This window comes from Globicephala melas, chromosome 1 (assembly GCF_963455315.2).
Source record: "Globicephala melas chromosome 1, mGloMel1.2, whole genome shotgun sequence".
NCBI classification, from domain to species: domain Eukaryota; kingdom Metazoa; phylum Chordata; class Mammalia; order Artiodactyla; family Delphinidae; genus Globicephala; species Globicephala melas.
In genome coordinates this window covers 81,919,877-82,495,538 of record NC_083314.1, presented here as the reverse complement: position 1 = coordinate 82,495,538, position 575,662 = coordinate 81,919,877, and the positions used below count along the sequence as shown (strand labels likewise).

Here is a 575,662-nt window from a genome sequence, read left to right as displayed (position 1 = left end):
CCAGAATGGAAAGGAGGGAATGGATCTGAGGCAATCTTGAAGAAAAAAAAAGGGGGGTGGGAGGTGGGAGGTGGGAGGTGGGAGGGGAGGCAAACCTATGTGACTAGTTAGATGTGGGAGTTTATGATCCTATTGGGAAGGGGAATCCTACCCACAGAGCCTCTCCCTGGCTCCTGCAGGATAAAATCCAAACTTCTACAAATGGTAAACATAAGGCCTTTACTTCACTGGGCTCCAGATCTTGTCCTCTCTGCCCGCACTGTGAACTTTACACAATAACAGTATTGAATGACTTGAGACTCCCCTGAACATATCGTCTTGCTTCAGTCTCTGCACCTTCTGTCCCCTGATTTGGAATGACTCTTGTAGTCCCCTTCCCTCTTCCTCTTGGTGAACTTCTAATCACTCACCCTTCAGTCCTGAGAAGGCTCTACGGAGACTGTAACGAATTTCCATCCCTCACGGACAGTCCCTCCACTGTACTGCTTCTTTATCTTACACTGTTATCTATTTTTTCACACAGGACCGTTTGTATTTCTATCTTCTCAACCAGATTAAGAGGGCCGTATGGGCAAGGACCATGGCCTTATTCATTCCCAGTATCTATCACATAAGAACTAGAATGTAAAACAACACCAAACAAGTGCAAGTCAGTATGATCATAGGCCTATGATTTTCCAAACTGGATTTTAATAAGCACTTTATAATAGAGAAGCAAGTACTATTATTGAAAGTAGTCAGCTTGGGATGCTAAAAACTCTTTTCAAAAATAACATAATTAGTCAAAATAGTTTTGGAATTTCCCTTGTACAAATATGTTCAGTAAAAAGATGATTAAATTACTTTTTAGGTGTTGACCCGTGGGGTTACCAGCTTGATCATTCACCTTACTCACTAAATAGAGTTCATAATGACCTGGCTGTATACAGATTTTTGAAATCACCTGCAAAGATTTGATTTGTCGTTATTAATAGATCCAGAAGAATGTAAAAGTAATCACCCCCAAAGAGCAGCTCCAGAAATGACTGTAGCTACGACAACATTATTAAAATATGTATGTGATTTCTCAAGGTGACTGTCTCAAGGAAAGCAATTACTTTGTTCACATGTAAGTTTTGTTGGATTTGTTATTAAGTTAAATTTATGGCGTACATCCCCATAAGGACAAAAGTAATAAAGAATAAATGTCATGAATGGAAGTCAGGGAAGGCTATGACGGAAGAGCTATTTGAAGGGACGTGTTTTGAAGGAAGTTATGCATATAAATTGGTAAAAATGAAACAAAAAGGGAGCTGAAAATCAAGAGAAGAAATTGGAATCAGCAAAGACTGAGAGATGAGAGCAAGTAAGTCCAACCCATCAACTGGCATTCTGGTGAATATTTACCATGGTCCAGATCCTGTGTGAGGAGTTGAGGGATAAAGAAAGAGAGAGAGAAGTAACAGACAATTAATATCCAGTGCGACAAGTAGAATGTTCACAGCTGAACATTCACAGCTGAGGGACTGTGTGTCATGTCCCAGCCCAGGGGTGGTCAGGGAAGGCTTCCTGGAAGACCTCAACAGCTGGACTAAGAATTGGAGGACCAGAAGATTAATGAGGTAAAGAAGAGGTGATTTCACATGGTTAGAGTTCTAAGGTGTCTCAAGCACAGGGAATGAGTGTAGAGGCAGGTGAACAATAGAGATGAGAGATTGTTCCCTACAGTGGGAAGATAAGAAGTTAGGCAGGGGCTGTGGGCGTGCAGAAAAGATAGGCATTGGCTCCTAAGACTCGTAATTGCTTAGGTGAGAGAGGAAAGGTAGACCAAGGAGTCAGCAATGACCTCAGTATCTTGAGGTATTATGAGCTATTCCTGTATACAGGAAATACAGAAGGAAAAGGAGGTTTGGTGGAATAGATAAGCAGGCAAAGGAGCAGTGTAGCTGAAGTGGAAAAACTGTGTTTAGCAGTAGCAACTTGGGCTGTTGACTGCTTTAAGGAGAGCTGGGCGGAGCCTGACTGATTAGCAGGATGGAATTGCACTGAAATATGCCTTCTACTATGGGTCTCTCCCATAGTAGAAAGTAGAAATTTAGCTAAACCCAAATTCCACTGCGTGCATTTAGATGACTGTTTCCCTGATTCCTATCAGAAGCCGGGGGTCTAGTGGTGGTGTCTCAAAACATGAGTAGCATCTGAGGACATAAGATGCCAGGATGTACCTGGCGATGTCAACCCAAAATGTACTCAGCAGGTTAATTACTCAACTAGATTGGGGGATGACCTTCCCCAAGAACAGTACTTCTAGTCAAAGCAAATTCTAGTGTATAGGAGAAATTGGCAGGAAAACATTCAGGTGATCCTATAACTAAGCAGAGCTATTGCTATTCCTTAAAGTTCTATAGCTTGACTGATACAAAGGAAAGTGAGATCCCACAAACTTTCATCCGGGGGAAAAAATCAGTCTCCAAGACCAAATTAAAATCTATAGACCATTAGTAGTAGAAAAACATGAATAAAAGCCACCGCTAGGACTTCCCTGGTGGCGCAGTGGTTGAGAATCTGCCTGCTAATGCAGGGGACACGGGTTCCAGCCCTGGTCTGGGAGGATCCCACATACCGCGGAGCAACTAGGCCCGTGAGCCACAACTACTGAGCCTGCGCGTCTGGAGCCTGTGCTCCGCAACACGAGAGTCCGCGATAGTGAGAGGCCCGCGCACCGCGATGAAGAGTGGCCCCCGCTTGCCACAACTAGAGAAAGCCCTCGCACAGAAACGAAGACCCAACACAGCAAAAATAAATTAATTAATTAATAAACTCCTACCCCAAACATCTAAAAAAAAAAAAAAAGCCACCACTAGTTTTGGTTTTGTCAAAACTAAAAATATACGTATATGTCTTTACTAATTATAACTCACACATAAAGTTGCCTCCCAAGACAAATCAGAATTAGGCACCTACTTGTTCTCATGTCTATTCTCTCAAACCCAATAAGCTGAAAAAACCCTCAGTAGCAGAGATCCTGTGTTGTCTATTTTGCCCCAGTTGTAGCACAGTAGTTAGTGCACATACATACTCAACAATACATGTTTTAAATAAATGTGGAATGAGGAGCATATATATCTATATGAATTGGCGAGAGGTGCAATATTAACAGAAAGTTTCGGTGTTTTGGAAAATCCAGTGCTAAATCAGCTAAACACTATATATGTTGAAGAAGAGATTCTGGAGTTCTTATCAAGCATAGGTTGATGTATCAAGGCACTTCATAGCTTGACATATAAAGCTACTCCATACATCTCACCATATAACCCAGGGATGCGTAATGAAATGTTTGTGGAACAGGAATTAAAAGGAAGATTTCTTGGCGCAGTGGTTGAGAGTCCACCTGCCGATGCAAGGGGACACAGGTTCGTGCCCCGGTCCGGGAGGATCCCACATGCCGCGGAGCGGCTGGGCCCGTAAGCCATGGCCGCTGAGCCTGTGCGTCCGGAGCCTGTGCTCTGCAAGGCCACAACAGTGCGAGGCCCACGTACAGCAAAAAAAAAAAAAAAAAGATTTCTTTGCAAAATAATGCCTTGCATTTGTGCAGTACTTTAGGCTTTCCAAAACACTTTAAAGTGTATTATCTCATTTGATCCTCAAAGCAGTTGTGGGGAATAGCCAAGCCAGTCATTATTATCCCCATTTCACAGATGAAGAAACTGAGATAGAGCATGTGTCTTGCCTAAGGTTAAATAAGTAATTGGTGACAGAGCTGAGACAAAACCCCAATATTTCCGATTTCTTATTCAGTCACATTCCACTGTCCCTTCCTGCACAACTGTGAAGCATATCCAAGATGATATTTAGTGCAGGGACCTCTGGGCAGAGGTCTGGGCACAGATTCTCATCACTTCCATTTCGGTACAGGACAAGCTGACCCACTTGTAACTAGGAAACCTAAGCAAGCGAATGGATTCTTTTATTTAAAAGCATTTTTTGAGAGCCTACCTTTTGCAAAGCATGTCCTTGACTCTGTGGCAGTACAGACAGGAATCAGACCCAGCCCCTGTTCTCCAGAGATCACAGTGCAGTGTGGGAGGCCAACATACAAACAGCATAACTACAACAGTGATAAAGCACAGGACTATGGGAAAGTAGAGAGCACTGTGATTAATTTTAAGGCCACTTTCATTTCGCCCTGTCTCCAGCCAGCAATATGTAAATGACCTGAGGTGGCCTATACAACTGGAGTGTAAGCAGTATAAACACAAGAACTATTTCTTATTCATATTTATAATCCCACAGTAGTTAGTTCTATGTCTTGCATGGAATAAGTGTCCAATAAAGACACATTCTGAGAGGTCTGCAAGTTCAGCCAAACAGAGGACAAGTTCCAGAAGGCAGGAGTTGATCTCAAGATTCAAACTAGCTCTGAGAATTAGGAGCCAGTCAGACCCTTCAACCAAACATAGACCCAGATGAGTAATATAAGAAATCTTCATGTGAGCTTCTTGGCATATGTTTGCCCCTTTAGGAATGAGATTATCTCAATTTAATTGATGTCAAGGAGAGGGAAATTTAAGATTGTCCTTTTATAATTAAATCTTCGTCATATGCATGCGCTCTGTGTACTATATGGCAATGTCACCTATGAAACTTAACTAGGAATCCAAAATTCTCTGCTATCCATGAGATAAGCAGGAAGGTTAGTATAGGAATGCTCACTTTAGTACTACCTGACTTAAAATTTTCTTTTAAGTATTTTATGCTTCAATTCCTAAGTGGGTGTATACTTTTTATACATAATGATGTAAAAGAGAATTGACCTGTATGTACCAGGATGTCACCCCAACTCAAGAGCAGCATAAATCCACAACTGTGTAATTATCGAACCACGATATTATTGGATGAGTTGCAGCATTTCAGTCACTAAAATGGTTATGTAACTCCAGATATTTGTCAAGTGTTAAGGTTTTTGTTCTCAGAAAGTATTCAGTTGTTTCCACCCAACATTCTTATTTTCTTCCCTCACAATTAGCCAAGAAATTCTTGAGCAGTGAAGTCCAGGCATACAGAAAGTTTCCACCTTAAAGTTTGGCAAAATGTTTAAACTGAGTGCAGATCACATCTAAGTCCACTTATGTGGAATTCAAAATAGTTAGCTAAGTGTGAGGACGGGGGCATCGAGAGTAAGCAAAAGAAATCCCACTTTTAAAAGTAAGAATAAAAATAAAACTTCTAAAGTAATTCATCAGGAGATAATTAATGGGTGGCAACAGGTATTTACAATGGAAGTGTACATGGCCTTAACAATGGGGTTTGCTCTGAAGACATTCTAATTAAAAAGGGAAAGAGTAATTTTGTAGGAAAGTACAAATCAGTGGTGTGTATGCATGCTGATGTGTACAGAGACAGAGGTGGTAATTGCTGGGCTCAGAGCAGGTATCTGTTGCTGAAGATAATGACCTTGTAAATATACCAATAGAGTTTCCAACAAAGCTGAGAGTATATCATTATTATTTGCCAATGTGGACAGGAATGTGAACTTGGAGTTTAGCAGGTGAATCTGCTGGATACCAACTTGTTTTTGTTTTTAATTATTCTGATTTCTGTTGAGAACAGTATAAGATGAATACTTGTTCTCTTGCTCAGACCAAAGACCTGGTCGTTTTTCTTTCAAACCGTTGACTCCCTCCCTCGTATCACACTTCCTGAAAGTCTAAGCGAGAAAAGAAGAACAGATGCTAGCAAGACAGAGAATGTTCCCCCCGTTACGATCTACATCTGAGTCCAGAAAAGTACACCTCATCGCTGAGAAGAGCCCTGTGGACAGTTCACATCTCCATTGGTTTCTTTTGCAAGATAACAGTTACCTCAAAAGAGCCTTCCTTAATTGAACTCTTATGGTCTGGAATACCTGCCTGTCTACTGATGACTGTCATTTAAGAGTATTTACTCAAGACAATGGTTAGGGGTATAGATATATTTGTAGGTAAGTGAAGGAGTGGATAGGGTGAACACAGACTGTTTTCTGTAAACTCCAAGTGCTGAGATCAGTAGACAAACTTCAAGTTTTGAAAAGGCCAACTTGGAACATGCAAAATATAGTATAGTTCCTTGCTCATCCACCACTTGGGGTTTTGAGAAGAAAAGGGAAGTAAGAAGAGTTGAAGACAAGAAAAACAGAAGAGTGGGAGAGGAAGGTGAAAGGGTGCTCTGGAGTAATATGCACCTGTTTAGAAGTGGGGAAGTAGCATGAACACTAGCAAAAGAAGAACCAATGTGGAGTTCCTCCTTGCACAGCTCCTTCTTCCCTCCTGAAGGCTTGGGGTGAACCCACAGCACTATTGTAGAGGTAAAAGAGAACCTCACTCAGGACACCTCCCTGAATTCCCTCCAAATAACTCAGAGTGCCCCTACTCTAAATCAGTTCCCTCCATCATAAATATTTATGGGTAATAATAACCACAATCATTAATAATGATAATGGCAGAACTTTTATGGACAGCTTACTGTGTGTCAGGCACTGTATTAATCACTTTACCCACTTCATTGTTTATAATGCTCCAGCCAGTTTATGAGTAGCTATTAGTATTCCCACCGTTGCAGAGAAAGTGAAGCCTGAGAAGTTGCCCAGGATCACACACCTGCTAAGCAGTGGCACAGCCCAGGTAGCTGACCACCTCCAGTGGCACACAGTTGACCTCTGCGTGGTATATATGCCTGCCCACGGGCCTCTGCCTGAGAGATCCAATCCCATCCATTGTTCAGACCATCCACTTGAGCACCGTATAAGCTGTTCTCTTGTCATTTGTTTTAAGCCTGGTCTCCCAAACTTTTTGTGAGACAGGGCTTGATCACATACTTCCTTCGTGCTCCCCTACAGCATGACGCCCAAAATCAGGCTTGTCAGCCTCCAACCCTGGGACATCTCGAGGACTTCATTTCCCTGCTTCTGCCCCCGAGATAAGAGAAGGTCAGACAATTCTGCCGGTTGGTTCTACACTACAATGTTTTCTTCTGAAATACTGCCTTCTATGTGTACCTAATGAAAGAAAACGCCAGTAGAGAAAGAACCAATTCTATTTATTGCCATATCATTGTTTAAATTATAAACAATATATATGTATATATATTATATTTTTTTAATATATATTTATTTAAAAATTAAAGGAAAATCACCTATAATACCACCACTGATAGCATTTTGGTATATTTTATTCAGTTGTTCCTTCATATGCACATTTCAAATAGTTATAATCAATCCTGCTTTCTCAGCTAATTCACATAGCATAAAGCTTGTCCTGTGTTGCTACATAAGCTACATAGTTATCACATGTAAAGTAACATGGTTATTGTCTGCAGTATATGACAGCATTGATGACATAGAGAGCTAGAATGCTTTCTACGCAGGTGTCGGGATCTGTAGCCAGAGTTGTCCATCCTATTGCAGAAACAGCCTCTGCAGACAACCCACCTATACTGCTTCCATTGCCAAAGCCAGTGGGGTGAATGGGTGGGCCCTTCAGCAGCTGAAATGAATCAGCCCCAAAGAATCCCCTGCTGCTGCTCTCTAACCTCAGTCCTTCCCCCCTAGCCCCTTACCACACCTCCATAGCTTTTACAAACCTTTCCCACTGTCCTCTAGCCTCTTTCTGTTCCCTGTTTCCTTCCCAGCAAAAGGCCTTACTTCCCACTTCACTTAAAGACATCTCCTAGCTCAAACATCACCTCCCCTGTAACCTTCCCTAGTCCTCCCCACTTCTATACTGGCAGGCCATCTAAAAACTCCCCAACCTCTCTCCCTTCAACATCACAGCTTATCTCTTGTGCACCCACCTTTACTTCCTTTTCTTGTATCTCAGAGAAAGGCCTTTCCTCCATTCCAATGCTAATATCTTTCTGCACTAGCCATTGATTTCATCCCCTTCTGCTTTTTCCAAAACCATGTTGCCATTCGTTATCCATCTGCCTCCACTGTCATTCTCATTCATCTCTCCCTCTCTGCTGGCTTAATCCTCTCAACCAACAATTTTCTTCAGCCTTAGCTCACACTTGCACAAGTACTTTCTGTGGTAGGCCCAGGCACATGTCTCTTTCCTTGCACTTTCCAACCTCTTCAAAGAGTAGTTTGTCCCTTTTGTTCTTACTTCTTCAACCCACGACAACTTCCTCTCCCTACATTTGTTGAGCATCTACTATGTGAAAACAATGGGGAAATAGAGATGAACAAGGCAGTCCCTACTCCTGAGGGGCTTCCAGCTAGTGGGGAAGACAGATAGTAAAGCAAACAACACAATACAATAAAACAAGTCGCATAATAGTAATATGTGCAAAAAAGTATCTGTAGAAAGGCTGCCTGGGGAATATTGGAAAGACTTCTGAGGGAGGCGACACTTGAGTTAAGCCTTGCAGAATGAATTCCATATCACCAGGTAGACACTATATATGTACATATATTGCATTGGGGAGAGCACACAACTGACAGAAGAAACAACTTATGCAGAGGGCGGAGAAACCATAAGATTAACAATTCTTTAGGGAATAGCAGACAGCTCAGTTATTGGAAGGATAGGGTTCCTAGTAAGGAATGCTTAGAGAAGAGACGGAGAAAGATTTGTTTAGGCCACTGGTTCTCAAGCTTTCGCATGTTCAGAATCACCCAGAGGGCCTTTGAAAACAAATTTCTGGACTCCAGCTCCAGAGTTTTAGGGTGGGGGCTGGGTGGGGCTGGGCAATTTGCATGTCCAGCAAGTTCCAAGGTGATGTTGAGTGTTGGTCTGGAGACCACACTTTGAAAACCCCTGGCTTAGTAACCTGGCTTCTGCTTGAATTGTTCCAGTGCAATTACTTTTAGAGGTCACCAGAGACCTTCAACTGCCAAATCCAGTGAACTCCTCAGTCTCATTCTCCTTGACCATTCTGCAGCACTTGACACAATTGATTTCTTAATTGGTCTCCCAGCTTCCAGTCTCACCTTCTTTCCGTCCATTCACTACACTGATGCCCACAGGACTATCCAAACTACAAGTAAAATCTTATCACTCTGGGGCTTCCCTGGTGGCGCAGTGGTTGAGAGTCCGCCTGCCGATGCAGGGGACACAGGTTCGTGCCCAGGTCCGGGAAGATCCCACATGCCGTGGAGCACCTGGGCCCGTGAGCCATGGCCGCTGAGCCTGCGCGTCCGGAGCCTGTGCTCCGCAGCGGGAGAGGCCACAACAGTGAGAGGCCCGCGTACCGAAAAAAAAATCTTATCACTCTGTACTTAAAACCCACCAGTGGCTCCCCATTCATTGTGGTTAGAGCCCAAACTCCACAGGCTGGAACAGAAAACCCTGGCGGTCTGGCTATACTTACCTCCTCTCCTGCTGTTACCCCATATGGTACAGCCCATATTCCAGGTACATCAACCTACCAGCCAGTTCCCAGACATGCTGTGGGCCCATGTACTCCTCACATCTGCTCCTGCACTTTCGTTTGCCTGACATGCCCTTCCTCCCTCCCCTCGTCCACCCCATCTTCCCCTTGACTGTGGAATCCTAGCTCAAGGACTAGCTCAAATGTCATCTCCTCTGTGAAGCGTTCTTCAGCTTTGGTGCACCTTTCCCCAAGCCCCTCTGCAGTTGCTTTGCGTATATTATACATACCACTTACCAGTTAGTTGACTATATGACTACTACATCGGGACCTACTTGAGTGCACAGTCTGAGGCTATCTTACTATTTTGTCATTCCCATAGAAGGTGTTCGATGTAGATGTGTTGTGTTGTGTGAGTGAATGCTGGTTACGTAGTACTCACTGAATAAATAGTGACTGGGGTAGACACCCACTGCCTGCCCGGTGGAACCCAGCAGTAGGCAGGCAGACAAATAGGAGGAGTACGAGGACATACAGAGAAACTCTGTGAATGAGCAAGAGTCAGATGTGCCACTTCACAGCCACCTGACTCCCCGACCGGGAGGTTGAACCACAGGCTTTTTTTTCCCATGACTCTCTCTTTCTTTGATGACACACTGGTTTGTCAGCTCCATGGGCCAGGCGGTTATGCAGCTGCCTTTCTTGCTTTCAGCCAAACGCTCTCCAGGGGACTTATCCAGACTAAGGAACAACATCTGTGGAGACTGGGCAGGAAACACTTTGGTTGTTTGGCTTGGTGAGCACAGCACCAGCAGGCAGCCATTTCTTTTCTTTCCTGTCCCACTGCTGACGGAATGCTAGAGATTCTTTACCTTTGCAAAGCACAGATTCCCCGTTTTCTCTCTCTGTCTCTCTCTCTCTTCCTCACCCCCTCCCTTACTCCTGCGCATTCTGATTGTGGGGTGACCAGATCCTGCAGAAATAAAACAGGCCTGTATTTCCAAGGGGCCAGGCTGCATTCTCCTCATTCTCTAATGATACCATAAGGTTAGGAAACCATTGAGCAGCTAATGAGCTCAGAACACCCATGCTTTTTGTCACCTAGCCTCTTCTCATCTCTGCACAGATATTCCTACGAGAGCAGCCATGTATTTAGTGACTCCTATATACTAGGTGTTTTACATACATGATCTCATCAGATCCTCACAACATTCCTGCAAGGCAGATATCTTTATCTGCATTTAACAGATAAAGACACTGAGGCTCAAAGAGTTTGAATAACTTGTCCAAACCCAACAAGCTAATAAGTGGTAAGGGTAAGATTTGAACACATGTTGTAATAATTCCAACACCTGTGTGTTTTCCTTTAGTCATATATCTTGGAGAACCAAAAAGGCTGAAAGTTACAGTCAGCCAACGTCACAGCAGGGATTAAATTCAAGGTGTCCTGATTTCTAGGTCAGCCTACAAATACCACTCTATTGAAAGAACTGTTTGAATGGGTAAATATGATGTTCCAAGAATTTACAAAACTTAAAAAATGTATTGAGGCTGCAATGTGAAAATGACCCAGAATGGGAAAAGCTGTCTAATTACTTACCAGCGTCCCTTGTCTCTATTCTCCTGCGGTCAATGGCCCCTCTCAGTTGGGTGCACCCGTGCAGAGATGCTTCCCTATCCCCTAAAGTGATACCCTTTTCTGTGGCTCAACGCCCCCCCCCCCAAAGCAGTGTTTTAAAAATCTCCCTTCTCCTGTTTTCCATCCTCTGAAGTACGAAGTCTGACCAGGAAGAAGGAATAAAACTGTGACTGCACGCACAAGTAGCTTGACAAAATATAAACGATTGTTTATTTCTACAACAATGCCAAATTCAATAAAACAATGATGTTTCTTCTTTTCTGGTCAACTTGACACTTAACGAGTAGGTTTTCCTGAAGATTTCCCTGTTCAACTGGTGCTCTTGGCATTGTGAATAAACAGAACTGATGATAACATCCATCAGAGTTAAGCACACAGAGTGGGTGATAAAGTCAACAAGAAGCCGAAGGCAAGATTTACCCCCGATAAGCTGCCAGGAGTTGGCCGTGGGTTCTCAGCGGACACTGTGACTCATTCATCTCCCCCTTCAGCCTTCCACCACCACCATCATCCCTGCTTCAGCACTCAGGACAAGCAGGAGAGAAGGAAAGCTCAGGAGTCAAGTACATGAGATGAATACATAGCAGAGATGACCTGACTAGGATAAAAGGCGAAGACTCAGTGGTAGATTCTTAACGCACGCCGTAAGAGAACAAAGAAGGGCACGTTAAAAGTCAAAGCAAACAAATAAAGGTCACGCTCGAGAAGAGCAAAGCAGACACCAGCGATTACTAGGCTTCCTTTAAGCACCCTTCCGTTTTCTTGTCCTAGCCTCCTCTAGCCCAGCCAAGGAGGTTCCAGAGTCTGTGTCCATTGTTCCAAGACTTGAAATTGTTTGCCTTGGATTATTTCCACTCCTGTATTTTCTTTGCCTCTCTTTTCAAAAGTAGGTTAAGGATGTTCAGGTTTCCCTCAAGCATCTTAATCAGTTAGTCTTGATTACAATTGCATCTTTTAAATTGCCCAACCCATTGAAAGGCTGCCATGAAAGGAGCTTCTACAAACACAAGCTGGGCTGTGTTTTTCATTTTATTATGTTGCAAAATGTGAACGAGGAGTTACCTCCAAGTGTGTAATTAGCATAAAAGCTACCCAAGCAGAGAAGAGAGAGGTGGGCTACTGTCGCAGTGGAAAACACTGCTATTGTTCCCACAAGGGACATGTCCATTGAGACTAAAATAAAGAGAAGCTTTTTGCTAACAAATGTGAAAGTGTTTCACACAGCTCATGGCTCATAATACTAAATGCTCAAAATGTGTTTGCTAGATTGGAATCTTCTCCATGATCTACTTCTCAGTCAAGTAACCAACCAGGGTCACCTCCATTTCCTCACCATCCACTCTTCTTGTACTCCTCTTGGCGCTTGAATTTGTTCCTCAACATTTCTCCATGATTGCCCTCCTAAGGAGCCATTTTAGACATTTTTAATTGCTCCCCCCACAATTTTTTTTTTTTTTTTTTGCGGTACGCGGGCCTCACTGTTGTGGTCTCTCCCATTGCGGAGCACAGGCTCCGGACGCGCAGGCTCAGCGGCCATGGCTCACGGGCCCAGCCGCTCTGCGGCATGTGGGATCCTCTCAGACCGGGGCACGAACCCGTGTCCCCTGCATCAGCAGGCAGACTCTCAACCACTGCGCCACCAAGGAAGCCCTCCCCACAATATTTTAATACCACAGATATATTGTTATATCAGTTTAAGTTCTGTATTTATATCTGTACTATACAGTAAAAAATTATTTTTCATCCCCCAAGAACTATTCTCACACTCCTGTTGAGAATGCATGACCTACCAAGCCAGAGCAGACTGATCTAGGACATAACAGAAACAGATCACAGAACTAAACGTTGGATGAAATCGATTTGGGGGAAAATCCAGGCAGGTGGCAGGCATAAGAGTTTGTCTAAATCAGGCTTGAAATGGGTCAAGACAGACAGCTGACCATAATGGTTAGCCAAGCAGGATGTAGGTTGGAGAACGCAGCTTTGGTGGAAGACAGGAGAGCAAGGTTTAAGGCAGGCAGAGGCGTGGAGAATACGGGTCCGTTGGGTCAGACAATGCCTCATATAGAGAAATCCCAATATCCAGAAAAACTCCATGGAATAGAAATTGCTCCCAGCTCTGAAGCCAGATTAGACATTTGCCTTTGATCCTAAAGAGCCCCTTGACTACCAGGCTGACTATGCCCCATGGATGGAAATCTCTGGTTATTATAGGGGAACACGTCAAGTTGGTCCCCGCATTCCCCGAGAACCAACATCTCCCAGTACTTTGAACCTTCTGTATCAGATGAAAGAACCAAGCCTTCTAACCTGACTTGGAGCTTTGCTGTGGCGTTCATGTCCTCAGGCATTCAAACAGGTTGGTCAGATAAGAAGTCTGGCTTTCCTCTTCCTCAAGTCATCTACCTTCTGGAGAACCTTCCTCTCCTGACCTAAAAACAGGAGTGGACCCAGGGCCCTGACTGAGCACACCCAAAGCTGTGCTTCCTAAAGCCATTAGAATCTCTTAAAGGTCAACTCCATCAGCCATTCTCGCTGATTTCCCAGGTCAGTGTCTCAGTGACATTTGGTACTGCAGCTCACACTCTCCTCCTTAGTTAATGGTCAGGCACTCTACCTAGGGTCTTCATCACACTCTACTTCCTTGGTCCCCTGAACACTCACCTTCTCAGTCTCCTTATTCCTCCTTACCTTCCTCAAGGGCATCCTTTACCTTTGGTTCCTTCCCGTTGCCCTCCATGCTCATCTCCACCATGCTGATCTGTTCATATGTTCAATTTAATTTAATAAACATGGTTGAGCACTTGCTATATGCCTAGCATGGGTGTAAACAAGACATGGTCCTTGCACACTCTTATGGGGGTAACAGATATGTACATAACCAAGCAAAACACAATGTGAGGTATGTAATACAGATATGTACAAAATATCTTAGCACCCCAATGAGGAAGTGATGAATTATGTATTGAAGAGACTGTAACAGGCATGAATTTTCCCAGAGGGAAAATTTTTGACTTGTGCCTTGAAGAACGAATAGAGATTCATAAAATAGAAAAGGTGGATGAAGGGCATTACAGATAGAGAGATGAGGATGGGAAAGGCACTGGCATGATCAAGAAGGGTTAGAAAGCCCTTGTGACTTGAGGGGAGGTAGGTGTGAAAGTGGGCAGGGTTGGGGGAGGAGTGATAGGAGATGAGGCTGGAGGGTCCGGGACACACTTCAATCACCATTTAAATTTACGTTTCTAGGTAACATGAAATGGATCATCACATTGCCCAGCATAGTTAAAAAAATAAATAAATTTAGCTCATGTTTACTATATGCTGTGTACTGTGCTAGGTGCTGGTGGTACAAAGATAAATAAGCTGCCCCCTTGGGAGCTCCTAGTAGAGAGATAGACACGTCTAAAAAATTAATATATGCAATACAAGCTAATCCATGCAGTGATGGTAGCTTGTACATGACACAAAATACAGAGGGGCTGACTTTGAGTGGAAGGATTAGCAGAGGATGCTTCAGAGAAAAAGTGATATGTGAGCTGAGCTTTAAGGGATCAACTGGAATTGGATGGTGTGGTAGGCAGAATAATGGCTCCCCGAAGACGTCCATGTCCTAAACCCGTGAATATGTTAAGTATCATAGCAATGGGGACTTTGAAGATGTGACTAAATCCAGGGATGATAGAAAGATTATAGATTATCCAGATGGGCCCATTGTGATCATGAGGGCCCTTATATAAAAGGGGACGGGAGTGTCAAAGCCAGAGGAGGAGATGTGGCCATGGAAGCAGTGGTTGGAATGATGTGGCCATCAGCCAAAAAAGCATGGGCAGTCTCTAGAGGATGGAAAAGACAAAGAATAGATTCTCTCCTAGAACCTCCAGAAGGTATGCCACTCTGCTGACACTTTGATTTTAGCCCCACAAGACTCACTTCAGACTTATGATTTGCAAAGAAGCAAGGTAATAAATTTGTGTCATTTTTAAGCCACTAAGTTTGTGGTAATTGTTACAGTAGCGAAAGAACACTGATACATATGGAGCAGTAGGCAGGCTGTGGGATGGAGAGACTTCCAGACAAAAGGAGTGGCATCAGCAAAGGCACAGAGGCACAAACCACATGGCACACCCTGGGGCGGGGCTTACAAGTAGTTTAGTGTTGCTGAGGCTCAAGGATCACCAGGTAAGGAGCAGAAGAAAAGGCTGGAGTGTGAGGCAAGTGCCAGATGACAGAAGGCCTTGTAAGCTCCTACCAAGGAGCTTAGGTATAGTTTAAGCTTAGAAAGTCAATCAAGGGGGTTTAACGGTTTTCAACAAAAAAGTCTAAGTACCATATTTTCAATTTGCAAGGAAGGCTGAATGGGAAAGCGCCTGGGGCAGGGAGACTACTGGACCTTAGGGGATGGCCATGCTGCCAGGTGAGAAGGGAAAAGCTGGAAGTTACTCCCAATAATTCTTAGATTCATATTTTTTTATTCCTGTGTCCACTAGGCTGATTAGTCCCATCAACCTATATTTAAACCGTCTTTAAATTCTCCTGCTAGCCTTTCCTCTCCTCAATCTATTCTCTATGCTGTAATTAGAACAATTAACTCCATATTTAACAGATTCTTACTTAGTGCCTACCATGTGCCCGATACTGTTATAGACCCTGGGCATATTGTAATGAACAAAATAACTTAAAAAATAAGCTAGTTTACATTTAATCTAGAAGGTCTTCTTAGAAGGTAATTTTGGACATTTCCATCACCAGTTCACATCTTCTACACTGAATTCCAATTTCCTCTCACTTTATAGCTACATTTTTGGGATGTGCTGAAGCTCTCTGTCAACTAACTTGTCTCAAACTATTAGAAATCTTAACTTACAAATGGGTTGTGATCTGACTCTGTGCTTCTCAAACTATCTGGGAGCGGGGTGGTGGGGTAGTTGTATGGGTGGTTTGTTGTTGTTTTTTTTAGTTTTTCAAAAATTTCCAAACTACTGTTGTCTGCTACCTGGTCCTCCTACACAAGACTAGTGCACAGGTCATGCCCCATGTGACTCACTGTGTGAATTCCACAACACCAAAACTCATCCATACCCTGCTCTGTGACACAAGTCCACTGATGACCTGTTTGTATGTCACAGAATTCTTGATTTGCTCTGGAAGTTTCTAAGTGCTTCCTCTCAAGTTCAACACTGTCCACAGAACACGTGTTGAATCCCCACATTTACCAAGTCCCTTAGTAAAACAGTTTTGAGGAATTTGAAACAAATTATATGGTGATTTCATTTTTTCTGGCCCACTGAAGCCTATATCGGCCATGCTAGCTTATAGTTTTTCTATAAATAGACCCTACACTATGTGGAGTTTTTCTATAAATAGACCCTACACTATGTGGAGGCAGAAAAATAAAGGCAGACTCTCAACCACTGCGCCACCAGGGAAGCCCTCAGATCACCTTTTTAAAGTGTAAACCCTTCTATTTCCCCCTCTATTTCATGTTTTTTAAACTTCTTTAGTCAGCTACCTCCTTAACCCAATCCCAATACACACAAATGAAGAAGAAAATTAATGTGAGAGTCCCTCAATTCTTTATCAAGTTCTTGCCAGCGATAATCCAACAACCTCAGTTTCACTAGCCCTAAATAGATGAAGCTATTTAGCATAGACCATAGTTTAAGTCAACCTCAGGCTTATGGACTGGATGGGTCTAGGAAATAAAAGGAGCCTTCTGTCTCTGATTCATTGGCTCAACGCTGGGGCTGGCTTATCCAGGACTTCCTCCAGCCCCCAATGAGTATGTTTGCAGCCTTATATTACAGTTCTTCTAGAACTTTTTTTCAATCCTCATCATCCTTGTCCCTTCTTTGCTTTTGACACCATTAACTCTTTCTTTTCGGTGAATAAACTCTCTTATTCGATGGCTTCCATGACTCCACATTGGATTTGTTCCTACTTTTTTGTTTCATCCAATTTAGTCTCTGTGATCTCATCTTCCTTTCTCTCCTCCTTTGCCAAGGGCCTTATCCTAGACCTTCTTCCCTCACTCTCACATGATGCTCTCACTCTCCAGATGCTCTCAGCCTCTCCTGTGGACTCAGTTATCATCCAGATAGTCTCATGGCCTAAACTCTTTCCTGAGCATGATACACATAATTCCAACCATTCTCAACATCTTCATCTAAGTATCTCACAAGCATCACGAGCTCAACTTAATGTTACTTCTCAAAAATCTCTCCTTCCTGCATTTCATATCAGGACACTGCTATCCACTTAAACATTCAAGATCAATGTTGGAATCATTCACGACTCCTCCCTTCTCCTCATTCCTCATCTTCAGTCAGTCACCACTCATCATGCCACCACTGCTGTGTTTCTTCAATCATTCTCTTTTTCTCCACCTCCACTGCCTGACGTCATGCTCTCATCACTTCTCACTAAGACCATTCTCAGTTCTCTGAACTCTCAGTTCTCCACAACCCTCAGTGCTGGAGGGTGGGTCTTCCCAGGACTCAGAGCTCCCAGTCCCGTCCATCTCTAGAGCAGCCTCTGCTCAGTTGCTGCATTGCCCTTTCTTTTGACAGGAAAATCCAATCATTCATACTCTTGAATACTGACTTTCACAACTCTTCTTTCTTTAACTTCTTATAATACAATCAAATTTTTTTTCTTTTAATGGATTACCAGGACTTTCACACATAGGCCTTGACTGACTTTTATAGACTCTTCTAGTTTAACGACAACAAAAACCCAGCATTTATCAAACTTGCCACCATTTCTCAGACCTCTGCATTCTATTCTTGCCACCAAGTATGAGCCAATGCCTGCCGTCTACCTAGATGGGTTACTAATCGTCTAAAACTTAGTGCATATGCTTTATCTTCTGGGGCACTCCTCCAAGCACTGACCACTGCTCCTTCCATTGTGTTACCATAGCACTTTGTAAGGGCCTCTGTGGGCAGTTCATTCAATGGAGTTTTATGAGCAAGTTGCTGAGTTATACTCTAAAGGTACAAAGAAGATGGTACTGCCATCAAGGAGCGTACCTTCAATTAACAGAGAAAGACATGAGTGTAAATAGCAAATATGTTTATTTATTTTTAAGAAATCAACATTACAAAGTACTACAGGTGCTGTAGGAGAAGTATAGGCAGGACACGGTGGACAATAAACAAAGGAGGGGGTGTTCACTTCTACCTGTGAGACTGGAGATTGGAGGAGAGAAACCTAATGAAATATGTTATAAAAAAAGATAACCCTCCTAGCAGATGATGAAAAGAGGGCATTCCGGGCAGAGGAGAGCATATGCAAAGGCCTGGCAGGATGAAGCGGCAGGTCATGTTTCAGGAAAAGCAACTGGTTCTCTATGGCTCAACTGAAGCATCAGCATAGATGCAGTAAGACAGGAGGTCAGAGAACAAAGAGAAAGATTTACCTTATGGGCAATGAGGAGCCACTGCAGGATTTTAAGCAGAAACAGATAGGATGTTCCAATTTGTATTTTTAGAAAAATCATTCTAGCAAGAGTGTGCAGAATATAACATGAAGCTTTTTTGGCAGGGGGAGGGAAATCTGTCAAAATATCTATTTTCCCTATTAGATCTTGAGCTCCTTGATGTCAAGTACTATATCGCTTAGATTTTTATCTTCCTGGTGCCGAACACACTCATTCATCAAGCAGTAAGAGAGAGGCTTCATGATGTTTGTGCTGGAGTGTGGGTCTAAGAGTCAGGGGAACTGAGCTTTGGACCAGGCTTTGCCCCAGCCCCCGTGAGCCATCAACAAGTCACTCTCTGCTTCAGTTTCTTCATCTATAAAATGGTGGTTTATTCAAGATCATCTTTCAGTTCTCTTTTGCTCTAACATTCTGTAATTCTATAGGGGAGTTTCCTTTTTTCAAAGTTTGCAGTCAATATTTGGTAATACAAAAAACAAATCTGTCTCCAGCTTATAGAGGTGAGTGTCAAGAACTTAGTGCACCATGAAGCACAAGTTGACCCAAAGGTTATATAAACCATTCTCTGAATAGGGAGCTCTGATTCTGGTTAAACTATTCACACGGTAAAAGGATGGGTTCTTCCTGCTGAAGGGGTATAGAATTTTCTCTTCAAATGTTTATTCCTTTTTTAAGGAAGATACACAGAACTTAGGTTACCGTTACTATAAGCCTTTAAGTGATAAGACAAATACATTTTGAAAATGTTAGAAGCTTGAGAGACCCATCAGTTTTATCCATCTTGAATTAGTTAGTTCTCTACTTATCAGCTCAGCAGAATACACAGAGTTCTATCAGGTTCTCCATGGTCCTTTCATAATTCTAATACATCTTTAACTTTGTAGAATATCCTCTGAGATTGCTGCTTCATCAGTGTAATACTGACCTGATTACCAGAATTTAAATTTCAGAATCTCTAGCAACAAAGCTAATATGTACTGACTGCACCAGCAAAGGCTTTTCTTAGCCTTCATACTATTTGATCTTTATCTTCACAAGCCTGTAACCTTCAACTCTCTTCAACTTTCTTTTTTGGCTGGTGATACGATTTTACTATCTTTTACCTAGAGGTTTTTCTTAGTTTGAAACAAGTTTCCTCAGTGTACTTCTCTACTGTGGTCTTCCTCCATTGATACTGGAATGTAATTATTTAAATTTAATTTATTGGAGATATTGTTTTTAAATTTTAAAATGTAATGTCTCATGAGCCTTTTCCTAAGAAATAATTTACTCTCTAGTACTGAGCTCAAATATATAAATTATCTAATTTCTTAATATACTATCCATTCATTAAACAAAATTCTCACTTTGACCACATTCTCATAATAAACAATGTGCCTGGATTTCTTTTTACTGTAAAGCAGCTGATAAATTTGTTCCAGGGCATAATTTTACAGTGTGGCTTGTAAACCAGCCACAGTAATTTGAAGATGCTTCAACTGAGTTGTGCCTCCTTTATAGCAAACATTTAGACCAGGAAAGGAGGTTTGTTTATTAGACTGGTGGACACAAAGAGAAAGATAGTGGTGACACCACCCTTCCCTATTCTCTCACAGATATTCTCATGTCAGGTGGGCGAGTGTGGCCTGTGATGCTAGTAATCCCTTAGGCTTTGACTTAGCTGAGTGTGGACCATGTTTTCAGTTGCTTGGCTCGTTCTTAGAGAATAAGCCAATGGAGCGGATTTGGGACTCAGAATATCACCCAAACAAACAAGATGTGTGGTGCAGCAGTTCCACCTCCAGAGAGGGGCTCGCCCTCTTACAGTACTCCTTTCTTGACCCCCTCAGCCCTCCTGTACATGGGAAGAAGCAGGACTGTGCCTGACTGGTCCATCTCCCTGAGGCTGTCGTTTCAGAAAGGGCTTATTTTCATTGGCTCATTTACCCCTAAACCCATGAAGAGCATCTAATTTTCACTTGTTGAACTACATATGAAATATACTTGGGGGTATAGGATTAATAATCTCGAGGAACCACAAACGTCTCCTGGCCAGGTCACCAAGCCACGATGAAAGTTCTAAAATTCACGGCATATTTTGAACCAAAACACACTGCCTGAAACTTAAAGAGTTTAGAGTATAACTTTAGCTTCTCTTTTATCTCATGAAGAAGTTCAAAATAATGTTCTCTAGGAAAATCCCCAGTATACAGGCTGTACTTGCTTTTCCTTTCCTTATCACCAGAATGAGATTTTTAAATAGTTTTTAAAATATCCTATGCAAGGACTAATAATGGGAAGGAGAAGTGTTGTCGCTCCAGATGAGTTTCTCCTCCCCATCACAGTCCTAGCAGAAGCTGGAGAAAATAGCATGATAAGAGTTACTAAAATGCTAAAAATCATAAATTAACAAATAATAAGTCTGAACTCTTCCCCGTCCACTTCTTTTTCCTGGTTTTTCCTTAAAGGTATCAGATGTGAAAAGGCTAGTCTTATATCAAACCTGGGAGAAATGAGAGGGAATTCTGTACTGACAAGAAAAATAGCAGATAAGAAAAATGAAAGGTACTTTTTGTTATAAAGAAAGATTTTAATGCATATAAATAAGCAAATTTATCATCTTTTTCATTAATATGTAGATTGCCTTCACATACTGGCAACTGAAACCTGTACAAAGCAAGGTTCTGGTTATGGAGAACAAACTAGTGGTTACCAGTGGGGAGAGGGAAGCAGGGACAGGGCATGATAGGGGTAAGGGATTACGAGCTACAAACTACTATGTATAAAATACAATACAATACAATACAATAAGCTACAAGGGTATATTTTATAGCACAGGGAATATAGCCAATATTTTATAATAACTTTTAATCTATAAAAATATGAATCACTGTGTTGTACACCTGAAACTAATATAATATTGTAAATCAACTATACTTCAATAAAAACAAAAACAAAGTTCTGGGATGCTGGCCCAACTCATGAAAGAATGGCCTTCTACCATTTGTCCTCACAAAAGTAACTCTACACTCATTTTGTTTCTTAAAAGTTTACTATCCAGGGCTTCCCTGGTGGCGCAGTGATTGAGAGTCTGCCTGCCGATGCAGGGGACACTGGTTCGTCCCCCGGTCTGGGAAGATCCCACATGCTGCGGAACGGCTGGGCCTGTGAGCCATGGCCGCTGAGCCTGCGTGCCTGGAGCCTGTGCTCCGTAACGGGAGAGGCCACAGCAGTGAGAGGCCCGCGTACCGCAAAAAAAAAAAGTTTACTATCCAAACAACTACCTCTTGTGGAAAAGAAAGCAGCAAAAGATGGTTTAAAAAGCTAAGCGTGTTGGAACGAAGTGAGAGTAGCATTGATGTGTATACACTACCGAATGTAAAATAGTTGGCTGGTGGGAAGCAGCCGCATAGCACAGGGAGATCAGCTGGGTGCTTTGTGACCACCTAGAGGGGTGGGATAGGGAGGGTGGGAGGGAGGCTCAAGAGGGAGGGGATAAGGGGACATGTGTATGCATATGGCTGATTTTCTTTGTTGTACAACAGAAACTAACACAGTATTGTGAAGCAGTTATACGCCAATAAAGCTCTATTAAAAAAAAAAACTAAGCATGTTGCTTTTAGAAACAAAGTTAACAAATTTCAAAGGGTAATAGGTAATCATCCAACAAATGGGTGCCAAACATTGAAACATCTAAGAGCTGTTTTAATAAACCATTTACTTGGAGACGTGTACTGGGAAAACTAAACCTGCAGAGCTAAGGTAGTATGGTGGCTGCCAGTGTGGCCTCAGGAATCAGACTGGGCGGGAATCCTGACTGTCACTCATTAGCTGTGAGATCTTGGACAAGTTACTTACTCTCTGTGCCTCAATTTCCTCCTAGGTAAAAACTGAGTTTAATGAGATGCGAATGAGTTAATACATGGAAAATGATTAGAAAAGTGCCCGGCATAGATTAGGCCCTTAATAAATGTTAAGATTGAATTACACTGATTGATTCTGCTTTAAAATTCTTTGCAGGAATGAATGGCCTAAATTTTTAAGGGGGTATAGGTCTAAGACTAAAATAACACAGACCACAGATCTAGAAACTTTTAGAAGAAGCTCCTAAAATCTGTCTCCTGGAATCCTCATTGTTTACAAAAGCAGAGGTTAAAATCTTTTCAGTTAGAACCCATACCTATAATCATACCTATAATCATATATCCATAATTAAATATGGTTTTAAAGGGAACTTTCATTTTGGCTCCTCTTGTTTCTTCTACTATTCTTTTCCCCTTTTTCTACTGGTATAAAATTTTTTTTCAATTAATATAATCTGAGTTCCAGTTATAGAAAAGACAGTGGGCTACAGGCTGTATAGGAGTCTGCAGTCTGTATAGGAGAGACAGAGAGAGAGTTTTAAATGGACTATTACAGAAATCTTACAAGTATGTACAACACTGTTACTAGGGGAAACACATTCCACAAAGACAAAAAATTGTTTGAGTATTCATCTCCATTCTATTTAATAAGTCAAGAAACTAGGGTTGTTGGTTACACCAGCTCTGTTTCTTCAATTCCCTTCTGGTAACTAAGAGGAGTACTCTTACCATGGAAGATAGGAGTAATCTCGTTGGCCCACTTGCAGGCTGAGTGAAAGGGGGCAAACACCCTAACTTGGGAAGTTCATAGCCAGGTTGCCCTTATGAGTTAAGTGGTTACCAAATGTAGTACGTAAAGGGTTTGGGGGGGATCATCACTCCAGATTATCTGCGCACTGACCTCTACCCTTGCGGTGATTTAAAATCCCTACACTCTACTGTGGCTTTCCCCTGTGATTTATGGTTTGGCCATATAATAAAGGGGTGATGAATCATGCCCTTTCCCCTGTTTGCTGCTGCTTCTATTGAGTGATCTGAATTATACTTGTTTTAAGTGATTATTAAGCCCAGTAATTTAGGCGCACTGCTGCATGTAGGACTGAAAATCAAAAGTCCCTCCCCTGCCCCCCACAAAAAATGTCATAACTGTATATCTAGAAATTACTTAAAGAAAGCATAAAGTAGTTAACTTGCTTATCAAATAAATTAAATAAATAATATCAAATAATATCAAATTCCCAGGACAATATAAGGATTATATCAGCCAGACCGTGCGGTCCCCAACCTGATCTCTCTGCCCAAGCCACTGTCTACCTCTTGCAGATGCAGCCCTGCCCAGTCCTTGTGCCAGTGAGAGCCAGATGTCATTCCAATCCTTTCTCCAGAAGAGAGGGGAGAAATCAGGAAATAGTTTATTAGGAGCTTCATTCCCAGCACCTAGCCCAGGGCCTGGCACAGCGCCTGGCATATAAAATGCACTCAGTAAATATTGACTGATTGAACAAATACACTGCCAACCCCCAGAGCCACTATCCAGTGTGACTTGGGATGGATTTTGCCTTTTGATGCTTCTTGTACATATTATTCCTCAGTTTCCCTACCTGCCTCTCACCATGTGTGACTGACCATCCTTGCTGGCCCTTCTGATCCAGTCATCTGCCCCTGGTTCCCCTTCCAAAACGCCTGGAAGGATCACAACGTATTCTGCAACACCAGCTGATGGACCAGGGGTGAGGGGGAAGGTGAAGTGGCCTGACCTTGTTACCTGGGTCCTACAGTTCCTTTTCCCTAAACTAAGGCCTGTTTCAAGGGCCTCTTATGTTGCCCAGGAACCTCATGATTAACAACCCCTTGTCATACTGTTAAGACTCCCCTCTCCCCAAGGCTTTGCACTGCTTCCTGACTCATTCCTTGGACACTCTTGTCAGAATCTTCTCCATGTTAGGACACAACTTTGACTCTTTTTGCCATAAGGTCTTTTACTCTCATCTGTTTTGCAGTTAAAATCCAATTATGAAATCCACACTAACTTTACTATAAATATGCTCAAAGCTGCAAGGACTTACATTTACTTGATCTGTTTCTTTCTTTTTTTCTTCCTGAAATAAATTGAAGTTACCTCCCTCTTAGAGGAAATCCCCCTTTCCTCATTTGATTTTGATGGGCTACTTCTAGCAGTTCATTGAATTCTGTCTCCCATGTTTCTAATCAACCTTCACAGTTTCTTTCCTTTCCATCTCTTTTTTTTCCGTTCCCATTTCTACCATATCAGTTAAGACTTTTGGTAGCTCTTGCCTCAGCTTCAGCAATACCTCCTACGTGATCTTCATACTTACTATACTAGTTTATTCTGACCTTGGCCCTTATTATCTGTGGGGCCTGGGGCAAGTTGCTTTTGCTCTAATCCCCAATTTCCTCATCTGTAAAATAGGCATATTATAGCATGTACCTTATAGGGTTATGATAAATGAAAACACATATTCTAGGTTCCTCTAGGCTGTAAATCCAGATGCTAATTAAAATCTTAATGGTTCTCATCCTTACCCAAATTTGGGGGAAACTTACAAAATGGATGAACTCAGTGACTATTTATTGAATACTCTGTGCCGGTCACTGAGCGAGACTCTGGGGACGCAGCAATAAACACATAGACCTGGATGCTACTTTCATGGGTTTACATTCTAGAGTCGGAAAGAGACAATTTTTAAAAAAGAAGAAGAAATAAGAAAAACTATGGTACGTGAAATGGTGATAAATGCTGCGGAGAAAAAGTTGGGGTGGGTGGTACTAGGGAGGTGGGGCGGCGAGGGTGTTTGGTTTTATACAGGGTGTGAAGGTGTTGTTTGTGCAGCACAAAAGGTGGGAAAGACACTGTTGAATCGTTAGTGAGCAGCTCTTACCTGTGTTCTTGAATCAGGTATGCCATCGTTTGTTGTCACAATTAGCTTCACCTAACGCCATGACGTTGGCTCGGACAGCACCACGGTGAGCTAGAGGCCCACACCCATGCCTCATTTGCAATCTTGCATTGTTCCCCTAGTCAACGATGCTTCTGAAAAACAGGAAGTAAGAGAGTCCATTTTTTTCAGCATTAATGCTCAAGGTAAAATATTACCGAACTAACTGAAGTCTGCTACCCCACAGCTGGCCCCGTGGTGCTAGTTTTGTGGGAAATTTAGGGCTGGATAGCCCCTGTGATGCCTCTCTCAAAGTGAGAAAGGAAAGGCTCTTTTCCCAGATGCTACACTCAGTTACCCACCGGGTGATAGGCCCTAGGGCATTTCAGAGTTTCACAAAATGGCTCTTTCTGTTACACAGAGGCCATTCTTTGTTTTCTTCTGGAAAGACACACATGAGGAAGCTGAGTTAGGCCCTGCCACATAACAGCCAGACTGGCCATGGCCTTGCAGGACTAAAGCCCAGCGTTACCATTGCAGACTCCTTCCTCAACAGGCTGTGATTTCCCTGGGGGCCCCACTATACCTGCCAGCCATGTCTACCTCTGGAACTACCCCCAGACATGGCTATGCACGAGCAAAACCCTCCTAAAGCCAGAATTTGAGTTTTCCCCCAACAAATTCTTAGCCCCCTTGTAAATCAGTGGGTGCTAATTATTGCTCGAGGGGAGGGGATATTGTCTTACTCAATGTCACAGACGTATCTGTCTTAATTCTGGCCCAGCTGGGACTTTATATCACACAGTAAATAGAAACACTATTTATAAAGTGACTAGAACAATTCTTCTGTTTAGTAGGTGCTCAAAAATGAGTAACTGTCATAATTATGTAGGTAGTTGAATTATGGGGAATTATACATTTATTGCTTATAATTTTTATTTTTTCAAAATGTTGGACAAAATTATGTATTATACAATCAGAGCAAACTCTTAAAGTTAAAAAAACCCACAAATCTTGACATGTAGATGTTTCCTTCCCCTCCTTTTCATCTAAACTTCTCAGAAGAGTAGTCTATACTCACTATTTCCACTTCCTCAACCTGCTTCTATCTGGTTTCTACCCCAATCATTCCTCTAAAATTGCTCTCACTGAAGCCACCAACTATTTCTTAATGTCATGCCCTCAGGAATATGTTGGTGGGCTGGGAAGGGAAGGCACCCTCAGGCAAATGATAACTTGAAGCAGGGTGAATCTGAGTAGAAAGGAGGGGGCAAGGGCGCAAGATGTGAGGCCATTTCATCCAAGTTGAAAGCATGATCCAGAACCAAAGCTGAATCCAAACACTTACCTTGTCCAAGAGTCAAGCAGTCTAGTTAGAAGCCAACTCACCTAAGTAGAAGAGAGTCCAGGAAGAGCCAACTGCAAACAGGTAAGAAGCTGACAAACCAAGGTAGTTCCAGAAGAAAGAGTGCAGAGATGGTAGGCCAAGAGGAATTCCAAACTCAGCAAGTCACCAGCTGCATTTACCTGGTCATTCCTGGGAATGCCTGGTGAAAAGTTCTAACCTACAAAGTCATTTTTCAGAGATGAGAGATGGGCTCCCAGGAGCACTCCTATACTGGATATGTCAACAAAGTGCCTGCCACACCCAACTTCCTCTTCAAGATGAAACTGCCCCACCCACACAGCCCCCTGCTCTGAGAAGCAGAGTTAGATTGTTCTTTACCCAGGGATGGCTCCTGATTGGACCAGGAATTGGGCCCTGACATTAGAGCTGCCCCTCCAAAAACCAGGGCTTGAATGGAAAAGGTGAGTTTGGTCAATCAGATTCTCTCCTTCTGGGATTTGAACTGGGAAACATGGAGATAATGGGGCAGTTAGCCATGGAAACTGGAGTTGAAAGGATGCCATACAATGGAGTGGTGGCCATGGAGGGTCATACTAAAGCCACTACTTTACTACTCTACTAAAAGCCACTTTCCTGCCACCCAGATTTACTAGGGTTCCTGTGTTCTTCATTGGGCCAACCCCAAATTCCTGTATTCTGTGCTAATATTTGTTAGTCTCCTACTACTAGCTAGGCATGGATCTAGGTGTTTGGAATCCATTCGTGAATGAAACAGGGAAGTAGTAGTTATAAGAAACCCTTCATTACTTTGAGTAGGGTCTCTGTTTCAAAGGGCCAAATTAAAACAATTCCTCATGCCCTCACTCTTTCCCGTGGTCCAGTTGGTGAGGTCAGTCACAGTGTCATAATGAGTCTACTTCCTCTTGGGAATACAGTTCATGTTTATTCCCCCTCCTCGTTGGGGCTGTGGCTGGAGATTTAGGAGTAGAGAGAAGCATAGAAGGAGCTGGGAGGTTGGACATGGAGGAAGTTAGCTGATATATGACAATTACAGCAAGGTGGCTGAATGCCCAGGCTTTAAATTAACTGGGGTTTGAAATTTGGCTCTACCACTTACTCATTATGTGATCTTTGGCAAGTCAGTTTTCTCAGCTGTAAATTAGAGGTGAAATAGTCTCCTCTTTATGGCATTGTTGTGAGGATTCAGTGAGAAAATATATGCCAAGCATGTAGCACACTACCTGACCCATAGTGAGTGCTCAAGAAATGATAAATCTCTTTGCTGGTGGTGTTATTATTATCATCAATCCTTAGCTTTCATATTAGATAGGTAGAATGAATGTGCTAGGGGAGAATGAGATGGCATCCCATACTCAATCTTCCTCTCTGAAGGCTGCTGCCAGCAAAAACTCGGTATACTCAACAACGTTCCTTCAAGTTGGTGCATACCTTCCCAGGTACTCTCTAGCTGCAGGAGTATCAATAGTGCAAGGAAGAGGGGGTGCAAGAAAATGATAAGGATGCAAAATATTGTGGCACAGAAAAGCAGTTCTGAAAAGAGGGAAACAATAAATTCTGAAAACAAATTCTGTGGGAGTGCCACTAGACAGATCAGTCAATTGTGTGTGTGCAGTAGAAGAATGCAGGTATTCCTTAAGCACTACTCTTGTCACCCATTTAGGGGTAGGAGGCAGGTGGATGTGGACCTGATAGGCCCAAGGGCTCTGGTTGGAAAGCAGTGCTTTGACAGACCATGGAAGTAGAAACTCTCTTTTACCCATCAGGGCATAAGGGGCTGGAGTGGATAAAGGAGCAATGCAGGGAGGGAAGCATGCCTTCTTTATAAAGCTGTCACTGCCAGGACAGAGTAATGATTAGGCAAGAGAGGCAGACCAGAGATGGGAGTCCCATAGGTGGAGTCCTGGAGGTGTGTGAAGATCCGAAGGAGTCACAGCTACTCTTTAGGAAACCCAGGTAATATCTGCTTGAGGTCCAGGTGTCGTGGTAGTGCACCAGAGCGCATCATGTTGAAGAGGGCCACAGATTGTATTTTGGTAGAGGAGCAGATGGGTGGCTGAGCTGAGGCTACATTCAGGTCTTCCTGGCAGGATGTGCACCACCCTACTCTTATAGACGTCTTCCTAGTATTTCCTACCTCTCTGAGCTGCACCCAAAAGGCTATGGATCTGGATTAGGAACACATGTAGATGACTGAAAGATAATTTGGGCTGAAGGACTGTGAAATATTCAAGTCAGACTCTTCCAAGGTTGATGGCCTCTGCTGCCCATTGTATTCAGGCTTACAACCTAGACCATCTGCCCTGTGGTTCTGTTGCTGGCTGTGGAGCTGATGGAGCACCCAAGGCTCATGAAATAAGGCGAGCCACCTTGCATAGCATGAGCTAAGCTTCCAGGTTTGTAGTGGATGCTTCAGGCTACTGCAGACTGAGCTCACTATCGTGCAGTAGACCCTCTAGGCCTTGAAGACATCTTCACAGCAAGCCATTCTCCTTCCCAAATGGGGATAATGGAGGACAGAACAGGGCCCTCCTTGGTCAGGAGCACCAGTGTCAGCAGCACCAGTCCAAACAGTGTTAGGTTGAACCAAGCTGGGTCCAGGCTACCTAAAGATGACACAAAGGTTAAGAGGACAGACTCTGGAGCTAGACTGCCCACAGTTGAATCCCAGTTTTTATTTCTTAGCAACTTTTTAATCTGTGTGACCTTAGAGGAATTACTTAATCTCTCTGTCTAAGTTTCCTCATCTGTAAAACAACAGTGGTAACAGCATATACCTCATAGGGTTATTATAAGCATTGAATTTATTAATACAGGTAAAGTCCTGTATTAATAAATTCAACGTAGAAGAGTTTCTGGCACATAGTAAGTGCCAGCTAGTGCTATAATGGGGCAAAGGTGAAGGGAGTCTTGATTTGCATGAAAAACATTGTCCAGCTCAGCACATCAGGCCAACTTCCCTCTCTTTTCAGGAGGTCATTATTAGGGCAGTTGCACAGAAAAGAACAAAATGCTATCAAGCCGAATTTGGAACGTCTGTGTCGACTGACCAGGGGCCTCTCACTCTAGAATCATAGACACCTAGCTACACCAAACTGGAGTTGTCTGGAGATGGTTTTGGAGGTGCTGATGCTTCAGGTAATCCAGGATTGCCGGACTGGAGAATTATATGAGGCATAGTTGGACAGGGTATGTGTGGAGGTGTTCAAGGGTATGTTAAGACATTGTCCAGGAAATGCAAAAACCATCCCCTGGACAGTCATGCAGGATACTGATCATTTGGTGCTGCCACAGATCAAGGATATCATGATCTCTACAAACTGTCTAGACACTTCTAAAAAGCCATCTTTCCCTCTTTGTCTTCCAAACGCAGCTGATGGAAGGCAAACAAGGTTCTAGGCACTCAGGAGGTGTAATTTCATGGATCCCCTGGAACTGCCCTAGGAGCCTAGGGGACCAGACAGGATCAAGACCCCAGTGATCATAGCAGAGGCCCAGTTCTCCGCTTTCATTCTTCACAAAGTACCCCAGTGCCTTCCTGGGAGAAGTGGAGACCAATGGATCCCAAGGCCTATGAATCCCTACTGAGTCTCAGGTCATGGGGGTTGTGGTGCCCATAGGATTGTCCAGTAAAATACAGGACACCTACTTGAATTTGAATTTCAGATAAATAATGAATAATTTCTTAATACAAGTATATCCCAAATGTTGTATAGCACATACTAAAAAAGTATTTGTTGTTTATCTGAAGTTCAAGGTTAACTGGGTGTCCTGTATTTTTATTCAGTAAATCTGGTAACCCTTGCTGGGGGGTTGTGGTCATAGAAAGGTAATGGATGTGTGCAGCATCCAACTGAACACAAAAAGCAGAGATGCTGGAGGATCCTAGAGCCCTTACCTCAGAGGGAACCCATAATACTGTTTCATTCAGTTCAAGCTGCTGTGAGTAGAGGAGATCTGGATACTCATCCACTCTAACTGTGAAATTGGGCACTCCATGGACAAAGGGCTCTTACCAGTCAGTCAGGGCTATGAAAAAGTCCCAGTGGTGCCCACAGTGTAGCCTTCCCAGCTGTAGTTGAACAGCTCTTCAGCATCCTGCTTTCCCAGCAGACATGAAAAGTCCCATTTACATTAGTGTCCTCTTGTCCCAAATATAACTCTCATAGCTCCATAAACTGCTGGAGCTGGATTAAAAAGCATGGCAGCTGGGAGGGCTCACCTGAAGACTGAGAGGCTGCTCTGACAAAAGGCATTGTAAGGCTTGGCAAGGTCTGACCAGCAACCTGTGATCTCAAAGCCAGCAGCCCTACTGTCAGTAATTTGCCACATCATACAGCAGCCACCATCTGAAACCACACTCCTCATTTCAATTCTGGAAGCTGAGTTGCAGAGAATTAGCAGGAGACAGAGCCCTGTGGATTGAGGGACAGTGTCCGACCTTACTCCCTCAAGGTGGGCGTAGGTAGTAACCAAGAGTAGGCATGTGGTGTAAGGCTGGGTTTCCTAAGCAGAGAAAAAAGGCCGGAACCTCAGACATGTACACACAGGTACAGAGTCCAAGAGCCGGGTCACCAAGACCCAGAAACATAGACCTACTCAAACAGGTCAAAAAGTCAAGGCAGTCTCTGGAGGCAGAGTTCAAAGAGAATGAGCCAGCAACAGGTTGGTGTTTACAATGCCAGCATGTGACCAGCCACCTACAGTTGATATTTTACTCCTGGGGTTCTGGGTGGGGAATATAGCTGGTTATGGATGCTTCTGTAAAGATATAGGTATTTTCAGGGACTAGACCTAGCTGCCAACACCCATGGACCTTTCCCAGCCCTGCTCTTCAAGTACTCTGCAGTCGCTGCCTCTGTTAGACACTCTGTTTTCATTGTCACTCTCTACACACTTGGCTTCTGAGACTTTGCACTCTTCTGGTTTCCTCCTACTTGTTCCTTCTCTGTCGTCTTTAAGGGATCTTCTTCCTGATCCTTGAATATTCATATTCCTCAGTGTCCTACCCTTGACCCACTGTTCTTATCTTCTCTCTCTTTCTGTAGTGCCTGGATGTTCTTATTTGCTGTCATGGTTCCAACTAAGAGCATACTTCATTGAAATGTGGGTTGTGGAGGCAAAGCACTTGAGTCCTTTTTTGCAAATTCCTACCTGTGAGACAGGGGAAGTTTTGTTTTGCTTTTTAAAGCTTCTTTAGATTTCATACCCTTATCTACACAGTAAGGATAAACAACACGGACCAGGGATATGATGAGAATTAAGTAAGAAAATGTATGTAAATTGCTTCTCACAGTGCCTGACATAGTAAGTGCTCAATAAATATAATCATAATAGCTATCACTTATGACTACTTATATGTGATTGAATCTCAGATCTTTTCCTCTAGCTCAGTACTCTCTTGGGAGTCACACTCATATAGTCATCTGTCTACTGAATATTTCTACATGGATGTTCCAAAGACACCTCATGTTCATTGGGTCAAAAATAAAACTTGACCCCCCAAAAAAGGAGGAGAGGGTGAAAGAAAAAATAAAGTGGGTTTTCAGGGGAAAACTGTAAGGAGCAATAAAGTTGTCTTCTCAATCTAAAACAAAAACAAACTTGCCCTTTCCCCTTCTAAACCTCCTCTCCTTCTCTATTCTCTATCTCAGTTGTTGGCATTATCACTCATCAGTCCTGGAGTCCTAGAAGTCATCTTTGACTCTTGTCTTTTCCTTGACGTTTGCCATCCACCTCTGCTCCTCAACAAATCAATCACTAGAATCTGACAATTTTGCCTCTTCAACTCTTTCACTTTATGTTCTTCCCCCATTTCTTGCTAAAAACTTCTTGAAAATGTAGTGATTCAAGGCCAAGGCCCTGGCTCTGAGGAAGTTCATGACTTTGATGACAAAGACAGAGTCCTGTGGTAGATTATATTACTGTTCAGAATATTCACTACCCCTGCCTGTGGGGCCTGTAGGAAGAAAATACGTCTCTGCCCCATTGACACCTGGCTTGGCTATTGACTTGCGTTGGCCAATGGAACGTCAATGCAAGAAACAAATTGGCATATGGAACATGTGCCACTTCTGAGCAATTCTGAGCAGAAGCTATAAGAGTTATCATGCTGTTCCACCATCATTCTTTCCTCCTGCTATGATACCATCACGTCCCAAATAGGGCCTGCTCGTTTGGTCTAAACAATGAATGAACAGATGAAACAGGGCTGCAACCAATACATGATGAACACACAATATGAACAAGAAATAAATCTTTTTTTGTGGTTAGGATATTGGGATCATTTGTTATTGCATCATAACCTAGCCTAAACTGACTGATACAACTCCTTCAGGATTATTTACTGAGTATTTTAAGCTACTGCACAATGATATGGAAATCAGTGAGTCACAGTGACGTGAGGCATAGTGTTCTCCAACAAAGTAAGAAAACTGGATGTCTGCCAAACATCACAGATACTTCACATATGAAGATTCTTCTTCTGGTCAAAGTTCTGTTTGGCAAAGTAAATTTTTACCATTTTGAAGATGTTAGTAGCTATAGGACTTTCCAAAAGAGGCCAACAAAATCAGACTTAAAGAAAAAACTCTGGGCTTCCCTGGTGACGCAGTGGTTGAGAGTCTGCCTGCCGATGCAGGGGGACACGGTTCATGCCCTGGTCCGGGAAGATCCCACATGCCGTGGAGCGACTGGGCCCGTGAGCCATGGCCGCTGAGCCTGCGCGTCTGGAGCCTGTGCTCCGCAACGGGAGAGGCCACAACAGTGAGAGGCCCGCATACCGCAAAAAAACAAAACAAAACAAAAAACAAAAAACAAAAACAACTCAGTTTGGTGTATGCATAATGGGAAGGGAGACAAAAGAAGAGCTGACTGAACTGAGAGATATCAGGGATTCACAGAAGTGCATGTTAAAAGGAAATGGCATTGCTGTGAGTTTATTTATGACCTATTTCAACATATTGGAAGAAATGTCAGCAATTTGGAGGATGGTAACATAATTTGACAGAAAAAGAGCTTCAGTTTTCTAACTCTACCACAAACCCCAAATCGGCCTGATCATTTCTAGGGCACACATCTTTGCTTGGCAACAACAACAGTAACAACAGCAATAGTAGTAACAAATATTGCATAGATTGAACTGTGTCAGCATATCAAGAGATGTTAAAGAGAACATGACTTTGTTGTTATATGTGACAAATTTGCGTATTAACAGGGCCCTTCAAGACTAAAGTAGTCTTACTAAATACTCAATATTTAGTATTTAGTCAACAATAAATACTCAATATTAAAGCAGTTTCTAAACCTCAGCATATTGACACTGGGGCCAGATAATTCTTTGATGCAGGGACAGTTGTGTGTGCATTATAATATGTTTAGCAGCATCCCTGGCCTTACCCATTAGATGCCAGTAGCACTCCCACATCTGTAACAACCAAAAATGTCTCTAGACATTGCCAAATGTTCCCGAAGTGTCTTCTTGTTCTGAAGAAACGACGTTGGTGGTGGCAAATGAGAAACCATGGCATACTAAACTGAAGATACTTCCTAGTGGACAGGCCTTTGGTTCATCTAATCGGTTCAGGCAGTTAGCTCTTCACTTTGCTTATAAATCAAGCTACACCTGCCCCCATACCTAGTAACAGCTATTGATTGAGTACCTTATTGTAGGCAGTAATCAGAATTTGCATAGTCAGTATAACATGGAGATTAAGCACTTGGCTTTGGTGTCAGACAGCCTGAGTGAGAATCCTGGCTCTGCTATTTGTTTGCTGTATGACCTGAGGTAAGTCTCTTTACCTCTGCCATTGTTTCCTCATCTATAAAGTGAAATAACATAGCACATATGAACTAACCTAGGGCTGTTAATGAGAATTCAGTGAGTCAGTGCACATGAGGTGCTTAGAACTGAGCTGAGGGTACGGAAAATAGTCAGTAGATGTTTAGTGTTACTCTTTACAGAAACCTCCACAACTTAAGCAACATCATCTCCATTTTATACACGTGGAAGCGAATATTCAAGAAAATCAAATCCACAATCACACAGCTCCTAAATTACTTGGCTGGCAAGAAGGGGAATCGGGATTCGAACTCCAAGACTGAAGTGTTTCTCACTACACCCCAGGCTGGGTGGAAGACAGGTTAAACCCAGGAGGAGGATTTTTCTTTCAGAGATAAAAATTGGAGCTTGTCCACTTGGCTTGTTTTGTGCACGCATAGTAATGGAAAGACCCTCCAAACAGGCCGTGACAAAACGGCTTTTACCACTGACTAGCTGTGAGAACTTGGGCAAGTCTCTCAAACATCCTGAAGCTGTTTACTCATCTGCAAAATGGACACAAAAACACCTGCTCTGTGTTCTTCACGGGTGGTGGTCAGAGTGATGTGAGAAAAAGTATGCAGCAGAGTACTGTAAAACTGTCAAGTGCTCGACGGCTGTCGGGTTGGATTTGTGCCATGGGGTAGGCACACCTAAGACCTGCCTTTCCTTGGTCCCGTCCAGCAGCTCCACCAAAGCGAGTTTTTCGGGCCACCCCCACCCCCCACCCCGCGGTCTTTGGGCCTCAGCTGCAGCAGACGGTCCTGGAGGCCCTGTGATCCCCCACCCCCCCAGTGAGCAGAGGTTGGCCCTTCTCTGCCTGGTTCCAGGGTGGGCAATCTGCATCCAATGTGGATGCAGCAGCTGCTGCTTATCTGTAGTTAGTCAGCAACCCAGACAGATGAGGTGTCCGTGGCGACCTTCCTGCCTCAGTGAGTGTGGGAACTCGGGGCTTCCCAGGGCCGAGGGGTGGGAATGTAAACGAAATGGTCCCTGCTGAAGGCTGGCCTCGCGTCCTCCCCCTGCTGCCCTAAAGAGGCATGAGAGATGTGGAGGTTCCTGCACCAGAGTGCAGAGGGAAAAAAGCCAGGGCTTTAGGGTGCCAGGGTTGCTCTGCCTCCTGGCCCGATCCTGACTCCCCCAGAGATGGACACTTCCTGTCAAAAGTCCCACTACCGCCACTGTTTGCTGTCAACAAGGCAGAGTCAGAAATACCTCACCCTGGTGGAAACTCTCCTTCCCTCCCTCTTCCCCTCTGTATTCTGTAGTCAGTCATCTGTAGAGAGCAGGAGTCCTGATCTCTTTCTAGCAAAAGGCAGCCAACAAGAGGCTGAGAAGTGTCTTGTTCTCAGCCCCCTTTCATTCATCTGCCGAAGATTGGGGCTAGGATGGGCCCTTCCCCGTGTTTGTTACTCTTTACTTTGATTTGCTGCTCCATGCCTTTCTTGTATGTTGGAGTCTTTCCTTCAGTTCCTTCCAGTTGCCCAGTCTACATTTCCTCACTCCTCCAACAGAGGAGTGTATCTGTGGCTCAGAGTGTATCTGTGGCAAAATGGTAAAACATTTGAAGTTCTGGTTGGTGTCTTCTCACTTTTTTCTTAATCTTCTTCCCCTCCATCTTTGTATTGGCCAGTACCTGCTCTGCATTTAACCAATGTGCCAGACACCATAAAGGGGCTGGAGGTACATCAGCCAGCAAGCAGGATAAAGTTGATGATTTCTCACTGCTTACATTCCAGCTGGGGAGAGAGATTGGACAAGTATTCTCACAAGAAGGCATTCAGGGAGCTGTGGGTCCCTGTATCAGGAGGTGAAAACCTAGACCAGGCTCGGGAAAGCCTCCATGAAGAGCTGTTTGTGTTGAGCCTGGAAGCCTGGAGCGTTATTCAGGTGAAAGATGGGGGAGAGGAGGGAAGGCAGGCGGGAAAGAGGACAATATATGTGAAGGTGCTGAGGGAAGACAGCATTTGCAGAACCAAAAATGAATAGCACAGCTGCTTGTGGTGCCTGGCCTGGGCCTTGTCTCTCCCCCACCACCCCTTGAGCAGTGCTTTATCTCTAAACACTTCTGGCTACTCACCCACCATAAAACTGTCAGGAATGCTCTTCCTCTGAGGCTCTGCTTTTTTCCTTCCATGATTGCAGTGTCAACTGATAATTTCCTAAAATGGGCTTGGAGTCTGGACACTTAGATTCTTAACTGAATTCCACCACTTAACTGTACAACCTGAACAAGTAACTTAGCCTCTCTGAGCTGTGGGTCCTCATCAGTAATATAGGCCAGTCATGTACTAATAGTAACATCTAATACTGTTTGCTCTGTGCCAGCCCCCAGTGCTAAGTAGTCTATTGCATTTAATCCTCACAAATTTAATCCTCATGAAGTAGGTAATATTTTTATCCCTTTCTACCATCTCAAAGGGAAGTCTGAGTGTGACACTAATCATGGACATGCTTTGTAAACATTAAGGGTGAATGCAAAAATGACATACTATTACCATGGTGTTCACAAGTGCATGTGCAATGAATAAATTCATTTGTGAAATGCCATAACAGTTCTGGGCTATACATAATTAAATGAGGATCAAAATCTTTTGTGTCTGCCTCCTAAGCAAACCAAACAAAAAGCAGTAGCAAGAATGAAGTGTTGTTATCACCAAAGAGCTAATTGCATGTAGTGCCAAACCACTGAAGAGAGAATTCCACAGATGTGATCCCGAACCTCTGAAGTTTACAGTCTGATGGCGACCACTGCCCGGAACACATATGTAGACAACAGAGTGAAAGCTCAGAATCAGCTCATGAAGAGACACTGAGTTGTCAAACCTGTTGCCCACCAAGGGTAAGGGCCTTTCAAGGACGCTGAATGAGCTGGGAGAGATTCATAAGCGTATAGCAGAATTCAAGGTTGGCGCTGAAGCCAGAAGGGTCTAAGTTTCTTGGTATTCTCCTTAGTACGTATCCCTCCACTTTCTATCACTTTATCATAGCATTTTTCACTCCAAAGCCCGATTCTGGGAAATTATTTGTACATGATATATGCACTGTCATAATAATGACAAACTCTTAAATTGTCAGGATCTGAAACCATGGATGTGCGTACAAAGTGATATGAATGTATGTGTGTGCGCGTGCGTGTGTTGATGATCGTGGGCATTTGTGTGCTTGCTTGTGAGTGTGTGAGTGTGGCTTCCTACACTTACACTCCACTTGGCAAGGAGTGGCGCTGGCTGGCCCTGAAAGCAGCCAGTGTGGGAGGAGAACTGACACCAAAAACAAATGAGGTGAAAGAGGATAACGGTGGTTTGATACTCTCAGATCCACATGAAAAGCAATGAATAAGAAAGTCAATGAGCTGAAAATGACTTGAGTACAGGCACCTCCTTGGGATTATAACCCCTCTGAATGATTGTAATAAACATTTGCTTGAACTCCTTTAAAGTGCTTTGAAACGTTACTATCCATTTCTCCCATCAAAATATAGGTAGTCTATCTTGGAGGTTAAGAGTACATTCTGTGCTCAAGTCCAATGTCTGTTAGATTCTGCCACTTACTAGCTGAATGATATTGGGCAAGTCACAATTCTCTAAGCCTCTATTTCTTCACCTCTAATATGGGAAGAGTCCTATCTACCTTGGGGAGTTCTTGTGAGGATAAAGGAAAATAAAATGTGGTAACTGTTTTTGATGACATTTTATAGGTTACAAAACAGATGCGCAGAGAGGTTAACTTCCTCTTCTGGGGCCCCCCAGCTAGTTAGTGGCAGGGCTGGGGAAGCAGTCAGGCATCCCGTCTCTGGCCCAGGGCTCTTTCTACTCAACCACGTGGAGCACCAACCCCACACTGAAATAATTTTCAGGTCACAAGTGATTTTTTATGCATAACCTTTTCAGTTTGCACTTCTCTGCCAAATCCACACACTAGCAAGCTTGGAGCCCTGGAGAGAAGGGTTATGTAGGACCTTCTGGAAAATTAGTCTAGGTCTGAGGTGGCCGGAGGAGACCTAAAGAACTATATGTGAGAGAAGGAAAAAGACACCCTCTCACACTCCCTTCCATCGTGGACATGTAGATTATTTACTCCGTGAATTGATGTAATGCAATCTTTAATCCCATGTTGGCTACGCTCTACCACTTCCTTCCACCATCAGGGGGTGTGTGCTCAAGCAATGTAAACTCAGGAAAGTAATGCAAAACCGGGGAAGTAAATCTGCTTTTTACACCTTTCACCCCACTTCAGCCTCCTCCTCTCTTTTTATTTCATCCCTCTCAAGCTTTAGAAAACCAAGGGTAAATGCGTTTTCGATTATCTTTGCTCAACTTCCATTATGGAAATGATAGAAAGACAGCTGGACTCGGAGTCAGGAAGCCAGGGGCTTTAGTCCAGGGATGACATTGGTTAATCAGGCAAGTTAGATCAATTTTTCAGGCTTTAGTTCCTCATCTGTAAAATAAAAGGAAGAAACGAGCATTTACAGGGTGCCCACTCTTTGCCAAGTGCCTTCAATTATGTCACTTTATTTAGTCCTTTAAAAAAACACTGCTTGATAAAAATTTTGGTCTGCATTATGCAGATGAGAAAATAAAGGGGCAGAGAAGCTAAGTAAATTGCCCCAGGCCCAGATGGCAAAGGGAATCTGAGCTGAAAATTGAACCTAGGACCATCTGATTCCAAATTTTATGCATGTTCCAGTAATCCAATACAATCTATGATGTTCCTTCCTATTCTAATATCACGCTGCTCTGTGAGCACAGTTAATCAATAGTTGTCTGAGTTTGTCACAGTGAGTCATTCCTGCATGTCTTGAGGTCTTATTCTGAGTGGGCAGAGGACCTGAGGAGATTTACTACCGCCCTTATTTGATCAGCTGTATACCTTAATATTATAAGAAGTAGTTTTATCACCATCAATGGAAGTTTGATACTTACCTTCATCTTAAATGCTTCTCCCAATAAGGAAAACATTTCCTTAGAAGTCCTTCCCTTCCTTGGAAGCTTAATATTTATATAATTGACATTACCCTCAATTATTGAAGGGTGTTCATTAAGAAACCAAAGATATTTCACATTTATCTATTTAAAAGCTTCTAACCCATATAGAATCAGGGGGTAGTATGAAGGGTACTGGATTCCTGAGACTGGGGAAGATGAGAATGTTGGTGAGGAGCACAGGATGTGGAGGTCCCAGCTACTCACCATTGTATGGAGATCTGTCCTGCTCCCTCCTCTTCTCAGGTGCCTCTGAAGTTGGACTCAAAGAAGCACGTAACAGGTCTAAACTGTAACTTCACTGCATGATGGCTGGGAGAGTGAAGTACTATAGTGGAGTGTACCTCACTCTACAGGAGGAGAGACAGGTATACTAAGTGTTACCTATTCCTTTTGTAGTCAGCCAGGTATACCATCAAGCCTAGTACTTTCACACTGTAGTTATGCTTTCTAAAGGTAAGGATGATGTTTATTTGTTGTTGCACCCTAAGGCTAGCCCGGTGCCTACCACACAGTCAATAAATACGTGTTAAAAAATGAACTGGACGAGGCAGGCCCATAGGGAAGATAATTAGGGTAACCTAGGTCATCACTGGATTAAATGTTAGTTAGCAATTTAAATCTACCTAAATCATGTGTTAGTAGCTCCTTGAGAGCAGTGACCATATATTACTCATCTTTGTGTTCCCCAGAATTTAGCCTTGTATAATAGGGGTTCAAATGTTTCTATGGAATTAAATCATCTTTAGGGAGCCCTATGACAGTGTAGTAAAAGCACCCTAGAAGACGAGATGGTGGAGGGATGAAAAAAGCTTAAGTGATTTGAAGGTGGTAATGATAAGGACAATAACAATGATCACATAATCAAACTTGGTGCTGGTGGAAGACCAAGTGCTCCTGGAAAGGAATGATACTAGTGCTGGTGAAACTGCAGCAAACGTCCAGGGAAGGGTTGTGGTGTCTGAGTCCTTTCTCTGCTGCTCCAGGGGTGCCAAAGTAGGGTCCATCCACATTGGTACTTTAGGGAAAGGGATTCCTCAACATTCCACTCCATTTTCCCCCCATAATATTGTAACTCTCACTGATCAGGTTGTTTTTTCTTTTTTCCTGGTCTCATATACAGCCACTTCCTGGATACATGACCCAGGATGAATTCCATTGTCTGCCATCCTGTACCCACTACCACATCCCTCTTTCTCTCTAATGACAACTTTTCACCAAAGGGTGGGGTGGGGGATTTCATTATACACATGACTCCTCTCCTTGCCCCATCCCTCTAAAGATAGCCATGCTTAGTGATTCCAAGGTGATTCCCTATTTTACACTGTGACTGACAACTTCTACTAAAGAGGAGAAAAACCATATTTTTTAATCTTTACTGGGACAGCTCTGGTTAAGAGCGCATCTTGTTATGTAAGAAACCCAAGATGGGAGAATAGAGGATGTAATGATGCTTCATAGACTTTTGGTTGTGGGGTCAACATAGGAATTGACTCAAATCCCATTTACCATTGCAACAAAAAGAATAAAATACCTAGGAATAAACCTACCTAAGGAGGCAAGAGACGTGTACTCAGAAAACTATAAGATACTCATAAAAGAAATCAAAGACAACAAAAACAGATGGAGAGATATACCATGTTCTTGGATTGGAAGAATCAACATTGTGAAAATGACTCTACTACCCAAAACAATCTACGGATTCAATGCAATCCCTATCAAACTACCAATGGCATTTTTCACAGAACTAGAACAAAAAAATTCACAATTTGTATGGAAACACAAGAGACCCCGAATAGCCAAAGCAATCTTGAGAAAGAAAAACAGCTAGAGGAATAAGGCTCCCTGACTTCAGACTATACTACAAAGCTACAGTAATCAGGACAGTACGGTACTGGCACAAAAACAGAAATATAGATCAATGGAACAGGATAGAACGCCCAGAGATAAACCCACACATCTATGGTCACCTAATCTATGACAAAGGAGGCAAGTATATACAATGGAGAAAAGACAGTCTCTTCAATAAGTGGTGCTGAGAAAACTGGACAACTACATGTAAAAGAATGAAATTAGAACACTCCCTAACACCATACACAAAAATAAATTCAAAATGGATTAAAGACATGAATGTAAGACCAGACACTATAAAACTCTTAGAGGAAAATATAGGAAGAACACTCTTTGACATAAATCACAGCAAGGTCTTTTTTGACCCACCACCTAGAGTAATGAAAATAAAAACAAAAATAAACAAATGGGACCTAACGAAACTTAGGTTTTTGCATAGCAGAGGAAACCATAAACAAGATGAAAAGATAACCCTCAGAATGGGAGGAAATATTTGCAAACAAAGCAACTGACAAGGGATGAATCTCCAAAATATACAAACAGCTCATACAGCTCAGTATGAAAAAAACAAACAACCCAATCAAAAAATGGGCAGAAGACCTAAATAGACATTTCTCCAAAGAAGACATATACAGATGGCCAAGAGGCACATGAAAAGATGCTCAACACTGCTAATTGTTAGAGAAATGCAAATCAAAACTGCAATGAGGTATCACCTCACACCAGTCAGAATGGCCATCATCAAAAACCCCACAAACGATAAATGCTGGAGAGGGTGTGGAGAAAATGGAACCTTCCTGCACTGTTGGTGGGAATATAAATTGATACAGCTGCTATGGAGAATGGTATGGAGGTTCCTTAAAAAACTAAAAGTAGAACTACCATATGACCCAGCAATCACACTGCTGGGCACATACCCTGAGAAAACCATAATTCAAAAAGACACATGCACCCCAATATTCATTGCAGCACTATTTACAATAGCCAGCACATGGAAGCAACTTAAATGTCCATCTACAGATGAATGGATGAATAAGATGTGATACATATATACAATGGAATATTACTCAGTCATAAAAAGGAATGAAATTGGGTCATTTGTAGAGACGTAGATGGACCTAGAGATTGTCATACAGAGTGAAGTAAGTCAGAAAGAGAAAAACAAATATTGTATATTAACACATATATATGGAATGTAGAAAAATCGTACTGGTGAACCTATTTGCAAAGCAGAAACAGAGGCACAGACATAGAGAACAAATGTATGGACACCAAGTGGGGGAAAGGGAGGGTGGGATGAACTGACATGTATACACTCTTATGTATAAAATAGATAACTAATGAGAGCCTGCGGTATAGCACAAGGAACTCTGTGGTGACCTAAATGGGAAGGAAACCCCCAAAGGAGGGGATATATGTAGACGTATAGCTGATTCACTTTGCTGTACAGCAGAAACTAACACAATATTGTAAAGCAACTATACCCCAATAATAAAAAAAAAAAGAATATGTTGTGAACTTTTTCTCCATTCAATAAGTAGGAAAATTTTTTGTTAAAAAAAGAGCTGGCAGGGCTTCCCTGGTGGCGCAGTGGTTGAGAGTCCGCCTGCCGATGCAGGGGACACGGGTTCGTGGCCCGGTCCGGGAAGATCCCACATGCCGCGGAGGGCTGGGCCCGTGAGCCATGGCTGCTGAGCCTGTGCGTCCGGAGCCTGTGCTCTGCAACGGGAGAGGCCACAGCAGTGAGAGGCCCGCATACCGCCAAAAAAAAAAAAAAAAAAAAAAAAAGCTGGCATAAATAGGAATAAATTAATGCCTATGGTGGAGGGTGAGTAAGACTGCTTTAAAGTCTGGAGGGAGCAGTGCCCTACATAGCTTAATAAGACAGGAAATATTATTAAATGGAGCAAGAATGTTGGAAACATTTGGATGAGAAAACTGAGATGAACAAAGAAATGCAGAGAGTTTTAAAGTCCACATTGAAGGTTTTGGAAGATAATAATAACTAACATCCACCTAGCACTCCTCTAAGCTCTTTAGATATACTACTTTATTTAATCTTCACAACAAGTCCAGGAGGTAGATATTAGTTTTATCCCCATTTTACAGAAGGGTAGACCAAGGTACCAAGCTATGGAGTAACTTACCCAAGGCTACATACAACTAAGTGATAAAGAAAGCTGGAATTTGAAGCTTAAGCTGTATCTGGATCTAACATTTATTCAGCACTATGTACTAGGTAGTATGCTTTAGTCTACATCTGGGGCGACCCCAGGAGACCTAAAAAGCTATGAGTGAGAGGGGGAAAAAAATTCCTGTCACACTTCCTACAATTGTCAACATGTAGATTATTTACTTTGTGAACTGATATGACACAGTCTTTAATCCCACGTTTTTTATACACATCCTTCCCGTACACGCTGTAAGTGTGTATACGTTGTGGTATTTATATATTCAAATACAATTTACCACCAGTCTTCAAGATCACAAGATCATGCCTCATTATTACCTCTAGTTTTTAGTATGGTTTCCATTAGCTGTTCCTGGGGGGAAATGAGCCAGTCCTTCCATTTTACAGATGGTGAAAGTGGTTTGGAGGAGGTCAATGGCTGGAGCAGGTCACCAATCAAGTTAGCAGCATTTGGCTTAAATCAGGATCAATAACCTCTGTCTCTCCAGCCTGATCCTCAGAGGGTCTGCCTGTCCTGGGGCCTGGGCCACATTCCAAATTGGGTAATCTGGTGCACGTTGCCTGTCTGAAATTCCCCTTGTGGTTTTGCTCACATCTGGTGTTTTTCACTTCTCTTTCTAAACACGTGCTTTGATCCTATTGCTGCTACAGCAGAAAGATGTCCATAGTTCCAAGGAGCATAGTTAATTTAGTGAGAGGTGAAAGATGCTCCTCTCAACAGGAGTTCTAAAAATAAACAGTATCAGGGCCTCACCATGTCATGCTTGAAGCACTTCCCGGAAACCTCCACACTTGGTAACTTCTTCACAGTGTCTCTATAGCCCCCAAACCTCTAATGTGCCTGGACTCCTAGCTCTCCAGCTCTTCTCAAATGCCAGGCAGGTCTGAAGTCTTGTGTTGTTCTTCCTTTTGTTCATTCTCAAAGTAGACAGGCTGACGTGTGGTTAACTGTCTTCCATAAGAATTCTGTGGTCATATTTCTCCATTGGTTCACATACACTGAGCTGAGAGCTATGTATATTTACTTCCAGAAAACCTTATCTATAATTAGCTTTCCTGTTTTATTTATTTTATCAGACTTCCTTATTCAATCTGCCCTTTACCTAATCTTAATAAGTCTGTTTCTTAATTATAAAAGCATTTTTCTGTTACATTAAAAATTTTAGATCAATAAAGAATAAGAAAAAAGTCCACAATCCTAGTACTCTAACATAACCATTATTAATTATTTAGTTTGTTTTCTTCTAGGCCTATTGTCCTTGTATGTGTGTGTGTATTTTTTATTTGTTTATTTGTTTTTACATTGCCAGAATCATAATTTACATGCAATTTTTGTGTTGTCTTCTTTTCACTATTAAATAGTATAACTGTTTCCCACGTTGCTACAGAATCTTGCAGGTATAAAATGAACGGGGACATGAAGGTTTTGGCAAGAGGAGTGGGCAAAAGCCATCAGTGACCTCCCATAAGGGCATGAATTGTGAATATCATTTGTGGGGACCCAATTTTTCCCTAAGTTGCTGGGATTTCGAGTGGGGATAGAAAAGACACAGCTGAGTATGAAGAAGCAAAAAAGCCCCCAGTTTTTGGAGACCAAGGATTAGTTTGAAGTCATACATGGCTAAATTCAAGATTCAGGACAATTCACCCTTCCTGCTCAGATAAGTCAGAGGCAAAGCTAAATGTTTTAGTAGCATCTACCTAAACAGTCTCCAGAAAAGAACATCTTATCACAGGTCTGGATAGAAAGGGGATGTTTGGGGGACAACCCTCCTCAGGAAAGAACATCTTCCCATGGGCTGTGGAAAGTTATAAGTAAATTGTGTTGCCCACACCATTCCCGGAGTGTTTTCAGAGAAGAAATGAGGAGGCAGGGCATTCTTCCTGTTGGAGGGAATTGCTCAACTTCCTGACTATGTTTTCTACTTTATCTTGGTCCCTCTTTCCTTTTCAGTCGCCCCATCTGACCCCCACCCCAAACCGAGAAACATTACCCCAAATGGACTGTTATCCCCATTTAATCAATCTTCCTCCAATCAACCTTCCAACCTCTCTTTTCTTTGCCGACCCTCCCAAGCCCAAGGCATCCAGCCAGCTCCTTTGTGCCATCCCACTCCCCATATCCACCTTTACCACACGAGGAGACCAATGCTCAGCAGCCTTGGCAAAGCCTCCTTTTGTGAACTGAGCAGTCCCCTAAGGATGAACAGAAGAGCCACAGGCTGTTATGCCCGGCTTTACTTCTTCGGAGCTGCCCTCCCTAGTCTAGAGACACCAACTGACATACTGTGTGTCAGACACTTTAATCCTCACAACAATCCTGGAAGATTGGTATGGCTGTTCTCAAATTACAGATGAAGCTAGAGGATTCTTCTACGTGATCATAAGTAATATTGCAGAGATGTAAGAGAATTGAGAAAATACCTAAAGGTGCAGGGAAAAATACAAAGCAAAATTACTCATCATCCACCTCCCCAAAAGAACCACTGTACACTTTTGTATATATTTTCTTTGATTTGTGTGTATGTGTGTGTGTGTGAGAGAGAGAGAGAGAGAGAGAGAGATAAGAGAGGAGAAGGAGAATCCCTAACATACACAAGTTTGTTTTGTTTAACAAAATTGGGATTATACTATTTCTATGAGTTTGCTAAGGCTGCCACAACAATGTACCACAAACTGAGCAGCTTAAACAAGAGAAATGTATTGTCTCACAGTTCTGGAGGCTAGAAATCTAAGATCAAGGTGTTGGCAGAGTTGGTTCCTTTTGGGATCATGAGGGAGAATCTGTTCCAGGCCTTTCCCCTAGCTTCGGGTGGCTTTCTGGAATCTTTGTCGTTCCTTGGCTTCTGCTGCCAATCTCTGCCTTTATCTCTATATGGTGTTCTCCCCGGGTGCGTGTCTGTCTCTCCACATTGTGTTCTTTTTATAAGAACAACAGTCATATTGGAGTAGGGACCCACCCTACTCCAATATGACCTCATTTTAACTTGAATAATTACAGTAACGATGACCCTATTTTCAAATGAGTTACTGGGGCTTAGGACTTCAACATATGAATTGAGGGGAGATAAAACTCAACTCATAGCAACTATTCATACAATATTTGATCTTACTTTGTTATTTTCACTTACCATTCTATTGAGAACATTTTCCAGGATGGGTACATTTTTGTCAGCAAAAGGGACTAAAATATGCAGAGGGCGTGTGTGGGCAGGGAGAGAAGACCTGAGTGGGGCACCGCAATGGGGAGGAACCCAAAGCCATGGGGAGAAGGCAGGAAGTGAGAAGAGAATATAGAAAGTGCAGGAGAGCGGTCAGAACACTGATCAGCATCACGGTTTGCCTGCCTCACAGGTTTTCTGAGGGCTTCTCAGAAACATGTGTTAGAAAAGGAAAGCTGCCAGGACAACCCGGTCTCCTCCAGGACCAGTTCCCCACCAGGCACCAGTATCCAGCTTGGAACAGATTCGGGGAGGAGAACACAAGAGGAAGCTTGAAAACCATCAAGAAGGCATAAGCGTGAGGGCATTTTTGGAAGGTGGATGTAGAAGGTTTGTCAACTAGGAAGCCCTATAACATGATCATTAAGAAGTCCTACATAGAGTCAGAGAAACGTATTTTCAAATTCTAGCTCTGACACTCATTCTCCTGTAAGATCTTGGGTACCATTACTCAGTCTTTCTAAGCTTCAGTTTCCTTGCCTGATAATAGGGGTTGAATATGGGTTGATGTGAGAATAAAAATGAGGTGACTTATGTAAAGAATTAACTGTAGTGCCTGGCATGAAGAAATCACTTCATTCATTCACTCATTCATTCATTCAACAAAAATTAGTATTTACTGTTCAAGGGATGGTACTGAATGCTAAGTATAAGGTGGTAAACAAAACTGACACGGTTCCTGTCCTCATGGAATTGACACTCTGGAGAGAAAGGTAGATATTTAAGCAAATTAACGTATAATGAAACGAAAGCCTGTGATTACAAACTGTAAAAATATTTTGAAGAAAAAAAATGATTTCTAAGACCAAGAAGTGGGAAAGCAGATTTAGTTTTGTGGGGATGGGGTGGGGAGGCCATTCAGGAGGAGCAGCCTGAGGAAGTGATAGGAAGCCGAGACCTAAAAGTCAAGCTGGATATAGCTAGATGGAGGGGTGGGGAAGAGCGGTCCAGGTAGAGGGAAGAGGCCCTAAGGAAATAAGAGCTGGTGCATTAGAGGAGCTGAAGGAAAAGTCAGTGTGACCAGAGTGTAGTGAGCAAGGGAGACAGGGTACACATGAGGTGGGAGACAGAGGCTAGATCCGGCGGGGAGTCAGTGGATCTCTGGGGATGCCTATTCTTCAGAGGTGGGTGGAGGAGAGGGCGGCCGAAGAGAGACTAAGAGAGGTGGGAAAACCAGGAAGTGTGAGAGGTGCAGAATATCGGAGAAGGAAGGGAATCGAGAGAGACAGAGACAGAGAGCTAGCAGGAAGAGGTTTTAAAAATCAAAGGCTTAGGGCTTCCCTGGTGGCGCAGTGGTTGAGAGTCCACCTGCCGATGCAGGGGACACGGGTTCATGCCCTGGTCCGGGAAGATCCCACATGCCGCAGAGCGGCTGGGCCCGTGAGCCATGGCCGCTGAGCCTGCGCGTCCAGAGCCTGTGCTCCGCAACGGGAGAGGCCACAACAGTGAGAGGCCTCAGTATCGAAAAAAAACAAAAACAAAAACAAAAATCAAAGGCTTAGAGAGGTTGAAGAAGATGAGGACTAGATAGGACCAAGGGTTTAGCAGGTAGGAAGTCCTGAGACCTCTGAGGTAGCAGGTTCAGTGCGATGGTCGGAGTGAAAGCCAGATTGCGCAAGGTGAAGAGGCAGCATGTGGTGAGGAAGTAAAGGAAGAAAAGGAAGTTAGCGTGTGTTCTTTTTAGAAGTACTATGATGAAGGAAAAGAGAAAGTCGGGGTGATAGCTAAAGTGAGAATTTCTTCTTTGATCATTTTTTATTTTAGCTGGGTAATGTTTGAGCATTTTTCTAGGCTGAGGAGAAGGATCCAATGGTGAGAGACTGAAGCCAGGATGAGAAAAGAGGACTGAGTCAGCTTTCAAGAGGCCTCATCCCCATGGATATTTAGCCTGCAGTAGAAGGTGGCAGACTCTGGTGTCTTCATGGGGCCATGGACCTAAACAATGTGATTTCAGTCATAGAGATGGCTAAGCAAAACTCTGTAGAAAGCATTTCTATGTTTTCTTTAAATGAAAATTATAAATCAAAATAGTCATATTTTTAAAGTTTGGATTTTAAGGTAATAGGCATTTAAAGTAAAATTTCAAGAAGCGTCTATCCAAACACAATTAAGAATTCACTCCACTGACACTTTAGTGCTATTACTATCCCCCTTAATGTAATATTGTTTTTATTTTTTGATTTGGTAGAATTATTTCTTTGCAATTACCTGGATCATTTCCTTGGGTCAAAATCCTCCTAGGTCAGCCCCAGATTTCAGGTCAGTTTGGCATCAACAGCTGTTTTAAAATTTTTGAAGTCTTAATTTCCCAGTTGCTCATAATCTTTTTTCCCTGCCTCAACAGGAGATGAAAAGACAATGGCCTTGCTGGGTTGATAGACTCAAGAAACAAGTTTCACTTTACCTTCCCAGCTTCCTTCTCAGCTGGGAATGATGCGCATTCTCCATCTCACTTCCTCCCTTTTTCATATAGCAGAATAAAAAAGATAAATGACCAATTTTTATTGTTTATATCAAAATTAAATATGCACATAGTTTAAAGACTTGAATAGTTCTACATTACTAAATAGCAGCCCCCCACTCCCCAGCCCCCCTTCTCACTCCTCAGAGGAAATCACTTCTAATGCTTTAACTAATCCTTTTTTTGACTCACCATATCTCCCAATAGCTCCTTCATCATTTAATCTATTGACTTTCTAATGTGGGAAATGGGGATTTAGCTTTCACCCCTTCCATACCCCCCCCCACACACATATATTTCCTGGACTTATATAGCTATATCATTATTAGGTTGATACACAGTATTTACATTATTTTGACCAAATAAATACTATTCACACCTGTGTTGTATAATAAATTATAATCATTTTCCTGAAAACATTTTGCTTTCTCTGGAGTTAATAATTGCCTAGATTTCCTATGCATGCCACTAATTGAATCCCTACTGTCCTCCAGTTGTTTAAGTCCCTTCTCAATTCCACCTCTTCCTCTTTCTTGATTCACTCCACTGTTTGGGCAGAGCACATCCTCCAGTAGTTTCCTAAGAAACAGTGCAGGAAAGATAGAACAGCTGCCCTCAGTGCCTGCCCATGTTCTCTTGGTACCTACTAAATCCAGGCATTCTCAATTACCAGCACGATGTCCCTTTGCATGAGGGCTTTTTCTGGCCAGTGAAGGTTTGCTTAGGAAGTATTGGTGAATTAACCCCCTCCTCCCTAGGGGCAGCCCTTAATGAGAATTGGTAGATAAATATCCCAGCTTCCTCAGCCCTGAGTGGGGGTAACATTGAGGCATGATTTCTACACTGGCCTCCCAGAGTTCCCCAAAGGAATCAAGTTACAGCTATTCACAGTAACTTGCTGGTTATATTGGTTTCCTTGTTTCACTTCCCTACTGCCCTTCAGGTGTTTGCTGGGATCATCTCCAAAATAAACTACTTTTGCTCTTTATCTTCCATTTCCCATATCTCATCTCTCTGCTTTATTTTCTACCTTCCAAAGCTTCTACTGAGCTTTTTTATTTCTGCAATCATATTTAAATTTCTAAGATCTCGCTTTTGTTCTCTAAATGTTTCTTTAAAAAATAGCCTTCCATTCTTATTTCGTGTGTGCACTATCCCCTCTTATCTCTCTGAGGATATTAATAATTTTTTGTTTTCTTATCCTCTCAGAGATGCTGCTGTTTCCAAATGATCTTTAGGGCATCTCTCTCCAGTGTGTCAGGCTCCTAGAGAATGCTTTCCTATCTCCTGGCTGGATGCCAGGATTGTACAACCTATGTAAGGGAAGAAGGCAGGGGGTCTCTAGGTAATGTTTTTGGTATTTTGTCCTTTCGCACAACTGTGCCTGGTCCTCTCTCTGTCTTGCTCTCCCATCAGAAGAAAAAAAAACCCTCTGTTCTTTGGCCACTGCAGGGAAGGGGCCGTCCACCTAACAGCAGCAAGGGAAAAAGGGGTCTAGGGACCTCGCTGCTTCTTGAACTGAATTTCAACTCAGCCTACTGTTTTAACCACAACTTTACTCACAAAAGTACCTGGAGTCTCCAATTGCTGGGTACATGGAGGATTGAAATGTAAAGCAAGTTGCCGTAGCTTTCTCTTCTGCTGGCTTAGAACTCAACTTTCTCTTGATTCAGATATCACTCATTTATCTACGTTCCAGCTATTAAAGTCATCCTGCTGTTGTCCCTTTCACATTCTCTTTGTCTTTGTAGGTTTATCCTTTTACCTAAGTTTTTATTGCCTTACATACGCATAAAGAAACTCTGGAAACACACATGAGAAACTAGTAACAGCACTTACGTATGAACAGGAAGGAGGTGGGTCCTGGGCCAATGGGAGACATGGATGAGGGAAACATTTTGGTCTGTGCCTTTTTACATTTTTTGGCTTTAGAACCACATGAATGTGTTACTTCATCAAACATTAACTTTTGGTTGAGTTCTAGGAGGGATCAGAACACAGTGCATGAGTTTAATCTGCTGTCTTCAACCAGAAATCTCAAGTGTTGTTTTTCTAAATAAGCAGCTTTGATGTTGAGACCGTAAGAAGCTTCCCACCCAAAAGGCCTTCTAAGCAAAAATATGGGCAAATTTGACTCCATAAAAATTAGAGATTTCTGCGAGGCAAAAAAAAAAAAAAAAGAAATTGGGTAAAGTGAGCAAGGTCAGAAAACCAAAAAAAAATTGGGAAAAAATATTTGTAACAAATATGAAAAAGGGCTAGTTCCCTTAAAATATGGAGTTCTTACAAAATAATTTAAAACAAATCAAAATCCAATTTAAAAAAACAGGCAGGGCTTCCCTGGTGGCACAGTGGTTGAGAATCCGCCTGCCAATGCAGGGGACACGGGTTCGAGCCCTGGTCTAGGAGGATCCCACATGTCGCGGAGCAACTAGGCCCGTGAGCCACAACTACTGAGCCTGCGCATCTGGAGCCTGTGCTCCACAACAAGAGAGCCTGCAATAGTGAGAGGCCCGCACACCGCGATGAAGAGTGGCCCCCGCTCGCCGCAACTAGAGAAAGCCCTCGCACAAAAACAAAGACCCAACACAGCCAATAATAAACAAATAAAGAAATAAATTTAAAAAAAAAAACAGGCAAAGGGCATGAATAGAATACATAGGTAAATAAATAGTACATATAAGAAAATGCTTTTTCTTTTTATATATAAGAAAAATACTCAAACTCACTTATGGTTTAAAGAATAAACATTAAGACAATAAGAAATCATTTTTTACCTATCAGAATGGCAACACTGTAAAAATCTAATAACACACATTCATTGGGTGAGAATATGGGGAGACATGGAGTTTAAAGCATTTTAGCAGGATTAAAAATTGATGCAATCTCCTTGTAGTATAGTTTGGTGCTATCTGTCAAAATTAAAAAGTTATACCCTGTGACCCAGCAACTTCACTGTCAGAAATTTATCCTATGAATGTGCTTGCACTGAGCATTAAGACATATTTAAGACATATTTTCAGCTTCTATAAAAGGGGGTTGTCTCTGTAACACATCAGGGCCCATAAAGTGGGGTGTGTCCCAAATACAGAAAGTTTAGATAACGGGTTGTAGCAAAGAAAAGAGGGGTAGGGGAGGAAGAGAGTTTTCCATCAATTTTCACTTCGGTTTGGAGGAAAGTAAGAACTTCTCTCCTGGCTCCCATCTGTCGTGCTCACTTTCCTAGCTGGGTCTTTGCATGCACCGTATTCAGAACCATAGGTCTTCAGAGTAGAAAGGTCCCTATAGGTTATTTGGTTTAACAGCCTTGTTTTATCGTCGAGAAATCCAAACTCAACTTAAGTTTGGGCAAATTCAAGTTGCCCAAGATGACTAAATGAGAGTTTTGATGATGTGATTAGGGCCTCCCAGTCTGGGCCTCTACCCTCTGTAGAATCTGTGCATACTCAGTACTTTAGCAAGGGCTCTAATGAAGTATAAAGATGCAGATTTGTTTCTAGCAGAGCCTCTTCTTGAATAGCACGTGTCACTTGTTACAACTATTGTTGAAACATTTGTATAGAACTTCTAAGCTTTATTTTAAAAACAATTTTATCTTTAATTATTAAAATAGTTTATTAAAAACAAGCTAACAATATAGAAGGATTTAAAGTAAATGATAAAATTTCTACCCTCTTCTCCACTCTCCTACACCCTAGAAATAATCAATGTTAAAAGTATGGTGGGTATCTCTCAGTTTTTTTTGCTGGGTATAAACACATATACTTATATTTATTTATAGATATATACAACATACAAAGTCTTTTATAACTTGCTGTCTCACTCTACGTATATAATGGACATTGCTGAGACTGAATGAAAGCGGCTGCATGTCAGTAGTTACTGGTGGTTTGGTAAAGCCCCTCATAGAAACACAGTGTCTGAGGGGGGAATGTCATGCACCATGGAAGGCTGGGGGTAAGGTGATGTTTTTGGTCCAGTGGGCCTCACGCTGCCCCTCAAAGTGTAGTTGTCTCATGTAGAAAACCACCAGCTTCATCTATATTCACGGCTGCTTCAGAGCGTGAAGGGACCTCCATAATCCTGTAGTCCAGCCTCATTTGTAGGTAAAGAGCTACTTTCCCGAGAGGAGAGGAGGGAGAAGCGGTTAGGGGCCTCACCCAAGAGCACCCAGCCAGGGAGAGTGACAGAATTGAAACTTCTCCAAGATCCTTGCTCATTGTATTGTGCTGTGTTGTTTTCTGAAGCTTTAGGAGGAAGAGGGAAGGCAGTGCTCAGTTTGAAAACATTCGGATGCTCAGACCACACTTGATTTCTCAGACAGCAGAGCTGGTGCTCCACATCTGACTTTGTGCCCATGGTTCTTCCATGATGTTTTACTCTTGCCTGTTGTGTGCATCAAACTACCATTAAGTATCTTCTTTGGGACTTTCAGCCTTGCACTTTTAATTAATTAATTAATTTATAATTGAAGCATAGTCGATTTACAATGTTGTGTTGGTTTCTGTTGTACAGCCAAGTGATTCAGTTCTATATATACGTTTATAACTGAATAGGTATATATTTTCATTTTCATATCCTTTCCATTATAATTTGTTACAAGGTACTGAATATAGTTCCCTGTGCTATACAATAGAACCTTGTTGTTTATCTATTTTATATATAGTAGCTTAGATCTGCTAATCCCAAACTCCTAATTTATTCCCCTCCCCCTTTCCCCTTTTGTAACCATAAGTTTGTTTTCTATGTCCATGAGTCTCTTTCTGTTTTGTAAATAAGTTCATTTGTATCATTTTTTAGATTCCACGTGTGATATCATATGATATTTGTCTTTCTGCATCTGACTTACTTCACTTAGTATGATAATCTCTAGGTCCATCTATGTTGCTGCAAATGGCATTATTTCATTCTTTTTTATGGCTGAGTAATATTCCATTGTATATATGTACCACATATTCTTTATCCATTCATCTGTAGATGGAAATTTGGGTTGCTTCCATGTCTTGACTATTGTAAATAGTGCTTCAGTGAACATTGGGGTGCATGTATCTTTTTGAATTAGAGTTTTCATCTTTTCTGGGTATAGGCCCAGGAGTGGGATTGAAGGATCATATGGTAAGTCTATTTTTAGGGTTTTTTTTTTTTTTTTTTTGGCCATGCTGTGTTTTATATGGGATCTTAGTTCCCCGACCAGGGATAGAACCTGTGCCCCCTGCAATGGAAGCATGGAGCCTTAACCACTGGACCGCCGGGGAAGTCCCTATTTTTAGTTTTTATACTGTTTTCCATAGTGGCTGCACCAATTTACATTCCCACCAACAGCAGTATAGGAGGGTTCCCTTTTCTCCACACCCTCTCCAGCATTTATTATTTGTAGACTTTTTAATAATGGCCATTCTGACCTGTGTGAGGAGGTACCTCATTGTAGTTTTGATTTGCATTTCTCTAATCGTTAGCGATGTTAAGCATCTTTTCATGTATATTGTATGTCTGTATGCCATCTGTATGTCTCCTTTATAGAAATGTCTATTTAGGTCTTCTGCCCAATTTTTGATTGGGGTTGTTTGTTCTTTTTGTTATTGAGTTGTATGAGCTGTTTGTATACTTTGGAATTTAATCACTTGTCAGTCACATTGTTTGAAAATATTTTCTCCCATTCTGTAGGCTTTTTGTTTTGTTTATGCTTTCTTTTGCAAAAGCTTATGTTTGATTAGGTTCCACTTGTTTATTTTTGCTTTTATTTCTATTTCAGTTTTGTACTTTTCAACCTTCTCATAGCACTTGCACTCTTTACTTCTCAAACACAGCTTTATTATTTGCTCAGGTCTTGGCAGAATATTGAACAAGACATGGGATTATAGCAGATGGATGACAAAAGGAGGGGAAAAAGCAAAGAAAGACAGCCAAGTTCATACAGATGCCAAATTCATTTGTTTGGGGAATGGTTAAGTGCTAGATACTGAGGATGAAGTTGGGATACAAATCAGAAATAAGCACATCTCTTGCCCTTGAGGGGCTTACATTCTAGAACAGTTACGTCCAAATTCTTTTCATCATTCCACTCCATCAAAAATATTGAGCATGCACTCCCAATAATTGCATATTTGTTAAAAATTATATATGTTATACGGTACTAATCTTTAAATATTGGTAAAGCTTAATTTTCTTAGTATTTTAAAGAATAAATCAAAGCAAGTGTTCACATATTTCCTTCCCACATCTCACTGTATCATCTTAGGCAACCCACTTTGGAGCTCACTGTTCCAAGGGGAAATCAGATGGACACTCAATAATACTGTAACATGAGAGAGTGTGAAGAAGGCTCTAATAGCAGGGTAAACAAAGTATTCTCAGAGCATCAAGGAAGCACTGCCAAAGGAAAGGAAAGTTGAGAATATTCGAGGACTTCTGACCTAACCCCTGAGCCCAACTTCCCTGGGCTTGGGCTCGGGGTTAGTGCCAGGCTTCATTTCCTAGCTGGTGTCTGTGTAAAGACTGCTTGATGAAAAAGCTGCACATGGAAGCCTACCTCACCCCCGAAGCATCCATTTCCCAGTACCAGAGCACGTGAAGGCTTAATAAATAACATGTCATTCTGTGATGCTAGAGACAGACCATTCTGACCCGTGGCCCAGAGCCACCTTCAACCATCGACACTCAGCAGCGGAGTGGCAAGTGCTCTAGAGGTGGTGTAAGGAGGCTGAGCTGAATCCTGACTCTCTTACTAACCAGTTGTGAGACTACAGCCCTTTAGCCTCTCTGAGCCTTAATTTCTTCATCCGTAAAAAGGGTACAATAAATGCCTCCTAGGGGATTAACAATTTCTACATTTGTTGGGTTTTTCATTGTGCATAACACGTACCATCCCATGAAATCTTCATGAAAATATGATGAAGTAGATGCTATGGTTGTTCCCGTTTCACACGTGTGGAAACTAAGTTGTGGAGAGAGTAGATACTTTGTCCAAGTTCACACAGCTACGATGGGCAGAGCCTGAGTTCGGAGGCTTGTTGGACTCTAAAACCTATGCCCTGCCCGCTCTGCTCAGCCACTGACCTCACAACGCTGCCTGGAGGGGCAGATGAGTAACATGGACTCTGAAGTACACACAAGGTACACATAGGGTAAGATTTAGTTCTCGTCCTTAAGTCTAAATTCAAAATACGTTTTTCTGCATAGCCCTGAAGGTCAACCAAATAGAATTTGGTTAGAAAGAAGAGGTGGAGAAAGAGAACTTTAAAGTTAACTTCCCTACTTTTAGCTCCTTACAACAGTGTATGATAATCTGGAAAGAGCACTAGGATAGGAACGAAGAGACCAGTTCTGCCCCAGGCTTAGTCTCCACCTTTGGGTACATCATTTAAGCTGAGTTTACTCGTCGATTAGGGGGTCCTAGTAAATGAGCTCTACAGAGTCTTCTTATTTGACAAGACCCATACTCCAATCTAAAAACACTCTGCAATGTGGACTCTCCCTGCTCTCCGGGGAGAGCACTGGAGAGAGGCCTGAGGACGGGAGGCGCTGGCCAGGTCAGCCAGGGCTTACCCAAACAAGGCCATGGGGGCAACAGAGAGGGTGAGTGGGCACTCTAGCCAGAGCTCTGGTGGGCCGGGCCAGTAATTTTAAGGAAACATTGCAGAGAAAGTTTCTGTTGTGGTTGTTCCCTCTGTTTACTTTGGGCAGTTCTGTCATTTTTTAACTGACCCTTCCCAGATGAGATCGTCAGTTTTCAGCTGAGTAAAGTCAGAGCCTTGAAACTGATGGAGTATTTGAATTCTCTGTGGCTCCGTTGTTAGAGGGAGGCCAGGGCAGCTGACCCCCCTCTCTCACCCCCGTTCAGGGAAGTGAAGCCAGGGCTTCAAACTTGCTGACAGTGGCCGGCAGCCTGCAAACCCAAACATCCTCCTCTCCTCTGCCTTGGTGTAGCAATGCGAAGAAAACAAAGCCACAAGCTTTCCAGAGCAGGGGAAGGCTCCAGCCATTCCCTTCCAGCCTTTCCCTCCTGGCTTCAGCTCACAGCCATGTGGGTACAAGGTTATAGTTACAGTTGAAAACTGCTGACATCTACTTTTCAGTCACTACTTTTAAAAAAAACAAAACAAAACAAAACCACATACATACACTTTCCTTCATGGCTTAAAACTTCACATAGTTGATTCAAACCCAAAGGTGAATATTTATTTTGTTTTGCTTTCATATTTTCTTAAGTTTGAACAATATGAATGTGACGGTTTAAGAGTCAAAGAGAAGGAAAACTCATCTGCTTAGTACTTTTCCTAAACTTTCCAGTTTCTTTTGGCTTCTGAAAAACAAAGAATAGACTCTTTTATGCGCCTAAGATTAGAAACATCTGGCCATCACATTTGAGTAAGGCTGGGCCGAAGTGGGGCAAAGCCAGGTGGAATGGCTTGCCTCTTTGAATTATGAAATTCTAAGCACTGATGGCACTAAAAGTCACTAAATTCAACCTCTTCATTTTACAGTTAAGGAAACAGGCCCAGAGAGGTTAGGATTTGCTTAATGTCACACATCTGGTAAGTGTCAGAGGTGAAACCAGACTCAGGAGGTAACTGGGAGAACCTTACCCCCAGCCTACCACTCTGTTCACATATGCATGCATAGGGAGGACTTGATTATTAAAAAAATAAAATGAGGGCTTCCCTGGTGGCGCAGTGGTTGAGAGTTTGCCTGCTGATGCAGGGGACATGGGTTCGTGCCCTGGTCTGGGAAGATCCCACATGCCGCGGAGCGGCTGGGCCCGTGAGCCATGGCCACTGAGCCTGCGCGTCCGGAGCCTGTGCTCCACAACGGGAGAGGCCACAACAGTGAGAGGCCCGCGTACCGCAAAAAGAAATAAAATAAAATAAAATGAAATATTCTTAATCCCTCTATTTGACATACCCAACTATTTCTACTTTTGTATCCACCCAGTTCTTATCCACTGGATATACAGTCTTCCTCAGGAGAAGATAGGAATTTAATGTTCATAGAGCACCTACTATGTGCCAGGTGTTCACTTATAGTTTCTCATTGAATTTTTACAACAGTACTACGAGGGAGGCATTATCATACCTGGTTCACAGAGGGTGAAACCGAGAGGTTACATCCACTTGCCCAAGGTCACACAACTAGATAGTGGCAGAGTCAGGATCTGAGTCCAGACCTCTCCAATTCTGCAGCTCCCAGACTGCACTACTCCCAGGCCACACTGCCACTGCCACCATGCACCATGGTGCATGCACCACGTCACTGTTTATATCTTTATATTTTACCACTTGCAAAATTACAAACTAGTTTTGATAATTACTGCTTTTATGGAAGTATTCACTCCTTCAACAAATATTTTTTAGACAGCTACTCTGTTCAAGGCAAGTCAAGACACTGACAATATGGTAGCGAGCAACATACATAAATCCCTGCTCCCATACAGCACAGATTCTATGGGAAGAATAGGACAGTAACCCAAATACATAAGTCAGATAAGTGCAATGGGGAAGAATAAAGCAAGGAAGGGAAATAGGAAATGCTGGGAGCTGGGCGTTGGGGGCAGAGAGCAATTTTAAATAGGATGGTCCAGGGAAAGAAAGTCTCACCTATGACATTTGAGCAGAGAGCTGAAGGTGGTGAGGGAACAAGCCAAATGGATATCTGGGAGAAGAGGGAAGAGTGGGTTCAAAGTCACCAAGGCAGGAGAAGGCCTGGTGTGTTCAGGAAACAGTAAGGAGGGCTGTATGTTCAGAGTGGGGCACGAAAGAGGAAAAGTAGCATCAGATGAGGTCAGAGAGTAATGGGGGCCAGAGCAGGTAGGGCCTGGGACCAGCAAAAGGCATCAGCTTTAAATGAGAGGGGAGCCAAAGTTTTTACATAGAGGATTGACATGTTTAAGTTTTTAAAGGGCTCCAATGACTATTGTGTTGAGAGTAGACAAGGGAGTGGGGTGAAAGCAGAAAAATGAGTTGGGAGGTCACTGAAATAATTCAGGTGAGAGATTATGTGGCTTGAACCCAGGGAAGTAGAGAATGCAGTGCAAAGTGATGCCATTCAGGGTATATTTTGACCATGGAACTGGCATGATAATCTACCATATTTACATGCCATGATGTCATAAAACATTTATTTTAGAGATCTAGGTTGTCTCAGCTGGCGCTATTATAGACAACATCCTCATTAACATTGCCACTCACAGCTTTTTCATGTTTTATTTCCTTAGGATAAACTATCAGGAGTTGGATTCCTGAGGCAAAGAATGTGATCATCCTGACACCTCTTGTTACATATTGTCATATTCCATAGTGGGCTCCTCCCACGGTACCTTAAAGATCTTTTATTTTAAGTGTTCCAGAATTCCTCTCCCACTCCAGCATCTCCAACCCTCTCTTCCAGTATGGTTTTCTTCTTTTTCTCCCTCCCCTCCCTCCTCTTTTGGGGAACTTATAAAGGGGAAGGGGAACAAAGATGGACAAAGGTTAGGGCTGGCCACAGAAAGAGGTAAGAAAAGACGGGAGGAATTTCTTCATTTTTTCTTGTCTTACAGCCCTAAGAAAGGGCCAGCTGCTTCCCTTAGTTAGATGAGAATCTTCTTCTGTAAGAATCAACAAACTAACAATACTGCTTACTTGGAGATCTTTTTTTCTTCTGGGGAGATCAATGGACTTAACAATTTCAATTATCTTTCACAATGTCCCCTGGTGCTAGATCAAACTGCCTCTTCTGAACAAACATTCCTCTCACTAGGGTGGGAAGTTCACCAAACTTTTTGGCTCCCTTATTCCCCTCCTCCATCAGTTTGGTCCCCCTTTCAAAGGACCACCCTGCTTTACACAACTCCAAAATGTACTTTACTCAATCCTTCTTATCCAATTTCATCTTGAGTACGGAAGAAAATGTTTTAAATAATTTAGTAAAAGTGGGGACTGATTTTAGGATCAGTTTGTCAATTTCAGCTGATCCTAAAATTCATATGGAAATGCAAGGAACTCAAAATAGTCAGATGATCTTGAAAAAGAAAAAAGTTGGTGGACTCACACTTCCTGATCTCAAAGCTTACTGAAAAAACTACAATAATCAAGACAGTGTGGTACTAGAATAAGGACAGACATATAAATCAATGAAACAGAATTAAGAATCTACAAATAGACCCTAACAGTTCAACTGATTTTTTTTTTTTTTTTTTTTTTTGGTACGCGGGCCTCTCACTGCTGCGGCCTCTCCCGTTGCAGAGCACAGGCTCCGGACGCGCAGGCTCAGTGGCCATGGCTCACGGGCCCAGCCGCTCCGCGGCATGTGGGATCTTCCCGGACCGGGGCACGAACCCGCGTCCCCTGCATCGGCAGGCAGACTCTCAACCATTGCGCCACCAGGAAAGCCCTCAACTGATTTTTGACAAAGAGGCCAAGACAATTCAATAGGGAAAAAATAGTCCTTTCAACAAATAGTGCTGGGACAAGTGAATATCTACGTGCAAAAGAATTAATTTGGACCTCTACCGAATAACATACACAAAAATTAACTCAAAACGGATCACGGACCTAAATGTAGGAGCTAAAACTATTAGATTTGTAGTAGAAAACATGGGAGGAAGTCTTTGTGACCTTGAGTTAGGCAACAATTTCTTAGATATGACACCAAATGCACAAGCGATAAAAGAGAAGATTGATAAATTGAACTTGATCAAAATTAAAAACTTTTGTGTTTTAAAAGAGGACTGTATGAAGAAAGTGAAAAAACAGCCCATAGAATGGGAGAAAATATTTGCAAATCATAAATCTGAGAAGGGACTTGTATCTAGAACTCTTACAATTCAATAATAAAAAGACAAATAATCCAGTTTAAAAATGGGTAATTACCATAGACATTTTCCCAAAGAAAATGCTTATACAAATAGTTAATAAGCACATAGAAAGTCATTCAGGAAATGCAAATGAAAATCACAATGAGATACCACTTCTCACTCACTAGACTCGCTATAATAAAAAAAAGGCAGACATTAACAAATTTTGGTGAGGATGTGGAGAAATTGGAACCCTCACACACTGCTTATGAGAAAGTAAATAGTATGATGCAGCCACTTTGGAAAACAATGTGGCAGTCCCTCTAAATGCTAAAAATAGAGTTACCTTATGACCTAGCAATTCCAATCCTAGGTTTCTATCCAAGAAAAATGAAAACTTATGTCCACACAAAAGCTTGTACATAAATGTTCATAGTAATTTTATTCGTATAATAGCCAAAAAATGAAAACAACCTAAAAGTTCATCAACCAATGAATGGATAAACAGAAAGTGATATAACCATACAATAGAATATCATTTGGCAATAAAAAGGAATGAAGTACAGATGCCACATGCTACAATATAGTTGAACCTCAAAAACATTATGTAGGTGAAAGAAGCCAGTCACAAAAGACCACTAATGTGTGGATCTCATTTATGTAAAATGTTTAGAAGAGGCAGATCTATAAAAAGAGAAAGTCGATCAGTGGTTGCCTAGAATTAGCGGGAGCCAAAGGGTGAGGAGGGGAGTGAAAATAGTGAGTGACTGTTAACTGGTATAAGGTTTCTTTGGGGGATAATGAAAATGTTCTAAAATTAATTAAGGTGATAGATGTACAACTCTCTCTCCTTATATATCAATACTATAAACCACCGAATTGTACACCCCAAACATTTGAACTTTACAGTATATAAATTATATCTGAATATGGCTATTTTTCATTCATTATTGGAAAAAGACACCAGGTTGTTCCGTTCAATGCCCTCAAAAAATTTCATGTAATGCATGAAGGAGCTTGCTATGGATTGGCCTGAGGGGTTGCTAGTAATAAAAGCTGGAGGTGGAGAGGGGCCAGGGGAAGAGGAGGATGGACTAAGGAATGGAGGAGGGACGATAAGGAATCAGTGAAGAGATGCGCCCAGAAATGAAGGCATAAATCATCTCAAGGTTGGAAAGCCACACGGGAAAGGGAGAGGAAATGTGGGAGTGGAATTGGTAGGATATCTTTACTGCAAACTGTGTAGGCACGGGGGTGGGATGGCTCAAGCAAAGTTGCAAAGCAAATAATTATGAGGATGAAGACTGATTCGCTGAGTATATAAAGCTGTGTAGAGCTGATGGGAATTGTTCGATAAAAGGAATCATGATTGCTGTGGCCAAATTTGTTTCAAAGCAAAATTACAATGTGATCCTGTAAATAGCCAGAAAAGATAAGAGGTTAACCCTTCCTACAAAAGCTGTGGATTAACATTAGGTAACTTCTAGGAAACTGCTCCTTTGTCTAAGCAGAAATTCATGTCTATAATATTATTTGTACATTCCCTTGCATTTCAAGAAGGGTATTTTTAGTTTCTAAAAATGTTTTCCCTAAATTACAGCTGTTTGGAGAGATGTTGGATCTGAATGTGTCCATTTTTTAATAAGAATTTAAAATAATAGATAATAAAATAAGAAACAAAAATAATATTATTTAATATTATTATTTCTAATAGTATTATTTGGTAGCAAAGTATCTAGTAAGACACACACATGCACACACACACAGACACCATCCCCCAAGGTTCAAAGCATGACAAGATACAAATCATACCACTATTTATTAGCCTCTTCCTGTATGTCTTGGCCCTGCCTACTCAAGAGCCCATCTTGTCCTCACAGCTGTCATATAGGGTAGAAGACACAGAGACAGAACAGCTGTGACTAGGGCTTACTCATCTGTATAGTCACTAGATGATGATAGTTATAATAATCAACATGTTTAAAAGGGCTTTGCAGTGTTCAAGCTACTACTGTGGATTTGATTTTAATTTAATTGTAACCTTCATAGAAACTTCTTTTTTTCCCCAGAGGAGAGAATCAAAGTTTAGAATGCAGTAACTTGCTTAAGATCTCTCACCACTTTCTCCTCAAGTATGTGTACTTCCCTAAACCTCTCAATTAAAAAAAAAAAAATGAAATCCATTATTTACTCCGTATGTCCTCTAGCCAACCTCTCTTCTTTCATAAGTAAGCTTTTGCAAAAAGTAGCTCACATTCCCTGTCTCCCCCTTTGCACTCATAGTGTGAATTTTCCTTGTCTATGGAATGGAACGTATTAAGGCAGGTCACCGGCTGAAAGATGGTACCTGGGGAGCAGAGTCACCCAGCTCCTGCAGCTTGGATCACACATAATTATTAAACACAACTTGAGAGTTTAACAAGAGGAATGTCCTTGACCACTGAAGAAAGTAGGCAACCTCTGGGCAGGCACTCAGTCTTGGGAAGCTTGCAGAATTCTCCTGAGCTTCAAGGAGCTTCCCATTCTATGGCTACCTTTCCCTCTCCTCCTTTCTGAGAGGAAGGGAGGAAAGAAGGAGGCAGGAAAGGAGGGAAGGAGGATAGTTTCAAAACAAAGTCATCTGACTACAATTCCATTCCCTTTTTCCTTGACTAGGATCCCTTCCAACTCACTGCTGTTGGTGTTGCTAAAACAGGCCACATTTTTATCACCTGTAGCTCTGGCCTTGTGAGAGAAGATGGTCCATCTACTCAAGAATTGTTTCCCTCACCTCCTATCAAAGTGCCCATACTCCTCCATTTAAATTTCATTGATGATCTAGATCTTGGAAGATTTTCTGGGTTGAAGAGAAGAAAGAAGCTGAACACGACCGGAGAGGTGAGACTGCTGCAAGGGAAGGGGGTACATCTCAGGGCACGTTTCACCTGCTTCCCAGTGCTGCCCACACTCGGTCCCTGTCACTTACAGGATAGGAAAGTGTGATGCAGAAAGGTCAATGGGTAACTTAATGGTCTTGGGTACACAGTAAGTTCTCTCTCACCTCTCAGCTGCACTAACCATACTTCCTGTTCTGTTATCTGAAATGTGAGTCTGGCACTCTGTGAAGACACAAGTGCCCACTTCCAGCCAAGCAAAGCAGACTTTCTTCCAGACCAAGATGGTCACCCCTGGTCTCTGTGCTCTCCCTCTCCAGCTGCAAAAGTGGGGCCCAGCTCTCGCCTCCCGAGATTCTGAGGTAATGGGTAATGAGCTGCTGTGAGACTCTGCAATTCCAAGGAGTTCCCAGCCTTACCAGTGATTAAAATCTAGACCCAGTTACTACGCATTTTTCCATACTTTTCAACCCCTTCCCTATAATTCTGGCTGCTGAAGAATTAGTAGCTCCTTTGATAGCAAAGATGACAAGCATAAATAGTCAGGGTAGGCATGGGCTAAATCGTAAAGTGGAAATACATCTTTGATGCTCTCCCCTCCTTCCCTTCTCGTTCTCCCTCTACTGAAGTCAGGAAAGAATCTAAAAATAGTCATTTATACCTTAATGTGAACTTAAAGCTCTCTAATTATATCTCACGGGGGCTTTATCTTCAGTTATAAAATAAAAAATGTTGGCCACTACTAACGCAGCCTTTCAGCCAGGTAGCAAAGGTATTTTCAGGGAACATGGGAGCCTACCTTTGGGAATCACCCCAGGTAGAGAGCTCCTTTGAAACACTCATATACCCTGGATCTTCCTGCTCACAGAGCTGGACCATGTGGGGAGTTTGAGATAAATGGACCACAGTCATTCATTTTAGGGACTTTCCCCCAGCCTCTACCTCTCTGGTGGCTTTTCTGTCCTCACCCGCCTTCTTAGGCCAGTACCTGGTGACACTCATGGTGACCCAGGAAGGCTGGATCACGGGAAGTGGAGAACGGGCCGTGCTGATGATTTACTAAGCTCTGTGGCTTCTTACTCCTCCACAAGGCTCCTCATCAGAGGGTGCGGCTTGGGTCATGCTGGGCACTCAGCAGCTTTGTGGTGGGTATCGGTTTGTGCTTCCTCCCCCTTGCTTTCGATTCAATGCTTTCCTGTTGCAGTCTGAGCAGTTCTATTTAACCACAGCCCCACAGCAGCTACCGCTGCATGCAAACTGGATCCACTGAGGGGCAAGTGTAGGGTAACCAGAGGGGAAGGGTTGAGAGGTAAGAAAGGAGAGTAGTAGAAACCAACTGGAAATGAACAAAAAATTCCAAAGATAGAATGTCATGATGAATAATCATCAAGGAAACATTCCAGTAATTTAAAAAATATGTTCCAGTTCACATTGAGCTATGGAAAAACTCAATCCTGATCTAAGTTAATTAGTTCAAATACATTTTCATTAGAACACACCCTTGGATGTATTTTTCAGAGAAATAAGAAAAACATCAGATGAGATAAGGTTAGTTTGGGTTTTAATTCAAGAACTGATTTAAAATTAAGTATCCAAATTCAGTTCTGATTGAGGAATAAGATAAATGACAATTTGGGGGTAGAATTTAGAGTGGATATGTTTGAGGTCCTATAATAAGAGTGTTCCAGGCAAAGGAAAGAGCATTTGTGAAGGCCAAGAAGCAAGAGGAAGTACTGTGTATTTGAAACGTTGGAATCCAGTGGGAGTGGAGCACAGACTGATGGCAGGTAGGCAGGCTGCCGATCATGAAGGGCTTATAAGCCATGCTAAGAAGTTTGGACTCTAGCCTAAGGACAGTGGGAAGCAACTAAATGATTTTAAACAAAGGAGGTGAATTTATCAGAATTACATTTATAAAAAAACTTTCTGGTGACTGGTGGAAAACAATCTAAGGGGAGAAAAACTGGAGGCAGGAAACTAGCAAAGACTTGCGAAAATCCAGAGGTGATCACTTAGGTCAGATGGGGATGAGGGTAAGTGGGTAGATCCAAACAAACAGATTTTACTGGACTTGGTTATGGATTGAATGTGGAGGGTGAGCAAAAGAGTAATCGAGGATGAATCCTACGTTTCTAGCTAGAGTATCTGGATGGGTGTTGTGGCATATATCTGGATAAGGAACATTAGAAGAGGAGTAGTTTGAAGGAGTGAGTTCATATGGTTTTAGGAGTTTCCAACTGGACAGATTCTAGAAGGCAGTTGATACATAAGTCTGGAGTTCGGTGGAAGGAGAGATTTGGAAGTCATTGGCATATAGATCTCAACTAAAGCCATGGAAGGGGATGTGACTTCTCAGAGAATGTGTAGAAGAAAGAGAGGTTGACATAAGATGGGGTCCTGAGGAACACCAACACTTAAAGGTTCCTAAAGAAAGACGAGCTTGCAAAGGATACTGAAGACCCATGACGAAGGTAGGAAAATAACAGTGTGTGGAAACCAAAGGAAGATGGTGGGTCCATCAAGGAGGTCAAGGAGCATCAAATGCTGTGCAGTCAAGTAAGATAGAGACTGATGTATCCACTGACTGGATTTAGTAATATGGGGGGGGGGCGTTACCATCCTTAGTGAAAGCCCCTCAACCCTTCAGCACAGTGGGAGCCAATGCTGGATTAGACTGGGTTGAAAAGTGAGGGTGAAATGAAGAATTAGAAACAACAGGGTAGACAGCTCATTCAGAGAGGCACACAGACTACTCCCTCTGCCTCAAAAGCCCTCCCACACTGTTCCTACTTGGTAAAATCTTGCTCATTCCAAGGATATGGAGGAAGTGAAGGGGATTTATAAACAAAAATCTGAGATATATTTTTTTTCCAGAGGCAAATTCAGCCAGGGCTGGGAGTCAGGAAGTGAGTGACTTATTCTGTGATCACCAGACAAGAACTTTCAACCAATAAAGAAGAGGCCTGTGCACTCCCTGGTGCCAGTGTGGGGGTGCTGGTCTACCGTAAGCCCAGAATGTGATGCAATTCTTAGGAACAGGAAGAGGTTTAGCTGGAATGGAAAGAGGACTCTGACTTGGGGAAGGCAACAGAGGGGGCAGAGTGAGAAACAGGAATTTTTTCAAAGTGTAGAGCCAGAAATGAACCGACAAAAGCAGAATGAATTGAAAAGCTGTCACTGAAAGCCTTTCTACCCCATCTCTGATTGTGGTAAAGCAGACAGAAAAAGCATCAGTTTCTGAACTGGCTCTTCTATCTCATTAGGAAAGAGAAAACACCCACCCCTTGGGACTCTCTTGACATATGAGGCATCTCCCTGAACTTTCCTCTTTAAGCAGAGAGCAGCTAGTCTGCTTACAGATGAGAAAATTTATCTGTAAAATGGGGAGCATGGCTCTCAACCTCACATGAAAACAAGTATGAGACTACCTTATATGCTATTAAGAACAGTTCGAAAAAAAAAAAAAGATCAGTTCAAATGTTAGCTGCTGATGTTCTTAGAAGGTATAAAAGCAGAAGGATATTTTAAAACAAATTTAAATAATAAAAAATTAGAAACAGGTGATACAGATAACATTTGCTCCAAATGACACAGACACACTATATAACAGACATTTAGACACCAGTGGAAATCATTCTTTGGACTTTTAGCTGGGCACCTTAAATGGAAAGAATCAGGCCTAAGAATCAGGCCTAAACATCTTACTTTCATCTTATTAAAAACATTTTTATTTAAAAACCGGTGCAATGTGAGATCTAAAAATCTGGGGTTAAATGGAAAAACTGGCTGGAGGCAGGGGTGGGGGGTGGGTTCTGGCTACACAGGTCAAATCGTTAAAATGAGATTAAAGAAACAGCCCCGAGTATTTTCTTCAGAGGTTACAGAAAAGGAAAATATTATTTGAAATGAGTGAATGTTTGTTGTGGCATTTATAGTATCGGGATTTGCCTCATCTATCACCTAAAACCATCATTTTTTAAGGGCTGTTGTTCTCTTTACAGTACAGTTGTTTTCCTCTCAAGGAAACACTGCTTTACTTTGAGGAAGTGGCAGACTCCTCATATTGGAGTTTTGCTGCCCTCTTCTGGAAACACTAAGTCATGGCCTGAGAAATGGACTGTGCTAAAGGATCCTAAATACTGCAGTACAACCAGACTGCAGTAACAAGAATAAAATAATTATGGAACTGGGTTGTTAGTTTTCAGAGGAACAGGCAGGGCTGCACTCATAACGAATGCTTCCCTTGATCAGTTAGAATAATAATAATAGTAATACAGTACAGTATTTACAGGTCACTTCACAGTTCATGAAACCCTCAGAACTATTATTGCATTTTTACCTCCTTTTATACTCAAATAGTTCATGTGAAGTAGGCACAGCAGATACCATTCCCATTTTTTCAACCATGGGAAATTGAGGTACATAGTGCCTAAATAACTTACCCAAAGTCTTACAGCTGCAGAGAGTGAGATGATCTAGAAGCCAAGTCTCCTGACTCCCAACTCAGTATTTTCTACCCTTTCATATCCACAGACCACTGCTGCATGTGATGTCAGTAATTTGTCTTTGTTGCAGTTCATATAAATCTCTATACTTCTTCAGGAATGTCCATTTTACACTATAGTGTTCACCTAACTGATGAAAATAAATATGTATATGATTCTAGCAAGGCTATGGTTATTGTAGCAAAAACAATAACAACAAAAAACCCCCCAAATATAGCTACATAAATACCACAAGCAAGTGGATGGGCTAAAGCAGAAATTCTTAAACTTTTGCTTGGAAGTTCTTTACAGTCTTTTTATTTTTAAAGAATCTTTAGCAAGCAGCGTTTTGTACTGTTAACTCCCAACTCTACTACTGGGGAAAATCGAGTTTGAGAAAGATGGAAGAAAAATCAGAGTGTCAAAATGAAAAAAAAAAAATCAAGAAAAACCAATTTGAAAGTCAAATTATTTTATTCTAAAGTTCCAGGTGTGCAAATTAACACACTCTGAACATTTATGCAAATAGCCAAATAAAAGACATACAAATGATAAGCTCTTCAGTCCTCACTACCTCCCCCTGTGTGCCCAGTTCAACATACCTCATTGCCTACCTACACTATTTGCAAGGGAATCCTTGAGAGAAGCCTGGCAGGTGCAAACTGCCATCGGTTGGTCAAAACTAAGTCTTAAACCAGTTTCTTATCTTTAGCATGGTAAAATATGCCTTACTCTGTATGGCATATGGGTCAAGGTATTTATAGCTGAACTGGAGTCACTTTTTCAGATGACAAATTGGTAAGGAGTTAAGTGACATGAAAAGCTCATTTAATATTATCCACACAACATACAAGCAACCATAGGCTCTGTGGTCAACTGGACACATTTCCAGACTGAGATCTGCCAGTCTGACTTTTGTGCTTTCTCTTCAGGTCTAATTTGACTCCATGCCTTACTCTTCACCCTTTTACCTTTCAACTGTTTCTGTCCTAAAGAACCAATTTCATTTGCTATATTATCTTTCTTCCTCTTCCCCAATGTGTTTACTATATATAGATAGAATCTTCCTGTTAGTCCTCTTTTTTGTTCTGACTTCTTTTTAATGTGCCTCTCTCCTTTCCAATTCCCGTATTAGGCCTATACCATTTTACCCCACTTTGTTTTCCCCTTCCATTCAAATTATGTGTATATCCATGACTTAAAGCACAGCCCAGTTCCAGAAAACTTGTGCATAAATTTTTGTAATCCAATGTACTCATTCTGCAAGTATTTGCTGAGTACCTCCAACGTGTCACTGTACTGAGTGCCAAGCACTCAAAAGACATGAATATCAATTTGTCTCTACCTTAGGGACTTCACATGGTATACAGCCAAGGAGACAAACGAGTACACGTCAACCACTATTTTAAATTGGTAGGTTCTATGCTGGAAATATGAACACGTTACTATGGGAGGATGAAACCACAACTTCTCCCAGGTTGATAAGAAAGAGGATGTGAGAACGTTAGAAAGGCTTTACAAGGAGGTGTTAGAGCTGGGTCTTTGAGAGATGAGCAGAACTTTAGTAGGTTGAAAGTGAAAGGGAAAGGGGTAAAGTACACACACACAAAAATTCTGGAGAGAAGGTCCCAATGAGCCAGGGCACAAGGTAAAGTGGTAATCTGACTGATTAGAGAAAGCCAGAGAATTTGGTGTGGATGAAACAAAACAGGTGGTGGGGAGTGGCAGATGAGTCTGAAAGGATACGAGGTCACACTGTGGAAGGCAGACTGGAGTATGTGACCTTTTATTCTATAGGAAATGGGGATGCGATTGGCTCTTTATGAAAGTACTACTACTAACATTGTAGTAGTACTGGGCTGAAAGAGGGATGTGTATAAGGAAAGTAGTAAGAAGGCTACTGCAAGAGTCCAACTTAAAGTTAATGAGAGCTTGAATCTAAGACCAAAAAGAAAGGAAGTGATGAATGAGAAATATCTTGGCCGTTAAGAAAAACAAGTTTTGGTTAACAGTTGAGAGGTGGAAGGAGAAAACAGAGGAGTCAAATGTAATTCATGACTTGTAGCTCAGGTAAAGGAGTTGCAGGTGATGTCTGAAAATCAGAAATACATTAGAAAGCACAGGTGAGGTTTTAACTTTGAAGATAATGGAATGAAGGTAATAAGATGTTTTAGGTGCACTTAAGTTTTATGGGATACTCAAACACAGATATCCAATAAGCAGCAAAAAATTGGATCTAGATCTCAAGTTTAAGGATAGACAGGTATATTTGGAGCTATCAGTAATACAAGTGATAGTTGAAGCCCTAAATATAGAAGACAAACTAGAGGAGCTTCTTGAATTCTTGCAGTGTTTGAAATATTTTAAATATTCCTTAAAGCAGGGGCATATCTGCATTGACTAATAAGAGAACACAGTATATTATGAAATCAATTAAAGGTAAGCTAAATTAAGATCTAAAAATTACGAGTAGGTATAACAGTTAATTTTAAAGCTCTTGCTTACAGAAGTAAAGTTGTAGTAAAATATTAACTGCTAAGCAAAAGCAGCATCTAGGGAAATGAAGTAAAATGGAGAGGAATAGGAGTGAGGAAAAAGTAGGGGGAAAAGAGAAGAGAATGGGCAAAAGGACATAAGAAACAAAGGGGAGATTTATTTTAAAAAATCACTTTGCTAAACCTTAAGTGAATCAGATGTAGAAAAATGTTGAATTAACACTGAGATCAAATGTAAAAGTAAAGGAACAAATAAAATAAGATGTATTACAGGAGATTAGCTCAAGATGGAGGAGTAGAAGGACGTGAGCTCACCCCCTTCTTAAAAAACACCAAACCCAAAACTAACTGCTGAACAACCATTGATAAAAAACGCTGGAACCTACAAAAAAGGATACCCTACATCCAAAGACAAAAAGGAGGCCACAGCAAGATGGTAGGAGGGATGCAATCATGATAAACTCAAATCCCACACCTGCCGGGTGGGTGACCTACAAACTGGAAAACAATTATACCACAGAAGTTATCCCACAGGAGTGAAAGTTCTGAGCCCCATGTCAGGCTGCCCAGACTGGGAGTCCAGCAATGGGAGGAAGAGTCCCCAGAGAATCTAGCTTTGAAGGCAAGTGGGATTTGATCACAGGACTTTCACAAGACTGGGGGAAACAGAGACTCCACTCTCAGAGGGTGTGCACCAGGACCCAGGGGAAAAAAACAGTGACCCCATAAAAGACTAAGCCAGACTTACCTGCTAGTAGTGAAGGGTCTCCTGAGGAGGTGTGCACCAGGACCCAGGGGAAAAAAACAGTGACCCCATAAAAGACTGAGCCAGACTTACCTGCTAGTAGTGAAGGGTCTCCTGAGGAGGTGGGGGCAGCTGGGGCTCATTGTGGGGACAAGGACACCGCCAGCAGCAATTCTGGGAAGTACTCATTGGCATGAGCCCTCCTTGAGGCCATCATTAGCCCCACCAAACAGCCTGTAGGCTCCAGTGCTGGGTTGCCTCAGGCCAGACAACCAACAGGGTGGGAGCACAGCCCCATCCATGAGCGGATTAATGTTTTACTGAGCACAGCCCTGCCCACCAGAGGGACAAGATCCACCTCCACCCACCACCAGGCCCTCCCATCACAAAGCTTGCACAAGACTCTTAGGCAGCCTCATCCACCAGCCTCACCCACTTCTGCAGACAGCAGAAATGAGAACTACAATCTTGCAGCCTGTGGAATGGAATCCACAATCACAGAAAATTAAACAAAATGAAATGGCAAAGGTATATGTCCCAGATGAAGAAACAAGATAAAACCCCAGAAAGACTAAGTGAAGTGGAGATAGGCAAACTTCCAGAAAAATAATTCAGAATAATGATAGTGAAGATGATCCAGGATCTCGAAAAAGAATGGAGGCAAGGATCGAAAAGATGCAAGAAATGTTTAACAAAGACCTAGAAGAACTAAAGAACAAACAAACAGAGATGAACAGTATAAAAACTGCAATGAAAAATACACTAGAAGGAATCAGTAGCAGAATAACTGAGGCAGAAGAACAAATAAGTGACCTGGAAGACAGAATGGTGGAAATCACTGCCACAGAACAGAATAAAGAAAAAAGAATAAAAAGAAATTAAGACAATCTAAGAGACATCTGGTACAACATCAACCATACCAACATTCACATTATAGGGGTCCCAGAAGGAGAAGAGAGAGAGAAAGGACCTGAGAAAATATCTGAAAAGATAATTGCTGAAAACTTCCCTAACATGGGAAACAAAATAGTCACCCAAGTCCAGGAAGTGCAGAGAGTCCCAAGCAGGATAAACCCAAGGAGGAATATGCTGAGACACATAGTAATCAAACTGACAAAAATTAAAGACAAAGAAAAACTATTAAAAGCAACAAGGGATAGGGAGGGTGGGAGGGAGATGCAAGAGGGAGGGGACATGGGGATATATGTATACATATACCTGATTCACTCTTTTATACAGCTAACACAACACTGTAAAGCAATTATACTCCAATAAAGATGTTAAAAAACAAACAAAATAAAAAACAAACAAACAAAAAAAGCAACGAGGGAAAAATGACAACATACAAGGGAACTCCCATAAGAATATCTGCTGATTTTTCAGCAGAAGCTCTGCAGGCCAAAAGGGAGTGGCACGATATATTTAAAGTGATGAAAGGGAAAAACCTACAACCAAGAATACTCTACCCAGCAAGGATCTCATTCAGACTTAACAGAGAAATCAAAAGCTTCACAGAAAAGCAAAAGCTAAGAGAGTTCAGTACCACTAGACAAGCTTTGCAACAATTGCTAAGAGAAACTTCTCTAGACGGGAAAGACACCAGCAACTGAAAACAACCTTGTACATATATAGACTGCTATATCAAAACCTATGGGATCAGCAAACCCCAAAACACAATAGACACACACACACACACACACACACACACACACACACACACATGAACAAAAAGGAAAAAGAAAAGAAAAGGCAACTCAAACACAACACTAAACATGGTCATCAAATCCCAGGAGAAGAGAACAAGACAGGAAGGGAAGAAAAAAGACCTATAAAAACAAACCCAAAACAATTAAGAAAATGGCAATAGGAACTTGCATATCGATAACTACCTTAAATGTAAATGAATTAAATGCTCCAAGCAAAAGACACAGACTGGTTAAATGGATACAAAAACAAGACCTGTATATATGCTGTCTACTAGAGACCCACTTCAGACCTCGGGACACATACAGACTGAAAGTGAGGGGATGGAAAAAGATATTCCATGCAAATGTAGATCCAAAGAAAGCTGGAGTAGCAATACTCATATCAGACAAAATAGACTTCAAGACAAAGACTGTTATAAGAGACAAAGAAGGACACTACATAATGATCAAGGGATCAATCCAAGAAGAAGATATAACAATTATAAATACATATGCACCCAACATAGGAGCACCTCAATATATAAGGCAAATGCTAACAGCCATAGCAGGGGAAATCAAAAGTAACACAATAATAGTGGGGGAGTTTAACACTCCACTTACACCAATGGATAGACCATACAGACAGAAAATTAATAACGAAATACAAGTCTTAAATGACACATTAGACCAGAAGGACATAACTGATATTTACAGAGCATTCCATCCAAAAGCAGCAAAATACACATTCTTCTCATGTGTACATGGAACATCCTACAGGACTGACCACATGCTGGGCCACAAAGTGAGACTCAGTAAATTTAAGAAAATTGAAATCATATCAGGTATCTTTTCCTACCACAACGCTATGAGATTAGAAATAAACTACAAGAAAAAAAAACTGTAAAAAACACAAACACGTGGAGGCTAAACAATATGCTACTAAACAACCAATGGATCACTGAAGAAATCAAAGAGGAAATCAAAAAATACCTAGAGACAAATGAAAATGAAAGCACAATGATCCAAAACCTATGGGATGCAGCAAAAGCAATTCTAAGAGGGAAGTTTATAGCAATACAATATTACCTTAGGAAACAAGAAAAATCTCAAATAAACAACCTAACCTTACACCAAAAGCAACTAGAGAAAGAAGAACAAGCAAAACCTAAAGTTAGTAGGAGGAAAGAAAATCATAAAGACCAGAGCAGAAATAAATGAAATAGAGATGAAGAAAACAATAGCAAAGATCAATGAAACTAAAAGCTGGTTCTCTGAGAAGATAAACAAAATTTATAACCCTTTAGCCAGACTCATCAAGAAAAAAAAGGGAGAGGACTCAAATCAATAAAATTAGAAATGAAAAAGGAGAAGTTACTACTGACACCACAGAAATACAAAGGATCATAAGAGACTACTACAAGCAACCGTATGCCAATAAAATGGACAACCTGGAAGAAATGGACAAATTCTTAGAAAGGTACAATCTCCCAAGACTGAACCAGGAAGAAAGAGAAAATATGAACAGACCAATCACAAGTAAGGAAATTGAAACTGTGATTTAAAAACTCCAAGAAACAAAAGTCCAGGACCAGGTAGCTTCACAGGTGAATTGTATCAAACATTTAGAGAAGAGTTATCCTTCTGAAACACCTATCCTTCTGAAACAGTTCCAAAAATTGCAGAGGAAGGAAACCTCCCAAACTCATTCTATGAGGCCACCATCACCCTGATACCAAAACCAGACAGACACCACAAAAAATAAAATTACAGGCCAATATCACTGATGAACATAGATGCAAAAATCCTCAACAAAATACTAGCAATCTGAATCCAACAATACAGTAAAAGGATCATACACCATGATCAAGTGGGATGTATCCCAGGGATGCAAGGATTTTTCAATATCTGCAAATCAATCACTGTGATACACCACATCAACAAATTGAAGAATAAAAACAATATGGTCATCTCAATAGATGCAGAAAAAGCTTTTGACAAAATTCAACACCCATTTATGATAAAAACTCTCCAAAAAGTGGGTATAGAGGGAACATACCTCAACATAATAAAGGCCATATACAACAAACCTACAGCTAACATCATACTCAATGGTGAAAAGCTACAAGCATTTCCTCTAAGATCAGGAACAAGACAAGGATGTCCACTCTCACCACTTTTATTCAACGTAGTTTTAGAAGTCCTAGCTACAGCAATCAGAGAAGAAAAAGAAATAAAAGGAATCCCAACTGGAAAAGAAGTTAAACTCACTGTTTTCAGATGACATGATACTATACATAGAAAATCCTAAAGATGCAACCAGAAAACTACTAGAGCTCATCAATGAATTTGGTAAAGTTGCAGGTTACAGAATTAACAAACAGAAATTTGTTGCATTCTTATACATTAACAACAAAAGATCAGAAAGAGAAATTCAAGAAATAATCCCATTTATCGTCACATCAAAAAGAATAAAATATCTAGGAATAAACCTACCTAAGGAGGTAAAAGACCTGTACTCCAAAAACTATAAAATGCTGCTGATGAAAGAAATCGAAGATGACACAAACAGATGGAAAGATATACCATGTTCTTGGATTGGAAGAATCAATATTGTCAAAATGACCATACTACCCAAGGCAATCTACAGATTCAATGCAATCCCTATCAAATTACCAATGGCATTTTTCACAGAACTAGAACAAAAAAATCTTAAAATTTGTATGGAGACACAAGAGAGCCCGAATAGCCAAAGCAATCTTGAGAAAGAAAAGCGAACCTGGAGGAATCAGGTGCCCTGACTTCAGACTACACTACAAAGCTACAGTCATCAAAACAGTATGATACTGGCTCTAAAACAGAAATATAGATCAATGGAACAGGATATAAAGCCCAGAAATAAACCCACACACCTATGGTCAATTAATCTACGACAAAGGAGGCAAGGATATGCAATGAAGGAAAGACAGTCTCTTCAATAAATGGTGCTGGGAAAACTGGACAGCTACATGTAAAAAAATGAAATCAGAACATTCTCTAACACCATACACAAATATAAATTCAAAATGGATTGAAAACCTAAAAGTGAGACTGGACACTATAAAACTCCTAGAGGAAAACATAGGCAGAAGAACACTCTCTGACATAAATTGCAGCAATATCTTTTTCAATCTGTCTCCCAGAGTAATGGAAATAAAAACAAAAATAAACAAATGGGACCTAATCAAACTCAAAATCTTTTGCACAGCAAAGGAAACCATAAACAAAACGAAAAGACAACCCACAGAATGGGAGAAAGTATTTGCAAATGATGTGACTGACAAGGGATTAGTCTCCAAAATTTACAAACAGCTCATGAGGCTTAATATCATCAAAACAAACAACCCAATCAAAAATGGGCAGAAGGGCTTCCCTGGTGGCACAGTGGTTAAGAATCCGCCTGCCAATGCAGGGGACATGGGTTCGAGCCCTGGTTCGGGAAGACCCCACATACCATGGAGCAACTAAACCCATGCACCACAACTACTGAGCCTGTGCTCTAGAGCCTGCAAGCCACAACTACTGAAGCCTGTGCGCCTAGAGCCTGGGCTCTGCAACAAGAGAAGCCACCGCAATGAGAAGCCCGCACACTGCCATGAAGAGTAGCCCCTGTTCTCTGCAACTAGAGAAAGCCTGCACGCAACAACAAAGACCCAATGCAGCCAAAAATAATTAATTAAAAATAAATGGGCAGAAGACCTAAATAGACATTTCTCCAAAGAAGACATACAGATGGCCAAGAGGCACATGAAAAGATGTTCAACATCACTAATTATTAGAGAACTGCAAATCAAAACTACAATAAGATATCACCTCACACCAGTCAGAATGGCTATTATCAAAAAATCCACAAACAATAAATGCTGGAGGGGGTGTGGAGAGAAGGGAACCCTCCTGCACTGTTGGTGGGAATGTAAATTGGTGCAGCCACTATGGAGAACAGTATGGAGGTTCCTTAAGAAACTAAAAATAGAGCTACCATATGATCCTGCATTCCCACTCTTGGGCATATACCCAGAGAAAAACATGGTCTGAAAGGATACATGCACCCCAATGTTCATTGCAGCACTGTTCACAATAGCCAAAACATGGAAGCAACCTAAATGTCCATCAACAGAAGAACGGATAAAGAAGATGTGGTACATATATACAACGGAATATTACTCAGCTGTTAAAAAGAATGAAATAATGCTATTTGCAGCAACATGGATGGACCTAGAGATTGTCATACTGAGTGAAGTAAGTCATACAGAGAAAGAGAAATATCGTATGATATCACTTATATGCAGAATCTAAAAAAAAATGATAAAAGGAACTTATTTACAAAACAGAAACAGATTCACAGACTTAGAGAATATGGTTACCAGGGGAGAAGGGTGTGTGTGTGGGGAGGGATAGTTAGGGAGTTTGGGATTGCCATGCACACACTGTTCTGTTTAAAATGGATGACCAATGGGGACCTACTGTATAGCACATGGAACTCTGCTCAATATTCTGTAACTACCTAATTGGTAAAATAATTTGAAAAAGAATAGATACATGTATATGTATAATCAAATCACTTTGTTGTACACCTGAAACTAACACAACATTGTTAATCAAATGTACTCCAATAGGAAATAAAGTTTTTAAAAAATGTGTTACAAACCAAGAAGGAGAAAAGGCAAACAAGAACCCGAGAGCAAAAAATATTAAAAAATAAAGGGAGAAATGACAGATAAGTAAATGAAAAAGAGAAGGAAATAATACAATGAAATTATATTTTTAAAAAGCCAACCTTTTCCAAAAAAAGACAAAAACAAATAACTTGACAGGACAAAGTGAAATAGTGCTTAGGACAAACACTTCTACATCATAATTTAGGAATAAACAGTATATGTAGTGGTTGGGTGTCTAGCAGTCCTGGATTTGAACCCAAGTACTTCCACTTGCTATGTGATCTTGGGCAAGCTGGGAAAATGGTTATGAGGACTGTAATAATACATGTAAAATGACTGACACATATGCTCAGTTAATGAAGGTTATAGAAGGTTAGTCCAGTTTTGATTAGTATACGGAAGTCAAATTTCCAACAATTTTTCTAATCTAAGACATGGATTCAATTACAGCACTTGAAATAAACTTTATTAGAATGGAGTGATTAAATTGCTCAAGATAGTTGTATACTGTTGGGTCAACACTGTCTGTAATGAGTAGTAGGATGTGAGACTCAATTTGCCCCTTCTACCTCAAACTATGTCACACACGCTACAAATTTTTCTTTGGGACTTTTAAAAAGTACAAGCTATTTATTTGGTCCAATTAGTTAATGTGCATTTACAGTAGTAACATCTTTACAACCACTGCTCTTTGCCTTTTTGCTGAGCTAAAAAGACAACCAGACGGGGCTCAGTCAGTTCTGCTAAATACACTAACTAAAAGCCTTAATTGTGTGTCCACCAACATTCAAGCCCTTAGGTCATGAAAACTCCCAATAAGATGGGAATTTAAATTGAGATGTTTTCTCATACATGTATTATTAAATACTATGTATGAAGAAATGATTATCCATTTGCCTTCTTAACTTGCTTTTGCAAGACTTCCTACTGATAAAAGTAGAAATAAAAAATTTAAGATCCTTGATTTTGAGGAACTGGACCAAATATTTTTTTTCTGTAGAACAAGATCCAAAAATATTTGATAGAACTTTTTTACACAATTTTTTAAGAATGAATCTCATCCACAAAGTTAGTTCAAACTGTAGAATTTTTCTAGTTCACCTCAGCTGTACAGTTTTCAAGGTTTCTGGATTCTTTCCTTTGAGTTCCACATCCTCTATATTTGGATTTCTTAGCTAGGGGGATCATGGACCACCAGGTCATGAACAGGCTTTATAGAGTTCTTGAAAACCCTGACATAGTATGTGATACTTGGTATACATGTACACATGAACATTGTTCTGGGGTAAAGGCACATACCTTTCACCAGATTTTCAAAGGTTTTCCAAAAAGCTTAAGAACCAGTTAGACATTTAAATGAAGAGATGTACATACAATGTGCCAAATATTGCTATGTTAACACTTGTGAGATTTCTTAATTAAAACATGTTATGAAGTTCAGTGCCATAACCAAAAAAGCTACTTCTAAAGAGTAGTTCAACGTCTTTACCTCCTAGTGGTTCACACAATCCTCAACCCACTGCAATCTGACTTGTGTCTCTACTGCCCTGGAATTACTTTGCTTGTATGATTACGTTCCTAATTGTTAAATTCAAAATACATTTTGTGGTACTTGTTTGATTTGACCTCTTGGTGGTATAGTATGGTGGAGAAAAGCACAGACTCTGGAGTCAAACTGTCTAGGTTCAAATCTTAGCTGTCACTTGCTAGCTCTGCATCTTTGGATAAATTACTCAACTCTTCTGTGCCTCAGTGCAGTAAAGTTTCTTCATTCACATGGTGTGAACAGTATTTACTTCAAAATGTCAACATGAGAATTAAAATAAGCTCCTAACAAAGAAAGCATTGTGTAAATATTTCAGTATGTGGGATTATTCCTTTCTTGAAAATAACTTGAAACCTGTCTATGTCTCATTCTACTCTGATGGCTCCTTAGTTTCATCTCCCTACTTTCAGGCTTATTCCTCTCTAATATATCTTTTATAGCATGGCCAGAATGATCATTTGAAGTTATAAATCTGATGCCATCTCTTGCCACTGATGTTAGTATAGTCTGAATGACTTGCATGACATTGTACCGTCTACTTCTTCTTCCTCAAGTCTCAGTTGCCTACACTTAACCTATGAGTTAAGTTGAACCAAGCTATATGATCCCCCAAATGGGCCTCACTCTTTTAACTCATGACTCTTCACAAGCCGTTGACTCCGTCTGGGAAATCCCACTCTCCTTCTCTTACCACACCCCTCCCCACAGTAAATTAGGTGTCCTTTTTTAATGTGCCCCCGATAACCCTGAACAGTATTTATCACATTCTATTTTAGATACCTGTTTGATTGCTGGTTCATTTCATCTAGTCAGATCTTCCCACTTCCTCCAATAAGGAATAGAAGCAGGAGTCATATTATGACAGTCCTGTTCTTTCATTTTCTACCATCATAATCTTAAACTACTTTCTTATCCCTTTGTTTATCATCCCCCACCCCAACTCATTTTTTAATTAACTCACTGAGTTTAGGTAGAAGTGTATCTATAGAAGAAGATGTGCATGTAAATTAACTAGATAACAAAACTTCACACTAAAGGGAACATTCTAGAAGTATTTATTTCATTGCTGACTACTTGGTTGCAGCATGCAACTCTCAACGAGCTGCCACTCTCCACTCCTACAAAAGTACCAAATGCTATGGTACCAATACTTAGGTTTTCAGCCTTTCAAAGGCTTTTATTACCAATATCATTTCTTAGGATAAGCCTTTTAGGGACTTCAAAGCACTTATTCGCTATAAAAAGTAACTTCTCATTTCATGCACAAAACTCCAATTGGCAGACATAGGTCCAAAATGGAAAGAAAAAAGTTTTATTCTAGTTCTGTAAATTATCAGGAATAAAATAAGCATTTCTCCTTGCCTTGTTTTAAAGAAATAGAATTTTTTTTCTCTATCAGGAATCAGAACAGTAGGTTTGATGATCCTGAGTTATAAAATTGCTTACTGGTTAAAGTTCTTTCCAAAGATTTTAAGAAGTAGGCTCATTTTCCTGTACAATTTAAAGAAATGTTTGCAGTATGTGTAGTAATTATAGGTTATATTGTAGACCCTTGTGACAATATTTAAAAGGCCTATTCTCCCCATTTAAAAAAATTCTACCTCAGAAGGTAAAAGGAAATTCCCATTATCCCTGAGCAAAAAAGGGAAAAATCATAGGTACTTTTATTTGTTAATAGAAGCTACTGTAAATGAGTTACCTATTTCTGGAACATTCTCAGAGAATTACATAACTGAAGCAGATACAAGGTGCTCTCAGATTTTCTCAGATAAATGTGTTTAGTAGTTTGAGTAGTTGCTCTGAAAAATTTCAATTTAATTAACTACACAACTGAATATTTTCCATTTTGAAATTTGAGGATATCCTGAGAGGGACATGAAACTATTGGACATAGAGGAATTTAAAAAATGTTAGCAAATTGTGGCAGGAGGAAGAGTGGGGAAAATCGTAGTGGAGAAAAAGTGAGAAAAGGGCAGGACAAAGCTGTAGTCATGAGCCGGCCTCTCTTTGTCACTAAGTCAGGGGCCTCTGGCTATCAGTACGCTACATTCACTCTTAGATTAATATAAACCAGATGCGGAAAAATAAAATTAAGAATGTCCCAAACAAAACATTTAAGTCTTTTAAGGAGTAAATGACAGAAAACATTTTAGCTTCTTAATCACGGAGTGCTATAATTTCAAGGCATCAATATAATTCATTTAACCCTAAAGCAATTGTGCAATAAGCAAAACATCATAAATGGAAAACAACAAAGGTTAACTTCCTACAGGGGCCAATAGACAGGATCTCTTGCAGCACAGCAATTAACCTTCACATACTGGAGTCTTGTTTAAAAGGCCTTCAACAACTCAGATTCCTGAAAAATCACAAGTGTCACCAACAAACGGAATGTTGATTAAACAGAGTCCAAAAACTTTCCAAAGGGCTGCCTTCTCTGAAGGGATTTCAGACTGTTGCTAGCACAGGTTGGTTAAGCCAAACCTCACTGACGGCTCCATTAGAGATGAGAATGCCCAGTCAGTGCTGTTTTAAAAATGTAAAACACTGGGAGGGAAAAAAACAAATAAAACAATCTACTGTTCCCTAACATATATGGCTTAGCACCCAGAGAAAGCCTCTGCCCCCAAAAGACACTTTCTACATAGGGCTAAGCTTCATTAAATGAGGCGTAATCTTTCATTTTCAGGACATGTCTTTCCTTGCAAGGTCTTTAGAGGCAGAAGTTCCACTTGGATTCTAATACGCATCTCTGTGAGCTCAGCTTCCTGAAAACATACACCTGCTGGGTTCTAGGTTCTTCCTTGCCAGTGACTGGATTCACTACTTCACAGCCACCAGAATCTCACATACACTATTAACATGATGAAAAATACAGCTACTGCTGCAAGTTTGGCGTAAGTGGAACGCATGTTCAAGTACTTCGCATCCTGGCGGTATTTCTTGGACAGACTGGACAAATTGTTAGCCTTCGAATCCAATGCTGTCAAAAAGGAAAAAAGGATAACATCAATTAGTCCCTTAAAGTATTTTATCAAATGTATTAAGACATAAAAATAACCAAAATGAGTGGCACTATTTCAAACCATGAAGCTTAAATTATCATTTTTATTTTAAGGGTACGGTTGCATACACTGATTAACTCGTGATCCTGAAGCACTGTAAAATCTACAATGCATTTTAAAATTATCAGATCAATTTATGTTCAAATTCTTGAGGCTGTATGCAGGCTCTGGCCTCAGACCCTGGTTCAAATCTCAGCTGTACCAGTCACGTGGTATTGGTCAACTCAGCCTCTCTAAGACCCAGCTTCTTTTGTCTATAAAAATAGGGATTATATAGTAACAATAAACATATCATAGGATGCCTGTAAAGTGAGCACAATGCCTACATACAGTAAACACTTGACAAATGTTAGTTGACCATAACTATCTTCATAATCTCTTAATGGTCTAAATCATATTTGCTCATATTTTGACAAATGATAATCCAGGTAAGATAAAAGATGCAGGTAACCAGAAGATTCAAAGAACCAGACACTGAGTATTAAGCTATATCTCAGTGGTGACTGCTACCAAATTTCTAAGACTTTCCACATAGTAAAGACTATTATTATGAAGATAAAGCTATCAGAAATTATATTTTAACAGATATAGGAAAGCTGTATTATAATGAAAATACAATCACAGGTGCTAGAAAACCACCAATATCTACTAAATTAAGCTTTTTAGAATCTTAGGCAAAGTTTTTCTTTTTTCCTATAAGGACATTTGTAATGTCAGTATCTTCTTTTAATTGTTAACTGAGCACTTAGAGAAATAGTCAGATATACACAAGCTAGACTGGGCTTAAAATATATGGCATGTTTTTAATAATAAAAACAAACTCTCAGTTTGGCATAAATAAATTCTAATAAAACTTTTTACTTCTTTAAAATTCTGAAAAACTATATTGCAATCTGAATTTGTTTGTTCTTCCTTGGAGAATGCTTTTGGAATATTTGGAGTTGCTTAATAGAGACTGGTTTTGATTGAGAAATGTGGCATTACTTAATAACACAGGCATGCCAGCCATTTCCAAATTAGAACTTGTCCTGTAAGAAAAGCACCTAGTGCAAAAAGCAGTTAAGGGATGAGAAATAGCCATGACAATGCTGCAAGGAATCTTTCCAGCCTGTCTACTAGAATGTACAATCCACTGGACAGAGGTTTTTAACTACTACTGTGTTTATTACTATATTCCCAGTGCCTAGAATGTGATCTGGCATACAGTCAGTGAAAAATACAGTGAAAAATCAATAAATAAATATTTGCTACATGAATCTAAATCTGCTGAGAATAACTGGGCAAAGAAATAAATATTAGGTCATATGAAATAATTAATAGTTAAGAGAATTCCTTTACACTGGAACATTTGGAAACATATAGTATCATAAAGACAAAGTTATTGCTTGGAGAAGTCATTTAGCAAATATTCATGTTATGGGCACCATGAGAAGTGCTAGAGGATACAATTATGATTAAAACATACATGATCTCTATATTTGTGGAATTTACAGTCTAATAGGGTGACATCTTTGGATAAAAAATAAAACCTATGGCTTAAAAGAAACAGGTATATTTAGGCAGTAAAAAAGGCATAATTTGATCTTGTTAAAAGAACCCACAGGAACTATTCTTGGGTCATAAATGCAAAGTTGATTAGCTCTAAAACTTTAAAACTTAGAAGGAGAAAAAGGTATAAAAGATGGACTCTTATTATACAGAAGCTTAAAGAGGAAGAGAACATTTTTTGAGGTGGCCTAATCTTTCCACTGTCTTCATATATGCTCTGTTCAGCATATGCTTTTTCTTCCTCTTAAAATACCACTCTTCACTCCTTCCTGATCTATCAAAACTCAAGAAATCTTTCCTGTTCATTTATCTACTTCCTTCTACATTTTTATAGCTCTTATTGCCTAGAGATCTATATATAATGATTTAAAACTGTCATTCACTGAAGATGGACAAGGACTCCAAAAGCCAACAAATTCTGCCAGGTACTAGCAGTGTAACTTTTATAGTAAGCTACTTTTCTGATTCTTTGCTTCTTTATCTGTGAAACCAGTTTGATACCACCCACTTCACATGGGATTACTCTAAAGAATAACTAAGATATATGTAAAGTCCCCCTACCATATTGCCTAGCACAATGTAAGTGTTCAACTGATATTTGTTCCCTTATACTATCTATAAATTACTCTGTGACAATCTTTCTTATCTTCCCAATCACATGAAGTTATTTAAGGGTCGAACTGTACTTCTTTTTTAATCAGCGTATCAGCTTTGTAGCAATCAGCAAAGCACTAGAAGAAAATCCGTTACACTTTTGATAAATTGACCAGTATATAAAATTTGGATTTAAGAAAAATTCCTGTGCTGGTTTACTTTATCCCAAGTAGAACCTGTGAGTCTGTAATGATGAAAATTTACACAGACTCACAAATCCAAAATCTGATGTTTAAAGAGTTTGAAGCTATATGCTGGGACAACTGCTGACTACAGACATAAAGGTTAAAATCTGCAATTCATAATAAAGGAAAACCCATTATTCATGAATATGTAACAAAGCTGAATTCAAAAAATACACATTAAGGAAACTACTTGTGATGATTACTGTGAAAGAAATAAAAGAAGTATATGAAATAGATATGAAACACATAAATACTACTTTTAAAAAGTATATGCTCTATATGACAAACCCACAGCCAACATCGTCCTCAATGGTGAAAAACTGAAAGCATTTCCACTAAGATCAGGAACAAGACAAGGTTGCCCACTCTCACCACTCTTATTCAACATAGTTTTGGAAGTTTTAGCCACAGCAATCAGAGAAGAAAAGGAAATAAAAGGAATCCAAATCAGAAAAGAAGAAGTAAAGCTGTCACTGTTTGCAGATGACATGATACTATACATAGAGAATCCTAAAGATGCTACCAGAAAACTACTAGAGCTAATCAATGAATTTGGTAAAGTAGCAGGATACAAAATTAATGCACAGAAATCTCTGGCATTCCTATGCACTAATGATGAAAAATCTGAAAGTGAAGTCAAGAAAACACTCCCATTTACCACTGCAACAAAAAGAATTAAATATCTAGGAATAAACCTACCTAAGGAGACAAAAGACCTGTATGCAGAAAATTATAAGACACTGATGAAAGAAATTAAAGATGATACAAATAGACGGAGAGATATACAATGTTCTTGGATTGGAAGAATCAACATTGTGAAAATGACTCTACTCCCCAAAGCAATCTACAGATTCAATACAATCCCTATCAAACTACCACTGGCAATTTTCACAGAACTAGAACAAAAAATTTCACAATTTGTATGGAAACACAAAAGACCCCGAATAGCCAAAGCAATCTTGAGAATGAAAAACAGAGCTGGAGGAATCAGGCTCCCTGACCTCAGACTATACTACAAAGCTACAGTAATCAAGACAGTATGGTACTGGCACAAAAACAGAAAGATAGATCAATGGAACAGGATAGAAAGCCCAGAGATAAACCCATGCACATATGGTCACCTGATCTTTGATAAAGGAGGCAAGAATGTACAGTGGAGAAAGGACAGCCTCTTCAATAAGTGGTGCTGGGAAAACTGGACAGGTACATGCAAAAGTGTGAGATTAGAACACTCCCTAACACCATACACAAAAATAAGCAGAAAATGGATTAAAGACCTAGATGTAAGGCCAGGAACTATCAAACTCTTAGAGGAAAACATAGGCAGAACACTCTATGACATAAATCACAGCAAGATCCTTTTTGATCCACCTCCTAGAGACATGGAAATAAAAACAAAAATAAACAAATGGGACCTAATGAAACTACAAAGCTTTTGCACAGCAAAGGAAACCATAAACAAGACCAAAAGACAACCCTCAGAATGGGAGAAAATATTTGCAAATGAAGCAACTGACAAAGGATTAATCTCCAAAATTTACAACCAGCTCATGCAGCTCAATAACAAAAAAACAAACAATCCAATCCAAAAATGGGCAAAGACCTATATAGACATTTCTCCAAAGAAGATATACAGACTGCCAACAAACACGAGGGAATGCTCAACATCACTAATCATTAGAGAGAATGCTCAACATCATTAATCATTAGAGAAATGCAAATCAAAACTACAATGAGATATCATCTCACACCAGTCAGAATGGCCATCATCAAAAAATCTAGAAACAATAAATGCTGGAGCAGGTGCGGAGAAAAGGGAACACTCTTGCACTGCTGGTGGGAATGTAAATTGGTACAGCCGCTATGGAGAACAGTGTGGAGGTTCCTTAAAAACTACAAATAGAACTGCCATATGACCCAGCAATCCCACTACTGGGCATATACCCTGAGAAACCATAATTCCAAAAGAGTCATGTACCAAAATGTTCATTGCAGCTCTATTTACAATAGCCAGGAAATGGAAAAAACCTAAGTGTCCATCATCGGATGAATGGATAAAGAAGATGTGGCACATATATACAATGGAATATTACTCAGCCATAAAAAGAAATGAAATTGAGTTATTTGTAGTGAGGTGGATGGACCTAGAGTCTCTTATACAGAGTGAAGTAAGTCAGAAAGAGAAAGACAAATACCGTAGGCTAACACATATATATGGAATCTAAGAAAAAAAAAAATGTCATGAAGAACCTAGGGGTAAGATGGGAATAAAGACACAGACTTACTAGAGAACAGACCCGAGGATATGGGGAGGGGGAAGGGTAAGCTTGACGAAGTGAGAGAGTGGCATGGACATATATACACTACCAAATGTAAGGTAGACAGCTAGTGGGAAGCAGCCTCATAGCACAGGGAGATCAGCTTGGTGCTTTGTGACCACCTAGAGGAGTGGGATAGGGAGGGTGGGAGGGTGGGAGACACAAGAGGGAAGAGATATGGGAACGTATGTATATGTATAACTGATTCACTTTGTTATAAAGCAGAAACTAACACACCACTGTAAAGCAATTATACTCCAATAAAGATGTAAAAAAAAAAGTATATGCTCACATTAAACATTTAGGTAACAGTTAAGCATTAAGTAAACATACATATTTTTAGGTAAATTAGTACACACACATACATATAACACATTATGTGCTAAAAAACATTACATATGTAAGTGCTTTAAGAATTGGAAGGACAAAAGAGATTAATGCATTGTGGGATATAAGGATCAGGTAAGGCTTTTTGAAGAAGCAGTTCTTATCTAGATCCTAAAGAAGGTCCAGGATGGTAAGGACACTGCCCTGGCTGAGGCAGAATGTTTGTGAACTAGGGAGAATGAGAGATGTTTGCAATCTCCTTATCTTCCATTATAGAGAACATAGTGCCTTGCACATTACAAGTACTCAGTTAATAATGACTGAATGAATGAAAAGTAAGTTGAGATGAGACTAGACCTTATCTTGCAGTCACAGGTTTTAAAAGTTTTTCAGCAGAGGAATGCCTTGATGAAAATGGCATTTTATAACATTTGATCTGTCAGCAGTAAAGTCTCCCAAAGTGGCTACTCAGCAAACTATTGCAATAAATCTTTGACAATTTCCTCTCATTCTTCTTTTCATTTCCCTTAAGTGTTTCTGTAAATATTGATTTAATTTTGTAAATATCTTGGAAACAGTAATTGCTTCTGATATGGAATGAGACTACATTGTTCCAACTCAATAGAAACTAACCACACTAGGAAGAAACATATATATTGGAAGCTTGCAATGTAATCCATTTTTGAAAGATGAATTCTTAACAGTACTAGATAGAATCTGATAGCATAAAATGTACTCCCAAATAAGCTATCCTTGCCTATGGAATAAGAGCCACTTATTCATAAGACTCATACTGCTTTTAGAGACCTGAGAGTGCTTCTCCCCGTTGTAGCACTTCTTCAATATTGGCCACCATGATCCTCTGCACATCTTGCAATTCAGTGTTGATGGAGCCTAGGTTTCTCCGAGCACGACTGTCAATGTAAAGCTTCTTGGTTTTCTGAATGTAGGTATCTAGAATGATGAAGAAAAGTGACTGTTAACAACTTCTTTCGTGTCCATCAAAGAAGTAGGAAAGAGTAAATTCTGAGTTTAGTCCTGGATCTGCAACTGTTCGTGATTAACCAAGCTTTTGAATGAGTATCAATGGGACAGGCGTTTCCCAAAATACTACTACAAAACTGCATGCTCATTCATTTTTGCCAATGTCTATATAATGCAAAACTATGAAAAGAATGATTATTAAAGATTATATTTTCAACTTTTAGAAAAACTGTTAAGATGTGTGTGCTTGATACCCTTCATTTGCCTCTAGATCTCCTCTCCACCCTTCTGGGCCTGCTTTCTGCCTGCAGGAAGCTGACCTGCATGGATTACATCAATGGGTTCTTTGCCCTCTAGCTTCCAGTTAGGTTCAGCCAATGGGGGAGTCCCAAAAGTACGGAAGAAGGGGAGTGGATAGTGATATCAAAGTATTTATTCCCCTAGCTCCTCCCTGAGAAGTCATCTTGGGCTGGCAGTATACCTCTACCAAAAGTTACTGCTCCTCTCAAATGGGCCTTTTCCATAAATTTTCTCCTTCCTAGTTCCAGAAACTGCTTTCTCTTATCCATTCAGGCTTAGGGTTGATAACAATTCCCATGCTACTGGTCTCAGGTTACTGTACCTTACAGTTCATCTATAACCCATTCATATCTCTGTATATAAATTCTTTAAGCTAATTTGAGTATACCAACTATTTCCTGTGTGACCTTGATACAGCAGTCTTATTTTTTTATTGGGTTTACTGAACCACTATTGTCTACAAAAATAAAATTTGCAAAACCAGACATTATAAAAATTAGCGCTTGGAGAGTTTATAGTTTTGAAACACTGGAATGCTTTGCTAGATTTCTTTATTTCTAAAAAGCAAGAGGACCCATTTATCTAGCAAACTCAAAACACTTCAGAAATTCAGAGATAGTAAAACCAATTTTTTTTTTAACTAAAAATGTCAGTGATGTAGTCTAATCATACTTGTTCTCACTTCCTCTACTTAAAGGCCATTTCCTTTAATCTATTGCCATCAGATACTTTACCAGATCTGACCAGTAATGAGTCTTTCTATAATTCTTGTACAAATATGGACACCCATGCTCACTACTTCTGCATGTAGTAAATGTTATGCCCCAATACCATATATCCTCTAGTACTTAAATTAGAGGATCTCGTTCACCATTCCTTCTGATTTCCATAAAATGAGTCCCACTGTGAGTATGTGAGTGTGTGTGTGGCAGGGGAGGTGAGGAGGTTGGGTTGGGGGGAAAAAGAACTGTTATTACATGTCAATCTAGATCTTTAGACACAGTTTTTTACCCAAATGAAGAATCAAACTAAGTAACAAAAAAGAGCAAAGGGCAACAAGTCCTATGAGGAAAAAATCAAAAGACCAGAGAAAATTACTTATGAGAAAGAAGCCTCATTCATTCAAAAGGACAAAAGACATGGACTAGGAAGGAGAATACAAAACTTCAGTAGGTAAGCATAAAAAAAAAAAATGTGTCAAAATTATATCAATAGCTTCTGCATATTGACTACTCCCTTGATAGAGAGGTGATGCGCAAAAACTTACCGAACTCAATAAAGGAATAGGGTCTAGACACAGTTGGCACCTTCTTCCCATGCTGTTCATCAAACTCTGAATGTAAATCTTCTAGGTAGGCAAAAGCCAACTTTTTAGGGAAGGCAGCCTCACACAGAACCAAATAACACACCCCCTGTTCAATAATGTAGCTGCAGAGACAAAAAAAAGCAAGAAAAAGTTGTTTGTGGATTAACAACACCTCCAACAATCTGAAATAGACCCTCAGTGCCATACAAACCTTTGTTTTGTTTTTTTTTGGCCATGCCACACAGCTTGTGGGATCTTAGTTCCCCATCCAGGGATTGAACCTGGGCCCTTGGCAGTGAAAGTGTGGAGTCTTAACCACTGGACCACCAGGGAATTCCCTATAAAAACTTTTGAAAATATTCTAGCCCAAGCCCTTTGAGGCTAACTAAATCAGAAAGTCAATTTCAACCCAAAAATCACTGGAATCAGAAAGCAAACATCTTCCCATTATTAGAAGTATATTCCAAAAGGAGTATTTAGACATATTTATTCATTACATAATTCTTCAACTAAAATATCTTAATACATAAGACTTTTTCTTGAAAACTCGGAGTTGTGACTCCATCTACCCTTTGATTATGTGTGGCAAACAAGTATATACACATTTAAATTTCTTCCGGCTGTAAGAAAAATAGTGGAATTGGACATTTTTGTGGATACTTAAAAGTTGGAAGTTAATGTCACAATATTTACTGGGTACAGAAAATAATATCAGGACTAATAATATTCCCGAATTTCCAGGATAGGAGAACTCTGTATTGACTGCAAATTGTTCAATAACAGAACTGACTCCTCTTGTGAGAGTGAGCTCCCTGGCAGTCTGGAAGAGGCTATATAACTACATGTCTGAGATAGTTTTGGAAAGAGGTTAGGTTACTCAGTGGTATTCAAACTTTTTAGCCATAGTACTCTTTATTTCAGCAAAAATTATATCCAGAAGACTAATATGTACAGCAAATAAGATGAGAAGTTCTTTAGCTTAAGTAGGAGTTTAAGGGCCCAAAGCATTACACATACCCCCACCCCTGTCCTTTCTATGTCTTTCCTCAGGCATCCTATGACTCCACAGAGCATAGTTTATAGTCTATTATATTATATGATCTCTCATGCCCTTTAAAATAATAATAATAACAACAATAATAACAATAATAATAATACTGCTGTCCTATTTCTTGCTTGGGCACCTAAATTAACCAGTCTCCTTGCCTTCAGTCTAGACCATCTTCTAAACCACTAGCTTTATTCCTAAAAAGTAAATATGATATTGCTTAAAAACTCTAGAGGTTCCCTACTACCTATAAAATAAAATCATACACCTTGGTATAGTATTCGGAGCCCTCCAAAACAAGTGTAGGCTGCTTTCCATCATATATCCTGCTTTCCATCATATATCCTAACACACCGAACAACATGTTGTTCTCCAATAAGCTAGGTTCTTTCACATGCTCGTGGACTTCTGCTTATATTGTTTTTTTCTAACTATAATATTCTTTTATGTACCTGGAGAAACCTTGTTCATTTTCATATGCTCAATTCTACTATAATTTTTTCTGTGAAATTTCTCTCTATTCTCCCTCCCTCTTTCCCCTTTCCTGAAACTTACTCTCTATAAATGGGAATTTATTGCTTCCCTCTCTCTGCTCCACAGCACTTCTTGTCCTAAGGTATTACAGTATAGTTGTTTGTGTATATGTCTCTCTCTGCTAATAAGAGGATAAGGTAAAACATTACAGGCAAGACTTAATACACTGTCTGACAAAGAATAAATCTTTAATAAACAGTTCTTGGATGGAAATAAAGGAAGAGATGAGATTATAAAGAACCAAGCAGAAGAAAATCTCTCTTCAATTCCATGAGATCTTTCCTACATCTTTTTTGTTCCTAACCCATGGTAGAGATAAAAATACTATATAATGAAGTGCCTCTAATATTTTTTGATATTGAAATACCTTACAAAACTTAATATTCACTACTTTATTAACCAATAGGCCAGGGTTTTGTTTTGGTTTTGATTCTTTATACTTGTTTGCTTGTTCTTGATGAGTAAAGGGTTTGTTTGTTTGAGTTAAACAGAGCAGGTTCTTCCCAGGTCTATATTATCTTGGTATCTGCGTTCCTAACATAGTAAGGATTATTTAGCTTATTCCTTTTTATTTTCACCTGATCTTCCTGCCCTCTCTTTTCTTGTTTAATCCTTCCTGTTTTATCAACTTCCAACTTGACATGTATTAAACATTTAATACCAATTATTTGTAGATAATCTGAAATCCAATAAAGTTGCTTTGATCCCTCTCTCAGCTGTATGCATTGTCTATAACCACTGATTAGATGCCCTTAAATTATCTTTTATAATTTTCTTTTTTCTAAATAAAAACTAACACTTATTGACTATTCTCTATGTGCCAGACAAGATGTTAAGTGATATACATGGATTCTCTCATAATCCTCACAAAACTATGATTCCCTATTTTATAGAGGAAACTGAGGCCCAGAGAAGTACATGTGAGTTGCTCAAGGTTACATTGTCAGTAAATGTTTTAGCAAGGGTACTAACCTACATGTGTCTGGCTCCAAGAAGCTCCCAAAGCAAAAGTTACCTATTACTGTATGATATGTATAGCATTTACTAGACACAGGATAACAGGTTGAATTATTGTATGGAAATTGAATAAAGAAACCAAGATATCAGTTTTGCAGAATTAGAGCCAGGAAAGTTGCTTCCATGGAGCGACTATAGTTTTAAAGTTACCTTTACTTTTAAAAAAGTTCCCATTCTTATCAGGTGTTACTTGTATTTACTGTATTTCATATTTAAATAATCACAAAGAAATCAGGACTATACTCACTGAAAAGTCATGGCACCAGCTTCCAAGGTGCATCTGGTAGGGGACTGTTCATTCAACTTTCGAAAGAGTTGCTTAGCCTGACTCTGGTACTGTTGAAGGTCCCGGCCAGACTGAAAGAAGACACCTTCATTTAAGAATTTTCCACCAAAAAAGCAGTACCAATTTGTGAGAAGCATCATATTTTGAGGACACTATGTGAATACGGTCCTTCATTTACAGGTTAGTAAGATTTATTTTAACAAAATAAAAGTGGCCTATTTTAGAGAAAAAAGGAGGACCAAATCCCGAGTTTTTCAACAAAGTCACAATAGTTATTTGCTAAAAAGCAAAAGTGTACTCCTTAAGACACTCTTTCAATCCAGTGTTCTTTCCACTATTAGGTCAGCGCCCTCCTCCTAACCCATTTCACTTGCACAGTTACTGGCAGAGAACTGTACAACATGTTCCATACTCAGGGGAAAGTCCTGGGAACAACAGACTGAATGAATCATCTCATTTTTGTGCTGAAATATCAAGCAAAATCTTCCATAAAGTGTTACAGTATTGAGCATTTAAGCAAAACTGTGTGCACCCATGACTGCAAATTATTATGAACACTATAACTGCAATTAGGTAAAAATGAATAAGAGCAAGGACAAAGATTGGAAAGTCCAATATCCTTTACTGAATAAATCTATTTGGTTCCTGAGTTTGGATAGCAAAAGTCTGGGTAGCAAGGGGTATGTTCATACAAAAATGAAAATAATAATATTTGGATGATAGAGTTACAGGCAATATTTTCCTAAACAATTTCTAAATGATTTTACAATATTTTTTAAAGAGAGGAAGAAGTCTACTGGGGGAAACAGCAATGTCATTTCAAAAGGAGAAAATCATACCTCAATAACCTACTAGATCCAAAATGGAAAAGAAGTGCATGAAGAATGGGAAGCAAATATACATTATTTATTCATCCACATACTGGGGGAAACAAACAAATAACTTTTGCCATGTGATGGGAAGGAATTATTTTATTTTGGATTATTTAATTTGAATTGAAAGATCTAACACTGTCTTTCCTTGGTAGATGTTTAATAACTAAATGTTTAAATAGAAAAGTGTTTATACAGGGTTCTCCTAGGGATTGGACCTACGGTATAACTATGAGAAAGTACAAAGTGAAACTTAAAATTCCAGATGGTGAACCACTGAGCTGAGAGTAAAATCAGTCAAGGAAGCAATGATAAAATCGTGTAACTGGCAGATAAACAAATGTACAAGTATAGGATTCTAAGCTATATTTAAAATAGTGAACTGGAAGTGCAAATCAAAACCACAATGAGATATCACCTCACTCCTGTTAGAATGGCTATTATCAAAAAGACAAGAAATAACAAATGTTGGTGAGGATGTGGAGAAAAGGGAACCCTTGTGAACTGTTGGTGGGAATGTAAATGGGTGCAGCCACAATGAAAAACAGTATGGAGGTTCCTCAAAAAGTTAAAAATAGAACTATGACATGATCCAGCAATTCCACTTCTGGGTATTTATCTGAAGAAAACGAAACACTAATTTAAAAAGATATATGCATCCTATGCTCACTGCAGCATTATTTACAATAGCCAAGATATGGAAATAACCTAAGTGTTCATCAACAGACAAATGGATAAAGAAGATGTGGTATATATACACAATGAAATACTATTCAGCCATTAAAAAAGACTGGAATCCTGCTCAAAAAACAAGCTCATAGATAGAGAATGGACTGGTGACTGCCAGAGGGGAGGTGGGTCGGGGAGTGGGTGAAATGGGTGAAGGGAATCAAAAAGCACAAACTTCCAGTTATAAAATAAGTCATGAGGATATAACGTACAGCATGGTGACTATAGTTAATAATACTGTATTACATTATTTGAAAGTTGTTAAGACAGTAAAACTTAAATGTCCTCATCACAAGAAGAAAAAAGAATAAAAATTTTCATAACTATTTTTTCATGATGGAGGGTAACTAGACTTATTGTGGTGATCATTTCACAGTGTCTACAAATATTGAATCACTATGTTGTACATCTGAAACTAATATAATGTTATATGTCAATTATAACTCAAAATAAGATAAAATAAAAAAAAATTAAATGGTGAACTGGAAATTTCAATATAAATAAGGAAGTAAATAAGCATGAGGTGAACCAGGGGAGTTAGGCAGAGACCACTAGAAGTATCGATTTGTAGTTTAACACTGTTTTTATGGCAACGATTTGTTATAAGGCTGTTCACTTGAGAAATACTCCTACATTAACATGTATATGTATATTGTTATATATTAACAATACTTTGTAATAATTAACATTATAATGTATATTAACATTATCATATTAAACAGTATTACTAATCTATATATTGTTTTTCTCATGACTGGTCAGCCAGTTGGGGCGAGTGAATACCACCACATGCTTTGAACTAGTGCACAATATCCTATGTTCCTAAATTTGAGTGGTACTTGTCAATCTGTTGGCTTCACCAATGTTGTTATGTGGCATTCCGAAGATATCTGACCCCACAACAGTAGATTAAAGGGATGCAAACAAAGTTGGAGACGCTACTAAAGTGCCAAGAAATAATACCAACATAGACCAATGATTTTCAACCTTGGCTTCACACAAGAATCACCTAGAATTCTTCTTTTTTTTTTTTTTGCGGTACGCGGGCCTCTCACTGTTGTGGCCTCTCCGGTTGCGGAGCACAGGCTCCGGACGTGCAGGCTCAGCGGCCATGGCTCACAGGCCCAGCCGCTCCGCGGCATGCGGGATCTTCCCGGACCGGGGTGCGAACCCGTGTCCCCTGCATCGGCAGGCGGACTCTCAATCACTGCGCCACCAGGGGAGCGCACCTAGAATTCTTAAAATAACTACTCCTGCTCAGTCTCCACCCCCAAATCAATTAAATCAGTGTCTCAGAGGTATTCATAAAATAACCACAACCATAAATGTTAATTATAAGTTTTTTGACAGCTAAAGGCAGGTGAGCACCTTAAAGGAACTAGTTAAATAAATACACGGCAAATAAAAAGAATGAAATTCTACCATTTGCAACAACGTGGATGAATCTAGAGGGTATTATGCTTAGTGAAATAAGTCAGAAAAAGACAAATACTGTATGTTATCACTTATAGGTGGAATCTAAAAAATAAAACAAATGAATGAATATAACAAATCAGAAACAGACTCGCAGATATAGAGAACAAAATAGTGGCTACCAGTAAGAAGAGGGGAGGGAAGAGGGGCAAGACAGCAGTAGGGGGGGATTAAGAGGTACAAACTACTATGTATAAAATAAAAAAGCTACATGGATATATTGTGCGGCACAGGGAATATAGCCAATATTTTATAACAACTTTAAAATGAAGTATAATCTATAAAAATATTGAATCACTATATTCTAAGTGTGAAACTAACATAATATAGTAAACCAACTACACTTCAATTAAAAAAAAAGAAATGGCAAAAAACTGTCAGTGAAATGAAGATTAGCACAAATCCTTTGACTTTATAAGAGGCACTGTAAATACTACTGCAATCTGAGAGAAAGAGACTAACAACTGTACGAACTACAAGAAACTATGGCCAAAAGCATGCTACAATTTCAGGAATTTACAATGAACAAAGCAGTGACTGCCAATGTATAACACTGGGGACATATCTACATAGGAATTACAGCACGCCAACCAACATTTTACAATGCTGGTTCAGTTGGCATTACCATTCCTGGCAACACGATGCTGGCACAGTCTTCCTGGTAGTTATTTTGACAATATGTATTAGAAATTAAAAAATTTTGCATAATGTTTTATCCAACAATTCCACATCTTCTAACACAACACTGTAAAGCAATTACACTCCAATTAAGATGTTAAAAAAATAACATATGGTATATATTTATATAATGGAATACTACAGAGCCATTAAAATGATGCTGTGTAATATTTAATGATATGAGAAGATATTCATTATACACTAAGTGAAAAAAATTAGGTGGAACAGTATTACAGTATTACCGATTATTTGATTTTAAACACACACACAAAGATTAAGGTTAGACATCAAGTGGATATAACTTAAGTAGGGATTACTTAATTTTACCACTACTTTTAATGGTAAAAAAAAAATCACCATTAACTTTTTGGTCCTTTTGTTTGTACATATTTACTGAATTTTCTACAATAATCAGAAATTAATTTTATAATGGGAAAATTATTCATTCATCCATTCCTATTTACTGCGTATTTGTACCCACAATATTAGGACTTGGGGCCAATAAGGGGAGGGGCTAGGATTTGAACAATGTTAGAACTTGGGGCCAATAAGGGGAAGGGCTAGGATATGAACCCAGGCAGTCTAGCTCTGAAGCCCCTGCTCCTAAGCATGCTATATCACCTGTATAATTAAAATTGCTTCAGTAATGGTAGATCCACCTTCTAGGTGATATCTCACTATTTAATATTAAATCTAATTCATAGGAAATGCTCAAGAAACCATATGGCAGCTCTGATCTAGATTTCACATAACAACATAATCATGGCTTTACAGATAAACCCTAGGTTCACTTTTAAGATTACAGTCACAAAGGGCTCACAGTCAGCTAGTCTATCTAAAAATAGTTAGATTAGATGTCCTAATTCTGTTTTCTACTTCATCTAGAACAGACTTGATGAAACTTATATACAGTATAATGAAGACAGCTGTTAGCAATCCAATAATGAAGTAGATGTGAATGTCTACACAAATTCTGAAACTAATTTGAGATCATCAAATATTTAAATATATTTAGGATGTGGTTCTGTATACAAAATGCAGGAGGTACAGGGTAGTAAATTGCCACACAACCACAATCCTTTTTATTGCTGTCACCTATGACTGCTGAACAAGTAGTTATATCAAATGCCATCTTTTGCCTTTATAAGAATGTTTAGCTAAGCTCTTATCATTTGTAAATTCCTGTTGAACTCTATTGATCAAAGGCCAGGGGCACCAAGAACCAACCATATTCTTCTAACAGCAATAACAGTAAAGTGATTAATCAACCCTCAATGATTGGGCGAGTGCGCCAGTTTAACTGTACAAAAGACTATCTGCTTCTTGGGAGTTCCCTGCCCTGTACTCAGTTATATCTAACACCTGAAGAGAATATGGTTCATTTTGAGGTAGAACAGAAAGGTAGATAAAGAAATTGCAAACATCTAAAAAGGAGAAATACATCAGAAAGGAAGAAATAGATAGAATATCGGAGAGTCTAGGTTGGAAAAGAAAAGTTCATCTGTCTACCTGTCTTAGGCCTACATTTCTAGTTATAGCACAGAGGAAACAGTGCATAAGATACTCTGTATCTTTTTTTTTTAACGCTCTATTGTATTATTTGAATAATTGTTCATCTCCAGTGAGAAGACAGTTTGTACAAGGACTAGCATCTAGTAACCACCTAAGATATGGTATCTGTTATCAATGTAAATAATTGAAAGAATACATTGAATTATTTGGTCCGGACAATTAGGGTACTTAACTATAAAATTATTTGATCAAGATATCCATTTCTTACAAACTTATTTCCAGACTCCTAAGAAGTACATACATTACTAAAATGTCTTAGAACAAGTGAAGCAGTTAGGTACTAAGCCTGTAGTGTAGAATCAAACAGATATTGATTAAAAAGAACAAACCAGTGGTTACCAGTGGGGAGAGGGAAGGGAAGAGGGGCATGCTAGGGGTAGGGGATTAAGAGGTACAAACTACTATGTATAAAATAAATAAGCTACAAGGATATACTGTACAGCACAGGGAATATAGCCAATATTTTATAGTAATTATAAACGTGTATAACTATAAAGAAGTATAACCTTTAACAATTGTGAATCACTATGTTGTACATCTCAAACTTATATAATATTGTGAATCAACTGTATCTTAATTTAAAAAAAATTTTTTTTAAACCAAAACAGTGGTTCTCAACCAGGGGTGATTTTGCCCCTCCTCCCCGCAGGTGACATGCAGCAATGTCAGGAAATATTTTTGGTTGTCACAACTAGACGGAGGGTGGTGGCAGTGCTACTGGCATATAAGGTGTAGAGGCCAAGGATGCTGCTAGACATCCTACAATGCACAGGACAGTTTTCCCACAACAAAGAATTATCCATTCCAAAATGTCAACAGTGCCGAAGTTAAAAAACCCTGATGAAAGAACTATCAAATCACTATGTTATGTACCTGGAACTAACATAGTGGTTGTAGGTTAACAGGGAAGGAAGGAAGGGAAAAAAAGGAGGCATGGAGGAACCCTGGTGAAAAATTCTGTTGTGCTACTTATTAGCTGTGCGACCTTAAGCAAGAGACCTATGCTCTCTTAGCCTCAGAGATTCCTTATCTATAAATGGGGATAATAATAGTACCTATCCTAATAGTTGGTATGAAGATTGAATGAAATCATGCATTTAACAGGCTTAACACAATGGGTGGTATGTAGTAGGCACTCTATAAATGTTCTGTATACTATTATAATAGTAAAAATAAGTCAAAGATTCATATTTTTGCAGATATTAAAAGTTTTGGAAAGACGTTATCATTCAAAGTCAAAATTCCTAAAGGAAATCACTATGGAATTACAATCACAAAAATATTTCTGTGTAAAATATCTTTCCTTGTCAATTAAACAAAGCAACCCATCTTGGTAAACTGATACCTAATTTGGAATTAAGAAACACACAGTAATAAATCAACTAATTTTTTCAATGAAGTATGAAGGCAGAGAATAAGAGCCTACTGATATATGGACTTTCAAATCCAATTTATATTCTTTGCCCACATTGGAATTCAAAGCAATAGCTGGAAAACTGACCAGATTTCTGTCCCTTTGGGAAAACTACTTCTTAATCAAACTACATATCCTTCAAGGAAAATTTCCCCCACACCATCTCCCTTTTTTCAAATCATGTTCCTGCATTCATTGTAGCAATTTCACTCCTTCTGCACAGTCCTGGAAAATGTTAACATTGGACAAGAGAAAAATATTTCACAATTGAAAATTCAGGGTATGCTATATTTTTCAAATTTTATCTCAACTTAGACTTTGTCTTGTGGAATAAATAGAAAATATTTCACTTAGCATGACCTGCTAAGCAACTTAGCAACTTCACAATCTGTATCATTACTCTCCTAGAAGTGAAAGTAAACATATTTCCAAATCAAACCTAAAACGGCATATAACCAAATAGAAGCTTTCCTAATTAGGAAACACTACTGTTGGCTTAGATGTCATTTCTTCTGGGAACACTTTCCTGAGGTCCAAAAATCAATTTAGATACCTTTTCCATGTTCAACCACAGAAACTTCTTCCTATTCCATAGCAGTTATACTACATTATAATTGTTAGTTATCTGGTTTCTCCACTAAACTGTAAGCTCCATGAAAGTAGGGACTATGTTCCCCAAACCCCTGCATTAACACCATGCTTGGCACATCTGATGTGTTTAATGAGGTTTTTTTTTTTCATGAATATATGAATGAAAAGTTCAAAAAAATGTGCAAAATATTCATCTTTTTTTAGGCCTTGAGGTTTTGTTTTTTTTAAAATTACATTACTTGGGTTGTATGATAAAGTAAGATAAAGTTGAACACTTTAAATAAATTATATAAATTTCATTCTCAGCCTCCTTTCTTCAGGAACTTCCTGACCTTGCTCCAGGAGCTTGTCTCACACCAGAAATTTGCCTTGTGATTTTAAGGCACAAAGCCTCTTCCTCTCAAGCTATCTAGAGGTTTTGTTTTGTTTTTTTAATCAACGCAATACATTTTTGAGCACCTACTAGCACAAGGCTGCTATTGTAAAAGCTATGGGAAACACATAGATGACTAAGAGTTCTCGTTTGCCTGCTAGGAAACTTTGAAAGACAAAGGCAAAATTGTAAAATAAAGGTACAAAGTATTACAGGAATATAACACAAGGGTTATAATTCCAACAACAGAAATTTAGTAAGGCTTATTGGAGGTGGGAATTAGGCATAACTTTGAAAGAAGGTACAGTACTGAACTTCAAACAGGTGCATACATGTGGCAATAATACCTCATCTGCTTTCACTAGATGTCAGTAAACTAGGTCAAGGATCAGGTGCTACGAAAAGAGGACTTAGGAGCTGATTTTTCCCAGAACCTGTCAGTCAGCCTTATTAACAGCAAAAAAAAAAAAGAAATCTTGAATTTTAACAAAGTCCCTAAAGAATTACAGAACACTGGATAATCACAATCAGCCAAACCTATCCCTTCTCCAGAGAGTTTTTCTAAAAAGAAACAGGTAACACAAAAATCTACCTCCGCCTTCAGGCAAGATTTATTCTAACAGAGATTTATTCTAACAAGACTTATTTTTCTCCACTGCCAAAAGAGGAAAAGCACTTCAGAGGGGTCAGAAACGCCTGGGAGGCCATAAGGGTCTCCCGCGTCCTAAGGAGGACTCCCGTGCTGAGAGCACAGCGCTCTGACAGGAACTTGGGGTCCCGGGGATCTAGCAGCTCACCTGTTCGTCCTCCTGCATCGAGGCGGCCAACGGGAGCCCGTCCGCCACTCGGGCGATCATCGTGAGCAACACCATCTTCACAGGCTACGGAAACTCAACACTGGCCCGGACGGCCGTAGGTGCGTCTTGACTTGCTCCGCCGCGACAACAGTTATACCTCTATCAGTTCCCAAAGACCCAGCTGCTCGCGTCTCCGATTCCCGCTGAGGTGGCCGGAAACAAGCTCCAGAGCTCTCCACTACCGGTCCTCAGAATTGGCTTCCCACCGAGAACCACAGCTACAGCACACAAGTTCCGCCGTATCTCCTTCCACCTTCAGAAACTTCCAAGGCCCCGCCCACTTTTCTGGATTTCCAGCTTCGAATAAGCCTTGACGCGTGAGAGGGCATGGCACACAAACTGAAATAGAATTTTCTAGTTTCTGATACTTTAAGCTTGGGGAGAGGGCTGGGAATGAGGGTGGGAATTAATGGGTACTTAGATGAAGGGTATATGAAAAAACTGACAAGCTATATACCGGTATTTTCATATTTTATTTTTTATATTGTATATCCTGTACAAAATATTCTCTGTATTTGTATATTTCTAGGAAGAGATTTTTGTCTGTGTGTGTGAGTGTGCATGTTGTTTTGGGGTTTTTTGCTTGTTTATGCTGTATCCCCAGGTCCTTGAACAGTTTCTGGTAAAAAAGTATTAATTGCATGTGTGAATAAATGACCAAGTTACAGGACCTCAGAAATCACCTAGCTCAGTCACCCTTCCAAAAGCTGGGATCTATGGTGATAGGTAGCAGGACAGCCTTGCAAAACTTCCAGTAACTGCATTCACTCCCTATCAGGGCAACCTCTAGACAATTCCACTTGAGGAAGTGTTATCGTCTCTTTTTTCTTTGGTGTCCCTATCTCTAAAATGAGAATATTATCTGCCTCTCAGGATATTTGTGATTATTTAGCAAGAAAGTGTAGGTGCACACATTTTGTAAACTAAAAAAGAAGTTATATAAATGTTGTATTTTATTATTTATACTAGTAACTACACCTTATTAAGCACTAATTGGTGTTTGCATTAATAGAAACACTGCTAAGTGCTTTATGGATACTAGTTATTTAACCAAACAACTCAGCAATGTTATTTAATATTAGGTCCCCACTTTGAGTTGGAGAAAAAGCCTCAGAGAGTAATTTTTTTAAGGTGACACAGCTAGTAGTAATGGGAACAGGATGTGAGCTGAGGCTGAACTCCAAAACCTATGCTCTTAATCCTGATATGACTCTGTCTTAACATTTAACCATAGGTTAAAGAGTTCATGCTTTTGTTACCTTTTCTACAACTCTACAGGTACTAGGAGAAAACCAGTATTATTTCTGGAGAGGATTTTTGGAGGAAGACCTAATGATTGACTCCACACAAAAGATGAAGGACTGGGATCCAGACAAGACAAAAAAACTGCTGGTGCTATTAACAGAGACAGTGAGAAAGTGAAACAGAAAGCAATCCTTGTGTATACGGGAGCCTAAGCCGGTAAAATCATATCTTACGTTTAGAATAGCTCACAGATGTAACCTGATCTAACTTCCCTTCCAACCAGCCAACAAGGACATGTCTTCTACCACTGTCTCAAATTATGGTCACTCAGCCTCTGCTGCAACAATTCCAGTAATGAGAAATTAATAATACAAGTATTTTAACTAAGGGTATGGCAATGTGGATGAGAGAAGCAGAGAGAGAATGCACGGAGAAGCAAATTTGGAGCAAGAATCCCAGCCTCTTTCCAGTTCCTGAATCTAGGCTCTTCCCAAGGCCCATTGTTTGCCTGAAACCTGACAACAGCACTGTGAAATGGGTCAAATTCAAGAATCTTGGAGCTTGTAAACGTTGTACTGGGGGGGAAAAAAAGGTAAACAGAAATTTGAATATCAGAGCTAACAGCAAATTCTTACAACTTATCAAAGAAACCGAGTAAAGCACATATATCTATATCAAATTAAGCAGATAAAACAGAATGAGACTTTGCATTAAAGCAGAGTCAGAAGATTAGAGATTTTACAAGTGAGATCAAAGGAAGCAATAGTTAGAGGTTTGTGTCCATTTATTTTTAAACAATTCTTGAGTGCCTAATTAAATGCTAGACACTGAGCTAGGTGACGAAGATGAATAAATAACAGTCCCAGCAACCTGTGGCCCGTAACAATCCCCAGACCAAACACTGTCGCTTCAGAGAAGAGGTCTACAAGTAAACAGCAGCTTCTGTTTGAATTACATAATTGCAAAAATGAAAAAAGCATTTTTTAGGAGGGGACGCTCTTGGCAGACAAAAAAATAGATAGCCACTATATCTGGGCTGCTATCCAGACATATGCGCTAGTACGGCTGACCGGTTATTTAAAAATTGAAACACTTTCTTTCAGATTAGTAAAAAGCACCTCCTCTAAGCTGCCTCTCTTCAGACCGCACCTCCTTCCAAACAGCGCCAAAACTCTTCGGGTTCCGCCTCAGCAATTCATTCAACTTAGCTTCTGATTGGTCGGTTTCCATGCCAGTCAGTTTCAAAACTCCGCCTTCCAGGTGGCCATTGGCTACCTCCAGGAACACCAGAACGGCCCCGCCTTCCACCGTAGCGTCCGCCCTTCCGCCTCGCGTAGAACGCGCTTCTCCACGTAGGTCCTGACGAGGTTTGGAAGCAGACACCGAAGTGCACGTAGTGATGCTGTCAGTGCTGGTGATTATTTTGAATTATCATACCTGACTGAACCTTCTTACATTGAGAGCTCCGTGAAAGCAGAAATGTATCTTGTTCAGTCTTCAGTTCGTTCACAGACTTGGTCCAGACATTAAAGTGAAAGTAAAGATTTGGGGGAGGAAGGAGGAAAAACGAACAAAGTGCACATTGTAAGTAATGTGAAAGCCCCTATTTAAAGTAATTACTACCTTAGAGACCCACTTCAAATATCGAGGCTTAGCAAAACTTCTCCCTGCCTTCTAGAAGCTACCTCATGAAACTGTCTTTCATCGTGTTTGTCCAGTTTCCCTACTTTGTCAGGAAAGCCAGGCAGAGACCAGGCCCATCCCTTGGAGTTTGAGAAGGTGGTGGTGTGAGGATAGTTGGAGTAGTTTTGATAGCATCTACAATATTTTATTGAATTTAAAAGAAATTTTTAACATGTTTCTTTCTCTGTTAGCCTCTAAATCTTTTCAGAGCAGAAACAGTAGTCATTTGTTATTCCCCAGAGTCTAGTATCCTGTTCCTGGAACCTAGCAAATGCTCAATTAATGTTTATTGAAAAAATGACTGAATGAATGGCATGCGCATGGATTGAGACAATACTTCATTAGTTGTATAGCATATGTGTACGGCATAATTCACAGTTGATACTGTACTAAATTTTACTAGGATAAAAAAGGTAAAACAACACTTATCAAAGAAACTGAGTAAAACACATATCTAAATCAACTTAAGCTGCTGAAACAGAATGATACTTTCCATTAAAGCAGAGTCACAAGGTTGCAGAGATTTTAGAAGTGGGATCAAAGGAAGCAATAGTTAGAGGCTTGTGTCCATTTTTTTTTTTTTTTTTGTGGTATGCGGGCCTCTCACTGTTGTGGCCTCTCCGTTGTGGAGCACAGGCTCCGGACGCGCAGGCTCAGCGGCCATGGCTCACGGGCCCAGCCGCTCCGCGGCACGTGGGATCCTCCCAGACCGGGTCACGAACCCGTGTCCCCTGCATCGGCAGGCGGACCCTCAACCACTGCACCACCAGGGACTCCCCTCCATTGATTTTTAAACAATTCTTGAGTGCCTAATTATATGCCAGACACTGAGATAGGTGACGAAGATGAATAAATAACAGTCCCAGCAACCTGTGGCCCGTGTCCACCTCCAGACTGAACACTGTCGCTTAAGAGAAGAGGTCTGCAAGAAAAGAGGTCTATACTAAGTGAAGACATATCCATCACCATTCTCTACATTCATCCAGTTAGTTATTCAACAAATATTTATTGTTCAATTGGCTAGGAATAGCAGGCACTGGGTTATACAAAGGTGAACAAAAGGAACCTGTTGTTTGCTGGTAGAGGTTACATTTTTCTAACAGAGACCTGGTTCTGTCTCCCATTATCCCCCAACCCACCTCCATCTCCATTGCTTTCCCACCACTCAGTCTGGAATAATAAAAGCCTTGGGTAGTTCTTTTTTTTTTTTTTTCCCCTGAGTGTCTACCCAGCTTGTCCCCTCAGACCTGCAGCCCTGTTCCCTTTCTGTGGAGTCCAAGTGGCTTGAGTTGTTCCTAGCAGCCATGACAATTTCCTGATTGTAGCTGCCGTTGTCTCAACAACTTCAAGTGTTGTTTAGCTTCCTCCTCTTATAGTCCTTCAGCTCCTGCTTCTTTACTCTCTTCTACCCATGCTGGTGTTTCAGAAACGAGTGAACAACTTTCTTTCTGAGTGATTTTCTTTACAATCTTAAGGGTCAGATCTTTCAGTTATTACTAATCTTTGTTATCCTTCCTTATTAAAAAAAACTTATTAGCCTGACTTACTTGGCTCTACGTGCCATAAAACCTAATCCAATATGACATTAAATGTGACTAAATGGGGAACAACCTAACTTACTGCCATTTCTTCTTTGTGGTAAATTCTGTCCTTTCCAAAGACGCAATTTTTGTTAATCTGTCTCTTGTGGTCATCCTCCCCCAGCTCCCTAGCCCATCCTTTCACTCCATCACTATCTGATATGGGACCTTTTTCTCCCTACTTTGTTAGGGAGTATGATCCTCTGGTTCTGGGAATCTGACAGTCCGACCCAAAGGTCTATGTGCCATTTCTCGAAGGAGGCTTACCTCCTTTGGAGCCCTTAGGCAGATGATAACCAAAATCCCAGAAGCAATTCCTTTTTAAAAAATCTGCGATTTATGCAACCTGTTGCTTTTTGAGGACATGACAATGGCAGCTTTGGGTTGGGGTTTTAGGGTATCAAGACAACAATCCTTTCTTCCTCTTATAAGTTGATATCAAATTGGGAAATAGACATAGGAACCAAATAGAGAAATAATAATACTACTTTTACTACTGATCAAACTAAGTGGGGAGCATGGATTTAGATCTGTGATGACTCAAAGGCCTTACTAACATTTTACCCCAGAATTAGGCAGACTTACCCATCTAGCTTAGAAACAGCAGGTCTTTGCTAAAGAGGCAGTCAGACTCTTTACCACACAGAGAGAGCAAACTAGAATGTACCTGCACTGAGGCCAGCATCTTCTCAAAAATACTCACCTATTACTGGATACAGCCCTACACAGAGAAGGACCTAGGCCCTACCAGGGGACAGAAGTGATCTTAGCACCTTTGGTTCCCTCTAGTTTAATGGCTGGAGGTCATAGACTTCCAGCTGTTCTCTCTCTGCTAGCCTTTAGCTGGGAAGAGGTTGTATTACAATATACATTTTGTGGAGGATTTGAATTTTTTAAATTTTGTATAATACATGCCTTTTTTACTAGTCTCCTTATTCTGACTGTGTGTTTTATGTACCCCAGTTTATGGAAAAGTTCTTGCTCCAAAAATAAAATTATTAGATTTTTATATTACTCTGGGGATAGGAAGTGTATTTTTGTTGGCATCCATCATTTTTGTTACCACAAATGGCAAAACTTCAGCTTAAATTACTACAATTGAGTTTGGGTTTTTAACAAGTTTTATGTTGCTATTTGATTTTTTTTAATATGCTCTATGAAAAAAGATGATAAATACTGCTTAGAAAACCTAAAAATACCCATAGGACAGAAGCCTCAGTTGAACCTCAAAAGTGCTTCAACACTCTGGGAAGCAGGTATTATGTATATTGGATGATATTTGAGTGCTGCCAGAGCTCTTATAAAATTTGTATAAATTTTAAGCCACTCTTTTTGAAGAGTGAACAAAAAGAACTCAAGAAGGTAGTTTACATCCATGTTAGACTGGATACAAATACCATTTACCACATTTATGTAAATACACCAGAGGCATTTTGTGTTGTTTTTTTTTTAAGTTGGTCTTTGTAACTGTTGAAATTTGTCTCAGATGGAATTTTCTGGAGGTTTTGTTTTAGGGGAGGAGATGCTGGTGGGGACACAATTTTTTCCTGAAAATACATGGATCAAATTACAAATGAAAGAGGGCATATTACTACTGCCCATAGAAATAAAAAGGATTATAAGGGAATACTGTGAACAATTGTATGCCAACAATTTAGATAAACTAGATGAAAAGGACACATTCCAAGAAAGACACAAGCCACCTAAACTGATTCAAGAAGAAATAGGAAACCTGAATAGGCCTATAACCAGAGATTAAATGAGTAGTAGTAGTCATAGTAGCAGTAATAGTAGTAGTAGTAAAACTTCCCACAAGGAAGAATTCAGGTCCAGAAGCCTTAACTTGTGAATTATAGCAAATGTTTAAAGAACACTAATCCTTTGCAAATTCTTCCCCCTACCAAAAAAAAAAAGAAAAAAAGAAAAACAAAAATAGAAGAGAGAACACCTCCCAAGGCATTTTATGAGGCCACTATTACTCTGATACCAAAACCAAAGACTTCACCAGAAATGAAAATGTCAGACCAATATGACTTACACAAAGATAAGTAGCAAAGTAGTAGTAAACTATTCCCAGCAGCATATAAAAAGGATTATACATAATGACCAAGTGAGATTTATCCCAGGAACACAAGGTTGGTTCAACATATGAAAATCAATAAATGTAATGTACCATACTAATATAATAAAGGACAAAACCCACATCATCTCAAAAGCAGAAAAGCATTTGAGAAAATCTAACACTTTTTCCTCTTAAAAACAATCAACAAACTAGGAATAGAAGAGGTTTTCCTCAATCTGATAAATTACATCTATGAGAAACCCACAGCTAACATTATACTTAAAATGAGGGACTGGGAACTTCCCTGGTGGCACAGTGGTTAAGAATCCGCCTGCCAGTGCAGGGGACACAGGTTTGAGCCGTGGTCTGGGAAGATCCCACATGCTGCGGAGCAACTAAGCCCGTGCACCACAACTAGTGAGCCTGTGCTCTAGAGCCCACGAGCCACAACTACTGAGCCCGTGTGCTGCAACTACTGAAGCCTGCGTGCCTAGAGCCCATGCTTTGCAATAAGAGAAGCCACCACAATGAGAAGCCTGCGCATGGCAATGAAGAGTAGTCCCCGCTCACTACAACTAGAGAAAGCCTGCATCAGCAACAAAGACCCAACACAGCCAAAATTAAATAAATAAATTTATATTAAAAAAATTTAAAAAGTGGGAGATGGAAAGCCTTTTTCTCTAAGATTGGGAACAAGACAAAAATGTCCACTGTCCCCAATTCTCCTCAACATTATATTTGAAGTTCTAGCTAGGGCAGTTGGGCAAGAAAAAGAAATAAAGCCAACAAAATTGGAAAGGAAAACTCTAAATCTGTTTGCAAATGGCTTGATCTTGTATATAGAAAATTCTAAGGAACCCCCACAAAAATTTATAATTAATTAGTGAATTTATCAAAGTTGTAGGATACAAAATCAATATGCAAAATCAATTGTATTTCTGTGCACTAGAAATGAAGAATCCAAAAATAAGAATTCAATTCCATTTATAACAGCATCAAAATAAATGAAATATTTAGGTAAGTCTAACAAAAGAAAGATTTATGCACTGAAAACTACAAAACATTGTTGAAAGAAATGAAAGAAAAGATCCCATGTGCCTGGATCAGAAGATTTAATAGGATTAAGATGACAGTAATCCACAAACTGAACTACATATTCATTGCAATCCCTATCAAATCCCAGCTGGCTTTTTTTTTTTTTTTTTTTTGGTAGAAATTGCAAGCTTATCCTAGAATTTATATAGAAATGCAAAGGACCCAGAATAATAAAAACAATCTTGAAAAAGAATAGCAAAGTTAAAGGATTCACACTTCCCAATTTTAAAAATTACTGCAAGCAACAGTAATCAAGACAGTATGATACTAGAATAAGTATGATACTAGACATATAAAGCAATGGAACATAACTGAGAGTCCAGAGTAAATTTATATAACTATGGTCAACTGATTTTTTAAAAAAATTTTTAACATCTTTAAATCAGCTATACATGTACATATATCACCATATCTCTTCCCTCTTGCGTCTCCCTCTCTCCCACCCTCCCTATCCCACCCCTCTAGGTGGTCACAAAGCACCGAGCTGATCTCCCTGTGCTATGCGGCTGCTTCCCACTAGCTATCGATTTTATATTTGATAGTGTATATATGTCCATGCCACTCTCTCACTTTGTCACAGCTTACCCTTCCCCCTCCCCATGTCCTCAAGTCCATTCTCTAGTAGGTCTGCATCTTTATTCCTATCCTGCCCCTAGGTTCTTCATAACCATTTTTTTTTTATATTCCATACATGTGAGTTAGCATATGGTATTGGTTTTTCTCTTTCTGACTTAGTTCACTCTGTATGACAGACTCTAGGTCCATCCACCTCACTACAAATAACTCAATTTCGTTTCCTTTCATGGCTGAGTAATATTCCATTGTATATATGTGCCACATCTTCTTTATCCATTCATCTGTCTATGGACACTTAGGTTGCTTCCATGTCCTGGCTATTGTAAATAGAGCTGCAGTGAACATTGTGGTACATGACTCGTTTTGAATTATGGTTTTCTCAGGGTATATGCTCAGTAGTGGGATTGCTGGGTTGTATAGCAGTTCTATTTGTAGTTTTTTAAGGAACCTCCATACTGTTCTCCATAGTGGCTGTATCAATTAACATTCCCACCAACAGTGCAAGAGGGTTCCCTTTTCTCCACACCCTCTCCAGCATTTATTGTTTGTAGATTTTTTGATGATGGCCATTCTGACTGGTGTGAAGTGATACCTCATTGTAGTTTTGATTTGCATTTCTCTAATGATTAGTGATGTTGAGCATCCTTTCATGTATTTGTTGGCAATCTGTATGTCTTCTTTGGAGAAATATCTATTTAGGTCTTCTGCCCATTTTTGGATTTGGTTGTTTGCTTTTTTGATATTGAGCTGCATGAGCTGCTTGTAAATTTTGGAGATTAATCCTTTGTCTGTTGCTTCATTTGCAAATATTTTCTCCCATTCTGAGGGTTGTCTTTTGCTTGTTTATGGTTTTCTTTGCTGTGCAAAAGCTTTGAAGTTTCATTAGGTCCCATTTGTTTATTTTTGTTTTTATTTCCATTTCTCTAGGAGGTGGATCAAAAAGGATCTTGCTGTGATTTATGTCATAGAGTGTTCTGCCTATGTTTTCCTCTAAGAGTTTTATAGTGTCTGGGCTTACATTTAGGTCTTTAATCCATTTTGAGTTTATTTTTATGTATGGTGTTAGGGAGTGTTCTAATTTCATTCTTTTACATGTAGCTGTCCAGTTTTCCCAGCACCACTTATTGAAGAGGCTGTCTTTTCTCCATTGTATATTCTTGCCTCCTTTATCAAAGATAAGGTGACCATATGTGCGTGGGTTTATCTCTGGGCTTTCTATCCTGTTCCATTGATCTATCTTTCTGTTTTTGTGCCAGTACCATACTGTCTTGATTACTGTAGCTTTGTAGTATAGTCTGAAGTCAGGGAGCCTGATTCCTCCAGCTCTGTTTTTCGTTCTCAAGATTGCTTTGGCTATTTGGGGTCTTTTGTGTTTCCATACAAATTGTGAAATTTTTTGTTCTAGTTCTGTGAAAAATTCCAGTGGTAGTTTTATAGGGATTGCATTGAATCTGTACATTGCTTTGGGTAGTAGAGTCATTTTCACAATGTTGATTCTTCCAATCCAAGAACATGGTATATCTCTCCATCTATTTGTATCATCCTTAATTTCTTTCATCAGTGTCTTATAGTTTTCTGCATACAGGTCTTTTGTCTCCTTAGGTAGGTTTATTCCTAGATAGTTTATTCTTTTTGTTGCGTTGGTAAATGGGAGTTTTTCCTTAATATCTCTTTCAGATTTTTCATCATTAGTGTATAGGAATGCAAGAGATTTCTGTGCATTAATTTTGTATCCTGCTACTTTATCAAATTCATTGATTAGCTCTAGTAGTTTTATGGTAGCATCTTTAGAATTCTCTATGTATAGTATCATGTCATCTGTAATCAACTGATTTTTAACAAGGGTGCCAAGATAATTCAATGAGGAGAAGAATAATCTCCTCAACAAATAATGTTGATATAACTAAATATTCACATGCAAAAGAAAGAAGATGGACCACCTACCTCACACCATATATAAAAATTATCTCAAAATTGATATCAACCTAAACTATGTATCTCTTTGGATAAAATATAAGAATGAATCTATGACCTTAGATTTAGCAATAATTTCTTAAGTATGACCTCAAAAGCACAGCTGGGGGAAAAAAATAAGATAAATTGGACTTCATCAAAAGTAGAAACTGTTTTGCTTCAAAGGACATAATCAAGAAATTGAAAAGACAAACCCCAACATGTGAGAAAATATTTGCTAATCATATATCAGGTAAGGGAATTGTGTGTGTGTGTGTAATGTAAAATCATGCAGCCACTTTTGAAAACAGTTTGGCAGTTCCTCGAAAAGTTAAACATAGAGTTACCATATGACCAGCAATTCCACTCCCAGGTATCCACCAAAAAGAGCTGAAAACATATGTCCACCCAAAAGTGTGTACATGGGGGCTTCCCTGGTGGCACAGTGGTTGAGAGTCTGCCTGCCGATGCAGGGGACGCAGGTTCATGCCCCAGTCCGGGAAGATCCCACGTGCCGTGGAGCGGCTAGGCCTGTGAGCCATGGCCACTGAGCCTGCACGTCTGGAGCCTGTGCTCCGCAACGGGAGAGGCCACAACAGTGAGAGGCCTGCGTACTGCAAAAAAAAAAAAAAAAAAAAAAGTGTGTACATGAACCTTCATGGCAGCATTTTTCATAATAGTCAAAAAATGCAAACAATCTGAAAATGTATCAACTGGATAAACAAAATGTGGCATTTCCATACAATATGATATATTTTCAGCAATAAAAATGAATGGAATCCTATGACATGGCACCTTGAAAATTTTATGCTAAGTGAAAAAAGCCAGACATGAAAGACTATATATTGTATGATTCTATTTATATGAAATGTCCAGAATAAGCACATCTATAAAGACAGAAAGTAGATTAGTGGTTGCCAGGGGCTGGGAGGAGGGAGAGCAGATGATAGGAATGGAAATGGTGAGTGATAATGGCTATGGAGTTTCTTTGGGGGGGATGATAAAAATGTTCTGAAATTAGATAGCATTGATGGTTGCACAATTCTGGGGATATACTAAAAAAAAACTGTGAAATAAAAAAGAACTAAATAAATGGAGAGATATCTCATGTTCATGGATAGGAAGACTCAATATTTTCAAGATGCCATTTCTTCCCAACTTGATCTATAAACTCAATACAATCCCAATCAAAATATTGGCAAGTTATTTTGTAGATATCCACAAACTGATTTTAAAGTTTATATGCAGAGGCAAAAGACCCAGAATAGCCAACACAACATTGGAGGGGAAGAACAAAGTCACAGGATGACATTACCTTAGTAATCAAGACAGTGTAACATTGGTGAAAGAATAGACGAATACATCAATGGAACAGGATAGAGAGCCCAGAAATAGACTAACAAAATATAGTCAACTGACTTTTTACAAAGGAGCAAAGACAAATCATGGAGGAAGGATAGTGTTTTCAACAAAAGGTGCTAGAATAACTGGACATCCACAGGCAAAATAATGAATCTAGATATAGGCCTTATACCTTTCACAAAAATTAACTCAAAATGGATCACAGGCCTAAATGCAAATGCAAAATTATAAAACTAGAAGATCACATAAGAGAAAATCTAGACGACCTTAGCTTTGGCAATGATTTTTTTTTTTTTTTTTTTGCGGTACGCGGGCCTCTCACTGCTGTGGCCTCTCCCATTGCGGAGCACAGGCTCCGGATGCGCAGGCTCAGCGGCCATGGCTCACAGGCCCAGCCGCTCCTCAGCATGTGGGATCTTCCCGGACCGGGGCACGAACCCATGTCCCCTGCATCGGCAGGCGGACTCTCATCCACTGCACCACCAGGGAAACCGTGCATTTAATTTTAATTAAAAAACTTCTGCTGGGTGAAAAGCACTGTCAAGAGAATGAGAAGGCAAACTACAAACTGGGAGAAAGTATTTGCAAAGTACATATCTGATAAAAGATTGTTATCCAAAATATTCAAAGAACACTTAGAATTCAACAATCTTAAAAAACTATTAAAAATAAGAATAAGATCTGGCCAGGCACAAAAGAAGATATACAGATGGCAAATAAGCATATAAAAAAGATACTCAGGGCTTCCCTGGTGGCGCAGTGGTTGAGAGTCCCCCTGCCGATGCAGGGGACATGGGTTCGTGCCCCGGTCCAGGAAGATCCCACATGCCGCGGAGCGGCTGGGCCCGTGAGCCATGGCCGCTGAGCCTGCGCGTCCGGAGCCTGTGCTCCGCAACGGGAGAGGCCACAACAGTGAGAGGCCCGCGTACCGCAAAAAAAAAAAAAAAAAAAAAAAGATACTCAGCATCATATGTCATTAGACAATTGCAAAATATAACAAAAATGAGATACAACTACACACCTACTAGAATGGCCATCTGCAAGCTGGAGATCCAGGAAAGCCAGTGGTATAGTCCAGTCTGAGAAGGTCTGAGAACTGGAGTACTAATGGTGTATATTTCAGCTCAAGCAGTTAGGCAGAGAGAGAGGATTCAGCCTTCTGTCTTTTTGTTCTATTCAAGCTTCCCATTGAGGCCACAGGGTGCCTAGATATGTTTAAACATTTTATCTGGGTGTGTCCGTGAGGGTCTTTCCGAAAGAGATTAGCATTTGAATTGGCAAACTGAGTAAAGTAGATTGGTCTCCTCAATGTGGGTGGGCATCATATTGATTTACCACACTTTGTTTATCCATTCGTCCATTGATGGACACTTGGGTTGCTTCCACTTTTTGGCTATTGTGAATAATGCTGCTATGAACATGGGTGCAAAATATCTCTTTGAGACCCTGCTTTCAGTTCTTTTGGGTACTATATACCTGAGGTGGGATTGCTGGATATGGTAATTTTATTTTTAATTTTTTGAGGAACCACCTTACTGTTTTCCATCATGGCTGCACCATTTTACATTCCTACTAACAGTACACAAGTGTTCTGATTTCTCCACATCTTTGCCAACATGATATTTTCTGGGTTGTTTTTGATAGTAGCCATCCTAATGGGTGTGATTTTATGGGCTTTTTTTTTTAATCTCTGTCATTTTAGGGTTTTTAAAAATATACTTGATATCAAATATTGAAGTCTTGTTTTAAAACAAATTTATTACTAAAGCAAGCAAACAAAAAACTAAAACAAGTTCATTATTATTAAAACTTAAAGAAAAAATCATGATTCAGATAAATCACTCCTTCCTGGAGGAATGATAAGTGAAAGGGATGAGAAAGACTAAGGAGCATTCCCCTAAAAAGAGTCTAAATGGAAGTTTCTCTATTATGGAAAGATGGGCACTGTGGCAAAAGAACTTCCTCCTAATATTATTTAGCTTTTTGTTCTCTTAGCCGTTTGGGCTTTGCCATTAAGCCAAACCAGAGGTTGGCTTTCTTCCTTGGGGAGGGGATAGCAGTCTATTAGGACAAGTTCTCCCCCACCTTCATGTGGCCCCACTCTGAAAACCACAGGAGGATAGTTAAATTTTATGCTAAGAAAACTCTGAAATGGGTCAAGTTAGTCCATATTAACTTAATTCCAAAGCCTTACTGTAAGCAAGGCCAAAAAACATAATTCCTACTATTTCCTATTCCATTTGCTAGCTTAAACTACTAACCTGTTATGTTGTCTAATCTAGTACACTAAAAATTATGTAATGAAATAAAATGTCCGGAGAAAGACACTAAGATTGTACATTATCAGAAGATACTTCAAACTTGGATATTAACCTTTTTCATTATAAAATTTCCAGGAAAGAAATAAAGTTGGCAGATTAAATCTCCATCCCTTGTAAATTAAACCCCATAGAAAATCCAGACTCCTTTACTAAGTTCACAGAAATTAAAATGCAAAAAATCATTATTCTCCAATTACTTATGCTACTCAGTCTTTGCTAGCAGTGTTCTTAGACAGGTGCCTGGGTAGAATCAGAGTTGTTTCATCAGGTATAGCTTGAGCTGTTTTCACTGGAAATTTTATTTAGTATCCTAAATTTGAATTGATTCAGTCAAAATTTCTCATGTCTCTTACTTTCAAACAATCTAAAATATAATAGGATACTTAATACTAAACTACTGAATTATTAAAAATATTAAATTAATATTAATTTAATCAAGCCAAAACATTAAAATAAAAACATCAACTCCAAGGCCATAGAGCTACTCAAACAAATGGTGTTATCAGAACACAGCATAGTACTTGGTGAGATATGTCAGAACCACATAGCTGTTTCTAAACATCATAGCAGAAACTCAGTGTCAAGAGTAGAGAAAGAAGAGAAAAATCTTTACAGAGTTAGCTTCTCTGGCTTACTAATTGTTCTATGACAGTTATCTGCTTTATGCCAGTTATCTATGATTTGTAAACATAGTCTCATTGAGAGAAATGTTTCCCATGAAGCGGTTAATTATGGTATTGTGTTTAAAATGTGGCAGGTAGAGGCGGAACTCACCTACATAAATTCTTTCCTCTTTCAGGGAAGGACACTTGAGATCTTCCTGCCTTGTTACAAAATTTAGAAATTTACAGGTTGGCAGTCTCATTTTCAGGTTACTAACTATGGTATTGTTGATGAAAAAAATTGATCAGCAGTCGATCTAAGAAAGAAATGGAGAATCTTACTTGAGCCAACCTGAGGATTATAAGCTGGGAAACAGTCTTTCAGAAAGCTCTGAGGTCAAAGCACAGTTACACAAGTTTTTGAGACAATGGGGTACACGTCAAATGATGTATTATTGACAGTTTACACAATCAGATCTACAGGTGCAAAGTGAGTTGTGGGTCATGGGTCATCGCAGCTCCTTACAAGATTAAGAAGGAAGGTTATCTCCTAAGGAATTGTGACCCTTTATAGTTTAAGAAGGAATGGAACTTCCTAAGGAGGTCTGGTTAATGCAGATGCACAACACACACTAAGGGGGAGGGTGGAGGCCCAAACGGGCAGAGAAAAATTTTATGTTTAAATTTTTCTTGTCTTGCCATAAAATATGAATTTTATTTCATCAGTCTAATGAGCTTATTGGTTTTGATTTTACACGAGCATAATCAAAATTGATTAATTTTCATTTCCCCTTTTAGCCCCCTTTTCTTGTGGCACCCAAAGGCTGATTTGAATATAGGCTCTGTTTAGTGACATAATTTCCTATACTCTCTTGTGCGTGTTCATTTTCAGCCCTTGCACAATGACTCCTGCCACTGTATAAATGCTATGGAATTGACTAGGTCTGTGAAAACTGCCTCTTGGTCAAGATTTCCCCTTTGTTTTTTTTGTTTTTTGCGGTACGCGGGCCTCTCACTGTTGTGGCCTCTCCGGTTGCGGAGCACAGGCTCCGGACGCGCAGGCTCAGCGGCCATGGCTCACGGGCCCAGCCACTCCGCGGCATGTGGGATCTTCCCAGACCAGGGCACGAACCCGTGTCCCCTGCATTGGCAGGCAGACTCTCAACCACTGCGCCACCAGGGAAGCCCTCCCCTTTGTTTTAATTGGAGAATTCTCTTTAGCAAATTTCAGAATTTTAGAAACTGCTTCTAATATCCTGAGGGATATTGGTCATTTATTCTACGTGGGGTTTGTGGAACTTCTGGAATCTGAGAAGTCAATGTCTTCTACCAGTTTTAGAAAATTCTTGGTCTTTATCTACTGGAACATTTCTTCTAGCCCTTACTCTTTCTCTTCTTTTTCAAGGACTGTAATTTCACATATATTATACTTTTTTACTGTATTCCACGTGTCTTTGATGCTGTGCTCTTTTTTTTTTTCTTTTTTTCTGTCGCTCATTTTGGAATCACCTATTGACCTATCTTCCGCTTCACTGATTCTGACTTCTGCTGCATTCAGACTGCTGTTACACACACCCAATGGGTTCTTATTTCCATTTATTGTATTTTTCATATTTAGAATGTCCATCTGATTTTTTATAGATGCCAACTCTATATTGAAGTAACTTATCCATCTTATCATCTTTGCCCATCTTTTCCTCTATTTACTTAAACCTACTAGTCATAGTTAATTTAAAGTCCTGTTAGCTCTAATATCTGGGTATGTTTCTGTTAACTTTTAGTGTTTAGTCATTTGAATTTCATTTTTACCATGCCTTATAATTTTATATTGGATCCTATACATTGTAGATGAAAAAATTGTAGAGGCTCTGGATAATGTTATCTAACTTCCGAAGAGTTAAGTTTTGTTCTGGTAGGCAGAAGGAATACTAGTGGATCACTTTGATCCTATAAAGACTGGGTCTTAAGCTTTGTTAGATCTATTCTGTTTCATTACTGTACTACCCTTACTCTAAGGGTATGGCCTTTTAAGGGGTCTTAACTGAAAGCTCTGGCTGTCTTTCTACCTTGGAGAGGCTTGAAGTCCAAATTGTGTTGGATGCTGAAATCTCTACTTAGCTCATTACCCTCCAAACTGCTGTTTCCTGGTATGCTTTTTGGCATCTTGTTTTGCGTATGCTGTGTTTAGAAACTGGCCACTATCTTGAGGGAAATTTGTACCGAGATTATTGAGCTACTACTTCTCTGCCATTCTTCCCCTCCCTGGGAGTCCTCCTTCAAGTCTCAGCCACTTTGGCAGCTCTGAACTTTATTTGAGTCTTCAGCCCAGTAACACTGCATCTTTTATTTGGACTTTATTCTATAGTGACTGATTTGGAAAATTCCCTCAGGAGAAAAATCCCAGGGTGAATATGGAGTTCATTTCATGTGCTTCTCTTCTCAAGGATCATAGATTCAAGTCCTGTCTGCTTAGGTTACTCGTCAGTGCCTTCAAAGAGTTGTTTTTATATTTTTCTATATTTATATATGTAATACTTACATATTTATAAATATTTATATATTCTATTCTATCCCACCCATCCCCACACCCAAGGTGGGGAAGAGTCAGTCTGATACATGCCCCTCCATCTTAACTGGAACTGGAAGTTTCAGCACTTCTTAGCTTTTGAGTTTGCAGTAACTTCACTGAACTGTTTATCTGCCTCAACTAATGAAGACGGCATATTCATTTTAAATTTGGGAACCCCATTTGTTTCAATTTGTGTATTAGATAAAATCTACCGCTAGCCTATGGACAAAGCCAAAGTCTGAGTCTGCTAGGAGAGCAACTTCAACTAATAGGATTAGAAGCCTGATTTCAGAGAATTAGGTGGCAAAGAATGTATGTAAAGTCAGGAAGTATAGACATCAAATGCATACAGTGCATATAAGCAAACTGGTTATGAACGGAAGTGAGAGATATGATGGTGGTTAGAGGGGGAAGGCTTTGTTTTAGTGATGAGGAAACTTGAGCATGTTTATAGCCTGGGCATGGAGCTAATGGAGAAAGGGAGGCCAAAGATACTAAGACAACAAAAGATAATTAAGAATTCCCTAGTAGAGATGAGAGTGATAGAGTAAGTTGCTTCAGTAAGATAGATTGGGGGAAAAAGAGAGGTAAAGATATAGATTAAGTTAGGAGGTTTGAAAGAAAGAATGAGATACCTGATAGTGTCATTTTCTGGAAGCAGTTGGAATCATGATGGGAGAGACTACTTAAAGATAAAGAAATAGTAAAGAAGCAGAATGAAAGACTGGATGAGTTTCACGAGTGAGGTACGTCTCTGATGACTCCCAGTTTTGAGGCTTAGGCAACTCAGTGGATGGTAGTGTTGGGGTTAATAAAACAGAACTGAAGAGCAGATTTGGGAGGAAAAAATGAGTTAAGAAGAGTTCAGCTTTATTCACACTGAGTTAATCAATAATAGTGACTGGGCTTCTCTGGTGGCCCAGTGGTTGAGAGTCCGCCTGCCGATGCAGGGGACGTGGGTTCGTGCCCCGGTACAGGAAGATCCCACATGCCGCAGAGCGACTGGGCCCGTGAGCCATGGCCGCTGAGCCTGCGAGTCCGGAGCCTGTGCTCCGCAACGGGAGAGGCCACAGCAGTGAGAGGCCCGCGTACCGCAAAAAAAAAAATAATAAAAATAATAGTGACTATTGCCTATGAACCTTGGGATCCATAGTACCCACTACAAAGATAAACCTTCTCCCTTGCAGGTCTTGCAGGTCACAATGGGGTTACCTCCCTATAAACCCATTGTAAGTTGAAAATACCTTAAGTCAAAATGCATTTCTTATACCTAACGTACCAAACATCACAGCTTAGCCTAGCCTACCTTAAATGTGCTCAAAACACTTACATTAGCCTACAGTTAGGCAAAATCATCTCACACAAAGCCTATTTTATAATAAAAAAGTGTTGAATATTTCATGTAATTTATTGAATACTATACAGAAAGTGAAAAACAGACTGGTTGTATGGGTACAGAATGGTTATTAATGTATCTGACTGGGAGCCCAGCATCACCAGGGAGTATTACCCCATATCTCTAGCCCAGGAAAAGATCAAAATTCAAAGCTCTAAATCTGGTTTCTACTGAATGCATATCGCTTTCACACCATGGTAAAGTCGAAAAATTAAGTGGAACCAGTAAGCGGGGGCCTTCTATAGAATAGTGCAGCAGGAGCGTTCTGCTTTGCTGGAGACTCAGCTTCCATTCTTAGAGGACACTTGAATATAAGAAAAGGATTTTCAGAACAAACATTTAGTGGACGATTTATTTGACCTAGGAACTTTTTTTTAACCATGAAAACTCCCTCTGACTTGATGGTGGATACCAAGCTATATATACTTTACTATGAGTTCTTCATGAAAAATGACAATCAGAAAGTCTCAACAGAAAGGAAAACTGAGGTTGTTTAGGAGAAAGGTTTTTACAATAACTAAAAGAAAAATTGAAAGGAAAAGATTTTAAATGAGGGGATAAGGAGGGAAGAGAGGGAAAGGAGGCTAGACAACAACCTGGAGAAGTAATGATTCTGAGGAGAATAATATAAAATATAAGAGGATGACTGATTTGGAGGGTGGAGGACAAAAACCGGGAAAATATGGAGAGAGGGAATGAGAAAAGGAGAAACTTTTTGAGGTTGGAAATTGAGGACGGTGACAATGAATCAGACAGGAAGAAAAAAGAAAGCAGGTCTGGAAATGAAAAGCTCTCCAGGTTGAGGTGGTGGGTGGAGAGAAAACAGGGAGATGACAGAGGGTTAAGAGGCAGCGGCGGGCGTTTGTGCAAGAGGGACCGAAGCAATCTGGGCGGAGCAGGTGGCCGAGGCAGCCGCGGAGGAGGCCTGGTCTTTCCAGGTCTCCACCACGACAGTGGCAACTGGAGTGGATGGTAATCCACGCCCAGAGGATGCGCCCTGGCAGTGCGGGAAGACCTTAGGAAAACCAAGCAAGGACGGTAACTAGGATTGGGCTGTCCAGGCCCGTGAAATTCATGAAGAGGACTGACAGCGGATCCTGCTGCCGCCGCCGCTGCGACTGCGGCCGCTGCTGCCGCGCGTCCAGCCGGGCGCGCCACGCGCCCTACTGGTCCAGGGACACGGCGCGAACCCCACAGTCCTCACGGCAGTCTCCCGGCCGGGAACGACGGCATCCCGAGCCGTCCGGGAGCTGGGCAGCCGCGGCCGAGGAGGAAGAGGCAGCCGCGGCAGCCGCACCCTGGATGAGGTGAGAGCGGCGCGGGAGCCCCGGAGGCTGCAGACCGCACCGGGAGTGGCGGCGCCCTTTGCGCTGGTTAGGAGAACCGCTTTCGGTGCTGGGACCCACGGGCTGCAGCCCCGAGCGCTTGGGAGGGGTTGGCACAGGGTGACATTAGCTTGGAGCAAGTTGGAGGGCACGGCTGGGGACAGGGGGGTGATGGGGCTGGTGGCGGGGACAGGTCGGGGAGAGACAGTAGGGAGTTGCCTAGAAATACAGGTGTGGAGCTGGATTGTACCGGACTAAAGCTTAGGAAACCCAGTCTCTCCCCAAGGTCCTTGCTTAACGTGTAGTCAACGGCTTTGTTGGTAGAGGTGAGATGGAAGGCCATGCCGGTTGGGTCGAGTCAAAGGAGAGATGAACACATGATTCAGAAGGCCGTGCCAGGTTGGAAGCGCTAAGAATGGTAAAGAAGATAAAGGACCAGGAAATGTGTGTGGGTGTACAGTTGAAAGAGTACCCACTGCCTTATCTTATCCTTTTTTCCCCTCCCAATCTTAGATACAGACAGCAGGGTTGGGGTTGGTTCTTTCCTAGGCTACCTCTCTTCTCCTGCAGAGCTGGAGCCTTGCCTGTTGGCTGGATGACGCCCAGCAGGATGAGCCCCACCTAAACCCAGTCACTTCCGTTGCTCTGGCTTGGAAGACCAGACAAATTAGGCCCAAATTTTCTTCATGTAGCAGCAGCAGGATGAACGTCTGCCATACATACTATTTCTTTGGAGAAGAGACAGATTGTGCTGCTGACTTTTGGAAATAAACGTTTCCTTGTCAGAGCATCTTTAGCTTATTCTTTTCTGCGTAACTAGCACTCATAAATCAAACTACAAGGCAATAGTGGTTTCAGTATCTAAGCTGCCATTAACTAAACTGGGATCTGAAAAAAGTTTCTTCATTTCTCTAGGCCTGTCTCCTATGCATAAAATCAGGAGTTGTGTCTTCTGAGTATTAATTACAGAACCAAATGTTAATGGGATCTGTATTTTGTGCTCAAGACTATGTTTTATTTGTGAATGAGGAAACTTAATTTATTCACAGGCAATTGTATTTATTCATCACACTGTCCACTGTTTAGCTGAGAAAACTGAGTCAGACTATTCAGTTAACAGTACTTAAAGGAATCACATTTCTGTTAAGAAACTCATGATAAATTATTGCTTTTAAGAAGGAATGAAGCAAGAAGTATTCATTATTTGATTTTTTTATAAAGTGGAATTTTAGCCCAAACATAATTGCTTTTTTAAACATGTGTATCTATGGTGTGTTGAATATTTTTCACAGATTACTTTGAAATTTTTTTAAAGGCTGAAACAAAAAAAATTAATCTGAATATATATTTATAAGTTAAAGTTTCTTAACTACTTTATATATACTGGGGTGAACTCTTTTCATCAAAAGAAGCATTACCATTGCAAAATTTTAAATGTATCATGACTCCTTATCCTAAAGATGTGATTTTTCTTATTGTCTTTGGTAACAAAAAGTTTGTGGTGTTAGAATTAGTTCTCTAAATTGTGGTTTAATTGTTAAAATAGAAGGTATATGCTTTCATTATTTCCTTAATAATTATTCATCTGACATGTCTCTACATTCATCTTAGTTGATGTGATGAGGCTTGAAATGTTTTTAAACATTTCAGGAATACTTAAATGAAACAGTGTCAGAAACTTCACTGAGGTTGGTGCTACTCTGACCCTCATTTAAAAATCAGTTCTCTAGGAATGTGCAACATACTTTTAAAAACATACCTGTCTTGGACTTCACTGGTGGCGCAGTGGTTAAGAATCTCCCTGCCGGGCTTCCCTGGTGGCGCAGTGGTTGAGAGTCCGCCTGCCGATGCAGGGGACGTGGGTTCGTGCCCCGGTCCGGGAAGATCCCACATGCCGCGGAGCGGCTGGGCCCGTAAGCCATGGCCACTGAGCCTGCGCGTCTGGAGCCTGTGCTCCGCAACGGGAGAGGCCACAACAGTGAGAGGCCCATGTACCGCAAAAAAAAAACCCAAAAAATCAAAAAAGAATCTCCCTGCCAATGCACGCGACTTGGGTTCAAGCCCTGGTCCGGGAAGATCCCACATGCCGCGGAGCAACTGAGCCCATGCGCCACAAATACTGAGCCTGCGCTCTAGGGCCCGCGTGCTGCAACTACTGAAGCCCACCCACCTAGAGCCCTTGCTCCGCAACAAACAGAAGCCATCGCAATGAGAAGCCCGTGCGCCGCAACTAGAGAAAGCCCACACGCAGCAACGAAGACCCAAAAAACAAAATTAAAAAAAAACCCCAAAACCAAGCAAACAAACAAAAACTACTCCATATTAAAAACAACAACAAAAAACAACAACCTGTCTTAGCTATAGTACTAGTACTAGAGGTTTATGAGTATTAGAGGCTTGCACTTGGGAAGGAGTGTCTTTGGTATCCAATTTTCTAACTCCTAATAAACTAAAAATGGAAATAAGCAGCTCATTTTAATTCAGTATTTTTTTTGTTTTGTTTTTTTTAATCAAGCAATGATGGTGGAGGCCAGTGCAAAACTGGATGCAAAACTACCCTCAGGTAGTTGAGAATCTATAGTTCTAAACTCTGCTCACCTAACTACAGTATGGAAAAAGGGCTATAACTGTAAGATGGATTGTGGAAATAAAAAATAAATAAATACAAGACTACTATATAAACCTAGAATGGCAAATTACTAATTTATAATGAGGAGTCATCTTAGGGAACTAGACTCTCATTTTTAATTTAAGTGAGGTCTCTTGGCATACTTGCCACATTTGGAAGCCAAATTATAATCAAAAGGTTGTTTGTGAAACTTGAATTTAGAATAAGGAGAATTAATCAGGGAATTCTAAATTTAAAAAAAAAGTAATAGCTTCAAACAGAGTATCAAAGGATACAGATGGGTTCTTTCTTCCCTGGATGGTGAGTGGCATTAATGATCAACCTCTCTTCTCATGCGCACCTTCTTTTATTTGCTGACATGTTATTTCTTCAGGTAGTGGTCTGTTTGGCTTGGGAATCTTTATGTCTGTTTCAAGTGTCTGCATATTTCTTCTCTGAACCAGTTTGTCTTCATTGTAAAGTTTAAATTCCAAATGGCAAGCTTACTTTCCTTAGGCAAAATTCATGATGGGGGTATAGGGAAGTGGGGCTGGGGGACCTTGTTTTAGCCCCTACATGCTGGTAATATGAACCACGTGGTTAATGGTAACTGGATACGGCACTAAGAGGCAGAGGATCAGAGAGGGCTTCACACACACAGGAGATGAACTTTTTCTGGCCTAACAAGATAATGAAGCCAGGGTTGGATGGGAAGTAAATTTTATTTTATTTATTTATTTATTTTAACATCTTTATTGGAGTATAATTGCTTTACAATGGCGACTTAGCTTCTGCTGTATAACAAAGTGAATCAGCTATATATATACATACATCCCTATATCTCCTCCCTCTTGTGTCTCCGTCCCACCCTCCCTATCCCACCCACTAGGGGGTCACAAAGCACCGAGCTGATCTCCCTGTGCTATGTGGCTGCTTCCCACTAGCTATCCATTTTACATTTGGTAGTGTATCTATGTCCATGCCACTCTCTTAGGAAGTAAATTTTAGCAGAGGGATATGAGCAAAATGTATGGCCCTGGGAAAATGCCTTATTGAAATGAGACGCATGCTGTGATAGAACTTTTCTATGAGGATTTCATTCAAAGGTTTTCCTCTTTCAAGTATACAACTATTTAAAAAGAGGAATTAAGTGAGTTGCCAGATTATGGCAATGTGCCTCAATGGGCACTTGTGAAGCCTAGCAGATTGCACATTCTAGGTGGATAGCCTGGAACCAGCAGGCAACTATTGGAGGTTGGGGGTGGTGGGAAATCACGTCAAAGAAGGATCAGTATAGTTCTAACATCAAACTTCAACCATTGTGTCTCTTTAGCCATCTCTCTTTTTGTTATTTACTTCTTTCTTACTGCTTTATTGAGATGTAATTGACATACAGTAAACTGGGCAAATTTAAAATGTACAATTTGAAAAGTCTCAATATGTGTATCAATACATACCTGTGAAATCATCACACGTCCATCATCCTATAAAGTTTCCTTCTGCCCTTTTAAAATCCCTCCCTTCAGTCTCATCTTGCCCCAGTAACACAGGCAACCACTGGTCCTTTTGTCACTACATGATAGTTTGCTTTTTCTAGAATTTTATATAAATGGGATTATACAGCATGAACTCTTTGTTTTTGCCTCGCTTCTTTCACTCAGCTTAGTTATTTTAAGATTTATCCATACTGTTGTGGCTATCAATAGTTCATTTTCTTTCATTGCTGAGTAGTATTACATTGTATGGTTATACTACATTTAGTTTATTCATTCACCAGCTGTTGGGTTGCTTCCAGTTTTATGGCTATTACAGATAAAGCTGCTGTGAATATTCGTGTACAGGTCTTTGTGTGTACATATGCTTTCATTTCTCTTGGGTGAATTTCTAGGAGCAGAACAGTAGGCATATGTTTAACTTCTTAGAAAATTGCCAAAATCTTGGTCAAAGGGATTTTACCTTTTACATTCCCAGCAGAGATGTATGAAGGTCCCTATTTCTCCACATCCTTGCTGACATTTGTTACTGTCTTTTTTTATGATAGCCATTCTAGTGAGTGTGAAATGGTATCTTATTATGATTTTGATTTGCAATTCCCATTGACTACATATATTGAACACCTTTTCATGTGCTTTATTAACATCTGTATATTTTTGGTGAAGTGTTTGTTGAAATTTTTGGCCCATTTTTTGTGGAGTTGTTTGCTTTTTTATTGTTAAATCTAAGAGTTCTTTATTCTAAATACAAGTTTTTATTATATATGTACTTTGTAACTATTTTCTCCCAATCTACAGTTTGTCTTTTCATTTTAGTAACAGTATCTTTTGAAGGCCAGAAGTTTTTAAAATTCTGTAAAATAAGTCCAAACTATCAAATGTTTTTTAAAGGATTTTGCTTCTAATGTTACATTTAAGACACTGTTACTTAACCCAAGGTCACAAAAATATTTTCCTATGTTTTCTTTTTCTTTTTTTTTACATCTTTATTCGAGTATAATTGCTTTACAATGCTGTGTTAGTTTCTGCTTTATAAGAAACTGAATGAGTTATACATATACATATGTTCTCATATCTCTTCCCTCTTGTGTCTACCTCCCTCCCACCCTCCATATCCCACCCCTCTAGGTGGTCACAAAGCACCGAGCTGATCTCCCTATGCTATGCGGTTGCTTCCCACTAGGTATCTATTTTACGTTTGGTACTGTATATATGTCCATGCCACTCTCCCACTTTGTCACTGCTTACCCTTCCCCCTCCCAATATCCTCAAGTCCATTCTCTAGTAGGTCTGTGTCTTTATTCCTGTCTTACCCCTACATTCTTCATGACATTATTGTTTTCTTAAATTCCATATATATGTGTTAGCATATGGTATTTGTCTTTCTCTTTCTGACTTACTTCACTCTGTATGACAGACTCTAGGTCCATCCACCTCATTACAAATAGCTCAATTTCGTTTCTTTTTATGGCTGAGTAATATTCCATTGTATATGTGTGCCACATCTTCTTTATCCATTCATCCGATGATGGACACTTAGGTTGTTTCCATCTCCTGGCTATTGTAAATAGAGCTGCAGTGAATATTTTGGTACATGACTCTTTTTGAATTATGGTTTTCTCAGGGTATATGCCCAGTAGTGGGATTGCTAGGTCGTATGGTGGTTCTATTTGTAGTTTTTTAAGTAACCTCCATACTGTTCTCCATAGTGGCTGTATCAATTAACATTCCCACCAACAGTGCAAGAGGGTTCCCTTTTCTCCACACCCTCTCCAGCATTTGTTGTTTCTAGATTTTTTGATGATGGCCATTCTGAATGGTGTGAGATGATATCTGATGGTAGTTTTGATTTGCATTTCTCTAATTATTAGTGATGTTGAGCATTCTTTCATGTGTTTGTTGGCAGTCTGTATATCTTCTTTGGAGAAATGTCTATTTAGGTCTTCTGCCCATTTTTGGATTTGGTTGTTTGATTTTTTGTTATTGAGCTGCATGAGCTGGTTGTAACTTTTGGAGCTTAATCCTTTGTCAGTTGCTTCATTTGCAATTATTTTCTCCCATTCTGAGGGTTGTCTTTTGGTCTTGTTTATAGTTTCCTTTGCTGTGCAAAAGCTTTGCAGTTTCATTAGGTCCCATTTGTTTATTTTTGTTTTTATTTCCATTACTCTAGGAGGTGGGTCAAAAAGGATCTTGCTGTGATTTATGTCATACAGTGTTCTGCCTAGGTTTTCCTCTAAGAGTTTGATAGTTTCTGGCCTTACATTTAAGTTTTCAATCCATTTTGAGCTTATTTTTGTATATGGTGTTAGGGAGTGATCTAATCTCATACTGTTACATTTAGCTGTCCATTTTTCCCAGCACCACTTATTGAAGAGGCTGTCCCTTCTCCACTGTACATTCCTGCCTCCTTTATCAAAGATAAGGTGACCATATGTGCATGGGTTTATCTCTGGGCTTTCTATCCTGTTGCATTGATCTATATTTCTGTTTTTGTGCCAGTACCATACTGTCTTGATTACTGTAGCTTTGTAGTATAGTTTGAAGTCAGGGGGCCTGATTCCTCCAGCTCTGTTTTTCGTTCTCAAGATTGCTTTGGCTATTCGGGGTCTTTTGTGTTTCCATACAAATTGTGAAATTTTTTGTTCTAGTTCTGTGAAAAATGCCAGTGGTAGTTTGATACGGATTGCATTGAATCTATAGATTGCTTTGGGTAGTAGAGTCATTTTCACAATGTTGATTCTTCCAATCCAAGAACATGGTATATCTCTCCATCTATTTGTATCATCCTTAATTTCTTTCATCAGTGTCTTACAATTTTCTGCATACAGGTCTTTTGTCTCCTTAGGTAGGTTTATTCCTAGATATTTTATTCTTTTTGTTGCAATGGTAAATGGGAGTGTTTTCTTGATTTCACTTTCAGATTTTTCATCCTTAGTGTATAGGAATGCCAGAGATTTCTGTGCATTAATTTTGTATCCTGCTACTTTACCAAATTCATTGATTAGCTCTAGTAGTTTTCTAGTAGCATCTTTAGGATTCTCTATGTATAGTATCATGTCATCTGCAAACAGTGACAGCTTTACTTCTTCTTTTCTGATTTGGATTCCTTTTATTTCCTTTTCTTCTCTGATTTCTGTGGCTAAAACTTCCAAAACTATGTTGAATAAGAGTGATGAGAGTGGGCAAACTTGTGTTGTTCCTGATCTTAGTGGAAATGCTTTCAGTTTTTCACCATTGAGGACGATGTTGGCTGTGGGTTTGTCATATATGGCCTTTATTATGTTGAGGAGAGTTCCCTCTATGCCTACTTTCTGCAGGGTTTTTATCATAAATGGGTGTTGAATTTTGTCAAAAGCTTTCTCTGCATCTATTGAGATGATCATATGGTTTTCTCCTTCAGTTTGTTAATATGGTGTGTCACACTGATCGATTTCTGTATATTGAAGAATCCTTGCATTCCTGGAATAACCCCCATTTGATCATGGTGTATGATCCTTTTAATGTGCTGTTGGATTTTGTTTGCTAGTATTTTGTTGAGGATTTTTGCATCTATGTTCATCAGTGATATTGGCCTGTAGTTTTCTTTCTTTGAGACATCCTTGTCTGGTTTTGGTAACAGGGTGATAGTGGCCTTGTAGAATGAGTTTGGGAGTTTTCCTCCCTCTGCTATATTTTGGAAGAGTTTGAGAAGGATAGGTGTTAGCTCTTCTCTACATGTTTGATAGAATTCGCCTGTGAAGCCATCTGGTCCTGGACTTTTGTTTGTTGGAAGACTTTAATCACAGTTTAAATTTCAGTGCTTGTGATTGGTCTGTTCATATTTTCTGTTTCTTCCTGATTCAGTCTTGGCAGTTGTGCATTTCTAAGAATATGTCCATTTCTTCCAGGTTGTCCATTTTATTGGCATAGAGTTGCTTGTAGTAATCTCTCGTGATCTTTTGTATTTCTGCAGTGTCAGTTGTTCCTTCTCCTTTTTCATTTCTAATTCTATTGATTTGAGTCTTCTCCCTTTTTTTCTTGATGAGTCTGGCTAATGGTTTATCAATTTTGTTTATCTTCTCAAAGAACCAGCTTTTAGTTTTATTGATCTTTGCTATCGTTTCCTTCATTTCTTTTTCATTTATTTCTGATCTGATCTTTATGATTTCTTTCCTTCTGCTAACTTTGGGGTATTTTTGTTCTTCTTTCTCTAATTGCTTTAGGTGCAAGGTTAGGTTGTTTCTTCAAGATGTTTCCTGTTTCTTTAGGTAGGATTGTATTGCTATAAACTTCCCTCTTAGAACTGCTTTAGCTGCATCCCATAGGTTTTTGGTCGTCGTGTCTCCATTGTCATTTGTTTCTAGGTATTTTTTGATTTCCTCTTTGATTTCTTCAGAGATCACTTCGTTATTAAGTAGTGTATTGTTTAGCCTCCATGTGTTTGTATTTTTTACAGATCTTTTCCTGTAATTGATATCTAGTCTCATAGCGTTGTGGTCGGAAAAGATACTTGATACAATTTCAATTTTCTTAAATTTACCAAGGCTTGATTTGTGACCCAAGATAGGATCTATCCTGGAGAATGTTCCAGGAGCACTTGAGAAAAATGTGTATTTTGTTGTTTTTGGATAGAATTTCTTATAAATATCAATTAAGTCCATCTTGTTTAATGTATCATTTAAAGCTTGTGTTTCCTTATTTATTTTCATTTTGGATGATCTGTCCATTGGTGAAAGTGGGGTGTTAAAGTCCCCTACTATGAACATGTTACTGTTGATTTCCCCTTTTATGGCTGTTAGTATTTGCCTTATGTATTGAGGTGCTCCTATGTTGGGTGCCTAAATATTTACAATTGTTATATCTTCTTCTTGGATCAATCCCTTGATCATTATGTAGTGTCCTTCTTTGCTCTTCTTTATTTTAAAGTCTCTTATGTCTGATATGAGAATTGCTACTCCAGCTTTCTTTTGTTTTCCATTTGAATGGAATAACTTTTTCCATCCCCTCACTTTCAGTCTGCATGTGTGTCTATGTTCGAAGTGGGTCTCTTGTAGACAGCATATATATGGGTCTTGTTTTTGTATCCATTCAGCAATCTGTGTCTTTTGGTGGGAGCATTTAATCCATTTACATTTAAGGTAATAATCGATATGTATGTTCCCATTCCCGTTTTCTTAATTGTTTTGCGTTTGTTATTATAGGTCTTTTCCTTCTCTTGTGTTTCTTGCCTAGAGAAGATCCTTTAGCATTTGTTGTAAAGCTGGTTTGGTAGTGCTGAACTCTCTCAACTTTTGCTTGTCTGTAAAGGTTTTAATTTCTCCATCAAATCTGAATGAGATCCTTGCTGGTTAGAGTAATCTTGGTTGTAGGTTTTTCTCCTTCATCACTTTAAATATGTCCTGCCAGTCCCTTCTGGCTTGCAGAGTTTCTGGTGAAAGATCAGCTGTTAACCTTATGGGGATTCCCTTGTGTGTTATTTTTCCCTTGTTGCTTTTAATATGTTTTCTTTGTATTTAATTTTTGACAGTTTGATTAATATGTGTCTTGGCGTGTTTCTCCTTAGATTTATCCTGTATGGGACTCTCTGTGCCTCCTGGACTTGATTAACTATTTCCTTTCCCATATTAGGGAAGTTTTCAAGTATAATGTCTTCAAATATTTTCTCAGTCCCTTTCTTTTTCTCTTCTTCTTCTGGGACCCCTATAATTCGAATGTTGGTGCATTTAATGTTGTCCCAGAGGTCTCTGAGACTGTCCTCAGTTCTTTTCATTCTTTTTTCTTTATTTTTATCTGCAGTATTTATTTCCACTATTTTATATTCCAGCTCACTTATCCGTTCTTCTGCCTCAGTTATTCTGCTATTGATCCCTTTTAGAGTATTTTAATTTCATTTATTGTGTTGTTCATCATTGCTTGTTTCATCTTTAGTTCTTCTAGGTCTTTGTTAAATGTTTCTTGTATTTTCTCTATTCTTTTCCCACGATTTTGGATCATCTTTACTATCATTATTCTGAATTCTTTTTCAGGTAGACTGCCTATTTCCTCTTCATTTGTTAGGTCTGGTGGGTTTTTATCTTGCTCCTTCATCTGCTGTGTGTTTTTCTGTCTTCTCATTTTGCTTATCTTTCTGTGTTTGGGGTCTCCTTTTTGCAGGCTGCAGGTTCGCAGTTCCTGTTGTTTTTGGTGTCTGTCTCCAGTGGCTAAAGTTGCTTCAGTGTGTTGTGTAGGCTTCCTGGTGGAGGGGACTAGTGCCTGTGTTCTGGTGTATGAGGCTGGATCTTGTTTTTCTGGTGGGCAGGTCCTCGTCTGGTGGTGTGTTTTTGGGGTGTCTGTGGACTTATTATGATTTTAGGCAGCCTCTCTGCTAATGGGTTGGGTTGTGTTCCTGTCTTGCTAGTTGTTTGGCATAGGGTGTCCAGCACTGTAGCTTGCTGGTCATTGAGTGAAGCTGGGTGTTGGTGTTGAGATGGAGATCTCTGGGAGATTTTCGCCATTTGATATTATGTGGAGCTGGGAGGTCTCTTGTGGACCAGTGTCCTGAAGTTGGCTCTCCCACCTCAGAGGCACAACACTGACTCCTGGCTGCAGCACCAAGAGCCTTTCATCCACACGGCTCAGAATAAAAGGGAGAAAAAGTAGAAAGAAAGAAAAGGATAAAAGAAAATAAAATAAAGGTAAAATAAAATAAATTTATTAAAATAAAAAAATAGTTATTATGAAAAAAAAATTTTTTAAGTAAAAAAGAAAACAAAAATGGACGGATAGAGCCCTAGGACTAATGGTGAAAGCAAAGCTATGCAGACAAAATCTCACACAGAAGCATACACATACACACTCACAAAAAGAGGAAATGGGGAAAAAATAATAAATCTTGCTGTCAAAGTCCACCTCCTCAATTTAGGATGATTCATTGTCTATTCAGGTATTCCACAGATGCAGAGTACATCAAGTTGATTGTGGAGATTTAATCCGCTGCTTCTGTGGCTGCTGGGAGAGATTTCCCTTTCTCTTCTTTGTTCGCACAGCTCCTGGGGTTCAGCTTTGGATTTGGCCCTGCCTCTGCGTGTAGGTCGCAGGAGGGCGTCTGTTCTTCACTCAGACAGGACGGGGTTAAAGGAGCCGCTGATTTGGGGGCTCTGGCTCAGTCAGGCCGGGGGTAGGGATGGGTGTGGAGTGTGGGGCGAGCCTGCAGTGGCAGAGGCCAGCATGACGTTGCACCAGCCTGAGGCGCACCGTGCGTTCTCCCAGGGAAGTTGTCCCTGGATCCCGGGACCCTGGCAGTGGTGGGCTGCACAGACGCCCAGGAGGGAAGGTGTGGATGGTGACCTGTGCTCACACACAGGCTTCTTGGTGGCGGCAGCAGCAGCCTTAACGTCTCACGCCCGTCTCTGGGGTCCGCACTGTTAGCCGCGGCTTGCGCCCGTCTCTGGAGCTCCTTTAAGCAGCGCTCTTAATCCCCTCTCCTCGCGCACCAGGAAACAAAGAGGGAAGAAAAAGTCTCTTGCCTCTTTGCCAGGTCCAGACTTTTCCCCGGACTCCCTCCCGGCTAGCCGTGGCGCACTAATCCCTTCAGGCTGTGTTTACGTCGCCAGTCCTCTCCCTGCGCTCCGACTGAAGCCCGAGCCTCAGCTCCCAGCCCCGCCCGCCCCAGCGGGTGAGCAGACAAGCCTCTCGGGCTGGTTAGTGCTGGTCGGCACCGATCCTCTGTGCGGGGAATCTCTCCGCTTTGCCCTCCACACCCTTGTGGCTGCTCTCTCCTCCGCGGCTCCGAAGCTTCCCGCCTCCGCCACCCGCAGTCTCCGCCCACGAAGGGGCTTCCTAGTGTGTGGAAACCTTTCCTCCTTCACGGCTCCCTCCCACTGGTGCAGGTCCCATCCCTATTCTTTTGTCTCTGTTTATTCTTTTTTCTTTTGCCCTACCCGGGTACGTGGGGAGTTTCTTGCCTTTTGGGCGGTCTGAGGTCTTCTGCCAGTGTTCAGTAGGTGTTCTGTAGGAGTTGTTCCACGTGTAGATGTATTTCTGATTTATCTGTGGGGAGGAAGGTGATCTCCGTGTCTTACTCTTCCGCCATCTTCCCCCTCTCTCCCTCTTATGTTTTCTTCTAGAAGTTTTATAGTTGCATGTTTTACATTTAGGTCTATTATCCATTTTGAGTTAACTTTTGTATCTAGTATATGGTATTGATCAAGGTTCTTTTTTTCGCATGTAGTGTTGTTCCAACACTGTTTGTTGAGAAATCTATCCTTTCTCCATTTAATTGCCTTAGCACTTTTATTGAAATCAATTGACCATATATATGTGAGTCTATGTCTGAATTTTCTATTCTGTTCCATTGATCTATTTGTCTATCTTTAGACCAATATCATACTATCTTGATTACTATAGCGTTGTAAATCTTGAAATAATGTAGTGCAAATCCTCCAATTTCATTCTTCTTATTCAAAATTGTTTGGGCTATACTAGGTTCTTTGCATTTCCATATAGATTTTAGAATCCACTGGTCAACACAGACAAAAGGCCTGCTGGGAATTTGAATGGGATTGTATTTAAGTCTATATATTTAATTTGGAGAGAATTTGATATTTTAACAATATTGAGTCTTCTGATCCATAAACATGGTATATCTCTTCATTTATTTAGGTCAGTGGCTCTCAACTGGGGACAATTATGCCTCACAAAGGATGTTTGACAGTATCTGGACACATTTTTGATTATCCTAACTCACAGCAAGGGTGATACTGGCATTTAGTAAATAGAAGTCAGGAATACTGTCTAATAATCTACAATACATAGAACAGTTCTAACAATGAAGAACCATCCAGCCCAAAACATCAATAGTGAGTGAGGTTGAGAAACTGTCATTTAGTTCTCCTTTACTTTTTCTCAACACTGTTTTATGGTTTTAGCATATAGAATTTACATATCTTATGAGACACATGCTTAAACTCTTAATAACTTTAATTCTATTATAAATGATAATGTCTTTAAAATGTCAATTTCTGATTATTCATTGCTAGTTTATACTGTTTTTTGTATACTCATCTTATATCCTGTAGCTTTGCTAAATTCACTATTTAGTTCTAGTAGATTTTTTGTAGATTCCATAGAATTTTCTACATAATAATTATGTCATCCACACAAAGAGAGGAAGAGGGAGGGAAGGAAGAAGAGACAGAGAGACAGTTTTACTTCTTTCTTTCCAATCTCTATGTCTTTATTTATTTATTTTGCCTTATTGCACTAGCTAGCACCTCTAGTACAAAGTTGAATTGAAATAGTAAAAGCAAACATACTTTGCCTTGTTACTGATCTTAAGAGGAAGGCATTCATTCTTTTACCATTAAGTTTATACCTGTAGGTTTTTCATAGGTACTTTTCATCAGATTGAGGAAGTTCTCTTCCAGTCATAATTTTCTGTGAGTTTTCATTAGGAATGGATGTTTGATTTTACCTCTGATGAGATGCCTATATCATTTTTCTTTTTTATTCTATTAATATGGTAAATTACATTGATTGACTTAAGAATATTAAAATTAGCATTGAGTTCCTGGAGTAAATCCCACTTAGTCCTGATATACTATCCTTTCTATACTGTTGGATTAGAGCTGCTGAAATTTTGTTAAGAATTTTTGCATCTATGTTCAGGAGGGATATTGATTTGTATTCTTCACTTGTAATGTCTTTGTCTGGATTTGGTATAAGGGTAATGTTTTCCTCATAAAATGAGTTGGGAAATATTCCTTCTTCTTCAATTTTTGGGGGAGAGTTTGTGGAGAATTGGCACTATTTCTTCCTTAAATGTTTGATAGAATTCAAAGGAAAATTATTAGCATAATGTCTTCAAGGTTCATCCATGTTGTAACATGTGTCAGCATTCTGTTCTTTTCTAAAGGCTGAATAATATACCATTGTATGTATGTATCACATTCTATTTATCCATTCATTCATTGATGGACGTTTGGGTTGTTGCTGCCTTTTGGCTATTGTGAATCTTCTATGAACACTGGTGTACAAATACCTGCTTTCAATTCTTTTGAGTATTTACCCAGAAGGGGAATTGCTGATTTATGTGGCAATTCTATGTGGAACTCCCATACTATTTCCTATAGTGACTGCACCATTTTACATTACCAATAGTGCACAAAGGTTCTGATTTCTTCACATCCTCACGAACACTTGTTATTTTCATGGTTTTTGGGGCTTTTTTGTTTTAGTAATAGCCATCTTAATGAATGTGAAGTGGAATCTCATTGTGGTTTTGATTTTCATTTTCCGAATGATATTTTCTAAGGTCTCACATTTACTCACATATTTCCCATTTCCAGTTTTCTTTATTAGTTTGCTTAGATCTAGATTTCAATCTTGTATCATTTCCCTTCTGCTTGAAAGAATTTCTTTAACATTTTTTTTTTTTTGCGGTACGCGGGCCTCTCACTGTTGTGGCCTCTCCCATTGTGGAGCACAGGCTCCAGACGCGCAGCCTCAGCGGCCATGGCTCACGGGCCCAGCCACTCCACGGCATGTGGGATCTTCCCGGACTGGGACACGAACCCGTGTCCCCTGCATCGGCAGGTGGATTCTCAACCACTGCGCCACCAGGGAAGCCCTCTTTAACATTTCTTATTCTTATTGTGCAGATAAACTGTTGGGGAATCCTTTCAGATTTTGTGTGTCTGACAAAGTGTTTTTTCCACCTTCATGTTTAAAAGATATTTTTGCTAGTTATCAGGACTGACTACATAATTTGTGGGGCCCAAAGCAAAATGAAAATGTAGAGCCCTCTGTTCAGAATTATTAAGGATTTCAAGCCATCAACATCAGAATATTAGGGGAATTTCCTGGTGGTCCAGTGGTTAGGACTCAGCGCTTTTACTGCCAGGGCCTGGGTTCAATCCCTTGTTGGAGATCTAAGATCCAGAAAAAAACCAAAAACCAAAAAACAGCAGAATATTAAACCAAACACAGTCTTTTTGAGCATAGTACTGTGTGACTATACAAGTTGCACATGCAAGAAGACTACTCTGCTAGTTATAGAATTCTAGGTAACATTTTTTTTCAGTCCTTTAAAGATGTTGTTATGCTATCTTTTAACCTGAAATTTTTCTGATGAGAATTCTGCTCTCATTCTTATCTTTTTTTCCTCTGTACATAATGGAGGTTTTTTTCCTCCTGAATGTTTTAAAATTTTTCTCCTTTATCACTGATCTTAAGCAATTTGATTACAATGTACCTTGGTGTAGTTATTTTCATGTTTCTTGTGCTTTGGCTTTGTGGAGCTTATAGTTTTCATTAAAATTGGACAATTTTTAGCCATTCTTTCTTTGAAAATTTTTTGTCACTCCTTCTAACATTTTTCCTTTGGGAACTCTGGTTACACATGTATTAGACCACTTGAATTTTTCCCACAGATCACTGATGCTTTGTTCTTTTTTAAAAGTCTTTTTTCTCTTTGTTTTATTTTGGATTATTTTTATTCGTATGTCTTCAAGTTCACTAATCTTTTCTTCTGCAGTGTCTAAATTGCTCTTAATCCCATGCAGTGTATTTTTCATCTCAGATACTATCTTTTCATCTCTAGAAGTTTGATTTGTGTCTTTTAAAAAAATAACTTCCATATATTTTACTTAACTTGGTCAATCTTTATTTTACCTTCTTGAATATATGGAATGTTATAAAAATGGTTTTAATTCTAACATCCATGTCAGCTCCTAGTATGTTTCTAATGATTGACATGATTGATTTTTCTCTTCATTTTGAATAGTGTTTTCCTGCTTCTTTGTATACCTGGTAATATTTGATCAGATGCCACATATTGAGCATTTTATTGTTGGATTCTAGATAATTTTTATTTCTGTAATTATTCTTGAGCTTTATTCTGGGACATAGTTAAGTTGCTTCAAAATAGTTTGACCCTTTTGGGTCTTGTTTTTAAGGTTTGTTAGGTGGAACCAAAGAAACATTTCATAACTTTCCCCTTTACTGGGCTGATACTTCTTTGAGTACACTACCCAATATTCCATGAATTATGGAAATTTTTTCTACGTCTGTTGCTGGAAAAACAAACTCTTCTCATCCTGTATGAGCCAAGAAGATTGTCCCTCTGATTCTCTTATGTGGTTCTTACCCCAGCCTTAGTTTCCTCATACAAATATGCTGATCAGTACACAGCTGAATACTCAAGGGGGTTGCTTTGCAGATCTCTGGAATTTTCTCTCTTTTTTGGTACTCTGCTCTATGAACTCTTGCTACCTTGGCCTTCCCAAGTTCCTAGCTTTATCTCAACCTAGGGAGATAACTAGGCTCTGCCTTGGCTCCCTCTCTTACCACTACCAGCTATAAACTCTCTCCAAGAAGTAAACTAGGGCAGTTGTGTGCCTCACTTTGTTTCTCTTTTCTCTGGGATCACTATCTGTTTTGCCTAATATCCAGTGTCTGAAAATCTTTCTTTCATATATTTTGTCCAGGTTTTTAGTTATTCCTATCAGCGGTGAGTGGTAATAAATATTGACCCTGTTACTTCATGCTGTTTGGAAGTAAATGTGGCTTTCTAGTTATCTTTTAAATTGCATTTTTAAACCCTGGCTATACATTTGAATTACTTAGGGAAAGTTTTAAAAACTTATGTACAGGCTCCACTGCAGACCAATTAAATCATATGCTTTCAGATTGAGGCCCTAGCCTCATGTACAAAAGCACTCATGTACAGCAAGTTTAGAGAACCACTGAATTAAAGAACTGTTGCATTCATAAATAGTTCTGAGAGACTTTTGTGTTCTGTCACTCCAACTAAGACACAAAGGTGGTTAGGTTTTTGTTTTTGATAAGCAGTGTGGAGCTATAGAAGGTTTTAAAGCAGGGTAGTGATGTACTTAGATCTTTGTTTTAGAACCATAAGTGTGACAACTGTGTGGGAGATGGAATGAAGTGGGTTGAGTGAAAAGAAGGGATAACTAAGAAGCTGTTACAAGTGATTTGGGGTCTGAGGTTACGAGGGCCTGAACTTAGGCAGTGGTAACAGGAATGCTGAAGAAGGGATAGATTTGGGAATTTCTTTTTTTTTTTAATTTTAATTAATTAATTTTTCATTTTTGGCTGCATTGGGTCTTCGTTGCTGTGCACAGGCTTTCTCTAGTTGCAGTGAGTGGGGGCTAGTCTTCATTGTGGTGCTCAGGCTTCTTATTGTGGTGGTTTCTATTGTTGCAGAGCACAGGCTCTAGACACATGGGCTTCAGTAGTTGTGGCATGCGGGCTCAGTAGTTGCGGCACAATCAGTAATTTCGGCACGCAGGATCTAGGGCATGTGGGCTTCAGTAGTTGTGGCTTGCAGGCTATAGAGTGGAGGCTCAGTAGTTGTGGCGCACGGGCTTAGTTGCTCCATGGCATGTGGGATCTTCCCGGACCAGGGCTCGAACCCATGTCCGCTGCATTGGCAGGCAGATTCTTAACCACTGTGTCACCAGGGAAGCCCCTAGATTTGAGAATTTCTGAGGTAGAATTGGTGGCACTTGTTGATCAGTGAAGTATGGGAAATGAAGAAGAGGGAGGAAACAAGAATTACTCTTAAATTTCTAGGTCAACTATGGAATGATTACTAATGTCATCTACTGAGAGAAAATATGGTAGGAGAAGTAGATATCAGGGAAATGAATTACTTTCATGTGGGACATCCAAAAGGAGGTGTCTTGCAGAACTGTATCCTGACCGCTAAATCTTTCTGGGGCATAAAAGAGAGAAAACATTTAAGTGCATATCTTTTGAGTGTGTTGTATGGTTTTGAACAGATGTTCAAAAGATGTATCGTTCTGCTTTTATTTGATTTAGGTTAATATTAAAATCTGTTTGCATTTCTTAGGCATACATCAGTCTACATTAAAGTAAAGTAGATGGCTTCTGGATGACAAGATATTACGTCAGGGATTAGTGCAGACATTTGTTTCTCTGTCTTTTTTTTTTGGCTTTTTTTTTGGAGGGGGGAGCATTTACTCATTCCTCCTTTCTCTGGACAATAACTCTACATCTCCTTTGGAGAATTACCCTTTTTTTTTTTTTTTTGCCATTGCTTTATAAAAGTCTTATGCGATGGTCTATTAAGGTACCCTGCCCTCTTCTAGATAGATGAGGGTAATGAGACCCACACTAGTATAACCTGACTCTCTGCATGGACATCGCATCTTCATGGAGCAACACAAGAGTAGAAAAAATGGTTGGGACCAATTGGTTTCTTCTTGCTACCTGAGTTCTTATTTCTTCCCCTGCTTCTGTCCCTTCTGAACCCTTTTTTTTTTTTTTTTTTTTTGAGTTTTCAACTCTTCTGTTGATTCTGTGGGTCTCCCCTTCCAGTATCCTCTTTTTAGAAACTAAATTTAGCCAAATTGAGTTCTGGTGAGGAGATAGACAGTAAACAAGTAAATAAATATACAAATAAAATGATTTCTAATGGTAATAAGGCTTACAAGGAAAATAAAGTAGAGTTATTGGTTAGAAAGGAATGGAGGCAGATGATGGGAGAGCCTCAATTGTAAAACCCTTAAGGTAGGAATAAGCTTGGTATGTTTGAGCAACACAAAGAAGACCAAGGCAGCTGGAACATGCTAAACAAAAGGAGAATGGCAAGAGATAAGGGGAATGAGGTTGGCTGAGCTAGGTCACCTGAGACCTTGTAGGCCATAGTAAAAAGTTGATTTTATTCTAAGGACATTGGGAAACCAAGGAAGGGTTTGAAGCAGGAGCATGATATGATCTGGAAAATGTTTTAAAATATCACCCTGCTATTGTAAAACAAACTTTAGGAGTGAAAGAGTGCTTCTAATAGCAGAAGCAGGGAGGCTGCTTTGAAGACTATTCCAGTAAGTAGTACAGATATAAGAAAATGGTGATTTAAATCTTGGTGCCAGCAGTGGGGCTGGTAAGAAGTGAACAGATTCAGAATGAGTTGGAGGTAGAGCCAACAGGATTCATTGGTGTATTGGATGAGGGGAATGAAGTTTAAAAAGGAGGTATCACAGGCCTTTTAAAAAAGAGTAATTTAACTCTAAAATTGCTCTAAAAATTAAGTCTATAAACAGAAAATAATTTTAATGTCAGTTTAAAAAGAAAGAGAGTAATTTTTCCTCACAGTCTCAGGAATTAGTTCAGGGATGGGTACTGACTCAAGTTAGTGCAGACAGGATTCTTCAGGAACCTTCTGAAAGTGGCAACCTTTCTTCTAATGGATGTGAACCTGAAGAAGAATGTAAGCCTGGGCCTGCTGGCAGATAACTTGCTACCTTGCAGACACTGAAAATAAAACCAGCACAGAAAATAATTGACAGAGGAGAGAGAAAACTCCATTTTTGGAGTCTCTGTATTAAGCCGTATTTGAAACCTCTGGTTGAGGTTTTTGCTTAACCTTAGTTGAAGTTTTATCCCCACTCAGTATGGGAGTGGTGGTGTTTAGGTGAAGGGACAAAAGAATGACAGTCACACCCATAGAGAAGACCCTGGATAATGTAAAAAATACCTTCACAGAGGGTTGTGTATGTTGACAAGATGGTGGTAGTGTTTATGGTGGGAAGGTGTAGCAAGCAGGGAGATGTTTGCCTCAGGACACTGCAACCTCTTCTTCAAGTTACTTGTTCTCTCAGTCTTGTTTGCCAGAACATACTCATAAGTATAGGGGATTTGTACTAGATCTCACAGGAGTTCCAAACAGAGTTCGTGATTTAGATTTTTGATCGCTGACATCCATGGCAGCAACATTAATATTGTTATTACATGTATAATTTACATTATTAGTAATATTTATTGAGTACTGGCTACATGCCAGCATTATACATATCTTAAGCAATGTATAAGCATAAGCTCATTTAATCCTCACTACAATTCTGTGAGAAAGATGCTATTATTATCCCTGCTTTTTTAGAAAGCTTAAATGATTTGACAAGATCACACAGTTATGAAGTGGTAGAGGTGGTACTCAACTGTCAGGTACTAAATTTTTGTTTCATGTGCATTGGAGTCATTATTTTTCTTCATCTTGTATGCTTTAAATTCTTTTTCCTTTTAATGGCCCTAGATCTGCTTTTCCTTAAAAAACAAATCAAAACAAACAAAAGCAACAAAAAGCCTTTGATAGAACTTAGACGAAAAATGGTTTGGTCTCCAAATTAGCATAACAAGCGTGAAATGTCATGTGTTTTAAAATAATAAATGGCATTACTAAAATCTGACCTTGTGAGGATTTGCTTTCAATTCATATGGCAAAATGCCTGAAGGTCAACACAGAGAAATGAATGACCTGTTTAAAACAAAAGGAAGTGTACCTAGACATGAGTGAGAGTCTATCAAAAAAGCATCAGATAGCTCCATATTCAGGTTAATAAAATTGGGTGAATTGCACATTTCAAAAGAGAATCTGGGACACTGTGCAAATAACAAAGGCTTAAAGCAAACTGGGCTCACTGCCCAGAACAGTGGGCACATGTGGGGGGCTTTTCTCCACTGTGTGTGTGCTCGTGTACACCCACATTTAACCATACAACACTCGCCAGAGAAAATGGAACCAATAATAGAATTGTCAACATGAACAAGTATACAAACAGAAACAATACCATATTTTGGCATCCTTTTAGTCTCCATAATATTCCAATCTATAACATCTTTTTGCCTCATTGCTATATAAATCTTGACTTTGGAATCTCCAACTAAATATTGAAACTAAAATGTACAGCTTTATTGTTGTTTCAATAAGAAGGCATTTCATGGATTTCACATATCTTCTAAAAGAAAAAAAAATGTTCTTGGTAGTAATTAAAAGCACATCTGGAAAGAGAATGCTTAGGCAGTATATTCTACAGAATGGTCCTACAAAAGTACTACTTATCATTCCCTTCATTTTCACCATAAATCTACTTTCCAGTTGTGCAGCCTTAAATAAATGCTCTGAATTCCTTGTCCTTCTTTACTGTAAAGAGAATAGCTTCTTTGTGAGTGGGAGGGCTGGATCTCTAACTCTACAGCATGACCTTGGATTGAGGGAAGGTTCAGGAATCTGTGTATCAGTTATCTATTGCTGCATAGAAAATTACCCCAAAACTTAGGGACTATGATGGTTAATTTTATGTGTCAACTTGACTGGATCACAAGGTACCCAGATGTCTGGCTAAACATTATTTCTAAGTGAATCTGTGAGGGTGTTTCCAGATGTAATTAGCATTTGAAATTAGTAGACTGAGTAAAGCAGATTGCCCTCCCCAATGTGGGTAGGCACCATCCAATCCACTGAGGACCTAAATAGAACAAAAAGATGGAGGAAGGGAGAATTTGTTCTCTCTCTCTGCCTAACTACTGAGCTGGGATATTCGTCTTTTGACCTCGGACTGGGACTTATACAGTGGACCCTCTTAGAACAACACCATTGAATTTCTGGGGTTTCCAGCTTCCAAAAGCAGATCATAGGATTTCTTAACCTCCATAACAACATGAGCCAATCACTTATAATAAATCTCTTTCCAATACGAAGAGTGTGATTACCAAGGATTATTGGGGGCCCTCTTAGAGACTGGCTACCACCGTCTGCATCCGTTACCTGAACTCCTGGAAATTAGAGGAACAACAGTATTTATTCCTTCCCTTCCTTCCTTCTAGAATGAGACTATTACAAATCAAGCACAAAAATCAAGGAGGAGTATAACCAGAGCTGAGGCTAAAGATTATGCCAAGCTATGTATGTCCTATTAAAGATTTTTGACCGTATCTTCAGAACAATAAAAACCTCAGACTCTGCTAGCTCAGTCAGCTCTCCAAGCATCCCTGGAAGGTATTGCTGGCAGTGACCGGCTCTGGCTGTCTTCTTGGATGCCTTAGGGTTGAGGGAATTGATTTCTGAGTAGACAGTGTAACTTGTTTGCAACATAAGAGGGGGACTGGTTGGGGAGCTCTGCCTTAGATAACCTATTGGGAGACCACGCGGTACATGTAGTTTAGTTTCTAATATAAATTAGCAAAGCTGCTTTCAGAGTGGTCAGGGCTTGGGAGAGCCAGAAACTGGGGGAATATATGCAGTTTAAATAATTATTAATAGTGATATTAATGTTATTAATAAAAGTAATAACTATTGATTTTTAAATTATTAACTTTCACAATCACTTTTCATTGTTGCATCATTTCACTCTTGAAGTAATAACTAAAATTTTATGTTTGAAGGATTACCAGAATTTCAACATGTAAATCATATAAGGAGATTTTCACTCCAAATAATACCTTATATACTTACTTGTATCTGAGAGTGATTGTTCAGATATTAACAAAAATCTAGATGGCATACTTTATTTGTACTACCGGCATGTTATGCTGATTAGCTATTATGGGAACCCACATGAGCACAAGTTCAGAGATGTAAGAAACAATATGAAGTTAGCATTCAGTTGTTGGGTTTGCCAAAGCCAAAGCCAAATAGCAGATTTTGGCTCAATGGCAATGCCAAATTTTGATACATCTCTAAATTTCATACCCTCTTTTTACTCTTCTAGTTTGACACAGGGGCTAGTTTTTCTCAGCCTTCAACTTCAGCTCTGCAGTGGCTGCAGCTGTTTTCTCTTTTCCTTGCTTCAGTGAAACCTTAAAAGACTCTCACCTCCCTCCTTTTCAGCTGGCCCTCAAGACTTCCCTTCCCTTTACCCCATCCTCTCAGGACAGTTCCCTACTTGCTCTGTGGATGTCAAGGAGCACCAGAAGCAAGGCCCAATCCCTAAAAATAAAGCTATTGGAAACTGAGCTAAAACGTCAGGCCCTGCCTTCCACGAAAGAAAACTGGAAGCAGAGTCTGGCCCTCGGTGAAGGAGCTGTCAAGAACCTGGCAAATGGTTCAGCTCTCCAGGTTAATGTTCAGAGCTATGACTCTAACATCCTGTCCAAAGAGTAGGTTTTTTTAAAAAAAAATTTGTACGAGGGACCCAAGACTAGCAAGACAGGCTGTCCTTGTGAGGCCGATGTAGGTAGAGAGGAAGAAGGAAGGCCTGAGTGCCTCACCACTAGGAGCCAGGCAAGCCACATGAAGGAACATGCAAATGCCTGGTGCCTACAGAAGGCCTGGCAGGTAACAGATGTTGAAGCAAGTCAGGTGTAGGATCATATGTAGGGGGAGTGTTGGTGACTGTGGTTACCTGGACCTTTCATGTCCCAGCTAATGGCCAAACAAGATACATTGTAAGGCTGAGTCCGTAAATAGGTTCTGCCAGCAGGGGCACCTGTAGGTGGTTTGCACTGTCACACCATCAGCTCTGGTACTCACGCGTGAGCAGCTCTTGCCAAAGGAGAGGCTCCAGTTTGATGAAGTTTCCTAAGCAGCTGGAATTCATTACAGCCTTTATGGAGGAGGTAGCATGGCTACTTTGATTTCCAAAGCCAACTGCAGTTCATGTGACAGAAAGACTAAAGGTGAGGCAGATTTGGTTTTTGAGTTGAGTGAGCAGGTACCTCAAACTGAGAGTAAGGGCTCAGGGTTTTCTTAAAAAGGATAGGTGCTTGAAAATGCCATTCTAGTTATATTAGCAGCAACTCATGAGGTAAACTGTTCTTTTTTCCCTCTTCCACCATCTCCCCTTCTCATCTGTTCTATCATCTCCCTGATGCCCTATAAAACCCAGAAACGTTCCCTTGAGCCTTAAAACTATTCGGGAAGGAGGTTGGAAGAGCTGGCCTTGGCTCATATAGTCACTTTTGCCCTGTGGTGTCTTAAAGGTACCACCTGATACCTGGCAGTTCATTACACACAGAGAGCTGTTGCCAACAAGGTCAGCAGAACACAGCATTAGAGAGTACCAGTTTGGCTCTTGTCACACCACCTGGGATGAACAACAGGGTGCCGACCAGAGTGGAGCAAGTAAGGCGCTCACTGCCAGGATTATGCACATGCAGATCCTGTCTTTATTTAAGATTTTGACATTTTGTTCATTATGGATTTTTGGCAATAATTTTATTTTTTAAAATATTGCATTTGAATATTGCATTTGTCTTGATTACCGAGCTTCTGACATCTTTTAAAATTTGTACCACAGGTGACTACCTCCCTCCCCTCACCTCAGGTCCAGCCCTGAACTCCTTCACGGTTGAATCAAAAGCTTGAACCAGTTGTCAGCCCATCAGTACCAGAAAACTTCTGGCCTTGATTTTTCCCTCCCTCTATCTCCTGAGAATTTACCAAAGCCAACAAATAGAAGATGCAATAATTCATTTCTTTATATCACAACCTTTGATTTAGAGTCAGCTAGTATTTCTATACCTATTGGTATATCACAGACCTAGCCTAAAAATGGGAAACACTTTTTGTCTAATTTAAAGATTATTTTAGTTGAAAAGAATCATAGTGGTTAAAGTTGGGTGTGTTTGTCCTTTTACTGAACTGATATGATCTAGAACGGGATTAACTCTTATGGCCACTCTACTCACGTGAACTTTGCAAGGATAAAGGACTGTTGGGGTATGCTCAGTTTTTGTCTAGGATTGCCAGATGTTTGATATTGAACTCCACAGCTCAGTATTTTGGCTTCTTATATGCTAAGATGAAAATGAAAACAAAAGTGCATATACAAATGAGGGATTTTTCTCATTAAAATGTTTTCTTGATTGTATGAGTCTTTCTGAGGCTGTATCTCAATATTTCTGAACCCTTGCCAGCTGGAAGAAAGGACAAACAGCTGTTCTAAACTGCCAAGAAATTTACTTCCAGTAGTGCCAAGTGTAGAAGAGGGAATTTGTCTCTGTTGTACATTTCGCCTTTGTCCTTGGAGTGATTATTTTGATGAGCCCTCTTGGTTGTGCAGATTTAAGCCAAATAGCTACCAGGGAGAGCTCCTGATATTAATTAAGTAACAATGCAAATACATCAATCAGATTCTGTTTAATAGTGACAAAAGCTGACCTAGGAGAGCGAGTATATTCTTTTACATAATCACAGTAATTTAATAATTTTAGTTATTCTTAGGAGATACACACTGAAATATTTAGGGGTGGAGTGCCTGCATCTTTCATATGGTTCATCAGTAATTGTGTGTGAGGGAGAGAGAGAAAACAAATGTGGCAAAATGTTAACAATTGGTGAATCAAGTGAAGGATTTGTAGCACTTCATTGTACTATTTTTGCAACTCTTCCATATGTTTAAAATTTTTTAAATTTTTCTCAAAATGGAAAGTTTTAAAAACGGATTCACATTGTAGATAAATACAACGTGAAAATGGAAACAAAAGTGCACATACAAATGAGGGATTTTTCTCGTTAACATTTTTTTCTTGATTGTGTAAGGCTTTCTGAGGCTGTATCTCAATATTTCTGAACCCTTGCCAGCTGGGTCTATAGACATGAAAATGTATATATAGATACATCTATATGAAACATAATATATATATATAAATGTGTATATATATATATATAAAGCCTAATCTATCAAGGACACAGAACACCAGGGATTCTTAGTGTCTGCCAGAATTTTAAAACCAGAAAAATCCACCTTGATCAACTGGGGGACAAGCTAGTAGATCATATGACATGAGAAACAAAGACAGGGACCATAGCTGTATGGCTGCCTTGTCCTTAGCAATATGTTTCCTAATTCAGAATCCAATCTGAGCTCGAAACCAGGATCATCACTGCCTTTAGTTATAATCTCCATGGGTTTTTTAAGCGGCCTAGGTTGCCTGATAACATGCTTCTTAGCCTTGAACTGGAGCTGCTTGTCCTGTCCTGGAAAATGACTCGGGTTTTAGTGATGGTGAAATTGTCATGAATGCCTTGAAAGCTATTTGTTAATTTATTCTAGTATTGTTTCTGGTTCCAGAAATTTATTTATTAACCCTCACATCAGTCCCTTCAATTTTTAAGGCACAATATCTATGTTCAAAGCAAGGAGAATTATCCAGGTAATTCACACAAGTCTTTCTTCAGTGTTCTAACCCCTTTTTCCTAGAAATTTACATACCACATTTCTTGCATGATTCCCCCTCCTCCAACATCAGATACACATAAATAGTGGGTGTTGAAAGGAAGGGGATTGTATGAGTAAATTACCACCAGCTGTCTGAAAGCTTGGTCATAATTTCTTTCCTTGACGCTTTTGTTACAGCTGACAGACAAGGCTCGCTAGTGAAGTGTGAATAAACACACACACACACACACACAAATACACACAGTCCTCAAGACAGGGGGAGAAGTTTTGAGATAAAGGGAGGAATACAAGATGGAGGAAGTATCCACTTTTTTGTCCCTGGAACTCCATCCAGGAAGTAGGAGAACCAGCTTATTCAGCTTCCTTGCCAGTGCCTTGGTCTCATATGATAAATCAGAGAGCTGAGAAATGGAAAATCTGGGTCACTGGCCTAGCCCGAGAGAGCAGTTTGGAGCAGAACTGAAATTAAAATTCACAACTTCTATACAGGGTTGGAATCCTGCCTGGTTTGCGAACATTAACAAAAGAATAGCTATGATTTATTGAATGCTTAAAATGTGCTGGGCAATGAATTAAACACTTTTCTTGTATTATTTCATTTTGTTCTCACAACTACCCTATTAGGTAGTCATTATCATTACACTTATTCTACAAGTGAGGAAACTAAACCAGAGAGTTTAAGTAACTTGTCAAAATCATAAAGCTGCAAATTGACAGGGCTGATCTGAACCCAAGTCTCCCTTAGCCAGTGACATCAGCTTTGCTGCACAGTTCTTCCAAATGAATGGGACCCTAGGCAGTCACTCAGAGGAGACTGGGAACATTTCTCCTTCTACCAATGAAAATTTAAATTTTTAAATAAAACTACTGTCTTTTGAAATCCTAATATATGATAAAGTTTTTTATCCCTGGCATCCTTGAGGACCCTACTCAGACACTACCTTCTTTATGAAACCTTCTCTAATCAGATTTAATTAATCACTCCCTCCTTTATGTTCCTCTTTGTACCTTTATGGTAGCACTTACACAATTTCACTTGTATTTTGGTTTGATGAATTCCTGCCTCACTTCCCACATTAGATTTTAAACATGTAGTACAATGCCTAGCACATGCTCTGTAAGCATTTGTTGAACTAATGTTGAATTGAGTGAACTAAGGTAACCAAACTGTCCCTGAGTTTTATCAGCTTGTGGGAATAAATGAAGTCTCATGAGCATTAGCTACCTTTGAACTCCCACCTTTTCATTTAGGAAATAAAGTATTTTACAAAGCCCCCTTCTCCATCACAAGGATTTCTGCTTATCCCAAGGGGTATTTCCCAATCTCTCATAAACTGTTCCTGGTTTTGATTTCTGTTGCTCTGAGGCACAGCTGCCACTTACTTTGTATAGTCCCCAGAGTCACACATCTCCCCAGCCCCTGCCCCACTCCAGCTACTGAAGGGCAGATCTTTCAATTCATATAGTACTTATAAGCTTTTCTCTCCAGGTTACTTGCATGGCCTGGGTAACCAGGTACATCCATCCAAGCCTCAATTCTGCCAATTAGATTCCTCTGTTGCACTAATAATGCAGATAACAGATTTGAATTTATGAACTCTGTTGGACAGTTTTTCACCACACGAAGCTCCAGTTTTACTATACCTGGGAACCTGTTTCTCTTACTGACCTATCATTTAGTCTCTCTAAGGCCCCATTTCCTCATTTATAAAAGAGGGTTGCCTTGCTGGGATGCTCTCTTAACACTGCTGGGTTTCTCTTCATTGCACTTATCACCATCTGGCATATTGTAGTTATTTCTTTGTTTGTTGTCTGTCTATCCCAGTAGACTGTAAACCCCATGAAAACAGGGTCTTTGCTGGTTATTTTTTTAACTGCTGTGTCCCTAGTATATAGAATAGTGCCTGACACATAACTGTCCTCAGTAAGTATTTTTGAATGAATGAATGAAATAATGTATCAGAATTATCGTGTACATTTTAAGGCATTGCTCCAGTTGTCTATTTCTGCATAATGACGTACTTCAAAAACACCATTTTATTATATCATGTGATTTTTGTGGGTCAGGAATTTGGACAGGTCTCAGCTGAGCAATTTGTCTGCTTCATGTGGCATTCACTGGGTCACTCAGTAGTATTCAGCTGAAGCCTGCTCTGGAGGTCCCAAAACAACTTCACTCACATCAGGCATAGAATCCAAGTGATGCCTGGTGCCTTCATGTGGACTGCTGGGTAATATTGACTATTTCACAAGTGGTCTTGGGGCCTCTCCTCAGTGTCTCTACAGCAAGGTAATCAGTCTTCTTTCATGGCAGCTCAGTATATCAAGAGACCTAGGTGGAAGCTGACCCAACCTCAGAATTTATGACCTCACGCCACATTCTATGGGTCAAGAAAGTCACTAAAACCAGCCCAGATTCAAAGGGAGGAGAATTAGACCCCATCTCTCAATGGGAGAAGTAGCGAAGAATTTTCAACCATCTTTAATCTATGATATTCTTGCACCTTTTGGCCATAAACATTACTATATGCATTGCTTACTTCCTCCCAAATCCCCCAGAAGTTTCATAACTTTTACTGGGTCGGTTCAAAAGTCCAGAATCTCATCATCTAAATCAAGTTCAGGTGAAGAGGAGGCTTCTGGGGTCTGTCCTCTGGGATTTTTTCTTTGAGTCATTCTTTTTTCATAGGAAATGATCCTTTTCTGCAGTTGGGTAACTTTCTCAGCCTGCTTTCCCTCAGTAGCTGGTTGAAGGTCCAAAGGTATCTTTTCATGCCGTGTTCTCTCAACCCCTTTCAGTCCTTGCTGGTACAATTTGCTTAAAAACTTTGAGGGCATCTTTTGTACTAATTTATAATCAAGTCTCCTAGACAAAAGACATACCACTTTTTATTCTGAAACAAGGTCTTCTGTACCTTGGGCTGCCTGAGAGGCTGCTGTAAAATAATGGGCCCTTAAAATTTTAGAAGCTCTTTTGTCTAGTGGAAAGGCACACCCTTAAGATTCGTACTGGCCTCTTTGTTTAACTGAAATGGTATATGAGGTGCCACCTTAAACCTTCTTGAGGTCTTAACCATGTGTCTAATAGTTACATCTTGGATTTGATTGTTTTTCCCTGAGACTACTTATTTTGAAAGCGTTTGCTATTTGGAGAAACTGAAGATGAGAGAAGCAGTTTGATTTTTGAATCTAGCAACGCCTGGTTATATTTATTCTAAATTCTGCTTAAAAACTGAATGGTTCTTTTTTTTTTTTTTTTTTAGCCCATCGTTTTCTATCCCTATCTTATCATATGTGGTTAAAAGCAACTAGTTAGTACGCTTGAAATTCTGCCTAAAAATTTTCCTTGCCAGATCTACCGATTCATTAGGTGCATTTTCTATTTTCCACATTCCCATGGGGAATGGTTTTGCTAAATTTCTGCCAGTATATAACACAGGTCATTTTTTTTTCAGCCCCCAATAATATTTTCTTCACTGTCCTTCACAGTCTCTCTAGCAGTCTCCTCAGTGTCCTTCCAGCATTCACTAACCCTCTCCTAGAGGTCTTTCCAGCTTCTGCTGCATCCAGGTCCCAAAGACACTGCCACCTGTGTTAGGTTTTTGTTATAGCAACAACCCACTTACAGGTACCCAATATGGCTCCGCTATCTATTGCTACTTAGTAAACTACTCCAAAACTTATGGCTCAATGCAAAAAACATTTTATTAAATCTCATGGTTTTAGGGATCAGTAATTCTAGCGTAACCCAGCAGGGCAAATTTACTCCATATAACCACAGCTGGAGCTGCTCGATTATATCCAGCTGATGGCTGAACTGATCTAGAAGGTCCCAGACTGCTTCACTCATATGCCAGACACCTTGGTGGGAACTGCTAGCTGGAGGGTTCAACTAGGCCCCTTCCTGTCTCCATGCAGTGTCAGGGCTTCTCCACATGGCTTCTCTAGCATGGGAGTTTGTTATATGGCAGCTCAGGGCTTCAAAAGCAAGTACCTTCAAGAGTCTTGCATGAAGGCGCAAGGCTTTTTTTTTTTTTTTTGAATTAGCCCTGGCAGGCCCAGACATCCCTTCTGTTGTATTCTATAGTCAGTTAAGTCTAAGGCCAACCAAGATTAAAGGGGAGGAGAATTAGATTCCACCTCTCAATGGGAGAAGAAGGAAAGAATTTGTGGCCATCTTTACCACAGACACTCTATCCTTGGCTGCAGAATGATTCCTCTCTGCAAAGGACATTTTTTAAACCCAGGGTTAGAGAGGTGGACATGAAGCTGTGAGGGACAAAGGAGACATCTGCTGACTAACCAAGTCAGCTGAGCCAACTGCAGTGGGCAGTGAAATGACAGACGCTGCAGACGTCGTCCTCCTATCTAAGTCTCAGTGAATGTTAGGGGTCAAAATCAGGGAAGCAGTGCACATAGTGAGTGGTTAAGCATGATGTTATGGAGCTAGACTGGTTTCAGATATCAGCTCTGTATACTTAAGCAACATACTTTACCTCCCTGTGTCCCCAAGTAGTCACTTACAAAACAGAGTTAACTAGAGCCTATCTCATCATGTTATTGTGAGGATGAAAGGAATCGGTACATATAACACTTTTAGAAGAGAATATGGCAAAAATATGTTAGACATGGCTATGTTTATTATTACCTTATAGTTCATGGAGTAATCTATATCAAGAGCAATAGTCCTGAGCTTCCCTGGTGGTGCAGTGGTTAAGGATCTGCCTGCCAATGCAGGGGACACGGGTTTGAGCCCTGGTCCAGGAAGATCCCACATGCTGCAGAGCAACTAAGCCCATGTGCCACAACTACTGAGCCCTCCTGCCACAACTACTGAAGCCCGCATGCCTAGAGCCCGTGCTGCACAACAAGAGAAGCCACCTCAGTGAGAAGCCCACGAACTGCAATGAAGAGTAGCCCCCACTCAACACAACTAGAGAAAGCCCGCATGCAGCAATGAAGACCCAATGCAGCCAAAAAATTAATAAGTACATAAATTTATTTTAAAAAAAGAATCTACCTGCCAATGCAAGGGACACAGTTTTGAGCCCTGGTCCAGGAAGACCCCACATGCCACAGAGCAACTAAGCCCATATGTCACAACTACTGAGCCTGCGCTCTAGAGCCTGCAAGCCACACCTACTGAGCCCACGCACCACAACTACTGAAGCCCACGTGCCTAGAGCCCGTGCTCTGCAACAAGAGAAGCCACTGCAATGAGAAGCCCATGCACCGCAACAAAGAGTAGCCCCCACTCGCTGCAACTAGAGAAAGCCTGCACACAGCAACGAAGACACAATGCAGCCAAAAATAAATTAATTAAATTTTTTTAAAAAAAGAGCAATAGTCCTTTTTACCCAGAGTCCAGCTGGGGAGAAGGAAGGGAAAGGAAATTTAAAAAACTAAATAAGTGGAAGGTAAAAGTACCACTGGAGTATTTGGAGCTAAGTATGAAGACAGAGATACTTTCCTATTTTTTGTCCCTTATCAATTTAGACATTTCCTGAAGCACAATCAATTGACCATTGCAAAAGCAGTGTACTCAGGAAAGAATAACGTTAACTGGTTTAATTTATCAACATTATCTATCCAGATTCTTTGAGTTCTAATCCAGAAAACTGGGAAAGATATGCAAAAAGGAAGATGTGTGACTTTCTACCATAATGATCCATGGGATCTATAGCCTTCTCTCTGCCTTGGTCTCAAAATGAGTTAAAAAAATAAAATGAAATGAAAAAAAATTTTAAAAAGTGTGTCAGGATAGACCACATTATGCTGCAGTAATAAATAGTCTCCAAATCTCAGTAACTTAATACAACAAATTGTATACATTTTGAAATACAACAAAAATGTATTTCTTGCTCATTCCACATGTTCAATTTGGGCCAGCAGGAACACTGATCACCAGAGTCACTCAGAGACCCCAGCTGATGAAAACTTCATCTTGACAAATATTGTCTTCAAGTATCAGTACAACAGTGGAAATTGACAGTAACTGGTAGATTTTATTGTTGTTCCAAAATACTCACCCCTTCTGCACTCTGTGGGCAGAGTGTACTTTTCTGCACCAAGGACTCTGGACTTGGCCATGTGACTTACTTTGGGGAATGGAATATGGCAGAAGGGACAATGTATGCATTCTGAGCAGAAATTTTAAGAGACATCACAGTCTCTGCCAACTCTCTTACACTCCTGTACTCTACCATGAGAAGAATATTCCCCAGGTATCCACTGCTTCTTCAGTGGGGGTCCTGGAATGAGAGCTACATGAAGCAGACTTGAACCCATGCCCAACCAAGCCATACCTGAACCATAGATCCTTGAGTCGAACTGGATGTTTGTTGTACAATGCTGATATTTGGGAGCTCTTTGTTAAGCAGCATTGTTTCAGCAAAAAGATGACTAATACAATGACTCAACACAGCAGAATTTCATGACTACCTACTACAGATAATGGTTTTCAAGTAAGCATATAAAAGAGGAATACTACTTACTAGTTAGTATTCTGAGAAATATAAAGTAAAATGAGATGAAATTAAATTATTTATATACTATATAGATAGATATAGACAGATATCTAAAATACCTTATTACTATATTTGTTATCTGTTAAATAAGGAAAAACTAAAATGATAAATCCTAGTGCTCTTGAAGCTGTGCAATATGTTAAAATTAGAAGGTCCTTTTATCCTAAAATTCCTATACCTTAAGAAGTTATACTAGGGAAATAATTCAAAAGACTAAAATAATGAAGGTAGGAAAACTTCATTAAGGCATTGTTTATAAGAGTCTAATATTAGAAACAGCATAACTATGCAGTAATAGAATATTATTAAGTAAACTATGGTTACATTGATTTATATAATATACAATCATTAGAATAATAAATATGAACATTCTCTAACAATATGGACAAATATCTAATAAATGAAAAAGAGGATATAAACATGTCTAAGCTGTATGTAATTGTAACTATACAAATAGGTATATATGGATAATAATTGTAGGGAATATGGAGAAATTTAAACTTGTGCTAGAGGAATAGATATGTGGGTGAATATTTTCTTTTAAAACATAAGACAAAAAGTTAGTTCTTTTGACAATACATTTAATTTTAAAAACAAAAAAAATTTCTTTTTTCAATAATATACTCTTATATGTGTAAGAGAGAGTCAGCATTTGGGTTAAATGATATATTTTCAAAAGACTGGAAAGAAATTAAACTTTTAACATTGATTATCTCTGGGTATTATGGGTAATTTACTTTCTATATACTTTTCTGTAATTTTCAAGTCTTTTACAATGAATGTGTTATGAACTTAGTAAACAAGTTATTTTAAAAATGAATAAGCATATTTTCTAGCCTCGCTTCTGGGACTCCACAGTTTATCTAGTTAGTGCTATAATTTCTTGAACGCAGCACATGTCTGGCTGTAGACAGAGTTCCTCTCCAAACTCAGTAGCCCATAATTTGATTTGAGACAAAACTAAATATAGTACCAACTTTGGTATGGAAGATGGAACTCTGACTCTCCCTACTCCCCCTTTTTTTTCTTTCTTTCTTTTTTGGCTTCAGAGGCAGCAGGAGATTTTTTTCTAGAGAAGTGACCTGTGAGCCTTGTCAATCTGGACAGGCTTGACCTTGTCAATCAGGTCAATCTGGACCTTAAAACATTTCCTGGAAACATTCTAAGCTCAGGAGCAGTGTGGTCTTAGGTACTAGTTGTGTTGAGGTTGGGGGGGTTCTAGACTAGGGGCCTTTCAGACATTTCTTCTGAACTCTCAAATGTTTTAGCGTTACCCTGTCCTCCCAACCCTTATTCTGTACTGATAATTAGGGGAACTAACCCAAGAGATGGGAGACAGAATGATAGTGTGCCTCAAGAATACAGGCTCCCCACAGTCTCAGCAATACTTAGGCATGCTAGGGTCCTTCCTGAGTTAACCTCTTAGGATACCTGAGAGAATCAATTCATTCTAGAGAAGGCTTGTTGGTCTTTTCTTCAGAGGACATGTCTCCGGGGCCACAGCGTGTAGAAGACGGCCTGTATCAGAGCCTTAACAGAGACCTTCAGCGTTTTTGTTCTCAAATTTATCATCTGTGAAACGAATACAACTATGTCAACATTGCCACATGTGGGCACTATAAAGCTTTCTGCAAATTAAAAAAAAAAGGTCAGTGGTAATGCTAATAATAAGTGATTATGTCACTTAATAAAAAGTTTTTATTTTAGAGCTAAAAAGGAGCTTGAAGGCTGTAAGCGCTTTAATTATAGAATGTCTGACATGTCTAAACTTTGTTACATAAATAGATGATACAGGGTCTCAGGCAGCACCATCCCCAAAGAGCCCTTTTCCATGATCTTAGAACAGTTATAGGGAAGATCCTAGGTCCTGATGGCTACTGTCTTGAAGCTTTTCTAGCATTCTGGGAAGTTCAGGAACCCTCTGCCCTCTTGAAGCTAGTGGAAGAGCCCAGTAGCCTCTGTGCTTGGGAAATTGAAACCCAGGGAGAGAGAATGCCATACAAGCAGGATGTCTGAGATGGAGGCAGCTAATAAGGCTGCAAGGTTTTGTAAGGATGCTTCCCTTACCGAGGAAGGTTCTTGGTCTCCCCATCAGTGGTGACACTAACATATCAGATCTCTAAGAAAATAACATCATGTCCTGTGATCATTTAGTGTCTGCATCTGCATTCACCCACGATTGCACCTAAAACCTTCCTAGACTCCAGCTCTGGCTCTGGGGTTACCTGTGGGTGGGGTGATGCAGGCACACAAAAGGACTTCCTCTCCAAATTTTCCCGACAGTTGGCTGGTTTTTTCCAAAGCCTCTCAGTGGGACAGGCGAGGGACAGAGGGCTGGGTAAGGAGGCCTCTAAGCTCTCTGCTCCTCTGCCAGCATCATCCAGGCAGGGAAGAAGGAAGGGTGTGTTCAGGCGGCGGCGTGCAACCTGGGCCGGCTCGGCCCCAGCACACTGGCTGTGGGGAGCCCCGCCTCCCCTCGCGGTTGACAGCTCAGCTGGTGCAGAGCAACTCGTGCCAGCCAGTCGTGTCTCAGCCTGGGAGTGTGTGCGCACACCGCGGGCTGCCTCTGGCCCCAGCTCCCAAAACAGCTCCGCGCACCGCTCCGCTCTACGTCCAGCTTCCTACTGAGAACAGTCCTTCCCTTGTGTCCGTAGCACCGTTAGCTGGATGTTTGGCCACGTCAAATCGGTTTTCTAAAGAAGCGGGGAGCAGAGCTCTCTCTTCTCCGACACAGAAAGAGGGAGCTGGGGAGGAAAGGTTCCTTGCGCTGGAGAATCGTGGGCCAGGCTTCTCATTTTCCCAGGCTCCTTCCACTCCCGGGTGAGGAGCGCCCCGCGAGTAAGGACAGCGCCTGGAAAATGGAGCGGACGTGGACAAGGTAGGTGAGCTGCTTCTTCCCCCCGACCCCCGCCGCGTTCCGGATTTAGTGTCCCTCCACTCCACCCCTGCCCTTGCGCCCTTTTGGAGAGGTCGCCCCTGGCCACTAGGGGCCTTTGAAAGCTTCTCTTTCGATTGCCTCCCCTCCCTAATTCCCGGCCTGCTTCTCTTGGTCCTGCTGTACATGTTCTGTTCTCTGGTGTTTTCCTGCTTAATGAATCTCCCTTCCACCTAGTCTTGATGTTAAGGATATCCAGTGAGGCTGCCTGGAAGTTTTTGTAGAAATGTTTCTCTGTCTTATAACTGTTCCACAGATGAGAGGGGATTCCCCCAGGTCTTTCTTTAGAGATACCTTTGATGTCAGCTATCTTGAAAAATATCAGATTCCTTCTCACCCTGACACGTTTTCCTACTCAACCTCTACTAGTCACACAAAGGCAATGGACTGAGTGAGCAGAGCCTGCAATGCTCATCTCCAGAGTCTCCAGTTGGAACTGATGCTGGGAGAGGAAAGGAGAAAGAAACAAACCAGGGTGCCCGTCATTGCTCAGGCTTTGTCGAGGTCGGGGTGACAGTTGCTTTTAGGTCAGATTTTGGAGATGCACAGTGGAATTGTGTTTCCTCCATGCCCCGTTGCTTCCCCCCACCCCCAATATACTTTAAAATGGGGCTTATTCAAGGATAAGAGATGATGTCTTGAGACAAAGACTTCATTTTTGTTTTTAAGGGGGAAGGGTGATGGAAAGGCTATTCAGAGGTGTTTCTGTAACAGGTAGGCCTCCATCTCCAAGATTTAGCTTTGGAGAACTGGAGCGGGGCCAGATACGTGTTCTGAGTCCTAACAGAGGGCAGACTGTACTAACACAGAAGGTAAATGTGGGGCTTAACAGTACTTTGGAAAAGACCTGGCGGATCTTAGCTGATTGTTCAACAGGAGAGAACCGTATAATGTGAACTTGGAAGAAAGGACATATTGAAGATTAGAGGGTATTGATAAGAAGTTCACTATCTAGATTTACTTTTTGCTCTTTTCTGCTCTTCACAGGCCTCTCCTAGAGGCTAGTGCTCTGTTCCGAGCATCACTAGATAAAAGGAGTGCAATCAAGAGACACGAGGGGACTGAGAACCGCACTTGAAGGGTGGCCAAAGGACCTGGGGCTTTTTAGTCTGGAGAAGTAAAGACTTGGGGTGGGGACATGGACATGGTAGCTCCCTTCAAATATTTGAAGAGCAGCTGGTGGTAGAGGGATTAGATCAATTAGATCGATTTGGAATCTCTTAGGAGGACAGTGCAACAAACTGGAGCAAGTTGTGAAGATGCAAGTTATGGCTTACTGTAAAGGAAAAGCTTTCTAACAAGTGACCTGCCTGGACAGCAAATAGGTTCCTGACCTTGCCTATAATTATTCAAGCAAACACTAGGTGACCACTTGATGGTAATGAGGGTGAGTGTATCAGGGATTCTTGCTCTCTATCCATGTTTTTCACACTTAAAACAAAGTATTATTTATTAACTTGTTTGAACTTTAGATATAGCCATTTCAGACATATTCAGAAATAAGTTAGAAAAATCACAAATCATATGTGTATAGTTCAATTAATTTCACAAACTGAGCATACCCATGTAATGAGCACTAAGATCAAGAACCAGCACCCCTGAAGCCCTCATGATGCCAAGGATAACCATTATCCTAACTTTTAACACAATAGATTAGTTTTGTCTGGTTTTGAACTTTATGTAAGTGAAATTATCCACTGTGTACTTTTTCTTATCTGGCTTCTTTCATTCAATCTTATGTTGTGCAAATCTTCCACATTGTGTGTAGTTGTAGTTCATTCATTCTTGCTTCTATATAGGATTCTATCGTGTGTAGATATATCAAATGTATTTATCCATTCTGTTGTTAATGAGCATCTGGGGCTATTATGAATAGTATTGCTATGAACATTCCTGTACATGTCTTTTGGTGACCATATGCACACATTTCTTTTGGGTAAATACACAGAATTTCTAGGTAATAGGAAATGCATGTTCATCTTTTGTAGATACTTTCAAATAATTTTCTAAAGTGGTTATGAAGAGGATATTCAAAGGGCTGAGATAAAGCGTAAAGGTGCTCCACATCACTGGTCATTAGGGAAATGTAGATTAGAACCACAATGCTATTCCACTATGTACTTATCAGAATGGCTGAAATGGGGACCTCCCTGGTGGTGCAGTAGTTAAGAATCCACCTGCCAATGCAGGGGACAGGGTTCGAGCCCTGGTCCAGGAGGATCCCACATGCCGTGGAGCAACTAAGCCCGTGTGCCACAACTACTGAGACCATGTGCTACAAGTACTGAAGCCCACGCGCCTAGAGCCCATGCTCCACGACAAGAGAAGCCACCGCAATGAGAAGCCCGCGCACCTCAACGAAGAGTAGCCCCTGCTCACCGCAACTAGAGAAATCCTGCACGCAGCAACGAAGACCCAACATGGCTAAAAATAAATTTAAAAAAAAAAGAATGGCTGAAGTGAAAAAGACAGAAAATAACAAATGTTGCTGAAGTAGAAGAGTCATTATGTTCACAATTTTTTTCTATCCCTACCCTCAATAAGAAATGTATTTACATTACAACCAAGTACACTCCCATATGTAACTGAAACAAATGTGTCATGTAACAATAGTTAACCTTACTATGTGTTTTGTACTCTGATCTTTCCCCACCCTATTCTTTTCCTTTAAAAAAAAAATGCTTGTGTGACTCAATTATTTCACCACCCAGTGGGTCACAGATGGAAAAATCCTGTAATCATATATCGTAACTGATGTCTCAGATACTTCCTAACTGGAAGCTAAGATCAGTTCATAAACATTTATTTTAAATGTGAGCCCAATACAGGTGAGGCACTGTGCTGAATGCTAAGAGTAAAACAATGAATGAGAGAGACGGTTTCTGCCTTTGAGGGTTTGACTTTGTTGTCTATAATTCTAATAGAGGCTAAGGCAGACATATGCATTGGCAGTTCTGGGAGCACAGTGGAGAAGCACAACGTGGAGGATTCAAAGAATAAAAATTAACTCTAAAGCTACCACTTATATTAAGCTTGCATTTGTTAGCTTTTGTGTTAATCCCTTTGTGTACTTTATTTCACCTAATGCTCACAACCCTATGAGGTCTGAAGTAAATGTTATTATAGTCATTTTTAAGACAAGAAAATTGAAGTTTAGATTTAAAATTTGACCAGGTAACACACACAGCTGAGGGAGAAATATAGCCTGGAACTATCTAATTCCAAAACCTATTCTCTTAGCTGCTTCACTTGAATTGAGTCTTGTAGGTGACTTGGTTTCTGAGTTGCTTCTGAACCCAGCTACTTATCCTGACTGTGATTAAGCTTATGAATAAGTTTAAGACTATGATTCTATCCCCAAATTTCATTCTTGGCAGTTCTGGAAATTCCCCTCTCTGAGGGGTTCTTCACATGAGCCTCCATATCCTTTATCTTGCTCAGTCTACCCACAAAGGACAGGGTGCTGAGTATTTGAGTTCTCAAACTTAAAATATCTCCTACTCCCAGCTGGATATCATCTGCCCTCTACAAGTCAATGGGAGTATTTTTTCCCAGGGATGTTGCCTGACTGTTGTCAGTCTCTTTGGTTAAATCATTTGGAGAGAGTGTGGTTTTTTCTGGAATAGCAAATTAATGAGCTAGTTTGGTCCTTAACTGAACTGATATCCATGAATCAGGAAAGAGTTGTCCAAGGAATATACTCATGGAGGTGATGGGGAACCTGATGATGAAGGTGATTTGCTCGCTTCGTTAGTCTAGTATCAACAGGCAAACAGCTTCTGCTGCTCTAAATGTTTAGCATTCATGTATCTGGACTAGCAACTCCCTAGAGCAGTGTGAGTGTTTCAGAATCCCCGTTTGTATTAGTTTCCTTTTGCTGCTATGACAAATTACCACAATTTTAGTGGCTTAAAACAACACAAACTTATTATCTTGCAATGCTGGAGGTCAGAAGTCTGAAAATTGGTCTTCTAGGCAAAAATCAAGGTGTCAGCAGGACTGTGTTTCTCCTGGAGGCTCTAGGGAAGAATCCATTCCTTGTCTTTTTCTAGCTTAAAGAGGCTGTCCACATCCCTTGGTTCATGGTCCCTTTCCAGCAATGGCATCACTCCAGCCTCTGTTCCTTCATCCCACCTCCTCCTCTCTCATTCTGACTCTCCTGTGTATCTCTCACAAGGACCCTTGTGGTGACATTGGGCCCAATGGGGTACTCCAGGATAATCTCACTGTCTCAAAATCCTTAATCACATCTGAAAGTCCCTTTTGCCATGAAAGTGGCAAAGTCACAGGTTCCAGAGATTAGGACTGTGGACTTCTTTGGAGAGCCCTTATTCAGCCTGTCACATTGTTAAATGCTGGAAAAGGCATTACTAATTCTCCTCCCCTTTTACATGGACATTTTCTTGTTTCTAGCATATGGGAAAGCTGAATAAAAGTCAGATAAATCATATATGAAACTTATACAACTTCCCTGAACAAACAACTCAAGACAAAGAGAACTTGAACTATTTAGGGGCTACCTTTAAGATTGAAGGTTAGGAAAGGAAAGCAAATTAATTAGTCTGTTTTGTTTTGTTTTCTCTTACCCTGTAATTTGATTTAACAAAATGCAAGCATTGATTGTATTTGCCTGCCATGGCTGTGAACATTTGGAGAAGGGAAGTAGCATCCAAGAAAAATAGTGATTTGGTCTCAAAATTTTAAAATTCTTTATTTTGTTTCTCCTCTCCCACATGGTTAAAGTGTAGCCTTCAAGTAGGACAAAACGCCCATTTACCCCAGTTATATTGCATTTAAAAGATACCCCTTTAAAGCTTATTTGCAATTATTCTGCTCAGTATTAACTCTCAGCCTAAAGGAAGCAAGGACATTTATTTCTCTTTGAACTTGTGGTGAGTTAGCAGAGAGTCCTGTTTACTAACGCATAGTTACAACCAGAGATGGCATTTCTCCCCATTTTATAGATGTGGCAGCTGAAGCTAGAGAGGTTAAGCAGGCGTTGGAACATGAAGGTCTGGTTGATTCTGGTATCTTTGCTTACAGCGCTTTTTATTAGGAAAATGCTACTTTTCATAATTCTATAATTGAAACATGTTTGGACATTGGATTTCCTATTTAACATTCAGCACTTCTAGCAATTAATTTTCTGCATTTGAGGTAGGAAAATCTCTGCCTTTGCAACTCTGATCTGCTTTTAAATAGGCCTATACTTCAATTTAGGCTTGAGAAATTTATCTCCATCAGTGCTTTCACTCCCACTTTCTTATTTCCTATACACTAGATCAGACTGGACCCCCTTCTTCTTGCAGCTTACATGCTAAGGCTGGATGTAAAATACCAGAAGTCTGGGAAGTGGTTATTTCTGTCTCTGAAAGGATAAGTTGGCTGACCTTCATCACAGGGGCCCTCTGCATTCTGGGTGGCTCAAGGGTAATTTATACAAGGCTGTGTGGAGTATCCATCCATTCAGTAGATGCACTGGGACACTGCTCCTATTGAAATGGGCAGAGAAATTGAAATTTTATTCTATAAATAAAATTCCAAACTGGGCTCAGAACATTCCACAAGTTGTCCCTGGCAAAAATTCAAATAGCATTTAAAGTTAGAAGAAAGTCCAGAATAAAAGAGATGTCATGGTGACCCAAGGTAGCTCTATCCAATTCTATTTTGAAACATTCAGAAGCACTGAGGAGTTGTTTTCCTCTGTCTCAGGACATCTTCTGAGCTCTATGATCATCAAGACAAGCATGATCTGAATTTTCTTTTTTTTTCATGGCTGAAACACTTCACTAGTCATAGACTATTATAACAACAACAACTTGTATTTTTCATAACATTTTAGTAGTTTCTAATACATTTTCCCTTAATCTGTCTCATTATCTCCATTATCTCATTATCTCCTTTTCTTTCTGTGTGTTCCATTCTGCAGAAACGTCTTTCTCCCTTTGCTTTTCCAAGGCCAACTAGGGAAGAGGTAACCTGCACCTGGTGTCTACTTATCCTGGCCAAGGTAGAAGAGTGTAAAGAAGCAATAACTGCTGATATGTAGAAAGCATTGACTGACAAAGAAAACTGAGTCATTTCTAGCACTTCATACAATTAGAGAATATATTTTCCACTTCATAATGTGGAGCATTATTATTCATAATGTGGAATAACGTCATGTCATATTATAATACTTTACTTAATCATTACCCTATAGTGAGTCCTTTAGGTTTCCAGTTTTTAACTATTATAAGTAATTCTTGATAAACTCTAGGTGCATAAAGCATCTTCTTCCATGGGATTATTTTTGAATGATAGATGTTCAGAAGTAGAATAACTGTGTCAAACACTTCTAGTTCTTGAAAATACATTGCAACTTGCTCAGGGTTTAGACTCATGTAACTCATATTAAAATGAAGGATATTTCGTTCCATTTAAATATCTTTTTCAAGACCTGAGTCCCTATATTGCAGAAGGGGAAGTGGAGGCACACTGACATAAAATGGCATATCCTAGGATAATCCCAGGTGAGTCAGTAGCAACATACTCAACTTTTAGCCTCTCCAGGGTAAAATGCTTCACTATTGCTATTAATCTCTGTTACCATCCTAAAGTGTTTCCTGAAATGATAAACAGAAAATTTCAATATAAGAAAGTAAAAGTGGATATAAATTACTTCAAAATTCTGCAAACACATTAGGATGTCTGTTGCAAGGAGAGAAAAAAATAGATGCTGTATTTGGTTATGGGATTATGGATAACACCCCTTATATGCTGCTTTAAAGCTAAGTCAGTATATGTTTTTATAGCAGAAAGAAACTTACATGTATTCTACCAAGTGACAACATGTAAAGTTTGGAACTGAGTTGGTCTTAGAAAAGATTCTTCTGTGCATTATTTATAGATTTCCAGATTATTGGTGCCTTGGGGGGCAGAGTTATTGCCAGAAGACCTAGGGAGCTGGTGTCTCTTTACTCATCCTGAGCTAAAATTATTATGAGTGGGCCTTAATATACCAGTTGTTCCCGCCTACACACCTGGCGTTGCCTTTGCTAGGATAACTTTGTTTATTCTTTAGAGGTTAGTTTCAGCATTATCTCCTTTTGGAATTATTTTTGGAATCTACTTCTGGATGTTCTCTATAGCCAGAGCACACTCTGCCTTCTCTGTTACTGCATGTGGCTAGTTAGTTTACTTGGTATTTTACATACTCTATAAGTTTATTGGAAGAAGGCACTGTCTTTTGTCTCTAAATCTTCAGTATCTTACAATATTTCTAGCACATAGCAGATCCTCAGTTAAGAACTTTCTAGAGAACATTCCCTGCAAGGCTCATGTGAATATCTGTTTGGTAGGTGTCTCTTTACTCTGGAATGGATACAGCAGGTTATCAAATCTTGATGCCATTATACATTCAAATGACATTTATTCGTTGTTTAAGAAATATACATCAAATTCCTGTTACGATCTAGACTTCTTAAATGCTGGGTAGCTGACAGTGAATGATATAAAAACCCTGCCTTCAGGGTGCTGACATTCTAGACAGGTCACAATGCACAAGTGTATATTACTGCTGTAACTTGACCTCACAGTTCCTTAACTCTAAATCACTTCAGCACACCATGAACACAGCCATCCTTTGTAGCTCATCCTCACTCCAAGTTCTCTATCCTTAAGATCCTTAACACTGAAATTATATTCCCTGACCACAAGGTCAATTCCTCCATCTCGTCATGCTTTCTGAATATTCAGTTTACCTTATCACTTACTCCTTCATATCTTCCAGGCCATCTGCTCCTCATTCATCTCCCTACTGACCCGAGACCTCAGGGTCAGCTGTTCGAATCATTTTCAGCACTGCTTTAGAATCTCTTACTGCTTTAACAGTCCCCCACCCTTGGTAACCCTCAGTTAATTTTATTATCCTCTGGGATTCTATAAGTTTTGTTCCAGTACATTGTAAAACCACACTGAGAAGGAAGACTCTAGATTCATTCTTCCTAATATTGGGCAGGTTAATGGGCAGCTTTTCTCCTCCTCCCCTGACTCTTCCTCTTCCCCTAAAAGTACAATCCTCAAAACCTCTCATTTCAATAATAGGAATAAAATCAAGATGCTAAATTGCATGTTCGGTGTTATTTCTATTTTGTGGAATTCACACAGGCATATAAACTGAAGAACAGCTAAAAAGAAATACATGAAAATCTTTCTCAATGTTGCCTTTAAGTGGTAGCATTTTGTATTTTTTATTTTTCCTGTACACATTTCTCCTTTCCAAAATTTCTGGAAAGAACACATAATTCTTTAAAAATCATTAAAATCAGGCACTATAAAGGAAGGAAAAAGTAAAAGATTATGCAAATAAAAGATCAGGTGAAAACAGAAAAAAAATCATCTATCTCTTGATGTTTGGTCAGGGGCTCTGAGATAGACTGAGCCACAGCCTCGGCATTCCCCAGTGCCTTGTGAATAGTGGTTGTTAATGGAAACTGCATTGCCAGGACCAAGAGTAAAAAGCACAAGCTAAGTTTCAGAAGTAGGTGGAGAGACCATATACCATCCCTGAGTGATGTGGCTGAATTCAGAGAAGATTATTTTCACATCTCTTTTGAAAGCGTGATGTCAGTGTCCTGGCTGATGCAGGGGACAGGGAAGAGAATTTATTAGATATTTGCATGTCTAATAAGCTCATAAGGCAAAGTGAGGAAAATAATTATTTGAACCGCCTTTTATCTGTTTAAGAGGTTTCTCTGAACCTTGAGGAATAGCAGCATGAAAAATGTTAGTTCCTTTTAGGATAAAGACAGTGCAGGAGGAAAATAAGTCATAAAACTCAAGTTGTTGCAGATGCACAGTGATGCACAGTGATGCTTGTAGCTCCTGGTAGCTATTGAGGACTTAGCACTACAGAAAACTGCCTCCCAGAGTTCCATCTGGCCACGGCCACACTCAGTGAATAGATCCTGTTGAGTGAAGGGTGTAATTGCAGCCTGTACTGGAGAAAAGTGGATGGTACTGTACCCATGCCAAGTCAGCTCACACTTAGTCAGCATGCAGAGGGAGACTCACAAGTGATGCTTTCTCTGTTCTGAGGGGCTTTGCCAGTTAAGCATTCTAGCTTGCAGAGGTTATAATGATAGGTCTTGAGATGAGAAAAAAAAATTATAATCTCGCTGTATTTATTATACAACAGTCTTGTGCTCTGCATCTGTGACTTCTACCCTATTTGCATTTGAATGTATGTTTGTGCAATTCTGTTGCCAAATGGGGGATATTGGCAATATTTGGAGCAGAGAAGATATACTCAGTGTCTCTCTTGGCAAGAGAAAAAAAGATCTGAGAAGTCTCAGAGCTTGTTCACTAAGGGCCTTCCCAATTTTGATTGTGTCTATTTCCATCGCCTCTCCTGGCTGTCAGCTTATTCCCTTTGTCTTTTAGGGACAATGCCAAGTGTTATTACAGAAAGGATTCAGGGGAGGCATGAATATTTGGAGGAATGTGGGTAGAGATAGGGAAGTATAAAATAGTAGATGACTCACTTTTCAGGATAGAACCTATGTAAAAAGTCATACTTGCCACTTCCTTTTTAGGATTTTAATTCATTTGTCACATGGCATCTGTTATACCAGTACTCAAATACTCCACTGTGAGCTCTGTATGTATTGGGGATGAGTTGGTGTCCCAAGAAACAAATTTGTGTCAGGATTTGAGTCTAAATTGCATCTCCTCCCCACAGCAGCACTGCCCACACTTCCCTTCACCTCACTTTCTCAGGGGTCATTTCCCTGGAGTCCAGGCGGATACAAAGGAGGCTCCTGGCAAAAGTGTGGGTAGAAATAGGGCATGTTGGACCAGTAAAAGTTTGGAGTCAGACAGATACAGCTTTCAAGTTCAGGCTTACCACCAACTAGCTGGATAATCTTGGGCAAATTACTTCATCATTCTAGGCCTCTTGTTTCCTCATCTGTAAAATAGGGGTAACAGTACCTACTGAATTTTGTGAGAATTGAATGAGATAATGCCCGGAAAGTATCAGTCAGTCAATAAATGGTGGTGGGTGGCAATGGTTGTCCACAATATAATGATAACGGTCGTTTAATTCAAGATTAGTGCTGAGGAAAATTCCAGTGTAAGAAAACACGTTGAACTGTAAAGTTACGCACAGGCAGTCTGAAGACTATTACCTGTAGATGTCTTTGTTTCTAAGTTGGCACTACTTGTGAAACCCTACCATTCAAAAATCCTCAGAGCTGAAGCATCACGTATTAAAGAAAGTAGGCCACAGTTCTCCTCGTCCTTCTGGCCCGTTTATATCTGCAAGGGTTGATTGTGGATATAAATTTAAAACATGAAAAAGAGATGCTTGAACATTAGAAAGATTTCTTTTATTTGAATCAGAATCTAGAAATTCATGTCAAACGAGCTTTAAAAATATGGAATTAGAACAGGGTGTGTGTTTGGGCCCCAGTAAACAGCAAACTTGGGCAATCTTCCTGTCGTACTACGTATCCCCCACTATCTGAGACGGCCACACTGAGACTAATCCCTTACATATTTTATCTTTTATCAAGGGCCTTGAAAGAAGACCAGTGTAAATAGATCAGAACATGTTCCTTAACTTTTTAAAGAAGAAGTTTTAAAGAAGTCCTTTGAGTATAAAAACAGTAAGAAATTTTTAAAAAGGAAGATATTCACTTGTATTTTCTACCATCGTAACCCCCCAGCCTTTTTACTCCTCTGGATTCGCTGCTACTCTGTATAGCCAGTATCTGTACACATTTTTACTCTAGTATAAATCTTAGTCCTAATCCTTTCTTGCTGATGTTATTTTAAATCACCTTTAGGGATTCCAAGTAGTTAGATGAAGCTGTCGTGTTTGAGGAGGGAAGTGTAGATGAAAAACTGGTTTTCCCTTTGACTCCCCCTAATACTCCTGCCTCAGGGTTAGAGTTTGGGGGAGGAAGGCTTGAGGAGGGGAAAGGTAAAACGGAAGTTGGAAGGGGTCCTGAGGAGCAGTTAATACTTACTCAGGTTGGGGGGAGCAAAATAAAGCCCTGAACACACCCTTTATTTTCCTATTTGGGGGCCTTTGTCATGCTTCTTTATGTATTCATACCTATCCTCCAAGGCCTGAATTCAGTGTTCTCTGTTTTCTGTAGATTTCCTAGACCCCCCACTTCTCATCGGGACAAAATAATTGCTGTCTCATTTACGTTCTGAGATTTCTGTTTTCAATCTCATCCTTCTACTCATTATCTCTTTGAATCCTGTCCACCTCCCCCCGTAGACAACTCTGGGCACCTTGATTTCAGGGCTTTTCTTTTTCACCTTTATGTTTTTGGAGCTTGTCATACAAGCAACTTCTCAATAAATGTTTATGAAATGGAACGAAAAACTCTAAAAATAGCAACCAAGGCCCAGTTTTTTGCTCTAAGTGCTGGTATGGCAGATTGCTTTTCCTCCTCCTGAACTTTTGTTCGTAATGAGAAAGGCATATAAGAAGGAGTTTGAGAGACAGAAAGTGCCTCTGGGAGATGGCCTTTGTTCCTCAGCCTCACCGTGAAGGAAGGGTGGTGGCGCTCGATAAAGTGGGGGGTGGGGGGCAGACGGTGTGGTACCCCAACGGCCTGAGTGTGTGTGATTGCCTTGGGGAGGCAGCCTGAAAAAGCAACCACCACTTTGGGGGTTTGGACACTCTTACGGGAAGAAGTAGCCCTAGGTTAGTCATCTTAATAGGCTGACCAAGGAAAGGAAATTAATGGGGCCTCGACAGACAACAGCTCCTTAGATATAGTTTGGGGTGGTTTTGGTCTGCGATACTAGTATCTCGTAGTGTTCAAAGAATTGTTGCACACCTGCTTTGTAATGTTGAAGTTGTATGATTGCCATCTTGCCCTTGTTCATGAATAATATGGTCCATTAACACGATTCATTACTTTTCTCAGTCCACAAATAAAACAGACCAAAATACAAGGCAATAACACCAAATACGCAGTTTGCAAAGGATGGTCAATGGCTGCCTTATAGAAAATATCCCTCTGCAGACTCCATCTTGGTGTTACCCTTTGGTAAGGAAGGACCCAAGTTTCGACCCCTCCTCCCAATATTATGAGAGACCAGACTAGTGGGACCAGTGAGCTGCTCACATCTTGGAAAGGAGCCATATGAATGGCCATTTTCAAGAAAAGCAAAATTGAGTCCTTGGCTAGTCCTAATGTAACTGAAATGACCATACTTAGAAAACTACTGGAAGAAATCACCAGAGCACAGTTTGACAGCATCAGAGTATCAGAATGTAGCAGACAGCTCTGAGAGGAGCAGTTATTTTCTGATCATCCTCAACCTAATCACCCTGGAAAACTGAAGGAAAAGCTAGTACTGTGGGGTATTGAATGTTGATGTATTGTTTGGGTCCAGTATCTTCAGAGCTCCTTATCAGCAAGTCAGGAAAATGCGGGTGATACACCAGGCAGAAATTAAGTGGGTGAACAGCTGGTAGGTGGGTTGTACTTGGAAACTGTTTGGTTCTTCAAATTAAGCAGGAGAGTGTCTCAGCAAAAATTAGTAAGTATGGGGAATTCCCTGGCGGTTCAGTGGTTAAGACCCCGAGCTTCTACTACAGGGGGTGCAGGTTCAATCCCTGATTGGGGAACTAAGATCCCGCGTGCTGTGCAGTGCAGCCAAAAAAAAAAAAAAAATTAGTAAGTATGACTTTAGTGGAATTGGTATCAGTATTGACACATTGGTGAGGTAGCGAGCAAGAAGATAAGGCTCACTGAGGGAGAGTTTAGTTCATTTATACAAGAAAAGCATGTAAGGTAAAACATGCAGGTAACACATATTGATAAGATAGAAGTATCTTTGGGGAAAGATTATATATGTACATCTATGCAGGAGAGCTGTAAGTGCCCTGGTGAACCACATGCTAGCTGAGCATCAGTCATTCATTGACTGATGTTTTTTTTAAAAAAAAAAAAACTAGAAACACTTGAATTTGAGAAACTAGGACAAGGGTATACCATTTTTTCTGGGCTTGGGTAATAGAGAAAAATTTACCAACATATGTTACTGCTGTGTGTGTGTGTGTGTGTGTCTGTGTGGCCAGGCTTGGAGTCTGTCTCTAGCATACCTCAATTCTCTTTGCATTTTGGTTTATCAGATATTGTCACAAATTGCAATCCCCTAGACGTAGACCCTGTGTTTCTTCACCATGTGCCCCTTCTCTGGGGAAGCATCAAATTCCTTACCAACCTTTCGGAAGCAGCTGAGTGAGCCCCACTCTCTGGCAATATGAGAGGGAACTTGAGCTGTTAACAGAGTTAAAGTGATTTTTAAAAAATCTCCTGAGACTACAAAAAGCCCATTAACTCAGTATTCATCCAAAGTGACCTGTCTACCCTTCTGGTATTGCTTCATAGGCAGGCAGCCAGCTCAGGGTGAGTGTGGGGTTGGGGAGAAGGTGAAGTATCTTGTGGCATATGCATCGCCTTGTTGTAACTTGCTCCTGGTCTAGAATATGGACTCTTTGGAGCAAGGAGAATTGAATGAGATCATGTCTGGAAAGTTCCCCCATGCTTAGAAAGTATTAAAATGGGTTTTAATACTGTTAGCATCTAGGAGAATAGCATTGTGTAATTACTGCAAGGAACCTTAGAAATTCATGCATGTCTTTTACACATATTTAAGGAAGCGGAAGCCCAGTGGTAAAAGTGACTTAGTAGCTTAGCATCGCAAATTAATGAATTGTGTACTGAAGCCAATAGGTAATCCAAGACAGTGTCTTAAAGCAGAAATGAAAATTTTGTCTGCATTTGATCTATACCAGGGTGACAGCCTCAGAGACCTATAAGGAGCCAGGCTAGTATCATAAACGAGCGCACGAGCTGGGATTACAAAAAGAGGGAGTGACGGGAACTGTGGCAAACTGGAGAACATGTCTCTTCTGTTTAAAGACAGCAGGTTATCCCCCTGTGTGGGAAGGCAGGCCCAGTATTGCCAGACCCATTCATTTTGCAAGAGAAGTTAGAAATGGATCAACCTTGTATTGACCAAATCAAGCTTGTTGGATGGGCTGAATTTGGCCTGAGGAATGGCTTTGCTCCTTACAGCAGATACACAGTTACCCAGGTCTGTGGGTTGAGCACAAAGGAATCCATCCAATGCATGAATAGCAGCAGCTAATTATAAGTTTTTTCCCCAAATTTTTCAAGACATTGTTCTGGCTGATAGTTTCAAAATCCTTGCCCTACTTTTTCTCAACAGAGGGAAATCCATAAGTAGTACATTCATCTCTTTCCTTCTTCACTCTCAGGGAAAGTTTTTAATGAGAAGTGGAGAAGGGGAAGAGACAGAGGGCCTGGAAGAACCCCAAGCTGGTGATCTGCTTTTGAATAATAAAGAATCACCAGGTGGTGGGTATAGTCCAGCGTGCCCTGTCTGGTACTTTCATGTCCATCTGGAACTTAACAAAGTGAAGATTTATGCCAAGATCCAGCCCTGAGGCAGAGAAGAAAGAACACCAACAGTTTCTGAATAAATGCCAGGCTCTCTTCTGCCTCTCTGTGAATGTCTTCTGGCTTTTAAAAAGAGAAGCCTTCTAAATCTCTGGCAATATAATTATTTTTAGAACAGCTAACTGGGAGTACCCAAGGGTATAAGGAATAAGCCAAATGTTGAAAGCATCTCTCTGTAGGATTATTGCAATCACCTCCCTGTTTCTGCCTTCCCCACCCAGAGAGTCTGTTGTCAAAACATTAGCCAGACCTTTCAAAACATTTGTCACTCCGTTCACCTCTTTTTTTTGACTCACAAGACTCCAGTGACTAAATTTCTGTCAATGTCCCAAAGGCTTTATACAATCTGCCCTCTGCCCAACTTTCCTATTATTTCCTTCAGCTCACCTCCTGCTACTCAGTCTGCCCAGCCACACTGGCCTCCTTGTTGTTCCAGAAATGCTCTGGCATGCTCCCTCCTAAGAGCCTTTGCATTTGATGTCCCCTGCTTAGAAGACTCTGCCCAAATACTCATATTATTGCTTCTCAGAGAAACTTTGCCTCCTGAAAATTGCAATCCCCTTCTCCTCCCCATAGCTCCAGGATTCCCTACCTCTATTTCCTACATTAATTTTTTTTTTTTTTAAGGATTAAGGATACGGTCTTTATTCTCAAAGCCTTTGCAGTTATTTTTTTTGTTGTTTTTTTTTTTGCGGTACGCGGGCCTCTCACTGTTGTGGCCCCTCCCGCTGCAGAGCACAGGCTCTGGACGCGCAGGCCCAGCGGCCATGGCTCACGGGCCCAGCCGCTCCGCAGCATGTGGGATCTTCCCGGACCGGGGCACGAACCCGCGTCCCCTGCATCGGCAGGCGGACCCCCAACCACTGCGCCACCAGGGAAGCCCCCTACATTAATTTTTTATAGTATCTGTCCCCAATTGCTACTGTACATTTTGCTTTTTTGTTTCCTTTTACTATAATATTAGTTCCATGAGTGCAGGCGTTCTGGTCTGTTTTGTTCACTGCTACATTTGTGGAGCTTAAAACTGTTGCCTAAAAACATAGTAGGTGCTTAACAAGTATTTGTTAATACATTTTGAGACTTTTTTCCCCTTCTGTGCTAGGAATGGTGGCCTTCACTGTGCTGGACAGATACACCTCTGGCTACTGCATCATGGTGTTTTTAACATTTCCATTAATGGACTTTGTCTGTTTTCCAAGTTTTCTAGGTCAATTCTACTTCCTAAACACATGTAGATTTTTTTTTTTTTTTTTTTTTTGCTTCTCTCCATTTCTCCTATCCTATCCCTTAGTTAAAACTATCACAACTTCTTGCTTTCCCCAACTACTTTTGTTCCCTCTACACAGTGTCACTCAACAGCCAGAATGATCTAAAGTCTAAATCTGGTCACTTACCATTCATTCCCTCATTTAAAATCCTTCAGTGGTTTCCCATTGACCTGCACAAAAAACTCATATCTTTCCTCCATCCCTCAGGGCCCTGCATGGTCTGGTTGCAAGATTGGCTTTCTCTGTTCCTCTAACAGGCCAAGTTCGTCCCTGACTCAGGGTCCTTGCTGTTCCCTCATGATGGAACACTCTTCTGTTCCCATTTTTCATCTGGCTGACATTCTCTTCCTCTCAGTTTAAATGCTCTTTTCTCTGAGTTCCTCTGAGTCTCTCTACTAGTTAAATTACTCTGCATATTCCTTCATAGCTCTTGCTACAATAGTAATTCAGTGCTTGTGGAACTGTTTGTCCAATGGCTGTCTCTACAAATACCTACTGAGGATAGAAACCCTTCCTGTGGTGTTTGTCTTTGTCTTTCCAGCACTTAACACTGTCCCTGATACATAGTACTAGCTTAATGATTGTGGAGAAATAAAGAAAAATAGATGTCTTGCCACCCAGGGACTGGACACTGTGTGGGGTGGTGTCTCATTAATTAACGATGTGTTTCTCTCCACAGAGATTATTTTGCAGAAGATGATGGGGAGATGGTACCTAGAACAACTCATGCAGCAGGTAAGGAGGTTGTGGGACTTGCTTTGCTAAATTCTTGGTCTCCTGCTGATCATAATTCCCTTAAATTATAGACCCTTTAATTTCACTGTGGCATGTAGTATATAATTCCCCACCTTCCCAGAACAGTGCAGTAAATCATAACTGAAATACTTATGTGAACTCTTCATACTTTTTTAAAATTAATTTATTTATTTTTCGCTGCTTTGGGTCTTCATTGCTATGCGCAGGTTTTCTCTAGTTGCGTCAGGCGAGGGCTACTCTTTGTTGTGGTGCACGGGCTTCTCATTGCTGTGACTTCTCTTGTGGAGCATGGGCTCTAGGCGGATGAGCTTCAGTAGTTGTGGCTTGCGGGCTTAGTTGCTCCGTGGCATGTGGGATCTTCCCAAACCCGTGTCCCCTGCATTGGCAGGCAGATTCTTAACCACTGCACCACCAGGGAAGTCCCAACTCTTCATACTTTTAACAGTTCTGTAATTGCAAGTTAAAGTCACTTGTAAAATGATTAAGATAGATTCTTCCACTGAAATGAAATCTCTAATATACCATTAAAATGAGTATAATAACAGTGTCAACCTCATAAATAAGATTAGAAAAGCTCTTAGTCCAGAGCTTGTCAAGGAATAAACACCCAGTAAATATTATTATTAATGTATTCATAATAATATATCATTTCTGCACTAACATTAGCTAGGGGTCTACCTAAATTACAAAACCAAAGTGAAAATAACTCTTTCGGGAGCTATTTTTCACAAAAACTTTTAGTCACTTGGTGTTTTACTTACTTTGCTAAGTGAGTTGCCTTTTCACACCAGCCTTGAAGCACAGATTGTTCATATGCACAATGTAGAAAAAAAGCTTTTAATTTGAATGTGTTAAGGACTTTGGAGTCACTTAAAATTAGCCTTTGTAATTGTGTATGTGAAATCTATAAATTCTACGGGCCTACCATACTCATTTTGAGCATTAAGAGTCTCCATTTTGAGGTAAAAATTGAAGGACTAGGGCAAAATAGAAGGGGAATGAAGAAAATGCCTATTATAAAAAAGATATTAGGTTGGGCATTTTCACTGATTATTTCATTTAATCCATATGAAAGCTCTGTGAGGTAAGCATTGTTATACCCATTTTTACAGAGGCAGTGATGCTCAGCAAAATTAAGAGATTTGCCTAAATTCCCACAATTAGCAAGTGGTCAGGATTCATATCCAATTTTTTTTTTCTTTAACATTTTTGTTGTGTCCGTATCGAATCTTCAAAGACTCTTACCTTTCTACCATATCCTATGAATCTAACTGTAATGTATGGTTGTTTTATCAAATTTTCTTCCATTTAATTGCCCATTTAATTTCACCTAAATGTGGAAAAAATCATTTTTTTCTAACTTATTTTAATTAAAACATTTGCATTTACTTAGAAATATCAAGTTAGCAACAAAACCATTCCTATTACTACTATTATTATTATTAATTTGCAATCACAGTGTGGTATACAATTAACAGAACAACAATTATTTTGAACAAGCTGAATCAAAGACAATTGAAAATGGGAAAAATCCCAACTCTATCTGTAAGTAATTTGTGCTGTGTACCAATAAAACCTGCTTTAAATTTCTGTGCTAATTTAAACCCCTGTACTCTATCAGGCAAGGTTAGTGGCTATTGAAAATACCATTAAGGGTAGGGCTATCTAAAGACACACTTGTTAGTATGTTATTTTTACAAACATGAAAAGACACTGTACAGTGTCCAGTTTAAAGACAAATCATGTAAATCATATGGGCTTACATTCCCCCCACCGCCTTTTTTTTCCTTTAATATTGGTTATGTAATGAGTAGTTAAATACTTCTAGACAAGAAAAAACCTGCCCCTGGAACCACACTGTTTATCATCATTATTTTTTTTAATCTTCATATTTCTCTTTGTCATCATCTTCTTGACCCTTTTGTCTTTCTTCTTTTTCTTTCTTTCTTTTTTTTTTTTTTTTTGGCTGTGCCCTGTGGCTTGTGGGATCTTACTTCCTTGACCAGGGATTGAACCCCCGCAATAAGCATTTAAAAAAAAATTCTGAGAAGTTGATTGAAGCATCTGGGGACTTTTTCTTGCATTCCTTCTGGAAAGTTTGTAGAAAGAAAGAGAAAGAGGGAAGGAGGAAGGGAGGCATATATTCTCCCATCCCATAGGTTGCCCTTTCATTCTATTGATGGTTTCCTTTGCTGAACAGAAGCTTATTAGTTTGATGTAGTCCCACTTGTTTATTTTTGCTTTTGTTGCCTTTGCTTTCGGTGCCCATGCATATACGGTCCATTAATTTTCGACAAAGGAGATAACAATATACAAGGGAGGAAGGAAGGAAAGAGAAAAGAAAAAGGGGGGAAAAAGAAAAGAAAAGGACAGAAAAAGAGCATATTATGGTATTTTTCTTCTTGGCCCTTTCAGATCACCTTTGCCCATGTGTCTATGTCTAGTTAACTTTTCCTCAGTGGGGTACAGAGTCACCTAGAGCCCATTTCACTCTCACTTGCACTGACACTGTCTATGGATCTCAGTGTGTTGCTATGCCTGTCATTCTTTCTGATTTAAAAAAAAAAAAATTGTTCAGTAATAAAGGTGCATTGCTTCTTACTGTCTGCCAAGAAAGATGTATTTTTCTGTGTCTTCTGCCTGAGTCTACAACCCCAAGCCCACCTCAATCGGTGGTCATTTGCATACCATGCTTGAAGGAAGCCCTGATTTCTTATTCTTTTACAGTGTAACTTCTCCAAGGCAGGCCTAGTGTGAGTAGCAGCTTAGCCTTCACTAGCTTCTCCCAGGGCAGTGCTTCCTTTGGTTAATGGAAAGACTGTCTCTTCCCCTTTGCCTGTTTTTCCCTGACTCTCAGGCCTGTTACAATCCCCTTCCCTACTAAAATAACACAGTATTAGCATACTGCTAGGAAGGTTGAACGGAAGGAATGTGGGATTGGTTCTGCCACTTTTTGCAATGTAATCTTGGGCAAGCAAACTTGCTGAACCTTTATTTACTCATTAGTTAAATGAGTGTACTAATCACATCAGTCTATTTCACTGGTTGCAGTAACTATAAATGAAATTATTCCTATACAATAATCTAAAAGATCCTCTGTAGAGAGATTATGTAGAAATACTTCTTGATTTTTTATTTCAAATAAAGCTATTTCAGTTATCTTTGGTCATGTTGACACACCACTCTAAAACTTAGTGGCTTAAATATGCATAGCTGATTCAGTTTGTTATACAGCACCAACTGACACAACAATGTTAAGCAATTATACCCCAATAAAGATGTTAAAAATAAATAAATAAATAAAACAGTGGCTTAAAACAGGGGTCAGCAAACTGCAGCCCATAGGCCCAGTTGCCAGCATTTGTAAACAAAGTTTTATAAAAGCACAGCCATGCTCATTCACTAACATATTTTCTGCATCTTCTTGAGCTATCAGGTCAGACTTGAGTAGCTGTGACAGAGTTGATGCCCATGAGCCTAAAATATTTACTCTCTGGCCCTCTAAGAAAAAGTTTGCCCACTCAAGGCTTAAAACAACAATGGTTTATTATTTCTCACAATCCTGGATGTTAGCAAACTGGGCATTTCTTCTGTTGGTCTCACTTGGGATCACTCAAATAATCTGACAGCTTTTTTTTTTAATGTCTTTATTGGAGTATAATTGCTTTACAATGGCGTGTTAACTTCTGCTGTATAACAAAGTGAATCAGCTATACGTACACATATATCCCCATATCTCCTCCCTCTTGCGTCTCCCTCCCACCCTCCCTATCCCACCCCTCTAGGTCGTCACAAAGCATCGACCTGATCTCCCTGTGCTATGCAGCAGCTTCCCAGTAGCGATCCATTTTACATTTGGTAGTGTATATATGTCCATGCCACTCTCTCACTTCGTCCCAGCTTCCCCTTCCCACCCACCGTGTCCTCAAGTCCATTCTCTACATCTGCGTCTTTATTCCTGCCCTGCCCCTAACTTCATCAGTACCATTTTTTTTAGGGTATTTGTTTTTCTCTTTCTGACTTACTTCAATCTGTATGACAGATTCTAGGTCCATCCACCTCATTACAAATAACTCAGTTTTGTTCCTTTTTATGGCTGAGTAATATTCCATTGTATATATGTGCCACATCTTCTTTATCCATTCATCTGTCAATGGACATTTAGGTTGCTTCCATGTCCTGGCTATTGTAAATAGTGCTGCAATGAATATTGTGGTACATGTATCTTTTTGAATTATGGTTTTCTCAGGGTGTATGCCCAGTAGTGGGTTTGCTGGGTCATATGGTAGTTCTATTTTTAGTTTTTTAAGGAACCTCCATACTGTTCTCCACAGTGGCTCTATCAATTTACATTCCCACCAACAGTGCAAGAGGGTTCCCTTTTCTCCACACCCTCTCCGACGTTTATTGTTTCTACAATCTGACAGCTTGACTGGGAATGAGGGTCTGAGACAGCCTTTCTCAAGTGTCTGGCAGTGGTGACTAGCATTCCCCCTGTACTTGGCCTTTCCTCCCCATGAAAGGTAGTCTGGGCTTCTTCACAACAAGGTGGTCTTGGGGTTTTAGGAAGGCAAGAACAGAAATGCAAGGCCTCTCAAGGCCTAGTCTCCTGAATGCATCCAACAGCAGCATTTTCATCACATTCTCTAGGTCAAAGCAAGTCACTAAGCCAGCCCAGATTCAAGGGGTAGAGAAATAGACCCCACTTTTTGATGGCAGGAGAAGGAACATCACATGACAAAGGCGTGTGGACATAACCTAGTGTGCTGTGCTGGGGACCACTACTAATATGATCTACCACAGGCTATTGTATGTGAACTGCTTCTCTGTGGCCTAGAATTGGTTCATATTTTGCAGAAACCAAATTCTGCTGGAACGTGCAGGTTGGGATGATCATAATGCCACTATTTTATAAAATTTTCTGTTGTTCTGTTTCACTGGCAGCTTTTCTTAGTGACACCAAAGATCGAGGCCCTCCAGCGCAGTCACAGACCTGGAGAAGTGGTGAGAAGGTCCCCTTTGGGCATTCCTTGAGAGCATTTGAAAGACCCCTTCAGGTGCAGACCCAGGCTCTTCGAGACTTTGAGAGGGTAAGTCACATGGGTAGATAATTGTTATCCCAGTTAGAAGGAGTGTCAGGGGATAGTGGTGTCTTATAAAAGTATGACCCGTAATTTAGCTTGGATTATGGGTATTCTTATCAAAATGTTGTCTCTTTCAATAGCATTTATCCCGATAAGCTTATGCACTGTTAGCTATATGCTGAGCACTGTGGTTAATGGGCAATTGCCTGTACCGCTATTTCTGTCTTAACATTTTTACGCCTGGTTTACTTCTCAGATAAATTTAGGAAGTTTAATTGGCACCCCGAGAATCTGTAGGTGGGCCATAGTGAGCCCAGGAGACCTAGTCAGTCGGCTGGCATTATATGCTCTGCTGTTGGCTTGGATCACTCTGGATACCTGGATACCGTCTGCAGCTTGAGGTGGCTCAGCCACAGCCATTTGCTTCTCAACAAGAATCTGGCATTGTTGCTTGAAACTCCTGATTTAACTCTTGAAGTGCTCTGCATCTCGATAGGTTTATCCTTAGATTTGACCAAAAGCCAAATTACTGACAATGTAATACAGGCCCCCAGCTCCCTGTGCCCTGGTTTGATCCAAGGAGGTCTGCACAATAGAACCTATCTACTGGAACCTATCTATGGGCTGGAAAGAACACCCAGGATTTCTTACATCCCTGTGTGCTAAAAAAGGAAACAGCTCTTTGGTGCCCCCTGGGGGTTGCCCAGGAATCAGGACACACATATATACTGTGTAAAAATGCCCTGAGATGTGTGGGTTTCTTTCATTCTTGAATTGATAGCTTTTGTTATATATAATAAAAATTCCATTTTCAAAAAAAGGTTAATAAAGTAGTGTTGACATGCATTTACCCTGTCTTCTTTCAATTTGTAAATAGAAATGTTTCACTAGGACCTAATGTACATCCTACCAGACATTCCTGTGGACAAAGAATGTGTTCCATATAATGTGTGCCCGAGAATCTAAACAGCCTACTCTTGGTTTTTGTGCTCAGAGTTGTCATGGCCACCGTTTTTTTTTTTTAAAAAAAGACAGAGTTTGCAGGAATATTAAGTGGTTTTGAAGACTAACCCTCTGAACAGCTGTGGTGCTGGTGGTAGGAGTGGGGGCAGTACCACCCACCCCCTTCCTCTTTTCCGCCTTTTGCATCTACTGCAGTGCAGAAAGGGTGAGCAGAGCTGTGGCACTCCCCAAAGCTATGAGGGTGCTCTCTGAAAGGCAGTCTGCCTGCGTGTTCCTTTTGGTGGAGAGGTGATTTGGATCATAGAAATGAAGGGTGTCACCTCTAGTGATCAGATGAATGCCCAGGTGCTGTGGGAGAGGGAAAATAATGGGCTGAGCTGGGTGATGAGCAGAGGTCAGCTGACTTTCAACTGTGGAGTCCTACGTCTTTTTCTCTGAGCAATAAGGTCTAATATCGCTGGTTAGTCCTTACTCCTCAATGCTGGGAACCACTGACAGAAACCAAGGTAAGATGCAGAGAAAAGGCCAATAAGAGATATTTTACATGTCTCTCCCCTATGTGTCAAGCAATATATAAATAACAATGAGGCTACAGCACATGCATTTTTCAGAATGGTCATTGTCAGTAAACCAAGCTGTGACCTGCTCACAGGTCTGTTCATTCTTACATCCATTCATCCATCCATTCATTCTGTAGGCTTTGAATGATAACACCTGCTGTATGAAGAATCTCCATGAAAGGATTTGAAAATTAGAGGAAACATTAGTCAGAAAAAAAAATGTAGGAGGGAGAGTGACACATTCCAATGTCCCACCCTAAAAACTGGTAAAACACTAAATAACATGATATTTTCTCTAAAGTTTAAATCATGCATTCAGTAGCCTTGGGATAAAGGATGAGATCTGTACTCGGAAAGGGGAAAGGGACATATTAAAGGTTTGTGCCAGAGAAAGGTTAGCTCCTCCAGGGCATGAAGCAGATGTCAAAGAGATACAGGCCTGGCCTGGGCAGCCAGGAGTCCATCTGTCTTAGTCCATTCAGGCTACTATAACTCAGACTGGGTAGCTTATAAACAACAGAAATTTATTTCTGACAGTCCTGGAGGCTGGAAGTCCAAGATCAGGGCACCAGCATGGTTACCTTCTGGTGAAGGCCCTCTTACTGGTTCATAGCTGATGCCTTTTCACTATGTTCTTAGAGGGCAGAAGGGGCTAGGGATCTTTCTGAAGCTTCTTTTATAAGACATGAAACCCAAAGGCCCATCTCCTAATACAGGACCATCATCTTTGAGGTTTAGGATTTCAGCATATGAATGCAGGCAAGGGGGGCACATTCAGACCATGGCGCCATCCTTACTTCACTTATCCCTGCAACAAATACTTGATCACTTCAAATAAGATGCTATTCCTATCCTTAGTAATAGTCTATTGGGAAGTACGGACACTGCATTACTTACAATATAAGGTGTCCTTATGGTAAAGATAAGGACAGTGTACGCTGAGATCTTGAGAGAGAATATTTAATTTTATTAAAGGACAGAGAAGGGCCTCCTACAAGAGGACACCTCTCCTGGGGCTGCACATTTAGTGACGTCTTCAAAGATCAGTTAGATTTTACCAGTTAGAGAAGGAGATTATAATATTCTGGACAAAGGGGAAATTTGGGTGAAAGGAAGAGAAGTATGTTCATGTATAGATCTGATAAGAGACTGGGATAGAGGGATGCTATGGTCTGAATGTTTGTGTTCGCTCACAATTCATGTGTTGAGATACTAACCCCTAAAGGTGATGGCATTGGGAGGTGGGGCCTTTGGAAGGTGCTTAAGTCATGAGGGTGGAACCCCCATGGATGAGATTAGTGCCTTATGAAAGAGGCTCCAGAGAGATTCCTAGCCCCTTCCACCATGGAGGATACAAGAATTCTGTGACCCAGAAGAGAACGCTCACATGACCAGGCTGGCACCATGATCTTTGACTTCCACCCTCCAGAACTGTGAGAAATAAACTTCAGTTGCTTATAAGCTACCCTGTCTGTGATATTTTCTTAAAGCAGCCTGAACAGACTTAGTCAAGGGAGGTATGGAGGGAGACTTAGAACAAGGAAAGAGGAAGTTTACAGCAATACAATCCTACCTAAAGAAACAGGAAACATCTTGAATAAACAACCTAACCTTGCACCTAAAGCAATTAGAGAAAGAAGAACAAAAAAACCCCAAAGTTAGCAGAAGGAAAGAAATCATAAAGATCAGATCAGAAATAAATGAAAAAGAAATGAAGGAAATGATAGCAAAGATCAATAAAACTAAAAGCTGGTTCTTTGAGAAGATAAACAAAATTGATAAACCATTAGCCAGACTCATCAAGAAAAAAAGGGAGAAGACTCAAATCAATAGAATTAGAAATGAAAAAGGAGAAGGAACAACTGACACTGCAGAAATACAAAAGATCATGCAAGATTACTACAAGCAACTCTATGCCAATAAAATGGACAACCTGGAAGAAATGGACAAAGTCTTAGAAATGCACAACCTGCCAAGACTGAATCAGGAAGAAATAGAAAATATGAACAGACCAATCACAAGCACTGATATTGAAACTGTGATTAAAAATCTTCCAACAAACAAAAGTCCAGGACCAGATGGCTTCACAGGTGAATTCTATCAAACATTTAGAGAAGAGCTAACACCTATCCTTCTCAAACTCTTCCAAAATATAGCAGAGGGAGGAGCACTCCCAAACTCATTCTACGAGGCCAAAAACAGACAAGGATGTCACAAAGAAAGAAAGCTACAGGCCAATATCACTGATGAACATAGATGCAAAAATCCTCAACAAAATACTAGCAAACAGAATCCAACAGCACATTAAAAGGATCATACACCATGATCAAGTGGGGTTTATTCCAGGAATGCAAGGATTCTTCAATATACGCAAATCAGTTAACGTGATACCCCATATTAACATATTGAAGGAGAAAAACCATACGATCATCTCAATACATGCAGAGAAAGCTTTTGACAAAATTCAACACCCATTTATGATAAAAACCCTGCAGAAAGTAGGCATAGAGGGAACTTTCCTCAACATAATAAAGGCCATATATGACAAACCCACAGCCAACATCGTCCTCAATGGTGAAAAACTGAAAGCATTTCCACTAAGATCAGGAACAAGACAAGGTTGCCCACTCTCACCACTCTTATTCAACATAGTTTTGGAAGTTTTAACCACAGCAATCAGAGAAGAAAAGAAATAAAAGGAATCCAAATCAGAAAAGAAGAAGTAAAGCTGTCACTGTTTGCAGATGACACGATACTATACATAGAGAATCCTAAAGATGCTACCAGAAAACTACTAGAGCTAATCAATGAATTTGGTAAAGTAGCAGGATACAAAATTAATGCACAGAAATCTCTGGCATTCCTATACACTAATGATGAAAAATCTGAAAGTGAAATCAAGAAAACACTCCCATTTACCATTGCAACATAAAGGATAAACTATCTAGGAATAAACCTACCTAAGGAGACAAAAGACCTGTATGCAGAAAATTGTAAGACACAGATGAAAGAAATTAAGGATGATACAAATAGATGGAGAGATATACCATGTTCTTGGATTGGAAGAATCAACATTGTGAAAATGACTCTACTACCCAAAGCAATCTACAGATTCAATGCAATCCCTATCAAACTACCACTGGCATTTTTCACAGAACTAGAACAAAAAATTTCACAACTTGTATGGAAACACAAAAGACCTCGAATAGACAAAGCGATCTTGAGAATGAAAAACGGATCAGGAGGAATCAGGCTCCCTGACTTCAGACTACATTACAAAGCTACAGTAATCAAGACAGTATGGTACTGGCACAAAAACAGAAATACAGATCAATGGAACAGGATAGAAAGCCCAGAGATAAACCCATGCACATATGGTCACCTTATCTTTGATAAAGGAGGCACGAATATACAGTGGAGAAAGGACAGCCTCTTCAATAAGTGGTGCTGGGAAAACTGGACAGGTACATGTAAAAGTATGAGATTAGCACACTCCCTAACACCATACACAAAAATAAGCAGAAAATGGATTAAAGACCTAAATGTAAGGCCAGAAACTATCAAACTCTTAGAGGAAAACATAGGCAGAACACTCTGTGACATAAATCACAGCAAGATCCTTTTTGACCCACCTCCTAGAGAAATGGAAATAAAAACAAAAATAAACAAATGGGACCTAATGAAACTTCAAAGCTTATGCACAGCAAAGGAAACCATAAATAAGACCAAAGGACAACCCTCAGAATGGGAGAAAATATTTGCAAATGAAGCAACTGACAAAGGATTAAGCTCCAAAATTTACAAGCAGCTCATGCAGCTCAATATCAAAAAAACAAACAACCCAATCCAAAAATGGGCAGAAGACCTAAATAGACATTTCTCCAAAGAAGATATACAGACTGCCAACAAACACATGAAAGAATGCTCAACATCATTAATCATTAGAGAAATGCAAATCAAAACTACAATGAGATATCATCTCACGCCCATCAGAATGGCCATCATCAAAAAATCTAGAAACAATAAATGCTGGAGAGGGTGTGGAGAAAAGGGAACACTCTTGCACTGCTGGTGGGAATGTGGTACAGCCACTATGGAGAACAGTATGGAGGTTCCTTAAAAAACTACAAATAGAACTACCATATGACCCAGCAATCCCACTACTGGGCATATACCCTGAGAAAACCGTAATTCAAAAAGAGTCATGTACCAAAACATTCATTGCAGCTCTAATTACAATAGCCAGGAGATGGAAACAACCTAAGTGTCCATCATCAGATGAATAGATAAAGAAGATGTGGCACATATATACAATGGAATATTACTCAGCCATAAAAAGAAACGAAATTGAGTTATTTGTAGTGAGGTGGATGGACCTAGAGTCTGTCATACAGAGTGAAGTAAGTCAGAAAGAGAAAGACAAATACCATATGCTAACACATATATATGGAATCTGAGAAAAAATAAATGTCATGAAGAACCTAGGGGTAAGACGGGAATAATGACACAGACCTACTAGAGAATGGACTTGAGGATATGGGGAGGGGGAAGGTTAAGCTGTGACAAGTGAGAGAGTGGCATGGACATATATACAGTACCAAACGTAAAATAGATAGCTAGTGGGAAGCAGCCGCATAGCACAGGGAGATCAGTTCGGTGCTTTGTGACCACCTGGATGGGTGGGATAGGGAGGGTGGGAGGGAGGGAGACGCAAGAGCGAGGACATATGGTAACATATGTATATGTAAAACTGGTTCACTTTGTTATATAGCAGAAACTAACACACCATTGTAAAGCAATTATACTCCAATAAAGATGTAAAAAAAAACCCAAAGACTTCCAAAAAAAAAGAACAAGGAAAGAAGTAATATTAAATATACTTAATCAGTAAAAATTAATTGATCAGTTAATATGATTATTTCTGAAATATTTGTTGATGGAGGAAATTCTAGGGAAAAGATCCTTTGATTTATGAGTAAGTGATAATAGACTAAAAATGTAAATACTGGCACATTATGGATAATACATCATTGGTCAATTATCAAGTGAAAGTGACAGCATCTTTCTTCACTATATTGGTGCAGGAGGAAGGGGCAAAGGGAACAGAGCTTTGAAGATATAGTTTTCTTTCTTTTCTTTTCTTGCATTCTGTATCCCCGACCAACAGTGTGAGTGGGGTTAGAGAAGGATAGGCAGGGGGAAGGGGTCAGAAATAGTGGCACAGATAAGCCTACTCAACTTTACACTGGTAGAAGTAAATTAATAGGTATTGTTTCCCATGATAAAAGAGTTTTGCTTAGTATGTATGCTTCATTTGTACTTTTTGAATGAGTGAATGATTTAATTAATTTTTAAACCTTGTCAGCTTTGTTTTAAAGGCACTTCCCCCGCTCCCCAAAGATACATTGATGGAATGATCTCTATCCTTTCCAGAACTATAGACTTGAGAAGTGGGTTAAGTGCTTCTCATAAATTGCCTTATTTTGTCTTTATAAACCTGCATGAAACAAGCGTCACTGTTCCTATTTTCAAGTGAGGGAACCGGAACTTATAGAGATTGTGACTTTTTCAAGATGATGGAGTTTAGGTACCATGATTACAAATCCTGACAGGTTGTTGGGTCATTTTACATAGTCATATGTCAAATGGCCATAGTCATATGTTGAGAAAAATTCTTTCCTATATGTTTTCTCACTGATCACAGCACCCACCCCACCTCCAGCATCTCTGGGGTGAGCGAGACTAGAGCAGCACATAGATAGCACTAGCTAGCGTGTGTTGATCACTTTGTGTGTCAAGTAGTGTGCTAAGTATGTGCAGTATCATCTCATTTAATGCTAATGGAAACCCTGTGAAGAAAGCATGATTATTACACCAGTTTACAAATCAGGAAATAAAGGCACAAAGAGTAACAAAGGAACTTACCAAGCATCTCATAATGTGCTGAGAATACTCGTCATTTTTGTGACCTAAAATAGTACTTTCTATGTTGGTGGTAATAAGAGTGCTGACTCATATAGGCCTGGAATCATGAGCTCCTCCTATTTAGATGGGCACAGAGTGCAGTTCTATCTTCCCTAGGTAAACTGTAAATCCACTTTTATCTCCCAGTATTCTCCATCACATGCTTTCTATTCCATTAATTCTGAACTGCTTGCAAGTCAAAGTTGTTTCATATTTGCAAGCCTTTTTTCTGGCTGTTCCTGCTGCCTAGAATAATTTTTCTCTCCTCTTCTTTACCTGGTTAAAGCCTACTCATCTTTCAAGTTTCAGTTCAGGTCCAGTTTTTTGTTTATTTGTTTTTCTTTTTAGGATGCCCCCCCTCATTCTCCAGTCTCAAAATGTATACCCAGACTCTAGGCAATTCAGAGACAGAAAGCCTCTTGTTCACCTTTTTCTAGTCTCTAGAACCTAGCATAATGCTGGTACATAGTAAGTGCTCAGTAGATGTTCATCAGTTAAGCTAAATTTGTTGAAAAGCGTTGAAGATTAGGTGTTATATTGGATTTGTATTCCCCCGGCCTCTACTTCAGTATTCACTGAGTATATTCACAGTAAGTAAAATGATTCTAAAGAGGGTATTGGTATATTAATTAATTGGTTAGGATAGGAAACTGAGAAGTCAGGAAAAATACATTTATTTTTAGAAGTCCAATGTGCTATCCATTGTACTACAGAGACAGGTGGGAAAAGTACATTTATTTTTTTTTATTTTTATTTTTTGTGGTACGCAGGCCTCTCACCGCTGCGGCCTCTCCTGTTGCAGAGCACAGGCCCCGGATGCACAGGCTCAGCGGCCATGGCTCACGGGCCTAGCCGCTCCACGGCATGTGGGATCTTCCCGCACCGGGGCACCAACCCGTGTCCCCTGCATCGGCAGGGAGACTCCCAACCACTGCGCCACCAGGGAAGCCCAGAACATTTATTTTTAATGGTGAGGTTAAAGGGAGATAACTGTCTACCTAAACTGGGATCATAAAATTATAAATGTAAAGTAAGAGAAAGAAGCAGAGACCTTTTGAAATATTGGACAGGAGTTATTAAGAAGATCATAATAATAGCTAATAATAATATGTATTGTTTATTAAACACTAGGCACTTTTTCGACATTTAACACATTTTATTTCAGCTCTTTTTCAGTTCATTTTCCTAACTTATGAGATAGATATTAGATATTATATTACATCCATTATATGAGTGAAGAGACCAAGACTCAAAGAACTTGATGAAAGCTATTACAGGTATAAAGTGGCAGAGCCAAGATAATTCCAAGAGTCAAGTTTCTTGGGGAAATGAGAGGACCATTCAGAGGAGAGGTTACATTAGTGCAATGTGTGCAATTTGGTTCTATGCAGAGAATCAAAATGGCAGATGCTATATATAGAAAAGCCATGGAAAGGGTAGGGGTCTGTGGCTTTACGGTCTAGAGGAGGCCTCCACTGCCCTCCCCTGTTTACACATTTTCTAATAATGCTGTCTTTAACATGAAAATGCCAACAAGACCAGCTGCAGTGTTTGCTTAATTACAGTCTGAAGCTAGCTTTTCTGGGCAGTCTGAATCCAACCACAGTGAGTCAGCCTGTTGAGGCCCCACCCATCCTGGCAAATTTTTCCACTTGGGTCTTGAAGCCTGGGTGGGGGGTGGGTGCGGGAAGTGAGTCCTAAAAGGGACTTTTCTACCCTTATGGAGATCTGAGTTATCACGGCCTGGGTTTCCTGTTCTAGTTTAGGTGAGTCTGGGTCATGTGACTTCTGCCTTTAGGTCCAGCCATTTCAAGTGCTTCTTGAGTTTCTCTTTAATTACAGCCTTGGCAAATGAAAGCTACTGGTGAAGTACATTTTCTTTCTTTCTTTTTTTTTGAAAATGGCATTTATGTTCCTCAAACCACAGTGCCCCAAGCATACTGGTTTTGGTTTCACTAGTGTCTTGAGACTTTCAAAAAGTTATTAGATGAGAAGGGAAGCGGGGATAAATCTGAAACTTTCTGCAATCATAAGCACAGGATTTTTTCTTTCTTGTTAAACATGACTTTTCAGAGGGATTCCACACAGTCATTCCACAGAACTTCGGCAACGTTTTCATTCCTAAGCAACACTGCCAAAAATAGGCATCAGATCAATCACCTTTTTCTTAAGAACTATGAATAAAAGCAATGATTCTGAGTGCTGTAGAGGATGCAGAGATGTATATGAATTACCATTCTCGGAGAGCACACACTCTGATTAGGACATAAGAAATTTAAATTACACGAAATTTAATTTAAATAACATCTAAGGCACCAGTGGAAGAGATCACAAGATTAGAGTAATTGCCAATCAAATGTATATCTTTAAAAACCAGTCGTTAGGGGCTTCCCTGGTGGCGCAGTGGTTGAGAGTCCACCTGCCGATGCGGGGGACACGGGTTCGTGCCCCAGTCCGGGAAGATCCCACAGTCCACATGCCACAGAGCGTCTGTGCCCGTGAGCCATGGCCGCTGAGCCTGCGTGTCCGGAGCGGGAGAGGCTACAACAGTGAGAGGCCCACATACCTCGAAAAAAAAAAAAAACCTAGATGTTAGGACAAAACATTTTTTCTAATTTGTATTCATACATATCGGTAAACTTTACAAAGTTATAAATATTGGTTCACATTTGGTTACACAATTAACAAAGTGACTTTATCAAAAAGAATGAAATTACAAAAATTGAACAACCCTGAAAGTTCTGGAAGGTATGGTTACCAACACGGAAAAGAGCAATCACTTCCACAGAGAAAATGGCATTGAATGAGAATAATCCTTCTTATATTTTGTTATCTCCTCTCTGTGTCCTCATTAGAACTTGTTGCCTTCTCCTCTTCACTGTATGAAGAGAAGCTCTGTCTTTCTTCCTATGGACTTGAGGAATTTCCATTCCAATGATAAAATTTTAAAATAACAAAAATAATGTTATCAATTAATATTTATTGAGTACTACAGTGTGCAGACCTCTGTGAATGCACCTGACTTGCATTATCTTATTCAGTTCTGAAAACAGTCTTTTGAGGTTGGTACAACCATTATTTTCATTTGTACAGGGAGGGACACTGAAGCTAGGAAAAGACTAGTGATTGCTAGAAAGTGCTAGAGCTGGGATTTTAACAGAAATGTACCGATTCCAGAACCTGAACGCTTAGCCACAATTTCATTATGCCTCTCTATGTACAGCTGCTCCCTTATTCATTTGTTTGTTCATCTACACAGTATATGGGTACAATCTATGTGCCAGGCCTGTTCTAGCTTTTACATGCACAGTGATCAAGTATGAAAAGGTGTGTGTTGAAGGATGAATGTTTCAGTGTTTTTATACTAATAAAATATTAGAAACAATCTATTATTCATCAAGGCAAGGATTGATTATTTCAGCCATGGTACACATACAACAGAGCATCACAGAGCAATGTACTGACTTGGAAGGATGTGTGTAATAATAATAACAAATTTAAGATTAAACAACAGAACAACAACAACAATTTGAATATTACATAAAATAAGATCTCTTTAAAAAAATTTTATTTTTACATGATTTTTAAAGGTTACTTTCCATTTCCATTATTAAAAATATTGGCTATTTGTTATACAGCACATCCTTGAGCCTATCTTACACCCAACAGTTTGTACCTTCACTCCCCCACCCCTATACTGCCCCTCCCTCCCCACTGGTAACCACTAGTTTGTTCTCTGTGTCTGTGAGTCTGCTTCTTTTATGTTATATTCACTAGTTTGTTGTATTTTTTAGATTCCACATATAAGTGATGTCACAGTATTTATAAGATCTCATTTTTGAGGGAGAAAAACTAGAAATGTCTGGAAGGATATACACCAAAATATTTAAAGCGATTAGGTCTGGGTGATAGGATTAGCCATGATTTTTACCTTCTTTATAACTTTTTGTATTATCTGAATTTTTAATAATGTGCATTCCTTTTATTTATCTAATCATTCAACAAATATTTCTAAAGTGCTTACTGTATACAACATAATGTCTTAAGCACTGCACATACAATAATGGATAGGCAAACATGGTTCCTGCCCTCAGGGAGTTTACAGATTAGCCAATTACAACAGAATGTAATCATTACAATGCTGTGGAGGCACTTAGGAGGGACGCTTACCCAGACTTTAGGGTCAGATGGGCTTCCTTTAGTAGGTAATATCTAATTCAAATCCGTACAGGCTAGTTGGAGATAGTGAAGTCAGAGCTGAATGGAAATTGAAGAGGAATGACTTTCCAGGCTGACACTGCTACCCGTGAAAAGTCCTGGAGGCAGCAGAGCAAGTTCAGCAACAGGAAGCTTTTTGTCATGGCTGGAGCACTAGAGTATAGAATGGGGTTCAAGCTGGTTTTATCTCCCCCTACCACCTGCTACTCTCGGTCAAAGCCTTATTGTTACTGCCATGGTTATTCATGGTATCACTGCGAACTCAGCTCTTATGCCTGGACAAAGTCCTCATTGTGCCTTTGAAATCACCTTCTTTCCTAGAGAAGGGTGGAGAAAGAATTAATGAAAATCTAGAAAAATAGGTGAGGCCATAAATTGACACGTTCCATCTGAATACTAAAAGCTCAGCAAATAATCTTCCTGAGTCGCACCAGTTGTGAACAAACAACACCAAGTCCTGCTCTTGTTGGTCGGGCCAAACCGTAGGAGAATCTAGTTTGGAGCCTAGGAATCCTCGGGAGCTCCCAGCATCAGTGCAGCTCAACTGTCGTTTTGCCATGGAACTCATTTAACTGTCTCTGACAGTGCTATTTCTGGCTGGGCCATTTATTTTTGGTGACCAGGGAAGTTGTTATTTGTTTTGTTTTGTTTTGATATAGTTCATAGCGCTCCAATATGATGATGACAACACCCTGCTATTCCAGGATCATTGTGGGTAGCGTGGGTGTGTATCTATGGTGGGGGAAGACAGCAGGAACATCACTGGAACCCCTGCCATTTATCTACACAATGATGCTGCCTAAGACAGGGTTTATTTATTGACCTGATATAATAGCTCTGTTGTTAGCTGTCTTGCCATCAGGCCACGTATTTCAAGAAAAGGCTGTGTAGAGGATGGATATCAGTATGCTTCTGAGTTTAAGGGGAAAAAGTTGAATGGTATTGTTAATATTTTAGCATTTAAAAGACTGAAACTTCAGGGATTATGTTGAAATTTCAGAAACAGAGCTTCAGAAGAAAGATTTGTTTATTGTGCAACCCCAAAGAGAAAAAGCCAGATGTTTGTAGAGTTCTCAGTCTGCTTTCTGAGGCAGGCATCAACAGCTGGCTTCTGGAACACTGGACAGAAACCCTGTGTGGAAGTGAAAGGGTTGGTGAGTGGAAGACCAAGTTGATTGACTTCGATTGACATTTTCCTTATTAGAATGTTCGCAGAAGTTATGCATATTCTTCAGGGCAGCCAAATGAGTATGTTTTTCCTGTCAAAATATAGGGTGGATCATGTTTTCTTTCTGTTTTATTTAAGGATTGTAACAAAACTTTAACTTTTGATAGAACATAGTAATCCATGAGTATTTAATATTGAGGGCCACTTAAAGTGTACTTTATCTAGCCTTTATGTTAGGGCCCCATAATCTAAGTAGGATTAATATACATTTAGAAATGGTCAGTTCTAAACCATTTGCTTTTAACTGAATTGAACTGAATTGAACTTGAATCTTTATCATAGAAAAATCCTTTGTAAAAGGCAAAGGACTGGATATGTTACTTCTCACAGCTTTAGTTTCTTTCTTCTTTTTTAAATAACAGCTTTTTTGAAATGTAATTTACATACCATAAAATTCACCCTTTTAAAGTGTACAATTCCATGTTTTTTGTATATTTAATGAGTTGTGCAACAATTACCACTATCTAGTTCCAGGACATTTTCATCACCCCCCAAAAACCCATCATACCCATTAGTAGTCATTTCCTGTTCCCTCTTCCCCCAGGCCCTGGAAACCACTCATCTAATTTCCCTATGAATTTGTCTAGTCTGAAAATTTCATATAAATAGAATCATGTAATATGTGACTTTTTGTGCCTGGCTTATTTCACATTATATAATGTTTTCAAGGTTCATTTGTGTTATAGCATGTGTCAGTACTTCATTCCTTTTTATGACAGAGTAGTATTCCATTATATGGATATGCTAAACTTTGTGTATTCAATCTTCTGTTTTTGGATGTTTGGGATGTTTCTGCTTTTTGACTATGCGAATGATGCTTCTGTTTTGTGTGGACATATGTATCTCTCCTCTTGGGTGTATACCTAGGAGTGGAATTGCTAGGTCATATAGTAACCCTATGTTTAATCTTTTGAAGACTAGCTTTGGTTTAGTCACCTTGAAAATGGAGAAAACTATGTTTTATATAGGTTCAGGTGGTCAGATCCTCTGAGGTCACAAGCAATTTTATTTATAATGAAGGATACTTTTTGAAAATATGCAGGGACCTAAGGTAGAATTGGAAGTACCTTATTAGTCACAGGGGAACCCTAGGTTCACAGGGGTCATCTAGTGTCATGAATAAGGCCCTGATGAGTATGAAATATGGGTCAGACTGCTGGAAGCTGTAGTCTGTGCTCCTCCACTTTCTAGCTAAGCAAATCGGCTAACTTCCTGATGTCTTACTTTCCTGGAGTATAAAATGGGGATAATAATATCCAATCCACTTACTTCACAGTGTTGTAATGAAGATAAAATGAAATAATACATATATGGAAGTGCTTTGTATATTGTCAAATCCTATACAAGTGATTGTTATTGTGAAGATAGTGTAATTATATCTAATTAATTTTGTAATACAAGTCAAAGTCATTCAAAACAGCCAGTAATTAAACTTTTGTATTTCTCCAACTTAGATTTTATCGTAAAAACATAAGGACTCCCAGACACATACATGTATTACAAATAAAATATTTATATGTGAAACAAACCATCCTCCTCCTTCTCCTTACCCCATCCCTTTGTGTCTATCCCTGCCGTCTAATCCAAAACAAGTAGGGTTCCTGGGTGCTAAAGAGCAGGAAGCGCTCTCCAGCCATTGGTGTGACTTTCCCACAGGTCTGTTTTGAAAATGTAACAGTTAGCAAAGTCTGTTGAGAGTCATCCTTAGGTCCCTAGTCGTTGTTGCTGCTTTTGTCTTGGAATAACATGTCCTTTATGCTCACTTATCTCCTCTTCCTCTTCCTGTGCAAGGCAACCAGAGCACTCAGTCTGAACAGGTAGACTCTCACTACCTTTTAGGGCTCTACCATAAGAGAGCTGGTGGGGTGCTCTGAGATCTTTCAAAAAGTGACAGCTCTCTCATTGGTGCTGCCTTCGGTACTATTGTTTCTATGAGAAAATATGTTTCAAACACAGAATCTCAGGATGGCTAAAGACCTTAAAAGTTCTCCCGAACTAACCTAGTGGATGTGTGAAGATTCTTAACAATATCCCTGACAAGTGGTCCTTTAATTTCAGTTGATTCCTTTTTGTGGCAGGAAATTTACTATCTCTCATAATGTAAGTGCTAAGTAAATATTTGATGTATGAATGTATGGATGGAGTGTGGCAATAAGTTCATTACATCCAGCTCTACTAGAGAATTTATTCTTATATTTAATTGAAAGCTGCCTTCCTGTAATTCCTAGTTTCATTCCATTTTAAATAGTTTTTTTAAAATAATAAACTATTTCACAGACAAGAACATACAAAGAACAATAAAACACTTGTCCATGTATCCAATATCTAAATTTTTTTTAAAGATTTTTTGATTTGAACCATTTTTTTAAAGTCCTTATTGAATTTATTACAATATTGCTTCTGTTTTATGTTTTTTTGGGGTTTTTGGCCACAAGGCATGTGGGATCTTAGCTCTCTGACCAGGAATTGAACCCACACCCCCTGCATTGGAAGGTGAAGTCTTAACCACTGGACGGCCAGGGAAGTCCCCCCAATATCTAAATTTTAACACATATTATTTTTGCTCTATTTGCCTCATATTGAAAAATAAAAGTTCACATTACAGATGCAATTGCAACACTCTTAATAGCCTACCCCAATCCGACCTCCTGACTCCTTTCCTACAGTTAGTTACTATTAAGTATTTTTCCGAAAGTCACACAATTAGAAAATAGCAGAGCTGAGATTTGAACCCAGATCTCCTTGGTTCAAAAGCTATTGCCCTTTCCACAATTCTGTGCTATCCCACCTAGATAAATATGTATAATAGTGATAATATTTATTGCCAATTTGTAAGTGGGTAGTAAAATGTCAAGGGTTGCTTAAAACACTATTCTCCTGTTCCTCTGCTTACCATATTAAGTTATTTACGAATATTTTTATTTTCATGAAATGTAAAATTATGAATTATCACAGATATCAAATTGGTGAAGTTGAGTTGCAAAAGTTTGATTATATTTGAAAAGAATGTGTCAATTAAGATGATTAATCATTTTTAGTGGAGTGGAACTGTATTTTTAGGAGAGGGATTGGTAAGAGATTAATATGTTTTCAAGCATTTCCATTGTAAGAACTATCTGGGGGGTCTGAATATGATTAAGCAAATTGAGGCTGAGTTGTTTTTAAAGGCTGACTTGACAGTCGGTTATGTTAATGGAGCATGACATAAAACAGCTGGGTTGTAATCTCGTACTATTGTTGGCATTGATTGAGTTCTTATTAAAGTCTTGTTTCCAGTCTGGACTAATACATTAAGAAGCGGTGGGAAGAAGAAATTAAGCAAGGAGCAGGGGAGAACTGTTAATGTTTGGAAAAAATATTTTCAGAGAAGAGTAAAGATTTTCTATATACTACATTAAAAAGGAAGAACAAAGATAGAAGCACTGCCCCTTGCTCAAGAACCTGCAGTGTTTGTTTCCTAAGCAGTGCAGAGCGTATCCAAAGCTCTGAGAGGCCCTGATTTAGGAGGTCTAGTGAGCAGCCCAGGTTGTGTGGTTTTGTTTGATAAAGCTACAAAACACAAACGAATAAAACAAAACATAAGCAAATAAAGTAAGTAGTTCCTCACCCTTTGTTCAAACTGAGAACCAGGATCTGCTAAAGGAACAAACTCAGGCTCCTCATCCCGACTTTCAAGATCTTTCTAAAATGGTTCTTCACTTCCTGTCCTCTCTGTTCACCCACTACAGGACAGCATGTGCCCTTTGTTTCAGTCCACTTGGTCCTCTGCACCTTTGCTTATGTTCTACCTGCCTAGATTGCCTTGTATTCTCCCTCCAGCCTATGCAAACTTGATTCATCCTATAAGGAGAGCAAAAATGTCACTTCTCTCTGGAACCTTCTCTGGTAGCCTCTCTTTCCTAATTTCTATAGTTTTTATTATTTGTACAGTTCATACTGCCCTTTGATTGTTATTTATCATATATTATTCCCCATTTACTCAGAACTCTTGTACATAGTTCAGATTCTGCATTGTGCATTAAAATTAGTCTATTAGAAGAATTAATTTTACTTATAAAATTACCTTTGGATATGCTCTTCCTCCTACAAGATCTGCATAATCTTGTATACAGATTGAATTCTATTAGGATTAAATCCAATGAAGTCAAAGTCAGCAGGTTAGTTATTCATCCATTCTTTTATTAAATATTTCTTGAGCACCTACTATGTGCCAGGCACCATTCTGGGTACAGGTGATATAGCAGTGAACAAAACAGGCCCATATCCTGGCTTTCTCATGGAGTTCACATGCTAGTAGGGAGAGACAGACAAGAAACAAAATAAATAAGTAAATATAATATTTTAGAAGGTGATAGTGCTATGGGATTAAAAAAAACAATGAAGGGAGACATGGAGGGCTGGGGTGAGGCATAGGGTGAGTAACAGTTTTAAATAGGGTGGTCACCTCATAGAGGAAGTGACATTTGATCAAAGACTTGAAGAGGGTGAGGAAGAGAATGCAGATAACTAAAGAAAGAGCATAGTATTCAGAAGGATCAATAAGCTGAAAGGCCTTGAGGAGGGAGGGTGCTTGGTGTTTTTGAGAAACAGCAAAGAGAAACAGTGTGGCCGGGGCAGAGTACATAGGGGAAGAGTAGTAGGAAAAAAGTAGAAGAGAGGGTAGGGGAGAGGCTCCAGATTATGCAGGGCCTTGGGACTTATGGGCTAACAAAACGACTGACTTAGCCTTTCACTCTCAATTAGATGGGAAGCCATTGGGGGTTTCCAGCAAAGGAGCAATCTGACATTTTGTAACCCTCATAGTGATATGGCTGCCATGCTAAGAATCGACTATAGGGGAGCAAGGGTGGGAGTGGGGAGACCAGTTAAGGGGCTATTCAAATAACTCAGAGGAGAGATCACAGTATCTTGGGCCAGAGTGGCAAAGGTACGAGTGGCAGTGGTGGTAGATAGCTTCTCTATATGTGTTGAAAATAGAAATCTTGAGAGACAGATTTACAGACAGATGAGATGATGTGCATGAGAAAGAAGGGTCAAGAATAATTAAAAAGTTTTGGCCCAAACAACTGCAAATATTGGTGGTTACAAACTGAAATGGGGTCCACAGAGGAAGGAACATATGTCCTGGGAAAAATTAGGAATTCAGTTTTATATATCACGAGTATGAGCTGTCTATATTCAAGTAGAGATTTCTACTAGGAAGTTAGGTGTAGATTGGAGTTCAGGAGCAAAGTCAAGATGGGCATATAAACTTAGAAATTTAAGTGAACAAAACATTATTTTTCTAGTCACCATTCTAGCAGATGTAGTTTCTTTGGAACCATTAAAACAAACTTTTCTATATCATTGGAAAGTTATGAGAATAATATTGGGTTGGCCAAAAAGTTTGTTTGGGTTTTTTCGTAAGATCCTAGCCGAACGAACTTTTTGGCCAACCTAACATAAGCAACCTAGCCCATATTTAACAGATCAAATCAGCAAAAAATGAAATATATATGCAATCATTATCTATTCATTAATTTAACACATATTTAGGGAGTGCGTCCTAAATATTCTGCAACGAGAATACAAAGACACGAAATATGCCTTGCCAGCCCTCAAAGCACTCTAGTCTGACTGAGGTGATTGTATACTGCACAGTGGGAAGAATTAACTGGGAAGGTCTTCTTGGCAATTGTGGGAACTGAAGGAATATAGAGAGACATATAAGTCATTGACCCTTGGGCAGCTTACAGACTAGTCGGAGAGGTAGACACATGAAAAAGTGAAAAGCTCTAAAATGTGTAAATAACCCTGCAGGACAACAGAAAAGCATTACCATGAGGCAGCATACGAGCACTTGCCAAACGTTAGTAGTTGCCTTAGGAGCTCAAGAGGAAAACGTTTTTCCAGTCTGGCGTAGCAGGGAAAGCTTTGTTTGGGTGGAATTCAAACTTGAGAAAGTGGCTTGAAAAAAGAGCCAGGGTGTCTTGAAAGGGTGTGATTTTTTTTTTTTCTTTTATACTAAGAGTGATGAGATGCCTGTGAAGGATTTTTAAGTAAGGGAGATGACAGGATAAGATTTGAGTTTTGAAAATAATGCTTTTAAAATAATGGGTTTTCTTAGCTTTAATAAGGAGAAGAACTAGCTGGATGAATTCTGGCAGACATGATAGACACTGTCGCAAAAGTTTTTGCCATGAGGTTTGTCGTGAGAATGGCACATGCAAGTTGAACTATTTAGCCAACAGCTGGATATGTAGGGCTAGATCTTGGGTGAGACAACTCAGTTGGAGGTTTGGGGACTGTTTGGGAGGCAAAAGTCAAAGCCCTAAAAGTGGATAAAATCTCTAAGGGAGAAAGTGTGAAGAGAAAAAAATCAGAAGGCTAATGGCTAATTATCATTTAAGTAGTAGCTTTAAAGAGTCAGGAAAAAAAGAAAAAAAAAACACACAGAGAAGAGGCTAGAGAGATAGGAAAAGAACAAGGGATCACAGGGCATAAGAGAAAATAGGCTTAATGTGAAGAAAGAAATATATAGGTTGGATAAGAGCACCTGCATTCATATGCAATTTTACTTTCCATAAAGCTTCTATTAAATTATCTTACATGATGAAAGAATCCAAGTAGACATCAAAAGCATGATTAAACACTAATCTAGAATCTGGCACCTGGTTCCCCCTGTGCAAAATGGAGGTAATAATAATCAGGTTATTCCTCTAGGAGCTTAGACCAGGAAAGGGCCTTAAAATCACCGTTTCCAACCACTTCATTTTATAAATGAGGACAGTTAGGCCCCTGGAGACGTGTACTCCCAAGGTCATACGTCTATTTAGTAACAAAGCTGGGACCAGAAAAGATCGTCTTGAGTCTTACCTCAGACTTTTCTCTTCCTCACTGTCTCTAATTAAGCCTAGGTGAAATTCATTTATTCTAAGAGCACAGATTTAATGAAATTAGCTAAATGCATTTTAAATGTGTGCTTTTTTTAAAAAAATGAAGACTATATTGTCTTAAGTTACCCGTGGTCTAGGTAAGAAATGTGCTGCCTACTTATAATCCAGCTCTATTTGAGAGAATGCTCAGTTCTCATTATGCCCTCCTGAGGCCACTTTATTCACTCAAATTTTTTCTGTCTTTCAAAGCAAAGTGCAAGTGCAACTCCTGGTCAAAGCTTTCTTTCTCTCACCATCCTAATGAGAATGAATCACTCTTTTTTCTGGGCTCCCACAGATTCAGTATTTTTCAAACTTTAGGACAAAACGTATTAGTGGGTCATGGAATCAATTCAGTGGGTCACTCCCCAACAGAGAAACGGAATAGGAAATATCAGAGTGCATCCTACATAGTGATGGTTAACATTACTTTGGGGAACTTTTACTTCAGTTGTGTGTGTGTGTGCATGCACTGGATTGCAGTGTGAAATGTAAAATGTTTGAATAACACAGGCCTGGAGGATTATAGTGTAAAACGTACGCACCTACATCTCTACGGCCACCTATCTCTTGGAGGGCTGGGACTGTCTTCATCTTTGTATTCCTCATGCCCAACATACTACCTGCAGTGTACAAAAAAGGGAGGTTGATTGGAATTATTATGAAGAGTGAAGAAAGAATTAGAAGAATGAAGAGCAGGTAGGTTGGGGAGGAAGCTTCTACGTGAATTAAGTATAAAGTTTTTGTTTCCTTTACTTTGGATGTTAATGTTAATTTGTTTTCAAGCTAGTATTACTGCAACCAAGAACCTGTGTGTGGTATCTGTGCTGTGGCGTTGTCTCCCAGTCACCTTCAATGTCCCGTGTGGTGTGGTATAAATAATACTTCCTGCCAGCGTTGCAGCTGTCATTCAAGGATCTTAGATTGCTTTAGGAGCAGGATCTGGTAATGAGTGCCTAGCTCCACTTGGCAGGTGCCGGAGTTAAGAACTAGTGACTGGGTAAAGTCTCTGGGCTCCAGCCTGACACCTCCCTCCATCGCCTCCCACCCTCTTTTCGCCCTCATCCCTTAGAGGGAGGAACATTTGACCCTGCCTCTTGGAGCTTGTGTAACTGGTAAACAGATTTTTGCAAAGATTCCACTGAACTAGAAGATTGGCCCTTTCTTGGGAGGTGGCTCAGGTGTGTATGGGGGGAGGGGCACGGTAATAAAGGCTATTTCTTTAACTGCCTCAGGGCTGGAAAGGTCCAGGGAATAAAACTGGGAAGGAACTGTTGAGAGGTGAGCTTCTGGATCATTCAAGGAAATTAGAAACCCCTCTGATGAGTCGTTCTTTAAGATTTGCACCTGACAGAAGGGGGATATTTGATACGTGGTCACCATTTTGTGGGCCATTCTGTGTCCTTGCAACCCAACCATCACCTTGAATTACTCCCATTCCCCATTTCCTGGAAGCTTCTGAGGGTCAGCCCCCTCTCTTTTCTGAGAAACTGTTAACTGCCTACAGTTGGGCCTGAGAGGCTGAGGGAGGGTGAGAGCCGAGTCCTAGCTTGGAGTCGGGTTACACCACTTGTGTCTGAGTTCACGCAGCATGTTCCTCTGTCAGGGATTCCGCAAATATCTCCCGAGGTAAAAAAGGAAAGCGCGCTGCGCTCCGGCACCCAGAGCAGCGAGCCCAGGCCCAAGTGCGGGAGAGAGCGCCAGCCATCAGGGGCATGTCGCCGTAGCCTCGCAGCGTCGCCGCCGGCTCGCTTCATGCCGCGGTGCAGCTGCACCACGTTCCTGGGCTGAGGGGGCGATTGGGCATGTGCTTCTCCCCATGGGTTGCCCACCATGTCTAATGGATATCGCACTCTGTCCCAGCACCTCAATGACCTGAAGAAGGAGAACTTCAGCCTCAAGCTGCGCATCTACTTCCTGGAGGAGCGCATGCAGCAGAAGTATGAGGCCAGCAGGGAGGACATCTACAAGAGGGTGAGTGCGGGGGCCTGCGGCTCGTGGGGGGCAGGGGCTGGTGGTGGACACATCCAGATTCCGAGCTCTTCCTAGCTGGTGCTGTGCGAATCAGTGGGGTAGGCGGTCTCCCGGCCTGGCCTGGCCTGGTCACCTTAACGCCAGTGTGACCTTGGACAAGCCCATTTCACCTCATCGGTGCCTGTTTCCTACTTTCCTACTCTGTAAAGAGAGCGAGCTGGATTAAATCAGAGGCTCTCGACCTGTGGTTTGGAACTGTGTAGAACGATCACCTTGGGGGCTGGTTTAAAGTGTCGATTACTGCCTTACCCCCAGGGATTCTGATTTAGGAAGGGAGGGGGAGCTTAGAAATCTGCATTTTTAAACAAGCCCCGGAGGTGACTGAAGCTGGTAGTCTTCAAGTCACACGCTCTGCTTAGAGAAGGGACCCTTCTAGCTCTGGCACATGGGGGCAGGGAATGATGCCATGGGGAACGGGGCAGGGGCTGAGGACGTTTCTGTTCCTTGAGAAATTCGTGTTTGTTTTTGAAGATGATTATGCAGATGAGCTTTTAGGACGGGGTCTTAGGCATTTTCATCTTTAGGAATAGTTCACCTTAGAATGAAGAAAGGGTATTGATGGAATGAACAGCCGTTGGCCTTGGGTGGGGTGGGAGAGGGAATGGCGGCTTCCCTGAAAGGGAGGGCTGTCTTGATTGATGGGGGAGTGGGGCTGGGAAGGAAGACAGAGGGGATTGGCTGAGTTGAGGGTGAGATGAGACAGCACCTTGGTAAGAGGACATTAGGCTACGGTTTACAAGGATTAAGCTTCGTAACTGGTTGCCACAATGTTGATTTCCTTAGCTTTCTTAGTGTCTGGGCTAGCAGGACCTTAAGCGGCCTGAGCGACCTGGAGCTGGTGGCCTCTGACTTTATCAGTTTCTAAATCTCCAGCTGTTTGCACCAGAGGACTCTACCAATATTATCATTATCTATGTGTGCCCTGTCCTGTCGAGAAGGAGTTTGGGAAGCATTACAGGCTGCTAGATAATACTTTAGATCAGAGGAATAACTGGTGTTTCAGACCCAAACCACTGTTTGGTAAATTCAACTAAGATGAACAGCTAAATCTGAGGGAGTTAGCCCTATTTTCTGACTTTTCTGGATTTCCATGTTTTAATCTGAATTTTCCTGAAATTGATCCAGACTCATCTTTTGTCTTTTATGTGACTATATAGTGAATGTGCCTCAATGGAGCTGCCAGGGGTCAAGGGGGATATTGCCAAGTGAGGGTTGGTAACTCAGAGAGAGGGAGAAGGGGAGCGTGAGTGCAGTATTTGCCTCGGAGTAGGAATAGTGAATGAATTTGTTCACTGTGCAGAGGGAGGGACATTTTCCCATTAACTGTCTCCAAAGCAAGACAGAAGAAAGGGGCAATTTCGTAGATAATTTGAGGGAAAGGATTTTTTTAGCTTGAATCAAATGACCGCTTGAGTCAGTTGGTCTCACCCTCTGCTCTGCACTGGCTAAGGGGACACTCTGGGTGGGTGTGAGAGGGCACCGTCGCTGTCCTGGAGAAGTGTGACTGAGAGGATTATAGGAGCTGCACCGAGGTATGGTGGGGGTAAGTGGGCCACAGGACATTGTCACATGCAGAGGTGACAACCCTTTGTTAGACTCCTGTATTGACACTAGTCCCACTCAGAAAGTAGAAACGGCCCTGTCTCTTCCTGGTCTAAGAGCAGAGTAGTCAGGCAGCTACAGGCATCCTATAATATGGGGAATCTCAAACTATTGTGTCCCCTCCTTTCCCTTCTCACCATACCTTTGTTCCATTCGCCTGTCACATTACTCATCCTGTTTGGCTGCGATTATTTGGGAAGCACCAACAGCCTAGGTTAAAATGCCCTTATTTGGGAAGCAGAATACATAAAGCCGTTATCAATCATGAACATCGTAGTTGAAGTTAGTTTATCACACTGTGTAGTGATGAGGAATTGATAGAAATCGGGGCAGTTGCATTTTGATGGAAGGACAAGGGATTAGAAAACCACAGATCAGGAGCCTTGGACAATCAGAGACCTGGGCGAGTTACTTAGCATCTCTGAGCCTGTTCCAGTCCCTGTAGAACTGGCATTAAGAATAACGCACAGGGGCTTCCCTGGTGGCACAGTAGTTGAGCGTCCGCCTGCCGATGCAGGGGACACGGGTTCGTGCCCCGGTCCGGGAAGATCCCACATGCCGCGGAGCAGCTGGGCCTATGAGCCATGGCCGCTGAGGCTGCGCGTCCGGAGCCTGTGCTCCGCAACGGGAGAGGCCACAAGAGTGAGAGGCCCGCGTACCGCAAAAAAAAAAAAAAAAAGAATTATGCACAGCACCATAGGCCCTGAAAATTATTTGTTGAGAGTATGAATAAATAGCAGCCATAAAGATTAAATAAGAAGACATAATCAAAGCACTTTGTAAACTTCATAGCATCCTACAGGTATGAGAGGGTAGTAGTTGTATGCCTACTAGTAGTAATAGTTATTATGATATTTAAAAATGATAAAGCAATTTGGTTCCTTTAATCTCACCCTCAGACGTTCCCATGAATGGGTTTTACGTTCATCCATGTTAGTCCCTTTGTGACTCCACAAGGTTAGGACAATTAATTAGCAGCCATGTTGGCAGAGACAGGGAGAGTGATGTGCAGTGCATCACATGGTAAGTCAGGTAGTTCAGATAAGAATTTAGAGCCCTGTTCTGTGACTAAACTTAGCTTGATTTTTTTTGTGTGTTGGAAGGACTCTTTAAATATAGTAAAAGCATTAAATCATGCCCAACTAAGTGAGAATCTGCAATAATTTGGGTGCTGTATGCATGGATTCTCTTAAAGAAAACCAGTATTTGTGAAACATATGTAATAAAATTCTATTATGAATAGTAACTATTTTATCATTTCACATATTTTTACTACTGCAGACTTTTGTTGAGATATTTGTACTGAAGAGTAAAAAGTTACTGTCTTAGTGAGAGGCAGTCAAGCATTTCACCATAGTGACTACAGGGAAGGGAAATATGAGAAACTGCAGGAGAAAAGGACTGGAGAGTGGGTTCTGTCTTTTTCTTTCCAAGTGGCAAGTCCTCCTTTATGTAGTTGATTGAGAGAGAGACTAAAGTAGATATACATAATTCTTCATTGTAAAGGAAGCTACAAGGCTGTTTAATTGTAAGAGAAGTTGTAAGAGTTAGAGAGTTACATAAAAGCCTAAAAGTATCAACTTCAGAGCAAGTAAATAAAAAAGGAGTTAAGGGTTTCTCTCTTTCAAGATACTCAGAGAATTCAGAAATAAAATAATATTAAATTATACATAAGAGTTGGTTCTGCGAGACTGGCTATTTTTGGTTGAATGTTTAAGTTAAACTACCCTTTAAGCTTCAGCTTCTGTAAATATTTAAACACACAGGAGGAGGCTGCTTACCCTCAGCACAGAACAACTAGGGTATATACCTACATGATTAGGTACCACTGCCCCCTCTTGATAGCAAATATTAATTGTAGGTTCAGTTTTGGGGGAAGACAATATATAAAGCAAGGAAGGGAGAAACCGTTGCAGTACACAGAGCTCCTGATTCTGGAGCAAAGTAAAGTGAGAAAACACTGTGAGTGGTTTACAGCTGAGCATGGCCCACTCCCAGGAAGACTGGCTTGTTAGCATTTCTGAACAGCAGCTGCTCTGGTAAATAATTTCTGGGCGGCAACTTGGCTGACTTCCTCGTTGTTGTTGATTATCTAATCCTGCATCTTCTCATGATAGCTGAACGTGCCCCCGCTAGAAATATGCCCAACCCTGGAATTTGTGAAATCCACTGCTGTGTGATAAACACCCAATCCCCAAACAGCATACAAAACCACCATCCACTGTGTTTTGCCACACGATGACTACTTACTTGCTAAGCTTGTGTGAATTTATTATTATATAAGGTTGCTTTGAAAAAGATTTAAGGTTCCATTCTAAGAATGGAATTTAAAATCTGACAGGGTCAGATCCAATAACAAAAGCGACAGGAGAAGCTGAATGTTGTCCTCCTGGACCAGATAGAGTCAATGTTTAAATATGACACAATTGGTGTTGGACGGTTAAGGTCGATTTGGCCTTTAGACAGGAGTTGAAAGAGTTGTGTTCCATTGTTTTGTGGTCTTTAAACTGCCTGACTTCTCTGAGCTGTGGTTTCTCATCTTTGAGTCTAGATATTTTTCCTGAGCAAACTTTGAAGTTTATACGTAGCTTATTTCTGCAGCTAGGTTTGTTTGGTTTTTGGTTTTTTTCACAGCTAGGTTTTTAAAATCATGATAAACAGCCCACTGACTTTACTTGCCTACCAAATTTTTATCATTTCTACTGTTCTGCTATCACTGGGCATAGTAGTTAAGAGTTAGGAATAAGACAGGCTTGAGATGGAATCTTGGTTCTACTACTTGCTACCTGGGTTAACTTGGGCAAATACTATAATTTCCCTGAGCTGAAGTAGGTCTTGTAATAATTTCTATCTTACAGCATCTGGAGCAAGATCAAGTGAGCCAATCCATTGAAACCAGCACAATGCCTCTCACATGGTAGTAAGCCCTCAAACAATATTTGCCCCTGTTGTGACAAACTGGGAGATGGCAGAATTATCCAGATAAGTCCAGTTACTGGACACATCCAATTTGGGCCACTTTTGAATTCCAAATCAGTTTCTTCTTCTTCAGTAGTAGATTTGGGACAATTTGTCCTATTTGTCTCAAGTCTCCATTTTAGTTTGCCCATGTATAAATAACATAATATAATCGAAGTGTCCCTATTACAGCACAGTTACTATCACCCTCACATACAAATGTTTCTTCAAAAAAAAATAAACAAGAAAGGCTAGATTTGTTAAATTTTTTAATAAAATATTTTATTTAGTAATAATACAAAGTCCTTTGCTTTCACAAAAATTATTATGACTATGCTTGTTTATGACTCAAAATTTTTTATCACCTTGGTTTAATACTTTGTAGCTTGGCCTGGTTCTAAATTATTTAATTTTTAAGACCTAGCTTTCTTTTTAATGGAGATATAATTAACGTATTATGTTAATTTCAGGTGAACAACATAATGACTCTATATGTATATGTCACGAGATGATCACCCCAGTTAAGTCTAGTTCACATCATCACCACACATGGTTACAATTTTTTTTCCTTGTATGAGAACTTTCAAGATCTGCTCTCTTCATTGAATTTCTTTTTGTCTCAATGACTGATTTTCTTTAGTCCTAACCTGATTTCTTTAGGCTTTGGGAAATACGATGAGTAAGAGTATACGTGCAGACTTACAGTGCTAAGTATCCAAAAGTTCAGTGAAGCCCCAAGGAACTCCATCAGGCCATATAATTTAGGAACCTTGACTTGAACCAATGGAGGCAATTACAGAAAAACAAGTATCTTTGAGGGATATCAAAATGTAGGGACACAAGTTTTGAACTCAGTCAGAAAACTTGAATTCTGTGTTCCTTTTTTTTTTTTATTTTGGCTGCGCCGCATGGCTTGCGGGATCTTAGTTCTCCGACCAGGGATTGATCCTGGGCCACCGCGGTGAAAGCGTCAAGTCTTAACCACTGGACTGCCAGGGAATTCCCAGAAAACTTGAATTCTGAATTTACCTTTCCCTACTACATATCCTTGGCCTGGTCCTTAACTTCTTTGAACCTTAGTTTCCCGAAATGGAGGCATGAATTCCCGCCCTGCCCTCCTCCCTATATGTAAACATGTTTAATGTGTTAGATGTTAAATAAATGTAAAGGATTATGACCATCCTGCATACCTGGAGACACATACTAGAGAGCGTGCACCTTCTCAGATTACTGTCTAAAGTAACTTGCAGCTGCTGCTGCAGAATAAGTGGTTTTCTTATATTTAACAGAGTTGACTGTTTTCTTTTTATAGTTGGATACCTTGTTTAGTCAGCTGCTAAGTTTTTTTCCCCTATGTTTTACTTATGTGAACTTTAAGAAATGTGTACAGTAAGGAAGGGGGAAATGTAAATAAAGAGAAAGAAATAAGGGTGAATTTGGCCAAACTATTTTTAAACATTTCTGTGGAAGTCACAGAGTCTCGTGTGTCCATGTCTGTACATACTGTGTGTGCTGACACCTCATTCTCTGCTTTCTGAGTTCTTGAAGGCTTGCTTGTGCATTTCCTCTTCTTTGAGGGAGTAGAAGTAGGAAGAAAGTAGGGAGACTTCATTCATTAAATAGTTGTAACCAATAGTTGTGTTTTTGGTTAAAAAAATTTTTTTAAACTTCACACCCATTTGGATGGCTATGATAAAACCAAAACAGAAAATAACATACGTTGGCCAGGATGTGGAGAAAGTGGGAACCCTGTGTATAGCTGGTTGAGAATGTAAAATGGTGTTGCCACTGTGGAAAACAGTATGACAATTCTTCAAAAAATTGAACATAGAATTATTATATGATCCAGCAATTCAAATTCTAGGTATATACCCAAAATAAGTGAAAGCAGGAACTCGAACAGATATTTGTACACCCACATTCATAGCAGTATTATTCACTTAGCCAAAAGGTAGAAGCAAAATAAGTGTCCACTGACAGATAAATGGATAAACAAAATGTGGTATATACATACAATGGAATATTATTAAGCCTTAAAAAGGAAGGAAATTCTGACACATGTTACACATTGGATGAACTTTAAGGATGTTATACTAAGTGAAATAAACCAGTCACAAAAGGACAAATATTATATGATTCCACTTACAGGAAGTACCTAGAGCAATCAAATTCATAAAGACAGAGAGTAGAATGGTGGTTGCCAGGGGCTGTGGGGAGGTAGGGAATGGGGAGTTATTGTTTAATGGATATAGACTCAATTGGGGAAAAAGTTCTGCAGGTGGATGGTTACACAATGTTAATGTACTTAATGCCACTGACCTGTATAGTTAAAAATGGTTAAAATGGTAAACTTTATATTATGTATATTTTACCACTAAAATTTTTTAAAGCAACTTTCCCATAACTGTCATAGTTACTTTAAAATTTTGTGAAATCCTTAACAAATACAACTTTTGGCTTTGTTTTGTTTTTACCTAACACAACTCTTCTCATTTTTAAGAGCTCTTAATTAGATGTCATAATACTTACCTGTTTGGAAGAGGACATTTTTTTCCTTTGAATACTTAAGACCTAGGAAACAAATCTAAAACTAAATCCTGATTTAATTTTAAACCACTTTCAACTATCTCCTTAACTATGTCTACATAATTTGTACTTCTGCAGGGACTTATCAGAAAGCCACTTCTTCCTATTATGTACATCCAGGTTTACACACTGATAAAAGGAGCCTAATATAGTTGAAAGACTAGGCATCGTAGGTCCCTGTCTCAAGTGTTTACCTTATTTACATTATCACCTTGGCCATTCATTTACTCATGTCTCTACACATGCATTCGTTAATTCAAGCATCTATTGACTGCTGTATGCCAGCTACTGTGCTAGATGCTGGTGGAGAAAGTTATCAACAAATAAATAAAAATGGTATAATAAGGGCTACTATAGAGGTATGTACAGATTGCTCTATAGTACTAAGGAGAACAGTAAAATGCACCAGAAAAGGCCTTGTCAAGCACATGAAGTTTGAAGTGAATCTTAAAAAATAATAATAGAACAAGGATCGGGGTAAAGCATTTCAGGCAGAAGGAATAGTATTTACAAGCGCATAGAAACAGGAAAAAGCATTGCGTGCTTGACACACTTCAAATCTTTCAGTATGACTGGAACACATGATATTGAGGACTTGTGGTGGTGGTTGGAAAGGTAAGCAGGGGACAAATCATGGAGAACTTTGGATTTCGCCATTCATGCATTAATAAACATTAATTGGGCTCCTACTATATTCCAAGTACTATGCTGGGAAGTTGAGGCTTCAAAGATGCATGAGACACAAGTGATATAGAGTATGGTAGGAGTCAGTAGTAGAGATCGTATGAAGTATAAGGGAACTCAAATGAGGCATCTCTAACCCAACTGAATAGAGGAGATGGAAGGAAAATCTACTAAGGAGTCTTTGAAGAGATGACCCCTGAGCTTTGTCTTCAAAGGAGAGTAAGCATTGGTTAGTCAATGGTGCGGGGGCGGGGGGAGGGGAGGGTTAAAAGAAAGAAGCAAAAGCTAAGAGACAAGAAACCACATTGTATGTGTGGAGAATTGTAAGTGGTTTTGTGTTGCTAAATTTAAGTTCTAGGCATAGAATGAGGCTGAAGGGTCTGCAGGGCGTAATCCTTTGTGCCATTTTAAAGAGTGTAGACTTTATCCTAAGGAGGATAGGAAGCCACTGGTGGGCTTTAAGCAGCAGGGAACATGCCAGATCCTTCTGATGGGTGGGGAAGATGGATTCAAGGAAGATAAGACAGGAAGTCAGGAGAACAGATAGGCCAACCAAGAGATGATGAGGGCCTAAATGAGGCCCATGGCAATAGGAGTGGAGGAGAGGGAGCTGATGTGCGAAATATTTGGGAAGTCAACTATCTATAGGACTTGGTGATTGATGGGATGGGAGGGTTGACGGAAAGGAATCAAGAAGACTGCCAGGATCCTGGCTAAGACAAGTCGCTTCTTCTGGGTCTCTGGTTCTTTAGGTATAAAACGTGTGGGCTGAACTGGAATTGACACTAACATCTCTCCCAGCTCTGAAGTTCCGTGATTCTGAGCAGCCCCTTTGGATACTCTCACCTTAACTAAGGTAGTCGCTTCCCTTCTCCCAGTCTCACAGCTCCTCTGATGCCTTCTCAGGAAGGCACGTGCCAGCAGAGCTGAGATGGCTTTAAAACTGCCAGTCAATGTTAGGAAACTCTAGTGCTGTTACCAGGTAGCTGGAGTTATAATTAGCCCAGTTGCTAGGGAAAAACTGAGATTCTGTAAGCATGGGCTGCCAGAAACAGCTTTTCCCAACTGGATGAATTTATTTGTTTACGAGAACAAAGAGGATATGGAGGGAATGTTTTTAATGTGTTTTTGGAGAATGCAGCTTTTGCCCAGGGTATAGGGTATGTTCAAAGCAAAAAATAGGTTTGTTGCTTGGGCTACTCAACATCTCGTCTGCGGTAGGAAGAGTGGATCTGAAAATTCTGCTTTGATATATATTTGGATAGCTGGAAAATGACTTACTTTCACTTGAAAGGAGATAAATAACACAGAATCAGTTTAGAGTTACAAAAGATCCTGGAGATAGTCTGTATGCCCCCTTCACTTTTTAAAAAAATAAATTTATTTATTTATTTATTTTATTTTTGGCTGTGTTGGGTCTTCATTGCTGCGCGCAGGCTTTTTCTAGTTGCGGTGAGCAGGGGCTACTCTTCGTTGTAGTGCATGGGCTTCTCATTGCGGTGGCTTCTCTTGTTGAGGAGCACGGGCTCTAGGCGCGTGGGCTTCAGTAGTTGTGGCATGTGGGCTCAGTAGTTGTGGCTCGCGGGCTCAGTAGTTGCAGCACACGGGATTAGTTGCTCCGGGGCATGTAGGATCTTCCCAGACCAGGGCTTGAACCCGTGTCCCCTGCATTGGCAGGCAGATTCTTAACCACTGTGCCACCAGGGAAGTTCCCCTCACTTCACTTCTTAAGAAAGCTTTTTATTTTAAAGGAACTTTAGATATACAGAATAGTTGCAAAAATAGAGAGTTCCTATATACCATTCACTCAGCTTTCCCTAATGAGTAAAACATTTATTTTAAAGACAGAGAGACAGAGACCCAGAGTGGTAAAGTAACTCGCCTAAGGTCACATTGCAAATTAATGGTCATGTTGAAACTAGAATCCAGGAGGCCTTGCTTCCTGTCCAGGCACTTGTAGTGACTTCCTGGGTCTTCAAAAAAAGTTCAAGGAATTTATATGCTTTTCAGAAGTTTAGACTTTCTTCTTTGTATTGATAATCCTGGGCTAAAATAGAGTCTACACAGCAGAAGCTAGAGTACTTCACAGATAAATGATTCTGTACCCTGTGCCTGCTGTCAAATATTTAGTTCCTCAGCCTACGTACCCCTTCCCTAGGAGTTTCATCATTATATGTTTCCAAAAGCCATGGGGATCTTTTTTTTGGTGGGGGGAGGCTGGGGGGTTTCTTCCTTCTCTGGCCTTTGCCATCTCATCTAAGCAAATTCAACTTCCCAGAGAAATGAGGCTGTGTTATACATGGAGAAGGTACAGAGCAGGGGGCTGGTGCAAACTGGAAAGGGGCCCACCCTATCATGTTAAGTAGCAGCTAATCCACCCACACACCAAAAGACAGTGATCTGACTTGGTACATGCCGTTCTGTGGAGAGCTAAGTAATAGGTGGCTTTTTGCCAAGCAACTTTAGAACAGACTTTGGGCCGCACTGGGCAGTTATCATCCCTGTTATTTGGAAACTTGGCTCAAAGAGGTTGGGAGTGAATGAAAGGCACCGACTGCCTTGTCATGCCAGCTTTTTACCTCCCAACCTCACATACGGCCCCACTGGCGTGTCGGGCAGGAAGCCACCTCTTTATACACACAGAGCCGTAGCCCACATGGAGGCTTGAGGAGGAAGCCCTCCTCTGAGGCCCCTGGGTGGACAGAGGCTGCCAGCATGAAGGCCATGACTTAGAGCTGCAAAAGGAGAGTCTGGGCCCTGGCTGAGGGCCAGAAGTAAGCAAGTCCTTCCAGGTCACTTTTCCTTAGTAGGTTTCAGAGCTTCTTTCTGAAGCCACAGAGGTGGCTGCCCCTCCTAGAAATACTCCATCAGACCCCCCCCCCCATCCAGATTCTCTCTAGTCAAGCGGAGCGTATGCTCAGTACAAACATAAACCTTGTCCTGCCCACCTAACACAACTCAGTTGATGACATGGTGTGTTGTCATCACTCTGCTGCAAAGTCAGGAGCTCCTGAGTCTAGAGCTGGATCCTAGGGTCTTCCTGGCACAGAAATCAGATGAAGGTAGTGGACCTCTGGGTCTCAGAGGAGAAGGTCCTTTAGAGGTGGGGAGCAGTCTCCACTTGAAGTCTTTTTTTTTCTCTCCGATCCCTTCCAGGTTTGTGGGATTATGGAGAAGCCCAGGTTGCTGCCAAACCATTTGAAGCCTCAGAGAACTCAGTCAGGATGGTCGTAACTGGTCCCTGCCAGTCTCTACAAAGCTGGGGGTGAGAGCAGAGAGGTCCCTTCAGCTGTGGAAAGCTTTGTTGTGTCGGGCCACATCAGGGGGCTTGCCTGAATTGCTGCAGGTGGAGGGTGGTGATGTCAGTTAGAACCAGAACTCTGCCTCAGGCTTTCTCTACCCTCCTTTGGCCCTCAATGCTAACTTCCTAATTTCTCTCTCCCCTCTTTCCTCTCCTGTTCTCCCTACTTCTTCGAGGTGTCAAAATATGTCACCAGGGCCTAAGGGTCTTGATATAAGATGGAGGGCAATTAATGGTCACGAGGAAAATAGCCTGAGGACTCCTTCTCTATCTATTTCTAGGCTACTTATCTCCAGGAGAGGTTTCTAGGCCCAGGTCTTGTCCCACCTTTTGGTATCAGTATCCTGTCCTTCTTTGTCTTGTATCCTCTCTCCTCTATTCCCAAATTTGTGCATACACATGGAAAATATATGCTAAATACTTCACATTTAGACCCTATGGAGGAGAGGATCCATTTGGTGTTTACTACGTGCCAGGCACTATGCTATGCAGTTTACATATATTTAATTCCAACCACATAATAACCCTATGAAGTTGGTTGTCCCCATTTTTCACAGGACCAGATTTGCCATTAATAGCCTCAGGGTGTATACCTGGTATCCTAGCAGCTACATGGCCTAATTCTTCAGTTAATAAGCAAGGTCTTGGCACATTCTTTAGAAACTAAAGTCAGTCACTGTTCAAATGCAAATGATGTTTTTTAGTGAATAACTCTACATTGCGTTAAGGTCAGACTAAAAAGAAAAGAAGGAGCTCTAGTAAAATGATATCCATTTTCATGGTGGTTTTTACCAAGATTGTGGCAGGAAGAGGTGGCATTGTCTCATTGATGTATCTGCCCTAAAAGGTGGCATTGACCTTATTTTTACTTGTGAAACAGGTGCAATTGCCATGTGGAATGTAATAGAAACCAGGCTGTCCTTATCCCCGTACATTGCCCTGTCAGACTAGTGCTGTCTGGTGTAGAACTCCAGAAATTCAGAGGAAATTGAGAAATATTCAGACTCAAAAATTAGAACTTAAAAATTAGAAAATGAGGCAAATGAGAAAAGGGCAATGGAATTGGGATTTTTAATTTGGGGAAGAACGAACTCAGAGGTGACCTAATAGAAAATTTTAGAAGTCTCAGTATGTGACAGACAGTGATTAGCTATGCTCTGTCCCTGCAAGAATAAAATTAGGTTGATCCTAGTTGAAACCTAAGCATTAGGCCTCGTTCATTTAAAAATATTTATTGAATATTCAATAACACCTACTATGTTATATTCGTAGTACCTACTATATTCATTCACCTATATTGATAGTACCTACTATGTTCCAGGTGCTATTGGAGGTGGTTATAATAATAATATAAATGAGCAAAACAGTTGAGCATTCCTACCCTCATGAAATTTATATTCTATTATGAGGGGGCAGACAATAAATAAATATTAAATAACATATTTAGAATGTTGGCAAGTGGTAAGTCCTAATGGGGAAAAAAATAGTAGAGTAGGGTAAGGGGGTCAAAAAGTATAAGAATGGAGGGCAGTTTGCAGCATTCAAGAGTGGTCAGGAGAGGCTACATTTAGAAAGTGGTTTTTAAAACACATTATCTCCCAGTTTACATGAGTCAGCAGTCCAGGCACAGCTTAGCTGAGTTCTCTGCTTAGGGTTTTACTAGGCTACAACCAAAGTAATGGCCAGGCTGAATTCTTATCTGGAGGCTTGACTGGGGATGAATCTGCTTCTGAGCTCACTTGAGTTGTTGGCAGAATTTATTTCCTTGTAGGACTCAGGGCCCAGACTTCTTGCTGAATGTTGGCTAGAGACTGCCCATAGTTCTTTGAAGCCACCTACTGTTCCTTGCCATGTGGACTTTCCCCACACATTCACATCATCAAGGCAGCAAGGAGAAGCTCTAGAGCAAGTCAGCTAGTAAGATATTCTTAATACTTAACGTAGTCACAGGAGTGACAGTACGTCGCCTTTGCCATAGACTGTTGGTTGGAAGCAAGTTACACATCCTGCTGTACTCAAGGTGGGGATTACACGAAGACATGAACACTGGAAGGCAGGGATCATGGGGAGCCCTGTTAGAGACTGTCCACCACATGATTTTCCTGTATCTTTTTGTAACTTTATTATACAGATATGAGATGGGAAGGGAATTCAATAAACATGAGAATGACCAGTGGATGGAGGAAGATTTATTCATGGGTTTACCGTCACAGCATTTATAACCCCCATAAGGCTGACCTGAGGCAATGAAACCAGCCCAGATTGGTGGTCTCTATGCTGAGCTCCTTACTCACCCTTTGTACTTGGCTGTTTGGGTTGCCGTTTCTGTTTTCCTCTCTCTCTCTTTTTTTTTTTTTGTTTAAATTAACTGTATTAAGTGTACAGTTTGATGAATTTTAACAAATATATATATATCTACTTATGAAATAGCCACCCCACAACTGAGATATAAAACACTTCCATCGCCCCAAAAAATTGCTGTGTGTCCCACTGGTGCCAGTCCTTTTACATCTCTGACTGCTGGAAACCATTGATCTGCTTTCAGTCTATAGTTTAGTTCTGTCTATTCTAGAATTTCATATAAATGGAATCAGGGAGTATAGATTCTGGTGTTAGGCTTCTTTCACTTAGCACAATGATTTTGAGGTCATCTATGTTGTTTGTATCAGTAGTTTACTCTTTTTTATTGCTGAGTAGTATTCCATTGTATGAATATAATGCAATTTGTTTATCCATTCACCTGTTGATGAACATATGGATTGTGTCCTGTGATTGGCTATTACGACTAAAGGTGCTGTGCATATCCATGTACAAGTCTTTGTTGTATTTCTCTTGGATAAATACCCAGTAGTAGAATTGTTAGATCATATAATAATCATGTATTTCAATTTATAAGATACTACCAAACTGTTTTCCAGAGTGGCTATGCAATAGAAAATAGTTTTTAAGCAATGACCTAAAGGAGATGAAGAAGTTAGCCAAACAGATAACTGGGAGGAGACCATTCCAGGTAGAGAAAGAGCAGGAGAGCCATGGAGGCTGAAACAGCATAAGAATGGGCAAGGATGTTGGGAGATGAGGTCCCAGAGGTAATGGAGATTGTACACATCAGATAGGCCCTAGTAGATAATTTTAAAGACTTCAGCTTTTACTCTGAGTGACAAGATGACACTCAGCCAGTGACAGTCCTATCTGACATTTGAAAGATCGTTGTATTACAGTACTGAGAATAGCCCATAGGAAGGCAAGGGTAGAAGCCAGAAGGGCTATTAGGAAGTCATTGTAGTTGTCCACATAAGAGATGGTGATCAGGCTAAGGTAATAGCAGTTAATGTGGAGAGAAGTGGTGAAGGTAACACCAACAAGATTGCTGATGGATTGGATATGGAATGTGAGAGAAAGAAAGGAATCAATGATGACATCAGGGGTTTTGGCCTAAGCAACTGGAAGGATGGAGTTGCCATAATTGAGATAGGGAAGATAGAGCAGGTTTGAGGGTAGAGAGTAGGAGTTCCGTTTTGGACATTTATGTTTGAGATATTTGTTGGACATTTCCAGTGGCAATATCATGTAAGTGGTTGAGTGTATAAATCTGAAATTTTGGAGAAAAGGTTGGGCTGGAGATATAAATTTGGGAGTCATCAGCATATAGATGGTATTTAAAGTCATGAGACTGGACTTCCCTGGTGGCGCAGTAGTTAAGAATCCGCCTGCCAAATAGAGACACAGATGTAGAGAACAAACGTATGGACACCAAGGGGGGAAGCGGCAGGGCAGGTGGTGGTGGCATGAATTGGGAGATTGGGATTGACATGTATACACTGATATGTATAAAATGGATGACTAATAAGAACCTGCTGTATAAAAAAATAGATAAAATTCAAAAAGTAAATTAAAACAACAAGAAAAAGAAGAATCCGCCTGCCAATGCAGGGGACATGGGTTCGAGCCCTGGTCTGGGAAGATCCCACATGCTGTGAAGCAACTAAGCCCGTGCACCACAAATACTGAGCCTGCGCTCTAGAGCCTGCAAGCCACAACTACTGAGTCCGTGCTCCACAACTACTGAAGCCCAGGCACGTAGAGCCCATGCTCTGCTACAAGAGAAGCCACCACAATGAGAAGCCCGCACACCACAATGAAGATTAGTCTCTGCTCACTGCAACTAGAGAAACCCCATGCACAGCAACGAAGACCCAATGCAGCCAAAAAAAAAAAAAAAAGCCATGAGACTGTACAGATCGCCAAGGGAGTTAGTCCTACCAAGGTGGCAGATAAAAGGACCAAAGACTAAGCCCTGGGTCACTCTAACGTTAATAGTTTGGGGAAAGGAGGAAGAACCAGCAGAGGAGATGGAGAAAATGTAACAGTGAAGTGGGAAGAAAACCAAGAGAATCTGGATTCTGGAAGCCAAGTAAAGAAAACATACAATGGAAGAGAGAGATCAACCTTTTGAAATGCTGCTGATTGCTCAAGTATATGATGACTAAGAATTGACCTTTGGATTTGACAACATGAATGTCATTAGTGATCTTGATTAGAGTAGTTTTGGTAGTGGTAGAGGCAAAAGTCTGATTGCAGTAGGTTTAACAAAAAATGGGAGGAGAGGAATTGTACTGATTACGTTGAGTTTTGTTGCAAAGGAGAGCAAAGAAATGGAACAGTAACTGGTAAAGGTAAGGAGTCCATAGAAGATTTTTTAAAAGGTAGATGAATAATAGTATGCTTGTGTACCAGTAGAATTTTCCAGTAGAAAGTGAAATATTGATTAAGGAGACTTTCTTGTTGCTACTTTTGAGAAGTAGAGAGAATGGGACCTAATGCCTAAGTGGAAGGTTTGGCTTTAGATGGGAGCATGGGTAGTTATCTGTGGTCACACACGGAAAGACAGTTTGTGAGCACAGATGCTAGTAGATGATGGATAGATATGGTGATAGGAGACTGTAGGGGTTTTCTTCTAGTTACTTCAGTATTCCCAATGAAGTAGGAAGCAAGCTTTATTCTCTCACTGTGTATTTTCAAATATATTCCTAGAGTGAGTCAGTCTCCCTCATGTGTGCTAATTCCTGCTGACACATCCTTGTTCACGCCTGGAATACCTGTATCCTTTATCTCTGCTTATTCCAAACCCTACTTAGGTGTCAAAGTCCAACTTAGATTCTACCTGCTCAGGTGGGCCTTTCATCATAATCAATCCCTGAAACCATCTTTTACCCTCTGGGCTCTTCCAGCAGTTATTGTTCAGATATATGATTTGGCACGTGTTTAATCCCTGGCTGGCAATTATCTTTCCAATGTGTACCTTGCTTATTTCTTCTTCTAGATTATAAGTACTTTGTGGGTTGGATTGATCTCAAACTTACTCTATTGCCTTCAACATTCTCTTCAACACTGTTGAGCCCATAATAGAAACTCAGAAAGTTGGTGTTGATTGATTGCAAACACCCTGGAAGTTGCAGGTGAGGCTCATCTGTACATGTGAAACAGGAGGCCACCTTTCCATCCTTTGATGTCTCCTCCACCTGAGAGCCCACAAGCTGGCTTTGGAGCACTCCAGGTGAACCTCCAACTCTTCCTGGAACTAAGAAGTCTCTCCAAGAGAAGGGTTAGCAGAAGTAGGAAGCAAACAACTTGAGAAAAGAAACAGCATAGGAAGAGGAAATTCTTGACAGTGAGAATGGTTTAAGAGAGGGCTGTGTTTTTATTTTTAACAACACCCATTCATTGGATAAATAATCATCTTCCATGTGTGGGCACTTCTGTGTATGGGCACTGTGCTAGCAATAGGGATGCAAGGGTAAGGAGATAGAGGGGGTCCCTGCCCTCCTGACACTTGCAGTTTAGTGTCTGAACATAGTTTGAGTAGTACTGTGACCTGACTTCTTCAGTGTGGTGCCTGTCACCCCCTAGATAATTTTGCTTCACTTATAATTAGCTAGAGTCACTTCTGTATTTTGTTGGTTGATGAATACCATAACCCCATAAAACTCTTACAGGTGCTCTTAGACCATGGGATTAATTGTGATGCAGGTCAGGACATGTCTTCATGTAGTGTACTTAAAACTAGTACATCTTTTTTCTAACATTTTGTAGAACAGCACTGTCCAGCAGAAATTTAATGTAAGCCACAGATGTAATCTATCTATCTATCTACCTACACCGGGTCTTAGTTGAGGCACGTGGGATCTTAGCTGTGGCATGCGGGGTCTGGTTCCCTGGAGCAAGGAGTCTTAATCGCTGGACCACCAGGGAAGTCCCCACAGATGTAATTTAAAATTTTCTAGTGGCCACATTAAAAGAAAAGTAAATTAATGTTAATAACGTATTTAAAATATCATTTCAACATGAAATCAGCATTAAAAAAATCATTAGGATTTTATGTTCTTTTGTTGTGGCTAGTCTTTTCAATCCAGTGTGTATTAAGTCTTTGAAATCCTTACAGCACATCTCATTTTGGACTAGTCATAGCTTAAGGGTTCAATAGCTTCGTGTGGCTCGTGGCTGCCATCCTGAATGATACAACTTAGAGTCTACAGTCTAAGTGCTGCCCCTGGTCTCAAGCACAGGTATTATTTCAGAGGAGTTGCCTGATCATAGGACCTGGCTTCAGGTCACAGATAGGCTTCCAAGGGAGGAGTGACTGCCAGGTGTTAGAACTTAGATTCCATTTTGTAGTGAAAGTTTCAATGCAAGAAAAACTGTCCTGGACTTTGCAGAATACCAATGAGTGGCTTTATTCTTTTTGGAGAGTAGATCAAAGCAAGTGCCGATCCAGAATGGAGAGCTGAATTTGGGGATAAATGTCAGATCATGTTAGATGCCACAGATAATTTAAAAATGTTTAGGGCTTCCCTGGTGGTGCAGTGGTTGAGAATCTGCCTGCTAATGCAGGGGACACGGGTTAGAGCCCTGGTCTGGGAGGATCCCACATGCCGCGGAGCAACTAGGCCCGTGAGCCACAACTACTTAGCCTGCGCGTCTGGAGCCTGTGCTCCGCAACGAGAGGCCACGATAGTGAGAGGCCCGCACACCGCGATGAAGAGTGGCCCCCGCTTGCCACAACTAGAGAAAGCCCTCGCACAGAAACAAAGACCCAACACAGCAAAAGTAAATAAATAAAATAATAATTACATCTGCAAACATCCTTTAAAAAAAATGTTTAGACGGCCTCAGTTTTCCTATGTACCAATTTATCTGTAGAAAAATTAATATATATATATATATATTTTTTTTTATTTATTTATTTTTTTTTTTTTTTTGCGGTACATGGGCCTCTCACTGTTGTGGCCTCTCCCGTTGCAGAGCACAGGCTCCGGACACGCAGGCCCAGTGGCCATGGCTCACGGGCCCAGCCGCTCTGCAGCATGTGGGATCCTCCCGGACCGGGGCACGAACCTGCATCCCCTGCATCGGCAGGTGGACTCTCAACCACTGCACCACCAGGGAAGCCCCTAAAATTAATATAATTTTTATACTTTATAACTCCCAATTCTATCCCTGCTACCCAAAAGGAAGTTAAGGAAAGCACAGGATGGTTCCCCTGAACTCCAGTTTCTAAATAGCTGAGGAAAATAAATCATTCTGAGCGTCCCTTTTATAGCCCCTTCAGTGGGGCCGGGTTCCTGTCTCCACACAAGGTGTCCTGGGATTGTAGGGGCTCCAGCCTCACCCCTGACTTTCATAAGAGGCCTGCACTTTTCTAAATTAAGCCCAGCCAGTCCTATTTATGAACAGAGAGGCTCCAGCCAAGTGAGAGAGATTCGTCCTGCTAAGGAATGTGCTGGGGACAGGGAGAGAATCACTGAGATCACTGGTATTTATATGGATGTTTTCTCACTTGCCAGCTCAGTTGGGCCAGATCAACAGAGGCTTTTGGGACTCGACCAAGATTTTAACAGAGTGACTAAGAAGGGTTTAAGTTGATCATTGTGAACACCAAGGCAGTGCATATATTGGGACCTCTGAGCTCAGAGGTAAATAAAAAATGCCCAAGACAACTCATATTTTTCCCCATGTTTTTAAATGGACTTTATTTTTTAGGGCAGTTTTAGGTTTGCAGCAAAATTGAACAGAAGGTACAGAAAATTCTCGTATGTCCCCTTCCCCTGTCCCAAATCACAGCCTCCCACACCGTCAAAACCCAAAGCTTTTAGTTAATCATTTTATCATTTAACCTCCTTTTAATCTATCTTTCTTGGGTTCCTAAACTCAAGGTTGACCAGAAATACCAATCTCTGCTTGTGATTCCTACATCTTACTACCTTTGGGGAAACTAATGTTTATTGAACGCCTACTATATGTCAGGTATTTTCATTTACATCCTTTCATTTAATTTTCACAGTATCCTTGAAAGGTAGTGATTATAAGCACCTGAAGGAACTACAACTTAGGTTAAGTGACTGACTTCTAGAATATAGAGGATGAATTATGTGGAACTGTGAAAAATGGTTGCATATCTGCACTTTCGTATGATTCAGCCTAACAGAATGTGATAGTAAGTATTTGAACCCAGGCCAGTTTTGTTCTAAAGTCTATACTCTTCACCATATTGCTGCCCTAAGTACAAGATTCTTTGTTTTCCCTTGGCAGCTCTGTAATTTCAGATTTATATTCCTCCTCCCTTAAAAGATTAGAACCAGGGAGCTGAGAGGAAGGGCAACCCAAGGTGTAACACGTGTTGAGTTGGGTCTAGGAATGTTTCTTTGGAGGCTAAAGCCAGGAGTTATAGGGTGGACTTGCATTGATTTATGTATCTGCTACTATTTATATCTACCACCTGTGTGTATTTTCGTGCAGCTATTTGATTCTGGGTCTCTTTTGTTTATCACATTCTACTATAATTATCTGTTTAATTGCCCCCATAGGCTGTAAATTCCCTGAGGACTGTGATTGTGTCTGCCTTGCTCTTTTTAATACTTATTCGAGTGCCTTACATATCCAAAGGAGATGCTTAATAAATATTTGATTTTAAAAAAGTGAATAAATAAATGCTGTCATTTCACAAGTTAGCTACCTGTCTTCTGCCCAGTGAGTACCCTTTCTGTCTGTCTGTCTCTCTCTCTCTCTCTCACACACACACACACACACACACACACACACACACACACACGTGAGCCCTGGCTGTGTCTGTCCAAATACCTGGCCACCTTAGAACTCATCCACAGCCTCAGTGCTTACTCAGAGGGGGGTGTCTGTGTTTGTCTAATCAAGGTAAACTGAGCTGGGAAGGAATTGGTATTGTTTTCAGGCCTCTACTAAGGACTAACGTGGTTTGAAAGAGTGGCCTGAACAGAGGAGTTCTGCCATCCGGATGTAGATCCTTGTACTTGGTATTGTATAAACGGAAACTTTCCACTTGGTTTTTTTCCATTTCTTTGGGGAACTGGACACTAAAGCAGTCTCTGGCAGGAGAGTGCCTGGCCTTGTAGTCTTCTGCTTACGGAGGCTGGGGACACTGCCCTGCTATCCTTTCCCTGGCAATGAACTATTCTTGTCACATGTTGGGGCAACCTATGTGTCTAATTTGGGGCTTGATTGTACTAGTGGAGGACAGTGAACCTGGAATCTGTGGAAAGGCAGGGCCTGCACCTCTGAATAAGGTCTTTCCTCGACCTGAGGGTCTGAGGACTTTTATGATTTGCATTTGAACCCCTTCTTGGCTAGGTGTCTTACCTCAACAGAGAAGATGAACAATGCAGGTGGTATTATAATTCTTATGGGCAAGAGAGAGAGGCTCTGATTCAAATTAATTGACTGTATAAAAACATAAAGCTCTGGGAGTGACTAGTCTAAGGTCACACAGTTAATGACAGAGCCTAATAGTTAGACCCTCTAGGGTCTTAGTTTTGCTTTAAAACTAGGTGAATGAAAAGAAATCTCATCTACAAAACAACTCACTTGGAAGCTACTAAAATGTGTTTCCAGGGATTGTATAGTGACCAAACCCTTGCCTCTTGTTCAGGACAGATAGAAGAACCCCTTATGAAAATATTCAGTACTTCGCCCTGTTTTATAGAGCTAATGCTTTGCCCCAGTGGTTTCAGAGAAGTCTGGAAAAGAAATTCACTGTGAACAAAAATATTTCTGAACTACACTTTTCCTAGAAAGGATATGGTTCTAAAAAGAAAAGAAAACATTTTAAAATAAAATCCATCCACTAGAGTGACTTTTCATTTTGGGTTAATAATCAGGAATTATAAGAGGATCTCCTCACAAGAGTTTGAGACTCTTCCTCCTGTTAAACTATTTCTTTTTGAATTCCTTTGGTCTACAGAACTGATTCAGAGTAAGATCTGGCCATATTTATTTTTGTCCCAAGTAAAAACTCTTCCATGATAACCAACAGGGACCTACTCTATAGCACAGAGAACTCTGCTCAATGTTATATGGCAGCCTGGATGGGAGGGGAGTTTGGGGGAGAGTGGAGACATACATGTGTATGGCTGGGTCTCTTTGATATGCACCTGATACTATTACAACCTTGTTAATCAGCTATACTCCAATATAAAAGGAAAAGTTAAAAAAAAAAAAAACTCTTCCATGGAAGGCCTGCTTTTCTCTGGCTTGTTTCGTACTGTCTGACAAAGGTGCAGTACCCACTTCCTTCACTCACTGACCCTAATTCACGTCTTATCACACCGACAAGCGCTTTGGTTCTGGCAAGCTTTAATCTCCAGTGCATAGTTACTTGCTGATGTTATCAATGAATGTATGCTGGTATGCTGTCAAGGTTTTTTTATTTTGAGTACTCTTCCCCCAGCAGCAAACTATGAGATATAAAGTAAGACATAATCCTTGTCGTCAAAAGTGCTTGAAGATCAGTTGAAACACACACACGCACGCGCACGCACACACACACACACACACACACACGAAGTTAAATACCAAAACAAAAAAGTAAGTTAGCAATTCAAGACAAATGGTAAAGTGTTTATTCCATAAACATATATGGAGAGCTAATGAGGGCAAAGTACTTTTCCAGATATTAAAACCTAGAAGGGAAGCCAGACATTTTAAATAACTAATCGAAGCAGAGTGAGTCGAGTGCTATACTAGAGATAGGTGTCCGATGACCGAATCTTGGTTTACTCAGGACAGTCCTGGTATAATTGTGATAGTGCCTCTTTTCACTTTCAGAAGAGTCCCAGTATGGATGCTAAATTATAGTCATCTTAGTGGTAAACAGTAGAAGTGAAGAGAAATGAATTATTAAGTTCTGACTAGGGGATTAGGGAAGGTTTCCTGGAAGGGGGAGTAGGGGGGTGTTTGAACTGAACCCTAATGAAGAACAGTTTTAGAAAGAAAAGAGGGACTTCCCTGGTAGCGTAGTGGTTAAGAATCCGCCTGCCATCGCAGAGGACACGGGTTCGATCCCTTGTTCGGGAGGATCCCACATACTGCAGAGCAACTAAGCCCGTGCGCCACAACTACTGAGCCTATGCTCTAGAGCCCGCGAGCCACAACTACTGAGCCCTCGTGCCACAACTACTGAAGCCAACTAGAGAAAACCTGCACACAGCAACAAAGACCCAACGCAGCCAAAAAATAATAATGATAATAATAATAAAAAGAAAGAAGAGAGAAGACATCACAGGCTAAGAGCAACTCAGGCAAAGCCTTGGTGGCATCCAAGGGTACTTACATGATTGATTTCTCAATCAGCAGTAGCCCTTAGTTTAGAGGTGAAGAGGGTGGCCCCACCAAAGGCCAGCGGTGTCTTGGAAACTATCTTGCCATAAACTACTATCACTCAGAACTCTGGTTTTCAGAAAAGATAGCCATTGGATAATGACTGATGTCATCGCGGTGCAGTGTCAGACCAGAAGGGTGCAGTTCCAGCTGGGTAAAGTGAGGGGGGAGGGGAGGGAGAAGAAGAGGGAGTGTGAGGCAATGTGAGAGTTGAAGGAGACTGCAAAAGGGTAGGAGGTGAAGTGAGAGACATGATTTTATTAGCTCCGACTGCCCAGTTAAAGAAATCGCAGATTCCTCTCTAAAAGAATCTTGTTTGTCGTTTATTTCTGCAGATCTTCCTTCCTCCCTATGACCCAGTTGTATTCTGAGTCCCCCAGGTTTAAGAGGCAGGTTTATTTTCTTTATCCCTCAGTATTGGGAAATGGACTCACTGTTTTATGTAAGTCTGGTGGCTGAAAGGAGCTGCTGTAGGGAGCCAAACATTCTTTGCTATCTGTGACCATAGTTTAGGGAATTCCAGAGATGAAAAGGAAAAAATTAAAAAAGAATGTGGATATCTACCTTTTTGTGATGAAAATGCCCTTTCTAACTTTTCATTAGGAAATTTTTCAAAAGTAGACAAAGATAAAGAGAACAGTGCCTCCCATGTACCTGTCCCGAGTACTGGGGACCCGTGTACCTGTCACCTAGCTTCAACAGTTACCAACATTCTGCTGCCTCTGTCCTCCCTTCTCCTCACAGCAACTCTCAGACACCACAGACCTGCATCTGGACAGACATCAGAATGCACCTCTAACCAATAAGGTCTTTGTTTTTAACCATAACCATAATACCATTATTGTACCCAAAAACTTAAAGATAATTTCTTTTTTTAAATGTAATAATAGTCTTTTTTTATTTAAAAAAATTATATTTCATATTGGAGTATAGTTAATTTACAATGTTGTGTTAGTTTCAGGTGTACAGCAAAGTTATTTAGTCATACATATACATTTACTTTTCCCATATAGGTTATTACAGAGTATTGAGTAGAGTTTCCTGTGCTATACAGTAGGTCCTTGTTGATTATCTATTTTATATATAGTAGTGTGTATATGTTAATCCCGTTTCTATCATTTTTTATATTCCACATATAAGTGATATTATATCATATTTGTCTTTGTCTGACTACTTCACTTAGTATGATAATCTCTAGGTCCATCCATGTTGCTGCAAATGGCATTATTTCATTCTTTTTAATGGCTAAATAACATTCCATTGTATATATGTACCACATCTTTATCCAATCCTTTGTTGATGGACATTTAGGTTGCTTCCATGTCTTGGTTATTGTAAATAGTGCTGCTGTGAATAATGGGGTGCGTGTTTCTTTTTGAAGTCTGGTTTTCTCAGGGTATATGCCCAGGAGTGGGATTGCTGGGTCATATGGTAGCTCTGTTTTTTGTTTTTTAAGGAACCTCCACACTGTTCTCCATAGTGGCTGTACCAATTTAAGATAATTTCTTAATACCATCTAATGCTTGGTCCGTGCTCACCTTTCTCTCTAAAATGTCCATTTTAAGGTCTGGAGATCTTAATTAGTAACTCTGAGTCTCAGAGTAGACTAGGCCCAAGAGTAGAATGGCCCTTTTATGGGGGAGGATGAAAGGTAGAAGAGGAGGCTGGAATTCTAAGCAGTATTTGGAATTCTACTAGTGACTTGAGTTGTCCTGCGGCAAGTTATTTTTCCTTTTCCTGCCTCAGATTTAGCAACCTTTTATCTTCAATGGGTTAATAATATACCTCTTAGGGAATATTCACGATTTAAAACAGAGAAGGTCTTTTAAAGGCTTCAGATAAAAAGTTTTTCTGTATAATCACACAGCATTAGCCAATCCCTTTTTTCTTCAACAAACATATTGTCATTCCACTTCTGCCTAGGTGTATCTGTTCCTGTCGGTTGGTTGGTTCACTCATTTAGTGCATTTGCTACACACGAAGTTGCAAAACACTGAGGGCCTCAAGTTAGTCACAGCTGCTAGATATTTGAGGCAGGCATTATGCTGGGTACTCAGGTGATTTCATTTACCCCTCACTATACCGCTCAAGGTAATTTTTGTAACCCCTTTTTATTGATGAGGAAGTTATGTTCTAAGAGGTTAAATAACTTACACAAAAAAGGTCACCCAGTTAGTAAGTGGCAGAAGTGGATTTCTGCCTTTCTAGGTCTGCTGTCCTGAAACCCATGTCGCAACATCGCAAAGCCAAAAGGCACAAGCTGGCAACCAGCACACCTGGCTAGTTCCACCACACCGTCATTTTTCTCTGTCCCAAGGGAGTCTGTAATTCAAAAGTGTAAAAGGGCAGGTAGAAAGACATAGCATTATTTGTGTGTCAATATTGAAGTACAAAAAGAATGATAGTTATGAAAAATCAGAGGCATAAGAAATGACTTTTAGTGGGGGAGATTGGTGGAGTGTGATGGCAGATAAGGCCGGATAGGTAAGTTGAGGTCAAATTTTGAGTAGACTCCATTTTCAAGCTGAGTAGTGTAAAATTTAATTGCTGTGCAATTAAAAACCATGAAAAGCTTTCTGAGTAAACTAATCAGAAATATGCTTTAGGAAAAATGTAAATGGTGGAGAGACTGAGGTTGGGGAGATCAGTTTGGAGACTATTCACTCTGATCTCAGTGATAAGGAAGGAGTACCTCATAGGGTGGTAACCATGGGGGCTGGAGAGGAGGGGCAAGATTGGAAAGAGATTTTGAAATACCCAGTGCTAACTTCTGTTAGAGATGCTTGAAGGTAATGTATAGTTTTGCTCTTCATTATTCCTCACAAGACCTGATAAGTCCCTTTCCACATTAACAGTGCTGTTAACAGTGGAGGAGAGGGGTCTGCAAGAGTCAGAGCAGACCCTTTAACATTCCCTGGCTGTGACCACACTTCTTTAATTTAAACTTCTCCCTCTCCCATTCCTAGAAGTGTCTTGTGGAATACTGGTGGGACACAGTATGCAAACTATTGATCTAGTCAATATAATGGGTAATAATGCTTCTAATCTAATGATGAAAGGGCTGATACATTTTGCATTAAGATCTTTTTTTTTTCTTAAGGTGGTCAGGCAAAACCGTTTCTCTTTTGATTTTTTAAAAAAGCAGTTTTGTTTTGTTTCTTTTTTTTATGATTCCCATTGTCACAGCTTCTGCTGGGACAAAATTTTGAAAATCTCTATTTTTAAAAGGGATAGGCACATTGTGGATTATATGAGCAGTAGATCAATTTACAGAGTTAAAATCGAAGCCTTGGAAAAAAATTTTTTTCTATTTCCTTCATGTTGTATTTATATGGGATGATGGATGTTCACTAAACTTATTATGGTAATCATTTCATGGTGTACATAAGTCAAATCATTATGCTGAACACTTTAAACTTATACAGTGCTGTGTGTCAGTTATATCCCAATAAAACTGGAAGGGAGGAAAGAAGTTATGGCATGTTAAATAAAAGGATAGAGTCTTAAAAAAAAAAACCTGAATCCTTGGAAAGGAATCAGGTAATTGGTTACTGGTTTCTTTTAACCCAATTCTATATTGAACTTTGCAGTACACACCAGGGTGGAAATCAATTTAGGAGAATCCTGTGTTTAACATGGATTGGCATAAAGACTCTGTTCAAGTGATGTGTCCTGAAACAAAACAAGCTACCAACACAGAGAAAATCTGATTAAACACAGTTAATCTATAACTCATTGTTAGCCCAGTCCTCTAGTTCTAGGTACTAATATCATAATGAAAATTTATTGTATTGCTTATCATTTAAGTTCAGCTTCATCATTGGAACTTTTCCTTGGGTTAGGTGGGTGGATATTCTTCTGGAGAGTAAAAGGAGAGAAAGGTGCTCTCGACCCGCCAACCACCCTCTCTTGAGTACATGCATTTCCTTGGATATCTTGACAAAGAGCTGATAAGATAAGCAACTGCAGTTAATTTTGGATCCACTTCAGCTATTCTTGGAGTTTAACAATTTATATATTTACTAACGGAGAATGGAGAAACGTGATTAACTATGCGGTGATTTTTCTGCAGAAAGAGAGTAGAGAGGGTTAGAATTTAATGATGTAAATTGGAATGTACTTGCATTTCCATGTGGTAGATTTTGTAATGCCCATGAAATTACCTTGATCCACCAGAATCATTGATCATAAGATTTAGGATCTAACCTTGTGGGATGAAACTGTTTTAGCAGTTCTGTGTGAGACTTGTAAACTTTATTGTCTATTTGCTTGAATAGACGTAGTGCTAAAGCTTAGAGAAGTAACTATATTTTTTCTCTTTTTTTTTCTTTCCGTCCTTTTCATTTCTCTTTTCTACTTATGTAGAAGAATAAAGCTAGCGTGAAGAATGTTCAGATCAGATTGCCTAGGATATCCCACCTTTGGTGTAATAATTTTCTTTCCTTTCTATGACATAGGATTAATGTAATATGTGATTATGACTGAGAACTTCAGCTATCCTAGTCAGGGAGGAAAAACTGTTGTTTTTATAAGTAATAACAGTGAACACTTAAAAAAATTGAACTGTTGATTTACAATATTGCATAAGTTTCAGGTATAAAGTGATTCAGGTGTGTATATATATATATAATATATATATTCTTTTTCAGATTCCTTTCCATTACAGGTTATTACAAGATATTGAATATAGTTCCCTGTGCTATGCAGTAAATCCTTGTTGTTTATTTTATATACAGTGGTGTGTATTTGTTAATCCCATACTCATTTTTTCTCTCCCCGCCCCACCCCCCGCCTTTCCCCTTTGGTAACCATAAGTTTTCTACGTCTGTGAGTCTGCTTCTGTTTTGTAAATGATTTCATTTGTATCATATTTTAGAGTCTACATAAAAGTGATATAATATTTGTCTTTCTCTGATAGAGGGTCTGTGGCAGTTAATGACGATTAATGCCTGTGTACTTTTCAGAACATCGAGTTGAAGGTTGAAGTAGAGAGCCTGAAACGAGAACTCCAGGACAAGAAACAGCATCTGGATAAAACATGGTGAGTTGCAGTTTGAACTAGTTGAGCTCTTGGTCCTTTCCAGTCTGGCTCATTAACTGAGAGCAATAGATTTGGAACCAAATTCCTTAACTCTGGCGTTTGAATGCTGCATCCAGTTAAGAAACTGAAACAATGTGCTCTTCTTTCCTTGGGCTCCAATAAGTCTGAGAGATGTTGACATAGATTGGTAAATTCATCAGACCTAAGCTTATAAACTTCCCAGTCAGTAATCTAGTAATAACATCCAGGGCTGACATAGAGTTCGGCAGAAATGGGCACTCTCATATAGTGCTGGTGAAAGTGTGAATTGTGATAACATTTTTGGAATGTGGTACTACCTATCAAAATAAAAAATTAGCACTTCCCTTGATCAAATAATTCCTAAAAGGAATCTATTCCTTATAAATAAAAGCAAGAGTATGAAAGGATAAATGTATAAGGATATTAACTGCATCATTATTTGCAATGGCAAAAAGAAAAAACTAGGAACAACTATACATCAATAGGGCAATGGTTGTAAACATTTTGATATAAACATACTGTGGAATATTATGTAGTCATTAAAAGGAATGAGTTAGCTCTATATTATTATTCTGGTGGGAAGTCCCTGATAGACTAAGTAAGGGGGAAAAGTGCTGCATGATATTTAGCATATAAGCCCCTCTGGGTAAAGACAATCTATGTGTACATGTGTTTGCTTGAATATGAATAGAAAAAAACTGCAGGGTTACATACCAAACTCTTTAACATTGCCTGTATCAGGGGAGTGAGAGTGGAGTTTGTGATGGGGAGAAGACTTCAATTTTTTTTCTTTCTTTACCTTCTGTATTGTTAAGATGGTTACTTTTATAATTTACAGTTTTTATAATTAAAAAACTTAGTTTTAAATGACAAGTACTATTGAAATTGTTACTAAAAATAATTTTCACATTATATCCTAGAATCAGTATACATCCAATCTGATCTGGCGTTCCTTCTATCTCCACAGTATTTCTTGATGCTTAGAATGATAGTCCAGCAACATCAGAATACTCAAACCAGACTCAACCATACGCAGTATGCTGGAATTACTCAATACTTACTAAGGCATTAAGTGAACTAATAGATTTTAGGAAAATTTATAATAACAATTGAGTTACAAGTTTTGAGATTTGTGTAGTGATTTTTAAAAAAAATTATGTCGTTTCAGTTTTTAATTAGGAGGCATTATCCTATTTTTAGCAATGAGAAAACTAAGGTACAGGGTGTTAAAGTCTTCTCAAATGAGTGGCAGAGCCCACATCTTCTGGCATCATGTCCAAGGCTCTTCTGCCTTCACAACAGCTGTAGCCTATTAAATCAAGCATTCCTGGCTGACTTACTCAGAAAATGTATAACTTCCAATCTCAAGACATTGTAGTTAGCTGTTGTCTATTGCATTTATCAAAGAATATGGAGTCAAAGTTGATGATTCCTGAGGTCTATTTAAGGGTCTTAGGTTATTCTCTTGACTTGTGTCCCTTGTACAACAAAGACCCTTCTACCACCAAAAGGCTGCATAATGACATGGGAACTCAAGATAAATATAGTCTCTGGGACAGTGCTGAGTAGTGTCCAGTATCGAGCAAGGAATTCTATAATCTTTAGGGAAGTTCCATTTGGTCACCATGGGCACAACCTTCTGGGCCAAATATTAAAATACTACTGGGCTTGGATAGAGCAGTAGTATTTGATTTATCATGAGCCTATGAAGGCTCAATATCGTTCTCTGCCCTGAGAACAAGAAGATTGTCCATGGTTCTTAACAAACAGCTTAAAACAAGAATAAAAACAAACCGGAATTAAGATCATTCAGCACCTGATACTGCCCCCAAATTTCTAATCCTCAGACATCCAAAGGCAGCTGTTGTTAGCTATAAATAAGCTGGTGACACCTTACCCGCTTCATGCTAGCGCCTGGGCATTCATTCCTAAGGACATCAGAGAAACAAAGCTGGGCCAGAACCCTGAGCTTCCATAGATTAAACGTCTGCTTTCTGCATGGGACTGTGGGAAAACTGGATAGAACTCTGGGTAGGTAGCCCAGATTCAGGGCAGTCTATGGGTTACTGGCTGTAAAGGAGAAAAGCATTTCTGTGGCTATCCAAATAGATATTCTATTCCAGCAACCTAAATGGAAGGGACACTCTAAATTCAAATAGCAAGACAAGCAGGGAACTAGCAAAGCACTCTGGGAGAGCAGACTTAATGGGAAAGTCCGGAGACAGATGATGGTGAACATGGATGCTGAGTTCTAAACCATTTGATGACTACCTGCCTTTCATATGCAAGATTCTTCTCTTGAAGCTATAGCAGTAATGAAACCTCTAGGGAGTCAGGTATATTCTGATTGACAAGCAACACAAATCAGAGTTCCTAAAAGATTACCTGAAAATTTGGAAAGAGCAGTTCCACAAATAATTGCAGAGAAAAAAAATACTTCATTTTTATTCTCATCAATGGGACTCTGAATTACTGAAACAGCCTTAATGGGTCCACTTGCTAAATTATATGACTGGCTCTGACTGGCCAATGCTCTGGTTTTAGCACTGATGTGGAGAATCTCAACAGTCATAATGAAGCTGAGCTCCGGCGCCAGTTTGAGGAGAGACAGCAGGAGACGGAGCATGTTTACGAGCTCCTGGAGAATAAGATCCAGCTTCTGCAGGAGGTGAGTATCCACGGCTAGGGGTCCCCTTTTACCTCTTTTCCTACTGCTCTGCCTCCTGGCATTCACCTTTTCCCTCCCTAAAGTACCCATGTTTGCAGCCTTTCAGGTTTTGTTCTTTTCTCGTTTTTTGCAGGAATCCAGGCTAGCAAAAAATGAAGCCGCACGGATGGCGGCTCTGGTGGAAGCAGAGAAAGAGTGTAACCTGGAGCTCTCAGAGAAACTGAAGGGAGTCACCAAGGACAGGGAAGATGTACCAGGAAACCGGGTCAAGCCCAACCAATACACTGAGGCCCTGGCCCAAAGGGACAAGTAGGTGCTTTTGGTGCTCTATTTGCCATTTGTCTTTTGCCTGTTCTTGAGCCTGTGTGAGTATATAGCAGCTGCACTGTTCCCTTTGAATGATTTACGGTGGACCTTCACCATTACCAAGACTTTATGGTTCCCGCAAGTAAAGAAATCTCTTTTTAGGGCTGTGTCTTTAGTGGTATCCATTAACAGAACTGACTAGTTGGCAATCAGGAGACTTAAGTAGGTATAAGTAGAACAATGGTCAAATGGTAGCAAACAAGAGACATGGATTCACTTATTCACATTTACTGAGCACCAGCTATATGCCAGACACTGGGCTAAGCACTCAGGTTACAGAGATGAAAGACCCACTTCCTGTCATCAAGACACATGTTACACAATTTTAATAAGTTCTCTGATAGAAGTAACATGGGATGCTCTGGGGTGTATAGAATTGTCATCTATTCCAGACTAAAAGAGCAAGGTGCCATTGAAAGTGTCCTGAAGGAGGTGAAATCAGAGGTGAGTTTTGATGAGTGAATAGGAGTTAGAAGAAAGAGTGTAGGAGGTGAGTGCATGGGGGAATGTCCTGTACAGGAGGAGACACCATTGAGGGGAGATACAGGGAAGGGCATATTTCAAGACGTGTAGAAAGTGCTATGTAACCAGAGCAGAGGGTCTGGGGAAGACTAATGAGAGATAAGCTGTATTGGGAATAGGGGGTCTGATTGTGCTGGCTTTGTATATAGTAAGGAACTTGAATTTTCTCATAAAGTAAGCGGGCATTTGTTGAGGCCACCACTGTGTCTTGGTTACTGCAGCAACTTCCTAACTGTTCCCTTTACTTCCGGTTCTACCCTCTGCATTCCATCCCAATCTAACAATTCAGAGCAGCTTTGAAGTGGGAAATTCAACAATATGAAACTGACAAATAATTTAGCCTCTTCAATGCATGATACTATGGTGGCATAAAAAGCCTTAAGTGGTTTTTAACTGAATAGGTGAAAAACACACAAGGTACGCACAGTGACCAATGTGATCTTTTTGAGACACAAATCTGATCATATTATTGCAGAGCAATTTAGAAAATTCTCCAACATCTTTAGGAGATAAAATCTGTTCTTAGTGTGGCCATCAAAGCCTGTTATTATTATTTTTTTTTTTTTTGCGGTACACGGGCCTCTCACTGTTGTGGCCCCTCCTGTTGAGGAGCACAGGCTCCGGACGCGCAGGCTCAGCGGCCATGGCTCATGGGCTCAGCCGCTCCGCGGCATGTGGGATCTTTCCAGACCGGGGCACGAACCCGTGTCCCCTGCATCGGCAGGCGGACGCTCAACCACTGCGCCACCAGGGAAGCCCATAAAGCCTGTTATGATTTGACCCCTGATTTCCCCCAGACTCATCCCCTACCATGACCCCTTCATATATCACTGATGCCAGACTAGTAATAATAATGACAACTAAGGTTTGTTGGGCTCTTGCTGTACAGCTGAGCTGAGTACTTTACATTCTTGTTTAATTCTCCCATAAAGTTTAATTCTCTCATAAAGTTAACAATCCCATGAGATAGGGATTATTATACTTTATAAATGAAGAAATTGGCATTTAGAGAGTTATGTAACATGGCTTCAGGCATTGCTGGAATCAAAACCCTAAAGGCACAACGCCTCCAGAAGCATACTGTGCTATGTCAGGTCCCCAGAATTTTGCTCATGCTCTTCCTTCTGTGGGAAACGTGTGTTTTCCCTTCCTGGTGAGCTCCTAATTCATTCTTCAGAACTCACTAAGGCAACAATGGTTACTTCTGTGAAGGCTTTTGTGACAGCAGAATTAAGTCTTTATATTGTTTTTTCTTTTTTTTTAAGGAATTTTGCCTTTTTTTTTTATTTTTTATTTTTTATGGCTGTGTTGGCTCTTCATTTCTGTGCAAGGGCTTTCTCAGTTGTGGCAAGCGGGGGCCACTCCTCATCGCGATGCGCGGGCCTCTCACTATCGCAGCGTCTCTTGTTGCGGAGCACAGGCTCCAGAGGCGCAGGCTTAGAAATTGTGGCTCACGGGGCTAGTTGCTCCGCGGCATGTGGGATCTTCCCAGACCAGGGCTCGAACCCGTGTCCCCTGCATTGGCAGGCAGATTCTCAACCACTGCGCCACCAGGGAAGCCCTATTGTTTTGTTTTATATGCACATCCATTAGTGTACAGTTCTCTGTGTGGTGTTGTATTTTCTTCAGATCTTCCCTGCTAGGTTCCCTGAGACTGTCTCAGTCCAATAAATGCTTGTCAAACCAAAAACAGAAAAAAGAAACAAATGCATACCTGACAAGTAAATTGAGGGAGTTCATATCAGATGGCCTTGAATAGCTTTGTAAAGTAGGAGACTAGATTATCTGTAGAGACTGAGGGTCAAAGGGATGAATGAGATACGAACTTGAGAAAGGTAGAGACATTCTAGCATAGATACTGTGGGGAAGTTGATATGGAGTCCACATTCATCATCATAATTATCATTATAGCTTGCATTTGTATAAAGTTTTTAAAGTTCTTTCTGATCCCCACATCTTAGCTAATCCTCATACCTTAATTTAAGAGATTCCTACTTGACTTTCTGATACCCTTCACCTTCTGCCAAACTATTTTCCTGCCAAGGTGCTATCACTATCTTACATACACAGGAATCATAAGCACAATCGGAAACATTTCATCTAGTACCAGCACATTTCCTAGGACAGGTATCTCTAGTACTCAAAGACTTATACACAGAGAAACAGCAAGATAATGCCCTGCACGTAGTAGGTGATGAATAACTGTCGAGTTGAACCTGTGGTTTATAGACATCAGCACAGCATGCATAGTCTTTGACAACTGAATTCTAGTCTGAATTTCCAGCCTCTTCTCCAGCCATTGTCTCTTCCCACCAGCCTTTCCCCCTTTTCCCTTCCAGTGACGCTTCCCCATATGTCTCATATCTTCATGCCTTCATTCCTTCATTTAAGCTCCTCCTTCTGAGCCTGGAAAGTAACCCAGTCTTCACAATCTCTTCTCCTGAGCTTCCCCACAGTCTCCTCCAAGTCAAATGAATTACTTCTTTATCTTTCCTCCTGTAGCTCCGTGGCAACACTCAGTGTACTATTTGGTATATACCCCTGGTGTGGTAGCACTTATTATATTCTATCTGTTGATGTAGCTGTGCCTCCCCATTTCCCAAACTCTTGGCACACACACCAAAAGAACTTAAGTTTCTATACAGCAGAGGTTGTGTGTTTTCCAACTTTATATTCCCAGTACTTGGTAGTGTGCATTGAGTTATATACGTAACAGATACCTAATAATTGGGTTTTGAATGGAACAACAATAACAGTTTAAAAAACTCTACAACTTATGGCCCCTAGTCCAAGAATTTTATATCTATGGTCTATAGAACCATGGATTGGCTTCAAGAGGTCTCTGAACCTGTGACAATGTAAGCAAAAAATCGTTTGTGTATATATTTGGGGAGTGGGGCAGAGAATACATGGCTTACTGAAGAAAAGTTTCAAAGAGTTCAATGACCAAAAGGTAAAAACTTACTGTACTGGACCATGCTATCTTTGGAGCGGGCTGAAAAATAAAGGTAGCAATAGTACCATGGCTATAATTGTTCTTACTTTTTCTTTGCTCCAGAAGAATTGAAGAACTGAGTCAGAGCCTGGCTGCACAGGAGAAACTTGCAGAACAGCTATCTCAAGAGAAGCAACAACTGCTACATCTGTTGGAAGAGCCAGCTGACATGGAAGTACAGGTGAGATTTGGGCTGTACTTCCTGAGGCACAAAGCTTCATGCTTTCAGGAGCCCTACTTTACATTTATATGTATTAGTTTTCTATTGCTGTGTAAGAAATTACTACAAACTCAGTGGTTCAAAACAGCATGCATTTATTATTCCAGTTTCTGTGGGTCAAGAGTCCAGGCATGGTTTAGTTGGGTTTTCTGCTCAGGGTCTCACAAGTCTGAAATCAAGTTGTCAGCTGGACTGCTTTCTCAGCTAGAGGCTCGCTTAGGGAAGGTTCCACTTCTAAGCTCCCTCAGGTTGTTGGAAGAATATTTCTGTGTGACTGTAGAAGTTATGGCAGCTTGCTTCTTCACAGCCAGCCATGGAGAGAGACAGTCTCTTGCTTATCTCCCTTCTAGACACTCTTTTAAGAGGTTCACCTGATCAAGTCAAGCCCCTCAGTGTACTATCCCTTTTTGTTAACTTAAAGTCAACTGAGTAGGGGCCTTAGTTACATCTGCAGCAACACCCCTTCACTTTTGCCATATAACAGTGCATAACTATGTAGCAATATCCCTCACCTTTGCTGTATTCTATTGGTTAGAAGCAAGTTACAGGTTTCTCCACACTCAAGGATTGTACACAGGTGTGGATACCAGGAGGTGGAGGTCACAGGGGCCATCTTAGGATTCTGCCTGCCACTCTAGTGATGTATAACTATAGAGAATGTATAATGTGGTTTTAATATTGAAGAGAGAACCCTCACTGCTGTGAAAATTATTGCATTAATCTGTACTGTTGTTCTTGGAGGTTACCTCAGAGGGAACTCCTCTCCTTCATTCAACTTTTAATTTACTAAAAAGATACTTTCTGAAGGAACCCTAGAATGTATCTGTGCCCAAGCAACATACACAATTACTAGGTATTCTTACAAATCTTAGATCAATGATAAAGCAAAACATGTGCAGCTTAATTTATTGGTCACATATACAAAGGTTGGAATCAGGATAAAGAGAGCAGTGCTAAAAATTAGTATAAAGCAGTGTTTCCTCACCTTTCCTGTGTCGTGACAAAAATAGCAAATGATAATAAGAAATGTAGAAAAAGGCGTGATTTACAACATAATCAAATTGCTTAAAACCAGTGACTTTTTCTCATTTTCCTCATTATCCACTGCTCTTTTTTATTACTCAAGTAATAAATAGCAATTACCTAAAAGTCTGCAAATCCAAATAAGCAAAAAAGAAAAAAAAAAGAATTACAGTTTTCAATAGCTATGATAAGTATAGAAGAAAGGCAATGATTTTGTACATTTTTAAAATTGAGCCCCTGCCATAAATTCACTCATTAATTATAATTTAAAAAAATAATGAGTGATAATATTTATAAGGTGTAGCAGTAAATGGATGGAGCTTCTCACTTGAAAGTGACCATCCTGGGTGCTTAGGCCACAATGAGGGCAGAAGAAATCACTATCTTGGCTACACTGTAAACCCCTTGGACTCTGGATCCATTTTGGTTGGAAAGGTCTGGTTAACAAACTCAGGAAATGATGTGTATGCATATAATGTGATAGATATGAGTAAAAATTAAAGTTTCTAGGCTTTTTTGCAAGATACATATTGAAATGTATGGAAGATCCCATAACATTTTTTAATTAGGAATAACTTGGCTGGGAATTAGGAGAAGTAGGTTTCTATCCTGATTCTTTCTTTATTAACTGTATGACCATGGATACATCACTCTCAGCCTCCATATGTGTAAAATGGGAAAATTAGCCCAGACGATCTCCAAAGTGTCCCACAATTTTGACATTCTGTTCTAATGAGTCCAGCGTCATTGGGGAAAGTGTATAGTCCCCAAGGTAAGCACTTGGAAAGAAAAATACTCACGTAAATCCTGAAATAAAATCACTCTCATTGTTCTAGTTTTATATTTCCAGACATATAGAAACATATTTAGGTACACATACGTATTTTCATTAGTATCTTTGGTAAGCACTGAAATGGGTATATGTAGTTCAATATTTGCAATGTTAAGAAGGGGAAGTGGGTTGGTATCAGCTTTTTTTTTTTTTAACATCTTTATTGGAGTATAATTGCTTTACAATGGTGTGTTAGTTTCTGCTTTATAACAAAGTGAATCAGTTATACATATACATATGTTCCCATATTTCTTCCCTCTTGCGTCTCCCTCCCTCCCACCCTCCCTATCCTAGCCCTCTAGGTGGTCACAAAGCACCAAGCTGATCTCCCTGTGCTATGCGGCTGCTTCCCACTAGCTATCTATTTTACATTTGGTAGTGTATATATGTCCATGCCACTCTCTCACTTGGTATCAGTTTTTAAAACAGACTTGAAGAACAGAAAAATTATAATTTCAAAGAGACTAAATTATTTACAATCTATCCTAAAGGAAAGCTTAGAACAAGGTTAAGTACAGCGTCTAGAGGATAATAACATTGGGTGAGCAGAAGAAATAAATACATCGTCACATAAATTGTGCTAAATTGATATGCTTCTTTAATGTTGCCGGTACCTATAAAAATTTATTATTATTGTTATTGCCCAACTCTTTGTACATTTATAAACCTGATTACATCATGCTGTGAATTCTGTCAATCAGTGTTTCCCAACATTTTTCAGAGAAAGTTCCGTTTCATAGGAGCTGATTATGTGTCTGTGTTACTCTGAAGTAAAGTGGCTGAGGCTGGTTGGAGGTGATTACCTGTGTCCACCTTCAGAGCCTCCACCACCTGAGAGCTGAGGGGCTGGCATCTCAGCACAGTGGTGGGCCATTTTGAGGCACACTGGCCAGAATACCCAAGCTGGAGAGCTCTGCCACAGGGGGCCTCTGACAGTAGGTCCTCTCAAATGTGGAGGACAGAAAGCCTCCCGCAGCTCATTTTCTAGTTTCTCCCTTTGGGTCTGTGCCTTATGAAGAAAAAAACCAAAAAACTAGGCACCAAGTACTGCTCAGTGTGCATAGAATTATTTTATATTATCATTTCTAAAACAGCCCAAGGAAGCCTGGCCAGAGAGTCAGCCTTCTAGTGAGTGTTCAGATAATCCTCTGAAAACTTCCTTCTCTCAATGTGTGTCCAGATTCCAAAAGAAAGGAAATGGTTTTGGTCACTGTGCGTCTATCTTATATTCTATGGCCTAGACAGAAAGAAAGATTGAAATGATTTCTGTAATACCTTGGGAATATTGAGCCATGCTCAAGTGGTTCAGATTGACTTAACGGAAGGAAACATTCAAGTCCCAGTTTAGCGAGAGGATCTTGGTCCTTCAATAACGGATTCTAGTCTGAAGTCTCCTGGATTTTATCTGGGGAAGCAGAGTGGTATGAAAGAATGAGCTCAGGTTTTGGAATTTGATCTCAGTCAGCATCAACACTTTTTACATGTATGGCCTTGGACAAGTTATATAACCCTTCCAAGTACAATTTCCTCCTCTGTAATGTTCATCTATTTGTAAGGGTTAGAAATAATATATGTGAAGTGCCTAGCACAGTGCTCGAAACACGGTAACTACTGTTGTCCTTATAACTACTGTTGTCCATGGTAAATACTGTTGTTAACAACCTGAGAGTAAGGCTGTTCTTAAAATGAGTAGTGGCTAAAAAAGACATAGTCAATGAGTCAGATATTGTAAACTTCATTCACATTGTAACTATCTTTGTCTTACAAAAGACAATGACAAAATTATTAAGTATAGCAGTATTAGTGAGATTAATGGTCACAGTTCTCCCTCCGGACCTCCCTCTAGCCTTGCACATAGAAAAGCTGTTTTATAGGCAAAGACCAAACTCAAAGTTGTCTATTTGTGTTATTGCTCCCCAGGAAGACCACAACAGAGTGTGAATCATTCAGGGCAAATTGATCACAATGAGAATTATATCTCACTTTAGTCCCCTAGACAAAAAGAAATATTGAAGCACATTCTATAACATCTTGGGATCATGTAGTCACACTCAAATGGTTCAGATTATTATAATATAAAACCTAGAAGTAAAGTCACAAGATTTCTTAAATACATATTCCAAATATAATTTAAAATATTTATCAATGAATATTCAACAACTTTTCTGTAATAATAACGTCAGCACAATATGGTAGCATTTTCTATGTACCAGGTGCTGCTCTAAATACCTTATATAATTAATTCAAATTAGTTTAAGCCTCAAAGCAATCCAGTGAAGTAGATACTGAACTACATGAAACATAAAAAGAGATTCATTTATAATAAACTAATGTTTATTTTAATATGTAAATTCTTGGGCACAACTATATTAAAGGATATAAAGAAATAGGCAGGTGCTTGTATGGGAAGTCACAGCTCCAAATGCAGTCTGGTGCAGGCATGTTATATTGGCAATTCCAAAATGGCAAGGGGGCTTCCCTGGTGGCGCAGTGGTTGAGAGTCCGCCTGCCGATGCAGGCGACACGGGTTCGTGCCCCGGTCCGGGAAGATCCCACGTGCCGCGGAGCGGCTGGGCCCGTGAGCCATGGCCGCTGAGCCTGCGCTCTGCAGCCTGTGCTCCGCAGCGGGAGAGGCCACAACAGTGAGATGCCCGCGTACAGCAAAAAAAAAAAAAAAAAAATGGCAAGGGACAGTGCCGTTAGTTATGATCCAGTGGCAGTGCCAAAGTGAAAAACTCTTGGTAAATTTCCAAATAAACAAATAAATTAAATAATATTCCTTTAATTTACGTAGCAGTTTAACTCATAGAAAAGTCAGAGTATATTAACGTTGTGTTCATATATACAACAGAATTAAGTCCTAGGTCCAGATGATTACATAAACAGTTTGATTACCTGCATCACTGCCCAGTGGAACATTTGAAAGTCATTCACATTTTGGAATAATGCTTTGTCCTGCCCACTGCAAGTTATGTAGCCCCCCAAGCCCCACTCATCACTGAAACAAGAAATGCCCCCGCAAACTTCCAAAATGCACTCTAGGATATGACTGCTCGATAAGTACCACTGGTCTAGGGGGACCTGGCCTTCAAAGCGTTTAAAGCCCAATAAGAGATTGGCATGTAAACAAAGAACTAAAATGCAGTGTGATAAATGAAGAGAGAGAAGTATACTCATAGTGCTAAGAGGACCCAGAGATGAGAGGGATTAACCCTATCTTTGGAAGTCAGAGAAAGCCTCACTTGGAAGTCAGCCTTGACCTGGGGCCTTAAAGGCTGAGTACACCAGGCAGAAAGTAGGAGAAGGGCATTCTAGGTTAGGGGAACAATATATACAGTGGTGTGGAACACACTTAAGGAATTGGAAGTAATTGGTGTTTTCAAATATATGACAAGTGTTGGAGAATGCTGGAATACATAGCTGGAAAGTCCCATAAATTTCAAGCTAAGGACTTCATGTTGTAGGCAATGAAGAACTAAAAATTTAAAAATTAAGCAAAGGTAATAAAAGCTTATGAGTTGCACTATACAAAGGCAATCCTGATGGTTGTCTAGACAGAAGACTGAGCAGATAATTGATGTCACCTTTTGAGATAGCAAATCATGGTTTGATGCAGCTAGTAATTGTTTCAACTAGCCCATTCTGTGAGTTAGATAAAGATAAAGAATATTGTAAAGCCAATTATAAAGCACTTTGTCTAAACAGTGATGTGTGACAACTTACTATTTGTGACACCTGAAGTCCTTGCTGTGGGTGTTATCTTTGCTAACAGTAGCAGCATCTTAGTTCTACTGTATTATACTCAAACCTTAGTCTGCCATGCCACTTCTCACCACAGGCGCCATACCTCTACAATGCACAAGGCACAGGTTCAATTTCTAAGCCCTGGGCCTGCTCCATAGAGGCTGAAGAATTCTCTCATCGCCAGCAAAGCCATCCCTGGAACCCCTTACAGATGTTAGGGAACAGAGGAGCTTGAGTTCTGAGGCCTGAACTCCACCCCCCCAACCCCTCACAATTGGGGACACCACAGTTGGGCTTTAGAAGAAAGAGAGCCCACAAGTCATACGCTTCTAGGTGTGAGTTGTCCAGATGAAAAACACTCATCTTACTCCACCTCCCAGAGATAAATACTTCTCACGTGACGCCAGTATGAAAGTCTGGACTGGGAAATAGTCTCTGAGTACAGGAAGTTTTACTTCAGAGCCTTTCTTCCTCCAATGAGAGAGACAGTTTTGATAAAGATTATCTGGTTTAATTGATTTTATTATCCCTCTAGTTGTTTGCCTTTTCCATTCTACCAAAACGTTGTTCAGCATCCATTTTAGCTGGAATGTACCTGTAGAATACTCATGAACTTCTTTTATATAATTAATTTCATAGAACAACAAAAAATGCCGCAAGCTTGACATGCCATGGATTGACAACACTGCATGTATGCTCTCAGTCCTCCATGGCCGTTCGGCTCGACGGCATGTGGTGACCAGAGTGCTCAGCTTTGTGATGGCGCTGTCACGCTGCGGCAACTCAGGGAGTCAGAAAATCTAATAAAGTGCAGTTTACAAAGCGTTTTTCTCTTCCTTACTGAAGGTATCCACAGAGTTGCAGGGAAAAGCTGGGAATCATTCCAGTTATTGATATTATTCCCTTCTACAGAATGGTGGAAGCTTTATCTCAAAGAACTTTTTAAATGAAACCAGACCTGGAGGGTAGGAAGGCGGGGGGCGGGGCGGGGGGATGGCGTGGGGGGCGGTGGCGTGGCGCGGAGGTAATGTACTTGCAAAGGAAATGTCTGGAGGAATTCTTGTTTTGTTTCCTCTTTTTTCTCTCCATCTTTCCCCCCAGTATTATATAAGCACTATTTATTAATGTGTAATTACACTGTGGTTGGCCTAAAAAATGAAACAGGGCAACAGAATTAGGGAGAAGCATCCATTAAGCCATCAGGACCTTCCTACTCACACAAAGAAGCAGACCGTCAAGCCATTGCATTTATGCCTTGTCTGGAACCTAATGTAAATAGCACTGCATGCAGTGAGGCAGATTTCCTAAAATAGCAAACATTCCAGTGTTACCGTGGAGAGATCTGACGTAGAGGTTAAGGCAAGAATGCGCTCTAAATGCTCAAGGCAGAGACTGAAAACCTGGCAGGGATTAGCAGCTCAGGCAGCTTCAGCCAACGTCATGTAAGGAGAATGTTTTTTTAGAGCAGCTTTTCAATATCCCTTTCTTAAGCTGATGAATATTGAAGCTGGAGACTCCTTTACAAATCCTCATTCAACGTCACTGTCTCCCAGGCAAACCTTCATTGGTAACATGTCTCAGAAACAGACTTTATCAGATGGAGAAAAGAGGGGCTTCTTCATAGCTTTATTTATTGAGCATTTACAGTTGCACAGGTACTGTAAGGTGAAGGAAGAGGAAGACAAAGACATAAGGCTTAGTCTCTGACTTCTAGGGATTACAATCTAATTGGAAGGTAAGAAAGTCTCTGATGGAAACAAAATACAAGGCAGGAGAGAAAGGGAAAAATCAGGGGCTGGGGTGGGCCGTGAAGACTCTGGTCTGTAAGGAATGAGTAGGATTTTAATAAGACATAAAAATATTAGGCATCAATTTATTTACTCATTCAATGATTATTTACGTAGATCTAGGAACATACTGATAAAAGTACCTCAGAAGATAACAAGATGAGTAAAGTGTGGTTCCTCTTCTTAAGGAGCTTACCAGCCCTTTAGGGAAGAAGGCAATATGGAAAAATGACACACATATTACTATAGGAATAAAAAGTGCTTTGGAAGGTCAAAGAAGAGAAAGATGTCTTTTGAGGGGATTAAGAGAGGCAGTTTAAAGAAAATACTTGAAGGTTGGTTAGAATTTTGACAAGAGGAGATGGTAGTAATGGGAAAGAACATTACAAGAAGATAAGAGAGCGGTAGGGAAGTTCCAGGTAAGGAAGCAGTAGTTGGAATAGTGAGGATATGCAGGGGGACAATGAGTTTAGGCTAGAAAGATAGGGTGATACTAGAGTCAGAGGGCCTTGGATGGCAGGTCAAGAAGTTTATGATTGTGGGTAAGTCATTAGGTCTCCAGGTTACTATGCCAGAAAGTGATACATCTGAGATCTGTTTTAGGAAGATTAGTCTGGAAGGAGGAGTGAGTAGAGGAGAAAGAAGGTGAGAGGACTAACTATTATGGAACTCTATTAAGATATGAGGTCACTAGAGGGTAACCAAGAATGGAAGTTTTGTGCTAAGGCAAAAGAACGAAATAAAATTTTAAGATATAATAAGTCATTCATTCATTCATCCGTTCATGTAATCCAGTCCATGACTGTTTATTGAGTGCCTACCATGGCCAGACAGTGGTGAAATTAAGTGCTGGAGAAACAGTAAGAATAAGCATGGCAGAGTCTTTCCCCTCAGGGAGCTTACATTCTAATAAGGGAGCTAGTTAAATAACCACGTGATCAAACAAATAATTGCAAACTGTGATAAATACATTGGAAAAAAAAAGAGCAAGGATCAGCAAACTTTTTCTATAAAAGGCCAGAGAGTAAATAATTTAGACTTTGCAGGCCATAAGATTTCTGCTGTTGCAGCACAAAAACAACCATAGACAATACATGAAGGACTCGGCATGGCTGTGTTCCAGTAAGGTTTATTTACAAAAATAGATGGGAGGCGGGTTGAGCCCACAATCCATAGTTCCCTGATCCTTAATAGAGAATTAGGAGGAAGGAGGGGGAGGCACTATAGTTAAGGGGAAGACATCAATCAATCTTTCCTGGGGTAATTTTGAGATGTCCCTAACACATACAGGTGCAGATACAAATAGGTAGTTGGCCATTTGAGAGTTGAACTCAGAGGAGAATTCTGGAATAAAGATATTCTTTTACTGGTTCTGAACACCAATTCCAACACGTGTATTGAGAGCAGGGACACTTCCCACACAGCACCGAGCAATTCTTAGACACAGAGTGTCCAAGAATTCAACTCAATTCTGACACTGTCTACCTGGAGATAGCATCAGAGGCCACAGGTTAAGGATTCAGTCTTATAAGACTGCCTCCACACCCCTCCCACTGCTCCCTCCCTCCCCCTCCTCCCCACCCCTGGGCTTCAGACAACAGTTGCAATCCCAGTTTATCACCTGTGCTTCTGACCAGCAATAGGTTAGAGGTTCCAACAACCCCTCCTTGGACTTCAGACACCAGTCACAAGTCCAGATGTTACATGTACTACCGACTGTCTATAAATTTAGAGGTTCACATGACCCCTTCCTCGGGTTAGATTAGTTTGCTAGAGCAGGTCACAGAACTAAAAGAAACATTTTACTTACTGGATCACTGGTTTATTGTATCAGGATATAACCCAGGAACAGAGATGGGAGATATGCATACGGCAAGGTAATATGAGAAGGAGTGAGGAGCTCCCAAGCCCTCACCAGGCACCTCCCTGAATTTCCCCATGTTCACCAACCCAGAAGCTCTCTGAACCCAGTCCTCTTGGGATTTTATGGAGGCTTCATTACAAAAGCATGATTGACTCATTGGCCATTGTCGACTGACTCAGCCTCCAGCCCCTTTCCCTTCCCTGGAGATTGGGGTGTGGGACTGAAAGTTCCAACCCTCTAATCACATGGTTGGTTCCTCTGGCCACTACCGCCAAGCCCCGCCCCCCCACTCCCCCAGTGTCCTAGTGACATTCCAAAAGTCACCTCATTAACAAAAGACCTTTATCACTCTCATCATTTAAGAAATTCCAAGGACTAGAGAATGGACTTGAGGATATGGGGAGGGGAAGGGTAAGCTGTGACAAAGCGAGAGAGGCATGAACATGTATACACTACCAGATGTAAGGTAGATAGCTAGTGGGAAGCAGCCGCATAGCACAGGGAGATCAGCTCGGTGCTTTGTGACCGCCTGGAGGGTGGGAGGGAGGGAGACGCAAGAGGGAAGAGATATGGGAACATATGTATATGTATAACTGATTCACTTTGTTATACAGCAGAAACTAACACACCATTGTAAAGCAATTATACTCTAATAAAGATGTAAAAAAAAAAAAAAAGGAAGAAATTCCAAGGGTTTTAGGATTCTATGCCAGAAAGGGGGACAAACCAAATATATATTATAAATCACAATATCACAAATACATATTGGAAGTTACTCATATAAAGGTGGAAAAGGATGAGATGATATTGAAAGAGAATAGAGGTGAAAAAGGCCGAGGACTGACCCTCATTGAACACCTACAAAAAGTTCATAGTGGGTATGACTTACTCTGAATTCACAAATTTAGTTTTGCAGGAAATATCACAGTTACTTTCTTTAAATCAATTTAATGTTACCCTGAGTCCCTATCCTAATCAGGCTGGTGGGAAATTAAATTCCGTTCATTCGGTTATTCCTCCTCCCCACTCTCTCAGTTATGTGAAGGTGAAGGTCCCTGGGCTTTATCAGGTGTCAAAGCATCAAGGAGACTACTCTGATCATTGGTCCACCACTGAAGCACCCCGCCCCAGCACATACAGTTCTACTAATCCTAACTGCTTGCTACATTGGACTCTTTATGGAGCCCCTTGACCTCGAGTCTAGCCTCTCCAAGTCACCCAGTGCCTTCTCCCCCACAGGTCCTGCTTCTTCTGCAGGGCACTGATAATGGAGGTGGGTCCTTGTTACTCTTTCACCCCCTCCCCAGTCTCTTCCCATCTGGGGTGAAATCTCACCCTTTCCTCTCTTGTTGACCTCAAAGACACTACTCTCTTCTCTTCCCCACTGGGATACCTGGCTTAATCTTCAAAGTGCGTTTAGAATTTTATCCAAGTCAGGAAATGCATTTGACTTCAGGCAATCTCTGCTCTTTGCTCTGCAAAAACTCCCAAGTCAAGGGAATGCTGAGGGCCTTACCATCAGACTAGGAAAGAGGTAGGTAGGGGTATACAAGTAACATATCTATATCCAAAAATTTACCCTGTCACCATTTGGTTAGAGAAGAAATGTGAGATGAGCTGATAGAGAAGTAGATTAGGATCTTTTTGTACAGATATTGAAATGCCAAACTAAGAGTTTTGGACCTCGTGCTATAGGTAGTGGACAATTATGGGTCTTTACTATGAATGTTCTAGAAATAGTATACAGGATGATTAGAGGGGTAAGCTTCTAAAGCTGTGTGACATGATTCAGGTTTCAGGTTTTAAGAACCTGAAAAGGACAGTGTAGGGAAAATGCAAAACAACATTTCTGAACACACTAGAGATGTTTGGAAATAGAGTCAAAAAGAATTTAGCATTTGGCTCGACAGGGAAGGATTCTGAGGAGTTAAAGGTAACAACTCCTTAGTTTACAAGTTTACCCTATTGTAGAAAATGGCATGCCTGACCTCCTCTCTCCTGATCTTTCTCTAGATGTTGACAATGTTAACTACCCCTCTCATTCCTGAAACTCTGTCCCCCTCTCACCTGTGTTTTGATTGTGGAAGAGTTCAACTTAGTTTTTTTCACTTAGTTTTTTCCTCAGTCCCCTAAATACAGCATGTCCCAAGTCAAATTTTGTATTATCTTTTTGCAAATGGACTCAACTCCCACATTTCTGTTTGTTTAGGCAATTTTTTTCTACCAGTCTTCCAGGCCAAAAACTTTATCTCTATTTTTAACCTTTTTTTCCCTTCATCCTCTCTGCATATATGTCATCAAGTCCTGCTGCTCGTTCCTTCAAAATGACTCTCATATTTACCAGTTCCTTTCCGTTTTTATACCAGACCTTTATTATCTCACATGTGAATAATGGCAATGGATTTTTTTTAAACTATTTTTGGCTGCGATGGGTCTTTGTTGCTGCGCGTGGGCTTTCTCTAGTTGCAGTGAGCAGGGGTTATTCTTCGTTGAGGTGTGCAGGCTTCTCATTGTGGTGGCTTGTTGGGAAGCATGGTCTCTAGGCAATGGATTTTTTTTTTTTTTTTTTTTTTCGCGGTACGCGGGCCTCTCACTGTTGTGGCCTCTCCCGTTGCGGAGCACAGGCTCCGGATGCGCGGCCATGGCTCACGGGCCCAGCTGCTCCGCGGCACGTGGGATCTTCCCGGACCGGGGCACGAACCCGTGTCCCCTGCATCGGTAGGCGGACTCTCAACCACTGTGCCACCAGGGAAGCCCTAGGCAATGGATTTTTAACAGGTCTTCCTGTAACCATCCCAAAACCTGTCCCTGAAACTCCAAGCCATCCTGTTGTCTGACTAATTTTCCTAAAACAAACTTTTCATCATGCCATTCTTAGCTTAACTTCATAACAGAAAGTCCAAATTCTTTTGCCTGCAAATTCTAGTTGCCAGTTCCCTCCATAGCATAGTGTCTGGCTTTCAGTTGGCCCTTCATATATTTTCTTTGAATGAGTAATTATTGAGATGTACAGAGTGTATGTATAGATGTATAGAGTAGGATGCACCTGGCCACTCAGATATCCCACAAAATCTTTCCCTTTACTGACAGGCTAGCATCATATTTAACCCAACTTCCAAGACTTTTGAGGATGCTGTTTTCTTTTTCTGGAGTCCTTTCCTTGGCTTCCTCCATTCTAAGATCCATCTCAAGTCCCACTCTTGCCCCCTTCACCTGTATCAGCTCATACTTAACTTTTTCTGCACTTACATTGAAGTTGTCGGTACCATTTAGTTTACCAATCAGTTATTCTGATTGTAGCATGCACATTCTCTCCCCTTCAACTAAACTGAAAGCTCTCTGAAGACAGAGAAAAAAAACAAAACAAAAACTGAGTTTGCATAAATTCTTGCTCAGCAGTTGATTAACAAATATTTTGAAGTTCACTTAAACAGCTGTGGATATTTAATAACTTGAAAGACTGCAGTGTTTACTATTTTAAAATCAATTCTGCTGATAACCATATTATAGCAATCTGTAGTTGAACTGGAAATCTCCCAGTTTTAAAACAAGTGTTTTGAAATGCTGTGCTATTAATTAATGCAAAGCATGATTGTTTCTGGCTTCTTAAAGATTTCCAACCAACAGAGGGAAATCATGAACATGCTTGTGGTGTTACCATAAAGCCTAACTGGCTTTACTTTGATATTCTTGCATTTCCTCATCTGCTTTTGCTTCTCTGCCAGAATCACTCCCCCCACCCCCTGTGGCATAGTTTTTAGTAATTAGAACAGCTATTTCCAACATCATAACTAGGATAATGAAAGCTAATACAACTGGTTTGGGACATAGGGATTTTTCACCTCTTGGAAACTCCCTCCCAGCCCAGAATTAGGTCTTAGAAACACTACGACACAGGGAGTACAAAAGTACGGTTCGAAGAGAATCTTGCTGGGCCCTCAAATCTAGAGATCAAAATAGAGATAGTGCAAAAGATCCCTACCATAATAATACTTAGGAATCTTTTTCCAAATGGGCATATAGTTCTCTAAGTTCAACAATTTTGTACGTAGTTCTTCATTAATGGGTTTTTCCATTTATCTGCAGACCTTCTGATCGTTTGGCTGACATTTGTCTGAATACACTTTAAGAGAGTTCTAATTCAGTAGTTTTCAAAGTGTGGTTCTCAGCAGCATCTGCATGCTCTGGGAATTTCTTAGGAATGCAAATTCTTGGGCCCCTTCTCAGACCAACTGAATTAGAAACTTGTTAAATCTACCATTTAACAAGCCATCCAGGTGATTCTGATGCATGCCAAAGGTTGAAAACCACTGTTTAATTCAACATGTTTATTTTGTAGCTTAGGAAATTAAGGGCCAGATATAAGTGATTTGACTTAGGATAGACAGCAAATATGTGCTTGTGAATGCATTTATCAATCCATTTTGAGGGCAAACTGCTGATATATAAAATGAATCATTTGTTTAACTCATTATCGCTTATCATAATATGAAACCTGTTCTCAGTAAGATTTTCCTTTATTATGTAACTTTTGATAAGTTTTAGAAGTAATCATCCTATTCTAAATCATCACAAAAGCCCTAGGTCCCACCTTAACAACATGCTTTGCTTCAATCGTAAATGTATGGTGCGTAAATGTATATAAAATAATATTTTCCAACACTCATATGGATAGGAACTATGATGTTTTGAAGTCGCAGTTGGGCCTTTTATAGAATTTCTTCTGAGCTATATTTTCCCAATTTTCAAAGCTGTTCCTATGATAAAGTTATAGGGGTTACTTTCCACGAAAGAAATCCCTCAGATTAAAACTTTATGGGTAATACATAGTTTTATACTAATTTACTCCTTATCTTTTTTAATTGAACTATACTAACATATAAAATCTACAGATAAGCAGTCAGTTCAATGAGCTTTAAAACTGTACACATCCATATAATCATCACCCCAAACAAGATATAGAACATTTTCATCACCCCAGAAAATTCCTTTGTGCTCCCTTGCAATTAATCCTCACCCCCCATAAACACTTTCTGAATTTCTATCATTATAGAAATGGTTAGACTTTAAGTTGTTAGACAAAATAAATGAAATCACACAGGATATAGTTAAATGTCTTGTTTCACTTAACATGCTTTGGAGATTCATTCATATTGTGGGTATCAGAGTTCATTTTTTTTTTTTTTTTTTTTTTTTTTTTTTTGCGGTATGCGGGCCTCTCGCTGCTGTGGCTTCTCCCCTTGCGGAGCACAGGCTCCGGACGCGCAGGCTCAGCGGCCATGGCTCACGGGCCCAGCCGCTCCGCGGCATGTGGGATCTTCCCGCACCGGGGCACGAACCCGTGTCCTCTGCATCAGCAGGCGGACTCTCAACCACTGCGCCACCAGGGAAGCCCCCCATTCTTTTTTATTGATGGTTAATATTATATTATATGAACATATCAAAATGTGTTTATCCTATCTTCTTCTTAGTAACGCATTTTTTTCTTATCACAAAATCAATACATGCTTATAGAAAATTTTAGAATACAAATGAGGAAAGAAGAAAATAAGTATCCATAGTTCTACTCTCCAGACATAATCACTAATAACTTGTATATCCCCTTGAACCTCTGTTTATATAAGTTGTCCACATATATATATTTATCACATATTATAAAAGTTTTCATTTTTTAGGGTTCAGGTTTTACCACTCAGACTCTGATATAAGTGCCTTAAATTGGCACAATTCTTAGTTTTAACTACAGAATATTTCCTAATTTTAAAACATTTTAAAAATAATATATGAATATACATTCATTGCCCCAAATTCAAATGATACATGGTATATAGAATAAAAGTAAATGTTGCAGGCTTCCCTGGTGGCGCAGTGGTTGGGAGTCTGTCTGCCGATGCAGGGGATGCGGGTTCGTGCCCTGGTCTGGGAGGATCCCACGTGCCGCGGAGTGGCTGGGCCCGTGAGCCATGGCTACTGAGCCTGCGCGTCCGGAGACTGTGCTCCGCAACGGGAGAGGCCACAGCAGTGAGAGGCACACATACCGCAAAAAAAAAAAAAAAAAGTAAATGTTGCTGTTTAGCTCCCCATTTTCTTGCCTTCCCATAGATAGCCAGTGTTGACTAAATACAAAATCTTGACCAAGATGATATTGATAAACCATGAAGTGCTGAATTTATTATCACATAATTTTCCTTGTTTCACTTTTTAATTTTTATTTTCAATTGATCTGTACAAAAGTGATCTTTTAGTTTTATAATACCAAATGATCATGTTTAGGAGTGGTTCTAGTACTCTAGTTTACTATCTGTTTTGAGATACTGTCTTTAAATATGTTCTCTGGGAGTGAAGAGTGCTGTCTTCAAATTTTCTTTGATTGTTGAGTGATCTATTTCTATCTGTTGGAAGCCTAGATATGTATGTATAGCTCTTTCAGTATGTTGATCTTTACTTACATATTCTTTACAAACGTATTCTTCAATAGTAAGTTGCCTTTTCTCCATTTGTACTGACTTGCTCTTGTATACCAACTACCCATATGTTGTCATTAAAGTTTAGAGACTACAGTTCAGGTGCAAAATCTTACTAAGGAATACAGAATAATACAAAGTATTATTTAGAGTTTGCTCCCCAGGAGCACTTTGTTTCATTAATTACTTTGTTTCATTAGCATTTTCCCCAATAGGAAAACGTGGCTCCCATCCACATTCAAAGATGAGGCCTTGATTAATGTCTTAATTTGCACTTTTTGCACTTTTGAGTCCTTGCTGTTCTTTAGGGTAGTGTCCTGGCAGGCCAGAAACTCCTTGCCTCTCTATAGATCACTATGGATTCCAAAGATTGTTACGATTATTACTTAATTTCTTCTGACTCTGAAGCTCATATACCTAGAGATAATACCTAGAGATAGGCAAAAATGCACCTGTAGTGAGTTGTTTTTTTTTTTTTTTTTGCGGTACGAGGGCCTCTCACTGCTGTGGCCTCTCCCCTTGCGGAGCACAGGCTCCGGACGCGCAGGCTCAGCGGCCATGGCTCACGGGCCCAGCCGCTCCGCGGCTTGTGGGATCTTCCCGGACCAGGGCACGAACCCATGTCCCCTGCATCGGCAGGCGGACTCCCAACCACTGCGCCACCAGGGAAGCCCTTGGAACTCTATTTTACATTCTTGGTTTTGGGACCAGAACATGCCTCTTTAGGTGAAATCACAGATGCAAAGTTCTGTAGCCTACTAAAGCCAAAGCTCTAAGGGCTGTTCTAATCTCTCACGATGGAGCTACTAAGATTTTGTTTTGATGATTAAATAAGAGAGTGATACAATTTTATGTGTGCAGAGCCCCGTAAAGCTTTAAAATTACTTTAAAATATTGCATTATATTAAAATAATAATATTAGCTATTATTATTGACATGATATGAGCCAAAATCTGTTAAAGCACTTCCCCCAAATCATCTCATTTAATGCTCAATAAGAAGTTGGGGGTTAATTATGGGCTTTCATCGAAGGCATCTGAATGTCTCCAGGTTCAGGAGTATGGGCTGTGCCCTGGAGATGAGGGTCAGAAATACTTTGACTGTTGCTGGCCTTATTATCTCACAAAGTCAAGTTAGTGAAATCTGGCATTATTGTAATTGGGAAACGTCCTGCTCTGGGAAAACTCCAGATGATTGTGTGGGACTGTTTTTCCTCCCATCTGGAGTTTGCATATCTCTCAAGCCAGGGAGAGAACTGTTTATTATAAACGGACGTTGACACCTCGATTCCACCTAGAGAGAGCTCCAGCTTCCCTCCACTCTTTGTGTGCAATCTAAGTTCTGTACCCAAGGCTGGGTGACTTACTACTAGATGATGCTGAATAAGACAAGATACTCACTGAAGTCAGTGAAATTCCCAGCTCCACTTCTGCAGACAGCAGCACTCTCTGATACTCTGGACTCTTGCTCAGATAAATAAGGCCTTTTGTTCTCGTGTTTGTCTTCCCTCCCCACCCCCAAAATAAGGCCTACAGTCTACCTGAACCTGAAAGAGGATTCGGTGATGGCAATCTACTCTCAGGTGTCTATATTCTTGAAAAAGCTCATTTTCTCTGTTATCATCAAAATCTTGGTTAACCAGCTGCATTCATGTGGCTTTTGTTGGACTCCTTCTCAGGTGACTGCTTTGTGCCCTCTCTCGATTTCTTTTCTAAAAAAGGGCAAATCATCCAGGACTGCTAAACTCAACCGCAACATCACGAGGAGAGAAACACTTGTCCTCTTTTCTAGGTGCTCCCAACAGTCGAGGGGGAGGTTGAACTGAGCCTCCTAAAATCCGCCCTACCTGCCACCTCCGGTTTATCAACCCATTCTCCCCGGCCGCTTGTGAAGACCCGGGGCCTTTTAATCCAGGCACCGGACTGGGTAGGGAGAGGAAGGGGGGTGCTGCAGGAGGGAGGGAGGCGGCGCGCAGCGGTACCTAGTGGCGCTGCCAGGCTGCTCCATCCAGAGTACGTGGCACTACCCGTGGAGAGAGGGGGAGGGGATTCGGCTTTCTCCTCCCCAAGCAGAGCCTTGGGACATCCCGCAAGGGCGGAAGGGAGGATCCGTGAGGGAACTAGTGCGCTTTGGGGGTGAAATTTTAGCAGATAAAAGTGGCCTAGCAGAGGTCGGCATCCGTCCTGCTCTCCACTCCGGTACTCACTGCTAGCCAGGTCTGTGCTCTACCGCTAGCAGCACTAAGTCGTTTGGGGGCGAGGGGACGCGCTCGCCACCCCGCATGCGCAGAACGAGGAGCCGGCCTCCTGGACTACGGCTCCCAGAGGAGTTTGCCGGAGGCCGCAGGCGCCGAGCCTCTGGCGCCATCTTGAAATCTGATCCTCAATCTCTGAGTTTTTGCGTCAGCCGCGGGCGGCCGCTTGTGGACCGCGAACCCAGCCAGCTGAAAGGGAGGACATTGAGGACACCACGGCTGGTGGGAGAGACAGCTGGAGGAGACATGGCAGGTTCTCAGCGCGGCCTGCGCTGATGTCACTCAGCATCCCGCCCCCGAAGTGTTTCCTCGCCCGCCCCCTCCCCGAGGGGCGGGGCTGACCACTCTGGTACCCAGAGCCCGCGCGCGGGTGGCAGCGAAGCGCCTCTGCAGAGTGGGGACCCCATCGGGCTGTGCCATGCCGATCGGAGGCCACCGGGGCGGGAGACGGAACGCAACCAAGCGCTAGTGAGTGATCAACGAGCAGCAGCCGCATCAGGGAAGCTCGGCAACCGCAGGAGGGAAGATGAAGGAGATTTGCAGGATCTGTGCCCGGGAGCTGTGCGGAAACCAGCGGCGCTGGATCTTCCACACGGCATCCAAGCTCAACCTCCAGGTTCTGCTGTCGCACGTCCTGGGCAAGGATGTCTCCCGGGATGGCAAAGCTGAGTTTGCTTGCAGCAAGTGTGCTTTCATGCTTGATCGGATCTATAGATTCGACACCGTCATTGCCCGGATCGAAGCCCTTTCTATCGAGCGCTTGCAGAAGCTGCTGCTGGAGAAGGACCGCCTCAAGTTCTGCATTGCTAGCATGTATCGGAAGAATAACGATGACACTGGCGCGGAGACCAAGGCAGGGAATGGAACGGTTGACATTTCCGGCTTACCCGATGTAAGATACTCTGCACTGCTCCAAGAGGACTTTGCCTATTCAGGGTTTGAGTGCTGGGTAGAAAATGAGGATCAGACTCAGGAGCTACACAGCTGTCATGCTTCGGAAGGCCCCGGAAACCGACCCAGGAGATGCCGTGGTTGTGCAGCTTTGCGGGTTGCTGATTCAGACTATGAAGCCATTTGTAAGGTGCCTCGAAAAGTGGCAAAAAGTATCTCGTATGGCCCTTCTACCAGGTGGTCCACCAGCATTTGCACTGAAGAACCAGCATTGTCTGAGGTTGGGCCACCGGATTTACCAAGTGTGAAGGTACCCCCAGATGGAGAAAGCATGGAAGAAGGGACACCGGGATCCTCTGTGGAATCTTTGGATGCAAGTGTCCAGGCTAGTCCTCCACAGCAAAAGGAAGAGGAACCTGAGAGAAGTGCAAAAGAACTTGTAAAATGTGACTGTTGTTCAGATGAACAGGCCCCACAGCATATGTGTAACCACAAGCTGGAGCTAGCTCTTAGCATGATTAAAGGTCTTGATTATAAGCCCATCCAGAGCCCCCGAGGGAGCAAGCTTCCTATTCCAGTGAAATCCAGCCCACCTGGAACCAGGCCTGGCCATATCATGACAGATGGAGTTAGTTCTGGTTTCCTTAACAGGTCTTTGAAACCCCTTTACAAGACATCCGTGAGTTATCCCTTGGAGATTTCAGACCTCCAGGAGCTGTGGGATGATCTCTGTGAAGATTATTTGCCACTTCGGGTCCAGGTATACAAAATGGCTGCATAGTGCCTTTCTGATTGAAGTTAGCTGGCCTCAGGCTTCACATGATTTCTGTCTAGGTGAAGGTTAATAATATTCTAGACTTGAGGAAATTAATCATTGAGCCCATTTGTGTCCCCTTTAGTAAATGTGATTCATTCAAATAATTTGTTTTTCACAATCCTCTTTATAAGATTATCTGTTGGCTGTCCCATTAATTATCAAAATTGCACACCTTTTAAGACAAAAAGAGAAAGATTTCTAATTCACCTTTACCCTATAAAAAGCATTTAATCTTATTTCTGGCACTAGAACTCTTTCCTCTTACTTCCTTGTTCTATCCCCTACCCCCTTCTTTTTTTATTTTCATTTTTAGATTTATGAATGTTTTTCCTATTCTGTAAGGGAGTTAGTTCTGCTACTTAGCCCTCCCTAGAGCATTAAGCCTTTCATCGCACGTGTGCCTCAAACTGATTAGAGCTTAGGGTAAAGGTTTGGGGAAAAACCTATTAATCCACCAAAGTATTGTAACATCTGGGCAATATTTAAAATAAATTAAGAGGTCATTTGAGGACTAACGATGACTCACTCATAAAACAGACTTGGGCAGTCAAGTATCGTCATTTAAAATGTTAAGGCAAAAACTCTTTACAGCCAGTTTGTATACTGAGCTCTGTTTGAAGAAGTTTGATATTAAGTAGGGATTCATCCATTATCGGATGATAGGAGAGTTTTATCCATTGTACTCATGAATTTCTTAATGACTGGAAGATGACAGTTGATCTTAATCTGAGCTGTTCATGTCTGCCCAGTTGATTTCATACCAACCTTTTAAATTCAGCTACTAGTACAGGGACCTGACAGATGCTATTTTGTTTCTACAGCAACAGTAAATGCTAGGTTCAATTAATTTTGTGAAACATCTGGCATGTTCTACTTGGTACAGATTCTCTAGTGATACCATTACAAAGGTGGACAATCTAGAAGGCATTTTTGGAAAGCTTGCTACCAGTCAGCATCATCCGGGAAACTTAGAGTTTCTAAATGAAATTGTTGATTGTCACTTGAAATTTTTAAAAAATAGTTCTATTATGTATAATAGTTGCATCTCAATTAGAAAGAGGAAATGGGAGAAATATTTTTGAATTTGCACAAAATTGTCAGAAGTAGCATATATTAAAGTGTTACATAAAAATATGACTATCCAAAAGTTTAAAACGTGTTTTCGTTTGTATAAAATGTTTAGTATGCCTAACGCTTGTGTACTTTTCTTTTGCTTCCTTTTCTTTCATTGAGCTTCACAGCTAAATTTGGGCTTTACAATACAGTATTTCTGTGAGCAGACATAGATGTCACAAATTAAACATAGTGTTTTCATATTAGGGTCTAAAAATAGTTTGGACAGGCTGGATGGGAAATAACCTTTTTTCCCCCCTTTCAAATATGGCCAATATTGTAGAAAGGTGAAGACTTAGAAAATTACAGGTAAAACAAGAGGAGTTTTTTCTCCATATTAAATTAAAAATACTCTCTTGGTGCCTGGGCTCAAAAAATTTTGGAGCTGTGAAGACTTAGAAAATTACAGGTAAAACAAGAGGAGTTTTTTCTCCATATTAAATTAAAAATACTCTCTTGGTGCCTGGGCTCAAAAAATTTTGGAGCTGGGAAGGAGCTTAAAGATCATCTCACGCAGTCTCTCAATTTAGAGGTATGGAAAGCTCATGGTTTAAATAACTTAGCCCAGGCAGAGCCAAAGATTGCTAACCATTCTCAGCCAAGACCTTTTTATTCTGTATATTAAACCACATTGTCTTATGTACATTGAATTAAATAAATACTTGTTTTAAGTGCAGGACCTTCTTTCTATACCCTAAGGATTGCAGGAGGATTCTTTAGGAATTCTGTGAAGAAATCTGGCATCCTAATGAGCATATTTAAAATATGGTAACTGTACCTTTAGGTCAAGTCCCTTTTCTTCACTAAATTTAGAATCAGAAAAATACAGACCTTTAACACAGCAGTGTTTGACCTTTCTGCTGTAACCTGGCTTACCGCCTTTACTGTTTGTAGAATAATAAAACATTGAGAGGAGGAAGAAAACATTCAGCTTGAAGAATCATGGCATTTGATTGTTGTGCTGTTTTCTCCAATAATTAAGAATGTGGAAGGAAATAGATTAATTGGGCTCAAAGTGTTTGTAGATAAAATGTATGTTTTGGATTCTGGATCTACTGTTTAAGTCTTGACTTTTAAGCACCTTAAGGCCTGTTGTGCTTTATGGCAAAAGCAGATCTAAGTGGGACAAAGGCAGACTGATTTTTGTCTGTTTCTGAACAAATGTGGATAGAATAGAAATAAGTGTAAATTGTTTTTGATAGTTCTCTTTTTAGTTTGTAGAAAGAAAAAATTGAAAGAAAAAACAATTTCCTTTAGCTAAATTCTGCTACAAATGTGAAGAAAAGCTCTTATCCTAAGAGCGAGATTGTTCTGTAAGGTCATTTTGATTCCTTTGTTTAATCTGGTTACTGTTAAATATCACCATCAGAATGCCTCCTGGTTGCTTTTCTTCTTTTTCTTTCTCTCTTTCCTTCTTTCTTTCTTATATTAAAGAAAAACTGCAACAGTGTAGTTCTCCTGCTTACTAATTTTCTGACTTTATGCAAACTGATTTATTTGCCTCCTACAGAATTTATGTCTGAAGACCCAAGGTTGTCAAATATCTAAAGAAAGGTTTGAAGCTTTATTCTAGCTGATAATTTCCTTCTTTATTGTCTGGCCCTGAACTACAATAGAAAAGCTGTCATAGAAGGGGTGTGGTCCCTTGGTAAACATTAATTCAGCTCTGGTTCACGTGCAGTTTTCTTTTCTATCTAAATTCAGAGAGTAAGAGACCTTTGCTTCAAGCCTTGCAATGCCAGAGTCTGCTCTTGTATGGCTATGATAAATTTATCCCTCTCTATAGCTTAGCTATGTAACCCAGATCAGGCCCTTTGGAAGGGGTAAGCATTAGATGCTGGTGAAAGATTAGGCCTTTAATTTTATGCTAGTTGATAGTTCTTGTGTATCCCCTATTGCTAACAATAGGATAGAAAATTATAGTAGTTTGAGCCCTGTGACTTTCTATTATGACTATGAAAGTGTCAAGAAAACTGCTGTTAATCCAGAAGATCTAAATAACTGCCTTTTAGCCTAAAGGTCTTATTTTATGCAACCTTAGGCCTGGAAGCAATTCTCTTTTCTGATGCTGAAAAGCATTTGTCCTGAGTCAAAAGCAACTGAATTTAAAATTATATTATGATTACAACATGATTTTAGTAACTGATAGCATGGAGATTAACACTGATTCAACCAAATCAAGTATTACTGATTTCAGGCTCTACAAAATCTTCATAGGAGTGGTTGGTTTATGTACTTGATATTTCACAAGATTCATTATGAGCTGTTTACTCAGTGGGACTTTGCTAGGTACTCTTTTGGCAGACTTATCTGAAAGGAAATTTTTTTTCCTGAGATTTAAAATAATAAAATATTATGAATAAAGAAGAAACAAACATCTTCTAGCCTTTAGGTCAATACATTACATTTACCAAATTAGGGGTTTCCTGTGATGATTCGTGCCAGGATGGGTTCAGATGAGATCCAGACTCATTATGTACTTTTCTGTGGCATCCTTTGGATTTAAAGTTGATGTTGAAATGTGTAAATTAAACATCTACCTTTTTATCTATTTATCTGGTCTTTTTCTAAGAGAACCACTGAGAGATTAGAGCAATGGTCTGGGAATTAGGAGACAGGCCTATTTTTGTTAATTTGCTTTTGTTTTTATTGTTCTGTTTACTTTATTAAACAAAAACTTTTGGTCCGTACAATATTCCGGGCATTATGGTAGGCAATGGGTTTATAAAGATGAAGAGGAAGTTACCAACTTAACTGCATTTGGTTTAATTGGATCCTTTTCCTGATTTCCAGTGTAACTTTGGACAAATTACTTATCTAAGTCTCCATTTCCTCAAATGTAAGATAGGATTGGACCAGATGGCTAATTTATAAAGTGTCCTTCACAGCTCTAAGATTCTTTGGTTTAAAGTGATTAAATATGACCGTTTAAAACTTGAAGCTATTTAATTCTGCTTGTTATAGTTTAAATTTGAAAAATATCTTGTAATAGATGTTGTTGGAAATTTGTTTTACACCGAGGAAGTAAGAAGGCAAGTTTGGTAGAGAATGTTTTATCGTTAAATAAATGATAAAATTATCTATCAGTCAGAATTCTTGTAAATATCTATTAAAATAGTTACCTCTCCCATGGTGTGACATAATTCACATCGCTTCAGTGCAAGGCTCCCTGTTATACCCACAACAACAAATATCTCAATTTTTTCTGGGAGTCATCATCCTTGCTACTTTTCTCTTTCTCCCTGTCTCACCATCCAGTCCTGTTGACTCTACCTTCAAAACATATCCAAATCTATCCATTTCTCTCTCCCTCCATTACTACCACTATAATCCAAGCCACTATTATCTCTCCCCTGCAGCAGCCTCCTAGCTGGTCTTCCCATTCCTATTGGTGCTCCCAACAATCTATTCATCACAGAGCAGCTATTTAAAATTTAAATATGATTGATTACTTTTCCGTTAAAAACCCTGCAGTCCATTCTCATTTCAATGAGAATGAAATCCAGCTTCATTACCTCCGATGTAGGTTCTGTACACCAGATCTGGCCCCTCCCTGCCTTTCCACCTCATCGTGTATTACCATCCACTTTGCCCAGTATGCTCTAGCCCTGTGCTTTCCAGAAAGGCCGCCACTAGCCCTGTGTGACTACTGAGCACTTGAAATGTGGCTAGTCCGAAATGAGATATGCTGTGAGTGTGAAGTATAACCTTAATTTTAAAGACTTATTATGGAAAGAATGTAAAGTATCTTGATAATTTCTATATTGAATACATGCTTATGATAATATTTTAGGTATAATATATTGGGTCAAAGAAAATGTTTTATTAAAATTAAGTTTACCTATTTATTTTTACTTTAGTCAGTGAAGATACTAGAAAATTTTAAATTACATGTGTGGCTCATATTATATTTCTCTTGGAAAGTGCTCCTCTAACCACGTAGGCTTTTCTCTTTCCCAGGGGCATATCTACCCGAGGTCTTTTCCGTTAGTTGATCCTCTGCCTGGATTATTCTTCTGAATAAGATTATTCTTGTTTTGCAGAGCTGGTTCTTTATCATGTAGATCTTAATTTAAATGCTGCCTGATAGAGACCTTCCACTCATCAACCACTTTAAAGTAACTTAACAACTTTGTCATGCTTTCCTATTTTATAGCATAGGGCTTGTCACTAGCTTATATTTAGTGTCTTTCCTTGTTCTTTTATCATTTAGCTCCCCACTCCAAATCCCACAGTGCTTTGCATATTAGGGGGTACTTCATAGATGTTTTAAAAAGTGATGAACAGCCCTGGAAGAATAGAAAAGATTTTTCTTCTGAAATCTTTATACTTCCAGTCAGTTGCTGTCAGGAAGGGGTTTAAGGTAAGCTGAAACCCCACTGCCTAGAAGGTGGTAATCAGAGCTTAAACATGTGAGGTAAAGAAAAAATGAATATAGCTGCCTTTTTTCTCTTCCTAATGGATTTGTATTTTCCCTAATGGGAGTGCAGGAGAAAGGGAGGGGGGATAGGCAGGGAGAGAAGAGATGGAATTTAATGCCACAGTGAATTGCTAAAGTTTTATTTTTGTATCTTAGCTCATAATGAATATTAGGTACAGTTCAGTAAGTTTAATCTTAGTCTGATCATCCCAAATATAAATAGATTTTTTTTTCACCTGAATCTTTTGGGTGAATCGATATTCCTATAAAACATACCTCCTTCCCAGACCCTATGGATTTTAAAATTTATTTTAATTTTTGTTACTTTTTATTTTGAAATAATTTCAAAGTTAGAGAAGTCATAAGAGAAGTACAAAGAACTCACAGATTCACCAGTTGCTATATGTTGCTACATTTGCTTTATCACTCTCACTGTTTATAGACACATTTTTTTTTATTCCTGAGTTATTTGAGAATTAGTTGCAGATATTATGCATCTTTACGCTCAATAAGCATGTATTTCCTAAAGACAAGGACATCTCTTACATAACTACAGTACAATTACCAAAGTTAGGAAATTTAGTATTGATTAAATACTATTATCTAATATATGGTCCATATTTGAAATCTACCCATTTTTCCAATAATGTGAATAGGCATGTTGTAAGAAAGATAGTTGAACTATAACTTTTTCTCCCTTAGGGATGGTGTGAGTTTGACCTTTTGAATTCCCTGATTGAAAATAGGATAAAGCAAATATTTGGTCATCATAAGCATTTAAAAAAATCCTCTCTTTAATCTCTGGATTACTTACTTTAACTGAATAGAGAAAGAGAAAGGTGGGGAGGGGAGCTAGAGAGGAAGTGAATCAGTACTCAGAATGCGGAACAGGACTGGCTTCAGGAATTACTGATAAGCCATTCGGCAACGCTGGTTTTCTAAGTCTCTGGCAAAAGATGCCAAAGACATTTGAAGATAAACTTTATCGTTGGCTACGCTTAACTTAATCGTCTCACTGCTTCTTCCTAGCCCACGACCGAAGAGTTACTCAGACAACCAAAGCTGAATTCGGGTGAGACCGGTACAACTCAGCAGGCTGTATCTGATTCCCATTTGACAGAACTCCAGGAAAAAATCCAGCAAACAGAGGCCACCAACAAGGTATCGGAGATCACAGGGTTTTTTGAGAATGTGACTGGCTCTAGCTGGGTCTGCGTTAACCTCTCCGAGTAGGACCTGGGAGATGGGTACTGTGTATGCCTGGTGCTCTGTGGAATATATTCTTAAAAGTGTAGTTCTTTCCTGTATCTCTCATCAAGATTTTAGCCTGCTCTGCACAGATCAGAATTTCTGGTGCCTTTTAGGTCTGATAATAAAACATGAGTGCAGTTTTCAACTGTATAAGGCACTGAGACAAGAGGTTCATGCTTTTGATTTTGGTTTAACTTCTTACCCCTTTAGAGCCCATGGGTTTTAACATCTGCTTAGAAGAAAATTCCCACAATTTGGGATGCTGTGCTCCTGGCTTTGTGTACCCTTGTTGTGTCCTGTCCTGTAGTAGATAGCAGAAGCTCCTTGGTCTTCGTGTAAAAGGTCCACAGTGACTCATGAGGACAAGTACCCCCAGTATGGCTGCCGTCATAGAGAAAGCACAGTGCATGAGAATTGAAGCAATTGAGTATTAAAAGAAGTATTTCACAGTTCCTGCTACTTTCTCTTGCTGATTGACTTAGGACTTTAATGGTTATGCTATGTGGGGAAAAATTAATAAGGTAATATTCCCTAAGAAATCCTTTAAACCTAGATTTGAGGAAGAACTTCATGGTTGCATTTGAGGTTAAAGGAAATCATTGACCTACCAAACTGTTTTTCTTTGCTGAATTCAGATTCTTCAAGAAAAACTGAATGAAATGAGCTGTGAACTAAAGTCCGCCCAGGAGTCGTCTCAGAAGCAAGATGGTACAATTCAAAACCTCAAGGAAACTCTGAAAAGCAGGGAAAATGAGGTAAAATGTTTGACAGTCAAGGACCCATGAGGAAACAATTTTTCCCATCAAAGTAGACAAGTATTCTATAATTTGTTGAATTGGATATTGTCAGACTAACAGATCTTAGCCTAGAGAAACTGTAGTCTCATCTAAATTGGAATTTTGGAATAGTCCTGCTTCTAAAATCTGTACAGGCGAGATAACGGAATTTATATTTAGCTTGCTAACATTTTTGGTACTCCCTGTCTTTGTTTTCAGACCGAGGAGTTGTACCAGGTGATCGAAGGTCAAAATGACACAATGGTAAAGCTTCGAGAAATGCTGCACCAGAGTCAGCTTGGACAACTTCATGTATGTGAGGGTCACCTGGGACAGGAGGCATCACTTGAGGATGTGCCACTCGCAGCCACAGTGTTGATCTTGTTGTTCTTGTCGGCTGCTCAGTGCTTGCCCTCCTTGTGATGATGATTCTCACTCTCTTTTCAGAACTCAGAGGGTACTTCCCCAGCTCAGCAACAGGTGGCTCTGCTTGACCTTCAGAGCGCTTTATTCTGCAGCCAGCTTGAAATACAGAAGCTCCAGAGGGTGGTACGACAAAAAGAACGGCAGCTGGCTGATGCCAGACGATGTGTGCAATTTGTAGAGGCTGCAGCACAGGAGAGAGAACAGCAGAAAGAAGCTTCTTGGAAACATAACCAAGTAAATCATTAATCATTTTGTGGCACTGTGTAAATGCAGACTTTGCCCTGATGGTAACTTTTTATAAGGATAGCTTGTGTTGAACCCTTGAGTCACTTACTTAATCTAAGTAATTCAGCTCAACATTTGTTGCCCTTATACCATGTGCCAGGTATTGGGGCTGTGTTCTGGAAATACAAGGGTGAATATCACAGGCTCTATTCCTCTTAAGTTACTTGTAATATCGTATGAAAGACAGTCACGTAAACAGTATTTCAATGTGGTAAATACTGTAGAAGAGGCATATAGGGGTCCTGTAGGAATATATACAAGGGACCGGGGAAGGGAATCAGGAAAGCTTCACAAAGGAGGAGATATGTGAGATTATTCTTGAAGGGTGGGTAAGAGTCAGCGAGACAGAAAAGTGGGAAGAACAACCAAGTCAGAGGAATGGCATGCACAATTAGTCATGTATGTTTTTTAAAATTAAAACACATAATTCTTAAATGGTTTCTTGTTCGCTTAGAGCAAATGCCATCTTTTTTTTTTTTTTTTTAAGATTTAAAAGGATAGGTAGGAATGTTGTATCCTTGAGCTTACTGTAAAGTAAAGGATCCAGGTTTATGGTAGAACAGAGTCTCACTTAGTACTTATATAGATGTATCATTTTTAAGCCAAAAATAAGTATTGAACTGTAATATCAAATTTACATCCTACGCCCATCCACGGGTCCCATGATTTCCCACATCATATCTGACTCATGTGTAGTAGTATCTCTAGAGTAATTTTAAGAATGGCACTTTTTGCTACTTTATTTTTTGTTCTCTGTGCTTTGAAAGTTTTAAGGCCTCCATATCTAATGACCATGTGAAAATTTTAGATTGTTTGAAAAGGGAATCTGTTTAATTCAGGAATTGCGAAAAGCCTTGCAGCAGCTACAAGGAGAATTGCAGAGTAAGGGCCAACAGCTTCATACCCTGGAGGCTGAGAAATACAATGAGATTCGCACCCAAGAGCAACACATCCAGCAGCTCAACCACAGTCTGAGTCACAAAGAGCAGCTGCTTCAGGTGAGTCCACAGAATGATTTCAAGTACAACTGGGTTCCTAGAGCTCGGGAATTGATGTTCATATTATCTCAAAACATTAGTCCACCTGTATTGAGTACCTGCTACATGTAGAACATTAAGAGGTGGGAATCAAGAGGATTCAGAAGAAATAGAAAGTACAGTCCGTCAACCAAGATGCTAACCAGCAAGTGTAGGAAACAAGAAATATAGACCTGACACAGTTAAGCAATAAATATTCAGCAAATAGTTATTAAGCACCTCTGTGAGTTAGATACTAGGCTAGGTATGAGGAAAATGAAGAGAAGATATGTCCACTGCTCCCACTGAAGACCTCTGTATAGAAATTTCCAGAGTTATATAGATGATAAAATGAAAGTTATAGGAAAAAATGGAGCACCAAAGAAGAGACTGATCAGTTCTACCACCTACTCTAAGCTTTAGTCACACCAGATCCCTTATATTTCGCTGAGCATATGATTTTTTCATGGTATACATACGTTGTGCCAGTTTTTTTCTCTGGTAGAGATACCCCACAGCCTCTTGGGAAACTCCTAGTCCTTTAAGACTCAGAGCAAATGTAACCTCTTTTGTGAGAACTTTAGTGACACCTTCAGGCAGAGTTAGGCAATGCAGCCCACGTTCCCCTAGTAGCTTGCTACATGCGTATATGTATACACCTGCGTATATGTGATGCAGAATAGTTGACATTCTGTATGTCTGTCATCTCTGCTAAACTGTGTTCCCCTTGAGAGTGATCACATTTTGTTTTTTATCCCGAATCACTCACAAATTCCTTGACAAAGTGGGGAAATTCAGTTAATACTGAATAAATGAATAAAGGAAAATATTTTTTGGTTTCATTAGGAATTTCGGGAGCTCCTACAGTATCGAAATAACTCGGACAAAACCCTTGAAGCAAATGAAATGTTGCTTGAGAAGCTTCGGCAAAGAATACAAGATAGAGATGTTGCTCTAGAGGTATGTACCATAATTTTGCTTATGATGCTGTGGATTATTTCATCCACAGGGGGACTTCAGAAATGTATTTACTTAATTTGCTGCTTTTGGGAGTTGGTTTTCCATTCCTTTATATTTGGAATCTTATTGAATAAGAGTGATCAGAATAGTGACTCTTGTGGAGCTTTGGGATGCTGACTTTGCTTGCAGCGGGCTATAGACGAGAAGTTCTCCAGTCTAGAAGAAAAAGAAAAAGAACTGCGTCAACTTTGTCTTGCCTTGAGAGAGCGAGATCATGACTTAGAGAGATTGCGCGGTATCCTCTCCTCCAATGAAGCTACCATGCAGGTAAGAGCAAAATCTGTCACGACTTGGTATCCCTCTCCCACTTGGATTCTAAACCTGAAACATCACCCCTTCCATCATTTTCTGAAAACCAGGATATTTGCTTTATTAAAAAATATATATACAAAAGCAAACAAAAATAGCAGTCATTAGTTCTGTCGTTATACATAAGGGAGTGAGAAGTTTTAGCACTTCTACTGTGAACTTTGTGGGAGAGGGCAGTGAATATGGATTTTTATACATAGTTCTAATTTAGTTCTAATCCTTGCTAATATTTATATACTTTTATATAAATGTTGCTCAGATGCAGCTATTATATTGTATTTTTCTCATTAATATTATGTACATGTCTGTGTACAGCCACAATCAGAACACTTGTTTCTCTTATTAATATTTACTCTGGGCTATTTTTATATATTTATTTTAGAGCTTAAATATCTAACCATCTGACACTTCTTGAAGTTCTTCACTTCCTCCAAAGTACTTCATTTAACACATACATCATACTTATCTCTCTACAAACTAGATGAGAGTTTCTAAAAGCAACAAATAGACTAGTATGGCATTGTTAGATTAGATACTACATTTTTTCCTTTTGCAAAAGAAATTGATAGATAACTTAGGAGATAATGTAAAGGTGGATCAGGTTTCCTGTTTATGCTGAGGAGTGTGGGGTGGCCCTTTGACTTAACGACTGCTTTCTTTGTGACTGTAGTGTATGGAGAGTCTCCTGAGGGCCAAAGGCCTGGAAGTGGAACAGTTGTCTGCCAGCTGTCAAAACCTCCAATGGCTGAAAGAAGAAATGGAAACGAAATTTAGCCATTGGCAGAAGGAGCAAGAAAGTATCATTCAGCAGCTACAGACATCTCTGCATGACAGGAACAAAGAAGTGGAGGCAAGAATTTAGTTAACTTAAGGGCAGCTGGTTTAGTGATGCCATAATCTCAGTCTTGCATTAGGACTCTTGAGGTCTGAGAGGCCGGCGACCCAAGTCTTTAATTCCATCCTGTCTCTGGGCAGGTCACTGGCTTTCACTGGGACTTCTTTTTCCTATACCTATAAACTCAAGGGGACAATTATCTTTCTCAAAGAAGTTATGTGAGAATTAATGAGATCTAGAAAATGTACCTACAGTACAATAGCTAACCTTTGTTATGGTGCTCATGCTGCGTCATGCACTTTCTTAAGAGCTTAATGGATGTCAATTCATTGAATCCTCGCAAATCTATGAGGTACATACTATTATTCCTCTTTGACAGACAAGGAAACAGACTTCTGAAGTGAAGCAACTTGTCCAAAGTGACATAGCTAATAAGTGGCAGAGCCAGTGTGCACCCCAGGCGATCTGGCTCCACAGTTTTAACCCCCATGTATTACCTCCAGTGTAGAACTAGCAGCTTCATCACCATGCTAATAAATACAGTGCTTGTTATTTTTTTCAGCTGATCATTTCGTGTTCCCCCTATAAAGTCAAACGGGAGTAGATAAATGAGATAAATGAACCGAGTGCCCATTTATCCGCACCTAACGTTATTATGTGCCCAGAGCATTATAGGGCAAGGACTTATTTTAGAAAACAATATGTAAGTTGCCATTCTAAGTATTTTTTTCTGTATTGTTAGTGTTCATTCACTGAGCATGTATTGACAGTCTTTTATGTGCCAGGCCTATGCTGGATCTGCGGGAACGAAAATGAATAAAACATCATACTTGCTCTCTCTTCTATGATAGATTCTTTTAAGCCCTTTGATATACAGTAGATGGAATTCTTTCCTCCAAAACTTACACTGTCTCTCCTGTATTAGGATCTTAGTGCAACATTGCTCTGCAAACTTGGACCAGGACAGAGTGAGATAGCTGAGGAGCTGTGCCAGCGTCTACAGCGAAAGGAAAGGATGCTGCAGGACCTTCTAAGTGATCGAAACAAACAAGTGGTGGAATATGAAATGGAGATTCAGGGCCTGCTTCAGTCCATGAGCAGCAGGGAGCAGGAGAGCCAAGTAAGGACTAATGCCCAGTCCAGAAGAGTACCACTTAGTGCGTTTATAGTCTGCACTATAGGAAGCATTAGAACTTTATAAAGTGTAAAATTTACGTCATTTTACAGTCCATTCTGTTAGTTCTTCTCCTTCAGCCTATTAACTAGACTACAGTTTTACATCAGTCATCAGAGTATGAAATATTTCTAGAACACTTTGCATTTGGAGGGTACCTAAATAATACATGTCCCCACTCATTAAATTCATTATGTACATTTTCTTTTCCTTAATGTTCTGATAATTTTGACAGAAAGGAATATAGGGTTCTGGAGTGTTTTGATTTTGATTCTAACTGATCAAGACTTGAGTGATATTTTGTTTCTAGCCAGGGTATGGGAAAACTTATACTTTCCATATTTTCTCTTAATTCATGTAAAATCTGAGTTATTTTAAGAGAGAAAAAAAAGTTTGTGTTTTTTCAAAGGCCATGATGAGAATAAACAATCTCATAGTAATACGGCATATAGTAATTTCAAAATAATGGTACACAAATATTTCAAAAGTAAATTCTTAACTTACCCTCCTTTTCACGTATCTTTCTCCTAAAGGCTAGAGAAAGTCTGGTATAGTTGACTTGTGCTGCATTTCAGGGACCAGTCACTCCGAATTCTCCCTAGTCAGTTCTCAGAGGGAACTAGATTCTTATCATTTGCCTATGTTATTTGACAATAATATTCTCTAATGCTTCCTTATATTATGGGATGGTTATATTCCACTCATCCAATTCTTAGGCCCACTGCAGTAAATACACATTTTGTTAGATACATGCTGCCATGTGCTGCAGAAATTGCTTCTGGAATAGACCTAACAAGATCATGGTGAATTATTTAAGTCTTTGGCAAGAGGCTAACAAGTCTTTGAGTTTTCTTTTTCACCCCTTTGTAATTTGAAAGAATTAGCCTTATAACACTTAATATACTGCTGGTAGTAAAATAATGGAATCTAGGAGATGCCTGAGATCACAAAAGATTTTCAGCGCAAGAAAAAGTGTAATGATTGTATTCTTCTAAATCTGCTTCTCGAATTTTATATGCAGAAAAATCCCTTGAATAGCTTTTTAAAAGCGTAGCCTCAAGAATTTGCATTTCTTATAAGCTTCCAGGTGATGGTGATGCCGCTGGTCCATGAGCCACACTTGGAGGAGCAGTGCTAAAAGCAGCACTGCTAGAAAAAGAGTACCAAGCCAGACAGATCATATATAGGGCACAAGATGTCTTGTGTATTATTCACTCTGTTTCTTCTCATAATTTCACAGAGATTTTTATTAGGGCAAATTAATAATGTACTGTTACCTCTAAGATGGTTATGTCCAAATCCCTGAAGAGTCTGAATTTTACATACTAAAACTGGAAGGTTATTCTTTTATTTCCCTTAGAAGTTATGACAAGAGCTCAGCTTCTTATTTAAAATAGTAGTAATTCTCCCAGAGACAGTCGATGCTATAATATAGCTAATATATTCATCATCTTATACCCTCTTTTAGTCTTAGTTTATTATTTCTAGATTTTCTGATTAAATGCAGACCTTGGTAGCATTTGTTTGTTCTAAATTTTTTCCTTATTGTACCATCATGTGTCTTAGAAAACTGTGGGATTTGAAATGAAATAAACTGGGTTTGGTGATTCTGAGGTTCAGATTCTCCTGATCATGTGGTCTGATAAAAATGTTTCTGTGTAATTGATTCATTCAATAAATAGGTCTCGAGTACCTGTGAATTGAGTGCCTACTATGTGCCAGACATTGTTCTGGGTGCTTGGGATTCAGCACTGAACAAAACATAGTACTTGCCCTCAGAAAACTTACATCCAGTTGGGGCAGGGCGGGGGGCTGGGGAGAGAGAGAGAGACAATAAATAGATATATTGATTACCGGTAAGTGCATTGTAAAAAGAATTTAGCATGACGGGAGAATTAGGAGTAGAGATGAGATTGCTGTTTTAGATAGGAAACGCAGACTAGGCCAATCTGATAAAGTTGACATTTGGCAAAGACCTTAAGGGAGTGTACCAAACAAATGTTTGGGCAAAGACCATTCAGGCCAAAGGCACATGAGTAAAGAAAGACATATGTTACCCAATTCAAACCAGAATCTTAATACCTTAGCCTGATAGTTCTAGCAGAACAAGTTTAGATTATTTTATCTGTGACAGATGTGTTATATTCCGTTTTTCCAATATTGTGCCTATGAGAGACTTTCTTTCCGCTCATTGACTATGGTTTTTCCTATAAAATAAAAGCAAGGAAACTATTTCTTAGGGCCCCACTGGCTTTTCTTAAATGGTTGGCTTTTAACAATGACATCAGAACACAAATTTTTTTTTATTAGAATATCTCTCTAATGTTATGTGTGTTTTCCTTACTAGGCTGCTGCAGAAAAGATGGTACAGGCCCTAATGGAAAGAAATTCAGAATTACAGGCCCTGCGCCAGTATTTAGGAGGGAAAGATTTCATGACGTCCCAGGCACTCATCTCTAACCAACCAGCTGAAGTTACCTCTGTCAGTCCCCATCTTCCAGAGCAGACTGATCAAGTAAGAACCATAGACTTGTATAGATGTTTATGCCAACTGCATTTTCTTTTTATATCTGAGGCATAAGTGTGATAATTTTAATATCAAGTTGTGCAAGAATGTTCCAAGTCCTTATCATTGTGATCATGGTTCCTGTATCTTCCTAAATCCCCCGACTCTTCCAATTTTTAGGGTTCAGTGCCTATACCCTCCAGAGATGATAGCACCTCACTGACTGACAAAGGGGATACTAGCATACCCAGGTCTGCGTTAGGTAAGTATCAAATTTCATTTCACTCAGGAACCTCTGTCTTTCCTTCCTGTAACTCTCTGTTAATAGGTTTGGCCAAGACTCTCTTTCTCTTCCTACCATAATGGAAAAAATAAGTTTGGATTCCACCGAAAGGCTGAAGACATGTGTCTTCTAGGGAGAACTGCCCTTGCCTTATTTTGAATTAAAAGTATTGCTCTGGCCACACGATTTGACTCAGAGAAACTGCATCCTAATTCTCTTTTTCAGTTAGCTTTGCAGGGATTCAGGAAGGCAGGAGGCAGGGTTTCCAAACCTGCACAGCAGGACCACAGGGCTGACGCTGTCTCCTGGGTACCTTAAGCAGGCTGAGGCTGCTCACTGTAAATTGACATAACCCACATTACAGTGTTGGGAGGGGTAGGCAGTGCCAAGCTCCCCTCCATCCAAGGGATGGTTATAGGCTTTGAACTCCCTAAAAACAGCTGAGCAAAACTCAAATGGGTGCCTTAAAGTCTCTGACTTTCACAGACCAAAAGTTTGGGATCTAGGGAAGCATCAAAGAAACTATTATCCAGTGAGTTCCAAACATAGGGGCTCACCATGGTTAGTGACTTGGTGATTCTAGTGCTATGATAAGAAATGTGGACTTGGAGAATTAACTTACGATTTTTTTAATGATTTTAAGAATGCATAAACTTTGTGTTATAGTGTAGGGTATTATGGAATTCATAGATAAGTTGTGCAAGTAGTCATTTTTTAGTGAGAAACTTTATGCTAGTTAAAGAGTAAAGGATGCTGGATTTGTTTAATTTACTCCGTAGTTACCTTTTTTTAAAAGCATCTTTCCCCAATTTTTTATTTTGCAAATTTCAAGCCTATAGAAAAGTGGCAAAAATAGTACAATGAATACCCATATACAGTTTTATTGAGATTCACCAATTGTTAACATTTTGCTACTTTTGCATTATTTCTTGCATGCACGCACACACAGATATAATGTTTTTTTCTGAACCATTTAAAAATTACAGAAATCATTGACACTTTATCCCTAAATACTTCATTATGTACTTCCTAAGAACAAGGGCATTGTCTTCCATAACTACAATATAATTATCATGCTCAGGAAATTTAGCTTTAATACAGTCCTAGTATCTAATGTACAGTCTATATTCAGAGTTCCCATTGTCCCAATAATATTCTTGATAGCTGGTTGTTCTCTTCCCTCAGGGATCATGCATTGCACCTACTTGTCATGGTTCTTTAGTCTCTTTTAATCTAGAACAGTTTTCTAGGCTTTTTTGTCTTTTTTGACATGGGCTTTCTTTGTCAATTGAAGTATAGTTGATTTACAATGTTGTGTTAATTTCTGATGTACAGCAAATTGATTCAGTTTTTTATATATATGTATATATTCTTTACCATATTCTTTTACATTATGGGTTATTACAGGATATTGAATATAGTTCCCTGTGCTGTACAGTGGGACCTTGTTGTTTATCCCTTCTATATATAATAGTTTGCATCTGCTAACCCCAGCCTCCCAATCCAACCCTTCCCCCCACCCCCCCACCCCCCGACAACCACAAGTCTGTTCTCTGACATTGGCATTTTTTAAAACTCTGGGCCAGCTAATGGCCCTCAATTTGGCTCTGATTGTTTCCTCATGGTTAGATCCAAGTTAAACATCTTTGGCAAGAATACTACATGGATGATGTCTTTCTCAGTGCATCACATCAGGAGCACATGGTATCAGTTTGTGTTATGCTCGGTGATATTAAGTTTAGTTGTTTGGTTAAGGTTGTATCTGCCAGATGTCTCCACTCTGAAGGCTCATTTTCCCCTTTGTAATTAATAAGTGATCTGCCAGCAAATGCCTTGAGATGTTGGTAGTTCTGCTTTCCCACAGTCATTCACCCAGTGGTTTTAGCATCCTTTGAGCTTGTTGGAACTCACTATTTGGTAGTTTAAAAAAGAGATTTTCTATTTCTAAAATTCCTTCTTTGTTTAGTAGTGTGTATTCTTTTATAAAGAAGAGATGCCCTTTCCCTATTCTTCCTACTCCGTTTGTTTATATCAGTATGGAGTACTGGGTTCTTTTTTTTAAAAAAATCATTGTATTATCCATTTCTGTCATTATTCCATTTGATAACCAAATTATCCCGGATTTGGCCAGTTGGAGCCCCTTCAAGCTGTTCCTCTGTCCTTTCAGTATTTCCCCATCTGTTTTTGAGCACTTCCATACTTTCTGGCACAATAAGGTGTTCTGTGATTTTCTTTTACTTTGCCTACCTCCGCCCTGAAATTATCCATTACTTCAAGGAGCTCTCTGGTTCCTTTTAGTGGGTAATGGCATTTATATACTAGTATCTGGATATAAGATAGGTTCATAGCTACAGGTATGTCATTTGCTTCTAGGCCCTTTTAAGTGAACAGAGCTAAGGATGTTTATATGTATATGTGTGAGCGTGTGTGTGTGTGTGTGTGCGCGTGTGTGTGTGTATATACACATACACATATATATGTATGTGTATATACACACACACACGCGCGCACACACACACACACACACACACATATATATATCTCCATTTGATACTGATTCCTCTAATTCCAGTTAAACAATACAAGTTCTTTCTTTCCGTTATTTTGTATTTGTATCTGCCTTCTCCCAACATTGAGAAACCTGGTTACCTGTAACATCACTATATTTATACATTTGCACAGTACACAAAAATAGTTTCAGAATGGCTACATGAATACCACTATCAACACTAAATCTATTAAATAATGTTCAAAATTTCTTTATAATTCTTTTTATCCTTAGAATATTTCCCACCAAGGGTGTACAGTTAGAATACTGAGTTCAAAAATTATTTGGATTAATTTTTTTTATTATCTTCTGGGTGGTTATCTTATCAATTTGCTATTTAGTTTCATTTATTTATGTTAGTATTCAGTGTTTGGCTTTTGCTTCCTCATTGTGGAACTAACTTTACACGTTAATAATAAAACATTAACGTGCTTCAAAGCTCAAAAATATAGAAAAGTGTACTCCGAAGTCCCATCTACTTCCCTGTCCTTTCTCTCCTATTTTTACTCATCCCCTGAAGACAATCAGTTTCATTTCTGAGGTACCCTTCCTGTGTTTCTTTTTGCAATAATAAGCAGATTAATTCTATGTGTATATGTGATGTGTATGTGTATGTTCTTATTTTCCCTTTTCCTAATATAAAACATACTTCACTAGATGTATTCTTCTGTGCCCAGCTTGTTGTACTTAATATCTTGGATATCACTCCATGTAAGTTCATTAAAGATATTCCTCATTCTTTTTTACAGCTATATATAGTATTTCACTGTGTGGATATACTATGCTTTATTCATTCTTTTATAGGCTTGTAGGTTGATTGCAGTATTTTGCTATTACAAATAATGCTGCAAAGAACAACCTGTGCATATGTGTTTTGTTGTTGTTGGGTTGTATCTTAAATTCCTTAGAAACAAGGCAGCAAAGATCACATTATGTTGATACTGATTATAACTAGCATTATGTATTCATTTTTAGGAGACTTGGATACAGTTGCAGGGCTGGAAAAAGAACTGAGTAATGCCAAAGAGGAACTTGAGCTCATGGCTAAAAAAGAAAGAGAAAGTCGGGTGAGTTTTCTTGTTAAGCCTAATTTCTTAATTCCTATTTTTTTCAAAATACTTCATATTTAAAAGAGTAAAATTCTCCAAGTATAATATCTGGGTCCAAATGCAGGTTGAGTCTTTTTGCTTTCTGGAGAAAAATAGAAATCCCTTTATATACACATTTCTCACCAAGATGCTCTTGTTATTTATAATGAGGATCATTAAAACTTTTTAAGTGCTGAAAAGACACAGCTTTCTCTGCCCATTGCTAACTGGAATAAAATAATTACAAAGGACTTGTGAAAAAATGAAGTGCTACATAATTGCTCCTTAGAATTATGACATTAGAGCCATGAAATTAGTTTTAGAAACATGAAACAGGAGAAATTTGAGAAGGACCCACTTTTATTGAGTACTTGCTATATGCAGTGCACTGTACTGGATACTTAAATTAGCACTAATACTTACAGCTCTGCTAAGTAAGTCATATTGGCCCTATTTTATAGATGAAGAAGCTGAAACACTGTTTTAAAACCTGGAGGTGGGGAAGAGTTATATGGCTATAAAATGCTAAAGCTAAGATTTAAACTCAAGTCTTCTGTGACTCAGAACACTTCCTAAGAAGTCATTTCCTGGAGCAGATAATTTTTCCCATTCATATGTTCTATTTCTAGCAATAGAGGTTTCATCAATTTTCTTAGAAGAGGCCTCTCAGCCTTACAGGATCCCTTCCACTTCTTCTTCCCCATACAGCTAGTTGTTTGTACTATGATGTAGAAGAAGCATTAGGTCCACAGTATAGAGTTATAGACTAAAACTGAAAGCCTTTATGTTACTATGACCTCTGTTTTAGATCGGTCAGTGTCATGGGTTCCTAAATTAAGTTTACCTGGCTAGTCTGTATAGCTCCTCAGTTTTGTTCTACCTCTTTGTCATAGTTACATCTATAATATAAAACCTGCATTCATATTTGTGATGAAATTATCTTATTGTACCTCTAATTTCTCTTTTCATTACCATATTTCTCCTTACGGAGTTATATGAATCAAGTTTTGAGGAAGTGAAATTGTGTGGCATTTAAAAAATACTAGTTTAAAAAATCCCCTAGTTCCCCTCCTTTTTCTTGGTTCTGCCCTAGCCACTATCATGTCAGATAATTTAGTTTCCACATTCTGTTCTATTTATCTCACATATACTCAATTAAGAGTAATGTTACTTTTGGTTTTGTCCTGTTTTCAGGATCATAAAATTATAATTACTATAAATGAATATTTTGAAGAAAAATATTTAAAAGAAAAAAATCGGTATTTTGAGTGAGTTATATTTAGCTCTATTGCTTACGTCTGTATGTTCTTAATCAACTACAACTTCTCAATTCAATGCTATGTATTTTCATTATCATATTTCCTCTAATATTAGGTATTTACCAAAGCCATATAGATTTTCCCAGATTTTTCAACATTCTCCCTACCCCCGTGAGATAATAGTAGTGGTGGTAATAATAGTTATCATTCACTGATTGCCTGCTATATGCCATGCACTTTAATACATTTTCTCTATTCTCACATAACCCTGAAAAGTAGATATTATTCCCATTTTACAGTTGAAGAATCTGAAGCTCAGTTTAAATTGCCTTGTTCGGGAGATTATGCCAAGATGTAAGACCCGTGTCTATCTGACTGCAGACCTTTAGCTTGCTGCAATAATGTTTTTTCTTCATGTTTTTGTGTTTCTTCAATGGTGCAACTACCTCGATATAAAATGGCAGAGGTCTCTGAAGAGAGCAATTAAGAGCACCCCTTTTTCCATACCCAAGATCTGAACAAAATGAGAAATGAAATAAAATAGTGGCAGGTAGTTTGGTACTTTATCAACTGTATTACTGATAAAGGTTTACCTAGAGAATTTAATGCAAGAACCAAGTGGGCCTGCTGGCCAATCCCCAGAATTAGGTAGACTTATCTGCCCAGACAGGCAACGCTGGGCCTCAGCAGACCATTCTGCATGGTGGGGAAGAGCTTGCCTTTGGAGAAGCAGTGGCTTCCTACAGGCAGCTGTCTCCCAAGAAGAGGAAAGGTGGAACTAGGTCAAGCTTGCTTGGTTTATTCTTCCCCAGTCTACTGTTAAGTCCCTTTGCCTGCCCAGGGTTGAGTGAGTAAAGGGGTGGAGAGAGGTCAGGAGTTACAGTAACTGAGCTCCTTCAACAAGGAAGGAAATATGAGGAGAAGCATTTCCTCCTGATCTGCTGCAGTAGCCCAGAATCATCAAATACCCTTGTATAGTTATAAACCATCATAAGCCCACACAGTGATTCTATAAGCATTGATGGAGTTAGAAGATACACAAGTAGGACTTCCCTGGTGGCGCAGTGGTTAAGAATCCGTCTGCCAACGCAGGGGACACGGGTTCAAGCCCTGGTCCAGGAAGATCCCACATGCCGCAGAGCAACTAAGTCCGTGCGCCACAACTACTGAGCCTGTGCTCTAGAGCGCACGAGCCCAACTACTGAGCCCTCATGCCACAACTACTGAAGCCCGCGCACCTAGAGCCCATGCCCTGCAGCATGAGAAACCACCACAATGAGAAGCCTGCGCACCTCATTGAAGAGTAGCTCCTGCTCACCACAACTAGAGAAAGTGCGCACGCAGCAATGAAGACCCAACGCAGCCAAAAATAAAATAAATAAGTAAATTTATTAAAGAAAAAAAAAAGATACACAAGTAAAATTTTTGTTGCTTATAACTTACGTTTTATATTACTTAAGGAAAAAGGTGCTGCTTCCTTTAGGAAGCTTGATTACACCTTAAACTAGCTGTGTGTCATCCATCTTCACTTGTCACAATTACTTTAAAAAAATTATCTCAAAATATTTCCTTGAAATGTTTACTTATAAATAACTTGCCATTACCATGAAGCATATAAGACATAGTCTGGTGGCTGTGACTCTACTTCCTTGAGTTTACTTTCTGGATCTACCACTTACTGGCTCTGATTTTGAACAAGTTCCTTAATTTCTCTCAGCCTCAGTCACCTCATCTGTAAATTGAGGAGTAGAAGAGTAGTTGTTCCGTAGGGTTGTTGGGAGGATTCACTCATTCTTTCATTCATCAGCTATATCGGTACCTTCTCTAAGCCAGGGCAAGTGGTGGGGATGAATAGGGAACAAAATCAACAAAGTCTCTGACCCTATGTAATTAATTCCTACTGGGGAGATTCAGACAACAAATAATACAATTACAGACTGTCATAAGCGATATGAGGGAAATAATAGAAAGTAACATGTATGGGACCGTTTGAGATAGAATGCTAGAGGAATGCTTCTCTGAGCAGATGCCGTGTAAGCTGGGACTCGAGGATGAGAAGGAGGCAACTCAGGAAGATATTTCAAGCAGAGGGAATAGTAGGTGCAAAGGCTCTGAGTCAAGAGAAAGTCTGGCATTCCTAGAACAGAAAAAGTCCAGTGTGCCTAGAAAACCATGAATGAGGTAGAAAATGGTTCATACTGAGGTTGAAAAAGTGGGCAGAAGCCAAGTCATTAGGTTTGTTAAAAGGATTAAATATATACAAAGTATTTTTTATAAGGCCTGGAACACAGTAATAAGCACCTAGTAAATGTTAGCAGCTGTGGAAATTATCATGATTTTTAGTGAAATTTGTCATAATCGAATATTTGGCTGTCATTTTCTGGTGAGGAGAGATGAAAGATACAACATTAAACGTTTAGGGCCTACAGTGTTAACTTTTGGTAGGACTTCTTCATAGGTGGTGGTGTGTTCTTCCATCAGGAGGTGTGTAATGTTTGGTGATCTCTTGTGATATTGATGATCGATGCCTCTATTAATTCATTAAGGCTTGCAAAAATGGAGATATTCTGTCTTTTTTTAATCTTTTAGCTGAAATACTTATGTAAAGAAAAACATCTATTCTTGCATCTGCTAATGGTAACCCATTTTTTAAAGTAGTATAATAAACTCATTAATTAAACAAATTTGGTATGTTTTGTAGTGCTAATAACAAAGATGGAGGATATCATTAAAACCACATTACAACTTCCCATGAAACACCTTTTAGTACTGCACAGTGCAGTTTATTGATCTGATCCAGTAGCGCACTATTCACGTTCTAGTTTCTATTTGCACTACTGGCTGATAAGATATGGAAAAGCATTTGCTTCAACGTTAAAATGAAATTGTGACACGTATTGTTTCCTCTACCCACTGACTTCAGGATTTCTTTCTCCACAGATGGAACTCTCCGCCCTGCAGTCCATGATGGCTGTGCAGGAGGAAGAGCTGCAGGTGCAGGCCGCTGATATGGAGTCCCTGACCAGGACAATACAGATTAAAGAAGACCTCATAAAGGTCTCTCAAAGCTTTTTAAAGACTATTGGAAATGATTACAGCTCAGAATACCTGTAGGGCATCTTCAGACAACACTTGGATACATTGAGTCTTCTTATGCACTGTTAGTTTGAGCCTCTTGATATTGACATATTCTCTCTGGTTTATGTCAGAGTTGCTAAGATTTCATAAAGAAGCTATTGTTACCGTCATACGGCTTATTAATATCCCACTTAAAGTATAGCAGACTATTTCAAGAGATTTGTTACTTTGTTTCTGTGCTGAATAGTGTTTTTATGACTTATGGGGTTGGCCAAAAAGTTCGTTTGGGTTTTTCCATAAGATCTTATGGAAAAACCCAAACTTTTTGGGCAACCCAATATTTTTATTACTATACTTGTTTTTGACTTTTAGGACCTGCAAATGCAGCTGGTTGATCCTGAAGACATACCAGCTATGGAACGCCTGACCCAAGAAGTCTTACTTCTTCGGGAAAAAGTTGCTTCAGTAGAATCACAGGGTCAGGAAACTTCCGGAAACCGAAGACAACAAGTAAGTTATTGAATTACAAACCTTATTTTTTACTGTGAGATAAACAATGAACAAGCCGTCAATCTCAATTACTTATGAAGGTGTCTGTTGATGGAATTTCATAGAAAATCTGTGCTCTAAAGTTCCCTGCCTTGGTCAGTAGCAGCCACAGATGCTGTTTTCTCATACGTGTAGTTCCTTTGTAACTGCTGCCCCATATGTGACCTCTCTTTAATGCCAAGCTTCTTAAAATGACCTGTTTGCCTGTACTCCTCCCTGTCTCCACTATCATCTCTCTCACTAACTACTCATCTCATTCCAAGCTAGCTTTTAAACTCTACCAGTTCACTTAAATAGATCTCTGCGGTTATGCACTATCGTAGCTCATCTTTGCACTTACTGTAGCTCACAATGACATGTGTCTGTGACTCATGAATGTCTTTTCCCCCCGCTAGATAGTAAGCTTCTCCTTAGAACAGAGTCTGGCACATAGAAGGCGCCCAATAAATGTTTAATGAATGAATGAAGAGTACTAGTAAGTCCTGTTGTATGTTTCCCTCTTGCCCTTCCTTGCTTTCTCTCCCACTCCTTCTTCTTGGCCTCTTGCCTGTCCTTCTGGCTTCGCTCTCCTCTTTCTTCTTCTTACTCCCATATTTGAATTCTGCCTGATAGAGGTTTTTTTTTTTTAATTAATTAATTTTATTTTATTTATTTTTGGCTGCGTTGGGTCTTCATTGCTGCGCACGGGCTTTCCCTAGTTGTGGCGAGCGAGGGCTACTCTTTGTTGTGGTGTGCAGGCTTCTCATTGTGGTGGTTTCTCTTGTTGCGGAGCACGGGCTCTGGGCGTGCGGGCTTCAGTAGTTGTGGCACGTGGGCTCAGTAGTTGTGGCCCGCGGGTTCTAGAGCGCAGGCTCAGTAGTTGTGGCTCACGGGCTTAGTTGCTCCGCGGCAAGTGGGATCTTCCTGGACCAGGGCTTGAACCCGTGTCCCCTCCATTGGCAGGCGGATTCTTAACCACTGCACCCACCAGGGAAGCCCCGATAGAGTTTTAAAGGTAAAAAAGGATAATATGGCATTGACTTGAAAACTGTAACATACTATATATAGAAAGGTTAAGTCAGTAATGAGATAGTGAGCTTTTTGAGTCATAGTTCACGCTAATACATTCTTTTGGTCTCTTTCTCAGGATTAACTGTGGCTTCCTGTCTCTATTTGCATGTTGCTTCTATTCTTTTTCCCTCAGTTGCTGCTGATGCTAGAAGGACTGGTAGATGAACGGAGTCGGCTCAATGAGGCCTTACAAGCAGAGAGACAGCTCTACAGCAGTCTTGTGAGGTTCCATGCCCATCCAGAGAGGTAAGAGAGTGACTGCACTGTTTTTCCTTTTATTCCTCATTAAGTGCAGATGCTTACAGTATACAAGGAGGGAGAAAAAGAAAATCATAACTGGGACTACCCGACTTGTCACTAGTTGTAGGGATTGCTCTGAGCCTCAGTGTCTACATCTTAAGTCAGGAGTAGCATCCATTTCATGTTGCTATTGCAAAGATCAAATGAGGAGACGTGTCAGGTGTCTAAAATAGTGCTTGCTTATAGTAAGCACTCATTGTGTGTTTCTTTCCTCTCTCTAATCCATGTCCTATTAAAGGCTGCTTCATTATAAGACTATAAAGGGCACTGATAGTCACTGAATATAACTGAAGAAGATATAATTGTTGTTATGGCTAATATTACCCCAGGATTACTCATAGCCATCATGATGAATCTATTTTCCTGTACCTCTTGATTTTTGGTCATGTATATTATATCCTTCTGGTTCATTTTATAGTCCCTTAATTATTTTTTCTTATTCTGCCTTCCCTCCTAGCCCCTTTCTCTCTTTCCTAATTTTTATTCTTTTACTATTCAGTTTTTTCTAATTTATTTTTGAGTTAAAAAATTTTTTTTCTTTCTCCTTCAAGAAAATGAAGGCAGAGGAAAGGTAAAATAGGACCATGTGTGTTACTTTATAAAGAATCTCTGCATCTTTGTGAACTGGATTCTTTTTCAGAGCACTGTCAGTTTTCGGTAACAAATGAGAAAACGAATATCTTCAGTAGCGACCCTACTTGGCTCAAGATCGATTCAGTTTGCATTTAGTTTTTACTGGGTTTTGGCTTTTCAGAAACTCACGCTTTTAGTTAAAAAATGAAATTTCTCTTAGTGGGCTATAAGGGTGTGAGATAAATATTAGGAACTCTAATTTTATGTCAAATTGGCCCAGAATCTAGGATAAAGGGACAAACTTTACAGAAAACAGGCCTTGCTAATCTACCAGCATTGAACACAAGGGCCACAACAAAGACCACATTCATTTACTGTGTCCTAGAGAACAATTACTCCAAAAGTCTCATGGCTCAGAGTGGCACTGATGGCTCTTTGGAAGCATCTATGGACTCATTACATTGATGGCTAATCCATTTTCCTTCCATGTATGGCATGTTTAATCAGCTCTGAGAGAGACCGAACTCTGCAGGTGGAACTAGAAGGGGCCCAGGTGATACGCAGTCGGCTAGAAGAAGTTCTTGGAAGAAGCCTGGAGCGCTTAAGCAGGCTGGAGACCCTGGCCGCCATTGGAGGTGGGGAACTGGAAAGTGTGCGAGTTCGTCACGAGCATGCCTTCTGAGCACTGGCGGGTCAGACTGCAGCCCGGGATGGAGACCCTTGTTTGCACTAACCAGAGAGCCTTGTCTGACTTTGGCAGAATTAAACAGTGACTTACTAATGATAGAACTGGTACAAGTAGCATCAACTACAAAGTGAAACTCACTTTAGTCTACCTGTATTTCACTGTACATAGCTGTCTCCAAGTTGAATCGTGGAGGTTACAAAGTATATTTGCGCACTATTAATCATTCCATTTTAGTTTTCCCACCTGTTTTCATTCTTTTCCCCAGCCCTTCCTTCTTTACCCTCATCCCTTCTACAGGCCAATAAAGTTTATTCCTCCCCCACTTTCACAGTCCATTTCATATGTTCCATATCATGTCATAAATGCATGCGTGTGTATTATTTTTGCCATTCAATCAACTCCTGCTCTTTGAGTGAGAGCAATTTTTTAATCAAAGTTTCAAGATAAGAGAGAGAGAAGAGATTGAGACCCTATAAGAATGACTTTGCAAAAGTGGTATAATCCTTGTCAGAAGGTAACCAAACCCAAGTCTTGCAATAGAAGACTGAAAGTATTCGGAAGGCCAAGTTGAAGTGCAGAGGCAAAGACGGTTAAAGTGTTTATAGTAAACCTTTACCTCTAATATTGTTTCAGAGTTGATTATTGAATAACAGCGAAATTAGATTAGATGCAGATTAGATTCCATTAAAATTTTTTTCTTTAAACTAAGGGTATAGGATTTAGTCAGAACACAACTTTAAGAAAGCTCCCAGGTCTTCGAGAGTCAGAATTCTCTATATAAAAAGATAATTTCAAACATAATGTCCCCTTTTAAATTCAGTATTTCACCAAATAACTCATTATGACTAGAAGAAAATATTTCTTATATTTTTTTCATTTGGTAATGGCACTAGATGGAGTCCTGTATTTTTTACTTTTTAGTGCTTTTGCATTTCTCCATATTACAATAAGTAATAGGCTTCTGGCTTTGATGTGTTTGAATAGTTTAGAAAGAAATGTCGCAGATCTTTCTAGGTTTTGGTCATTGTCTCAATGCTTTCTTATTTCAACATGACAGATGTAAGGAAGGGGGCCCTTGAGATTATACTTCTGGTATCTTAAATGTCAAGAGTATGAAAAGTAACCAAGGTTACTTTGTAACCTTGCTAACCCATGAGGTTTGTTATTTCTGCTGGAATTAATTTCCTAGATTAGAAGCTCAGGTTTCAGTTTTTAAACATGGAATTTGGTGAATAGGGATTGAGGCTCTTCAGCCCCATAAATGAGACCGAGTACCCTTTCTAAACGAGGTGGAGCACAATGGTTTTTCTTTTTTCCCTCCATTTTTCATATGACACTTTTATTTCTTTTACATTCATGTGTTGACATGGCTTGCTTACCTTATAAATTCTGTCCAAGTTTCTGTAACCGTAGCCATGCCTGTAACAGAGCATCTGTCACTCTAAAATGGACAGGGAAGAAAATATTCTACTGGAGAAACACCATGGAATCCTCTGATTAAGAATTGATAGTTTGTAAGAGATTGGTAGCCATAAGCTTTCCTCTTAATGGAAAGCTTTTCAGTTTTAATAGGCTTTGGGTGGTACAGGGGTCATTTAAGAAAGGAGATTGGAAGTATAAGCAGAATCATCCGTTTTTTCTTAGTCTTCCAATGTTTAGTGACCCTTTCCTGCACAAAGCTCTGTAACATTGTAGAAGTAGAGAGGAGGGTAATCGAGCTGTAGAAATATCACCCCACCAAAGGCTAGCCTGTCATATGATTGCAAGGCATTTAAGAAGTGCCTTTCCTTATTTTTACTAATAGACCAATGACACTTTCTAAGTTTCCTATTAAGATTCAACCATGGGTGATATTTGGGTTCTAATGGCTCATAGTGATTACAGTAATTTATGGAAACTACTACTTCTGTCATTCTCCAACGAGAATAGGAATTTCCCTTGTTATCTTGAACAGTTGCTAAGTGTTAGAAATATTAAGGTAGTGGGGTGAATAATGAGAAACTCAACTTCCTACTGGACAATGAACAAAATACATAGATTGGGGGAGAAAGTGAGTGAATTGTAGTCCTGATTTGGATCTTGAAAAGATAGAGCAACTTGTGCTATAGCTACTTACCTTTGATATTGGTCCTTGGGAAACATTTTAGAAAATTAGGTGATTTAGTGGCACGAGAGAAATTAAAAGTTTGGTCTTGATAACGTAGATGTGACTAAAATCTGGTACTGACTTTCTGGTCTGTATAGCTGGAATGGGGCTTGCAAACAGTGCTAACTGGAGAGAGCTTGCTGGTCTAACAATTTTGTGTGGTAACTTGGCATCTTATTAGAGAACATGATTCTAATGAATTTTGTTCTGTATCCCACAGATAGATGATGCTTTGGCCACATCATTCATATAATCATATTTAGCATGCTATAATATGATTCCATGCTCTCTTCAGGGGCACAGACATTTTCTCTCACTGAATTATTCTACTTTTGCCAAGCATTTTTCAACCTTACAATAATTTTAGATAAAGCATTGTGTGCTTATAGAACCTTGTGCTTGAATAAAAAGCATGAAAGAAAATGAAATGAAATTCTCACTCAGGCTATGCTTAATTGGAAGCATAGAACTTAAATTGAAAAAAATGCATATTGATGGATTTGGTCTTTCTCACATTTCCTTTTTGGTTGTAATGGTTGTAAGAGGTCAGGGTAGTTGAAGTCTATAGTTTTTAGAGCTAGAGAGTTGAAAAGGACCTCCAAAAAGATTTATTTAACGAGTGAAATGGAGTCCTTTTGACAGATATTTCCCCTAAACTCTTTTCTATTACAGGTTTAAACTATATCATTGAAGTCTGGTGATGGTTAGTGCCTAGTATAAATCGACATTTTTCTGGTGTTCTCTTTTTAGCTATTTAGCCAAGTTATAACTTTTTCTGAAAAGGCCTGATGGGACTATTTTAACATTGTCAACCTCTTACTTTGATGGGGTGTACTTCTATCCTTATCCCCCCTGACCCAACCCTCTCCCACACCCACCTCTCTTCATTCAGTTGTGGATGGTAGCAACATTTTTGGTTCCTCCTTCATATTTTTAAAAGATTGGTCTTGGTCATTATGTATAGTGAGAGATCTGTTAAAGATCAAGAAAATCTTGCCCTGGATAGGATATTAGATCCAAGCCACGAGTTTCCTTAGGAGGTTCTTTCGTTTATTCTACTTGCACAGATTATACATAAATGGCAGATATATATATATAAAAGACCTATCAGTTTTATGCTTACTTAGGCTTCTAATTCAGTGTCTGGTTGAGAGGTTTGGTTCATAGCTTCAAAACAGTTCAAGAAAGTTGATTTCAGTTCTCTCTGCTTCAGTCTTCTCGTTGGATCTAGAGTCTTCTGATTAGGGAAAGAAGGAATAGATCAGATTACACCCCAAATTGCTCCTTTCATTGAGGAATAAAGGTTGACTGACCTACCTAAAGTCACTTCCCTTTGGACTGTAAGCCCTAGAGGAAACTATAATACCTTTGCTTTCCTTGAGCTAGTATTGGAAGACTCTAGTTCCTGTTGTTAGGATAAAGTTACTGTTTTCTGGTTTCTTGGTCTTTTTATTTGAAGAAGTCACAGAGTCTTCATGTCCCTGAAAAACTCAAGTTGCCTCTTCAACTAGGGTCTCAGTAGTAATTCTAGAGGCCTGCAGGCAGTGTGCAGGGATATATGACAAACTTCCTAGGGAGTCGGGAAGGAATACAGTGACCCACACACTTTTAAAGTCCATTTTCCATCCTGCCTTACAGAAATGGCGCTAGAGGTGGGATAAATGAAGTTAGCTTTTTTTTTCAGATACTAACATCCTCTGAGATACAATCATATAGAGTATTTTCTCATTTCTCTTTGGGGTAGAGCTCAGAGAGCTTTTCTTCTCCCTTTGGTAGTATAGAACCATTTGTACTGTAGAAAGAATAGCTGGGAATATGGAGCCGCATATAAGGCAACCCAATTAAAAAACAGAAGGAATGAGTCAGTGGGACAGTACATCAGAGTGATTTCTGTGGGGTAATAGTTTCTGCATCTTAATGCTTTTTGGACTATGGATTTAAGCCACCCTCCCACTAGACTTTTGGAGCAATAACTTTTTTAAGCCTTTTTTATTATGATTGAAAGACTACCATGTTGCTTTTAAGTAGTTTGAGTATTGACAGAAGGTAAGTTCTCAACTTCTTTCTATGTAATCACTGAGCCAGGATGAATTTCCCAAAGAAATTTCCCAAATAAAGCAAATTTATAATTTGCTTCCAGCAAAGGATGGGAAGTGGAAGGGACACAAAACTGTAGAGCTGACAATACTAATTTTATCAGATTTCAAATAAGAATAATTAAACTTATAAAGTGACATACTAATTCTTTTTGCATTACTTTCCCTTTTTGTTGTTTAAAGTCAAATTCCAGAAATAAAAATCTTTATCATACTGTTTTCTTCTTGCTAAAGCTGGAAGGATAAAATAGAAAGTTCATCAACATCAGAAAATGTTTGATCTAAAGTAATATGAAGAGTAGGGTTGTTAATTAAGTACATGAACCAAATGGACTTCCTTGTTCCCTTTGAGAACTCATGATTGTCTAGGAAATGCATGTAGGTTTGTTTTTGGTATTTTACATGAGTATACAGTGCTTCCTTTTGCAATTATCAAAATCACTGCTCTGAAATACCAACCTGTCTCTCAATCTGTGAACTTTAGAGGCATGTATATATACAGGTATGTTTTATAAACCATGAATTTCTGTCTGTTTCCATGAAGTACTATCAGTTTGATAATAAAAGCAGGTTTACTTTTACCACTTAAAGTTTTGGCCTTAGGGCTGTTGAGAAAAATTAGAGTGATTCATAACAATTTAAATGAAGAAGGAAGTGATGTGTTAAATAATCCAGTAACGTGGTGGTGCTAGATTATTTCTAGGACTATTTCCCCACCAAAACAAGCTGTAAATAATTCATTTCTTCATGGCACTGTGTTGTGTTAAATTGTGTTAACATTTGTGCTGAAATGGAGCATGTACTTTTTTATATATAAGTGTTAGAATTTCAGCTATAGTTGAGACACAGAAAATTGTCACTGATCCAATAAAATTATCAAAGGCCAAACAGTAACTATTTGGTTTCATTCTTAAAAGATTTATGAGAAAAGCAGAGAAAGCTCATATCTTTTTTTTTTTTCCTTATAGGAGAATCAGTCTATTGATTATTGTACTAAAATTCCAAGTCAAATAAGGCTCAGGAAATTTAACTAAAGGATGAGGAAGAAACCTGAATTTTTCAACTCTCAAGGAAGTGAGACTAAAGAAACAGTGTTGTGCTTCCCCCAGAAATGTAAAATGGACTACTTTACCTTCAAAAAACATTTCTTGCTCTCCTTGCTGAAGGAGAGTAGTAGAAAGTGGGATGAAAATTTGAGGAGTCCATTGTTTTGGTGGGTGGTGCTGTCCCTGTGTATATTCCTGGAAAGGCCTGTTTCTTGTGTTCTTTGAGGAAAAAAGAGATCATAAGCAGGAAGAATTCCTTGACATTACAGACTTTTAAGTCACTGAAAACAGTTGCCTTCTGAATTGTAAGCTTGTAAGCTGGAAGGGTACCTAAGAGATACTGCAATTTAAAGACAATGATATACCATGAAGGGGCTTGACTGCAGACAACAGATTTCTAGCTACTTCAGTTCCAATATCAGAATCTGTCTAGTTAAAGAATTTTATTTCTTGGCAGAAGCTTATGGAAGATTATATGAAATCTTAAAGTTTTCTTATGGTCCAGAAGGGAATGGATGCAGGTAATACTGCAGTTTGATAGGAGACCTTTTTTCTTGGATCCTCTCATGTAGCATCATAATATTTAAGTCATCAATAGTTGGTTCATGACGTGAACAGGTGAGAGTTCTTGTAATGAGCACATGGCAGAGTGCCTAGGAGTGAAAGTGAGGTGAGCCCAGAGGACATAAGAGCCTGGCACTGAGGGAAAAACAGCCGGGCGCTCGTCACTGCAAACTTGTTCGTGCTGTAAAGTTTAGCTCTTTGAATCCTCTTTCAAAATTAGTCAAATAGGACTCCTACGTTCTGAGTAACTTTATGGGAAAATATTACTCCTTTTCTGTTGGTTGCGTATATATGGCTTAAAAAGGAAACAATAATGATGGTAGAGTAGAATTTGGAGAATATGGTCTTGTTGCAGCCCAGTTGGGACTCATTACTGAGAATTAAAATAACACTTCATGACTTTCCCTCAAGGCTTATTTGTGCATGATGGAGTTTTAAGGCAGTTATTATTTAATGATGATGAATCCTATTTGTAAAACCTATTCAAAAGAGTTCATCTTAATCTACTGATAGATCTGTGTTTTTTCAACTGTCCTGCAAAGTAGGGAGAACATAAGAGTGTTACTTCAAACCTCCTGTTGGGGAAACATATTCAGCAGTGAAGAAGTACAGATAGACTCAGTTAAGATCATCCAGTAAAAACATTAGGTATAGAATTTTCTTCTGCTGAGTACTTTTAGGTTCTACGGTCTTTTTCTACCCTCAACTTTTCAGCCCATAGACCAGTTTACCAACAATAATTTAAAACAATAATAATAATGCAATATACTGAGTACACAGTATATGCCAACCACTATTCTAAGCCCTTCAAAAGCACCAAACCCTTGAAAGTTGACAGGTGTATGGAGTGGATATTACTATTAACCCTAATGAATAAGTGATGGAACTGAGTTACAGAAAGGTGGTGATTTGTCTAAAGTCATGTATCTAATGATGGGAGCAAAAATCTAACCTAGACAATCTGGCTCCAGAGTCCATGTTCTCAATAATTATGCCATCCTCAATTTAGAAAGCACAGAAGTATGAATTTTTGCCTCAATGATGAAAAAAAAAGACCTTGTTTTTACATACCACTTAAATTTTTGCCCAAGGATTTTATAGTGTTATAGAAGTTTATTTCTATACACTTTATAGAGTCAGGTAGTTGGTAGAAAATAATTTTCTAAATCTAAGAAAGGGAAGTTTTGGTACCATCTCCATTATGTGTAGTTCAGAGCCTAGAAACTTGGAAGAACCACAACTTGAGAAACTACTATCAAAGCCTCAAATAAAAGGTTTTAATAAAATTTCCAGTCTAACATGTAAAACTTAATCCTGGAGATAAAACCTGGAGAAGCAAGTTAAATTTGAATAAACAGATTCTTAGCTTTCAGAAATTCTAAAGGTGGCAGACCATTTTATTTATTTATCAAACATAAGCACTCCATCAATATATAGTATCTTTAAATTAGAAATTTAAAGTACTATTCCAACTTAGTTCTGGAGACAGTGTTTTGTTGCTTTGTGAAAGCATAGAAAAGAGTATCATCCACAAAAGAGAAGTCCTTTATTGCCATTTTAAAAAAAAAAAACAGAAATGGTAAAAACAGAAAGAGGAACGGCTAATATAAACTTATGGATAGGACCTTGTGTGGGATAACTTATTCCAATGTTTTCTATAATTTTTTTTTAACTTTACCCCTCAAACAAACACACACAAAAAAGGCTTTAGCATTTTAATTCAGATTGGTAAAGGGCTGAGCAACCCTTAAAGCTGCCCTGAAGGAAGTATGGCAGACTAAGCTAGATGAAAAAATGAATGAGGAAAACAAAACCCCTAGTAGTAGAATGTCAGGATGAAATAGGCATTTTTGCTTTGTCTCCACTTAACTCCTGATGAAGTCAAAATCATGGTATCCTGCCCCAGAGTGAATTAAAGAGAGAACATTATGTAGAGATGGGGATGTGGCATCAGAAAGGTTGACAAAGGTAAGTGGAGGGTAGAAAGGGTTAGACAAAAGCCTTCAAGGCCAGGGACAATCACTCTTTCTAATCCCCACTTACCCTACTTCTGGAACCTAGTACAGGAATCATCATGGGATGTGGGCCCAGAGTGGTATGGGGGTGAGGATCCTGACCTCATAGAGCTGAACCTTCTTCAACCACAGGATCATTCTCTAGTCCAACACTCAGAAGGGAGACAATGTGAAAAGTGTGTTTTCTTAATCTATCACTGAGTGGGACAATTCATTTTCTTTGCAGGGAGAGAAAAACGTTCTGATCTCTATTGCTGTATAGGGAAAGATTTTCCAAAATGAGCGTAATATGATAGGGATGTCCTCAAGTGAATTAGCATCCTGGGTTCAGTGAGTTTCCAAAACAGCCACAGCTTAGGAAGTGTGTTCATTCACCTCTACACAACCAGTGTTCTGAATAAGATGGTTCTAGGGCTGGTTTGAAAAAGTAAGTATTGGAAATCGCTACTATACACAGCCTGCCAAGGATCTCTAAAGATGCTGAATGGTAAAGGTGCCTCCTTGTGAGTAGGGCTTTATCGAATAGGGTACTGCCTTAGTCCAAAGTTAACACAACATTCACAGTAAAGACCAGGGAATAAGTCAAAAGATTAAGCTGTTAGGACTTTAATGAGATTGGCCTGGGCCATTGCAAATCCCTGGTATAAACTTGCAGATGCCAAGAGATGGAACGTAAGTGTGAACTGGCCCTGTTCACCTTACCTGTTGAGGGTAGTGAATGCTCATTATTCATGCAGAGCCTTTCATTCACAGACGTCTGAGCTCAAGAGCAGGTTCTTTGCTCTTGGAGGAAGAGACAAAGATCTGATTTGTCACCAGAGGGAACAGCGAGTTGCCTCTGCCTGAAAGCCCAGAGACATGCCATCTCCGCACAGCTCTTACCCAGAAGTAGCTACGTAACCTAGGTCAAGCCACCTAATCTCTTTGAGGCCCAGGTTTCCCAACGGTCATAAGAGGAGTTTTAACAGGTTGGTTGCCGAGGCCAGGGTCAGAACTAGATCTCAAAATTCTCTAACTTGGGCAGATTCTGTAAGACCCGGGGAGTGTCACGGTAGATTTTCTTTGGTTTCCAAATGAATTAACCACTATAAATTCCTACACTTTCAGAAGAAATCAGTAATGTGGGCCACAGGTGTCCATCTAAAATTTGATGAATGGCCTTATTTTAACAGATGTGGAGAAGAAGAAATGCCCTAGATTTGTGCTGTCTGATATGGTAGCCACCAGCCATGTGTGGCTATTTGAATTAAATTAATTTAAATTAAATTAAAAAATCAGTTCCTCAGTCATGCTAGCCACATTTCAAGTCCTCAGTAGTCACATGTGACTACTGCCTACTGAATTCAACAGCAGAGACATAAAATCACAGAAAGTTCTATTGGTCAGCACTGCCCTAGACCTTTACCTGGACCATAAACTGCAACTACTTGTTCCTTAGTGCAGGGCATAGATGTTTGCACCCCAGGGTGACTGTGTTCATCTTTGGGGAATGGAAGAACGGATTAAATTCCATTTGGACAAAGCAGTGCAGGAAACCCTTCAGGCACAGGATGTTGGCATTGGACAAGAGTTTGAGGGAGGTGGGAGGAGGGGAGGTTAGAGGAAGGGGTTAGGAAACAGCTGAACTGTTCTCTGCCACGGGGCTGGACTAGACCTGAGCTTCTGTAGGACACAGGACCCTTAGAGGAGGGTTCCTCAGCGAGATTATCACCCCACTCATGACTGATCCCAGCAGTGGAAAAGTGTGAGAGGAGCCGGGCTGCCCTAATCCCAAGGAAATCAGGAACCCTCTCAGCACTCGATGGTGGGAAAAATTGTCACGTTGGGCCCATGTCACAACAGGGAAAGTTATTACATAGACAGTCAGTGGCTGGAGGAGAATAACTCTGGCTTTCTGGAAATAAGTGAGGGGGGTAACCACTCTATCTAACAGTCTGCTTCTTAAGTACAGGTCTGTGCAGTCAAGCCAGCTTATGTTTTGAGGTTTAAGCTTGAGTGTTAGCAAGAAGGTATCAGTGATATGGTGAAGAAGCTTTTCTACAGAGTTGGTACGTTGGTGCTGCTTTGTGTGTCAGCCCTGCTGGCTAGGGGGCCCTCCATGTGGGGAAGGGAAGAAATCAGAGGCGGATGGCAAAAAGAGTGTAATTTTAGCTGCTGTCTGGAAGGCACGTGTGAAGGGAGTCACCTTTGTCTTCTGGACCTACTTCTAGGTGCAGCTGCAGGGGACGACACAGAGGATGCGAGCACGGAGTTCACTGACAGTATTGAGGAGGAGGCTGCACACAATAGCCACCAGCAAGTAAGTCCAAGTCAGGTACTGGGGCCCCAGGGTGCAGAGCTCGTAGTCCTTTGCGGACTGTGGTCTCCTGCAGCCCTTGTGGGCCTGGAGTGAGAAGCTATCTTTTTAGATAAACCACTTCCCAGTCTTCTTCCTGCCCTCCCAGCCACCTTGCCAACCCCTATCCTCACTCCATTTTTCTTTCCAATCCACCCTTTTTACTCCTTGTATCTTGTGTTCCTGCTCCCTGCCCCCTCCTACCCTCCTTTGCTCCTATGTACCGTCTATAGCTATAGCTTCAGAAGAATTTTTACTTACAACAAGACCTGAACACTTACACTCTTGGGCTTTTGTAACTGAAACACATCACAGAAGACAGGGAGTCATCGAAGGGCTGCTTGGGGAGGTGGCAGGCCTAGGACCTGCTTCAGGAGAGTGTTTTCTGAGGAACTCCAAGAGGAACGGAATGCTTCCAAAGCAGGGATCATTCTCAGTGAAGTCTCACTATATAAAAGAGAACCTTGTTGGGCAACCTGACAGTCTACCCAGGTTGTGACACGTCAATGACCAGCAGATGACACTTCAAGAGCAAGCCCCTGTCAAACCTCAGAACTTGGTACCCAAGGCTAAAACATTGTTCCCACCAACCAGCATTGGAAGGTGTAACCAGCATTTTCTCAAGCTCAAGAGCAGAATGTCCTAGACCTCAGAGATTAAGTCACCAATAGTGATCCCATAGCACCCACTGGAACGCCTATGTGTCTTCACCTTGCCCAGTGACATTTAGCAATCACATGTCCTGGATGAACCAGGCCTGCGACTCTCTGAGGTTTTTTTTGTTTGTTTCGTTTTGTTTTGCCATACACGGGCCTCTCACTGCTGTGGCCTCTCCCGTTGCGGAGCACAGGCTCCGGACGCGCAGGCTCAGCGGCCATGGCTCACGGGCCCAGCCGCTCCGCGGCATGTGGGATCTTCCCGGACCGGGGCATGAACCCGTGTCCCCTGCATCGGCAGGCGGACTCTCAACCACTGCACCACCAAGGAAGCCCGACTCTCCGAGTTTTTAAGGGGAAAGTGGATCGTTGGTATCTGTCCTTCTGCAGAAGCAGCTGGCTGGGCTTTTCCAGTGATAGGCTCCTTGGAGCTATTAGGGAAACTATAGGGGACATGAGGCTTTCTGGGTCTGCCTCTTCATCTCCTGCATAAGAAAAAGAGGCGACGTCTAATAAACCAACAGAAAGACCCAAGTGAGCAGTCCCCAAATCTCACAGGATTTGGCACAGTCTTTGACTCTTGAGGACACAAGCAATTGTCTGGAATACCTCACATCCTCAGCACAGTTTCTTTACCTTCTACCAAGATTCCCTTTTTGCTGCTCTAGACACACCTGACCCTAACTTCTCCCTTGAGTTCCTGCATGAACTCCACTTCTCCTTTTGCTTGGACAGCTTATTCTGAGTCCTCCTAACCGGTGCTTGTAACTTTAATTATGTACACCACTGCCCCTCTGGACAGATCCCTTACCTCTCACTCCCTGATTTCACTGAGGATCTTGGGTGAGAGAGAAGGATCTGCAGGATGAGAAAATATCCACTCTAACACAGAGCTAGATTGAGATGTCAGCAGGTCACTGATGGTTATTGCTACTCTGGGTCAGGGTTAACTTCAGAATAAGTGAACAGGAGACACGGATATGGAGACAGCCAGATTCCGACTGATGTGGTCCAAACTATGGCTGATAGCACGAGTTCTTCACTCTGCTTCTCAGTTATAGGGAAACTGGTTTGTAAAGTCACTTCTTCCTCAACCTTCTTTTCTATAGCCGAGCGTGGAGAAAATGATCAGACAACATTTTGAGGTCAGTCCAAGCCTGGAATAAACCTTTACATTGGGGCATTTGTACTTCCCTTGCAATGTCTTCCCTATCACCTGGCATAGGAGATACTTAATAAGTTAGACAAGTATTTACCTGTTGGATGAAAAATATCTTGGGTAAGCACTGTTTTTCTCTGTATCCCCTTTCCTTGAAAAACCAATCTTCAGTTTTGGGGAAAGAGGTGTGTGAAATCATTGTAAACTTACTTCAACTTTTCTGAGGTTTGTTGGTGTGACTCTCCTGCTACCAATTAAATAAAGCTTGTTTTGTCATAACTGTTTTGTGTCCAGATTCTCAAAAATGTGTTTGCTTGTTTCCCGGGAACTGGTCCCTTAAGATTGAGCTCTGAGCTTCTCCTAGTTGTGTCCTTGGGAGGTAGACCTTATCCTCAACACCAAGCTCCCTTCCCACTTCAAGCATACGCACACTTCCCCTAACAAACACATCCAACTTTGCCTCTTAAGACAAGAACCACCTTTTGGCCAAAGCAGATTGCTTCATCTTTAATTTTGGACTCACCCTCCTCAGGAAGTGCCAGGCCTGGCCGTGATGGTAATTGTTCTCAGATAACCTCTCACACAATTCCATTCCCAATCAAATGTAAGATCTGTAACAAATACCTAGGAAGTTAGTTCCTGTGAAAGAAACTAGAGTAATCAATCATTGCCTTTCTTCGTTCGAATTTTTGCAATGGAGAAAAGTTAATCAACAAGCAAAACCGCAAAGGAGCGTCAGTGATGAACTTGAAAAAAGATCATTTTTAATACCCTAATGCTGTCTGAGAAATGAGTTACACCGTGGGAGGTATGAAGGAATAGGGCTAAAACAAAACCACTCTATTCAAATAAGAGATCAGATCTGCACATTGATCTCCATGGGGCAAATGAAAAACCAGCACACATGAAAGTTGAATTATACCATGGAAGCAATAGAATAGATGAATTAGGAAATGTGAAGAATAACAACAGCAACAACTACCTATAAGAGACGTAATTAACAATAGAACTAAAGGATTCATACTACCACCACATACACTGGAAGCCCTGGGGTTTTACTTCAGGAAAAACAATAGAAATACTAGCTTTCCATAGATGTTAAAGAAAAAAATAAAAAGGTTAGATCCTGAGTCACTTTTCATGCATTTACATTTAAATTTTACAGACAAGGCAGCTAAAGTAAACTCCCTTGGACATGGAAATATGAAAAGGCAAATTAGCCTGGGAACAAATCAGACCTCTGTTTTCTCATTTAAAAGTAAGAAATCAGACCAGATGAACCTTAAGGTCCCTTCTGGTATTAACATTCCATGGGTCTTATTTTTTCTTTTTAAAGAAAGTAGGTATATTTAAATCAATAGAAGATAACATACATCTAGAAGGCACTTTAAAAATAGATGGTATCATTAAAGTTAGACATTTTTAAGCAGAAGGAACCCTGAAGGTTTAGAAAAGAATAAATGTGTCCATATTCAAAGCTGATGACATTGTTTAGTTAGTTGCAAAGAGTTTATTTAGAAAGGTAATGTCACATAATTTAAATGAAGGGTGAGGTCATAAACTTTCAAAAGTGATTTTATCCAGTCCCCCTTCCTTTATTTTGACCCAAGTGCTTCGTGGCACATGTGGGGATGGCCACCAGTCCAACTAAGCCTGGCAGTAGAACCATAGAAACACATTCCCAGGAGCCTCTCAATCTCAGGCTTACAACCCCAGGTGGGATGGGATGCCTAGGAAATGAGCACCTGTGTGAGGCATCTCTTCCTTCTTTGATGTGGGTGCGTATCTCGCACATCTCTTTACAACCTCAACTGCTATGCTACTAAATGCTTTTACACATACGTGCCATATGAATCAACCCCAGGACATACCTGAAACCTAGACTTTATCATGCTGTTACGAGGTCCAAAGCAACAGTCAATGGCTTTGTGCCAAGCCGAGCAGCTGTTAATCATTGATCCATTTAAGCTCCTCTGAGCCCTGTTCTGTCCAATATATCAATATTTCTGACCTAACTGAAGCAATAAAGCACATAATTAATTCTACAAATCATCCCTAATCAAGTGGCCGCTACATGATTTATGGAGATGCACATAAATATTTTGATGACTTTGATGATTGTGAAATGATTCTGTATAGCCGGAATGAATTTGTGACAGGAACAAGTCATTATATTTATAGAGATAAAAGAAAACAATATGACCCAGAAATAGCTGTGGGGAGAGTTGGAAAATTGGGAGGTCAAAATTGACCTGAAGTTAAGTAAAACCCCAAAATGCTGCCACTGAAAGGAAAAATAAGCCAATATGACATTGGAATATAAGATTAATATTCAACAGACAGGCAAGAAATTCACATACTAAAATGATTAGTCATATACTAAGTAGATTATCATACTCATGTTTTGGTTTCTACACTTTTAAAAGCATGGGAAAAGCTGGAGAGGAGCCCAAGATGAACAATAAAATTTTAAAGTTAAAAAATTAATTTAAAAAATTATTTATTTTTATTTTTGGCTGCATTGAGTCTTCGTTGCTGTGCGCGGGCTTCTCATTGCGGTGGCTTCTCTTGTTGCAGAGTGTGGGCTCTAGGTGTGCTGGCTTCAGTAGTTGTGGCATATGGGCTCAGTAGTTGTGGCTCACGGGCTCTAGAGCGCAGGCTCAGTAGCTCTGGCACATGGGCTTAGCTGCTCTGTGACATGTGGGATCTTCCCAGACCAGGGCTTGAACCCATGTCCCCTGCATTGGCAGGCAGATTCTTAACCACTGTGCCACCAGGGAGGCCCTAAAATATTATCTGAGGAAAAACTATACAATCTGCTCTAGTTGAACATTAAGGAGTAACTTCAAGAGTATCCTCAAAAAACAAAGGTGATGGGAAATTGCTTCTGCTTGTTTTCTTCTCACGCGCTTAGATTTGTAGAGAGAGTTTGGCTGGCAACATCAGCATAGGGTGATCACCAACAAGGGAAATTGGTTGCTAGGCAGGTGGCCTCTCTTTAACTTCTCAGCAATTGTAGAGTGTGATTCTCCTATTGCCAATGAAATTAAGGTTGCTTTGTCTTAACTGTAGCTCCGCCTATACCCTAATTCTCTGACTCTGACTCCTGATTCCTGAGTGCCCAGATCCTTCCTCGTAATCATCCTTTTTGGAGTCTGAGTTACAGCCTCAGGCTTTGAGCTTTGGTATCTTAGCCATGATCTTTGCAGTCAAGGACTCAGGTGTTGAGCTGATGAAGCTTCCTGACTGTGAGAAGACTCCCGGAGAACTCTGTCCCCTCAGAAAGAGAAGGATCACAGCATCCACACTCTCCAGTCCTGTTTAAACCTCATTTGTTTGCTTTTGTTTTAAGTTTGTTGTGTGCTTGTGTTTTTTTCCTCACCCACCTCTGCCCATGGCAACAATTCTCCCTGCTTGTGGGGTATGTCCTCTCACCCAAACCAGTCTCCAGGGCCCTTAGAGGGGGAGCTCCTTTTAGGTCTGCCTGTTTTGGTCCCCTAGAAGGCTGCCTTTGTGATCTGATGTTCCTCATAGATCCTCTTCAATGCACTAACTTCTTTAAACCATGATTTTCTTTCAGCTCATCAAGGTAGCTTTGGAGAAAAGCCTGGCAGCTGTGGAGACCCAGAACGTATCTCTTGCCCCTCCATCCACGACAGGAGAGGACAGTGACAGGGGTCTTCAGGAGGAGATGCTCCACCTGAGGGCTGAGATTCATCAGCTCTTAGAGGAGAAGAGGAAAGCTGAGGGGGAACTGAAGGAGCTAAAGGCTCAAATCGAGGAAGCAGGATTCTCCTCTGTGGCCCACATCAGGTAGGATGTGCACCAGAGAAGGGGAGCCTGCTGACGGAGAGGCTACCATAGCCAAGGGACTCACCTTGCTGCTGCCAAGGCATTTGTGCTGCCGTGGGGCTTTTTGATCCACATCCCGTGCTCCGTGCATTAATTGTTCTACAGATTCTTAGAAAAGTTAATCATATTGGATAATGGGGATTATCAATAATTACCATTCAAACTATTAAAATAAATCTGGTCTTAATTCAGTATAATAATGTCCATTATTAGCTATACATATATGACTGTCATGAGTGGAAATCTCCTAGTTGAATTCTTTTGAATTGACTGTGACATGTGAGGAATCTTCTGCTACCCAAGATGCTTCACTGCTATATGCAGAACCAGAATAGTCCATGAGGAGAAGGATTTATACAGAGGCCCTTCCACCTCCACTCAGCTCTCTCTCAGTAGCACAAATCCTTAAATCACAGAATAGCAATTTTAATAATCTCTGCTGTTTTATTTACTTTGCAAAAGTGGTAAGTAGCTTATTCATTGGCTAGATTGACCACTCTGTCTTTAATGGCTTTTTTTCAAAAGATGCTTGGGGAACATGCTGGTAACATAGGGCTAATCCACTTATTCATTCATCCCTGAGGGTCATCATCATAATGGCCTGCTGTTTAGAACACAGCTGTGCAGATGTACAACTTCTAACTCATGCCCTATTGTTTCCCTACCTATTATGTGCCACTTAAATGTCCCTGAATCATAGAATGATATTAGTACAGAAGAGGATCTTGACATCCAGCATAATGTCTTATTTCATAGTTGAGGAAACTCTGGCCTAAAAAGTTCTGGTAACTTGCTCAAGGTTGCATAATAGTCCCTGGCTAGACCCCTGGCTCCCAATTATTAAATTATAAACCTTTTTCTTCTATACTGTATACTTTGTCAAACAATTTTTGAAATACTCTTGTGATCATCCTTAATGTTGGTTCTTTTACTCTGAATTATCGTGATATTTCTTTTCTTAAATTCTACTTAAGTTAAAGCTTAAGTTTGACTTAAACTTTGTTATGTGTCAACTTTGTTGTGCTATCATGGGTGAGAACAATACATCTCTTTTGATCCTATAGTTGAATATACAATCCAACCAAATGTAGTACCTTCATGAATTATTTTCCTTTTTCCTCAGTTACTAACCTAAAACTGATTGAACTCTTCCTCCAACCTGAAGCACCACTGATACTGTAGAAGATAGAATCTATGTAATTAGTAGTCCCTCTTTTGAGATTTTGTTGAACATTGCTGTTGTTAGTTTGTATTGTGAACACAGCAAATATAAAGTTATGACATAATATTAAATATTCTTCTTTATACCACACATGTGCCCCTTTCTTTCCCTTTTACACATCAGTTTTGGTAAAATACCTGTCCCACTTTTCTCCATTGAAACTCTCATAGACGATCTCTCTGATTCCTGTGTCCTAAGGCATTTTCATCCTTGATTGAAAGCTAGACAAGCTGTGCTCTATTCCAAAACTTCAGGATCTGAGAAACCCAGTCTAGGGGCATAGCCAACTGCTGGTCCTTCAGGCTATGAATTATTACTTCCTTTGCCTCTTCTGGTCAGCAGTTCTCAATTTAGTGTGCTTAAGAATCACCTGTGGAACTTAAGTAAAATGTCGATGTGTAGGCCTTAGCTCTAAAGCTTTTTAAACAGGCACCTCCTAGGATTCTGCTGTCAGTATTCCTCAGGTCTGCAGCTAGTATGAGCAGGATTAAATGACTTCTCTGTTGCAGACACCGAGCCAGCCATACTACGTATGTAATTTCATGTAAGCATCCAGTAACTCCACTAGGTCAGTGTTAGAGGTTAAGTGAACTGCCTTTTTAAGTAAATTGCCTTTTTAAAGCCATATTTTTTATTGCTTCCACCCAATCCTAGTGAAATATTCGGTGGGAGGAAAGGCTGCGTCTAGAATGTCTTGGTGAAAATTAGTTATTTAGTCCATTTTATTTCCTCAACAAATTGAATATTTTATGCGCAGCTGGCACTGTGGAGGTTCTGGAGGTACAGGGCGAACGGGACACGCAGAATCCCTGTTCTTATGAAGATGATCTCCTATCACAGGAGCCAGATGTAAAGCAAATAATTAACATAAGTACATTTGATGATAGTTGTGATTAGTGTTATTTATTTCTTCTGTGTTCCTAGGTCCAAATTTCTCATCCAGTAGTTGAAAAGTGACTGATGATAATTAATAGAACCGTAGAATCCATAATAATAAATTTGTCCCAATGTCCTTTTTATTTTTTTCTTAACAGTGTAGTTACCCTTGTTTATTCCGGAGGCCACTGAAAATTAGAACATGAGGCTGCAAGCATGAGTAAAGACAACTAGACTGGGTGTCTTGAGTCCTAGATTTTTAGTGATGATGCTGCCACCAAGTAGCTATGGGAGTGCGGGTAATCTCTTGCTCTTTCTGAGTCTTGGTTTCCTCGTGTATAAAATAAGGGAGTTGTTGTAGGTCTCTGAGGTCTCTTCATGCTCTGGGGTGTCTCTGAGTCTCTGATGGCCTGAGGTGTGGGTAAACGGGGCTATTAGGAACCGAGGCCAAGACCAGACCTGGCCCCTGATTATGTATGTTTCCTGTAGGAACACCATGCTGAGCCTTTGCCTTGAGAATGCAGAGCTGAAAGAGCAGATGGGAGAAGCAATGTCTGATGGATGGGAGATTGAGGAAGACAAGGAGAAGGGCGAGGTGATGGTGGAGACTGTGGTTGCCAAAGGGGGTCCGAATGAGAATAGCCTTCAGGCTGAATTCAGAAAGCTCCAGGGAAAACTGAAGAATGCCCACAATATCATCAACCTCCTCAAAGAACAGCTGGTGCTGAGCACCAGGGAAGGGAATAGTAAACTTAATCCTGAGCTCCTTGGGCACCTGGCCAGGGAGATCGACAGAATGAACACAGAGCTGGTTCGCTCTTCTGGAAAGCACCAATGCCAAGAAGAGGAGGGTGTGACCATGAGGCCTTGCCCCAGACCCCAGAGCCTTGACCTTGGGACTGCCTTCGCAGCGGATACCCACCAAGTAAGTGTGGGATTAGATGGAATGAAAGACCCTTGGAGAAGGGTTGGAAATGTCAGTTTCTACCTTAAACAGTTCTGCCCTGTGGGTCAGGAGGTGCCAAGGGAAGGGCACCTTTGCACCACAAGTAGTGGTGATAATATTCCTCACACATCAACCTTTAGAAAGGGTTTTTACAACATTATCTTATAAATATTACATGAATAATTAATTTTCCATAAATATTTGAGTGCCTAATTTTCCAGATAAGAGACTAGACATTGGAAGCAGGCAATAAGGCTTTGTCTCTGTCCTTCAGGTATTCAGTATGGTGGGAAAGATGGCACAAAACCAGATCATTTCAATAAGATGCAATATAGGGATACATGGGGTTTTAAGGCAGCCAGACAAGTGGTGTGTAATGACATCTCTTCCTTATCACTGCCATTTTCATCACAGCTCATCACAGGTGTCTGTCCCTGAGCCTCAGAAGGAGTTATCGGGATCCTCTAAGGGGAGGCAGCTGAGCTGAGGATTAAGTAAAATGGAGACTACAGAGGATTCTTTTTTTTTTTAAATTGGGGTATAGTTGTTTTACAATGTTGTGTTAGTTTCTACTGTACAGCAAAATGAAGTAGAGTTCCCTGTGCTATACAGCAGGTTCTCATTAGCTATCTATTTTATACATATTAGTGTATATATGTCAATCCCAGTCTTCCAGTTCATCCCACCACCCTCCCCCTTTCCCCCATTGGTGTCCATACATTTGGTCCCTACATCTATGTCTCTATTTCTGCCTTGCAGACCGGTTCATCTGTACCATTTTTCTAGATTCCACATGTATGTGTTAATATATGATATTTATTTTTCTGACTTACTTCATTCTGTATGACATTCTCTAGGTCCATCCACGTCTCTACAAATGACCCAATTTCATTCCTTTTTATGGCTGAGTAATATTCCATTGTATATATTTACCACATCTTTATCCATTCATCTGTCGATGGACACTTAGGTTGCTTCCATGTCCTGGCTATTGTAAATAGAGCTGCAGTGAACATTGTGGTACATGACTCTTTTTGAATTATGGTTTTCTCTGGGTATATGCCCTGTAGTGGGATTGCTGGGTCATATGGTAGTTCTATTTGTAGTTTTTTACGGAACCTCCATACTGTTCTCCATAGTGGCTGTATCAATTTACATTCCCACCAGCAGTGCAAGAGTGTTCCCTTTTCTCCACACCCTCTCCAGCATTTATTGTTTGTAGATTTTCTGATGATGCCCATTCTAACGGGTATGAGGTGATACCTCATTGTACTTTTGATTTGCATTTCTCTAATAATTAGTGATGTTGAGCACCTTTTCATGGGCCTCTTGGCCATCTGTATGTCTTCTTTGAAGAAATGTCTATTTAGGTCTTCTGCCCATTTTTGGATTGGGTTGTTAGATTTTTGGTATTGAGCTGCATGAGCTGTGTATATATTTGGAGATTAATCCTTTGTCCACTGATTCGTTTGCAAATATTTTCTCCCATTCTGATGGTTTTTTGTCTTGTTTATGGTTTCCTTTGCTGTGCAAAAGCTTTTAGGTTTCATTAGGTCCCATTTGTTTATTTTTTTTATTTCCATTACTCTAGGAGGTGCATCAAAAAAGATATTGCTAGACGCAACAGGGAAGACATATGGGAACATATGTTTATGTATGACTGATTCACTTTGTTATAAAGCAGAAACTAACACACCATTGTAAAGCAATTATACCCCAATAAAGATGTTAAAAAAAAAAAAAAAAGATATTGCTGTGATGTATGTCAAAGAGTGTTCTTCCTATGTTTTCCTCTAAGAGTTTCATAGTGTCTGGTCTTACATTTAGGTCTTTAATCCATTCTGAGTTTATTTTTGTGTATGATGTTAGGGAGTGTTCCACTTTCTGCAGAGGATTCTGAGAGGGCAACTGGGCAGGAATGCAGGGAAGGATGAGTGGAGGTTTCCACCCCTTCTCTCTTCAATCATTGAACAAACATTTACTGAGAGCTCCTCCTCGTTAGATTCAATTGGCACCATGCTATGTGTTGTAGATACAGAGATGAATAAAACATTACCCCAGCTCTCCAGGAGCTCGTTCCGGAAAGCAAGTAAGTGCCAAATGGGATGAGGAGCGCTGTGACAGACACATGAATAAAGTCCACAGGGTTCGCAAGGGGTAGCAGCCATCACTGCCTGGGGGATGAGCTCAGACTGCCCTGACCCTGTGCTGGTTCTTTTCACAGCTGGTCAACCAGCCCCAGGCCCGTAACTCTGGACCTCAGTCAGAATTTAGCCTCCCAGGATCCACCAAGCACCTGCGCTCCCAGTTGGCACAGTGCAGACAACGCTATCAAGATCTCCAGGAGAAGCTGCTGATATCAGAAGCCACTGTCTTTGCCCAGGCCAACCAGCTGGAGAAATACAGAGTCATGTTTAGTAAGTCTTAAGTTCACGTCACCAAAGTGTCTGTCTTCTCCCTGAGAAGCCACATGCTTTGCAGACTTCACTTTTCTTCCCCAAATTTAATCCTGACCACAACCCTAGGATTGTGGAAGTGGATACTTCAATTTGCAGATGGCAGAGAAGAGTAAATGAATAAATCAAGTTTGCAGTGACAGTATAGGGAGGAAATGGACTAACACCTAGATTTGCTGATTTCTGGTACAGTCAACAAACTGCCTTACCTCTCTCAACGTATGCTAACTGCTTCTCTTCTGCTCCTCTTTGCACCACATCAGATTCTTAAAAAATATACCATCATTGTTGGTCTAGAATCAGCGCTTTCTAATAGAACTTCTGCGGTGACAGAAATGTTCTATACCTACGTCATATGTGGTCATGGAGAACATGAAATGTAGTTAGTTCAACTTGGGAATTTTAAGCTTAATTTTAATCAGTTTAACCTAAAATAGTCCCACGTGGCTAGTAGCTACCTTACGGAACAGTACAGATCTAGATGTCTTTGAAACTCTGAATTAGTTCAGCTCCGTTCAAACATTTACTGAGCCCCTGTGAACAAAGCATTTACTCGTTTCCCTGGGACTTCTAGAGATGACTTAAAAATGTCTGGTCCCAGCGAAGCCCCGTTATCTGTAGATGGGATCATCAATGGCAAACAGGCTCATCGTGGCAGAGGGAAGTCCTGCTGTCTGGAGCAGGTGGTCTCTTCTCCCACCTAAGTCCAAAGAAGCATCTATTCCACTGTGGACCTAACCTCCCTGCACCCTAAGGGCCAGGGTATGTGCCACTGAGGGTGAGGGTGTATGTGGGTAATTCAGATACTCTGTAACACCCCCTGTCTCTTCCTAAGCAGGTGAATCCTTAGTGAAGCAGGACAGCAAGCAGGTGCAGGTGGACCTCCAAGACCTGGGCTATGAGACTTGTGGCCGAAGCGAGAATGAGGCTGAGCGGGAGGAGAGCACCAGTCCCGGTAAGAGCACAAGTATGGGGTTCACCTTCCCTCCCTAGAGGCAGCCTTCACATTTGGGTGCCGTTGGCAAGTCCCACATGCAACGAGGAGTAGGGATGAGGGGGCATGGTAGACTGAAGAGGACACAAGACCAGAGAGGGACAGGAAGTTTGGAGGAGAACTCTTGCCCAGAATGAGGCTGTGTGAGTTTGAATTTCTACACTTAGTTTTCAGCATACTGCTGTTAATTTAAAAAAATGTTCTATCCAACTGTTTATTATAGAAAAAATACTAAGGTCTATTTATTAATGAGAAGACCAGATGAGCTTTGGGGGAATAGGCAAACCATAAGTTTAAAAATATATATTCTTCTATTATAAAAGTACTGTGGGGCTTCCCTGGTGGCGCAGTGGTTGAGAGTCCGCCTGCCGATGCAGGGGACACGGGTTCGTGCCCCGGTCCGGGAAGATCCCACATGCCGCGGAGCAGCTGGGCCCGTGAACCATGGCCGCTGAGCCTGCGCGTCCGGAGCCTGTGCTCCTCAACGGGAGAGGCCACAACAGTGAGAGGCCCGCGTACCGCAAAAAAAAAAAAAAAAGTACTGTGACTATAGGGACATCCACCAAATTGAAATCAAGGAGGAAAACACTTGAGTAAAATAGAAGGTGACCACACCTGACTTGCTGGGCTCTTGGGAGGGTAAGAAATACTGCATTTGAATGTTAGTACAGTGCCAGCACTGAATAAAGTACTGCTTCAACTTTTGCTCTAGTAATTATTGTCCTCAAGACCTTGAAGGGAGTGGCCTCAGCAGCACGTCCAGCTTTACTCAGGAAGATGTCTTTGTCTTTTCTCAGAGTGTGAGGAGCATGACAGCCTCAGGGAAACTGTCCTAATGGAGGGGCTATGCTCTGAGCAGGGACATCTGAGCTCCACACTGGCCAGCCCCCCTGGAAAGAAGCCCTTGGAGAGCCAGCTAGGGAAGCAGGAGGAGTTCCAGGCATATGGAAAGTCAGAAGACATCTCTGTCCTATGTAAGGACATCAAAGATCTGAAGGCCCAGCTGCAGAACGCCAACAAGGTCATTCAAAACCTCAAGAGCCGGGTCCGGTCCCTCTCAGTTACAAGCGATTATTCATCTAGTCTGGAGAGACCCCAAAAGCTGAAAGCTGTTGGTACCCTCGAGGGATCTTCACCTCATAGTGTCACTGATGAGGACGAGGGGTGGCTGTCTGATGGCACTGGGGCTTTCTACCCCCCAGGGCTTCAGGCTAAAAAGGATCTGGAGAGTCTGATCCAGAGGGTGTCCCAGCTGGAAGCCCAGCTCCCAAAAACTGGAACAGAAGGGAAGCTGGCCGAGGAGCTGAGATCAGCCTCGTGGCCTGGGTAAGGAGGGTACTCTTTGGACCATTACTTGATTGATGATGTCTAAGTTTATGTTTGAAGGAGGGTAGCCCGGGCAGGTAGAAGAGAACCCATCAGGGCAATCAGAGGAGCACCTATTTAAACGGTAGCCCTAGGTCTGAAGAAAAGACACGTGACCCCTGCTGGGAGATACCAGGTCCCTGGGATTTCCTCCTTAGGAATGTATTCTTAAAGTGACAGGATATATGATATAAGTGGTAAGACTGGAGTCAGACTTCCTGGGTTCGAATCCTAGCTCTGGGACTTACAGGCTATGCAACCTACTCAGTCTTTCTGAGCCTATTTCTTTACCTATTAAATGAGGATAATAAGAAAACCTATCTCAAAGGGTGGTTATTAGGTTTAAATGAATTAATACAAGTGCTTATAATGATGCCTAGCATATATTAAAGCTCTCAACAGTATTTGCCATAATTATTATTGTTATTGATACTTTGTGGTTGAAAAACACCAGGGTAGATAGTCCTCTCAGTATCTGGGTCATCTATGCTGAGTAACAAACCACCCCAAAGCTCAGGGGATTGAAGCAATAATTTATGTGGATTGGCTGGGCTGAGCAGTGTAGCTCTCACTTGGGGTCTCTCATGCGGCTGCCATCAGATGGAGGTTGGGGCTGGAGTCACTGAAATGTCTGCCTGGACACAGCTTCTTCATTCATGTGTCTGGTGACGTGGTGCTCCTTGGCTTCTCTCTTTCTCCATGTGGCTCCTTGTCTTCCGGGGCCTCTCCTCCTGGCCTGGGCCTCTCATAGTACGGTGGTCTCAGGGTAGTTTCACTTCAGCATGGCAGCTGGCTTCCAAGTGGAAGTTGCCAGGCCAGTTAAGAGCGACTCCTGGACTCAGTACAGTGTTACCTCCACTATGTTACCTTGGTCATGGTGGTCACAGAACCCACCCAGAGTTAAGGAGGTAGAGAATAACTTCTGCCCAATGATGAAAGAGGGACACAGCCACATTATAGAGGAGCACATGGAACGGGAGCTTGAGTAATGGCCAACTTTGCAAAATACAGTCTGCCATAATATAGATGGTCTTTGAAGTAGAAGACATGAAAGGACCTATTTGGATTTTTAGTATTTATTGAGCATCTACCCAATAACTATATTTAGTATTTATTGAGTATCAACTGTAAGTCTACACTATATTGGTGCTGTAAGGGATGTAAACGATGGCACTGTATTTACCCCCACAGAACTTATTTTTCATTTTTGGACACATGACTAACACATATAAAACAGTGGAAGAATGGTGGCATACCATGTTGTTTGATGCAAGTTTGTCAGAACAGAATTTACTCTTAAATACATCCTTTGGTTTTTGTGCCAGAATTCAGCTTAAACGGAGGAACTCTTAGAGATGTTCTCACAGAAATGACTACAGAAGCCCCCATAACTTAATTTTCACTCTTTTCCATTCTTACCCTTTCCTCTTCTTTCCTACATTAGGAAATATGATTCCCTGATTCAGGACCAGGCCCGAGAACTATCCTACCTACGCCAGAAAATACGAGAAGGGAGAGGTATCTGTTATCTTCTCACCCAGCATGCGAAAGATACAGTAAAGTCTTTCGAGGACCTCCTAAGGAGCAATGACATTGACTACTACTTGGGGCAGAGCTTCCGGGAGCAACTCGCTCAGGGAAGCCAGCTGACAGAGAGGCTCACCAGCAAACTCAGCACCAGTAAGTTGGCCACAGGGCTTTTGGACACTCTCAGTCCCTCCCAGAGCCCAGCCCCAGGTGACCGCCACACCTCCACCACAGCCTTTTAACCCAGGTTCTGCTTCCACTTCATTTAACCCAGGGGTCATTACAGAATCGGGACTGGCCAGTGGGAAGCACTGAGGAGGAACCACAGGGTCAGAGAGGCCATGATTACAGCATCATTTATGGAATGTGACCTTTAGGGAAGGAGGCTGAGTCCATCTAGTGCTAAGGGGGAGAAAGGGAGACGAGATCAGAGGACTTCACTGTAGTTAAAGGAGCCCTGAACCGAGACTTGCAGTACGCAAGCTCTAGCCTGGATGCTGCCATAAGTTTCTTTGGGCAAATGACTTAAACTTTTGGTATCTCTGTTTCTTCATCTATTGCCTGGTATTGCACATGAATGTAATTCAAATACAGATGAAGCACTATGCCCTTTTGAACATGGTTTGGGCACTGAATGTCATAGTACAAGGGCTAGGAATATTGGTAATTATTGAAGCCCTTGACTTAGAATTTCCTGACAGCACCCGAGGGAGAACAGCAGGATCAGTCTTGGGGGCCAACCATCCCACATCCTAGCGGCAGGTGCAGAGGTGGGACAGGGCTGTTTATCATCTCCTCAAAGCAAGAGTAGGTTCTACATGAAAGCTGTGATGGGTCACAGAGCTGCTCCGTCTGGGAGTCAGTCTGTGGCAGGCTTGGAGGCTGGAATGTTCCAGAGGGAAGTTAGCCAAGTGCCTTTTATACTTTGTTTGCATTGATTTAGGGTAGAGGAAGTCATGATGGTGATTACCAGGTCAGGGAAGGTCTGCCTGGTGAGCTCAGGAGAACCTGCAGGTCTGTTCTCTAAAGATACAATCTGAGGTCTCCCAGAGCAATTCTCCCACATATCCTGGACATACACAGAGTAGTCACTATTTTGCACCCAAATTGGCTCCTGCATTTATAATGTGTGAAGTGAGACCTGTTTAATTTCTTACTGTTTCTTTCTGAATTTGGTTTGCAGAGGATCATAAAAGTGAGAAAGATCAAGCTGGACTTGAGCCGCTGGCCCTGAGGTAATTCAAGTAGGATCTGGTAAAGAATCAGGAACAAGGCCTAAGGGGTCAAGGGTGGCTGCAGTTTCACAGATCAGGGGGAAAAAAGGAAAATGCTGATTGTAATGAATTCATTTATTCATGGAACACATTACTGTTCTTTTTAGCCTTACTCTCTTTTGATATAGTTCTATTGATTTCTGTTTGTATATTTATTCAAATTAGTAACCTAGATTTATTATTATATTATTAGCTTAGTAACCTAGAGTCAGTCTGACTTAAAAGTAAACTAACCAGGTTTTAAGGGTCCTTGGCACCCCAAGGATCTCCTCTGCTTCCCCACTGTGTGTTTAAAGACCAAGGTGTGCTTTTTGCCAACTTGGCTTTCCCCAAGTTGAGTTGGCAGCGAGTTTAATGGCCACACAATTTCCTTGGGAAAAAAAGAATTGTATTACAGTTCCTAATTTAAAAAAAGTGCTTGACGTTGCAGATCCCGGGAGGCTACAGCGTCTTAGGAGCCAGTTTTCACTGAGTCACTGAATGTTATCTCATTACGTGCAATAAAATACAGGCTCAGAGTCCTTTGTAGTCACTAGTTCACGCCCCTTTGTGTCGTGAGTGTGCTTTAGACCACTCAGTGCTTCTCAAAATATCTGCAGTGAAGGACAAAGTATTTTTTTTGTTTGTTTTCCTTTCTAATCCATCACAGACACACACATTGTCTCTGTCTCAGTCAACCAGATGATTCTACTTATCATACTCCTAGATGTTGTGGGAATGCCACACTGCTATGTTTCTCAAGGCTTACCTTGCATTTCTGTACTTACTGGAGACTGGGAACCAACAGTTCTCGGACTCCAGCTGTACTGGGGACCATACGTTAAGCAGCAGTGCCTTGGAGCACTAGCTGAGCCTCTGCTAGTCCTCAGTGTGTTGTGTGGCCAGTGCACTGGGTAGCTCTTGCTCTCCTTCCCTCTGCACCTGGCTTACTTTCCACTCCTAATCAGAGATGGGTGATTTCGTTTACCCTTTGCAGGAATGGTCCCCTTGACTTATGTGGCTTTTCCCATGTGCCCTAGTCAGGACTAGCTAGTCCAGTGACTTTGGGTTCAGCTGTTGTCCTCCTTCGCCCCACTAGGCTCAGCAGGGAGCTGCAGGAGAAGGAGAAAGTGATTGAAGTCCTGCAGGCCACGTTGGACGCGCGGTCCCTAACGCCCTCCAGCAGCCGTGCCTTGTCTGACTCCCACCGGTCTCCCAGCAGCTCTTCCTTCTCGTCTGATGAGCCGGAAGCCTGCTCTGACATGGACATAGCCAGCGAGTACACACACTATGAAGAGAAGAAGGCTTCACCCGGTCACTCAGGTAGCCTCCACTTTCTGAGTGGAACCACCTCTATCTAGGCTGAGAGGAGACCTCCACATCCAGGCCTTATAGAGGCACCTTGGTGTGTATCAGGCCGAACCGTGCCAAGCACAGGCCCCAGTGGGTCAGGATCTTTGCTATGCTCCTGACTCTGCAAGTTACCCCTGTCGCTGGGTCTCCACCAGCATACGGATACTGCTGTTGGACACGGCGAACGACAGTGGGGAGGGTGAGGTTACGGAGACTTCTCTTCCCCACTGCCTCATGAGCATACCATCTGTCTGACTGACCTCCTTTTTTAAGACGGGATATCTTATCCCTCCAGCTAGCTGCAGTTCCTGAACCCCGGAGTTTCCGTGGGTGTCCACAGATGCTGCTGGACTTGCCTGGTATTTTTGGAGGTGCCATTTTCATGGTTTCAGGCTCTGAGCCCCACTCTCACCTCTAAGGTGGCTTTCCTCACTGAAGGAGCTGTCTGCCAGTAAGGAATGAACACCGCTCCCAGCGCTTGTGCTTGACGCTCTCCCTGAAAACCAGGCTCTGCCCTGGTTAAATATAAGGCCAGATTCCAGTTCTTTGTAGAACATCAAACATGTTCTTTCATTCATGGGTTTTGTAGATTCCATCCATCATTCGAGTCTTTCTGCTGTACTGTCTTCTAAACCATCAGCAACCAGTGCATCTCAGGGGGTTAAGGCCGAACCCAGCAGCAGCCCCAGCAGCTTGCCAGCTCCCCAGAATCCCCCCAAGGAGGCCAGCCCGGCCCATCCAGGTATGCAACAGCCAGTGGGGCAGGGTCTTCATCTCCTCTTCCTCAGCTGCCTGTTTGACTTTTCTTCAGGGACAAGAAAAGCATCATTAGGAGCTTATATATCAATACATCAAATCCTAGACAAAATCAAGAGACCATCCAGATTAGCGAATAGTGTCTGACTCCTCTTTGTTTTAAATATTTTAGAAAAGTAAATAATACACAATAGACTTTGATCTACATATCAATTTTGACCAATAGTTGGCTAATCATTCTAGAAGAAGCATCTTCATTTCTTTCTCTCATTTCACCCTGAGGATCAGAGGCAAAATGCTTCTCCTAGGATTACTGCAGCCAAAGAACAAAGGGAAATTTACATCCGCTGCTCCCTTATATGTGTTCCCCATTTTATCCGCAGAGGAGCCTCTACAGTAGGCAGGGCAGCTTACTTCATAGCTAAGGATGCTTCAGTATCCTCAGACAAGATTCTGTTCATATTACATTATCGTTCATGGGTTTATGAATGGGTTGGTAGTCCTTGATGTGTATAGGGTGTGTATCTTGGACCAGTAGTTGTACATTTCATTTACCTGCCTCAGCTTAGTTACCAGGGGGTGCATTGTTCCATCACAGCTCCACACCGGCAATGGCAGAGAAAGGGCAAACCTTGTTCTCACCTCCTACCACCCAACAAGATGGGCTGGCTGGCCGCCTTCAGTGCGGTTGTGGTGAGGTCGGACTCGTGTAGAGGTGCCCCCAGAAGAACAGCACTTTCCTTCTGCCGCCCTTGTCTCTCTTGAGGACAAGTCAACCAACATCTTAAGAAAAATAATGTGTTCAACTCTTTCTGAGCCTGGGCTCAAAGTTTCTGGGCCAGAGTGGGCAGCAGCCAAACCAGGAAATCATGGGGAAAAGCTATTCACCTAAGCACTGTAGACATCTGTGTAAATGCTTTGGGATCAGAAAGAGCAGAAGGTCAGGGGTTTTAAAATCAGAATGCCTCCCTGAAGGAGGCCTGGTCTGTGTCACTTGGTAATTCAGGGGTCTTTGCTGTACTGCTCTGATACTATGTCAGTATCCTGGGGTAAGGGATGTTTTTCAGAATGTGATCATTGTCTTTCATGTGAGACATTCTCCACAGATCTGTCTTGGTTTCTTCTCCCTCTGTGGGCCATCTGCCCGATAACTCTTTTTAGGAAGAGGAGACAGATTCAAACATGAGAACTTCCCAGGGTTCCTAAAGACCTGTCTATAGATGGACTGCCTAATGATGACCTGTGAAGATTTTTTTAGAAAGAAATTTCTAAGCCCTACTGCCAGAGTTTATGATTCAGTAGATTGCAGTAAGGATGAAAGAACCCGTATATTTTAAGAATCTTTCTTAAATTATTTGAATGTCCAGAAAGATTTGCAAGCCATTGTGTGTAGGTCAGTATGCCAAGGCTTTTATTTTTCCTTTGGTGAATGAACACATTGATTTGGGATTCTGAAGTTTGTTTCCATCAGTGTTGAATTACATGCATTAGTCATGCAAACGTCCCCACTATCGTAGTCTACTTCTGCCCTCCTCAGGATGAGTCCTGTTGCTTTCAAAAGAGGACTTCTAGGTGTAGGGAGAGTCTTGTCACAAGGGCCAGGACTAGCACATGCTGGTAGCAGCACCGCAGGGGCTCTTGAGAGCATCCAGGCACAGCCATCCTCACCTATCCGTGTCCAGATGGCTAAGATGGGGCTTTCATGGCTGCCTGGGTTATGGTAGTGCCACCTTGCCTTTTGTAGCCAATTGTTTTCAAGATGAGCATAGAATGTGTATGCAAGATACATGTACAGGATACATCCCTGGCTGGGAAGGAGGAGGAGGGGGTCAGCTAGGCCAACATCCTGGGTAACAGTGCTTCCCCTTGGCCATCTCAGTCATCACCACATTGAATGATAGACACTCCCCAAGGAGATGTTTGGTCAGGGAATAGTTTCACCTTCTCAATCTTCCACCCATTCTTTTCTCTGACTTTCTCTCTAATGGTTTATCTCCTTTCTCCCTAACTTTCTATTTCTAGGCCTTCATTTTCAATCCATACCCACGCTGGTTAGCCTTCCCCAGGCACCACTGCCCTCAGCTCCACCCAGCTTCCTGCCTTTCAGCTCTGCTGGCCCTCCCCTCCTTGGCTGCTGTGAGACACCCATGGTCTCCTTGGTTGAGGCTCAGCAGGAGCTGCAGATGCTGCAGAAGCAGTTGGGAGAAAGTGAGCACTTCCTGCTGCATTTGTGTTCTTGCGAATGATGGACCCACACTGTGTTTCTCTGCATGGCTTTGGCTGGATGGCAGAGTTTTAAAAAATAACATAGGGGTACACGTTATCAGTGGACAACTGAGGGAGGGCTGTGCTTGCCGCTTTGGGAACTATATTTCCTGTTATCTTTCTCATGTGTGTGCCTCATCAGTTAACAGGTATATATGTTCATCAGGCCCTAGACCTGGTGCTCTCCCACTGCTGACAGTGTGGGGTACCTTCCGCCAAGTGTATTGAAGCCCTGACACATTGGCAACATGTTCACTGGCAGGACATGGGAGAGAGTTTTTTTGCCTGCCAACGCAGGATGAAGTGGCCAGAAAAAGATGGCCACATTCAATGGGATAATTTCCATGGCAATTATATCCTCCTCAGTGAAATGTTTTTAGTCAAGTTCAAATTCTGACATCATCAGGTTCGGGGCTAAAAGGATGGTGGAGGAGGGATTAAGAAGGGGTGCCAGGGCTTCCCTGGTGGTGCGGTGGTTGAGAGTCCGCCTGCCGATGCAGGGGACACGGGTTCGTGCCCCGGTCTGGGAAGATCCCACATGCTGTGGAGCTGCTAGGCCCGTGAGCCATGGCCGCTGAGCCTGCGCGTCCGGAGCCTGTGCTTCGCAACGGGAGAGGCCACAACAGTGAGAGGCCCGCGTACCGCAAAAAAAAAAAAAAAAAAAAAGAAGGGGTGCCAAACCTCTCTTCCCCTTACACGAGGTTAATTTCTGTTTCTGCACAGGCGACACAAGGACAGCTAGAAACAGAAGCACAGGCTGTGATGTCTGATTGTGAATTCTGTCAACTCCCAGATATAATTGATGTTATGTAGTCACAGAATTCATAGAATATGTGGTCATCTTTTAGAGAAAGGTTTGATGTAAATATGGGCTGGATGCCACATCATAAAACATTTTGTTTTATTTTAAGCTATAAGCTATCACTTATAGCTTAAAATAAAAAAAGAACCTCACGTGATGAATTTGCTCTGTAGTAGTGCTTAAAAAAACTAGAAAGCAATTTGAAATTACCTTAAAGCCACACTCTGTGCCTGTAAAGAAGAGCTTGGATGAGGCAGAAATTAAGGGTAGGGTCACTGTACAAAGGGTGTCCAACGACCTAAGACCACAGCTAGGAATCTGCATATCTGAAGCCCCAAAGGTCATTCGGATTGGCTTATTTATCAGCTCTGAAAATGGATACACTGTCTACTCTGACGTCAGTTTGACTTCCAGAACCAGCTAGACTGAGTCTATTTTTAGAAGAGTTTGTACATCTTCCTTTCTGCAGGAAGTGAAGTCTTAGAGGCTACCTTCTGCTTATCAGCATCACACAGGTACAGCAACCTAGGTTTGCCTACCAACGTGAACATGGTTTTACCCTGTTCCCTGCCAGAGCAGTAACTAAAACTCAGGGAAGTGAGGTTACTTGTTCAAGATCACTAGTAACTGGGAGAAATGGGCTTGAATTCAGATCCTCTGCTCCCAGTTCCATATTTCCATTATACCTTCTCTACCTAGAATGGTTTTGTTACAGTCCTGCTCAGAGCACAGAGCTGAGCTCGGCTGAACGACTCTGGAGGCCCCTTGCAACAATCTTTTCTCTCTTTAGAGATGAGAGGAAGGTGCTGTTCTCTCTGATCTAGAACTTGCTACTATAGCACACCTGGAAGCAACAACTGATGGATAACAAATTTGTTCCATGCCGAAAGGCAAAGCTGTTCTCTAGATTACCTTTCTTTTCCTTGACACCTTTTCCTCCATCTTTCCACACTGTCCATTTGTCTTTGCCCAAAGGGAAAGGTGGAGGAAGGAGAGCACTGTGCATGAAAGGGTCTGTGATGTGGGTTGAATTGGAGTCATATCCAGTCTGTGCCACTGGCCAGAGTTTGGGTGGTCCCAGCCTTGGTGAGGAGGGCTGTAGCCCTTTCTTTTGCCTTGTCAAGCACAGTCCTCACCAGCTCTCCTCCTTTGCTTTGAAACAAGCTTCCAAGTGGACAGTGGTGCATGGCGGCTTCTCAGGCCACTGTGGGGCTAAAATTTCCTTGTGCAAGAGTCTGTCTGGTGTCTTTGCATGGTTTAGGGCATGTGCTCTGTATCGTGTGACCGGAAAGACTGGAACATGAGAATACTGATCACTGTTACCGATAGACTTGGCACCTCCTATGACCTTGGTGAGATAGTAAGCTGACTGTCGACAATCACTGATTTCCCCCTCTGCCTGTGTGGGGCTGGGGTTGAAGGAGGTGTGAGAGAGGCAGGAAGTCACATTCTTTAAAATACTGACTACAGGGCTTCCCTGGTGGCGCAGTGGTTGAGAGTCCGCCTGCCAATGCAGGGGACGCGGGTTCGTGCCCCAGTCCGGGAAGATCCCACATCCCACATCCCACATGCCGTGGAGTGGCTGGGCCCGTGAGCCATGGCCGCTGAGCCTGCGCGTCCGGAGCCTGTGCTCCGCAACGGGAGGGTCCACAACAGTGAGAGGCCCGCGTACCTCAAAAAAAAAAAAAAATTACTGACTATAGTTTAGATGCTTACGTGTTTCATCTCCCTCTTTAACTTCCTGTGATCCTAATGAATATCTAGTATTTTTCAAATTGGGGAAGGGGAGACCCATGACAATACTTCTCAAACTTTCCTGCCTCCTAGAATCAGCTGGGATGATTTTAAAACATCCAGTGCCCAAGCTGCACTGCATACCAATTAAGGTAAAACCTCTGGGGGTCCAGGCACCAGTACATGTTTTTACATTGTCTCAGATGATTCCAGTATGTGGCCAATGTTGAGAAACAGTTATAAATGAGGATCAAACTTGGCAACTGCCAATTGCATTAATCCCTCAAAGGGGGTTGGCTTGGTTGGAGGGAACCATGACCTCACTCCTCACTCCTAGTTCTTAGGTGGAGCTACCTACTGCCCATATTGATAATCCCTGGAAGAAGGTAGTTTTCTGAATGTGAATATCCTAAACTATGGCCCTGTTCACCTCTTTCCCTCTCTCCACCAAGTTGGGCTTCTTTTTACACAGAAGCAGAGATAATGGGAAGGCCCATGATTTCATAGGATCTATGAAAGCACCAGTCTATGAAATGAAAGGTCCTCCCTCCCCCATGGAAGAGTGTTCATCACTCTTTAGACATGAGTGATGACATATTTCAGTTCCTGGAACCATGTTGGGTAAGAATGAAATCACCTCTTGCCTTACCTAGAACCTCCCCCAGCCTCAGCAAAGAAGTTCCTCACTCTGGAGTAACTGGGGCCGCCACGTCTAGCTGGATTTATACCCCCTTCCTCTTCTGACAACCCCAAAAGCTGGCAGGTTAGCTTCTGGGTACAGCAAGTACTCATAGGGACACAAATGTTCCCGTTCACAGGTGTGCTCAATGCTATGGCCCATCACACTCTTAACCTCTGATTTTCCCAGTGAGTTCTACTTCTGGAACTTCCCTGGACACTGTCATGAGGAATTATCACAGGAGCCAGGATTAGGGCCACTGGACTTCCCTTTTGTGTACACTGGTGACTTTCTGATATGTTATTCATCCCCTACCTCTTGGTGTCTCATGCTAGCAAATACAAGGGGTGAAAAGTTATAGCCTCTAGGATGGGAATCCTCATCTAATTGGAATTTCCCAGCAGACTGGGACCTCTGATAGCCATGTCCCCTTTAGTGTCTGTTCTTAGCAATCACATGCTTCCTTGCCGATCCTTCTGTTCTGATACTGGTTCTCATTCATGTTTCATTCTGCCCAGGTGTCAGCAGTGTTCATCCTGCTTCCCCAGCCACATTGCCAACCAACCATTTAGAAGCCAGCTCTTCCCACTACCTCAACCCTGCCCAGCCCCTCTCTTCTCTGAGGGGCACCATAGAACTGGGCAGAATCCTTGAGCCTGGGTACTTGGGCAGCAGAGGCCAGTGGGACATGATGAGGCCTCAGAAAGGGAGCATATCTGGGGAACCATCTTCAGGATCCTCCATGTACCAGCTTAACTCCAAACCCACAGGTAAAGCACAAAGCCAAGCAGGTCAATTATTTTTCTAAACCGTGTGAAACCCCTTACACTTACCAGTTACCCTGGTAGCTGTACATGTACAATTACAACTCCCTTACACGAACCCCTGCATGGGAGGAGGCCCATGGGGCTTGGTTAGCACCAGCTGTCCTGTGTTTGAAGCCAATTTACTCTTTAAACAAAGTCACCTGAGCTCCTGGATGCCCGTGAGAGAGACCGGTGATGTTTAGGGATCTTGCTGAGAGGCCACTGGCCAAACCCCCCCCCCATGTGGGCCCCACTAGTGACCAGGATTCTCCATCTCCCACCTCCTCCTGTCCTGCTCGGTGACTGCAGGGACTGACCTGCTAGAGGAGCACCTTGGTGAAATCCGGAACCTGCGCCAGCGCCTGGAGGAGTCCATCTGCATTAACGACCGCCTGCGGGAGCAGCTGGAACACAGGCTCAGCTCCACTGCCCGCGGAAGCGGTAGGAGAGGCCCAGGCCTTCCTGTTTCTGGTTGTAATTAGGGAGCTGCTGAAGGTCAACCCCTAGGCAGAGCTTCGCAGATTTCAAAGCACCGAGGTCTGCTTTTCTGTATTTGCTCCTTACACCAGCAAGGCAGAGGGCAAGTACTTACTATCCTCCCGTTGCAGCTGTATCTGAGCTCAGAGAGTAACTTTCCTTGCGGCAGATCTAACCAGGTCTGGTCCCCAGGATCCTCTGACTTCTCTTCCATCCGAATCTGCTCATATCTGCCTGCTGACTTCTGTGTCCTGGTCCTGTGATTGGCAAGTGGTAGAGCCAGGTCTGCAGGGCCTCCTCCAGCCGCTTACCGAGGTGGCCTTCCTCCCCCACCCCCGCCAGGCTGCTGACACTTGGAGTCCGTCCCTTTCACACGCCCTTGTCCTGCCCACAGCTCAGCAGCAGCTATTTAGGGGAAAGGGCCTCCTGAACAGCTACAGCCAGGGCACGTGGTAATGCACGCACAGAACCCACTCAGAGGAGCCACAGGAAAGCCAGGCATTCAGCCCATCGGGCTTTAGGCCCAGGATGCGAGTTCTCTGGGTTTTCTGCTGGGTTGGGATAGTATCTTTGGAGATACAGAATGAGCAACACAGAGAGCGTCTGTTACCCAAATGTGTGACTTGCCTGCTTGCACTTCCTGGGACAGGACCCACCTCTAACTTCTACAGTCCGGGCCTGGAGTCCACACCTCAGCTCTGCAATGAGAACAGAGTCCTTAGGGAAGAAAACCAGAGGCTTCAGGCTCAGCTCAGTCATGCTTCCAGAGGTGAGTGGTCAAGAGCCACAAACTGTGGTTACTCCCTTTCCTCCCTGCCCGTACCAGTCACCAACTGGAGAAGCAAAGAGACGAGGTGGAGAGAACAGAGCTACCCAGACCCAGCAACCCCAAACTCCCATAGCTATTCTCACTCTAGAAAGGGCTAGTTTCTGGCAATTCCCAACCATGGGCCCTTAGACTCCTAGGCTCCAAGGACAAGGCGCTCTAGGAAATCCACCACCTCTGTGCAACACCCCTGCAGATATTCAGGCATTAGCTCTCAAACTGCAACCTTAGTGCCTGTTCTACCTGCCCACAGTTCACAGCTAGTTTGGACCCAGGACAGGGAGCAACATGAGGCCGATACACTCTCTCAGGTTTCTCCAGACGTGGCAGCTCTGTGTATCCCTCCCATGCTGATCTGCTATCCCCGTATCTCCTCACCACCTCCTACTCATACACTCAGGGCTCCTCTTTGGTCACCAGTCCTCATGACTCTGTGTCTGAAGATGCTAGCAAAATGTCCTCCAGAGCTTTCCCAACACTATTCAGTGGGCATCCACGTGTGGGCATCATTTCCTGTGCGGCCTGGTGGGGCAGCTGACCTTAGTGTTAATTGACTAAATGGAATCCATATACTTTCAATTACAAATTATTTTTATTTACAAATATTTATTGAATAGCCATAACAGAGAATAGTGGCTAAGAGGATTAAGCCCAGAAGGAAAGAATGCTTGTGGGAAAGGAAAAAGACATCAAGAGATATTTCTAACTTAGCCTCCTCAGAGCAAGAAGATGTGAGAGGAGTGATCTCTGCTTGGGAAGATAACAAAAATGATAAGATAAGGGAGAAGGCAGAACTACTAAACTACCATTGCATGCCTGGAAAGAGTAGAACAGACCTCACAGGTGAGAAGATAGTAAGATTTAAAAGAGCTCAGTCTGCCAGGCCCAGGTGATTCTGCCCCAGCCGACTGATAGCACCGGAGCCTTATTCTCAGAGTCCCTGTCAATAGTCTTTGAGAAATCATGAAGATCAGAGAGATGCTGCAAGACCAGGAAAGAACAGATAGCTCTATTTGCAATATGATGAAAACAATATATACTAAAAACTGTAGACAAGAAATTTTGATGTGGATCTGTGGCAAAATTCAAGAATGGATTACTGCACAGAAGGTATGTGAAGACTTAAAAAACAGTGAGCGTCAGGAAGCAGAGTGTTTTCTCTAAAAGCAAGGTGGGACGTATTAAATGAGGATCAAAGGGCATTGCCGAGAAAGAGGTTCCCATCCCTCTGAGTGTGTGGATATAATAGCATACCCTCACTTTGTCTCTCCTGGCAGCATACGCTGGCCCTCCTTTTGCTTTAGTTCTGTTTGTCAGGATGGTTGTGCTTGGGCTCATCTTGCTGCTGACCTTTGGCCCTACAATATATGTACTCCTGTGTTCTGCCCACCAGAGCACTCCCAGGAAACAGAATGCCTGAGGGAGGCTCTGCTGACCTCTCGATCCCGGCTTCAAGAACTGGAAGTGGAGCGGGAGCGCCAAAAGGTGGAACGGCAGCAGCTTCTGGAAGACTTGAAGGAGAAGCAGCAGGAGATCTTGCATTTCGAGGAGGAACGACTATCTCTCCAGGAGAAAGACTCCAGGTTAGAGGGAGCCCACTGATAAGGAAGGTGGCCCATTTTCAGATTTAGCAAAAGGGATATTGGCAAGACGGTTAATGGTCTTGCCATTGAGGTTTTTGGAAACCTCACTATCCCCTCCGCTATACCGGATTTATGGGTAACTTTGAACAGAAGGAAGGACTTCTCTGGAAATGTCTTTTTCACTCCAGAGTTGAAAGAGTAAAACCTTGTTATGGAAGGCTTCAGCATATCAGATTCTGGAGAAAGTACATTCTCGTGCTTCCAGTTAGTTTTAAGATATTAGTCCCACCATAACCTAGGAAGCTTCTACACCAGCCATGATGCTGGTCCCCAGTGTAAACCCTGTAACTGCTTGACAACATGAAAAGAGCAATGTGGGGCAGTAAGAATACCAGGTAGTGTGTCCTAGGTATGGTAGCTAATGGCATGACTCCAAGCACAGTTACTTTACCTTCCAAGCCTCTGTTGCCACATCTGTAAAATAAAAGCGATGGTCTTCATGACCCCTAAGTTGACATCTAGGGCTAGAATTCTATGATGCAGAAGTTGGCTCACAGCCTCTTGCCCTGGTGGGGCCTCACCAGCTCAGCAGACCCTTGCTTCTCCCCTGACAGGCTGCAGCATAAGCTGGCCCTCTTGCAGCATCAGTGTGAGGAGAAACAGCAGCTTTTCCAGTCCCTCCAGTCAGAGCTACAGATCTACGAGGGACTTTATGGCAATTCCAAGAAGGGGCTGAAAGGTATGTTTTCCCTTCTTCCCCACCCTATGAGCTTCTTGCTCTTGCTAAGAGTCCTGGTGAAGTCTCTACCTTGGGAGTTGTGGAGATCTTGGAAACCTATCTTGCTCTGTCTCAGAAAAAAAACCTCAGTCATTGAGGATCCCAATAAGAAGAGAGGGGAGCTCTCACACACAAAGCCCAGAGGTTGGTGACATGAACAAGATCCAGCCTCGACATCCTTAAAAATAGGCCACAAGAGTCGAACTATACCCACCTGCATGGTCTGAGACAAGTTAATCAAAGTCCAGATTATACAGTAATTCAAAAACAAATACACAGAACTGTCCTGGTGATATCATCATTTGAAAATGTCTTGAATGTTGTGAATTCTGACCACCCATGCAGCCAATGTTGCAGAAAACCTGCTCTTACCCCAGTGAGAAAATTAAAAGTTTTTTTAAAGAAATTTTTATTCTGGAATTTTTGTCAGAAAAATAATTTGCAGATATATTCTCCAAGTCTTTTTAGTGTCATTGAAAGACAAAACTTTTAAATTTTCTTGAAGGTCAATTAATCAAATTTTTTGTTTTATTATTTATGCTTTTCTTTATGTCCTAGCTAAGAAATCTTTGTCTATCTCAAGATCATAAAGATTTCCTTGTATTTTTCTTATTGCAGTTTTATAGCTTTTGCTCTTATGTTTAGGACTGCATTTCACTTTGAGTTAATTTTGTATGCGAAGTGAGAAAAAGGTTAAAGTTTTTCCAGCACCATCTGTTACAAAGACTGCCATTTCCCATTGAATTACCTTGGCAGCTTTGTTGACAGTCAAGTGACCATAACTTCTGTTAATAATATTTTGTAATTTTTAGTATATTCATCTTTCATATTTTGACTTATACATAAATATTTCTCATGTGTGTGGGATAACATTTTTATTTCAATTGCCAAATAATTGGGTTTTTTGCTAAGATATAGAAACACAATTGACTTTTCATCACCATGACTATCTTCTAATTGCTTGGCAATCTATTGAAAAACGATTGCCAAGGCAAAAAAAAAAAAATCACTTCTCAATATATGTGTGAGTCTATTTCTGAAATCTCCATTCTGTTCCATTAATCAATATGCCTATTCTTACACCAATACCAAACTGTCTACATTGTTAGAGTTTTATAGTAAATTTTGAAATCAGGTTGGGTAAGTCTTCATACTTTGCTCCCTTTTTATTTTTTTTTCTCTTTTAAAAAAATGTTTAAAATTTATTTTTTATATTGGAGTATATTTGGCTTACAATGTTGTGTTAGTTTCAGGTGTACAGAAAAGTGATTTAGTTATACATATATCAATTCTTTTTCAGAATCTTTTCCCATATAGGTTATTGCAGAGTATTGAGTTCCCTGTGCTACACAGTAGGTCCTTGTTGATTATCTATTTTATATTAAAGTGTGTTTATGTTAATCCCAACCTCTTAATTTATCCCTCCCCCTCAACCCTTTCCGCTTTGGTAACTATAACTTTCTAAGTCTGTGAGTCAGTTTGTTTTGTAAATAAGTTCATTTGTATCATTTTTAAAGATGCTACATATAAGTGATATCATATGATACTTGTTTCTCTGTCTGACATACTTCATTTAGTATGATAATCTCTAGGTCCATCCATGTTGCTACAAATAACATTATTTCATTCTTTTTTATGGCTGAGTAATATTGCATTGTATATATGTACCATATCTTCTTTTTTTTTCTTTTTATTCTTTTGAGACATTTATTTTTAACATCTTTATTGGAGTATAATTGCTTTACAGTGTTGTGTTAGCTTCTGCTGTATAACAAAGTGAATCAGTGATATGTATACATATATCCCATATCCACCCTCTCTTGCATCTCCCTCCCACCCTCCCTATCCCACCCTTCTAGGTGGTCACAAAGCACAGAGCTGATCTCCCTGTGGGATGCAGCTGCTTCCCACTAGCTATCTATTTTACATTTGGTAGTGTATATATGTCAGTGCTACTCTCTCACTTCATCCCAGCTTACCCTTCCCCCTCCAAGGGGGAAGTCCTTCTTGAGCGTCCTCAAGTCCATTCTCCACGTCTGCATCTTTATTCCTGTCCTGCCCCTAGGTTCATCAGAACCTTTTTTTTATTTTATTTTTTAGATTCTATATATATGTGTTAGCATATGGTATTTCTTTTTCTCTTTCTGACTTACTTCACTCTGTATGACGGAGTCTAGATCTATCCACCTCACTACAAATAACTCAATTTCATTTCTTTTTTATTTTATTTTATTAATGTCTTTATTGGAGTATAATTGCTTTACAATGGTGTGTTAGTTTCTGCTTTATAACAAAGTGAATCAGCTATACATATACATATATCCCCATATCTCCTCCCTCTTGTGTCTCCCTCCCACCCTCTCCGACCCCTCTAGGTGGTCACAAAACACAGAGCTGATCTCCCTGTGCTATGTGGCAGCTTCCCACTAGCTATCTATTTTGGTAGTATATATAAGTCCATGCCCCTCTCTCACTTCATCCCATCTTACCCTTCCCCCTCCCTGTGTCCCCAGGTCCATTCTCTACATCTGCGTCTTTATTTCTGTCCTGCCCCTAGGTTCTTCATAACCATTTTTTTTCTTTAGATTCCACATATGTGTGTTAACATACGGTATTTGTTTTTCTCTTCCTGACTTACTTCAATCTGTATGACAGACTCTAGGTCCATCCACCTCACTACAAATAATTCAATTTTGTTTCTTTTTATGGCTGAGTTAATATTCCATTGGATATAGGTGCCACTTCTTCTTTATCCATTCATCTGTCGATGGACACTTAGGTTGCTTCCATGTCCTAGCTATTGTAAATAGAGCTTCAATGAACATTGTGATACACGACTCTTTTTAAATTATGGTTTTCTCAGGGTATATGCCCAGAAATGGGATTTCTGGGTCATATGGTAGTTCTATTTTTAGTTTAGTTTTTTTTTTTTGAATTTTTGTATTTTATTTAATTTATTTTTTTATACAGAAGGTTCTTGTTAGTCATCAATTTTATACACATCAGTGTATACATGTCAATCCCAATCACCCAGTTCATATTTTTAGTTTTTTAAGGAACCTCCGTGCTGTTCTCCATAGTGGCTGTATCAATTTACATTCGCACCAAGAGTGCAAGAGGGTTCCCTTTTCTCCACACCCTCTCCAGCATTTATTGTTTGTAGATGTTTTGATGATGGCCATTCTGACCGGTGTGAGGTCATACCTCATTGTAGTTTTGATTTACATTTCTCTAATGATTGGTGATGTTGAGCATTCTTTCATGTGTTTGTTGGCAATCTGCACATCTTCTTTGGAAAAATGTCTGTTTAGGTCTTCTGCCCATTTTTGGATTGGGTTGTTTGTTTTTTTGACATTGGGCTGCATGAACTGCTTGTATATTTTGGAGATTAATCCTTTGTCAGTTGCTTTGTTTGCAAATATTTTCTCCCATTCTGAGGGTTGTCTTTTCATCTTGTCTATGGTTTCCTTTGCTGTGCAAAAGGTTTTATGTTTCATTAGGTCCCATTTGTTTATTTTTGTTTTCATTTCCATTTCTCTAGGAGGTGGGTCAAAAAGGATCTTGCTGTGATTTATGTCAAAGAATGTTCTTCCTATGTTTTCCTCTAAGACTTTTATAGTGTCTGGCATTACATTTAGGTCTTTGATCCATTTTGAGTTTATTTTTGTGTATGGTGTTAGGAAGTGTTCTAATTTCATTCTTTTCAATGTCGCTGTCCAGTTTTCCCAGCACCACTTACTGAAGAGGCTGTGTTTTCTCCGTTGTGTATTTTTGCCTCCTTTAACAAAGATAAGGTGACCATATGTGCATGGGTTTATCTCTGGGCTTTCTATCCTGTTCCATTTATCTATATTTCTGTTTTTGTGCCAGTACCATACTGTCTTGATTACTGTAGCTTTGTAGTATAGTCTGGAGTCGGGGAGCCTGATTCCTCATGTTCCGTTTTTCTTTCTCCAGTTTTGCTTTGGCTATTTCAGGTCTTTCATGTTTCCATACAAATTGTGAATTTTTTTGTTCTAGTTCTGTGAAAAATGCCTTGGTAGTTTAATAGTGATTGCATTGAATCTGTAGATTGCTTTGGGTAGTAGAGTCATTTTCACAACGTTGAGTCTTCCAATCTAAGAACATGGTATATCTCTCCATCTGTTGGTATCATCTTTAATTTCTTTCATCAGTGTCTTACAGTTTTCTGTGTACAGACCTTTTGTCTCCTTAGGTAGGTTTATTCCTAGATATTTTATTCTTTTGTTGCAAGGGTAAATGGGAGTGTTTCCTTAATTATTCTTTCAGATTTTTCATCATTAGTGTACAGGAATGCACGAGATTTCTGTGCATTAATTTTGTATCCTGCTACTCCACCAAATACATTGATTAGCTCTAGTAGTCTTCTGGTAGCATCTTTAGGATTCTCTATGTATAGTATCATGTCATCTGCAAACAGTGACAGTTTTACTTCTTCTTTTCTGATTTGGATTCCTTTTATTTCTTTTTCTTCTCTCATTGCTATGGCTAAAACTTCCAAAACTATGTTGAATAATAGTGGTGGGAATGGGCAACCTTGCCTTGTTCCTGATCTTAGAGGAAGTAGTTTCAGTTTTTCACCATTGAGAACAATGTTGGCTCTGGGTTTGTCATATATGGCCTTTATGATGTTGAGGTAGGTTTCCTCTGTACCCACTTTCTGGAAAGTTTTTATTGTAAATGGGTGTTGAATTTTGTTGAAAGCTTTTTCTGCATCTGTTGGGATTATCATATGGTTTTTATCCTTCAGTTTGTTAATATGGTATATCACACTGATTGATTTGTGTATATCGAAGAATCCTTGCATTCCTGGGATAAACCCCACTTGATCATGGTGTATGATCCTTTAATGTGCTGTTGGATTCTGTTTGCTAGTATTTTGTTGAGGATTTTTGCATCTATGTTCATCAGTGATATTGGCCTGTAGTTTTCTTTTTTGTGACATCTTTGTCTGGTTTTGGTATTAGGGTGATGGTGGCCTCGTAGAATGAGTGGGAGTGTTCCTCCCTCTGCTATATTTTGAAAGGGTTTGAGAAGGATAGGTGTTAGCTCTTCTCTAAATGTTTGATAGAATTCGCCTGTGAAGCCATCTGGTCCTGGGCTTTTGTTTATTGGAAGATTTTTAATCACAGTTTCAATTTCATTACTTGTGATTGGTCTGTTCATATTTTCTATTTCTTCCTGGTTCAATCTCAGCAGGTTGTGCATTTCTAAGAATTTGTCCATTTCTTCCTGGTTGTCCATTTTATTGACATATAGTTGCTTGTAGTAATCTTTCATGATCCTTTGTATTTCTGCAGTGTCAGTTGTTACTTCTTTTTCATTTCTAATTCTGTTGATTTGAGTCTTCTCCTCTTTTTTCTTGATGAGCCTGGCTAGTGGTTTATCAATTTTGTTTATCTTCTCAGAGAACTAGCTTTTAGTTTTATTGATCTTTGCTATTGTTCCCTTTATTTATTTTTCATTTATTTCTGATCTGATCTTTATAATTTCTTTCCTTCTGCTAACTTTGGGGGGTTTTTTGTTCTTCTTTCTCTAATTACTTTAGGTGTAAGGTTAGTTTGTTTATTTGAGATGTTTCTTGTTTCTTGAGGTAAGATTGTATTGCTATAAACTTCCCTTTTAGAACTGCTTTTGCTACATCCCATAGGTTTTGGGTCATCGTGTTTTCATTGTCATTTGTTTCTAGGTATTTTTTGATTTCCTCTTTGATTTCTTCAGTGATCTCTTGATTATTTAGTAGTGTATTATTTAGCCTCCATGTGTTTGTATTTTTTACAGTTTTTTTTTTCCTGTAATTGATATCTAGTCTCATAGCATTGTGGTCAGAAAAGATGATTGATGTGATTTCAGTTTTCTTAAATTTACCAAGGCTTGATTTGTGACCCAAGATATGATCTATCCTGGAGAATATTCCATGAGCACTTGAGAAGAAAGTGTATTCTGTTATTTTTGGATGGAATGTCCTATAAATATCAATTAAGTCTATCTTGCTTAATGTGTCATTTTTTTAACATCTTTATTGGGGTATAATTGCTTTACAATGGTGTGTTAGTTTCTGCTTTATAACAAAGTGAATCAGTTATACATATACATATGTTCCCTTATCTCTTTAATGTGTCATTTTTGTTTCCTTATTTATTTTCATTTTGGATCATTTCATTTGTTTCATTATTTATTTTCATTTTGGATGATCTGTCCATTGGTGAAAGTGGGGTGTAAAAGTCCCCTACTATTACTGTGTTACTGTTGATTTCCCCTTTTATGGCTGTTAGCCTTTGCCTTATGTATTGAGGTACTCCTATGTTGTGTGCATAAATATTTACAATTGTTATATCTTCTTTTTGGATTGATCCCTTGATCATTATGTATTGTCCTTCTTTGTCTCTTTTAATAGTCTTATTTTAAAGTCTATTTTTTCTGAAATGAGAATTGCTACTCCAGCGCTCTTTTGATTTCCATTTGCATGGAATATCTTTGTCCATCCCTTCACTTTCAGATTGGATGTGTCCCTAGGTCTGAAGTGGGTCTCTTGTAGACAGCATATATACGAGTCTTGTTTTTGTATCCATTCAGACAGTATGTGTCTTTTGGTTGGAGCATTTAGTCTATTTACATTTAAGGTAATTATTGATATGTATGTTCATATTACCATTTTATTAATTGTTTTGGGTTTGTTTTTGTAGGGCTTTTCCTTCTCTTGTGTTTCCTTCCTAGAGAAGTTCCTTTAGAATTTGTTGTAAAGCTGGTTTGGTGGTGCTGAATTCTCTTAGCTTGTGCTTGTCTGTAAAGGTTTTAATTTCTCCATCAAATCTGAATGAGATCCTTGCTGGGTAGAGTAATCTTGGTTGTAGGTTTTTCTCTTTCATCACTTTAAATATGTCCTGCCACTCCCTTCTGGCTTGCAGAGTTTCTGCTGAAAGATCAGCTGTTAACCTTATGGGGGTTCCCTTGTATGTTATTTGTTGCTTTTCCCCTGCTGCTTTTAATATTTTTCTTTGTATTTAATTTTTCATAGTTTGATTAATATGTGTCTTGACATGTTTCTCCTTGGATTTATCCTGCCTGGGACTCTCTGCACTCCCTGGACTTGATTGACTACTTCCTTTCCCATGTTATGGAAGTTTTCAGCTATAATCTCTTCTAATATTTTCTCAGACCCTTTCTTTTTCTCTTCTTCTTTGGGACCCCTATAATTTGAATGTTGGTGCATTTGATGTTGTCCCAGAGTCTTTGAGACTGTACTCAATTTTTTCATTCTTTTTTCTTTTTTCTGCTCTGCAGTAGTTATTTCCAGTATTTTATCTTCCAGGTCACTTATCCATTCTTCTACCTCAGTTATTCTGCTATAGATTCCTTCTAGAGAACTTTTAATTTCATTTATTGTGTTGTTCATCATTGTTTGTTTGCTCTTTAGTTCTTCTAGGTCCTTGTTAAACATTTCTTGTATTTTCTCCATTCTGTTTCCAAGATTTTGGATCATCTTTACTATCATTACTCTGAATTCTTTTTCAGGTAGACTGCCTATTTCCTCTACAGTTGTTTGGTATGGTAGGTTTTTACATTGCTCCTTCACCTGCTGCATATTTCTCTGTCTTCTCATTTTGTTTAACTTTCTGTGTTTGGGGTCTCCTTTTCTCAGGCTGCATGTTCGTAGTTCCCACTGTTTTTGGTGTCTGCCCCCAGTGGGTAAGGTTGGTTCAGTGGCTTGTGTAGGCTTCCTGATGGAGGGGACTGGTGCCTGTGTTCTGGTGGGTGGGGCTGGATCTTGTCTTTCTGGTGGGCAGGTCCACGTCTGGTGGTGTGTTTTGTGTTGTCTGGGAACTTACTATGATTTTAGGCAGCCTCTCTGTTAATGGGTGGGTTTGTGTTCCTGTCTTGCTAGTTGTTTGCCATGGGGTGTCCAGCATTGGAGCCTGCTGGCTGTTAGGTGGAGCTGGGTCTTAGTGTTGAGATGGAGATTTCTAGGAGACCTCTTGCCAATTGATATTACATGGGGCCAGGAGGTCTCTGGTGGGCCAATGTCCTGAACTCAGCTCTACCACCTCAGAGGCTCAGGCCTGACACCAGGCCAGAGCACCAAGACCCTGCCAGCCACACAGCTCAGAAGATAAGGGAGAAGAAAAGAAAGAATAATAAAAAATTATTAAGATAAAAAATTTTTTAAAGTAATAATAATTAAAAAAAGAAGAGAGCAACCAAACCAATAAACAAATCCACCAATGATAACAAGCGCTGAACACTATACTAAGATAAACATAAAAACGAGAAACAAGTCAGTTGCAGGCAGTAAACCCCAAGTCTACAGTTGCTCCCAAAGTCTACCTCCTCAATTTTGGGATGATTCGTTGTCTATTCAGGTATTCCACAGATGCAGGGTACATCAAGTTGATTGTGGGGATTTAATCTGCTGCTCCTGAGGCTGGTGGGAGAGATTTCCCTTTCTCTTCTTTGTTCACACAGCTGCTGGGGTTCAGCTTTGGTTTTGGCCCCATGTCTGTGTGTAAGTCACCCTCAGGCATCTGTTCCTGCCCAGACAGGACAGGGTTAAAGCAGTGGCTGATTAGGGGACTCTGCTCACTCATGTCAGGGGGAGGGAGTGGTACGGTAGTCATAATTGGAATGCAGGGTAAGCCTGCAGTGGCAGAGGCCGGCATGATGTTGCAACAGCCTGAGGCACACCATGTATTCTCCCGGGAAAGTTGTCTATGGATCATGGGACCCTGGCAGTGGCAAGCAGAACAGGCTCCTGGGGGGATGTGTGGATAGTGACCTGTGCTTGCACACAGGATTATCAGTGGCTGCAGCAGCAGTGTTAGAGTTTCATGCCTGTCTCTGGTATCCAAGCTGATAGCCATGGCTCGTGCCCGTCTCTGGAGCTTGTTTAGGCAGTGCTCTGCCTTCTGTGGGCAAACGCGGAAGGAATCCCCTCTCCTTAGACAGTCCGAAACAATGGTCTCTTGCCTCTTAGGAAGGTCCAGAGTTTTTCCTGGACTCCCTCCCCACTAGCTTTGGTGCACTAGCCCCGTTAAGGCTGTGTTCACACAGCCAACCTCAGTCCTCTCCCTGGGGTCTGACCTCTGAAACCCAAGCCTCAGCTCCCAGCCCCCACCTGCCCTGGAGGGTGAGCAGACAGGCCTCTCAGGCTGGTGAGTCCTGGTCGGCACCAATCCTCTGTGTGGGAATCTCTCCACTTTGCCCTCTGCACCCCTGTTGCTGCGCTCTCCTCTGTGGCTCCAAAGCTTTCCCTACTCCCACCCCGACTCTCCACCAGTGAAGTGTCTTCCTAATGTGTGGAAACTTTTCCTCCTTCACAGCTCCCTCCCAGAGGTGCAGGTCCCATCCCTATTCTTTTGTGTTTGTTTTTTCTTTTTTTCTTTTGCCCTACCCAGGTATGTGGGGATTTCCTTGCCTTTTGGGAAGTCTGAGGTCTTCTGCCAGCATTCAGTAGGTGTTCTGTAGGAGTTGTTCCACATATAGATGTATTTTTTTTTAGATGTATTTTTGATGTATTTGTGGGGAGGAAGGTGATCTCCACGTTTTACTCCTCTGCTATCTTGAAGGTCCCCCACCTACAGTATCTTTTTTTTTAACATCTCTATTGTAGTATAGTTGCTTTAAAATGTTGTGTTAGTTTCTGCTGTATAACAAAGTGAATCAGGTATACGTATACATATATCCCCATATCCCCTCTCTTTTGTGTCTCCCTCCCACCCTCCCTATCCCACCCCTCTAGGTGGTCACAAAGCACAGAGCTGATCTCCCTGTGCTATGCGGCTGCTTCCCACTAGCTATCTATTTTACATTTGGTAGTGTATATATGTCAGTGCCACTCTCTCACTTCGTTCCAGCTTCCCCTTCCCCCTCCCCATGTCCTCAAGTCCGTTCTTTATGTCTGCGTCTTTATTCCTGTCCTGCCCCTAGGTTCGTCAGAACCTTTTTATTTTTATTTTTTAGATGCCATATATATGTGTTAGCATAAGGTATTTGTTTTTCTCTTTCTAACTTACTTCACTCTGTATAACAGACTCTAGGACCATCCACCTCACTACAAATAACTCAATTTCGTTTCTTTTTATGGATGAGTAATATTGCATTGTATGTATGTGCCACATCTTCATCCATTCATCTGTCAATGGACAATTAGGTTGCTTCCATGTCCTGGCTATCGTAAATAGTGCTGCAATGAACATTGTGGTACATAACTCTTTTTTTCTTTTGAAATTAATTATTTATTTTTGGCTATGCTGGGTCTTCACTGCTGCGTGTGGGCTCTCTCTAGTTGCGGCAAGCGGGGGCCCCTTCTCCCTGCGGTGCATGGGCCTCTCATTGAGGTGGCCTCTCCTGCTGTGGAGCACAGGCTCTAGGCACGCAGACCTCAGCAGCTGCAGCACTTAGGCTCAGTAGCTGTGGCTCACAGGCTCAGAGCGCAGGCTCAGCAGTTGTGGCACACGGGCTTAGTTGTTCTGCAGCATGTGGGATCCTCCTGGACCAGGGATCGAACCTGCGTCCCCTGCATCAGCAGGCAGACTCCCAACCACTGCACCACAAGGAATGCCCCATAACTCTTTTTGAATTATGGTTTTCTCAGGGTATATGCTCAGGAGTGGGATTGGTGGCTCATATGGTAGCTCTGTTTTTAGTTTTTTTAAGGAACCTCCATACTGTTCTCCATAGTGGCTGTACCAATTTACATTACCACCGACAGTGTAGGAGGGTTCCCTTTTCTCCACACCATCTCCAGCATTTATTGTTTGTAGATTTTTTGATGATAGACATTCTGACCAGTGTGAGGGGATACCTCATTGTAGTTTGGACTTGTACTTTTCTAATAATTAGCAATGTTGAGCATCTTTTCGTGTGCTCTTTGGCCATCTGTATGTCTTCTTTGGAGAAATATCTATTTAGATCTTTTGCCCATTTTTTGCTCGGGTGGTTTTGTTTTTTGATATTGAATTGTATCAGCTGTTCGTATATTTTGGAGATTAATCCCTCGTCAGTCACAGTGATTGCAAATATTTTTTCCCATTCTGTGGGGTGTCTTTTCATTTTGTTTATGGTCTCCTTTGCTGTGCAAAAGCTTTTAAGTTTAATTAGGTCCAATATCTTTATTTTGGGTTTTATTTCATTAGTCTAGGAGGTGGATCCAAAAAGATATTGCTGCGATTTATGTCAAAGAGTGTTCTGCCTATGTTTTCCTCTAAGCGTTTTATAGTATCTGTCTTACATTTAGATCTTCAATCCATTTTGAGTTTATTTTTGTGTATGGTGTTAGGGGATGTTCTAATTTCATTCATTTACATATAACTGTCCAGTTTTCCTAGCACCACTTATTGAAGAAACTACCTTTTATCCATGTGTAGGCTTGCCTCCTTTGTTGTTAATTGACAATAGGTGCATAGGTTTATATCTGGGATTTCTATCCTGTTCCATTGATCTATAAGTCTGTGTTTGTGCCAGTACCATACTGTTTTGATTACTGTAGCTTTGTATTAGTCTCAAGTCAGGGAGCCTGATTCCTCCAGCTTTGTTTTTCTTTCTCAAGATTGCTTTGGCTATTTGGGGTGTCTTGTGTTTCCATACAAATTTTAAGACTTTTTGTTCTAGATCTGCAAAAAATTCCATTGGTAATTTGATAGGGATTGCACCGAATCTGTAGATTGCCTTGGGTAGTGTAGTCATTTTGACAATATTGATTCCTCCAATCCAAGAACATGGTGTATCTTTTGATCTGTTTGTGTCATCTTTGATTTCTTTCATCAGCATAGATTTCAGAGTACAGGTCTTTTGCCTCCTTAGGTAGGTTTATACCTAGGTATTTTATTCTTCTTGATGTGATGGTAAATGGGATTGTTGCCTTAATTTCTCTTTCTGATCTTTTGTTGTTAGTGTATAGAAACGCAAGAGATTTCTGTGTATTAATTTTGTATCCTGCAACTTTACCAAATACATTGAGGAGTTTTCTGGTAGCATCTTTAGGATTTTTCTATGTGTAGAATCATGTCATCTGCAAAAAGTGACAGTTTTACTTTTTCTTTTCCAATTTGGCTTCCTTTTATTTCTTTTTTCTCTCTGATTGCCGTGGCTAGGACTTCCAAAACTGTGTTGACTAAAAGTGGCAAGAGTGGACATCCTTGTCTTGCTCCTGATTTTAGAGGAAATGGTTTCAGCTTCACACCATTGAGTATAATGTTAGCTGTGGGTTTGTCATATATGGCCTTTGTTATGTTGAGGTAAGTTCCCTCTGTGCCCACTTTCTGGAGAGTTTTTATCATAAATGGGTGGTGGATTTTGTCAAAAGCCTTTTCTGCCTCTATTGAGATGATCATATGGTTTTTATTCTTCAATTTGTTAATGTGGTTTATCACACCAATTGATTCATAGATATTGAAAAATCCTTGCAGCCCTTGGTTAAATCCCACTTGATTGTGGTGTATGATCCTTTTAATGATTTGTTGGATTCAGTTTGCTAGTATTTTTTTTTTTTTGAGGATTTTTGTGTCTATGTTCATCAGTGATATTGGCCTGTAATTTTTTTTGTGTGTGTGGTATCTTTGTCTGGTTTTGGTATCAGGGTGGTGGTGGCCTCATAGAATGAGTTTGGGAGTGTTCCTTCCTCTGCAATATTTTGCAATAGTTTCAGAAGGATAGGTGTTAACTCTTCTTTAAAGATTTGCTAGAATTTGCCTCTGAAGCCATCTGGTCCTGGACTTTTGTTTGTTGGAAGTGTTTTAATCAGTTTCAATTTCAGTAATTGTGATTGGTCTATTCATATTTTCTATTTCTTTCTGGTTCAGTTTTGGGAGATTGTACCTTTCTAAGAATTTGTCCATTTCTTCTAGGTTGTCCATTTTATTGGCATATAGTTGCTTGTAGTAGTCTCTTATGATCCTTTATATATCTGTGGTGTCCATTGTAACTTCTTCTTTTTCATTTCTAATTTTATTGATTTGAGCCTTCTTCCTTTTCTTCTTGGTGAGTCTGGCTAAAGGTTTATCAATATTGTTTATCTTTTCAAACAACCAGCTTTTGGTTTAATTGATCTTTTCTATTGTTTTCTTTGTCTCTATTTCATTTATTTCTGCTCTGATCTTTATGATTTTTTTCCTTCTGCTATCTTTGGGTTTTGTTTGATCTTCTTTCTCTCGTTGCTTTAGGTGTAAGGTTAGGTCGTTTATTTGATATTTTTCTTGTTTCCTGAGGTAAGATTGTACCGCTGTAAACTTCCCTCTTAGAACTGCTTTTGCTGCATCCCATAGGTTTTCGATCATCATGTTTTCGTTTTGTTCCTAGGTATTTTTTTTTAACTTCCTCTTTGATTTCTCCAATGATCCATTGGTTGTTTAGAAGCATATTGTTTTGCCTCCACATGTTTGTGTTTTTTTAGTTTATTTTTTTCTTGTAGTTGATTTCTAATATCATAGTGTTGTGATTGGAAAAGATGCTTAATATGATTTCAATTTTCTTAAATTTATCAAGGCATGCTTTCTGGCTCAGCATATGGTCAATCCTGGAGAATGTTGCATGTGCAATTGAGAAGAATGTGTATTCTGCTGCTTTTAGATGGAATGCTCTATAAATATCAATTCCATTTGGTCTAATGTGTCATTGAAGGCCTATGTTTCCTTATTGATTTTCTGTCTGGATGATCTGTCCATTGATGTAAGTGGGGTGTTAAAGTCCCCCACTATTGTGTTACTGTTGATTTTTCCTTTTATGGCTGTTAGCATTTGCCTTATATATTGAGGTGCTCCTATGTAGGGTGCATATATGTGTACAATTGTTATATCTTCTTGGATTGATCTTTTGGTCATTATTCAGTGTCCTTCTTTTAGTCTTTGTTTTAAAGTCTATTTTGTCTGATATGAATATTGCTACTCCAGCTTTCTTTTGATTCCATTTGCATGGAATATCTTTTTCCATTCCCTCATTTTTAGTCAGTATATGTCCCTAGATCTGAAGTGGGCCTCTTGTAGACAGCATATATATGGGTCTTGTTTTTGTATCCATTCAGTCAGTCTATGTCTTTTAGTTGGAGTATTTAATCCATTTACATTTAAGGTAATTATTGATATGTATGTTCTTATTGCGGTTTTGTTAATTGTTTTGGATTTGTTTTTGCAGGTCTTTGTTCATCCCTTCCTCTTTTGTTCTCATCTCTTGTGATTTGATGATTATCTTTAGTGTTGTGTTTGGATTGATTTTTGTGTGTGTGTGCATGTATCAATTGTAGATTTTTGGTTTGCGGTTACCATGAGATTTTGAGATAGCAGTCTATATATATACACAAGATTTTTTTAAGTTTTAAGTTGCTAGTCTCTTACTTTCAAATGCATTTCCAATACCCTGCATCTGTACTCTCCTCTTCTCACAACTGCTGGTTTTGATATCACATTAGAGTATGGATGATTTCCTACCTTTACAGTATGTTTGCCTTACCAGTGAGCTTTCCCATTCATAATTTTCTTGTTTCTCATTGTGGCCTTTTCTTTTTGGCCTAAAGAAATTCCTTTAGCATTTGTTGTAAAGCTGGTTTGGTGGTGCTAAATTCTCTTAGCTTTTGCTTGTCTGTAAAGCTTTTGATTTCTCCATCAAATCTGAATGAGAGCCTTGCTGGGTAGAGTATTCTTGGTTGTATGTTTTCCCCTTTCATCATTTTAAATATATTGTGCCACTCCATTCTGGCCTGCAGAGTTTCTGCTCAAAAGTCAGCTGATAACCTTATGGTGATTCTGTTGTATGTTATTTGTTGCTCTTCCCTTGTTGCTTTTAATATTTTTTCTTTGTCTTTAATTTTTGTCAGTTTGATTAATATGTGTCTCGGCATGTTCCTCCTTGGGTTTATCCTCTATGGGACTCTCTGCTCTTCCTGGATTTGACTGACTGTTTTCTTTCCCATGTTAGGGAATTTTCAGCTATTATCTCTTCAAGTATTTTCTCAGGCCCTTTCTCTCTCTCTCTTTTCCTTCTGGGACCCCTATAATGTGAATGTTGGTGCATTTAATGTTGTCCCAGAGGTCTCTTAAAGTGTCCTCATTTCTTTTCATTCATTTTTCTTTATCCTGTTCCAAAGCAGTGATTTCCACGATTCTGTTCTTCTGCTTCATTTATTCTGCTATTGATTCCTTCTAGTGTATTTTTCATTTCAGTTATTGTATTGTTCAACTCTGTTTGTTTGTTCTTTAGTTTTTCTAGGTCTTTGTTAAATATTTCTATCTTCTCAATCTGTGCCTGCATTCTTTTTCTGTGATTTTGAATCATCTTTACTTCATTACTCTGAATTCTTTTTCAGGTAGATTGCCTGTCTCCACTTCACTTAGTTGTTCCTCTGGGGCTTTATCTTGTTCCTTCGTGTGGAACATATTTCTCTGCTTTCTCATTTTGTCTAACTTTCTGTGTTTGTTGTCTCCTTTCCACAGGCTGCAGGATTGTAGTTCTTCTTGCTTCTGATGTCTGCCCCCTTGTGGGTGAGGTTGGTCCAGGGGCTTGTGCAGGCTTCCTGGTGGGAGTGACTGGTGCCTGCCCACTTGTGAGTGGAGTTGGGTCTTGTCCATCTGGTGGGCAGGGCCAAGTCATGGGGTATGTTTAGAGGCAGCAGTGGACTCTGGACGACTTTATGCAGCCTGTCTGCTGATGGGTGGTGCTGTGTTCCCACCCTGTTGGTTGTTTGGCCTGAGGCATCCCAGCATTGGAGCCTGCAGGCTGTTGGGCGGGGCCAGGTCTCAGTGCCAAAATGGCGACCTCTAGGAGAGCTCATGCTGTTGAATATTCCCTGGGGCCTCCACCACCAGTGTTCTTGTCCCCACTGTGAGCCACAGCTGACTCCTGCCTCCTCAGGAGATGCTCCAAGACCTGCAGGTAGGTCTGGCCCAGGCTCCTATGCAGTCATTGCTTTGCCCTGGGTCCCAGTGCTCATGAAACCATTTTGCACTCTCTAAGACTGGATTCTCTGTTTCTCACAGTCCTGTGGAGACCCTACACTCAAGCCCCACTGGCCTTCGAAACCAAATGCTCTGGTAGCTCATCCTCCCTTTTACAGTACCGCAGGCTGGGGAGCCTGACATGGGGCTCAGAACTCTCACTCCTGTGGGAGGACCTCTGCAATATAATTATTTTCCAGTCTGTAGAAGTGGGTATGAGATTTGATTATATCATGAAAGCACCCCTCCTACCATCTCGTTGTGGCTTCTTCTTTGTCTTTGGATGCAGAATATCTTTTTGGTAGGTTCCAGTGTTTTTTGTTGATGGTTGTTCAGCAGTTAGTTGTGATTTTGGTGTTTTCATGAGAGGAGGTGAGCTCAGGTCCTTCTACTCTGCCATCTTGTCCTGCACTCCTCTTCATTTATCCCATTTAGTGAGAATATTCATATAGCTCATTGCAGAAATATTAATGTGTTTGGTTAAGACCTGTGGCCCTGATGCAACTGGGTGCATGTATTATATGGTATATGCATCCTATAGCCTTGCTAAAAACCAAAACAAATTCTATCTTTTTAACTACATTTGGCTTCAACATTTTTAGATGAGCAATTGTGGTCTTGTAGAATATTTCTTAGATCTCTTCTTCCCCCAGTACATAGAAACAGGCTATGAGTGGTGAGTGGAGGTAAAAAAAACTAGAAGAAATTGAGACGTCCAGTTAGTTATGATCCCTGGTCTGTGGTACCCCACTCCCATTCTTACATGCTGCCCAAAGCCCTGATGCCTTCCTCCTCCTCTCCCTTTGATTCCCAAATGTGGAGGTCATCACATCTCCTTCTCCCTCAGCCCCTCCCCTTCTCTAGTTCAGTATTGATCTCCTGCCCTGGAAGACCCTGCTGTCTAGCCTGCAGGACTGATGTTAATAAGGTGAAATAATAGGTTTGACTTATCTGCCAATCAAATGCCCTCTAGATGGAGGAGGGTCATTTGAGCCTCCAAGGAAACTCCATGCTGGAGTGTATGCCATCTCAGTGTGCACCAGGCCCTGCATAGGAAAAGTGACATATCCATCACAGGTGTGTTCCTGGGACCCTGAAATTACAGTGGGGTCCTTGGCAGAAAGGAATGTCAGAGGAGTGTTCTGACAAATGCTTGGAAATACTTGGTTCAGTGCCACCAGACCCTCCGTCCTCTCTCTACTTTTCAGCTTACACCTGGGATGCCTGTCACCAAGTCCATTTGAGCAGTGACTTGAGCCACCTGGTGGCAGAGGTCCAAGCTTTGAGAGGGCAGCTGGAGCACAGCATTCAGGGGAACAACTGTCTGCGACTACAGCTCGAGCAGCAGTTGGATGGTGGTGCCATCAAAACCAGCCTCAGCCCCTCCTCTGTTAACCAGAAATTCCCCACCAACACTGACCCTGGAAACAAGCAGCTGCTCTTCCAAGGTAGGAAGGAAAAGGGAATCAGGAAGCCCTCAGCCAGTGGGGAGGTCCCCAAGATGTCTACGGTGGAAGGGACAATCTCGCCTCTTCCACGCTCCTTAAGGTCAGGGTGCAATCGAAGGTGCTTCAATACAGTGCCTTGAGAGCGTGGGATTTAGGGTCAGATCTGGCTCCAGATTCTGAGTTTGACACTTACGTGTTGTTTGCCTTGTATTTAAACTCCTCAGGTATTTAAGCCTTAGTTTCCTCATCTTTAACATGAGGATAATAATAATATACACTGTGCATAGTTATATGGAGCATTAAGTGAAATAATTTACCAGTGCCTGATGCAATAAGTGCTCAGCAGTTAACAGCTGTATGTATTAATGCCTATTCTTTATATTTGCAGAGGGCTTTAAAATCTACCACGTTTTCAAACAAATTTTCAAATAATTTCATCAGAGCTAGGGTAGATTTTACTATCTCTGTATTTTACATGAGAAAACGTAGGCACTGGGACAATTAACTGACATGCTAAGGTTTACAGGAGTTAAGAGGCCAATCGAAGATTCGAAGCAGAAGTTTTGATCTGCTGTGTTCCTCCCACCTCACTATGCTCTGTCTCGGTGTTGCTTCTCTTTCCTCTCATGCTTTCCCCTCTCAGAGCCTCCCCACAGCACCAGCCAGGACTCATCTGAACTGGCTCAGTCACTCCTCCTCATCAGCATACAGCACAGAGGCCTGAGATGGAAAGCAGGTTCTAAGCCACATTTGCCTGAGCAGGGTCATTTCTGTCTCTTCGTGATATTTTCCAATACCTCCCCTGGAGGATTGCTGCCTGGTCTCCAATAGGGCATCTCAAACTCACCAAGGCTTATGTCTCCTATTCTTCTTATACTACTACATGCTTTCTAGTATGTCTCTTTCTTATACTACTACATATTTTCCAGCACTGACTCATCAGAATGGTGATTAGAGTGCTGAGTTTAATCGCCCATAAATCCATTCGTTCTTTGATCAAATATTTTTAACATATATACTACATATATTTATACGTATTTATATTTAGTTAGAAAGCGTTGTATTAGACACACTGCATACAATATTATATTCAAATCAGGGGTTAGAAAAATATATCTAATAATTTTTCAAACTAGAAGTTGCTTTCTCATGGAACAGCATTCAATTACAGGAACATCTTGCTCCAAATTAAGTGGTTTGTTTTCCACTGGTTTTGACTGTGGTACATGGGTGATGATTATGTAAGAGGAGAGTCATGCTGCCTTAGATCTCCAGTAGTGAAGATAGGCTGTGCATGTGTTTCAGGAGCAGTATATTCCAGGGTTCCTAAAGTTGTGGTTATCTTTACTCCCTAGACTCAGTTGCCTCCCCTCCAGTTCGGGATGTGGGCATGAATTCTCCAATTCTGGTCTTCCCCAGCTCTTCTCCCGCTGCTCATGGCTCAGAGACCACAACCTTCAATAGGACAAATGGTAAATAGGGCAACTACAGGACTCAGGGTCTAATGATGGAAAATGACTAAAGCAAGTAACCTTTGGTTCTCTATATGCACATTATCTGAATTTAGAGATTTTTCTCTGCATGTCCCACGGCTTTTAGCCCTACTCATTCCACCTCCTGTGGCTGCCTTTTTTGTCATTATTCTTCCTCCTGTGGTTTTCCTATTGCTCTGGTATTTCTTCATTGCACTGTAATCTCTTCCTTCTTGAAAGTGCTCTCTGTATCCAGCTTAATTTCCTTGTCTGTGTCTTCTCAACCCCCAAATTTAAAATTTTTTTAAATTTGTCCTGAATATTTCATTTGTCAATAAGGATAAAATTTGCCTCCTGGCAATTTTATCATTATGAGATGATGTAAGAAAGATTATGAAAATATAGAACCCAGAATATCTATGGACTTCACACTTGTACTTTCCAAGACTGTCATTCTTGTTTCTGGCCTCTTGCACTATTTGATGTCCATTTTGGATTGAACTGAGGATGATTATGTATAACAGTGGATTCTGTGTTATTGTGGTTTTATTCTTCAGAGCTGGGTTTGGATGCTTCTCCAGTAATGAAGAACCCTCCCAAGCTGGAGGGTGATGCTACTGATGGCTCCTTTGCCAATAAGCATGGCCGCCATGTCATTGGCCACATTGATGACTACAGTGCCCTAAGACAGCAGATTGGGGAGGGCAGACTGCTGGTCAAGAAGATAGCGTCGCTCATGAGATCAACCTGCAACTTCCCTGGCCTTGAAGCTCCAGGCACAGAGGTAATCACGTTTTAGCTTTTAGGTGCACCTTTTCCTTAGGCCCTTTCTTCTTCTGATTTTAGCTTCTTCTCCCTCTATTTTTTTTTCCTGCTCCACATCTCCCATCAGCTGAGGATACATCTTCCATTGATATCCAGCTAGGCCTTTTATCTTCATCTGCTAATTTCACTACAAGCTCTGCTCTGTTCCAGATGTAGCTGACTTGCTATTTCCCCTCAGAACCACAGAAAAGCATGTGCAGCATTGCCGTCCTCATCAGTAGAGCACGTTAAGCGTCAACATACACACAATGCTGTACTGAGTACCCTTTGGTAGCTTATTATCTGCTAAAGTCATGCTGGCATATGACCATCTGTGGGCAGAATAAAATCACTTAATCAATTGGCTGGAAAATGAGAATCTGTGTCCATATGGGCCAAATATGTGGAAGGGGTGAGGAGGGTGGCAGCCATGGAATTTCTCTGCTCACACTGAGCAAGGCGGGAGAGCAAGCAGCAAGGCTTCTCAGAGCCCTTCCCCAGGGAGAGATCCAGGTAGTAGCTGCTGTGCTGTCTGAGATACTGGAGATGCACAGGCATGCAGGGACAGCCCTGCCCTCAGGGGCCCCCACGATAGAGAGGGATGCCCACACCTGAGTAAATAAATATAACCAGGGGCTCCAGGCACAAGGTTACAAGGGCTCTGGGTGTGAGGGCATGAACCCAGAATCAGCTGTTATCCCAGGCAAGGAAAGTAACAGGTTCATGGGGGGTGTGCCAACAGGGGATATGTAAGTTCTCGGGGGAGAACATGCCAGGTAAAGGGAGCGGCACCTCAGTCCTTGGAGCTACAAGTGGTGCAGTCCATTTGAAGCATAAGGTGTGATTTACGGAAGGACAAGGGGGCCAGTGCAAAACTAGGGACCTTAGACTCTGGAGCATGAAGCAGGACTAGAAGCTAAAGAATGTGGGGAAAGCTGGAATCAAATGCATTCTTGCAAATCGAGGGGTCCCTGCTGAGGTCAGAGAACCTTGGCTTCCAGGTTAGAAAAGGATTTCACAGGTTTAAGCAGGCCTGTGTCTACGCCTCACCCACAAAGGAAGCTGAGGCCAATGCTCAGCAAAAAAAAAAGTGATGTCTCAGCCCCGGGGATGTCCATGGCTACCTCCCCCTTTTCCCAGGTGATGGGCAGTGAAGGCATCCACGAGCTCAGGAACAGCGCCAACGCCCTTCACCACCGACTGGAGGAGGCGGCGTCCCTCCTCACCATGTTCTGGAGAGCAGCCTTGCCAAGTTCCCACGGCCCTGCGCTGGACAGCAAAGCGGTAAGAAGCCAGCATCCCCTACTGGCTCTGCCCCCAAATATCCTTCTGCCTCCTTGGTCAGCAGATCCTGAAGGTCAGGAGCCGAATGGGCAGCTGGGACCAAGGGGACCTGAGGGGGCGTCCCTGGAGGCAGACCTCTTCTCCGCGGTGGCTGCTTTCAGTGCAGCTCTGACTCCAGCCCCTCTCCCCACACCCCTGACCCCCAGGATAAGTAAGCAAAGAGTAGAAGGAAAGGACATGGAGGAGGCAGAGACACGAGAGCCCTGGTAACCCCTAAATGTTCCGTTTCTTTAACTTTCTGAAGTTTGGCTGCGCTGAAGTTCAGGACCATGTTAAAACATCAACATCTCCTTTCCCTTCCTAGCCCACCCCCACCTCCAGGTCCACATAGTCAGGCAGGATCACAGAATGTCACCAGGAGTCACCCAGCCTCTTGTAGCCACCCCCTGGAATCCCAGAAAATCACTTACATCTGCGTCACAGGGTCAGGCCTGGGGAGAGTCACCCTCCCCCAGGTGCTCTCAGATCTCAGACTGCTTTCTGGTTGGTGACCTTGGATAGGCGGGTTTCAGGATCCCACCCAGGGGTTCCAACTCCAGACTAAGATCACTGACACTTTAGGGGCCCCAATTATGTTAATTCCAAGGAGGGAGCATTTTGCCATCTTGTGGTTGGCAGATATATTTACAAACTTACTGTCTCAGGCCAGCCCCGTCTCCCCAGGCGTGATATCCAGGCATAATATTCCCAACGACCAAGTCTTACTTGTGATGCCCAAGTGATATAACTATGTCAGCACGAAATCTGAGCTCTTGTTCACAGCTGGGAGCTTCAGTGTGGCCTGGAGTCAGGTTCTCCGCAGCAACAGGAGTGTAGCCTCTGCTAATCTGCACGGGGGCTTCCAGGTCCTCAGAGCTCCCACTTCATGGCCCATCCTGAGCCACCACCACCTGCTGGAGGGATTGAGAGGCTTTAATGAGGGAAATCTGCTCCAAAACTACTTGAGAAGATTGTAGAATCCTATCTGGAGCTATAAAGAGCCACCGAACACGGTGCTTGAGGCCTTCTGACCGTTGACAGAGAGCCTGTTTTTCTTCCCAGGGAGAGTCCATGAAAAGGGAGCTTCTGGAACTGAGAACCAAACTATCCAAACAGGAGAGTCTCCTTCAGAGCACAGCTGAGCATCTGAAGACCGCCAACCAGCAGAAGGAGAGCATGGAACAGTTTATCTTCAGCCAGTGTGGGTGCCCCCAGCCAGGGAATGGGACAGGAAATGGGGGTCCTTCCAGGTCCGCCACCTGTGCTGTGAATGGACAGAGACCAGAGAGGTTAGGGGATGGGGGAGACTGATGTGACGTCTCTAAACCTCCTGTGCCATCAGTAATCGTGGAGGCAGAGGAGGGGACACGGGGTGGGGGGGCAGCAGGAGACCCCAAGCTGAGTGTCCAGAAAGACAAGCTTTAGAACACAAATCCAACGCAAGCGTGGGCCCACTGGTAATTTCTGCCTTGGGGGCTGCTTTCTCGTTTCAGTGACCAGGACACACGATGTTTTGAAGAAGGCAAGGACGAATTTGGAGGTAAGGAAACTACTGCACCAGTCGGAGCCATAGAGCCCGCCCCAAACTTATCACCGTCTGTCATCAGAGTGTGCAGGTGATCCTTGACCTGCTCTGACCTTCCAGGAGCAGATGTCTGGTCCATCTGTGGGAGCTCGGGTCCTCATGGGCATCCCTCTAGATTCCATCCTCATCAGCCCTCCACCCCAATCAGCAACCTCCCTTGACCTCTCGGTTGACCCTTACTTTGTCATCATCTTCCCTCCTTATTCCAATTCTGTCTCCTTTATGCCAGGTCAGGAGTGGGGAGAAATGCAGTTCAGTTGATTCTCGAGGTCAGAGGACACATGGGGTCTGCCTCTGAAGCAGCTTTCCGTAAAGGGATCCTGAGGCCTGTCTTGTGTTCTGGGGTTTCCTATACCATTATATGGAAAAATAATGGAAAGATGCAACCTAATAAGTTGATTTCACTGCACACTATTGGGCTGAAAACAGCAATTTGATTTTGATATCTCTTTTTCTTTAAGCAACAACACAAAAGAAAATCCTTGGGTCTTATTGATCTGAAAGAGCATTTGGTAATAAGAAAAAACTGAAACACAAAGGGCAAGATATTATCTCTATGGCAGACCTTCTCTACTTTTATTTAAAACACTAACACATTCTCTAGCAACCGCTTTGATGAAAAACTTGAGGTCTTAGAAATGGCCTAAAAATCAAAAACTAAACCTTTTACCTTGGACTTTAAAGCTTTGCCATAAGCAATTAAGCACATTCCTAGGAATGTTCCTAAATTGTAACCTAAGAGAATGTTGACCCCACAGTATGAAAATGGGTTGGGCCATAATTTAACTCTGTTTTGTTTGTCTGTTTTGCTAATTTCTTCTGTTTTTCTCTGATGATTCCTCTCTTTCCTGAGCCTTTTTAGAAGAACACTTACAAGATTGCCTCTGTAAAACCTTATTCCTGCCTCAGCAAAGGTAACCCAACAGCCTCTCATACCTCCTGGCTTCCCCAGTTTGGAAGTATCCTTCCCACTTCCCCTAGGCCACTGGAAAGGCCCCAAGCCTGAGATCTAATCCCAGGCTTGTTGCTAAGTGGCTGTGTGGCTTTGGCTGGCCCCAGTCTCTGTAAGCCTGCTGACCCTCATCTGTAAGAGGCGGCACTAGAGTTAGATGATCTCTGAGGTCCCTGCTGACCTGGCCCCTCCCCCTCCTCAGCAAGTAAACAGAACATAAACTTTAATAGGAGGACGTCCCTGCAAAATGTCCTCTCCTTCCTACAACAGGCTGCTTCTATATATGCCTGTTTCATACTAAGCATTTCCTTTCCTGGGAGATTGCAAAAGCCATCCTTTTGCTCCAAAGTGAATTGGAGAGTGAACTGGCCCCTGAAGAGGGAGTGGTAGGGTCCGGCCACCTGGTGTGCAGTGGCTTTGAGCAGAGATATGACCACAGGAGGTGGTGGGAAGCTTTTCCTCTAACCTGGTGGCCCCAGTTGCTCCTCCAGACCTCAGCGCGTCCCCTCAGCTCATCCTCGTGACAGGCTCTCAGCGTGCTCCTGGCTTCTGTCACCACTCAGATCTCTCTCCAGCCTCAGTTAGCCACCAGCAGTGCCTGATAATGGACTCTTACTTTGTGTTATTTTCGTCTGCAGGTGAAATCCCTAAGGGCTCTGCCGTGCACTCCAGTCCTGTGACCCTTGCCTTCCAGGAGCCAAGCAAGAAGCGAAGCCACCAGAGGTCCTTAAAACTGCAGGAAGGGTGGGCCTGCCCCCCTGCTTTGCAGCTCCCTGTCTGCTGAGGAGGATCTGGGCCCCACTCCTCCACACCTGCTGGAAGGTCTGAAAGGAGTCAGAGATGTGGCCTGATGGGGCAGGGCGAAAGGCAGAGGGCCTCTCCTGCAGTTGAGGAATAACCAGCCAAGGTCCACTGGACCCAGCACTAAGCAAAACAGGCATAGTTTGTAGAAGACCTTGTGACACTGCTTTTGAACGCCCCAGGGGGATGGGAACCAGCAACAGCACATTTCTCACCTCATCCTCTGAGGGTCAACTCAGGGGAAATAGGACCTGCTTCCTAGCAATGGAGCCCCACACTGGAGCTCCACAGCAGATCTAAAAGCACAGGACTGAGCAGCGGTGCCCTGCAGGACAGTGTTGGCAGACCTAACCTGGGCCAGCGAGCTGGGTCACAGTCAGGCTGGGGATTGTTCTACACTGCAGCACCTGAGTTATTTGAATCCACATGGTGAGAGCAGTGATTCCCAGATGCCATCTCATGCTTAGCCTAGACCTCCTATTTCTGTTCTATTATGATCTCCAAAAAGTGTACTGACCTTACTCTAAATATGCTGTCCCATTTTGTCATCCCAACTTCTCTCTGGGAACTAGGGACTAATGGCCACACCAAGCCCATTGAAAGTCTTGTGTAAAGCAAATCAGTGATCATTTTTAAGTGACATGTGAGGAACCCCCAGTTGCTAAAGCCTAGTCTGTGTCTTCACAGTGCTTTAGAATGTGTGTATGTGTGTATAAATGTATGATATATATTTATATATGTTGCTATAGCGATATGTTGAAGGCTAACATAACTGGTGGATAGGGTCAGTGGGAGGAAAGGAAACAGTCTTTTTGGTGGCTATTAAAGCAAAATATGTATAAAGAAATAAAGTTTTCTTCACCTGCTTAGTTTCTAATTTCTATACCAGTCCTCAGAGTGAGTGTGTAAAAACAGGAAAGACAGACCGTCATTAAAAAGCTAACTGTCTGAAGCAGAATCAAAATGGTGGAGTAGGTGGATATGGAGCTCCTCTCCCCAACAGACATATCAAAAATACATCTACATATGGAGCACTCCTCCTTGAAAAGTGACAGAACTAGAAACCAAAGCTGCAAGAAAGATCTACATGTAATTAATTGGGTAGGAAGGGGAAAAAGAAGAAGACCTGGGTCAGCTCCTGGGCTCCTTGGTGGGATCTGCAAGGAGAAGGTCCACAAGGGTAGATCCTTGCCCTGGGGAGTGAGCAGGTTGAGTCACAATATGGGCATCCCAGTCCTGGGGTCCTGCATGGAGTGGCCAGGCCCCCTTGCCTCTTGGGAAGTCTGTTGAGACAGAAGGGTTGGAGAAGACTAGACTCTACTCAGCAGCAGTGCATGCTGGCTTGCTGACAATCAGGGCAGAGAGTGTTGCACTGGGAGCAGCCCCCTTGCTGTATTTCCCAGTCCAAAGGGGCAAATGCCCTGGCCCCACTCACTCCACACCACAAGCTGGCACAAAATCTTGCCAGAGACTAGATCTAGTCGTGCAGAGACAGACCAGGATATCTGGGGTGTGATCTAGGAGTAGCCTCAGATGCCACAGTCAGCAAGGGCTCAGGGCAACAGGTGTAAATGCAGCAAACATTAGTGTGTGTCCACGGTGGCACAACAGGAGTGTGCAAGGGCCAAGCAATGAATCTTGAGCAGACAGGCCATGGGAGAGGGTATGATCGAGCTAGGCAGAAACGGCCCAGAGGGCCTGGGGTGTGGTCCAGTTGGGGCTGCAACGGCCATTGTGAACATGCTCAGGAGTACACAGTGGTTTGTCTTCCAGCTCAGCACTAGATCTGGGGCAGAGAGGTCCTGGGTGAGGTCTGCCACAGAGGCAGCCCAGATCTCAGGTGGCAGCGTAGCCACCTCAGTCCCTGCAGCCACAACCCCCCAACCTCGAGGCCCCGCCCACGCCATGCCATAGTCTTACACTAGATCTGGGATAAACACAATGGGGACACAATCTTGGGCTGCCTCTGAGTGGAGCTGCAGATGCCTACACAGGTGGAACATAGGTCCTCTGTAACCACACAGGCCTCACTTTCTTCAACACTCACTTCCTTTGGGGCAGGGCATGTACTCAAGGAAAACAGAGGCTGATCAAACCCAGCCCTCAAGGCTTCTACTCCAACTGGGGAGCACACCCTGCCCCTGACAGGGCCATGACATGGAGCAGAGAGGGACCCCCACCTCACATCCAGCACAGGCTCTAGATACTACACCACCATCCACACCCTGCTGTCAAGGGGATAATGGCCAGCACACACTGAGAAAAAGCATGGCTGGCATTCATCCTGAAACTAGCCCTCACACCAAAAATATTAGACTCATGGAAGCTACACAGGGACACTCCCAAATAAACACAGCCATTCAAGATCACAGTAGTTAACTGTTTCTCCTAAAATCATAGAGACAGAGAAATTTAAGTAAAATGAAAAGGAAGAGGACCTACTCCCAATTAAAAAAATGAGAATTCTCCTGAAAGAACAAATAATGAAACAGACCTCACCAGTCTACTAGACCTGGAATTCAAAAAGGAGGTAATAAACTCAAGAAAAGTTATTTATGACAAACCCACAGCCAATATAATAGTCAATGGTGAAAAGCTGAAAGCCTTCCCACTAAAATCTGGAACAAGACAAGGATGCCCACTAACCTCTTCTATTCAACATAGTATTAGAAGCCCTAGCCACAGCAACCAGACAAGAAAAAGAAATAAAAGGTATTCAAATTGGAAGGGAAGATGTAAAATTGTCATTATATGCAGATGATATGATACTATATATAGAAAACCCTAAAGATGCCACACAAAAACTACTAGAACTGATAAACATATTCAGCAAGTTAGCAGGATATAAGATTAACATACAGAAATTGGTTGCATTTCTTTACACCAACAATGAAATATCAGAAAGGGAATACATAAACAGCTATAACTTTTAAAATCACAACCCAAAAAACAAACTACTTAGGAATAAACCTCACCAAGGAGGTGAAAGACTTCTACTCTGAGAACTATAAAACATTAATAAAGTAAATTGAAGATGATTCAAAGAAATGGAAAGATATCCCATGCTCTCTGATTGGAAGAATTAATATTGTTGAAATGGCCATATTACCCAAGCAATCTACAGATTTAATGTGATCCCTATCAAATTACCCATGACATTTTTCACATAATTAGGACAAATAATCCTAACATTTAGATGGAACCACAAAAGACCCAGAATTGCCAAAGCAACTCTGAGGAAAAAGAACAAAGCTGGAAGCATAACCCTCCCAGACTTCAGACAATACTACAAACTGACAGTAATCAAAACTGCATGGTATTCACACAAAAACAGACACATGGATCAATGGAACAAAATAGAGAGCCCAGAAATAAACCCACACACCCATGGTCAATTAATCTTTGACAAAGGAGGCAGGAATATACAATGGGAAAAAGACAGTCTCTTCAGCAAGTGGTGCTGGGAAAGTTGGACAGCTGCATGTAAATCAATGAAATTAGAATGCACCCTCTTACCATACACAAAAATAAACTCAAAATGCCTTAAAGATTTAAACATAAGACATAACACCATAACACTCCTAGAATAGAACATAGGCAAAACATTCTCTGACATAAATCGTACCAATGTTTTCTTAGGTCAGTCTCCCAATAGAACTAAAAACAAAAATAAACAAATGGGACCTAATCAAACTTACAAGCTTTTGCACATTAAAGGAAACCATATACAAAATGAAAGGACAACTTACAGAATGGGAGAAAATATTTGCAAACAATGCAACTGACATGGGCTTAATTTCCAAAATATACAAACAGCTCCTATAATTCAATAATGAAAAAACAAATAACCCAATCAAAAAATGGGCATAAGACCTTAATAGACATTTCTCCTAAGAAGACATACAGATGGCCAATAAGCACATGAAAAAATACTCAACATTGCTGCTTATTAGAGAAATACAAATCAAAATTACAATGTGGTGCCACCTCACACCAATCAGAATGGCCGGCCATCATTAAAAAGTCTACCAATAACAAATGCTGGAGAGGGTGTGGAGAAAAGGGAACCCTCTTACACTGTTGGTGGAAATGTAAGTTGGTGCAGCCACTATGGAGAACAGTATGGAGGTTCCTTAGAAAACTAAAAATAGGATTACCATATGATCCAGCAACTCCACTCCTGGGCATATATCTGGACAAAATTACAACTCAAAAAGATACAGGCACTCCTATGTGCATAGCAGCACTATTCTCAATAGCCAAGATACGGAAACAACCTAAATGTCCATCGACAGATGAATGGATAAAGAAGATGTGATGTACACACACACACACACACACATGCACACACACACAATGGAATACTACTCAGCCATAAAAAAGAACAAAATAATATCATTTGCAGCAACATGGATGCAACTAGAGATGATCATACTAAGTGAAGTAAGTCAGGAAGAAAAAGACAAATACCATATGATACCACTTATATGTGGAACCTAAAATATGACACAGATGAACCTATCTATGGAACAGACTCATGGACATAGAGAACAAACTGGTGGTTGCCAAGGGGGAGGGGGTTGGTGGAGGTATGGAGTGGAAGGTTGAGGTTAGAGATGTAAGCTTTTACATGTAGAATGGATAAACAACAAAGTCCTACTGTATAGCCCAGAGAACTATATTCAATATCCTATTATAAACCATAATGGAAAAGAATATATAAGAAAGAATGTATATCTATGTATAACAATCACTCTGCTGTACAGCAGTAATTAACACAACATTGTAAATCAACTATACTTCAATAAAAAAGGAGGCAATAAAAATGCTAACTGAATTTTAAAAAATTATTGACAGAAATGCAGGTCACTGTAAAAAGGACCTAGAAACTATAAAGATAAACCAATCAAAAATAGACAATTCAATTGCCAGGGTAAAAATCCAATCTAGAAGCAGTGAATAGCAGACTAAATGACATAGAAGAATGAATAAGTGATCTGGAAGATAGAATAATGGTAATCAACCAAACAGAAGAGGAGACAGAAAGGCAAATGAAAAAAAAGAAGTGAAGGCAACATACAAGATCTATGGGACAATAGGAAACGTGCCAACCTTCACATAATAGGGATTCCAGAAGGAGAAGAAAGAGAAAAGGGGATTGAAAATGTATTTGAAGAAACTGTGGCTTAAAATTTTCCAAACCTAAGAAGGAAACAGAAATCCAGATACAGAAAGTACTGAGGATCCCAAACAAGATGAACCCAAACAGATTCACATCAAGACATATCATACTTAAAATGGCAAAAGTTAAAGAGAGGATTCTAAATGCAGCAAGAGAAAAACAAAGAGTCAATTACAAGGGAAACTTCATAAGGCTGTCAGATGATTTCTCTATAGAAACTTTGCAGGCCAGAAGGAGTGGCATAATATATTCAAAGTCCAGAAAGGGAAAAACCTTCAACCTAGGATACTATAGCCAGCAAAATTATCATTTAGTATAGACGGAGAGATAAAGAGTTTCTCAGGCAAGTAAAAACTAAAAGAATTCAGCAATATTGAACCTACTCCAAAAGGAATACTGAAGGGTCTTCTCTAAATAGAAAAGAAGCAAGAATCTATAGAAAAGGAAAATCACAATAGGAAAGGTATATGTAAAAGGACTGAAGATCACTTAAATAAGCCAGTAGAGATTTAAATTTTTTAAAATTATAAATACAAATCACAGTAAGAAGATAAGCACAAAGATGTAAAATAGGACAAAGTCATAAAATGTCGGGAGGGGATTATAAAAATGTAGATCTTTTAGAATGTATTTGAACTAGTATGATTTCCAGTTTAAAGCAAGTAGATATAGTTATGGGTCAACATACTTGAAAACCAGGGTAACCACAAATAAAAAATATACAATAGATTCACAAAAATTAGTAAGAAAGGAACTCAAGCATACTATAAAAGAAAATAATCAAACCACAAAGGAAAAATCAAAAGAAGAAATGAACAAAGAACTACGAAAACAACTGAAAGACATGGATTAAAATGGCAATGAGTACATACCTATTCATAATAACTTTGTCAATGGACTAAAAGCTCCAATGAAAAGACAGAGTGGCAGATTGGATTTAGAAAAAAAAGAACTACAATATTCTGCCTATGAAAGACACTTGAGGGTGAAAGACACATAGACTAAAAGTAAGGGAATGGAAAAAGATATTTCCATGCAAATAGAAACAACAAGAAAGTGGGGGTAGCAAAACTCATATGAGACACAATAAACTTTAAAACAAAGTCCATAAAAAATGACAAAGAAGGATACTATATGATGATAATGGGATCAATACTAGAAGATATTTCACTCATTAACATATATGCACCCAATATAGGAGCACCTAAATACATAAAACAAATACTAACAGACATAAAGGGAGAAATTGACAGGAATACAATAACAGTAGAAACTTTTAACACTCCACTGACAGCAACGGACAGATCTTCCAGACAAAATCAATCAGGCAACAGAGGTCCTAAATGACACAATAGACCAGTTGGAGTTAACTGATACCTACAGGACACTACATCCAAAAACCCCAGAATACACATTCTTTTCAATTGTGCAAGGAATGTTCTCTGGGATACATCACATACTAGGTCACAAAACAAGCCTCAACAAATTTAAGAGAAATTATTTCAAGCAACTTTTCTGACAAGGTTATGAAACTAGAAATCAATCACAGAAAGAAAAATGGGAAAAGGATAAACACATGGAGACTAAACAACACACTACTAAAAACCAATGGGTGAAAGATGAAATCAAAAGAAGAAATCAAAAAATATCTTGAAACAAATGAAAATGAAAACAAAACCTTTCAACAATCTATGGGATGCAGCAAAAGCAGTTCTAAGAGGGAAATTCATAATGATACAGGCCTCACTCAAGAAACATAAAAAAATCTCAAACAACCTAACCTAAACTCCTAAAAGAATTAGAACAAGAAGAACAAATAAAACCCAAAGTCAGCAGAAGGAAGGAAATAATAAAGGTCAGAGAGGAAATAGAGATTAAAAACAAAATGAATAAAACCAAGAGCTGGTTCTTTGAAAAGGTAAACAAAATCAACAAATCTCTAGCCAGGCTTACCAAGAAGAAAAGAGAAAGGACTCAAATAAAAAATAAGAAAAGAAAGATGAGAAATAATAACTGATAACACATAAAAACAAAAAATCATAAGAGAATACTATGAACATTTGTATGCTAAAAAATTGGACAACCTAGAAGAAATGGAAAAGATTACAGAAGTGCACGGCCTGCCAAAACTGAGTCAAGAACAAACATAATTTGAAGAGACAAATCACTAGAAGTGAAATGGAATCTGTAATTAAAAAAAATCGCTGCAAACAGAAGTCCAGGACTGAACAGCTTTACTGAGAATTCTTCCAAACATACAAAGAAAAACTTATAATATCCTTGTGAAATTATACCAAAAGATTGAAGACGAGGGAACACTCCCAAATTCATTCTACGAAGGCACTATCACCCTGATACAAAAACCAGATAAAGACACTACAAAAATTAAATTACTCAGATATTTGGTTAAGATGGCGGAAGAGTAAGACGCGGAGATCACCTTTCTCCCCACAGATACATCAGAAGTACATCTACACGTGGAACAACTCCTACAGAACACCTACTGAGCGGTGGCAGAAGACCTCAGACTGCCCAAAAGGCAAGAAACTCCCCACGTCCCTGCGTAGGGCAAAAGAAACAAGAATAAACAGAGACAAAAGGATAGGGATGGGACCTGCACAAGTGGGAGGGAGCTGTGAAGGAGGAAAGGTTTCCACACACTAGGAAGCCCTTTCACGGGCGGAGACTGCGGGTGGTGGATGGGGAAGATTCGGAGCCGCGGAGGAGAGCACAGCAACAGGGGTGCAGAGGGCAAAGCAGAGAGATTCCGGCACAGAGGATTGGTGCCGACCAGCACTCACCAGCCCGGGGCGGGCGGGGCTGGGAGCTGAGGCTCTGTCTTCGGTCGGGGCGCAGGGAGAGGACTGGGGTTGGTGGCGTGAATACAGCCTGCAGGGGGTTAGTGCACCACGGCTAGCCGGGAGAGAGTCCAGGGAAAAGTCTGGACCTGCCAAAGAGGCAAGAGACTTTTCCTTCCCTCTTTGTTTCCTGGTGCACAAGGAGAGGGGATTAAGAGCGCTGCTTAAAGGAGCTCCAGAGACGGGCGCAAGCCATAGCTAAAACCACGGACTCCAGAGATGGGCATGAGATGCTAAGGCTGCTGCTGCTGCTGCCACCAAGAAGCCTGTGTGTGAGCACAGGTCACTCTCCACAGTCCCCTTCCGGGGAGCCTGTGCAGCCCGCCACTGCCAGCGTCCCGGGATCCAGGGACAACTTCCCCGGGAGAATGCTCGGTGCGACTCAGGCTGGTGCAACATCACGTTGGCCTCTGCCGCCGCAGGCTCACCCCGCACTCCGTGCCTCTCCCTACCCTTGGCCTGAGTGAGCCAGAGCCCCCGAATCAGTAGCTCCTTTAACCCCGTCCAGTCTGAGCGAACAACAGACGCCCTCCCGTGACCTACACGAAGAGGCGGGGCCAAATCCAAAGCTGAGCCCCTGGGAGCTGTGAGAACAAAGAAGAGAAAGGGAAATCTCTCTCAGCAGCCTCAGGAGCAGCGGATTAAAGCTCCAAAATCAACTTGACGTACCCTGCATCTGTGGAATACATGAATAGACAACAAATCATCCCAAATTGAGGAGGTGGACTTTGAGAGCAAGATTTATGATTTTTTCCCCCTTTCCTCTTTTTGTGAGTGTGTATGTGTATGCTTCTCCGTGAGATTTTGTCTGTATAGCTTTGCTTCCACTATTTGTCCTAGGGTTCTATCCGTCCATTTTTTTTTAACTTTTTTTTCTTAATAATTATTTTAAAAACTTTATTTTATTTTATCTTATTTTATTTTACTTTTATCTTCTTTCTTTCTTTCTTTCCTTCCTTCCCTCCTTCCTCCCTCCCTCCTTTCTTTCTTTCTTTCTTCCTTTCTTTCTACTTCTACTAATTCTTTCTTTCTACATTTTCTCCCTTTTATTCTGAGCCGTGTGAATGAAAGGCTCTTGGTGCTGCAGCCAGGAGTCAGTGCTGTGTCTCTGAGGTGGGAGAGCCAACTTCAGGACACAGGTCCACAAAACACCTCCCAGCTCCACATAATATCAAATGGTGAAAATCTCCTAGAGATCTCCATCTTAACAACAGCAGCCAACTTCACTCAAGGACTAGCAAGCTAAGTGCTGGACACCCTATGCCAAAGAACTAGCAAGACAGGAACACAGCCCCATCCATTAACAGGGAGGCTGCCTAAAATCATAATAAATCCACAGACACCCTAAAACACACTACCAGACGTGGACCTGCCCACCAGAAAGACAAGATCCAGCCTCATCCACCAGAACACAGGCACTAGTCCCCTCCACCAGGAAGCCTACACAGCCCACTGAACCAACCTTAGCCACTGGGGACAGACACCAAAAACAACGGGAACTACGAACCTGCAGCCTGCAAAAAGGAGACCCCAAACACAGTAAGATAAGCAAAATGAGAAGACAGAAAAACAGAGAGCAGTTGAAGGAGCAAGATAAAAACCCATCAGACTTAACAAATGAAGAGGAAATAGGCAGTCTACCTGAAAAAGAATGCAGAATAATGATAATAAAGATGTTCCAAAATCTTGGAAATAGAATAGACAAAATGCAAGAAACATTTAACAAGGACCTAGAAGAACTAAAGATGAATCAAGCAACGATGAACAACACAATAAATGAAATTAAAAATACTCTAGGGCTTCCCCGGTGGTGCAGTGGTTGAGAGTCCGCCTGCCGAGGCAGGGGACACGGGTTCGTGCCCCGGTCTGGGAAGATCCCACATGCTGCGGAGCAGCTGGGCCCGTGAGCCATGGCCGCTGAGCCTGTGCATCCAGAGCCTGTGCTCTGCAACGGGAGAGGCCACAACAGTGAGAGGCCCATGTACCGTAAAAAAAAAAAAAAAAAACTCTAGATGGGATCAATAGCAGAATAACTGAGGCAGAAGAATGGATAAGTGACCTGGAAGATAAAATAGTGGAAATAACTACTGCAGAGCAGAATAAAGAAAAAACAATGAAAAGAACTGAGGACAGTCTCAGAGGACTCTGGAACAACATTAAATGCACCAACATTCGAATTATAGGGGATCCAGAATAAGAAGAGAAAAAGAAAGGGATTGAGAAAATATTTGAAGAGATTATAGTTGAAAACTTTCCTAATATGGGAAAGGAAATAGTTAATCAAGTCCAGGAGGCACAGAGAGTCCCATACAGGATAAATCCAAGGAGAAATATGCCAAGACACATATTAATCAAACTGTCAAAAATTAAATACAAAGAAAACATATTAAAAGCAGCAAGGGAAAAACAACAAATAACACACAGGGGAATCCCCATAAGGCTAACGGCTGATCTTTCAGCACAAACTCTGCAAGCCAGAAGGGACTGGCAGGACTTATTTAAAGTGATGAAGGAGAAAAACCTGGAACCAAGATTACTCTACCCAGCAAGGATCTCATTCAGATTTGATGGAGAAATTATAACCTTTACAAACAAGCAAAAGCTGAGAGAGTTCAGCACCACAAAACCACCTTTACAACAAATGCTAAAGGAAATTCTCTAGGCAAGAAACACTAGAGAAGGAAAAGAACTACAATAACGAACCCAAAACAATTAAGAAAATGGGAATAGGAACATACATATCGATAATTACCTTAAATGTAAATGGACTGAATGCTCCTACCAAAAGACACAGATTGGCTGAATGGATACAAAAACAAGACCCATATATTTGCTGTCTACAAGAGACCCACTTCAGACCTAGAGACACATACAGACTGAAAGTAAGGGGATGGAAAAAGATATTCCATGCAAATGGAAACCAAAAGAAAGCTGGAGTAGGAATTCTCATATCACACAAAATAGACTTTAAAATAAAGACTATTAAAAGAGACAAAGAAGGATACTACATAATGATCAAGGGATCGATCCAAGAAGAAGATATAACAATTGTAAATATTTATGCACCCAACATAGGAGCACCTCAATACATAAGGCAAATACTAACAGCCATAAAAGGGGAAATCGACAGTAACACATTCATAGTAGGGGATTTTAACACCCCACTTTCACCAATGGACAGATCACCCAAAATGAAAATAAATAAGGAAACACAAGCTTTAAATGATACATTAAACAAGATGGACTTAATTCATATTTATAGGACATTCGACCCAGAAACTTTAGAATACACATTTTTCTCAAGTGCTTATGGAACATTCTCCAGGATAGATCATATCTCGGGTCCCAAATCAAGCCTCGGTAAATTTAAGAAAATTGAAATTGTATCAAGTATCTTTTCCAACAACAACGCTACAAGACTAGATATCAATTACAGGAAAAGATCTGTAAAAATTACAAACACATGGAAGCTAAACAATACACTACTTAATAACGAAGTGATCACTGAAGAAATCAAAGAGGAAATTTAAAAATACCTAGAAACAAATGACAATGGAGACAGGACGACCCAAAACCTATGGGATGCAGCAAAAGCAGTTCTAAGAGGGACATTTATAGCAATACAATCCTACCTTAAGAAACAGGAAACATCTCGAATACACAACCTAACCTTGCACCAAAAGCAATTAGAGAAAGAAGAAGAAATAAACCTCAAAGTTAGCAGAAGGAAATAAATCATAAAAATCAGATCACAAATAAATGAAAAAGAAATGAAGGAAACGATAGCAAAGATCAATAAAATGAAAAGCTGCTTCTTTGAGAAGATAAACAAAATTGATAACCATTAGCCAGACTCATCAAGAAAAAAAGGCAGAAGACTCAAATCAATAGAATTAGAAATGAAAAAGGAGAAGTAACAACTGACACTGCAGAAATACAAAACATCATGAGAGATTACTACAAGCAGCTCTATGCCAATAAAATGGACAACCTGGAAGAAATGGACAAATTCTTAGTAATGCACAACCTGCCAAGACTGAATCAGGAAGAAATAGAAAATATGAACAGACCAATCACAAGCACTGATATTGAAACTGTGTTAAAAATCTTCCAACGAACAATAGCCCAGGACCAGATGGCTTCACAGGCGAATTCTATCAAACATTTAGAGAAGAGCTAACACCTATCCTTCTCAAACTCTTCCAAAATATAGCAGAGGGAGGAACACTCCCAAACTCATTCTATGAGGCCACCATAACCTTGATACCAAAACAAGACAAGGATGTCACAAAGAAAGAAAACTACAGGCCAATATCACTGATGAACATAGACGCAAAAACCCTCAACAAAATACTAGCAAACAGAATCCAACAGCACATTAAAAGGATCATACACCATGATCAAGTGGGGTTTATTCCAGGAATGCAAGGATTCTTCAATATATGCAAATCAATCAACACAATACACCATATTAACAAACTGAAGGAGAAAAACCATATGATCATCTCAATACATGCAGAGAAAGCTTTTGACAAAACTCAACACCCATTTATGATAAAAACCCTGCAGAAAGTAGGCATAGAGGGAACTTTCCTCAACATAATAAAGGCCATATATGACAAACCCACAGCCAACATCTCCTCAATGGTGAAAAACTGAAAGCATTTCCACTAAGATCAGGAACAAGACAAGGTTGCCCACTCTCACCACTCTTATTCAACATTGTTTTGGAAGTTTTAGCCACAGCAATCAGAGTAGAAAAGGAAATAAAAGGAATCCAAATCGGAATAGAAGAAGTAAATCTGTCACTGTTTGCAGATGACATGATACTATACATAGAGAATCCTAAAGATGCTACCAGAAAACTATTAGAGCTAATCAATGAATTTGGTAAAGGAGAAGGATACAAAATTAATGCACAGAAATCTCTGGCATTCGTATACACTAATGATGAAAAATCTGAAAGTGAAATCAAGAAAACACTCCTGTTTACCATTTCAACAAAAAGAATAAAATATCTAGGAATAAACCTACCTAAGCAGACAAAAGACCTGTATGCAGAAAATTATAAGACACTGATGAAAGAAATTAAGGATGATACAAATAGATGGAGAGATATACCATGTTCTTGGATTGGAAGAATCAACATTGTGAAAATGACTCTACTACCCAAAGCAATCTACAGATTCAATGCAATCCCTATCAAACTACCACTGGCATTTTTCACAGAACTAGAACAAAAAATTTCACAATTTGTAAGGAAACACAAAAGACCCCGAATAGCCAAAGCAATCTTGAGAACGAAAAATGGAGCTGGAGGAATTAGGCTCCCTGACTTCAGACTATACTACAAAATTACAGTAATCAAGACAGTATGGTACTGGCACAAAAACAGAAAGATAGATCAATGGAACAGGAGAGAAAGCCCAGAGATAAACCCACACACATATGGTAACCTTATCTTTGATAAAGGAGGCAGGAATGTACAGTGGAGAAAGGAGAGCCTCTTCAATAAGTGGTGCTGGGAAAACTGGACAGGTACATGTAAAAGTATAAGATTAGATCACTCCCTAACACCATACACAAAAATAAGCTCAAAATGTATTAAAGACCTAAATGTAAGGCCAGAACCTATCAAACTCTTAGAGGGAAACATAGGCAGAACACTCTATGACATAAATCACAGCAAGATCCTTCCTGACCCACCTCCTAGAGAAATGGAAATAAAACCAAAAATAAACAAATGGGACCTAATGAAACTTCAAAGCTTTTGCACAGCAAAAGAAAACATAAACAAGACAAAAGACAACCCTCAGAATGGGAGAAAATATTTGCAAATGAAGCAACTGGCAAAGGATTAATCTCCAAAATTTACAAACAGCTCATGCAACTCAATATCAAAAAAGCAAACAACCAAATCCAAAAACGGGCAGAAGACCTAAATAGACATTTCTCCAAAGAAGATATACAGACTGCCAACAAACACATGAAAGAATGCTCAACATCATTAATCATTAGAGAAATGCAAATCAAAACTACAGTGAGATTCATCTCACACCAGTCAGAATGGTCATCATCAAAAATATAGAAACATAAATGCTGGAGGGGGTGTTGAGAAAAGCGAACCCTCTTGCACTTCTGGTGGGAATGTGAATTGGTACAGCCACTATGGAGAACAGTATGGAGGTTCCTTAAGAAACTACAAATAGAACTACCATATGACCCAGCAATCCCACTACTGGGCATATATCCTGAGAAAACCATAATTCAAAAAGAGTCATGTACCAAAATATTCATTGCAGCTCTATTTACAGTAGGCTGGAGATGGAAACAACCTAAGTGTCCATCATCAGATGAATGGATAAAGAAGATATGGCACATATATACAATGGAATATTACTCAGCCATAAAAAGAAACGAAATTGAGCTATTTGTAATGAGGTGGATAGACCTAGTGTCTGTCATACAGAGTGAAGTAAGTCAGAAAGAGAAAGACAAATACCATATACTAACACATATATATGGAATTTAAGAAAAAAAATGTCATGAAGAACCTAGAGGTAAGACAGGAATAAAGACACAGACCTACTAGAGAATGGATTTGAGGATATGGGGAGGGGGAGGGGGAAGCTGTGACAAAGCAAGAGAGAGGAATGGACATATATACACTACCAAACGTAAGGTAGATAGCTAGTGGGAAGCAGCCGTATAGCACAAGGAGATCAGCTCGGTGCTTTGTGACCGCCTGGAGGGGTGGGATAAGGGAGGGTGGGAGGGAGGGAGATGTAAGACGGAAGAGATATGGGAAGATATGTATATGTATAACTGATTCACTTTGTTATAAAGCAGAAACTAACACACCATTGTAAAGCAATTATACTCCAATAAAGATGTAAATAAATAAATAAATAAAATAAAATAACTCAGAATTCCCTGTTGGTTCGGTGGTTAGAACTCCATGCTTTCATTGCCGATGGCATGAGTTCAATCCCTAGTTGGGGAACTAATATCCCACAAGACACGCAGCATGGCAAAAAAAAAAAAAAAAAAAAAATGAATATAGATGCAAAAATCCTCAACAAAATATTAGCTAACTGAATCCAACAACACATGAAAAGGATCATACACCACAATCAATATGGATTCATTCCAGGGTTGCAAGCATGGTTCAGCATATGCAAATGAATGTGATACACCACATAAACAAAAGACAAAATCTCATAATAATCTCAATAGATTCAGAAAAATTATTTGACAAAATTCAGCATCCATTCATGAAGAAAACTCACCAAAGTGGATATAGAGGGAACATACCTCAACATAATAAAAAACCAGTTATGTCAAACTCATAGCCAACGTAATATCAAATGGGGAAAAGCTGAAAGCATTCTCACTAAATTCAGGAACAAGACAAAGATGCCCACTCTCACCACTTCTATTCAACATAGTATTGGAAGTCCTAGCAACAGCAATCAGACAAGAAAAAGAAATAAAATATATCCAAATTGGAAGGGAAGAGATAAAACTGTCAGTATTTGTAGATGCCTATATAGAGATCCCAGAAGACTCCACAAACTATAAGAATAAATGAATTCAGCAAGGCAACAGGATACAGGATTAATATACAGAAATTTGTTGCATTTCTTTATACTAACAATGAAATATCAGAAAGAGAAAGTAAAAAAAAAAATCTCATTTAAAATCCTGCCAAAAAAGAAAAAAAACCTAGGAATAAACTTAACCAAGGTGGTGAAAGACCTATACACTGAAAATTGTAAACACTGATTAAGGAAACTGAATATGATTCAAAGAAAAGGAAAGCTATCCCATGATCTTGGATTAGAAGAATTAATATCATCAAAATCACCATGCTACCCAAAGCAATTCTACAGATTTAATGCCATCCCTGTCAAAATACCCATAACATTTTTAACAGAACTAGAACAAATAATCCTAAAATTTATATGGAACCAGAAAAGGCCCAGAATTGCCAAAACAATCCTGAAGAAAAAGAATAGAAGTGGAGGCATAACCCTCCCAGACTTCAGACAATACTACAAAGCTACAGTAATCAAAACGGCATGGTATTAGCACAAAAACAAATATATAGATCAATGGAACAGAGTAGAGAACCCAGAAATAAACCCACACACCTACAGTCAACCTTCAAAAAAGGAGGCAAGAATATACAATGGAGAAAAGACAGTCTCTTCATCAAGTGGTTTGGGAAAGCCGAACAGCCTCATGTAAATCCGTGAAGTTAGAATGCTCCCTCACACTGTATACAAAAACAAACTCAAAGGGATTAAAGACCTTAATATAAGCCATGACATCATAAAACTCCTAGAAGAAACCATAGACAAAACATTCTCAGACATCTATCGTAGCAATATTTTCTTAGATCAGTCTCCCAAGGCAAAAGAAATAAAAGCAAAAATAAACCAATGAGACCTAGTTAAAAGCTTTTTCACAGCAAAGGAAACCATCAACAAAATGAAAGACAACCTACAGAATGGGAGAAAATATTTGCAAACAACATGGTTGACAAGGAGTTAATATCCAAAATATAAAAACAGGTCATACAACTCGATATTGAAGGACCCAAAAAATGGACAGAAGACTTAAATGGACATTTATCTAAAGAAAAAATACAGATGGCCAATAAGCACATGAAAAGATGCTCAGCATTGCTAATTATTAGAGAAATGCAAATCAAAACTACAATGAGGTACCACCTCACACCAATAAGAATGACTATCATCAAAAAGTCTACAAATAATAAATACTGGAGTGGGTGTGGAGAAAAGGAACCCTCCTAAACTGTTAGAGGGAATGTAAAATGATGCAGCCACTATGGAAAACAGTCTAGAGGTTCCTAAAAAAATAAAAATAGAGCTACCATATGATCCAGCAATCCTATTCCTGGGCATACATCTAGAGAAAAACATACTTTGAAAAGACACATGTATTCCAATGTTCATTGCAACACTATTTACAATAACCAAGACATGGAAACAACCCAAGTGCCCATCAACAGACGATTAGGTTAAGAAGATGTAGTATATATATACACTGGAATATTATTCAGCAATAAAAATAATGTAGTGAAATAGGTCAGACAAAGATATTATATGATATCACTTATATGTGGAATCTAACAAATTATACAAATGAATCTATTTACAAAACAGAAACTGACTCACAGACATAGAAAAGAAACTTATGGTTACATAAAAGAAAAGGGAAGAGGGGAGGGATAAATAAGGAGTATAAGATTAACAGATACAAACTACTATACATAAAATAGATAAGCAAGAAGGATTTACACTATAGCACAGGTAACTATATTAAATATAGTGTAATAACCTATAATGGAAAATAATCTGAAAAAAATTACATCTATATATAACTGAATACTTTGTTGTAAACCTAAAACTAACACAATATTGTAAATCAACTATATTTTTTTTTCAAAAAACAAGCACTGCTGGGAGGAAAAAAATGATATAACATACATAAAGAGCCTGTCAGGATATCTAACATCCTGCAGCTATTAATATTAATATATATCTCTTGCCTTCTACTACAGGGGAACCATGAGAAGAGTTACAGCATTGGAAATGGGCTCAGTGGGAAAATGTAGGTGAAATTTTGAGATCCAAGGGGCAACATAACATACATGTAGTCAGTCTCTGAGTTCCAACTCCACATGATGAAAGAAAGAAAGTGACAAGGGAAAACAAGTGCTAATCATTCACCTATTATGACTCAAGCATTCACTTGGACTCTAGGGAGTCAAGGATAGTGAATAATATCAATACATGGTCTTTGCATCCCTAATCCCAAATAACAAAGTATCTTGTAGCATACTAAATACCCAAGGTCTGGAAAATTTTATATAACATTATTTAAAGACAGAATATTAGCTGGAGTAAATAATTACAAGCTTAGTACTATTTGTGGGGAAATACTAGGAACAGCTTTGTCAAGGGAACAACTTGACAATTATAAGGTAATTTGATTAGGAACAGGCAATATGTTTCTAATGAGAATGATATTATAACAATTCACTGGTTGACTTCATTTGAAGTCATTTACTACCATGGTGTCTGACTTCAGACCAATATTCTCCCTATAACTATAAAGGATTTGGAGCGCTAATCATATGATAGCTAGGAGCTTAAGATTTTTTTAAAAGGGTGGAAATAGAACAGAGAATTTAAAAATAGAATAAAAAAAGAAGCTCATGGTCTAATGCTTGAAGTCTAAGTTTAAAAGAATGTTTTTCCCTCTTTGTCATTTTGTAAGAACCACCAGTGTAAAGATATAAAAGAAGTGGCTTTTAAATTTAAGATGCCTTAGAATCAGCTGTGGAAATTGTAGAAAATACATCCTGGGCTCCAATCCCAGGAGACTTAATTGGTGTGGGGCCCTAGATCTGCATGTTTCATATAAGCACCCCCAAGTGGTTCTGATGCAGGTGGGCTGCATACCATAGTTTAAAACATATAATTCTGTAACACTGAAACAAAACTATAAATAAATTTGTTTTCCTTTAATTAAGAAACTTTAATTGAAAAGTTTATAAGTCTCACCATAAACGTTGACATAAAGATCTTAAAACATTCCTTGGGAAAAAGTTTTCAGTTATGTTCTTTTGCCTTCCAGAATGAAAATAAAGCTATAACTCCACAATTATATCCTAGAGGCAGTAATAAATTAAAACAACAACCTGAACAAAAAACTCAACCACGATCATCACAACCAACACCAACACCAACAATAACAAAATATCTATCAACAGACTCAGCCCTGAGGTAGAGACTTGCCCCACTTTCATAGTAGATGGAGTGACCTTGACTTCTGATTTTAGACTCAGTTGTTTAAGTATTTTCCATGCTTTTAGCTGTCAGTACAGAGGAACTCACTGGCAGAATCAGCAGAATGGATGAACAGTCAGCCAATCTATGAAGTGTTACTTAAAGACAAAGTAGTCAAATTTGAGGACCCCTTGCCCTGCGGTTATTCAAGCATCCCAGCAATTCTTCCTAAATCTCTGTGCTGCCAGGGCTGGAAGGCATTGATGGTATAATCAGTAATCAATAGAAAACTCAAATATTGCTTCCAAGAACTTCATCTTATGGACACAATATTTATGAAAGCAACAACATATAAATCATATAAATCTCACACCTGGTCAGGATCCAGTCACAAATTATTTTGGGGGGAAAGTCTTAAAAGCCATTCTTGCATTTCACTCTTTGAAAAGTAATACTTCGCCCTAATAAAAAAAAATGTTGCTAAAAATATCTTTTAAATGGAGGATTCTCCAATATTTAACTTTTCATAAATTATATTCTTTCCTTCTATGTGTCAGAGACAGAGCCCATTCTTAAAAACAAAATAAATCAACCTGCATGACCACCAATGTCTTCAAATTTGCCATAATTCAAATAAGAACCATACTGGGTCCTGTGCAGGAAACAGGGTGAGAGTCCCCTAGAAAAAACTGGAAAGGAAAGAAAATGGCAGTTACCTAATATAATGCTTCAAACATGTACAAATATCTCTTGACCTGTCAGCCTAAGAGAGACAAACAATCTAAAGAATTTATATTACTGCTAAAGTGAATGAACGAGACACTTGAATTGGTTGCTGCTGTAACAAGTGACCATAAGTTTAGTGGCTTAAAAGAATATACATTTATAATATTTCAGTGCTATAGTTTAAGAATCCAACAAAGATCTCACTGGACTAAAATCAAGTGATCAACAAGGCTGCCTTACTTTCTGGAGGCTCTAGGGAATAATCTGTTTCCTTGCCTTTTCTAAAAAATTTTTAGAGGCAACCCACATTCTTTGGCTTGTGGCCCCTTCCTCCATCTTCAAAAGTAGCAACAGCAGTTTTTAGAGTTCTTCTCATGACACATCATTCTGACTTTCTCTTCTACCTCCATCCTTTAAGGCCCCATGTAATTACATGGGGCCCACCTGAACAGTCCAGGATAATTTCCTCATCTCAAGGTCTTTATCCTAATCACATCTGCAAAGTTTCCTTTGCTATGTGATGTAATATACTCACAAGTTCCGCGAATTGCATCAGGGACATCCTGGGGGCTCATTATTCTGCTGGTCACAATACTGTTAACTTAGGTGTCAACTATTATTGGAATGAAAAACAAAACAACAACAACAAAAAGCACCTTTTCTAATGTCAACAAAGTTTAGTAAAATTAAGACACTACAAAAAGGCACAATCTAGAACAGCAAATCAAGACAAAGCCAAATTAGAACCCTAGAAGTGTTTCCGTGATGTCCATAAAATTGCACAGGTACTAGTCTTTTTAGATTAGGTTGTTTTTCAGTTGTAGCATTTTTCCCCCCTCCAAAGCCTGACTGTGTTGGCGGAAATCTCATCCAAGACAAAGTGCATGTGGTGGTGGATGTGAAGTTCGCGGTGCAGTCGGTGAACCTGGGACCCCACTAACTTCTATGAACTTTCATTTGGTCTGAATCTGACAGATTGGAGGGTTTTCTCAGACCTACCCTAGCATGAACAAAGGGATCCTTGTGTGTCTTCCCCAGGAGACCACGAGGGGGTAACTGTGGTCCTTCCCTTGGGACTTGCCTTGTAAAGAAGCAGGCACCAAGATAATGTGTCTGGGATCCTGTGGACCAGATGTTAGCCATCCATGTCCAGAAATTCCTGACTTATTTAAGTGCATTAAAGGGCCTCCTGTTTCTGTAAGACCAAAGGAAGTGAGTTTCTCTCTCTCTCATTTGGTAGGTAGGGCCATCATTTGGTTCACTTGAGGAACCTGTCGCCTTCACAAGTCATTAGATGCGCTAAATGCAGTAAATGTTCTCTCACTACATGACACTAAACCCCACCCATGCATTGTATTCCCTAAAACCTCACTTACTAAGTGGAACCTTAATTTTTTAGAGTCATTGCCCAACCACACATTATTCATTTTTTCAAGTCTATCCCTCTGCCTTTTCTCTTGAATTTGCTAAAATCTAAATAGAATCTATGAAATGAAACACAAGGCGGGAGCCCATACTAAGGATTCCTGACAGTCAAAGATGACAGTTTGCAGCCAGGACACTTTCTGCAGGAGACTCTCTAGACGCTTTTGACCTGACTCTTCAGGAAATAGAAAGCCAGGCGCTGTCATTGCTCCTGCTCATACCTTCCCTTTGACCAAGATGAGCCTATTGGTGTCTGCTACTGATGTTCTCACCTACAGATACCCAGGGTAAGCTGGGAACCGTCACTTTAAACTCTTTTCAGTAAAGATTTATACACCCACCTTCTGTATCCCCCAGTGGAATTAGCAATGATTTACCCATAAGGGCTCAGTAAATGTTTTCATGGAGCTCAACTAATTTAGAATCCAAGTTATCTAGGTGAGCAGAAATGTTATATTTTATAGAACTTGATAGGACAAGTAGAGGAGGGAATTAGGAAGTGTTAGGTTATTATTTTTTTTCAAGAAAACAGAAGTCACTGGGTTTTTCAAACACTTGAATATCAAAAACCAGGATTTTAGTCCCAGACCATCCTACAGTCTCACTGCAAACTTGGAATTTGCTTTACTCCTTTTTTACTTTAGTTATGTGATCTAAAAATTGGGGTTAAAACACCACGTTCTTCAATTCTAGGAATATAGTCGATATTCAAATTATTTTTGATATTGAGAGAATCTTGAAGTCTGGAAAGTATCTAAATTCTCAGAGAGAAAACTATTAACCATGAATCATTATGAAAAGAGTGGTACTATAAGACATATCAAACTTGCCTCGTTATCTCTCCAGCTGGCCAGGACATAGTCAGTAACTACTGATATTAGCAGTTTTCTCTGGACACCTTGGCAGTGTTGATTGCTTTGAGGCAACATGGAGCCCAGGTGTTAGCTGGATCCTGAGAGGCTCAAAGCTAACTGAGAACCAGGGTTCTTGGACCAGAAGAGACCATGCAGCTATTGGAAAAAAAACAGAAGGAAGACTAGGACCATCCAAGAGGTCAGGCCTAGCCAGCACTGACCACTTTGTCTGATGAACCCACCACCACTACACTTCTCATGATTTTGTTGTTACTAGATGGAGAACTCCATGAAATTTGGGTTAATATTTTATTCATCTCTGTGTGCATGACTCCTGGTGCTGAGTCAAGCACTGAGAAGGCTCTTGGCAACATTTGTTCACTGACTGAGTAAACATGGTTGCAAATCTCCACTCATCTCAACTACATTCCTGCCCAACTGTCCTGTCAAGGATGCTCTGCTTTCTCCCAGGATGTAGAAAACCTCTTCCTTAGAGAGGAGCCTTCCCTACACTATCCTTGTCCTAGGACACTCACCTGTGGTGACTCTGATGAAGACACGACTGTCCTCAGGGATTCCTCTCAATGGTTCACTCTGTCATTAGGAAGAGACGTCCTTGGCCTCCCCTCCCATCCTCTAGGCTGCCTCAACACCCCAACTGAGGAGGCCCATCACATTTTGTTGACACTATGCACTTGTATTCTTCCTCTCACTGCTTTAATTTCCTCATGGAAATATTACTGATATCTGAACTCCAAGCTGTTAACACAGCGTAAGGCAAATTAAGCAGTCAACATACAGTTAAGAGATGTTGTGTATAAAGCCTTCCAAACTGTAAATGCAGAAGAATATTATTACTATCTCTGCTTTAGAAACAAGGGTCCCCTTAGCCTGGTCCCTGGTAAGAATGAGTAATTCTTCTCCAAACATTATTTATCTGTTTTAATGCACACTTACTTGGAGGGCATCCACTATGTGGGCAGTTCCAAGTTTGAGGTTTGGGGGGTCTAGGGCAGAGCATCAAGGTCCCATCCTCCTCCTCCTGGAATTGGTGTTCCCAGCAGTATAAACCAGCCCTGATCCGTCCTGTGGATCTCCTTGGCAGGTGCACAAGTTCACTGTGCAGTAAGTTACTCTCTCAGTCCTCCCTGCTCAGCTCAGGCTGCTCATTGAGGACCTGGATGATGCTGTGTGCATTCCTCACGTTCTCTTGACTTTTCTGAACTCAGCTGGTCCTTATTCTCACCTTCCTTGGCAACCACCTCCTCCACCATTACCTTGCTTTTCTTTGGGTTTTTCTCATCCTCCAAACCTGCTGATTTTCTTTCTTCCGTCTCCTGCCTCAGTTCTGTGTTTTCAGTGTGTGGGCTCAGTTCAGGTCCCTGTAGGAGATACACAAACAAGGAACTGCCTGCAGTTCCCAGGGCACATTTAACACACATCTCAGTCCCTCATCCACTCAGAAAAAAACTGAACAGGAAGGGACTTTGGAAAATTTGAATAACAACCTTATCTTACTGATGAGGAAAATAACACCCCGAGAGACACGGAGATTTTCCCAAGTTAACACACCACTTGGTGGCAGCAGAGCCACCACACAAGTAAGTCTTGGCCACAGTCTTTTCTATCCGTAAGCACCAGGAACCAACAATGGCTGAGTTTCAGGGGACATTGGATCAAAATACATATTTCCACCATTAAAACAAAAATATCTAAGGATCATTCCTAAAAATAATTTTTTTTCACTCTTCATTAGTCCTATATTTATACTCAATTTTCAATCCTGCTGAGTCAATGGAACCAAGGAACACATGAGTATTAAATACATCACAGTATATATATATATATGTGTGTGTGTGTGTGTGTGTGTGTGTGTGATTCTCTGTAACACATCTGGCTCCTGTGCTAGAGGTCATCTTCCTGAGAGCAGGCACTCTGTGTACCTTGTTCATCCCTCCTCCCCACTGCCTCCTCAAGAGCCTGCCAGATAGAATATTCAGTAAGTATTTGTCAAGCACATAAATACCAGGTACCAAGAGTAACTAACTTTTACCAATGTCTTCTAGTCCCAACCATATTTCCATTCATATTTTATCCTAGGTCAGTGCTAAAGCAATAAAAGCACAGTCCTAGGAAAAGCAGTCCAAGATGCAAATACCACCTCCACCAAGTACCAAGTATGCTTCATATGATGATTTCATTACTCTCTTTGAACATAGTGATCTCATGTGTAATAGAGAAGAATATATAATGTAAAACAGAGAAGGCAGTATTACCCTTAGTTGAGTAACTGTGATATCATACAGCAGACAGGGTTCCAATCCCTGGGCACTAGCTGCACAGTATAGAATGCCTACATTACAGTCGCTACAGGGCCTGTTAAAAACTTCTGGGGATAAGGCCCAAAAAATTGCGTCTCAGACTAAAATTCCAGGGAGATTCTCATGCAAGGAAAAAGCTCGACCATTAAACAAAGTCTAGAATGTAGATCCCCAAAGCCTAGTGGAAACAAGAATGACTCAGCTGGATCAAAACAAATCCCTTGTCATGATGGCCTCTCAAGAGGAAATGTACCCTTTCCCAAGAAGGGTCCCCACCTGAGATGAAAAACAAAGAGGACCCTGCTTTCCCAGTCTGGGCTTTTAGTACCTCCACTGTCTTTTAGGTTTTCTCCTCTGCTCTAATCGCTGGAGCATCTCAGCCCTCATATGGATCATTTCTTTATGAAGATCTCTGTTTCTCTACTTCTTGAAGAAACAGATGACAGAGATCAGTTCTGGGGCCCCACAGTTCTAGGCTTTCTCCTGAGCCACTTTCTTTCAGGTGAGCTGAAATAAATCGTGGGGGATAGAATTCAGGTCAATAAAGAGGATCCCAGAGGAGCATGAGACCATGAGGGCAACCCCTCATGGGAGATGGTCAGAACGATGATGTGGTCAATATCAACCCTGTTCCGGGGGGAGGATATACTGGCCATTTCTGTGAGCAGAGAACACAGCCACGTCATTCCAGATTTTTGATATATAGAAGATTGATAACAAATGTGTGTTGCTTTCAACCACTCTTTGTAATCTGTTAATATGCAGTGATAAGGAACAAATTTAGATGCTTATCCGTACTCTCCTGATTTTTTAATTTTTACAAATATGTATGCAAATCCCTGTAAAGAAAAACAAGGCAAACCAAAACCAAACAAACAAAACAAAACAAAAAAATCAAAAAATCACAGTAAGAAGCTTGTGCTCACCTTCATGTGACTATTTTCAAGCCCTAGTAACATGTAGGACACTATGAAGAAAACTTCAGGTGCTGAAATATTGTCTCTTTGTTGTTAACAACCAAACCTCTCAGAGACTACAGAGGTACAACACTTAACTTCGTGTAACATTATCTGTGAATCCATCATCTATCTCTATTTCCTATGGCAGGTTTTTTTTCCCTTAGCTCTCTGCTCTCCTGAGTTCACCAGACAAGATTTTACAGCAAGTACCAGTTAGCAGCATAGAGATCCAACTCAAAGAGAATAGATCAGCCACTGTTATTAACTTCCCACAAAGTTCTTTGAATGCAACCTCACCTCTTATTTTGGCCATAAAAAAGAAAAGATCTAGTTTTTAAAAGTCTTATCCTAATGAGAATTTAAACTTAAATATCTGTTTTCCATTTTTATTCTGCTCATGCCCAATCATGGAGAACTCACTGCTCAGAGTGAGTGAGTTCCCAATTTGCTGTGGCCTGGGTTTTCTGTCAAAGGAAGTCAAGTCAACCCAACTGCAAATCTCTCTGGTGAATCCATCACTCACCCTCAAAATCCAGAATAAAATGTGAATGCAGCAGGCAGCAGCATCCACCCAGCAACAGTGATAGGTTTGTACTTCACTTGGCTCACATTATCTGAGAGACTGGTGCAGTGTAAAATAGAAGAGAATAGAGAAAGATTATATTCATTTCAGCTTTTCCAGGATGTCACTTAAGGTAAACCAAAGAATGTAAACACATTTGAGGAAATCTCTCAATAAGAAGTTAATTGTTGGCCAAAATAAATTGTAGGTAAAAGCCATCGTGTTAGCAAGAGGGGAGAAAAAAGATATTCTCATACATGGTTGGGAATATGACTAGGTAAACTTCTTTGTAAGGCAATAGGGCAGGAGTTAGAAAAATTAGATATGTACTTACTAATATATTTCTAAATCAAACAATTTTCTTTAAAGGAACATATACTACAGAAATACACAGAAATGATGGACATAGATGGACCTCCATATCTGTGGGTTCTGCATCCACAGATTCAACAAACCACCCACCTGAAATATTTTTTTTAAAGGATGGAATAAACAGCAGCCTAGGTGATACTGAAGAAGGCATAAGTGATCTGGAAGATAGAATAACGGAAGTCACCCAATCAAAACAGCATAAAGAAAAACAAATTTAAAAATGAAAACAGCTTAAGAGATTTCTGGGATAATATGAAGTAAATGAATATTTACATTATTAGGTTCCCAGAAGGAGAAGAAAGAGAGAAGGGGAATGAAAATGTATTTGAGGAAATTATGGCTGAAAACTTCCCAAAGATGAAGGTGGAAACAGATATCCAGGAACAGAAAGCACAGAGGGTTTCCAAACTAAATGAATCCAAACAGACCCACACCAAAACATATCATAATTAAAATGGCAAAAGTTAAAGATAAAGAGTGAATTCTAAAGGCAACAAGAGAAAAACAAAGACTCATATATAAGGGAATCACCATAAGACTATCAGCTGATTTTTCTCAGAAACTCTGAGGTTCAGAAATAACTGGCATGATATATTCCCTTTCCTTTTTGCTGAAAGGGAAAAACCTGCAACCTAGAATACTCTACCCTGAAATATCATCATTTAGAATAGAAGAGATAAAAATTTATCAGAGGGACTTCCCTGGTGGCTCAGTGGTTGAGAATCCGCCTACCAACGCAGGGGACACGGGTTCATCCTTGGTCCGGGAAGATCCCACATGCTGCAGAGCAACTAAGCCTGTGCGCCAAAACTACTGAGCCTGCACTCTAGAGCCCGTGAGCCACAACTACTGAGCCCATGCAGCACAACTACTGAAGCCCGCATACCTAGAGCCCGTGCTCTGCAACAAGAGAAGCCACCACAGTGATAAGCCCGTGCACCGCAACGAAGAGTAGTCTCCGCTTGCTGCAACTAGAGAAAGCCTATGTGCAGCAATGAAGACCCAACACAGCCAAAAATAAATAAATTTATTAAAAAAAAAAACTTATCAGAGAAGCAAAGACTTAAAAAGTTCATCAACACTAAAACTACACTAAAAGAAATGTTAAAGAGATTTCTCTAAGTGGAAAAGGAATAAGACTCTATATTAAAGGGAAAATCCCACTAGGTGAGGGAAATATATAGTAAGGACTGAGGATCAACCACTTAAGTATGAATATTAAAAGAGAAAAGGTCTACTTTTATACCACCCTGAACATGTCCTATTTTGTCTGATTTGGAAGCTAAGCAGCGTCGGCCTGGTTAGTACTTGGATGGGAGACAACCTGGGAATACTGGGTACTGTAGGCTTAAAAGAAAAAAAGAAAAGGGAAGAATCATAAAAGCAACTAAAATTACAATAAACGGGATAAACGTGAATATGTAAAATACAACATCAAAAAATGAAATGCGGGGGAGAGGAGAAGAAAACATAAATCTTTTAGAATGTGTTTAAACTTAAATGACTAGTAGTTTAAAACAAGCAGATATAGGTCAACATTTATGAACCCCATGGTAACCACAAATCAAAAGCCTACAAAAGATATGTGAAAACTAAAAAGAAAGGAACAAAAGCACACTGCTAAAGAAAATCTTCAAAACAAGGCAAAGAAACAAAGAGAAGAGAAAATGAACAGAGAAGGACTACAAAAACAAATGGAAAACAATAAAATGGCAATAAGTACATACCTGTCAATAATTACCTTAAATGTCAACAGACTAAATGACCCATTCAAAAGACATAGGTGGCTGATTGGAAAAAAAAAACCCTTCTATATGCTAAGAGGCACTCATTTCAGAGCTAAAGACACATAGAGACTGAAAGTGCATGGATAGAAAAAGATATTTCATGCAAACAGATACAAGAAGAAAGTGGGGGTAGCAATACTCATATCAGACAAAATAGACTTTGAACCAAGACTATAATAAAAGAAACAGAAGGGTATTATATAATGATAAAAGGGTTAGTACAAGAAGAGGATATTATGCTCCTTAACATATGCACACCCAATACAGAAGCCACTAAATATAAAAGCAAATATTGATACTAACCAACATAAAGGAAGATATTTACAATAATACTAAGGGAATTTGACCTCCCACTTACATCAATGGACACACCATCCAGACAAAAAATTAATAACTCAACAGTGATCTTAAATGATACAATAGAGCAGCTGGACTTAACAGACAGTAGGACATTACATCCAGAAACAACAGAATACACATTCTTGCCAAGTGCACATAGGACATTCTCCAGGATAGATTTCATGCTGACCACAAAACAAATCTCAACAAATTTAAGAGGACAGAAATTATATCAAGCAGTTTTTCCAACCATAAATGTATGGAACTAGAAATCAGTTGCTGAAAGAAAAATGGAAAAAGAACAAACACGTGGAGACTAACCAACGTGCTACTAAAAAGCCAATGGCTCAGTGACGAAGTCAAAGAGGAAATCAGAAAATAACTTCAGACAAATGAAAACGGAAAGTACACACCAAAACCTATTGTATGCAGCAAAAGTAGTCCTAAGATGGAAATTTATACTGTTACAGGCCTTCCTCAAGAAACAAGAAAAATCTCAAATAAACATACTAACCTATCACCTAAAGGCATTAGAGAAAAACAAGCCAAGCCCAAAGTAGCGGGAGGAAAACAATAACAATGATCGGAAAGATAATAAATAGAGAGACTGGTTCAAGATGGCAGAGTAGAAGGACATGCTCTCACTCCCTATTGCGAGAGCACTGGAGTCACAACTAACTGCTGAACAATCATCAACATGAAGAAACTGGAACTCACCAGAAAAGATACCCCACATCCAAAGACAAAGGAAAAGCCAAAATGAGATTGTAGGAGGGGCGCAATCACAATAAAATCAAATCCCATAACTGCTGGGTGGGTGACTAACAAAATGGAGGACACTTATACCACAGGAGTCCACCAACTGGAGTGAAGGTTCTGAGCCCCATGTCAGGTTTCCCAACCTGGGGGTCTGGCAACAGGAGAAGGAATTCCTGAAGAATCAGACTTTGAAGGCTAGTGGTATTGGATTACAGGACCTCAACAGGACTGGGGGAAACAGAGACTCCACTCTTGGAGGACACACACAAAGTAGTGTGTGCATTGGGACCCAGGGGTCGGAGCAGTGACCCCATAGGAGACTGAACCAGACCTACCTGCTAGTGTTGGAGGGTCTCCTGCAGAGGTTGGGGGTGGCTGTGTCTCACCGTGAGGACAAGGACACTGGCAGCAGAAGTTCTGGGAAGTACTCCTTGGAGTGAGCCCTTCCAGAGTCCGCCATTAGCCCCACCAAAGAGCCATGGTAGGCTCTAGTTTTGGGTTGCCTTAAGCCAAACAACCAACAGGAAGGGAACCCAGCCCCACCCATCAACAGACAAGTGGATTAAAGTTCTACTGAGCTCTGCCCAACAGAGCAACAGCCAGCTCTACCCACCAGCAATCCCTCCCATCAGGAAACTTGTACAAGCCTCATAGATAGCTTAATACACCAGAGGGAAGATAGCAGAAGCAAGAAGAACTACAGTCCTGCAGCCTGTGGAACAAAAACCACATTCACAGAAAGATAGACAAGATGAAACTGCAGAGGGCTATGTTCCAGATGAAGGAAAAAGATAAAACCCCAGAAAAACAACTAAATGAAGTGGAGAGAGGCAACCTTCCAGAAAAAGAATTCAGAATAATGATAGTGAAGATGATCCAGGACCATGGAAAAAGAATGGAGGCAAAGATCGAGAGGATACAAGAAATACTTAACAAAGACCTAGAAAAATTAAAGAACAAATAAACAGAGATGAGCAATACAATAACTAAAATGAAAAATACACTAGAAGGAATCAATATCAGAATAACTGAGGCAGAAGAACGGATAAGTGGCCTGGAAGACAGAATGGTGGAATTCACTGCTGCAGAACAGAATAAAGAAAAAAGAATGAAAAGAAATGAAGACAACCTAGGAGAGCTCTGGGACAACATTAAACCAACAACATTCGCATTATACAGGTCCCAGAAGGAGAAAGGAGAGAGAGAAATGACCCAATATTTGAAGAGATTATAGTTGAAAACGTCCATAACATGGGAAAGGAAATAGCCACCCAACTCCAGGAAGCGCAGAGAGTCCCATACAGGATAAACCAAAGGAGAAACACACTGAGACACATAGTAATCCAATTGGCAAAAATTAAAGACAAAGAAAAATTATTGAAAGCAACGAGGAAAAAACGACAAATAACACACAAGGGAACTCCCATAAGATGACAGCTGACTTCTCAGCAGAAACTCTACAAGCCAGAAGGAAGTGGCATGACATATTTACAGTGATGGAAGGTAAGAACCTACAACCAAGATTACTCTATCTGGCAAGGATCTCATTCAGATTCAACAGAGAAATCAAAAGCTTTACAGACAAGCAAAAGCTAAGAGAATTCAGCACCACCAAAGCAGGTCTACAACAAATTCTAAAGGAACTTCTCTAAGTGGGAACCACAAGAGAAGAAAAGGACCTATAAAAACAAACCCAAAACAGTTAAGAAAATGGTAATAGTAACATACTTATCAATAATTACCTTAAACGTGAATGGATTAAAGGCTCCAACCAAAAGACACAGGCTTGCTGAATGGATATAAAAACAAGACCCATATATATGCTATCTACAAGAGACCCACTTCAGACCTAGGGACACATAAAGAATGAAAGTGAGGGGATGGAAAAAGATATTCCATGCAAATGGAAATCAAAAGAAAGCTGGAGTAGCAATACTCATATCAGATAAAATAGACTTTAAAAAAAGAATGTTACAAGAGACAAGGAAGGACACTACATAATGCTCAAGGGATCAATCCAAGAAGAAGATATAACAATTATAAATATATATGCTTGTAACATAGGAGCACCTCAATACATAAGGCAACTGCTAACAGCTCTAAAAGAGGAAATTGACAGTAACACAATAATAGTGGGGGACTTTAACACCTCACTTACATCAAAGGACAGATCATCCAAAGAGAAAATTAATAAGGAAACACAAGCTCTAAATGACACAATAGACCAGATAGATTTAACTGATATTTATAGGACATTCCATCCAAAAACAGCAGATTACACGTTCTTCCCAAGTGCTCACAGAACATTCTCCAGGATTGACCACATCTTCAGTCACAAATCAAGCCTCAGTAAATTTAAGAAAATTGAAATCATATCAAGCACCTTTTCTGACCACAGCGCTATGAGATTAGAAATCAATTACAGGGGAAAAAACATAAAAAACACAAACATGTGGAGAGTAAACAGAACGTTACTAAATAACCAAGAGATCACTGAAGAAATCAAAGAGGAAATCAAAAAATACCTATAAACAAATGACAATGAAAACACTATGATCCAAAACCTATGGGATGCAGCAAAAGCTGTTCTAAGAGGGAAGTTTATAGCAATACAATCCCACCTCAAGAAACAACAAACATCTCAAGTAAACAATCTAACCTTACACCTAAAGGAATTAGAGAAAGAAGAAAAAACAAAACCCAAAGTTAGTATAAGGAAAGAAATCATAAAGATCAGAGGAGAAATAAATGAAATAGAAACAAAGACAGCAATAGCAAAGATCAATGAAACTAAAAGCTAGTTCTTTGAGAAGATAGACAAAATTGATAAAGGATTAGCCAGACTCATCAAGAAAAAGAGGGAAAGGACTCAAATCATTAAAATTAGAAATGAAAAAGAAGTTACAACAGACACTGTAGAAATACAAAGCATCCTAAGAGACTACTACAAGCAACTATGCCAATAAAATTGAAATGGACAAATTCTTAGAAAAGCACGACCTTCTGAGACTGAACAAGGAAGAAATAGAACATATGAACAGACCAATCACAAGTAATGAAATTGAAACTATGATTAAAAACTTCCAACAAACAAAAGTCCAGGACCAGATGGCTTCACAGGTGAATTCTATCAAACATTTAGAGAAGAGCTAACATCCATCCTTCTCAAACTCTTCCAAAAAATTGCTGAGGAAGGAACACTCCCAAACTCATTCTATGAGGCCACCATCACCCTGATACCAAAACCAGACAAAGATACTACAAGAAAAGAAAATTATAGATCAATATCACTGATGAATATAGATGCAAAAATGCTCAACAAAATACTAGCAAACAGAATCCAACAACACATTAAAAGGATCATACACCATGATCAAGTGGGATTTATCCGAGGGATTCAAGCATTCTTCAATATACTCAAATCAATCAATGTGATACACCATATTAACAAATTGAAGAAGAAAAACCATATGATCATCTCAATAGATGCAGAGAAAGCTTTTGACAAAAGTCAACACCGATTTATGATTAAAAAAAACTCTCCAGAAAGTGGGCATAGAGGGAACCTACCTCAACATAATAAAGGCCATATATGACAAACCCACAGCAAACATTATTCTCAATGGTGAAAAACTGAAAGCATTTCCACTAAGATCAGGAACAAGACAAGTATGTCCACTCTCACCACTATTATTCAACATAGTTTTGAAAGTCCTAGCCACGGCAATCAGAGAAGAAAAAGAAATAAAAAGAATACAAACTGGAAAAGAAGAAGTAAAACTGTCACTGCTTGCAGATGACATGATACTATACATAGAGAATCCTAAAGATGCCACCAGAAAGCTACTAGAGCTAATCAATGAATCTGGTAAAGTTGCAGGATACAAAATTAATGCACAGAAATCTCTTGCATTCCTATACACTAATGATGAAAAATCTGAAAGAGAAATTAAGGAAACACTCCTGTTTACTATTGCAACAAAAAGAATAAAATACCTAGGAATAAACCTACCTAGGGAGACAAAAGACCTGTATGCAGAAAACTATAAGACACTGATGAAAGAAATTAAAGATGATACCAACAGATGGAGAGATATACCATGTTCTTGGATTGGAAGAATCAATATTGTGAAAATGACTATACTACCTAAAGCAATCTACAGTTTCAATGCAATCCCTATCAAATCACCAATGGCATTTTTTACAGAACTAGAACAAAAAATCTTAAAATTTGTATGGAGACACAAAAGACCCCAAATAGCCAAAGCGGTCTTCAGGGAAAAAATGGAGCGGGAGGAATCAGGCTCCCAGACCTCAGACTACTACAAAGCTACAGTAATGAAGACAATATGGTACTGGCACAAAAACAGAAATATAGATCAATGGAACAGGATAGAAAGCCCAGAGATAAACCCATGCACCTATGGTCAACTAACCTATGACAAAGGAGGCAAGGATATACAAGGGAGAAAAGACAGTCCTCAATAAGTGGTGCTGGGAGGATTGGACAGCTACATGTAAAAGAATGAAATTAGAACACTCCCTAACACCATACACAAAAATAAACTCAAAATGGATTAGAGACCTAAATGTAAGACTGGACACTATAAAACTCTTAGAAGAAAACATAGGAAGAACACACTTTGACATAAATCACAGTAAGATCTTTTTTGATCCACCTCCTAGAGTAATGGAAATAAAAACAAAAATAAACAAATGTGACCTAATGAAACGTAAAAGTTTTTGCAAAGCAAAGGAAACTACAAACAAGACGAAAAGACAACCCTCAGAGTGGGAGAAAATACTTGCAAATGAATCAACAGACAAAGGATTAATTTCCAAAATATATAAACACCTCATGCAGCTCAATATTAAAATAACAAACAACCCAATCCAAAAATGAACAGAAGACCTAAATAGACATTTCTCCAAAGAAGATATACAGATGGCCAAGAAGCACATGAAAAGCTGCTCAACATTACTAATTATTAGAGAAATGCAAATCAAAACTAAAATGAGGTATCACCTCACATGAGTTAGAATGGGCATCATCAGAAAATCTACAAACAATAAATGCTGGAGAGGGTGTGGAGAAAAGGGAACCCTCTTGTACTGCTGGGGGTAATGTACATTGATATAGCCACTATAGAGAACTATAGAGTAGGCACTATACTATAGAGTATAGAGTATGGAGTATAGAGTATGGAGGTTCTTTAAAAAACTAAAAATAGAATTACCATATGACCCAGCAATCCCACTACTGGGCATATACCAAGAGAAAACCATAATTCAAAAAGACACATGCACCCCAGTGTTCATTGCAGCACTCTTTACAATAGCCAGGACATGGAAGCAACCTAAATGCCCATCGACAGATGAATGGATAAAGAAGATGTGATATATATATACAATGGAATATTATTCAGCCATAAAAAGGAACGAAATTGGGTCATTTGTAGAGATGTGGATGAATCTAGAGACTGTCATACAGAGTGAAGTAAGTGAGAAAGAGAAAACCAAATATCGTATATTATGCATATATGTGGAACCTAGAAAAATGGTACAGATGAATCAGTTTGCAGGGCAGAAACTGAGACACAGGTGCAGAGAACAAACGTATGGACACCAAGGGGGGAAAGTCCCAGGGGGTGGTGGTGTGATGAATTGGGAGATTGGGATTGATATATATATATATATATAGTGTTAACCTTAACACTAATATGTATAAAATGGATAACTAATAAAAAACTTGCTGTATAAAAATAAATTAATGAATTAAAAATTTAAAAAAAGAGATCCTACATGCCCCACGGTGGGGCCCCCCAAAATAGATAATAAATAAAATAGCAATTAAAAAATAGAAAAGATAATGAAACCAAGAGCTGGTTTTTTGAAAAGAAAAACAAAATTGATAAACCTTTAGCCAGGCTCACTAAGAAGGAAAGAAGACACAAACAACAAAATAATAAATGAAAGAGGAGAAATAACCACCAATACCACAAAGATACAAAAAATCATGAGATTATGGGGCTTCCCTGGTGGCGCAGTGGTTGAGAGTCTGCCTGCTGATGCAGGGGACATGGGTTCATGCCCCGGTCCGGGAGGATCCCACATGCCACGGAGAGGCTGGGCCCGTGAGCCATGGCGCGTCTGGAGCCTGCGCGTCTGGAGCCTGTACTCCACAATGGGAGAGGCCGCAACAGTGAGAGGCCTGCGTACCGCAAAAAAACCCAAAAAAACTAGAGATGAATGAAAATGATACAAAATCTATGGAATGCATCAAAAGCAGTTCAAAGAGGGAAGTATATAGCAATACAATCTTACCACATGACACAAGAAAAATCTCAGATAAACAACCTAAACTTACACCTATAGCAATTAGAGAAAGAAGAACAAACAAAACCTAAAGTTAGTAGAAGAAAAGAAATCATAAATATGTGCAATTGTAGTGAATTTTATCTGAAAGTAAAGACCTATACATGACTCCAAACAAGGGAGGACTCAGCTGTTGTAGTCCTTTGTCCCTGATGGCATTTCACAAGAAGCTTCCCCCTTTCAGGAAGCAGGACCTACATCGAGGGCCCACAGTAGATTCTTCAATCTGAGCCTTTAGCTCTTTTAGTCCAGCTTCAGCTTATCTCTTCTCCTTCCAGTGCTGGAGGTTGTCAGTATTTGGGGGAAGAATGTTTTCTTGAAAACCCTTGTTACTGCCTCTTCTATTGGGAGAGATGGGGAAGAGATGCATTAGGCATCTTATCAGTGACCCAATTTCCTCCAAGCCCATGTGGATGAGCTGAAACGAAATAATGGTTTAAAGAGGTCAGGTGAGGAGGAGTTCAAGATGGTGGAGTAGAACAACGTGGAGCTCACTTCCCCCCACAAACACATGAAAAATACATCTACATGTGGAACAATTCTCACATAATATCCACTGAAACCTGGCAGAAGATCTCTTATACAACCAAAGCTGCAATAAAGATCCCACGTACCTGGGTAGGAAAAAAGGGGGAAAAAAGAAAAAATGAATGAGGATGGAACTTGCACCCCTGGGAGGGAGCTGTGAAAGAGGAACAGTTCTCTAGCCCTGGGAACATTCTTCGCTGGTTGGAAGGTCCACTTCAACTGATAGGAAGCTGACGTGGTCTGGAATTTTCTTGAGAGAAGTGTGTGGGTGCTGGCTTGCTGCCAGGCAGAGTAGAGAGGGACTGGCACTGACGGCTGCCATGTTGCTGCACTTCCCAACCCGAGACACATGCCTGCTGGTGCACAGAGTGGCTGGGTGTTGAAACTCAAGCTTCAGCAGACAGACCTGGGAAGACGACTTGGTTTGGCTGCACAGAGACATCCCAAAAGGCCTGGAGTGTGGTCCAGGCCACCATTAAATGTGTGCACAGGACAGAGCACAGGTCTGCCATAGGAGCTCCACTGTCACTGTGCCCAAGGTTGGGGCATAGCTTCAGTCCTAGTGGGCTTTGATAGAACAAACGTGGACCTGACGTTTGAGCCGATTATTGGAGTTCCTGCATTGGGGGTGGGTCTAGGGGCGGCGCCAGCAGTAGCGGACTTTGAGGGTGCACACACTGGGTGGTGGGCAGCATCAGAGTCCAAATTCATGGCAGACAGCCCCTGGGGAGGAATACACAGCAGCTCCTTTCCCATCAGGAGCACTCCGGTCCCACCTACCTCATACCACAGCTGAGAACTTGATCTGGAGACTTCTACTCCAACAACCAGAGAGAAGACCCTGCCCCCGACAGGTCTGTGACAGCCACAGAGCAAAGAGGAGCCCTACCCAACATTCAGTGCAGGCTCTGGTCACAACACCAAACACACCCCCATCAAGGGGATAATGGCCAGCACACGCTGAGGAAAGACATGACTGGCATCCATACCAAAACAGCCTGTGCACCAAAAATGTTGGACTCACCCAGTCTACACAGGAATACTCCCACACAAAAACAGCCTTTCAAGATCACAGTTGATAACTGTTTCTCCTAAATTCATACAGTCAGAGAAATTTAACTAAAATGAAAAAGCAGAGAAACTACTCCCAATTAAAAGAACGAGAAATTCTCTGAAAGAACAAACAATGAAACAGACATCTCCAGTCTACCAGACCCCAAGTTCAAAAAGGATGTCATAAAAATACTAACTGAGTTAAGAAAGACTATCTGTAGAAATGCAGATCTCTGCAAAAGGAACTAGAAACTCTAAAGAGGAACCAATCAAAATTAGACAACTCAGTTGCTGAGATAAAAACTGAACTAAAGGCAACAAATAGCAGACTAAATAATGCAGAACAAATAAGTGATCTGCAAGATAGAATAATGGAAATCACCAAAGCAGATCAGCAGACAAATGAAACAAGGTTCCACTGTTTTACACAGGGAACTATATTCAATATCCTGTGATAAAACATAATATTATGTATTATATATATTATACACTTTACTGTATACCAGAAACTAACACAACATTGTAAATCAACTATACTTCAGTAAAAAAAGACAAATAAAATATGAAAACTACATACAAGACCTATAGGATAATATAAAGCATGGCAACCTATATGTAATAGGGATTCCAGAAGGAGAAGAAAGAGAAAGGGGGATTAAAAATGTATTTGAAAAAATTATGGCTTAAAACTTCTCAAACTTAAAGAAGGAAACACATATCCAGGTACAGGAAGGACAGAGGGTCTGACACAAGATGAACCCAAACAGACCCAACCAAGACATATCATAATTAAAATAGCAAAAGTTAAACATATAAAGAGAATTCTAAAGGTAGCAAGAGAAAAACAAACAGTCAGTTACAAGGGAACACCATAAGGCTATCATCTGATTTCTCTACAGAAACGTGGCAGGCCAGAAGTGAGTGGTATGATATATTCAAAGTCCTGAAAGGGAAAAACCTGCAACCTAGAAGAGTCTAGTCAGCAAGATTATCATTTAGAGTAGAGGGAGAAACTAAGAATGTCTTAGAAAAGCAAAAACTAAGAGAACACAGTAATACTAAACCTAACTTAAAAGAAGTATTGAAAGGTCTTCTCTAAATAAAAAAGAAGCATTATTCTAGAGAAAATGGAAAACACAATTGGAAAGGAAAATACATAAAAGGATTGAAGATTACTTAAATAAGCCAGTACATAGATTAAATTTTTTTTTAATTTGTGAAAGTGATTATAACTACAATGAACAGCAAAAGGATAAATATGAGATGTAAAATACAACTTCAAAATCACAAGATGTGAGAAAGGGGAGTAAGAAAATGTAGATTTATTAGAAAGTGTTTGGACTTATATGATCATAAATCTAAAGCAAGTAGACATAATTATGTGTTAACATACTTGAAAACCAGAGTAACCACACATCAAAAACATACAATAGAATTAAAAAACCAAAAAGAAAGGAACTAAAGCATAATGCAAAAGAAAACCATCAAACCACAAAAGGAAAAACAAAAAGAAGAAAGGCACTAAGAAGAACTACAAAATCAGCTGGAAAACAAGGTTTAAAGTGGCAATAAATACAAGTGAATCAATAATCACTTTAAAGGTCAATGGACTAAATGGTCCAATCAAAAGACACAGACTGGCAGATTGGATTAAAGAAAAAAGAACCTAGGGGGTGGTGGTGTGGTGGTGGGATAAACTGGGAGATTGGGATTGACATATATACACCAATATGTTTAAAATTGATAACTAATAAGAACCTGCTGTATAAAAAAATAAAATAAAATTCAAAAAAAAAAAAAAGAACCTACAGTATGCTTCCTACAAGAGACCCACTTTAGGGCAAAAGACACACATAGATTGAAAGTGAGGGGATGGAAAAAGATATTTCATAGAAATGGAAACAATAAGAAAGTGGGAGGGATCATTAAACATCTCACTCAAGACTTCCTGGACAAGATGGCAGAGGAGAAGGACCTTGAGCTCACCTCGTCTCATGAGCATACCAAAAAACTAACTACTGAACAGCCATCAATAAAAAAGACTGGAAACTACCAAAAAAGATAGTCTATTTTCAAAGACATAAGGAAGAAACCACACAAGATGGTAGGAGGGGCACACTCATGATATAATTAAATCCCATACCCGGCAGGTGGGGGACCCACAAACTGGAGAACAATTATATGGACGCAGTTCTCCCACAGGAGTGAGAATTCTGGGCCCCACACAGGCTCTCCACTTGGGGGTCTGGCATCAGGAGGAGGAGACACCAGAGCATGTGGCTTTGAAGGCCAGCAGGACTTGACTGCAGGAGGTTCACAGGACTGGAAGAAACAGAGACCCCACTCTTGGAGGGTGCATACAAGTTCTCGTGCACACCAGGACCCAGGGCAAAAGCAGGGACTTCATAGAAGCCTGGGCCGGATCTACCTGCTGGTCTTGAAGGGTCTACTGAGGAGGCAGGGCATGACTGTGGCTCACCTTGGGGACAAGGACACTGGTGGTGGAGGTACTGGGGGGTATGCATCAGTGTGAGCTCCCCTGGAGGCCAACATTTTTGCACCAAGACCTAGCCCCACCCAAGAGCCTATAGTCTCCAGTGCTGGAACACCTCAAGCCAAATAACCAACAGGGTGGGGACACCAACACATCCATCAGCAGCCAGGCTGACTAAAGGTTTCCTGAGCCCACAGCCACCTCTAGGCATACCTCTTGACATGGCCCTGCCCACCAGATGGCCAAGACCCAGCTCCACCCCTCATTGGGCAGGCACTGGCCTCTCCCATCAGGAAGCCTGCACACGCCTTTAGACCAGCCTCACCCACCAGGGGGTAGACACCAGAAGCAAGAAAACTACAGGCTCACAATCTGCAGAACTGAGTCTGAAAACACATACCAGAGACTACCCTGGGACCAGCTGGCCCCTGGCCCTTGGGTGATGAGAAGGGAGTGTACTGCTGGAACACATAGGACATCCCCTACAGAGGGTCACTTCTCCAAGGCCAGAAACATAACTAACCTTCCACATACATAAAAATACAAATAGAAATTTAGACAAAATGAGATGGCAGAGGAATATGTTCCAGACGAAGGAACATGATAAAACCCCAGAAGAACAATTAAGTGAAGTGGAGATAGACAATCAACCTGAGAAAGAGTTCAGAGTAATGATCTTAAAGATAACCCAAGAACTCATTAAAGAATGGATGCACAGAGCAAGAAGTTACAAGAATTTTTTAATGAAGAGTTAGAAAATATAAAGAACTAAACACAGTTGAAGAACAGAATAGCTGAAATTAAAAATACACTAGAAGGAATCAATAGCAGAATAAATGAGGCAGAAGAACCAATAAGCTGGAGGACAATATGGTGGAAATCACTGCCATGGAACAGAATAAAGAACAAAGACTGAAATGAAATGAGGAGAGTTTAAGAGACTGCTGGGACGAAATCAAATGAACCAACATTTGCATTATAGGAGTCCCAGAAAGAGAAGAGAGAGAGAAAAGGCCTCAGTAAATATTTGAAGAAATGATGGCTTAAAACTTCCCTAACATGGGAAAGGAAACAGTCACCCAAGTCCAGGAAGTGCGGACAGTCCCATACATGATTAACCCAAGGAGGAAAATGCTGAGACACATAGTAATCAAATTGAAAAAAATTAAGCATAATGAGAAAATATTAAAAGCAACAGGGAAAGGAAACAAATAACATACAGGGAAATCCCCATAAGGTTACTCCCATAAGGTTAACAATGGATTTTTCAGCAGAAACTCTACAGGGAGTACCTGTAGAGTTTAAACTCCCCAGAAGGGAGTACCACGATATATTTAAAGTGGTGAAAGGGAAAAAACTTACAACCAAGAATACTCTACCCGACAAGGCTCTCATTCAGATTTGATGAAGAAATCAAAAGCTTTACAGACAAGCAAAAGTTAAGAGAATTCAGGACCACCAAAACAGCTTTACAACAAATGATAAAGGAGCTTTTCCAAGCAGAAAAGAAAAGGCCACAGATAGAAACAAGAAAATTACAAAATGAGAAAGCTCACTGGTAAATGCAAACAACAACAACAAAAACCAGTAAAGGTAGGAAATCAACCACACACAAATATGATATCAAAACCAGTAATCATGAGAGGAGGAGAGTACAACTGCTAGATATTTGAAGTGTATTTGAAAGTAAGAGATCAGCAACTTAAAACAATGTTGTATATATATAGACTACTATATCAAAACCTCATGGTGGGGAGTTCCCTGGTGGCATAGTGGTTAGGATTCTGGGCTTTCACTGCCTTGGCCCAGGATCAATCTCTGGTCAGGGAACAGATCCCACAGGCTGCATGGCATGGTAAAACAAACAAACAGAAAACAAACAAACAATCTCCTTGTACCAAAACACAAAAATCTGTAATAGATATACAGGCAGAAAAGAAAAAGGAATCCAAACAACACTAGAGATAGTATTCAAATCACAAGAGAGGAGAACAAAAGTGGAAAGGAAGAAAAAAGACCTACAAAAACAAATCCAGAACACTTAATAAAATGGCAATAAGAACATACATATTGATAATTACCTTAAATGTAAACAGATTAAATGCTCCAACCAAAAGACATAGACTGGCTGAATGAATAAAAAAGCAAGACCCATATATAGACTGTCTACAAGAGACCCACATCAGATCTAGAGAAACATACAGACTGAAGGTGATGGGATGCAAAAAGGTATTCTATGCAAATGGAAATCAAAAGAAAGCTGGAGTAGCAATACTCATATAAGACAAAACAGACTTTAAAATAAAGACTATTACAGGAGACAAAGAAAAATACTACATAATGATCAAGGGATCAATCCAAGAAGAAGACATAAAAATTGTAAATATATATTCACCCAACATAGAAGAACCTCAATATGTAAGGCAAATGTTAACAGACATAAAAGGAGAAAATGACAGTAACACAATAGTGGGGGATTTTACCACCCCACTTACATCAATGGACAGTCATTCAGACAGACTATCAATAGGGAAACACAAGCCTCAAATGACACATTAGAGCAGAGGGACTTAACTGGTATTTTTAGACCATTCTGTCCAAAAGCAGAACACACATTCTTTTCAAGTGCACATGGAACATTCTGCAGGATAGATCACATGCTGGGCCACAAAGGAAGCTTTGGCACATTTAAGAAAACTGAAATCACGGACTTCCCTGGTGGCGCAGTGGTTGAGAGTCCGCCTGCTGATGCAGGGAAACGGGTTCATGCCCCGGTCCGGGAAGATCCCACATGCCGTGGAGCGGCTGGGCCTGTGAGCCATGGCCGCTGAGCCTGTGCGTCTGGGGCCTGTGCTCCGCAATGGGAGAAGCCACAACAGTGAGAGGCCTGCGTATAGCAAAAAAAAAAAAAAAAAGAAAGAAAACTGAAATCATATCAAGCACCTTTTCTGACCAGAATGCTATGAGATTAGAAATCAACTCAAAAAAAAAAATTTGCCAAAAAACCCACAAACACCTGGAGGCTAAACAATATGCTTCTAAACTACCACTGGATGACTAAAGAAATCAAAGAGGAAATCAAAAATACCTAGGGACAAATGAAAATGTAAACACAATTATCCAAAGCCTATAGAACACAGCAAAAGCTGTTCTAAGAGGAAAGTTTATAGTGATACAATCTTACCTCAGGAAACAAGAAAAATCTCAAATAAACAACCTAACCTTACACCTAAAGCAACTAGAGAAAGAAGAACAAATAAAATGCAAAGTTAGTAGAAAGAAAGAAATAGTAAAGATCAGACCAGAAATAGAGATGAAGAAAATAGAAAAGATCAATGAAACTAAAAAATGGTTCTTTGAAAAGATAAACAAAATTGAAAAACCTTTAGTCAGACTCATCAAGTAAAAAATGAAGAGGGCTCAAATCAATAAAATTAGAAATAAAAACGTAGAAGTGACAACCAAAACCACAGAAATACAAAGGACCATAAGAGACTACTATGAGCAACTATATGCCAATAAAATGGACAACCTAGAAGAAATGGACAACTCTTAGAATTAAACAATCCCCAAGGTGGAACCAGGAAGAAACAGAAAATATGAACAGATCAATTGCAGTACTGAAATTGAATCGGTAATATAAACACTCCCAAAAAACAAAAGTCCAGGACCAGATGGCTTCACAGGCAAATTCTATCAAACATTTAGAGAAGAGTTAACACCCATATTTCTGAAACTATTCCAAAAAAAATTGCAGAGGAAGGAACACTTCTAAACTCATTCGATGAGGCCACCATAACCCTGATATCAACACCATACAAAGATAACACACACAAACAAAAGAAGAAAATTATAAGCCAATATAACTGATGAACATAGATGCAAAAATCCCCAACAAAATACTATCAAACCAAATCAAACAATACATTAAAAAGACCACTCACCATGATCAAGTAGTATTTATCCTAGGGATGAAAGGATTTTTCAATATCTTCAAATCAGTCAGTGTGATACACCACATTTAAAAAACGGAAGAATAAAAACCATATGATCATCTCAATAGATGCAGAAAAAGCTTTTGACAAAATTTAATACCCATTTATACTAAAAACTCTCCAGAAAGTGGGCATAGAGGGAACCTACCTCAACATAGCAAAGGGCATATATGACAAACCCACAGCTATATTCATTCTCAATGGTGAAAAACAAATCATTTCCTCTTAGATCAGGAACAAGACAAGGATGTCCACTCTCACCACTATTATTCAACATAGTTTTGGAAGTCCTAGCCACAGCAATCAGACAAGAAGAAGAAATAAAAGGAATCCAAATTGGAAAAGAAGAAATAAAACCATTACTGTTTGTATATGACATGGTAATATACATAGAAAATCCTAAAGACACTACCAGAAAACTACTAGAGCTCATCAATGGATTTGGTAAAGTTTTAGGATACAAAATTAATACACAGGAATCTCTTGCATTTCTATTCATTAACAATGAAAAATCAGAAAGAGAAATTAAGAAACAATCCCATTTACCATCACACCAAAAAGAATAAAATACCTAGGAATAAACCTACTTAAGGAGGCAAAAGACTTGTACTCCAAAAACTATAAGAGGATGATGGAAGAAATGAAAGATGACACAAATGGAAGGATATACCATGTTCTTGGATTGGCAGAGTCAATATTGTCAAAATGACTATGCTATCCAAGACAATCTGCAGATCAAATGCAATCCAATCAAATTACCAATGGCATTTCTCACAAAACTAGAACAAAAAATCTTTTAATTTGAATGGAAACACAAAAGACCCCAAATAGCCAAAGCAATCTTAAGAAATAAAAATGGAGCTGGAGGAATCAGACTCTTTGACTTTAGACTATACAACAAAGCTACAGTAATCAAAACAGTATGGTACTTGCAAAAAACCAGAAATATAGATCAATGAAACAGTATAGAAACCACAGAAATAAATCCATACACCTATGGTCAATTAATCTATGACAAAGGAGGCAAGAATATGCATTGGAGAAAAGACAGTCTCTTCAATAAGCAATGCTGGGAAAACTGGACAGCTACATGTAAAAGAATGATATTAGAACATTCTCTAACACCATACACAAAAATAAACTCAAAATGGATTAAGGAACTAAATATAAGACTGGATACTATTAAATTCTTAGAGGAAAACACAGGCAGAACACTGTTTGACATAAATCACAACAGTATTTTTTTGGATCATTCTCCTAGAGTACTAGAAATAAAAACAAAAATAAACAAATATGACCTAATTAAACTTAAAACCTTTTGCACAGCAAAGTAAACCATAAACAAAACAAAAAGAAAACCTACAGAATGGAAGAAAATATTTGCAAATGATGTGACTGATAAGGGATTGATTTCCAAATCATATAAATAGCTCATACAGCTCAAAAACAAAAACACAAAAAAACAAACAATAAAAACATATCACTCAATCAAACAATGGGCAGAAGAAATAAATAGACATTTTTCCAAAGAAAATATACAGATTGCAAACAGGCACATGAAAAGATGCTCAACATCGCTAATTATTAGGGAAATGCAAATCAAAACTAAAATGAGATACCATCTCACACCAGTCAGAATGGCCATCATTAAAAATTTTACAAATAATAAATGCTGGAGAAGGTATGGAGAAAAATGACCCTTCCCACACTGTTGGTGGGAATGTAAATTGATACAGCCCCTATGGAGAACACTATGGACGTTCCTTTAAAAATTAAAAATAGGAGAGTCCAGATAGCGGTGGAGCAGGAGGGCGTGGAGTTCACCTCTCCCCACAAATACATCAAGAATACATCTACAAATGGAAAAATTGTCACAGAGCACCCGCTGAACACTAGAAGAGGACCTTGGACACATAAAAGGACAAGGACCCAGTTATCCCCGCATAACTGGGTAGGATGAAAGAATGAAGAAGGAAAAAAAGAAGAGGAGAGGAAGTGGCATGGGACCTGCACCCCTGGGTGGGGAAGCTGAAGGAAAGGAGAGGTTCCTGCATCTGGGGAAGCCCCCTCACTGGCGGGGAGATCAGCTGGGACAGAAGGAGAGCTTCAGGAGCTCAGAGGAGAGCACAGCAAATGGTCTGTAGCTGGCATGAAAGAATGAGACCTACACAGATGGTCTGTGCCATAGCCCAGCATGCCCCAGCCTGAGATGTGTATCCACTGGTGTGGACGGGGGCCTGGTGCCAGAACGTGGGATTTGGAGAGCATACCTGGTGAGAGGACTGCTGTTGGCTATGAGGAGACAGCGTGAAAGGAGAGGAGTGAGGAGCTCTGCAACCAGGAATGCTTGTGGAGGAAGCCTGGACCACCACAGAAGTGAAGCGTCATTGTTGAGTGACGTGCAAAGGGCAGGGACACCACTGTAGGCTCTCTTCCCACATGCCAGCCCCTGCCTCCCCAGCACTAAGAAGGGCTCCCACCAGGGTGGGCACTCGCACCCCAGGCTGCTGTCTCCTCTGCACCCCTCCCTGCAGGAGCAAGCGCTTGTGCCCCCAGCTGCTCCCCATGCTCCTTCATGCCCCCTCCCCACTGGGGCGGGCTTGTGTGCTCCAGGGCAGCCTCAGGAGCAGACGTCTGTGGGTGGCCCACATGCAGAGGTGGGGCTGAAACCACAGCTGAGCCCCAGGGGCCATTCAACTAAGGAAAAAGTGCTGAAATCTCTCCTTACAGCTGCACAAACTGTGGATTTACACCCTTGCAACTGGTTTGCAAACTCAGCACCTGCAGAACATCTGAACAGACAATGAGTGCTCCTGCAGCCAAGACAGGTCTAGCTTTAGCAGCTGTGGACATTGTGGGCACATACACATGGGAGTTGGGCCAGGCCAGAGTCTGAGCTGCCCCCTTAGCACCCACAGTGGGTCCAGATCCATGATTACTACAATCCTGGGACCTGACTTCAGTAGATCTACGCTGGTGGCCTGATGAAAACAATGCCTGAGAAACACTAGGGCCAATTGCCTGCATAACCACAGATAAGGTGGGTCTGAGAGCAGTGCCAACAACAGTGTCATCCAAGAGCTCACACAATGGATGAAAGGTGACATAATAGAGCACACCCATGGGTGAACAGCTCCAGAGGAGGAACACTCAGTGGCTTCTCTCCCAGTGGCCGTGCTCCAATCTCACCTACTTCACACCACAGATCAAAAATACAGCTAAGAAACAGATCTGGGGGCCTCTACTCCAACAAATAGGGAACAGACTCCGCCCCGACAAGGCAGTGACAACCACAGAGCAAAGGGGAGGCTCTGCTCAAATCCAGTGTGGGCTCTGGCTACCACAGCGTCAGTCACACCTCCTGTCAAGGGGATAATGGCCAGCATAACTCAGGAAAGAAGTGGCAGATATCTCTACTAAAAACAGCCCTCGCACCAAAAAATGTTAAACCCACACAGGATACACAGGGAAATTCCCACATAAAAGTAGCTCTCCAAGACAGTCTGAGTGTCTGGCATCATGAGGAAGAACCACCAGAACATTTAGCCTTGAAGGCCAGCAGGGCTTGAGTGTAAGAGCTCCACAGGGCTGGGGAAAACAGAGACTCCACTCTTGGAGGGTGCACACAAGGTCTCATGTGCACTGGGGCCCAGCACAAAGCAGTACCTCCATAGGAACCTGGGCTTGACCTACCTAGAGGTCTTAAAGGATTTCACGGGGAGGGAAAAGTGGGCTATAGCTCACTGTAGGGGCAAGGACACTGGTAGCAGAGGCCACAGGGAATATTGATCAGTGTGAGCTCTCCCAGAGGTCTGCATTTTGGCACCAAGACCTGGCCCCACCCAACAATTGCAGGCTCCAGTGCTGGAAAGCCTCAGGCCAAACAACCAACAAGTTAGGAACACAGGCCCACCCATCAAAAGACAGGCTGTCTAAAGTCATACTGAACTCACAGCCTCCTCAAGACACACCCCTTGACACGGCCCTGCCTACCAGAGAGACAAGACTCAGCTCCACCCACTAGAGGGCAGGCAGCAGTCCCTCCCACCAGGACACCTACACAAGCCCCTGGACCAACCTCACCCACGGGGCGCCGACACCAGAAGCAAGAGGAACTATGATCCTGCAGCCTTTGGAAAAGAGACCACAAACACAGAAAGTCAGACAAAATGAGACAACAGAGAAATATGTTGCAGACAAAGGAGCAAGATAAAAACCCACAAGAACAACTAAATGTAGAGGAGATAGGCAATCTACCTGAAAAAGAATTCAGAGTAATGGTAGTAAATATGATTCAAAATCTCAGAAAATGAATGGAGGCACAGACTGGAAAGATAAATATTTAACAAAGAGAAAGAAGATTTAAAGAACAAACAAACGGAGACGAACACAGTAACTGAAATGAAAAACACACTGGAAGGAATCAATAGCCAAATAACTGAGGCAGAAGAACAAACAAGTGAGCTGGAAAACAGAGTGGTGGAAATCACTGCCACAGAACAGAAGGAAGAAAAAAAATTGAAAAGAAATGAGGACAGCCTCAGAGACTTTGGGGACAACAGTAAATGCACCAACATTCACAATATAGGGGTCCAAGAAGAAGAAATGAAAGGGAAAGGACCTGAGAATATACTTGAAAAAATTATAGCCAAAACTTCCCTAACATGGGAAAGGAAAAAGTCACTCAAGTCCAGGAAGTGCAGAAAGTCCCATACAGGATAAACCCAAGGAGGAACGTGCCAAGATGCATATTAATCAAACTGACAAAAAATAAATACAAGGAAATATATAAAAAGCAACAAGGGAAAAGCAAGAAATAACATACAAGGGAATCCCCATAAAGTTATCAGCTGATTTGTCAGCAGAAACTCTGCAGGCCAGAAAAGAGTGGCAGGATATATTTAAAGTGATGGAAGGGAACAACCTACAACCAAGAACACTCTACCCAGCAAGGCTCTTGTTCAGATTTGACGGAGAAATAGAAAGCTCTACAGACAAGCAAAAGCTAAGAGAATTCAGTACCACCAAACCAGGCTTACAACAAATGCTAAAGGAACTTTTCTAGGAGGGGAAAAAAAGAGGGCACAACTAGAAGCAAGAAAATCACAAATGGGAAAGCTCACTAGTGAAGGCAAACATAAAGTAGTAATAGAAAATCATCCAGGCACAAAATGATCTCAAAAGCAGCAACCATGAGAAGAGGAGAGTATAACTGCAGGAAATGGGAATTGCATTTGGAATTAAGATACCAGCAACTTGAAACAACTTTGTACATATGTAGACTGCTATATCAAGACCTCATGGGAAATGCAAACCAAAAATCTACAATAGATACACACACAAAAAAGATAAAGCAACCCAAACACAACACTGAAGACAGTCATCAAACCACAAGAGAAGAGAACAAAAGAGGAAGGGAAGAACACTGATAAAAACAAATCCAAAACAATTAAGAAAATGGCAATAGGAACATCCATATCAATAATTACCTTAAATGTAAATGGATTAAATGCTCCAAAAGACATAGACTGGCTGAATGGATACAAAAACAAGACTGGTATGTATGCTGTCTACAAGAGATTCACTTCAGACCTAGGGATACATGCAGACTGAAAGTGAGGGGATGGAAAAAGATATCCCATGCAAACAGAAATCAAAAGAAAGCTGGAGTACCAATACTCATATCAGACAAAATAGACTTTAATATAGGGAGGGTGGGAGGGAGACACAAGAGGGAGGTGATATGGGGATATATGTATACATATACCTGATTCACTTTGCTATACAGCAGAAACTAGAACACCATTGTAAAGCAATTATACTCCAATAAAGCTATTAAAAATAAAAGTGGGCAGAGGACTTGAATAGACATTTTTCAAAAGAAGACATCCAAATGGCCAATGGGTCCATGAAAAGATGTTCAACATCACTAATTATCAGGGAAATGCAAATCAAAACCACAATGAGATATCCCCTCATACCTGTCAGAATGGCTATCATCAAAAAGATGACAAATAATAAATGTTGGAGAAAAGGGAACAATTGTGCACTGTTGGTGGGAATGTAAACTGGTTCAGCCATTATGGAAAACAGTGTGAAGGTGCCTCAAAAAATTACAAACAGAACTACCATATGACCCAGCAATTTCACTTCTGGGTATGTAGTCCAGAAAGAAAGAAATGAAAACAAGGTATCAAAGAAATATATGCACTCTCATGTTAATTGCAGCATTATTCACAATAGCCAAGATATGGAAGTAATCTAAACCTAAACTTCCAGCTACACAATGAAAAAGTTCTGGGAATCTAATGTATATCATAGTGACTGTAGTTACTGATACTGTATTGTATATTGAAAACTGCTAATTCAGTAAATCTTAAATATTCTCACCATAAGACCAATCAAAAATTGTGATCATGAGAGGTGAAGGATGCATCAACATTATGTCCTAAAAATATCACAATATGTACACATATATCAAATCATCACATTAAATACCTTAAACTTACACAATATTATATGTCAATTATATCTCAATAAAGCTGGGGGAGTGGAAGAATTTTTTAAATAAATAAAATATAAAGACTCTTACAAGAGACAAGGAAGGACACTACATAATGATCACGGGCTCAGTCCAAGAAGAAGATATAATAATTGTTAATATATATGCACCCAACATAGGAGCACCTCAATACATAAGGCAAATGCTAATGCCATAAAAGGGGTAATCGACAGTAACACAATAATAGTGGGGGACTTTAACACCCAACTTACACCAGTGGACGGAGCATCCGGACAGAAAATTAACAAGGAAACACACAGACTAAAATGACAAATTAGACCAAATGGAATTAATTGATATTTTTAGATCATTCCATACTAAAGCAACAGAACACACTTTCTTCTCAAGTGCACAAGTAACATTCTTCAGGATAGATTACATCTTGGGCCACAAATCAAGCCTCGGTAAACTTAAGAAAACTGAAGTCATATCTTTTTCAACCACAACTCTATGAGATTAGAGGTAAATTACAGGAAAAAAAACTGTAAAACACAAACACATGGAGGCTAAACAATATGTTACTAAACAACCAATGGATCACTGAAGAAATTAAAGTGTAAATTTAAAAATACCTAGAGAAAAATGACATGAAAACAGAATGATCCAAAACCTATGGGATGCAGCAAAAGCAGTTCTAAGAAGGAAATTTATAGCAATACAATCTTACCTCAGGAAACAAGAAAAATCTCAGATAAACAACCTAGACTTACACCTAAAGCAACTAGAGAAAGAAGAACAAACAAAACCCAAAGTTAGAAGAAAGAAAGAAATCATAAAGAGCAAAGTAGAAATAAACAAAATAGAGACAAAGAAAACAATAGAAAAGATCAATGAAATGAAAATCTGGTTCTTTGAAAAGATAAACAAAATTGATAAACCTTTAGCTAGACTTATCAAGAAAAAAAAAGGAGAGGGCTCAAATCAATAAAATTAGAAATGAAAAAGATATAACTGACAGCAGAGAAATACAAAGGATCACAAGAGATTTCTACAAAAAGCTACATGCCAATAAAATGCACACCTAGAAGAAATGAACAAATTCTTAGAAAGGTACAAACCTCCAAGACTGAACCAGGAAGAAATAGAAAATATGAACAGACCAATAACAAGTACTGAAATGGAAACTGACTTAAAAACTTTCAACAAACAAAAGTCCAGGACCAGATGGCTTCACAGGCAAATTCTGTCAAACATTTAGAGAAGTGTTAACACCTATCCTTCTGAAACTATTCCAAAAAATTGCAGAGGAAGGAACGCACCCAAGCTCAACTATGAGGCCACCATCACCCTGACACCAAAACCAGAGAGAATACCATAAAGAAGATAATTACAGGCCAACATCACTGGTGAATATAGATGCAAAAACACTCAACAAGATACTAGCAAGCCAAATCCAACAACACATTTAAAGGATCATACACCATGATCAAGTGGGATTTATCCCAAGGATGCAAGGATTCTTCAATATATGCAAATCAATCAATGTGACACACCACATTAACAAACCGAAGAATAAAAACAATATGATCATCTCAATAGATGCAGAAAAAGCTTTTGACAAAATTCAATACCCAATTATACTAAAAACTCTCCAGAAAGTGGGCATAGAGGGAAACTACCTCAACATAGCAAAGGGCATATATGACAAACCCACAGCTATATTCATTCTCAACGGTGAAAAACAAATCATTTCCTCTTAGATCAGGAACAAGACAAGGATGTCCACTCTCACCACTATTATTCAACATAGATTTGGAAGTCCTAGCCACAGCAATCAGAGAAGAAGAAGAAATAAAAGGAATCCAGGGCTTCCCTGGTGGCACAGTGGTTGAGAATCTGCCTGCTAATGCAGAGAACACGGGTTCGAGCCCTGGTCTGGGAGGATCCCACATGCCACGGTGCAACTAGGCCCGTGAGCCACAACTACTGAGCCTGCGTGCGTCCGGAGCCTGTGCTCCGCCACAAGAGAGGCTGTGATAGTGAGAGGCCCGCACACCCCGTGATGAAGAGTGGCCCCCACTTGCCACAACTAGAGAAAGCCCTCGCACAGAAACAAAGACCCAACACAGCAAAAATAAATAAATTAATTAATAAACTCCTACCCCCAACCTCTTCTTAAAAAAAAAAAAAAGGAATCAAAATTGGAAAAGAAGAAGTAATAGTGTCATTGTTTGCAGACATGATACCATACATAGAAAATCCTAAAAATGCTACCAGAAAACTACTAGAGCTCATCAATGAATTCGGTAAAGTTTCAGGATACAAAATTAATACACAGGAATCTCTTGCATTTCTATACACTAATAATGAAAGATCACAAAGAGAAATTTCCATTTACCATCACATCAACAAGAATAAAATACCTAGGAATAAACTTACCTAAGGAGGCAAAAGACCTGTATTCTGAAATCTGTAACACTGATGAAAGAAATCTAAGATGACACAAACAGATCGAAAGATATACCATGTTCTTGTACTGGAAGAATCAATATTGTCAAAATTACTATACTACCCAAAGCAATCTGTAGATTCAATGCAATAGCTATCAAATTACCAATGCCATTTTTCACAGAATTAGAACAAAAATTTTTGTAATTTGTATGGAAACACAAAAGACCCCAAATAGCCAAAGCAATCTTGAGAAAGAAAAACGAAGCTGGAGGAATCAGGCTCCTCATCTTGAGATTATAATAATCAGTAATATTATTGATTAATATTACTGTAATAAGCTACAGTAATCAAAACAGTTTGGTACTGGCAATAAAACAGAAATATGCATCAATGGAATAAGACAAAAAGTCCAGAGATAAACCCAAGCACCTATGGTCAACTAATCTATGACAAAGGAGGCAAGAATATACAATGGCGAAAAGACAGTCTCTTCATTAAGTGGTGCTAGGAAAACTGGACAGCTACAATGTAGAAGGATGATATTAGAACACTCTCTAACACCATTCACAAGAATAAACCCTAAATAGATTAAAGATCTAAATGTAAGGCCAGATACTATAAAAACTCTTAATGGAAAACATAGGAAGAACACTCTTTGACATAAATTGCAGCAATATCTTTTTGGATCCACCTCCTAGAGTAGTGAAAGTAAAGACAAAAATAAACAAATGGGACCTAATGAAACTTAAAATCTTTTGCACAGCAAAGGAAATCATAAACAAAATGAAAAGACAACCTACGGACTGGGAAAAAATATTTGCAAACAATGTGACTGACAAGGGATTAATTTCCAAAATATACAAACAGCTCATGCATCTCAATATCAAAAAAAACACAAACAACCCAATGGAAAAATGGGCAGAAGATCTAAATAGACATTTCTCCAAAGAAGACATACAGATGGCCAAAACGCACATGAAAAGATGTTCAACACTGCTAATTATTAGAGAAATGCAAATCAAAACTACAATGAGGTATCACCTCACACTGGTCAGAATGGCCATCACCAAAAAGCCTACAAATATTAAATGCTGGAGAGGGTGTGAAGAAAAGGGACCCCTACACTGATTGTGGGAATGAAAATTGGTGCAGCCACTATGGAAAACAATATGGGTTCCTTAAAAAAGTAAAATAGAGTTACCATATGATCCAGCAACCCCACTCCTTGGTGTATGTTCAGAAATGACAAAAACCCTATTTGAAAAGATAACTGCATCCCAATGTTCATGGAAGCACTATTTACAATAGACAAGACACGGAAGCAACCTAAGTGTCCATCGACAGATGAATGGATAAAGAAGATGTGGTACATATAATATATATACAATGGAAATTAGTCAGTCATAAAAAAGAATGAAATATTGCCATTTGCAGCAACAGAGATTGCTGTTGAGAGATTATCATACTAATCTCTAATACTAATCTATCATACTAATCTCTGTAATACTAATCTCTAATACTAATCTATCATACTAATCTCTCTGTTGAGAGATTATGAGATTATCATACTAAGTGAAGTCAGAGAAAGACAATTATATGATATCACTTATATGTGGAATCTAAAAAATAATACAAATGAATTTATTCACAAAACAGAAATAGACTCACATAGGAACAAACTTATGGTTACCAAAGGGGAAATAAGAGATAAATTTACCAAAGGGATAAATTAGGAGCTTGGGATTAACAGATATACACTACTATATATAAAATAAACAACAAGGTTTTACTGTATAGCACAGGGAACTATATTCAATAACTTGTATAACCTATAAAGGAAAAGAATCTGTAAAAATATATATGTATAACTGAATAACTTTGCTGTACACCTGAAACACAATATTATAAAAATATATATACTAAAATTTAAAATATATATATAAAGAGGTCAGGTGACAAAGAGGTCATATCTGAATATGGTAGCACAAGCAGCTCCTAAGTGAAGAGTCAGCCCTAGGGAATGGTATACAGATAACTGCTTCCTCAGCCATGTGCGCTCTGGAGCCATTTGTGGGTGGGAGGACAAAGAGAGGTACAGCCAGGAGGTGGAAGTGAAGGATCCAAAAGTGTGTGAGAAGAGAAACAAGCAACAGTGAATAACTCTAATGAAAACAAAGGTGTTTTTGAATTATGCTGGAAATGAGAAGGCTGTGATTCTTCTGGTTTAAATGCAGCCCCCTGAGATACACCTTGTAAGTCAGGAAGCTTTATCAGACCCCACATCACCTTAGGATGCTGGCCACAGAGAACAGGGCTCAATAACTCAGAGTAAAGGCTCTTTATCTCCTCTCTGAAGGCCTCCAATGAAGGAGACCATCCTTCCCTACAGCCCCTTTCAATTTCTGGCTTCCTGCAATTTCTGATCCTTGCAAACACTCTAAAATCTGAGAATTTCTCCTTGTTCAGTCTTGTGTGTACAGAGAAAACCAACAAGGCAGCAATACTTCCCAGTAGCTTTCATTTATTGAGGGCTATATTCAGGTCATTCATCAGTCTGTTTCTATTTGAATTGTCCTTGGTGCTTTTCCTCGAAGAAAAATGTAAAATTGTACACATTCTTCTTTTAGTCTGTACCAATCTTTCATATACTTCTGAGCGTGGAGACAATTTGAGAATAATACTCTACTTCACTTAAGCTTATGACTAGTTAATTTAGCAAAGGTATATTCCTCCCAACTTTATTATTCTTGATATATCCCATTATAATGTTGATTCAAATTCCCCCCATGGCAACATATTGGGTTTTATATAACTTGAAGTCAGTTTTGGCATGCCTATCCCCCTACTTCCTCTTCTGTTGACTGTAGTTTTTTTTTTAAGTTTCTATGAGAATTAAACTCTATATGTAACTTATGAATTTCATTACAATTCCATAGTATCTCTTTCCTACTTGTCAAAGGCATTTAAAAATTTCACATATGTCTCCTTGAATACATGTAGTAAATCTAATGTTACTTTTATCTGCCTTTGGACAACTGGTATATTCAACAAGAGAAGATGCAAGGGCAGTTTCTATGCAACAGGTGCTGGATCTACCTGGATTGGCACATGCCAGGAACCTGTGGTTGTGTTTCAGATGTACATGGGGAAATATAAGCCATGATCAGGGTGGAAAGGATATATTCCACACAGTTACAATAACGTTTAGAGGCACAGCAGCTGGGGTCAGGAAGAGAGATGTGGGCAAGACAGAGAGTCATCTTCTAACTTACATCATCCCATGGTTTGTGAGCTGGAAATGTGGAAAGTTCCCCTGATATGTGCGCACTATAACTCTGCTGGGATTGGCTAGGCTGGTGGTTTCACAAGAGTGACAATGTCCACAATTTCCAAGTGTTCCACTAAGCAGTCATGACTAAGTGAAGGAAGGAGTGAGCAGATTGCTTTTCAAAGTTGGGGTCACACCTCCATCACAACTCCCATATAAACTGAGGGATGACACTGCTGTGTGGGGAAACTCAAAAGTGTATCTGTAGCAGAAAAAAATAGTTAACCAAATTCTTCCTAAACTGAGATAATTGAAACCTAAAAAGTTAAGTGACTTGCCCAAAGTCACATTGCACTGATCTATTTGAAATGTTATTAAAAATAACCTTAATACCATGTATTAAGCAATTATTACCAAGCTTATTAAAAACCTCTGAAGTGTTGGCCAGAACTTGCTCAGTGGGGAAAAGCTAGTTGAGAGTGATGATTTATTTTGTACAATGGGAACCATTTTCTCAATAGGACTCAACTAAGGTAGTATATGTTCTTTATAAAAATGTTACCATGAATAGAAAAATCATCATCGTCTAGAAAAAAATCTGAGATGACTTATTGAAAACAAAAGAATTCTGCTCAACTCCACTGGTCCACAGAGAAACAGCAGTCTTTTCAGGTAAACAAGCTGTACATATATTTCTATCTCTAAGATTATGTAATGATATAGAGACTTTCAATTTACAGGTTAAATTGACTGAAGATGATGACAAGGACCACAAGGCAACAGGGAAATATGGCTTTGGGCCTTTGGAGTTGCAAACGAGCAAATGCATAAGAATACATTATTTTGGAAGAAACCTTAGCAACATATTTGGCCATAAAAGCCACTGAACACTTAATCCATGACCTCACTCCTCACTCCTAGTTCTTAGGTGGAGCTACCTACTGCCCATATTGATAATCCCTGGAAGAAGGTAGTTTTCTGAATGTGAATATCCTAAACTATGGCCCTGTTCACATCTTTCCCTCTCTCCACCAAGTTGGGCTTCTTTTTACACAGAAGCAGAGATAATGGGAAGGCCCATGATTTCATAGGATCTATGAAAGCACCAGCCTATGAAATGAAAGGCCCTCCCTCCCCCATGGAAGAGTGTTCATGACTTTAGACATGAGTGATGACATATTCCAGTTCCCGGAACCATGTTGGGTAAGAATGAAATCACCTCTTGCCTTACCTAGAACCTCCCCCAGCCTCAGCAAAGAAGTTCCTCACTCTGGAGTAACTGGGGCCGCCACGTCTAGCTGGATTTATACCCCCTTCCTCTTCTGACAACCCCAAAAGCTGGCAGGTTAGCTTCTGGGTACAGCAAGTACTCATAGGGACACAAATGTTCCCGTTCACAGGTGTGCTCAATGCTATGGCCCATCACACTCTTAACCTCTGATTTTCCCAGTGAGTTCTACTTCTGGAACTTCCCTGGAATCTGTCATGAAGAATTATCACAGGAGCCAGGATTAGGGCCACTGGACTTCCCTTTTGTGTACACTAGTGACTTTCTGATACGTTATTCATCCCCTACCTCTTGGTGTCTCATGCTAGCAAATACAAGGGGTGAAAAGTTATAGCCTCTAGGATGGGAATCCTCATCTAATTGGAATTTCCCAGCAGACTGGGACCTCTGATAGCCATGTCCCCTTTAGTGTCTGTTCTTAGCAATCACATGCTTCCTTGCCGATCCTTCTGTTCTGATACTGCTTCTCATGCATGTTTCATTCTGCCCAGGTGTCAGCAATGTTCATCCTGCTTCCCCAGCCACATTGCCAACCAACCATTTAGAAGCCAGCTCTTCCCACTACCTCAACCCTGCCCAGCCCGTCTCTCCTCTGAGGGGCACCATAGAACTGGGCAGAATCCTCGAGCCTGGGTACTTGGGCAGCAGAGGCCAGTGGGACATGATGAGGCCTCAGAAAGGGAGCATATCTGGGGAACCATCTTCAGGCTCCCCCATGTACCAGCTTAACTCCAAACCCACAGGTAAAGCACAAAGCCGAGCATGTCAGCCAGTGAAATGAAATCTCAGTTAGGATCCATGCCTTTCCTATCTGGGTAGTGTTTTCCATTTCTCCTCTAGTATCTGCCTCACAGAGTGGGGATAAAAGGAAAGGGCCCTAGCAGTGCTCAGTCCTTCCTAAGTGCATCCGTTATCCTCTGTGCCCAGGGCCTCGGTGCTGAGCAAGGGTATGAGAAAGTCCGTGGCTACCTCTGTGCTGTCACATTCATTCTTCTCTGTCCCTGCATCCTGGTCCCCTCACAGCCCACTCTCAGACCCTTCCAGAATGCCAGTCATGAACAGTCACAGAACATTCTTCCATCAATCAGGAGTTGTTACAGAAAGGGGGGGTGGCGCTATTTCTACACAGATCCCTACCCCTTACATAAATCCTGTGTACAAAACCAAACTCTCCCTCTCCCTCCAAACTCTCCTGGTCAGGTCTGAGAGACATCTTACCAGCTGGAGAGGTTTAGCTGTACAGCTGAAGGCTGGGATGCAGCCCAGTTCCAACAGCAAGAGAATTGTGATTTTCAGAAAAAGGCTGCGTCCAAAGCAAAATGAGGCAGTTGACGTAGTTGGTCATCAGCACCCCACCCACTGCTCTTTACCGCATCTTTTTTATTTTCTTGAGGGTGTTTTCTCCAACTCTCTCATCAGCCTTCAGATCCCTGGATCAGCGCAGACTGTTTCTTTTTTCCAGATTAAAAGTAATTTGAGGGAAGCATTGGGTACTAGTCATTAATCACATAGGATGAGTTGACATGAGGTACTATCTTTTACCTTAGGCCTTCACTCTAAGGGTGGAGGAAGGGCTTTGTCCCTTGCTAACGAATGTTCAGTCAAGGGTCAGTAAGAGGAAAGGTGTTAGGGTAGAGTGAGGCCTTCCCTATTACACTCGAAGTCAACTCAGGAAATGGCCACACCTGTCTAGGTCCTAGGCTGAGATCCACAGCCTTCAGTGATTTTTCTAAACCATGTAAAACCCCTTACACTTACCAGTTACCCTGGTAGCTGTACATGTACAATTACAACTCCCTTACACGAACCCCTGCATGGGAGGAGGCCCATGGGGCTTGGTTAGCACCAGCTGTCCTGTGTTTGAAGCCAATTTACTCTTTAAACAAAGTCACCTGAGCTCCTGGATGCCCGTGAGAGAGACCGGTGATGTTTAGGGATCTTGCTGAGAGGCCACTGGCCAAACCCCACACCCCCCATGTGGGCCCCACTAGTGACCAGGATTCTCCATCTCCCACCTCCTCCTGTCCTGCTCGGTGACTGCAGGGACTGACCTGCTAGAGGAGCACCTTGGTGAAATCCGGAACCTGCGCCAGCGCCTGGAGGAGTCCATCTGCATTAACGACCGCCTGCGGGAGCAGCTGGAACACAGGCTCAGCTCCACTGCCCGCGGAAGCGGTAGGAGAGGCCCAGGTCTTCCTGTTTCTGGTTGTAATTAGGGAGCTGCTGGAGGTCAACCCCTAGGCAGACCTTCGCAGATTTCAAAGCACTGAGGTCTGCTTTTCTGTATTTGCTCCTTACACCAGCAAGGCAGGGGGCAAGTACTATGCTCCCGTTGCAGCTGTATCTGAGCTCAGAGAGTAACTTTCCTTGCGGCAGGTCTAACCAGGTCTGGTCCCCAGGATCCTCTGACTTCTCTTCCATCCGAATCTGCTCATATCTGCCTGCTGACTTCTGTGTCCTGGTCCTGTGATTGGCAAGTGGTAGAGCCAGGTCTGCAGGGCCTCCTCCAGCCGCTTACCGAGGTGGCCTTCCTCCCCCACCCCCGCCAGGCTGCTGACACTTGGAAGCCGTCCCTTCCATACGCCCTTGTCCTGCCCACACCTCAGCAGCAGCTATTTAGGGGAAAGGGCCTCCTGAACAGCTACAGCCAGGGCACGTGGTAATGCACACACAGAACCCACTCAGAGGAGCCACAGGAAAGCCAGGCATTCAGCCCGTCAGGCTTTAGGCCCAGGATGCGAGTGCTCTGGGTTTTCTGCTGGGTTGGGATAGTATCTTTGGAGATACAGAATGAGCAACACAGAGAGCGTCTGTTACCCAAATGTGTAACTTGCCTGCTTGCACTTCCTGGGACAGGACCCACCTCTAACTTCTACAGTCCGGGCCTGGAGTCCACACCTCAGCTCTGCAATGAGAACAGAGTCCTTAGGGAAGAAAACCAGAGGCTTCAGGCTCAGCTCAGTCATGCTTCCAGAGGTGGGTGGTCTCTCCCAGGCCCCTTTCCTCCCTGGCCACACCAGTCACCAACTGGAGAAGCAAAGAGACAAGGTGGAGAGAACAGAGCTACCCAGACCTACCAACCCCAAACTCCCATAGCTATTCTCACTCTAGAAAGGGCTACTTTCTGCTAATTCCCAACCACGGGCCCTCAGACTCCTAGGCTCCAAGCACTAGGGCTCTAGGAAATCCACCACTTCTGTGCAATCCCCCTGCAGATACTGTCATTAGTTATCAAACTAGATTCCAGTTAGTGCCTGTTCTACCTGCCCACAACTCACAGCTAGTTTGGACCTAGGAAAGGAAGGAACATGAGGCCTATACACTCTCTCAGGTTTCTTCGGACTTTGCTGCAGCTCTGTGTATCCCTCCCATGCTGATCTGCTATCCCCATATCTCCTCACCACCTCCTACTCATACACTCAGGGCTCCTCTTTGGTTACTAATTCTCACGATTATTGTTGGGCTGCACCGTGCAGGTCTGCAAGCCTTGTAATTCCCCAGCTGCAACACCAGAGAAACAGCCCATAGACAGTGACAGAAACAACGTTCAACAGATACAGAATCTTACAAGTCCTAAACAAAGGTCCTGGAGCGACGCTCCACAGTGTTCGGCAAACAGCAGGCAGAACAAGGCAGCAATCTTCACTACTCGGTGAGGGAGGCGACCATTTATAGGGAGAATTGATGTCAAGTAGGCTCACCGGGGAAACCAGAGCCTGGGGGTGGGGGCAAGCATGTAGGTGGTTACTGATTAAGCCCTATAGTTAAGCAGATTGGATAGTCATGTAGGTGAAGGAGGGGCTGGTCAGCAGAGAATGGACAGAGAGCAAGAGAACAGCCATCTTGAATGGTCTGACCATACAGTTGTGTCTGGAGGTACCAGCAAAACATCCTCCAGAGCTTTCCCAACACTAGTCAGTGGGCATCCACAGGTGGGCATCCTTTCCTCTGTGGGCTGAGGGGGGTTGGGGAGCCGACCGAAGTCCAACCTAAGTGTTGATTGATTTAATCAAATCAATATATCATAATTAACAAATTATTTTTACTTATATTTATTGAATAGTCATAAAAGACTAAGAGTATTGTCCAAAGGATTAAGCCCAGAATGAAAGATTGCTTGTGGAAAAGGAGAGAGACATCAAGAGTTATTTCTAAATTAGCCTCTTCAGAGCAAGAGATGTGAGAGGAAAGGTCACTGCTTGGGAAGATAACAAAAGCCATAGATAAGGGAGAAGGTAGAACTTCTAAATTACCATTGCATGCCTGGAGAGACCAGACAGACCTCCCAGGTGAGAAGACAGTAAGATTTTAATGAGCTCAATCTGCCAGGCCCAGGTGATTCCACCCCAGACGACTGACAGCCCCGGAGCCTTATTCTCAGAATCCCTGTCAATAGTCTTTGAGAAACCATGAAGATCAGAGAGATGCTGCAAGACCAGGAAAGGACAGATAGCTCTATTTGCAATATGATGAAAACAATATATACTAAAAACTGTAGACAAGAAATTTTGATGTGGATCCTTGGCAAAATTCAAGAACGGATTACTGCACAGAAAGTATGTGAGGATTTAGAAAACAGTGAGTGTCAGGAAGCAGAGTGTTTTCCCTAAAACCAAAGTGGGCCATATTAAATCAGAGGATCAAGGGCATTGCACAGATAGAGGTTCCCATTCCCCAGAGCGTGTGCATGTGGTGAGCAGATACTCGCTTTTCTTCCCCTGGTAGCATAAGCTGGCCTTCCTTTTGCCTTGGTTCTTTTGTCAGGATGGAGGCAGACCTCTCCTCTGCGGTGGCTGCTTTCAGTGCAGCTCTGACTCCATCCCCTCTCCCCACAGCCCTGACCCCCAGGATAAGTAATCAAAGAGCAGAAGGAAAAGACATGGAGGAGGCAGAGACACGAGAGCCCTGGTAACCCCTAAATGTTCCGTTTCTTTAACTTTCTGAAGTTTGGCTGCACTGAAGTTCAGGACCATGTTAAAACATCAACATCGGGCTTCCCTGGTGGCGCAGTGGTTGAGAGTCCGCCTGCCGATGCAGGGGACACGGGTTCATGCCCCGGTCCGGGAAGATCCCACATGCCACGGAGCGGCTGGGCCCGTGAGCCATGGCCGCTGAGCCTGCGCGTCCGGAGCCTGTGCTCTGCAACGGGAGAGGCCACAACAGTGAGAGGCCCGCGTACCGCAAAAAAAAAAAAAATCAACATCTCCTTTCCCATCCTAGCCCACCCCCACCTCCAGGTCCACATAGGCAGGATCACAGAATGTCACCGGGAGTCACCCAGCCTCTTGTAGCCACCCCCTGGAATCCCAGAAAATCACTTACATCTGCGTCTCAGGGTCAGGCCTGGGGAGAGTCAGCCTCCCCGTGGTGCTCTCAGATCTCAGACTGCTTTCTGGTTGGTGACCTTGGATAGGCAGGTTTCAGGATCCCTCCCAGGTGTTCTAACCCCCAAATAATATCGCTGATACTTTAGGGAACCCAACTATGCTAATTCCAAAGGAGGGGGTGTTTGGGGAATTCCCCGGCAGTCCAGTGGTTAGGATTTGGTGCTTTCACTGCCATGGCCCAGGTTCAGTCCCTGGGTGGAGGAACTAAGGCCTTGTAAGCCGTGTGGTGCTGGGGGGAAGGAAAAAAAGAAAGGGTTGTTTTGCCATCTTGAGATTGGCACAAATATTCAAATATTAACCAACTAGCAGACTACCTTAGGCCAGCCCTGGCTCCCCAGGCGTGATATCCAGGCGTAATATTCCCAACGACCAAGTCTTACTTGTGGTGCCCAAGTGATATAACTATAGTCAGCATGAAATCTGCATGAGCTCCTGTTCACAGCTGGGAGCTTCAGTGTGGCCTGGAGTCAGGTTCTCCGCAGCAACAGGAGTGTAGCCTCTGCTAATCTGCACCGGGGCTTCCAGGCCCTCAGTGCTCCCACCTCATGGCCCATCCTGAGCCACCACCACCTGCTGGAGGGATTGAGAGGCTTTAATGAGGGAAATCTGCTCCAAAACTACTTGAGAAGATGGTAGAATCCTATCTGGAGCTGTAAAGAGCCACCGAACACAGGGTGCTTTAGGCCTTCTGACCGTTGACAGAGAGCCTGTTTTTCTTCCCAGGGAGAGTCCATGAAAAGGGAGCTTCTGGAACTGAGAACCAAACTATCCAAACAGGAGAGTCTCCTTCAGAGCACAGCTGAGCATCTGAAGACCGCCAACCAGCAGAAGGAGAGCATGGAACAGTTTATCTTCAGCCAGTGTGGGTGCCCCCAGCCAGGGAATGGACAGGAAATGGGGGTCCTTCCAGGTCCGCCACCTGTGCTGTGAATGGACAGAGACCAGAGAGGTTAGGGGATGGGGGAGACTGATGTGACGTCTCTAAACCTCCTGTGCCATCAGTAATCGTGGAGGCAGAGGAGGGGACACGGGGTGGGGGGCAGCAAGAGACCCCGAGTTGAGTGTCCAGAAACAAGCTTTAGAACACAAATCCAACGCAAGCGTGGGCCCACTGGTAATTTCTGCCTTGGGGGCTGCTTTCTCGTTTCAGTGACCAGGACACACGATGTTTTGAAGAAGGCAAGGACGAATTTGGAGGTAAGGAAACTACTGCACCAGTCGGAGCCATAAAGCCCACCCCAAACCTATCACCGTCTGTCATCAGAGTGTGCAGGTGATCCTTGACCTGCTCTGACCTTCCAGGAGCAGATGTCTGGTCCATCTGTGGGAGCTCGGGTCCTCATGGGCATCCCTCTAGATTCCATCCTCATCAGCCCTCCACCCTAATCAGCAACCTCCCTTGACCTCTCGGTTGACCCTTACTTTGTCATCATCTTCTCTCCTTACTCCAATTCTGTCTCCTTTATGCCAGGTCAGGAGTGGGGAGAAATGCAGTTCAGTTGATTCTCGAGGTCAGAGGACACATGGGGTCTGCCTCTGAAGCAGCTTTCCGTAAAGGGATCCTGAGGCCTGTCTTGTGTTCTGGGGTTTCCTATAACACCTTATGAAAAAATAACAGCAAGGGGCTTCCCTGGTGGCGCAGTGGTTGAGAGTCCTCCTGCCGATGCAGGGGACACGGGTTCGTGCCCCAGTCCGGGAAGATCCCACATGCCGCAGAGCGGCTGGGCCCATGAGCCATGGCCGCTGAGCCTGCGCGTCCGGAGCCTGTGCTCCACAACGGGAGAGGCCCCAACAGTGAGAGGCCCGCGTACCGCAAAATATAAATAAATAATAACAGCAAGATATAACTTTTTAAATTGATTTCATTGCATACTGTCATGGTGAAGAAAGCAATTTGATTTGGACATATCTTTTTCTGTTAACAATAACACAAAAGAAAATTGTTGGTTCTTATTGATCTAAAAGAGAATATGGTAATAATAAAAACTAAAACTTAAAGGGAAAGATTTTATATATATGGCAGACATTCTCAATGTTTATTTAAAACAGTAACATATTCTCTAGCAAGCTCTTTGAACAAAACTTGAGGTGTTAAAAATGGCTTAAAAATCAGAAGCTAGTGGGGCCGGGTCAAGATGGCAGAATAAAAGGATGTGGAGCTCACGTCCCACAGATACATCAAAAATACATCTACATGTGGAACAGTTCTCACAGAATGCTTGCTGAATGCTGGCAGAAGATCTCATAAAACCAAAATTGCAAGAAAGGTCACCACATAACTGGGTAGGACAAAAGGAAAGAAATCGGGACAGGACCTGCATCCCTGGGAAGGAGCTGTGAAAGAGGAAATGTTCCCTCACCTTAGGAAGCCCCTTCATTGGTAGGGAGATCATCCAGGACAGAAAGGAAGATTCAGAGGCTCAGAGAAGAGTGCAGCAGCCAGTTTGCAGCAGGCAAAACAGAGACAGACCAGCACAGAGGGGCTGTGCCACCTCCGGGCACTCCCCAGCCCAAGACACACACTGGCTGGTATACACAGGGGCAGAGGGCTGAAACTCGGGCTTCAGGGGACAGACCCAGAGAGAGGACTGGGGTTGGCTGTGTACAGACAGTCTGAAGGGGCTGGCGTATGGTCCAAGTCACAACCAGCAGTATGGGCAGGAAGAAGCCCAGGGTCCAGCCTTGCAGCCCCACTGTTAACACACTCCCTAAGGGAGGGACGGGGCCTGCCATGGCAGCCTTATTCTGGTGTGCTCACAGTGGGTGCAGCTCCACCTCTAAGAGTTCTGGGAGCACACAGACACTGGTAGGTTGGCCCACACATGGAGTCAGGGCTGAAATCCAAGCTGATCCAAGTGGGAATTCAGAAGTAGGGCTGAAATCTGAGTCTTCTCCCTGTGGCTGTGCAATTCACAGATTGACCTGCTGCGGGTGGCTTTACAAACTCAGTGCCTGCAGGACATCTGAGCAGTTTACTGGTTATCCTATGGCTAGGGTGGGTGTTGGGATATGGGCTGGCTGCAGGCTTTTCTGGCACATATATGTGGAGATGGAGCCAGGATCTGAGTTGACTCAGTAGCTCCCACAGTGGGTCCAGGCACACAACTATGGTAGTCCTGGTGCCTGACTTCAGCGGTTCTGTGCCAAAGGATCTGTGCTAGTGGCTTTGTGAGCACAGTGACTGACAGACACCTGGGCCAGTTGCCTGAATGCCCATGGTTGAAGCAAGGCCAGGGGCAGTGTCAAAAACAGTGTACTTTGTGATCCCACACAAGAGGTGACAGGCAACACCACAGAGTGCACTTTCCAGTGGAAAGCCTCTAAAGATGAAAACTCAGTGGCTCCTCTCCCAGCAGGGGTGCTCCAGTCCCATGTGCCTCACACCACAGTTCAGAAATGGATCTGGGGCTGTCTACTTCAACAACTGGGAGGAGACCCTGCATTGAACAGGGCTGTGACAACCACAGAGCAAAGAGGAGGCCGCACTAAACATCCAGTGCAAGCTCTGGTCACCACAACAATTACATGCCCTATCAAGGGGATAATGGCCAGCACACACTGAGGAAAGACAAGGCAGGAATCTATACTAAAAATAGCCCTTGCAGCAAAAATATTAGACTCACAGAGGCTACACAGGGATGCTCCCACATAAAAACAGCCCTTCAAGAGATATGGGAACATATGTATATGTATAACTGATTCACTTTGTTATAAAGCAGAAACTAACACACCATTGTAAAGCAATTATACTCCAATAAAGATGTAAAAAAAAAAAAAAAAAACAGCCCTTCAAGACCACAGTAGATAGAACTACCAGATGACCCAGCAATCCCACTACTGGGCATATACCCTGAGAAAACCATAATTCAAAAAGAGTCATGTACCACAATGTTCATTGCAGCACTATTTACAATAGCCAGGACATGGAAGCAACCTAAGTGTCCATTGATAGATGAATGGATAAAGAAGATGTGGCACATATGTATAATGGAATATTACTCAGACATAAAAAGAAACAAAATTGAGTTATTTGTAGTGAGGTGGATGGTCCTAGAGTCTGTCATACAGAGTGAAGTAAGTCAGAAAGAGAAAAACAAATACCGTATGCTAACACATATATATGGAATCTAATTTAAAAAAGAAAGGTTCTGACGAACCTAGGGGCAGGACAGGAATAAAGACTCAGATGTAGAGAATGGACTTGGGGACACAGGGAGGGGGAAGGGTAAGCTGAGATGAAGTGAGAGAGTGGCATTGACAATATATACACTACCAAATGTAAAATAGATAGCTAGTGGGAAGGGATATCAGCTCGTGCTTTGTGACCAACTAGAGGGGTGGGATAGGGAGGGTGGGAGGGAGATGCAAGAGGGAGGGGATATGGGGATATACGTATACGTATAGCTGGTTCACTTTCTTATACAGAAGCAACTAACAAAACAATGTAAAGTAATTATACTCCAATAAAGATGTTTAAAAAAAAAGACCACAGTAGATAGCTGTTTCTCCTAAACTCATAGAGTCAGAGAAATATAAATGAAATGAAGAAGCAGAGGATCCACTCCCCATTAAAAGATCAAGAGAATTCCCCTGAAAGAACAATGAAAGTGACCTCTCCAGTCTACTAGACCTCGAGTTCAAAAAGGAGGTAATGAAAATGCTGAAGGAATTAAGAAAAACTATTGACAGAAATTCAGATTACTGTAAGAAGGAACTAGAAACTATAAAGAGGAGCCAATTAAAATTAGAAAACTCATTTGCTGAAACAAAAGCTGAGCTAAAGGCAATAAATAGCAAGCTGGATAAGAAGAACAAATAAGTGATCTGGAAGATAGGATAATGAAAATCACCCAATCAGAACAGCAGACAGAAAGACAAATTTTAAAAAAATGAAATCAATATACTAGACTGGTGGGATAATATAAAGTGTGCCAAGCTATGCATAATTGGCATCCCAGAAGGAAAAGAAAGAGAAAAGGGGATCAAAAATGTAAGAAATTATGGCTGAAAATTTCGCAAACCTAAAGAAGGAAACAGATATCCGGTTACAGGAAGAACAGAGGGTCCCAAAGAGATGAACCCAAACAGACCTATGCCAAGACATATTATAATTAAAATGGCAAAAGTTAAAGAAAGGATTCTAATCATAGCAAAGAAATACAAAGAGTTAATTAAAAAGGAACCCCCATATAGAGCTATCAGCTGATTTCTCTACAGAAATGTAGCAGGACAGAAGGGAGTGCAAGATATACTCAAAGTCCTGAAAGGGAAACCTGCAACCTAGGATACTCTACACAGCAAGATTATCATTTAGAATAGAAGAAGAGATAACGAATTTCTCAGACAAGCAAACACTAAAAGAATTCAGCAATACTAAGCTTACTTCCCCCAAAAATATTGAAAGACCTTCTCTAAATAGAAAAAAAGCAGAAATCTATAGGAAAGAAAATCACAACTGGAAAGTAAATCACTTAAATAAGCTAGTACACAGATTTTTAAAAAATAAAAAAAAATGTTTGTGAAAGTGATGGTAACTACAATGAACAGCAAAAGGGATAAACATGAAGCTGTAAAATTGGACATCAAAATCATAAAATGTGGGGGAGGAGAGTAAGAAAATGTAGATCTTTTTTTAGAATGTGTTCGAGCCTATATGACTACAGGTCTAAAGCAAGTAGATATAGTAATGGGTTAATATACTTGAAAAACAGTGTAACCACAAATCAAAAACATACAATAGCTTTTCTGCTCGTGGACGCCGCCGAGTAAGCATCGTTGACGTCTCGCCCCTCCTCCACTGCCGTCACGTCTAAGTCAGTCACCCAAAGAGCCCGAACAGCTGCAGAAGCTCTTCATCGGAGGTTTGAGCTTTGAAACAACCGATGAGAGTCTGAGGAGCCATTTTGAGCAGTGGGGAACGCTCACAGATTGTGTGGTAATGAGGGATCCAAACACCAAACGCTCCAGAGGCTTCGGGTTTGTCACATATGCCACTGTGGAGGAGGTGGATGCGGCCATGAATGCAAGGCCACACAAGGTGGATGGAAGAGTTGTGGAACCAAAGGGGGCCATCTCAAGAGAAGATTCTCAAAGACCTGGTGCCCACTTAACTGTGAGAAAGATTTTTATTGGTGGTATTAAAGAAGACACTGAAGAACATCATCTAAGAGATTATTTTGAACAGTATGGGAAAATTGAAGTGATTGAAATCATGACTGATCGAGGCAGTGGCAAAAAGAGAGGCTTTGCTTTCGTAACCTTTGATGACCATGACTCTGTAGACAAGATTGTCTTTCAGAAATACCACACTGTGAACGGCCACAACTGTGAAGTAAGGAAAGCCCTATCTAAACAAGAGATGGCTAGTGCCTCATCCAGCCAAAGAGGTCAAAGTGGTTCTGGAAACTTTGGTGGTGGTCGTGGAGGTGGTTTTGGTGGGAATGACAACTTTGGTCATGGAGGAAACTTCAGTGGTCGAGGTGGCTTTGGTGGTAGCCATGGTGGTGGTGGATATGGTGGCAGTGGGGATGGCTATAATGGATTTGGTAATGATGGAAGTAATTTTGGAGGTGGTGGAAGCTACAATGATTTTGGCAGTTACAACAATCAATCTTCAAATTTTGGACCCATGAAAGGAGGAAACTTTGGAGGCAGAAGTTCTGGCCCCTATGGTGGTGGAGGCCAATACTTTGCCAAACCCCAAAACCAAGGTGGCTATGGTGGTTCCAGCACCAGCAGTAGCTATGGAAGTGGCAGAAGGTTTTGATTACTGCCAGGAAACAAAGCTTAGCAGGAGAGGAGAGCCAGAGAAGTGACAGAGAAGCTACAGGTTACAACAAATTTGTGAACTCAGCCAAGCACAGTGGTGGCAGGGCCTCGCTGCTACAAAGAAGACATGTTTTAGACAATACTCATGTGTATGGGCAAAAAAACTTGAGGACTGTATTTGTGACTAATTGTATAACAGGTTATTTTAGTTTCTGTCCTGTGGAAAGTGTAAAGCATTCCAACAAAGGGTTTTAATGTAGATTTTTTTTTTTGCACCCATGCTGTTGATTGCTAAATGTAATAGTCTGATCATGACGCTGAATAAATGTCTTTTTTTTTTAATGTGCTGTGTAAAGTTAGTCTACTCTGAAACCATTTTGGTAAACTACCCCAACAGTGTGAAGTTAGTATTCCTTCAGGGTGATGCCAGGTTCCATCAAAAATTTATTTACAAAAAAAAAAAGAAATTTAGTTACAACCTGCTTTGGTGGAGAAACTATTGTCTTCTGAAACTTTGGTGTCGTTGAACTGACAGTTACTGTGTTGTGACCTGGAGCTCACTGTGAAAAGGGTCACCCAAGCCAAGTCATGGAGTTTTTTTGATTATTAATATATGATTGTTGGCATATCCTATGCAATATATCTAAATTGGATTATGGTACCAGATATAGATGGGAATGAAGCTTGTGTATCATCCATTATCATGTGTAATAAATAAACAATTTAATACCCTCAAAAAAAACATACAATAGATTCACAAAAATCAAAAGGAGAAGACAAGCATAATACATAAGACAATCATCAAACAACAAACAGAAAAACAACAAAGAAGAAATACAAAATCAAATGGAAAACAAGGTTTAAAGTAGCAATAAATACCTAACTATCAATAATCACCTTAAATGTCAATGGACTAAATGCTCCAATCAAAAGACATAGAGTGGTACATTTGATAAAAAAAAAATATGCTGCATACAAGAGACCCACTTTAGGGTGAAGAACACACATAGGTTGAAAGTAAGGAGATGGAAAAAAATATTTCATGCAAATGGAAATGACAAGAAAGCGAGGATAAGAATACTATATCAAACAAAATAGACTTTAAAACAAAAGCCATAAAGAAAGATAAAGAAGGACACTGTATAATGATAAAAGGATCAATACAAAAAGAGGATATTACACTCATTAACATATATGAACCCAATATAGGAGCACCTAAATACATTAAAAAATACTAACAAATATAAAGGGAGAAAATGATGGGAAGATGGCAGAGTAGAAGGACGTGTGCTCACTCCCTCTTGCAAGAGCACCAGAATCACAACTGCTGAACAATCATCAACAGGAGGACACTGGAACTCACCAAAAAAGAAGCCCCACATCCAAGGACAGGGGAGAAGCCACAATGAAATGGTAGCGGGGGTGCAATCACAATAAAATCAAATCCCATTGCTGCTGGGTGGTTGACTCTCAAACTGGAGAACTTATACCACAGAGGTCCACCCACTGGAGTGAAGGTTCTGAGCCCCATGTCAGGCTTCCCAACCACGGGGTCCAGCAACGGGAGGAGGAATTCCTAGAGAATCAGACTTTGAAGGCTGGTGGGATTTGATTGCGGGAGTTTGACAGGACTGGGGGAAGAAGAGACTCCACTCTTGGAGGACATGTACAAAGTAGTGTGTGCATCAGGACTCAGGGAGGGAGTGGTAACCCCATGGGAGACTGAACTGTACCTACCAGCTGCTGTTGGAGGGCCTCCTGCAGAGGTGGGGGGTGGCGGTGGCTTACCGCGGGGACCAGGACACTGGCAGCAGAACTTCTGGGAAGTACTGCTTGGTGTGAGCCCTCCCGGAGTCTGCCATTAGCCCCACCAAAGAGCCTGTAGCCTCCAGGGCTGGGTCGCCTCAGGTCAAACAACCAACATGGAGGGACCCAGTCCCACCCATCAGCAGACAAGCAGATTAAAGTTTTACTGAGCTCTGCCCACCAGAACAACACCCAGCTCTACCCACCACCCATCCCTCCCATCAGGAAGCTTGCACAAGCCTCTTAGATAGCCTCATCCACCAGAGGGCAGACAGCAGAAGCAAGAAGAACTACAACTCTGCAGGCTGTGGAACAAAAACCACATTCACCGAAAGACAGACAAAATGAAAAGGCAAAAGACTATGTACCAAATGAAGGGACAAGATAAAACACCAGAAAAACAACTAAATGAAGTGGAGATAGGCAGAAAAAGAATTCTTCCAGAAAAAAGAATTCAGAATAGTGATAGTGAATATGATCCAGGACCTCGGAAAAAGAATGGAGGCAAAGATCTAGAAGATGCTTAACAAAGACATAGAAGAATTAAAGAACAAACACCTAGAAGAATTACAGAACAAACAGAGATGAACAATACAATAACTGAAATGAAAAATATACTAGAAGAAATCAATAGCAGAATAATGAAAGCAGAAGAATGGATAAGTGACCTGGAAGACAGAATGGTAGAATTCACTGCTGTGGAACAGAATAAAGAATGAAAAGAAATGAAGACAGCCTAAGAGACCTCTGGGACAACATTAAACACAACAACATTTGCATTTTATGGGTCCCAGAAGGAGAAGAGAGAGAGAAAGGACCCAAGAAAATATTTGAAGAGATTATAGTTGAAAACTTCCCTAACATGGGAAAGGAAATAGCCATCCAAGACCAGGAAGCATAGAGAGTTCAAGGCAGGATACACCCAAGGAGAAACACAACAAGACACATAGTAATCAAATTGACAAAAATTAAAGACAAAGAAAAATTATCAAAAGCAACAAGGGAAAAATGACAAATAACATACAAAAGAAATCCCAAAAGGTTAACAGCTGATTTCTCAGCAGAAACTCTGCAAGCCAGAAGGGAGTGATGGAAGGAAAGAACCTACAACCAAGATTACTCTACCCAGCAAGGATCTCATTCAGATTCAACAGAGAAATCAAAAGCTTTACAGACAAGCAAAAGCTAAGAGAATTCAGCACCACCAAACCAGATCTAGAAAAAAATGCTAAAGGAACTTCTCTAAGTGGGAAACACAAGAGAAGAAAACGACCTACGAAAACAAACCCAAAACAATTAAGAAAATGGTCATAGGAACGAACATGTTGACAATTACCTTAAATGTGAATGGATTAAATGCTCCAACTAAAAGACACAGGCTTGCTGAATGGATATTAAACACAGACCCATGTATATGCTATCTACAAGAGATCCACTTCAGACCTAGGGACAAATACGGAATGAAAGTGAGGGGATGGAAAAAGAAAAATTAAGGAGGTGGACTTTGAGAGCAAGATTTATGATTTATTCCCCTTTTCCTCTTTCTGTGAGTGTGTATGTGTATGCTTCTGTATGAGATTTTGTCTGTATAGCTTTGCTTCCACCACTTGTCCTAGGGTTCTATCCGTCCATTTTTTAAAAATTTTTTCTCCTTAATAATTATTTTTTTATTTTAATAACTTTATTTTACTTTACTTTATTTTCTTTCTTTCTTTCTTTCTTTCCTTCCTTCACTCCTTTAGACAACAAATCATCTCAAATTGAGAATATGGACTTTGAGAGCAAGATTTATGATTTTTTCCCTTTTACCTCTTTTTGTGAGTGTGTATGTGTATGCTTCTGTGAGAGATGTTGTCTGTATAACTTTGCTTCCACCATTTGTCCTAGGGTTCTATCCATCCGTTTTTTTCTTTGTTTTTGCCTTTTAAAAATTTTTTTTCTCTTAATAATTATATTTTTATTTTAATAACTTTATTATATTTTATCTTACTTTATTGTACTTTATCTTCTTTCTTTCTTTTTTCCTTCCTTCCCTCCTTCCTTCCTTCCTTCCTCCCTCTTTCCCTCCTTCACTTCTTTCTTTCTTTCTTTCTTTCTACTTCTACTAATTATTTCTTTCTACTTTTTCTCCTTTTATTCTGAGCCGTGTGGATGAAAGGCTCTTGGTGCTGCAGCCAGGAGTCAGTCCTGTGCTTCTGAGATGGGAGAGCCAACTTCAGGACACTGGTCCACAAGAGACCTCCCAGCTCCACATAATATCAAATGGCAAAAATATCTCAGAGATCTCCATCTCAACACCAGCACCCAGCTTCACTCAATGACCAGCAAGCTACAGTAATGGACACCCTATGCCAAACAACTAGCAAGTCAGGGAAACAGCTCCACCCATTAGCAGGGAGGCTGCCTAAAATCATAATAAATCCACAGACTCCCTAAAACACACTACCAGACGTGGACCTGCCCACCAGAAAGACAAGATCCAGCCTCATCCACCAGAACACAGGCACTAGTCCCCTCCACCAGGAAGCCTACACAACCCACTGAACCAACCTTAGCCACTGGGGACAGACACCAAAAACAATGGGAACTACAAACATGCAGCCTGCAAAAAGGAGACCCCAAACACAATAAGATAAGCAAAATGAGAAAACAGCAAAACACAAAGCAGATGAAGGAGCAAGATTAAAACCCACCAGACCTAACAAATGAAGAGGAAATAGGCAGTCTACCTGAAAAAGAATTCAGAATAATGATAGTAAAGATGATCAAAAATCTTGGAAATAGAATAGACAAAATGCAAGAAACATTTAACAAGGAACTACAAGAACTAAAGATGAAACAAACAATGATGAACAACACAATAAATGAAATTAAAAATATTCTAGATGGGATCAATAGCAGAATAACTGAGGCAGAAGAACAAATAAGTGACCTGGAAGATAAAATAGTGGAAATAACTACTGCAGAGCAGAATAAAGAAAAAAGAATGAAAAGAACTGAGGACAGTCTCAGAGACCTCTGGGACAACATTAAGTGCACCAACATTCGAATTATTGGGGTTCCAGAAGAAGAAGAGAAAAAGAAAGGGACTGAGAAAATATTTGAAGAGATTATACTTGAAAACTTCCCTAATATGGGAAAGGAAATAGTTAATCAAGTCCAAGAAGCACAGAGAGTCCCATACAGGATAAATACAAGGAGAAATACACCAAGACACATATTAATCAAACTGTCAAAAATTAAAAACAAAGAAAACATATTAAAAGCAGCAAGGGAAAAACAACAAATAACACACAAGGGAATCCCCATAAGGTTAACAGCTGATCTTTCACCAGAAACTCTGCAAGCCAGAAGGGACTGGAAGGACATATTTAAAGTGATGAGGGAGAAAAACGTGCAACCAAGATTACTCTACCCAGCAAGGATCTCATTCAGATTTGATGGAGAAATTAAAACCTTTACAGACAAGCAAAAGCTGAGAGAGTTCAGCACCACCAAACCATCTTTACAACAACTGCTAAAGGAACTTCTCTAGGCAAGAAACACAAGAGGAGAAAAAGACCTACAATAACGAACTCAAAACAATTAAGAAAATGGGAATAGGAACATACATATCGATAATTACCTTAAATGTAAATGGACTGAATGCTCCTACCAAAAGACACAGATTGGCTGAATGGATACAAAAACAAGACCCATATATTTGCTGTCTACAAGAGACCCACTTCAGACCTAGAGACACATACAGACTGAAAGTAAGGGGATGGAAAAAGATATTTCATGCAAATGGAAAACAAAAGAAAGCTGGAGTAGCAATTCACATATGAGAGAAAATAGACTTTAAAATAAAGACTACTAGAAGAGACAAAGAAGGACACTACAGAATGATCAAGGGATCGAATCAAGAAGAAGATATAACAATTGTAAATATTTATGCATCCAGCATAGGAACACCACAGTATACAAGGCAAATACTAACAGCCATAAAAGGGAAAATCGACTGTAACACATTCATAGTAGGGGACTTTAACACCCCACTTTCACCAATGGACAGATCATCCAAAATGAAAATAAATAAGGAAACACGCTTTAAATGATACATTAAATAAGATGGACTTAATTGATATTTATAGGACATTCCATCCATAAACAACAGAATACACATTTTTCTCAAGTGCGCATGGAACATTCTCCAGGATAGATCATACCTTGGGTCACAAATCAAACCTTAGTAAGTTTAAGAAAATTGAAATTGTATCAAGTATCTTTTCCGAACACAATGCTATGAGACTAGATATCAATTACAAGAAAAGATCTGTAAAAAATACAAACACATGGAGGCTAAACAATACACTACTTAATAACGAAGTGATCATTGAAGAAATCAAAGAGCAAATTAAAAAATACCTAGAAACAAATGACAATGGAGACACGACGACCAAAAACCTATGGGATGCAGCTAAAGCAGTTCTACGAGGGAAGTTTATAGCAATACAATCCTACCTAAAGAAACAGGAAACATCTCGAATAAACAACCTAACCTTGCACCTGAAGGAATTAGAGAAAGAAGAACAAAAAAACCCCGAAGTTAGCAGAAGGAAAGAAATCATAAAAATCAGATCAGAAATAAATGAAAAAGAAATGAAGGAAATGATAGCAAAGAGCAACAAAACTAAAAGCTGGTTCTTTGAGAAGATAAACAAAATTGATAAACCATTAGCCAGACTCATCAAGAAAAAAAGGGAGAAGACTCAAATCAATAGAATTAGAAATGAAAAAGGAGAAGTAACAACTGACACTGCAGAAGTACAAAAGATCATGAGAGGTTACTACAACCAACTCTATGCCAATAAAATGGACAACCTGGAAGAAATGGACAAATTCTTAGAAATGCACAACCTGCCAAGACTGAATCAGGAAGAAATAGAAAATATGAACAGACCAATCACAAGCACTGAAATTGAAACTGTGATTAAAAATCTTCCAACAAACAAAAGCCCAGGACCAGATGGCTTCACAGGCGAATTCTATCAAACATTTAGAGAAGAGCTAACACCTATCCTTCTCAAACTCTTCCAAAATATAGCAGAGCGAGGAACACTCCCAAACACATTCTACAAGGCCACCATCACCCTGATACCAAAACCAGACAAGGATGTCACAAAGAAAGAAAACTACAGGCCAATATCACTGATGAACATAGATGCAAAAACCCTCAACAAAATACTAGCAAACAGAATCCAACAGCACATTAAAAGGATCATACACCATGATCAAGTGGGGTTTATTCCAGGAATGCAAGGATTCTTCAATATATGCAAATCAATCAACACAATACACCATATTAACAAATTGAAAGAGAAAAACCATATGATCATCTCAATAGATGCAGAGAAAGCTTTCGACAAAATTCAACACCCATTTATGATAAAAACCCTGTAGAAAGTAGGCATAGAGGGAACTTTCCTCAACATAATAAAGGCCATATATGACAAACCCACAGCCAACATCGTCCTCAATGGTGAAAAACTGAAAGCATGTCCACTAAGATCAGGAATAAGACAAGGTTGCCCACTCTCACCACTCTTATTCAACATAGTTTTGGAAGTTTTAGCCACAGCAATCAAAGAAGAAAAGTAAATAAAAGGAATCCAAATCGGAAAAGAAGAGGTAAAGCTGTCACTGTTTGCAGATGACATGATACTATACATAGAGAATCCTAAAGATACTACCTGAAAACTACTAGAGCTAATTAATGAATTTGGCAAAGTAGCAGGATACAAAATTAATGCACAGAAATCTCTGGCATTCCTATACACTAATGATGAAAAATCTGAAAGTGAAATCAAGAAAACACTCCCATTTACCATTGCAACAAAAAGAATAAAATATCTAGGAATAAACCTACCTAAGCAGACAAAAGACCTGTATGCAGAAAATTATAAGACACTGATGAAAGAAATTAAGGATGATACAAATAGATGGAGAGATATACCATGTTCTTGGATTGGAAGAATCAACATTGTGAAAATGACTCTACTACCCAAAGCAATCTACAGATTCAATGCAATCCCTATCAAACTACCACTGGCATTTACACAGAACTAGAACAAAAAATTTCACAATTTGTATGGAAACACAAAAGATCCCGAAGAGACAAAGCAATCTTGAGAACGAAAAACGGAGCTGGAGGAATCAGGCTCCCTGACTTCAGACTATACTACAAAGCTAAAGTAATCAAGACAGTATGGTACTGGCACAAAAACAGAAAGATAGATCATACTAAAAGATAGGAAGCCCAGACATAAACTCATGCACACATGGTCACTTTATCTTTGATAAAGGAAACAGGAATATACAATGGAGAAAGGACAGCCTCTTCAATAAATGGTGCTGGGATAACTGGACAGGTACATGTAAAAGTATGAGATTAGATCACTCCCTAACACCATATACAAAAATAAGCTCAAAATGGATTAAAGACCTAAATGTAAGCCCAGAAACTATCGAACTCTTAGAGGAAAACATAGGCAGAACACTCTGTGACATAAATTTCAGCAAGATCCTTTTTGACCCACCTCCTAGAGTAATGGAAATAAATACAAAAATTTAAAAATGGGACCTAATGAAACTTCAAAGCTTTTGCACAGCAAAGAAAACCATAATCAAGACCAAAAGACAACCCTCAGAATGGGAGAAAATATTTGCAAATGAAGCAACAGACAAAGGATTAATCTCCAAAATTTATAAGCAGCTCATGTCCCTCAATAACAAAAAAACAAATAACCCAATCCAAAAATGGGCAGAAGACCTAAATAGACATTTCTCCAAAGAAGATATACAGATTGCCAACAAACACATGAAAGAATGCTCAACATCACTAATCATTAGAGAAATGCAAATCAAAACTACAATGAGGTATCACCTCACACCAGTCAGGATGGCCATCATCAAAAAGTCTAGAAACAATAAATGCTGGAGAGGGTGTGGAGAAAAGGGAACACTCTTGCACTGTTGGTGGGAATGTAAATTGATACAGCCACTGTGGTGAACAGTATGGAGGTTCCTTAAAAAACTACAAATAGAACTACCATATGACCCAGCAATCCCACTACTGGGCATATACCCTGAGAAAACCATTATTCAAAAAGAGTCATGTACCAAAATGTTCATTGCAGCTCTATTTACAATAGCCTGGAGGTGGAAACAACCTAAGTGCCCATCATGGGATGAATGGATAAAGAAGATGTGGCACATATATACAATGGAATATTACTCAGCCATAAAAAGAAATGAAATTGAGCTATTTGTAATGAGGTGGATAGACCTAGAGTCTGTCTTACAGAGTGAAGTAAGTCAGAAAGAAAAAGACAAATACCGTATGCTAACACATATATATGGAATTTAATTTTAAAAAATGTCATGAAGGGGTAGGGGTAAGACAGGAATAAAGACGCAGACCTACTGGAGAATGGACTTGAGGATATGGGGAGGGGGAAGGGTGAGCTGTGACAGGGCGAGAGAGAGTCACGGACATATACACACTAACAAATGTAAGGTAGATAGCTAGTGGGAAGCAGCCGCATGGCACAGGGATATTGGCTCGGTGCTTTGTGACAGCCTGGAGGGGTGGGATAGGGAGGGTGGGAGGGAGGGAGATGCAAGAGGGAAGACATATGGGAACATATGTATATGTATAACTGATTCACTTTGTTATAAAGCAGAAACTAACACACCATTGTAAAGCAATTATACCCCAATAAAGATGTTAAAAAAAAAAAAAAAGAAAAGATACATGCACCCTAAGGTTCACAGCAGTACTACTTACAATAGCCAAGACATGGAAGCAACCTAAAGGTGCATCAACAGATGAATGGATAAAGGAGATGTGGTAGATATACACAATGGAATATTACTCAGCCATAAAAAAGAATGAAATAATACCATTTGCAGCAACATGGATGGACCTAGAGATTATCATACTAAATGAAGTAAGTCAGAAAGGGAAAGACAAATATCATATGATATCACTTATATATGGAATCTAAGATATGACACAAATTAACTTATTTACAAAAGAGAAATAGGCTCATGGACATAGAAAACAAACTTATGGTTACCAAAGGGGAAAGCGGGTGGGGGATGGATAAATTAGGAATTTGGGATTAGCAGATACAAACTATAAATAAAGCAGAAAAATAGATAAAAAAGAAGGTCGTACTGTTTTTAGGGAACACTATTCAATCTTCTGTTATAAACCATAATTGAAAAGAATATGAAAAAGAATATATATCACTGAATCACTGTGCTGTACACCAGAAACTAACATAACATTGTATGTCAACTATACTTCAATTAAAAATAAAAGAAAAAAGAAAAAAATCAGAAAATAACACTTTTACCTTGGACTTTAAAGCTTTGCCATAAGCTATTGAGCATATTCCTAAGAATGTTCCTAAATGTTCCTCAGAGAATGTGGAGCCCGCAGTGTGAAAAGGGGCTGGGCCATGATTTTTTTTTTTTTTTTTTTTGGTAATCCCTTACGTTTTCCTCTGATGATTCCTTTCTTTCCTGAGCCTTTTTAGAAGAACACTCACAACATTGCCTCTATGAAGACTCATTCCTCTCCCAGCAAAGGTAACCCAACAACCTCTCATACTCACTGGCTTCACCAGTTTGGAAGTTTCCTCTCTACTTCCCCTAGTCCACTAGAAAGGCCCCAAGCCTGGGATCTAATCCCAGGCTTGTTGCTAAGTGGCTGTGTGGCTTTGGCTGGCCCCAGTCTCTGTGAGCCTGCTGACCCTCATCTATAAGAGGGGGCACTAGAGTTAGATGATCTCTGAGGTCCCTGCTGACCTGGCCCCTCCCCCTCCTCAGCAAGTAAACAGAACATAAACTTTAATAGGAGGACGTCCCTGCAAAATGTCCTCTCCTTCCTACAACAGGCTGCTTCTATATATGCCTGTTTCATACTAAGCATTTCCTTTCCTGGGAGATTGCAAAAGCCATCCTTTTGCTCCAAAGTGAATTGGAGAGTGAACTGGCCCCTGAAGAGGGAGTGGTAGGATCCGGCCACCTGGTGTGCAGTGGATTTGAGCAGAGATATGACCACAGGAGGTGGTGGGAAGCTTTTCCAACCTGGTGGCCCCAGTTGCTCCTCCAGACCTCAGCGCGTCCCCTCAGCTCATCCTCGTGACAGGCTCTCAGCGTGCTCCTGGCTTCTGTCACCACTCAGATCCCTCTCCAGCCTCCGTTAGCCACCAGCAGTGCCTGATAATGGAGTCTTACTTTGACTGTGGTATTTTGGCCTCCAGGCGAAATCCCTAAGGGCTCTGCCATGCACTCCAGTCCTGTGACCCTTGCCTTCCAGGAGCCATCAGAGGCAAGAAGCGAAGCCACCAGAGGTCCTTAAAACTGCAGGAAGGATGGGCTGCCCCCCTTCTTCACAGCTCCCTGTCTGCTGAGGAGGATCTGGGCCCCACTCCTCCACACCTGCTGGAGGGTCTGGAAGGAGTCACAGATGTGGCCTGGTGGGGCAGGGCGAAAGGCAGAGAGAGGGCCTCTCCTGCAGTTGAGGAATAACCAGCCAAGGTCCACCGGGCCCAGCACTAAGCAAAACAGGCACAGTTTGTAGAAGACCTTGTGGCACTGCTTCTGAACGCCCCAGGGGCTTGGGAACCAGCAACAGCACATTTCTCACCTCATCCTCTGAGGGTCAACTCAGGGGAAATAGGACCTGCTTCCCAGCAATGGAGCATGTGGTCCCCACACTGGAGTTCCACGGCAGATCGAAAAGCTCAGGACTCAGCAGCGGTGCCCTGCAGGACAGTGTTGGCAGGGGCCCCACGACCTGACCCGGGGCCAGCACAGCTGGGTCACAGGCTGGGCATTGGTCTACACTGCAGCACCTGAGTTCTTTGAATCCACGTGGTGAGAGCAGTGACTCCCAGATGCTATCTTATGCTTAGCCTAGACCTCCTATTTCTATTCTTTTATGATCTCCAAGAAGTGTACTGACGTCTCTCTAAGTATGGTGTCTTGTTTTGTCATCCTAACTTCACCCTGTGATTTGGGGACTAATGGCCACACCAAGCTCATTGGAAGTCTTGTGTAAAGCAAACCAGTGATCATTTTTAAGTGACATGTGTGAGGTTCCCAGTTGTGCTAAAGCCTAATCTGTGTCTTCACAGTGCTTAGAACGTGATTATGTGTGTATAAATGTATAATATATATTTATATGTGTTGCTATAGTGATATGTTAACGGCCAACATAACTGACGGAGAGGGTCAGTGTGAGGAAATGAAAGTCCTTCTGGTGGCTATTAAAGGGAAATGTATATAAAGAGATAAAAAGTTTTCACTACCTATTTTGTTTCCCATTTCTGCACCAGTCCTTAGACTGAGCGGGTGAGAATAGGAAAGACAAACTGTCACGAAGAGCTCACCTCACTGTCTAATGCTTGAAGTCTAAGTTTAAAAGAATGATTTACTCTCCTGTCATTTTGTAAAAATCTCCAGTCTAAAAATATAAAAGGGTAGTTCTTACATTTAGAGTGCCTTAGAATCAGCTGTGGAGATTACAGAAGCTACTTCCTGGGCTCCAATCCCAAGAGATTTCATCGGCGTGGGGCCCTAGAGTCTACATTTTTCACATAAACACAAGCAGATGTTTCTGATGCAGGTGGGCTACAGATCACAGTTTAAAACACATTGCTCGATAACACTGAATCAAAATTATAAATACATTTCTTTTCCTTTAATTAAGAAACTTTAACTGAAAAGTGTTTAAGTCACACCATAAATGTTGACGTAACGAACTTAAGATCTTCCTTTGGGAAAAGACCTTAGTTATGTTCTTTTGCATTCCAGAATTAAAATAAAGCTATCATTCCACAATTATACCCTAGAGGTAATAATAAATTAAAACAAACAACAACACAAACAAAAAATTCAACCACGATCACAACCACCAACAACAATAACAAACACATCCATCAACAGACTCAGGTCTGAGATAGAAACATGCCCCACTTTCATAGTAGATGAAGTGACCTCAACTTCTGCTTTTACACTTGGTTGTTTAAGCATTTTCCATGAGTGCCTTTGGCTGTCAATAAAGAGGATCTCACTGACAGAATCAGCAGAATGGATGAAAAGTCAGCCAAACTATGAAGTATTACTTAAAGACAAAGTAGGAAAATTTGAGGGCCTCTTGCTCTGCAGTTATTCAAGCATCCCAGCAATTCTTCCTAAATCCAGTGGAGAACTCAAATATTGCTTCTAAGAACTCCATTTTATGGACATAACATTTATGAAAGCAACAACATGAATCATACAGATCTCAGAGCTCGTCAGGATCAAGTCACAAATTACTTATGGGGAAAATTCCCAATAGCCATTCTTGTGTTTCACCCTTTGAAATGTAGTTCTTTACCCTATTAAAGAAGTTGCAAAAAATGTATCTTTGGAATGGAAGATATTTAATATTTAACTTTTCATAACTTACATTCTTTTCCTCTTTATGTCAGAAACAGAACTCATTCTTAAAAATAAAATCAACCTGCATGACCACCAATGTCTTCCAACTTGCCATAATTCAAATGAGAACCATGTCGGGTCCTGTGCAGGAAATAGGGTGAGCCCTTTAGGAAAAAAAATGGAAAGGAAGAAAGATGGCAGGTACCTAATGTAATGCTTCAAACATGTACAAACATCTTTTTAAAATAAATTTATTTTATTTATTTATTTATTTTACTTATTTATTTTTGGCTGCTTTGGGTCTTCGTTGCTGCATGGGCTTTCTCTAGTTGCGGCGAGTGGGGGCTACTCTTCATTGCGGTGCGAGGACTTCTCATTGCGGTGGCTTCTCTTGTTGCAGAGCATGAGCTCTAGGTGCACGGGCTTCAGTAGTTGTGGCTCGCGGGCTCTATAGCACAGGCTCATTAGTTGTGGCACACGAACTTAGTTGCTCCGCGGCATGTGTGATCTTCCCGGACCAGGGCTCGAACCCGTGTCCCCTGCATTGGCAGGCAGATTCTTAACCACTGTGCCACCAGGGAAGCCCAAACATGTACAAATATCTCTTGATCTGTCAACCTAAGACAGGCAAACAACCTGTAGAATTTATACAGGGTTTATTATATCCCCCAGATCTTATTACTGCTAAAGTGAATATGCTAGACATTTACTGAATTGGTTTTCTATTTCTGCTGTAACAAGTGACCATAACTTTAGTGTCTTAAAAGAACACACTTTTATTATATTACAATTCTGTAGGTTAGGAGTCCAACAAAGATCTCACTGGACTAAAATCAAGGGGTCAACAGAACTGCTTTACCTTCTGGAGGCTGTAAGGGATAATCTCTTTCCTTGCTTTCCTAGCAAGTTTTTAGACGTCTCCCACATTCTTTGGCTTTTGACCCCTTCCTACAACTTCAAAACCAGAACAGCAGGTAGAGTCCTTCTAATTTCACACCATTTTGACCTTTTCTGCCTCTCAATTCTAAGGCCCCATGTAATTTCATGGGGCCCACCTGAATGGCCCAAGATAATCTCATCACAAGGTCTTTACCCGAATCACATCTGCAAAGTTGCCTTTCCTATGTGGTGTAATATATGAACAGGTGGGGGAATTACAGCAGGCACATCCTGGGGGAGACAGTATTATTCTGCTGGTCACAAAACTATTAACTCAGATGCCAACTAATATTGGAACTATGAAGAACAGAACTTCTCTAATTTCAACAAAGTTTAGTTAAAATAAGACACTATCTGAAGGCACAATCTAGACCAGTGAATCAAGATAAAGTCAGCTTAGAACCCTAGGAGTGCTTCACTGCTGTCCATAAAATTGCACAAGTACTAGTCTCTTTAGATCTTTTTTTTTTTTTTTTTCCCAAAGAGTGGCCTTTTCCCCCCTCCAAGGCTGACTCTGATGGTAGAAATCTCATCGGAGACAAAGAGTGCGTGGTGGAGGAGGTGAAGGTGGTGGTAGAGTCGGTGCACCTGGGATGCCACTAACTTCTCACTATGAACTTTCAGCTGGTCTCCGTGGAACAGATGGGAGGGTTTTCTCAGACCCACCCTTGCATGAACAGAGGGATCCTTGTGTGCCTTCGCCAGGCGGCCAGGAAGGGGAGCCACAGTCCTTCCCTTGGAACTTGCCTTGTAAACAAGGCAGGCACCAAGATATTAACTTGTCCGGAATCTTGTGGACCAGATGTCAGCAATCCATGTCCAGAGCTTCCTGACTTTTGGCCACACATCCCCGGGGTCGGCCTAGGGCCCGTGCTGCCTGGGTTGGCTGTGGAGGATGAGCTCCTCAGGCAGAGCCATCTTGCTCTGTCTCCTCCAAACCAGGTTCTGACCAGAGAGCAACGTGTTTGTGTTTCTCAGGCTGGTGGAAGATACTCCCTCGTCGTCCTCTCAGACTGGGGCAGTCCCTTCCCATGTTGGCCTGCTCTGGGGGTCGGGGGGAAGGGATGGGAGGATGGGAGCAAGAGGGGCAGGAACAAGAAGGAGGAGTGGGAACAAAAAAGCCTGGGGAGAAGATAGGGGAGGATGGCGAGGAAGGGGGAGGCGGAAGCTGAGGAAGAATAAGGAGGATGATGGCCAGAGCGTGAATGCCATGGAGGTTCTAGCCTCTGGTCCCGGAATGGCAGCTGCCCTCTCTTGAACTTCCCCTGACCTCATGCTGGACACACACACACCCCAGCCTCCCCTCTCATCCTCCAGACTCCTTTATCCCCACAAGAGCAGCCTCCCATGCCTTGATTCTGGGGATCTTTCCTTTCTCCCTAGGTTTCCCCAGAGCTAGGCACAGATCCCTTACCAGTAGCCAAACCCTGGTCTGTGGTTCTGGAGAGTCCAAAGCACGGAAATCTCTCCTGAGAAAAGGAAATGCAGGCCACATGGGGTCACGGGGTCACTCTGCAGAATCTCAGTCCAGCTGTCCAAGTCATGCTAGGTTGAAATTTGGGAAGATGTCAAACTCATTCAAAAGAAATTCTAAGAAGATCCTTGGTGCAGGTCATTGCTACATGTGGCAAATTATGCTATTGAAATCCTAAACCAGGTGATCAATCCTTATTCCAAAGTCATGGATCACCCTTAAGAAGGGCAAAGCAGGTGGTGAGTGCTAATTACAAGAAATGAACAAAACTGGGGCAGATCCCAGAAAGGACCACGTAGGAGAAGCTGCTTAGGCCAATGGCTAAGCGACCATCTTTATTAGTCAGCTTGGGTTTCCAGAAAAATATACTATAGACAGGGTGGCTTAACCAGAAATCTGTTTTCACACATTCTGGAGACTGGAAGTCCAAGATCAAGATTGGAAGTTCCTGCCAATTCAGTTTCTGCTGCGAGCTCTCTTCCTGGCTTGTAGACAGCAGATGCCTCGCTGGGTCTTCACATGGCCTTTTCTCCTTGCTTGAGCTGGGATAGGGCAGGACCCAAGCTCTCTTCATTTAAGGACATTAATCCTGTCAGATCAGGGCTCCAAGCTTATGACCTCATTTAATCTTAATTACTTCCTTAAAGGCCCCTTCTCCAAATACAGCCCCACAGGGATTAGGGTTCAAGATATGAATTTGGGGGGCGGGTGGTGGAACACATACATTCAGTTCCTAACACCCTCTCCAGCCTCCTCCTCCCATGAAGGCGTTTGCAGCTCTCAGCTCTGGTCCCTGGGAACTTCCCAGGCACTGGGGCCTCAGATTCCTCTCCCCACAGACTTTCTCCTTCTCTCTCTCTGACTCAAATGCCTCAACACGGGGCACGGCTGTTGACTGGCTGACACTCAAAGGCAGTGGACTCAGTTGCTTTCACCTGGCTTTCAGAAGAGAGAGGCCACCACTGACTGATATGTTTGCAGAAATGTGTTCACTGAGGAGACTGGCTGTGGCGGCAGAATAATGCTTCCCCAAAGATGTCCACATCCTGGTCCCTGGAATTTGTGAACATGTTACTTGACATGGCAAGAGAGACTTTGCAGGTGTGATTAAATTAAGGACCTTGAGATGGGGAGATTATCCTGGAGGGTCCAATGGAATCACAAGGGTCCATATAAGTGAAAGAGGGAGGAAGATTTGGTCTCAGAATAATGCATTGTGAGAATAACCTGATCAGCTGTGACTGGCTATGAAGATGGAAGGGGGCTGTGAGAGTAGAATGTGGGCATCTTCAAGAGGCTGGAAAAGGCAAAGAAAGAGATTCTCCCCTAGAGCCTCCAGAAAGAACCTCACCTCCACTGTCAGATTGATTTTAGCCCAGTGAGATGCATCTTGGACTTCTGATCTCCAGAACCATAAGATAAAAAATGTGTGTTGTTTTAAGTCACTAAGTGTGTGGTAATGTGTTACAATAGCAACAGGAAACTCCTACAGTGGACACTGGTAGATAGAGAGGATTTAAAAACCACTTCTGGTGGTTATTTGTTACCATGGCTTTAGAACAATTACTCTATCCCCAGAAATGTGAACTTTCAAACTTTTCAATTCTCAGCGTAGATAATGTAAATAATACTGAGTGATATATCAACCATCACCATATAAGGAGTCGAAACCCTCACCCTGTGCTCAGGGTAAAAGTCTAACACCATCCAAAACTGGGTGTTCATGGGTGTATGGTTGGGACAGGGTAGCAGGGGCTTCAGAACTGGATTTATAATGCTCCCCACAGGGCTGGCTACAGGGTGTTGGGCACAGGAGGGTCTTTTGTCATATCTAGGCCATCTAGTATCTGAGCCCCCTTTGTTTGTATGAGAAACTTCCCACATTCTGCAACTTTTAAGGATCACGCACTCGCTGACTTAGTTTTCCTAGGGGCTAAGATGTGGGTCTATTACCAAGAGCTGGCCAATCCCCATCAGCAACAGCTACTCCAGCATTTGACAGGAGTTGAGAGACACAAGGAGTAGGCCCTGGGGAAATTTTTTCTGTCCCCTGCAACAGAAGAATCTCCCTACCTCAAGATCCTTAGTTTAACACCGACCAGGTGCAGCAGAAGTCATGGAGTCATTGGCAGTGTCTAGTGTCCAGGGCCAGTAGTGTCACCTGTGCAAAGCTACAGGGTCTGTCACTCAGCAGGGGGCACTAGTGTCCTTCCCATTTGGTCTGTGTGCTCCCTTCCATTGGCCTTTCGTATTCTTCCCTGTTTGTACAGTCTGGTTCTCCAGTTTGCTGGAGATTCTCTGAGCTATTACTATCCCTGGAATAAAGTATGTTTCAGATGAAACGAGCCAGAGCTTATTTCTGATGGCTGCAGAGAGGAAAAGGAGGGGAAAGAGGGAAAGCAGGGGGAAGAAAGAAAGCTTCTTCCTGGAAGTTGGCTGAGCGCTGAGTTCCTTTGCTGTCAGCTCCAGGATTCTCCGGAAGAGTCAGCTTCCCCCTTAAGCCAAAGGCTGTAGTGGGATAACTGAGGACATGGAAAGGAGACGTGACCCATGAGCCCCCCCCCCAGCAAACTGGGGGCTGGCGAATAAGCCAGAACTGCAAACAGTCCTGATTGCTTTGAGCGCCACCCCCCGGCAAACTGGGGGCCTGCGAATAAGCCAGAGTTGTGAACAGTTCTGAATGCTTCGAGCGCACCCCCGGCAAACCGGGGGCCTGCAAAAGAAGCATTGAGTGCTTTGGGCACTGATCCATGAGATGTCCTCAGTATAATCAGAGTGGTGGGAACGCAAGGAAATGTCCTTGTGCTACTTCAGTATAATCAAAATAATGGTGGGAACTTTGTGCTGTTCTTGCGCTCAAGGACGAAGCACGGCAGGTACTCACGAAAGCCAATTATTGCTTGTATAATTAATAAAAACATAGGTTGCTGCTTTGGCACTTCTGAAATGTTAAGAAAACAAGTCTTAAAGTGTAAACCTAGATAATGCTTTAATAAAAGTTACCACAGCAGGACAGACGGCGCTGTTTTGCCTGAGCGAGCGGCAGCCCTCTACTGCTGTGCTTTGGCACAATTCATCTCGTGTAATGAGCTTACTTTCGGCCCTGTCCTAAGAAACTACAACAAAAGGCACCCTCAAGAATCAAGTTACGCCACTCCTTGCTCTCTGGTCTGAAAACACAAGTTGCCTGCTTTCGGCAGTCTCCCCGCTCCCCGCCCTCAGGTCTAACCCAGTCTTACCCAGTAAGAGAAAACAAACAAACAAACCTCACTCTTCAAGCAAACACGTCATCTTTCTATCCTTTATCATCCCTTGGTCATCAGCTTCTTTTTCAGAATCTTCATTTCTTGTATTCTGTATGGTGGGGAAAGGAAAAACATGGTCCCTGGGATACCATGAGAATGAAGTAGGAAAGACGTGCACAGACGATACACCGAGTAGCACTCTGAGATGTAACCCTGAATCTGTATGTTTATACACAAAACACATACATAAATATATACTTGTATCCATTGTTTTACAACTTCTTTACTACTTAAAAAATTTTTGGATCAGCGTAACACACGATCCCAGAATTCCTTTCCCCGGCGTGTAACACAGGACAAAAGGTAAGAATTCGAGGAGGCTGGCAAAATCCGGCTGTATCTCAGATAAAGGGTAAGAGGCGTGTTACCTCGGCTTGGTGGGCTCCCGAAGTGGGCGGCCATGGTGACGTCACTTCCCCCTTCAGCAGCCGGCCCGCCCATTGGTCATCTCGGCAGGGCGGGGACAGGGCGGGGGTTGGAGGAGAAAAGCCGCCTAAGCCGTCAGGAATGGGGCTCGGCTTATGTAAATCTTGCAGCTTATGGGTACAATTCGCCGCGAGCCACTTTCCGGGCTGTGGAAGTTTTCCGGAGAAGTTGCTTGGATTTTATTAGCAGAGTTGCTTGGATTTTATTAGCAGAGTAGTTTGGAGGGGCTGAGAGGCGTGGAAGGGGAGGGGGTGCGGAGGGTGGGTGGGGAGCGTGTGTGTACAGTGTAGGCGTCTAAGGCTGTACTGAGTGGCGGAGAAACCAGCTCATACTTACCTGGCAGGGGAGATACCATGATCATTAAGGTGGTTTTCCCAGGAGGAGGCTCACTCATTGCACTGCGAGTGTGCTGACGCCTGCGATTTCTCCAAATGGGAGAAACTCGACTGCATAATTTGTGGTAGTGGGGGACTGCGTGCGCGCTTTCCCCCAGCAATTGGTGTTATAATAAAAGAACTACCTAACTAAACTACACAAAAACTATAATAATCGTTTGAACTGCGGTAGTTTTTTTAGCCCAGTATCTAAGAATGTGTCTACTACTACGGAAAACAGAGATTGGAATTATGGTAACATTACCGAGCCGCCGTGGAACAACGTAGGCCTGTTAGCTATAACTATTGAATTTTCGTGTTTGAAGCTTGTACACTCCAGTAACAGAGAAAATCCTCCCATGCTGCAGACGCTCGCACAGAAAAAAAAGAAACGAACAGAAAAATAAATAAGCTCAAAAGAAATTATTCATAAAGTAAATTTAAATGTAATCTGTGTGAAGTTATGATCGCCTTATGTTTAGTTTCTGCGTTGCAGTAGCGGGTTGTGCGGTTTACTGTTTCCGTGTAATTTTCAGGTCCCCAATATCCTCCCTTCATCTTTCCCCCGTCCCCCGCTTTCTTACTACCGTGGACTCTGGCGGTGTAAAAGCGTTTTTCTACTCGGCCCTGTGATAAACCATTTTCCTGCGTGGGATTTGTTTTCAGTGTGTTTCTGACGCACGATTAGAGCGGTGGTGCTGGCTACCATGTAATCAAACGTTTTCCGGTTCCGATCCGATATTAGCAGAAATAGAACACTTTCTGCTTGAACGAAACTGACAGAGCCCCGCGATCTCAAAAAAAAGAACATCTCACGGCATCTCGAAGTCTGTCTGAGCATGTTCCGACCTTCCAGAGCAGCGGAAGAGAGCAACTGGGAAAAGAGGGGGAAAAAAGTTTTGTGTTCTCGGGGAGGGGGATTTTCTCAGGAGAAAAAACTAGGATCGTTCACAGCGCAGGTGGACGGGGGAGAAGCCCTGAACACATTTCCTCATCGTTCGTTTGGAATGGATTTCGTGTCTTTTAACCAGGTAGAAACCTAAAAGAGACGGCCGCGGGCACGCGAGTCAGGCGCCTCCTGCCATCGCAGGTTCGGGGCGGGATAACGAGAGTGCTCGGCCGGAGGCCGCTCCTGGGTCCCCGGCGCTGTGCGCGGCCTGGCTCAGCGGCGGGAGCAGCAGAGTAGGTGGTAGAGGGTTCCATGGTGTAATGGTGAGCACTCTGGACTCTGAATCCAGCGATCCGAGTTCAAATCTCGGTGGGACCTTTCTCTTTAACTAGAAGAAGGGGATTTTTTTTTTACTCCTCAGATGGGACACGCTTTCCCACTCCCGCGTCCCGGAGCGGGGCGGTCCGTGCGCTCCATACGGACGGGACGGGCAGGTGCGGAGACGAGCCCGCGGCATCTCCGCTGGGCCCCGGCGACTCTGCCCGTCGCTGGCCATCGGAGGCCCCGGGCCAGGCGCGCAGCGACCGAGCCGGTGGCACCCCATCGTTGGGTCACCCTGGGTCGCGGGGGCAAAAAACAGAGGCTGCGCCCACTGCGTCCTGCCCCGCGAGGGGGCTTCGCACCGCACGTCTTGTAACTAACTGCGCGCGTGTCCCTGTGAGTAAAAGGGTCGCGGTGCGGGGCTGTGACGTCGCTGAGCAGCCAGGGTGACAGCGTCTTAGCTTTCGGGTCGAGGTTTCCAGGCCTGGATGGGAAGTACTGTATTGTATTCAGGTGCCCTACCTTATTCCGAATTTTAATTGATTCTATTCCATTTTGTACCGATTTTTTTCAGAATTTCTCACTCCGAAGTCTAAATTGGACAAGGAAAGCCGCTGTTAGGCTAAGATTTGAACCTTGACTCCAGGAGATCTCGTCGTTTCATTCCAAGCTCGGCCAGAAGAAGGAGGAAGGCCAAGGATTCCGGTGTCCGAGGAGAGCAGGGATCCCTGACCCTCCTCCAGCCAGGCCTTTGGGACACTTGCAGATCTTAAGTCAAGGCTAGACTATAGTGAATATGCCTTGTTTGGTTTGATTTGAGTTGGAAACCACATTCATTTTTTATCATTATCAAATTAAATTAATCTTTTAAATGTCACTTCTAGACATTGAAAACACAATGTGACAAATGAACCTGTGTATGCCTTTTGTGGAACAAGCATATGGATAAGAACTCTCCGAAAAGACCATAAAACACAATAATTTATATATACCCCAGGACTGTGACAAAATTTTTAAAACTGCTTTTCTCAGTTGTGTTATTGGCATTGTTGGTAGTTCTTTATTCTTTTGTCTGTATAATGCGGGAAAAAACAAAGGAGACTGTAAAAGATATTGTATTTCTATTACGCCCAGTGTCCTTAAAAACAAAAATACTGGTATTAGAGAAAAGAGATGCAGATGTACGATAGACATTCAATAAAAAGCCTGTAGTTCTGAATTTGAATTGTGAATGTGGATATATGTGAATACATAAATACAAATATGAGTATTTCCTAGCTCTGTCCACTGGAAAGACCTAGAAATAAACCAATTCCAATGAGTATCTTTAGGTTACACAATTTGACTTGAGAATAATGTTTTGCATAAAAAGAAACCAGAGATTCTTAGAGAAATGACTGAGTCCAACTCAGGGGCAGAAAATATTCAGGATGAGACAGAAGAACCTTGTCATACTGATATCAGGAAAGGTCTCAAAGACTATTAGGATCTTATCAAAAGGATGAAGGAGCCAGCTTAAAGTCACTTTCACTGCTGAAAGAGAGGATAATTGGAGTATCAGTAAAGACTATATTGCCATGAATTGAAATACTTCAATGTGTTTGAAACTTTGAATTCATATTAGCACAGGGGAAAAAAAAAAGAAATAAACTAACTGGTGACCACAGAGGATGCTTGGGGAATTGCTCATTAAGCTGCAGTTTTCTTTACAGAGGGTACCACTAAGTAACTAAACAGTATTTAGGGGAAGTTTCTTTTCATAGAAGTGTTCCACTTAAACAATACATGACCACGGAATATCACCCTTTTACTCCACATAACAGTTAATGGATCTAGGCCTTGAAGTCCGAGGGCTGCTAATATTATTAGAAGAGACACACAGGACTTGATGTGCCTCCTGACCAGAGAGCACACACCACTTCTGAGGTAGTCTTGCCAAGATAGCAAATGTGAATCTCATCCGTCTCTGTATCTGCCAGGTCCAAAATAGGGGCCACTAGACACATATGGCTGTTGAACACTTAGAATGTAGCTAGTAGGACTGAGGAAGTGGATTTTAATTATATTTAATTTATAATTCATGTGAATGTAAACTTAAAAGTTGAAGACATGCACAATATTCTATCAAACACAACTTTAAAACTTTGGTAGAATTATATTTCCTTTAATGTGTCGTATTAATTAGCTATGTAGAAGATTATATTTGTATTGTTGTGTGCTTATACTTTTTATTTTTCATTGTGGCTACTAGAAAAATTGTAATTACATATGTGACTTGCATTTTCATTACATTACAGCACTGCTATAGATTCTACCACCAAAAAGAAAGAATGGAGGACAGAAGAAGTGATTAAAGTACAGCCAGTTATACAACTTAGATTGTCAGAATGCTACAGAACAAACAACTCAGTTTCTTCAACAAATGAATGATTAAAAAAAAAAGAAAAAAGGACAGCAAAAGACCAAGAGAGAGCTAGAGCAAGAGTGAGAGAGCAAGAGAGAGAGAGAGGAAGGGAGAAGGAAGGAACAGAGGGAGGAAGGAAGGGAGGGAGGGAGGAAGAAACTGAGGGGAAACATATGTAAAAGACTTAAACACATATCCTACTGATTACAGTTTGTGGATTTTATTTGGATCCCAAGAAAGAATACTAACAAAAACAATAACGGGAAATTTGAACACGATTTTATGATATTAAAGATTTTGAATTAATTTATGAATAATTATAATGCTATGATGATAATACTTTCAAAAAGAGTCCTCATTTAGGGAAACATGCTGAACTAATTACAGATGAAATGTGATGTCTGAGATTTGCTTTGAAGAATATAGGAAAAGGTAAGTGAGTGGATTATAGTAAAACAAGTTCAGCCATAAGTTGGTATTTGTTGATCGTGGCTGACAAAGATGGGGATATTCTGTTATATAATTCTGTCTATTTTGTGTACTATTGAAAATCTGCATTTGAAAAAGAATGATAGGAGAGCACAGGTCTACCTAGGATAATGGCAGCTGAATCTCTCCACATGCATTTCAGAAGGCTAGGGACTAACATAGAGAGTCAAGGACACCACTCAAAACCCTGCCCCAACCAACCAGGGGCCAGAGTGCACTGTGGACTCCAACTGGTTTGTTTTTACCCAGGTCTGGGAGCCACACAGCAGTAGAGGGATCAGCAAAGACTCTGCACATAGAGGAGAGGTCAGAGGGAGGGCATACTCAGGAGGGAACCCTGGTAAAATTACTCACAGAAAGAGTATGTGGATAAACTCAGAGGATGCCTGTGACCTGGTCGACTAAAGCTCTGGTGTCTGGGGAATTGACAGGAAGGGGTTCGACAGTGCAGAGGACCAGAGCATGACAGTCTTGGGGAGGCACAATTACTGGGATCAGGTGTGAGACCAAGCTGAAGGTAACATCCTTTGGATGCTTGTGGTGAAGAAAAAGAATGAAGCAACTGGTAGAAATTAAAGATCCTACTGGAAGAAACAGAATCCCAGAATCAGGAGACACACCATGGCTTTCCCCAAAACCTTACATCTGCTAGAGTAACTACACAAGACAGAGACATCTAGACCTAAGAAATCGACGAAGCCACTCAAAGCACTCATCTGTTCCTACGTAGAATGGCAGTTTCTCATTCAGGTACACCTAGTCATGGTAAAATGAAAATCATACAGCAGACATTTATTCCAAGGTGACAGAAGAAAAAAGAACATAGAGAGTCAAAATTTTCAGCTCATAAAAACGTTCCCTTCAAAATCAATCACACACACACAAAAAAATCAATCACAAAACATAGGAAAAATGTAAAATGGCATCCGTATCTGAATTGTTTCTGAACAAAGCATTTGTAGACACACACACACACACACACACACACAAATACGTGGGGAAAAGCTCCAAAATTTCACATAAGAAATACACAGCACAAAATAGAAGTAGACAAGAAAGAAGAAATGAGAAATTAGAATTGGCAGAGATTAGAAAAAACTGAAGGAACAGAAAATTCTCTGAAAAAGAGGCTAAATGACAAGGTACATAAGGGATATTTATCTAAAATTATAAGGGACATTGAACTAAAAAATGAAAGTATCAAACAGAATAGAAATGAATAAAAGATAATGAGAAAGGATCAGAGAGAAAGTCATAGAGACCTGGGAGAAACAGAACTGGAATGGTCAACTCCTATTAGAGCTAAAAGATTTTTTTAAAAAAGAAAAAATTTCCTGTGAAGTTCCAGACCACCCTTTGCCATCAATGTAAAGAAAACAAGTTTATATTCTACATCTCAACAGAACATAAAAACCGAGACCACATTATTTTAAAAATCAATAAATTCATTGTAGACAAGTCCTTCATATTCAGTGAAGCTGTCCATGTATCAAAGCAATAGAAAACAAGTATTAAATATGCCAAACTTAGGGAGTCCTTACTCCATCATGAGGAATCTTTAAGGATGAACTCCACTCATCAAGAGTTGACTGAGGAAACTTTGAGTTTTGTACAGCTGGTCATCATTGAATATATGTAATTGTAGATTTAAGCCAGTGTGTCATGGGCCCTGCTCTGGGGGCAGCCTGGGCATACCCTCGGGCCTCTGCAGGGAGGCTGCTGGCACTCCCGGGGTGGGGCAGCCATCCTGTGCCACTAGGGGGTCTAAAGGGCCCGGTGGGCCCCTCCTCCAGCTCCTACCGCCGGTTCCCTCATTAAAAAAAAAAAAAAAAGAGGGGGCTTCCCTGGTGGCGCAGTGGTTGAGAGTCCACCTGCCGATGCAGGGGACACGGGTGCGTGCCCCGGTCCGGGAAGATCCCATATGCCGCGGAGCGGCTGGGCCCGTGAGCCATGGCCGCTGAGCCGGCGCGTCCGGAGCCTGTGCTCCGCGACGGGAGAGGCCACAGCACAGAGGCCCGCGTACCACAAAAAAAAAAACTCACCCAGTTTTTATTTTATAATAGCATGAGGCGCGTCCGGAGCCTGTGCTCCGCGACGGGAGAGGCCACAGCACAGAGGCCCGCGTACCACAAAAAAAAAAACTCACCCAGTTTTTATTTTGTAATAGCATGATTTAGAACTACTCAGTAGACCTACACTATTTCACACCATTCGTTTTCTTCTCTCCATCTACTCCAGCACAGATTTCTTTCCCATTGGCCCTAAGGATTTTTTGGTCTTTCTCTGACACTCTCATATAAATAACTTGCCTTCTCAATTAGATTTGTCTGAAGCAATGATTATATTGGATTCTTGTGTATTTCCCTGGGTCTTCATAAATCTGGCCCAAAGTTTATTCACTACAAGGCTCTCCTACATTCCTTGGCCTCAGATTCCAACTGAGTTCATTTCTCAGGATTTTTACTGAACATGCAGAAGGAGTAATTTGAAAACAGGGGAGAGGTCTGAATGCCTATGCACTTCATGCTTTTATGCATATTGAAAACCTGGCCTCTGCATCTCCTTTTGGCTAATGTCCCTTTAGGGCGCCATCTACTGCCCCCACCTACTGCCAGCTCCAGTGAGTCCCTGGAAGCCCCATGCACAGTAGCACAGAACTGCCCACCTGGGGCTGAGGTGACTCCAGGCCAGTCCAGCACTCCCACCTGTGACCCAGGTTCTTACTTAGTTTTTGTAATCAGGGCTCTTTTTCCTGTTTCATTTCTTCTTATTCATGTGCAGAAGTTGAGGGTTAAGGGCTTTCCTAGATAAGGTTCTCCAAAAGCCAACCCACATACAAGTGATTCATCAACACATGATCCTGGTAGAAATAGGCAGTGGAGTTTGGGAGCGGGCAAGGGAGAATAAGGCAAAGAAACCAAGAAAGTGTGTGAGATCAGGCGAAGGACTATGTGTTCAGCGGCCTAAATGATGCTCTTCTGATGAGGAGGACCATGGATCTGGGCTTCCCTGTGGCTAAAAGGGAAGGTCAGAGGGAATATCAGGACAGCAGCTATAGGAACTCAACAGAGTTCAGAATGCAAACAAGAGATGGAGATGGAAGGGCCTGGCAGGGTGGCAGCCCCCATGGAAAAGAGAGGAAAGACCAGACAAGGTAGCATCAGCTGTTGAGTGAACAAACGAGGAAGAGAAAAAATAGTGGGAGACTGAGCTATAATCTTAGGTAAAGAGTATAAGGAAGAAGTACACATAAGAGCCTCAGATGCGATTACCTCTGTACCCTAAGCTTGAAGGCCAGGGAATTGGCATGCTAGTCTCCACTTGCTGAACAGCAGTTTTCTTGTGATAATCTTCTGTTTCAGGACACTTAAGGCATTAATCTTGCTACAGACCAGACACTCATGCTTGCTGGCAGCTAAGACCTCACCCTCCAGCTTGGGAGGGTTCTTCATTCCAATGGAAGCATCCAAACCCAGCTCTGAAGATAAAACCACAGGCAACAGGAGCCGTTGTTTTGCATGATCTTACTATGACTTACTCCCCCACCCAGGAGGGACATCAGGTAAGGAAAGTGTCCAGGAACTTTGCCTGAAAGTCTATGGTGAGTGGAAACCAATGGAGACATTTTTGTATTTGCTTTTTGTTGATCTTCCTAACACTACCCAGTACTGGTAAGATTGCCACGGGGCAAACATGTTCCCAAATGCCAAAAGAAAAATAAAACTGATTTAAAAAAAAAAAAAAAGAAAGAAAAAGTTCCGGGCTTCCCTGGTGGCGCAGTGGTTGAGAGTCCGCCTGCCGATGCAGGGGACACGGGTTCGTGCCCCGGTCCAGGAAGATCCCACATGCCGCGGAGCGGCTGGGCCCGTGAGCCATGGCCACTGAGCCTGCGCATCTGGAGCGGGTGCTCTGCAACAGGAGAGGCCACAGCAGTGAGAGGCCCGCATACCGCAAAAACAAACAAACAAAGAAAGAAAAAAAGAAAATCTGAGCAGAGGTGGATCCCAAGGAGAAGAAAACTGAGGACATGGCCATGGAGATGAGTGAAGATTATGAACTAAATGGAGTGGCATAAAATAGATCAGTACACCTCATGGGTGAGGGTGGCCCTTTATTTTAAAAAGAGGGGAAAAAAGGAAAATAACCTGGATATGAAAACTAAACTGGAGGCTGAGTTGTGTGGCCAGGGTTTACATTGCTACAGAATGTTACTAATACACTGTTACTGAGAGCACCTAGCAGGGGAAAATTGACTTGAGGGTGGATGTTGAAAGGAGAGGAAAATACTGGCCAACCTACCTTTCTGAGGAAGCAAGGGAACACGGGTCCCAGAGAAAGTGGGGATCAAAAAAGTGCTCTACCTCAGAGGAAACAACACATGTGCAATCATTTTGTAAGTGTTAAAGCACCAGAAAGACACAATGGTTAGATGTTATATATTCATAGTTGTTATCAAACCATTTTTACTGATCAGGCTTTCTGGACATCATGTTGCTTAATATTCCCAACAAACATGGAATGGGGATGTAATTTTTCAAGAGTTCAGATGAGGGATGTGAGATCTGAATACCTAAGGAGATAAATAACTTGGCCCAGTGAAACAATCAGGAGTTTGCAAACCCAGGGCCTGAGGCAGAGCTGGTCCTAAATCCCAGGCTCTTGCTCACCTCACTCTGGTAGAGCATCACAGATTTCAACCAGACCTACTACAGAGGGAGTGAGAAAGGCCCCATTGCCCCCTCCAACCTCAACCATGAGACAACTTGAGCTTCCTAATCCCCTTTTATTTTTTATCTAGGAAGAGTGGTCCTTGGCTTCCAGAATCGGGGTTGGCAGTAAAGCCCCAGATGGTGGAGGAAAGACCAAGTGTGGCTTTGCTGTGCCCACAATTGAAATGCTGGTCCAGCTGCAGTTGCAGATAATTGGTCATGTGGGTGCTTTTCTGCAGCTGTGCTTGTGAAGTTTGTACCCCTGGGCCTTGGAAACTCAAAGGCCTTTGGTGACAGTCCTCCCAGGTGTCACCTGAAAGGAAAAGAGGGTTCAGTAGGACCAATCCAAGTTTTCCTGAGCTAATCCCTCCCAAAACACCCATTTCTGATGTCCCTGCCTATGAGCGAAACCACCCAATAACCCAGACAATAAAGGCAGACATCACGTACATGAAGGAGATGTCATTTTTATGGCTGTGCCTGGGCATGCTGAGATGGCAGGTGCTAGGCTGCAGCATCCTTGAAATGAAAAATCACCCACTTGAATCTAGAGGGCTTCGGATGGCATATGAGGTCACGCCTATTATTCAGCTATTAGCCTTAGTCCTATAGCCTAGAGAGAAGGCTCTAAACAGGCCTCAAGGCATGGGGGAGAGAGTTGTTGATATCTACCCACAAGAATAAAAGAAAAGGGGAAGAAGTATGGCCTAAAGCCTTCAGGTACCAACAGAAAAAGGAATTGAGAATCTACAGTATATGGACCAAGTTAATAGAATGTTTCACAGTTCTGGAACCTTTCGAACTTCCTTACATTTAACTTTTGTCTACCTTTCCACTCACCCATACATGTGTATATTCTATTACCATATGGGGCGGAGTGGGGACGGATGGTATTAGCAGATAGAAGTAGTGTAGTAGAGGCCTGAATCCCTCATTGGAAGCTTAGGTACAGAAGTGCTGCAGAATCAGAATTTGTGTTCCTTTAGACTGATGATACAGTGCACACTCCTTATGTTACCCACCCCTCCAGTGGGGTCTGGAAAGTGCTCCTCATCAAATATTTTGATATTTCTCCTGTGAAATGAACACATATTCTCAGAACGTGGGCTAACCAAAGGTATGAAGTACCCTCCTCCAGTCCAGGTCAGGCTCAGGTGAGGTCATGGCCCACAGGACCTGCTGCACATTGCTGTGGCCCCCCCCCCCACCTCCCCCCATACATCCTCATCCTCAGCGAGGTTTGTTTAACTGTTTCCTTAAAGTGTCTCTCATATATCTGTTACCACTTAGTCTTCCAGAGAGCATCCATGTCTGACTCTCATCAGTGATTCATCCAATCTCCTTCTAACTGCTTTCTCTGATTCTGTCCTCTCCACACTACGAAAGGTCACCTATCTTATTACCCCCAAATCCTGTTTCATCACATGCTCCTCGGCTTGTGGAAATTCATCCTCCCTCCTCTACTACACAGACTCTAAACTCCTCACCTGCCTTTGTAGTCCTCCTGCCTTCTGCCCCTCTTTCTTCTGCAACATCACTTCCCACAACTCCCTTCTACAAATCCTCCTGGACGCGGCTGGCCCCTCCCTGACCCCAGCCCTGCACCAGGAGCCTCTCTGAGCTTCCAGGGCTTTTTCCACAAGCACTTCTCTCAGCCCAGCGTGCCCTTCCTATTTCTTCCAGGCAGAGTTCATTAATCATTAATCATCAATTTTAGGACACTTAATCAGATTTTATGATAATTCACATTGGGCTGAAGGGTAAAACCTCTTAAATTAATAAATCTGGTCGGTGAAAGAACTGTCAAAACCTGGTATCCCCACTCTCCAATGTGATTTTGAATCAATGTCTAGGATTGTTTTTAATTCTCACTGCGTAATTTCATCATGTAATTTTATTTGTCTACCTATGCTTGGAATATTCTTTGCATTTGCATGGGAAAAGGACAAAACATTTCATCAAACGTCGACAGTACTTACCAATATTATTACTGTGTGGGGAAGCCTCCAATAGAAGGTCAAGTTTGAAAAATCTAGTGTTTGTATGGTTTCTACAGGGTTTCTCCTTGTACAGAGAGGATGGGGCAGACCCGACAACCTGTGCCCATGCTGCTGCATCCCAGCTAGCCACACTGTCCTCAGGTTATCATCAGAACCCAGACACAGGTGGATCTGTGTACTAGTTACATGTTCCATTCACTCCTCTCAGCCCATCTGGGGGGAATTTGGCCTTTCCTGGCCCGTGGTGAATGATGGCCTGGCAGGGCTGCGCCATATCACACACATCTCACTTCTGAGACATGTGTCTGAGAATTTCTTCTCCTCCTCATGGAAACTCAGACCCGGCTGTTGGAGTATCTGAGATAGAGCTCTGCAGCTTTTTAAGGGCACCAGCACAGCCAAACTCAAGGCCTCCCTGGACCCTGAGTGAGAGCAGATAATTCTGGGGGCAGGAGGCGCTGAGAGACATGGACCTCTCACCCCTTGCTGATTGTCCACGGAGAGGCTCGTGGAGCTGTGGCTTCGCCTGGAGGGGCTGAATGAGCAGCCAGCTCTGCTCACGGGACAAAGTGCACTGATGGACTAGGAGCTGGCAGATCTGAGCGAGGGACCACAGGAGTTCTCTGCGCCAGTCTGGCAACTTTGTGTTTAAGATTCAGATAGTTTCAAATCATTTGGTTCAGGGCAAAAAGGAAAACGTGAGCAACATCCTCTCTTAGTCGCTGACGGGTCCGACTGCTGAGAGGAGCGGACAGAGCCTGAGCCAGGGAGTCAGGCCAAGGAGAGGCCAGTGTCCCACAGCCCAGTGGCCGGGAGCCTTGGGCAAGTGAAGGGACCTTGCTGAGCCTCAGTGCCCTCGGCTCTACCATGAGATAACACACCTACCTGAGAGTGTCCCCCGAGGACTGAATGGGTTATGGCTCACATGGAGTTTGCTTAGTAAGGTGCATGGTATACAACAGGTGCACAATAACCACGTGTTCCATTTCTGGTTTGTGAACTACTATAATCCTGAGAAAGCCTTCGCTTCTCTGTACCTCAGGAGGAACGGGAAACAGGAAAGAGGATGGTCCCACTGTGAAAAGGCACACACTGAACAAGAACCATTTTTCATGGCCAATTTAATTATAAAAGAAAACAGATATAGTCCAATACACAATGGGGTTTCTTCTACTTTTTCAAGATGATTTTATGAGTAAAGCTTCTAACAATCCAAATGCTTCTCATAGAAGAAAAGTCAAAAACATAGCCCGAGAAGTAACGCAAACCAGGTTTTAATCTACACGCCCTATGAACTGCTGCCCAAGGGGAACTTGCTCATAAATTAGGTCAATAACCCCATCAGGTGTACAGGTTGTGGATAGTTCCCATGAGATTATACCACTGAGACTACACACACGATTGAAACTATAACCCACACGTGGCAGGCTCATTGTTGCTACACAAAGGAGGAGAACCATGGCTATTTCTGAAGGATGGGACACCAGAGACAGATCTTTGGCTTCCTGGAAATCACAGGGCATGGACAGGATTTTATATTCAGGATCTGATATGTAAATGCTTCAGAGGGAGGTAGGCAGCCCAGGGAAAAAGCCTGGAGCTGGTGAACAATATAACAGACACTGCAAATATGGAGCAGACTGAAAACGTGTGGAAAGCCAGAGACTTTGTAAGAAACTCTTCAATAAATAAAATTAGCAACATAATTTCATGAGTATGAGGATCCTTATCTTGAAAAAAAGAGGTCTGTTACACAAATTCCTGCAGGTGAGACGGTGGCAGCCGAGATCCTGCCCTTACCCCTCCACTTCCCCTCTCTAGCCTGACTTGATACCGAATGCCTGCACTGGTGAGGGGGGTCCAGGTGAAGAGGTCAGCCTGGGACAAGAAGAATGAAAAGGCACATGATGGATGCCTTTAAAAAATTAAATCCAAGAACGTAATTCAAATCAACATCAGTCTGAGGACCTGTTTACAGGGATGCCGCTCATAGCCTGTACTGGTTGTTGGATACAAAGAATACAGATGCTACCTCGTGACCTACTAGGATCTTAATGTTCTTTATAACGGGAGTACTCACCATTTAGGTCTAGAACTGTGGAGACCTCCCTTTTATCCGATTGGAATGAGGCACTTGTGTAAGGCGTACAGGAGTCTGACAGACGATGGCCGATAGAACCAGTCAAATCACATTCATCCAGTGAGTCCTGCTGGACTTCATTCTCTTCTAACGCCAGCAGCTCCAGACTGAGCTTTGTGGGGTCGGGAGGACTGATGATTAAACAGCAAATATTCGTGAACACGGAGTCCTGGCAGGTTTTGATGGGAGGGTTAAGGGACCGGTCATGTTATGGGTTTGGTGTGCGTTGTGTTGGAGGGTTTCAACCGAGGAGGTCAATAGATGAATCTGGACCAGCCATCTCGGTCCTTGTAATATTAAGCCAAGAATTGCAGACGAACACTTCGGGTGTAAGTTCAAAGCAAAGTTTCCTTAAAGCATAGACACACTCTCGAAGAGAGCGCAGACTGGCTTCTGCGAAGTGAAACCAGCCCAGCTATAGGGGCGCGGGGTGTTTATAAGCGCTTTGAACCTAAGGGTAGGAGTTGGGTTAAGATCCAGGGACAAGGTCTCGTCACGTGAGTGACGGGTTATATTGCGCATGCTTTTACCCATAATTCCATGTTTTTACCCAAATTCGCTAAGAAAAGCCCATGGCGGGGAGGGGGGGATTGAAACCACACGTAAATTCTATTATAATGATGACATAATGAAGTTGGGATTATCTCCGGTTATCGCTTGGCTCAAACTGCGCCTGCGTGCCTCGGGGAATTCCCCTTCGGCCAGGTGCTTCCTGCTGCTTCAGGACGTGCTGACCGCAACCTGTCCCTCAGCCCCTCCTTGTTTGGCTCACATATCCTGAGTCTCCACCTCTGCCTTCCCCTGCTGCTCATCTGTAGCTAGCTGCCTAACAGTCACAGAAAAGAAATGGGAAGTCCCCATAAAGGGAGGTGTAAAAATCCTTTCCTATCTGGGGCCGGCGGGTGCTTGCAAAGGGAAAGGGAGAGAGAGGGAGGGGGAGAAAGTGAGCATGACGTGCTCTGAGCACTGATCAGAAACGAGCCCAGGAGGAAGGACACTGAACTACCCCAGGACACAGCAGTCACATCACACACGCCTTCAGAAACCATAAAGGCAGCTTCAACTATAGCATAAGTTTTTGGTGAAATTTACATGTAGCAGCCAAGTGAATAGGCTCTGGCAGCATAATGGGCTCCTAGAAGTCCTGTGTCTTCAGGGCCAATTTCTCTAATACTGAGATGTGACACGAATTTTTTTCTCGTTCCTTTCCTTGCCATCAAATACCTGCCAGTGTGGTAAGGCCAAACAGACAGAGGCAGATATGCATCTCATGCTGGTTTTAATACAAAGGAGAGAACAGGAGACTGCAAGAAATCGGGTGGCTGATTAGTACCCCTGCATCAACTGACTGTAGGTTACTATAATTGAGAGGGATTCATAAAGGGGCCTATACAAGTACTGCAGTGAAAGCAGACAATATTATTAAAAGGGACACTTTGTGGTTGTCAGAATGGAAGAAATAGGCATATTCAGCACTTTCAGATTTCCCTGCACCTGAGATGACCAGATGTCACCACTGAATTAAGACCCATGTTTCTTCATAGTTACCTAGAACAGATAAGGTCTTGGTCTTCCTCTTCCTCAAGAACAGTAAGATTTCCTACAGATAAATTCAGACAGGGAACAAAAAATTTCACAATTTGGATGGAAACGCAAAAGACCCGAATAGCCAAAGCAATCTTGAGAACGAAAAACGGAGCTGGAGGAATCAGGCTCCCTGAATTCAGACTATACTACAAAGCTACAGTAATCAAGACAGTATGGTACTGGCACAAAAACAGAAAGATAGATCAATGGAACAGGATAGAAAGCCCAGAGATAAACCCACGCATATATGGTCACCTTATCTTTGATAAAGGAGGCAGGACTGTACAGTGGAGAAAGGACAGCCTCTTCAATAAGTGGTGCTGGGATAACTGGACAGGTACATGTAAAAGTATGAGATTAGAACACTCCCTAACACCATATACAAAAATAAGCTCAACATGTATTAAAGACCTAAATGTAAGGCCAGAAACTATCAAACTCTTAGAGGAAAACATAGGCAGAACACTCTATGACATAAATCACAGCAAGATCCTTTTTGACCCACCTCCTAGAGAAATGGAAAGAAAAACAAAAATAAACAAATGGGACCTAATGAAACTACAAACCTTTTGCACAGCAAAGGAAACCATAAACAAGACCAAAAGACAACGCTCAGAATGGGAGAAAATATTTGCAAATGAAGCAACTGACAAAAGATTAATCTCCAAAATTTATAAGCAGCTCATGCAGCTCAATAACAAAAAAACAAACAACCCAATCCAAAAATGGGCAGAAGACCTAAATAGACATTTCTCCAAAGAAGATATACAGATTGCCAACAAACACATGAAAGAATGTTCAACATCATTAATCATTAGAGAAATGCAAATCAAAACTACAATGAGATATCATCTCACACCTGTTAGAATGGCCATCATGAAAAAATCTAGAAACAATAAATGCTGGAGAGGGTGTGGAGAAAAGGGAACACTTTTGCACTGCTGGTGGGAATGTGAATTGATACAGCCACTATGGAGAACAGTATGGAGGTTCCTTAAACAACTAAAAATAGAATTACCATATGACCCAGCAATCCCACTACTGGGCATATACCCTGAGAAAACCATAATTCAGAAAGAGTCATGTACCAAAATGTTCATTGCAGCTCTATTTACAATAGCCAGGAGATGGAAACAACCTAAGTGTCCATCATCGGATGAATGGATAAAGAAGATGTGGCACATGTATACGATGGAATATTACTCAGCTGTAAAAAGAAACGAAATTGAGTTATTTGTAGTGAGGTGGATGGACCTAGAGTCTGTCATACAGAGTGAAATAAGTCAGAAAGAGAAAGACAAATACTGTATGCTAACACATATATATGGCATATAAGAAAAAAAAATGTCATGAAGAACCTAGGGGTAAGACAGGAATAAAGACACAGACCTACTAGAGAACGGACTTGAGGATATGGGGAGGGGGAAGAGTAAGCTGTGACAAAGCGAGAGAGAGGCATGGACATATATACACTACCAAACGTAAAATAGATAGCTAGTGGGAAGCAGCCGCATAGCACAGGGAGATCAGCTCGGTGCTTTGTGACCGCCTGGAGGGGTGGGATAGGGAGGGTGGGAGGGAGGGAGACGCAAGAGGGAAGAGATATGGGAACATATGTATATATATAACTGATTCACTTTGTTATAAAGCAGAAACTAACACACCATTGTAAAGCAATTATACTCCAATAAAGATGTAAAAAAAAAAAAATTCAGACCGGGCCAGAAACACTAAGCAGATCATCCTGTGTACGATAATAATCCAGTATCCAATACTACCATGGGGACAAAAACATCACCAGTGGGACGATAGGATATTTTAAGAAGAATATTCCAGGAGGCCTCAGGTTGTGTCTTATGTACCTGCCTTGGTTTGCTTTCCTGAGCCATCAGCCAAGATCTCCCTGACCTGGTAGATCGTCACCACAGTATCCTCTTCCAAGTCTGAGTAAAAAGTTAAACACATCTTTTCCCCACAGATTCTGGGGAATAGCTCACCTGCATCCCAACAGAATAGTGTAATATTCAGGCTTTTATCATCATACACTGGCTGGTTTAGCAGAATGATGGATGGAATCTACAAAACCTTGAATCAAAATGAATGTTTGGGCTTCCCAGGGTGGCGCAGTGGTTGAGAGTCCGCCTGCCGATGCAGGGGACACGGGTTCGTGCCCCGGTCCGGGAAGATCCTACATGCCACGGAGCGGCTGGGCCCGTGAGCCATGGCCGCTGAGCCTGCGCGTCCGGAGCCTGTGGTCGCTGAGTCTGCGCGTCCAGAGCCTGTGCTCCGCAACGGGAGAGGCCACAACAGTGAGAGGCCCGCATACCGCAAAAAAAAATAAAAATAAAAAAAATAAAAGAATGTTTGTTGCTACACTGAATCTTTGGCCATTCACGGGGTAGGGAAATGCCAGGGCTCTGCCTTGGTTCATGGAAACATACAAACAAGGTGATGGTAGAGGTCTTCGTGTCCTGGTGTTCAGATGACTGCTTCACTAAGACAGCCAACTTAGAGGAGACAGACACTGGGGATGACAGAAGTGACACCAGTGAAACAACAAATCCAAAGATGGAATTAAGGCTGTCAACGTCTCTGGAAAGGCACAGAAATTCAAGGGACATTTTTTGGGTATGAAAATGGGAGGCTTGTATGTAAGAAGAGACATTTCATGGGAATCAGGAAAAAAGACAGTCATCCCTGTGCACTTGCACACATGCAAGTGAGTGAGTTTGTCACACCTGCCTTGGATCCATTATCTAACTTGGCGCCTGACCCATAGGCTTGGCCTGGATGAAGAACAGAGCACAGCTCCCTGACCCCCCTGATGTCTGTGCTTAAAATTCTGTCATAGAGCCTGATTCAAATCACTGTGTCTACAGAGCTTGTACACAGGGATGACACATCTCAGCACTGCCTGAGGCGTGGGATACAAAGAATACAGAGTCTACCTGGGAGTCCAGTTGGAGTTTTATCACATTGATAAAGAATACTCAGTGGTTACATCCCAAGCATAAGAGACATCCACTTCCTCAAATGAGAAGAAGGCAGCACTTGTATAAGGCCAGAAGGAGTCTGACAGACCAGGAAGAATTGAGTAAATCAAACAGTATTCATCCAGTGAGTCCCGTGGAACACCATTCTCTACCATCTGTGGCAGCTCCCTGCTGAGCCTGGTGGGGAGGCAGGACTGAAGATTAACCCAAGAGGGATCAGCAATCGTAGAGTCCTACCTGGTTCTGATGGCGTGTTTAAGGGAGTGGTGAAGCAAGCCAAGGGCCTGATCCTTTAAAGAGGGAAAAACTCCCTTTTGTGTGTGGGACAGAGTGTGTTTTTTCACAGGGGCAGGAGATAGAAAGGACACTAGGTGCTCAGTGCTCTGGCCAAATAACAAGCTGATGAAGAAAGAGACTGAATTATCTCTGGATGGTACAGTCATGACTCACAACATATAGAGTCACATACCAGTGGCTTTCACCCTTTCATTTACGTTGCATTGAGTGTCACATGGAACGGGCAAGTGCATACAGCTTTTGGGACATTCTGGTATCCCAGAAATCTCATGCCATCGAGGCCTCTCTAAATACTGTGGCATGGTATAATAATATTATGGTCTATTTACATTTCTTGCTGTGACATACATGCCAACATGCTAACGCCAAACAGGCAGAAAACAGATATGCATCTCACTCCATAAACCACACTGGAGATAACGAGTGAGTGCCAAAAAATTACTCTGACTTAGTTTACCTGGGTCAACTGGCTTGGGTTATAAACTTGAAAAGTTAATAAGAAATGGGAAACAATATAAGTACCACAATGAAAGCAGAAAACATTACAAAAAATGATAATTCGTGGTTGGGAAAATTGATGATACAATATATTCAGCACTTTCTGCTTTTCCCTGGACCAGAGACCTGCAGATGTCATCACTGTATTAACGGCCCACAAATATTCAAAATTACCTTGTGGCAATAGCTACTGGTCCTTGAAGGTCATTGTGATCAGTTTGGTTTTCTACAAATAAATTAACAGGACAGTTACATCAGGCAAAACCCCTTCACAAATGCCCAATCCTGTGCCAGTCTTCACAGTGTGATAACAGGCTATTGTGAGAGAAATAGCCCAGGAGGCCCCAAAGAGAGCCTCATAAGAAGGCACTGGGTTTCCTTCTTGAGCCACTGGACAAATTTCCTTGATATGACAGGTCATCCTCAGAGTATCCTATGTCCCGAGTCTGTGCAAATGGCTAAACAAATCCTTTTCCCCACAGATCCTGGGGAAATACCCAGCTGCCATCCTAGAGCGTTGCTGTAATAGTCAGGCTTTTCTATCTGAAATGCTGTTTGTTAATGGGTTAGATGAATTATACATTGAGATTAGATGGGAGTGGAATCTACACACCATCAAGTCAAAAGAATCTTCAGGGACTTCCCTGGTGGCACAGTGGTTAAGAATCTGCCTGCCAATGCAGGGGACACGGGTTCGAGCCCTGGTCCGGGAAGATCCCACATGCCACGGAGCAGCTAAGCCTGTGCGCCACAACTACTGAGCCTGCACTCTAGAGCCCGCAAGCCACAACTACTGAGCCCTCATGCCAGAACTACTGAAGCCCGTGCACCTAGAGCCCATGCTCTGCAACAAGAGAAGCCACCGCTGTGAGAAGCCTGCGCACCACAACGAAGAGTAGCCCCTGCTCACCGTGACTAGAGAAAACCCGCACGCAGCAACAAAGGTACAACACAGCCAATAAATAAATAAATAAATTTATAAAAGCAAAAAAAAAAAAAAAGAATCTTCAAAGCTACAAAGAAACAATGGCCATTCATCAGCTTGGGAAGTTCCAGGGTCCTGCCTTGCTTCAGAGAAATGTACCAAGTGTGACAGTGGGGCTTATATTTTGGTTTCAGAAGACTCTGGACAAGATAACACAAATGAAAGGAGGTAGACTGTGGGTTAACAGAAGTGAATCAATGTAGTGACATCTCCAAAGACAGAAACAAGACTGCCATCAGACTCAGACACGTAAGGGAACTCAGGGACATTGCTCAGGAATGAAAATTAGAGAATTTCATGTGATATAAGACATTCATTCAAAATTAGGAGGCCTCAAAGTTACTTCCTGTTCCACAATGTACATGTGAGTCTGGCAGGACTGCCTTCGTTCCAGTGATTTGCCACAGGGACAAACAAGACTAGGAACTGAGAAAAGTTCACTAACTTGTAGAATGTCTTATTTTAAATGCAATTGTATAGTCTGGTTCAAACCAGGCTTCAATATGTAAGCATACAGTCTATCTAAGCAGATTAATTCTCTGAGTATACTAACAAAGATAATGGAGATTACCTGGGAGACCAGTTGAAATTTCATCCTCTTTAGCATGGGAGCAACCACAGGCTCCATCCAGAGCAGACCCCACTTTCTCCTCATCAAATGCAAATTTTTCATCACTGTAAGGCTGGTAGCAGTTAGAACCTTCCTGGGGAGTTGAAGGAGCCAAAACACATTCATCTTGGGATTCCTGGAGCACTTCCTTCTTTCCAACATCCTGTAGGTTCACGCTGTGTCAGGTGGCAAAGGGAAGACAGAAGATTAAACTAAGAGGAGCAGACAGCATGCTGTCCTAGCTGGTGTTGATGGGAGGCATAGGGAGTGGACACAGAAAGCAAAGGGGAAGTCCTCTTAAAGAAGGAAATAATTATCCTCCTGTATGTGAAGTGGAGTGTGGCTTCCATGTGTTGGGAGAGGGAGAGAGCAGCAGATGCTCTGGCCACACAACCAGCTGTTGAAGGAGGAGACTGAACTCTCCCTGCATGCTGTAGTCATGAGCCCCAGCACACACAGACTAAGATAGTGGTTCCAAATTGTTTGCTATATTGTGTTGATCTGTATATGCAGTGCCCAAGTGAATACAGCTTTTGAGGAATTATAGACTCTAGATATTCTGCCTTCAGGAAATATTTTCTCAATATTTTGTTATAATATGAATTTCTTCTAGTTTCTTCACTTGCTAACAAATATTTACCAACATGCTGATGCCAAACAGGCACAAGGCGATATGAATCTCACCTGCTGTTAACCACACAGGAGAGAACACTTGATTACAGGAACTGCCAAGTTTGGCTATTTCACCAGGGTCAACTCACTGTACGTTACTATACTTGAAGGATTAATAAATTGAAACCCACACAACTACCGCAATAAAAATAGACAACGTTGTGAAAAGGGATATTTGACTGTTGACTGAATGGATGAAAGAGTTACATTTAGTAATTCTGTTTTTCCCTGGATTTGAGGTCTCCTGTTGTCACCACTGACATTCACAGCCCACAAATCTTCAGAATTACCTGGGGGATACTGGCTCTTGTCCATCCACTTGCTTATGATCATTTTGATTGTCTAGCAAGAAATTCAGAGACAGTGGGTCACAATAAGCAAATCACGTCTCACACATACCTACTCAGTGAACACACCACAAGAACATGAATATTCTCAGTGCAAGAACATAATACATTAGCAGAGACATTCCAGGACACTTAAGTCTTAGAATTAGACTGGACCCCGACCCATCAGGGAAATTCTCTTATTGATCTGGTAGAGTGCTCTCCCAACATCCTTTGTTCTGAGCCTGTATAAATAGTTAATGATATATTTTCCCCAGTGATCCTAGAAAATGAGCTGAGTTATTTTCTAGAATTGTTTCTACAATATTGGTTAGTCCCATCAGATTATGTGGTTGCTGATGGTTTAGAGGAATTTATACTTGAGACTAGAGTGATGGATGAATCGTATAAACCCTCAAACCAAAAAAGAATCTTTGGTGCGACACAGAAACCATCCCCATTCAAAGCTGTGGGACTGCCAGAGCCCAGCCTTGCTTCATGGAAACATCCAAACAAGGCAATGGTACAGCTGTGTCTGTCCTGGTTTTCAGATGACTCCTTAGCTAACAGTTAGAAGCCAACATAGAGAAGATGGAGACTGGGACTGAGAGCAGTGAAACCAGGGAAACAACCTCTCCTGATGTATATGCAAGTCTGCCGTTTTGTCTGGATAGGGATAGGAAGGCCAGGGACATTGTACAAAAAAACAAAAATTAGGTCATTGCAGGTGACAAGACACATTTGATCCAAACTAAGTCTGACAAACACCTCCTGTAGATTTCCACCCAAGGTGGATGAGAGTTTGTCACACCTGATTTGAGTCCAAATGCCTGACACTGGTGTCAGGGTGACAAAGGCATGACTGGGGCCTAGAAAGGGATAAAGGCTCCCTGAGCCACCTGATGTCTGTGTTTCATAATAGACCCTTTTCCCTGATTTAAGCAAGATGTAGCTATAGGGACTATCTTCAGAGATGACCTTCCTCAGTCTACACAGGTGTGGGGAACAAATATGGAGGCTACTTGGGAGATCAGTTGGAATTTCATCCTCTTCAGCATGGGAGCAACCACAGGCTCCATCCGGAGCAGGGTCCACTTCTGATTCATCAAATGCAAATTTGCCATCACTGTAAGGCTGGTTGCAGTCAGAACTTCCTTGGAGAATTGAAGGAGTCAAAACACATTCATCCTGGGATTCCTGAGGCACTTCCTTCTTTTCAACCTCCTGCAGCTCCACGTTGTGCCAGGTGGGAGAGGGATGACAGAAAATTAAACAAAGAGGATCCGACCCCAAGCTGCCCTGCCTGGTTTTGATGGGAGGCATCGGGAGTGTCAGAGAAACCAAAAGGGCAGTCCCCTTAAAGAGGGAAGGAACTATCCTCCCGTACGTGAGGTGGAGTGTGGCTGCCATGGGGCAGGAGAGGGAGACCAGCAGGTACTCCGTGCACTGGCCACACAACGTCTGATGAGGAGTGAGACTCAACCATCCCAGTATGGTACCTTCAGGAACATGAAACACAAAAGAACTTCCATACCAGATGCTACCCCCGTGGTCCTAAGTCATGTTCAATTTAAGATAAAGTAGTCAAGTGAATACGGCTATTAAGGCATTATAGACTCCCAGAGATATTATGCCTTCTTTTTAGGAATAGAAAGGCCTCCGAGGCCTCTTTCTCTTACTACTGTCACATGACAACCAATTTTTTTTCTAGATAGTTGTCCTGATGCTTAATTTTTCTGGTTACTTCTCTACTAATTCCTTTGCTAGGTACCTTCCTCCCAAGGACCTAAAACAACTGTGTAGGAGTAGATATTTATCTCACCTTGGAGTTCCTTTAGGAGAGAATAGATATTCTCTGTGTGTGCAGGAAATCCTAAGGGTGGTGCATTCACCTTGGGTCGTACATACAAGTAGCACGGAGACAACAGACGACCAAGTTAACACGGCCATTTCCATGTGGGTTGAGTGAAGTAAATCAATACAATCTGCAGTTCTGCTTCTCCTTGCGTCTGGCATCTGTGACTCTCTTGACCTCACTGTGCTTTCTGTGACCCTGTCCATAATTTACCTACCCATTACCAGCTCCTGCTAGTTCACTGTTACCTAGATGTGAGTATCTCTTGTGCTTGTTCATCTTCCTCATCTTCACGAATTTCTGCAAATTCAGAAATATCCAAGAAGTCAGCTTCTTGCCACTTCACTCACTACCAACACAGCAACTCACATGGTCATAGACTCATAAATACCTAGGTATGAATTAGTACTGTATGGAAGTTCTAATGCATTGTCTTTAAACAATTGCCCTAGCATGGATTTCCGATCCATCAGGCAGTCTGACTCTAAACCAGAGGATCATCATCGTGACACCTTCTGCCTGGAATTGGACAAACATTTAAAGTGTCCTTTCTCCCTTATACCACTGCATACTTGTCCACCTTCCATCTTGGCTTCTACAGCTGGATCATCCATCCTGCCACAAATTCTGCCAAAGACACAGGCTCTGTAAATCTTCACAGCTCTCACAAGATCCCCTCCTTTCTCTAAGGAGAAAAACCATGTCCCACATCCCTCCACCTGGGAACATCCTGGGCTCTTCCAGGTGGCTTCTGCTGGTTATCAAGGGAAAGTCTCTCTATGGAAAGTGGTCCAGTCTAAACAACTTTCCCAACACCAAGTCTGACCACATCAAGTACCTTATCTGGCACCACACAGTGAAGGGCTTTCTTTTTTCTGCAGTGCATTCGTAAATATTTCCCCATTTCATCACTACAGCTACCATCAACAGATTAGTTGATCCATTTTACAGAAGAGGAAACAGATACTGGGATAGGGAAAAATCAATCACTCACTCACTGTTACTAAAGACAGCCGCCCTCAGGCTGGACCCTGGGAACTTTCATGCTTAGTCCAGAGCTCTTTTCACTCTAACAAGCTGCCTCCTGTCACATCGTCCTTTCTGTGGTTTAACACTGGGCGGATGCTGCCTCCTGCGCCAAAGGCCATGGTCCATCAGGGAGGAATCAGACAGTTGGAATACTATGCCTTCCACCCTGTGCATTTCTCCTCTGTTCTCCCACTCAGCCAGTCCTGCTCCTATCATAGCCCTAAACGGGACATGAAACAGGAAAGCTGATAAAAAACATTCCTAGTGCAGGTGTGGAGTCTCTTGTGAGCAGGGGACCTTGGAGCAGCTCAATGTTATCAGGTACTGTGGCCCCCTTAGCTGGGCTGAGCTTGTGGGCAAGGTGCTCTGCCAGCCTGTGTCCCTCAGTCAGCCGCTCTTAGAAGCCCTGCCCCTGGTGGTTGTCAAGGTCGTTGTGGGTGAGGAGGTCCTTGAGGTGCTGCTGGAGTAGGACAGAGTCATCTTTCACTTCCCGTAATGTCCGCCGTAACTGGGTCAGCTCTCGTGCCTGACTTCGAGTTAGGATATCACATGTCCTAAGGTGGGACAGAAGATACAATTTTAAAATGCAAAGATGACACACTGTTAGGGATTTCTGTGAGAACATCCCCAAGGAGTGTGGACAGATACAGCTGGTGTGAATTGGAAAAAAACATGAGAATGACAGGGTCAAGAATGGATGACAAGGTGTAGTCAGTCAGGAGGGGGTTGTGATTTAAAGGTAAATGAGGTATTGATTGCATAACATTGTGAGGGTACCAAATACCACTGAGTTGTTGACTTGAATTTGGTGAATTTCATGATATGTGATTTTAAGTCAATAGTGTTTTTAAAAGCAGAGTAAATGAGGCTCTGAATACAATTGGAGTCCGTAATTCACCAATTGGTGTTCTGCTGGTTTATAAATATTGTGCCATGTGCCTGCCATGAACATCTCTGCCCTCCTTACCTCACCTCTCAGCTTGCGTGGGCTTCTCTGCCAGCTTCTCTGCTAGCCTCAGCGCCTCAAACAGCAGCTTCTCCCCCAGCACAGATTCAATGATGTCCTTAAATGCTTCATACTCTGAGGAAAGAGAGACGCTGCCTCAGGGGAAAGCTGGACAGGCTGCTGTGGTCACTGCCTTCAAGGGAGGAGGCAGGGTCCATCCCAAGGACAGATGTAACCTCGGTACCAGGCTCTACACAGGGATTTCCACATCTGATTCCTCAGCCTCCCACCTGCATGGCATTTGGTTACTCCCTGTTTTAGAGCTGAGGAAACAGAAGCTCCTGGGCACAGAAAGTAACTAGACAAGATGAACTGGTGTTTGGCAAACTGACACTGAATCCTGGGCCACTTACCAATACTTGCAGCCTCTTAGGTGAAACGCTGAGCAGGGGCATTCCTGGTGATTCCTGTGTGGTTGGGAAGACCCCTAGGACTATAGGACTGATGGTTCCCTTGTGCTGGGATTTCAGTAATGAACAAGTATCTCAAAGGTAAAAAACTCACCTGGATACACTTGTGTGAAAGAGAATACATGAAACCATAAGGACCTGGGAAAAAATGTGCCCAAATACTATGAAAGTTTGTGTTATTAGACATAGTAGAACTTGAACTTACTGTGTTATACTGTGCCAGGGACTATTGTCAGAGCTTTGTCCGAATTTCCTCATTATTCATTACAACTTAAACAGGTAGCCCATGGTTTCAGGGAGGAGCAGACTCATCCTTAAGCTCCCTTTAAGCAGGTACTATCCCCTGCTTCCCCCAGTGTGTAACCACCATGTCACCCCAGTGTAACTAGCACAGGGCTTTGCCAATGGGACCTCAGGGAAACCTGAACTGATGGAGTTCATCAGTCCCAGTCGTTTAGCCAACAGTGATGCAGGATCAGATACAGAACAGAAAAGATTCCAATTGACACAGTTTAGCTTGTTCCTGAGAGAAACAGGCAGTTCAGTGCCTGAACCAAGAATCAATATCTGGGATTTTAACTCTAATCTCACCCTACAACTCACCGCAAACCTGGAAAAGTGGCTCAACTCTTTGTGCCTGAGTCTTCCCATCCTCAGGGAACTGAGGGTAAAAGAGCCACTTCTACCTTTCCTGGATTGTGGTCAGAATGAAATTCAAAATGACAAAGGGAATAGGAGACCAAGTCTGGAGAGTTTTTGTTTCTCAGAGGGAAGACCATGATCATTCATCATGTTGGTGACCATGACCCGTAGGACTTAACTGTATTTCTGCAGCTGGTTGGCCAGGGAGTAGGCAGTAGCTTGGGATACAAGGAATTTCTCTGGGAGGTCTTGGAAGTCCTGCTTCTTCTCTGCCAGCTACAACTGAAGCTCCTGGTTGATTTGCGTGAGTGTAAGTTCTACCCTCGGATCAGATAAAGGGCCAAGAGATACTGCCATGGTGACATGTGGCAGAAAAGGTAGAGCCAGGGACTGGGGAGAAGAAACCCAAACATATGATGGATTAAAAACATGTGAAACCACATAAGTTTAATCAGGACTGAGGGATGACAGAAACTGGAATTCTTAACTTACTGTTGGGAGAAACTTGAGGGTTTGCAACCGCAAAAACAAGGTTCATTATGCCAGCGTTCAGAGCCAAAGGCACCGTCTATAGCTCACACTCAGACAGGAGTGACAGAGGAGGACCCAGCATGCGACGTTACCGTCTGGAGTTGCAATAACAGAACTGGTAGGTGGGGGGGCGGTCATGGAATCTTGGGGGCACCTGCCTTCCAGTTGCCTAGGCCATGCTAATACACAAGGCTGCCTGGGGTCTTGTGAAGGTCACCATTGATAGCAACCAATCCCTCAGCAGTCACTCTTAAGTTGTCTACACATGTCCTGATACCACTTACCTATCTCCTTCCAAAACAAATCTCAGCGGAGTTCTCATTGTTCATTCTTCTGTGTATAAAAAATTCACAGGAGAAATAGTTTGCCAACAGGTCTTAATTTCTGTAGGGCTGTCATGAAGTCACCCCACCTTCTCTTTAAACAGATCTTAAGGCTTTTCCACAAGTGAGAGACCTCAAACTTTTACACTGTCATGAAGTTCTTCGACCCTGCTGGAAGGTCTGGAAGGAGTCACAGATGTGGCCTGGTGGGGCAGGGCGAAAGGCAGAGAGAGGGCCTCTCCTGCAGTTGAGGAATAACCAGCCAAGGTCCACCGGGCCCAGCGCTGAGCAAAACAGGCACAGTTTGTAGAAGACCTTGTGGCACTGCTTCTGAACGCCCCAGGGGCTCGGGAACCAGCAACAGCACATTTCTCGCCTCATCCTCTGAGGGTCAACTCAGGGGAAATAGGACCTGCTTCCCAGCAATGGAGCATGTGGTCCCCACGCTGGAGCTCCACAGCAGATCGAGAAGCTCAGGACTGAGCAGCGGTGCCCTGCAGGACAGTGTTGGCAGGGGCCCCACGACCTGACCCGGGGCCAGCGCAGCTGGGTCACAGTCAGGCTGGGCGTCGGTCTACACTGCAACACCTGAGTTCTTTGAATCCACGTGGTGAGAGCAGCGACTCCCAGATGCCGCCTCGTGCTTAGCCTAGACCTCCTATTTCTATTCTTTTATGATCTCCAAGAAGTGTACTGACCTCTAAATATACTGTCCGATTTTGTCATCCTAACTTCTCCCTGGGACTTGGGGGCTACTGGCCACACCAAGCCTGTTGAAAGTCTTGTGTAAATGAACCAGTGACCATTTTTAAGTGACACGTGAGCGGCCCCCAGTTGTGCTAAAGCCTAGTCTGTGTCTTCACAGTGCTTTCGAAGGTGTGTATGTGTGGATAAATGTATGATATATATTTATACATGCTGCTACAGCGATACGTTAAAGGCCAACATAACTGGTGGACAGGGTCAGTGAGAGGAAATGAAACCATCTTTTCGGTGGCTATTAAAGCAAAATGTGTGTAAAGAAATAAGTTTTTCTTCCCCTACTTTGTCTCTAATTTCTGCACGAGTCCCTAGGCTGAGTGGGGAATAGGAAAGACAAACTGTCACGAAGAGCTCACCTCACTGTCTAATGCTTGAAGTCTAAGTTTAAAAGAATGATCTACCCTCTTGTCATTTTGTAACAATCCCCTTATCTAAAAATATTAAAGGGCAGTTCTTACATTTAGAGTGCCTCAGAATCAGCTGTGGAGATTACAGAAGCTCCTTCCTGGGCTCCAATCCCCGGAGGTTTCGTTGGTGTGAGGCCCTAGAGTCTGCAGTTTTTCACGTAAACACAGACCACACGTTTCTGATGCGGGTGGGTTGCGGATCCCAGTCGAAAACCTATTGTTCTATAACACTGATTCAAACCTATAAATAAGCTTGTTTTCCTTTAATTAAGAATCCTTAATTGAAAAGTGGGTAAGTCACACCACAAATGGACATAAAGATCTCAAAGCGTTCCTCGGGAAAAGTCCTTAGTTACGTTCTTTTGCCTTCCAGAATTAAAACCAAGCACTTGCTCCACAATTATTTCCTAGTAACAGTTGAGAAACTAAAACGAACGACAACATGAACAAAAAACTCACGGCCTTCCCCGGCGGTCCAGTGCTTAGACTGTGAGCTTCCACTACAGGGGGCAGGGGTTCGATCCGTGGTCGGGGAACTAAGGTCCCGCAGGCCCCGCCGGCGTGGCCAAAAATATAAATAAATAAAATAAAGATAAAACATAAAATAAAAAATAAAACAACTCAAACATTGTCACCACCACCGCCACCAGTTACCAAAAGACCCAGCGAAAGACTCAGGCCTGAGGTAGACACATGCCCCACTTCCGTAGTAGATGAAGTGACCTCGACTTCTGCCTTTACGCTTGGTTAAGTATTTTCCATGAGTGCCTTTGGCTGTCACTACAGAGGAACTCACTGGCAGAATCAGCAAGAATGGATGAAAAGTCAGCCGAACTATGAAGTCTTACTTAAAGATAAAGCAGTAAAATTTGAGGACCTCTTGCCCTGTGGTGATGCAAGCATCCCAGCAATTCTTCCTTCCTCCCTGTGCTGCCAGGGCTGGAAGGCATTGATGGTGTAATCAGTAGTCAATGGAGAACTCAAATAATGCTTCTAAGAACTTCATTTTACGGACGTTAACATTTATGAAAACAACAGCATATGCATCGTGTAAATCTCAGAGCTGGTCAGGATTGAAACCGTGTACGAGGCCCCGTGCCCTTGTCTTTTGAAGTAAAGTGCTGACTCAAGAGTTAATGATTCGGTAATGTGAAGGTGTAGAAACAAAGAACAGCTGTTGGGCTGGGGAACGGGCAGCAACGTAGACTATAAATCCGCCACACGGCAGAATCACCGAACTCCCAGTTCACTGAAGCTACCGATGAAGGCCCGACACACACTCCTAAGTGGTTGTACAGGGCGCAGACCCCCTCCGGATGGAAAGCGCCGCCCACAAGCACATAGACCCTGGACTGGTTGAAACCAGAAGGTTGATGACGCTTGAAACTTCACTTTGATGCCAGCCAATCCGAGAACTGTCTGCGAGCTGATCACGCCCTGCTCCTCCAACGCTGTAAGGCTCCTCACTACGCCCTCCAGGGTGGGTCACACAGTCTTGAGGGCATTAGCCCGCTGTGGCCGCCTCTGCCTGGCAAAGCAATAAAAGCTACTCTTTTCTGCTTCACCCAAAACTCTGTTTCCGCATTTCTCTTCGGCACCGGTGAACAGAGGCCAAGTTTCGGCAACAGGATCCAGTCACAGATTACTTTGGGGGAAAATTCCTAAAAGCCATTCTTGTGTCTCACCCTTTGAAAAGTAGCTCTTCACCCTAAAAAAAAAAAAAAAAGGTTGCAAAAAATGAATCTTTGGGATGGAGGAGTCTACGGTATTTAACTTTCCATAAATTATATTCTTTCCCTCTACGTGTTAGAACCCGTTCTTAAAAGCAAATGAAATCAACCTGTGTCACCACCACTGTCTTCCAATTTGCTGTAATTCCAGTGAGAACCATGTTGGGTACCCCTGTGCAGGAAATAGGGCGAGAGTCCTTTAGGGAAAAAACGGAAAGGAAAAAAGATACCTAATGTAATGCTTTAAACATGTACCAGTATCTCTTGACCTGTCAACCTAGGACAGACAGACGACCTGCAGATTTATATAGGGCTCATTATGTCCCCCATCTTATTACTGCTAAGGTGAATGTGCTAGACACTTATTGAATTGGTGTTCTATGTCTGCTGTAATAAGTGACCATGAGTTTAGTGGCTTAAACGACCACACATTTACTATATTACAGTTCTGTAGGTTAGGAGTCCAACAAAGGTCTCACTGGACTAAAATCAAGGGGTCAATAGGGCTGCCTTACCTTCTGGAGGCTCTAGGGGATAATCTGTTTCCTTATCTTTTCTAGAGATTTTTCTAGAGATCTTTTTCAGAGATTCTCTGCGCTATTACTATCCCTGGAATAAAGCATATTTCAGATGAAATGAGCCAGAGTTTATTTCTGATGGCTGCAGAGAGAGAAAGGAGGGGAAAGGGGAAAAGCAGGGGAGGAAAGGAAGCTTCTTCCTGGAAGTTAGCTGGGTGCTGAGTTCCTTTGTTGTCGGCTCCAAGATTCTCCGGAAGAGTCAGCTTCCCCCTGGAGCCAAAGGCGCCCTCAAGGATCAAGTCACTCCGCTCCTTGCTCTCTGGTCTGAAAACACAAGTTGACTGCCTTCTTCAGCCTCCCCTCGCCCCACCCTCAGGTCTAGCCCAGTCTCACCCAGGTGGAGAAAACAAACGAAAAAACCAACCTCGCTCTTCAAGCAAACAGGTCATCTTCCTATCCCTTGTTCTGGTCATCAGCTTCTTTTTCAGAATCGTCATTTCTTGTATTCTGTATGGTGAGGAAAGGAAAAACATGGTCCCTGGTATACCACGAGATTGAAGTAGGAAGGACGTGCACAGAAAATACACCGAGTAGCACTCTGAGATGTAACCCTGAATCTACATGTCTACACACAAGACACATACATAAATATATACTTGTATCCATTGTTTTACAACTTCTTTATTTCTTAAAAACATTTTGGATCAGCATAACACACGATCCCAGAATTCCTTTCGCCGGCGTGTAACGCAGGACAAAAGGTAAGAATTCGAGGAGGCTGGCGAAATCCGCCGGTATCTCAGATAAAGGGTAAGAGGCGTGTTACCTCGGCTTGGTGGACTCCCGAAGTGGGCGGGTATGATGACGTCACTTCCCCCTTCAGCAGCCGGCCCGCCCATTGGTCATCTCGGCAGGGCGGGGACAGGGCGGGGGTTGGAGGAGAGGAGCCGCCTTAGAGGTCAGGAATGGGGCTTGGCTTATGTAAATCTTGCAGCGTAGGGGTACAATTCCCGGCGAGCCACTTCCCGGGCTGTGGAAGTTTTCGGGAGAAGTTGCTTGGATTTTATTAGCAGAGTGGTTTGGAGGGGCTGAGAGGCGTGGAAGAGGAGGGGGTGCGGAGGGTGGGTGGGGAGCGTGTGTGTACAGTGTAGGCGTCTAAGGCTGTACGGGGGGGCGGGGAAAGCGATTCATACTTACCTGGCAGGGGAGATACCATGATCATGAAGGTGGTTTTCCCAGGGTGAGGCTCACTCATTGCACTGCGAGTGTGCTGACCCCTGCGATTTCCCCAAATAGGGGAAACTCGACTGCGTAATTTGTGGTAGTGGGGGACTGCGTGCGCGCTCTCCCCTGGCAACAAGTGTGCTAACGGTAGAATGAAGCAACGACACTCCTGGGGCCCCGTACCTCTCGCAATAGCTCGGTGAAGACGGTGGTTGCTCCCGCTTGTCGCGCGCCGTTTTCTTGTTTTTTTTTTTTTTTTTTTTTTTTTCTGTGGTGGTGGTTGTTTTGGCGCGCGGGTGCCGGAGCACCGCCACGGTGGTGGCTACGAAAGGGTGCGCGATAGCCGACCCTTTTTTTGTTTGTTTGTTCTCCTTTTGCGGGAGAAGTGAGTGTCAGCCCTCCGCGCAAGCGCAGAGAGTTTGCGTTAGTACTTATGAGTTCGTCTTTAGCTGATGTGGGCCGTGCAAGACGCTGAGAGGTTCGGTAGTTTGCTCTCCTGCCTTATACTTTGAAAGGGGAGTGCTACGCCGCGCCGCACGCAGGCACGGGAACGGCATCTGCGCTCTTGCCTCAAACCACAGTAATAGTACCAGCCGGGGAACGTGCAAAAGAAAGTTTTCCCGGAGACCGGCCGTCTAGGCCTCCCCGGGGATGCCGTGGATAAGGGATCCGCTTGCCAATGCAAGGAACACGGGTTCGAGGTCTGGTCGGCGGCGAATATCCCACGCGCTACAGGGCAAGTGAGCTCTCGTGCGGCAACTACTCAAGCCTGCGTGCCTGGAGCCCGCGCTCACGATCTTCGCAGTGAGGGAGAAGCCCGGCCGCGGCATGTGGCCCCACAACGCTGAATAGTCAGTTTATTCAAACAAACACACTAAAACGGCGGGCAGACGGGCCCATCTAATGAAAGAGGGCAGGGAGTGGCCCCTGCGGGAGGGGAAGCAATCCCTTCACTTTTTACTGCCTGGAGAGTTTCCCCAGCAAAGCACACGAGGACAAATCCAGTGTGGACCTTCTTAACGCTGAGAGCCGAGCTGTGAGTCCAGGGAGGCCGAACGAGCTGCTGTCCGCAGGACAGACTCCCAGAGAGGGGAGAGATGCTAGAACTAATTTAGCGAGGAAGGCAGCAGGGCCCCCCGCCACCGTGCAGCACAGTCCTGAGCCGTGCAGCTCTCGGAGGAAACTCCCCGAGGTCGGCGGAAATTTTTGACAGGACCAAGGCTCGCACAGATAGTGCTCCTCCTCCCAAGCGGACAGACTAGAAGGAAACAAACAAACAACCGCAACCAGAAAACATCGTGGTTCAGGAGGGCATGGGGTAGAGTACTCAGGAGGAATGTCTTGCGGCAGTAGCGGGAGCTCGTTAGCCCCAGACCGAGCGCTGCTCGGAACCACTTCGCAAATCATAGAAGCAAGACCGGAAACGATCCAACAGTTTGCAAGTAACTTAAATGCGTCCATGAACAAAGTTCAGCGTTTCCAGGAACACACAGCTCTCCAGCAAGGCACCCTTCACAAATGCCTGGCATTCCATCACAGATTCTGAGGTATCCAAAGAGCCAGGGGAAATGACCCTTCTCCATAATGCAGAGACACCTCGGTCATTTGCAAGTGACCCAGAGCTGACACCGATGTTAAAATCACCAGAGGAGGACATTAAAACATTTATTCCAAGTGTATTCCGTGACTTCAAACAGTTAAATGTACACACACACACGGGGAACATTTTAAAAAGACCCGCTCTAACGTGAAGAGTGAAAACTACACTGTCTGAAAGGAAATGTACTGCAAGGGATTAAGAGCGAGCAGTTCGAAAACGCAGAAGAAAGAATTTTGAACAGGAATTGCGTTGACTCTGCCTTGATTGCAGATCACTTTCAGTAGAAAGCGACAGTCCCAAACGAAAGGGCGGAGGCGTCCTGAGATGGGGCGGTGAATACTCCGCGCGGGCGGTGCCATGGAGCTTGATTTATGACGTCCAGCTTGAGTAGGGGATGGCCGCCACCCGTGTGCGTGTGCCTTCATCCTCTGGCAGGTGTCCTGGAACGTACAAGACACATGACTTAGTGAGGGCAGCCCTCCAGGTGGTGCAAAGAGACCACGGGCACCGGGTTAAAAACCGGGAGCAGGCGGAGATCATCAGCTGGGTGGAGATTCCGGGAGAGGGGCGCTGGGGAGGAACTGAAACGGCAGGCGCATAAAAGCGACAGCTGAGACCTCGCTCATCAGATTCTAAGCCAAGTCCGTCCCTGGGTGGGCTCGAACCACCAACCTTTCGGTTAACAGCCGAACGCGCTAACCGATTGCGCCACAGAGACGAGCGGCTGCGAGGCATTCTTGTAACATCCTGGAATCAGAACGTATTCCCCGTCCCTTCCAACCCCAGCGGAAAAGAGATTCAAATGAGATTCTTTATCTTATCCAACCTCGCCTTCACGCCTCTCAGACCCGACACCTGCGCCCGCAGGCTGAGGCCGCAGCACCGCCTTGGGTGGGGAGTTGAGAGCAGGTCGGGGTGGTGCCCTCCTGGCCTTTCTAGGACTTTTATCTGGTTCTAAATCAGCTGCTAGAAGAAAGGTTTTGAAGAACAGACGATCTGAAAAATCTAGGTTCCTCGAGGACTAAAACCTTACAGGTGGCATAAGAATTCTTGGTCTACCCACCACGCCGGGCCCCGGCGGCGGAATGCATCCTCCGCGAGGCATTTATTGGGCGCCTGCTGGATGCCAGGCCCTGCTCCGGGCGAGGGGCTGCCTGGTGAGCAAACTCCGGGTCGTGCCTCGTGGAGCCCTTCTGTGGAGGCGCCCAGAGGGGGCAGAACGGTGGGGGCACAGCCGGTTGCTGTCCTTCCCCCGTACGACCACCCGGACCTGGAGGGGGACTTGCGGTGAGCGCGACGGGTGAGGCCGATCACGAGTGGGAAATGGAGGACTAGAGCCCAAGACAGGCGGCCGTTGTCTCGTGTAGAGGGGCCGCTTTCGAGGCGGCCAGGAGCAGGCGAGGATGGTCGTGGGCCCGGCGTTGTTCCGTCGGAGCCCCCAGCTCACTCGGGGTCGGTGTCCACGGTCCACGAGACTCAGTGTCTCTGAGAGCGCCGGCGAGGTTGGATAAGATAAAGAATCTCATTTGAATCTCTTTTCCGCTGGGGTTGGAAGGGACGGGGAATACGTTCTGATTCCAGGATGTTACAAGAATGCCTCGCAGCCGCTCGTCTCTGTGGCGCAATCGGTTAGCGCGTTCGGCTGTTAACCGAAAGGTTGGTGGTTCGAGCCCACCCAGGGACGGACTTGGCTTAGAATCTGATGAGCGAGGTCTCAGCTGTCGCTTTTATGCGCCTGCCGTTTCAGTTCCTCCCCAGCGCCCCTCTCCCGGAATCTCCACCCAGCTGATGATCTCCGCCTGCTCCCGGTTTTTAACCCGGTGCCCGTGGTCTCTTTGCACCACCTGGAGGGCTGCCCTCACTAAGTCATGTGTCTTGTACGTTCCAGGACACCTGCCAGAGGATGAAGGCACACGCACACGGGTGGCGGCCATCCCCTACTCAAGCTGGACGTCATAAATCAAGCTCCATGGCACCGCCCGCGCGGAGTATTCACCGCCCCATCTCAGGACGCCTCCGCCCTTTCGTTTGGGACTGTCGCTTTCTACTGAAAGTGATCTGCAATCAAGGCAGAGTCAACGCAATTCCTGTTCAAAATTCTTTCTTCTGCGTTTTCGAACTGCTCGCTCTTAATCCCTTGCAGTACATTTCCTTTCAGACAGTGTAGTTTTCACTCTTCACGTTAGAGCGGGTCTTTTTAAAATGTTCCCCGTGTGTGTGTGTACATTTAACTGTTTGAAGTCACGGAATACACTTGGAATAAATGTTTTAATGTCCTCCTCTGGTGATTTTAACATCGGTGTCAGCTCTGGGTCACTTGCAAATGACCGAGGTGTCTCTGCATTATGGAGAAGGGTCATTTCCCCTGGCTCTTTGGATACCTCAGAATCTGTGATGGAATGCCAGGCATTTGTGAAGGGTGCCTTGCTGGAGAGCTGTGTGTTCCTGGAAACGCTGAACTTTGTTCATGGACGCATTTAAGTTACTTGCAAACTGTTGGATCGTTTCCGGTCTTGCTTCTATGATTTGCGAAGTGGTTCCGAGCAGCGCTCGGTCTGGGGCTAACGAGCTCCCGCTACTGCCGCAAGACATTCCTCCTGAGTACTCTACCCCATGCCCTCCTGAACCACGATGTTTTCTGGTTGCGGTTGTTTGTTTGTTTCCTTCTAGTCTGTCCGCTTGGGAGGAGGAGCACTATCTGTGCGAGCCTTGGTCCTGTCAAAAATTTCCGCCGACCTCGGGGAGTTTCCTCCGAGAGCTGCACGGCTCAGGACTGTGCTGCACGGTGGCGGGGGGCCCTGCTGCCTTCCTCGCTAAATTAGTTCTAGCATCTCTCCCCTCTCTGGGAGTCTGTCCTGCGGACAGCAGCTCGTTCGGCCTCCCTGGACTCACAGCTCGGCTCTCAGCGTTAAGAAGGTCCACACTGGATTTGTCCTCGTGTGCTTTGCTGGGGAAACTCTCCAGGCAGTAAAAAGTGAAGGGATTGCTTCCCCTCCCGCAGGGGCCACTCCCTGCCCTCTTTCATTAGATGGGCCCGTCTGCCCGCCGTTTTAGTGTGTTTGTTTGAATAAACTGACTATTCAGCGTTGTGGGGCCACATGCCGCGGCCGGGCTTCTCCCTCACTGCGAAGATCGTGAGCGCGGGCTCCAGGCACGCAGGCTTGAGTAGTTGCCGCACGAGAGCTCACTTGCCCTGTAGCGCGTGGGATATTCGCCGCCGACCAGACCTCGAACCCGTGTTCCTTGCATTGGCAAGCGGATCCCTTATCCACGGCATCCCCGGGGAGGCCTAGACGGCCGGTCTCCGGGAAAACTTTCTTTTGCACGTTCCCCGGCTGGTACTATTACTGTGGTTTGAGGCAAGAGCGCAGATGCCGTTCCCGTGCCTGCGTGCGGCGCGGCGTAGCACTCCCCTTTCAAAGTATAAGGCAGGAGAGCAAACTACCGAACCTCTCAGCGTCTTGCACGGCCCACATCAGCTAAAGACGAACTCATAAGTACTAACGCAAACTCTCTGCGCTTGCGCGGAGGGCTGACACTCACTTCTCCCGCAAAAGGAGAACAAACAAACAAAAAAAGGGTCGGCTATCGCGCACCCTTTCGTAGCCACCACCGTGGCGGTGCTCCGGCACCCGCGCGCCAAAACAACCACCACCACAGAAAAAAAAAAAAAAAAAAAAAAAAACAAGAAAACGGCGCGCGACAAGCGGGAGCAACCACCGTCTTCACCGAGCTATTGCGAGAGGTACGGGGCCCCAGGAGTGTCGTTGCTTCATTCTACCGTTAGCACACTTGTTGCCAGGGGAGAGCGCGCACGCAGTCCCCCACTACCACAAATTACGCAGTCGAGTTTCCCCTATTTGGGGAAATCGCAGGGGTCAGCACACTCGCAGTGCAATGAGTGAGCCTCACCCTGGGAAAACCACCTTCATGATCATGGTATCTCCCCTGCCAGGTAAGTATGAATCGCTTTCCCCGCCCCCCCGTACAGCCTTAGACGCCTACACTGTACACACACGCTCCCCACCCACCCTCCGCACCCCCTCCTCTTCCACGCCTCTCAGCCCCTCCAAACCACTCTGCTAATAAAATCCAAGCAACTTCTCCCGAAAACTTCCACAGCCCGGGAAGTGGCTCGCCGGGAATTGTACCCCTACGCTGCAAGATTTACATAAGCCAAGCCCCATTCCTGACCTCTAAGGCGGCTCCTCTCCTCCAACCCCCGCCCTGTCCCCGCCCTGCCGAGATGACCAATGGGCGGGCCGGCTGCTGAAGGGGGAAGTGACGTCATCATACCCGCCCACTTCGGGAGTCCACCAAGCCGAGGTAACACGCCTCTTACCCTTTATCTGAGATACCGGCGGATTTCGCCAGCCTCCTCGAATTCTTACCTTTTGTCCTGCGTTACACGCCGGCGAAAGGAATTCTGGGATCGTGTGTTATGCTGATCCAAAATGTTTTTAAGAAATAAAGAAGTTGTAAAACAATGGATACAAGTATATATTTATGTATGTGTCTTGTGTGTAGACATGTAGATTCAGGGTTACATCTCAGAGTGCTACTCGGTGTATTTTCTGTGCACGTCCTTCCTACTTCAATCTCGTGGTATACCAGGGACCATGTTTTTCCTTTCCTCACCATACAGAATACAAGAAATGACGATTCTGAAAAAGAAGCTGATGACCAGAACAAGGGATAGGAAGATGACCTGTTTGCTTGAAGAGCGAGGTTGGTTTTTTCGTTTGTTTTCTCCACCTGGGTGAGACTGGGCTAGACCTGAGGGTGGGGCGAGGGGAGGCTGAAGAAGGCAGTCAACTTGTGTTTTCAGACCAGAGAGCAAGGAGCGGAGTGACTTGATCCTTGAGGGCGCCTTTGGCTCCAGGGGGAAGCTGACTCTTCCGGAGAATCTTGGAGCCGACAACAAAGGAACTCAGCACCCAGCTAACTTCCAGGAAGAAGCTTCCTTTCCTCCCCTGCTTTTCCCCTTTCCCCTCCTTTCTCTCTCTGCAGCCATCAGAAATAAACTCTGGCTCATTTCATCTGAAATATGCTTTATTCCAGGGATAGTAATAGCGCAGAGAATCTCTGAAAAAGATCTCTAGAAAAATCTCTAGAAAAGATAAGGAAACAGATTATCCCCTAGAGCCTCCAGAAGGTAAGGCAGCCCTATTGACCCCTTGATTTTAGTCCAGTGAGACCTTTGTTGGACTCCTAACCTACAGAACTGTAATATAGTAAATGTGTGGTCGTTTAAGCCACTAAACTCATGGTCACTTATTACAGCAGACATAGAACACCAATTCAATAAGTGTCTAGCACATTCACCTTAGCAGTAATAAGATGGGGGACATAATGAGCCCTATATAAATCTGCAGGTCGTCTGTCTGTCCTAGGTTGACAGGTCAAGAGATACTGGTACATGTTTAAAGCATTACATTAGGTATCTTTTTTCCTTTCCGTTTTTTCCCTAAAGGACTCTCGCCCTATTTCCTGCACAGGGGTACCCAACATGGTTCTCACTGGAATTACAGCAAATTGGAAGACAGTGGTGGTGACACAGGTTGATTTCATTTGCTTTTAAGAACGGGTTCTAACACGTAGAGGGAAAGAATATAATTTATGGAAAGTTAAATACCGTAGACTCCTCCATCCCAAAGATTCATTTTTTGCAACCTTTTTTTTTTTTTTTTAGGGTGAAGAGCTACTTTTCAAAGGGTGAGACACAAGAATGGCTTTTAGGAATTTTCCCCCAAAGTAATCTGTGACTGGATCCTGTTGCCGAAACTTGGCCTCTGTTCACCGGTGCCGAAGAGAAATGCGGAAACAGAGTTTTGGGTGAAGCAGAAAAGAGTAGCTTTTATTGCTTTGCCAGGCAGAGGGGGCCACAGCGGGCTAATGCCCTCAAGACTGTGTGACCCACCCTGGAGGGCGTAGTGAGGAGCCTTACAGCGTTGGAGGAGCAGGGCGTGATCAGCTCGCAGACAGTTCTCGGATTGGCTGGCATCAAAGTGAAGTTTCAAGCGTCATCAACCTTCTGGTTTCAACCAGTCCAGGGTCTATGTGCTTGTGGGCGGCGCTTTCCATCCGGAGGGGGTCTGCGCCCTGTACAACCACTTAGGAGTGTGTGTCGGGCCTTCATCGGTAGCTTCAGTGAACTGGGAGTTCGGTGATTCTGCCGTGTGGCGGATTTATAGTCTACGTTGCTGCCCGTTCCCCAGCCCAACAGCTGTTCTTTGTTTCTACACCTTCACATTACCGAATCATTAACTCTTGAGTCAGCACTTTACTTCAAAAGACAAGGGCACGGGGCCTCGTACACGGTTTCAATCCTGACCAGCTCTGAGATTTACACGATGCATATGCTGTTGTTTTCATAAATGTTAACGTCCGTAAAATGAAGTTCTTAGAAGCATTATTTGAGTTCTCCATTGACTACTGATTACACCATCAATGCCTTCCAGCCCTGGCAGCACAGGGAGGAAGGAAGAATTGCTGGGATGCTTGCATCACCACAGGGCAAGAGGTCCTCAAATTTTACTGCTTTATCTTTAAGTAAGACTTCATAGTTCGGCTGACTTTTCATCCATTCTTGCTGATTCTGCCAGTGAGTTCCTCTGTAGTGACAGCCAAAGGCACTCATGGAAAATACTTAACCAAGCGTAAAGGCAGAAGTCGAGGTCACTTCATCTACTACGGAAGTGGGGCATGTGTCTACCTCAGGCCTGAGTCTTTCGCTGGGTCTTTTGGTAACTGGTGGCGGTGGTGGTGACAATGTTTGAGTTGTTTTATTTTTTATTTTATGTTTTATCTTTATTTTATTTATTTATATTTTTGGCCACGCCGGCGGGGCCTGCGGGACCTTAGTTCCCCGACCACGGATCGAACCCCTGCCCCCTGTAGTGGAAGCTCACAGTCTAAGCACTGGACCGCCGGGGAAGGCCGTGAGTTTTTTGTTCATGTTGTCGTTCGTTTTAGTTTCTCAACTGTTACTAGGAAATAATTGTGGAGCAAGTGCTTGGTTTTAATTCTGGAAGGCAAAAGAACGTAACTAAGGACTTTTCCCGAGGAACGCTTTGAGATCTTTATGTCCATTTGTGGTGTGACTTACCCACTTTTCAATTAAGGATTCTTAATTAAAGGAAAACAAGCTTATTTATAGGTTTGAATCAGTGTTATAGAACAATAGGTTTTCGACTGGGATCCGCAACCCACCCGCATCAGAAACGTGTGGTCTGTGTTTACGTGAAAAACTGCAGACTCTAGGGCCTCACACCAACGAAACCTCCGGGGATTGGAGCCCAGGAAGGAGCTTCTGTAATCTCCACAGCTGATTCTGAGGCACTCTAAATGTAAGAACTGCCCTTTAATATTTTTAGATAAGGGGATTGTTACAAAATGACAAGAGGGTAGATCATTCTTTTAAACTTAGACTTCAAGCATTAGACAGTGAGGTGATCTCTTCGTGACAGTTTGTCTTTCCTATTCCCCACTCAGCCTAGGGACTCGTGCAGAAATTAGAGACAAAGTAGGGGAAGAAAAACTTATTTCTTTACACACATTTTGCTTTAATAGCCACCGAAAAGATGGTTTCATTTCCTCTCACTGACCCTGTCCACCAGTTATGTTGGCCTTTAACGTATCGCTGTAGCAGCATGTATAAATATATATCATACATTTATCCACACATACACACCTTCGAAAGCACTGTGAAGACACAGACTAGGCTTTAGCACAACTGGGGGCCGCTCACGTGTCACTTAAAAATGGTCACTGGTTCATTTACACAAGACTTTCAACAGGCTTGGTGTGGCCAGTAGCCCCCAAGTCCCAGGGAGAAGTTAGGATGACAAAATCGGACAGTATATTTAGAGTGAGGTCAGTACACTTCTTGGAGATCATAAAAGAATAGAAATAGGAGGTCTAGGCTAAGCAAGAGACGGCATCTGGGAGTCGCTGCTCTCACCACGTGGATTCAAAGAACTCGGGTGTTGCAGTGTAGACCGACGCCCAGCCTGACTGTGACCCAGCTGCGCTGGCCCCGGGTCAGGTCGTCGGGCCCCTGTCAACACTGTCCTGCAGGGCACCGCTGCTCAGTCCTGAGCTTCTCGATCTGCCGTGGAGCTCCAGCGTGGGGACCACATGCTCCATTGCTGGGAAGCAGGTCCTATTTCCCCTGAGTTGACCCTCGGAGGATGAGGCGAGAAATGTGCTGTTGCTGGTTCCCGAGCCCCTGGGGCGTTCAGAAGCAGTGCCACAAGGTCCTCTACAAACTGTGCCTGTTTTGCTCAGTGCTGGGCCCGGTGGACCTTGGCTGGTTATTCCTCAACTGCAGGAGAGGCCCTCTGCCTTTCGCCCTGCCCCATCAGGCCACATCTCTGACTCCTTCCAGACCCTCCAGCAAGTGTGGAGAAGTGGGGCCCAGATCCTCTTCAGCAGACAGGGAGCTGTGAAGAAAGGGGGCACCCCATCCTCCCTGCAGTTTTAAGGACCTCTGGTGGCTTTGCTTCTTGAATGGCTCCTGGAAGGCAAGGGTCACAGGACTGGAGTGCATGGCAGAGCCCTTAGGGATTTCACCTGGAGGCCAAAATACCACAATCAAAGTAAGACTCCATTATCTGGCCCTGCTAGTGGCTAACTGAGGCTGGAGAGGGATCTGAGTGGTGACAGAAGCCAGGAGCACGGTGAGAGCCTGTCACAAGGATGAGCTGAGGGGACGCGCTGAGGTCTGGAGGAGCAACTGGGGCCACCAAGTTAGAGGAAAAGCTTCCCACTGCCTCCCGTGGTCATATCTCTGCTCAAATCCACTGCACACCAGGTGTCCGGATCCTACCACTCCCTCTTCAGGGGCCAGTTCACTCTCCAGTTTACTTTGGAGCAAAAGGATGGCTTTTGTGATTTCCCAGGAAAAGAAGTGCTTAGTATGAAACGTGCATACAGACATTGTCTTTTGTAGGAAGGAGAGGACGTTTTCTAGGGTGAGAATAGGTATGGGAGTTTGGGGTTGCTGGTTCTGGGTAGCTCTGTTCTCTCCACCTTCTCTTTGCTTCTCCAATTGGTGACTGGTGTGGCCAGGGAGGAAAGGGGCCTGGGCGCGACCACCCACCTCTGGAAACATGACTGTGCTGAGCTGAAGCCTCTGGCTTTTGTGACTTCCCAGGAAAAGCAGTGCTTAGTATGAAACATGCACACACAGACATGGTCTTTTGTAGGAAGGAGAGAACGTTTTCTATACGTTCTATACGTGAGAATAGCTATTGGAGCTTTGGGTTTATTTTGCTCAAGAGTTCATTGAGAGTCTTCATTCTGTGTGTTTATACTTTTCCAAAAAGTTAGAAACTGTTGAGCCTTTATTTCTTCAAATATTTTTCTACCCCAGTCTCTCATCTCTTTTTGAGACAACAATTTTGGATATACTATATTATTTAACATCGTCCCACAAGTCACTAAAATTTTTTTTTCAGTCTTTTTTTTTCTTTGATTCATTTTGGATAAATTCTTTTTCTATGTCTTCAAATTTAAATGAAAATTTCTTCTGCAGTCTTTAATCTGCTATTAACCATATCCAGTAATATTTCTATTTCAGATATTTTGTCATCTCTAGGAATTCCATTTATACTTATATCTTCCATTTCTCTCCTTATGCTCATATTTCTTTTCATTTTTGACCATATAAGCATAATTATAATATATGTTTTAATATTTTTGCCTAACTCCATCATCTCTTTCATTTCTGAGTTTGTTTCTGTTGTCATATTTCCCTGTCCTATGTATAATACTTTTTATTAGAAGCTGGACATTATGAATTATACATTGTTGGTTACTGAATTTTGTTTTTAAAGATTGTTGAACTTTATGTTCCCCAGAATTTGTTACTTGTGTTCAGTATGATTCTTTTGAGGCTTGTTTTAAAATTCATTCAGGGCAAGTCTATAGTAGTCTTTGCTCGAGGGCTGACTTGGACCCACTTCTAAGGCATGGCCTTTTTGATGTCTCTGTTGGATGCCCTGTATACTCAGTGAGATTTCTCCATTTTTCCACTCTGGCTGTAGTGATCTCCAGCACAGTGTGATCTCTAGGAATTATTTGTCTTCTTCCTAGTCACTGTTCTTTGCCTGGAATCTGTCCTTTCCCAGCCTCATGGAGGTTTACCCTACCATACACAGACTTACATTCAGCTATTGATTCATGGGGTGCATTATGTATATTTCAGTAACTCTTCTCTGTATGTCTCCCTCCTCAGTTACTCTGTGCAAAAATTCAAGATTTCTTGAACTGTGTTTATTTTCTTTAACTCAGCAATTTTCCCGCACTTTGTTGTTGTCGTTGTCGTTCCTACCCTGTGCCATATTCCAGAAATTGTCTGCAAGAAGAAAGTTTAGGTGTGGTAGGATTCACCTTGTTTGTTTTCTTTCAGGGGTCACAGTTCAGAGCTTCTTATTGTCCAATGTCTGAAAACTTTTTTCTATATTTTGTCCAGTTTTCTTTTTTTTAGAGTCACAGATTTATTTATTTATTTATGGCTGCGTTGGGTCTTTGTTGTTGCGTGTGGGCTTTCTCTAGTTGCGGCGAGCAGGGGCCACTCTTCGTTGTGGTGCACAGGCTTCTCATTGCAGTGGCTTCCCTTTGTTGTGGAGCATGGCCTCTAGGTGTGCAAGCTTCAGTAGTTGTGCCACATGGGCTCAGTAGTTGTGGCTTACGGGCTCTAGAGTGCAGGCTCAGTAGTTGTGGTGCACGGGCTTAGCTGCTCCATGGTATGTGGGATCTTCCTGGACTAGAGCTCGAACCTGTGTCCCTTGCATTGGCAGGCAGATTTTTAACCACTGTGCCACCAGGGAAGCCCCTCTCTTGTCTCCTTAAACTAGCTTGTGTTCGTCTGCCTTAGATGATGGAGGATTCACAAGTAGTAGAAAGCATGAGCCTCTGTTCCTGTGGCTCAGTGAGGCAGGGTGTTGTCTGGTTCCAGTGGAGTTACCATGAAGAAGCCTCTCTATCCTCCTTTCCTTAAGCTTTCCCAGTCTTGGGTGTGGAAAGAACTCAGTTGCTCCAGTTCAGCAACCCCTCAGCTCATTCTGCTTCACTAGTTGAACCAGCTTTTAAAAATTTTACAGCTGCATATTACTCCATTGTGTGGTTGTACCATAATTTTCCAGCCCATATCCTAGGTATGAATATTTAGATAGGTTCAGTATTTTGCAATTAAAAATACTGCTCAAGGGTTTCCCTGGTGGCGCAGTGGTTGAGAGTCCACCTGCCGATGCAGGGGACACGGGTTCGTGCCCCGGTCTGGGAAGATCCCACATGCCGCGGAGCGGCTGGGCCCGTGAGCCATGGCCGCTGAGCCTGCGCGTCCGGAGCCTGTGCTCCGCAACGGGAGAGGCCACAACAGTGAGAGGCCCGCATACCGCAAAAAAATTAATAATAATAATAATGCTCAAATAGGTCATGTGTATTTATCTTTTCTTAGTAGACATAGATCTTTAGGGTAAATTTATATAAGTGGGATTAATGGGTCAAAGAGTAAATGAATATGTAGTTTTGTTAGCTATTCCCCTATAGGGGAATTTGTATTCCCACTAGCAATATGATAATAGTGCCTATTTAGTTATATCTCTCTAAAAAAGCTTGTTGTCAAACATTTGAATTTTTGCCAATCTGATAAGTGAGAAATGACTTATAAGCGGAGTTTTGAGTTTCACTAATCATAAGTGAAGTATAATAAAATTCTGGTTAATTGTCTGCTCATATCTTTTGTCCATTTTTTGTCATTTCTACCCTGATTTTTAAAAATTTATTTATTTAATTAATTTATTTTTGACTGCATTGGATCTTCGTTGCTGCACACAGGCTTTCCTCTAGTTGCAGTAAGTGGGGGCTACTCTTCATTGTGGTGTGTGGCTTCTCACTGCGGTGGCTTCTCTTGTTGCGGAGCACGGGCTCTAGGCACACATGCTTCAGTAGTTGTGGCATGTGAGCTCAGTAGTTGTGGCTCGCGGGCTCTAGAGTGCAGGCTCAGTAGCTGTGGTGCACGGGCTTATTTGCTCCACAGGATGTGGGATCTTCCCAGACCAGGGATCGAACCCGTGTCCCCTGCATTGGCAGTTGGATTCTTAACCACTGCACCACCAGGGAAGTCCCTAGGGGTATTTTAAAGTTTTCCTTGTATACGTTTTACTCATTTCATGTTGATTTTATTCTTGAATATTTTATTTTTATTGTTGCAATTTTATTTTATTTTTTATTAAAGTACAGTTGATTACAATATTGTGTTAGTTTCAGGTGTAGAGCAAAGTGATTCAGTTATGTATATATATTTTTTCAGATAATTTTCCATCATAGGTTATTACAGCATATTGGATATAGTTCCCTGTGCTATACAATAAATCCTTGTTGCTTATCTACTTTATGTATAGTAGTTTTTATATGTAAATCCCATACCCCTAATTTATCTCTCCCCTCTCTCCCTTTCCCCTTTAGTAACCATAAGTTTGTTTTCTGTCTGTAACTCTGCTTCTCTTTTGTATATAGATTCATTTGTATTATTTTTACATATAAATATTTTTCCACATATAAGTGATATCATATAATATTTGTCTTTCTGTGTCTGACTTACTTCATTTAGTAGGATAGTCTCTAGGTCCATCTCTGTTCCTGCAAATGGTAATATTTCATTCTTTTTTATGGCTGAGTAATATTACATTGTGTGATATATATATTACATCTTCCTGAACCACTCATTTGTTGACGGGCACTTGGGTTTTTTTCCATGTATTGGCTATTGTAAATAATGCCTCAATGAACACTGGGGTGTGTGTATCTTTTCAAATTAGAGTTTTCATCTTTTCTGGATCTATGCCCAGGAGTGGGATTGCTGGATCATATGGTAACTCTATATATAGTTTGTAAGGAATCTCCATGCTGTTTTCCATAGTGTCTGCACCAAGTTACATTCCCACCAGCACTGTAGGGGGGGTTCTCTTTTCTCCACATCCTCTCCAGCATTTATTATTTGTAAACTTTTTGATGATGGCTATTCTGACTGGTGTGAGGAGATAACTCATTGTGGTTTTGATCTGCATTTCTCTAATTTAGTGATGTTGAGCATCTTTTCATGTACCTGTTGGCCATCTGTTGTCTTCTTTGGAGAAATGTCTATTTAGGTCTTCTGCTCATTTTTTTTGTTTGTTTTGTTTTTTTGGTTTTTTTTGTTTTTGCGGTACGCGGGCCTCCCACTGCCGTGGCCTCTCCCGTCGCGGAGCACAGGCTCCAGACGCACGGGCCCAGCTGCCCCGCGGCACGCGGGATCCCCCCGGACCGGGGCACAAACCCGTATCCCCTACATCGGCAGGCAGACTCCCAACCACTGCGCCACCAGGGAAGCCCTTCTGCTCATTTTTTGATTGAATTGTTTGTTTTTGATATTGAGTTGTGTGAGCTGTTTGTATTTTGGAAATTAAGCCCTTGTCAGTCACATCGTTTGCAAATATTTTCTCCCAGTCCATAGGTTATCCTTTTGTTTTGTTTATGGTTTCCTTTGCTGTGCAAAAGTTTTTAAGTTTGATTAGGTCCCACTTGTTTATATTTGCTTTTATTTCTATTGCCTTGGTAGACTGACCTAAGAAAACTTTGGTACAATTTATGCCCTAGAGTATTTTGCATGTGTTCTTTTCTAAGACTGTTATGGTGTCATGTCTTATGTATAAGTCTTTAAGACATTTTGAGTTTATTTTTGTGTGTTGCATGAGAGTGTGTTCTAACTTCATTGATTTACATGTAGCTGTCCAGCTTTCCCAACACCACTTGCTGAAGAGATTTTCATTTCCCCATTGTATATTCTTGCCTCCTTTGTCAAAGATTAATTGACCGTAGGTGTGTGGGTTTATTTCTGGGTTCTCTATTCTGTCCCATTGATCCATATGTCTGTTTTTGTGCCAAAAATACTATGCTGTTTTGATTACTGTCACTTTATAGTTTTGTCTGAAGTCTGGAAGGGTTTTACCTTCTGCTTTGTTCTTTTTCCTCAGGATTGCTTTGGCAATTCTGGGTCTTTTATGGTTTCGTATAAATTTTAGGATTATTTGTTCTAGTTCTGTGAAAAATGTCATGGTATTTTGATAGGGATCGCATTAAATCTGTAGATTGCTTTGGCTAGTATGGCCATTTTAACAATATTAATTCTTCCAACGAAGAGCATGGGATATCTTTCCATTTCTTTGAATCATATGCAATTTCCTTTACCAGTGTTTTATAGTTCTCAGCACATAAGACTTTCACCTCCTTGGTCAGGCTTATTCCTAAGTATTTTTTAATGTGATTTTACTTATTTATTTATTTTTGGCTTTGTTGGGTCTTTGTTGCTGTGTGTGGGCTTTCTCCAGTTACGGCAAGTGGGGGCTACTCTTTGTTGTGGTGTGTGGGCTTCTCATTGTGGTGGCTTCTCTTGTTGCAGAGCATGGGCTCTAGGTGCATGAGCTTCAGTAGTTGTGGTGCATGGGCTCAGTAGTTGTGGCACATGGACTTAGTTGCTCCGCGGCATGTGGGATCTTTCTGGACCAGGTATTGAATCTGTGTCCCCTGCATTGGCAAGCAGATTCTTAACCACTGAGCCACCAGGGAAGTCCCTGATGTGATTTTAAAAGGGATTGTTTTTTTACTTTCTCTTTCTGATATTTCATCGTTAGTGTAAAGAAATGCAACAAATTTCTGTAGTTAATCTTGTATCCTGCAATCTTGCTGAATTCTTTCATCAGTTCTAGTAGATTTTGTGTGGAGTCTTCAGGGTTTTCTCTATATCGTATCATGTCATCTGCATATAATGACAAATTTTACCTCTTCCCTTCCATTTTGGATAACTTTTATTTCTTTTTCTTGTCTGATCGCTGTGGCTAGGACTTTCAGTCCTCTGTTGAATAGAAGTGGTAAAAGTGGGAATCCTTCTCTCATTCCAGATTTTAGCAAGAAGGTTTTCAGTTTTTCATCAGTGAGTATTATGTTGGCTGTGAGTTTGTCATAAATATCTTTTATTATGTTGAGATATATCCCCTCTATACCTACCTTGGTAAGAGTTTTTATCTGGAATGGATGTTGAATTTTGTCAAATATTTTTTCTGCATCTATTGAGATGGTCATGTGGTTTTTATCTTTTGTTTTGTTGATGTGTTGTATCACACTGATTGATTTGCATATGTTGAAACATCCTTGTGACCCTCTGATTCATCCAGCTTCATCGTGGTATATAATCTATTTTATGTGTTGTTGGATTTGGTTTGCTAAACGTTTTGTTGAGAATTTTTGCATCTATATTCATCAAAGATATTGGCATGTAATTTTCTTCTTTGGTATTGTCTTTGTGTAGTTTTGGTATCAGGGTGATGGTAGCTTCATAGGATGACTTTGGGAGTGTTCCCTCCTCTTCAGTCTTTTGGAAGAGTTTGAGAAAGATTGCCTAAATTCTTCCTTGTATGTTTGGTATAATTACCTAGTGAAGCCATCTCGTCCTGGACTTTTGTTTGCAGGGAGGTTTTTTTGTGTTTTGTTTTTTGTTTTTATTACAGATTCTATTTCACTTCTATTGATTGGTCTGTTTAAATTGTCTATTTCTTCTTGATTCAGTTTTGGTGGGCTTCATGTTTCTAGAATCTTGTCAATTTCTTCTAGGTTGTCAAATTTGTTGGCATATAATTGTTCAGAGTATTTTTTTTTTTTGGTATTTCTGCAGTATCAGTTGTTATTTCTCCTCTTTCTAAAGGTTTTTTTTTTTAATATTTATTTATTTACTTATTTGGCTGCACCAGGTCTTAGCTGTGGCATAAAGGATCTTTGTTGCCACATGCAAGATCTTCATTGTAGTATGTGGGATCTTTAGTTGCGGCATGTGGGATCCTTTAGTTGTGTCATGCAAACTCTTAGTTGCTGCATTTGGGATCTAGTTCCCTGACCAGGGATCAAACCTGGGCCGCGTGCATTGGGAGTGCAGAGTTTTAGCCACTGGACTACCAGGGAAGTCCCAGTATTCCTCATCTTTAATTTCTCATTTTGTTTATTTGGGTTCTCTCTCTTTTCTTCTTGGTGAGCCTGGCCAGAAGTTTGTCAATTTTGTTTACCCTTTCAAAGAACCAATTCTTGGTTTATTGATTATTTTTCTACTATTTTTTAAATCTCTATTTTATTTATTTCCTCTCTGATCTTCATTATTTCCTTCCTTCTGCTGACTTTAGTTTTTGTTTGTTCTTCTAATTCTTTTTTTTTTTAACATCTTTATTGGGGTATAATTGCTTTACAATGGTGTGTTAGTTTCTGCTTTATAACAATGTTTGTTCTTCTAATTCTTTTAGGTGGTAACAAAGTATAACCCCAAGTCCTGTTTCATTCACTTCTCAGGTTATATAAGCGTGGCATTCATATTAATTCTTTGATTACACCACAGAGATGGTACACCCTCTGCCAACGGCAACCTGATAAGATTAATGGTATCCAAATCATGTCAGTGATGGGCTTTGGCATATGCCAACCCTACCAAAACATGCATGATCGAGCACAGGTTAGTGAACAAGTTGTGTTTGCTGTCTGTTATGTCCCTGCTCTGTTGGGTCACAGCAGGACACTAGCTGGCAACATCTAGTGAGTCAGATATGGAGCTTAAGTAAAAGTTGTGACCATGGGTGAAAATTTGTACAGACTTCTTCTTGAGTACATGGACTTAGACTTTTGGGCTCATGTTAGGATTACGTCAGTGTCCTAGGATAGGAAATCACTGCACTAGGATGAAAGAGGCTACAATCTTAAGAACCCCCTTCTGCTGTGGTTGACAACAGCCCAAAGCCAACTCATGCTCTAACCCCACAAAGCTGGGTCTTAGGTTTGAAAAATGAGCACAACGGTTGCAGACATGTATTCCTGAGACACTGTTATAACACTGATGCAAGGGAGATCTCCCAACTCTATCCCTTCACACTACTCAAAATTGGCATGCACAATAAATATTCATAATCAAAGAGTTTTAACAATAAGAGAGTGCTTCTGGAAGGCCTATGATACACAGTAATTCATCATGAGGATAAAATAGCTACCCTATAATGGTGTTGTTAAAATTAAATGAAATAATTTTCTACAAGGAACAAAACACAAATTTGAATGTCCAGGATATTGTGAAGGAACAAAAACGTTAAGCTGGGAATGTGCCTGGTGATCACCTAAGTATCTATATCTTACCAGTGGAGACACAAGAAATCAGGATTTATCTCTCATTGTTGAGGTCCCATTGTAACCTCATTTGCTCGGGGAATCCACAGGCAAATGTTCCATAGTGTTTTTCTCATATGTGTGGCCATAGATACGGATTCTGAAGGTAAATAGAAAACACACACAGAGTATGGGATGTCTACTCAATGGTGGGGTCATGGATAGCCAGCTTTGATAGATTGTATTACTGTTCCCAACTATTCACTTTCTCCCCTGTAAGATGACTGTACATCCAGCCCTTAGGTAATAGACTTCAGTGCCTCCTAATATGCAGGGTCCGTATGATCTGCTTTGGTCAGTGAAATGCAAGTGGATGTGATGTACTCAATGTGAGCTAAATCTTTAACTGTGCTTGCTTAGATTGTCCCTACCCTTTGCCAAGAGAGCTACAGAAACCAAACAGGGGCTGTGCTGGTTAAACTCCTTGCTAATCTTTCCATGTCAGTACAATAAATTCACCTCATTCAAAATAAATTTTTAAAAATATACTTAAAAAAATATGTATATATTAGTCCAGGGATCCCAAATCCCCTGGCCGCTGACGGGTAGTGGTCCATGGCCTGTTAGGAACTGGGCCGCAGAGCAGGAGATGAACAGCAGGTGAGCCAGTGAAGCTTCATCTGCTGCTTCTGATCACTTCTCATCACTCCCCATCACTCACATTACAGCCTGACCCATGCTCCCCATCCGTGGAAAAATTGTCTTCCACGAAACCAGTCCCTGGTGCCAAAAAGGTTGGGGACCACTGTATTAGTCTCTAGTATGGTGTCCCATAATAGAGTCCTTGCCCATCTTGATGAACATTTATGAAGTTATTTCAAACTTTTCACTATTGGGCTTCCCTGGTGGTGCAGTGGTTGAGAGTCCACCTGCCGATGCAGGGGACATGGGTTCATGCCCCGGTCCAGGAAGATCCCACGTGCCGCGGAACGGCCGGGCCCGTGAGCCATGGCCGCTGAGCCTGCGCGTCCGGAGCCTGTGCTCCGCAATGGGAGAGGCCACAACAGTGAGAGGCCCGCGTACCGCAAAAAAAAAAAAAAAAATTTCACTATTAATACCACCTGATACTTGAACTCAATGTGCCAGGCCATGTGCTGAGCACTTTACATGTATATTATTTTCTTTGTTCCTCACAACAATATGCAGGGTAGGTAATATTCTATTCCTCATTTTACAGATGAGAAAACTGAGCCACAAAAATATTAAGTTGCCTGAGGTCAGAAAAGTAGTTAGTGGTAGAGTCCACATAGTCCGGCTCCAGCACCTAAGTTATACCGCAAACAATGCTACAATAAACATCTTTGTTTATACACATGTAACTATTTCTGCAGGAAATCCTGGAAGGGAATTGGTGGTAAAAGGAACTCACAGACTTGTAGCACATGAAGGCTTAATCAATTTATCTTCCATCCACAGTAGATGAGCATGCCCACTTCCACCACTTCTCCAGTTCTGAATATGACCAGTCTTTTTGTTTTGTTTTCCAATCTGATGAGGAAAACAGGTATCACATTACCTAAAATTTCTTTGGTTACATGTCTGATTGAAGATCATTTTATAAACTAATTGGCTGTTTTTAGCTCCTTCTATTTGAATGGCCTGTTCATATCATTTGCTTATCTTTCTATTGTCTTACTTGTCTTTTTTTAATAGTTGTGTGAAGCTCTTCACACATTTTGAATTTTAATCTTTTGTTGAATTCCTTATTTAGTATTATTTATATACAGAAGTTTTGAATTTGTATGTGTAAGACTTTTCCTTCACTGTTCTTGGATTTTCGTGTCTTACTTATAAAAGCCTTCCTTTTCTCCCAGATTATACAAATATTCTCTTATATTTTCTCCTAGTAGTTCTCTAGTTTTGTTTTTTATATCTATCTCTGGAATTTGATACAATGCAGAGTCAGGATCTAACCTTACCTTTTTCCCCAAATAGATAACAAACATTATTTATTGATAATTCATCCTTTCTTACAATGATTAAAACTAACATCTTTATTGCAAACTAAATTCCTTTATGTACATGAGGCTATCTTTTTACACAACTATACCACACTTTCAATCACTATACTGCTAGTTTGTTTTTAAATATTTCTTTTCAATTTTTGTCTTTCTTTTAATTTTTTGACACATTTTCTTTTCTAGTATTCAATATAAATTTGAGAATCAACTCATCAAAGTCCATAAAAATTCAAATGAAATTTTGATTGGATTGCCTTGACATTACCAGTTAATGTTGGGAGACTGGCAAACTTAATAATTTGTACAATACTAAGATTTCCTACCTGGGAACAAGATATTTATTCAAGTCATATTTTATGTCTTTTAGTCAGGTTTTATTGTTTTCTTCAAATAGGTCTTGCATATTACTTTTTTGTTTATTCTTAGGAAATGTTTAGTTTTTCCTGCTATAGGTTTTATCCGTTTTTGTTTTTTTATAATTTTTATTTGAGCTGCTACTTTTTCCATTGCACCTGCAAAGATAGGGACTCTTTTTATTTTGGCTGCACTGCACAGCTTGTGGGATTTTAGTTCCTTAACCAGGGATCGAACCTGGGCCCTCAGCAGTGAGAGTGTGGAGTCCTAACCACCGGACAGTCAGGGAATTCCAGGGACTCTTTTTCATTTATTATTATTTTGTTTGGCTGTATTGGGTCTTCGTTGCTGTGTGCTGGCTCTCTCTAGTTGTGGTGAGTGGGGGGCTACTCTTCATGGAGGTGCGCAGGCTCCTCATTGCAGTGGCTTCTCTTGTTGTGGAGCAGGGGCTTTAGGCGCGTGGGCTTCAGTACTTGCAGCTCGCAGGCTCAGTAGTTGTGGCTCGAGGTCTCTAGAGTGCAGACTCAGTAGTTGTGGCACACGGGCTTAGCTGCTCCACAGCATATGCGGTCTTCCCAGACCAGGGATTGAACCCTTGTCCCCTGCACTGGCAGGCGGATTCTTAACCACTGCACCACAGGGGAAGCCCCCTTTCCTGCTATTGTTAATGGGATCTTTTATTCTCTTACTTTTTTAACTGGTATATAGGAAAAAACATCAATTTGTGTATGTTGATCTTATATTCTGCCCCTTTATTGAACTGTCTTTTTAGTACAAATAGTTATTCAGTTGATTCTTCTAGATTATTAAAATTTCCACTTATAAAAAATGTTACTGCATGTTACTGTGACCTTTAGTAAATGGCTTACAAGGTAAAATAAATGTGTTTTCAGAGTAAGAATGAGTCAGTCATGCCTAACAGAATGACAGATAACCATTAAAATATACTGGCATATATGGGGCCAGAGAGGATAAATAGCAACTATCTTATTTTACTGCACTACCAGCCATAAAATTGTAGGCTACGTGGACTTTCAGTTTGACCCAAGATGATGAGTCTAAACTCTCATGTTACCGAACCCACGTCCGACTGCTTGCCGCTTGAAAGCCAGTTCTTGAGAGACAAGTGTTGGTAGGAAAGGAAAGGTTGCTTTATTTCAGAGCCTGGCAACCGGGGGAGAGGGTGGGCTCCTGTCGGAGAACCAACTCCCGACTGCTGCTCAGGGGAAGGGGCTTTTAAAGGGGAGTTTCAGGGCTGTATAGGCAGAGGGAGGGAGCAGAACAGCCCAGTCAGCTCTGACAGTCATCTTGAAACCGGTAATGTGGTGGTCTGATCAGTGTCACCTTGGTTGTTTTAAGTACAGTTAATCTTTAGTTCCAGAGTTTGTTCCCATTTCTTTGAGACCAGTTCTCGGAACTGTGGCAGCTTATGTCACGGCTTCAATTTGGTCATCATGTAGTCATCCTCCTCCACCTGGTGGGGGCTTTGGTATCTGCAAAACAGCTCACAGGACATGGCTCAGAATATTATCTATAGCCCTTAAGGAGGAACTAAAGGTCCTTGACTGTGCTTAATGATTAAACTATTATTATTTGGTCTCCTTTGACTGTTTTCCTTGGTTTCTGCATTTCCTCACTTCTCTGATCAAACCTATTCTTTGGCTAAAGATTTTCCACAGACGAAAGGCAGGCTGAGGACAGGGAGTGGGGCAAGGACCACAGGGTCCTGCTCCGTTTCACTAATACATCTCAACTTATTTATCTATTAATTATTTTAAAGTTTACACACAGCAAATTCACTCTTTTTTTTTTTTTGGTTTACTGCTTTATGAGTTTTAATAATGCAGAGATCCTTATAACCACCACCACAAGCAAGATAAAGAACAATTCTAACACTCCTTAATCAGTCTCTCAACCCAAACCTAATCCCCAGAAACCATTGATCTGTTTGCCATTACTACAGTTTTATCTTTTCCTGAATGTCATATAAATGGAAATATACATTATATTAAATTTTGAGACTGGCTTCTTCCACTTAGCATAATGTATTTCAGATTCATCCATGTTGTTTGTGTATTAATAGCTTATTCCTTTTTACTGATGAGTAGCACTCTATTGTATGAATACACCACAGTTATTTATCTATTCATCTGTTGAAGGCCATTTTGGGTTGTTTGCAGTTTTTGACAGTTACGAATAGTACTGCTATGAACCTTTATGTACAAGTTTTTGTGTGGACATGTGTTTTCATTTCTCTAGACTAAATACATAAAAGTAGGATTGCTGGGTCACATAGGTATTTGTTTAACTTTATTAGAAACTATCAACATGTTTTCCAGGATGATTATTCCATTCTTACAAGCAATGTAGGAGAGTTCCAGTTGCTATAGATCTTTATCAGCACTGGGTATTGTCATTATTTTTTATTTTAGCCATTCTAATAGGTGTGCAAGAGTTTCCCATTTGGTTTTCATTTTCATTTCCATAATGACTAATGGGTTCATCATGTGTTTTTTGCCATCCATATATCTCCTCTGGTGAAGTGTCTGTTCAAATCTTTTGCCCACTTTTTTTTTTTTTTTTTTTTTGCGGTACGCGGGCCTCTCACCGTTGTGGCCTCTCCCGTTGCGGAGCACAGGCTCCGGACGCGCAGGCTCAGCGGCCATGGCTCACGGGCCCAGCCGCTCCGCGGCATGTGGGATCTTCCCGGACCGGGGCACGAACCCGTCTCCCCTGCATCGGCAGACAGACTCTCAACCACTGCGCCACCAGGGAAGCCCCCCCCCCCGCTTTTTTTTAATTGTATTTTTTTTTCAAGTTTTAAGAGTTCTGTATATATTCTTGGTAAACGTTCTTTGTCAGATTTATGATTAGTAAACTTTTCTCCCAGCCCATGGCTTATCTTTTCATTCTCTTAATGTCTTTTGAGAAGAAGAAGATTCAAGTTTCAACAAAGTCTAATTTATAAATTTGTTCTGCTATGGATTATGCTTTTGGTTTTGTATTAAGAAATTTTTGCCCTACCCAATCTCATGAAAATTTTCTCCTGTAATTTCTTCGAAGAGTATTATAGTTTTACATCTTACACTTAGGTCTATTGTCCATTTTAAATTCATTTTCTATGTGGTGTGAGATATAGGTCAAGGTTCACTTTTTTTGCATATGGATGTCTAATTTTTCCAGGATCATTTGTGCAGAAGACTGTCCTTTCTCCATTGAATTGCCTCTATATCTTCATTAAAAATCAATAGACTGAATTTATGAAGGTCTATTTCTGGAGTCTATTCTGTTCTACTGATCTATGTGTCTATCCTTTCACCAATACCACCATCTTCTTTACTGTAGCTTTATGATATATCTTAATGTGTAATGTGTCTTCCAACTATGTTCTTGTTTTTCAAAATTGTTTTAGATACTTCAGTTTCTTCACATTTCCATATGAACTTTAGAATTATCTTTTCTATATTTGCAAAGAATTCTGCTGGGATTTTAATAGGGATTACATTAAATCTTTATATCATCTTAGAGAGAATTGACATCTTAACTATATTGAATTTTTCAATCAATGAAAAGCGTATGTCTCACCATTCATTTAGGTCTTCTCTGCTTTATTTCATCAACATTTTTTGATTTTCAAAATAAAGATCCTGCATGTCCTATTATAATTATACCTAGTGCTTCAATTATGAAGAGCTATTGATGCCATTTTTAACTTTTGGATTCCAATTGTTTATTACAAATATATAGAAATGCAAGTTAATTTTTGTATGTTGACCTTTTTTATACTCTGACCTTGCTAATCACTTGTAAGTTCTAGTAGCTTTTTGTGTAGATTCCTTGGAATCCTCTACATGGACAAATGTGTTCTCTGCAAGTAGGGACATATCTTCCTTTCCAGTTTAAATATCTCTCATTTCTTTTCCTTTTTAAAAAATATTTATTTATCTATCTATCTATTTCTTTATTTGGCTGTTCCGGGTCTCAGCCGTGGCACACAGGATCCTTGTTGCAGCATGAGGGATCTTCAGTTGCGGCATGGAGGATCTTCATTGCCATGTGTGGTATCTTTAGTTGAGGCATGCGGGATCTAGTACCCTGAACAGGGATCGAACCCGGGCCCCCTGCATTGGGAGTGCAGAGCCACAAGCACTGGACCACCAGGAAGTCCCAGTTCTTTTTCTTATTACACCATCTAGGATTTTTTGTACATTTATGTCTATAAATTGGAATTCGTATTTTGTAGAATATTAAGTAAGAATCAAGCTTTGTGGGTTTTTTTCCGCCTAACACCATTTATTGATAAGCTATATTTTCCAAGTGCTTTGCAGTGACAGCTTCATCATAAATCAAATGTCCTTGTGTGCATGAACCAGTTTCTAGATTCTCTGTGGTGCCTTATTTCACCTACTTGACTATTCTTAAACCAACACAAGACAGTTGTAGCTTAGTACAGCAAGTCTTCCACCTTGTTTTTTTAACAAAAAGAATTACTGACAAAAATTTTTTGATTCCATTTTTTTAGGCTTTTTAAATTTTAGAGCAGTTTTAGTTTCAAAGTTAAATTGATGGGAGGTACAGAGACTTCCCATGTACTCCCAGCCCCACACAGGCATAGCCTACCACATCATCAGCATCCTCCACCAGAGTGTTACATTTGTTGCAATCAAAGAACCTACACTGACACATCATTATCACCCAAAGTCCATACTTTACATTAGGGCTCACTCTTGGTGTTGTATATTCTATGGGCTTGAACAAATATAATATAATAACATAAATCCACCATTATATTATCATACAGAGTATTTTCACTGCCCTAAAAATCCTCTTTGCTTCACCAATTCATCCCTCCCTCCCCTCAAACCCCTGGCAACCAGTGATCATTTTACTGTCTTCATAGTTTTGCCTTTCCCAGAATGTTATATAGTCAGAATCATGTACTTTGTAGCTGTATTAGTCAGGGTTCTCCAGAGAAACAGAACTAATAGGATATATATACACATAGATAGATAGATAGATAAATAGACAGATAGATAGATAGATAGGTAGATAGTAAGAGACTTATTATGAGGGATTTGTTCACTGATTACGGAATCTGAGAAATCTCCTGATCTGCCATATGCAAGCTGGAGCACAGGAAGGCCAGTGGTGTAGTTCCAATCCCAGTTTGAAAGCCTGAGAACCAGGGAAGCCAATGGTTTAAGTCATAGTCCAGTTCAAAAGCCCAAGAACCAGGAGTGACCATGTGTGAGGGCAAGAGAAGATGGATGTCCTAGCTCAAGTAGAGAGTAAATTTGTCCTTCCCTCACCTTTTGGTTTTATTCAGGACGTTAATGGATTGGGTAATGCCCACCCACAAGGGTAAAGAGTGATCTTCTTTACTCAGTCTGCCAATTCAAATGCTAATCTCGTCTAGAAACACCCTCGAAGACACACTCAGAAATAATGTTTTACCAGCTATCTGGGCATACCTTAGCCCAGTCAAGTTGACACTTAAAATTAACCATCACAGTAGCCTTTTCATTTTAGTTTCTTTCACTTAGTAACATGCATTTAAGTTTCCTCCATGTCTTTTTATGGTTTGGTAGTTCATTTCTTGTTAACACTGAATAATATTCTGCTGTCCAGATGTACCACAGTTTATTTATCCATTTGCCTACTGAAAGACATCCAAATTGCTTCCAAGTTTTGGCAATTACAAATAAAGCTGCTATAGGGACTTCCCTGGTGGTCCAGTGGTTAAGACCCCATGCTCCCAATGCAGGGGGCATGGGTTCAATCCCTGGTCAGGGAACTAAGATTCCACATACAGCAACTAAGCCCATGCACCACATCTACTGAGTCTGCGCACTCTAGAGCCTGCGCGCCGCAACTAGAGAAGCCCACATGCCACAACAAAGAGCCCACGTGCTGCAACGAAGACTCAGTGCAGCCAAAATAAATAAATAATTGAAAAATGAAAAACAAACAAACAAATAAAGCTGGTATAAACATCTGTATCAACAAAAGACTCCAAATAGCCAAAACAACCTTGAGAAAAAAGAACAAAGCTGGAGGCATTACAAGTCCTGATTTCAAACTACATTAAAAACCTATAGTAATCAAAGCAGTATGATACAAGCATAAGAAACAGACACATAGACCAATGGAAGAGAGTGGACAGCCCAGAAATAAATGCATACATATACAGTTAACTAATCTTTGACATGGGTGCCAAGAATATAAAATGGGAAAAGGATAGTATCTTCAATAAATGGTGTTGGGAAAACTAGATATCCACATTGCAAAAGAATGAAATTGGACCCCTATCTTACACCACTCACAAAACTAACCTGAAATGGATTCAAGACTGAAATGTAAGACCAGAAACGATAAAACTCTTTGAAAAAAACATAGGGAAAAGCTCCTTGACATTGGTGTTGGCAATGATTTTTTTAGGTCATCCAAAATCGCAAGCAACAAAAGCAAAAATAAACAGCTGGGACTACATCAAACCAAAAACTTCTGTACAGCAAAGGAAACAAGGAAATGAGAAGACAACCTACAGAATGGGAGAAAATATTTGCAAATCATATATCTGATAAGGGGTTGATATCTAAAATATATAAGAAACTTATGTAACTCAATAGGAATAAAACAAATAATCCAATTAAAAAATGGACAAAGTACGTGAATAGATATCTTTCCAAAGAAAATATACAAATGGCCAACAGATGGATAAAAAGGTGCTCAACGTCAATAATTATCAGGGAAATGCAAATCAAAACTGATGAGATATCACCTCATACCTGTTAGAATGGCTATTATCATAAGAAATATATGTAAGAAATAACAAATGTTGACAAGAATGTTGCAAAAAGGGAACTCTTGTACATTGCTGGTGGGAATGTAATTTCATACCGCTATTATAGAAAACAGATTGGAGGTTCATCAAGAAATTAAATATAGAACTACGGTAAGATCCAGAAGTCCCACTTCTGGGTATGTGTCTGAAGGAAGCAAAATCAGCACCTGGAAGAGATGTGTGCACTTCCGTATTCGTTACAGCATTATTCACGATAGTCAAGATATGAAAACAGCCTAAGTGTCCACCAAAAGATGAATGGATAATGAAACTATGTTATATGCACATACAATAGAATATTATTCAGCCATAAAAAGGGAATGCTGTCATTTGTGACAACATAGATGAACCTAGAAGGCATTATGCTAGGTGAAGTAAACCAGAAGGGAAAGACAAGTACTGTATGCTATCACATAAAGTAGGATGTGGAATTATTATGTGTGGAATCTGAAAAAAGAAAACAGCTGAACTCATGAAAACAGAGTAGATCAGTGGTTACCAATACCAAGGGCTAGAAGGTAGGGAAAATGAGGAGATGTTGGTCAAAGGGTATAAAATTTCAGTTATAAGATGAATAAGTTCTGAGAATCTAATGTACAGCATGGTGACTATAGTTAATAATGCTGTATTGGATACTTGAAATTTGCTAAGGAAGTAAATGTTAAGCTTTCTCACCACACACACAAAAAAGGTAACTGTGTTAGGTGATGGGTGTGTTAATTAACTTGATTGTGGTAATCATTTCACAATCTAAAAATGTAGCAAATCATTGTGGTGTACACTTTAAATATATATAACTTTATCAATTATACCTCAATTAAGCTGGGTGGTGGGGCATGGAAATCTGAGTGCAGGTTTATGTATGGACATAAGTTTTCAACTCCTTTGGGTAAATACCAAGACTCACGATTGCTGGATGGCTGGATGTATGGTAAGAGTATGTATAGTTTGTAAGCAACCTCCAAAGTGGCTATACCATTTTGCATTCCCACCAGCAATGAAAGAGTATCTGTTGCACCATAGCCTTGCCAGCATTTGGTGTCATCAGTGTTCTTGGTTTCTGGCCATTCTCATAGGTGTGTAGTGTTACCTCATTGTCACTTTAATTTGCATTTGCCTGATGACATATGATGTGGAACATCTTTTCATATGCTTATTTGCCATCTGTATATCTTCTTTGGTGAGCCTTGTTCTTCTTCAGGTGCCTTGGCTAAGATTTTTAAATCAGCTACACACATACAGACAGACACAGACACACACACACAGTTCTACACATTGAGATTTTGACTGGCATTGCATTGAATCTGAAGACTAAATTGCAGTGACCTGACATCCTTGCAGTATTGACTCATAACACATAAACATGGTATTTCACTCCATTAATTTAGGTCTCTTTAATTTCTTCCAATATTATTTCTCACTTTCTGCATAGAGGACTTGTATATCTTTTTTTAGGTTTATTTCTAGGAATTTGATATCTTGATATGGTATCAATGGTAAAATTTTAAAATTTTCACTTCATACTCTTTTTAAAAGACTATTTGCTGTCTAAAACAATAATACTGTCAATGTATTGTGGGGTTCATAACATTTGAAGTAACATATATGACAATGATAACACAAATTTCAGGAAAGATAAATAAAATTATAATTATACTGTTGTAAGGCTCTTACACTGTATGTGAAGCAATTAAGTACTAATTCAAGATAGGGCTTCCCTGGTGGCACAGTGGTCAAGAGTCCGCCTGCCGATGCAGGGGACACGGGTTCGTGCCCCGGTCCGGGAAGATCCCACATGCCGTGGAGCGGCTGGGCCCGTGAGCCATGGCCGCTGGGCCTGCGTGTCCAGAGCCTGTGCTCCGCAACGGGAGAGGCCAAAACAGTGAGAGGCCCGTGTACCGCCAAAAAAAAAAAAAAGACAGTAATAAATTAAAGATGTATATTGTAATCATTAGAGTACTAAATATATAAGAAATATATGTTAAAAGACAATAAAAGAGGAAAAATGGAGAATTAAAACATATTTGACTAACCTGAAACAAACTTGGAAAGCAGGAACAAAGAAAGAAGTAACATATGGAACAAATTAAAAAACAAATATTGTATACTTAAAGCTAACTATATCAGTAATCACAAAAAATTAAGTGGACTAAAAACTCTTTAAAAGAAAAAGATTGTCAGACTGTTTTTTATAAAACAACCAACAATATCCTGCCTGCAAGAGATACACTTAAACATAATTGATTTAAATATAAGTAACTGGAAATAAAACATGGGAAAAGATAGTCCGTGAAAACAGTAACCATATGAAAACTGATATGGCTATATTATTAATGGTCAAAGGAGGTGTTGAGGAAGAAGTAACAGAGAATAAAAGGAAATTCATAATAATTAGAAGATCAGTTCCATAGGAGAAATACATAATCCTAAATGTATATGCACCTAATAATATAACTTCAAAATTTATGAAGCAAAAACTTGACAGAACTGTATGGGAAAGACAAATATAGAATTAGAGTTGGAGATTTTAACATATCTCCTCAGTAATCAATAGACAAGCAGGCAAAATATTAGTAAGGATATAGGACATTTGAGCAACAATACTAAGCAACTTAACTGACACTTGTAGAAAACTGTACTCAACAGCTGTAGGTTGCTCCATCTTTTCAAGTGCTTATGGAACAATGAACAAAATATATGCTGAGCCATAAAACTAGTAATCAGTGTCAAAGGATTAAAATTATACAAAATATGTTCTTTAACCACAGAAAAATTAAACCAGAAATCAATAACAATAAGATATCTGTTATCAAACCAAAACGTGGGTCCACTCGCCTGGTGGGTTGTGGTGAGGGAAAGTGCAGCATTTATTGTAAGGCACCATATAAGGAACCCGGGACAACTAGTGCTCAAAAAGCCTGACCTCCCCAATGGGTTTCAGCAAGGCATTTTTAAAGGTAAGGTAAGGGAGGGGCATCCCAGTGTATGTGATGAGCTCCTGCCAAATTCTCTGATTGGTTGATGGTGAGGTAACAGGGTGGTGTCACAGGGGTTAACATTATCAATCCTCAGGCTCCAGTAGGTCTGCAGGCTATGTGCTCACAGTCATCAAGTAGTTAATTTCATCCATTTGGTGGGGGGTTTAGCATTTATAAAACAACTCAGGAACTGTGTGTCAGATACAGTCATCTAAGTACAATACTTCAGAGGAGCTAAAGCAGAGGATATAGGGAAGAGGTCTGTTAGGGGAAGGACCCATAGGATCCTGTTGGTTACATATCTAGAAAATCCCAAATCATTTGGAAATTAAGTAACTTACTTCTAAGTAACTGATTCATCAAGGATGAAATTACAATAGAAATTAGAAAATATTTTGAAAGTAACAGTAATGAAAATACAGCATATCAAAATTTGTGAGATGCAGCTATAGCAGCTCTTAGATGGAAATTTGATGAATTAAGTATCTATCTCAACAAGGTACAAAAAAGAGAAGGTAGAAAGAAAGAAATAAAATTAGAGATTTATGAAATAGAAAAGAGATATAAAACAGAGAAAGCCAGGGACTTCCCTGGTGGCGCAGTGGTTAAGAATCTGCCTGCCAGTGCCGGGGACACAGGTTGGATCCCTGGTCCGGGAAGATCCCACATGGTGCAGAGCAACTAAGCCAGTGCGCCACAACTATTGAGCCTGCACTCTAGAGCCCGCGAGCCACAACTACTGAAGCCCTCATGCCTAGAGCCCATGCTCTGCAACGTGAGAAGCCACCACAATGAGAAGCAAGTGCACCACAATGAAGAGTAGCCCCCACTCTCCACAACTAGAGAAAGTCCGTGCACAGCAAGAAAGACACAATGCAGCCAAAAATAAATAAATTAAAAAAAAAACAACAGAGAAAGTCAATGAAGCCAAAAGATGGTTCTTTGAAAAGATTAATAAAATTGACAGAATTGATCAAGGAAAAGAGTAAGAGAGAAAACAGATATACCTAATATCAAGGATGACAGAGGCAACATGACTATAGATGCCACATACATGAAAAAAATAATATGAGGATTCATGAACAACTTTATGTCAATAAAGTTGACAACCTAGAAGAAATGGGCAACTTTTTAGGAAAACACAACTTACAGAAAATTTGAATAATCCTGTATCTTTTAATGAAATTAAATCCATAATTTATAACATTGCAACAACAAAAACACCAGATCCAGATGGCTACCCTGGTAAATTCTACCAAACGTTTAAGGAAAAAGATAAACAATTCTACACAAAATCTTTCAGAGAGGCCAGCATAACCTTGATACAAAAATCTATCAAGGACATTACAAGAAAAAAAAAATTACAGAGTAGTATCCCTTTAGAATACAGGTGGAAAAAAAATCCAAATGACATAGCTGGCTTAACACTTAAAAAGTCATTCAATATAATTTTAACAATGTGATCATTTTAAAAGATACAGAAAAAGCATTTTATAAAATTCAAAACCCATTCATAATAAAAACTTAGTTGACTAAGAATAGAGAGAAACTTCCTCAATTTGATAAGATTATTTACCTAGGGCTTCCCTGGTGGCGCAGTGGCTGAGAGTCCGCCTGCCGATGCAGGGGACATGGGTTTGTGCCCCAGTCCGGGAAGATCCCACATGCCGCGGAGCGGCTAGGCCCGTGAGCCATGGCCGCTGAGCCTGCGCATCTGGAGCTTGTGCTCTGCAACGGGAGAGGCCACAACAGTGAGAGGCCCATGTACTGCAAAAAAAAAAAAAAAAAAGATTATTTACCTAAAACATACAAATAATATCACACTTAATGGTGACATAGTGTATGCTTCGCCCTAACAAGACAAGGATATCTGTTATCACCACTTCTATTCAACATTGTATTGGAGTTCCTGCCAGTGCAATAAGGAGAGAACAAAAAATGTAAAAATTGGAAAGGAAATAGTAAAACTGTCTTTATTCATAAATGACATGATTGTGTACATAGAATATCCAAGGAATGTACAAACTACTAGAAGTAATAAGTGAATTAAGCAAGGCCATGTGATACAAAGTCAATATACAAGTATCAGCTGTATTTCTTTATACTTGCAGCAAACAATTGAAATATGAAAATGTAAAAATAATACCATTTACAATAGGATTTAAAACATAATAAGGTACACAGGACTAAATAAAATGCATAAGATTCTACAGTGAAAATCATAAAACAAGGAGAAATCAAAGAAGACCTAACGAAAGAAGAAAGAGCCTATTTCACAGAGGAAGATTTAATTGTTATGATGTCACTTCTCCCCAGATGGTCTATACATTCAATGCGATCCTAATCAAAATCCCAGCAGGCTTTTTTGGTAGAAATTGATAGGCTAATTTAAAAATTTAAATGTAATTGCAAAGAAACCTAGAATCATCAAAATCATCTTTAAAATAAGCATAAAGATGGAAGATTTATGCTACCAATTTTCAAATTGATTTTACTATCAAGGTAAGTAATTAATACACTATGGTATAGGCATAAGGATAAACAAATAGACCAATGGAACAGAATAGAGTCCAGATATAGGCTCACACAAATACTGTTACTTGACCAATGGAAAAGACACCAATGCAATTCTAGGGGAAAGAAAGACCTTAGAATAAATGGTGTTGGAAGAACACAGCACCCAGATAGAAAAAAAAATAAACCTTGACTCTTACACTCATACCTCTCACAAAAATTAATTTCAAATGGATTGCAGGGGACTTCCCTGGTGGTCCAGTGGTAAGCAATGGCCTTCCAATTCAGGGGATGCGGGTTTGATCCCTGGTCAGGGAACTAGGATCCCACATGCTGTGGAGGAAATACACTCGAATGCCGCAACTACTGCGATCGCAGGCCTCAATGAGAGAGCCTGCGTGCCTCAGACTACAGAGCCCACACACCCTGGAGCCCAAGCACCCACAACTAGAGAGAGAAAACCCACACGCCACAACTAAAGAGAAGCTTGCATGCCACAACAAACAGCCCGTGCCGCAAAGAAAAGATCCCACATGCCTCAATGAAGATCCCGCATGCCACAGCTAAGACCAGATGCAGCCAAAAAATAAAGAAAATAAATTTTTAAAAAATGGATTGCAGATCTAAATGTGAAATCTAAGTTATAAATCTTCTAGCTGGAAACACAGGAGACTATATGAGCATGGCGTGGCAAAGATTTCTTATAAAAGAGCAAAAAGTACTAACCATAAAGGAAGAAAAGATAAAATAGATTTCATCCAAATTTAAAACTTCTGCTCATCAAAAAACACAATTAAGAAAGTGAGGGACTTCCATGGTTGTGCAGTGGTTAAGAATCTGCCTGCCAATGCAGGGGACACAAGTTCCTGCCCTGGTCTGGGAAGATCCCACATGCTGCAGAGCAACTAAGCCCGTGTGCCACAACTACTGAGCCTGTGCTCTAGAGGCCGCAAGCCACAACCACTGAGCCTATGTGCCACAACTACTGAGGCTACATGCCTAGAGCCCGTGCTCCTCAACAAGAAAAGCCACCGCAATAAGAAGCCCACACACCGCAATGAAGAGAAGCCCCTGCTCGCTGCAACTAGAGAAAGCCCGCGCACAGCAACGAAGACCAAACACAGCCAAAAATAAATAAATAAATAAATATATATTTTGAAATACATCTGCAAAGGATTTGTAACCAGATAGTATAAAGAACTCTTAAAACTCAATAATAAGACCACTCAGCTTTCAAAAACGGGCAAAACATTTTCACAAACACTTTGCAAAGAAGATATACAAATGGCCAAGAAATTAAATGGAAAGACATTCAGCATCATTAGTCATCAGGGAAATTCAAATCGAAAACACCATGAGAGGGGCTTCCCTGGTGGCGCAGTGGTTGAGAGTCCGCCTGCTGATGCAGGGGACACGGGTTCGTGCCCTGGTCCGGGAAGATCCCACATGCCGCGGAGCGGCTGGGCCCGTGAGCCATGGCCGCTGGGCTTGCGCGTCCGGAGCCTGTGCTCCGCAGCGGGAGAGGCCATAGCAGTGAGAGGCCCGCATACCGCAAAAAAAAACAAAAGAAAAAACACACACCATGAGATAATACCACACACCCACAAAAATGACGAACAGTACCAAGTGCTGAGAGGCTATGAAGCTACTGGAGCTTTCATATATTGCAGGTGAGTGTATAAAATGGCACAACCTCTTTTGAAAACTTTTTGGCAGTTGCAACTAAAGTTAAACCTACCCTATGACCAAGCAATTGCACTCTTAGGCACACAAGAAAAATGAGAGCAGACGTCCACAAAAAGGACTTGTTCAAGAATAAAACACCTTCATTACACCAAAAAGTGGAAATAATCCAAATATTCATCAATAGGAGAATGGATAAACAAATTATAGATTCATACAAATAAAAATAGCAACCTACTGATACACGCAACTACCTGGATAAATCTTAAAATCACTACATTGTGTAACGATTCCAAGCACAGAGAGTATATACTATATAATTGTATTTATATGAAGTTTGAGAACAAATAAAAGCATCAGATGTTAACTAGACTTATTTTGGTTATCATTTCACAATATACAAATATTCAGATGCACAAGTGTTGCACACCTGAAACTAATATGTTACATGTCAATTATACCTCAGTAATAAAAAACAAACAAAAACAAAAGGAAACAATGTTTACCTCTGGAGGTGGATATTGGCTGGGAATGTGCACAAGAAAACTCTCTGTATGACACCTCTGCTCCACATCCATCATTACAGTCATTCTACCTCTGAACCATACCTAGAATCATCTTCTTCTCATGATCTCCCCTGTCCTCACCCTAAGACAAGTCTCAACTGTCTCTGATGTGCAGGCCACAAGGACACTGTGCCTGAAGACTGAATGGGAGGACAAGAGCCCCCAGAGACTCATCAGATATGAGTGGTGTTCTTCTCAATGTGAATGAGCCATTACCACAAAACTTCCATTCCTACTGATCCAGAATTTTAACTGATTTTCTTTTGAGCTTCATTTGGTTTTTACAATATTTCTAGTGCCTTAACCATAAAAAATGACATTGGTTCTATGGGAAAATTGATTAGAATTGTTAAAATTGATTAACTTTTTAGAACCCAGTCATTTCTTCATTGGAGATTTTCCTCTTCCTTTTATGGTATTTTTAAGTATCTCTAAATCTATTTAGTGGGTTTATATTCTGTATTTCCAATCATCTTTGAAAATCACGAAGGGCAGACTCTTCCATTACTTGTGTTTGTGTGTTAGAGCATGGCTTGCAGCACTGGATGCACAGGAAGCACAGCTGAAATGGAGCAGGACCCTATGGTCCTCCCCCCACCCCCCATGTCCTCTGCCTGCCTTTTGTCCGTAGAAAAACTTTAGTCAAAGTTGAGCCTGTATATACTCACTTGCAAATTTGCAGTTAGCCTAAACAGAGAGAAAATTTGAGTCAAGGTTTAAAACATTTTACAAGTAATTTTAAAACAACATAAAACATATTTGCCAAGTTTAAAAGTAATTAATTACAAAACACAATTAAAGTAGTGGAGCAGGGCTTCCCTGTGGCACAGTGGATGAGAATCCACCTGCCAATACAGGGGACACGGGTTCGATCCCTGGTCTCGGAAGATCCCACAGGCTGCGGAGCAACTAAGCCCTGTGTGCTACAACCACCGAGCCTGTGCTCTAGAGCCCGCAAGCCACATCTACTGAGCCCATGTGCTGCAACTACTGAAGCCCACGTGCCTAGAGCCAGTACTCCACTACAAGGGAAGCCACCGCAATGAGAACCCTGCGCACCGCAACAAAGAGTAGCTGCAAATCATGGCAGCTAGAGAAAGCCCATGTGCAGAGACAAAGACCCAACAAAGCCAAAAATAAACAAATAAAATAAATAAGTTTATTAAAAAAAAGTAGTAGAACATTAAAATTATATTTTAAAATACTAAGTTTTAAAAGTAATTCTTGTATTGTTCTGAAATTCTAAAACCGATTCAGTAGGGAGATATTAATATTCAGTTTATAAAAGTATTCATCAGTTTTCCTATAACTAGGCATCTCTAGTACATTCAGAATTATCCAGTTTACAAGTAATTCATTTATAAGTTAAACTTCCAATATGTAAAAGGGTTGCATTAAAACACTTTTCAGAATTTTATTTTTAAAAGTACTATTATAATATAAGTTCACATTTATAACTGAAAACTTTTATGAAAGTTATCAGTCTAAAAAGTTACAGGTCCAAATAATATTGATACTAATATTAATTAGGGTTGTCTTAACTGCTGTAAAAAGCAAAATTAAAAATTCTATAGCATAAACAAAATAGCAATTTACTTATCTCTCATGTAAGAGTCCAAGATTAATAGATCCAGACTAGAATATCCAGTCATTTAGGGCCCCAATCTGATAGTGGACCTACTTCAATACATAGTTCCCAAACATCTCTCTGTTATCATTATTCTAGGCTACAGGAAACCATTGCCTTTTAAATGGGTTAGACAGAACTTAGTGAGAACTTAGTCATATGGCCACGTGCAGCTGCAAGGGAAACTGGGAAATACTGTTGCTATTTGGGCAGCCCCATGCCAGCTACAGTCCTATAATTCTGTAATAGGAGGAAAACAGATTTTAATGAAGAGTTAGCATTGTCTGACACCCCTCCAGCCACTAGAATTCTGTGTTCATCCTTCTCCTGATATGCTCATCCCCACCCCAAGGGAGACAACTCCAAATTCCATCCAGGTCCTACATCCAGCTCAGATTCTGGGATCTCTGGGTGACTTGCAATCATCTCCCTCAGACTCAGATTGGCTTTTTGTGGTTCAGCAGCTCATTAACTCAAAGGAAGTCACTAACTTCTCCAACACCCAATAAACCATGGTCTAATAGAAACAGGATGATTATATGAGAACTTCTTGTTCTTTAGTATTCAGTGGCCCTTCTGCTGCCATAAATCTTGGGGAGAGATAAGACAAGAGGTTAATATTTTTGAAATCTTAAGGGAGAGGCATTTAGGCAACTGGAAAAAAAACGCTGCTTTTTCTTTCTATGAGAAAGTAGCATTAGACAGAAGAAAAGATATTTGGTGACAAAAGACATTCTATTTCATGGTATTTGACGGTGAGGACACTAGTTAAATAAGGGATTTCTGGAGAAAAGTGAGAAGAGAATCCAAAACAAAAGTAAATAGTAGCTTTTTTTTTTTAAAGAAAAATACGAACTTTTTGATTAGCTTGTCTTAAGATGACTATTGAGAGATTAATGACATTTTGATAATAAGAACCATATCAAAAAGACAGAACCACATCAAAACACAAAAACACTTTAATTACTGAGAAATATATATAACTCCATCCTTAAGCTTCTTTCCCTTTATTCTCTCATTAGGCTATGTTGATGTCATGTGTTCCCCACTGTGTGTGTGTTTACGTGTGTGTGTGTGTGTGTGTGTGTGTGCATGTGTGTGTATGTTCATATAATTCAGACCATATTTTGAACAGGAGACTTCCTGATGGAGCCAAATGATTTCCCAAACCAAAGATCTATTTTTAAACACATTTTAAAGTAGTCGAAATAAGGCAACAGCTAAAAGCAGTTCAACTAAAGTGTAAACTGTAAAGGCAGGTGCTAGGCAAAGAAAGGGGATGCAATAGAGAGCTGAGAAATGGACAAAGGACTTGTGGCTAAAAAAGACGTAAAAATATCCTCATAAAGGAGCAGTATATATAGTGATTGAAGCCAGACTGCCAGGTGTACCTTCCTGCCTTTCCACTTACTTGCAAAAGATGTAGTTGATAGTACGTTCTTCTTGGGGTTGCTGAGAGGATTACATGTGTCCATTCCCATTGTATCTTTTGTACCATATAAGGTAAACCCTTGAGAAATAGTGATTGGTCCGGGAAGGATACTTTTGGGGTGATGTTAGTAAGTCAAAACCCAATGCTGGAATTATTGGCATCAAATTATCTTCAGCAAGGTTGACTCCGGGAGTAGTATGAGGTGCACAAAGATGCATGGCATCTGTCACAACCCAGCTCTCCCAGAACCCCTTACACCTGTCAAAATAGACTCCTGGGTTGAATAAGCCCTGATTCTGACCTAGTGTATGAAATCCTATATCCATTACATTGGTCTTTTCCGAATAATTTGAAAATTTTGTTACATTTTAAAAGTGTAATCACACGGGTAGCTGTGTGTTTGTAATCACACAGATAGCTGAGTCAGGAAAGTTCTTTTTTACAGTATTTTTATTTTTTTGAAATTATCTGTTTGTGTATCAGTCTTCTCTACTAAACTATAAGCTCCTCTAAGTAGGACATTTAATCCCCTCACTCCCCACTGTACCCCAGCACCCAGCTCAGTGCATGGGTATTTTAAAGTAAATTTCTTCCCGTAGCACGGAACCAAAGATCCGATTTGTGGGGTTGGGGGTTGGCTTGGAGAGGTGGATGAGGGGCCGGGATGTGTTCTGACAGATCTCCTGAAAGACAGATGTTCTCCGCTTAAGCTTTTGAGCAAGACTTGCTTCGGGGTTGTTGGTGACAGTTTCCCTTCACCAGTAGGAGTCTGTCACTATAAGACAACACCAGGAAGTTAAAAGTGAATGGGAAGGGCGGGTGATGGAGATTCCGGCCCCTAGGGTCTCCCCTGAGAGTAGCTGAGAGTGCGGGCAACTGCAGGTGAAAAACAGAGAGGTCATAGGGTTAATTATTTCTGCCCAGAGCAGGTTTGGCCCACGTTTTCTCCCCTCTGTGGGGGTAATGGGCACTGCTGAGTGGGCGGTGTGTTGGCTGAAAGGAGGTGGAGCTGAACAGCCCCTCCACATTGGTTATTGCTGCTGTTTGTACTTTGTTGTTTTACATTTCTTTGCAAAGAGCTGAAAGTGCAGTGCCCTCCAGATCGCAGCTGAAGGATCTGCCAGTGTTGGGGCAAAGGCAGCGAGGTCGGGTACCACAGCAGAGCTCTCAGCTCTGGGTCTCAGCTCTGGGTCTTCCAGGCACAGGGCTCACCCATCCAAGGTAGTAGTTCCCGGTGGTCCATGGGGACACTGGAATCTGGGTTCCCCAAAGGCACCTGCTGCTGCAGAATTTATCTAAATGCCACGTTCAAGCTCTTCTTTGAAAGGTATTAACTGATGTGTGCTTTCTGTCTTTTGTCATCCTTTCTTTAGGACAGGTTACACTGACCCAGCCCGGTGAAGATCTCTGGAGACCATGACCAAGAAAAGAATTGCTGTGATTGGGGGAGGAGTGAGTGGGCTCACGTCTATCAAGTGCTGCCTGGAAGAAGGCTTGGAGCCCGTCTGCTTTGAAGGGACTGATGACATCGGAGGGCTGTGGCGGTTTCAGGTAAATCTTGTTCCTTAATGCTTGGAGCTCTCGCCAAGTATTGAACCATTGCATAAGATTTTACCTCGTGTCAGGAAGTATGATGGGCTTCACAGTGATTAAACCTGCCAGACTTCAACCTGCTGACCTCCTCTCAGCAGCCATCACCTCAGGTTCTATGCAGGTTCCTCTTTCCCTACTCTGGCAGCAAAATGGGACGCAGGTATCACTCGTTCTGTCCTTTACTGATGTCTGTGAAAATGGCACAGAGATCATTTTCATTTACAGATCTTCCTTGATTTACAATGAGGTTACATCTTGATAAGCCCATCGTAAATTGAAAATATCCTGTTACAAATGTGTTTAATACACCTAATCTACCTCACACCATAGCTGAGCCTAGCCTACCTTAAACGTGCTCAAAACACTTACGTTAGCCTACAGTCAGGCAAAATCATCTCACACAAAGCCTATTTTATAATAAAGTGTCGAATAGCTCATGTAATTTATTGAATGCTGTAGTGAACATGAAAAACAGAATGGTTGTTTGGGTGCAGAATGGTTGTAAGTCTATCAGTTGTTTACCCTCCTGATCCTTCCAGCTGACTGGAAGCTGCCACTGCCCAGCATCACCGGAGTATGTTACAAAATATCGCTAACCCAGGAAAAGATCAAAATTCGAAGTGTGGTTTCTATGGAATGTGTATTGCTTTTGAACCATTGTAAAGTCAAAAAATCACAAGTTGGGCACTGTCTGTAATGAGTTTTGCCGCTATCCAGAAAAGGGTAACAATCTTGGTAGGGGGGTGTAGCAGAATGGCATCATGTAAAGTGGTTGCTCTTGGTCTGCGTTCATCGGTAAGTGATCTAGAATACTGCTTACAACTCCTTCCAGGAATCTCCCTTTTCAATCTCTTCTAACCTTACTTTTTTTTTTTCTTTTCTTTCTTACCTTCCTTCCTTCATTGCTTCCTTCCTTCTTTACTTTAAACAATTCTCTAATGATTCTAGTGCGTAAATAGGATATAAAATCTGGCTGCCTTCCTTGCTTTGCACTTTTCCTTCACTTGAGAAATCAAAGCAGTAGTCCCGTCTTCAGAGAAGGGCAGAGGGCACCTGCAACTGGGTTTTCTTATCCTTGCACAGACTCAGTTTTAAAGTTGAGTTGCTTTAATATGCACACCGAGTCCTGCAACTTGTTACTAACAGTTAAGGTATCTTCTTACTTAAATGATAGTTAAGCTTATTATATGTCAAAGAATATCACCCTCCTTAACTGATCTCCAAAGCAACATCCATTGGGTTTGCTTTTCAACTCACTTTTTAAGCCAGTGAATGGTATTAAGGTGTCCAGATTTGTTTCATATTTCACAAAACGAACACGGTGCTGGCCAGCTACTTAAAAGTGGTTTCATTCATTCATAGCATTCCTTAGTAGAACAGCAGTACAGTTGTTTTGCATCTGGGCTCCATCCTGGGGATTAACTCTATTTGACAATCGTCCCTATTCGGATCTAGGGTGGATACTCCTTAGCACACCATGCATGCCTCGGTCATAATCAGTCTTGGGCATGGGCTGAAAAGACTGTTAATAAATATTTTGTAATAAATAGGAAATTTTACTTTTGAAATCCAGCCACAGCATGGTGTAGAGGTTAAGAGCATGTCTGGGTTCAAATCCTACTGTGACCTTGGGGAAAACCATTAACCCTCTCTGTACCTCTGTGTTGTCATCTTTAAGAAGGAGATAATATTGGCAACCACTTCATAGTTATTGTGGGGATTAAGTGAATGAATATTCATGTCATCACTAATAACAGTGGCACAATAATTGCTAAACATCAGTTATTATTCAGTACGCCTAGAGTGTGGCCCACACATTTGGTGTCTGGTAAGCATCCTAGCCAGGTCTGGCAACTACTGACCAGGCATGAAATTAGTGAAGGGTCCACCATCCTACCTGATTATCAGGTTTTATTTCCAAAGTGGTTTAAACTTCCTCTCTGTTAAAGACCCAATTTGGAGTGTTTTCTGATTATACTCTTGGCAAAATTTCAGCACCTTATAAACTGCTTTCTTGAAAATAAATAAGCTATATTTCATCATAATGCTCTGACTGCTGTTAAGACAGACCACATCTGTGTCTATTACATTATATATAACATACATATATTTTACATATATTATAAAGGCACACACAAACACCACTATATTTCTAGAGCCACGGGGGATGCCTGGCATATATTAGGCACCAAATATATTTACATTTTATAAATGAATCCTAGAGAAGCAAAATATCTTGGGTGGCTGCTTAGAATGCTTGTGAAATAGAGACCTTCATTCTCACATATTCCACAGTTACACAGTTGTGGAGCCTAATTGCAGATTAAACATGTTTTACATGCTGATGCTGGTTTCCTCAAGAATTGCCTCAGATCTGCTTTTCTGTGACCCCCTTGCTTGTTATTTGGAGCCTTCCTCTCCCCCATCCTATCCCCCTAAATTTTCTGTAATTCATTGGGGGTTTCATATATAGGATCGTCCCAAGCACTTTGGAATGCCACCATTGCTACCGGGTGTCCAGTAAGCCACTGGCAACTCAGGGCTTCCATTTTCTCTTTCTTGTAACAGGTCTCAGGGACTCAATATAAATTTCTTTCTTCTTGATCTCCTCATTAATGTTAGACCAGACTGATGGTGAAAAGTCGGTAGTAATGTGAGACATATCACTTTAGTTTTCATACTGCAATATTACTTTATGAACGAAATAGCTTAAAATGATAAATCTCTTATGAAATGCTGAGGTTTTAATGAGCATGTATTGCTGGAAAATAATTTTTAATATTCTTTAGTCAATCTGAATTTTAAAAATCCTTAAAGCATACCAAAGCAGTGCTTCTCCAACTTTAATGTGCACATGAATCACTGGAGCTTTTGCTGAAGTATACATTCCGATTCATTAATCTGGGGTGGTGCCAAGATTCTATATTTCAGGCAAAGCCCCAGGTGATGTTGATGCTACTGATCTGATAACTACAGTTCACGTAGTGAGGTTCTAAAGTGTATATGTGATACAAAGATAGCACATGGATACAATATAATGTAAGATGGGCATATTTAGAACATTTTAATTTAAAATATGAAATTAAGTAATAAACACCCTTAGTTGAATCGGTGTTTAATTCTTAAATATCAACCCCCCCCCCCAAAAAAAGACAACTGAATGGATACAAAAATACTTAAAAGAGGGTAACTGTAGAGCAGTGGCTGTCAGCTTTGGCTGCAACACTGAACAATCACCTGGGGAACTTTAACAAACTTTAACAAATACGGATATCAGTCCATCCAGATTCTGGTTTTATTGGCCTGGGGTGTCAATAAAGCTCTCCACTAGCTATTTCTAATGTGCAGCCAACATGGAAACCTTTGCCCTTCAGCTTTTACCCCAGCTTTCCCAGGTGATAAATGAGGATCACATTGCATGTTGAAAACAAAATCGATAACAGTTCATTGAACAAACATTTCTGAAGCTCAGACTTTGTTAGATGGTGTGGAGACAAGACACAGAGTTATATAACTTCCTGGCACTGCCCTCAGGCATTCTGCAGTTTAGCTAAGGATGTGTGGAGAAAAGACTTCTGAGGTGGATGGGATAAATTCTGGTGCCCTGAGCTTTCCGGGGCCACCACACGACCTCTTACCAGCAGATCTCAACCTTGTCTACACATTAGAGAAGGAGCAATTAAAACAGGGTCCCTGGGCTTCCCTGGTGGCGCAGTGGTTGAGAGTCCGCCTGCCGATGCAGGGAACGCGGGTTCGTGCCCCGGTTCGGGAAGATCTCACATGCCGCGGAGCGGCTGGGCCCGTGAGCCATGGCCGCTGAGCCTGCGCATCCGTAGCCTGTGTTCCGCAGCGGGAGAGGCCACAACAGTGAGAGGCCCGCGTACCGGAAAAAAAAATAAAAAACAAAAAAAACAGGGTCTCTGGGAGTAAGGACCAGGCATTAGTATTTTAGAGTTCCCCAGATGAGTCCAGTGTGAGTACAACGCTGAGAACAACAGTCCTAAGACAGCTTCTGTCCCACGGGATTCTGAGAGTCTGTCAAAGGAACAGAAGATCCACACTGTTCTCACTCCTCCCACTGAAGGGGAGTCATTTTTCTCCTTTCTTCTGCCCTTACTATTGCCTCCAGTCCCTTCAGTTCCAATTATACTACCCTACGTCCCTGGTTCTCTCTTTTCTCATATGAACTTCCTACTCAATGCAAGTCATGTGCTTAGGCAGGAAATAGAATCAAGATACATCTCTAGAGGGCAGATTATTCGCCGATGGTAGGAAAAACTAAAATGCAGGAGCAGAAGCTGCTTCTTCCACTCACTGACCCAGTACTGCTCTGCCCTCACTCTCTTTTATATAGCAGTGAGTTGACAGTGATGAACCCTACGTAGGGTCCAATCAGGTGTTTAGAAGGGCTTGAAGGTTTTTGTTGACACACAATAACACTTTGTTGTCTTAGTTGCTTGAAAAAGAATACAAATATATGATTATTGTCACAGGAGTAAGATCTGTGATTCATTTAGCTCAGTGACCCCAACATACCTGCTGTGGAAAGCATGACTCCAATCTGTGTACTAAATTTTGAACCCTTGGAAAACAGGGAAAGACTTGTATTTTTTAGCATTAATATAGTGTTTTTATTACAGAGAGACTTTAGAAATATCTACTGAATGAAGTCAAATTTGATAGGAATGTGTCTACCCCTGCCCCCTCAAACATCTTGGTTCCAAAAGGACCCTACCACTCATTAATTTAATTTTTTTTGAAAAACCGTGCTATGTACAAACAACATGTTTAAGTAAACTTCGAATTTTAGAACTGTGTTAGATTTACAGAATTATTAGGAAGATAGTACAGAGATCCCATATACCCCATGCCCAGATATTATTAATATCTTACATTTGTCCTAATTAATGAACCAGTATTGATACATTATTATTAGTTGAAGTCCATGCTTTATTCAGATTTACTTAGGTTTTTCCCTAACGGCCATTTCCTGTTCCAGGTGTTCCCATCCAGAACACCACGATGCATGTAGTTGTCATGTCTCCTTAGGCTCCTCTTGGATGTGACAATTTCTCAGACTTTCCTTGTTTTTGATGACTCTGACAGTTTGGAGGATTACTGATTAGGTATTTTATAAAATGTCCCTCAGCTGGGATTCGTCTGATGTTTTCATCATGGTTAGACTGGGGTTATGAATTTTGGGGAGGAAGGCCTTAGAGGTAGGGTGCTGTTCTCATCACATCGTATCAATGGTACACACTATCAAACTTATCACACCGATTGATGTTAACCTTGATGACCTGGCTTGAGATGGTGTTTATCAGGGTTTGCCACTTTAAAGTTGCTCCTTTTTTTCTCCCTTGTCATACTATACTCTTTGCAAGAAAGTCACTAGTCACAGTCCACACGTAAGGACAAAGTTGGCTATTCTAGGCCTTTTTTTCTTTCCACATAAATTTTAGAATCAGTTTGTCAATATCTACAAAATAGCTAGCTTAGATGTTGATTGGGATTGTGTTGAATCTACAGATCAAGTTGGGAAAACTGACATCTTAACAATACTGAGTCTTCCAATCTATGAGCACAGCATATCTTTCCATTTATTCATATGTTTGTTTTTCTTCTTCTGTGTTTTATGGTATCTGCATATAAGTCTCATACATATTTTGTTAGATTTTTACCTAAGCACTTAATTTGGGGGGAGTGTTATTATAAATGGTACTGTTTTTTTAATTTCAAAGTCCAATTTTTCATTTCTGGTATATAGGAAAGTAAGTGACTTTTGTATATTAACCTTGTATCTTGCAACCCTGCTATAATTGCTTATCAGTTCCAGGAATTTTTATTTTTAAATCTTTGAGATTTTCTACACAGACAGTCATATCATCTGTAAAAAAAATAATTTTATTTATTCCTTCCCAATCTGTATACTTTTATTTCCTTTCTTATCTTATTACATTAGTTAGGATTTCTAGTGCAGTGTTGAATAGAAGTTGTAAGAGAGGATATCCTTGCCTTGTTCTCAATTTTATGGGAGGGAAATTGTCCATTTTCTCACTATTAAGTATGCTATTAGCTGCAGGTATTTTGTAGATGTTCCTTATTAAATTGAAGATGTTTCCCTCTATTCCTAGTTTGTTGAAGTTTTTTATCATCAAGTTGTAGTATAAACAACATTTCTACAAAAATAAAAGAAAAAATCCTACCTCCTTAATAAATCAATTTGTTTTTCCTACTTTGAAGTTTTATTGATTTAAAATAATTAAAATATACTCATATAACAGGGGAGAGATTATACAATGTGTAATTATATAAATATGGGTAGACATAGGTATACAATTGCCCTAGGCATACATAATATTATATATTTGGTGATTAGAATGTGACCTTAATTTTGTAATATTACTTTTTCCACTTAAAGTTATAGGCCATTTTCAGTGTTCCTATACAGATTTCAAAATCATAGTTTTAAGTATCTCCAAATTCAATCTCTATAATTCACTCATTAATTCATTTCAAAGCATTTATTAAGCATCCACTATGTATGAGGTACTGTCTTGATGACAGAGGTGCAAAAAGTAAGACACAAATCCTACTTTCGGGTACCTCACAGTCATAGAAACAAATGCAGAATATCACGTGTTCTAATTTGCCTTGATGGCAATCTGAGCAGAGAGTTTTGGCAGCTTGGAGGTTGAATGGGGCATTTAACTCAGTGGAGAGGACAAGAAATATTTCTCCAAAGAAGTGACATTTGATGTGACTCTTGAATGATAGATAGGAATTTTCCAAATGAAGAAGCAGTACTATACTGTTACAAAAGTTTAAAGTTGTGAAAGAGTCTGGAATGTTTCAACAACAATTTAATGACTCAGAAGCTTGAAATTAATTGAGGAGAGCACTAAGTGAAGATACAAAGGTGGATTGGGATAGATTGTGAAATATACTGAGTTTCAAAATAAGAAATTTGCTTTTCCAAATGGAATCAGTAGAGCCCATTAAGCAGTGGGTTGACAGGATCTGCTTTGAATTTAGCAGGATACTTAAGGAGTGGTGTGGAAGGTAAATTCTTCATCATATTGAGATACCATAATTTTCTAAACCCTTTTCCTATTGGGGGAGGGGGGCATTTTAAGTGGTTTCTAATTAATAGATATTTTAAATACTATAAAATGAATATATCTATGCATTTGATTTTATATTATTTTGCAATTTTCCTTACAGCAAATTTTTGTGAATAAGATTAAAATATCTTATTCAACTGTTTTTGTGATAAATTTTGATGTATTTCATTAGTTTGTTATGCATTTTGTGAAATTTATTTCCTTTTTCTATATGTACCTTTCTCAGTATAATTCAATGTACATCTATTAAATATCTACTACGTGCTATTTATAATTTTATGTGCTGTGGGAAAGAGCATGAATACAAGTCAAGGGGCCTACAATCTAGTTGGGGAGATAAAGAATAGACTCTAAGACATTATGGAGGTCTTTGAATCCTAAGCTGAAAAATATAAACTAGAGAAAATGGGGCAGCATCTAAAATTTTAATTAGGGCAGAGATACAACCATACCCTAGAAAGAACACTTTGGTTGAAATTGGTAGGATAGATTAGAAGAGACCTGTAGAAACATTATTAGCAGCCAAAGGGAATGAGATCTTGAAGTATGGGGCAGAGAAATGGGAATGATCTACTCAGGATTCTGAAATTGAAAAATTCTTCTCTAAAAATGGGAGGAAAATCATCTCTAATGTGGGCAAAACCAAGGAACACTCTCCTTTGTGGCCATTCAATGTTCAGTAACATCCATATATCTTTTTCTGGAATAAAAAGAGAAGAGGGGGTCCAAATTGGTTAAGGTAATTTTCCATAATCAAAACAATTTTAAAAAATTCTAGTAGAGTTGAAAAGTCATCATTTATGATATCTCAGTGAGAGGCTAACATAACAATCTGGGTAGATATGGCGCTATTTTATGTGATCACTACAACACCCCCATGAGGTAGTTATTAGAAGTTTTTGAGGAAGCAAAGAAGTTAACCTTGATGGGGAAAGAACAGTGAACTGGGGTTTGATATCAGCTAGAGCAATGCTTCTCAGCTTTCAGATGCATCTGAATCACTTGAGGATTTTGTTAAAAGGCAGATTCCAATTCAGTAGGTCTGGGATGGGGCCTAAGATTCTGCATTTTTAACAATCTTCCAAGTGATGCCCCTGCTGCTAGTCCACAGATCGTACTTTAGGTAGCAAGGATCTGGAGCAGTGGTTCTCAAATTACAGTGTATTTTGTTGGGCATTAAATGGTTCTGAGACCAATTCCAGTGTGTGTATGTGGGTGGCGGGTGGTCCTCAGACACCAGCAAACAATTCTCAAACACTAGCAGGATGTCCAAAATTCAACTCAATTGTGATCCCTATCTACACAGAGACAGCGTCAGATTCCACAGATTGAGGGCTCAGTCCTACAAGACTTCACCCTCGACTCCACTTCAGACACCAGTCATAAGCCCTGGTTATTACCTGGGCTTCTGAACAACCACCTACAGATTGGAGGTTCCAACAACCCCCTCCTGGGATTTGGACTTCAGTTGCCATTCTCAAGTCCAGGTTGTTACCTATACTTCTGACCAACCGAGTATAAATCAGAAATTCCCACGAACCCCTCCCCCATTGGGTTTGATTAATTTGCTAGAGCAGCTACAGAATACAGGAAACCCATTTACTCACTAGGTAACTGGTTTGTTATAAAAGAATATAATTTAGGAACAGGCAAATGAAAGAGATACATAGGGAAAAGGACACTGAGCTTCCATGCCCTCTCCAGGCACACCGCTCTCCCCTAGTCTCTTCGGTTCACCATCCTGGGAGCTCCCTGAACCCCACTCTTTTGGGTTTTTATGGAGACTTTATGACATAGGCATGATTGATTAAATCATTGGGCATTGGCTATTGATTCAACTTCCAGCCCCTGTCGCCTCCCCAGAGGTCAGGGGATAGGCAACTGAAAGTTACAACCCTCTAATCACAGTGTTTGCTCCATTGGTAACCAGCCCACAACCTTAGTTGCTTTCTAAAGGTCACCATATTAACATAACAAAAGACACTTCGTGTCACTCTCAACAGTTAGGAAATTAGTAGAGTATTGGGAGCTCTGAGCCAGGAACTGTAGAAAAAGACCATATATGAGAATATATTTCGACCATCTGGATAACCAAATATATATTTCTTATAAATCACAGTATTGCAGCATTTAGCTTATTTCATTTTTATGTTATAAATAATGCTGTCATTCACATCCTTAAACATAAATCTTTGTCTACAATGCTGAATCTTTCTTTAAAAGGCTAAGTTGCAAGGGTTTCATATTCTTGTCACATTGCTGTCCAGAAAATATTGTACTAAGATCTCATTTCACCTCATTTTTGCTAACACTGAGTAATTGTCTTTGTAATTAGTAAAAACGAGGTAAAATGGGAACACATAGTGGACAGAATGTAAGTTAGTACAGTGTTTCCTGGAGAACAATGTGGCAAGTGTATGAAACTCTTGAAACTTCCCTAGGCTTTGAAATATATATACTATTTAAAAGACTCAGATGGGCAATTCTTACTTGGAGTCTTACGTCATGGCAATCAGGTGACAGCTGGGACAGGATGTGTGCTATGACCTCCCTGCTCACATATTTAGAACGTCAGCTGGGATAACTAGACCTTCTGGGGGCTGGCTGCACATCTCTCTATCCCAAACATGCTCTTCATCTGGCTAGCTCAGGCTTCCTCACAGGATGGTGGTCTCAGGGTAGCTGGACTTCTTACATGGCTGCTGACTTCCACCACAGCAAGCTTTCTAAGAGACTCAGGCAGAAACTGCAAGATTACTTATCACTTAGTCTTGGAAGCCATTCAGTATCATCCCAACTGCATGCTGTTGGTCAAAAGCAAGTCATAAAGACAACTTAGATTCAAGAGGAGGAGACTGCACGAGGGCACAAATACTGGGAGATGTGAAGGGTTGTGGGGAGGGGACTTTTTTCTTTTTTTTTTTTGGCTGTACGCGGGCCTCTCACTGTTGTGGTCTCTCCCGTTGCGGAGCACAGGCTCCAGACACGCAGGCCCAGTGGCCATGGCTCACGGGCCCAGCTGCTCCGCGGCATGTGGGATCTTCCCGGACCGGGGCACGAACCCGTGTCCCCTGCATCGGCAGGCGGACTCTCAACCATTGCGCCACCAGGGAAGCCCGGGACTTTTTAAATTGGCATTTCTTTCAGAAAACATTTTCAAATGTTTGTTGGCTGTTTATAAACCATGACCTTAATTCTCAAGTTGCCATGAATGCTTTTTACTTACTGCAGGAAGAACCTGAAGAAGGGAGGGCCAGTATTTACAAGTCAGTGGTCATCAACACTTCTAAGGAGATGATGTGCTTCAGTGACTACCCCATCCCAGATCACTATCCCAACTTCATGCACAACTCCCAGGTCCTGGAGTATTTCAGGATGTATGCCAAAGAATTTGACCTTCTAAAGTACATTCGATTTAAGGTAGGGAATTTCGTGGGTATCTCTGTGTTTTGAGTTGTTTGTCAAGTAAATGAATAACTGGTCTTATTTACCAGTGCTTAGATCGGTTTGATATCCTCATGTATCTATTCTATCCAGAATCCACTCTTTGTCTTCCCTGTGTCTCAAAATATTCATGGAAAGGTCCCTCTTCTATGTATTTTGACTGCAGATCCAGGAAGCCACCTTCATTTCATTGCCTTCATTCTATATCATTTGATTACAATAAAACAATGAAGGGAACTGACAGGCATGGGAACTTTAAAACCTTCTGTTTCCACAACTTGCTGCTTAGCCCTTTTATACTTTCTGAAGTACTTTCCAGTGCATTATTTATGTGATCACAACAACCCAGTGAAGTAGGTATTGAAAAGTTACGAGGAAGCAAATAAGTTAACTCTGGCATAGAGGGAGGAACATTGAATTGGGAAGCAAAAACTTGAGTTCTAGTCTTTGCTCTACCACTAATCAACTTGTGACTTCAGACAAGTAAGTTCCTCAACGTTGATGTATCTTAAGTTTATTTGTAAAACAAGATGCCTGTACTAGATCACTTCACTGGTTCCTTCCTGCTGTAAAGTCTTCTGTGATATTCCTGTCATTCTAAACCATGACCATAAAAGAATCAATACTCTGACAGCTGGCAAAAAGCCCAAATCTTCTACCTTCTGATCATTCTACTAAATCATGCCTCTTTCTCTTTCACAACAAAATTAAAATGGCAATATCCAGTGATGACTTCCAAAGTCAATCATTTACAGCCTAGTGGTCCTTCTCTTCACTTCTTTAAACACTTATTGAAGAGGTTTGTTACCATACTAAACAGTGAAGACACAAAAACAAAAAAAATTAGTGATTTCACAGTCTAGTTATAGAGATAGAAAAATGAAGAGAAATTTCATTGTAAATATAATTATTAAAAATTAAGAGTTAGTGATAAATGCCACAGAAATCTATACATTGCAGCTCAGAGGAGGGTTGCTTAACCCATCAGGGCATGAGGCATCAGGCACCAGGAAGGTTTTCTTAGAGGAGATAATCCCAAGCTAAATGTTGAATGGTGAGTATCTCCAAATGAAGAAAGAATAAAAGGATGATCCAGGCAGAAGCACCAGCCTGTGTAAAAGTAAGAACATGATCGAGAGGAACAATAAATAGTATAGGATGGCTCGGGTATACAAGGGGGTATCTCTATTAGTCAACCAAGACATTAGGGTCATAAACCCAGAAGCACATAGAACACATTCTTAATGTTTCCTTAACCTGGGTAGAGTAACCCATATTTATTACTATTTTTTAAAGCTAAAAATTGTGCCACTGCCTATCCCATCTCACACCTTCTTTCTTTATCGTTACTTGTAAAATGGGCATTTATGGGAGTCAGAGAGGTTCATTTACATAAAATATGAGCCACTGAGATGTTTCTCTACTCTGTTAGGAAAGGGAGCCCTCTAGCTCAGTCACAAGTTTAAGGCCAGACAGTGAGAACAGGACTTGCGGTAAGAAGGCATCAGAGGGTCTCAGGATGTCTGGGGGTATGGGGGAGGAATAGGCATTTCGTGCATGGAGTGTCTCAGAATCACAAGAGAAGCCCAAACTTTATTCAAGTATCACATTGCCCTAGGGTATGGTCCACGAGAACTAGTAATTTGCACTTCTCTAGAAGCAGAGGAGAGTGCAACATTAGTCTGCCAACTCTGTTTTATTTAGCTTGCCTCATGGAAGTTTTCTCACTCTGACCACAGCCCCAAACAAAAAAGTTCTGATTTGTGGAGTATGAAAATCAAATACCCCTGCATGAGGCCTGTTAGGCGGTATCAGCCCTTTGTTTACCCTCTGCAAGGAGAGTCCTGTCAGGGAAGATGTCCACTATATGGGCTGTGGTTATAGTGCCCTGTGGCTACCCCTTTACTTTTCAGACCACCGTGTGCAGTGTGAAGAAACAGCCTGATTTCTCCACTTCAGGCCAATGGGAGGTGGTCACGGTATCTGAAGGGAAAAAGGAGGTGAATGTCTTCGATGGAGTTATGGTTTGCACTGGCCATCACACCAATGCTCACTTACCCTTGGAAAGCTTCCCTGGTAAGTAGCCTACAAGGAAGGAAGACACTTGAACTATGCCTGTGACCTGATCCCTAAAGAATGGGAGGAATGTGGTCTGAGTGATTCCTATCTTGGGATGAAATAAAGCTTATCCTAATTCTGCATATTCTTCTGAAAGGTGATGGGGTAACTTGTATTAACGCTATTTAGGAGGTAGAGATACCAGTAATTTGGGGGACTAGAGGAAAATTAGAAGGCTCTATATTTAGTTTTACAATAATTTTAGTTTTTTAAGGATAAAAGTTGATCTGCATTAGATTGAATGACGGAATTTTTCTTCTTAATTTTTGTTGGAGTATAGTTGATTTATAATGTTGTGTTAGTTTCTGCTGTACAGCAAAGTGAGTCAGTTATTCATATAAATATATCCACTCGTTTTTAGATTCTCTTCTCATATAGGTCATTACAGAGTACTGAGAAGAGTTCCCTGTGCCATACAGTAGGTATTTATCAGTTACCTATTTTATATATAGTAGTGTGTATATGTCAATCCCAGTCTACCAGTTAATCCCTCCCCCACACCTTTCCCCCCTGGTAACCATAAGTTTGTTTTCTACATCTGTGAGTCTATTTCTGTTTTTTAAATAAGTTCATTTGTACTATTTTTTTTTAGATTCCACATATAAGCGATATCATATGATATTTGTCTTTCTCTGACTTACTTCACTCAGTATGACAATCTCTAGGTCCATCCATGTTGCTGCAAATGACATTATTTCATTCTTTTTTATGGCTGAGTAATATTCCATTGTATATATTTACCACATCTTCTTTAACCTGAATGAGGGCTTTTTTAGCAATCGAGGAAATAAACAGAAATATTGAGTTTCTAAGGAAGAAAATAAAGCTTAAAGAAAGAGTTTAATTACAGTCTTTGGCCTGGATTTTCATTCTGAGAGGAAAAAAGCACTCTATGTATAGTTTAGTGTATATAAGAACATATATACTCCAATTAGAATGGAAGTAGGTATTTACAGATGATGAAAAGAGGGGGTGAGGGATGGGCAAAATAGGTGAAGGGGATTAAGAGATAGAAGCTACCAGTTATAAAATAAAAGTCACAGGGTTGTAATATACAGCACAAGGAATATAATCAAAAGACTGTAATATCATAATAACTTTGTATATTGCATAATCTATATAAATATCAAGTTACTATGTTGTACATCAGAAACTGATATAATATTATAAGTCAACTACACTTCAATTAAAAAAAATAAAGAGGGTGAAAAGACAAAAGAGAATGGAGGTTTTCTGAAGCAGTTTGGATTTGTGAGCCCACGGGTCTAAAATGCTAACAGATCCTGAGTTCAGCAGACTACTTATAATAAGGAAATCACAAGGTTCCACTCTGAGGTGATGGGAAAAGAAAACAGGCAAAAATATTCAGAAAGTCAACAGTGCACCTGAGTAAAAGGAGAACATACAGAGAATATATGCATAAACTCTACACACTGCAAAAAAAAATGAATGATTTAACAAATGATATCAGATAAACCATCACCCAGTAATAATTTTCCCTTCTCTTGCAGGAATTGAGAAGTTCAAAGGACAGTACTTCCATAGTCGAGATTATAAGAATCCAGAGAGTTTCACTGGAAAGAGAGTCATTATAATTGGCATTGGGAATTCTGGAAGCGATCTGGCTGTGGAAGTTAGCCACACAGCCAAGCAGGTTTGAATTAGTAAATTATTTACTTTGCTTCACCAAGGAAGCTGCAGGTGGACCCAGCAGAGTGTATGCATACCTGCACACAGCCCATCAGTGCCAATGGCAAATGCAGGGCTTGGTTTCACTGCCTCAGTTGGCAACATTATGATTGATGATGTGATGGAGACAAGGTTACAAGTTAGATTCCCATCATTCACTTGGCCTCACACTAAGGAATTTGGTCATGATCACAAACTGTGCTCATAATCTCACTCAGCTGTCTCTTCAGAGTGTGCCTCTGGCTTTTAAGAAGACCAAGTGATTGCTGGGAGAGCTTGTTAGAATGCAGCATTCAGAGTGTGGATCACCTGTTGGCCAGCAGAAGTGCTATACTCTTATCTGAAGGAAAGTGTACTCAGTCATTGAAATCTTTTAACTCATAGGATGTTTGGGGAATTTTCCTCTTCATTATTCTTCACTCCCCAAATGGAAAACAGAAGCAGTCTAATCCTTCTAAAGACAATATGGGTATCAGAATGAAAAGCATCCACATTGTAGCACAGGCAAGCAGCTCTCCCCAGCCTTTGCATACAATTAGGTAACACAGAATAACATTTACTCTAAAGGAATTTCTATGTCCTTGACGTTTTTTGGTTTCCTAATTTGTTTTTTGTATCATAGATTTTTTAAAAAAATAAATTTATTTATTTTAGTATTTATTTATTTTGGCTGTGTTGGGTCTTTGTTGCTGCGCACGAGCTTTCTCTCTAGTTGTGGTGAGCAGGGGCTACTCTTCGTTGCAGTGTGCAGGCTTCTCATTTCAGTGTCTTGTTGCAGAGCACGGGCTCTAGCCACGTGGGCTTCAGTAGTTGTGGCACGTGGGCTCAGTAGTTGTGGCCCATGGGCTTAGTTGCTCCGTGGCATGTGGGATATTCCTGGACTAGGGCTCGAACCCGTGTCCCCTACATTGGCAGGCGGATTCTTAAACACTGGGCCACCAGGGAAGCCCTGTATCATAACTTTTGAACTGGGAAAAAAGTATCTTCATTATAAATTCCTAGAAACAGACATCATGAATATATTTTGTTATGCATGTCTTTATTGAATCATAATTTTGTTGGCAATAGGTAAATGCCTGGTTGTTCTTCAGTAACTTTAAGCTGTGCTTCTCCACAAATTGTTTTTAAATTATTTTTAAAAATAGAAGTTTAATGCCACAACTTTGTTAAATGAACTTTACCCACAAACTCCATTCAGTAACACTTCCCAGGTCTATCCTCATCTATCCCCACAAAACTGATTTCATATATTACTCCATGAATTAATTCAACAAGCATTTATTAGGAAATAGGTATATAAACAATAAAGGGTATGGGTGCTATGATAAAAGAATGTACCAGGTATGTGGTGGGGACCGAAGGCATGAGCTTTCTTTAATACCATTGGCTTGTTAAATGGTCAGTTATAGAGGAGCTGGGCCTTACAAGCACTGAGGAATTGTAAATTGCCAAAGAACAAGGCAGGAAGAGCGGGTGGAGGTAAGGTGGTTGTGTCTGAGAAAGCTTTGTGACCTATGTATTATTGACACTATTTTATACATAGAGAACTTTTTAAATGAAGCTCTGAGCATTTATATTACTCATAACCTATATTTAAAAAGTTATACACACTGCACATAAAATCATTTGATTTCTAAGACCACACAGGCTCTTTCAATTGTGACACATAAAAGTGCTTATTTATGATAGCGGTTATGGTCACCATCGGTGAGAATATATGTATGAAGTACATAATTAGCCCTCTATAGACAGGTCACCGTTTAACATGAAATGTTAGACAAAACACCATAAAACAATGTACTTATATAGCTTACAACCCGGGAAACTATCTCCAGAGAGTTTTATAATATAAAGTGATGCTTTTGCCAGGTAGTTGAATACCAAACTTTTTATCAGCTCTGAATGTGGACTTTAGCCAGCAGATAACAGAAAGACGGACCAGCTCCCTTTGTGCTATTTGCAATCTTCAGTATTTCCCTTAAATAATCGATGAAACATTACTTAAGCACAGGCTTTGGAGTCAGACTTAGGGCGGAAATTCAGCTTTACCACTTAGTGTTATATGACCTCAGGCAAGTTATTCATCCTCTCCATTCTTCTCACCCATATAAAGGACATAACAATACCTACCTCAAGAGGTTGTTGTATTGATTAAATAAAAAAATAGATAAAGGACCTAGTACAGCGATTTACAGGTTACAATTCTCAATACAAGGAAGTGATGCTGATGATAGGTAGGGGACTAAAGGATGTATATGCTCTACCTCCCACCTTGGAGAAAACATATTTGGAAAGATAAAAAATAAGAATATATAATGTTACATGTCAATATAAGTAAGTTTTTTGTAATAATGTAAACAATGTCAAAGGCAAAATAAAGACTGAAGGTTTTGGATTAATGATGTCCAGTTGCTTTCAGCTTTACTGTTCCATGATTTTAAATGAGTTGGACAGGGGACAAGTGCTAGAGAAGTTCAGAAGATGGAGAGAAAATTATCAGCCAGAACAGTCAGTGGTATCTTCATGGAGGAGGGAGACTTGATCTGGATCTGAAAAATTAATAGGCTTTGGAGAATTAAGCTTTTCAGGGAGGCATAATGACATTAAACAGAAATGCACTGGTAGTTCAGAGCAAGACAGAGTCTTGGTCAGTGACTACCCCAATTTAATTGTAAGCTTAGTGTTTGAAAAGAAAATGGCAGGAAATTTAAAAATATATATATTACCAGGGAATGAAAAGCCAGACTAATGAGTCTGAACTTCATCTTGAAGAAACTGGGTTCCCATTCCTTCAGAGAAATGAGTCAGAGAACGGCAAAAACAAACATTTTTTTTCCCCATGCCTCAGGTTTTCCTCAGCACCAGAAGAGGGGCTTGGATCTTCAATCGTGTCGGAGATTATGGATATCCTTTTGATGTGTTGTTGACTTCTCGATTTAAATATTTTATGAGGAAGATTTGTGGTCAATCATTAGCAAATATATTTTTGGAAAAAAAGATGAACCAAAGGTTTGATCATGAACTGTTTGGCCTGAAGCCTAAACACAGGTATGTTCCCAGGCTGGGAGGTGGGCAGTAACAGCCAAGGCAAAGAATAAGGACTGTTCCCATAGGCTAATAGTACGGTTACCTCTATGTTTACATAAAGCAAGTCCACAGAATCTGAGATTAGATTTCTACCTTTCCCCCACAGAAGTCGAAGATCTACTGGTCTATAATTTTCAGGCTGTAATTCTCCTTGGCATTAACCATTTTTATCATTCCCTGAGGTACCAGTTCTTTTTACATGATGCCCAACAGCAACAACAAAATGGTAATAGAGGGCAGGGCATCTTTCATTCATTCATCCAACAAACTGAGCATCTGTTATGAGCCAAGCATTATACTGGCATGAGAATACTGAGACTAAAGACCTAATAGTAATACTAATAGTAATAATAACACCCTACCTTTTTGAGGACTTAATATAAGACAAGCACAGTGCTAAATGAGTTACGCGCATTATCTCATTTAATCCTCACAGCAGCCCTATAGGTTGGTACTATTTTGATCTCCATTTTGCAAATATAAAAATTGACACTTAGAGAACCTAATTTGCCCAAGATCACACAAGTAACAAATGACAGACTGGAGAAATGGATATTTCCTTTAATACTCTACGAAGAAGACAGACAATAGAATATGATAAAGAAATGCATGGAGTCCTATGAGAGTATGAGGGATAGAAGTCCTCACACAGCATACAAGGTAGACTGTGATAGCATTTCCAAAGGCTGATTTTAAATGCTGTTTTCCCTTCCGACTTTTATTTTATTTTTCATAAATTTATTTATTTATTTTTGGCTGCATTGGGTCTTTGTTGCTGCACGTGGGCTTTCTCTACCTGTGGTGAACAGGTGCTACTCTTTGTTATGGTACTTGGGCTTATCGTGGTGGCTTCTCTTGTTGCAGAGCATGGGCTCTAGGTGCTCAGGCTTCAGTAGTTGTGGCATGCAGTCTCAGCAGTTTTGGCTCACGGGCTCCAGAGCGCAGGCCCAGTAGTTGTGGTGCATGTGCTTAGTTGCTCTGCAGCATATGGGATCTTCCCGGACCTGGACTCGAACCTGTGTCCCCTGTATTGGCAGGTGGATTCTTAACCACTGCGCCAACAGGGAGTCCAATGTTTAGGTTTACTTGCTATAAAATAGTAAGTACAATAAGCACCCATATACCCTTCACTTAGATTCACCTATTATTCACAGTTTACTATATTTGCTTTCTCTCTCTCCCTCTCTCTGGAGATAGATAGATCCATACATATATGGCATCCATATATACATACATGTATTCATACATTTTTTTTTCTGAACCATTCTAGAGTAAGCTGCAGTCAGTAAGACATTTTACCCTACATTCTTTAGCATATATTGCCTAAGATAAAGGGCATTCTTCTACATAAACATAATTATCACACTTAGTAAATTTAACATTGATAAAAATACCATTACCTAATATATTGCATATTCAAATTTCCCAAATTGTTTCAATAATATTGTAGGTTTTTAAAATTTTTAGCCGTGCCATGTGGCTTAAAGTGAAGAATCCTAACCATTGGGCTGCCAGGGAATTACCTGTAGCTTTTTTATTTTTAAATCCAAGATCCTGTCGGGTATTACACCATTGCATTTAGTTGTCATATTTCTTTAATCTCTCAGTCTGAAATAAATCTCTCTTTTTTTGACATGGATTTTTTTAAAGAATTGAAGCCATTTGTTTTGCAGAAAGTCTCTAAATTTGGACTTTCATAGCTGTTCTTCCTCTATTATATTTAGGTTAAACAGTTTTGGTGTGAATTCTCATAGGTTATGTTGTGTCTTCTTGGTGGATCACATCAGGAGCTGTATGATAGCAGCTTATTGCATATTAATGATGTAAAATTCGATCACTTGGATTAGGTGGTATCTACTAGGTTTCTTTACTGTAAAGATATTTTTTCCTTTGAAATTAATCAGTGGGGTGATATTTTGAGACTGTGCCTGCCAACAACCTTTCAGGAATTTATTTTGCCCAATTATGGAAACTGTAGCATCCATAACTTTGGTGATCACAAAATATATTGAGTTTATATGGAATAATAGAAGAGAGTCAAACAAATAGGGTAAGGAAGTAGCATTCTAATTATAAATACAAGGTCTTGGAATAGCAAAAAATACATTATGCTCTGAGACCTGCACACAGTTTGGTTTGGCTGGACTACAGGCAAAGATGGAAGAGTGACTGAGTACATCTCCTGGTTCACTGGGCAGATATATGAAAATGTTTGTATGCTCTGCTAAATAAAAAGTTTAGAATGAAGACAGCCCACAGCCACTGAAAGATTTTAAGCAGGTGAGTGACACAATAATAAATACATTTTGGAACAATCACTCCAAAAATGATGTAGAAGATAGACTGAAAGGGGATGGAGCAGGAGGCACTAGAGACAGCTGTAATGGCCCAGGTGAAACAGCACAAGTAAAACTATTCTGGGGGTGTTAAGAGGAGAAAGCGTGGCCTTGGTGACCAGATGTAAGACTCACAGTTTTGTGGCTTGGGCCACAAAATGTGGATGGTGGTACTGTTAGTGAACAAGAGTAAGTTTGGAGAGAAAGATGAAATGATGAGGGAATGAGAACAGAATCTGTACCTAAAGGTTTGCGTCAAAGAATTACTAAATGCAGCAAACCAGTAATACTGTTTAAACATATCTTGTTCCTAAGAAGAGGCCAGCTCTGTCTGAACATGATGGGCTGAGGATTCTCAGAGCTGTTAACACAGGATCCAAGGATTCACACTGCTTTTAGAAAGGTTCTGCACCTTATCCTATGTTATTTCAAGGAAACACCACTTACCATGCCTAGAGTATCTCAAGGGAGTTCATAAAAAAACATTTGATATAAATCCTAAAATCCTAGGCTGTGTGACCTTGGGCAAGCCAGTTAACTTCTTTAGGCCTCAGTTTCCTCCTGTATAGGACCTGGATAATGACAACTGTCCTGCCTCCTTCATTGGGTTTGCATGAGATTCAAATACGTTAATGTACGTAAAAACAGTTTATAACTGTAAGTCACTATACATATGTAATTTATTATACCTTTTGGAAAATGATGGTCCAAGCCTGGCTCTTGGGCCTTTGAAGCGGAAAAGAGACTCAACAGAATGCTGATAGTCCAGTTCCGCAGATTTCTTGATAAATGGATAGAAGCTACTAGACTGTGGCCTTATCATATCACTGAGAGCTTTATTAGACCTTGAGAAACCATGCACGTACTCTTCAAATAAAACAATCCTTCCCTCACTTCTCCAACAGCTTCTCTTTCAATGCCATCCAGGGTCAAACTTTTTTTTTTTTTTTTTCTGCGGAACGCGGGTCTCTCACTGTCGTGGCCTCTCCCGTTGCAGAACACAGGCTCTGGACACGCAGGCCCAGCGGCCGTGGCTCACGGGCCCAGCCGCTCCGCAGCATGTGGGATCTTCCCAGACCGGGCCACGAACCCGTGTGCCCTGCATCGGCAGGTGGACTCTCAACCACTGCGCCACCAGGGAAGCCCCAGGGTCCAACTTTTACTCTGAGATCCTTACCTTTATCAAGCTGGTATACATTAGATCTTTCCCAAATTTCATGAATAAAGGGAGACTATTGGCATATTGATTAACCACCTCAATCAAAATAGAATTTTACTTACATGGTAATAATCTCTCTCTCTCATGATCTCTCTCGTTTTTCCTTCTTTATCATCTTTCACAGAGTTCTGAGTCAGCAACCAACCATAAATGATGATCTGCCAAACTGTATAATTTCTGGCTTGGTGAAGGTGAAATCAAACGTGAAGGAATTCACAGAGACAGCGGCCATATTTGAGGATGGCTCCAGGGAGGATGACATTGATGCTGTTATCTTTGCTACAGGCTATAGCTTTGCCTTTCCTTTTGTTGAAGATTCTGTCAAAGTAGTCAAAAACAAGATATCTCTGTATAAAAAGGTCTTCCCTCCTAACCTAGAAAAGCCAACTCTTGCAATCATAGGCTTGATCCAGCCCTTGGGTGCCATTATGCCCATTTCAGAGCTCCAAGGACGCTGGGTCACTCAAGTATTTAAAGGTAAGTGACCATGCAAGATGACTACCGAATTACTTAGTGGTTTGTTTAATTATGTTTATGTTCTTGCTTATAAATAGCTGAGACAGCATGTATGATTGTAACAGTGCCTGGTACAAAATTAGTGCTCAAAAATTAATTTTTGAGGGAATATAAAGTAGTAACTTATAATCATGGACATATAGCAGAATCTCCTAGGAAGTTTCCCCAAAACAGACATGTTTTTCCTGATGGTGTTTATTTAATAAGTCTGGTGTGGGACTGACATAAGATTGCTGAGAAAATGTTCCCCAGGTGATTCCAATATGCACTCCAGTTTAAAATCCACTCATCTAGATTTTAGACAACTGATAAATATTTGTGAAGCAAAAGAATTTAATCTTCTTGCATTATAGTTAGAGAGAGTCACATATAGAAGTGCTGTGATTTCATTTTAGACAAAAATTAAGAGCTGGTTAAAGACTAGTCCAGAATGAAGAAGGTTCAGCCACTCAAAGTCTTACTTTCCCCCCTTTATATTCCCTCTTTCAGAAAGTTTTGGCTAGGAAAACATGAGAAAAAACTTTGGGGTTTGGGATAGTAGGCTCAATATGAATCAGCAGAATGATGTGGCTTCCAAAAGACTTAACTATATCTGGCATTATTAAAAAAAATAATGTCCTGGAATTTACAACTGTTCTTCCTTGAACTGGTCAGACCACACCCAAAGACATTTTAAAAGTGAATCTGGAGTACATTAAAAGGAGAAAGACAAGAGTGGTTAAGGGGTTTGAAAATGTGCCATTTGAAGTACAGCTAAAGGAGCTGGAGAGGTTTGGCCTGGAGAGGATAAGATTTTGGGGAGATATGGTTCAGATATCTGCAGAGATTCCCCATGGCAGAAGGTTTTATATATTTGCTTAGTATCACTTCAAAGTGTTGAACCAGAACCAAGGAGTGAAATTTTGAGGGTTTGCACAATATTAGCTTAACATTAAAAATAAACTTTGGTCAGGCCAGTATGGAGTAGATTCAAGCCTCAGAATAGGGAGAAATCAGATGACTTTTAAGGTTCCTTCTAACAAAAAAAGTTCTTTGTACAATTACTAATGTTTAATTAAAACTATTCAAAGTTCTTGTTGAGGGACTTCCCTGGTGGTCCAGTGGCTAAGACTCCACATCCCCAATGCAGGGGGCCTGGGTTTGATCCCTGGTCAGGGAACTAGATCCCACATGCCACAACTAAAGATCCAGCATGCTGCAAAGAGGATCCTGCGTAGCACATCTAAGACCTGGCACAGCCAAGTAAATAAATAAATATGTTTTTAGAGAGTTCTTATTGAAATTACAGATTCTTCTTCCCTAGTGAAGATCCTCATGGTAGCAGAGAAAAAAGAAGCAATGATGTTAGAGTTGATAGATAAAAAACTTTTCCAAATTTCCCCAAAGTTCTTTCATTTCTTTTTTTTTTTAATTTTTTGGCTGTGCCCTGGGGCACGTGGGAATCATAGTTCCCCAACTAGGGATCGAACCCACGCCCCCTGCAGCGGAAGCATGGAGTCTTAACTACTGGACTGCCAGGGAAGTCCCAAAGTTCTTTCATTTCTTAATTCCTTTTAATTCTATCCAGTAGATCATGTACTCCTTGAGCACTGGACCAGCAATCCAATGCAAGTAACCCATTAAGTTGGCTTAATTCCAGTCATATAAAGTGAATCTTTTAACTGGGTCAATTAAGTAAGAGGAAAAAGTTGCATTAAAATAGGCCACAGCATCTTGTATACTTTGAACAACTGGGACTCTTTTCCAGGACCAAGTGAACCATTGAGAGGATTAGGGAAAATGAGTTATTTGGAAGATTACGCATTATGGCTATGGGATTAGGGGATCTTAGGGGAAATGCACAAAAAGCCCAGTTTCCTCTGCTTAGCAAATCTTAGTGCTAATCCCTCCAGCTTTCTTCTAACACTTGGAAGGAAGGAATCATCAGAGAATCCCTATAACTTTATCAAGTTTCCAAAAGGAACCCTGAGTTTTTTGTTCTACTCTCTGCTTACCAAATCCTTGCTTTCTCATCACTGAATTCTGCTTTCACTGTACCAATTTTAAGACCTTAGAATCAGCTAGTTTCTCCCATTCTTTCAAACCTGCCCAACTCAGCCTGTCCTCTTCCCTGGCCTGTCCTTTACCCACCAAGCCACATTTCCCTTCCTCCTTTGTCCTCTAGAATTACTATTCTCTTGTCAAGAAAATATTCCACCCTTTTATAGAACACTGAACCCACTTGCTTACCTTGACAGAAATCTAGTTTTCTTTTGTCTCATTTGTAGCCCTCTCAAGAGCCCTTGCAAGTGTTCCACTTTCATTTAGTAACTTTCTTCCCTTGCAAACCTTGCAAACCGTATGAAATGATACCAATTCTCTGGATCACAAGGAAGCATTATGTCATAGCATGGCATTCACGTTCCTCCACAAATTGGATACAGGCTGCTTTTCAGGCCCATCTTTTGCAGGTCTTTACCATCCATCCTACAATCTTCTAGATGCACTGAATGACTTACCCACTATGCAGCAAACACAGCAGGTACTCTTGTACGTTATGTCTTTGCTTCTGTTACTCTCTCTGCCTGGTATGCCTCCCCTTTACTCGTTATTTGTGTGGAAAAATCCTGTTTATTTCCTCCCTCTCTTTGTAGTATATTGAAAGCTCTTTAAATAAAAGAATCATGTTTATTTGCCTTTGTCTTCCAAGACTAGACCAGTGCCTAGCACATGGGAGGTAGCTAATACATCTCTATTCAGTGAATGCAAGTTTAGTTTTGGAGGTTTTCTAAACTCTACAGTAGAAAGTTCTTATCTGAGGATCTCATCTTATAGACTACCTTCTCAATTTCCAGTCATGGTAAAAGGCTGGACTGGACTGAAAGAGCAGAATGGCAGCCACACCTCCTTCCTCTTGTAACATAGTCTTTACATTTAAAGTGCAGGGACTAGTCAGGACTACATAAATACAATCTGACTTAGGTCTCAGAGCCGACTGAAAGACTTAGGTCCACAGAGTTAAAATTCAGGCTCACCCCGTTTGAACCTTGTCTTGGAACACTTAGGAAATCTCTGAACTTCAGTTCCACACTGTTCTTCAACAACATTTGTCAGCTAACATTTACTGGCCTCTTAGTGTATGCCAGACCCTCTGCTAGGTGCTGGAGATGCAAATATGACCAAATAGAAAATTCCTATCTTTATGGAACTCAGGGTCAAGCAAGGGAGACAAGTAAACAGACATTTAATGTGTTCATTCATTCAGCAGGTATTTACTATATCCTAAACAAGTGTCCAATAACAATGTAGAGGAGCTGGCTATGGGAGCAGGAAGGAATAAGTACCCAATTCTCCCTACAACTGCAAATACACTGTAAAAAAGAAGAGTTTACTAAAAGGACAAGGCCATCTTGACCAGAGAAGAGAATAATTAGTAATATTTATGCAAAGTTAGAGAAAATGACAAAATAAACCAAGTCCTGAGAACTATAAGGAGTTCAGAATTCTGGAGAATAAAGTATTATAGGAATTAAAGAAAATGAAGCTGGAGATATTTATAGAGGCAAAACCAAGAAAAATCCTTAGGTGCCATGCAAGAAGTTCACATTCAATGTAGGCAATAGAGAACAATTGAAGGATTAACTGGCAGAGGCAGAGTCAAATCAGATTTGTAACTCAGAAGACGTATTAGAGGGAAATGAAATGGGGAATAGGTCAGTTGCGAGCCTGTGACAAAAGTCCAAGAAAGGCGTAATGAGGGCTTTAAACTAAGGTAAAGGAGTACTAGGAGACAAATTTGAATGAAATTTCATTGGTGAATTTGAAAAGATTTGGATGGAATGTATGTTGGAGATGAAAGCGAGAAAAAGAATCTGCTCAGGGCTGTGGCCATTGATGTAAACTGGTAATATAAGAGGAGGAGCAAGATAGGAAGAAGGGAGATACATATGGTAAAAATGACATGTGCCTGAATGAGGAAACATTGCAACAACAGTATCAATGAATTAAGAACTGCACCACCGGATACAGTACACATCTTTATATATTCCTATCTATTTACCTATCTAATTTATAGTGATTTTTTCTTTGGTTGGGTTTTTGTTTTGTTTTGTTTTTTTGGATGAATTGGCTGTGTCACAGGCAAGAAATGACCTCCTCCTCCATAATGTTTCTACTTAAGAGAAGTAAAAATTACGGTGGTTCTATGAGAAATAATTTGGAAATCAACTCTCAAACTGTGTTTCATGAGCGTCTTAAGACCTGTGATTAACTTCAAATGAAGCATTTCAGTGATACCTCATTGAGTTATGAACATACGTAATAATTCCCAAGGCTAAAATGAAAAGAACACATGGCAAAACACAAAAGGCTATTTCTTGAGTGTTGAATTTGAGTCTCATGTTTTAAGAGGGACACACCAGGATAGTTACTAGAGTGTGCCTAGAGAAGGGTAACCAATGTGGCAGAAAATGTGAAAGCTGTTATATGGGGAACTGTTAAGGCTTTAAGGCTGATAATGGGAAGACTTAAAGAAGTTATGACAGTTGTTCTCAAATGGTTCAAACGCTGTCATTTTTTAATACTAGATTCCTTGGCCCCAGAAGGCAGAGCTAAGTCCACTGGTGCCAGTTGCATGGAGCCAGGTTCTGGGGTCAATGAAAAGAATAATGTTCCAGCAAGTAGAGCAGCCAAACAATTAAATCATCTCCTCAGGTGATGAGATCCCCATCACCAGAGATATTTAAGGAGGAATGAGATAACCACTTGAGAGTACTTGTAGAGAGGATTGTATTAGGTAAGATATATTCCCATTCTAAAATTACACGTTCCAGAATTTTGTGGAGTAACACTTTAGAGTTGGGTGTGGCTAAAGTTTTCTACATGGCATAGTGCCTGTAAATCCGGGCATAAAGCTAATCATTTAAATTGAGAGTTGTCTGTCAACTTAAATACTATTCTACCTTTGTCTAGCCATGTCCTTGGTGTTAAATTCCTGCTACTGGAACTGTTCATTGGTGCTTTAATTTATCTGTTAAGATTGGGTATTATGAGTTGCCCTTGACCTTACCCCTCACTCTCAGTAAATTAAAAAATTTAGAAGGTAAGGCTTATCTTCCATGGAACTGTAGGCATACAACAGGACTGAGAGTTTACTTTTACTTCCTTCTCCCTGTGGTATAAAGCCTCTTTGTTAATAAGAGTACAAGTACAGGTGTGTTTCCCATATTCCTCCCGCCCTTTTACTTTGTACCTCATTTTCCATATACTTTTAAGACCATTTATCATTTCCTCATGTCCATATTTCATTTCCCAATTGAAAGACTATGTTAGGGAGGAGGCAGGTATTGGTTGGAAAGCAGATTCGGAGAAATATCTTCCAAAGACAAAGTAGAAAAGAGTAAACTACTGAGGTTAGTATGATTATATTCTGGTGGTGGTAGGGTAAGGTGATCAAGTGAAGGTGTAACCTCCTTGGTACAGACAACTAGCCTGTATTCCTTTGAATTTTCCATAGCATGGTAATTGTTAATAGGGTTAGTGTTCATACTGAGGTAATTTTAATTTTACACTTAAAAATTTGATTTTTCTCTTTAGGGATAAAGACATTGCCCTCACAAAATGAAATGATAAAAGAAATAGCTAAGGTTCGAGAGGATATGGCCAAAAGGTAAGAATTCTCCTAGGAAGATAGGTGGTTATTTTTTCCCACTTCTTTCTTAATAAGAGCAATGTTGTATTGTATTTATTGTCCTCATGTCTGTTTAAGGATTTAGAGTATATGTTGAAGGAAAAGGAAATAATAGTTTGTGACAATAGAATAGAGAAATACCACCAAGTGGTTTGAATATGGATGGGAAAGGAGAGAAAAGCTTAAGAAAATTCTATGTTTAGGGCCTAAAAGAAAAGTCAAGTAGGAAAAAGGACATGGAGAGAAAACCAGGTATATTATTTTGGCAAGGATTACTTGAAGGGCTGTTAGAGCTGCCAGAGAAAGGAAAGGCAGTGATGAATTAATGAGAGGTAGAGATGGTTAAATTACAAATCAGTAGGTAGATTTACAAATCTGCAGAGGCCACTTTGCTGGCTGTCATGTGACAGCATACTCAGGTCACAGTGGCTCTTGGTATGAGTCATCTATAGGATCTGGGAAGGTGGTACCATCAGCCAGTACTTTAGTGCTTGGGTGGACACATTCAGCAATCTGAATTTCAGAACTTGTGCTTATTCACTTGGTGATCTTTATTTGAACAAAGTTGATGTTGATGAAGTTCCTAAATTTTTGTGGAAAAGTCAGAGGCACAATCATCCCATGCCCAAAGACGTGGTTTTCTTCAATTGATTATACCAGCATAACTCTCCCTTCTGTAAGGAGGAGAAAGAACTTTTTTATTTAACCCTGATACCCTTTCTAGGTGCTCTCCTATTTTCCTCCTTCCTTTCACTGCCAAACTTCTACAATATATAATCTACATTATATATATTGACTTGTAATCCTTTCCTCTTTGTTCTCAGCTTATCTATTTTTTCCACATCCTTCAAGGACTTATCATAGCTCGATTTTAACTACCCTCTTCTACATTTCTATTTAGGAGTCTAATACCACATGATTTACCAAAAGTCTTACATTCTTCTCTGTTTCATGTGTATCTATCTTACCGAGTCCACTGGACTATAAGGCCCTTAAGGATAGAGACAGTGTCTTTCTTCACTCTTTTCTGCAGCTCCTAGCTCAAAATTGAGCCAAGAGCAGATAGGAAGCATTGATTAATTGATGGAGTGACTGAATTGTTAATAGGCATGGCTTCTGTCTTCTCTGCTTCAGGTACGTGGACAGCCAACGCCATACCATTCAGGGAGACTATATAGATACCATGGACGAGCTTGCTGACCTGGTGGGCGTCAGGCCCAATCTGCTGTCCCTGGCCTTCACTGACCCCAAATTGGCATTACAGTTATTTTGGGGACCCTGTACTCCAATCCAGTATCGGCTACAGGGCCCTGGAAAGTGGGATGGAGCTCGAAAAGCTATCCTCACCACAGAAGATCGTATCAGGAAGCCGCTAATGACAAGAGTAACTGAAAGCAACAATTCCACAACTTCAACAATAACAATGGCCAGGTTTATGCTGGCTGTGGCTTTCTTTGCTATAATTATGACCTATTTTTAGCTGTTCCATTGTCACTGTCCCAGTTTTCTTTGAAAGCTGGATCTGGAGATGCCTTCAGAACCTGACAAGATTGAACAACTCTCAGCTTCACATTGCCCAGAAAGCTACTTTTATTTCTCTTTCCAAAGCATTAATCCTTTTTCCTCTTTTCCCTATAGTGAAATCCCACCTTTTCATTTGTACTGACTTACCTCCCTTACTCTTATGACCCATCACTTTTTCCTTTCAGTCATTCCTGGACTGTGAGCTCAGGTACTCTGTTAGTCATCTTTGTTTGTCCTTAGCAGAGTTCCTGACATGTGGTAGGTGCTTTCTTTTCTTTTTTTTTTGACATGTGTATTGGAGTATAAATGCTTTACAATATTGTGTTAATTTCTGCTGTACGACAAAGTGAGTCAGCTATGTGTATACATATATCCCCATATCCCCTCCCTCTTCAGCTTCCCTCCCACCCTCCCTATCCCATCCCTCTAGGTCATCACAAAGCATTGAGCTGATCTCCCTGTGCTATGCAGCAGCTTCCCACTAGCCATCCACTTTACATTTGGTAGTGTATATACGTCAATGCTACTCTCTCACTTCATCCCAGCTTCCTCTTCCCCGCTGTGTCCTCAAGTCCGTTCTCTAAGTCTGCATCTTTATTCCTGCCCTGCCCCTAGGTTCATCTGTACCACTTTTTTAAATAGCATATATATGCGTTAGCATACAGTATTTGTTTTTCTCTTTCTGACTTACTTCACTCTGTATGACAGATTCTAGGTCCATGCACCTCAGCACAAATAACTCAATTTCTTTCCTTTTATGGCTGAGTAATATTCCAATATATATATATATGAGCCCCATCTTCTTTATCCATTCATCTGTTAATGGACACTTAGGTTGGTTCCATGTCCTGGCTATTGTAAATAGTGCTGCAATGAACATTGTGGTACATGACTCTTTTTGAATTACAGTTTTCTCAGGGTATATGCCCAGTAGTGGGATTGATGGGTCATATGATAGTTCTATTTGTAGTTTTTTAAGGAACCTCCATACTGTTCTCAATAGTGGATCTATCAATTTACATTCCCACCAACAGTGCAAGAGGGTTCCCTTTTCTCCACACCCTCTCCAGCATTTTATTGTTAATAGATTTTTTGCTGATGGCCATTCTGACCAGTGTGAGGTGATACCTCATTTTGGTTTTGACTTGCATTTCTCTAATGATTAGTAACGTTGAGCATATTTTCATGTATTTGTTAGCTATCTGTATGTCTTCTTTGGAGAAATGTCTATCTAGGTCTTCTGCCCATTTTTGGATTGGGTTGTTTGTTTTTATGATATTGAGCTGCATGAGCTGATTGTATATTTTGGAGATTAATCCTTTGTCAGTTGCTTCGTTTGCAAATATTTTCTCCCATTCTGAGGTTGTCTTTTCATCTTGTTTACGGTTTCCTTTGCTGTGCAAAAGCTTTTAAGTTTCATTAGGTCCCATTTGTTTATTTTTGTTTTTATTTCCCTTATTCTAGGAGGTGGGTCAAAAAGGATCTTGCTGTGATTTATGTCATAGAGTGTTCTCCCTATGTTTTCCTCTAAGCATTTTATAGTGTCTGGCCTTACATTTAGGTCTTTAATTCATTTTGACTTTATTTTTGTATCTGGAGTTAGGGTGTGTTCTAATTTCATTCTTTTACATGTAGCTGTCCAGTTTTCCCAGCACCCCTTATTGAAGAGGCTGTGTTTCCTCCATTGTATATTCTTGTCTCCTTTATCAAAGACAAGGTGACCCTATGTGCATGGGTCTATCTCTGGGCTTTCTATCCTTTTCTATTGATCTATATTTCTGTTTTGGTGCCAGTACCATACTATCTTGATTACTGTAGCTTTGTAGTATAGTCTGAAGTCAGGGAGCCTGATTCCTCCAGGTCTGTTTTTCTTTCTCAAGATTGCTTTGGCTATTTGGGGTATTTTGTGCTTCCATACAAAATTGTGGAATTTTTTGTTCTAGTTCTGTGAAAAATGCCACTGGTAATTTGATAAGGACTGCATTGAATCTGTAGATCGCTTTGGGTAGTATAGTCATTTTCACAATATTGATTCTTCCAATCCAGGAGCATGGTATACCTCTCCATCTGTTTATGTTATCTTTGATTTCTTTCATCAGTGTTTTATAGTTTTCTGAGTACAGGACTTTTGCCTCCTGAGGTAGGTTTATTCCTAGGTATTTTATTTTTTTTTGTTGCGATGGTAAATCGGATTGTTTCCTCAATTTCTCTTTCTGATCTTTCGTTGTTAGTGTATAGGAGTGTAAGAGATTTTTGTGCATTGATTTTGTATCCTGCAACCTTACCAAATTCATTGATTAGCTCTAGTAGTTTTCCGGTGACATCCTTAGAATTTTCTATGTATAGTATCATGTCATCAGCAAACAGTCACAGTTTTACTTCTTTTCCAATTTGTATGCCTTTTATTTCTTTTTCTTCTCTGATTGCTGTGGCTAGGACTCCCAATACTATGTTGAATAATAGTGGCAAGAGTGGACTTCCTTGTCTTGTTCCTGATCTTAGAGGAAATGCTTTCAGTTTTTCACCATTGAGAATGATGTCTTCTGTGGGTTTGTCATATATGGCCTTTATTATGTTGAGGTAGGTTCCCTCTATGCCCACTTTCTGGAGTTTTTATCATAAATGGGTGTTGAATTCTGCCAAAAGCTTTTTCTGCATTTATTGAGATAATCATATGGTTTTTAGTCCTTAATTTGTTAATATGGTGTATCACATTGATTGTTTTGTGTATATTGAAGAATCCTTACATCCCTGGGATAAATCCCACTTGATCATGGTGTATGATTCTTTTAATGTGCTGTTGGATTCTGTTTGCTAATATTTTGTTGAGGATTTTTGCATCTATGTTCATCAGTGATATTGGTCTCTAATTTTCTTTTTTTGTGATATGTTTGTTTGGTTTTGGTATCAGGGTGATGGCGGCCCTCATAGAATAATTTGGGAGTGTTCCTCCCTCCACAATTTTTCGGAAGAGTTTGAAAAGGATAGGTGTTAACTCTTCTCTAAGTGTCTTAGAGAATTCTCCTGTGAAGCCATCTGTTCCTAGACTTTTGTTTGTTGGAATATTTTAAATTACAGTTTCAATTTCATAACCTGTGATTGGTCTGTTTATGTTTTCTAATTCTTCCTGGTTCAATCTTGGAAAGTTGTACTTTTCCAGGAATTTGTCCATTTCTTCCAGGTTGTCCATTTTATTGGCATAGAGTTGCTTGTAGTAGTCTCTTATAATCTTTTGTATTTCTGTGGTGTCAGTTGTAATCTCTCCCTTTTCATTTCTAATTTTATTGATTTGAGTCCTCTCCCTTTTTTTCTTGATAAGTCTGGCTAAAGGTTTAACAGTTTTGTTTATCTTCTCAAAGAACCAGTTTTTAGTTTTATTGATCTTTGCTATTGTTTTCTTTGTTTCTATTTCATTTATTTTTGCTCTGATCTTATGATTTCTTTCCTTCTGCTAATTTTGGGTTTTCTTTGTTCTTTTTCTAGTTGCTTTAGGTGTAAGGTTATACTGTTTATTTGAGATTTTTCTTGTTTCTTGAGGTGAGCTTGAATTGCTATGAACTTCCCTCTTACAACTGCTTAAGCTGTGTCCCATAGGTTTTGGATCATTGTGTTTTCATTGTCATTTGTTTCTAGGTATTTTTTTATTTCTTCTTTGATTTCTTCATTGATCTCTTGGTTATTTAGCAGCACACTGTTTAGTCTCCATGTATTTGTCTTTTACTGTTCTTTTTCCTGTAATTGATTTCTAATCTCATAGCATTGTGGTCAGAAAACATGCTTGATACGATTTCAATTTTCTTAAATTTTCCAAGGCTTGATTAGTGATCTATTCTGGAGATCATTCCATGTGCACCTCAGAAGAAAGTGTATTTTTCCACTTTCAGGTGGAATGTCCTAAAAATATCAATTAGGTCTCTTTGGTCTATTGTGTCTTTTAAAACTTGTGTTTCCTTATTTATTTTCTCTCTGGATGATCTGCCTATTGGTGTAAGTGGGGTGTTAAAATCCCCCACTACTATTGTGTTACTGTTGATTTCCCTTTATGGCTGTTAATATTTGCCTTATGTATTGAGGTACTCCTATGTTGGGTGCATAAATATTTATAGTTGTTACGTTTTCTTCTTGGATTGATCGCTTGATCATGATGTAGTGTCCTTCCTTATCTCTTGTAACAGTCTTTATTTTAAAACTATTTTATCTTATATAAGTATAGCTACTCCAGCTTTCTTTTGATTTCTATTGGCATGCAATATATTTTTCCATCCCCTCACTTTCAGTCTATATGTGTCCCTAGATCTGAAGTGGGTTTCTTGTAGACAGCATATATAAGGCTCTTGTTTTTGTATCCATTCAGCCAGTCTGTCTTTTGGTTGGAGCATTTAATCCATTTACATTCAAGGTTATTATCAATATGGATGTTCCTATTACCATTTTCTTAATTGATTTGGGTTTGTTTTTGTGGGTCTTTTTCTTCTCTAGTGTTTCCGCTTAGAGAAGTTCCTTTAGCATTTTGTTGTAAAGCTGGTTTGGTGGTGCTGAATTCCCTTAGCTTTTGCTTGTCTGTAAAGCTTTTGATTTCTGTCAAATCTGAATGAGATCCTTGGCAGGTAGACTAATCTTGGTTGTCAGTTTTTCTCTTTCATCACTTTAAATATGTCCTACCACTTCCTTCTGGCTTGCAGAGTTTCTGCTGAAAGATCATCTGTTAATCTTATGGGGATTCCTTTTTATGTTATTTGTTGATTTTCCCATGTGGCTTTCAATATTTTTTCTTTGTATTTAATTTTTAATAGTTTGATTAATATGTGTGTCAGCGTGTTTCTCTTTGGGTTCATCCTGTATGGGACTCTCTGCACTTCCTGGACTTGATTGACTATTTCCTTTCCCGTGTTATGTAAGTTTTTGACTATAATCTATTCAAATATTTTCTCACTTTATTTTTCTCTTCTTCTTCTGGGACCCCTCTAATTCAAATGTTGGTGTGTTTAATATGGTCCCAGAGGTCTCTGAGACTGTTGTCAGTTCTTTTCATTCTTTTTTCTGCTCCCTGCGTTATTTCCACCATTTTATCTTCCAACTCACTTATCCGTTCTTCTGCCTCAGTTATTCTGCTATTGATTCCTTCTAGAGTATTTTTAATTTCAGTTATTGTATTGTTCATCACTGTTTGCTCTATAGTTCTTCTAGATCCTTGTTAAATGTTTCTTGTATTTTCTCCATTATGTTTCTGAGATTTTGGATCATCTTAACTATCATTGCTCTGAACTCTTTTTCAGGTAGGTTGCCTATTTCATCTTCATTTATTTGGTCTTGTAGGTTTTTACCTTGCTACTTTGTCTGCAACATATCTTTTGTCACATATTTTTTTTATCGGTGGGGTGTATTCCAGTCTCACTGGTTGTTTGGCCTGCAGCGTCCAGCACTGGAGTTTGCAGGCAGTTGGATAGAGCCGGGTCTTGGTGCCAAGATGAGGACCTTTGGGAGGTCTCACTCCGATTAATATTCTCTGAGGTCTGAGGATCCTTGTTAGTCCAGCGGTTTGGATTCAGAGCTCCCACCACAGGAGCTCAGGCCCAACCTCCGGCCTGGGAACCAAGATCCCGCAAAACATGTGGCATGGTTAAAAAAAAAAAAAAAAAGAGAGAGAGAAGAAGGAACAGTACAATAACAATGAATAAAAAACAAAATAAAATTAGAAAGATAAAAAATGTATTAGGAAAAATAAAAATATAATTGAAACAACTGCAACAAGGTAAAACAAAACCACAACAGAAAAAAGAAAGAAAATAAAGGGGGGTAACAAGCCAAAAAGAGCAGAACAATAACAAAGTATAAAGAATAAAATAAAATAAGAAAAATAAAAGATTTATTTAAAAAAATAAAAATATAAATGAATCAACAACAAGGTAAAACAGAAACCCAATCTAAAAGAGGAAAAAGAAAAAGAAAAAAAAAAAAAGCCTTGGCTATGGGGGTCAGAGTTTAGGCAGGGGTGTAACTTAGGCAGTGGTGGGGGTGACTTTTGAGCATGGGGCAGGGCCTAGTCAGGGTTACGTTCAAGCGTGGGGCGGAGCCCTGCTTAGGACCTGCCCATGAAATGGGAGAGGTAGCACCTCCAAAGAAGGGCCCTCGGAATGTGGAGTTCTGGAGTTTGGAGGTACGGCCGTGGGTGAGGGCATGTGGATGGGGTTTAGGCCCAGCATGGTTGGAGGTGCTCTCAGAGGGGCTCTTCAAGTGTAGAGGTAGGGCCCTGGGTGGGGTGTAGGGGCGGGGCTCGGGCTCTGTGCGGCAGGAGGGAGGCTCCGAGGGAAGAGGATTAGGCCAGGGAGCTCCCCGGTGCCCAAGTGCACAGGGAAAACACTGGCCAGGTTCCCTTCCATTCCTCCACGACCCCCTCCCTGGGTCTCTCCCAGGCTCTCCCCCATCCCCACTTGACCCCTAACCGTGGGTGGGTCCCACTGGGTGTAGGACTCCTCCCTTCCCCCAGCCACCCCTTAGGGGTGCCAGTTCTGTAGGTCTGGCCTTTACTTTTGCTCCCCTTTCCCTCCCTCCCACTCACTCAGGACCCGCATGGCTGGAGGGGGCCTCAGTGTGCAGAGGATCAGGCCTGGGATCTCAGCAGGCTCCCGGGAGCCCAAGTGGGCAGGGGAAACCTGGGTACACTTCCTTTTGCTCCTCTGCCCTCCCAATGACCAATTTTCCCCTGCAGGAGTGGGATCCCTTCCCTTCCCCCAGCCACCCCTCAGGAGTGCCAGTCCCGTCCCGCCTCCACTTCTCCTCCCCCCTCACACGCCACATGCCTCACATCCTACCCGGTGGCTGGGGGTTCCTCCTATCCCCTTAGGTGTCCATGGTCCCCCACCAGTACCTGGTAGGTGCCTTAGTTGTGCAGAGACGCGAATTCTGCGTCCTCCTAGTCCGTCATCTTGACTCTGCCCTCGTGGTAGGTGCTTAATAAATGTTTGCTGTCATTTATCAAATATTATGGTGGGGAGCATAAGCCAATATCTACATAAGAACTGGGTGACTCCATGTAACTGTGCTTCTGACAGTATTTGGTTTTCTACTGGAAGTTTAATCTTTTATTTGTTTTTAATATTGTAACTAAATGTATTTTTCCTGAGAGATAAAGGAAATAATGGATTTATAACAGTTGTATATATCTAGGGTAAGATATACAGATACTTAAACACTTTGTTTCACTAGCTGTTCACTAGGGTGTCTGATACCTTGTCATTTTCACTCTTTTCCTCCAAGCAAAACATCTCTATTTTCTCAATGAAGAAACTACCTTCAACTTTCTAGGCTCATGGATCATTCTAAAATCTACCAGCTGCCAACATGTTCAACTTAGCTGGAAAACTTGGGATTTTAAATGAGCTGTCCAGTCTTTTTTGATCTCTTAGTTCCCATATTAGGATACAAGATTTTATCTTAGAACTGTGATAAGTAGCCATCAACTGCTGGTGTGGCCTACAAATGCGATTGGATTTTCTCCTCCCAACTCCTACTTTCTCCCCTCCTAACCCTCCCACACAGAGAGTCTAAGTAATAAGTATTCAAAGAAGTCATTTATGTAATAAATTAGAATTGATAACAACTACATATAGGGGTATTCTGCTTATAATGGTTCTTCTTATGTTGCACACTGTAGTTATGAAAAACAAAGCAAAGGAAATGAAACCAGGGCCTCCAGTTTATGTCAAGTGCTGCTGTTGATTCTGTTTTCCCATCCCTAGAAGTTTTGCTCTCTTCTTGTCTGTCAGAGTAGTTCACTAAATGTTAGATGTCTGACACACCTAATTTCATGAAGAAAGGAACTGGATGTACCAGCCAAGTGTGTTCATAAATAAGCTGTGGTGTAATACATTTGGGATTGCTCCCTATTGCTTAACCAAAAAATAAATTTGAACAACTGGAAGAACAACATTAGAAATCATTATCTTTCCCAATGTACAATAAACAAGAGAACCAGAAATGTGAGAACTACAACTTCCTCCTAATCGTGTAACTATTTGTACAATTCCTTGCTATTTCACCTAATTTCACCTGTGGAAATGCTTTTTGAGAATTAGAAGGTCTTTTTTCTTCCATAATCCTTGTGATACTGGGGATTTATCCTCTATTGAAATGGACCTAGTATCTTTTAATCTGCAGACTCTTCTAATTCAAAGGTAAATTGAAAGCTGCTTCTTTTTCATTTCCTTCTTTTAACAAATAAATTTGCCTCTTTCAGCATGTAAGTCTGTTGAATTAAAGTCCTTTGATAATGTAATTCCTAGTTATCAGCAATAAGTACCCCAGTTTCCTCTTTAAATAAAAAGCATGTAATTCTAAGTTCACTGATGCTCTCATTTTACTTATAATATGAAAGGTTACCAAAAAAAAAATCATTGGTTAAATTCTAATCCAAGCTAAAAGTAGGATGTGAATAGGAAAGTGAACTCAAAAGAATTCAAGATACAAAGCCCTAGCTTTGGTGAATATGTATAAATATTCATCAATTTACCATATCTTGCTTTTGTAATTATATTAAAAGGTTGTATCATTTTCCCAATTATATTATACAGAAAAATGCTTTCTTGTAGTGCCAGAAAGTAAGGAAGGGCTCAAAAAGCAAACTATGGGGGGGTATGTCACAGGGACACAGGAACCAACTGAAAGTGGTCCCAATGGCCAAAGCTGGAACAATTTGAACAACAATATAAATAGCCTAGCATTGGATTATAATATAAAGTATAAAAAATACCCATCAGTCCATAATGGTGTAAATAAGTGATTGAATAATAAGTGAGGTAGAATAGAGAAAAATCCCATATGGAAAATTTCAAACAATTTACCTAAATACTCTGCCCTCCAGGAGTTGGAGCATAACTCCCCATTCCTTAAGTGTAGGCTGCATAGAGTGACTTCCTTCCAAAGAGCAGTAAAGGGAGAAAAATAACTTTACAGTGGAGAAATCTGACAAACACTACCTCGGCTGGGTGATCAAGATTAACATCAACAGTAAAGTCATGTGGATAGTATATACTCTTGATCTGATGTGATGAGAAGGGTACTTTGCTTCTGTGGTCTTCCTCCCTAAAACCATGACCCAGTCTAACCATGAAGAAAAAATCTGACAAACCCAGATTCAGGAATATCTTACAAAATACCTGACCATCTCAAAACTGAAGCTCATCAAAAAAAAGGAAGGTCTGAGAAATTGTCATAGTACAGAGGAGCCTAAGGAGACCTGATGTCTAAATGTAATGTACCTTGGATGGGATCTTGGAACATAGAAAGGCATTAAGTAAAAATGGAAGAAATATTAACAAAGTATGGATTCTAGTTAATAACAATGTACTGAATGGCTTATTGGTTGTGACAAATGTAGCACTGTAATGTAAGATGTGAACAATAAAATAAATTGTGTGTGGGATATACAGGAACTCTGTACTATCTTCCCAATTTTTCTTAAATCTAAAACTATTCTAAAATTTTAAAATTATTTTTTAAAAAAAGTATTCTTTTGGTTCAGGATTTGACCCAGAGGCTTAGTCTAGTGGAATTTTCTCAGAGGAGGAAGAATATTGGATAGTACCATTCATTTAAATTACTATCTTTTCCCTTGATTACTCTACAAATTAAGTTCTTCTAATAAAGCATACTATTACTAACTATAGCAATTTTGTTCCTTTGTTGAATAAGTATAGACTACAGTTGTAGAGAGGAGAAAATGGTAATATGAGGTCAAAAGACACATTTTCTTGAAATACTTAGGTAAGTTCTTTCTTATAGCTGAGCACATTAAGCCAATAGTCTCCACTAGCAAAATGTATGGTATATTAATAACAAGTACATTCATAAATGAGATAATTTTACTCAATACTGGATCTGTGCATGGTTACTTTTGTCAGTAGTAATATAATGTATAATACTATACAAACATCCTCCAGGCTGTCTACTTGGAATTTCCCAAAGTGCTGTGTTTTTCCATGCTTCTACACACATTCTCATGCTGTACCCTCCTCTTGTTACATTTTCCACTTGCCCAACCTATTTCACCTTCAAGATTCACGTAATCTGTTACCTATTCCAGAAATCTCCAGGATGAAATAGGTGACCTATCTTTATGCTTCACACTGCACCTGGTATATTGCTCAATTATATTTGGCGACTATCATTGTCACACTATAGAATATCAATTGTTTCTCTCACCTAGTTCCTCCTTGAAATAGTAAACTCTTTTGATGAAGATACTTTGTAATTAATCTGTATGTTCCTAGTGCCTAATATAGTACCTGAAACACAGTAAGACCTCAGTAAATTAATGATTAATTACATGAATAAGTTAAACATGGAAGATAAAAGTATGGATGAGTTTTTAAAGGAGTAAATAAAATGGTGAATAATACTTCACTATTTTATTAAAAAGTGATTAAGAAGATTATGGGATGCTTAACATTTTGAAATGTCTGTGGGGCAAGCATGTTCTTCCAGAAAATATTCTGGGATAGATCATTGCTCTGAGTCAGTATGTCATCTCTAATATTGTTTGGTTTGAAACACAAGTGACATGTCCTATCCATATCTTATTTCCTCAATCAAACACAGGATGTTAAAAGGCAATATCTTAGCGCGGGAACGAAGGTGGGGTGCGTGTCTTCCTGGATCCTCCTTGCTGCCTTGGTCCTCATTGCTGTTTCTCCCTGCTTTCTCAAATTCCCCAGCTTCTTTAAAGCACCCACTACCTCTCCTGTTTGAAATTATTTACGGACCTCCCATTTACTCCTCTTCATTCAGTGAAGATTTTAGCACCAAGCTTTCCCCCTCTCTCTATATATAACTACTCCTGTAGTTAATTTTTTCAGCAGTTTTTTTAACCTCAATTTTAACCTCTCAACCACTGCGCCACCAGGGAAGCCCCTCCACAGTTTTTTGATTCCACTTCATGCCCTCCATCAACCTGCTCTATCTTCACTTCCTAGCCCACCTGGTCTATAAGCCATGGTCCAACATTATAATCATACCCTACCATGCACTCTCAATTCCTGTGCCCTTTCCTCCGTACTTGCTTGGCTAAATATTACCTTTGGTTATGTGCCTGTACTAAAACACAAATATGGCAAGAGAAAAATATCACTGGGCTCATTTGACGTCTTAAATTCATGAACACTAAACCTTGCTTCTTTTTTCTCTAAGAAAGTAGAAATAGTCAGAAGACTTTCACATCTTTCCACTCTGTGCCCAAGGTCTGTAATGAGGGCTAGTCACACAGGCACCCTCTGTCAGCACATATCAAATTCCAGACTCCCAGAAGGAGAGCAGGTGTTCAGTATAAACCACACGGTAACACAGTGTAGGCACAGCATAGGCACAGCAAACTCTTATCAGTTAGGGTGGTAAGAACCCTCCCCAAAACCAAATTCCCAGACACCAGCCATCGGCCAAAGATGCAAGGTGGCCTTCCGAAGGATAAGCAATCTCAGGCCTGGAGTTATGCTCCACCTCCTTGAGAAGGCAATACATACATAAATGTGGAATTTTTCTGTATAGGAGATTTGTTCCCCATATTCTGGTTGGTTTTAATTCTTTATTTTTGGAGATACGGGAAGCACTATTATGGTTCCAAGAGTCAGCTACCTCTTTCCTCATACTGCCTTTTATTAGGGATCTCCAGTACTGGTCTCCAGACTGTTGCCTGCCCCAGTGTTTCTCAGAATTTGGTTCTTGATCCAGAAACACCAGCATCATCTGGAACTTGATAGAAATTCTCAGACCCCATCCCAGACTTACTGAATCAGAAGTTCCGGTCACCAGTCATCTGTGTTTTAGTAAGCCCTCCAAGTAATTCTGATGCATAGTAAAGTTTGAGAAACATTGATTTAGCCAGAAGGTGAGGAAGACCCGTACCTGCTCTTTCAGTCAGCCCTCAAACTGATCCTGAGGTCTCCACTATCTGCCGGAACCTACAGATGTTGACTTATGAAAACTGAGTTGGGATGAGACTGGTGTGGAGCTGGGGTGTATTCAAACTAGCATCTTCCCTTCCTTGAGAATTTTATTTTTAAAAAATATTTCTTTATTTGGTTGCACTGGGTCTTAGTTGCGGCAGGCAGTCTCCTTATTTGCAACCTGCAAACTCTTAGTTGTGGCATGCATGTGGGATCCAGCTGCCTGACCAGGGATTGAACCTGGGCCCCCTGCATTGGGAGCGTGGAGTCTTAACCACTGCACCACCAGGGAAGTCCTGAGGATTTTAAATAAATTTATTTTAAACTCTCTTTAGAGAATTCTTTTTCTCTATTTCTTTGGGTGCAAATTCTCTCATTTGAAGAGTCTTCTGACTAAAAATCATGGCATTGGACTTCCTCATGTGTTTTACTATTTGCTACTAGCCCTTACTGGCAAAGGTAAGGGCATACTTTCAGAGATTGTAAACTTGACCCATGAACCAAACTTTGCCCATAGATCTTTTGTTGACAGGACTGTGTTTGTTTTCCTTCTTAACTAAATGCTTTTTGACTGTCATGCCTTACCATCAAATTAGTCACATGTAATTTCACTCTTTCTGTTCTCCACCCAGCAGTAGTATAGTGTTTATGCAGTCCACCTAGCTAATCCCCAAAGCTTTTTGAGTTTTCCAACTCTGAATTTAACCTTTGTGACATATTTCCACAGAAGTAATAGGACATCTCAATAATAAAATCATGAAGCCAAATGTTTCTCATGACTCAGCCTACATTGAGATAAATTTAGACAATGTGGTCTTGTTACCAGAGGCTACAATCCCAAGAACCCCCTTCTGCTGTGGTTGACAAGAGTCCAAAGCCATCTCATGCCCTAACCCCACAAAGCTGGGTCTTAGGTTTGAAAAATGAGCACACCTGTTATATAGATATGTATTCCTGAGACACTGTTATAACATTGATACAAGGAAGTTCTCCCAACTCCATCCTCCCAAACTACTCAAAATTGGCATGCACAATTAATACTCATAATCAAAGAGTTTTAACAAAAGAGAGTGCTTCTGGAAGGCCTATGATACACAATAATTTATAATGAGGATAAAATAGCTACCCTATAATGGTGTTGTTAAAATTAAATGAAATATTTTTTTACAAGGAACTAAACACAAATTTGAATGTCCAGGATATTGTGAAGGAACAAAAAAGTTAAGCTGGGAATGAGCCTGGTGATCACCTAAGTATCTACATCTTACCAGTGGAGACACAAGAAATCAGGAATTATCTCTCATTGTTGAGGTCCCATTGTAACCTCATTTGCTCGGGGAATCCACAGGCAAATGTTCCATAGTGTTTTTCTCATATGTGTGGCCCATAGATACAGATTCTGAAGGTAAATAGAAAACACACACTCACACATAGAGTGTGGGATGTCTACTCAATGGTGGGGTCATGGGGTCGTGGATAGCCAGTTTTGGTAGATGGTATTACTGTTCCCAACTATTCACTTTTTCCCCTGTAAGATGAATGTACATCCAGCCCTTAACTAATATGACTTCAGTGCCTCCCAATAGGCTGGGTCCATATGATTTGCTTTGGTCAGTGGAATGCAAGTGGATGTGATGTACTCAATGTGAGCTAAAGCTTTAACTGTGCTTGCTTAGATTGTCCCTACCCTTTGCCAAGAGAGCTACAGAAACCAAACAGGGGCTGTGCTGGTTAAACTCTTTGCTAATCTTTCCATGTCAGTACAATAAATTCACCTCATTCAAAATAAATTTTTAAAAATATACATATATACATATACATATATATATATATATAGGTCTATAGTATGGTGTCCCATAATAGAGTCCTTGCCCATCTTGATGAACATTTATGAAGTTATTTCAACTTTTTCACTATTAATGCCACCTGATAACTTGAACTCATTGTGCCAGGCGATGTGCTGAGCACTTTACATGTATATTATTTTCTTTGTTCCTCACAACAATGTACAGGGTAGGTAATATTCTATTCCTCATTTTACAGATGAGAAAATTGAGCCACAAAAATACTAAGTTGCCTGAGGTCAGAAAAGTAGTTGGGGGTAGAGTCCACATAGTCCGGCTCCAGCACCTAAGCTATACCCCAAACAATGCTACAATAAACATCTTTGTTTATACACATGTGTAACTATTTCTGTAGGAAATCCTGAAAGGGGTAGTAAAAGGAACTCACAGTTTTGATAAACTTGTTCCACATGAAAGCTTAATTAATTTATCTTCCACCCACAGTAGATGAGCATGCCCACTTCCATCACTTCTCCAATTCTGAATATGACCAATCTTTTTGTTTCATTTTGTTTCCAATCTGATGAGAAAAACAGATATCACATTACCTAAAATTTCTTTGGTTACATGTCTGATTGAAGATCATTTTATAAACTAATTGGCCATTTTTAGATCCTTCTTTTTTGAATGGCCTGTTCATAACCTTTCTTATTTTTCTATTGTCTTGTATTTTTAAAATAGTTGTGTGAAGCTCTTCACACATTTTGAATTTTAATCTTTTGTTGAATTCCTTATTTAGTATTATTTATATTCAGAAGTTTTGAATTTGCATGTGTAAAACTTTTCCTTCACTGTTCTTATATTTGTCTCTTACTTATAAATGTCTTCCTTTTCTCACAGATTATACAAATATTTTCTTATATTTTCTCCTAGTAGTTCTCTAGTTTTGTTTTTTATATCCATCTCTGGAATTTGATGCAGTACAAAGGCAGGACATAACTTTAACTTTTTCCCCAAATAGATAATAGACATCATTTATTGATAATTCATCCTTTCTTATAATGATTTGAAACAGCATCTTAATTGCAAACTGAATTATTTTATATAAATGAGGCTATCATTTTACACAATACCACACTGTTTCAATCAATATAATGTTTGTTTTTAAATTTTTCTTTTCAATTTTTGTCTTCCTTTTAATTTTTTGACGCATTTTCTTTTTCAGTATTCAATATAAAATTGAGAATCAACTTATCAAGGTCCATAAAAAATTCAACTGAAATTTTGATTGGATTGCCAATTAATGTTGTGAGACTGGCAAACAATAATTTGTACAATACTAAGATTCCCTATCTGGGAACAAGGTATTTATCCAATTCATATTTTATGTCTTTTAGTCAGGTTTTATTGTTTTCTTCAAATAGGTCTTGCATATTACTTTTTTGTTTATTCTTAGGAACTGTTTAGCTTTTCCTGCTATTGTTAATGGGATCTTTTGTTCTATTACTTTTTTAAATTGGTATATGGGAAAAACATCAATTTGCATATGTTGATCTTATATTCTGCCCCTTCTTTGAACTCTGTTTTTAGTACAAATAGTTATTCTGTTGATTCTTCTAGATTTTTAAAATTTCCAACTGTAAAAATGTTACTGCATGTTACTGTGACCTTTAGTATATGGTTTAAAAGGTAAAATAAATGTGTTTTCAGAGTGAGAATGAGTCGGTTATGCATAACAGAACCATAGAAAACCATTAAAAGATACTGGCATATATGGGGTCAGAGAGGATAAATACCAACCATCTTATTTTTGGCACTACCAGCCATAAAACTGTAGGCTATGCAGACTTCCAGTTTGCACCAAGACGATGAGTCCAACTTCTAATATATCTCAACTTATTTATCTATTAATTATTTTAAAGTTTACATACAGCAAATTCACTCTTTTTTTTGGTTTACTGTTTTATGAGTTTTAAGAATGCACAGATTCCTATAACTACCACCACAAGCAGGGTAAAGAACAATTTTAATACTCCTTAATCAGTCTCTCAACCCACCCCTAACTCCTAGAAACCATTGATCTCTTCACCATCACTTTAGTTTTATATTTTCCAGAATGTCACATAAATGGAAATATATGGTATGTAGCTTTTTGAGACTGGCTCCTTTCACTTAGCATAATGCATTTCAGATTCATCCATGTTGTTTGCGTATTAATAGTTTACTCCTTTTTACTGAGGAGTAGCACTCCATTGTATGAATACACCACAATTGTTTATCCATCTGTTGAAGGACCATTTTGGGTTGTCTTCAGTTTTTGACAGTTATGAATAGTACTGCTATGAACATTTGTGTACAAGTTTTTGTGCGGACATGTGTTTTCATTTCTCTAGGCTAAATACATAGAAAGTAGAATTGCTGGGTCACATTGTAGGTATGTGTTTAACTTTATTAGAAACTATCAAAATATTTTCATGAATGATCATTACATTTGCATTCTCACAATCTATGTAGGAGAGTTCCAGTTGCTTTAGATCCTTACCAGCACTGGGTATTGTCATTATTTTTAATTTTAACCATTATAATAGGTGTCCAAGAGTTTCCCATTTGGTTTTCATTTTCATTTCCATAATGACTAATGGGTTCGTCATGTGTTTTTTGCCATCCATATATCTCCTGAAGTGAAGTGTCTGTTCAAATCTTTTGCCCCCTTTTTTTAAGTTGTATTTTTTTTCACATTTTAAGAGTTCTTTATATATTCTAGGTAAACATGATGTATGTCATGTATGATTAGTAAACTTTGTCAGATGTATGATTAGTAAACTTTTCTCCCAGTCCCTGGCTTGTCTTTTCATTCTCTTATTGTCTTTTGAGGAGAAAAGTTTGAAGTTTTAACAAAGTCTAATTTATCAATTTGTTCTATGGATTATGTTTTCGGTTTTGTATCCAAGAAATCTTTGCCCTACCCAAGGTCATGAAGATTTTCTCCTATATTTTCTTCTAAGAGTTTTATAGTTTTACATCTCACACTTAGGTTTATTATCCATTTTGAATTCATTTTCTATACAGTGTGAGATGTAGGTCAAGTTTCACTTTTTTTTTTTTTGCATATGGATGTCTAATTTTTCCAGGATTATTTGTGCAAAAGACTGTCCTTTCTCCATTGAATTGCCTCTGTACCTTCATTAAAAATCAATAGACTGAATTTATGAAGGTCTATTTCTGGAGTCTATTCTGTTCCACTGATCTATGTGTCTATCCTTTCACCAATAACACTGTCTTCTTTACTGTCGCTTTATGATATATCTTAATGTCTTAATGTGTAATGTGAGTCTTCGAACTGGTTCTTGCCCTTCAAAATTGTTTTGTCTACTTTAGCTTCTTCACATTTCCATATGAATTTTAGAATCATCTTTTCTATATCTGCAAAAAATTCTGTTGGGATTTTAATTGGGATTGCATTAAATCTTTATATCAACTTAGGGAGAATTGACATCTTAACTATATTGAATTTTTCCATCAATGAAAAGGGTATATCTCACCATTCATTTAGGTCTTCTCTGATTTCTTTCATCAACATTTTTTGATTTTAAAAATAAAGATCCTGCATATCCTATTATAATTATACCTAGTGTTTCATTTATGATGAGCTATTGGTACTGCTTTTAACTTTTGGATTCCAATTGTTTATTACAAGTATACGGAACTGGAAGTTGATTTTTGTATGTTGACCTTTTTTATACTGTGACCGTGCTAATCACTTGTAAATTCTAGTAGCTTCTGTGTAGATTCCAGTTTCTGGATTCTCTATGGTGTCCTATTAATCCATTTGACTATTTTTTTTTATTACTTAAAAAAATTTTATTTATTTACTTGGCTGCACATAGTCTTAGTTGCAGCACACAGAATCTTCGTTGAGGCATGTGGGATCTAGTTCCCTGACAAGGGATCGAACCCAGGCCCCCTGCATTGGGAGCACAGAGTCTTAACTGCTGGACCACCAGGAAAGTCCCCATTTGATTATTCTTATACCAACACAACACAATTGTAGCTTAGTACAGTTAGTCTTCCATCTTGTTTTTTTTTTAATGAAGAGAATTATTGAAAAAAATGTTTTTTAAGATTCCATTTTCTTAGACTTTATTTTTTTAGAGCAGTTTTAGCTTCACAGCTAAATTGAGAGGTACAGAGATTTCCCATGTACTCCCAGCCCCTACACATGCATAGACTACCAAATCGTCAATATCCCCCACCAGAATGGTACATCTGTTACAATCAAAGAACCTACATTGAAACATCATTATCACCCAAAGTCCATAGTTTACATTAGGGCTCACTCTTGGTGTTGTATATTCTATGGGCTTGAACAAATATAATGACATGAATCCACCATTATAGTATGATACAGAGTATTTTCACTGCCCTAAAAATCCTCTGTGTTTCACCTATTCATCCCTCCCTCCCCTCAAACCCCTGGCAACCACTGATCATTTTACTATCTTCACAGTTTTGCATTTCCCAGAATGTTATATAGCTGGAATCATATATATGTCGCTGTGTTAGTCAGGGTTCCCCAGAGAAATAGAACTAATAGGATATATAGATATATTAAGAGAATTATTATGAGGGATTGGTTCACTGATTACAGAATCTGAGAAATCCCATGATCTGCCATCTGCAAGCTGGAGCACAGGAAGGCCAGTGGCATAGTTCCAATGCAAAATTTGAAAGCCTGAGAACCAGGGAAGCCAATGGTTTAAGTCATAGTCCAGTTCAAAAGCCCAAGAACCAGGAGCGACCATGTGTGAGGGCAAGAGAAGATGGATGTCCCAGCTCAAGTAGAGACCAAATTTGCCCTTCCTTCACCTTTTTTTTCTATTCAGGACCTCAGTGGATTGGATAATGCCCACCCACATTGGTGAAGGTGATCTTCTTTACTCAGTCTGCCAATTCAAATGCTAAATCTCATCTAGCAACACCCTCACAGACACACTCAGCTATCTGCGCATACCTTACTCCAGTCAAGTTGACACATAAAATTAACCATCACAGTAGCCTTTTCATTTTAGTTTCTATCACTTAGTAAGCTGCATTTGAGTTTCCTCCATACCTTTTCATGGCTTGGTAGCTGATTTCTTCTTAACACTGAATAATACTTTGCTGTCCAGATGCACCATTCGCCTACTGAAAGACATCCAAGTAGCTTCCAAGTTCTGGAAATTACAAATAAAACTGCTGTAAATGTCTGTGTCCACAAAAGACTCCAAAGACCCAAAACAACTTTGAGAAAAAAGAACAGAGCTGGAGGCATTACACATCCTGATTTCAAACTACATTAAAAACCTATAGTAATCAAAGCAGTATGATATTAGCATAAAAACAGACACATAGACCAAAGGAAGAGGGTCGAGAGCTAGAAATAAACCCATACATATACAGTTAACTAATCTTTGACATGGGTGCCAAGAACACAAAATGGGAAAAGGATAGTATCTTCAACAAATGGTGTTGGGAAAACTAGATATCCACATTGCAAAAGAATGAAATTGGACCCCTATCTTACACCACTCACAAAGCTAACTTGAAATGGATTCAAGACTGAAATGTAAGACCTGAAACCATAAAACTCTTACAAGAGAAAACATAGGGAAAACTCCTTGACATTGGTATTGGCAATGATGTTTTTTAGATGATCCAAAAGCACAAGCAACAAAAGCAAAAATAAACAAGAGGGACTACATCCAACGAAAAAGCTTCTGTATAGAAAAGGAAACAATCAAGAAAATGAAAAGACAACCTATAGAATGGGAGATAATATTTGCATCATATATCTGATAAGGGGTTAATATCTAAAATATGTGAGAAACTCAGGCAGCTCACTAGCAAGAAAACAAATAATCTGATTTTAAAAATGGGCAAAGGACCTGAATAGACATCTTTCCAAAGAAAATATACAAATGGCCAACAGGTACATAAAAAGGTGCTCAACATCAATAATCATCAGGGAAATGCAAATCAAAACCACAATGAGATATCACCTCACACCTGTTAGAATGGCTATTATCAAAAGAAATATATGTAAGAAATAACAAATGTTGGCAACGATGTTGAAAAGGGGAACTCTTGTACATTGTTGGTGGGAATGTAAATTTGTACTGCTATTGTGGAAAACAGTACGAAGGTTCCTCAAGAAATTAAAAATAGAACTGTGATAAGATCCAGAAATCCCACTTCTGAGTATGTATCTGAAGGAAGCAAAATCAGTATCTGGAAGAGATATGTGCACTTCCATATTCATTACAGCATTATTCACGATAGTCAAGACATGAAAATAGCCTAAATGTCTGCCAACAGATGCAAGGATAAAGAAACTGCATTATACATACATACAATAGAATATTACTCAACCATAAAAAGGAAATCCTGTCATTTGTGACAACATAGATGAACCTAGAAGCCATTATGCAAGGTGAAATAAATCAGAAGGGAAAAACAAATACTGTATGCTATCACATATAGTATGATGTGGAATTATTTTATGTGGAATCTGGAAAAAAAAAGTTGAGCTCATGTAAACAGTAGAATGGTGGTTACCAGGGGCTAGAAGGTAGGGGAAATGAAAAGATTTTGGTCAAAGGGTATAAACTTTCAGTTATAAGATGAATAAGTTCTGAGGATCTAATGTACAGCATGGTAACTATAGTTAATAATGCTGTATTGGATACTTGAAATTTGCTAAGGAAGTAAATGTTAAGCATTCTCACTACACACACACAAAAGGTAACTGTGTTAGGTGATGGATCTGTTAATTAACTTGATTGTGATAATCATTTCACAATGTATAAATGTAGCAAGTCATCGTGGTGTACACTTTAAATATGTATAATTTTACTTGTCAATTATACCTCAGTTAAGCTGTGGTAGGGGCATGGAAATCTGAGTGCAAAACTTATGTATGCACATAAGTTTTTAACTCCTTTGGGTAAATACCAAGACTCACGATTGCTGGAGGGTTGGACGCATGGTAAGAGTATGTATAGTTTGTAAGCAACCTCCAAAGTGGCTATACCATTTTGCATTCCCACCAGCAATGAAAGAGTATCTGTTGCACCATATAGCCTTGCCAGCATTTGGTGTCATCAGTGTTCTTGGTTTCTGGCCATTCTCATAGGTGTGTAGCGTTACCTCATTGTCACTTTAATTTGCATTTGCCTGATGACATATGATGTGGAACATCTTTTCATATGCTTATTTGCCATCTGTATATCTTCTTTGGTGAGCTTTGTTCTTTTTCAGGTTCTTGGCTAAGATTTTAAAATCAGCTACACACATACAGACAGACACAGACACACACACACAGTTCTACACATTGAGATTTTGACTGGCATTGCATTGAATCTGAAGACTAAATTGCAGTGACCTGACATACTTGTAATATTGATTCATAACTCATAAACATGGTATCTCACTCCATTAATTTAGGTCTCTTTAATTTTTTCCAATATTTTTTCCCACTTTCTGTATAGAGGACTTGTATATTTTTGTTAGGTTTATTCCCAGGAGTTTAATATTTTGATATGGTATTTTTAAAATTTTCACCTCATATTCTTTTTAAAACACTATTTGCTGTCTAAAACCATAATACTGTCAATGTATTATGGGGTTCATAACATGTTACAGTAACATATATGACAATGATAACACAAAATTCAGAAAAGATAAATAAAATTATAATTATACTGTTGTAAGGCTCTTACATTGTTTGTGGAGCTATTGAGTGCTAATTCAAGACAGATACTAATAAATTAAAGATATATATTGTAATCATTAGAGTAATTAGTAAATATATAGGAAATATATGTAAAAAGACAATAAAAGAGGGAAAATGGAGAACTAAAACATGCTTGAATAAGCTAAAGAAAGCTGGAAAGGAGGAACAAAGTAACAGATGGTAAAAATTAAAAAACAAATATGGTATACTTAAAGCTAACCATATCAGTAATCACAATAAATTTAAATAGACTAATCACTCTTTAAAAGAAAAAGATTGTCAGACTATTTTTTAAAAAAGACCCAACAATATCTTGCCTACAAGAGACACACTTAAATATAATTGATTTAAATATAAGTAATTGGAAATAAAACATGGGAAATGATAGTCCATGAAAACAGTAACCATATGAAAACTAATGTGGCTATATTATTAATGGTCAAAGTATATGTTAAGGAAGAAGTAACAGAAAAAAAGGAAATTAATAATAATTAGAAGATTAATTCCATAGAAGAAATACATAATCCTAAATATGTATGCACCTAATAATATAATAACGTCAAAATTTATGAAGTAAACAACTGACAGAACTGTATGGGAAAGACCAATCTAGAATCAGAGTTAGAGATTTTAACATACCTCTTCAGTAATCAATAGAACAGGCAGACAAAGTATTAGTAAGGATATAGAACATTTGAGCAACAATACCAAGCAACTTAATTCACACTTGTAGAAAACTATACTCAAGAACTGTAGGTTACACCATCTTTTCAAATGCATATGGAACATTCAACAAAATATATGCTGAACCATAAAACTAGTAATCAATTTCAAAGGATTACAATTATACAAAATATGTTCTTTAACCACAGAAAAATAAACTGGAAATCAATAGCAATAAGATCTTTTATGGAACCAAAATTTGGTCCACTCGCCTGCGAGCAGTAAAGCCAATCTACTGACACCAGGTTGTGGTGAAGGAAAGTGCAGCATTTATTTTAAGGCACCATATAATGAACATGGGACAACTAGTGCTCAAGTCTGAACTCCTCAATGGGTTTCAGCAAGGCATTTTTAAAGGCAGGGTGAGGGAGGGGCATCCCAGGGTATGTGATGAGCTCCTGCAGAATTCTCTGGTTGATGGTGAGGTAACAGGTTGATGTCACAGAGGTTAACATTATCAGTCCTTAGGCTCCAGTAGGTCTGCAGGCTAGTGCTCATGGTCATCAAGTACTGAATTTCTTCCATTTGGTGGGGGATTTAGCATCTGTAAAACAACTCAGGAACTGTGCGTCAGATACTATCATCTAAGTACTTCAGAGGAGCTAAAGCAGACGTTATGGGGGAGGGGCCTGTCAGGGGAAGGACCCATAGGGGCCTGCTTGGTTACATATCTAGAAAATCCCAAATTATCTGGAAATTAAGTAACTTATTTCTAAATAATCCTTCATCAAAGACGAAATTACAATAGAAATTAAAAATGTTTTGAAAGTAACAGTAATGAAAATACAGCATATCAAAATTTGTGAAATGCAGCTATAGTAGCTCTTAGATGGAAATTTGATGAATTAAGTACCTACATCAACAAGCTACAAAAAAGAGAAGGTAGAAAGAAATAAAATCAGAAATTAATGAAATAGAAAACAGATATAAAACAGAGAAAGTCAGGACTTCCCTGGTGGTCCAGCAGTTAAGACTCGGTGCTCCCAATGCAGGGGGCCTGGGTTTGATCCCTGGTCAGGGAACTAGATCCCGTGTGCTGCAACTAAGACCTGGTGCAGCCAAATAAATAAATAAATATTTTTTTAAAAAAAACAAAAAACAGAGAAAGTCAATGAAGCCAAAAGACGGTTCTTTAAAAAGATTAATAAAATTGACAGAATTGTTCAAGGAAAAGAGTGAGAGAGAAAACAGATATACCTAATATCAAGAATGACAGAGGCAACATCACCATAGATGCTACACACGTTAAAAAAATAAAATGAGGATTCATAAATAACTTTATGTCAATAAAAACACAACTTACAGAAATTTTGAATAATCCTGTATCTTTTAATGAAACTAAATCCATAATTTATAACATTCCAACAACAAAAACACCAGATCCAGATGGCTACCCTGGTAAATGCTACCAAACTATTAGAGGAAAATATTAACAATTGTACACAAAATCTTTCAGAGAGGCCAGCATAACCTTGATACCAAAATCCATCAACGGCATTACAAGAAAAAAAAATTACAGAGTAATATCCCTTAAAAATACAGATGGAAAAAAAAATTCCTAATGAAACACTAACAATCAAATACAATATTATGTAAGAACCATACACATCATGGTCTTGTGAGTTTATTCCAAAAAGACATAGCTGGCTTAACACTTAAAAAGTCATACAATATAATTTTAACAATGTGATCATCTTAAAAGATACAGAAACAACATTTTATAAAATTCAAAACCCATATTAAAAACTATTTCATAATAAAAACTATTAGTTGGCTAAGAACAGAGAGAAATTTCCTCAATTTGATAAGATTATTTACCTAAAACGTACAAATAATATCACACTTGATGGTGAAATAGTGAATGCTTCACCCTAACAAGACAAAGGTATCTGTTATCACCACTTCTATTCAACATTGTATTGGAGTTCCTGTCAGTACAATAAGAAGAGAAAAAAAATTTTTTTAATTGCAAAGGAAATAGAACAATCTTTATTCATAAATGACATGATTGTATACATAGAATATCCAAGGAACCTATAAACTACTAGAAGTAATAGGTGAATTAAGCAAGGCCATGTGATACAAAGTCAATATACAAATATCAGCTGTATTTCTTTATACTTGCAGCAAACAACTGAAATATGAAAATGTAAAAATAATACCATTTACAATTGGATTTAAAAAATAATAAAGTACACAGGACTAAATAAAATGCATAGCATTCTACAGTGAAAATTGTAAGACAGGAGAAATCAAAGAAGACCTAATGAAAGAAGAAAGAGCCTATTTCACAGAGGAAGATTTAATTGTTACAATGTCACTTCTTTCCAGTTGGTCTATACATTCAATGCAATCCTAATCAAAATCCCAGCAGGCTTTTTTTTGTAGAAATTGATAGGCTAATTTAAAAATTTAAATATAATTGCAAAGAAACCTAGAATCATCAAAATCATCTTTAAAATAAGCATAAAGATGGAGGATTAATACTACCAATTTTCAAATTTTACTCTCAAGGTAAGTAATTAATACACTGTGGTATAGGCATAAGGATAAACAAATAGATCAGTGGAACAGAATACAGTCCAGATATAAGCTCACACATATATTGTTACTTGACCAATGAAAAAGACACCAATGCAATTCTAGCGGAAAGAAAGGTCTTAGAATAAATGGTGTTGGAAGAACACAGCATTCAAATAGAAAAAAAAAACCTTGACTCTTACACTCATACCATTCATAAAAAATTAATTTTAAATGGATTGCAGACATACATGTGAAATCTAAAATATAAATCTTCTAGCTGGAAACACAGGAGACTATATGAGCTCGGAGTAGGCAAAGATTTCTTAAATAAGAGCAAAAGGTATTAACCATAAAGGAAAACATGATAAAGTAGATTTCATCCAAATTTAAAACTTCTGCTCATCAAAAAACACCATTAAGAAAGTGATCAGTTAAGTCACAGACTGGGAGAAAATATTTGAAATACATATATTTGCAAAGGATTTGTAACCAGACTGTACAAGAACTCTTACAACTTAATAATAAAACCACTCAGCTTTTAAAAATCAGGCAAAACATTTTCACAAACACTTTGCGAAGCAGATGTACAAATGGCCAAGAAATTAAATAGAAAGAGGTTCAACATCATTAGTCATCAGGGAAATTCAAGTTAAAAACACCGTGAGATAACACCACACACCTACAAGAATGGCTAACAGTACCAAGTGTTGAGAGGCTATGGAGCTACAGGAATTTATATATATAACTGGTGATTTTATAAAATGGCACAACCTCTGGCAGTTTCAACTAAAGTTAAACATATACCTACCCCATGACCCAGCAATTCTACTCTTAGGCACAAAAGAAAAATGAGAGCAGATGTCCAAAAAAAGACTTGTTCAAGAATAAAACTTCTTCATAACACCAAAAAGTGGAAATAACCCAAATGTTCATCAATAGGAGAATGGATAAACAAATTATATATTCATATAATTAAAAAGAGCAGCCTACTGATCATGTAACTCCTTGGATAAATCTTAAAAATACTATATTGTATAGTGATTCCAAGCCCAGAGAGTACGTACTATATAATTCTATTTATATGAAGTTTGAGAACAAATAAAATCATCAAATGTTAACTAGATTTATTGTGGTGGTCATCTCACAATATATGAACAGCGTATTCATATATACAAGCATTATACACCTGAAACTAATATGTTACATGTCAATTATATCTCAGTAATAAAAAACAAAAACAAAGGAATCTATGGTGATAGAAATAAAAACAATGTTTACCTCTGGAGGTGGATATTGGCTGGGAAACTGCACAAGAAAACTCTCTATAGGACACATCTGCTCCACATCCATCATTACAGTCATTCTACCTCTGAACCATACCTAGAATCATCTCCTTCTCATGATCTCCACTGTCCTCACCCTAGGACAAGTCTCAACTATCTCTGATGTGCAGGCCACAAGAAGGACCCTGTGCCTGAAGAGTGAATGGGAGGACAAGAGCCCCCAGAGACTCATCAGATATGAGCGCTGTTCTTCTTAATGTGAATGAGCCATTACCACAAAACTTCCATTCCTACTGATCCAGAATTTTAACTGATTTTCCTTTGTGCTTCAATTGCTTTTTACATTTCCAGTGCATTAACCATGGAAAATGACATTGTTCCTATGGGAATATGTATTCTGATTTTCAGTAATTGATTAAAATTGATTAAACTTTTTAGAAGCCAGTCATTTCTTCATTGGAGATTTTCCTCTTGTTTTTTATGGTATTTTTAAGTATCTTTAAATTTTTTTAATGGGTTTATATTCTGTATTTCCAATCATCTTTGAAATTCACGAAGGGCAGGGTCTTCCATTGCTTGTTTTTGTACCTTAGGCCAGGGGTCCCCAACCCCCAGGCCAGGGACCGATACTGCTCCGTGGCCTGTTAGGAACCGGGCTGCACAGGAGGAGGTGAGCAGTGGGTGAGCGAATGAAGCTTCATTTGTATTTACAGCTGCTCCCCATTGCTCACATTACCACCTGAGCTCTGCCTCCTGTCAGATCAGTGGCAGCATTAGGTTCTCATAGGAGTGGGAACCCTACTGTGAACTACACGTGTGAGGGATGTAGGCTGCGTGCTCCTTATGAGAATCTACTGCCTGATGATCTGAGGTGGAGCTGGGGTGGTGATGCTAGCACTGGGGAGCGGCTGCAAATACAGATTATCATTAGCAGAGAGGTTTGACTGCACAGAGACCATAATAAATCAATTGCTTGCACACTCATATCAAAACCCTATCAGTGAGGGGCAAATGACAATTAAGCTGCGTCTGGAAGCAGGCTTTATAGTGGCAAGTACGTTGATGTACTTCAGTTGTACAGCTGCATCTGGTGGCAGGCTTCAAGTCAGAATCCGACACATTTTAGTCCACATGTGGCCCACACATTATTTTATTTACCACTTCCATTTGCGCCTCTTTCCTGCACTGCGCACTTGATGTCTCAGTCACAGTTTTGGTAAGCCACAGCTAACCCTAGCCAAAATGAGTAAAAAACAAACATTGCTGGAGAGCGTCTTTGAAAGGGGGAAAGACCAATGATGAGACAGCAGAATACTCTAAGACTGCCAACAAAAAGAAAGCTGCATTTAAAAGAAAATACCAAGAGTCCTACTTAGTTTACAGGTTCATTGCAGCAGGTGATTCACATTCTCCAAGCCCGCTTTGTATAATTATGCGGTGACTGGCTATCCAACGAAACCATGAAACCTTCAAAACTGCTTCACCACATGGAGACCAAGCACCCTGCATTAAAAGACAAGCCTTTAGAGTTTTTCAAAAGAAAAAAAACCATGAACACGAAGAACAGAAGCAATTATTGAAGGCCAACACTTCATCAAAAGTGTCTGCACTAAGAGCATCGTTCTTAGTGGCTAACTGCATTGCTAAAGCTAAGAAGCCCTTTACTGTTGGTGAAGAGTTGATCCTGCCTGCTGCTAAGGACATTTGTCGTAAACCTTTGGGATAGGCTGCAGTTCAAAAGGTGGCACAGGGAGGTTTCTGGGAAGATGGTGGAAGAGTAAGACGTGGAGATCACCTGCCTCCCCACAGATACACCAGAAATACGTCTACACGTGGAACAACTCCTACAGAACACCTACTGAACGCTGGCAGAAGACCTCAGACCTCCCAAAAGGCAAGAAAGTCCCCACGTACCTGGAGAGGGCAAAAGAAAAAAGAATAAACAGAGACAAAAGGATAGGGATGGGACCTGCACGAGTGGGAGGGAGCTGTGAAGGAGGAACGGTTTCCACACACTAGGAAGCCCTTTCGAGGGCGAAGACTGCGGGTGGCAGAGGAGGGGAGCTTCGGATCCGCGGAGGAGAGCACAGCAACAGGGGTGCGGAGGGCAAAGCGGAGAGATTCCCGCACAGAGGATCAGTGCCGACCAGCACTCACCAGGCCGAGAGGCTTGTCTGCTCACCCGCCGGGGCGGGCGGGGTTAGGAGCTGAGGCTCCGGCTTCGATGGGAGGACAGGGAGAGGTTGGCAGCGTGAACACAGCCTGCAGGGGGTTAGTGCACCACAGCTAGCCGGGAGGGAGTCCGGGGAAAAGTCTGGACCTGCTGAAGAGGCAAGAGACTTTTTCTTCCCTCTTTGTTTCCTCGTGCGCGAGGAGAGGGGATTAAGAGTGCTGCTTAAAGGAGCTCCAGAGACAGGCGCGAGCCGCGGATAAAAGTGCGGACCCCAGACACGGGCATGGGACGCTAAGGCTGCTGCTGCCGCCACCAAGAAGCCTGTGTGCATGCACAGGCCACTATCCACACCCCCTTCCAGGGAGCCTGTGCAGCCCGCCACTGCCAGGGTCCAGGGATCCAGGGACAACTCCCTGGGAAGAACGCACGGCACGCCTCAGGCTGGTGCACGCAGAGGCGGGGCAAAATCCAAAGCTGAGCCCCAGGGAGCTGTGAGAACAAAGAAGAGAAAGGGAAATCTCTCCCAGCAGCCTCAGGAGCAGCGGATTAAAGCTCCACAGTCAACTTGATGTACCCTGCATCTGTGGAATACATGAATAGACAACGAATCATCCCAAATTGAGGAGGTGGACTTTGAGAGCAAGATTTATGATTTTTCCCCCTTTCCTCTTTTTGTGAGTGTGTATGTGTATGCTTCTGTGTGAGGTTTTGTCTGTATAGCTTTGCTTCCACCATTTGTCCCTAGGGTTCTATCTATCCGTTTTTCTTGTTTGTTTCTGTTTCTGTTTAAATTTTTTTCTTTTTTTTCTTAATAATTATTTTTTATTGTAATAACTTTATTATATTTTATCTTATTTTATTTTACTTTATCTTCTTTCTTTCTTTCTTCCTTCCTTCCCTCCTTTCTTCCTTCCTTACTTCCTCCCTCCCTCCCTCCCTCTCTCCCTCCCTCTCTCCCTCCTTTCTTTCATTCATTCTTTCTTTCTTTCTCTCTTTCTTTCTTTCTACTTCTACTAATTCTTTCTTTCTACTTTTTCTCCCTTTTATTCTGAGCTGTGTGTATGAAAGGCTCTTGGTGCTACAGCCAGGAGTCAGTGCTGTGCCTCTGAGGTGAGAGAGCCAACTTCAGGACACTGGTCCACAAGAGACCTCCCAGCTCCACATAATATCAAACGGTGAAAATCTCCCAGAGATCTCCATCTCAACACCAGCACCCAGCTTCACTCAACAACCAGCAAGCTACAGTGCTGGACATCCTATGCCAAACAACTAGCAAGACAGGAACACAACCCCACCCATTAGCAGACAGGCTGCCTAAAATCATAATAAGTCCACAGACACCCAAAAACACACCACCAGACTTGGACCAGTCCACCAGAAAGACAAGATCCAGCCTCATCCACCAGAACACAGGCACTAGTCCCCTCCACCAAAAAGCCTACACAACCCACTGAACCAACCTTAGCCACTGGGGACAGACACCAAAAACAATGGGAACTATGAACCTGCAGCCTGCAAAAAGGAGACCCCAAGCACAGTAAGATAAGCAAAATGAGAAGACAGAAAAACACACAGCAGATGAAGGAGCAAGATAAAAACCCACCAGACCTAACAAATGAAGAGGAAATAGGCAGTCTACCTGAAAAAGAATTCAGAATAATGATAGTAAAGATGATCCAAAATCTTGGAAATAGAATAGACAAAATGCAAGAAACATTTAACAAGGACCTAGAAGAACTAAAGATGAAACAAACAATGATGAACAACACAATAAATGAAATTAGAAATACTCTAGATGGGATCAATAGCAGAATAACTGAGGCAGAAGAACGGATAAGTGACCTGGAAGATAAAATAGTGGAAATACCTATTGCAGAGAAGAATAAAGAAAAAAGAATGAAAAGAACTGAGGACAGTCTCAGAGACCTCTGGGACAACACTGAATGCACCAACATTCAAATTATAGGAGTTCCAGAAGAAGAAGAGAAAAAGAAAGGGACTGAGAAAATATTTGAAGAGATTATAGTTGAAAACTTCCCTAATATAGGAAAGGAAATAGTTAATCAAGTCCAGGAAGCACAGAGAGTCCCATACAGGATAAATACAAGGAGAAATACGCCAAGACACATGTTAATCAAACTGTCAAAAAATAAATACAAAGAAAACATATTAAAAGCAGCAAGGGAAAAACAACAAATAAAACACAAGGGAATCCCCATAAGGTTAACAGGTGATCTTTCAGCAGAAACTCTGCAAGCCAGAAGGGACTGGCAGGACATATTTAAAGTGATGAAGGAGAAAAACCTGCAACCAAGATTACTCTACCCAGCAAGGATCTCATTCAGATTTGATGGGGAAATTAAAACCTTTACAGACAAGCAAAAGCTGAGAGAGTTCAGCATCACCAAACCAGCTCTACAACACCTGCTAAATGAACTTCTCTAGGCAAGAAATACAAGAGAAGGAAAAGACCTACAATAACGAACCCAAAACAATTAAGAAAATGGGAATAGGAACATACATATTGATAATTACCTTAAAAGTAAATGGACTAAATGCTCCCACCAAAAGACACAGATTGGCTAAATGGATACAAAAACAAAACCCATATATTTGCTGTCTACAAGAGACCCACTTCAGACATAGAGACACACACAGACTGAAAGTAAGGTGATGGAAAAAGATATTCCATGCAAATGGAAACCAAAAGAAAGCTGGAGTAGCAATTCTCAGATCAGACAAAATAGACTTTAAAATAAAGACTCTTACAAGAGACAAAGAAGGACACTACGTAATGATCAAGGGATCGATCCATGAAGAAGATATACCAATTGTAAATATTTATGCACCCAACATAGGAGCACCTCAATACATAAGGCAAATACTAACAGCCATAAAAGGGGAAATCGACAGTAACACATTCAGAGTAGGGGACTTTAACACCCCACTTTCACCAATGGACAGATCATCCAAAATGAAAACAAATAAGGAAACACAAGCTTTAAATGATACATTAAACAAGATGGACTTAATTCATATTTATAAGACATTACATGCAAAAACAACAGAATACACATTTTTCTCAAGTGCTCATGGAACATTCTCCAGGATAGATCATATCTTGGGTCACAAATCAAGCCTTGGTAAATTTAAGAAAATTGAAATTGTATCAAGTATCTTTTCCGACCACAATGCTATGAGACTAGATATCAATTACAGGAAAAGATCTGTAAAAAATACAAACACATGGAGGCTAAACAATACACTACTTAATAACGAAGTGATCATTGAAGAAATCAAAGAGGAAATAAAATAATACCTAGAAAAAACTGACAACGGAGACATGACGACCCAAAACCTATGGGATGCAGCAAAAGCAGTTCTAAGAGGGAAGTTTACAGCAATACAATCCTACCTTAAGAAACAGGAAACATCTCGAATAAACAACCTAACCTTGCACCTAAAGTAATTAGAGAAAGAAGAACAAAAACACCCCAAAGTTAGCAGAAAGAAAGAAATCATAAAAATCAGATCAGAAATAAATGAAAAAGAAATGAAGAAAACGATAGCAAAGATCAATAAAACTAAAAGCTGGTTCTTTGAGAAGATAAACAAAATTGATAAACCATTAGCCAGACTCATCAAGAAAAAAAGGGAGAAGACTCAAATTCATAGAATTAGAAATGAAAAAGAAGTAATAACTGACACTGCAGAAATACAAAAGATCATGAGAGATTACTACAAAAAACTCTATGCCAATAAAATGGACAACCTGGAAGAAATGGACAAATTTTTAGAAATGCACAACCTGCCAAGACAGAATCAGGAACAAATAGAAAATATGAACAGACCAATCACAAGTACTGAAATTGAAACTGTGATTAAAAATCTTCCAACAAACAAAAGCCCAGGACCAGATGGCTTCACAGGTGAATTCTATCAAATATTTAGAGAAGAGCTAACACCTATCCTTCTCAAACTCTTCCAAAATATAGCAGAGGGAGGAACACGCCCAAACTCATTCTACGAGACCACCATCACCTCGATACCAAAACCAGACAAGGATGTCACAAAGAAAGAAAACTACAGGCCAATAACACTGATGAACATAGATGCATAAATCCTCAACAAAATACTACCAAACAGAATCCAACAGCACATTAAAAGGATCATACACCTGTCCCTGGCCTGGGTAGAGTGGCGCCTGGTTGGTGGTGCCTGTCTTATATCAGCCAGGGACAAAGTAACTCCTTGTTTATCCCAGCTTGGCTTTTGGTTTGTTCCCATGTCTGGTTCATGCCCTGGAAACATGGAAAAAAAAAAAAAAAAAACGATCATACACCATGATCAAGTGGGGTTTATTCCAGGAATGCAAGGATTCTTCAATACACGCAAATCAATGTGATAAACCATATTAACAAATTGAAGGAGAAAAACCATATGATCATCTCAATAGCTGCAGAGAAAGCTTTCGACAAAATTCAACACCAATTTATGATAAAAACCCTGCAGAAAGTAGGCATAGAGAGAACTTTCCTCAACATAATAAAGGCCATATATGACAAACCCACAGCCAACATCATCCTCAATGGTGAAAAACTGAAAGCATTTCCGCTAAGATCAGGAAGAAGACAAGGATGCCCATTCTCACCACTCTTAATTCAACATAGTTTTGGAAGTTTTAGCCACAGCAATCAAAGAAGAAAAGGAAATAAAAGGAATCCAAATCGAAAAGGAAGAAGTAAAGCCGTCACTGTTTGCAGATGACATGATACTATACATAGAGAATCCTAAAGATGCTACCAGAAAACTACTAGAGCTAATCAATGAATTGGGTAAAGTAGCAGGATACAAAATTAATGCACAGAAATCTCTTGCATTCCTATACACTAATGATGAAAAATATGAAAGTGAAATCAAGAAAACACTCCCATTTACCATTGCAGCAAAAAGAATAAAATATCTAGGAATAAACCTACCTAAGGAGACAAAAGACCTGTATGCAGAAAATTATAAGACACTGATGAAAGAAATTAAAGATGATACAAATAGATGGAGAGATATACCATGTTCTTGGATCGGAAGAATCAACATTGTGAAAATGACTCTACTCCCCAAAGCAATCTACAGATTCAATGCAATCCCTATCAAACTACTACTGGCATTTTTCACAGAACTAGAACAAAAAATTTCACAATTTGTATGGAAACACAAAAGACCCCGAATAGCCAAAGCAATCTTGAGAACGAAAAACAGAGCTGGAGGAATCAGGCTCCCTGACTTCAGACTATACTACAAAGCTACAGTAATCAAGACAGTATGGTACTGGCACAAAAACAGAAAGATAGATCAATGGAACAGGATAGAAAGCCCAGAGATAAACCCACGCATATATGGTCACCTTATCTTTGATAAAGGAGGCAGGACTGTACAGTGGAGAAAGGACAGCCTCTTCAATAAGTGGTGCTGGGAAAACTGGACAGGTACATGTATAAGTATGAGATTAGACCACTCCCTAACACCATACACAGAAATAAGCTCAAAATGGATCAAAGACCTAAATGTAAGGCCAGAACCTATCAAACTCTTAGAGGAAAACATAGGCAGAACACTCTATGACATAAATCACAGCAAGATCCTTTTTGACCCACCTCCTAGAGAAATGGAAATAAAAACAAAAATAAACAAATGGGACCTAATGAAACTTCAAAGCTTTTGCACAGCAAAGGAAACCATAAACAAGACCAAAAGGCAACCCTCAGAATGGGAGAAAATATTTGCAAATGAAGCAACTGACAAAGGATTAATCTCCAAAATTTACAAGCAGCTCATGCAGCTCAATAATAAAAAAACTAACAACCCAATCCAGAAATGGGCAGAAGACCTAAATAGACATTTCTCCAAAGAAGATATACAGATTGCCAACAAACACATGAAACAAAGCTCAACATCATTAATCATTAGAGAAATGCAAATCAAAAGTACAATGAGATATCATCTCACACCCATCAGAATGGCCATCATCAAAAAATCTAGAAACAATAAATGCTGGAGAGGGTGTGAAGAAAAGGGAACACTCTTGCACTGCTGGTGGGAATGTGAATTGATACAGCCACTATGGAGAACAGTATGGATGTTCCTTAAGAAACTACAAATAGAACTACCATATGACCCAGCAATCCCACTACTGGGCATATACCCTGAGAAAACCATAATTCAAAAAGAGTCATGTACCAAGATGTTCATTGCAGCTCTATTTACAATAGCCAGGAGATGGAAACAACCTGGGTGTCCATCATCAGATGAATGGATAAAGAAGATGTGGCACATATATACAATGGAATATTACTCAGCCATAAAAGGAAACGAAATGAGCTATTTGTAATGAGGTGGATAGACCTAGACTCTGTCATACAGAGTGAAGTAAGTCAGAAAGAGAAAGACAAATACCGTATGCTAACACATATATATGGAATTTAAGAAAAAAAATGTTATGAAGAACATAGGGGTAAGATAGGAATAAAGACACAGACCTACTAGAGAATGGACTTGAGGATATGGGGAGTGGGAAGGGTGAGCTGTGACAAAGTGAGAGTGGCATGGACATATATACACTACCAAACGTAAGGTAGATAGCTAGTGGAAAGCAGCTGCATAGCACAGGGAGATCAGCTCGGTGCTTTGTGACCACCTAGAGGGGTGGGATAGGGAGGGTGGGAGGGAGGGAGACGCAAGAGGGAAGAGATATGGGAACATATGTATAACTGATTCACTTTGTTATAAAGTAGAAACTAACACACCATTGTAAAGCAATTATACTCCAATAAAGATTTAAAAAAACAAAAGAAAGGTGGCACATGTTCCTCTTTTGGCTAGCACCATAACTAGATGAATTGATGAAATAGCAGAGAATATTGAGGCACAATTTTTAGAGAGGACAAATGAGTCACATGGTACACAATCCAAGTTGACAAGTCTACCAATGTTGACAAGATTACAATGCTTGTTTTTGTGCAGTTTATTTTTCAGGAGGATGGGCATGAGGATAAGTTATGTGCACTTTTGTTGCCAACCAACACCACAGCTACAGAACTAGTCAAGTCTTTGAATGATTACATATCAGGAAAACTGAATTGGTCATTTTGTCTCAGAATATGCATGGACAGAGCGGCTGCCGTGACTGGACTGCTTTCTGGTTTCACTACTTGGGTCAAAGAGGTTGCTTCTGAATGTGAGTCTACGCAGTGTGTCATCCATAGAGAAATGCTGACTAGCCGAAAAATGTCGTCTGAATTTAACGTTTTGCAGGATGTGATTAAAATTATCAACCACATTAAGTACATGCCCTTAACTCACATCTGTTGGCGCAGCTCTGTGAGATGGACGCAGAGCACACACGTCTCCTCTGATACACAGAAGTGAGATGGCTTTCTAAAGGTAGATCACTGGCCAGGGTTTCTGAGTTACAAGCGTCGCTCCAGAGATTTCTTTTAGAAAAACAGTCACCACTGGCAGCACATTTCAGTGACACAGAATGGGTTGCAAAACTTGCTTCCTTGTGTGACATATTCAACCTGCTCAACGAACTCAATCTGTCACTTCAGGGGAGAATGACAACTATGTTCAAGTTGGCAGATAAAGTGGCTGCATTCAAAGCCAAACTGGAATTATGGGGGTGACGAGTGAACATTGGGATTTTTGACATGTTTCAAACATTAGCAGAGATTTTGAAAGACACTGAGCCAGAGCCTTCTTTCTCCCAGCTGGTGCATGATCACCTATCTCAGCTTTCAAAAGAGTTTAAGCATTACTTCCCAACCACAAAAGACCCCTGAACTGGGAAGGAGTGGACACGATCCATTTGTGAATAAGCCAGGTGAATCAACATTGTCCGTGCTAGAAGAGGACCAACTGCTTGAGACTGCAAATGACGGTGGCCTTAAAAATATGTTAGAGACAGGGCTTCCCTGGTGGCGCAGTGGTTGAGGGTCCGCCTGCCAATGCAGGGGACACGGGTTCGTGCCCCGGTCCGGGAAGATCCCACATGGCGCGGAGCGGCTGGGCCCGTGAGCCATGACCGCTGAGCCTGCGCGTCCGGAGCCTGTGCTCCGCAACGGGAGAGGCCACAACAGTGGGAGGCCCGCGTACTGAAAAAAGAAAAATCTCCGTATGTTCTTGGATTAAAGTCAAGGCGGAATGTCCTGAGATTGCCACAAAAGCACTGAAAAGCCTGCTTCCATTTCCAACATCCTATCTTTGTGAAGCAGGGTTTTCTGTAGTGACAGCAACCAAAACGAGATTACAGAGTAGACTGGACATAAGCAACCCACTTCGGGTGTCACTGTCTCCCATCACCCCCAGATGGGACCATCTAGTTGCAGGAAAACAAGCTCAGGGCTCCCACTGATTCTGCATTATGGTGAGTTGTATAATTATTTCATTATATATTACAATGTAATAATAATAGAAATAAAGTGCACAATAAATATAATGCTCTCAAATCATCCCGAAATCATCCTCCCTGCCAACCACCCCCACCCGAGTCCGTGGAAAAATTGTCTTCCAGGAAACCAGTCCCTGGTGCCAAAAAGGTTGGGGACGCTGCCTTAGAGCAACAGCAAGGCATGCAGCACTGAATGCACAGGAGGCACAAATGAAATGGAGCAGGACCCTATGGTCCTCCCCCCAGCACCATGTCCTCTGACTGCCTTTTGTTTTTAGAAAAAATTAGTCAAAGTTGAGCCTGTATATACTCACTTGCAAATTTGCAATTAGAGAAAATTTGAGTCAATGTTTAAAACTTTTTACAAGTAATTTAACAACAACACAAAACATTTTGCCAAGTTTAAAAGTAATTAATTACAAAACGTAAAGTAGTAGAGCATTAAAATAAAATTACATTTTAAAAAATTAAGTTTTAAAAGTAATTCTTGTATTGTTCTGAAATTGTAAAACTGATTCAGTAGAGACAGATTAATATTCAGTTTATAAAAGTACTCAAGAGTTTTCCTATAACTAGGTATCTCTAGTACATTCAAAATTATCCAATTTACAAATTAATTTATAAGTTAAACTTCCAATAGGTAAAATGGTTGCATTAAAACACTTTTCAGAATTTTATTTTTAAAAGTACTATTATAGTATAATTCACATTTATAACTGAAAACTTTTATGAAGATATCAGTCTTTTAAAAAGTTACGGGCCCAGGAGCTTCCCTGGTGGCACAGTGGTTGAGAGTCCGCCTGCCGATGCAGGGGACACGGGTTCGTGCCCCAGTCTGGGAAGATCCCACATGACGCGGAGCGGCTGGGCCCGTGAGCCATGGCTGCTGAGCCTACGTGTCCGAAGCCTGTGCTCCGCAACAGGAGAGGCCACAGCAGTGAGAGGCCCACGTACCACCAAAAAAAAAAAAAAGTTACAGGCCCAAAGAATATTGATACTAATATTAATTAGGGTTGTTTAAACAGCAAAATTAAAAATTTAATAGCACAAATAAAATAGCAATTTACTTATCTCTCATGTAAGAGTCCAAGATTAATAGATCCAGATTAGAATATCCAGTCATTTAGGGCCCCAATCTGATGGTGGACCTACTTCAATACATAGTTCCCAAACATCTCTCTGGTTATCATTATTCTAGGCTACAGGAAAGAAGAGTGGGCAGAAGTCCAGGGGAAACCATTGCCTTTTAAATAGGTTAGGCAGAACTCAGTGAGAACTTAGTCATATGGCCACGTGCAGCTGCAAGGGAAACTGGGAAATACTGTTGCTATTTGGGCAACCCCATGCCAGCTACAGTCCTATAATGCTGTAATATGAGGAAAACAGATTTTAATGAAGAGTTAGCATTGTCTGACACCCCTCTAGCCACTAGAATTCTGTGTTCATCATTCTCCTGTTATGCTCATCCCCATCCCAAGGGAGACAACTCCAAATTCCATCCAGGTGCTGCATCCAGCTCAGATTCTGGGATCTCTGGGTGACTTGCAATCATCTCCCTCAGACTCAGATTGGCTTTTTGTGGTCCAGCAACTCATTAACTCAAAGGAAGTCACTAACTTCTCCAACACCCAATAAACCATGGTCTACTAGAAACAGGATGATTATATGAGAACTTCTTGTTCTTTAGTATTCAGTGGCCCTTCTGCTGCCATAAATCTTGGGGAGGGATAAGACAAGAGATTAATATTTTTGAAATCTGAAGGGAGATGCGTGTAGGGAACTGGAAAAAAAAAACCCTGTTTTTTCTTTCTGCGAGAAAGTAGCATTAGACAGAAGAAAAGATATTTGGTGACAAAAGACATTCTATTTCATGGTATTTGACGGTGAGGACACTAGTTAAATAAGGGATTTCTGGAGAAAAGTGAGAAGAGAATCCAGAACAAAAGTAAATAGTAGTTTTTTTTTTTAAAGAAAAATACGAACTTTTTCATTAGCTTGTCTTAAGATGACTATTGAGAGATTAATGACATTTTTTTAACATATTTATTGGGGGTATAATTGCTTTGCAATGGTGTGTTAGTTTCTGCTTTATAACAAAGTGAATTAGTTATACATATACATATGTTCCCATATGTCTTCCCTCTTGCGTCTCCCTCCCTCCCACCCTCCCTATCCCACCCCTCCAGGCTGTCACAAAGCACCGAGCCAATATCCCTGTGCCATGCGGCTGCTTCCCACTAGCTATCTACCTTACTATGTTTGTTAGTGTGTATATGTCCATGACTCTCTCTCGCCCTGTCACAGCTCACCCTTCCCCCTCCCCATAACCTCAAGTCCGTTCTCTAGTAGGTCTGCATCTTTATTCCTGCCTTACCCCTAGGTTCTTCATGACATTTTTATAAGAACCATATCAAAAAGACAGAACCACATCAAAAAAAAACTTTAATTACTGAGAAATATATATAACTCCATCCTTAAGCTTCTTTCCCTTTATTCTCCCATTAGGGTATGTTGATGTCCTGTACTCCCCACTGTGTGTGCATGTGTGTGTGTGTTCATATAATTCAGACCATATTTTGAGCAGGGGTCTTACTGATGGAGCCAAATGATTTCCAAAACCAAAGATCTATTTTTATTTTTAAAATTTTTTTTTGTGGTACGCTGGCCTCTCACTGTTGTGGCCTCTCCCGTTGTGGAGCACAGGCTCCAGACACGCAGGCTCAGCGGCCATGGCTCACGGGCCCAGCCGCTCCGCGGCATCTGGGATCTTCCCGGACCGGGGCACGAACCCGTGTCCCCTGCATCGGCAGGCGGACTCTCAACAACTGCGCCACCAGGGAAGCCTCCAAAGATCTATTTTTAAACATATTTTAAAGTAGTTGAAATAAGGAAAGCTATGCTCAGCTAAAAGCAGTTCAGCTACAGTGTAAACTGTAAAGGCAGGAGTTAAGCAAAGGATAAGGATGCAATAGAGAGATGAGAAATGGACAAAGGACTTGTGGATAAATAAGATGTAAATATATCCTCATAAAGGAGCAGTATATATAGTGTTTGAAGCCAAGGCCTGAAGCCAGACTGTCAGGTGTACCTCCCTGTCTTTTCACTTACTTGCAGAAGAAGTGTTTGATAGTACTTTCTTCATGGGATTGCTGAGAGGAACTCCTGTGTCCCTTCCTATTCTGCCTTTTGCACCATTAAAAGGTAAACCCTTGAGAAATAACCATTGGTCTGGGAAGGATACTTCTGGGGTGAAGTCAGTAAGTCAAACCCAGGGCTGGGGATTTCCCTGGTGGCACAGTGGTTAAGAATCTGCCTGCCAATGCAGGGGACATGGGTTCACGCCCTGGTCCAGGAGGATCCCACATGCCGCAGAGCAACTAAGCCCATGCACCACAACTACTGAGCCTGTGCTCTAGAACCCATGAGCCACAACTACTGAGCCCACGTGCCCCAACTACTGAAGCTTGCGTGCCTAGAGCCCATGCTCCGCCACAAAGAGAAGCCACCACAATGAGAAGACCACACCACAATGAAGAGTAGCCCCTGCTCACCACAACTAGAGAAAGCCCTCACACAGCAACAAAGACCCAATGCAGCCAAAAAGAAATTAATTTAAAAAAAAAAACCCAGGGCTGGCATTATTGGCAATAAATCACCTTCAGCAAAGTTGACTCAGGCATTAGTAAAAGTGAAACTGATAGGTGGTGTTTTGGGGGGCTCCAAGGAGCTCCAGTCCTTTACCTCTCAACGCAGAAAGAATTCAGTGAGAGGGAAAGTGATTGATAAGAGGTGATTTATTAGAATAGGATGCTTGTAAAGCTTATAAGCGGGCAGGCCAGAGGGGGCCATGCCCTGAGAATTTAGTAGGCTACAGTTTTATAATCAAAGGAAAAGTAGGGAGGGGGAAAAGACCACCTTGTTCCTCATTCTTTAGTAGACATCACGCTTGCATCATCAGCTCCTCCTCCAGGCTGGGCAGGGGAGTTTTCTTGTCCCTATATGGTCAAGCTATGACTGTCGTGGCACTATGGAAAAATTATTTCAGGTCTCAGTACAATGAGTGTCTTTCATTTTGAAATGTCACCTTTCCATAAATTATTGTTTTTTAAGTGTGTAGAGAGCATGTCCTAGGGGTCATTAACTTACTGAGCTCACTGGGCAGGATGTGGGTCTCATACCACCACTGTTTTATTGTCTTGGGACATGTTTTGTCTTATGCTTCTGCTGCATGGATTTTGTTGCTAAACAGGCCTGCTTGGTTTTGTGGTTAAGCAAACCTGCTTTCTTGAATGATCATTAACTTACAGGGGTCACCCATACTTTTTTCTTTACTTACAATCCCCTAGTGGGGTTAACTAGTTAATTAACTAATTTGTCCCTTTACTCTGTTCCTAACCTAAGGGGCACAAAGATGCATAGCGTCAGCCACAACGCATACCTCTCCCAGAACCCCTTACACCTGTCAAAACAGATGCCTGGGTTGAATGAGCCCTGATTCTGACCCAATGTGTGAAATCTTATATCCATTACATTGGTCTTTCATGCATGATTTTGTATTTGAGAATTTGTTACATTTCTAAAGTGGATATTTTGTGTTTGTAATCACACAGGTAGCTGTGTGAGGAAAGCGCTTTTTACAGTATTTTTATTTTTTTGAAATTATGTTTGTGTTTCAGTCTTCTCTACTAAACTATAAGCTCCTCTAAGTAGGAAACTTAATCCCCTCACTCCCCACTGTACCCCAGCGCCCAGCTCAGTGCATGGGTATTTTAAAGTAAATTTCTTCCCGTAGCACGGAACCAAAGATCCGATTTGTGGGGTTGGGGGTTGGCTTGGAGAGGTGGATGAGGGGCCGGGATGTGTTCTGACAGATCTCCTGAAAAACAGATGTTCTCTGCTTAAGCTTTTGGAGCAAGACCTGCTTCGGGGTTGTTGGTGACAGTTTCCCTTCACCAGTAGGAGTTTGTCACTATAAGACAACACCAGGAAGTTAAAAGTGAATGGGAAGGGCGGGTGATGGAGATTCCGGCCCCTAGGGTCTCCCCTGAGAGTAGCTGAGAGTGCGGGCAACTGCAGGTAAAAAACAGAGAGGTCATAGGGTTAATTTTTTCTGCCCAGAACAGGTTTGACCCACGTTTTATCCCCTCTGTGGAGATAATGGGGGCTGCTGAGTGGGCGGTGTGTTGGCTGAAAGGAGGTGGAGCTGAACAACCCCTCCACATTGGCTATTGCTGCTGTTTGTACTTTGTTGCTTTATATTTCTTTGAAAAGAATGGAGGGACTTCCTTGGTGGTACAGTGGTTAAAAATCCGTCTGCCAGTGCAGGGGACACAGGTTCAATCCCGGGAAGATCCCACATGCCCAAGAGCACCTGAGCCCGTGCGCCACAACTATTGAGCCTGCGCTCTAGAGCCTGAGAGCAACAACTACTGAAACCCACGTGGCTAGAGGCTTCAGTTTACTTTCATGTAGTAAAGTTCTAAAGTGTATATGTGATATAATGTAAAATGAGGCATATTTAATACATTTTTATATAAAATATAAAATTAAGTAATAATATTTAATACATTTTTATATAAATATAAAATTAAGTAATAAACACCCTTAGATGAATAGGTGCTTTTAATTCTTAAATATATCAACCCTCCCCACCACCATCAAAAACACAACTGAATGGATACAAAAATATTTAAGAGAGGGTAACTCTAGAGCAGTGGCTGTCAGCTTTGG

General features: G+C 40.8%; 6 protein-coding genes, 1 long non-coding RNA gene and 7 other non-coding genes across 52 annotated transcripts; 9 read left to right on the top strand and 5 right to left on the bottom strand.

Annotated features, from left to right (window-relative positions):
• Positions 1-80,621: 80,621 nt before the first annotated feature.
• SEC22B (SEC22 homolog B, vesicle trafficking protein) lies at positions 80,622-101,644 on the bottom strand. Its single transcript, XM_030869223.3, has 5 exons — positions 101,404-101,644; positions 92,866-92,975; positions 89,981-90,141; positions 88,237-88,383; positions 80,622-82,315 (listed from the first exon to the last, which is right to left on the bottom strand). Exons 1-5 carry the CDS (start codon positions 101,476-101,478, stop codon positions 82,161-82,163), a joined length of 648 nt encoding a protein of 215 aa, XP_030725083.1. The 5' UTR covers positions 101,479-101,644; the 3' UTR covers positions 80,622-82,160.
• A 19,134-nt stretch (positions 101,645-120,778) lies between these two features.
• Positions 120,779-344,815, top strand: PDE4DIP (phosphodiesterase 4D interacting protein). Of its 38 annotated transcripts, none has more exons than XM_060300509.1 (47): positions 120,779-121,214; positions 173,140-173,195; positions 178,161-178,306; positions 200,011-200,121; positions 227,965-228,041; positions 230,607-230,730; positions 230,864-231,039; positions 234,680-234,794; positions 261,072-261,203; positions 261,929-262,048; positions 262,289-262,381; positions 262,517-262,729; positions 263,620-263,778; positions 264,643-264,756; positions 264,946-265,083; positions 265,796-265,975; positions 266,886-267,080; positions 269,482-269,649; positions 269,821-269,902; positions 273,447-273,538; positions 277,759-277,875; positions 278,269-278,406; positions 279,629-279,741; positions 280,876-281,003; positions 291,134-291,222; positions 296,654-296,886; positions 299,513-299,948; positions 302,194-302,386; positions 303,261-303,380; positions 304,217-304,745; positions 306,229-306,464; positions 307,495-307,546; positions 308,664-308,887; positions 309,507-309,659; positions 311,696-311,881; positions 315,672-315,923; positions 316,269-316,400; positions 317,086-317,205; positions 318,656-318,845; positions 319,460-319,584; positions 336,773-337,012; positions 338,368-338,484; positions 339,042-339,268; positions 340,429-340,572; positions 341,674-341,900; positions 342,105-342,151; positions 343,787-344,815. In XM_060300509.1, exons 1-47 carry the CDS (start codon positions 120,982-120,984, stop codon positions 343,930-343,932), a joined length of 7,638 nt encoding a protein of 2,545 aa, XP_060156492.1. In that variant the 5' UTR covers positions 120,779-120,981; the 3' UTR covers positions 343,933-344,815. The 38 variants fall into 38 exon arrangements, 37 of the variants coding, with proteins under 37 accessions (XP_060156492.1, XP_060156487.1, XP_060156476.1 ...); XM_060300504.1 differs by having other exon boundaries at positions 234,677-234,794; positions 303,264-303,380; XM_060300493.1 differs by having other exon boundaries at positions 234,677-234,794.
• A 56,483-nt stretch (positions 344,816-401,298) lies between these two features.
• Positions 401,299-405,779, top strand: LOC132596767 (myomegalin). Its single transcript, XM_060293604.1, has 5 exons — positions 401,299-401,610; positions 402,911-403,042; positions 403,724-403,843; positions 404,369-404,519; positions 405,632-405,779. The coding sequence occupies exons 1-5, from the start codon at positions 401,337-401,339 to the stop codon at positions 405,777-405,779; spliced, it is 825 nt and encodes a 274-aa protein (XP_060149587.1). The 5' UTR covers positions 401,299-401,336.
• Positions 405,780-411,793: 6,014 nt separating this feature from the next.
• LOC115859915 (heterogeneous nuclear ribonucleoprotein A1-like) lies at positions 411,794-413,239 on the top strand. Its single transcript, XM_070045096.1, has 2 exons — positions 411,794-411,864; positions 412,069-413,239. The coding sequence occupies exons 1-2, from the start codon at positions 411,794-411,796 to the stop codon at positions 413,018-413,020; spliced, it is 1,023 nt and encodes a 340-aa protein (XP_069901197.1). The 3' UTR covers positions 413,021-413,239.
• Positions 413,240-426,602: 13,363 nt separating this feature from the next.
• LOC115859842 (uncharacterized) lies at positions 426,603-432,433 on the bottom strand. The gene is made up of 3 exons (XR_009559448.2): positions 432,393-432,433; positions 431,986-432,073; positions 426,603-426,845 (listed from the first exon to the last, which is right to left on the bottom strand). It is a non-coding gene; the product is annotated as an uncharacterized lncRNA (long non-coding RNA).
• Positions 432,434-432,778: 345 nt separating this feature from the next.
• Positions 432,779-432,942, top strand: LOC115859977 (U1 spliceosomal RNA). The gene has a single exon (XR_004042293.1). It is a non-coding gene; the product is annotated as a U1 spliceosomal RNA (small nuclear RNA).
• A 1,077-nt stretch (positions 432,943-434,019) lies between these two features.
• On the top strand, positions 434,020-434,091 carry TRNAQ-CUG (transfer RNA glutamine (anticodon CUG)). Its single transcript has one exon. It is a non-coding gene; the product is annotated as a tRNA-Gln (tRNA).
• A 6,117-nt stretch (positions 434,092-440,208) lies between these two features.
• Positions 440,209-459,043, bottom strand: LOC115859916 (neuroblastoma breakpoint family member 4-like). Its single transcript, XM_060293590.1, is given in 14 exon segments — positions 440,209-440,410; positions 441,730-441,949; positions 444,522-444,624; positions 444,674-444,711; positions 445,705-445,984; positions 450,365-450,533; positions 451,326-451,377; positions 452,708-452,922; positions 453,709-453,760; positions 454,344-455,243; positions 455,824-455,899; positions 456,954-457,182; positions 457,601-457,709; positions 458,866-459,043. Coding segments are annotated over 14 exon segments (2,823 nt in total).
• A 5,103-nt stretch (positions 459,044-464,146) lies between these two features.
• Positions 464,147-464,310, top strand: LOC132594096 (U1 spliceosomal RNA). Its single transcript, XR_009560216.1, has one exon. It is a non-coding gene; the product is annotated as a U1 spliceosomal RNA (small nuclear RNA).
• Positions 464,311-466,425: 2,115 nt separating this feature from the next.
• TRNAN-GUU (transfer RNA asparagine (anticodon GUU)) lies at positions 466,426-466,499 on the bottom strand. The gene has a single exon. It is a non-coding gene; the product is annotated as a tRNA-Asn (tRNA).
• An 892-nt stretch (positions 466,500-467,391) lies between these two features.
• TRNAN-GUU (transfer RNA asparagine (anticodon GUU)) lies at positions 467,392-467,465 on the top strand. The gene has a single exon. It is a non-coding gene; the product is annotated as a tRNA-Asn (tRNA).
• A 2,115-nt stretch (positions 467,466-469,580) lies between these two features.
• On the bottom strand, positions 469,581-469,744 carry LOC115850681 (U1 spliceosomal RNA). Its single transcript, XR_004038465.1, has one exon. It is a non-coding gene; the product is annotated as a U1 spliceosomal RNA (small nuclear RNA).
• A 386-nt stretch (positions 469,745-470,130) lies between these two features.
• On the top strand, positions 470,131-542,819 carry LOC115859843 (flavin-containing monooxygenase 5-like). Of its 2 annotated transcripts, XM_060300464.1 has the most exons (10): positions 470,131-470,509; positions 471,474-473,130; positions 504,352-504,529; positions 514,927-515,115; positions 517,053-517,215; positions 518,769-518,911; positions 521,795-521,994; positions 525,713-526,065; positions 531,679-531,751; positions 540,554-542,819. In XM_060300464.1, the coding sequence occupies exons 3-10, from the start codon at positions 504,395-504,397 to the stop codon at positions 540,576-540,578; spliced, it is 1,281 nt and encodes a 426-aa protein (XP_060156447.1). In that variant the 5' UTR covers positions 470,131-470,509; positions 471,474-473,130; positions 504,352-504,394; the 3' UTR covers positions 540,579-542,819. The 2 variants fall into 2 exon arrangements, with proteins under 2 accessions (XP_060156447.1, XP_060156433.1); XM_060300450.1 differs by lacking the exon at positions 531,679-531,751 and having other exon boundaries at positions 471,474-472,722.
• Positions 542,820-565,667: 22,848 nt separating this feature from the next.
• LOC115859974 (small nucleolar RNA SNORA48) lies at positions 565,668-565,802 on the top strand. Its single transcript, XR_004042290.2, has one exon. It is a non-coding gene; the product is annotated as a small nucleolar RNA SNORA48 (small nucleolar RNA).
• Positions 565,803-575,662: the final 9,860 nt, after the last annotated feature.

Coding starts and splice junctions, on each gene's coding strand:
- LOC115859843 (XM_060300450.1), top strand. CDS start 504,395: ATGACCAAGAAAAGAATTGCTGTGATTGGGGGAGGAGTGAGTGGGCTC. Junction 504,530..514,926: donor GAGGGCTGTGGCGGTTTCAG/GTAAATCTTGTT, acceptor TACTTACTGCAG/GAAGAACCTGAAGAAGGGAG. Junction 521,995..525,712: donor GGCCTGAAGCCTAAACACAG/GTATGTTCCCAG, acceptor CATCTTTCACAG/AGTTCTGAGTCAGCAACCAA.
- LOC115859915 (XM_070045096.1), top strand. CDS start 411,794: ATGAACAGCAAAAGGGATAAACATGAAGCTGTAAAATTGGACATCAAA. Junction 411,865..412,068: donor ATAAAATGTGGGGGAGGAGA/GTAAGAAAATGT, acceptor GTCACGTCTAAG/TCAGTCACCCAAAGAGCCCG.
- PDE4DIP (XM_060300471.2), top strand. CDS start 253,328: ATGAAGGAGATTTGCAGGATCTGTGCCCGGGAGCTGTGCGGAAACCAG. Junction 277,876..278,268: donor TTAAAGAAGACCTCATAAAG/GTCTCTCAAAGC, acceptor TTTGACTTTTAG/GACCTGCAAATGCAGCTGGT. Junction 296,887..299,512: donor TCCTCTGTGGCCCACATCAG/GTAGGATGTGCA, acceptor TGTTTCCTGTAG/GAACACCATGCTGAGCCTTT.
- LOC132596767 (XM_060293604.1), top strand. CDS start 401,337: ATGCATGTTTCATTCTGCCCAGGTGTCAGCAATGTTCATCCTGCTTCC. Junction 401,611..402,910: donor GCTTAACTCCAAACCCACAG/GTAAAGCACAAA, acceptor CGGTGACTGCAG/GGACTGACCTGCTAGAGGAG. Junction 403,844..404,368: donor GCTCAGTCATGCTTCCAGAG/GTGGGTGGTCTC, acceptor GTAATTCCCCAG/CTGCAACACCAGAGAAACAG.
- SEC22B (XM_030869223.3), bottom strand. CDS start 101,478: ATGGTGTTGCTCACGATGATCGCCCGAGTGGCGGACGGGCTCCCGTTG. Junction 90,142..92,865: donor GCTGGTGCCATGACTTTTCA/GTGAGTATAGTC, acceptor TTGTCTCTGCAG/CTACATTATTGAACAGGGGG. Junction 88,384..89,980: donor CTATTCCTTTATTGAGTTCG/GTAAGTTTTTGC, acceptor TCATCATTCTAG/ATACCTACATTCAGAAAACC.